The following is a 576,716-nucleotide window of genomic DNA, read 5'->3' on the forward strand; positions in this document are numbered from 1 at the left end:
AACATGGTGGAAAGAACAGAAGGACAAGAGTGTGCTTCCTTTAACCAAGGCCTTTTAACAAGGATGCTAATCACATTCATGAAGGCTCTGTGCAAAGGCTTCCAAAAGGTTACACCTCTTAATACTGTTGCACTGGGGATTAAGTTTCAACATGAATTTTGAAGGGACACCATCATTCAAACCATAGCAGATCTAAATTCATTACTTTGTATGTGGCTATCCAGCTGCCCTAGAACCATTTGTTTTAAAGACTATTCTTGCCTCCACTGAATGCTCTCGGCACAGACACGAGTTTATTTCTGGAATAGATTCTCAATTCTATTCCAATGATTTACATACATCTCTTTCTTACACTTAAGAGCACTTTTATTAATGCACTGTAATTGTTTACGTCTCCCATTAAACTGTGAGTTCCTTGAGATCAGGAGCCACATCATTGTTTATCTTAGTATTTAACTCATCATTTAACAGACTCTCAAAATATGCTCACTCAACAAATGAAATTAACCACTTAGTTTTGAGAAGAATGGGAATGGAGTCTACAATAAAGATGGTTCCCTTTCCCATGTAGTACTTCACCTTATGAGGTAGCTTTGAAATTCTGACACCCTGTCTCCACTATTCAAATTGGCAATTATTGATTCTAACATTTACTGAACCCCTTCTCATACAGAAATAGGGGCACTGCAAAGTTTACAATTGAGAAAAAGAGATAATGTCATGAGCCCAAATAGCTATAATTAAAAACAGTTAAATGTTGTAAGATAATACAAAGGAAATACTACTGGAGTTAGAAGGGGCAGAAATCGCTGTCAACCAGGATATCCATGAGTATACCAATCACTCACCTATCTTGGAGGGCAATTAATACTTCGATGCCAAAAGATTTTTTTTTTTAAAGAGGAGACAGGGTTTGAATTTTACTAGTAATATGGTTTGTGGATTTTGATTACCTTTGAAAGACCAGCTGTTCTCTTAAAATAAATCCCTGGGTCCTACTGAATTATTTTTGTTTATTTAACATATACCTCAAAAGTGCAATCGATATTATAATTTAAATTAAAAATACTAACTTGAACAATTCACAGATGATTGAATTCAGGTGACAGAGAATAAGACTTAGGCATCTTAAGTCATGGGTCTGAATAATATGTTAGGTCTTCCTCCTCTTCTCCACACAATTATTATTATTATTATTATTATTATTATTTTTTTTTTTTTTTTTGAGACGGAGTTTCGCTCTTGTTACCCAGGCTGGAGTGCAATGGCGCGATCTCGGCTCACCGCAACCTCCGCCTCCTGGGTTCAGGCAATTCTCCTGCCTCAGCCTCCTGAGTAGCTGGGATTACAGGCACACGCCACCATGCCCAGCTAATTTTTTGTATTTTTAGTAGAGACGGGGTTTCACCAAATTGACCAGGATGGTCTCGATCTCTCGACCTTGTGATCCACCCGCCTCGGCCTCCCAAAGTGCTGGGATTACAAGCTTGAGCCACCGCGCCCGGCCCACACAATTATTATTAAGCTGAGTTTTTCAAAGTTTTTTTTTTTTTTTTTTTTTTTTAAGAGGCAGGGTCTTGCTGTGTCACCCAGGCTGGAGTGCAGTGGCATGATCACAGCTCAATGCAGCCTTGAACGCCTGGGCTAAAGTGATTCTCCTACTTTAGCCTCCCTAGTAGCTAGGACTATAGGCATGCACCACCATGCCTGGCTAACTTTTTAGTTTGTGGAGTTTTGCTCTTAAGCCTCAACTGGTCTCAAACTCCTATCCTCAAGTGATCCTGTTGCCTCGGCCTCCCAAACTGGTGGGATTAAAGGTGTGCACCACCACTCGCTGTCTAAACTGATTTTTAAGAAATACACAATGTTTTCAAATCTTGGATATGAAGTTTTTATATAAAAATATACTACTAGAAAATATGTAAATTTACAGTCTATCAATTGTTTCTTGTTCAAAGATCTGGTATCAGAAACAGATGAAAGCGGGATGGAGGACAATTTAGTGTATCAGGAACAAGATCTATACAAAAGCCCGGCCAATTAAAAAAAAAAAAGGGAACATGGTCTTTGGAGTCAGACCAACTTGGAATAACAGTTCCTTCAGTTGGGGCTATATGACCTGAGCATTTTTTGGTCTCTAAAATGTAGGTAATAAGGATTTAATAAGATCTTTGTTATCACCTCAGAGTGATAAGGATTTAATAAGATGACACATATAAAATGTCCATAAGTAAGTATTCAATAGCTAGTAAAGGAGAATATGGGTATTAATAAAAACCAGAAGCCCAAGACAGTCATTCTCTGTAATCAGAGGGATCAGGGTTTGGGGTCATATAGACTTAAATTGCTGCCTTTACCAATGTTGTGTGTGAACTTTGCTTGTCATTTCAAGTGGAAGGGGTTACCATTGTCTGTTTTACTCACCCTAGGTCATATACTACCCCAGGTTGAGAACACAAGCCAGTTTAAGTCAGTCACAGAGCAAAAACCTAATTCAATATAATACCTACTTGCTTTGCAGTCCAATGGTGAGAAATTCATTCAATATCTAGGCATGTGATATGATTCAGGGTAAATTACAAAACCTTTCTAATTTTGCCTTCTCATCTTTCAAGTGACTCCTTTTGCAAAAGTAAGTATATTTCAAAAAAATTTTAGGGCAGCAACACTCTGTTTTTTAAAGGCTAATTGTCTTAGTTATTTGCAATGAAAACAGCCTGCAGGTCTCCAGTGTAAGGTCCCCATTTCATAGCAGGAAGAAATAGATTAACATTATTTTAGAATCTTACATAACAGATATTCTATACCTTTATTATCAGGGAAAATAATTATTAATTTTAAGATTCCCAAAAGTACAACTCTGAACATGTCAGTTTTGTGCACATAGGACTTCAAACTTTAATGATACACCCATCATACAGTCAGGAAGCAGAACAATTCCTCAAGAAATAAAGCAAAAATGCCAAGATGCTCTCCAACCACCACTTTTTTTTTTAAATCTACGAAACAATTTCCTTACAAATTAAGTTGTTTTTATAGTAGTGACATTTATCATTGATGTGATCTGTTTAATATGACTGTAGTTAGAAGGGAAGTTGGGCCTCTAATTTTTTTCAGAAATTGAAAAAAGTACCATCATTAAGATAAGGAAGAGAAAGATTTGTATCCATCTTTTTGGGACATGTAAGGTGAGAGTGAATTCTCACAGTTGGAGAATTTGTGGATATTGCTGGAGGAATTGGAGATGCTCTCTAGTAAGCGGGTAATCCCTCTTCCCCGAACACTGCTGTTTTGGCCTGAAATGTTCGCCCTAGATGGGTAATCACCTAGGATATTGAAAAATATGAGAAAAGAAATATAATAATTCTATAATTTCTTAAGAAAGAGATGCCTCAAATAACTGACTCATCCTACTGTAGGCCTTTCACTAAGCCATAATTCAATGGATCAAGAATAAAAAAATGTTTGAAATTTTCAGTTGAAGTTCTTTAGGTACTACTTGAAATTTCATGTCATTAGCTTTTAAAGTTTCTCACCTCCCAAAAGATATTATTGAAATCAAAACTATAAAGCTGTTGCTGTTACAACAAAAACAGGTTTTCTCTTAAAGTCCTGAACAAATTCTGAGGAATAAGTTACCATGTATCAAAGTGACCCCAAAATGTACATTATCTAAATTGTGTAAGGTGCTAATATCAAATAAAACCCCCAATTCAACAAGCTCCTTATATCCCTAAGCTAACTTAGAAATCACTGTTTAAACACCACACCCTGGGATCTTAGTAATAGTCCCTAACCTCCTTTAGGTGCATTTTTGTAAAATATAAGGTGCTTACCAATGGGTGTGTTTGATCTTTGTTCCTGATTAGAAGAGTTGAAATGAGAGAATCCTGGACTCCCGACCCTTAGCTTCTGTAAGTAACAGGAAAATACCAGGGGGAAATTTGTTTACTTCTTATCAATTATTGGATGGTCTTCAATTTCAAATTACTCTTTAAAAATCCAAACTAATACTGAAATACTTTTCCAATGTCTGATCAATTTTTGCTGCAAAGAGAACGAGAAGATAGGATAGACTCTTGGGGGAGATGAGGAATTACAGGGTAAAAAAGGATTTGCCTTTTTTTTTTTTTAAGTGAGATTATAGCATGTTTGCTGATAGTGCATTAGAACAGAGTGAAACCCTGATGATAAAGGAGGGGAAAATTACTGAAGCCATGTTCTTGAGTGGTAAGGGAAGGAAATTTAATACATAAATAGACACATTGGTTTTAGATAGTAAGAGAAAATTCATTCATTAACACAGGAGTAAAGCAGAGGATATGGTAGCTGCAGGTAGATGAGTGGTAGGAATATGCAGAAAATCTCTCCCACTTGCTTCTATTTTCTCAGAGAAATAGAAGGCAAAGGCTAGAACAAGGGTGAGGGAAGAGGTGATGAAATTTGAAGGAAAAAGGTGGTGAGAAGTAAGTGCCTAGGAGATTAGGAAATTAATCAGATTAGAGAAATGAATATCTGCCAGGCAACACTAAAGGCCCCTTCAAGTTGGTGGTGCTAAATATTATTCAGTTAAGATCAGTTGGCATGGCAGTTCCTTTCTAGCTGCATTTAGCTTCACAGGCCTAGGGGGAGAGTAAGTGAAGAGTTAGATGTAATCAGGGTTAGTATCTGTCAAGTATGATGAAAAAAAGAGGGCCAATGGAGCTGACAAGGGCATGCAAGGCAATGGAAAACATAGGCCAAGGAATCTGAGTTGGGAAGGAAGAAGGTGAAGGGTAGAGACAAAGTTGGTAAAGGCGGAGACATAAGGCTACAGCATTACTAGTGTGAATGGTGCCCTGGAGTTGTGCAATGAAGTGGCCCTGTAAGGGAGTGTAAAACAGTGGAGGCATAAATGAATTGTATATCCCAGTAGAGACTAAATAATTGTTGGCACTGAAGTACTAGAAGATGGTGGTAGTCTGAGAGGGAGATGTTTGAAATCAAGATTATGAAGGAGGTACCAATGGGTCCAGGATATGATTGTTTGGTAGTAGACAAGATTATTGAAGGACAGGAAATCAAAGAACTGAGAGCTTAGGCAGCTGGAAGGATTACATGTAGGGAAATTGAAATAAATAATTCTGATGTGAAAACCAGTTTTCTGGATCAGTATTGCTCTAAGAGCAAGAGGAACCAACTCAGGAGTCTACTGACTCCAAAAGGGCCATCAGGTACTACATCCTGGATGGCAGGAAATTCAAAGCCTAGGAATTTTGGGTAGACTGTATAAAGAAGTCTGGAAGCCACAATCAAGGACAACTACTTCAAATCTAGGCCCATGACAAATGAAGAAGCAAAAGATGTCACCATTTGAAAGGGGTAATAGAAAAGCAGTGTCTTTAGAGGAGTGTCAGTTTTAGTTAGAACCAAGAAGGTAAACAGATTTTCCCCCAAAGATAACAAAGATATCTGAAATTTTGTTGATAACTAAGGCTGAAAAAACCCACAGGAAGGTTTCTCAGCAGTTGGGAAGGGCTGGGAAATAGGATCAGCCAAATAAGATGAGTCTGGGAGATAAGAGAGAATCTATGAGTCCCTAGGCTTCCTGTAGTAACTAATGTAAACAGGGAAAAAGCATATTGTTGAGATTAATTCTGATGATGTCCACAAGATGGTGATGATGAGGCTAAGGCAGGGTTTCTCCACCTGGGCACTAATGATATTTTAGGCTGGAAAATGCTTTGCTGTGGAAAGCTGTCCTGTATATACAGAATGTTTAATAGCATTACTGGCCTTTATCCACTAAATGCCAGGGGCACCCCCTCCCTAGATGTGACAATCAAAAACGTCCCCAGGCATTGTCAGATGTCCCATGGAGGACACAAAACAGAGTTGAGAACCACTGGGCAAAATGTTACAAGGGAGAATACAGAAGGGTCTTGCCCAGAATATACATGGAGAGCTCTGGAGTCTTTATTTTTAAATTATCATACGGTAAAATTTTTTTTTTTTTGTATACACATCTATGAAGTTTAACCTATGTACAGAGTTGTGTATATACCACAATCAGGATACAGAGCCATTATATTACCTCAAAAACCTCCCTCATGCTCAATTCCTTTACAGACACCCTGTTCCCACCCCTAACTGCTGGGAACCACTAACGTGTTCTTCATTGTTACAGTTTGTTCTTCAAAAAATGTCATATGAATGAAATCATACAGTATATTATGAAGTATGTAATTTTGGAGACTGCTTTTGTTCAGCATAATTAACTAGTATGAATCTAGTTGTACGTGTCAGTAGTTCATTCCATTTCTTGAGTTTCCTTTTTACCAAACGTTTAACTATTTTAAAATATCAATATTTATTTATTATCTATTAAGTTCTAAGGCATGGAGGCTTTGGCACTGTCATATATTGCTGCATTTAATCCTAATAAATACTAGCCCCTATTATTGTTCTTGTTTAATACATAAAAAATTAATACAGAAAGTTCAAGTATCTTGCATAAAAACACAAAGCTTGTCTGCAGCAGAACCAAAAATAACATTCAGGAATTTTGACCCTAGAGCCCATACTCTTAAGTGCTATGCACTTACTGGTGTAGAGGCCTACTAATAAGTAAACAGCAGGGAGGGAAGGAAGGTGGTAGAGAAATTAGATAGCGTTTAATTAAATCTTAAATCAGGTCCAACATTTTTGAAGTAGATGTTTAGAATATTTATATGACCTACATTCAGATACTTAATTTTTGGAATAAATCTTTGGAAATGTTTTACATAAAGACTAAATACTGGTTTTAACTTTCTTAAAACTTTGTTAAATTAGTAGGAAATATACCAGAAAAAAGAATTTTACACAAGACACAACTGTGTTAGGGACTGTTTGACATTCCATGAAGGACTTCAAAATAATGTTAAAGGGAGGGAAAGAACCAAACAAAGCCTTTATCTTTTGCTGCTGTTGGCCAGAATCACATCAAGTAGAACAGCTAGAGAGACCAGAAGCTCTTAGAAGTCAGTTCCTTACCTGGTAACGCCCTGCATCCAGTACAACCATTTTGGGTGTCACACTATTGCTGGCCTCATAATCTTGTAGTGGTACATGAGCCTCTGTAAGCTGGATTCCAAAGAGAGTACCCAGAGAATTACTGATGCAGTACCTTTAAAAGAAAGAAAAATCTCACTATCAGAATCTAATTTAATTCATTCTAAAAGTATTTGTATTTTAAAATCCTTAACAAAAAGAAAGCGTCTGAGATACTGTTATAAACCGGGAAAAAATAAATTTGGAGATTCAGAGAAGTCATATAAATAAATAGCAATACACATAATACAACAGGTTATTACTGGTAAGCAACCTTCTGATTACCAGATAAAATTTTACTTTTATTTTAAAGAGATGGGAATGAAGGTAAAGATCACTAGGATTCCCAAATATTTAAGGCAAGGAGAGGGAGCAGCAGAAATAAGACTACAACCATAAATCATAATTTAACCTCTGAACTAATAACACCTGCTGGGCTACCAGAGCATCCAGATATCTGGGGCTCCAGGTACTTTCACCACAAAACGAGAACAAAGGTCTATGTGTTGGAGCACCCCAACAAGGAAGCAATAAGTGGTTCTGAAGGTTCACCCATATTGCTCAGGACATGTGACATGAACAGAAAATAAAAGTAGTATGATGTACGAAACATCTTTATTTTTATTTTTATTTTTTTGTCAGTATATAGTAGGTGTATATATTTATGGGGTACGTAAGATGTTTTGATACAAGCATGCAGTATGTAGTAATCACATCATGGAAGATGGTATATCTGTCCCTTCAAGTATTTATCCTTTGTATTATAAACAATCCAATGATACTTTTAGTTATTTTCAAATGTACAATTAAATTATTATTGACTATAGTCATTCTACTGTGCTATCAAATACTAGGCCTTATTCAGTCATTCAAACTATTTTTTTGTACCAATTAACAATCCCCACTTCCCCTTCACCCCTCTAGTACCCTTCCTGCCTCTAGTAATCATCCTTCTGCTCTCTATCTCCATGAATTTAATTGTTCTGATTTTTAGATCGCACAAATAAATGAGAACATGTGACATTTATCTTCCTGTGCCTGGCTTACTTCACTTTACATAAGGATCTCTAGTTCCATCTACGTTGTTGCAAATGACTGAATCTCATTCCTTTTTTTGGCTGAATAGTACTCTATTATGTCCAAGTACCACATTTTCTTTACCCATTCATCGCTGATGGATACTTAGGTTGCTTCCAAATCTTGGCCACTGTGAACAATGCTGCAACAAACATGGGAGTCTTTTTTTTGATATATTTCCTTTCTTTAGGGGATATACCCAGCAGTGGAAGTGCAGGATCATATAGTAGCTCTATTTTTAGTTTTTTGGAGGATCTCCAAATTGTTCCCCATAGTGGTTGTATTAACTTATATCCCACCGGCAGTGTATGAGGGTTCCCTTTTCTCCAAACCCTCACCAGCATTTGTTATTGCATATCCTTTAGATATAAGCCAATTCAAACCAGCATGAGATAATATCTTACTGTAATTTTGATTTGACCACCTTTGTTTTAAAAGAGCATTGTGGAAACAGATTTACCCCGGCTGCCAAAGCAACAGCAAGCAAAACAGCACAAAATAATTTAATCGGAATACAGTATCATGAAGCAACTCCTCTCCCCAACTTACGCAGTCTTCTTGCAAACAGCTAAAGCACAGAAGAGAATATCATTTTCTTCATGCCACTTGCACCTGTACAAAAAAAATGGACTTTAATATCCTAACTGAAGTGGCACTGCTTAAAGGTTTTTACATGCCAGATTCCTATCTGAAATCATTTACAAAATGAGCTTACTCAAAAGATTAAAACTTCAAATTTAACATAAAGAATTTTAAAAAACAGATTTTAATGCTACCTTCTCTGATAAAAATTCATGACACTACGCAACCTACACATAACCATACAGTCAAATTTTACCTTGAAATAAAATGAGTTCTTCTGGCACACTGGTGACATGCAGTCATTCAACAAACATTTATTCAATGTACACTATTTGCCAGGCCTTGCAGTAAACACTAGTAATACAGTAGTGAAAAAACAGAAACTATTGTCCAAATGAAACTTACTTTCCAGTGGGAAAGACAGATCAAGAAATATATACAAGCATAAAATACAGTAAATTAGAAAACTGAGAAAGTTCTAAGGAGAAAAAGAAGATGACATAAAATATTAGGGAGGAGTAACATTTTAGATAAACTGTCAATCAGTGAAAGGCATCACTGAGAAGGTGGTATTTCAAAGGATATCTCAGGAGGTGATGTTGCTGAGGAAATGACCGAAATAATTTGTATAAGTCAATACAAGATTACAAGCACTGACACAGCACACTTTCATGACAAGTGATGCTATAAATTTGTGTATATCTTTCCAATGAATACAGTCTATTAAGACTCAGAGCAGCTCTACCTGCACAATACAAAGCTTACCTAAACTTAGCAAAAAGACTTCATTTAAAATTACAAACATACTAAACAGTGTAAGTGTAAAAAGTCCATTATTTCAACTGCATGAAAATTATTTCATGCATGGAGAAATGGAAGACTACTTAAAAATAATAAATTTCCCACTGTTTTTCCAAAGAAAAGTGATCCAATAAATGTGGTGGTTCACAAAACTGTTAAAATGAAGACTTAAGTTAAAACAAAAGCTAAGTTATATATACATACTATGTACCAACAAAAATTAAAACTTAAGAAAACAAAAAAACCTAAACTGGCTGGGCACAGTGGCTCATGCCTATAATCCCAGCACTTTGGGAGGCTGAGGCAGGTGGATCACTTGAGGTCAGGAGTTCGAGACCAGCCTGCCCAGCATGGTGAAACTCCGTCTCTGCTAAAAATATAAAAATTAGCTAGGTGTGGTGGTGCATGCCTGTAATCCCAGCTACTTGGGAGGCTGAAGCAGGAGAACCACTAAACCAGAGAGCTGGAGGCTGCAGTGAGCCAAGATCAAGCCATTGCACTCCAGTCTGGGTGACAAAGGGAGACTTAGTCTCAAACACCAACCACCACCACAAACAACAACAACCCTAAACCTAAGTTTTTAGACAACCACACAGAATTTTCATGTAATTTTAGAAGTAATTTTTACTTTCCAGCTAGTTTTGCTCCTTGTCCAGAACTTAATAAACCCCAAGAGTTTAACTGTTATGTCATATACACATTTTCCATTAGAGATCAGATTTGAAATGAAGGAAACTAAAAAACTAATAATATACTCCAGGATTACAACAAACACAAAAAACAAAATCTTACAAAAATCTGATCCCAGAAGAAAAAAAGCCTCCAAATCTATGGTTCTGCCATTAAAAATGACATTGTTTTGATCTGTTTTTATACTCATACGTCTTAATCCTCTTCCTCAAAATTATTCCACCAATCTCCCTAAAAATATGAGCTTATTTTCTAGTAAAGGAAAGTTCATTGTATAAATGTGTCAAAAATCAGAACGGCTTTGTATACTTTGTTAAGCTAAACTCACAGCTTCCTCCCCAAGACTGCAACATAATCTTCCTCACTCAAATGATGTGCAGCACAAAGACCTTACACTCTTTTCCTCTTTATCTCAAAAGGTCCCTATGACCTCCTTTTCTATTTCAGCATTAAGATTCTTCTTTTCAAGGATAACCCTGTCTTTACCTGCCCTTATGGACCATTGTCATCCTATAGTTACATATATGCTGTAGTCAAACTGACTTACTGGTTTTTCTTAAACAGTCTGTTGGTTTTCATTTCTGTTTTTCATTTTGTTTTGTTTTGTTTTGAAACAAGAGTCTCACTCTGCTGCCCAGGCTAGAGTGCAGTGGCATGATCTCGGCTCACTGCAACTTCCACCTCCTGGGTTCAAGCAATTCTCATGCCTCAGTCTCCTGAGTAGCTGATATTATAAATGTGCACCACCATGCCTGGCTGATTTTTGTATTTTTAGTAGAGACAAGGTTTTACCATGTTGGCCAGGTTGGCCTCGAACTGCTGACCTCAAGTGATCCACTCACCTTGGCCTCCATAGTGCTCGGATTACAGGCATGAGCCACCATGCCCAGCTGGCTTTCATTTCTCTGAGTCACTATTCAGGCCACTTGTTAACTGGACAGGTCCCTCCTTCAACCCAAATCTCTGCTCTAAATTTTTTTTCTTTTTTTTTTTTTTTTCCCCGAGACGGAGTTTCACTCCTGTTACCCAGGCTGGAGTGCAATGGCGCAATCTCGGCTCACCGCAACCTCCGCCTCCTGGGTTCAGGCAATTCTCCTGCCTCAGCTTCCTGAGTAGCTGGGATTACAGGCACGCGCCACCATGCCCAGCTAATTTTTTGTATTTTTAGTAGAGACGGGGTTTCACCACGTTGACCAGGATGGTCTCAATCTCTTGACCTCGCGATCCACCCGCCTCGGCCTCCCAAAGTGCTGGGATTACAGGCATGAGCCACCACGCCTGGCCTAGAAATTCTATCTTCACAGAAGAAACAAATAAAACATTTATTCCATATGGTACTTAGTAGTTTTTAAACCCTCACAACACTTAAGTGACATCTTTCGCATCTGATTTTTCATAATTTTTTTAAACTCTTTTGAAATTCTACCAGAATTTACCATATATGACTAGTGTTTTCACACTAGAGTCTTATTGAGCAGAAGATTCTGAGGTCAAGGACAATTGTGTCACTGTTTCCCACATTTCCCAAAGAAATTTTCCCATACAAGTGCCTTTTGTACAAAAGCAGCTCAAATCCTGCTAAATATCAAAAGCTCATTAAATTGGACTAAGAAAAACTATTCTAAAGTGATAAAGTATAAAACTGTACTTTTTTTTCTTTTTTGAGGTAAAGTTTTGCTCTTCTTGCCCAGACTGGAGTGCTGTGGTGCCATCTCAGCCCACTACAACCTCTGCCTCCTAGGTTCAAGCGATTCTCCTGCCTCAGCCTCCTGAGTAGCTGGGATTACAGGCATATGTCACCACACCCGGCTAATTCTGTATTTTCAGTAGAGACAGGGTTTCTTCTCCATGTTGGTCAGGCTGGTCTTGAACTCCCAACCTCAGGTGATCTGCCTGTGTTGGCCTCCTTAAAGTGCTGGGATTACAGGCAAAACTTCATCTCTTAATACTATTGCTGGGGGTTCTGGTTCAAGATGGTGAATTAAACACAGGCACAGATTTATCTCTTCTTGCTCCCAAGACCCTATGAAGATGACAGCCAAAGAATAAAAATGGTACATGTCCACAATAAAAGAAAAAAGCAGAAAGAGGTCTCCATAGAAGACAGTTTAACAAATCTGTGGAGAAAAAAAAAAAAAAAGGTAACTGGTGAAGCTGGACAGAAGTCACAGTCTTCAGTGCTCACAGAAGAGGATATAGCAGAAGAAGGTCTGCCTATCAGAACTTTGGAGAGGCTTTGGACTTATGAACATGTCTCTACTCACAGAGCAGAAAAAGAAGACATGAGGCTGAATTTCTGTAAAAAGAACAGTCTACTTCCCTGACCCCCCATGCAAAAACGTAAAACTGTTCTTGGAAAATCAGGCAGCAAGAATGGCTACTCGTACCCTAAAGCAAAGCCTTTCATATTCTAGCATTTAGGATTTTGCCTCCAAATTAACATCTATCCTTCTTGTCTGCTTTCTTTACAGGAAAGCCTCATCAGTTAACAATCCCCACTGAACAATATGGAACACTTACTCAGCTTTATAGCCTCATTTCTAAATATGAGCGCAATCAAGGATAATCAAGACATTCAAGAAAAGCCTGCAACATGAAAAAGAAGAAAATCGGGAGACCACAACTCACAACCCAGAAGAATGAGATAATCCAGGGAACAAAAGCAAACTAACAGCCCTAACAGCTTACAGAAGAGTGTGTAGAAACGCCAAGTACTTTACAGTGGCAAAGAAGACCAACTACTTCAAGGGGATTTATGAAATTATTACATCCAGAATCCCAGTTTTTCTCATCTCTTCAGCCCTCATCAACACTGATGATGCCTATGATGATTTGTGTAACACAGCAACACTTATAGGCTAAGAGATACTGAGACTTCAAAAAGCCTCTGCCCACATTTTAACGCGTCAGAGCTTGTCAGGGCTTGTGCTGAGTCCTCTTCTGTTTCTGCTGTTTGTCAGAGTAATCTCATCTACATGCTGTGAGGTATATTAAGGCAGAAGACTTGTCTTTCTGTATTATATCTTCAGTGCCTAGCACATAGTGAAAAGAATGCTGACACTACCCAAACCACTTCACTGAGCTCTAGGTCAGGACCACAGGTTGCTTGCCTGCTATCTACAGATGCGATGCCTCACCAGGACCTCAGAACATTGTAACCTTGTTCCTCTCCTCCCCATCTATCCAGTAGTATAAACCAGAAAGCTGGGTGTCATCTTTCATTATTTCTTTGCATTTTCTCTCCCTGGGTCCAGTCCATCAGCAAGGTCTACTGACTTTTACCAATCTGAAATCAACCTATTCCTCTGAATCGCTCCACCGCCACCATAGCACAAGCCATTTCTTGCCTGGATTAGAGAAATCATCTAATAATCACAGGTTCCATACTTCCCTTTTTGCCTCCTTATAATACACCCATTAAAAATTCAGACCTTTTAGATGTAATCTGACACTTCCCTAATTGATATAATTCCATCTTATGGCTAACAGGGCCTTGTGTTTCTGACCCCCAACAGCTTCAACTTCATCTTACGCATTCTTCATTTCACTCATTCCTCCCCAGTCACACTGATTGTCTAACAATTTCTAGTAAACACCAAGCCTTTACCTCAATGCTTTTCTATCCCTCTGTCCAGGGTGCTCTTCTTACCATTTTTTGCATGGCTGCATGTTTCTTCCACTTCGGTTCTCGGTTTTTTTTTTTTTTTTGAGACGGAGTTTTGCTCTTGTTACCCAGGCTGGAGTGCAATGGCACGATCTCGGCTCACCGCAACCTCCGCCTCCTGGGTTCAGGCAATTCTCCCGCCTCAGCCTCCTGAGTAGCAGGGATTACAGGCACGCGCCACCATGCCCAGCTAATTTTTTGTATTCTTAGTAGAGACAGGGTTTCACCATGTTGACCAGGACAGTCTCGATCTCTTGACCTCGTGATCCACCCACCTCAGCCTCCCAAAGTGCTGGGATTACAAGCGTGAGCCACCGCGCCCGGCCAGTTCTCGGTTTTAATGTCACACTCTCAAAGTCTTCTTGACTACTCTATAAAGTGGTCTACTTTTCTACACATTCTTCTCTGTTAGAGTGTCCTGTTGATTTTCTTCTTAGCACTTATGACAAGCTAAAAATTACTATTTTATTATGTACTCTGTTTCTTTCCTACTTAACTGCTAGCTTCTTGAAGGCAGGAACCACATTAATTTTGCTCACCTTTGTACCATCTCCTGGCACAGAGGAGATGCTCAAGAAATATTTGTTAATTAAATAAAGGCTGCCATATTTAGTCAGCAGATCATAAGCAGTGAATTAGTCCAAGAACAATTATGACAAGTAGTATCAGGAGACTAAGGAATAAAGTTATAAATATTCTAGCCTCCAAAATAACATGTTATTAACAGCCTGTTTACTTAAGATTTCAATATTCGGTTTGTCTAACTCTACTAAATCTCAACAATACAAAACCTATCCATTTCTCCTGGAGCTAGAAAAAACATTTATCACAAATTTATTACAAACTTTAAGGTCTTTTAGTAGGCGTTTAAGAGCAGTGCTTGGAATAAGTTTCATTTGCTTATATTAACAGATTTTAACAGTTTCTATTGTACACTACAATCCAAACTCCCTTATTAAATATTATACATTAGAATCTTATTATGTTATGAAGCTCAATAGAAAGTAGATCCATCCTGTCCAAAGAAGTTTAGTAAAGTGCCTAAAGTACTGTGTAACAGTTTTACCTTTAAAAAAATCCCATGGCATGGACCCCAAATAATGTCTTAAATTAGAGCTACTCTAATCTTGCTGCAGAGTGTACCTACTCTGCTGTACTTGATACTGTATTTCCTCAATTATAAAACATCTTTTCTTCACATTTTAAGCAAAATTAGAATGAATTTTACAATTGAAGGTATTTCACAATATCTATTTGACAGTCTAGAAATAGTTGCCACTGCCTAAGGATGTACAAATTTAATTATTAATTTTGATGGTAACCAGACATTTGCAATTCTTCAAAATTTTAGTCAATAGCCGGGCGCGGTGGCTCAAGCCTGTAATCCCAGCACTTTGGGAAGCCGAGGCGGGTGGATCACGAGGTCAAGAGATCGAGACCATCCTGGTCAACATGGTGAAACCCCGTCTCTACTAAAAATACAAAATGTTAGCTGGGCATGGTGGTACGTGCCTGTAATCCCAGCTACTCAGAAGGCTGAGACAGGAGAATTGCCTGAACCCAGGAGGCGGAGGTTGCGGTGAGCCGAGATCGCGCCATTGCACTCCAGCCCGGGTAACAAGAGCAAAACTCCGTCTCAAAAAAAAAAAAAAAAAAAAATTTTAGTCAATAAACCATTTAAAGATTATTTGAGGACACAGTAGTTTGTCCCTGAAAACTTTCTTTTGACCTTCTCTGAAAAGATCAAGAAAGAACCAGCATCAAAAACTTGCAGAAAGGGTATGCTTAGAAAAAAACCCCAGAGATAACAATGGAGTTCTTTTTTAAGAAATGCTATGGCTGGGTGCGGTGGCTCCTGCCTGTAATCCCAACACTCTGGGAGGCCCAGGCAAGTGGATCACAAGGTCAGGAGTTTGAGATCAGCCTGGCCAATATGGTGAAACCCCATCTCTACTAAAAATACAAAAATTAGCCAGGTGTGGTGGTGGGTGCCTGTAGTCCCAGCTACTTGGGAGGCTGAGGCTGGAGAATTGCTTGAACCCAGGAGACAGAGGTTATAGTGAGCCAAGATTGTGCCACTGCACTCCAGACTGGGCGACAGAGCAAGACTCCTTTAAAAAAAAAAAATGCTCTATCGCCAACACTCTCAATGGCACAGAGGACAATAATGCATAAAAACATGGACAATGAATGACCCAATGTGAAATTTTACAAATACTTCAGCCTGTAGATGAGGTAATGGTACATAAATCCAAAATCCTAACACATCATCCATAAGCTTTACAGATTAACAAGAACAACAACAACAACAAATGTGGGGAAAACAAAATCTACACCTGCACCATAACTAGAAGAATGCTAAAAAGCTCAGTTATCTATAAACAGAAAAATGAAAACTTTAATTTTCAGTGGAGCAATTTCTCAATCTCCTACCCCAACCTTTATATGGAGTGGAGCCCAGAAAAAACTGTGGGGAAGAAAGAAAATGGAGAGCCTAAGATTAAATTAAAATCATTCTTACAATGAGGAAGCCCATTCTTCATGTAAATATTCAAATAGTCCTAGTAGACCAGAGCATTGACTATAGGAAAGTGATTGAGCTAAGTGAAAGAGGAAGAGGGAAGGGCCCTTTAGAAATTAGGTGGAGAAAAAACGCAAAGGGGGAAATTTAAGATCATGCAGGGAAAAAAATTTGAAGAACCTACAACCACACTCCTACCATGTCAAAAACATTCATTAAAGAACCTGTACTTTGTCATGCTGACAGAGAAGAAGGTTCTTGGAACAAAGACTCTCAATCAAATCTCCCTCCAAATTATCAGCCTTGTCCAAGAAATACAAAGGAGCAATGTATCTTTATCTATAAAAAGCTATTATAGGAAGAAAACAAGCTATTATAAAAAGAAAATAGCCAGTAGCAAGGCATGATGGCTTACACCTGTAATCCCAGCAATTTGGGAGGCTGAGGCAGGAAGATCGCTTGAGGCCAGAAGTTTTACACCAGCCTGGGCAACGTAACAAGACTCTGTCTCTACAAAAAATGAAAAATAACTAGGTAGGCATGGTAACACATGCCTGTAGTCCCAGCTACTCAGGAGACTGGGGCAGGAGGATTGCTTGACCCTAGGAGTTCTAGGCTGCAGTGAGCTATGATTATGTCACTGCAATCCAGCTGGGATGACAGCACGACTCTTTAAAAAAAAAAAGAAGAAAAGGAAAATAGAAAATTAGAATTAAAACACTTTTGCTGATAACTTCTCATACTCAAGCCTCCCCAAAAAATATAAAGGAGAAAAAAAACATAACATTACTCTTAGTCCATTCTTACACTGCTAGGAAGAAATATTCAAGACTGGGTAATTCATAAACGAAAGAGGTTTAACTGACTCATAGTTTGCATTGCTGGGGAGGCCTCAGGAAATCTGCAATCATGGGAAAGGCAAAGGAGAAGCAGCTACTGTCTTCACAAGGCGGCATGACGGAGTAAATGCAAGCAGAAGAAATGCCAGATGTTTATTAAATCTGTCAGATCTCATGAGAACAGCTAGAAGGAACCACCCCCATGATCCATATACCTTCACCTGGTCTAACCATTGACATGTGGGGGTTATGGGGATGACAATTCGAGGTGAGATTTGGGTGGCGACACAGAGCCAAACCGTATCAATTACCATTTCATGTTAAATTAAATATTCTCAGAAGGATGTGAGAATATGGAAACACACCCTGAATGAGAAACTTTGAAACTAGAAACCAAAATAAATAAAAAAAGAAAAAGAAATGAGTTAACTCAGGAAAGAGAGGGAAAAAAAGAAAAAAAATAAAGAAAAGAACTAAATTACCAACTGCTCAAGGTTGAACAGACTCATTTGTAAAGTTAATAAGAGAAACTGAAGAAAGCAGAAACTATCATGAGAATAAACAAAGTAAAAAGGGTCAGAAAAAGTGATCAAAATGAAAGGCAAAGAAGATGAAACATATATACACATATGTACATATGACTCCTTTTAAGAAGAAACATTAAATAGTGGAACAAAACTAATATTAAACTATGATCTAAAAAAAATCTCCAGAAATAGAACCTGATTCTGCATGTTGTAAGGGCTCACCAAATGTCTCAATAAATGGACCTGCATATAAACTCAGAGAAACATCCTAGTGAAAGTATTAGACTTTGAAAAAAGACTAAGGTCTCCAGGCAAAATAACTCCAGTCAAAAATATCAGATAACTAAGGTCAAGAGAATTAACAGACCAAATTTCACAAAAGGAACACATAAAGCCATAAAATGAAGTTGTATTTTCTAGAAACTCAAGGTAATACTGTGTAAAACATTAGCAAAAGTTTTAAACAATACAATCAATGTAGGTCACGTATGTGTGTGTATATGTATCTCAAATGCTATATCCTGAAAAGAAAGTATATTCTCATATGACAAGAGAACAGTCACGAAAATTGATCATGTTAAGTTAGCAAAAAATAAACCCCAAATACCAATAACTTCCATAAAGTAAAAATATTACATTTTCTGATCACAATGTAAAAACACTGGAATTTACTAAAAGAAAAACAAAATGCAGAAAGTCCTTCTTGCCTGGACATTTAAAAGCCTTGTATTTAAAGAGATAGTGTTTGAGAGTTAAAATGACAGAATTTGTTTAAAATGGCAATGAAAATATTGCATGCAAAAAATCTATGTAATTCATTGAAAACAATGATTAAGAGAAAATTCACTCTACTAAACACATCAAAAAAATCAGGCAAAAGATAAATGAATTACATTTCCAGCCCCCAAAACTAGGAGAAGAACCATAACATACAAAGAGAATAGCAAAAATTAATTAGGAAGGGAACAGAAACACAGGTCTAATAAATTAAAATCCTACTGCTCTCAATAAAAGACAACACACTTGCTTACAAAACAATGAGAGCACAAATACACAATGACAAGATAACCGCTGAAACAGAAGAAATTTAAAAAATTTTAAGAGACCACACTTATTTGCAGACCTTTAAACAAATAACTTTCAAAAGCTATATAATATGTATCATTTTCCAAAAACATACAGATTACCAAAATTTACCCCGTTAAAATTAGAAACCCTAATAAAACCAATTTCCATAGAAAAAGTTATCAAGGAACTGCCCCTACAAAAATGCGCCAGTCCCAGATATGCACAATCCCTGTGAGAAAAATTTTAAAACATATTTGAAAGACACAAAAGTAGATTTGAACAATGGAAAGATGTCCCTAGTCTTGGAAACAACTCAACATTATAAATATTTCAGTTATCCCCAAGTTAATTTATAAATTTAATGCACTAACAAGATTTTTTTATGGAGCTATAATAAACTGACACTTCTGAATATTACTGTTGTTTACACAATGGAAATGCTTTAGACATTCAAAAAATAAATGAGCAAAAATGGAATACAAACAAGCAAATGAACTTAACTATTAGTATATTCTAAAATAATAATTTGTACTGAAAGGGGAAAAAAAGAACCTAAATAACTTTTGAACAAAGTATTTTGACTACATACTTTCAGACTAAAAACTACTATAAACAAACTCTAGAGTTGTATGTCTTTTTTTCAAAACAGCGGTTATCATATAATTCTGAAAAATATTGACAGCCCAGGTTCTCATGCTCAGAGAAATAAAATTTTTAAAAAAGTAAAAAAAGCTAGAGAATTCTAAGGTATTGGATCGAAATTATAGGTTAAGTGTGAACTCATGGTAAGGCAGAGATGGATAAAAAGAGTAAGAGACCTAGCTACAAACAGATGTGTATGTAGAGTATAAACCAACCACACACACACACACACACACACACACACACACACACACACACTCTTTCCCAGCTCTCTCCACTAAGGGGATCTAGAATCAATGACAGTCTAGTAAGAAATGAGCACACCTACCAACCAGATCCCATCTCCTAAATATTATGCTCCAGTAAAAGAAACCAGAGATTCTCGGAGAAATGGCTAATCCAGGGCTAGAACAGAGAAAGTAAAAGATAAGCCTGGAACATTTTGTGCCAAACAGAAAGCAAAGAAGCACCGTTAGATAGAAAGCAATGAAGCAATGTCAAAAGGACACACAAATCCCCACTTGAAGGTATTCCCACTGGCCATATATGGAACAATTTGATCATAAAAATAAAATACAGTAATAGATTATAATGTATTGAATAGTAATCGATGAGTCCATGCTCATACAAATGAAAAAGATAAGTGGGTGAAAAGGAGAAGCTTTTTTTTTTTTTAACAGTGGAATGCCAACAAATAAATGCAGAAGGAACAATCAAATTAGAAAAGTCACCTTTCACAATGATAGTAATAACTGACTCAGGCAAAAATTGGCAATGGATACTAAAACTTGTATATGAAAGTTTGAGAAAGAGAATATCTACCCAATCTGAAAGTATTTCCCCACAAAATATTTATTAATTATATGGCGAAAAGCTGGGAGCAGTGGCTCACGCATGTAATCCCAGCACTTTGGGAGGCTGAGGCAGGTGGACTGCATGAGGTCAGGAGTTCAAGACAAGCCTGGCCAACATGGTGAAACCCCATCTCCACTAAAAATACAAAAATTAGCCAGGCCCAGTGATGGGTGCCTGTAATCCTATCTACTCAAGAAGCTGAAGCACGAGAATCGCTTGAACCTGGTAGGCGGAAGGTGCAGTAATCCGAGATTGTGCTACTGCACTCTAGTCTGGGTGACAGAGCAAGACTCTGTCTATATATATTATATGGTAAAAAAATAATAACTTCCCAATAGAGAAATATTGACAGGCATTATCATAAACAAGTGATCAAAGTTATCATTATCAGTATAGGGACAAACTGACATCATATGCCTCCAGATACGACACACTGAGCAGTCACATAATCACTTCTGTGGTATTCCTGCCAAAAACACATACTCTCAATTTAACCATGAGGAAATACAGATCAACTCAAAGTAAGAAACTATTCTATAAAATCACTGGCCTGTACTCAAAAATGTCCAGATCATGAAAGTAAGACTGAGGAACTGTTTCCAGATTAAAGAGATATAATAACTAAGTGCAACATGTGGTCCTGGATTGGACTCAAGAGTTTTTTTGGCTATAAAAAACATAGTGGAACAATAATACATTAAGAATATGGTCTTCAGATTAGATAATAGTATTGCATCCTATATCCAATATCCTGATTTTTATAATTACACTATGGTAATATAAATGTTCTACACACACACACACACGCACCTACATACACAGTAAAAGCCTACAGCACCCAGTATTCCCAGGCAGTCTCTCATATAAGTACTAACCAGGCCAATCCCTGCTTAGCTTGTAAGATCAGAAAAGATCAGGCATGTTCAGGGTGCTTACGGCTGTAGACTAAACTAATTCTTATTTGCAGGAAACATATATTGAAGTACTTAAGTGTAAACAGGCATAATGACAGCAACTTACCCCCAAATGGTTTTAAAAAAGCATACATATATTTAGGAACAAAATTATAGAAAATTTATTAAAATGTTGGCAATTAAGGAAACAGAATAGCATACTTTGTATTATTCTTGCAACTTTTCTGTAAGTCTAAAATTATCTCAAAATAAAAAATACTTTTGCCTATTTATTTTACTTATATATTCTTTTATATGTAAGTACAAGTCTTCTATGTAATAAAAATCTGTCTAAATAAATCTAAGGACATTATTTCATCAGCATAGAAATTCTAAGTGATAAGAACAGTTTATTGGCAGTTTGTTTTTAGCAGTACACAAGTAACAACAATGTATCTTACTATCAATGAAATTTTATATTCAAGAAAATACAATGATTCCAAGCTTAAATGGGAAAATATTATACAAAAAAACAAAAATAATCCTACCATATTTTCTCAATTTAGACGTCAAAATGACTCGAAAGCAAAAATGCTAGCAATACCTTGTGTTGCTAGAATAATCCCACATGGCCACATCTAGGAGGCTTCGAACCCAAGTCTTAGAGGGTTCCTTGAGAAATTTTTGCTGGTAGATCCCCACTAGAAGGTCCTCTACAGTAAGAAGTTGTAGATCTTGCCTGATTTCTTCCATTAGTAAACAGAAAAACACATACAGTTAGTAAGTTGAGATACTTGGAAGATACCAAAATGGAAACAAATACAGATACTACAAAGCACTTCTGCGGCAACCCAAGAGTTTTACTTACCTGATACCTTTGCCATATGCTTCAAACACCAGTTGACTCTGGTTCTATCATCAGACTGGAGAAAGCAAAAAAAAAAAAAAAAAAAAAAAAAAATTACTTGCATCTTCTCCTACTTTAAATGACTTCTAATGCTGTCCTTTAAAAATGGGTCATTGCACGGTAGGGGATATAGAAGAAAGACTGAAAAGTTTGTGACAACGAAATGAAAACTATAAAAAACTGACATATATTAGAAAAGACTACTGCTGTTATTAATCAGTTACATTTATACAGAAATTTTAAGATACTTTATGAGGAGGAAGAGAGTCCTAGGGTACACAAATGAAGAAACCAATGTTAAGAAAAAGATCAGGTAATCACCTCATGGTTAGACTAAGTAGCAAGGTTAAAACTCAATTTTTCAACTCCAAGCCTGGAAGAATATAGTCTCTAAATATTACAAACATAGAAGGGAAGGGGTTGCTACAAAGAACAGGTAATCTTGTTTGGAAAGACTGGTGTACAGAATGGAGCATCCATTCTTTTTTTTCCCCCCCAACTCTGCACTTATTTAGGTAAGATATTTTGGAGCATCCATTCATAAGAGTAAAAAGACATTGCAGATTGTTCAGAAAAAGGAACTCAACATGAACTCTACCAAAACAGACACATATTTAGCTTTTGTAGTCTTCAAAATCCTTCCAAATTGGAGAAATTTTAAAAATAAGCATTATACATAATTACATTCAAAACAATTCAAAATAAATATGTTTTAAGACACACAATGAATACATAGACAAAAATACACAGGCAAAAATTCTTTGGTTTATGGTTCTTTTGGTATATAAATTGATACCTTAAAAGAACTTCTAAACCTGATTATTACCTTGCAGTAGATAGGTGGCCAGTTCCCCGGACTGGGATGAATAAATTTATAAAGGTTTTGTAACACAGTTGCTTGGCTGTGCCCAGATTCAAAATTTGAAATAGGAATCTTGTGACTAGAATCACCTGAGGGAAATAAAAAGAAGTTCAAACTTTGAGCAAGACAAATATTATGGGGTATGTATGGAAGTAGGGGTATAAGAAGAGAGTAGTGGATAACACATAGTTAAGTACTTGTACCCAGCCCCATTTTGGTGAGGATTTTACATATTTTAACCCACAGTCTTACAGCTCTTTGAGAACTAAATAGTAATGACTGCTTTATAAAAAGTTATATGACACCCAAAGAAAAAATAAAGACCAAGTAATTTAGACCAACTTTCCCACAGAAAATAAAAAAGCTTGAGGATATTAAGATCACACTGAGCATTAGGAATTAATGGATTAAGATAAGAGAATTTTACATAATTTTTACATAATTATGTCTCAGAAGATTTTACATAATTATGTCTGAGGAGATCAAATCACAAATTTTAGCATAAAATTGTTATTTTAAAAAAGATTAAGGAAGCCAGGTGTGGTGGTATGCACCTGCAGTCCCAGCTACTTGGGAGGCTCAGGCTGGATCAACTGAGCCAGGAGTTTGAGCCCACAGTGAGTTATGATCACACCACTGCACTCCAGCCTGAGTGAATGAGCAAGAATTTCATTCTCCCTCATTCTCCCCAAAACAGATGCAGGAGTTATTCAACTTCTAATGATAGACTAGGGAAAAGCTGAACAGATGAAACACCTTCTTCAAAGACCTGCAGAGATAAAAATGGTGAGGAATCATGAATCATGGGCCCAAAATCTTGGAAAGGAACAAATCTTAGAGAGCTGAATCTGGCAGTTGTATTTGTTTCTTCCCAGGGTCAGTTACCAATTCTGGAAGTGGAGATTTAGAGAAACAGAACAGAGTTTCCACTAAACTCAGAGCTGGTAAGAACTAAATACTTTATTGCAATATTACATAAAAAAATTTATAATTAAAAAAATTCCATTATCTTCTGTCTTCCATTGGTTATGTTGTGAAGTCAAATGTAAATTTTACTAATAATCCTTTGGTGATTATCCGTCCATCCTTCCCCTGTTTCTAGTAAAGCCCAGCTACAAATGGACTTTCATGAGGTCTAAAGCCCAATTTAAAACCACCTCAATTCCAGAAAATGGAATAAGATAATCTGAGATGCTAGTGACTCCAGCTTTCTAACAGACCTAATCATAAATCTTTGAAGAGAAATAACAAGACCTCATATACACTATTTAGCACTCAAAAATAGACATATGAAGAGATTCTGATAGCTTTACTGAATATACAGATAACCAACAGACTATAAAATCAACGTCCAAAAGAAGATCCCTGTAAGAGGATTATCAGACATGTAACACTTTAAAATAACTAAGCTTATTATGTTTAGGGAAATTAAAGACAATATTAGTTAATTTCTCTAGAGCCATTAAAAATAACCAAATTCAAAAACTGAAAATCTATTTCCAAAACCATTGTATAATGGCAAAATAACCTTGATAATAAAATTAGGTAAAGTTAATCTCAGTCTTTAACATAAATGCAAAAGTCCTAAAACAAAATAGTAACAAACCAAACTCAGTATTTTATATGTGAGATATACAGTAACCATGATGGGCTTGTTCCTGGAAGACAAGGTTAGTTTAACACTAGTAGATTACCACGAGGCTGGCGTGGTGGCTCACGCCTGTAATCCCAGTGCTTTTGGGGGTAAGTTGGGAGGACTACTTGAGATCAGGAGTTTGAGACTGACCTGGCCAACAAGTGGGGGAACCCTGTCTCTACTAAAAATACAAAAATTAGCTGGGTATGATGATATGCACCTATGATTCCAGCTACTCAGGAGGCTGAGGCACGAGAATTGCTTGACCCAGGAGGCAGAGGCTGCAGCGAGCTGAGATCATGCCATTGCACTCTGGCCTGGGTGACAGAATGAGACTCTGTCTCAATAAGTAAATAAATGGCCACATGAACAAAAGACACAAATCATATGACATGCAGAAAGAACATTCACTGAAATGTGCAACTGCTATTTCCCTAGCCAAACTGGGAATGTAAGAATATCTTGAAGATGCTGTAGTTTCAGTTCCAGACTGTCACAATAAAGTGAGTATTGAAATGTCACACAAATATTTTGGTTTCCCAGTATATATAAATTATGTTTACTGTACTCTAAAGTTATGACTGTTAAGTGTGCAATAGCATTGTTTTAAAAAAGAACACATATCTTAATCTAAAAATATTTTATTGCTAAAAATGCTAATGATCAGCTGATTCTTCAGTGAGTTGCAATCTTTTTGCTGGTGAAAGATTTTTTTTAAATGTTTTTATTTCCATAGGTTTTTGGGGAACAGGTGGTATTTGGTTACGTAAGTTCTTCAGTGGTGATTTACGAGATTTTGGTGCACCCATCCCCCAAGTAGTACACACTGAACTCAATTTGTAGTGTTTTATCCCTCACCCACTTCCTATGCTTCTCCTCCCCAAGTCTCCAAAGTCCCTTGCATAATTCTTATGCCTTTGCATCCTCATAGCTTAGCTCCCACTTATGACTGGGAACATCCTTGGTTTTCCATTCCTGAGTTACTTCACTTAGAGTAACAGTCTCTGATCCCATCCAGGTTGCTGCAAATGCCATCAACTCACTCCTTTTTATGGCTGAGTAGTATTCCATCATATATATACAAACATATATACTAGTTTCTTTATCCACTTGTTGACTGATGGGCATTTGGGCTGGTTCCATATTTTTTGCTACGGCAAACTGTGCTGCTATAAACATGTGTGTGCAAGTTATCTTTTTAATATGACTTATTTTTCTCTGAGTAGATACCCAGGAGTGTGAATGTCAGAATTTTCAAATGGTAGTTCTACTTTTAGTTCTTTAAGGAATTTCCACATTTTTTTTCTATAGTGGTTATACTAGTTTAAATTCCCATTTAAACTAGAAGATCCTGCCTTGATGTTGCTGGTAGAAGATCCTGCCTTGATGTTGCTGGCCAGTGACTATCACGGTCATGGTTGCTGCAGATCAGGAAGTCAGGAGTTTGAGATCAGCCTGGCCAATGTGGTGAAACCCGTCTCTTCTAAAGATACAAAAATTGGCTGGGGGCGGTGGCTCACGCCTGTAATCCCAGCACTTTGGGAGGCCGAGGTGGGTGGATCATGAGGTCAAATGATCGAGACCATCCTGGTCAACATGGTGAAACCCCGTCTCTACTAAAAATACAAAACATTAGCTGGGCATGGTGGCACGTGCCTGTAATCCCAGCTACTAGGGAGGCTGAGGCAGAAGAATTGCCTGAACCCAGGAGGCGGAGGTTGCAGTGAGCCGAGATCGTGCCATTGCACTCCAGCCTGGGTAACAAGAGCAAAACTCCGTCTCAAAAAAAAAAAAAAAAAGAAAAAAAGATACAAAAAATTAGCCAGGCGTGATAGTGTAAGCCTGTAATCCCAGGTGCTTGGGAAGCTGAGGCAGGAGAATTGCTTGAACCTGGGAGGCAGGGGTTGCAGTGAGCTGAGATCTTGCTACTGCTCTCCAGCCTGGGCAACAGGGTGAGACTTCATCTCAAAAAAAAAAAAAAAAAAAAAAAAAGTGGCCCAGGGAAGCCAAAAGATTGGGCATCCTGATATATACAATATGTTAATTACATAAAAGTTGAAACAAATAAAATTAAATATATCATTTAAATAAATATGTCCATGTAGTAAAACTATTCAGAAAAGAAATACACAAAATTCAAACACAAAATCCAGAGTCGTCGTTTTCCTATAAAGAGGGAAGGGGATGCCATTAGGGAGAAATATGGGACTGGCAATGAACTATTTTTTCAGTTGACTTGTGTGTGCTTTGTTGTTCATTAATGTTCTTTATGCCTTAAATGTTATAATCTGTTCTGTGTATAGAAGCTTCCTTTGAAAAGCTGATGGACCTTTCGTATAGGAAGCTGAAAGCAAATTTCAAAATGCTGATGTTTTAAAGCACAATTTCTTGCAAGAAAATCATGAACCAGTAAAATGGAGAGAAGCAGAGCTCCTTTGGTTAAACTGGGCAAGGAGAACCAAGACCTCCTATCCTCACACTCATAGTTCATAAAAGATCAGACAGCACAGGGGTATTTGAGAGATCAATATGCATGTTCCTTAAATACCACTCATATTCTTCATATCCACATGTAAATTCATTCACTGTGTGACTGTATGAAACACAGTCTCCTCTAAATCAGCTCAATTACATTAGCATAGGCATTTTTAGTTATTATGGTGACAGGTGTCACTCTAATAGTCATTTATCCTATTTAACTGGCATATTTCCCAGGATTATAAACTTGGCAATTTAAGACCCACTCAAATTGCTAAGCTCCAAACATTTTAAGTTTCCTTGAATGAGAAACATTGTACCCAGTTTTGACTACACTGAATAATTAAGAAAATATTCCTAGAGTCTTTAATAGATTTTTTTAAAGAACCATACTTTCTGTTAATCTGATTTGAAAAGGCTGTAAAAATAGGTTGTCAAAAATAGATTTTTAAGAAGGAGTTAACAGAATCAAAACAAAGAAGAAACAGTAAGCCAGTGACACTCTCATAAATGAATGTCTGGCACATAGTAGGGATTCCAATAAACCTGAAACAGAGTTTAAGTAAATATGTGAAAATTAATTCACCAGCTAAGTTTATATATATATATATATATATATATATATATATATATATATATATACATATATTTTAACTTCTGTCTATGTAGTTCAGTAACCTTAGATGATGTAACAGTTGGGGATATTAGCTATGTTCACACTTCAAAGCAAGTACAGAATTTTTCTTCCATATTGTAATTTTTTTTCCATTTAAAGCTATTTAAGAAGGAACTACTAAAACAGTTCTCCCTTACGCTTCTTATTCCGTAGCCTACAGCCCAGATTCCAGTCAAATAATGGATTAGTACAAATTAGGAATTCAAAATACATAACCAAATATAAGTCCAAAGTATGTTCATATATAAAGAACAGTGTATTATAGCTGCTTGTTATGGCAGATTTGAAAAACTTACTTCTAATTTCAAACACTTCTACAGGCTAGTTGTCCACAGTTTTAAGTAAAAAAAATTACAGACAGGAATCATTAAATGGTCCCTACGCACTGACAGTTTTAATTTAATATACATAAACCTATTATGATTTTCATTCTATTTAAGCAGAAACTGCTAAAACCTAGTTCCTAGAAAAAGAGTTTAGTTCAAGGGTTTAGGTATACAGTCATGCCCTTTGGTTGCAAAATACTTAGAAAACTGTTTTCCTTAACTAAAAAATTCAGAACTCTTTATTTTTGAAGTAATAACTTTTTAAAAACATTTGAAATGGACATCCCTGAAAATGAACCTAAATCTAAATAATCTGAGACCTCTTAAAAGACTGCTAAGTATCTAGCCACTAAGTGCAGCTGACCTTAAGGTCAAAGGATATATACAGAAAATAAAATGACAATTCCCTGAAAGGAAAAGGGACAATATACTATCAGTCTATAAAAAATTTAAAGATCACAGACACCATCTATCACTTCTATGCAGATTCTCTAACAATAACCTAAGGTTATTTTCCACGTAGTTTATATTTTATGTGTTAAAGGAGTAAGTCTAACCAGGTATGAATATATTCAATTCACAAATCCTACCCCGTTCCTTTATACTTACTTGCAGCCTGACAATGAAATCGAAATCCTCGTGGAATTTCACCTATAATACAAAACATTTAATTGAGAAGCAGAAATTTCAAAAGTTCTCTAGTAGTGCTACAGTAATACTCCATAGGATGACCAAGTTGTAACACAGAAAGGTAATTTTTATTATGTGAAAATACAAAGGATTAAACTTGTATAGGGTTTATTTTTAACCAAAGGCTGTTGGTTTGAAATAACTGTTGAAGAATTTGGTATATTGTCTAAGCTATTTTTAAAAGTAAGTTACTCCTTACAAAGAAAGAAATACTAGATAAGGAAGGCACGTGTCAAAAGAGTTTTAGCTCCGAGTCCATGAATGGGCCTCAGGGGGTCATAAGGGTGTTGATACAGCAAGGTGTATATGCATTTCTCAGAGAAAAAATAGTCCCCAATTCTATCTTTTTAATATCTTATAACCCATGTGGGGAACAGCAGTTCTTTGACTTGCCCTAAGTAGCAACACTCGCAATTGTGAGTAGGATGATTAATGTTTTTGTCCTCTAAAAATGAGGAGGAAAAAGTGCTGGGATTCCTAATTAATTTTAAAGTAATTGACAAAACTGAAAATGAAGTCACTTCCCCAGTCTCTTCTCCCTATATATTCTTCCTACTTACATTCAAGGATATAAAATCCTATGTCTTGATACCTATTTTGCTTTTTAATGAGATGGAGCTGTAGGAAGAAGAGATGCTGATAATATCTGAGAGCCGATTAAGTATTTAGGCTATTTCCATATTTCTCATCTATTCCTTAGAACAAACAACCTTCCAATAGGTATTATCCCCACTTTACAAATGAGCTAATAGGTTCAGAGAGGTTAAGTAATTTCCTCAAGGTTACAAAGCAATAGCAGTTTAAAAAGCTAGTCACTACTGAGGTGAAGGAAGAGGTAGAGAAAGAAAAGACCATGGCATACACAGCTTTTAGAAAATCCCAATATGTAAGGCCATAGGTAGGTGAATAGCAGGCTATGAATTGTTCAAATAGTCTATCTGAACAATACTGATTTTAATGGTAACTTGAGGTTAAAAGCCTAAACCAAAAAACCCTGTGTCAACACCTAATTTCTGTCAGTTTTTCCATAAGAATTATAAAGTCTTGTTTTCAAGATTAAAAAAATAACATGCACTTTTAAGATCTAGCATCTACTCTAACTGACTACTTACCAGGATTTATAAAACTGTGGAAATCTGCCATAATACCATCTTGGAGAGAATATTTAACACAGCCAATTTCACAAGGGAGGAAGCGTTGTTCACAATGAGGAGGTAGCTCGCCATGGCTAAAAATGTTCAAAAAATAAAAAATGCCTCCAAGGAAAGCTAAAAAAAAAAAAAAAATGGTGAGATAAAATGAACAAATGAATGTCTCAAATTTACCTCTTCCACAAAAGCCTCTTTAGTTCAAGAGAAATAAATGTTTTAGAACAGTTTTCTTTCTGTTCCTATATTCCTAAATGAGCTGGAAAAGAGAAAACTAATCAGCTATACCAAGTAAAGAAATAAAAATTTTTATAATTACACTTATCAAGGATTAAAGTAACCACTCTTTGCATGAAGCAACAATATTCTAACTTGCAGCCAGCTCTACATAATTCGGCCATACATGAGCCCCGAATCTCAGGAATGACATAAGAGCTGTGACCCTTATTCAACAAATAGGTTTGAAATGAAGCTGAGCAGAACCAATGTAGAAAGGCTGTAATATAAATCATAAACAATTCAGTTCATTCTTTTTTCACTTTTCACCAATACATATAAGACCACCTACAAATCCTCCAAAGGAATAAAGGAATGTGAGAATGTGTGAATTGTTATTTACCAAGATAGGCCACATTTAAGACTGTTAAAAGTTTATTAGTGTTCAATAAAGGCAGAACACAATTAATAAAAACCAGAAGGAATAGCAAGGATCCTTATTAACTATGTTCTCTTCTTAGCAGTCTCCACAATTCATTTGTATCTTTATAACTTCCCTCTACCATTCAGGATTTTAAAAAATTTTATTCTTAGTTAACAATAATAAAATATATTTATGAGGTACAATGTAGTTTTGATACACGTATACATTGTAGAATGATTAAATCAAGCTCATTAACATATCTATCACCTCACTTTTTTGTGGTGTGAATATGTAAAACCTACTCTTACCAATTTTGAAACATACATTAACTGTAGTCATCACACTGTAGAACAGATCTGAAAATCTTATTCCACTTGCTTACTTTTGTTTTTAAGTTTATTTAAGTGTCCCATTATAAATAAGACTTTAAAAATACCTATGTTTAACAACATATGAAGTGGTAGAAACAGAGACCAGATTTTTGTTAAAACAAAACAAAACTCTCTTATTTCAACAAATTACCTGATCTTTTATAATGTCAGCACCATAATATTTAATACTTGTAGTTAATTACTTTAAATAGAGGATCAAAATGAACAGAAAACATTTTTATTGACAAATATAGTGTTTTGGGCACTCATATTTATCTAAGCAAAATATTTCAGGATTACTCTACCTTGCTCACTTTTTAAAGACAAAGTTGACATATCTGGAGGTGAAACATTCTGCTTTGGTACAAGCATGCCTGGCCTCCTCAGTGGTGTGAAAACAGGTTTCTAAAGAGGAAAAGAATGAGTGGCCACATAAACTCTTGCTGGGCACTTTAGACCATATATTAAAATTTAGCTAAACAACTGCAAAACCACCTATAGATTACCAAGGTCAACGAATCCAATGAATAAATGTATCTGTCAATAATACCAACACCCAAAGGCAGAATAACAAATCTATAAATGTTCTGAATCAGAAGGGGAATGGTAAATAACCAATACTATTACTGAAAGCCATTTTGCCCACTACTGATTATCCAAGGTAATCATCCTGAGTCACTTACTATATGCCAGGCCAGTGGCCAAAAGCACACTATTCCCCAAAGTACTTTAATATCGCTCGTAAAGTCAAAACCAGATTATGTTGCCTCTAAGTCTCACATAAGGTACACATACACCATAGCTTAAGTTTTGAGGGAAGGTATCTTGTAAGAACAAAGCTTGCAAGTATAGCTTCTACTCATAAATCTACAAAATAAAAGTATCTCTTGAATTTCAAACCAATGTTGACAGTTTAAGAATGGAATTTTACCATGTAAGAACGGAAAAAACAAAGGGTAGGTGGTAGGACCAACAATTACCTTGTATTTTCCTGATACAAATCAACAAGAAAACAAATTTTATTTAGTACTTTAACATTTTACTACATAGAAATTTACCCAAATAAACTTTATTCAACTTTTTTTTTTTTTTTTTGGAAACAGAGTCTTGCTCTTTCGAACAGGCTGGAGTGCAGCGGTGCGATCTCAGCTCACTACAACCTCTGCATTCCGGGTTCAAGCGATTCTCCCATCTCAGCCTCCTGAGTAGCTGGGACTACAGGCACCTGCCACCACTCCCCGCTTTTTTTATTTTTAATTTTTTTTTATTTGCCCCACTACTCCCTGCCCCCACAATTTTAAATTTTTAATAGAGACGGGGTCTCCCCATGTTGGCCAGGCCAGTCTCAAACTCCTGACCTCAAGTGATCCGCTCACCTCTACCTCCCAAAGTGCTGGGATTACAGGCGTGAGCCACCACGCCCAGCTATTCAACTCCTGTAAGACATATACACATACACCAACTCATCCAAGCCCTGTTATTCCAAAATTTTAAACACAGCAGATGGCTTTGTTTCAGGTGTCATTTTAAAAGAATGGTATATTTTGCTAAAGGAAAAAAAAAGAATCATCTAAACTACTTGTAACACCCTCCTCCCCCACATCCCCGCCCAGGCTCATTAATCACAGAAGAGCTGAGAGGGACACCTTGATATCATCTAGTATAACCCCTAGATGTTACACTCCCATTCCTGATGTAAGTGTATTGTCTGCGGGTTTCCTAACCGGAATGCCCCAGGCCTCTCACCACCAAATTCCACCAGTGTGTGTGCATGTCCCAGTTACGGAGTCTGTAGGGTTTTTTTTTTAACAGGCATTCTGACACCAGGGGAAAAGAAGAACGTCGTCTTCACACTAACCGAATCCCCAAAGCAGTCTACCCTTGACATTCACTCATTCACTCATCCAGCCTTTATCACTGACCGCGCCCATGTGCCAGGCAGACAGACAGCTGCTCTTCTTTTGCTAACTTTACCTGCTTCTCTGAAGGCCCAGAGTCCTTTCCCTGAGCGGCTCTCCACTCTCGAGCCATTTCTGCGTATTTCTCCTTTTCTTCCTCCCTCAGAAGCTTTTGGAGATTGAAAAGGTAAAGAAGAGAAGCAGCCGTGAGAATCGAGTGCTCTGGGGCCCCCAGGCAGATGCCCGGACATTACAGGGAGGTGGTTCTGGCGTTGGTTTGCCCAGGGCCACGAACGAGGCCCTTCGGCTTCCTCTGGCAGGGCCAGGCCGCCTGACCTCCTCGAGGCCTTCTGCCCTCCCGCCTCACCCTCCAGCTTGCCCAACTGCCCTGCCCAGCCCTCTCACTCCTCTGCGGCCTTACCGCCCAGTCTGTGGAGCAGTGGGGGATGGCATCAGCGACGCGAGCCACAGGTAGACCTCGCCGTCGTAGTTCGGGGATCTTCTCCTGCACGAAGAAATAGTAAGCATTCCGGCTGGCCTTGCGGTTCGGCATGGCAGAGAGGTCAGGACTCCGGGCCTCAGGCAGCACAACCCACCAGCGCCCTCGCCGGGCTCCCGCCCTAAGTAACCGAGGTAGGCGCCTGCGCACGCAGCCCGCAACTCTCGGCCAATCAGGACGCAGCGCGCAATCGCAGTGACCCGCTGGAGGACAAACAGCCTGAGACTGGAAGATTCCGGCTCGTGCCGCCTTGCGGGTGAGGTGGGGGGAGAGCGAGGGCGTAGGTGTCCAGTGCTTTGATTGGCTGGGTGCGTGGTAGGCGGAGGCATTGTCATGTGGGAGACCTGGAGCAATTTTTGTACATTATTGCGTAATGTGCGACAAGATACGTAGAAAAGAAGAGGAGCTGCGGGTGCTTCCCCGTTTTGCAGGTACAAACCGCCAGCTTTGTGCCAAGCACTGTGAAAAGTGTCGAGTGAGGACATGAGGAACCGGGCACATAAGGTCCTCCTTGTCCTCAAGTTTACAATCTAAAGAGGGGAGAGTATGAAAAACCAGTGAAAACAAAAGTGAATCTTTTAAAAGTGCATTTTAAAATAAGGGTTAGAAAGAAACATACAGGAAGAGGTTGAGATTTAAAATATCCTTGAATAGGCCTGGCGCGGTTGCTCAAGCCTGTAATCCCAGCACTTTGAGAGGCCAAGGCGGGTGGATCACGAGGTCAATAGATCGAGACCATTCTGGTCAACATGGTGAAACCCCGTCTCTACTAAAAATACAAAACATTAGCTGGGCATGGTGGCATATGCTTGTAATCCGACCTACTCAGGAGGCTGAGGCAGGAGAATTGCCTGAACCCAGGAGGCGGAGGTTGCGGTGAGCCGAGATCGCGCCATTGCACTCCAGCCTGGGTAACAAGAGCAAAACTCCGTCTCAAAAAAAAAAAAAAAAAAAAAAAAAAAAAAAAAAAAATCCTTGAATAAAGTTTTATAGATTTCCTCATAAAAGTCTGTCAGTTTTATTCCTAAGTAACAATATTTTTTGAGTTTTTATGAAAAATTTATTTTTAAAAATTGTGTTTTCTAATTGGTTACTGCTGATGTCTAGAGAAGGTACTGATTTTAGTGTTGGTCCTGTGTATTTAGTCATACTACTGATCTCTCACATTAGTTTAAATCGTGCTAATCGGTTCTCTTGGTTTTCTAGTTTTCCAGAGAAAAATCCTTTCTCGGCTCAGATTTCTAAGTGTGTGTATACATGCTGTATCCATATGTTTTAAAATCAAGAATGGCAGTTGAACATTTGCTGAATTTCTGAATCTTTTCAGGTAATCACACAGTTTTATTTTTATTTTTTTAAGACAGGGTCTTACTGTCACTCAGGCTGCAGTGCAGTGGCACAATCTCGGCTCACTGCAACCTAGACCTCCTGGGTTCAAGCGGGACCTCCCACCTCAGCCTCCCGAGTAGTTGAGGCTACAGGTGCACACCACCACGCCCTGGTGATTTTTCTATTTTTTGTAGAGATGAGGTATCCCTATGTTGCCCAGGTTAGTCTCAAACTTCTGGGCTCAAGTGATCTGCCTGCCTAGACCTCCCAAAGTGCTGGAATTACAAGCATAATACTGCACTGGGCCTAATTGCCTAATTTGTTAACATAAAGAATATCGCTAGATTTTTCTAATGTTGATGTATCCTGCCATTCCTAGTATAAACTATTGCTGATCTTGAGGCTTTGCTTATTTTTTAAAAAAACATAATACAGAATTTTGGCTTCCTTGACTGTAGTAATACTGAACTGTGTAGATTTTGTGGTATTTTCCTTACCAAATATTGGTATCAGGGTTGTGTTCTGATTGAATAATAGATGGGACTTATCTATTCCTTGACAGTTTGGTAAGCTTATTAGTAAAACTCTCTGATCCTGTTATATCTTTGGAGGGGAATTCACCTTTAACTACCATTTCAATATCTTTTGTATGGTTTATAGTCTTCTCCGTTTTCCTAGTTTTCTTCACCTAATTTTTATAATTATATTTTCCTAGAAAAAGTTTCTATCTCAATTAGATTTTTCTAGTGTATTGGTATAAAATTTGGCAAGGATCTGAAGCAGCTGAACTTTCATACCTTATTGGTGGGACAACTGCCTGAGTTTCTTATACTTACCATAGGACCCAGCAATTCCATTCTTCTAGGAAAATGAAATTATATATCCACAAAGCCTCGTACATGAAATTTCACAGTAGCACTATTCAAAAGAGCTCCAAGTTGGACAACCCAAATGTTCATCAGCAGGTGAACTGATAAATTATGCGTTCATATAGTAGACTAGTACTCAAGAATGAAAAGGAATGAAGTATTGATAGTCGACATGGATGAATTTTGAAATTTTGTTGAGTGAAAAAAGTCATACATAAAAGTATACATATGATGTGATTCAGTGTATACAAAACTTAAGAAAAGGTAAAACTGTAGGCTCCAGATCAGCAGCTACCTGGAGCCAGGAGGTGGGGAGAGGATATTGAGAACTGACACAGGGAACCTTCTGGGTTGTCAGAAATGTTCTCTACCTTAATTGTGGTGATGGTGGCTATTAATATTATATATTTGTCAATATTCATCAAACTATGGACTTAAAATATGTGCAATTCATTGTGTGTAAGTTATAGTTCAATAAGTTGACTTTAAAAAACAAAAGAATTATTAGCATAAAAATAAATGTAACATTTGATTGTAACTTTAAACACACACACACACACACACCCCTCTTGTCCCCTTCCTTTTCACCCCTAATATTACTTATGTTTTCCAGGTTGTTTTCCTTAATACTTGCCAAATTTTGTTTATTTTATTGATCTTTTAAAAACACTTTTGGTTGTATTGATCCACTTGACAGTTTTTCTTTCCCTTTTCCCACATTTCTGCCTTAAGTTTATTAATTCCTTCTTTCTACTTACTTCAGACTGTTTTGTGTTTCTTTTTTTGTTTGTTTCTTAAATAAAAAGCTTTGTTTAATTCTTTTTCTTGCCTGTTTATTATGTCTCTAATTTCTCCCTTATCTGCGTTAGCTGGAGTGATCAGTATTTTTTTTGCTGTAGTTTCTTTTCCACTGGTTTTAAACTTATACATTCTACTTTTCTTCATTCTGTTGCTACCCATAAATTTTAGTGTACTTGTTTTAAAACTTACATTTTTATCACAACTTTTACAGCTAATACGTATTCATATCCCCTCTTCCCAAATAGACAAGAAGCTTAGAAAATTACTATTTCTTCCCACTCAGACTTCCACTCCACCCACCACCATCCCACTTCTGTCTCCCACATTGGTATCATCTGGGATTTTAGTTTCACATTGCCTTTTTTATAACATTTAGATATGACTGAAGTATAATAAACACAATATATCTAAAGTGTACAATTTGTTGAGTTTAGGCATTATGTATACACCTGTGTAACCATCACTGCCATCAAGATAATGAACATATTCATGCTCGCCTTGGCAGCACATATTCTAAAATTGAACATATCCATCCCCCAAAGTTTCCTCACCACTGCTTTACGATACTTGAAGTTGCCCATGGCTTACCGATGCTCTGTTCATTTTTTCCCTTCAGTCTTTTTTCTCTCTTTCATTTTGCAGCGTCCATTGCTGTCTTTGTATTTACTAATGTTTTCTTCTGTAATGCTAAGCTGCATTAATCCCATCCAGTGTATTTTTCATATCGGATTATTTATTTTCATCTCTAGAAGTTGATTGGGTATTTTTTAAAAAAATCTTAAAATCTTTAAGCATATCTCTCCTGAACATCGTCTATCCTTCCTCTACATTTTTAAACATGGAATACAGTTGAAACATGTAATATAATTATAATAATCGTTAATTCTTGTCTACTCATTCTATTATCTGTTTCATTTCTGGGTCTGTTTCTACTGATTGATATTTCCTCTTATAGGTTTTATTGTCCTGCTTCTTTGTATGCTTGGTAATATTTGATTGGATGCTGGTAATTGAAAATTTTACCCTGTTTAATACTGCATATTTCTACATTCTTATAAATATTCTTGGGCTTTGTTCTGGGACACAGTTCTGTTACTTGGAAACAGTTTGAGGCTGGTTTTCACTCTTCTTAGGCTTGCTTTTCTGCTCTGTTATTTGAGATCAGAGCAATCTTTAAAGCTAATTTTCTTCTCTACTGATACAACTTCTTTTTGAGTACTGTACTTGATATTCCATGAAATTTGGAGCCAAATTCCTCTTTGGCTGATGGGAATACAGACTATTTCTAGTCCTATGTGAATTCCAAGGATGGTTACTTGTAATCCTTTCAGGTTGTTCTTTCTTTGGCTCTCTATAGTTTCTTCCCACACATGCACTAATCAGTATTCAGCTCAAGCTTCAAGGGAGATCCTTACCACATCTCCAGAGCTTTCTTTTTTTTTTTTTTTTTTGTCATTATGCTGTTCCCTTGTTTCTGGTACTCTGCCCTGCAAACTCTACCCACTGTGGCACACCTAGACACGCAACTCCATCTGCTCAACCCAGGGAGACTCCACTGGGCTCTGCCTAAGTAACCCATTTTGATATTGCTTTCCGATACTCTCTCCAGGCAGCAGCCTCTGGTAATCACAGAGCTCACCTTGTTTGTGCTGTTCTTTAAGGGATTACTCATCTCTGCTCCCTGATGTCCAGTGCCTGGAAACATTGTTTCATATGTTTTGACCAGTTTATTAGGTTGGTGCAAAAGTAATTGCAGTTTTGTTTCAGGGTACTGAATACATTCATTTCCTGTTACTTCACCTTGGGCAAGATGGCTTTTTCATATTTTAACATTTTTAAAACCATATTTAGATTTAACTACTGAATTTCTATATAGTTGATCAGGGAAAACCTCTGTGAGGAGCAGGTGACTTTTATAATGAGAAAGGATGGAAGGAATAGAGCTAATCATGTGAAGAATTGAAAAAGAGAATTCTTGACAGAGGGAATAGTATGTCTAAAAGCCTCAGGGGATAAAGAATTGGGTGTCTTCAGAACAGATGGAAGACTGGTTATTAGTGCTGCTGTGCTGTATCCTGTCAGGCAGAGAATGGTGCCTGCCGAGGCTGGAGTGATCAACAGGGATCTGGGATTGACCGTGACCACTTAAGGGGTTCAAGTATTGCTCTAAGTACAATTGATGTTCATTTAGGGAGTTATTTTATATTTATTTATTTTTGAGATGGAGTCTCACTCTGTAGCCCAGGCTGGAGTACAGTGGCAGGATCTCGGCTCACTGCAACCTCCGCCTCCCAGGTCCTGGTTCAAGTAATTCTCCTACCTCAGCCTCCCTAGTAGCTGGGATTACAGGTGTGAGCCACCATGCCTAGCTAATTTTTGTATTTTTTAGTAGAGACGGGGTTTCACCATGTTGGCCAGTCTGGTCTTGAACTCCTGACCTCGTGATCCACCTGCCTCGGCCTCCCAAAGTGCTGGGATTATAAGTGTCAGCCAATTTGCCTGGCCCATTTATTTTTAATTGAGAGATAAAATAGTATATATTTATTGTGTACAACATGTTTTGAAATATGTATATGTTGTGGAATGGCTAAATTAAATGAACTAACATATGCAATACTTCACCTACTTACACTTTTTCTGTGGTGAGAACACTTGAAGTCTACTCTATTTAAGGGTTTTAAAAAACAGGTCATGTTTTCTATTTGGAGAAAGGATTCAAAGCAGTAAGAATGGGCATGGTGAGACCAGTTAGGAAGCTCCTTTAGGAGTCCATGTCAGTGATGATGGCAACCTCGAACAGAAAAGAAAGGCTGTGCTGAAATTTTATTTTCGGAAAAATAGAACTAGCTTATGGATTGGTTGTGGGAGTAAGAAAAAGGAGGAGTCCTAGGATTTTGGCTTCAGTAACCCACTGGCAAACAGTGCTTTTACTAAAATAGGGAGGACTTTGGGGCAGAGGGAGCCAGTGCTAATACCAAGTGCTAATTCCAAGGTCCAAAGCCAAAGCTGCCAACTCCCAGTAATTTATATTATCTGCTCCTGTCTTTTTTTTTTTTTTTTTTTTTTTTAAGACACGCTCTCACTCTGTCATCAAGGCTGGAGTGCAGTGGCATAATCACAACTAACTGCAGCCTCAGTCCTGTGGGCTCAAGTGATCCTCCCACCTCAGTCTCTCAAGTAGCTGGGACTACAGGTGTGTGCCACCATGCCCAGCTAATTTTTGTAAAAACTGGGTTTCACCATGTTGCCCAGTCTGGTTGCAAACTTCTGGGCTCAAGTGATCTGCCTGTCTCAGCCTCCCAAAGTGCTGGGATTACAGGTGTGAGCCACTACTCCTCTCCTTCTTTGATAAAATTGATTTTTTTTCTTTTTTTCTTTTTTTTTTTTTTTTTTTGAGTCAGAGTCTTGCTCTGTCGCCCAGGCTGGAGTGCAATGGCGTAATCTCACCTCACTGCAACCTCCGTCTCCCAGGTTCAAGTGATTCTCCTGCCTCAGCCTCCCAAGGAGCTAGGATTACAGATGCACACTACCACATCTGGCTAATTTTTGTATTTTCAGTAGAGACTGGGTTTCACCATGTTGGTTAGCCTGGTCTCAAACTCCTGACTTTGTGATCCACCCACCTCAGCCTCCCAGAGTGCTGGGATCATAGGCATGAGCCACTGTGCCTGGTCTGATGAAACTGATTTTTTCCCCATTTTACTTAAGTCCTATATAAACAGAACGGCTTTCTCCACTTTCCAACTAGACTGATTTTTTTCTATTCAGAAATTCTAAAGGGTGGCAGGTTTGGGTTGAAGTATGTGAAGGGGGTGGATGAAGAGTTCTATTACGGACATGTTCATTTTGAGATGCCTACTATATATTCAAGTAGAGATGTCAAGTAAGCAACTGACCATGTATAAGTCTGGAGTTCTCGGCTTGAGAAAGAATTCACAAGTAAGCCACATAAAGATGGTATTTAAATTCATGAACTAGATGAAATCACTAAGAAGAGAGTGAAGAAAGAGAGGAAAAAGGATCCAGGATGGAGTCCTGAGGAACTCTAGCATTTACAAGCCAGAGAAGGAAGATCCAGTAAAGATGACTGAGAAGAACATGTGAAAAAGTAGGAAGAAAGGCAGAAAAACCAGGAGAGCGGAATGATTTCAGTAGCGAGTGGTTCATTTATTCAATAGATATTTATTAAGAACCTACTGAATACCAGTCTATTTTAAGCACAAGAATGGATTGAATAGAACAAAGCTTATAATAGAAAAAAAAGGCAATAGATAAATAAGCTATTACGTATATAACAAGATGTCAGATATCTTATTGGACAATAAGTCCAATGAAGAAAAACAATGCAAGATATGGGAATAGCAGCAAATAGAGGGTAAATTTTTAGGGTAGTTAGTAAAGGTCCTATATAAGGAAATGAAATTTAAGCAAAGACTGGAAAGAAATGAGCAAGCAAACCATCAAGATATCTGGGGAAGAGCATTCCAGGCAGAAAGAATAACAAGTGCAAAGGCTCTGAGGTGGGAGCACATCAGATATGTTTGAGGAACAGCAAAATCAGTCATGTAGCTGAAGTAAAGTGAGTGAGGTGGAAAGTAGAGAGAATATTAGAGCGTGAGTTAGGGCCAGATCATATAGGATTTACAAGGCCGCCATAAAGACTTTAGATTTTTGTCTAAATGGAGGAAAACTATTGGAGGTTTGGGTGACTATTATTTCTTTTTTTAAAATGAAGTATGAGGTGTGATTATCAGCCAAGTAAGTCTTACGCAAACCACTGAAGAGCACCACAAGTGTTCTTGGAAAATGTGGCTGAGTTTTTCCTGATGGTAGTTTAAGTGAAGGCCCAACACTATTCAGTGTGCATCTTCCTTCCTGTGCTAATAATAATAATAGTAGTAATAATAGGTGATATTCATTGCAAGCTACATCCAGCTCTCTGCTAAACACTCCACAAGGGTTATCTCATCTCCCTTTCACAACAACCCTATGAAACAGATTCCATGATTATCCCCATATTGCAGGAAAGGAAATTGAGGCTTAGAGTGGTGAAGTGACTTCCTCATGCCACACAGCCTTTGAGTGACTCTGACATCTGTGAGATCCCTGCTTAACACTCATTCCAATCTGTTTATCTTAGATCTTCAAGGTTGTTTATTACCTGATGCTTTGCCAAAGTTAAGACAGAAATTTCTGAGTACCATCTAGACATTGTCTGAATGTTCTCTCAGATTCTTTAGTGACTTATACTGATGTCTGGTTGATTCCTCCTGCTTGCAGTATACATGTGAATTCTACCTCTTGTGACTCCTTGTAATGTCTCTCTCAATTGATGTTTTCGTTTTCTTTGTGCTGCCCCTTGTTAGGTGCTTGTTACTTCTTGGGATCTTGTAATGAGCTCTCCCACGGAAGAGACCTCTCTCTCTCTCCGTCAATTCATCCTACACCCTGTGGCCACAATACCTTTGCCGAGACACAGGTCTGATCTTGTTCTACTTAGAAATTCGCATGGATGGTACATTGCCTGTAGAATTACATCCAGATCTGGTAGCCTGGTTTCCCCTGTTGAACCTCAGCCTAGCTTTCCAGCCTTATTGCTGATTGTGCCTTTTGTAAATCCATGCTCTGTGTAGAAGTTCCTATTCTCACCTCTGCCTGTTGCTTGTGCATCTGTACTACCTTCTGCTCACTCTCTGCCGCTAGAAATTCTGTCCAGATGATGTTTAAAGCTTAGCTCTGGGGTCACCTGTTAATGAAGATATCTCTGACCAGCATTACTGATAAATAATTGGTCCCCCACTTAATTTTCCTACCAAACTGGTACATGTCCTAACACAAGCACTCATACTATCATACTTAAAGACCACATATTTGCCTCCTTCCCTCCTTCTCTACACACATGGTGACAACTCAAATGTAAGCTCTTTGACATAAGGGACTGTGACTCATTCATCTTTGAATTCGTATTCACTTTTAATTTCTAGATAGCATAGTGTCTAGAATATAGTAAGCATTCAATAAATGTGTGTGGAATAAATGAATGAATTCAGGGAAGAGAAAAGGAGAGGCGATGAGGAAGAGGGAAGATGAATACACTAGGGGCAGTTTGTAATTAATTAGACAAGTACATAATGATCATCTGTATGTATAAGGTACCTACTCAGAATTGGGGAAGGGATACAGAATTAACATTTCTAGGAGAGATCCTCACCCTGCTACTTCAACACACAAATTAAGGTTGCTGTTTTCTAACCCTGGTCTTTAAAGCCCACATGCCCTTCTCTTGCTTGAGCTATTATTTTCATGGTACTCAATCTTCTGGCCTTCTTATTGTAGCTCTCTTCCCTGCCTATTTTCTGGGGGTGAGGTCATCAGATGACATATTTGTTCTGGCTCATTTCCCTCTCTCGGGTTCTGTTTTTGACCTTTGCCAGGGACTAAGGCCTCGAGGAGAATGCATAGGGCTGGGCTCTGAGAAACAATCATCTGGCTAAATTACCAAGACTCAGAGCCTAAGGCAGCTTCATCTTATAATCTATAGGCAGCCAGTTCCCCTTTCTTCCTATAGCCTTTGGGCTGTAGGGGGCTGCTTGACCACTGGAAGAAGAATTGCTCTGCTGCTCATCTTGCGGGCTGTCAATGCTGTTCTGGTCTCCAAAGGATGCTAACAATGAAATAAAAACAGAAACAAAAGCAAAAACTGGAGGCAGGGCTCCTAAAAGAGCATTGACCTTCATCTCTGGCTGTGTAACTTACAAAGAAATTACAGGTTGAACTGTCAGTCAGTAAAAGCTCCCAAGGCTCAACTGCTTATAATTAACTTGATTAACTGCTCACGATTGTGACATAATGAGAGCAGGTGTACATTTGGGGGCTTTGTATCTGGCTAAAGATACAGACCCGACAAAACACCTGTCACTCCTTCTTGCTTCTTTCCTTTCTCCAGGGATATCCTAGAGACTGGAGAACAAATTGACAATGAGTGAATTTTGGCATGGGCACAGCTTTTGTCCAGCACCTTTTCCTATATTATAGAAATATTACAGGGTATAGAAAGTTATAGGCTGGGCACAATGGGTCACACTTGTAATCCCAGCACTTTGGGAGGCTGAGGTGGGAGGATCACTTGAGCCCAGGAGTTTGAGACCAAACTGGGCAACATAGCAAGATGCAGTCTCTCAAAAAAAAAAAAAAATTAAAATTCGCTGGGCATGGTGGTGTGCACTTGCAGTCCCAGCTACTTGGGAAGCTGAGGGAGGAGGACAGCACTGAGCTAGGAGTTCAAGGTTGCAGTGAGCTATGATGGCACCACTCAGTCTAGTCTGAGTGAGAGAGTCAGACCCTGTGTCTAAAAGAAAGAAAGAAAATTATAAAGAAAAAAATGAATGATGATCTTCCCAGAGATAATCATTGTTACCGATTTGTTGTCTTCTTTGTCCCTTTTAAACGTATTTTTTCATATTTGATACCAAGCTTAAATATACCTTTATGTTCTTTTTTTCTGCACATTATCCTTGAATGGACCTGTCTAGGGAAAACATTGGTAGAGAGCTAATTCAGGAAAGTTCTGCCCCACTGTTGAGCAGGATCTAGCCTTAGGAAGGGGCACACAAAACATCACCTAATTCAGCATCCAGCACCACCAGTCCAAGACTAGATTGATCTGCTGGAAGTACATGGAATTTTCAACACATTCGCCCAGACTTTTACTTATTATATACTTTCCACTGTTCTTGGCAGTTCAGATTTCATTTTTTCTTTCTTTCTTTCTTTTTGGCATAATGCATCTGTTTATTTGCATTTCTTTTCTTTAAAGCATCTTCTTAATGAAACAACTTATTCCTCAACATGAAAGGACTTCAAGATTGAAAATGTTTCCAGTAGTCAGTATAGGGTTCCTAGAGTCTTCAGGTTTTTTTTTAGTTCCTTGGTTTAATTTAGGTTAACTTACAACTCATTGAGGGTGGTTTTGAAGGTATGGAGAATGGGAAAGATAACAAACCTAAAACGTAGGAAGAGAAAAAATAGATGGACCAAACTTACATGAGAAAAATGGTATCCGCTTCAGAGTCATACTTTATATATTCCTCTTGAAATGCAGGATCAGAGAAGAATAAATATGATTTCATCTGTGTGCTTTAAACAGACTTAGGTTAGGCAGTATTCATGTGCATGCATGCCTGTGTGTCTGCAATGAAATCATGTTTTAAAGACGATTCAGCTACATTATATTTATAACTATGTGGTTGCTACCAGCTACCAGCATGTCTCCTTGCAGTGGTTCACTTCTCTTTTCTGTGTCCTAATTCTGTTCTAAAGATTAGAACTTTGCTGAAGCAGCCTGTTAGTCCCCTCCACCACACACATACAATCTCAGCTGTGGCTTCCTGGGAATCTTGTTCTGGTTCCACACAGGTCCTTGTTCTGACACATTTGTCTTGTTGCAGTAGAAAGTTTGAAGTAAGGCCGGGCGCGGTGGCTCAAGCCTGTAATCCCAGCACTCTGGGAGGCCGAGGCGGGTGGATCACGAGGTCAAGAGATCGAGACCATCCTGGTCAACATGGTGAAACCCCGTCTCTACTAAAACTACAAAAAAATTAGCTGGGCATGGTGGTGCGTGCCTGTAATTACAGCTACTCAGGAGGCTGAGGCAGGAGAATTGCCTGAACCCAGGAGGCGGAGGTTGCGGTGAGCCGAGATCGCGCCATTGCACTCCAGCCTGGGTAACAAGAGCGAAACTCCGTCTCAAAAAAAAAAAAAAAAAAAGAAAGAAAAGAAAGTCTGAAGTATTGCAGATCCAGACCCCCTCCTTGGCTGTGATGAATCAATCTCTCTATTTGGGCTCCTGTCCTGTTAGGCCAGAACAAATAGACAACTGGAGCTTAACTAGATCCAAGGCTCATTAGAAAACATCAGCTGAACAGCTTCCCAGAACAAAAATATAGTTAGGTATTGCTTCTTAAACATTAATGTGCATCAGAAGCACCTGGAGAAGGTGGTTAAACTGCAGATTTATGGGCTCCACCTGGAGTTTCTGATCTGATTATTTTTAGTAGAGCCTGGGAGTCTGTTTAAGCAAACACAGATTCTGTGATCTGACGATTCTGATACTGGAAGTTCAGAAACCACACTGGGACTCTGGGTGCCATATCCCATTACCCACCACCAATGTGGCAAAATAATACCATTTTCCCATCCTCTTTCCACCTCCATCCCTTAGGCTACATGTTTTGAATCAATCGGTGTACTTCAAAAATTTATATTAACCCTTCATCACCTTGGTAATAACATGTGCAAGGTGATGGAGGGGCACACACTGCGATTCACTCCAGTTTAGCATCCCATTCAGGATAGCCTGGGCTCCACTCATCAGGAAGATTCGGGATTCACCATGTGTACCTCTCTGGCTATAAAGCAGACATGCAGGGTACTACATGGAAAACACATTTCTGGGATGATGAACAAGGCACCTGCATTCTGTGATTCATTGTGGCACAAACTCTGCAAGTCTCCTGATTCCTTGTTCAACTACACAAAGACACCTCCTCTGAGCAGACGTGAGTTCACCTCTGGGGGCATTCACGTTCCACTTCATATACACATCCAGGCTCCCTTCACTCAGTTCATCTCCGATCTTTCACATGTATAAACTTGCTTGTATGTCCAAGTTTTGCATAAAATGCCATTTGTTTTGAGACAAGGTGTCACTCTGTCACCCAGGCTGGAGTCCAGTAATGTGGTCACAGCTCACTGAGGCCTCAACCTCCCAGATTCAAGTGATCCTCTCACCTCAGCCTCCTGAGTAGCTAAGACTACAGGAATACACAACCACATCTGGCTAATTTTTGTATTTTTGTAAAGATTGGGTTTCACCATGTTACTTAGGCTGGTCAAATTCCTCAGCTCAAACGATCCACCCACCTCAGCCTCCCAAAGTGCTGAGGTTACAGGTGTGAGCCACTGCACCTGGCTAAAATACCTTTGTTATGTATGCTTAGATAATAAACACTATTCAAGCTGTTTTGTGCACTGTGTGTGGCACACACACGTACATGCAATAAATGGCAGAGCATAATACAAACATATCATCATCCTCAACTTTCTGGTGTAGATGTTCTTTTTCTTTTCCTTTTTTTTTTGAGACAGAGTCTCGTTCTTTTGCCAGGCTGGAGTGTAGTGGCACAATCTCAGCTCACTGCAACTTACACCTCCTGGATTCAAGTGATTCTCCTGACTCAGCCTCCTGAGTAGCTGGGATTACAAGTGCATGCCAGCACACCCAGCTAATTTTTGTGCTTTTAGTAGAGAAGGGGTTTCACGATGTTGGCCAGGCTGGTCTTGAAATCCTGATCTCAGGTGATCCACCCGCCTGGCCTCCCAAAGTGCTGGGATTACAGGTGTGAGCCACCACACCCGGCCCATGCACCATGTGTTCTTTTTATGGTGCAGAAAGCATATGCTTTAGAGTCAGATTCAAATCCTGGCTCTGCCACTTACTAGCTACCTGATCTTAGAGAAGCTAGTTAAATGCTCTGGGCCTAAGTTCCCTCTTTAGGGTTATATGAGAAGGCTTGTAAAACATGTGGATCTTTGCCTAGAACTTAATAGGAAACCCACAAATGTTAGGTGCCTCCTATGTTTTTTTATTCTTCTGTATATGAAAGGAAATAGTCCTCAAATTTCTCTCATGCAGTACATAGCACAAAACATCATCCTGGCCAAAATAAAGAGTTTATGAAAGGATATTGGGTGGTTCAAAGAATTGTCAGGAAGGCAAAGAGCCAAGTGTAGAAGAGGGGCTGGAATGAGAGCCTACAAGACCACAGTCAAAATCACACCTTGGAGCATCCTGGTGGCTTAACCTCTGCCACAGCTGATTGTGTACACTGGATGGTGCTGCTGCCTGGGTGACAAAATCACTTCTCCACTGTCCTTATTCCTTATGTCCACCACTTGCTCCATAATAAAAAAGCTCTGAGGGAGAGGTCAGCCTGGCCATGCCAGAGGCCCGGGTCTGCACTCCAGCTGGGATGGTCAGGGAGGTGGCTCTAGACTTTCTGGCTTCTGCAGTTGGAATTTTTCAAAATAAGAAGGGAATTCAAATGTCAAGCAGCCATAAAAGACAGCTGTCCAGGGTCTACTCTTACCATTTCTCACATGTTCACATATCCTCCCTGTCTGCATACACATTCACTCTTAGGTGTAGTCTTGTCTGTTCCAGGAACTACCCTCCAGCCTGGCATTACTCTGTTTTCAGATGCCACTTGAGACCTTTCTGCTTTGTCTCTTTGCCCAGAATGCCCCCGTCTGCTCCCTTTCCACCAGGGACCCTTGAACCGCGAAAATCTTGCCCTTTCTGCAAATGCCAACTTAGATGTTACCTCTACTTTATCGTGGTGCCCCCTCCCCACCCACGACTAACTCCTTCCTCTATGTTCCCAAGGCACTTTCTCTATGTCTCCATTATTGCCCTTGCCCCGTTTTACTACCAATAAGTATCATGTCTTCAACGGTCTGACCTTCCTCCCTTTCCTGGACCTAAGATGAGACTCCTAAGGACAGGAAGTCTATCTCATTCCACTTCGTAGCCTTGGTTCTTAGCACCTAGTAGAGGCTTCACATATATTTCTTAAGCAAATCATACATTTCTCAGTTGTCTCTCAACACATACATTTTGAGACCTAAGACAAATCCGTCTGAAAATTAGGAATAATCCATGTGAATGCGTGCTGCCAACTATAAAGTGTTGGATGGAATTAAGCTGTCATCATTATTTATCTCATTCTGGTTTTACATATTTTCTGTTAAAGGGCTGAATGCCCTTATTCTACCTCATATTTTAACAGGAAAAAGTAATGACGTGAGAGTCCCGCCTACCTTTTCCAATTCTGCGGAGACTCCTGCCTGGCTCCCTGCACTGTCGAAAAGGAAACCAGACGGAGGGGCGGGGGTCCCGCAGAAGCGAACGGTCTAGCCTAGAGTACCTGCTAGTTAAGTCCCGTAAGAAGTTAATGCCAAGTCCCCGCCGTCCCCCACCCTCGCCGCTGTCGCTCTCTCTCGGTTCAGGTTGCTGTGGCGGCCCGCAGACACAGGCACCCCTTGTTCGAGTCCCCAACCCGCGTTCTCGCCGGGGTTCCCGAGCGCGGGCGTCCCTGGGAGAAGCCGCGATGGTCGCTCCCCGCTCAGCGCGGCCCGCGGGGCGGCCCCTCCCGCGCCTCTCGCCGGCTGCCCCCCTGCGGCCCCCTCTCCCCGCGTGGCCTCGGTCACTCCGCGCTGCCCTCCGGGACGCCGGGGGCTGGCACGTGACCGAGAAACTTTGGCAGCCGGGGCAGCGGGCGACGGGGCGGAGGCGCGGGAGGCGGCGCGGCGGCCGAGCTCCCCCGCGCGGCGGGCTCTGCGGCGGAGAGACGCTCGCCCCGCGCCGCGCTGCCTGGGCGTGCGGAGGCGCCGCCGAGCGCAGCGCGGTTCCCGGAAGCCCGCGGCAGCGCGCGCTCCGCCGGCGGCGCGATCCAACCCCCGGCCCCGCCTGCGCGCCCGGCCCGGCGGGCGCTGCGCCCAGGGACGCCCGGTGCCCGCCGCTGCGCTGCCGCGGGGTGACAGCCATCCTTCTGTTCCAGCCGTTTCCCACTTTCCTCACTCCGTAATCCGGATGGGAAGTTGGGGAAGATGGACAGGGTCTTGCTGAGGTGGATTGCTCTTTTCTGGCTAACAGGTAAGAGTCCTTTTCTACAGAAACCAAGAACTTTGTATATGCCTGTCGTGGTTCTGTTCTCACCCCACCCCCATTTTCCTCCCTACTGACCGTGTTTAAAGCTGCTTATCAGTCTGGTGGAAAGTGGGGGAGGGGGCTGTGTGTGTGTGTGTGTGTGAATGATGGGGGCGGCAGGGGAGAAGCCCAATGACAAGTGAGACGCATCTAGATGCAGGTGTTTGACTCATTGGCGCTGAGGTTGTTCTTTCGAATGTGCATTTCCCCCTCATGAAAAGGTTCTTCGGTCTTATCCTGAGTTGTAATGCTGTGAGCCCTGGGAAAAGCCTGGCTGGAATAAAAGAAGCTCAGAGGGAGCTGATGAATTAAGTGAACTGGTTTTCTGGAGGTGGAGGCTGGAGGACTGTCTCCTTAATTTCTTCCCTAGAGAAGGTGGGAGATCCGGGGCATTCTCTCTGTGGCTCTCTGGAGGGTGCAAGGAACTGGAGGTGGGGAAGGAGATGGGGATAGAACCTTAACTGGTTATGGACTTCAGGGCCTGTTCTCTCTCACTTGGTATCTGGGGAGTGGTCCCAAATGATAATTAGAAAGCAGAAGAGCCTTTCTAATAGGTGCACTTCTCACTACCTAAAAGATAATTTGCAGAGAGATTGAGAGGCATTGGGCTTCTCCCCAGCACCAGAATCACTGGTCTAGCTGGGTCTTCTGTGTCCTCCCTCCTATTTGGTGAACTTTCTTCCCATTCTTCTGGGGTCAGGAGATGCTCTTGTTCTTAACCCATTTCCCCACAAGAGGACTCCGATTCCCTGTGGTTAAGGAATGTGGGGCCTTGGGGTGGCCGCCCTGAGAGATTCTCAAAGCAGCCCTGCTGAAGGGAGTGGGATGGGAGTGAGGAAGGTCTGGATAGCTTGGACTGGGTCAGAGGCAACCATTCAAATTAAGGTGGAGGCAGAATGATGGAAGAAATGGAACAAGGGGTCAGAAGGGTGAGGATGGGATGGAGTGGAAGGCAGGAGAGAAAAGGGAAAATAGCACCACATGAGAAGTTTGTCTCCTCTAGGGTCACCAACCAGATGATCTGGACAAAATCAAGGCACTAGGCAAAGGGGAACAAGCTTAAAATAGCTAAAACAAGTCATGGAAAGAGGGTAAAATACATTTAGCAAAAAAAGGCAAATACCCCATTTCCCTTAGCTTCAGAATAAGATTCTTGATTGCCTAAATATTTTTCCCATTTCAAATGAAATGCCCCTAATATTGCTCTTGCCCTATTGCTGGGTTTAGGCTGGGGGAGGCACCCTCAGCAGAGTTAGCCTCTTCTTTTGGCTGCTTTGAGTTCATCCCTCCCACATTATTCAAATATGAATCATCTCTAATTTCAGGGTTTGGCTGATCCATGCCTCCCAGCTCCCCTGGCCTCCGAGTGCCTTCCACTCCCACCCTCCCTGATTCTTCACATCCTTAACCTGCCTCTATTCTCGGGCACTTAGTCCTTGAGCCTGTATCAGCACCTCCCTGAAGTCAGCCAGACATCTGGGGAGGGGTCCCTGAGTTAGAGGTGCTCTTACAGACACCTTGGGGTCTGCGTAAAATAAGTACTCTGGGGGTTTGCAGGGAGTGAGAGAAGAAGGGAAACAGCTCTCTTTAGATGGCTCACAGCTTTTTATGAAACGGAATCACGTTACTGGAGGGGACCACAGGAACTGTAGTTCAGCGATCTCAGTTTACAGAGATGGAGTCCTAGAGAGGCAATATGCACATAGCACGGTCATGACTGATTTGGGACTAGATCCCAGTTCTCCCAAACCCCAGGCCAGTCTCATTCGCCCTCTCCCAAGCTGCCCCTCTGGGCTTTTTGCTGGAGGGCTTTGTGTTTTATTTTTGTTTTGTGGGAGGTGATGCTTTGTGCCTTCTGCCACCTGCACCTGGAGAGGCTGTTCTGCTTGGAATCAGGCAACAGGTTAGTTATCAGGGCCAGCTCAGCTGTCAGATGGCTGGGGATTCTTCGCTCTGAAAGTGAGACTGACTCCTGGGATCCCATTGATCATCCTCTGCTCGCAGCTCCTGCTTTCCCCTCATCCTGTCACTGCTGTCAGAGGTGTGGACAGACAAGCTGCCTCTCAGCCTGAGCAAGTAGAGGAGCAAACAATGGCGGCTGGGGAGGGGAGGGAGGAGACAGAAGCAGACAAGGAGGAGATGAATTCAGACTCATTCTTCACAGAGAACCATGCGAGGAAAAGGTGAGAAATTTTAGTCCAGCCCAATCAATGAATTCTCTCTTGAGGGGGTGGTAGAAAGGAAGGGAGACAGGGAAGGACAGATTAAAAAATGAGACAGAGAACCAGGAAAAAAAAAAATCCACATTTATTCTCCTTCTCCCTCCCTTTCTCTCCCTACCATCTCTCTCCCCTCCCTCTCTATTTCTCCTCCCCTCCCCTCTCCTCCTGTTTCTCTTTTTTAATGCAGGCTGAGCAATTTCTAATCAACACTTCAGGGTTTTTTTCCTCCAGGCTCTAGCAGCTCCTTCCTTGTCTTTCATTACTAAAATTCCATATTTCTTCCTGTTATATATTTAGCCTCATGGTTTCTTACTGCCATTGTGATGTTGCTTCCCATAATACATTGGTTTTGTTATTGTTGCTGTTGTTGTTGTTGTTGTTGTTGTTGTTTTGAACAAAACAAAATGCTTACCAGCTGCTATTTTAGCAACAGGTGCCATCTAGCAATAAGACTTGAAGGAGGGTTCACTCTGTCTTTGTTCCTGAATATGGGTGGTGTTTCATCCTTTCCTGGCAGCAGAGGCTGTGAGAAACGCTGGAGCTGTGTCGGCACTCTGGGAACCCACTCCCGGAGCAAGTGATATGTTTTCCTGGAGGCTCCTTTGCTATCTGTGATAAGGATTGTATGTGATGGATTTGCATTTCTTTTTTTTCCTTTTCTTTTCTTTTTTCTTTTTCTGAGACAGAGTCTCACTCTATCACCCAGGCCAGAGTGCAGTGGCACCATCTCAGCTCACTGCAACCTCTGCCTTTCGGGTTCGAGCAATTCTTGTGCCTCCGCCTCCCAAGTAGCTGGGATTACAGGCATGCACCACTACGCCTGGCTAATTTTTGTATTTTTAGTAGAGATTGGGGTTACCATGTTGGCCAAGTGGGTCTCAAACTCCCGACCCCAGGTGATATGCCCACTTTGGCTTTCCAGAGTACTGGGATTACAGGTGTGAGCCACCATGCCCAGCTCTGGATTAGCATTTCTTTCGGTTTCACTTATTTGTCTATTCTACAAGCACATATTAAATTTTTTTTTGTTTCTGAGTATTATAAGTGCTGAGAATAAGGCACTAAAAGACATCATCCTTGTCCTCAAAGTGTTGCCAATCTAGTCAGTGATTCAAATAAGTTTTCAGCCAGGCGCAGTTGTTCATGCCTGTGATCCCAGAGCTTTGGGAAGCTGAAGCAGGTGGACCTCTTGAGCCCAGGAGTTTAAGACCAGCCTGGGAAACATGGTGAAACCTCATCTCTACAAAAAATACAAAAAAAATTAACCAGGAACAGTGGCTTGTGCCTGTAGTCCCAGCTACCCAGGGGGAATCCCACCTACCCAGGGGGAGGACTGAGTGGGAGGACTGCTTGAGCCCAGGAAATAGAGGCTACAGTGAGCTGAGACTGTGCCACTGTACTCCAGCCTGGGTGACAGAGTAAGACCCTGTCTCAAAACAAAAACCAAAAGCCAAGTTTTCCAGTCATTTTGTTAGGGTGGTTAATGGTCCTTTGATGAGAGCCACACCCCTGCTGTGAGAGCATGGAGGAAGCACACACAATCCAACCCAGGAGTGGTGCAGCAGCTCTGAAACAAATTCTCAGGAAAGGTGATAGCTGAGTTAAGACATTTGTTCATGAATAGTCAGTGAGTGAGTTGCTCCTATGTCCCAGGCATTGTGCTGGGGTTAATAAGATGAGTAAGTCACAGCTCTTGCCTTTAAGGCACTCAGTCTGGTGGTGGAGACACCAGTTATGGAGTAGCATTGTGCAAAAGCAATGATAAAGATCTGCACGATGGAGTGCCTTGAAGCAGCCCCAGCCCAGCCTGCAGTGGGAAGGGAGGTATCAGGGAGTGATCATTACTTGGTCTGCTTTCATGTTCAGGTAGACACCTGGTGACTGTGAAGAATAGGCTTGGATTTAGAGAGTTAAAATGTTTTTAGCCCTGGAGAAAGAAGAATCGCCTTTAGAGACTGCTGACACCTCAACTTTTGTTATCTCCTTTCCTGTCCTGCATAGCTTCCAATTTCTCTTCCTCCTCTGTTCTGCTTTTCTCTATGGAACTTACCTCATTCATCTTCTTTCATCACTTTAGCACAGCTCTCCCAACTCTGCATCATCCCCCAGCCTGGATGCTTCTCTCTGGACTAGAAGAGGGAAGTCATTTCAGTATCCTCCTCACTCTTTACATTTTACACATATGAGTGTTCTAGACGGCTAGTTTATATAGACTTGAGTGTCAGTACGAGTAGTCTTAGTGCAAGTACCCAGTGCTTAGGTCAGTGTGAGTAGTATTAGTACCAGGACACAGTTAGTGGAAAGAGCCTTGACCTGGGAGCTGGGGTTTAGGCTCTAGTCCTAGCTCCTCCGTAGATCACTATATAACCATGGGTTTGGATCTTAGTCTTAAATATTGAGCAAGTGACTTCAGCTCTAAGATTCTCGAGTTCTGAAATTTTCCGCCTTAAAATTTGATAAGTTGTAAATGAAAGCTAGAGTGACAGGTACGCTATTCCTTTTATAATTCACACAGGAGGAGCCATCAGGGAGATCCAGTTTCATTTTTTCATACTTTCCCAGACCATTAACGACTGGAGTGAAAAACACCAGCTAGAAAGGAAGAGCTTTTGCTAGAATTTTCAGAAGAACACATGGTGTAGAATCCAGTACTTGCTGGATAGGATAGGTTCTATTCTGAACAATTAAATGTGCTCATATTGGGAAGTGGTAATGTGAGTCCAGTACTTTGGACCATATAGGATGAATCCTACTCAAACCTACCTGGTCCTAGAATGTCCCTTCTAGTCCCAAATTTTTGTTCTAGGACTCTTTCACCTCTTCACCCCTTCCAACTATTTTAACTCTTATGCCTTCTTTTTCCCAGTCAGGAGTATAAAGAAATGTGTGATGTTGTTGCTGTTGTTCTCACTTATTTAAATGCTGTGATGCTTTTCTATGTGTTAAATGTCTTTCATATACATCACCCCATTTGATCTTGCTAAGTAAGTAAGGCTGGTTTTACCTACCTATACTTAAGAAGACCAAGACTCGGAGGAAATAAATGATTTGTCCAAGCCCATGGTATCATACTGGTTAAAAGAATAAGAAATAATGTCACTGCCTTAATATGAGTTGGTTGTTTTAAGTACCTGAATTCAGGAAAACATTCTTTTCTGTTTAAGGTAGATCGAACTATAACTTCTGATTTAGGTGAACATATATGGTGTCTATTATGGGGCATTGGACATTGAGAGTTCATAGAAAAGCGTGGAGTTCATATAAAAGCGAGAAAGAATGGCAGTTAGTTTTTCATAATGAAATCCTCAGATCTCGTGGGAAAGGAGTGAATGAAGAGTACTCCAGCAAGGCACATGAGAGCAGAGGATGTGCCCAGTGACAGAGCAGAAACTGATGGCACATCAGAACCATCTGGTACTAGGGGCTGCTGCTGTGCTCTCAGGAGCCACACAGGATGTAGCTACAGCATATGCATGCTTAAAGTCTCGGTCTTCAAGATAGCTTTTGGCTCTCTGAAAATGAAAGAAGGTGTTCTGGATGACTAGAGTTCTTTACAGGCCAAGGAACAAGGAAGACCTCAGAAAAACCTGCTGCTTTCTCTGTTCTCCTTCAGCGTGTGGAACCCTACAGGAAGTAGTGCTGAATTAGGAGAACCTATCCCATAGGGTTGTTGTGATAATTAAAATGAAATTGTGTAAAACAGGCGTCCCCAAACTACGGCCCACAGGCCGCATGCGGCCCCCTGAGGCCATTTATCCGGCCCCCCGCTGCACTTCAGGAAGGGGCACCTCTTTCATTGGTGGTCAGTGAGAGGAGCACAGTATGTGGCGGCCCTCCAACGGTCTGAGGGACAGTGAACTGGCCCCCTGTGTAAAAAGTTTGGGGATGCCTGGTGTAAAACTTCTAGCACAATATTTGGGACACAGTAGGCCCTCAATACTTATTGTAAACCCACACTAGATGTATTTGCCAGTATTTTGATGCAGCAACAAGCAGCCCCCAAATCTCAGTAGCTCACAGCATACAATTAGTTCTTGCTCATATTATATGAGAGCTGCAGTGAGCTGTGGGTATCTGTGGATTGGCTAGGTTTGGTGGATTTGGCTCAATTCCAATTGTCTTCTTACTCCAAGACCCAGGATGAAGGGGCAGCCACTATCTGAGCATTTTGTTATCACAGTGGAGGGGAAATGCTCAAGGGGGTCGGGCAAGGGCAGAGCTAAATCATACAAATGTCTTTAAAGCTTCTGCTTGGCCATATCTATGCCCATCTGCTTACAATCCATTGACCAAAGCAAGTCATGTGGTCAAGTTTATAGTCTATGGGGTGATAAGTATACTCCGCCTACAGGGACAAATGCAAGGATGGAGAGGAAACAAATCATTGGGAATAAATATTATAATCTATCAACTGGGTTAAATTATTCAACACATATATGGAGTACATATCATGTAGCAGAGGGAGCTTGTTGTTAGTGGAGGAGACAGATGGCTAAATAAAAAATTCTTAGGGGAAGTGATGTGATTCTTTGGGGTATTGTGACTGCAGTAAGAACAGGAAGAAGCTTTAGAGGCAGTGATAGCTGAGCAAGTCCTGAAGGATGAGTAGGAGTTGGCAAGAGAAGAGTGGGAGGGGGAAAGGGGAATCTTCAATGGAAACAGCATGTGCAAAGGCCAGGAATCAAGGGAGGGCATGATGTTTTCTGAAAACTCAAATACTTTGGTATGGTTAGAGTCTTTAGTACTGCAGGAAGAATGGAAGGGAGTGGCGCCATCTGAAAGGAGCTATTATGCTCCTGAAGGCTAAAAGGAGTCTTTTAAGAATCAAAGCAAGAGAGTGGCACAATCAGATGTGCATTTTAGAAATATCATGTGGACCTCAGTGTGGAGAGTGGATTAGACGTGGACAAGACTTGTAGCAGAAGTCAACTAGGGGACATTTGCAGAAAGCATGGCAGGACATGACAAGATCCTCAACTCTCATGGTACAGTGAGGAGGAGAGAAGTGGACAGAGTGACCAGAGATGGAGGAAGTAGGACTGGCTTGGATGAATGTGGAGGTTGAAGGGGAGGGAGTGTCAAAGGGCCTCCAGGTTTCTGGCTGGGGACTGCTGGAGATGCCATTCATCAACATGAACTAGCACAAGAGGAGAAATGTGTTTTGTTTTTGAGACAGAGTCTCACCCTGTTGCATAGGCTGGAGTACAGTGACTGCACGATCTCAGCTCACTGTAGCCTCTGCATCCTGGATCAAGCAGTTTTTGTACCTCAGCTTCCCAAGAAGCTGAGACTACAGACACACATCACCATGCCCGGCTAATTTTTGTATTTTTAGTGGAGACAGGGTTTTGCCATGTTGGCCAGGCTGGTCTCGAATTCCTGGCCTCAAGCAGTCTGGCTGCCTCAGCTTCCCAAAGTTCTGGGATTATAGGCATGAGGCACCACACCCAGCCAGGAGAAATATGTTAAGGAAGGAAGATGAAGTTTTCCCTCTCTCTCTTCCTTCCTTCCTTTCTACCTTCCTCCCTTCCTTATTTTCCATTTAAAGTATAGCCTAAGCTGTTATAACTAAGAGATCCTAAGATATTGTAACCCACACAAAAGAGTATATTTCTTTCTCCTGTAACAGCTCTGGGGGTAAGTCTACCATTTCCAACATGCAGCTTCCAAGACTGCTCATAGCCATTTCTCAGCAGGAAGGGGCAAGGGAAGCAGAGTTCCAGGGCAAGCCCCTTGTTTGGAGAGAGGTGGCCCAGACGTTGTACATATCACTTCTCCTAACATACCTTTGTCCTGAACCTAGTCACATGGCCACATTTATCTAAAAGAGAGACTAGGAAATATATACTACTTGGCTGGCCAAATTAAACCTGGGAATTTCTATCACTAAAAGGAAGAAGGAGATGGTTAGTGTCTCCATCTACAGATGGATGAGTTTGAGGTGCTTGTATAACATCCTGATGGAGAGTGAAGTTGTATATTTGATTCTGGAGGTTAGGAAAGAGATCTAGACAGGAGGTACAGATAACAAGTTGGTAAAGGCTGATGAGAGCTTTGTTAGAGGATTTTTTTTCCTGTCTAACTGGCTGTTCCATCCCAGAAGTCTGACCCACTTGGAAACCAAGACAGTTTTCAAAGTACCTCCACATTGCAGGGTAAAGACTGACTTCTTTTAGCACTGCTTTGTCCCGTTGGAACAGCGTTTAAGCTAGCTAGACAGCTCCCATGAACTCATTTCAGATCTGTAGAAGATGAGGCAAATGAGACAGAAAGAAAATGTTTCTAGCTTTTACCTACACAGTGGTGGCAGAGAAAAAGAAAGGATGGTACACTTGGACACAGAGAAAATACGCTTGATAAATGGCAAGCTTTGTGTAAACAAACACCAGAGTTATTGGCAGCAACTAATAACTATGCCATGAGCAAAAATACACCTGGGCAGTATACCCACCCCTTAACACTTTGAGTACCAAAAGCAGGATTTGACCTCATAATTGCCCATTCCTCAGCATATCTTGGCCTTCAAATTCCTAAGGATTTTCTTCATTCAGTTTGACAATATAGTTTGAGTATCCCTTATGTGAAATGCTTGGGACCAGTAGCGTTTCAGATTTCAGATTTTTTTGGATTTTGGAGTAAAAATACACCTGGCAGCACTGGTATTTACCATGGCTCTTTGGAAAAGAGTGACATATTGCTGCTTTTGAGACTCTTGAGGGGAAAACATGCAAGAACACTATCATGTTTTTTTGAATTTCAAGATGGTACATCTGGTTACCCTAACCCTAAAGTAGATTGAGCAATCAGGTATACTATGGTAGCAAACAAAAGAAACTGATTCCGGCCAAATTAAGCAGGAAAGGACTTTATTGGAAAGAAGGTAATTAACTCACAGACTCAATGGGAAAGCTGGAGAATGAGGCTCAGAAAATAGGCAGATTCCAAAGCAATGTCTACTATTCTTGGTAAAGCCTTTTTATTTTAGTTTTTTAGTTTTTTTTAAACACAAGTTTATCAAGGCGATGAATAGTTCCTATTTCAAGAAGAAAAAAAGATTCAAGCTGCATTTTCTTTGTCTTTATACTTTTAGCCTTGTCTTTAAATATTTTCCAAAATGTTTTATTCTCATCCTTACAGTGCTATTAAGGGCTGAATAAGCTTTCTTTCCTTGTCTGAATTATGACCAAACCCAGAAGAGATGTTTACTCATCCCCCAATTCATCTCCTACACTTAAAAAACCTGCCCGTTAGTTGTTCCTAAAAAGTATCTTAGGAAATTGGGACAAGATGTTAAAACTGTAAAAACAGAAGATGAATTTGCTAGCGAATACCTAACTTGAAGGCAGGCAAAGAAAGATTTGTACAGGTTGGGCACTGGTAATCTGAAAATTTGAAATCCAAAATCTGAAACTTTATGAGTGCCTACATAATGCCAAAAGTGGAAAATTCTACATCTGATACAGTTGCTTTCTGATCATTCAATATACACAAATTTTGTTGCATATACAAAATTATTAAAAATATTAAATTACTCTCAGACTATGTGTATAAAGATACATGAAACATAAATGAATTTTGTGTTTATATTTGGGTTCCATCCCCAAGATATCTCTTCATGTATATTCAAATACTCCAAAATCCAAAAAAACTCTGAAATCTGAAACGCTACTGGTCCCAAGCATTTCACATAAGGGATACTCAAACTATATTGTCAAACTGAATGAAGAAAATCCTTAGGAATTTGAAGGCCAAGATATGCCGAGGAATGGGCAATTATGAGGTCAAATCCTGCTTTTGGTACTCAAAGCGTTAAGGAGTGGGTGCTCACTATACAACATTTCTAAAGATGCATGTCTCTAATGATGATAATTTTCCATGACCTTTAGCAGCATTCTTTGTTTCTCTAAAATGGGGCTGTGCTTATAGATCTGCCTCCCAAAGATGCTGACAGGAATAGCTTACAACTAGTGAGGGAAAGGAACTTGCTTTGAAAAAAATGAAAGTGCTAAAAATAAGAATAGCATTGCCTTAGAGTCTGTGTTTGTTATTCTTGCAAGAACACAGTTCATCATATATAGAATCTTTTTCTTTACATGAGAATTGGGGCAGAACTTTTTTTTTTTTTTTTTTTTTTTTTTTTTTTTTTTTTTTTTGCACATGCAGTGAGACATTGTCTGCACTTGAAGCTGATCTTCCCTAGCCTAGTGGCTAGGTACCTATGCCTGGAGATTAGTTGAGATGGGGGCTGCTGCTCTGAGCTGTCACTCTTCACTCTACCTTTAGGCAGCTTTCCTAGTTACTGGCCAGAATCCATTCTCTGAACTGGAGACCACCTGCTAAGAAAGGCCCCTCAGACTCACAGGTTCATTTCTCATTCATTCATTGGTTCATTCCACATTTTTTTAGCTTCAGCTATATTCTTTGCCTTTGCTGTATACTGGGGATACAAAGTCAATCAAATCCTGGCCCCTGCCATCCCCAGTATACAGGGACCTTATAGTTAGAAATCAAGTTTATATTGAATTTCTCAAGATGAGGGACTGGTTTTTAAAATGTTTTACCAGAACTTAGCATAGTGTTTTAAAATATGCTTTTGATCAAATTAAAATTGGATAGTCAAGGGCAGTTTGCCTGAAGGTCAGGGCACCAAAACAGTTAAAAGAATAGTCGTAGTGTAAGAATGATGACTGTCTCCTCCTCAAAACAGAAAACCACCTATGGTCTTCATTCCTCGTGCTTCTTTTGGTGAGGAATCCTTAAAACTTTTTTTTTTTTAATTTAGAAGGTCTAATTTTTAGAGGTGTACTCTCTACAGTATAATTCTTTACCTGGCTTCACTTTTCCTCTTTTGCTCTCTCCCCTAAGGTGCCTCTCTCTAGTTTTACAGAATACTTGCTTTAGTTTGTAGGATGAAGCACAGGTTCTTTCTGCACCTTTGTAAATTTCTTTATACGAGTTTGAAACTCAAGTCCCATGTGGTGTTACCAGTGCCTGGACTCAGAGGCCCAGCCTTCCCATTGTACCAGCATGTGCTTGTTTATGAGTGGGCAAGACTCTTTCTCAGTGCTTCTCTATGTCTGCCTCCCAGGAACTTCTTCAGTTGCACGGCCTGATATTTGCCCAGGAGGATGGGAAAACATACTTATTATAGTCAAAGGATGAGAAATAGTATGGCTGGAGCCTGCCAGGGGCCAAATCAAGGAGAAGGCCTTATATGCCATATCAGAGTATTTCAGTTTTGTCCTGGAGGGAATGGGGGATCGATGGAGGCCTTAAAGCAGGAACTGACATGATTAATGATGTTTTAAAAACAGTATTCTAGAAAAATATGGAGAATGGATTGGGTTGGAAGTAGGAAGACCATTTAGTTGGCTATTCTCAAACCCAGATGGTGGTGAGGACCGTGTAAAAGGATGGTGAAGATCTTTGGAGCCAGTCAGTCTGGGTTCAAATGTGACTGTCACCTGCTAACCTTGAGATGTTAGGCAAGATACATACATGCTCTGAGCATCAGCCTCTTCATCTGTAAAGCAGGTGTAATAACAATGCCTACCTCATAGGATTTTGAGAGAACTCATTAGGATACTACATGAAGAGTGCTCAGCACAATCCCTGACACATAGTCAGCATTTTACAGCTATTATCTAGTAGCAGGAATAGAAACTTGATTTAAGGGAGTGACAGTGGGAATAGAGAAGGATCAAATTTGAGAGATATTTAGACTTAGATCAACTGAATGTGGTCAGGGACAGAGAGGAAATTATCAAAGCTAAGATTTCTATCTAGGGCAATAGGTTAAGTGGTATTTTGGCAAAAGAGCGAGGGATAGAGAAAGGATGAGTTTATAAGCAAGAGCTAGGGTGGGAAAAGAGGAGATGATGAAAGAGGTTTAGACATGTTTAAAGTATTTGTTAAATATGCAGATGAGGCTTAAGGGCATTGAGGGTGTGAGATACAACTGGTAGTTGGAACCTTGGGAGTAAATAAGATTTCTTGGATCAAATGCACAGCTTATCACTACAGAGAGGCTGAAAATGTTTAATTTATCTGGAATTCAAACTTATAGTTACATATTCATATTAGCCTGTATAGATTCCAGCATAAGAAGTACTTGTTCTTGGTACTGGTTTTTGGCATCTGACAAGTAGGAAAATTGAAAAACAAAATCAAAACCTGTAAGAAGTAGGACCCCAGCTCACGATACCCTCCTACACCCAGGGCAGACATCTTGGGAATGGGAGCCAGAGAGAGGGTATCTCCAGGTCAAATCTCAGCATCCACAGGGGACTGGCAATCCTAGTCCCCACCCAAATTAGCTACCAGCGCTGAGGAGCCTGATCTGTGGATGTTCTATGAGAGGTATTTTTTGAAGTTGGATGGATAGCAGCATCACAGTTTCAGATTTGGATCAGTCATGCATGAAGAGTATAGGAAACAATACCCAACCCTCAGGAGAAGGGGCTGGTGCCAGGGTCCCAGGCAAGCAGGCTAGAGTTCAGGGCAAGTTTCAGACCCAGTGGAGCAACTGGATTGCAAATCAGTATACCAAGGTGGAAAAACAGTCTTCAAATAAAGTAAACATAGGTTGAGAGAAAGAGATGCTGCCCAATGGTTATAGGAAACCTAGGCACTCACCAGCAATCCAGGGTTAGGGCCAGAAGAGCAGTTCTAGACCCTACCCTCCAGTGGGAATAAGGGTCCTGATAAGGTTGGTCAGGGCAGTTTGGGGACTGGATGGCATTCATCTTACAGTTTGAAACTTACAGTGCAGAAGCAGGGATTGGCATTTTTACTTTCATCTCTAACACTTCACTCTGTGATCCTCAAAGATCCAATAAACTGACATTTACTTGGAATTCTAGTCTTGTCTTCTCCAGATCTACCCTTAGAGTCCCATTGTGCCTGTACATGCATACATGTGTATGTATGTGTGCATACACACTCACAGGGTTACTTTCTACTTCTGAGTTCCAGGAGGTACATAAGTGATGTGCAGTGATGAGCAGACCCAGGCACTGTCACTGTTGAACTCCTAATAACATATTCTAGCACTCTTGTGCAGTTTTTGCCCTGTACACACTTGGCATCTCACACCTTGATCTCTGTGCTTGCATAGCTCTAGGTTTGTAGCTTCACAGAAGTTAGCAGACTGCTCTTGATAGCAATGCTAGCAACTACATTTATTGAATGCTCACTATATACCAGGTATTATTCTAAATACTTAAGATACAATCTCACTTAACCCTCAAACAACTCCATAACTTAGTTATTATTATTCTGGTTTTGCCAGTGAGGACACTGAAAGTCATCAGAGTTGAGTAATTTGCCTGAGGTCATATAAAGCCTGGATTCTTACTTAGGATTGACTACAAAATCCATGCCTTTAAGTATCATGCTATGAAAAGGCAGATGTTTCTAAGAATGTATTTTTTATTCTTGGGAGCATGAGTTTATGTTTATGTCATAGAAGCTGAACATTGACCAACCTCTGTTAATAATTTAAGAGAGTCCAATGGCTTGCTCAAGTGGCTAATCTCATTAACAGAGAACAGAGCTTAGAAGGAGGTTATTCTTGGTAATCATCTAATCAGCAAAACCACAAACTTAACTTTCTCTCTAAAAAAATAAATAAATCTCACTACACTTTTGTATAGCACCCACCTACATGATAAAATTGTCTGTACACCAAACTCCTGCAACACGATTTACCTGTGTAACAGACCTGCACATGTGCACCTTGAACCTAAAACAAAAAGTTGGAAAGGAAAAAAAGAAAGAAAGGCTAGGAAATGTGATTCAGTGCCAGAATAGTAGCAAAGCAGAAAGGTGGTGTGGTCAAGCACACAGCCTTGTATGGGAATGGTGCCTGTGAGTGGTTATCCAGCCTTAGCCACTGATAATTGAAGTCATTTCACCCTCTCATCCCATTTTTCTTACCTGAAAAATGGGGTGTAATTAAGGATTTGAAGGATAATTACAAGGTTAAAAAATTAATGCAATAGAATTTAAGGAGAAACTATAAAGAAGTGAGTTTGCTGGTGAGTGCCTAGGTTTCCTATAACCACTGGCAGCTGTGTAAGTGAGGGAGATGTAGTGTGGAATTGTGATGTGGAATTGGCCATATCAACATTTAGGAATGGTGAAGGGAAGCACGGGAACTAGGGTTCTTCAGTGAGCTTCCAGATGGAATTGTTTGCTTTTTGATGGGGCTGATCTATGTTATCTTTATGTAATCAAGCCTGGTGGTGATGGATGGTCATCAAGATTCAGGATGGGAGGTGAGGGGAAAGGTTGGCAAGGTGAGGGAGAATTAGCATTTGAGAACTACTCTTTACCAGTCACAGTGCTCTTCTACTGAGTCTCCTCTGGGAAGGTGCCCAATGAAAGAACGTTTGTTAACAAGTCTGAAGAGTAAGCATTATGATGCTCATTCTATAGATGAGGAAAAGGAGTTTAAGATTGCTCAAGAAACCATCCCTAGTATATGGCCAGATGAGATTCAAAGCCACTCCTATTTGATGCCAATACTGTTTTCCTATACTTCTGACTTATTTAACTAGTTTACTCTGTAAAGTCCTAGAAATTCCCATATTAATAGCCACTCACTTGCTCATCCATTTCTTCATTTATTCTGTAGGTGGCTACTGAGCAAAGGGTAAGTCCAAAATGCTTTGAGAGTCATTCAATAAATCTCAAATACACTGTTGAATTCACTTCCAGGTTTTACAGAATGCAGAAACGCCTTTCCCCAATAGGAATTAGGACCTACTTTTTCATTGTTCCTTTCATTGAATAGAGACATTGGTCTGGATGTCAGAAGATATGAGTACAAATATGTATCTTGCCCTTGTCAAGAGTCCTTCAGTAAAGAGGCATATTCATAAATAATTTTATGCTTTAGCTGTGGGAGTGAGTTGGCTTTGCAGGGTGTCATTGTGAACATTGGCACTAACAAAGGATAGGACTCCATGGCAAGTGGTCCTTTTTGCATGTCTCTGCCCCAAGCTACTTGAAGCTGACTTGGCAGTCTCCTGGATTCATTTCAGAACCTCTTTATCATATCTTCATATTTGCTTTTTCTGCCTCTCATCATAATTCTATTTCTGCTTCTAACCTCACATCAAGTTAGAAACTCTTGACTCTCCCATTCAACTGAGGAAGTTAAGTTCCCTTTGTTTGGAATTTCTAGATGTTATCATTTGAGTTCATGTGGGACCTTTGCTTCTCAAACATACCCCTGGTCTCTCATTCACTGAAATTTCTCATTCTTTCTTGGTCACCAAGCCTCAGGTTGGATCTTTTTACCACTTAAACTTCTCATCTGCTTTTTAGCCCCCCCTTTTTTTCCTTCTTTTGATTACCCTTCAAAGCTTTTGAACTTAGTCTACAGTATTTGATCTGAAATCCTCCATTTCTCTCAAAGACTTCTTTTCCTCTTCATCTCTGTCCCCTTTGCTGGGTCACCAGCTGGAAGGGAAGTCACTTCCTCCTGAAGTGATACTTCCTGGCTTCATTGTCATTATTTATCAAATATTTGTTGAGTACCTATGGGCTTCACAAGCCAGGGCAGCAAGGTAAGATGCCATCCATACCTCATAAGTCTGAAAGGCCTGATAAGCATGAAAAGAAATACTTGGAAGACTGTTAGAGTAAATTCCAGAAGAAAATGCTGGGTGTACTGATAGCACAAAGGAGGACGCTATAAACTTACTGGTCAGAGAAGGCTTTACAAGAAGTCCTTGAACTGGATTTTGAAAGATGCAAAAGAGTTGCCCAAGCAAAGAAATGAGGAAAAAGCATCCCAGAAACAGGACACATCATGTGCAAAGATGTAGAGGTGTGAAACAAGATATCCCACTGGGGAAGCTATTAGTTGTTTGGTATTCTTAGAGCTTGGCACTCAAACAGAGATGCTTCAAGAGATAAGAGGTGAAGCTGAGGAGGTAAGAGGAACTAGATGACGGAATACCTTGCCAAGGACTTTGGGTTTTATCCTGAAAGCTATGGAGGATGAGTGAAAAGTCTTAAGAAAGAGAGCCATAACAATCAGTTTAGAAAGATCATCTGAACTGTAGCAAGAAGAGTATACTGGGTGTTGACAGAATGAAGGCAGGGAGACCAACCAAGAGATTATTGTAGGAAATGAAGGGGGTCTAAGCAAAGGCAATGGTAATGGGATTAAAGAGAAGGGAAGAACATCTTAACATCTTAAAGATGTTAAGAGATAAGTTGACATGACTTAGTGCCTGACTGGATATAGGGAGTGAGGTTGTATTGGTCTGCTCTCACATTGCTATAAAGAACTGTCCAAGACTGAGTAATTTATGAAGAAAAGAGGCTTAGTTGACTTACAGTTCCACAGGCTTAACAGGAAGCATGAGTGGAGGTCTCAGGAAAACTTACAATCTTCATAGAAGGCGAAGGGGAAGTAAGCATCTTCTTTGTATGGCAGCAAGAGAGAAACAGTGAAAGGGGAAGTGCCACACACTTTTAAACCGTCATATCTCATGAGAACTCACTATCACAAGAACAGCACAGGGGAAACCTGCCCCCATGATACAATCACCTCACCAGGCCCCTCTTCCAAGTTGACATGAGATTTTGGCAGGGACACGAATCCAAACCATATTAGAGGGCGTATTTCTGCACAAGGCAACCAGCTGGATATGAATGCCATTAACTGTAATGGTGAAGATGAGGTTGAGGGGACACAAGTTAGGGAAGTGAAGTGGAAAGGTATGCCCATGTGGTAGAAGGGGAGGTCCAGGATATGGACACTGTTTGGACATGTCTATTCTGTTTTGCAGCCATGGCCAAAGGCCTTCAGGTCACAGTGCCCGACAAGAAGAAGGTGGCCATGCTGTTCCAGCCCACTGTGCTTCGCTGCCACTTCTCTACATCCTCTCATCGGCCTGCAGTTGTGCAGTGGAAGTTCAAGTCCTACTGCCAGGATCGCATGGGAGAATCCTTGGGCATGTCCTCTACCCGGGCCCAGTCTCTCAGCAAGAGAAACCTGGAGTGGGACCCCTACCTGGATTGTTTAGACAGCAGGAGGACTGTTCGAGTGGTAGCTTCAAAGCAGGGCTCGGCCATCACCCTGGGAGATTTCTACAGGGGCAGAGAGATCACGATTGTTCATGGTAATAATGCCCCTGATTTCAATCTAGGAAATGGGAGGGAGGTTGGTTTCATTCTTCCCTTCCCTTATGTCAATAAGGTGATATCCTAACTTCTCACCCTTTCAGACCCTCAAGACTTTGATTTTACTGGAAATGGGAGCATCAAGAGACCTATTACGGGTTGGTGGGTTAAAGAGTTATTACCTCTAACCATTTAATGGGATAGGATGGTGAAGGGGGAAAGGGTGGATGGTGTAAAATCTAGAGAAGACATACAGATTAACTTTGGAGACAGTCTTTCCAGAGCCCAGTATCAATTCTCAGGAGCTTGTTTTTAGAGCTGAATTGAAATGGGTTTTAGGGAAAAAACTTTTTCCATCAGACATCCCATACCTACCTTGACATCAGCTTTTAGGGTTCTTTCCCAAATAGAAAGCAGGTTTTTCGCTGGGGGAAGGGATATATGCATACAAATAACAGAGCCAGGTAGATGCTTGGCCCAAGCCCCAGGTGGCTTTGCATCAATTCTCCCCTTTCTCTTGCTCTCTAAAGCTTTGGACATCAAAAGTTCCCAAGAGTCTGATATGACCTATTTGATTATTTGAATTTTGAAGAACTCCTGTGATGTTAGCTTACTTCCAGGAGTTCAGAATAATTCTAGCATTTTTCTGGCTCCCAGGGGCCTCTGCAGGCCTGGTTCAAAGCCATCTCCTACTCCTGAAACTGGACCAGAACTAGACCGGTTTCTGGCAGGCTCTAATTGTCTTTCCTTAGAGATGCTAGTTTTTGTTATGGTTCTATTAGTCTTGTTTGTTTTAAAGAAAGTACACCTCTTTCAATCACCCTCCAGATAAAGAAAGAAAATAGTGCAGACACTCCAGAGGGGTTCTCCCCTCCCAACCCCCATTGTTCAATGTTTTTCTTTCAGAGGACAGAGTTTTAGGACTGGGTCCTTCTTTTTGTGATAACAGATGCAGATCTTCAAATTGGAAAGCTCATGTGGGGAGACAGCGGACTCTATTACTGTATCATCACCACCCCGGATGACCTGGAGGGCAAAAATGAGGACTCAGTGGAACTGCTGGTGTTGGGTAAGTGAAAACCACAGGTGACATTTTCATTTTAGACCGCTTGCACTGTATCCTGTCCCTCTCCTCACATGTCCCCTGTGTGCATTAGCAGGTTGCATACACAGTCTTTATCTCTCACGCACACACCCTTTTAGAATATGCTCTTTATGAGCAGTAGTTGTACTTACTATGTCTTGCTTCTTGAAAGCTACGACCACCCCCTTCCCCTGCTTTTATCATTGTCCCGAATATTTTTCTGCTTTGTTGGTTTTTTCCCCTCCTTTCCACTTTCACCTTTAACCCTGATTTTTCTCTTTGTCTTTTTATATGCTAATTTTGAAGAAAATGCAAGAGGCCCTTGAAGCCAGCTAGAGATTACATAGAGGTTCTGATGTGTCAGAACCTCTGGAGACATCAGGAATCTTTTCCCACTAGATTACCTCCATTAAGACAATCATAAGAAAAGATAGTGGTAAAGTGGAGAGTTTAGTAATAAAAGATGCCCAATGAAAACAGCTGCTTGGGAGATGTACTAGTGTTTAATTGGAACCCAAATATCTTGAAACCTAAAAGTGTCCAAGTTATTCTCAAAGCAAATACATCTAATCCTTATTAATATTAATTTCCTCATAAATGAAAACTCATTACTTTTGACTACTTTCCTTTTTTGTGGATTGGAGGAATGTCAGTGGGAGCTGACCTCTTTGTATGAAACTGAAAATTGAGCACATATTTTGTGCTCTATTAATGTTGTTTGAACAAGAAAATTAGAACATACAGAAATAAGAAAAGAAACTGCATAATTGTAGGGAAAAAGGTAGTTCAGGATATATACTTAAAGCCATTTTTCAAAAGAAATTACACTTTTGTAGCTTCCAAGAAACCAGATGATGGCAATTTGGAGGAATATGTTAGAGAACCTCCTATTAAAAGTAAGTGAAGTTGAAGGTTGATTTGTACCCTATGTAAAAATTATAGAAAAACTCAATTCCTAGGGAGAAAACGGCAGTTGCTATTTATGATTTTTAGTTTTAGTCTTTATCATGATTGTGTGACTTTGGCAAAACAACTGTTCTGATGCCTTAGCATTATATTTTTTAGTTTTTATTGTTTTATTTTTTAAAATTATTTTATTTGATTTTATTTTTGAGACAGAGTCTTGCTCTGTTACCCAGGCTGGAGTGCAGTGGCTCAATCTCAGCTCACTGCAACTTCTGCCTCTCAAGTGTAAGTGATTCTCGTTTCTCAGCCTCCTGAGTAGCTGGGACTACAGGTGTGTATCATTACGTCTTAGTAGAGACAGGGTTTTGCCATGTTGGCCAGAGCAATCTCAAACTTCTGTCCTCAAGTGATTTGCCCACCTTGGCCTCCCAAAAGTGCTGGGATTACAGGTGTGAGCCACCTCGCCTAGCCACATTATATTTTGTAAATTGGATTAAGGTAATAATGGTCTGCCTTATTAGAAGATTAACTTAATTCAAACAAAGTCTTTGGGTCCAATATGTAAAGTGTAAGTTGTGACTTATAGAAGAATGGAAATATGACTGATATTTAGTAGGAAATGAAGGTAAAAGGCTTATATTGACATTGTAAAAGAACATAAGGAGATCAGATCTGGAATCTGCTGTAACTCTGTAAATCAGAAGGGAATAAAAAGACACATTGTTGATTAATCACACTCTAATAGTCAAGTTTGAAGGAACAATTGGCTCACTGAGCCTGCAATTAGCTAATTGTGAACATAGTTATTTGGCCAGGACAGCCATTTGCAGAGAAGTAATTGCCTGTGCAGGAAAAGGGGGCCAGGTAATAAACACTTTAAATAATTTGGTCCCAGTTGTTCTGCAAACATGGGGAAATGAATACAGTGAAAGCTTTGTCACCTGAGGATGTGTTGAAGTATATGAAGAGCATTCCTCTGGATCAAAACATGCAGAGTAACTTGGGCAAAAATTCTATTCCCAAGGGAAAAAAGGGGCCAGCAGCTGAGAGGTGAGTAAAACAGAAGTTCATATGACAGTGGTCACCAATTATGGAAGGAAAGATGAAGAACAAAAATCGCTATTACTTTAAAGGAATCGTAAAGGAAGCTGTACAGGCTGCAAATCCAAACTCATTGCAGTAGAAGCAGCCTGTCTGTGAAATAAACAGAAATGCTAGAGTTCTTGGGGAGAAAAAACACATCATTCTGTTATGTTCAACATTAATTAGAGGTGTTCAAAGCATGATAAATGTGTCATGGAAGCTCTGTGGGACAACACGAGCTGTGTTACTTATTTAAAGGGGTTAGTTTGAAATCTACAAAAATTTTCTGAGTGCATAAATCACTGTATTTACTCTCCAAATACAAAATTCTGAGTCTTTTTTTATCTTCACACCCCTTTATACAATACTTCAAAATGCTGTCAGTTTTAAAAATTCTTATGTTGGGATTATTTCATCCTGCTGGCCTATTTGTTAAGTATTCTTTTTATGTGAGACCAGGAGAGCAAGCTGATTTCTGAGGTCATTCTTAAGGAGATGAAGACCTCTGTGGGAAGATACTGGAACCCACAGTTTGCTAATTATAATGTTCATGAATCACTGGTTCAGTCATTGAATTTTATATGAGGGTGATTGGAGGATTTGGTCTAGCAAAAGTGGACTTGGAACAGGGAGCATGAGAAGTGTCTCCAAATATTTGAAGTGAAATTATATAGAAGAGAGAATGGAAACATAACTCTGGGTAGATAAAATGGAATCAGGAGTGGAAGTTACAAAGGGAGGGAGTCTATCTCAGTGTAAAAGAAGAGCTGGAGACATCTAACATTAACAACTGGAGACATCTAAAGATGGAATAAGTGTTCTCAGAAGTGAGTTCCATATCCCCGGAGGTACTTATACACAGAAAAAGGTATTCAGAAATAAAGCTTTTGAGCTTTACTTCTATTCTAAAGTTGTTGGTTTAAAAAGTAGATGAACATGATTGATGTGATTCCCTTGATGAATACGAAAATGATCTCCCAGGAAATCAATCCTCGTGAAAGAGATAAATGGAGTAACAGGTTGGTTACAAGAACATACAGGGTGATTGATGTTCATTCACAAGGAAGCCAGAAGGAATAAACTGTGGTCTTTTGCAGTATGTCGGGGCTAAGAGAACTAATCCCCGAAGAGTGAAGAGAAAAAACTGTTGATGGTGGCTGGAAAGAGTCAACTGCTGTAGCTTTTCTTGGAGAAAATCACAAAATGGGGAGCACAAAACTGGTTGGATTACAGAAGATGAATTAGTAAGGAAAGATGGGTTAAAGATATAAATTAGAGGCAAAGTTAAGAAGAATGTGGATTCCTCATTATACTCACAAAGGTGAGGATGGAAAAGTTGACGGAGCAAGACTGTGAAGTGTCTTACATGCAAGACTAAGAAGTTTGGACTAGATTCTGAAGACTTAGGGGAACCAGTGAAGAAATCTCAACAGAGGAATCAGATTAGATCATAGGGTCAGAACAATTATTAGCAAGCAGGGTAGGTGAAGTTCCAGTTGACCCAGTTTGGTCAGTTGTCCCCTGCTTAGCCTTTTTGAGACCAGGGGCTTTTCGTGGTTAGTTTACCAAGACACAGAGAATAATTAATTCTCCCAAGTAAAGTAAAACACTGTTATATAAAACAAGAATAGATGTGGGATGCCAAAAAAGCAGTATGTGTCTACCAGAGGATGCCATTACTACATCTACCACTAATACTAATGTACACTGGAAATAAGTTGCAGTTTATAAAATTTTTTCTGTAACAATCTTGAAAGGTAGGAGGGCAGGCATTATTTTCCAAATGAAAAAACTGATGTCTAGGTTTTTTGACTAATACCCCAGTTTAAAAAGTGTCAGTGATCAAACCCAAGTGTTTTGATTCCTAGCCTTGTCTCTTTCTGCAATACCACATGACCTGTCTGTATGAAGAAGCTATAGAATAGGCTATGTTTAAAAAAAAATGTGGTTGCTACTTGAGGGCATGGGTCATGATTGCTACTTGCTCCAGGTTTTTATTTCTTAGTGAAACTGCCCACAACCGTGACCGAAGCTCTGACTTCAAAGACATAGTTGTTATTGTCTAGATTGCATTCCTTCCCACTGAGCATGACTCACCCCTCCTTCCACACCATATATCTGAACCATCCACAAATCGTTATAGATGGCTCTTTCAGTGGTTTCAGAAATATCCAAAGACATGTGATTCACAGAAACGGGAGGACAACCACTGATTCAACATTAAACACAAAAACTATACTGAACACCCTTTAATGTCTTTTGATGATTCAGAAGGTAAAGTCATTGTGAAGTTGGAAATGCATATACTGTTTTGGGGGCTTTGAGATGACAATGACAGGTACCTTAGAAATATTTAGACTGTCATTTGGGACCATAGGGCCATACCAGCAGTCACAGAAAGTGGGATTGTCCAGAAATCTTCCATCCAAGATTATACATTTGTCTAGGATCAGTGGTAAGGACAGGCTGTTTATCATCTGGAACCATGCCACTGTTTGGATAGGAATAAAGTTCCCTGGGGCATCTCCAGCTGGCAGGCAAAGGACTTCACCATTTCAGGAAAGTTCACACAGGGAAGTTATTTTAAAATCTAAAAGCAGCTTGCCTTGTTCTTGTGTCTTTTGATGTACAATCTGAGGGCTTGACCCCTTCTTTCTAATGTCCTATGGTAGCTTGTTTTTTTTTTTTTGAGACGGAGTTTCGCTCTTGTTACCCAGGCTGGAGTGCAATGGTGCGATCTCGGCTCACCGCAACCTCTGCCTTCTGGGTTCCGGCAATTCTCCTGCCTCAGCCTCCTAAGTGGCTGGGATTACAGGCATGCGCCACCACACCCAGCTAGTTTTTTATATTTTTAGTAAGAGACGGGGTTTCACCATGTTGACCAGGATGGTCTCGATCTCTCGACCTCGTGATCCACCCGCCTCGGCCTCCCAAAGTGCTGGGATTACAGGCTTGAGCCACCGCGCCTGGCCGGTAGCTTGTTTTTTAAAGGCCTTTAATTAGAAAAATGGGGAAAAGGCCTGGGAGGAAATGTGACTGGATAAACACCCCTGCCTGTGGGCCAAGAATAGAATAAGAGGATATGAGGCAAGGAGTGTTTAGATTTACCCTAAGGAAGACAGTCCTAATGGTAAATAACAATTTTTGGAAACTATGGATGGTTGAGGAAAATTATAAGAAACTCCTTCTCTAATGAACTTTGAAAATGGAACAGGTTTTCTTGTCTGGGATATTGCAATAAACAAGATGGTTTTTCAGAGTACTTTCTATGATTTTGACTTTATTTAAAAGATTCACAGATGGCAGAATTAATTCTCTATTGAGGGTGATACCTCAAATAATGCTGTTTTGTGTTGTTTTAATATTGTTTGTTTTAGAAAAAAAAAGATGCATGCTTATTGTAAAAATTTCAAACAAAACAGAAAAGTACAAAAGAAAGTATCTCCTAAAGATCTCACTATCCAGAGCTAACTGTTGTATTTTTCAGAACTTTTATTGTAAGGGATAGAGGCTCAAACTGGCTTAGGGGAACTTTGGTAACAGGTAATTTGATTTAGGTAACAGATAAATTCAGGGGTGTTCCTAGCTTCAAGCACGGCTGAGTCCTGGTGTTCGGATTATGTGTTAAACAGTCTCTGCCTTCCTATCTCCTTCTCCTGGCTCTGCTTTCTGTGTTAGCTTCATTTTCAGGCAGGATCTCTCTGCATGGGGCAGAGATGATGGCCCCCAGCAGGTCCACCCTTCCATGGTCTTTAGAACCTTTGATCTCAAGAGGATAAAGTGCCTCTTTCCCCATAGTTTGAGTAAAAACCCTGTTGTTGGGGGTGGCCTGTGTGTGGGAGGACTGTAGTATACCACCAACCCCAACTGAACCTTATGCACTGAAGGGAAAAGGGAAAAAAAGTAACTTCCTAAAGGAAACTCTCAAAATTTGTTTCCAAATGAAGAAGAAAAGAATGTCAGGCAGGCAAATAACAAACATTAACATTTTGGGGAATTCATCCATTTGTGACCCTTTATGGGCCAAATGCAATGCTAATCCAGGAGGCCAGAAATAGGTATGCTCCCAGCAGGTCCTTGTGAGTAGGCGCTAATTTGGGATTGATTCTTTCCTATGAATGTAAAGCCACAGAATTGCCATTGTTTTCCTGTCATGCTCCGATTTTTTTTTTTCCTATCTCCTCCTGTGACTTAACCAGAAATAGACAAGTGGTGAAGGAATGGGCAGGCATGTGTGTGTATATACATTATATGTTCTATATATATGTATATATTTTAAATCAAATTATTCACAATACTGTGCCCAAAATTGTTATTCTGCTTTAAAATAAACTTCTCTGTCCATTGGTATTAAAAAGCTATTAAGAACCTAATATAAAATCAGTTAATTCTTGAGGCTGTTGTCTCGGAATTTGCAGTTGGCTTTAGTGATGTTTGATGGGAGTCTAAGTCTTAAGGCTGTGCAGAGATGCTCCTGCACCCACCCCTGTGTTACTCCTGCCTCCGTTTGAATCCTGTCCACCCACCACCCCGGTGAATTTAGTTCAGTCTCTTCAGAAAGGCTACTTGTTGCCAATGCTTCCCCTCCCTCCTTCTCCTTCTCTTTGCCAGCCCCAGCCTGGTGCTGCTAACCAAGGAGATTTGACGATTAAAAGGGCCTCAGCTCCCAGAGTTCCCATGGCAACAGCCTCCTTGGAGGTCTTTGTTGCCTGCTAAAACTTTGATCTCTGAGAGTGGCTGCTGCTGTTTCTTTCTAAGATTTACAAACAGAGTAAGAGGGAAAAAGAATTGGGGGAGAAGGAAGAAAAAGTTTACTCCTGGCAGAAGGGGGAAAAGGAATTAATTAGAGCCACACTTTAGCCATAAATATGGAGGCTACTTCTTTGGAACATCTTTTGATTTGAGCTGTGCCTACATTTTCATTTGTAAACTCAATTATGCATCAGATATGCTTCAGATTATGCGTCAGTAGGGTTGATTTCCCAAAGAAAGCAGAGTTATCCTTTCTGTCATCAGCAGACACCTGTGCCTTCAGGTTTCCAGAACAGCTGAAGTAACTCCACAGTTTCCCAGGAGAGACAGAAAACAAATGAAGAGTGGCTTTTCAGGCCTCAGCCCCACTGCATTTTTTCCCAGCACTCTCTCCTAGCTTTGGCCTGCTCTGCCCTGAGCTTACCTAGATGCCCTTGCTGGTCTTGTTTTTAAAAAGAACCGGAAAAAAAAAAATACGTTGAAGGGATGGAGGAGAGGGAAAGCCAGAAAAGTTAGCCAAGTGTCTATTAGAATCTGATTCTGGTTAATGACTGCCAATAATCTTCATTCTACTGAATGAAGAGTGGATAGGGTTTTTGGTTCCTCCAAAGATGTGGGATCATGCCTTTCATTCCTTGCAAGAAGCTTCCTTTGGCCTTCAGACCTTTCTACTGCATAATCTCAACCTTGTTCTTTGATAGGCACCATGGAGTAGAGTCACTTTTGCTTCAAATATGATTTTTTAAATGATTTTTTTTGCATATTATATCCCTAGCACAGTGAGGATACAACATAAATAAATGACAATGTCTTATCTCTATAAAAATTACTATCTTCTGGTGAAGATAAAAGTATATTTCTGAAGCAGTTAGAGAACAATACAAGAAATATTAAAGCTGTATTTGGATATTAAATATGTAGGCCATTGATGCCAAGAAGGGGCAACTTTGCCTTTCCAGGAGATATTTGGCAATGTTTGGAGATGTTTTTTGTTATCACAACTTGTGGGATGCTATGGCATCTAGTGGCTAGAGACTAGGGAGGCTGCTAAGCATTCTACAATATGCAGGGTAGTTCTTCCATACCCCAAAGGAATTATCTGGCTCCAAATAGAAATAGTGCTGAGGCTGTGAAACTGACCAAAGGTCTCTCTGGATATTGGATAAAGTCCAGGCAGTGAGGGACTCAGCGCAGCAATATGAATTTGGACAAGTCAATGTCTATGAGCACAGGTTTCCTTAGCTGTGTAAATGGGGAGCGGTAATAAAAGTTACGTGGAAGATCTGTTGTGACGATCAAATGGCACGTAGAACTCAGTAAATGTTAGCTGCCTTCTCCCACCCTTCCTACTCCCCACACCACATCACCAGCATGTCATCCCTAATCTGAGGGCACCTTCTTTAGGAATTCTACATTTGGGGACTCCTGCTAAAGAGCTGATTTTCCCTTAGCCCATTCCATAGGCAGAGACTTTAATGGCCATCTGTGAACTGGCAATCCTATTGCTAATAGATTCACATTTTCTCAATGACATCTGTATTGTGTTTTGCCAGTGGTGACGCTGATCAGCCCAGTGGAAATCTTCCTGCAAGTGTATTTGAAAGCATTCTTTCCCAGCATGGTATCTTTTGGTTGCTGTTGGAAGCCCCCATTTCTCAGTAGATGACCCTTAGTTAATTGCAGGGTGTTTACTGCCTAACCTAAATACAATGATTAGGTCATACAGGCCAGGCCATTTGGTGAAGTCTGAAGGGGACTGAAGAACACTGGACTTGGATTAGGATCTAGGTGGGGTTGAGAAAACTTTAGGGTGAATTTACAACTTATCATCCAAACCTAGGATAAGCTTGAGAATGAAAATGGGGGACTTTTAATAATTTCTGGCCAGACAATAGGCATAAACTGGAACTGTCTAGGCAAACTGGCATGATGGTCACCCATCTTTAGCTGCTGACCACCTTGAAGGGTCTCCGGTAGATTGAAATGAACAAAAGATCCATAGGACTGGAGGGGAAATTAGTGTCAGCTCACCTTCACCTGCTGAACCCTGCTGTTAGCTGGCATTTCCTTCCTGGGGACCTGTGTATGTGCATATACATCTCCATTCAACCGCGTACTTGAACCGAGGGCCAGCAAAGAGCTGGGGGTTTGACGTAGTAGTTGTTTTTTGAAAAAATTGCCCTAAGATTTTTGAACCGTAAAAGACGTCTGTCGCAGCCGTTCAGTGCCCTGCGTTAAGAAAACAAATGCGGTCTTGCAGGCGCTGTTTTCCCATCCCTAAGCCCCCAGCCACCCCAGTCGCGCCCATCGCTCCCTCCTCTCAGCCTTTATCCCGCCTCACTATTTTTGCCTCACTTGTTGCTCATCACTGTGGGAGGAAACTCGGCCTTCAATTAGCGCGCATTCCTGGCGGCCCGCGGTTGCCGTGGTTACCCCGGGCAGGAGCCGGAGCAGCTGGGTCAGCCGCGCGCTGCATTGTAGTCGGCTGGACCCGCGCCGGCCCGAGCGGGGGAGGAAACGGGCGGGCGCGAGAGTGGGTGGCACCGAGAAATCGGCTCAGCCTCTGGAAAGAAAGAATGGTAGCCCTTGAAAGCCGGGCAGGAGACAGTCGTTTCATTTTTCTCCAAAGCCAGCTGCCGCTATTCAGGCGTGCAGGTTTGCGTTCACACGGGAGCTGTGCCTCCGACTTTGCTGAATTGGCTTCCCACGAGAGAGGACCTGGGAAAGGCTCCATGGCCAACCCCCTCACACTAAGGGGCTGGCCACGGAGGAAAAGGCAGGAACTCAGACAGTTTGAGACCTAGCAAGTGTGTGCCCCTCTGCGTCTGCCTGAGACCGCCAGGGCCTTTTTTGGTTAAAGAAAGTAGCCATTCTTGCTGTCTTTGTATCTGTGCTAGTCTGATGGATGGAGCACAGTGACTTCAAAACACCATACTGGGCTCCAAGAAGCTCAGTTTTCCCCTTCCATGACATCCCACGCTCCTTCACGTCATTTTAAAGTCAATCTAGCAGTCTTCTGCATTTCATCTCAGGCCAAGTCGACCATGTTCTATTTCTAATAATATTTTGTATTTATTCACTCTCTGGGGGTGGAGGTTGAATCATTATAGCACTTTGTGAGGTCAGATTACTTCACAGTCATTTTTGTGGTTTATTAGTTTGTAGCAGCATGGTGAATGCCTTTTAATTAGCTCATACTGTGTTATGATGTATTCAGTGATCACTTTTCCGGTTGCAACTTTAAAAGGTGCTGAGAATTTCAGCTATCTCCAACATTTCCTAATCCAAAAATTGTATTTTAATTATATAAGTAGAGCATTAATGCCAAAAACATGAACAAATTTCAGGGTCATTCACTACAAATATTAGGAGACTAGAAAGCAATTGCTGCACTAAATGAAGGATAAGCAAATGTTTTGGGGTTGTGAGATATTGGGAAAAAATACTGGAATTGGAGTGAGTACACCTGGTTCTATTCCTGGCTTGCTCATTAATGAATTGTGTGACTTGGGGTAAGATTCTTAACCTCTCAGAGCCTCAGATCACTGAAACATGGGGTAGAATATGGACTAGATGACCTCCAAGATCTTTTCTAGTTATAAAATCTGATTCTAGGATTCTGTGGGAATAGAAGACAGCTCCTTAGGCCAATCTTGTAACTGCTACCAAAAACAAAAACAAAACCAACCCCAAAGCATTTGTTAATAGTTAATTGTGGATGGTCCAATACTAGTTATTTTATGGATAGAATTCAGTGTCAGAATTGTTCTCCTCTAAGACTATAAAGTGAACTAAAATGTAAAGGACACAGAAAGAAAAAGTAAACATATGAAATGCTTAAGAACATAGTTTATGAATATATATAAAAGAAAGGGAAGCTATATCCACATTTGTGATAGTCATAAACTATATTTATTAAATGCATGGTTGCTATGGGAATATAGAATAAAAACTGGGATGTGTGTGCCCTTGGGAAATTTCCAATCTATTTGGGATTCCAAATAGCCATAGAAACAACTTAACACTTAAAAGCATAGCCATCGAAACATCTTTGCACTTAAAGGGGCCAGAGAAAGGCATCTGTTCTCCTCAAAGACATAGGAGTGAAACATTTTGGAGGGTTAGGAGCTGACAGAACAGGGGGTGGATACAGTACATCCCTGAAAATGGATCTAGGGCATCTGAGGAAAGCTTGAAAGTGGGATGAAGCTGAGATGTGCATTAAACATAAGGCAGAAGAGGGGAACCACACAGAGTTGAGGAAGAAAGGCATTCCTCATTGTCCTAAACAGAAAGTTCATCTGTATAGTGTATTGGCAAACCCCAGGAGGACTCCAAGTTAATAAGTTTAAAGAAATAGAGATAACTCTGCTGTCAGCGGTGGTGTCATAAGGATAAAGGAAATGTTATCCTTCCTTTTCCTAAGTTCCAATGCATTAAACAGTGTGTCTGTTATCAAGTGATGGAGTAGGCAGGTTCAGAAAACAAGTGTGTCCTAAATCCTGAACCTCTGCACCTCCATTGCAACTTTGAAGACTTGGAAATGATTAGAGCTTGGATTTAAGTTTTAAGAGTAAAGACCAAAACAATCTTTTTGGCTGAAATTTTTGTATTATATCTCTGTAATGACTGCCTCAAAAATACCCTTTGGTGTGGGGTAGGGTGGTGCTTCTGTCTCCTTAGATAGCAAGATGGCATTTGGGAATGTTCTAACGACTGGAGAATGCTCCTGGCATTCTTCCCTGAGTTCAGAAGTGCTAAACATTCAGCAGTGTATAGAATAATGCTGCATGAATAAATGAATAGTTCTTTCATGTTTTTATTAAAAGCCTACTTCCACCTGGTGTTGATAAAGTCACCATAATGAGCAGCAAATCAGAAGTCCAGTTAGAAACCCTGCATACTGAACAAGGGGATTTGCTATTGGAAACACTTCAAGTTCTTGACGGGTTGGGTGAGGTGCCTTCTCACACTGGGCTTCTGCAGATGCCAAGCACAGAGCAAAGTCCCTGCCCTGGAGGGGTTTCCATGCTGCTAGTGGAGGCACATGTAAAAGCAAAGGCACATTGTAGCCACGAGATAAGTGCTTTAGCAAAGGCATGTGCAGTGGAACTAGGGAGCATGGAGGAGGAAGCACCTTCTTAGTGCAGCATTCTTACAGGACTCTGTCAGAACATATCTTATGTCAGTCTTGTAGACTCTACATGGTAAAGAATTAAAGCAGTTCAAATGTTTATCTGAGCAAAAAAGGTAAGTAAAATTTGCTTTGAGGGGGCTGACCTACCAAGAAAAAGATGTAAAAAAAAAAAAAACTTAGGGAAATGCCACTAGGACATGGTATTTGTTGTGAAATGTGCAAAGATAATGTTCTGAGTAGAAGTGGGGAACCAGGCAAGGACTAGATCTCTAGGGAAAGGCCCCATGACCAGGCAGAACCTGATGTCAAAAATGCAGAGAGGACTGATGATAGCTAATTTGGCGGGAAGATTTAGTAGGTCTTGTGACACAGAAGCAGATAACTAAAGCCAAGTTCTGCGTGGGCCAGACTGTGAGCCTCTCAAGTGTCTCAAAGGAACACATCTTGTCCCTTGTGTCTAGCTAAATATAAAATTTCTTTGTTGAATGAATGAATGATGAATGAATAAATGAGAGACATTCCAACAGTGAGCTGGTTTGCAGGAATGTGTACAAAGAGTTCAATTGAGGATAACTTCAAAGTGGCAGTGGCAGAAAACAACTGAAATAGGGAATTTTATAGGTAAGCTAGGTAAGTTATTTTATTCACAATGCATGTTTCTACTCTAATCATTCAACCCAATGCGTGTGAATGTGTTTAACTGCAGAGTTTGTGACAGTATGATATGAAACTGGCACTTGGGTGTGTGCATGTACAAAGCATTAGTATGCCTGATTCGTTTGGTTTATTCATGTGGAAATTTCTTAAAAGTGATAGATTCTGCAAGGTTTGGGGAAAACTGTTTGAGTGCTTACGTAAAAACTGTATTTTCCACTGATAGTTTGAGCTGTGGTTTGAAAAGAGCAAATGTGGCCTTCTATTTCCAGGGCTTGCTTTCCACCCTTTCCTCAGACATTAAAGTGACTTGTCATTGCCACTCTTAAACTGAATCCTGGAAGAATGACAGTGATTCACAAGTGTTGGTAAAGTGCTGCTGAAATCTGGAATGTATTTACTGCAATTGTTTAGATGCTCTAAGATCAGGCCTTCATTGAATGTGATAGAAGAAAAGATAAAGCGTTTCTAACTAGCAATAACGTTTCTTAGGAATTGTTAGGGAAGAAGCTGGAAGTGGACTATTTTCAGAAATATAAGATTCCAGGCCGGGCGCAGTGGCTCAAGCCTGTAATCCCAGCACTCTGGGAGGCCGAGGCGGGTGGATCACGAGGTCGAGAGATCGAGACCATCCTGGTCAACATGGTGAAACCCCGTCTCTACTAAAAATACAAAAAATTAGCTGGACATGGTGGCGCGTGCCTGTAATTCCAGCTACTCAGGAGGCTGAGGCAGGAGAATTGCCTGAGCCCAGGAGGCGGAGGTTGCGGTGAGCCGAGATCAGGCCATTGCACTCCAGCCTGGGTAACAAGAGCGAAACTCTTGTCTCAAAAAAAAAAAAAAAAAAGATTCCAACATAAATCCACTTTTTAAAATGCCTTTAGTGTCAATAAAATATAAGTAATGGTGTAAAAGCTACAGAGCTTTGCACCGTCTCTGCTGTTGACATGATATATTGGCATTGTCTGCTCTCCCAAAACTCCTACTATGTTCTGAATTCTGAAGATATTTAATTTCTCCCACTTTACTGCACATATCACCTGTGCTACCCTGTGGCTAATACTACACAGGTGCATTATGGGAAGCCTTCACCTTCAGATGCATCAGCTATTGACTGTTGCTTCAGGGAGAATGAGAAGCTCGATATATGTCTTCCTGTTAGAGTGACAAGCTTTGTGAATCACCTGTCCATATGTCTGATACACCCTTTCCTTATTTTAATTTTTTCAATTACAAAAGTAAAAAAGTCTAAAGAAAAAAAAAAAAGCAAGTTCCTTCATTGCTCTTCCATGGTGCTCATTCTAGCTCCCTAGAAATAAGAAGGGCTAATTTGATGTGTAGTACCATTGTTTCCAATTTTAATTTGAACATAGGTGACTAGATCTTGTATTTACTATCATTCTGTGTGTGGAAGCAATGTTAGAACAGCATCAACAGCCTATGGGGAAATCCAGCTTTATGTTTTACCCTCCCATAAATGTATCTGTGTGTGTATAGCCTTCAGAGGTTGCAAACTCACGATTTCTGGGTTCTCTACAGCCTGTAGACATATTATGTATGGTTCATCTAGTGTTGTAAAAACTGAATTGGTTGCCAACATTTGAAAATCAGAGTATTTCACATAAAATCTGGGACCCGGAAAATTTTGAATAATAGGATGATCTGAAACCCTGAAGACACATTTCTATGGGGCCACAAGTGGCTGGAGGTGACTAGTAGCAGCCCCCTAATGACATCTTTAGCTGCTCCCTGTTGTATTACATTTGGCCAGCTACACTCATATGTATTACCTGCTGGTCCCTATAGATATTTAAGTTTTTAACTCCAATCACTGAGCATAAGATTTGGGAACTAAAAGTGATATAAATAGTGTGACCATGTAATTAATTGTCCAAACTAGAACACTTTGAGAGTAAAAAAGGATGCTATTAAAAATTACACCTGGACCATAGGTATAAAACACAACTGTCCTAGACAAACCAAGATAGATGGTCTTTCTATTTATAAACTTCTCCATTCAACCCCTTCATTTTACTAATGAGAAAACCGAGACCTAGAAAGGGAAAGTAATTTGCCTGTAGTAATCACCAAGTGAAGTAATAATAAAGTTGCCCTAAGTACTCTTGACTCCCAGTCCACTACTTTTTCCAGTATAACATGCTCTGTATAGTAAGTGTGAGTACCACATCCTCTTGAATATATGGATTTTTATAGTTAGTTTTCACAGTTAGTTAGCTATAGGAGCCCACAAATTGGTAGCTTATGTCATCAATCATCAATGACATTTCTATCATGAATTTAAGTGATGATTTAGACCATAGCATATCCAGAGATTTTTAAAACATGGTAGGCTTCAGAAATAGAGAGTAAACACTTGCAAAGTTTCTGATTTTACAAGATATAGCAAGAGATGTATTTATAAGTGCTAATTATGCAGATTGAAAAAAAAATAAAATCCACCATCAAGTACGTATCTGATAACTGGATTGCTAAAAAACAGTATGTATTGACTTCTTGATTATTGATTATTGCCTGGTCTTCAAGAGATCTCCAGGAGCCCAAATTCCCAAATCTTTGACCAGTTGTTTATTACTTTGTTGAATTTCCAAGAGATATTTTTACAGAGAACACTTAGACGAGACCAATGCATGTTGTCTCTTAATCACTTTCTCAAACTTTGGCCCCAAATTTTTACTAGTTTCCTTCCCTAGGGAACTGTGTAAGCCTTAGGAGCACCTCTTAGTCTTATCTGAAGGCTTGGGTCAAAGACTAGCCTGAGAAGACACGTTTTTCCAATGTTCCACTTGACCCCTACTTGTCCTTCCAAGAGACCTTGCAGCAGCAGAGCCATCTTACCATGTCAGCTGCATGAGATGGAAGACAGAAAGAAGGAAGCTCTTTTTGCCAAGGCCAAAAGCAGAGTTGCCCTAAGTCACCCATTCTTGGAATGTACTCTGGTCCTCATTAGCTTTTTAAACGTGGGACCTTCACCCACATAGACTAGGATACACGTTACCACACTGGCCTTGTGGAGTTGAGGAGAGTCAAAAAAAGAGAGCAAAGACCCCTTCTACTCCACTCACTAAATCTTGCCCCAGCTCCAGCATACTTCCCTAGTATCTTAGGGGAGTCCCTTTTCTTTGACCTTTGTCAGAGCTTCTCTTCTTTGGTGACTTCATAGAGAAGGGGACCAGTGACCTTAGATTCAAATCATGACCTTAGATTCAAAATATGAACTATACACCTTTTCTCTAATGCACCTTAACAAACTTTAACATGAAAGAGTTGTTTTCTAAATGAGCCAAATCTTTAGGCATGAAACAGATTGCCAGAGCTGTGCGGTCCAGTAGCAACACATGGCTACTAAATCCTTGAAATGACAGTATTTTGGTGATAGTCACATAAGCTAAAAATAGTATCACATTAATTTCCTTTGTTTCTTTTTTACTTTTTATCGTACTTCCTAGAAAAGTTCAAATTATCCACATTGCTTGCCTTATATTTCTATTGGACGGTGCTGTTCTAGAGGTATGTGTCAGGTACCTAAATGAAGTAGAATTTAGTTGCATGTTTAGGTGCTACAGTGACTTTTTACCATCATCACAAGTCTGAAAGGAGGGAAATTTGCTAACTGTTTACATTACTACTAGTTTCTTAGCAAGGCTTCAGTGTGGTAGACATATCTGGTACAGGGGCAGAAGTTCATAACAGGACTTCACCTTGATATGAGAAGCATTCATGTCTTTCTGTAAATCAGGCTAGTTTTTAAGTGGACTAATCTGCTCCCTCATGTCTTCCAGCCTCTTGTTTCCTGCACAGCTCTTTGCTTCTCAGAGCCCATGCGGGGCACCTGTTCTGACTCCAGCTTTTAAGCTTCTCTGCCATATTATGCAGAAGGCACTTGGGTCCATATAATGCCAGCTGTGTGTGCCATATGGAAAAGCCGTACCATCTACATATGTACAGTGTATTTCTGAAGCCAGAAGGAGTGTAGAGGAATGTGTAACTGATCTAGTTTTATCTTTCCCTTGCCTTTGAAAATTCTAATCATTGAAATATCTTTAGGCCACAAATAGAATCATGTAGTGAGATAATTCTGAGTTAAAACCAAATATGTACTTTTGTTTTTATATGGACATAGGACTGTGTATGGATGTATGAAAATGTAGATTGAACATTTGGATACAGATGGGCTTGACTTTCCAATGAAGTGTATGGAGACGGATGTATAAATGAATGGAGATAGTGTATGTCAGTCTGCTCAAGCAGAGATTTCCTCCTCCTATATATAGTTGGAGAGAAAGTTCTGTTTCTGCTTCCGCTTAATTTAGGTGCAGAGTTCACTTAGATGGCTGCCAACGATTGACAGAGAAAGTCCTTCTCTTGTCTCAGCCTAGCTTCAGTGACGCGCTTCCCATACCGCAAAGAGCATGCTCTAATGGCCCCACGTATGGATGGTACCAGCTGGAGCCAGGCTTTAGGCTATATTTTTCTTTTGAATAACCACTTTCCTTCTTCTTTTCCTTCCACTTCTTCTAGGCAGGACAGGGCTGCTTGCTGATCTCTTGCCCAGTTTTGCTGTGGAGATTATGCCAGGTATTCAGTCATTTAACTCTTTATTTGCTTGCTTTGCTGTTATTCCATCTGTCTTGCTTCTGCATTAGTCACTAATTGCTTCTTTAATTTATTCGCACATTTGTCTATATGTCTCTGATCTTTTCCAAGATGAACTAAACCCATTGGAAGAGCTTTTAAATTGCATTCCTTCTGTTACTAGGCCTTAAGAGAACAACGATAATTAAAAATAGGCTGAGATGGCAACCCAGTTCTTCAGTGTCAGGCATGCAGGCTCTTTGGCAATCTCCATGCCATTTCAGTATTTCAGCTGTACCCATTTACCTAAAAAAGTATTTTTAATAGAATCAGTATTTACCTGCCTTCCTTATTTCCTAAGTTATATGTTTACCGATTCATTATCATACAACCGTGTTACTCTGAATTGCCTTTTATAACATGATCAAACTTTTTTCTCAAACCTTAGGAAAGCTATGTACCCCTCCTCCCTTGAAAAATACTCATTTGCAGACCAACATTACTTGGTACACAATTTCAGGGGCTTATTAGTCCCTTCAAGTCCCTAGGGGTCCACGGACCATATGTGAAAGACATCTATGACAAATATACATCTCTGTCTTTTTTTATATCTTCAGTTGAATGCACTAGCCTAGATAAGCCAACATCAGTTTGGTGCAGCTTTATGGTCCACAAGTCAGGGAGGCACAGAGAGAAGCAAGAATGAACTGTGGGAGAGAACATATCTAAACTCAAGCAGTAGGAAAAGCGGTGATTTAGTCTTGTCTTGGAGGGTTTCTGCCAATGTTTTAAGAGCTACCTAATCACAAAAGAGATACAAAATATCCCTGAGTATTGGTTTTTAGCTTAATTCAAGTTTTTAAAAACATCCAGAGTCTTCACCATTGAGCTTCGCTAATTATTCTTGTAAGAATTCTAGTCTGTTTCCATTAGGTGGCCAACCCAAGCACAGACATTCTTCTTACTGATGTTGCTCCCAAGGACACTAATATATGCCTCTTTGTAATCCCCTTATCCAGAATTCACTCAATTCATAAGCATTTGTTTATCACACAAACAATGTTACATTACAGTACTTTAAACTAGATGTTACATCTCCCAGTTTCAACAAAGACTTACTGTGTTTTTCATATCTGGCCCTATATGACTAAATTTCCCTCTCTTTGATTCCAAGAATCCTTTCACAGATAATATTCTTTTGTTTCGCACATATAAATTTCCAGTCTTATTCTTGACTGCTTGACCCAAGTTGTAGCTGCCACTGCATACAGCTCATCTAAACCCAAGAGCTCATTTCTATCTCAGGCTATGTTACATTATTGCGTTTTTACTAAGGCGTAGGCCAAAGCCTTCAACTATCAATTGTCCTCGGCATGAATGCTCTCCAGGCCATTCTAGCCAGGCAAGGCCTTCCCATTCCTTCACTGAATAGAGGTTGACCTATTTAATTTGAATGTATTCCAAAAAGATTAGTGAGGAGGGACATTCAGGAAACATGTTGTTTGTTTCCTCTCTGAGGAAATTATGGTCTATGCAAAGTCATTTTGTTAACCATTATTACACAACCCGTTATGTAATAAAAATGTCATGTTCTTAAGCTCCCAGCTGAATGTCCATTTAATTGAAGGAATATTTAATAATCAAAATTTAAGAAAAACTATGTATGCTTGAGGTTCGTGGTAAAGGGATTTGGGATAGATGGCTTTTAAACAAAATGACTTGCTTTAGTCTTTTTGGCATTTAAAGGAAAGCATGACTCTCCCCAGTCTACCCAGGCTTCCAGGGGGAAGTTAGGTCCTATGGCCAAGTCTCTAAAGCATGATGTTGAGACAAGTCACCTGAGGGCCACAGTAATTTTTATCTAAGCCAATTGCAATTTGTTTCCTTTCTCTTAATCTTTTGGATGGGCAAATGAAATGGAATTTACATTCAGCTTCTGGCAAAACTGTGAAAAGCGGCAGAGTTAACAAACATATCCAGATATACATGTCAGCCTTGCCATTTATCCAAGCTCAGAGCCACTTGAGCCCTTGGTGAGGCTGCCTGCCTAGCATGGGCAGCTTGAGTGTGATAAAACCAAACTCATTCTCTGTGCATGGGGACAGTGTCTTCTCTATGGAGACCACGTCTCTAGCTTCCTCTAGCCATGGATTATTGTCCCAGTAGAATCAAAAGGTTTGGGTCTCAGCACTGGTGCTGAGTACAGGAAAGGTGTTCTAGGGGCAGTCAGCAGGGAAAGCAGGTGAATACCTAAGGGGCCTGGAACCACCTAACCATAAACTATATCTAGGCCGCTAGACATACCGACCTTTTCGTTAGGACTTAGACTTTTAGAGGCAGGATTAACTTGACTACAAAAAATAAGTATTCACAGAACCCACCAGTTCATAGCCCAGCAGAAAAGGTTCTCCCTCCCCCTAGCCAGGATTCTTTCAGCTCTGGTCCCATCCTTGTTCCAATGCTACAGTCAATAGTGTAAATCCTTTCCGCAGTGTAGGACTCTGAAGTCCCCACATTGTTTTGTGCCGGTCATTATGTGTGCCCAGCATGACCTAGATAACCTTCTTCCCTTTTCTCCATTCCCTGGGACTGGGTGTCTGCACTCCTCACTCCCAGAGTTCCTCTTGAGTGTTGGGGCTCTGTCTCCATTAAGAGATGCTTTCTTCCCCAGGTTCCTCCTCCTCTCCCCCTTTCACAGGAAAATGCCAATCTGAGTGCACGCTGCCCTGGAGGTGGGCTGCCTCGAATGTGGATTTCTTTGTACATCCTTCTAGAGTGGGTGTTTGTTGGCCTGGTGCTCCTGGGCATCTTCCTCTTCTTCGTCCTGGTGGGGATCTGCTGGTGCCAGTGCTGCCCTCACAGCTGCTGCTGCTATGTCCGCTGCCCATGCTGCCCAGATTCCTGCTGCTGCCCTCAAGCCTGTGAGTAAAGGGATCGGTGGGGAGACAGAGCAGTTGAGAGAAATGTCTACCCCTCCACCTGACAGCTATGTGCGCCGAGTTCCTCCTCCACTTCCTGTCCTTCTACCCCCAAAATTGGTCATTCCAGACTCTCTTCTCCGCTGGGCATCCCTGGCCTCAGGGATGATCATTCTCATTTGCCATCTCACCTTAATACACCTCTCCACACTTCTTATCCATACCTCTCACTCCATGCATTTGGAATTCTTATGGACACTATTGATAAAATGGAAGGGCAGGTTTGGCATGGTGAGGTTGTGGGGTAAAGCTGTTTCCTCTCCCTGGTGCATTCAAACTAGAGGAAACCTCCTCTGGTAATTCCCTTCCCATGCAGAGAACCTCCTTTTTATATAAGAAGAGTGTGCAAACTGTGGCCTTTGGGCACCCACCCAGCCACAGATTTGTTTTATTTACTCCCATGATGATGTGAGCCACAGTATGGCCTAGTTCTCATTTGGGGTTCACCATTTTTACCTTACTGGCCAAGCCCATATAGACATTAAGTTTGGTACCCCTGCCATAAACCAAACACATCTTGAAAGAGTAGGTACACCAGGTCTTTAGTATCTTCAGGAATAAAGCAGTTTCTAGGATGAATCAGGTATTTGCTCTGCTTTTGAAATCACAGAGCAGGGAACATGTGTAAGCCCATTACTTGCTTTCCTTCTCAAGAGAAGGTCCAGGCTCCTCCTTGAAGCAGCCCTGGGTGGTCCCTGTGCTAGGCTGCATCCAGAGGGGCCCAGGCAACGTCCAGTGTGGGTAAGAGTGGGCTGCTGTCGTCACTGGGGATGCTGCTGTGACAGCTCCGAGAACCACTTAATTACTCAGTTGCCAGGTACTAAACACTGTAAGTCCTTATGTCGTTGCCATTTGGTGGAGCTGGAGGAGTCCAAGGGAGTGGGGGAAGGTGATTCTGATGAATCAGTTCAGTTCTGGAAAACAAACACACACACATGCACATACACACACACAGGAGCTCCCTGAAGTGCATCCTCAGGGATTTTTGGTGTGAGGGTTGTGGAGGGTGGGACAATGTAATCTCTCTTGCTCTTGATCTCCCTCTACAGTGTATGAAGCAGGGAAAGCAGCAAAGGCCGGGTACCCTCCCTCTGTCTCCGGTGTCCCTGGCCCTTACTCGATCCCCTCTGTCCCTTTGGGAGGAGCCCCCTCATCTGGCATGCTGATGGACAAGCCGCATCCACCTCCCTTGGCACCAAGTGACTCCACTGGAGGAAGCCACAGTGGTAAATGTAGTTCCAGACTGCCCTGCCCCATGCTTGTCTCGGGCCCCAACAGCGATTCCTTGTTGTTCAGAACAGTTCAGTGATAAGTCTTTGGAAAATAGTTGTCTCCATTACAGAAATGGGATCCTTCCAGCTATGTCAGATAGCTTTTGGGGTACATGTCAGGCTTCCCAAGGGCTGTAGGGCATTGCTGATGCCTGCCTTCTTAGGCTCCTCAATTACTAAAACTCTAAGAAAAGAGACAAGCTATCCCTTGAATGTTGATTATTCAGTTAGTAAATAGTTGTTTCATCCCTACCTGGTATTCAGGAGTCCACTAGTACTGTGAGGGCCTGCAGGAAGTGCAGGACATGGTTTCTCTGACAAGCAGCATGGCCTGGTCAGGGAGAGAATGGACATTTATTAGACGATCAGATGCTAAAGAGTATGCTAAAGACAATCAGTTCGAAGAAGAAAGAGCTGGACTGGTTACAGAATCTTCTGGGAGGAGTTGAAATTTGAGCTGGGCCTAGAGGAATAAATGGGATTTAGGAAAGCCCATTCAGGGGATACTGAGCACCTTAAGTGAGAAGGTCAGCATGATGAAATCCCAGAGCTGGGTGGGAGAACAGTATGAGTATGTGACAGTGTCCAACTTGTTGGATTGATTAGAAGGTAGAAGGATATGATGGTGCCAGATTGGGGAGGGCCTTGAAACCCCTCCAGAAGAGTGGGCCTTGGTGCGAGAGCCACTGTGGACAGACTCCTGAGGGCAGAGGTGGCACCATGGCAAAGGGAGTGGCAAGTGGGAGAGAGTGGAGCCAGAGACCATGAGCTAAGGTATGGTTGAATTGATTGAGATATGTATCTAGATTATGATGGAGACAATGGGAGTGAAATGTGTGAGTAAAGCTGAGAGACACTTTGAAAGAAACAATGAGTTATTGGGGAATGAAGGAAAAGGAGGCTTCAGGATGACCCCAGGTTGTCTAGATCATAGACAAAAATGGAATAAGTGGTAAGGAGAGCTGATTCAGGCAAAGGTTAGTCCCATTTGAGGCACTATTAATTTGTGATTATAGGCAGGTAGGAGGTATAGGTAGAGGGGCAGGGTAGGGTGGGCAGGTAGAGGGGCGTTAAAATATGGCTCTTCTGGAGGCATTTGAACAGGATTACAAGGTAGTGAAGGTTAGGATTGAATGTGCTATAGATTTAGAAGGTGATTTTTAAATCCCTAGATGTAGATGAGCTGCTGGAGTTGGTAAAACAGACATTTCTTCCCTAGAGGTATCTGGACCGCCTCCAGTGTGAGGTGGGGAAAGGTATCTAGCCCACCTAATGAGCTGCCCGTGCCTGACTAGAATGAGTTGATATCCTCAGTGAGTAATTAGGATTTGTATTTTCCTCTCCCAGGAGCTATTAGTAGAATTGTGACATCTGATACAGAATGAGTCACAGACTGAGAAGTAAAAGTTAATGATCAGTGACACACAGGGAATTAGAGAGATAAAGATAATATAGTCCATTTCCATGAAAGATGACGTGGGCAAAAGAGACATTAATGGAACTTATCTCATACTCTTTATTTGCCTTTTTTCTAATCTTTCGTCCCACCAGAATCCTTTTCCCCTTATGTTTTATTTAACGGATTATCTAACAAAACTGTTCTTATTCATAGAAGAGAAAATACTTGCTCTCTCTTGTTTTCAATCATTTTCCAATTCCTCTTTGTTGCACTTCAACCATTTTGGTCTCATTCTGACATACTAACCAATTGTAATTAGAAGTGGCTTTAAAATAGGAAATATATTATTTCACATAACAAGAATGTCAAGGTAAGGTAGTTCCAGAGTTGGTTAATAGAACAGTTTGGGTGGCAGCCCTGAAGGAGCTAGTTCCTTCTGTCTTTAGTTCTGTTATCCTGAGCACATCCCCTGTCCTCCTCAGCTGGCTCACCTCATGATCTCTTGATGACTGCATAGTTCCAGGTAATTAAGCACATTCAGAGATTGAAAATGGTATTCTATTCCTTATGCTGCTTTTCTCAAGAGTAAGGAAAAACTTTCCTGGCAGACCTTTTCTTTTAGTTTTATCAGAAAGAACTGGGCTTATGCCCATTCATAAACAAAATTGGCTTGAGCTCCTTACGACTCACTGCTTAGGCCTGAACAACTATTTATTTACTTTGGAAGTGATCAGGGTTTTGTTAGCAAGGAAAAAGAGAACAGGTAGCAATCAATGTCGACCGCAGCTAGTCTGGCCCATGCTGTCACGGTCTGGCTGGTGGAACCAGGACAGACTTCTTCATGATCCCTGCCAGGCACACTTCTGTACTCATGGTCCCATGGGGAGTATTAGTGATGGTGTCTGGCTAATCTTACTTTAGCAAAGGTGGCTTATGCCAGTGTTCCATGTAGATTATTATTTAAAGAACCTTAAAAATGTTAAGAAATGTTAGTTTACAAAAATGTAAATTTATCCTATTTTATATTTATATACTACTTCAATTTTAGGGTAATTATTTCGCAACAGTAATTTTTCAGATTATATCTGTACACAGTAGCCTTTCGAACCCTGTGTGGTTGTAAAGGGCATCTTTGATGAACTATATGTAGTGTAGCCAGTTGGTTCCCAAATGGAATAGGTAAGAGGCACTCTAGTCCCTCCTCCTGTTCATGGCAGCGCCTTGAGACCTTCTTTGTTACCGTCCAACAAGTCTGCCTGCCCCTGTGCTGCTCTGGATCGTCCCTTTCAGCTTTGTCAAGGCTCTCTCTTTGTTGAATACCCACAATCCACCCTGTTCCCACCTCACATCTCCATTCTTTTCTTCTTTAGTAACTTCTTCCTATCAGCATTCAATATATGCTAAAATCTCTCCCATTAAAATACAACAATTCGTAAAAACCTGTCCTTGGATGTTGCTTTCCTATCCCTTTACTCTTCTTCACAGCCAAAATCCTTGAAAGAGTTTGAATATTAAATATCTCCTTTCCCTCTGCTCTCACCAACTCCCCGGCTCCCTTCCATCTTTCTATTGCTTTCACCACTCCAGAGACCAGCTCTTGCTAAGATTGCCTGATTGCTAGATTGAATGGATGCTTTTCAGTCATTACCTCCCTTGACTTCTCAGAAGCATTTGCCACTCTGAGGCACTCATCTTTCCTTGCTGTTCTCAGCACTGTACTTGGTCATTTTTCCTACCTATCTCTGTGCATGCCGGCCATTCTTCTACTATACCACCTCCAGATATTCCTGTTTTGTTTGAGGTCTTCTCCCTGGGAAATCTTATTCACTCCTATGACTTCAATCATCATCTATATGCTGATGATTTCTGATCATTATCTCCAGCCTTGTTTTTTTTTGCTCCTCAATATCACATATCCAGCTGTCTTCTGGACATCTCCACCTGGGTGTTTTGTAGGCATTTCAACCTTAGCCCCTAGGAAATTGAATTAATCTGCTGCTGCTTCACTTCAAACCAGCTTCTACATATCTCATCTCAGTTGATAGCACCGTTGTCCACCTTTTAGCCCAAACCAGAAGCAGAGCCTTCATCCTTATCCCTTCTTTCTCCCCCTCTTCCCTCATCCATCTGGTCACCAAGTCCTTTAGATTGTAATTCAAAATAACCTTAGGTTGGTTTCTCTTCTTCCATCTCTCCTGAAACTGCCCTAGTCCATGCTGCCATTACCTCCCATCTTGCTTAACAGAATTATCTCCCACCTGGTGCTTCCACATCTACTCTGCTTCGCTCTAATCCATTTTATTTCCACATCTACCTGGCCTCCACCCATTTTTCATGCAAAAGAATTGAGTAGGCAAGTAGAGTTTTGAAATGTCATTTTCAAAATTAATAAGGATGTGTATCTATATATATGCCTACTGTATGTATACAGAGAATATGCAAATTTTAAGAATCACTTCTCCCACAGCTGAGCTGCTGTCACCTTGGGGGTGGAATCTGGCAGCTGTTCTATCATCCATAAACAGCTTTACTTAGCTTATTAAGATAGGACATGCAGAACAAGGCTATATCCATGAGTATCTGCCTCAGAGACTTCTTTTGCAAGTTTTATAAGTTGGATTTTGGTTGTAATGGGGAACTTAGCTGAAAACTGCCTAAGCTTCAATGGGGTCAAAAGTTCAGCACAAATCCTTTAACAATAAGAATTTTTTAAATTATAGTTTGGCATCAAAGTGAATATCCCAATATCCCTTCTCCAGTAAAATCGAAGTTGGCAAGGCTAATAAATTAGAGGAGGTGAAGTATGAAGAACCACACCAACCAAAGGACTTGGGGCAGATTGAACTTGAAAACAGATAAATCATCCGTTGATCCTAAACTGAAACATCACTAGGAAAAAAGCCATTTTCCAAATATGCTGAACTTTGGCCAATAGTCTAGGACATTTATTATTAAAACATTACCACATACCCCAGAGAGTTCTCTGATCTTCAGACAAATTACAGATAAAAATCAATCTGACACCATTGCTATTTGCTTTCAAATCAAGAAAAATTTAATGAATGCCTACAAATTTTACCTGCCCTCAAGGAATTTACAGTCTAGCAGGTGGTTGCTGGAGGCTTGTAAGTAGAAATAAAATGAGTAAATAATACAAGGCAGTATATGAAAAGATTGATCCAGGATGCCAGCTCAGAAAGGAAAACCTCATCCTTGGAGAGGAGGGACCAGGAAGGGTTTTCTGGTGTTTCTTATCCTCCTCAGAATGTATGTGACATAGAGCCAGATTCTACCAGGATCAGAGAATAGTTTAGTGTATTTCAACTTGTGGCTTACCATTTTTTAAAAAGTCCAATACCTTTTAAAGGGAGAAAGAATTGCCTAGGTTTTTAGCTACTGAAACCAAATGGATGATACTCCTGAAGTCAAAAGATCAAAACTTCAAAACTTTGCTTCTGTCTTTTTTTTTTTTTTTTTTGGACAAATTAGAGGAATTTAGATTTCTGAAGTCATGGGCTGCTGTGACTAAGAAGTCAAGGCTAAAAGTATCTGGTACAGTGGAGTCTCTTTATAATGCCAGTACTGAAGGCAAAACTATCATCTTCATTTGAGGCTATAAATGGTTACTGTAACTTTTCAGGGACATCATAACCTATGCATACACAATCAAATCTGTATCATAATGAGGAGTGTAATTTGTTATAATGACATAGAAAACTATGCTCTAGTCCAAGTGGCAATTAACTGAGGATTCTCCAGCTGCTGCTCAGGGTAGCAGCCATCTCTCACTGGCCATCTCTCTCTGCCAGGGCACAGCTGGTACATTGTTCCATATAGCAACAACTTTGTGGGCCCCATCCCCCATGACCTCTAGCTCAGTATTACTGAATTACTGTAACAGTGCTTCACATATTAGAACACCTGGATAAAACCACAGCTGCAAGTAGAGTAGGCCCTTTCCATAATGCCCAGACAAGCTAGTTTTCCTTACTTAAAAAATAATTGACAATAGTAACAATAATCATGATACCTAAACTTTGCTATGATCCAAGCCTTTCCCTTCCTGGTCAAAAATCTCCAATAAACCACCCATATGGCCTCAACTGCTATACATTGTAATCTCTTACAATATGGTTTCTATTCCCAGTTTCTCCTCATTCACTCATTCCTTCATTCATTACAAACACACATCTTTCAAATGTCTACAATGTGCCAGGCTCTATGCTAGGTGCTGGGGATACAGAAATGAACAGAGACCTAGTCCTTATCCTCAGGAAGTTTGTAGTCTAGAGAAAAAAACTCTACTGAAAATAAACTTTTCAAAGAAACCATTAACCCTGCCCCAATTCCCAGGCTGGAAGCATGCAACAAACATTTTATAAGTTCCCCACTATGTGTAAAGCATGGTTTTAGGCACATGGAGATCCAGAACCATAAGGATTCTTTCCCTTCAGGAATCTTTGAGAAGATTAGACATTTATACAGATAACTTAAACAAACTAGAATATATTAAGGACTGTAATAAAATTCAAATTGAGTGATTTGTAAGTTAGAGAGGGAGAAACAGAACTTTTCAAGCTGTGAGAATCAAAGAAAGCCCTTTGGCTGAGGCGGCATGTGAGCTGCTCCTGATAATTACAGAGAAGTCAAAGTGCTCCGCTGATTTGGTCTTGGTTGTCCTCTCATCGTTAAGAGATTATTTAAAGTTTGGGAAGTATTCATGGCATTTTATAGACATGAAAACTGAGTCCTAGATAGGTCATCATTTGTTTGAGGTCCCTCAATAAATTGCACAGCATGCTACAAGATGCCCTGTTCCCTGCTTCCCAGGCCGGAGCCTCATCCATCAGACATAACTGCCTCCAGAACAGACATTGCAGTTCCATGGGATAATTGCATCTTAATTGAACTGTCTGTATGACTCTGTAAATGCCTCTGTAGAGATGGAAGAATGTTTAGCTTGATAAATAAAATTATTTTTGCTAATAATTGCTTCCATGCAAGGATTATGGATTTAACTTCTGGGAGAAAGTGCCACTAAAAAGTGTGTGCTCAGATTCATTAATTCTTTTTCTTAGTAATTCCACAATTTGAGATGAATGTGGACTGCCCAGCATAGTCTCATATAGAAAATCAGTGCACCTGCAAATGGGTGTGTGGGTGACTTCTGTTTTTAGTGCTTGGGCTACAGTTAGAGTGCTATGGAATTTTATATTTTAATCTTCCATGTAAATAGCTTGTGTGGGAGGGCTTTGTCCACAGTCAGGTAACATGGCCAGACGCTACACAACAGGGTTTTCACTGGATTTACATGCAGTCATGTGGTTTCTTTATGGTGTTTGCCCCACTTTGGGAACAGGAAATGTTGGCTTTAGGTAACTAGCTTACATCCCATTGAAAAGTCTTGAACAGCTAGCTGGTTGCAGACCATACAACCCATGGCATAGCTAAAGCATTTCTTACTCCGGACTTTCCTTCCTTATCTTTCTCACTGTCTCTTCTTACTACCTCTCTTCCTAGACTCTAGAGAGGCAAGATGCCCCAATATGTTTAAGCTTCCATCAGACTACATGATTCCAGCCCTGGCACTGCTAATTTTTCCTTGGCAAGTTATGAAACCCCTCTGACCCCAAATTTTCTCAAACATAAAATGTGGCTGAAAACAATACTGTTTTAGGTGGTTCTGAGGAACAGATGTCCATGTAAAGCATTTAGCACAGTACCTAGCACATTTTTAGTGCCCAGTGAGTACTGTCTAATTACCATTACTGTTCTGTACCCATCCCATCATTCCCTTCTCGCTTTCATTTTTTTCTTCTTTCTCTTATCTGTGCATTAGGCCCACTGGTATCAATCACTCTGGGGGCTGGTATTGGGCTAGACTCATGCTTAAGTGATATGGGGCTTAAACAGCCTTTGCCTCTGACAAGATGAGTGATAGGGATGTAGGAGATGTTCTTGCGCCTGCTTTAGTTTTGTTTTTTATTAAGCCCCCAAAATAACAGCTGCTTGTAACTGCATAGCAGCAGGTGGAATTAATCATGTCTAAAATACAGTATTCCTTTTCCTAAAAGGAAAATGCTAAAGAAATAAAATGGAACCATAATTAAAAATCCACATAGTTTGAATTTTGTTTTTGTACTACTATGTATATGGTCTAGAAATTAATATTAGCTCTTATACACAACTCAGTTTAAGGAATTTTTGTACAATCTTCCAGGTAACCCAAAGCTTTCAAGCCAACTTGTCAAGGTCGTTGTTGTTTTTAAAGTTACCTGTGCTCCCACAAAGTGAAGGTGTGATCCTCAGATGGTAGAGTGACGCATGTCCTCAACCTAGAAAGTGGTCTTTTTTTAGTGTGAACACTCTCCTCCAATGGAACTCAGAAGCATTGAGAAGATGAGTGCTAAGTGGAGCTGTAGGAGGTCGAAAGATAGGAAGCAGAGGTTAATAAATGACTAAAAATAGACTGTAATGAAATTTTGTTGTTGACCTTTAGGTCCTCCATTCCAGTGGCACCATCTGATAAAGGGGATAACAGATATGGCCCCATATGTATAAATATAGATTGTTATTTCTGGGTGATTTCAAAAAGAGTTGTTATAATTAGAAACCCTATTTTCTATTTCGTAAAATAAATGGAGGCCTCCTTCCCCTGGTATTTTCCTTTTTCAGTTCACCTTCTTGTGCTTTTCTCAACAGTTCGCAAAGGTTACCGGATCCAGGCTGACAAAGAGAGAGACTCCATGAAGGTCCTGTACTATGTTGAGAAGGAGCTGGCTCAGTTTGATCCAGCCAGAAGGATGAGAGGCAGATGTGAGCATCTGTTAGTTTTCTGTGATCTGTGCGTTATGCAGGAGTTAGTATGTAAAGGGGCTTGGGGGTCACCAAACTTGGGTAGCCCTGAGCTTACAGGCTTAGAACTAGCAGGGGTGCTCGTGACACTACTGAAGAAAGTAGCTCCCATTACACAGAGGGGGGAAAAAAAGGTCTTCTGCTGTGAGGAGTAGAGCAATTCTGTAGCACTTTGGTTTATGTTGGTTCTCGCAATGGGCACTCAGTATTTCTGGGGCTGTTGTTATCCTGGGGTTTGGGATGCTTTGTTAAAATAGTCTCCCTTCTACTCCCTTTAAAATATATTCAAAGTAATGTCTTAAGATGTAGAAGCTTGCGTATCAGTTTTCCCAACGTGAAGCACCTTAGCCTTGGACAGCCCAACCATCAACTCGCTACATGGAGGCCTCCTGAAAGTGAAAGAACAAGGCTGGCACATGAACCTGGAGAAAAGAGGTTGTCGCTCCTCGAAGATGCCAAACAACAGAGGTTAAAGGGCAAGCAAAGAGGCTGCTCCTCTTGTCAAAAGAACGTTTTGAATACTAAGTCAGGTGGCAGGGCCCCAACCCTTAACTCACCCCCAGCCCTTGGATACTTTGTGGTTGACACAGTTGATTCTTGGGGTGGATTCCAAATTACCATCTATCATGGGAGACAACACAAGCAGGTCCCGTATGGACAAGCCGATTATCAGAGGGTGCTGGCGGGTGTGGAAGTGAGGTCATTATGCTCTCTCTTTAACTCCTCTTCTTGGAACTAACAAGATACTTGACGGAATTGTTGGGGAAACAGTCCCAGACTAGAGGAGCTTTATTCAGATTAAGGACAACATATTCCACCCAGTTTGCAATTCTAAATTCATCCTGTCTGCGTTGTATCCATAGCTGTCTCCTCCCACCATACCGACTATAAAAAGACCATTTCCAGATTGGAATGTCAGGAATGCAGATGTCACTGCACTTGACAAGCTAGTTGTAACAATGTTGTCATGGATCCCTGTAAAGGGCCAGAGACAGAGTGAGTCAGGGACCACAGAGGAGTCTGTGAAGGAAATCTGCGAATCTCACAGTTCAGGGGAAAAAGTTAACAGCTAAGGTTAAAACTAAAGGATCAGTTCTGGTTTAGGCGATGTCTCCTGTCTCTCTACTTGATTAAAATGGTCTCTATGGGCTTAATGGTCATAAGGTAATGGATTCTTACAGTCCAAGAGGGTCTTAGACATGGCCCACGTCAACCTTTGTAGTGTACAGATGAGGAAACAGAAGCCTAGGGATGCGGTGACAATTAGGACTAGATTCCAACTCTTCTGATTCCCAGTCCTGTGCTCTTTCCACAAGAAACTCTTGAGTCAACTGTGGATGGCTCCATGGCTGTAACAGCAGTTTCTGTTCAGAGACCACAGCCTTCTAGCTAATAGGACTTCAGAATGCTGGAGCTGGAAGAGACTCTGAGGTTGTTGAATGTATCCCCTCACTAAGGCAGAGAGGAAAAGTAACAAGTACCAGTACTCAGTGCCAGTGCCAGAACTGGAACCCTCATCTCCTGAAACCTGAAAGTTAATTTTACAATAACTACATAGAGATAAAGTAGGAATACTGTTTATTTTGAGAGGTCCTATCCCTGAAAAACACAGTAAACTATGGGGTGGATTATAGAAGTGGGCAATCTTGAAATCTCATTATAAAATGGATCTCACGGCTTCAGGTTGGGGCAGGAGAGTAATAGGTTCTGTTAAGAATTGAGTTTGAGGTCCAGGCTCGTGAATTTGCTAGCCAGTAGGGTCCTCACTTGCTTTGCCCTTCTAAATGGGGGGTTGCTTTTGGGATGTTTTTAGTCTGGGAAGTCCTAGAGTAGGGCTCAGCAAACTGTATCTCCTGGGCCAAATATGTTTCACTTCTTTTTTTTTTTTTTTTTTTTTTTGAGACAAGGTCTTGCTCTGTTACCTAGGCTGGAATACAACACAGCTTACTGCAGCCTCAACTTCCTCGGCTCAAGGGATCCTCCCACCTCAGCCTCCCCAGTAGCTGGGACCAAAGGCATGTGCCATCATGCACAACTAATTGTTTTATTTTTTAAATAGAGATGAAGCTCTCACCATGTTGCCCAGGCTGGTCTCAGACTCCTGGGCTCAAGCAATCCTCCCTCATTGGTCTCACAAAGTGCTGGGATTATGGACATGAGCCACCATGCCCAGACCCACATCCTATTATTTTTATAAATAAAGGTTACTGGAATACAGCCATACCAGTTTACTAACGTTGCATCTATGCCTGCTTTCATGCTACAGTGGCAGAATTGAATGGTTGTGTCGATATGGCTTGCAAAACCTAAAATATTTACTCTCTGGCCCTTTACAAAAAGAAGTTTGCTTATCCCTATCCTAGAGTTACATTATGGATGTTTGTGAGATGGGGACAAGTCGATGTTCATGTTCAATCTGGCAGAAATTTTAGCACAATATACAACTTAGACAATCCATCACTGTGAATAGTGAAACATAGATCGTCCTCACTATCTAGAGAAATGAAAAAGGTCAAGTATTCCCTGAAGTTTAAGGAAAGTTCTGAGCCAATCACGCAATTTTCCAGTAGGGTCATTTGGTGCATTTTAAAGGCCTCTTCTTTGTGTACTAGAATTCATGGGGATCATGAGAAAGGAAAAGTTCTAGATTTTATTAATTAATAGTATCTGAGTTATTTTCCTTAAGATAGGCATAGTCCCTTCTTTTTAGATGGAAGAAAAAGTTAAAAGTTAAATATAATTAAAAATCAACTGATGGCATGATTAATCTGAATGGCATTCATGGTAAACACTGTGTCCCTGATGAAACAGAACTAGGCGGCTGTGTTGGGATGCCCTCCCTCATCTTTGTGGAAAAATCCCCTGGTCCTCCAAGTACTCTTGGGGATAGCGAGAAGGGAAAGTTGAGGGAATCTGAGACACACATTTCCAGATCTTATCTTGGCCTACCTCTCACTCAACAGCTAGGCCTGAAATTTGGTAAATGCTATTTTTGATAATATTTTGAAGTTCTAATTAAAGGATTTTAGAAAACAAATGGATTCAGTTACATTGCAAATAGATTCGGTAGATTTCGTTTTTAAGTACAATGAAATTCAATACCTTGCAAAGTTTTATAAATAAATAGTTGAGTTTTTGTTTATTTTTTCCTTTCGAGACTGTGATTCTGGTCCGTATTCACAAGAACTTTTGCAAAAAGCTACTTAGGCCACTTCAGGAAATGAGAAAGCTGTGACTAGATACCCCCAGTTTTGGGCTAGGGCCAGAGTATAAGTACAGGCCCACAGGTGTAAGTACAGCCTACTTTTCTTCCTGTACCTCCAAACTGCTGGCCTAACCACTCATGGCCACATACCCCTGGAAAACTTTTTGGGGGAAGGGGAAGAGGTCTGCCCAGGTCCTGGAAGTAGACTTGGTTCTACTTGGGCAGCATCTTCCAGGTTCCTAGATGAGCATGGGCCAGGCAGGGTGTATATGGACACTAGGAACATGTTTCCCCTTGACTGTTCAACTACTCTATGGACTTCTTGCTCTGTGGGGAGGACCACAGCCAAAGGAGGCCAGAATGTGGTACCTCCACGGCATGTAGCAGGCTTGGCTCTGAAGGCCCATCTTAGGACTGGGCCAGAAGTAAGGAAGATGCTGTGCTCTGTGCTTCTGTCTCTCTTTTTCTGCTTTTGGCTTAACATGCCTGGGATCAACACAGCTCATCACAGAATTATAAAGGAAGAAGAAAACATTTGAACAAGGATGATGATGTACTAGGAGAAGGCCAGCAGCAGAGAGCTGTGTTCTGGAAAGCCTGCCTTAGGTGCAACAATAACAAACTTGTTCTCCTATTCCAGGAACAGAACATGTAGGAACCTCCTGCTCTGTAAGCAAGTAGGCTTCAAACTGGAGCCAATTCCTGCTGCGCTAAGAATACAAACACCACTAGTTCAGGTTTACAACCCACCCTGGACAGGAATGAGGCAGGAGTTTCCTGGGACCTAGGGTCTCCGCCCTTAACAGGATTCTCTTCCTGACTAACACAGAGTAACACATAGAAAGCTCTATCATGCCTGGTTTTGTCCCTGCAGATAACAACACCATCTCAGAACTCAGCTCCCTACATGACGAGGACAGCAATTTCCGCCAGTCTTTCCATCAGATGAGAAGCAAGCAGTTCCCGGTGTCTGGGGACTTGGAGAGCAATCCTGACTACTGGTCAGGTGTCATGGGAGGCAGCAGTGGGGCAAGCCGCGGGCCCTCAGCCATGGAATATAACAAAGAGGATCGGGAGAGCTTCAGGCACAGGTGATGGCTGTGAGGGGCAGGTCTGGTCTGGGTGTGAGGGGGCAGGAGCTGGAAGGCAGGGTAGATGCCATCCAGTTGCATCTCTGTCTCCCATTCCAGGTTATCCTAACACATCTCTCTTTCTACAAGATATTGAACTCTCACATTTGTCAAGACAGGAAACACTTATGACAACATGTGTAGAAGTAACTATTCAAGACCTTTGAAATGGGTCCCCTAGACTCTTTAATGAACCTTAACCTATCTCTGCTCTTCTCATATATTTTATCCTATAACTTCTAAAAAATCCCACCCATTATCTCCATCTTTTTTGAGGGGGATGGGTAGAGACAGAGTTTTGCCATGTTGCCCAGGCTGGTCTCGAACTCCTGAGCTCAAGGGATATGCCCACCTCAAGACTCCCAAAGTGCTGGAATTACAGGTATGAGTAATTGTGCCTGGCCCTCTCTCTCATTTTTGATCATTTAGTATATGAAAGGTAAAATGCCAGACACTTCTCTTGCATTTAATTGTCATAACTCTAAAGGGCAGCTATTAAAGTCCCCATTTTAAGCTGGAAAAATAGAAACTTCCAGGTGCTAAGGCACTTACCCAGGTAATGTGACCAACAATTGTGGTAGGCTAAGATTTGCTATTCCCCCTAAATAGCACCTTCACCACTCGTCTGTCCTTTGCCTTAGAAGACAGTAGATACTGCCTTTCCTTTACAAATTGCAAGGGTCCCTCTCCCCGCCTGTCCCAGTAGGTAACTTGGCCCTTGGCTCTGACAGGGGGGAAAGACCTCTCTGTGTGTCACCACACATTACAGGGGCTCCCGGGACCACAACTGTTGTACTGACACCTGCGCTGGCTTTGAGGGTGGAGTGAGACGTGTGGCTGTCGACCAGAGGTCACAACACAATGACCAGAAGGCGGCCCCACGGTGTGTCGGTATTCTATAGGACACAATCTTTCTACCCACAAAACCCCATTTTGATGCTTGGCACACGAGTGAGATAGACCCCGTTGTCCCCACTTGACGTTCTGGGGTATGAGAGGAGCCAGGAATGCTTCATCCAGCCTGGAGCAGAGCTGAGGCTGGGGCCGAGGTCTCCGGAGCGCGGCCCCAGGACACGATGGGTGCTCTCGGAGCTCAGCCTCGAACTCCCGGCCTCAAGCTTGGGGGAGGACGGGCCGTCTGACCCCACCCTCCTCTGCCCGCAGCCAGCCGCGCTCCAAGTCTGAGATGCTGTCGCGGAAGAACTTCGCCACGGGGGTGCCGGCGGTCTCCATGGATGAGCTGGCGGCCTTCGCTGATTCCTATGGCCAGCGGCCCCGCCACGGCGACGGCAACAGCCACGAGGCGCGGGGCGGAAGCCGCTTCGAGCGCTCGGAGTCGCGGGCGCACGGCGGCTTCTACCAGGACGACTCCCTGGAGGAGTACTACGGCCAGCGCAGCCGCAGCCGCGAGCCCCTGACCGACGCCGACCGCGGCTGGGCCTTCAGCCCCGCGCGCCGCAGACCGGCCGAGGACGCGCACCTGCCGCGGCTGGTGAGCCGCACGCCGGGCACCGCGCCCAAGTACGACCACTCGTACCTGGGCGGCACGCGGGAGCGCCAGCCGCGGCCCGAGGGCGCCAGCCGCGGCGGGAGCCTGGAGACGCCGTCCAAGCGGAGCGCGCAGCTCGGGCCGCGCAGCGCCTCCTACTACGCGTGGTCGCCGCCCGGCACCTACAAGGCGAGCTCGTCCCAGGACGACCAGGAGGACGCGTCCGACGACGCGCTGCCGCCCTACAGCGAGCTGGAGCTGACCCGCGGCCCTTCCTACCGTGGCCGCGACCTGCCCTACCACAGCAACTCGGAGAAGAGGAGGAAAAAGGAGCCCGCCAAGAAAACCGTGAGGCCGCGTCTGCCGCCCCTCTTCGGAGGGGGCTGAGCGGGAGCCGCCGGGGCGGGGCGGGCTGCCTTGCTGTCCCGGGCCGGGGAGGTGGCGAGGCGGGAGGCCGCGGCCTGGAGAGGCTGCCAGGGCCTGCCCGAGGGAGTTTGAATGCGGACGTTAGGCCCGGTCGCTTTTTCAACCTCGTTCTGTCCGGGGCCAGATGAAGGAAGGAAGCATGCGCCGGGAGAGGTGAAAAACAGGCAGAAAGTAGTAGGCGTGTAGGTGGTTTAACACGGAGCATTAGGTAGTTAACCAGCTCAGAAGCGCTTAGCGCCAGCGATTCCGGGAGCCATCACCACTACCGGCCTTTAGGTGGGCTTCTGAGGTCTGCGCACATCTTCAATGCAAGTTTCTGTGTGTATTCCTCCCCAGCCCTGCTTGGGGCAGGAGTTTGCATGAGATTTCCGAGAATCCACATCCCACAGAAGGTTAAGAGCCACTGCTGTTTGCAAAGGACAACTCATGTCTGTTCTCCCTTGACGTTTTATTGAGTGTAAACTGTATTGTCATATATGCGAAGGAAATCCCTTGGTCCGTGCCCAGTTCATTGTCTCTTTTGTAAGTGGCCTTATACAGACTTTATTATTTTCAAAATGCCAAGAGCTGCCTACTACATCCCTCAGCCCCCAAAATGGGAGCCCTGGACCTCAGAGAAACGTTGGGGACAATCACAAATATCCACTGTGGGTACCAAGTGCCTCTGACCCCCATGCTTTGGAGACTACTCTCTAAGCACAACTGCTTCTGCCCCTCCTCAATTACCCTGCCTCCCCACCATTCTGTTTTTTATGAATCCAAGCTGGGCATTTTCATTAGTATGAGGAGAAGGAATATGAACAGAAAAAGGTTTTGACACAATTATTAGCCCTTCTAAAGGAATTCAGAATATTTTATTTTTCTTTAAATAAAAAAAATACAATAACCAAAGTACTATGAGTAGGGAAGAAACTTTCAGGCGATTTCAGGTTTATGGTGTACCAACCACATTTGCTGTTGTGGAGCTGTAAACGTAGTTATCCTTAAGGGAGTGAGAAGTTATTTTGTGGCTAAGGAACTAAGCCTATCAGATGTATGTTGGCTTTAGCCTCTACTGCATATTAGGATCAACCATCACAGGTCTAATGACAGGTTCTGAGAGTCAGGGGTGCCTGGTACTGAATGGGTTGTGGACTCTGCCCAGTGAACCATCTGTTATTGGTTGTTTTCTTTAGCATGTGGCTTAATGTTGGGCTCTTTCTGCTCTTTCCTAGAATGACTTTCCAACCAGGATGTCCCTTGTGGTCTGATGTTGTCAGCATTTCTCTGGATGACTAGAAATCAGACATGGACTACAGGGACAAGACACAAATCCAAGAGCCAGCAGGCCCAGGACCTTCTCTGGCCATCACCTTGGAAGATTTGCTCATCTCTGCTTTGGCAAGGGATGGGAGGCAGCCTTTAAGAGAGGCTGATTTCAAACCTCTGTGCCCATCTAACTAGTTTGAGAAACTTAGAAAGAAAGCAAGAATGTGTGAGAACATTCCTACCTTCAGAGTTTCTCAACTATAGCGTTTATTCTGCCCAGCCTCCTCCCTTAGCAGAACCAGGACTCTATTTCCAATTCTGAAAGAGACTTAGCTCTGGACTGCTAATCTCCAGAAATTGTCTATGCCTACAGTATGCTTTTCTACACCTCCTGTGCTATACTTAGAAGACTTTATTACGACTAGTAGAAGGCGGCCTTCTGCTGACAAGGGAAGATAGCTTCAAGTCAAAATATACCTTTTATCCACATCACTTTGCAGTCACTAGTCAATGACTGTTGTTACACTAAAATCAAAAGGCCTTTGGTGAGCTCAGTGACAGTGACCTCTGGGACAATCACAGAAATGACTTCAATTTGTTGTTCTGAATGACAATTCTTGAGTGGCTAGGACAAAGCAAAAGCGAGTATACCTTTTTGAAAAGCTGTCTAAGTGGTATTTCCTTTTCCATTCTGAGAACGTAAACTGCTTTTTTCTTTTCTGTTGCCCATGTCAGTATCTGAGTCTTAGACATAAAGGGCTCTTCTCTCTCGAGACCCTGTCCTGGACTTTCCTCAGGTTGGTACCACACACATAGCCCTGCCTCCCTCTGCACTCTGGTTAGATTGTCATTGGGTGCCTTGGATAAATGCTTAAAATACACACATAAAGGAGAAGAGGGGAAAAAAGGAAAGCAGTAATGCGTGTATAAAAGTATGAGAAGGAATCTCAGAGGGAAATAACATCGTCTCATTATACATTGAATGTGGACCATTTCCCCCACAAACTTCACTTAGTCTTTTCTGGTTTTGTGCTTCACTTACCATTAATTGTTCCTGCCATCCCAGTTCTGCCACTCTAGGACATGGGGGTTGTGGAACATACAGCTTTTGGCCTGACTAGACTGCCACTATGGATGCTTTCAAGAAATAAGAGATACTGCTTTCTCAGGAAGGAGTACTTCCTATTTCCACCCTTGCCTAAATGATAGATTTTGCCTAAGTCCCAAAGGTAGATCTCTGGAGTTTATAGTTGTGTAGATTGCAAAAATGGCCGCAAACACTTCCCTTCTTATCAAGAGGTGCCATCTTTTCCCTCACCCCTTGAATCTGGAGTTGGCTGTGTGATTTGATTTAGCCAGTAGCCTGACAAATGACACAAGCAGAGACTTGAAAAGTTCTTGTGCATGGGGCTTGTCCTCTTTTGCTGCTCTTGGGAACCTTGCAACTACCACCAGGTGAACAAGCCTGGACTATCCTGCTGCATGACAAAAGAAAAGGGCCCAGTTACCTGTGTCTTCCTGTCTGACAGCCCATCAACTTTAAGCTGATTGCAGACATATGAGTGAGTCAAGCTAATACCAATAGAAGAACTGCCTGGCTGAATGTAGCCCAAATTTCTGATTCCTACCCGAGGCATGAGTTGATGCATTCTTTATGTTCTCTTCAAGAACAAACCTGACGCTTTCTTGTCTGAATCTTCATCCTTGAATCCCTTACTCCATCCAAACTTGTGTTTCTCATAGCCACTGCTTTTGTTGACAGATTTTCATCAAAGTTTTTCACCTGAACCTTTGTCGGGTACATGTTTGGGTCAAATCAGTGGAGGATAATGCTTGACCTTACTGTTCCTTAACCCAGCAGTGGGTTATTCCCTGTCAGTGGATCCATGGACAACCTCTGAAGAAGGTCTCTTTTTTTTTTTTTTTACCATCTTTTTTGTCTTCTCCAGAACCACTGGAGCTAGGCCCTGTTCTCAGAGTATCATTCCTCTAGTATCCATGTGTACTTCATGACATTTCCAAAAAAAAAGTCCTGTGTTTGCAATGAAATAAAGAAGTGGCTGGGTGAGGGTCGGGGCAATGAGCTGGTAGGTGTCATTGCTTGGAGAATTAACCTACCAAAGGACTTTCCTGTTGCTTTGACAAGTCTTGGAGGTATCGGGAAAACAGTTGAATTCAGTGCTGGCACTTCCAAGGGCTGGAAGACACAAGCCATAACCCCGGTGCTGAGTTTCAGACTTACTGGTGTCCCTGGTGTCTGAAAGCTTAGGTCTAGCCTGTGTGTTTGGACCCCAGTTCAGATGGAAGAGATGATAAGAAACTTCTTAGTCACCAGCTTTGGATTTCAACTTGCTCAGGCAATTTTGGAGAATATTGGGTAGCTGTGGTAGCTATTATCGCTTTATACTGAGCACTGTGTCAGGCTTTTCACCACCAAAGAGCCTCATAGCACCAGCTGCAGAGACCAAAATTAATGCTTTTTTAAAGCTACAGGCATGTATGATTTTGGTGAAGTTTGAGGGTAGCAATGGGAAAGAATTAAAGAATCATTAAAATTGGAAGCCTGCAATTCCAAAGACAACAAAACTACAGAGACTGAAAAATACAAAGAAGATAGCAGGCTACTGAAGTAATCTGAGGAGTTGGGACCAGGTTGTCCTCTGTAGAACTGCATAAATCATTCAGACTTCCAGGCCTTCAGTGGAGAGAAAAAGCAGTTGTTTCTGGGTATATGGACAGGAGTTAAGGCTGAGCTGACAAGTCAAGTCTTGCTGTCTCAGCACCCCTGACTTTCCTCTATCTGTCCTTCTGTTTGTTCTCCCTTGAATAGTGTATCCTGCGTAGGAAATGCTTATGTTTGTTAGCTTCTTTGTGTAAGACATAATCTCTGTCCACTAGGACCCTGTAATAGGGGAAATAAGACATGCTGAAGAAAGGAGATTTTATATAGAGAGTATAAAATAGTGCTATGGATAAATTATAATAAACCCAGAGATTTACTTTTTTTAAAAACGTAAATGGGAATACTTTGATATTAAAGTGTTGTGTGTGTTTGTCCATCATCTCATTTAAAAATATGCTCAGTGATCTGAAAAGCCGATATCCAAAAATCTGAATTGAAAAGAGGTGAGTTAAGATCAGGAAAGGGTGAGCAGCAGGGGTCCCAGAAGGATGATGCATAAGCTGCAGTGCTTGCCTGTGAGTCACTACTGAGTCAGGAACAAGCTGGAGGAGGAAGTGTGGATGCAGGTGGCAAGGAGATGTCCCCTGGTAGATGAGCTGTTTCTGTAGGCCATGTATCGATTCATTAGGAAGCTGGAGACAATGGCCATGTACCTGGTGGTGCATGCCAGCTATTCCATCCAAGCATGCTCACAAGGGAGCTCCTGAGGCTTCCTTGGGCCTTAGAACTTTTTTCCTCAAATGTCCTGGTGAGGTCTCTCTCACTCCCTTGGGGCTGGCAGTGGTGAGACACCCAAAAGACTGGCTGTGACCCTGATGGACTCACCAGAGTGCAGTAGCAGTGGTGGTAAAACCGTCAGGCAAAGAGAAAGGAGTGTCGGGAGCACTCCCAGGGAGCCTGTCGTAGATGTTTCCATTACAGAATAGTGATTTATTGTGACAGTCTCAACAGACAACAAGAATTACAGGTAATTTTCTCATTCCCTTGATATGTTTTTAGCAAAATTGAAATCATGAATAGAAGGAAAAGAGGGCATTGGGGAAATGGAAAAAATCATTTTATAAAGCATACAAATTATAAGAGTGGTCAATAGCACTTCCTCTTTGGTCTTACCTGAAGTTGGGTGGGCAAGAATAATAAAAATCCCCATTATACATCCTTCCAAAATCAGACTTAAATGCCGTCAGCATCTTACTAGAAGTCTGAAATTGATTGATAGGACGTAGAAATCCAAATTCACTAAAATAGGGGGCCAGCCATTTAAAGTCCTAGAAGGAAGAAGTGCCTAGTTTTTTTCTGCCAGTATCCTACCTCCTAGTCATCTGGGAAACTGATCTATGAAGCTTGAAGAAGGGGCTATGATTATCAGAGTGGCACAGGGTGATGATGAGCTGCTTTAAGCAGCAGCCTGAGTTTTAGCACTATTTGAGGGGGAGAAGGTTAATACTAATAATATTTGTGTTATTTTTATGGTGTATTACTGTTCACATGCATTATCTCATTTGATCCCAACATCAACTCCTGTGATAGAGGCAGGGCAGATGTGTGGTGTCATTATGCAGAATGTAAAACTGAGGTTGAAAAATAGTAAGTGACTTGTCCATAATCAAATGGTTTCTAAAATTATAAAGCCAGGCCTATGGGACTGGAATCTGGCTGCTTCTCTTCACAGCCAAGCATCTGGTGAGAAGAGCTGTAGACTTGATGCTTGTTCATATGTCATGGATATGGTGAAGCTATGAAGACAGATACTGTTGCTGCTTCATCCAACCAAGCACCATTCATTCCTCAAATGCTAATCTAAGAGGGATTCATGGCTTCACTCAAGGAAAGTTTCATTTTCTTTCTCTCGGTCTCTTTTTTTTTTTTTTTTTTTTTTGAGAGAGTGTCTTACTATGTGGCCCATGGTGGAGTGCAGTACAGTGGTGCTATTAGCTCACTGCAGTCTCAAACTCCTGGGATCAAGCAATCATTGCTCAACCTCCCAAGTAGCTAGGACCACAGGTGTGCCACTACGTCCAGCTTTTTTTTTTTTTTTTAGAGATAGGGTCTTGCTGTATTTCCCAGCCTCATCTCAAACTTCTGGCCTCAAGTGATCCTCCTACCTTGGCTGCCTGAAGTGCTGGGATTACAGACATGAGCCACTGAACCCAGCTGAGAGCCTCATTCTCATTAGCTATGCTGTGAGGGGTAAATATGTGCTTCAGCTTTTCTGGGGAATCCTTACAGAGAAGTTTCTGAATGAAATTACAGATTCATCTGGATTCAGAATTCTGGACAGGAGCTGCTTAACAGCAAAAATCTGGCATCTTCACTATATTTTAAGATTTTAGGTAGAACTAAGAGAGATCAGATATATAGAGAGAAGGAATGTGAGAAGCAAAAAGATATAGTAGTTTAGCTAAATGTTTTCTTAGAGTTTCTTGGTGGGGCTGGACATGAAGTAACTAGTCTGACTCATTTCTCCTGGGAAGGCTAAAAGAGACACAAATAGCTTCTCTTTTACCTTGGCTTTAAGGAAAAGCCACTTTATTAACAAAAGCATTAAACATGACTGCATAAGAAATTTTCTTATGAGAATAAAGAAAAAGGGAATAGAAGGGTGGGACAGAGGGGGGCGAGAAGTTGACTTCATGAGGGCTACCTGTCAGTTGTTTTTGTGCCTTGTTTGTGACATCAAAACTGAAATGTTTGTGTTACTGTTGTCTGTGACTTTTTCTGTGTCAGACATACAAATTGAATTTGTAATGTTTTAAACTAAATAAAGCATTCTCACCTACATTCGTTACCAAGAACTCATAATTAACACAACAATGGTTAATCATGATCTGACATTAAATGGCCTCAGCAAGAGAAAGACTCATATGATACTTGTCCTCCTCTGATTGTTCCAAGTATGGTAATAGAGGAATATATATTATGGGACTACAGAGGAGGCAGGTACTGACAGAGTAAAAGGTATGTTTTTACAGATTGTAGTAAGTTAGATAAATTCTGTTGTCACTCTGCTCTCCACAGACTGTAACATTCAGGAGGAGATGAGGGGTAGGAAAGGTGGTTGGATAAGGTGATGGTACTTAGCTCATTTCCAAGATGGACACAAGTATGTGCCTGCTAGAAATTGCACTTGGGGGCTGGGCACAGTGGCTCATGCCTGTAATCCCAGCACTTTGGGAGGCCGAGGCAGGCAGATCACCTGAGGTCAAGAGTTCTAGGCCAACCTGACCAACACAAAGAAATCCCGTCTCTACTAAAGATACAAAAATTAGCTGGGCATGGTGGCACATGCCTGTAATCCCAACTACTCAGGAGGCTGAGGCAGAAGAATCGCTTGAACCCAAGAGGCAGAGGTTAGAGTCAGCCGAGATCGCACCATTGCACTCCAGCCTGGGCAACAAGAGTGAGACTCCCATCTCAAAAAAAAGAAAGAAAGAAATTACAGTTGGAGAACGGAAAAAGGAAGTTATTTGTGAGAGGGCATTTTAAGTTCTGTAAAGATTGAGAAATTCCACAGTACCATAATTAAGAGGCAATTAAAAACCGTTGTTAGCAAAAGAAGTGATAAATACTTCAGAGAACTATTAATCCTATTTTGGATGGCTAAGCCTTCTCAAGAGAATTCCAGATGATTTTAGGGGCCTTGTAAAGCAGAAAATCTGTCCTTGCTTGAAGCATCTGGGCTCAGATTTTTTTCTTTAGTAGTTAACTTTAAAATCTGAACATGTAGTATAGACTCTAAAACAGTTGAACTCTGATTACCTCCTCTGGACGTTGTATTATTTTGTCTAAAGTTTTAATTCCATTTTGGCTTTTCAACTTTATTAAATAGTTTTGTTTTTATTTATAAAGTATTTGTTTAGAATCTCTCATGTGTTTTTTCTATACATCTTTTCTTCCTATATTTCAGAGCTTCCTTTTGAAATCTTTTCTTTATAAAGGAATTTTACTTCAGTGATGATTTATTGGTATGAAACTCATCAGCCTTTGTGGATCTGAAAGTCTTTATTTAATTTTTATTCTTGAAAGATAATTTCACTGAGTATAATTGAATGATAATTATTTTCTTTCAGGACATTGAAGTTATTTTTACACTCCCTTCTGACTTTTATTTTTGTTTTTGAAGAATCAATTACCAATTTAATTATCCTTCCTAATCTGTCTTGTCTCTCTGGCTATTTTAAAGATTTTTTTTATTTCTAGTGTTCTTTGGTTTAATTAACATGTGACCAAGTGTGGATTTCTTTTTATTTATCCAGATTAGGATTTGTGGTGTTTACTAAATCTGTGGATTGGATTTTCCATCAAATATGAAAAACTCTCGGCTATTAACACGTCAGATATTTCCTCTTCCTTTTAAACTCTCTTGAGAATTCCAATTTAGCATTAGATTTTTTTTTCGTTCTAGCCCCATATTGTTTAATCTGTATTTTGTATTTCCTCTCTCTTAGTCTTCTGTTCCCTATTTAGGTAAATTTCTTCAGGTTTATCTTCCAGCTCACTAATTTTCTTTTCAGCTAGCTCTAATCTCCTTTCTTTGAGTTTTAATTTCAATTAATATATATTTCATTTATAAGAGTTTCATTTAGTTCTTTTTTAAATCTGTACAGTCCCTGCTGATAGTGTCTTGTGGCTTACTCTTTTTTTTTCAATGCCCTCTTAATTATCTGAATATATTAAAGATACTAACCTAAAATTTTATATCCAGTAGTTCCAGTATCTATAGTCTTTGTGGATCTAATTTTAGAGTTTGTTACTTCTGCTAATTCTCAGTTTTTTGTTTCTTTATGGGTTTTATAGGTTTTTGTTGTAAGCTCGTGTTTGGTGCAATACTATATGACATTGTGCCGGTCAAGAAAGACATTTCCTGTTCCTTATGTGCCTTCCTTTTCTCCATAATAACTCCAAATATACACAGCAACCCTGGGGAGCAGGCAGGAAGAATGAGTGACTGAGTTAAAGAAGAAGGAAGTGTGCTAAATGGGAAAAAATTAAAAAGGCACACATACATGCATTTCTTTTTAATGCAAGCTCTAGACTGCAAACAAAAACTTCAGATGGGGAGGGCAAGAGGCTTTAACTTTATATATTCTTTAAAGCAGGCGTCCCCAAACTTTTTACACAGGGGGCCAGTTCACTGTCCCTCAGACCGTTGGAGGGCCGCCACATACTGTGCTCCTCTCACTGACCACCAATGAAAGAGGTGCCCCTTCGTGAAGTGCGGCAGGAGGGCGGGAAAAATGGCCTCAGGGGGCCACATGCGGCCCGTGGGCCGTAGTTTGGATATGCCTGCTTTAGAGTTTGATAATGTAAAAGAATGGCTGTCTTAATTACAGACATAGACTATTTTAGGGTTTAAAAGTGAACAGAAGTCTCTTAATTGTTAAGAGTGGCCAAAGAAATTATGGATCTAGATTTCATTCAAGAAGCAAGGAAGGCTGGGCACTATGGCTCATGCCTGTGATCCCAACAGTTAGGGAGACAGAGGTGGGAGGATAGCTTGAGCCAGGAGTTCAAGACCTGCCTGGGCAGTATAGTGAGACTCCATCCTCCACAAAAAGGTAAAAATAAAAAAAGACAAAAAATAAAAATAAAAAAAGCAAGGAAGGACTAGACTCATAGGATGGATTAAAATTAGGCAAAACAAATAACTCATTTTTCCCTGTGAGTATCTAATTCAATTTTTATATGCTTTCATTTCAAGAAATAAAAAGTAGGCTAATTTCAGGTTCTCGTCGAAAATCTTGACAGAGACATCCTACTAATACTCATCACACCACTTAGGTGAAAATTATGTTTTCTGCTGAATTGGTTGTAAGCATTTCCTAAATGCTTATCAGGTGGCCTAAGGTGACTTACCAAAAATGGCATGAGGTGTGTGGAGGTAGCTAGCAAGTTGCTCAGAGGTGAGTGAGTTAGCCTGACACGCCACCTAGTGGCAAGCATCCTCAAGAGAATGCCTCTATTGCTAACCTTCCAGTATTGGGTGGAGGTGTTCCTCACATTACTTAGGGGATGTGTTTTTGAAAAGCTATGTATGAATTACATATTTTAAAGCTATATATGAATTTATATATATGTTTGTTGAAAAACTAAGTATATTAGGAGTTCTTAAAAGTGATATTTTTTCTGTACACTTTACAAGTTTAAAACTTGCCATATTATGTTTTTGATACAGCTTCCGTGGATATAATTTGGGGAAAACCTCATGGTTTTTGCTTGGGATCAAGTGGGATTTAGGTACACACCCTTCGTGATTTAAAGCTATTTTAAAGTGTGCTTTTAACACCATTGAATTACAAATGCTTTCTGAAGTCAGGTCAGGACGACTCTGATTCTGCAGAATTATGGTGAAGCCAGTTTCTCTTTAACAAGCAAAAACGATGTCATCAGACTGTACAACCAAAGGATCTAAGTAGTCCATTCCCTAGTCTTTGGCTGTAGAAAGATGAGTCAATCTCTTGTCTCTTGTTCTCTCTCTCGCTGTCTCTAAAAGACAAGCAGAGGAGAAAATTCCAAAGTCTTATGTTAAAACATTTTACTTATTTTTTTAAACAATCTTAGCTCTCTGGAGATAGACTTCTCATATGTTCTTACAAATTTTGCATAGAAGCATAGCACCAATGGATTCTGTCTGGCTCTGTTTCTTTCCCTGAGATGTTAATGTCCAGTAGAGCAAAGCTAGATGGATATATATGTGTGTGTGTGTGTGTGTGTGTGTGTGAACAAAGGGGCTGTTCTAAAAACAATGTTAATAGAAATCGACATTATATATATATAATGTCTCTCTATACATAGACATTATAATGTCGATTGACGTTTTATATATAGACATTTTATATATATATATATATATATATATATATATATATATAATGTCGATTTCTATTAACATTGTTTTTAGAACAGCCCCTTTGTTCAACTGAATGTAGTTAAATTATAATGGACATTAATAACCAATAGTGAGACTCCGCCTTCCCAGCCTCTTTGTGTTGCTGGTATGACCTAGATGCCTAGCTTTTCTCATTTCCTCAGGTCAAGGCGATAGCCACTGATGTTTCTTTACTTTGGCAGCTGTATTAGTAAATAAATTTTTTGGTTGCAAATGACAGGAAGTTAACTCAGACTAGCTTAAGAACAAGAAAAGGAAAAATGGAGGTCATCTGTAAGAGAGATCCTGGAGTAGCTCACAGGCTGGAAGAAGAGCTGTAGGAACTGAGAACAAATCTGGGTTTCAATGTAGTAAGAGTCCCTGTCCATCATCTACACCTACTTGTATTTTTATATCGATACATTTGGATAGACTTACTCCAAAAGGTAATAATATATCCACTAGCAGTCTGAGAGTCACAACTTTCCAGCTCATTTGACCAAGCAGGCAAAAGGCCTTGCTTCTGAGAACAATCCTGGAGAAAGACTGTGGTCAACTCATATTGAGTCATGTGCCCGTATCTGAGCTATTCATGTGTCCAGAGACATGGCAAGTCTGTTTATGACCAGGAAGGTGAGACTGTGATGGACTAGATAGTGGGATAGGAAGATTTCTCCAAAAAGAGAAGAGAGATGTTATTAATAGAAGTAGGAATAGCGATGCTGGGCAGACACATATACAACACCAGCAGCTATCTGCCACTGCATCCAAAAAGATTCTTTATCTGTAGTCACAGAGCCCTGAACAACCAGCATTTCTGGCTTCCTTTTGTTGCCAATTCCCTTACACATATTATCCCTACCCAAGGCTGCAGGGAGGCTGTTTTCGCCACAGTTCAGTGACAAATCCTACCAAAGCATTCCATTTACCAGTGAATGTCCTTGGTTATACTTGGCTCATTCTGAATTTAGAAATCCATCTCTGTGTCACTGCCTTTGTTAGGACCTTTCATCTCTTCCCTGGATTCTTTCATTACCCTCATTTCTTCTCTCCTACTTCTCTTGTCTCCTAATTATTTTCCTTCTACTTTTTTTGTTAGAGGTTATAAACCGTTTGAAAAAAAATACTCGATGCTGGGCAAGGTGCTTCCCCGCTTGCTCTCTCAGCTCCTTAGAACAGGAGACATTTTGTTTCTCTGTTGCTCTGGACTGAATGTTTGTGTCTTCCCCAAATTTTTATGTCAAACCCTTAAACCCAATGTGATGGTATTTGGAGATGAGGCCTTTGAAAGATAATTAGGTCTGATGGTAGAACTTTTATCATGGAATTAGTGTCCTTATAAGAAGAGACAGGCGAGAGATTACTTCCTGTCTTTCTCTGCCGTGTGAAGATACAGCAAGGCATCTCTCTGCAAACCAGAAAAAGGACCCTCACCAGGAACTGAATGTACTGGTACATTGAGCTTGGACTTCACAGCCTCTAGAACTGTGAGAAATAAATTTCTGATGTTTAAGCCACCTAGTCTATGGTATTTTTGTCACAGCAGCCTAAAGTGACTAAGACACCTATCCACCTCTTCATTCTTTTCTGTATAAGCAGGAAAGAAGAATTACCTGGATTCCTGAGTGTCTGAAGTTCATCGTGCCACATTTCACAGTGTGAAGTAAGTGTTTACACACCCCACAGTCTCTTTTCTGGTCCTAAACCTTTCGCCTCCTGTTCTCAGGGATGGCCAGTATATTTGTGCTTCCTTCTCTCATGTGAAGGAGAACGTGTGACTTGGGCAGAGTCCTTTCTTTGCAACTCAGCTTGAGACCAAAGCTGCCTTCTCAAATATGGTCATCAGAAATCCTGCATTTTGGGAGTTGGCTGTTCTTTGGTGAGCTCCCATTTAACTCATAGCCTTTATGTATGTGCAGCATTTGTCATGGAAGAATAGGACTATGTCACCTCCAAATATATGTAATTTTTACATTAGATTATATTATTTTAAAATATATTTTCTTGAGAAAAGTTATTACTTCCAAGCAACCAGTATCTCACATTCCTCTGATTATTGATTACCCATGATACTAAACTTTCTTTCCATCTAGCATTTGATAGAGGAATTCAAACAAAATATTGAACATGTTTTAGCAAATTTAGAGCAACAGATCCTGGAGTGGGAAGACTCCATTTATTAAGGGATGTTCCCTCATAAGAAATGAACAACAGGCCCACGGCATGCTCCATGTGGAGAACCTAGGGTGTGCTCATTGTTCTGTGGCAATTCCTGAGATGTAAATAACTCCCATCACATGAAGGTGGGTTTTCACAGTGATCCAAACTCAAGTCACTCACAGCAGGCCATGGGGGATTTTCAAAAGGAAACCTCTTCTCCAGGCACTTGAGGGCTCTTGTGTACATTTTCAGTGCTTCAGAGAGAAACGTCTTCAAGAACTGGCAAACAGCTGTTCGTCACAGCAAATCTATTTCTTATTCCAAGGAAAGCATCAACACATTTTTTTTCTCTCTCAAGGAAATTCAGAACTAAATGGAATGATTTAAATTATTGACTTAAGGAGACTAGCAGCTTTGATAATGCTGCCAAATTCTCCTTACAATATCGGAAAGAAAAAAATGACCTGAAGACTTGCACTGTAAGAATTATAAGTGGCTGGGCGCGGTGGCTCAAGCCTGTAATCCCAGCACTTTGGGAGGCCGAGGCGGGTGGATCACGAGGTCAAGAGATCGAGACCATCCTGGTCAACATGGTGAAACCCCGTCTCTACTAAAAATAAAAAAAAAAAAAAAATCAGCTGGGCATGGTGGTGCGTGCCTGTAATCCCAGCTACTCAGGAGGCTGAGGCAGGAGAATTGCCTGAACCCAGGAGGCGGAGGTTGCGGTGAGCCGAGATAGTGCCATTGCACTCCAGCCTGGGTAACAAGAGCGAAACTCCGTCTCAAAAAAAAAAGAAGAATTATAAGCGGTGAAAGGAAGCTACTTAACCCTGGTTTTTGGTAGACGGCAGCCTGGCAGTGGGCAGCACCGACCTGCAGAGAGGACAGAGGCAGTCGGGCACCGGGCTGCCTGCCGTGGAGGCTCCGAACTGATGGGTGGCCGGGCACCCTGGGTCCAGGCAAAACACTAGAGCATCACACGGTTCATCTGTGAGGGTGAGCCTGAGGGTACACCTGAACTCTCACATACAGCCACGTCATATCTTGATAAGGACTTTCAGTCATGAAATTCCAGACATTCTAGTGTTTCCTAAGTAGAAAACTCAAATGACAAGTGGTTCAGATGAAATTAAGATGCCTGGCAAAACTGAAGTCTAACTTTGTCACTTTCTACTTAAAACCCTTCCAGCTCTCCATAGTCTTTTTCACATAGAGTCAAGTGCCTTACAAAGCTCTCTATGATCCCACCCCTTTCTGCCATCACAGCTTGATTGCCAGTCTCTACCTCTCCTTCTCTTCTACTTCTTTGCTATGCTGTAATATGCAGAAACATTTGTAGAGCTTGACGACATTATTCCAGAATACCTTCCTCCCCCCTCTTTGGGCACTTTCTTACATACATTTTAAGACTCAGCTTGGATGTGGCATCTTTTAGGAAATCCCAGTTCCAGCAGGCTGAGCTAAGAGCCCTTGGTTCATGCTTCCTCTGCAGTGTTTGCCCTGTCACCATGTTCAACGCACTAACACAAAATGATCTCTTTTTGTGTCTGGCTACCCACTGAAATGCAAATTCTTTGAAAGTATCCTTTTTTTGGTATCCTTCATACCACTGTGGTATGTGGCAGGCAGTAGGTCTTGTAGCGTGAGCTTAACTAAACCAAAGTGAGATCATTTTATTCTGAAAGCTCTGACCTCAGGACAGCTGCAGAGCAGTCACTCCCATGCAGGTTGAATAAGCACTAACACTTTTACATCCAGGTCACATCTCAGCCAGTACAAATGATCTCAGTCACTTTAAGGCTTTCAGCCTAGCCATACCCAGAACAAAGGTCGGAAGACTTTTCAAAGGGACTTGCCGAAAAACAAATTCCTTTCACATAAAAGCATGGAGGAGTTTGAAAACCAGGCAATGGGGGTTGTTTTCACTCATAAACCATGGGCAAAAGAGATTCTGAGATAGTATGGTCATAGATTTTGGAAGTAGAAACACCAGAGGCCCTATATCAGTTTTCAGCCTGGTCTGTTCACTCCAACTGATGATTTATTTGTAGCTATAGAGGTTCTAAATGATGCTGTGGCTGGGACATGGAGGCAACTAGTCCAAAAGCTGTTTGTGTGTATTTTTATCAGCACCTAGACTAGCAATTACTGTTCCTAAGCTGTCGAGAACCACAAACGAGCATAAGCTACATGTATAAGATAGACACATCAGGGTTGGACAACTAGGTGTGTGGCTGGAAAACCTCCTGTCAAGGTAGAGGGGAGGGTAAGGCACTGAACTACTAGAGAAAGCGACTTAACCTCTGGTAGACCCTGGTTTTGCTCCTTCTCCACCGTATCTGATCCTCAGTTTTGTTTAATCTAAAAGGTAACAAATCAGTGTGATAGGTAGGAAATTTAAATGTTATGAGCACTCCTCAAATTCTTTCTCCTTCAGTGCACACCAAATTCCGAACAGCTGGCTCAGCTTCTGCAATTCTGTGGTACAAAATGATGTAAGGGGTTCACAAGGGAAGAATCCAGTAGAGCCGGGCCAAGCTCAGTTGATTTACATGGAACCAGCTGGCCATGGCAGAGAAAAGTATGAAAGCGATCACGGCCAGGATGGGCTAGGAGAGTTTGAAGAGGAAAAAAGTAGATTTGGGGTATAACCAGCATTTACGTGAGATTTTGAGAGAGAGATAAAAAGAAGCTTTTAAGGTTTAAAATTTTTTTTCGTTATGAATACAATCCCCTTTGGGATTTTTGAGAGACTTTACTATGTGCCAATATAGGGCCATAGGTTAAACTGGTTATAACAACATTTAAAAGTGTCCCTTCTGAGTAAGACCTTTATCTTGCTACCTAGCACAAAAGGATTATTTTCTTTTGCAGTTTTTTTGAGGAGGTGTCTCCAGGCTTGGTATGAAAACCAGGGGAGGAAACTACAAGATGCCCTCCTGTGTACAATGAGGTATCATAGACATTGAGTGTTAAAAGGTAGGACAGTATTGGAATGGTGGTCAGAGAAGGCCTCTCAAAAGATCGGATATTTTCAAACTGTTACTTGAAGGATACGAAGAAACTGGGATTGTGAGGATTGTTGGGCAGAGTTGCAAGGAAAGGCTGAACAAGTGAACAGTGCTTGAGGTGGGCATGATTTCAGAATGCTTGAGGAACAGAAAGGAAGCCATTATGTTTCAAAATTAGTGAACAAGGAAGGATGTAGGAAATGATGTTGGAGAGGCTGCAGGGGCCCCCAACATCTAGATCATTTAGGCTGAGAAAGGTATGATAAAGTATGATGCCTCCCAGTCTGGCAGGCATCCTCCTCAAATCTCTTCGCTTTTTCATCCTTGGAAAAAGACTCTTATCTGGATATCTAACCAGAGGCTAAATTTCCCAGCCTTCCTTATTGTGACTTGTGGCCATGTGACTAGAGTTATTGCCAGAGGAATGTGACAGAAGAGATGTGTGCAACACCCACCTTACTTGACTAAAGGGAAATTACTTGTCTTTAACTTTCTTCCTTTGAGTGACCAACCACGTGAATAAGGACAATGTACTAGCCGTAGGCATGGTGGAGCCACAAGATGGGAGGAACCTGGCTCCCAAATGACCTCATGAAGAGCTGGCCTGGCTGGCTGGACTAAGTGAAAGAGAAATACGCTTCTCTCTTATTTAAGCCACTGTATTTTGAGGTGTTTATTATAGTGATATCGTCTTTATTATAATTAAACCAATGAGAAATGTGGACTTTTTTCTAGATTGGAAACCATTAGGAAGTTTCAGACAGATGAATGTTGTGGCCTATGTTTGAAAGAGATCATTCTGACTTCTGTGTGGAGAACAGATTATAGGAAGACAAGAGGGGAAGAAGTGAGAACTGTTGGGGGGCGGCAAATGCAGATGGTATGTGAGGAGCAATGGAATAAAATGATGGCAGTGGACAAGGGTATTCAGGATAGACTGTGAATATATTTTGGAGGTAGAGCAAATAGGCTTGTTGATTTATTCAATTTTGGAGACAGTGAAGGAAAAAGGAAAACAAATTATGATTCCTAGGTCTCTGACTTAAATAACTAACGAAACAGCAGTGGAATTTTTTGAGGTGGATAAAACGGAAGTGCACAGTAGGATAGGTAGCTTTGGCCGCAAAACAAAACCCAGAATACTTGGCATAAACTGGCAAAAACAATGAGAACACGTATTAGCCCACAAAATGTAGAACAGGCTACGATGATTGGTTGTTCCAAAAGTTTAATATGTTACCAACATCTTCTTCTTAGCTCTACTCTTTGCCATCCAAGTTTAAGCTTTATCCTAAAGCTGGTTCCTCCTGTGGTTGGTGACTGAGACAATGTGTTTTCCTCACTCACCTCCAACAAGGAAGAGAGAAACCATTTCTCTAACCATATAATACAAGTCTTTCTAGCATGAACTTTCTGACTTCGCTCTGCCATGTTCTAATTGGCTTAGATGAATAAGGAGGAGGCTTGGACTTACTGCGCTCTGAGTCATGGCTGATGCATGGAGGGCACTATGTGACAAAATATGCCCACTATGTGGGCAAAATCAGGTTCTGTTGGGAAGGGCAGGAGGAAGGATTGATTCAGAGCTGTTTTGTACTTCAGCTCTTTGTTTCTTCTTCCTAATCTGTGAAGTGGGGAGAGAGATACATACAGTCTTGGCAGACAGAGGAGGTCCAGGATCTCACAGAAAAAGAGATTTTTGTATCTGTCAAAAGAAAGAAACTAAAAAACTGGGCAACTACAGCAGAAGTTTCTCTGGAACCAAGGGGGAAGGCCACTCCTAATATCAAAGGGACCCATACGGCAAAATGGCTGCATAGATGAGGTAATGTGAATGTCAGAGGCTGTATTTTGTTAACACAGATATCTGTCTGCTACCAGTGAGTCCAAGCAGCCCTGTGGGGGAACTAGGGAAGAAGGCAGCAAAATAAAACCCTGCTGGCCCTGGTTTTTGTGTTTTAGAAATCCAGTCTTTTGGCCTGTGAGAGAATGATCACAGAGGATTCTAAAACTGTCTCCCTTTTACAAGTCACGTCTATGACATTTGAGAAATCAGGCCTTGAATATAAAAAACAAATTGGGACAGTGCCATCAAGGGCAAAAGGAGCCTTGGCTCAGGTTGAGGGAAGGAAGAGGAGAGGACCAGGAAGAATGATGTCTTGGTGTCAAAGCCTCACCTGCTCTCCAGGCAGACAGATTCTCTGGTTGGGGGGCTTTCTTGATTGTCATTCTATGAATAAGAAACTTGTTCAAAAGCTGTTCACAGTTGGCCATGGAGAGGAACTGTAGGAGAAGTTTAGTCAACCTTTGTAATAACCCTGAGGCACCCAATGATTGTAAGGTGGATGTGGGTCCAGCCCTCTGTTCCTCCCCAAGAGGAAGGGAGCAGAGTTTATTCCCAATCATCCGCGTGGCTGCCAGGAACCTGAGAAACTCAGGAAATGTGGAGCATTTGGGGCACTGCTCAATTAGTTTGCATTAGATGTACCGACTGTGAGCCCCTTGTAGCCCCAGACTGTACTTCCAGGCCGCCAACTCTGATTGCTAAAAATGGAAGGTGGCCATAGGGAGCAGGTAAAACTGTAAAGCTACTGGTGCTTTGTGTCTGCTTTTGAGTGTGCTTCACCAGTCATCTTGTATTCTTCAGGAAGAGCTTGGTCTAGGGATTTTAAACATCAGAGTAAGTAGTTAGAAAGGTAGAATAAAGAAGGTGGGAAGATTGAAAGCAAGCGATTTTTACATTTAACCTTAGAAATAAAATGGAGTTTTAACATAAGCATAACAGTAACTTAGAACTACACATACCAGCCCACAAAACAAAAGGTCTGCCCTTTCATCTACTTTTCCTACTTCTGTTAGTAACCTCATCAACTGCAGTTTTATTGGGGTGTCATTTAATAGGCATGATTGATTGAATCACTATCCATGTGACTAAAATCAGTCTCTAAGTCCCCACTCCTCCCCTCCCTGAGGTTGGGAGGTCTAGTTGGTTTCACTTGGCTCAAAGCTCCAACTTTTTAATCACATAGTTCATCTTTCTGGCATGGCCAGCCTCCATCCTGAAATTGTCTAGTGGCATACCATGAATCACCTCATTAGCATAAATTAGGGGTGGTCCAAGAAGCCCAGCATAAATAACAAAGACACTCCTATCACTCAGGAAACCCCAAAGTTTAGAGGTTACCTCCCAGGAACCAGAGATAAAGACCAGCCAAATTCTTTAATATACAGCACACACCCACAGCCAATCCATTACCAAGCCATGCGAACTTCCTCTGCTAACTATCTTTTAAATACAGCTGCTCTATTCCATCCCTAGTGCCGCTGTGTAGGTCTGTATTACCTCTAATGTGGACTATAGCAATAGCCTCTTAACTGCTCACCTTACTTCTAGTTGTACTTTCCCACCGAGTCATCCTTTACTCTGCTATCAGAGTTGTTATTCTAAAACCTCAACATGATCATATTCTTGTCCTGCACAAAAACTCTCAATGGTTCCCAATTGCCTATATCGGCAATGTCCAATAGAAACATTATGTAAGCTGCATATGTAATTTCAAAGTTTCTGGGAGCCTAATTTTTTTAAAGTAAAAAAAGTAGACAAAGTTAATTTTAGTAATTTATTTAATCCAAAATTTCTAAAATATTATTTCAACGTGAGATATATAGATGTGTGTGTGTGTGTGTGTGTGTGTGTGTACATCTGTTTCCATTTTTAACTTTACATGAATAGAATTAAAAATTAAAATTCTTCTGCTCAGTTGTACTAGCCACAGTTTACCTACTCGAGAGCCACTGGCTGTCTTGCTCAATAGCACAAGCCTACGGTACAAAGAAAACTTCCAGCCTGTGGCATCCAAATCCTTCACATGCTGACTCCTGTCCACCTTTATTCCATCTCCTACCACCCCATCCTTCCTGCCAACAGCAGCAACACAGCACTTTCTTCTCTGGCCACGCCAAACCACCTGCTCTTCCTCCAAAGAGACCATTCTATTTCCTACTTCTTCACCTTTGTCCATGCTGACTTGTTTGCCTTAAACGTTCTTTCAGTAAAAGAGCCAGAAAAAAAAGTCAAATATATTGTTGAGCATTGATGGAGTTCGGGACATGCTACTTTAAAACATGGCACCTTGGCATTTCAGAAAACAGCAGAAGCAGAAGCTACCCTCACCTCCCATCACTCTTCTGCCTTGAAGTAGGACATAAGACCCTCATTCGAGAGGTGCCCTTCCTTATCTCTGAAGATAAAGGCACATCCTTATCTCTGAAGACATGGGAACATCGAGAAGAATCTCAACAAACAGGGCTTGCTAAGTTCTCCGAAGCTTATTGGCATTAGATTATACTCTCTTGTCCTCCAATTGTATATCTCTCTGACTGTCCATGACTCATCAAACCTAAACATGATAATATACAAGTCTACCTGTTTCTTTGGGTCTTCATTTCCAAAGCCTCCTATATCCACAAATATATTAAATAAATGTGTATACTTTTATCTTGTAAACCTGTTATTCATTATAGGGGACCTAAGATGGAAAAAAAATATATTTTTTCATCCCCTACAGCGTTAAGCCCTGATTTTGCTTCCTCAGTGAAGACATCTCAGGCGCTCCAGACTGAGGTTCCTCTAAGCCTCTGCATTTCCGTGGTGCTTTAATACCTCTTTTGGAGTAAACTACATTTTCTGCATCAAAGACTGTAACGCATGATTTGACACCTCAACTGACAAATAGGCAGACTATTGAAAATAAAGGAAAAATGGGTTTTGCAATTATAGTACTTACCACATTGTACTGAAATTGTGTTTGTACATGCCTGAGTGGCGAGCTCCTCAAGGACACAGTTGCTTGCCTTTATATCCCCTGTTCTAGTTCAATGCTGGTGGCTATTAGCTCCTTCCTCACTTATTAGATTAAACGGGACCAATTTCTCCCCCTTCCTACAATGGAATACTGTTCAATACTAAAAGCAAATTAGTTACCAAGTCATGAAAACATATGGAAGAAATTTAAATGAATATTACTAAGTGAAAGAAGCCAATCCGAAAGGGCTGTGTACTGTAGGATTTCAACTAGATGACGTCCTGGAAAAGGCAAAACTGTAGAGACAGAAACAAGATCAGTGGTTCCCAGGGGTTAGTGGGGAGGAAGGGCTGATAGGTGGAACACAGAGGATGTTTAGGGCAGTGAAAGTATTCTGTGTTGTACTTTAATGGTGAATACATGTCATTATACGTTTGTCAAAACTCATAGAATGTACATCAAGAAGAAAGCCTAATGTAAACTATGGACTTTGGGTGATAGTGATACATCAGCATAGGTTCACTGTAATGATGAACCACTCTGATAGGGGTTGTTGATAGTGAGGGAGCTTATGTGCATGTGGGGGGAAGGGGATATGTGTAAAATCTATATTTTCTGCTCAATTTTGCTGTGAACCCAAAACTGTTCTAAAAAATAAGTTGTATTTTAAAAAATCGACACCATCAAATGAGGAAAACATATGTTTATGAGCTTCTGTAGTGCTTGAGGAAAAAGTAGTCTTCTACACCCTCCATGGCTTAGAAGCCTCCCTGAATCCCGAGCTGGGTGAGGTAGATACTCCCTGCACCTGCCACCTCCCAATTCACACGTTTGTGCATTCATCTTCTCTGCTGGACCGTGAGCCCCGTGAGGGCAAAGACTGTGTTTGGTTTCAGTGCTGCACCTTCATTGACTGGTGCAAGACCTGGCACCTATTAACACACATGTGCTCAATCAGCAAATCAGGGTGTGGGCAGCTAGGTAGCTGTCCTAAAGCATGCTTGACTCCAGCCATACCTCTGGATACCTCGTAGTACAGTTCTGCAGGAAATCAGTGGTGCCCAGTGTTGCACGTGGCATTTTCTCCAGAGAAGACGGGGCAATTTCTTCCTGTGGTATGTTGAGCTCTGCTTGAGAGCCCATCTGAAAAAAAAAAAAAAAAAAAAAAAGCAGTTTCTGTTTCTGTAAACAGCATAAAAATAGAGAAAGCAAAAACACTATAATGAAGTTCTTGATGGAAAGAAATCTCTCTAGATGAGGAAAGTAACACGTCGGAGATGGAAACCGATGGAGATTTGGGCAGATCTTGTTTCAGGCCCAATTCCTTCCTTTACCTACTGTGTGAAGGTGCACAAGTCACCAATCTCTGCAAGCCTGTTCTTGATGAACAGAATGAGAAAGCACCCGGGTTGGATGATCTCAATGGTCTCTTTTACTTTTGTGATTTAACAAAAGCTCCGCAGCAAATGAAGTACTTTTAGCCTTCATTGTCTAGGTGAAGCAGTTCAGCAGCTGTCTCTGCTATGCTTTCATTTAGTACCTTGTTTAAAATAATTACTGTTTGCAATAATTTATATTTCATTTTGGTGCTGGGATTCTCAGTTTGGTCCTCTGTAGATCTACTGTGTGCTGTGCTCTGCAGACTGCCTCTTTGGGGCTCCCTGGCCATTGGAAAGTACTGGAAGGAGATCAGAGGCAGTGGGGAGAGAGGCCAGGGTATTCCTCCTCCATTCCTTCCCTGCTGTACTAATTGCCTAATTGTCACAAACTGGGTAGCTTAAAGTAACTGAAACGTATTCTCTCACATGGTTTTGGAGACCAGGGATCCAAAATCAAAGTGCCAACAGGGCTGGCTCCTCTTGGAGGCGGAGACAATCCATTCCATGCCTCTCCCCTAGCTTCTCAAGGCTGCTGGCAATCCTTGGTATTACTTGGTTTGTAGACATATCACACCAATCTCTACCTTTACGTTCACATGGCTTTTTACCTTATATCTTTCTGTGTCTCAAATCTCCTTTCTCTTATAAGGACACCAGTAGTTGGTGTCCACCCTAAATGCAGGATGACCCGTTAACTCCATCCTAAATCCAGGATGATCTCATCTTGAGATCCTTAAATACATTTGCAAAGACTCCATCTCCAAATAAGGTCAGATTTACAGGTACCAAGGGTAAGAACTTGGACATATCTTTTGGGGGCCACAATTTAACCCACTACACTTGTGTTGATGTCATATCTCTGATAAAAGCAGAGACATCTAAAAGACTGATATCTCTTCCATAATTCAATTCTCATGAGTAACACTCCTCTCCTTGTCCCTTTTGCCCTAGGAGTAGTAATAATTTTCCTTTATTGGCTAGACTCTGAGTGTCACAGAGACGCCGTCATAAGAGATTAAATTGTTACGTATGGTTTAGACAAAAATAGGCAGGGTTTGGTGGCTCATGCCTGTAATCTCAGTAATTTGGGAGGCCGAGGAGGGTGGATTACCTGTCAGGAGTTCAAGACCAGCCTGACCAACATGGTGAAACCCTGTCTTTGCTAAAAATACAAAGATTAGCCAGGTGTGGTGGTACATGCCTGTAATCCCAGCTACTCAGGAGGCTGAGGCAAGAGAATCACTTGAACCTGGGAGGCGGAGGTTGCAGTGAACCGAGACTGTACCATTGCACTCCAGTCTAGGTGACAGAGTAAAATTCCGTCTCAATAATAATAATAATAGCATAAGAATAAATTTGTATTCCTGGAAAATAACTGACAAGAAGTGAAAGAGACTGGATATAGAGTTCATAAAGATGCAAGCTAGGCAGGAAGATTGAGTGAATTTTATATTTTTCTTTGAAGAAGAAACATATTTGAATCACATTTTCTGAGTTTTTCCTCAGAGTTCGCTTGTTAGAATTTAGTGGGAAAATAAGAAGTAAGTCATTATGAGGTAAAGACTCTGAATTAATGTCATCTCAAAAAAAAATCTAGAATCATATAAATTCTAGAATCATCTATAATTTTTTTAAAAAGTTTTGCTTTTGTACTTTAATGTTGATATGCTAAATTGGAATCCATAGATAGGTTCTACATAGCTTTACACCAACTCATGAGTATTTGGAGTAGGACAGTGTTGGTTTGGTTTCCCCAAAAGGCATACCCTGAAATAAGAATTTGAGGAAGGTAGTTTACTGGAGAGGACTAGTCCTGGGAAAGTGAGACAGGGAAAGGAAGGACATCAATAAAGAACGCATTGTTAAGGCCGTTATCATTGCCTACAATTGGAGCTCAGTCCTGATGGGTGAATGTGGGAGGCTATGTAGGAATCCCTCCTTCACCCAAATTGAGAAGTGAGGAAATCTGGACTAGTTACTCCTCAACTCCCTGCCCATCTTTGGTTGAGAAATGCTTCTGAGGGCATGACTTTTCAGAATCTCTGGCTTATCCTTTTTGCTGGGCTAAGGAAAAGTCCTCAGGCAGAACTTCTGGATATTCATGGTAAACAGCATTGGCTTGTAGAGGTGAATGTGAGGGGGGTATAAGTGGGACATGGGCAGCATCTGCTCAAGAAATTAATGTCATTAAAGAAAAAGACAAAATCAAAAACATGCACATCCTGGCAATGTGGCAACCTTTATTATATATCCCCAAATCTTCCTTCTCTGTCCTTGCTGTTGCTATGTTGTGGGCAGAGTGTAATTCCCCACCTGCATGACTCACATTGTCCAGTGGAAGGTTAAGAGACATGATAATAGCAGAGATTTTAAACACCTGCATTCAGGAGGTTTCTTGTGACCTCCTGTGTTTCAGTCATCTATGCCTTTACTTAGAATTCCACTTTAGGGAGTCAGACCTATGAAAATACACATATAAACAAATAAATTATGTAAAATTATGGTCATTGTAGAATTGATTATAAAGGCAAAAAGATGGAAATAAAATAATAAGAATGAGTAAATAAATTACAGCATAGTTTTGCTGTAGAATTTTATGCAGTATGTCCTTAAATGGAAAGATGTGAATGATATAAAAATTCAGAAAAGCAAGTTTCAGAACTATATATAATCCCCATTTTTTAACAACAGAGATTATAATTATGCATATTCAAAGATACATATTTGCATCTTTCTTATATACATATAGAAAAAACTGAATGTAAAATGTATCTCTGGGCATTGCTGTTGAGAAAAGTAAAGGCAACCCCTGATAATAGTTTTTTTTAATGTCATACATGAAACATGTATCAGACAAAAAAATTTTTTTTATTTCAATAGGTTTTGGGGAACAGGTAGTGTTTGGTTACATGAATAAGTTATTCAGTGGTGATTTCTGAGATTTTGCTGCACCCATCACCCGAGTAGTGTATGCTGTACCCAATGTATAGTCTTTTATCCCTCACCTACCTCCCCGCCTTCCCTCCACCGGTCCCCAAAGTCCATCGTATCATTCTTATGCCTTTGCATCCTCACAGTTTTGCTCCTTATAAGATGAAAAACTTAATGAGCAAACGATACAAAATGAAAGTACAAGGTTTTTTCCTTGTCTTCATACCAGTCTCCACACCACAGATAACTAATTCTGTAATTTATTCTAAAAATTATTTTATTGCATATGTTCACACCATATATGCATCTGTCTGTTCTTACAAAAATGTTATTTGTACTGAACTTGTTCTTTTGACTCTTGAGGTCACAGAAGTACCTCAGTCTTTTCACAGAGACATCCTTATTCTATCCTACAAGTTTACTGTTATTTAGTTAACTTGCCCCCTACTTATGAATATTGGGTGTTTCCAGTCTTTTGCTGTTGCAAAACAATGTAGCAATAAATATTCTTGTACATATATTTTGCTAAACATTTGCAACTATATCTATTGCATAAATTTCTGGCAGAGGGATTACCAGTGAAAGGAGATGTGCATTTTAAATTCTGAAAGATATTGTCAAATTATCCCCCAAAAAGAACACACCAATGCATATTTCTACCAATGACTTAGGAGAGTGTTCATTTTTGCTTTAGACTTGTAGCACTAGGTGTCAATAAACATCTACAGTTGCCCATCAGAGAAGTTAAAAAAATCTTTATTCATTTTTGTTTTGATTATTTGTATTTATTTTAATTCTGAGAGAATTAAAATATCATTTTCATTCTTAATTAATCTTGTCATTTGTTTTCTGACCAGTCGTGTTCCTTTTTCTGCAAACATTAGTAGCCTTTGATCATTTTCCTCCTGGGTTGGTCATCTGTTTCATACTGACTTGTAGAAGCTCCCTGATAGTTGAGGAAGTTTAACTTTTTAACATTTGTTCTGCAAATACATTTTTTCCAGTTTGCTATTAATCTTTTGACTGTTTATGGCATTTCCCCCCCCCCATACAGTGTTTTGGAATGTTTACATGGTTGAACATGTTAATTTTGTTTCTTTATGGCTTCTGGATTTTGTTCTAACTTAAAGCAACCTTTCTCACCACAAATTATAAATCCTTTTGGAACTTTTATCATTTTTATGTTTAAATCATTGATCCAGCTGGAATTTATTTTGGTGAAGAGGAATGTTTACTTTTAGCTTCGTAGGTATCTAAAATTGTTTGAGTTTTCTAAAATGAGCAAGTGTTCCTTCTGCAATTTAAAAGCACCAGTAAATGAAAACAGATGAATGAAATGAAACGATAAGGCATAATAACTCACAGGACAAAGCCTGGAGCAAGAAAGACAAGGTAAGAGGTATTTTAATAGCCTCGGTCGGGCTATTCATTCAATACATTGACCACCTATTATTTGTCAGGTCCAGTGCTAGATCCCAAAGACATAATAAAGGCCTGGATTGAGAAACTGACAATGGTAATGAGAATGAGGGGAAGGACTGATGGAAGTGTTTTAGCCCATAGAATGATCACCATGGCAACGGGAGCCTGAATCATCACTATGGAGACACAGTGCTTCAAATTATGACTAGAGGGATAGTGTGATTCTGTCAGTGAGAATTCTGAAAAAGGTAAACAGGTATGTTACAGATGTTTCAAAATGACACTATTGCCAAATCGAGGTTGGCACCTTGCTTTTCCCCACTGTTCTGTTTGGGGACACTAGAGACAAAATAATTCATAAATAACATAGATTAAGACAAGCACAAGCTTTATTTGGTCATTTCTGCTCCTGACTGCACCAGCTAGGGAACAGACTTTCATTCAAAGAAGTTACCATCCAATATAACACACATTACATATATGGCCCAGTGTCCTGGACCTCTTGAGCCCCAGGCTGTTTCGTTGTTTGGAGAGACTACTCATAACATTTCTTCCCAGCAGCAACCATAAAGACTTCTATCCAACACTTGCAGCCCAAAAGAAACACATATATTTGGGAGTGGGACTTGGTTTTAATGGGGAATTTGATTAGGGATTGAACTATCTGATTATTGCCAATATGTGGCAAACATGATTTGCTTATGAGTATAGGTGAGGTCGCTTTTATTATTATGTCCAAATAATAACGTCTCTTAGCCCCTCCTTCTGCACTCAGAACTTGTAGCCTCACTTTCAGAGGCACTGGGAACTTTGGCAGTCATAGCAGCAGAAGGGGTTCACACAGGCTTGAAGTCGGTCTGTAACAGCACTGTGTTTCTGCCACTGCCTGACTCTGGTCACTGCTCATGACACTGCCAACCCCCTCCTCCAGTGTCCAGCCACCGTGCTGGCCTAAACAAGGTGAATGCTTCTCTTTTATCTGTTCACCTTTAGACTTTTCCCTAATTCCCCATGCACAGCTCAAAGCATACTGATACATTAGGTGTGAATTTTCTGAAAGCTTGGGGTTAACCAAAGGGAAACTTATAGCTGGTTACCAGATGAAACTGCTTTGGGGAACAAGGCCCAGGTTCAACCTCCTCCATGTGACTGAGGCCAGTTTACCTCCATCCTAGAATGCCCTCAACAAGAATCTATAAGTTTTTATTAAATGATTCTGTAAAACTGGTTTCTGATTTGAGCCATAGCAAACAACTTGGAATTTCCCTCCTTTAATTCTACTTAATGTTTAGGCTCTCCAGGAATGTTTGGGGTTCCCAGCCCACATGGTTCCTCTGCCCCAGCTGATGTGGTAGGTACCCTGTGCCTATTAGCCTATCATATAGGTGCTATATTGCTTATTAGGGTTTAGGGGGAAAACTATGAGGAATGGTTGCACATGGAATCTCTAGAGGACTTTGAAAAATACTGATATCTGGGTTCCATTCCCCCGACGTTGTAATTTAATTGTTCTGGGGAATGGCCAGGGCATGGAGTTTCTTTTTTTGAAACGGAGTTTCGCTCTTGTTACCCAGGCCGGAGTGCAATGGCGCAATCTCAGCTCACCGCAACCTCCGCCTCCTGGGTTCAGGCAATTCTCCTGCCTCAGCCTCCTGAGTAGCTGAGATTACAGACACGCACCACCAAGGGCATGGAGTTTCTAAAAATTCTCCCAAGTGATTCTAACACCAAAATTGATAACTACAGCTCTTATCAAAGCTATAGTAGGGTGAATTAAATAGAAATAATCTGTTCAAGTAAGCAAAGTCCAGTAATCTCATTTGGTTATTCATGCTCCAGAAACGATGGACAGACACTCCATGTTCTCTGTAGTTGCCCTTGGGCTCTCCATAGCAACCAGATGGAATGGATTCCACTGTCCTGGCCTGGTTGGTTCCATGGTATCCCCTACAAGACATGGAAATTGTTCGAATAGACTAGACATTAATTCATATGGACATGTTAAGTGTTTCATAAATGTTTCCTAATATTATTATCTGGTCAGAAGCTGACTCTACTGGGCATTAGAACACACACAGGTAGTGCCTTCTTTCCAACTGTCCTCTTTTCTGCACATAGTAGAAAAGGTTGCGGCTCCTATTATCGGCATTCTGCAACAACCTGCCATGCAGGCCTAAAGCAATACAAGTACTTTGAGGTCTGAGGCTACCCAGCAGTCCATTAAATCTAGTAGTCACCTCCATTTACTATTTTGTATTGGGTAGGCACCCCTTAGGTAGAAATCACTGCCATGGAAGCGGCCAAATTTCATGACCCTGGTTTGCACCAGCTATCACCCTCTTCACAGACAAATCGAACGTCACAGGCTTCCAACAGATCCTAATAATGCAGAAGTAGCAAAGGGCATACTTCCAGAATTTTTTGTTTGAAGTTGCAAGTCCTCCAAATCCTACTAGGAAACAGAGCAAATACAGCTAGGTTAGGCTCTACCATAAAGGCACAGTTCCACAAAGTCCATTTTAAATAATACATGGAAATGTAGTAGTTTTAGTTTCACGTGGATGAAGCCTGGGTAAGACCTGCCTCATCTTCCTGAACTGGGGTCAACAATTCAGATACTATTTTCTAGTTCTGTACTCTACAAAACAACTGATAACTTGGGGAAAGCAATAAACTCAGGTGTCAGATATTTGTAATAAATAAAGAAAGGCTGGGCACAGTGGCTTACACCTGTAATCCCAGTGCTTAGGGAGGCTGACTGCTTGAGCCTAGAAGTTCTTAAACTCCTGGACTCCTCATGTCTACAAAAAAAAAAAAAAGAAGAAGAAGAAGAGAGAAAGAAGAGCTGGGCATGGTGGTGCACATCTGTAGTGCCAGCTTCTTAGGAGGCTGAGGTGAGAGGATCACTTGAGCCCGGGAGGTTGAGGGCTGCAGTTAGCCATGGTTGGGCCATTGTACTCCAGCCCAGGCAACAGAGCAAGACTCTGTCTCAAAAAAAAAAAATCCACCTCTATAAAAAATAAAATTAATATGTGACAAAGCAAGGAGAGAAGAGGGAGAGAAAGGGAAGGAAGGGGAGGAAGGAAAAGGAAACAAAAGATTATTCTGCCTAAATCTCTTACCGATCTGATGTGCATCTGATGAGGACAGTGCAGCCTGTAGAGGGGCTCTCTCAAAATGTGGGTGCAGGACATGCATGAGCTCCATCCCCACTGTGTCAAATCATGGAGCTGCAGGGAGGCGTAGTAGAATGTGGATGGTTGAAAGGATGGCATCAGCTACATTGGCTGGAGGGCATCGAGGAGTTTTCAGACCATTCCAGCTTGTCTCAGGTGGAATCTGTTGGAAGAAATGGACAGGGGCACTTACGCCACAGGAAGCAGTAGAACTTGGTAGCTAGTGTATGAGTTCTGGAATGGGACTTTCTGGGCTCATGTCCAATTCTACCAGTTACTAGATGTGTAACTGTGGGCAAGTTTCTTAACGCTCTATGACTTAGTTTATCTCCCTATAAAATGGGAATAACAGTAATGTGGCTACCTTGTGAGGGTTGAGGTGAGAATTTTAAACCACTGCCAAAAAACGTTACATGCAATGCTCGGCAGATATTAAGTGCTCCCTGGAGTTAACATACTTTTGTGGTTATTGTGGAAAAATGGACTCTGGTGTCAGTGAGATCTGGGTTCCAGTGTTAACTCTGCCACTTCCTGTGTAACCTAGGTCAACTGAACTTTCCGGAGTCTCATTTCCCTCACTTATGCCCTGCGGATAGCAGCAATTCAAATCTCACTGGATTCTGGTTTGGGCTAAAGGAGGTAATGTAGCAGACCCACTTCCTGGTAGGTAGTTCGTACATATCAGCCGTTGTTACTTCCTAGAGCCTGATGAGAAAGAGCTCACCACAGGTTGCACTCACTTTTTTCCTCTTTCAGGACCCAAGGTGGGGAGCGTGCGGGGAAGGGTCAACTCTACAGGTGGCCGCTGTAAGCCCTTCTTTCCCATTCAACTGCTCTCAGGCCCCTTTGGTCCGCAGCTCCCAGGTTGTCCCTAAATGTGTCAATTCGTCAGTTTCTTCCTGTGGGTGGCCCTGCCTGTAATATGGCAATGATTTTGAGTCTATTATCCCCGCCATTACTGGAGGGTCTGAAAACCGCACCTTGGACCGCCAAGATGTATGAGTCCAAGGGCCAGGACTTCCCAGGGTCCGTAGAAGGAATGCGCAAGCGTCAGGTGGCCACCAGAGACCTCGTGCCGGTGGCCAAAGGTATCTTCCCGGGTGGAGGCTCCGGGCTGGGACGCGTTAGACCCACTGCCCGCCTTGGCATCCACGGCATCCTGGAGGAAAGGTGAGGGCGCATCACCCCCTGGTGGCAGCCGGGCAGACTCCAGCCAGCCGAGGTGGTGCTGCGCGCCAGCGGTCTCTCCTTACTCTAGGGAAGGTAAAGCGGTGCTGCTGCAGGGACATTTCGCTCGCGCCGGGGGCCAACGCTGCATCCTCGCTTCGTTTCTTGGACAACAGCCTCTTTAGCTCTGAGCGCAGCACTGTGCTATCCGCCCACCACGCCCCCAAAGCCAACTAACCCTCCCACACTCGCTTTCTGTAGAGGTGGGGTTTTCGAGCTGAGCGGCGGTGCGCGCCTCGAGTTAGGTGACCGCAGGGAAAGTCCCTCCTGCGGGACAAGGGCTGCCTACGCCGCCAGAGCAGGTGAGTTCTTGAACTTAAGAGAGCCGAGGACGCATCTAGTCAAGTGCCTGGGTGGTGGCCCTTGAGAGTCAACATAAGTCAACAAGGCCAGGACGGAACCAGCTGGCCAGTTTGCCCTGACGACAGACGGTGCATTGCTGGGGACTCCAGAAAGTGCTCGATGTCCTTTCTGTCCAGTGTGAATAGGCATTATCCAATCTGTTGAGAGCTTAAATAGAACAAAAAGAAAGAGGAAAGGCCAATTCTTTTTCTTGAGCCAAGACATCTGTCTGCTTCTGCCCACTGCCCATGGTTTGGAGGCTTCCTGCTCCTCAGCCTTAGGAGTGCAGGACTTACAAAGGTGTCTTTTTGTCCCCGCAATGGCCTCCATTCTTCGGGCCTTTGAACTAGGACTGAATTATACCACCAGCTTTCCTGGTTCTCTAGCTTGCAAATGGCAGATAGTGGGACTTGTTAGCTTCCATAATCGTGTGAACAATAGACACACACACACGCACACACACACGCGCACATACACACACATTTCTTCCCTATTGGTTCTGTTTCTTGGCAAACTGAGAATAAAGGGTGTCTTTCCAAATGTACAACAAATATACTTCCTGGTGAAATGTGAGAAGGAATGCCAGGTGCTCAGCAAAGAGGCCCACCCTTAGTACTGCTGCTCCACACTGCAATGGAAATTCTGGTCTTGAGCTGTTCAATAGCTTGCCACTAGCCACAGATGGTTATTTAAATTTAATTAAAAATTCAGTTCCTCAGTCTCACTAGCTGTATCTCAAGTGCTAATAGCCATACCTGGCTGCCGTATTGGACAATCCAGCTAGAGGACATTTCCATCATTGTAGAAAGTTCTGTTGGACAAAGCTGGTCTAGTCAACACAAAAACCAAAAAATGAAAAAAGATGCCTAAGGATTGGAAAGAAAAAGGCAAGCTTTTCCTAATCTGTAGACAATATGATTGTCCACACCGAATATCCAAAAAAAAAAATCTGCAGGTAAACTATTAGAATTAATAAGGGATTTTAGCAATGTCAGCATACACAAGTTTAGGCATAATAATAGCTATGACATATTGACTTTTACTACATATCTGGCACTATTTCAAGGCTTTCATGTACTCTTACATGTTACAGTAATTTAATTTTTACAATACAGTGATTAACTTGCTCAGAGTCGCACAACTAAATTAGAAGAAGTCAGGATTCAAACAAAGCTCAGTCAAACTAGCTCTGTAGTTTGCATTTTAACGCCATGCTATTTTGCCTCCATTGCATTCCGAAGTACCAACAAACCAAATTAGGCAACATAATAGGAGGCTGGGCATGGTGGCTTACACCTGTGATCCCAGCACTTGGGGAGCCCGAGGTGGGAGGATCGTCTGAGCCCAGGAGTTCAGGACTATCCTGGGCAGCTATGAAAATACACTTTTTAGAGGGTTTTCCTTTGTTTGTACACAATTATATTCATGAGGGAAAAAAGTTGTATAGAAACAGGCAATATATATGAGTAATACCACCAACCTTCAGTGAAATGGAAAAAAGATATGGATAATATAAAGGAAATTTTCTGTTGTATAAATGGAGAATACATATATATATATACATATATTTATATACATAATCCATATACTTGGAGAAATACTTGCATGTTAGATAAGGTTGGATCCTCAGATGTCTGTTCTCAGCAACCTATTTGAGTTGACTCTACTAGTTACTCTCAAACCAGCTTGTGACCAGCTGGGATGATCCAAAAAATAGACCAACAACAACAACAACAAAACAGACTAAATATATGTCAAGTTCCTTGCACTTTATAAAGCATTTTGACACACATTCTCTGAAGCTATTTAATAGTTTCAGTGTGCATTGTATAATACTTGCTATAATTAAAAGATTAGAATTAGTTTCTTTAAAGTAACCTTCCAAATTACAAGTGCTTTTGATATTCTTTTTTTTTTTTTTTTCCAAAAAAAAAAAAATGTTTTTTAAAGTCAGGGTCTCACTCTATTGCCTAGGCTGGAGTGCAGTGGTGCTCTCATAGCTCACTACAGACTTGAACTCCTGGATCCAAGCAATCGTCCCACTCCAGCCTCCCCGTAGGTGGGACTACAGGCATGTGCCACCACCCTAGCTTGGTATTCATTTATATTATTACCTTGTTTGGTAGACGTCCATTTATGTATTGTCTAAGACTGCAGTTTAAATGGACATTTAACTGAATAACTTTAGTAAAATTAGAGCTAATAGGTGTATAAAGCGCTGACAGAGAAAGGAATATTTAATTGAGCTAGATGTATGAGTGTTGTCATGCATGGGTTCAAAACGAAAATCTTTGAGGCCTTCCTTTGTGGCTAGAAACAGATGAGAAACAAGAACTCTTCCTGGAAGATGTACCCAAACATCTATAGCCTTTCCTAATCTTGTTGAATTGATCCTTGAATAGAGTCATATGTATGTTTGAACTTGAATGAAAAAAATGGAGGTACCCAACCATAAGTCTCAAAACCAGCAGAGAGGAAATAATGTGTAAAGGGACAGAGCCATGTGTTGTTAAAGTCAAGTTAACTAGAATGCTGAGTGCAAATGTGGGGGTTATGTGGCAAGGCCAAGAGTGCATGAGGTACACAGGTGGGGTGAGTTCAGATCATGAGAACATCGGAATGCTGGAGTCTGGAATTCGTTTAGCAGAGTGGGAAACCATAGAAAACTTAAGTGGATAATTTTTTTTTAAAGTGTCAAAATTTACCTGGATTTTTGACACAGTGAGGAAGACTTTGCCTGACGTGTTCGCCTTTATACCTCCAGTACTCAAAGAGTTTCAGACACATAGTAGGAGCTCACTGTATGAATTCAGTGAAGAGAAGGTGCCCGGCCAGCTTTACGGGTGGTACTGCAGCAAGGATAAGGCTGGTGGGTTTAGGTTGAGCAGTGAGGAAGTTGAATGAAGGAATAAACTTAAGGGGACCTTTTTGGAGAAATTACACAAAATTAAAAGCTATCTAAGATTATTTTTAAATCTTTGGAAGGCAATTTGACAGTATACACCAAGGCACTTACAAATATTCTTATCATTTGATCCAGTAATTCTATTTGTGGGACTCTATCCTAAAGTAATAATCCTAAAAGAGAAGTTTTATGCATAAAGAAGTTTTACTTCATTATGGCATACGCTTCAAAAGCTATATTACAGTATTGCTTTTAATAGAAAAAAATGGAAACAATCAGTCTAACAACTGGGAAACAAGTTATTGTGTGTCTTCTATCTGCGGGAGTATTTAACATGCTGTCATTAACATTACTATAAAGACACCGCACTACTACAGATAAATCCTTCGGTTTAAAACGTACAAAATTGAACATAGAGTATTTTAAGTTATCAGAGTGTGCGAGGTAAAGGAGAAATCTTTCTCAGTTAAATGTTTGCCCAGGGGTGGTAAAACACTTTTTCTATCTTTATCCTTCTGTGTATTTCCCCCGTTTTACATAATTACCTCATTTACTCAAATACTTATTAAGCATCCATTATGTGCTGGTCTAGGAACTGCGGGTAACCCTGAATAAAACAGAACTCCGGTGCTCGAGCCGTCACATTAGCAAGATAAATCAACTAAATGTCGTATGAGACGATTAGTGCTCGGTGAAAAGTAGGGCAAGGAAAGAGTAAAATTGATACTGCATGTACTTTTTGAAATGGAGGGTTAAGGTACTCCTCCAGGTAGGACCACGGGCCGAATTCGGAATTGCCCCAGCGGAAATAGAATTAAAACGCTGGGACGCGCCTGCCTGCCTGCGACGCTGCGGCCGAGGCGTGGCGCGCGGGTTTAGGTTGGGCGCGCTACAAGGTGAAACGGATCACGTGACTCGAGGGGCGGGAGGAAGTGAGCAGAGTTTGGCTGGGCACCTTCCCTACAAAAAGGCGGGCGGAGCCGAAAACCAAACAAACGACTTCTGAGTGATTGGGGGCGGGGCAGACGGCGGCGGGCTTAGTTTCCAGAGCCGAGGCCTTCCGCCGAGTTGGTTTTTCGGTTGTTGATCGCGGTGGCCGGGCGGTCTGCGGTCGGGCTGAGACGCGCGGAGCAATGGCGACCTTTGTCAGCGAGCTGGAGGCGGCCAAGAAGAACTTGAGCGAGGCCCTCGGGGACAACGTGAAACAGTAAGAGTTGCCCCAGCGCAGCATCCAGGACAACACTCGGCTGCTCTCCCGGCCTCGGGCTGCCAGCCCGACCCAGAGACGCCCACACCGCCCGGGGGCCTGTGCAGCCTTGAGTCCGCGGCGGCTGGGCTTCGGGGTTCTTCCGGCCGGGGCGGGGCGGGCCGCCCGAACTCACCGCCCTGGAGGCACCCGGACTCCCGGGCGCTCGGGAGACCCCAGCGGGCGCCGGTGCTCTGGACGCTCTGTCCTGGGTGGGGCGGGAGAGGCGCACTTCTCACACAAGGGCCAGGTGAGCAAGTGCGGGCCCCAGCGCGGGCGTCCGGGATGCGGGAGGCCGACGTGGGCCGAGTGAGCCGGGGCCCTACGCGCCGGGCCAGAGAGGGCATCGCGTGGGGCGGCCGCTCCTGGAGGGCTTCCTGGAGGTGGAGGTCTGTTGATCTCTTGTGATCTGCTAGGCATTATTGGTAAGTGCTTTGACAGCAGTTTCGTAAGGCAAACGGACCCAGCGGTAAAATCATACTTATAAAACACTATGACAATTATAGTGATGATAGCAGTAGCAGACATTTAAACATTTTTAGCTCTCTAAATGTATTATCTTATCTAATTTTTACAACAGATGTGAGATAGGTACTGTTACTGTTCTTATTTGACAGATGGGAAGACTGAGACCTAGTGAGGATAAGTAACTCTTCAAAAGTCACAGTCAGGGTTGGGACCCACGCTTCTGATTCCAGACTGATGCTTTAGAGGGGCTGTAAAGGATCCCGGAGACGCCCAGACAGACCTTCATCCAGGTTATGGTAGGGACCGAGTGCACAGCCGGGTTAGATGCAGAATGACCGAGGGTAAAATCAGTATCCAGCCAAGGCCGAAGCCAGACAGCATAGAGGGAACCTCTGAGATACAAGGAAGAGTTTGGAAATTTTCAAAACGTTGTTATTGCAACTTTATTTTTCAAAAATATAGGAAGTAAACGTAAACCTTTAAAATTATAGTGTGTGTGTCGTTGCTGCTAGATGGCTTCTGTGGTATTCTACACATTTGCATTGCTCAATGGATACGTACTTTTAAATGACATTGGTGGAGGAGCAAATTGGGAGTACTTAATTCTTCTCCAATACTTTCTTTTCATCCTTTATTATTTCTGGATTGAAGTTACTTAGCTTGGATGTCATACATGAATTTTGGAATTTTTTCCTTCATGTGAAATTTTGGGGTGGTGGAGTTGACTGTCTGCTTTTCATCCTAACAAGATAATAAAAAATTGAAACTATAAGAAGACTAGAATTAAAATGTTATTTTAGCACAATTATTTAATTTTTGATGACCATTTACTGATTCCCAAAGATAGAATGTTCCACTTTTTTTTTTTTTTTTAATTGCAGTCTTGCTCTGTGGTAGAGGCTGACGAACAGTAGCCTGATCACACAATTCACAGCGACCTTGATCTGGGCTCAAGAGATCCTTCCCTGCCGCAAGCCTATAGCTGGGGCTATAGGCACTCCCCATCAGTCCTGGCTGGAGATTTTTTTTTTCAGAGATAGGGTCTTGCTATGTTGCCCAGGCTAGTCTCAAATCCTGGCCTCAAGCAGTCCTCCCGCACTGACCTCCCAACATTCTGGGATTACAGGCATGAGCCACCACACCCGACTATAATGTTCCACTGAAAGTTATCTTTTAATATTCCTGTTCACTGTCTGCCTATTCTTTGTTTATTGAATTAAATATTCTTCAACTTATTTAATAGTAAAATTGACAGCTTTCACCTTGATTAATTACTACAGCTTTTTACTTTTGTAATACTGACTGGTAAAATTTACATTTTTTTTTTAATCCATATGGAATTAATTTTAGTGTAAAGTGTGAGGAAGGAGTCCAGTTTCTGCTTTCTGCACATGGCTAACCAGTTTTCCCAACACCATTTCTTTATTTTTTGAAAGAGAAAGAGAAAGGGGGAGAGAGAACAGGAGTCTTGCCCTATTGCCCAGGCTGGAATACAATCTAAAAATAGGTATTAAAAACCTCTTTTATGCCAATAATTGTACTTAACAGCGGAGACAGGAAGGAATAAGGGAAGAAAATAACAAACAGCCAACCAATATTTCATTTAAATCTGTGAAATGCTATGCAAATGCTGAAGAGTGATTGACTTCCATTTATGTGGTCACTTTCAAAATAGGTGTAATGTGATACTGAAAAAAAGATATGTTCTGTGGACCTGGTGTGAAGTATTCTATAAATATTCACTGAGTTTACTTATTCCAGGTCTGAGTTCAAATCATAAATGTCCTTGTTAATTTTCTATCTCGTTGATCCGTCGAATATTAATGTGGTGTCAAAGTCTCCCGCTATTATTGTGCGGGAGTCCAAGTCTCTTTATAAGTCATTAAGAACTTGTCTTATGTATCTGGGTGCTCCTATATTGGGTGCATATATATTTATGATCATTGACTCCTGTTACTACATTGATCCTTTTACCATTATGTAATGACCTTTGTTTCTTTTCGTCTTTGTTACTATTAAGTCTATTTTGTCAGAGACAAAAGTTACAACTCCTGTTTTTGTTTTTGTTTTTTTTTCCTCTCCATTTGGTTGGTGAGTCTTCCTCTAACCTTTTGTTTTGAGTCTTTGTGTGTCCTTGCTTATGAGATGGATCTGGATACAGCGTGCTGATGGGTTTTGACTTTTTATTCAATTTGCGTGTCTGTCTTTGATTGGGGCATTTAATACATTTAAATTTAGGATTAATATTGATATTTGTGAGTTTAATATTGTCATTTAATGCTAGTTGGCTATTTTGCCCATTAGTTGATACAGATTCTTCATTATGAAGATACTCTTTACCTTTTGGTAAGTTTTTGGGATGACTGATACTGGTTGTACCTTTCTGTGTGTAGTGCTTCTTTCAGAAGCTCTTGTAAAGCAGGCCTGGTGGTGATGAAATCTCTGAGTCAGGCGTCCCCAAACTACGGCCCTCTGGCCGCATGCGGCCCCCTGAGGCCATTTATCCAGCCCCCTGCCGCACTTCAGGAAGGGGCACCTCTTTCATTGGTGGTCAGTGAGAGGAGCACAGTATGTGGCGGCCCTCCAACGGTCTGAGGGACAGTGAACTGGCCCCCTGTGTAAAAAGTTTGAGGACGCCTGCTCTGAGTGCTTGCTTGTTCGCAAAAAATTTTATTTTTCCTTCATTTATGAAGCTTGGTTTGGCTGGATATGAGATTCTGGGTTGAAAAGTATTTTCTTTGAGGATATTGAATATTGACCCCCACTCTCTTCTAGTTTGTAGGGTTTCTGCTGAGAGGTCTGCTGTGAATCTGATAGGCTTCCCTTTATGGGTGACCTGACCTTTCTCTCTAGCTGCCCTCAGAATTTTCTCCTTTGTTTCAACCCTGGTGAATCTAACGATTATGTGTCTTGGGGTTGCTCTTCTTGAGGAATATCGTTGTGGTGTTCTCTGTATTACCTGGAATTGAGTATTGTCCTGCTTTACTAGGTTAGGAAAGTTTTCCTGAATAATATCCTGAAGAATATTTTCCAGCTTGGATTCATTCTCTTTATGACATTCGGGTACACCTATCAAACGTAAATTAGGTCTTTTCACATAGTCCCATATTTCTTGGAGACTTTGCTCATTCCTTTTTACTTTTTCTTCTCTAATCTTGTCTTCTCGTTTCATTTCGTTAAGTTGGTCTTCGACCTCTGATATCCCTTCTTCTGCTTGATCAATTCGAGTGTTAAAACCTGTGCATACTTCGTGGCGTTTTTGTATTGTATTCTTCAGTTCCATTAATTCACTTATATTCCTCTCTAGATTGTCTATTCTCGTTAGGATTTCGTTAAACCTTTTTTCAAGGTTCTTAGTTTCTTTACATTGGGCTAGAACATGTTCTTTTAACTCACAGCAGTTTCTTATTATCCACCTTCTGAAGCCTTAATCTGTTAATAGAACGCACTCGTTCTTCATCAGGCCTTGTTCCCTTGTTGATGAGGAACTGTGATCCCCTGTAGAGGGAGAGGCATTCTGATTTTGAGTATTCTCAGCTTTTTTAAGTTGGTTTCTTCCCATCGTAAATTTATCCACCTGTCGTCTTTATAATTACCGACTTTCAAATTAGGTCTCTGAGTGGACGTCCAACTTGTTGATTCCCAGTGCGGAATTCTGAGCAACCCACTGCGCCAAAACAGCGGCGTTAAGATTTTTGGTGCTTTTTGGCCCGGGAATCTTCCGTCTGGCTTCCCTCTTGAGTCCCTTTCTCAATCAGCTGAATGGGCGACTCTGCCTTCCCGGAGCTCCAAACGTCGACCAAAAGGGGACCCAGTCCCGTTTACTCTGCACTGACCACCGCTGTGCTGGGGCGCCGGCAAAACCTGGCCACAAGAGTCGCGCTGGTGACCCGTGGGCCTCCTCCACTGGGAATCTCCTGGTCCGTGAGCAACAAAAATTCGTCTGAAAGTGTGACGTCCTCTCTTTCTCTGCGCTTTCACTGGAAGCTACAATCCTGAGCTGCTAGTAATCAGCCATCTTGGATCTCTCTAAAATTTACATTTTTAAGCACATGATCAGCTTCACTCTGTTCCATTTAGAATGCTTACAAATATTTGAAAGTGAATGTTTACCTACCATAATAAATCTGAAGGACCTGGCTTGTATATGATTGCCTTTAACCTTGATTAGATGCAGTGGTGACCTCTGTGATCCCATACTCATCAATTACAGGTTCAGAGCTGCCAGAAGTGTTTTTGAAGTTAGCATTCGTTATTCAGTTTTTAAAGGCCAAAGCCGACTATCTGATGTTGGTCAGATACTGATGCTGAAACTAAATTTGGTGCATCTAGATAGAGCATGAATCCCCACTAAAATGCAATCAAAAGAGGTTTTTATGCCGGAAACAGTTAATGGTATGGTATCATTCTAAATTTGTTTTTCCATTCTCTCATTGTTCTTTTTTTTTTTTTTTTGAGACAGAGTTTTGCTCTTGTTACCCAGGCTGGAGTGCAATGGCACGATCTCGGCTCACCGCAACCTCCGCCTCCTGGGTTCAGGCAATTCTCCTGCCTCAGCCTCCTGAGTAGCTGGGATTACAGGCACGTGCCACCATGCCCAGCTAATTTTTTGTATTTTTAGTAGAGACGGGGTTTCACTATGTTGACCGGGCTGGTCTCGATCTCTTGACCTTGTGATCCACCCGCCTCGGCCTCCCAAAGTGCTGGGATTACAGGCGTGAGCCACCGCGCCCGGCCTCTCTCATTGTTCTTTTCCCTGCTGCTTAAAAAGTGCCTCTTGGTTAAATAGTAACACTGCTGTACTGTACAGTCATTTCTTACATTTCCTCATGAGCACTTTGCTTTGGTTTGCACAACCTGACTATTTAAGTGTGGTCCTTGGTAGTAGGCAAAACATACAAGGTTATGCACGGAGGCTGGATATGAGTTATTTGCTATTTATCCAGTGGTCTGAACATCCCTTCATGTCTGACTGGTTGGGTTGTGTGCCTAAGCTGCTTCCAGGAAGACATGGGCTTTGCTAAGCAACTCACTTTGTATAGTAGCCAGTAGAGTGCCATGTTCAAATAGGTGCCTGGTTTTTTGGGGTTTTTTTGAAGATTTGATCATATTTATTAATGTATTTATTTATGTATTTTGAGATGGAGTCTCGCTTTGTTGCCCAGGCTGGAGTGCAGTGGTGCGATCTCGACTCACTGCAACCTCTACTTCCTGGGCTCAAGTGATTCTCCTGCGTCAGCTTCCTGAGTAGCTGGGATATAGGTGCCTGCCACCATGTCCGGCTAATATTTGCATTTTTTTTAGAAACAGGGTTTTGCCATGTTGGCCAGGCTGGTCTCGAACTCCTGACCTCAAGTGATCCACCTGCCTCGGCCTCCCAAAGTGCTAGAATTACAGGCATGAGTCATTGTGCCCAGCCACGATCATATGTTATTTAATATTCTTCAGGTATCTCTAGTGCTTCGTAGTCCGACCCACTTACACTTCTACCCATTGTCCTCACCTTCACAGGGATTGATTGACTTTTTCGTATTTGTCTTTAGTCCATGTGTGTTGCTGTAAAGGAATACTTGAGGCTGGGTAATTTATAAAGAAGATAATTTGGCTTACAGTTATGCAGGCTATACCAAAAGCATGGCACCAGCATCTTCTGGTGAGGGCCTCAGGCTGCATCACTCATGCATGATGAAGGGGAACCTGCATGTGCAGATTACTTTGCGAGAGGAAGCAAGAGAGGGGGAAGGTGCCAGGCTCTTTTTTAACAACTGGCTCTTGGGGAATCTCTTGCAGGAACTCAGAGTGCGTGAGCACTCACACATTACCACCAGGAAAGATCACACCAAGCCATTGGTGAGGAATCCGCCCCCATAACCCAAACACTTCTCATTAGGCTCCACTTCCAACACTGGGGATTAAATGTCATCATGAAGTTTGGTCAAATATCCAAACTATAGTAGTATTGTTGAGGGAAACAGTCATTTGTCTGTGGCTACACAGTGAGTTAACACAGGGACCAGGATTGGAGAGCAAGTCTTTTAACCCTTGGTAGCTCGTTCTAGCTCTTTGGGCTGAAACATTTCCCATTGGAGAAAATAGTTTGTATTATTTTGACAGAGCTTCCTGGTGAGCCTTGTTTTAGTTCTGGAACAAGTTTACTCATTCCAAATATACATTTGCTTTTTATAAAATACTGACATAGGACTTTTAAATAATAGAGTTTTTCTCCAGATTACTGTCCTTTTTTGTTGCATTGAATGGGATAGGAAAAGAACTTTGTTTTTCTGTGGAGCTTTTTAAATTTCTTTCATTATTATTCCTGTCCTTTAAATGTATGAAAGTATCCGCTGTTGGAAAGTTACTGTTGACCTATTGACTAATGAATATGCAAATATCAGGTGGAAAGGGTGCCAAGTTCTAGAGCTGCACATGTTTTGTTGTTGAGTGAAATGGGCCTGAAAGATGGCCGTGTCATGGGTTTTGGGCCACTTAAGACCTCATAAATGCTATGGGTTTTCTCCTGAAAAATAACAACAACAAACATGAACCCAGAGCTTTGCATGCAACTACATATGTATATAGTCAGTTACGTACAGGGACACTAAGATGACTTGAAGCTAATCCACACACAGGGGAGGTCCTACTGTGGGTATAATATAGCAGTGAGACTATAAACCATCTTGTTTAGAAATCTAGTTTTTTTTTTCTGTTAGAAACTCAAGTACTAAGAATTTTTCATTCCATTCCATGAACAAGAAGCAGCTTCCTTAAGTACCAAAACAAAGGTTGTGGACGTGATGCGAAGTGATATATCTCACTTGAAATTCTAACACTGTTGTTAAAGTGTAAAGGGTTAAGTCATTTTTTCTGTTAGTTACTTAGTGATTTTTATTATTAGGTGTTGGTTTTCACTTTTAAAACTACCAAGTTTCTCATATCCCCAGGCATTTTCTTTGTGCTGAGATGTTTAGAAACTGATCTTTTTTTCAGCCAGTTAGATTGAAAGTTGAGTTTATCTGAAGGGAAGGATGTCACCTAAAACAAATATAAATGACTACTCCTCTCTCTGTTAAACACACACACTTTAAAATATAAATCTGAAATACAGGATTCTGGAGAGTAGGTCTATTAGAAACGTGACAGTGAGAAACAGAGGTATAGCTGTAGATTCTAAGTGAATCATGAGTTCAATTCTGTGACTGCCTGCCAATTCCCTTTTATTTCTTTTGAGACAGGGTCTTGTTCTGTCCCCCAAGCTGGAGTGTAGTGGCGTGATCATGGCTCACCGCAGCCTTGACCTCCTGGGCTCAATCAGTCCCTCCACTTCAGCCTTCCAGGTAGCAGGGACCACAGGCATGCACCACCACGACAGCCTTGTAGTTGTGTGTTCATGTGGTTATTTCTTTGTATGTGAATGTGTCTGGTGTCTGTATCCTAATTGCCTCTTCTTATAAGGACACAAGTCATATTGGATTAGGGCCCACCCTAATGCTCTCATTTTAAGTGCTGTTTAAAGGCCCAATCTCCAAATACAGTCACATTCTACAGTAGTAGGATTATAAGGCTTTAACATAGGACTTTGTAGGGGGACACAATTCAGCCCATGAAGCTAGGTAATGCAAAATTTCCTTTCTTGAGAATTGGAGCATTTATGCTGAACTTGGGAAAGAAGCAACATGTCTTCATGCTGTAGTCCCAGCTACTCAGGAGGCTGAGGTGGGAGGGTAGCTTAAAACCAGAAGTTGAAGGCTATGGTGAGCTCTGATTGTGCCCCTGCATTCCAGCCTGAGTGACAGAATAAAACTCTGTCTCTAAAAAAAAAAAAAAAAAAACAAAGAAAACTAGAAGCAGCAAAATCTGTGGTTCTTAATATTGTTTCTGCCCCTACAGATACTGGGCTAACCTAAAGCTGTGGTTCAAGCAGAAGATCAGCAAAGAGGAGTTTGACCTTGAAGCTCACAGACTTCTTACACAGGATAATGGTAAACTAATTATCTGTGGAGTCATTTCACTTTTCTCTAGTTTTCCTGGATTAGTAGTAAAGTCATTGACCTTTTTAAAATGTAAAGTTTTGGTTTTGTGGTGTGTAAGGTTAGCTTAATAATGTGCATATTTAAAATTAAGTATAAAGAATGGCAGAGTAGGGGCTATCCAAAATCCTGACAAGCTAGACCAAAGTTGTGGTTTCCTTATGTTGAAGATATTTTTAATTTGATTGTCACTGTCTTCCCTTTTTCAGTCCATTCTCACAATGATTTCCTCCTGGCCATTCTCACGCGTTGTCAGATTTTGGTTTCTACACCAGGTAAGGGAGTGGAAATACCTCCAGTATGTGTCAGTCTAGCAGAGCACTAGACTTTAGCTTTCTCTAATAGACACAGCCAGTGTTCGTAAAGCAGATGTTTTTAAACTGCTCAGAAGAAAAATTTTATTATGTAGATACAAATTCTTTCATAGAATCTTTTTTTCTTTTCAAAGCAAAAACGATTTTTAAGAAAAAGATATGATTTCTCATTTTCTATTCTTGGCATACATTTTAATTCTTTCCAGTGGAACCAAAACCTCCTGAACCCCTTTCGTTGTCATCCAGACTTGAACTTCTATTTCTGGAGAAAAAAATCTGTTAATAAATCAGCTGTGCAATTTGATCACCATTTTTGACATCAAACTTTTCGTTGCCAAAATTGAATAGTACAGCATCAACATTTCCTCTATAATCTTTATCTTATGATGCCAGCTCCTACATCAATAAAGTGTTTTTCAGCCAAGCCAGATGTAGGGCTACTCTTGTCTAACACCCCGAAGGAAGGGCTATCTGAATGTCCGTTTTCACAGGCGTTTTCTCCCTAGGTGGTATTGTGTAATCATAGGCATGTTGAAGTCCCAGCCCAGGTGGACCCTGGGTCCAGGCATGTTGTAGTCGGACAGCCATGCTGCCCTCCCCCACAGGCCAGTTTGCTCGATGGGGGACATGAGGGGGTCCTTCAGAATAGGGAACGGGATAGCCAGAAGGCGAGCAAGGAGACAGCCCAGGAACAAGAGGGCGCAGGGCAAGCACTGCAGCAGGGACTGCCCAGATCTACAGAGCCTTTGTAAAGCAGGCTATGGTCTCTGTACTTACATTGCCTTTTGATACTGACTCTCAACTCAGCTACATTTTAGATGACTTAAGTCAGGCGTCCCCAAACTTTTTACACAGGGGGCCAGTTCACTGTCCCTCAGACCGTTGGAGGGCCGCCACATACTGTGCTCCTCTCTCACTGACCACCAATGAAAGAGGTGCCCCTTCCTGAAGTGCGGCGGGGGGCCGGATAAATGGCCTCAGGGGGCTGCATGCGGCCCGCGGGCCATAGTTTGGGGACGCCTGACTTAAGTAAATGAGAAAGAAGGTGGGAAGTCAGGATGAAGAAGGTTAGGAGGATGAAGAGAGGGCAGTTGGTGTTAGGTGTCCCATACCTAAAGGATACCTAACTTGAAAGGTGTCTGTAGCAGGGTGATGGGGGAACCGCAGCATATTTTGGGACCTGGACTTCCACTATGTTCTTAAGTAAGATAGCACCTGGAAGGTCCAGCTTCTGCACCTGTGTTTGGTAGATTATTGGTAGAGAACAAGAGGTAGGGGACAGTAGCACGTTGAGGGGGTGGTGGAAACTAAACCTGTCACTTTTAACCTAAAGAGAAGATTAAGCTATAAGTCACTTCTTTCAACTGTCTTGTTTTAATCAGTCAAAACAAGTAATTAGATACACTGAAAACTTTCTTCATGATAAAAGTCATGCTGCTCAGTAGTTTTTGTGTTTCTAAATTGCAATTTATGTCTATTTATAAGAGTACAAAAGTTACCATTAGAATTGTGCTTTCCAACCCATTGTAGATTAAACTGAAATTTTTTAAGGGCTTAGGGTGATTCTGATGATCATATATCAAAAGCTCATGTTTTATGTATAAATGGCTAGTTTTTTTTTATCCTTTCTCTCTGTTTACCTCTACTGTATAATAAAGAACTCACAGCCTGGACGTGGTGGCTCAGGCCTATAATCCCAGCACTTTGGGAGGCTGAGGCGGGTGGATCACTTGAGGTCAGGAGTTTGAGACCAGCCTGGCCGTCATGGTGAAACCCCAACTCTACTAATAATACAAAAAAAATTAGCTGGGTGTAGTGGCACATACCTGTAGTCCCAGCTACCCCAGAGGCTGAGGCAGAGAATTGCTTGAACCTGGGAGGTAGAGATTGCAGTGAACTGAGACTGTGCTACTGCACTTCAGCTTGGGTAACAGAGTGAAACTGTGTCTCAAAACAAAAAATAATAGAATTCACATAAAGTCTCCTAACACCTCATTCCTTGATCCTCAAAGAAGTCATTGTTAATGTGTAGTAAACTGTGAGCACTTGCTTGTGGGGTCGTGTTAGAGAACAGTGACTGCTTCCCTACCCTCACCACACTCATCACTGCACGTTCTTCCACCGTGTCAGATTTTTGATGTGCTATTTTATTTATATAGAAGTGGACTTTAGCCATTCCTCTTTTATGTCCAAAGTTAAATCAAAATCTACCTTGTTGTATAAAATTTAATTTGATCAGAAAAGCCAATATTGCGAGGATTGCATCTTACTTTTTAGGGAAGTATATTGTAAATTGCCATATATGCAAAAGATAAATGTAGTGATCAGAAATAAAAACCCAGGTTGATAAGAGTCAAGAGACTTAGGTTCAAGTGTAGGTTTTGCCACTAGTTTACATATTACAGTTACTTGGGTGTTCTTAGTTTTCATATTTATAAAATAAGTACAGCAATTTCTATCCCATAGGATTATGAAAAAACAGATGAAAGAATGTATAAAAAAGTGATTTTAAAAATAAAAAATGCCAGTTGGGTGGCTTAAGCCTCTAATCCCAGCACTTGGGAAGCTGAGGTGGGTGGATCACCTGAGGTCAGGAGTTGAAGACCAGCCTGGCCAACATGGTGAAACCTGTGTCTACTAAAAATACAAAAATTAGCCAGGTGCAGTGGTGGGCACCTGTAATCTCAGCTACTAGGGAGGCTGAGGTAGGAGAATCGCTTGAACCTGGAGGCAGAGGTTTCAGTGAGCCAAGATCGTGCCACTGCCCTCCAGCCTGGGTGACAGACTAAGACCCTGTCTCAAATAAAATAAAATAAAATTTAAAAAAATAAATAAAAATGCCAAACAAATGTTGAAGTGGTATTAGTAAGTGTAGGTGACTGATTTTAATTAGATAAAAACCTTTGATATTCTTAATGCTTAATAGTTACTTTAAAATAAATGAAGAAGCATTTGGATTTTCAGAATGTATTCTTCCATATACAATTCTTCCGATAAAATTCCCCAAATTTATTTTCTCAAAATGAAATTAATATTTGTTAGTAACAAAGAGATTTCTATTCAAAGTAAAATACAGTTCTTTGTACCTCACAATTATGGATGGGTTGTTTTCTAGTTTTCTAAGTTAGGCAGGAAAGATGATATTAATAATAATATTTGTTGAGTAACTACAGCATACTAGACACTTTCTATGCATTATCTTTAATCCTCATAACAATTCTACCGGGTAGGTGTTAGTCTGTTTTTATAAATAAGGAAACAAACTTCAGAGAAGAGAAAACAAAATAAGAACTTGCCTTAGGCCTTATCCAACTAGTAAGTGGATGGGTTGGATCAAAACTGAAATCTAAGTGCTACTAAAAAGCTTTCCCTCTCGTCAGGGTTAGGCCTTACCACGCTTTGCATGGCCACACAGCAGCAGCTGGTTAGCTCTGCTGAGTTTGCAGGCCTGCTCTTTTGCATCATCATCTTCATGTTCAGCCTACTTTCCTATCATCACCTAGCATCCAGTTTCATTTATCAGGAAGAGATTTCTTGGGAAAATCATCTAAGATTGGGTGACCTTATCAAGTGAGATCTGTGCATGCCATAGGTAAGAGGAACTTCCCAAACGGTTCTTTTTTTTTTTTTTGAGACAGAGTTTTGCTCTTGTTACCCAGGCTGGAGTGCATCTCGGCTCACCACAACCTCTGGCTCCTGGGTTCAGGCAATTCTCCTGCCTCAGCCTCCCAAGTAGCTGGGATTACAGGCACGCGCCCCCATGCCCAGCTAATTTTTGTATTTTTAGTAGAGACGGGGTTTCACCGTGTTGACCAGGGTGGTCTTGATCTCTTGACCTCGTGATTCACCCGCCTCAGCCTCCCAAAGTGCTGGGATTACAGGCGCGAGCCACTGAGCCCGGCCTCCAAATGGTTCTTTTTAAACTGAGGCATCTGGAATATTTTTTTTTCAAAGCTTGAAAAACTTTCAAAAAATATCAGAATTGCAGGAACATTTTACTATGATTATGGGTGACTTTTCTTTCTTAAAAATTTTTTTGGGTTTTATTTTTAAGTGTACTATAGTGTGGTTGTATTACTTTTTCTTTTTTTTTTACATTAAACAATATATGTTCATGGTTTAAAAAATGTCAATAGCACAGACGATTTCATGATAAAAGCTTTTTCCCACCCCTAGACCTATTCCCAAAGGCAACTACTTTTTGTTTTTTGTTCTTCCGGTAGGGCCTCTGTGGCCCTCATAGTTGCTTCAATCTGTTTCTCGATTTACTGATTTTAACATCTCTGTCTTATTGCTATGTGTTCTTTGAGATTTCCTCAACTCTTTTGGCCTTTCTGTTGAATGCATTATTTAATTCAGCAATTTTAATAGCATCTTATTTCATGGATAAACATGTTCTCAAACTTTTCTGTGGATACCAATTAGAAATTTATCAGAATTCTTTTGCATTTCCTGTCTAGAACCTCATTATTATTATTATTATTTTTACCTTGCTCTTGTTGTATTTAAGTATATTGTCAAATATCTGGTGATTCATTTTTGTCCATTTCATGTTTAAGAATGAAGGATAAAACTGTCTAAAGACTTTGCTTTAGAGTGAGCTGACAAGAAGGCTGTTAATAAACTGGGGGTCTCCCAAATTTCCATATACAGAGAGCTTTGCTGTAAGGTACCAATGTCCATACTAACTACCTTAGTAAATCCCAGAAATTGTGTTCAGTTTAACTAGAGAAGAGTCCTTATTCCCTCCCCACCTTCCTTCTAACCCTCTGCCCCAGCTATTATAAATACCCTGCTCTGTGTCATTCTGTGCGTGGGAATGAGCCTTCATGGGCCTATGAACTGCGGTCACGCAGAAGGGCCCTGCTGTGCTTGGTTTGGTGCTGTACCATCATTATCTTGAAATTCTTAATTTTTGAATATGAGGCCCAGCACTTTGATTTTGTACTGAACCCACTTTTGGGAGTGAGTGAACAGGCTTGCGTGGATGATTTAAGGATACAGACTTTCCATTAATTTTGTTTTTAGCCTTCCAGATCCCTCCTGGTTTCCACTCCACTCATTCTCCCAGTCCAGGTTGTGGGTTTCTACCAGGCAGGTCGACGCGCTTCTGCCTCATTTGCCTAGCCTAGGTTACAGCTTCCATGGGTCTGCTTTGTGAGTCTGCACCCTAGAAATTTGTTGACATCTCATTATGTCTGCCACTCATTTTCCTTTTTTTTGAGACACAGTCTTGCTCTGTCTGCCAGGCTGGCATGTAGTGGCATGATCTCGGCTCACTGCAACATCCGTCTCCCAGGCTCAAGCAATTCTCCTGCCTCAGCCTCCCAAGTAGCTGGGATTACAGGCTACCATGCTCAGCATATTTTTATATCTTTAGTAGAGACGGGGTTTTACCATGTTGGCCAGGCTGGTCTCGAACTCCTAACCTAAGGTAATCCCCCCCACCTTGGCCTCCCAAAGTGTTGGGATTACAGGTGTCAGCCACCATGCCCGGCCTCATTTTCCTTTTTTAATCTCTGTTGTGGAAGTGTGCCATTTACTTTCCTTACTTTCATATTTCGTGGAGACTTGAAGGAGAGAGGAGATAAATACAGGTGCTTGGCTCATCATCTTAGACCAGCAAATTTTGTCCTACGTCTGTGATAATACTACTGCTGATCGACGAAACACCCAATAAACATTAATTAAAAATATAAAAATATTTATCTTCCTAAAAAATTTTAGTTGCAGCTAGGAAAAAAATGTGATTTGAAAAGATTGATAATTCTATTTAGCGAAGTAGAAAGAGAAGATTTGGATTGAAGCATTCATTATTTATTTGCATTGTGAGCATTCCGTGCTTCTTACCCCAAATGAAAACAAACTTAGTAGTTATCAGTTGTCATTATTTTTACTTATGGTTATATTTTTCTGTCTCCTAGAGGGTGCTGGATCTTTGCCTTGGACAGGGGGTTCTGCAGCAAAACCTGGAAAACCCAAGGGAAAGAAAAAGCTTTCTTCTGTTCGTCAGAAATTTGATGTAGGTTGTTCTTCAGTAGATCTTGATAATGACTGACTGACGTTCTGGTGTGATGGGACTAACTTTAGTTTTTAAACGAATATCAAAATACTGGTAGTGGAGTTAAAAAGGGAATATGATTAGAGAAGAAAAGGGTTTCAAGGATTGTGAGTTCTAGGTGTCTGAATTTTTGTAGTTCTTGCTTAAATATTAATGTTATTAATTGTACCTAATGATTTTTCAGTTATTCAAAACAGTGTCTTTGTTCTCTCTCCTAAGTATTTTTCTTGAACGAATAATGTGTCTTGGATGAAGACATCTGTCCCAAGGGTTTAGGCAGCTTGGAGCTCTTTGGTGGGATCTTGGTTATGCTCAGGGGGGGCCCTGAGCCTTTTGGGGACTAGCAGAGATGCCATGAAGGCATTTGGCTTTAAAATTTGAAAGCATTTTAAAACAAATTGCTTTTTCAAGCATATATTTGGGGGAAAACAGCTTCCCCAAAGTGACTCTTTTATAGGTTTATGGGGTATTGATAGCTTTATTGATTAACATCAGTAAACATTTATTTTTCATCTTTACTCTATGCTTTATATCAGTAAGACTATCCAACCTGGAGGGCATCAGGATCTCTAGAGAGACATGTCTGGTTTAAAAAGACATGTTCAATATAAAATAGTTTTATACTTGGAAAATGGAAAAATAACCGTGTTGTTTTCATAATAATTTCAAACAGGGACAAATCATCTTCACTATAAAATCGTTTATGTTGGCCTTAAGCAAAAGCTACCAGTGATGATGGAGAATATGAATGGGCTATCAGAATCTCCCAGGGGAAGGCTGAGATTTTTATGAATGAAAATGACTGTATTTTAGGTTCTGTGTTGAGAATTCTAAGTAGAAAATAACAGCAATTAAATAGGCACACTACACAGCGTTTATCTTGGAATATTTGTTATTTGATAGCCATATTGGTTAGCCTGCCATATTGGTTAGGCTTTTTAAGGCTTAATTGAATCATTCATTGTATGTTTGTACTTTTAGAACCTACTTACAGTTAAATTTAAAATGCTCTGACTTGTTTGAATATAGTTCCTTACTTCTCCTTCAATTATTTCTAGCACAGTGCCATACATTCTGTGATCACCAGGGTATAAACTGAATAGAGTAAACTATGCAAACTACCATTATTCCCCTTAATTCATGTCTTCATCATTACCTTGTATTCGTTGTGAATTTGTGATTATTTGTGCATGAATTACTTTTTTATTTCCTTAACCCCTGTGGTATAGTTTTGGTGGCATTAATTTGTAGGAGCTCAACTTCAATAAAGCAGTACTTTGTGTCTTGTTTGCCACTGTAATGAATAATTTTTAAATGAATAATTTTTAAAAGTTTTTTTTACTCATAGCATAGATTCCAGCCTCAAAATCCTCTCTCAGGAGCCCAGCAATTTGTGGCAAAGGATCCCCAAGATGATGATGACTTGAAACTTTGTTCCCATACAATGATGCTTCCCACTCGAGGCCAGCTTGAAGGGAGAATGATAGTGACTGCTTATGAGCACGGGCTGGACAATGTCACCGAGGAAGCTGTTTCAGCTGTTGTCTATGCTGTGGAGGTTGGTTTGCTGTTGGGAGAAACAATTTTACAGGTTGAATGTGATAGGCTTGTGTGTTGTTTAAAGTCAGTATTGCAAGAAAAGAACCCAAATGTCACTCTGATTTCACAGAATTGTCATTGTTGAAGTTGTTTGCTTTTTTTTTTTTTTTTTTTTTTTGAGACAGTGTCACTTCATCTCCTAGGCTGGAGTGCAGTGGCATGATCATGGCTCACTGCAACCTGGAAATCCTGGGCTCAAGCTATCCTCCTGCCTCAGCCTCTCAAGAGCTGGGACTGTAGACACGCGCCACCATACCTGGCTAATTTTTTTAGAATTTTTTTGTAACAATAGGGGTCTCTATGTTGCCTAGGCTGGTCTCGAATTCATAGGCTCAAGTGATCTTCCCACCTTGGCCTCCCAAAGTGCTGGGATTTACACGTGTGAGCCACAGCACCTGACTGAAAGTTGTTTTCTTTTAGGAGGAGACACTCATTACAATCCAAATAATTGTCTTCAGTTAATAGACTAAGCTTTTCAGAAAGGTTATTTATGGCATAACCCTTCTGCTTGATCTGATGTTTTGTCAACAGGGGAATGGTTTTTAAGGAAAGAAATGAAATTGAGAATCCTGAAGATTAAAGTCACTTATTTTTGCTGTGGTACAGCACTGAAGAGCATTAGTCTTGGCATCTGAGCAACAGAGTTCTTGCCACTGCCCATGATTTAATTCATCCATTCATTTTCTTCATTTAGTTACTTGACAAAACTAATTTGACATTGAGGTCTATAGTGAATGGGTGCGGCCAGATAACATTGGATAATTCTTTTCAATTCTCTAAGCTCTATTTTCTTCATCTGTACCTCAAAAATAGTAACAGTTGTCTCATGAAGTTATAAACGTTAAGTGAATTCTGTGTGCAAATCAATTATAAATAGTACAATAATGTCTTGATATAAGTGGATTTTCCTTGGTTTAATTGAAACACGCTGCCTGATTCTGGCTCTTCTACTAATAGTGGTAGCCTGGGATGAGTTCTGTCACTCTCTTTTCACAAACTTCCTTAACCTTTTCCTATGTACTTGGCTGTCATAAAAGTGAAGACAAATCAAGTACCTAATTTATTTTGTGCTGTTTCCTACATATCTATAGTTTATGTGGCTTTTGAGAAAGCCTAAAGTCATTTTTGTGTACTTTTATTTAAAGTCATCTAAAAATCATTTTTGAGAGAGAGGAGCTAATTTAGAGATGTAAAAACTTTTCAAATAAACTTCATTTGGGGCAATCCCATCTTAAAAAGAATTATTAAATGAAAATAAGCTTGTCCCCTTCTTTCCCGTATCCTCCTACTCCTTTGGTATGGCTCTGCGGCTCTTCATGTGAACATTCATTTGGTTGTATACACATCTCCATCTAAATGCCAATAAACGTTTTTTTGTCAATGGAATTTTATGATTTGCTTTTAAAGAGGAGGAGATCATGCTATTTTTCTTTTCTTATTTTCACAGAATCACCTTAAAGATATACTGACGTCAGTTGTGTCAAGAAGGAAAGCTTATCGGTTACGAGATGGCCATTTTAAATATGCCTTTGGCAGTAATGTGACCCCACAGCCATACCTGAAGAATAGTGTAGTAGCTTACAACAACTTAATAGAAAGGTAAATGAAGTTTCTTGTAAATTTTTTTTTTTGAGACGGAGTTTCACTTTTGTTGCCCAGATAGGAGTGCTATGGTGCAATCTCAGCTCGGTGCAGTCTTGGCTCACCGCAACCTCTGCCTCCCGGGTTCAAGTGATCCTCCTACCTCAGCCTCCTGAGTAGCTGGGATAACAGGCATGTGCCACCATGCCCAGCTAATTTTTGTAGTTTTAGTAGAGACGGGGTTTCTCCATGTTGGTCGGGCAGGTCTCAAACTCCCAACCTCAGGTGATCCGCCCACTTCAGCCTTGCTAGTTGGTTATACTTCTCTTAACGAAATAGACCGCCGTTAAATAATTGGTTGTGTTTCCATGTGTTTAAAGTACCTTTAACAGGAGACAGTTTTATTTTTTTAAGTCCTGTACTTGCCTGAGATCAAGTGAATTATTTTGGTACCTTCTTTTTAATCAGAAGTGAAGTTCCAGAGTTTGGCTGCATGTGGGTTTAGTGTGCTTGTCCCCCACCGCGACTCTTAGGTGGAATGGAGCAGTGCATAGGCAGTGCATCCTGAGGGCTCCTGAGGGGTGTCACCTGCTTGACGGTGAAGTGAGCCTACTTTCCATTAGAAGCAGGGCCTGTGATTGTTGGGTCACAGCTGGGTTTCTTGGTGGTGGGAGGAGGAGGAGTGGGAGATATTTCTCCAGGCCCTCAATTTGGTCTTGTAGCTCAAGATCATGGCATGTGCCTGGTGTCATCACAGTGCTTTTTTGGCCTCCTGCTGTGCAGACGTGGTCTCTCAGCTCATCTCTGGGATTCCTGTGTCCTTTTCCCATTGAGGGCTTCAGGATGTGTCTATGTCCTGAGTCACTCCTTTATGAGACAACCTAGATTACTACTTCATCCCTATGTTGTCTTTCTTACCCTTCCATCTCCCTCTGTCTTCCACTTCCCCCAAATGGAATTTAGTCTGAATTTTAAGCCTTTGGAAAAGCAAAAAACCAGTAATATAATTTTCTTTATGGTTACTGAAGTGACTTGAATTTCCTGTGAATGCTGGACTTTGCATATCTGGTTAGTTAGGAAGAAGAGAGGTAAAGAGATAACTGGGACTTGCACATTCAGAGAAACAAGTATGACTAGGAAGGCTGGCAGGGTGATTGGTGGACAAGTTACAGGAAGAGAAGGCAGGAGGTGTAGGTGGAAAAGCTGAGAGTTGGATAGAGCAGAGTGTTGTTACCACACGTGGGAGTTTGTACCATTGCCCATTGCATGGCTCTGAAGGTCTTTACAGGGGGCATGGGCCTATTTTAACCCATCGTAAAACTGGGCTCACTGTTTAGATTGCCATATGTGGTGATTTATTGCCTAAGTCGCATTCAGGCATATCTGTTTGGGATCATTCTTCTCTAGAAAAAAAACAAACCCCCAAAAGTGGCTCCTTTGTAGTGGGTGATGTTGGGAGCAGCGTCTGGCCCTGGCGGGACTCCCAAGCCCTCTCTGCCCTGCTGGCCAGGCTCTGAGTGCCTTTGCCTGTCTATTGGGCACTTGTTACTCTAACAGGCTGCTTTTGTCTGATGCTTCAGTCCCACGCTAATGTTCCACTGTGCTTTCTTCTGAGTTACTGCTTTACTCTTTTGTTTTACCTCATGCTGTGTCCCCAGCATTGTGTAGTTTATCTCCTACTGGGTTATGAGGTAAAAACCATGTCTGACTTCTCAATTTGTATCTGGCTGTATTTTAGGAAATTGGCAGCTTCTGGACCCCCATTCTCGATTTTTGCCTATTGCTTCTGTGCTGTGTCTTCTTTTCTTATCATTTATTTTAGAACCAGTTTTCTCCAGTATCATTCACCTCCCTCTTAAAGCTATTTGTTTTCCATGTTATATTCCTGTAGTTAAGGTCTATTAGTTGTTTCAACTGGAAGCCCTTTAAGGGAAACAATTTTTGTTCAGTATCCAATATTTTAACATTGTGGAAGGAGGGTAAATATAGTTGCATTATGTTTTATTTCCAGCCTTTAAAAATTAAAATTACAGACTATTCATGTCTGCGGGAGTAGACACTGAATGGATTTCTAATTCAATTAAAGATATTTTTAATAAGATTCTAGCAGGCCAGTCCTGTCCTTGTTGTTCAGTTGTCTCCATGCTAGGAATATTTCTGAAATTTTTATTTTCAGCCCTGCAGCTTTTACTGCTCCCTGTGCTGGTCAGAATCCAGCTTCTCACCCACCCCCAGATGACGCCGAGCAGCAGGCTGCACTCCTACTGGCATGCTCTGGAGACACTCTACCTGCATCTTTGCCTCCGGTGAACATGTACGACCTTTTTGAAGCTTTGCAGGTAAGTCTTGGCTCCTTAAAGTTTACCTAGATTTATGGATAGGTTAAGAGATTCTTCAAGTCGACAGAGGTATTGACTGTTTTTTTTCTACTTCTTGTCTTGGTGTTTTTCAGTTTTGTCTGTTATGAAAGCCATTATTAATACTTGCCTCATTTTTCCAATCCTGAGCCTATCTTCCCTCTCCCCACTAAAGAAAAAAAAAAAAAAGAAAAAAATCCCTTGTTTTCCTATTCCTATTTCAAAACATTTTTATTTCCTTATCTTATTGTTATCCAATTGGTGATTGATTTTAGTGTCTGACTGAAAGTTTTTAAGTTGCGTGTATGTTTTGTTGATGTAAAGCCTTTTATATGTTGGAAAAATAAGTCTACTGAAAAATAACTGGAGTGTTAATTTTTTAATCCCAGGTACACAGGGAAGTCATCCCTACACATACTGTCTATGCCCTTAACATTGAAAGGATCATCACGAAACTCTGGCATCCAAATCATGAGGAGCTGCAGCAAGACAAAGTTCACCGCCAGCGCTTGGCAGCAAAGGAGGGGCTTTTGCTGTGCTAAATTAGAATTTGAGGGTGTGGGACCCTCACCAAATTCACCGATTACTGAAAATTGAATGTTTTTTGGGTCCACATTTCAAGGCTGAAGTGTATAGTGTATATATAACCTTTCCTATGGAAATGTGACATTGAGTACATTTGTGTTGCTGTTGTGAAGCCATTAATTATAAATCTTTGGTAATGACCCGTATCTCTATATTTATGTGTTTCCAGCTGTGGGAGCAGGCACTAATGAAATCTTATGCCTGGAATGGAGATGCTTAGGTACCTGAGGCTTAGTGTCCTGTGGTCTGCATGTAAGATAGATGACAGTCTAGAACAAAGAAGTTGTTATAACATAGTCCCCCTGATCAGCAGGACATCTGTGTGTTCAGTGACATCATACATTCTGTATCTAGAAGTCTAAAATTTCTGCCTTTCTCCTAAAGAATGTGCTCTTGCATTTTGGCTCAAATAACCTCCACAGTGTTAAAAATCAGATACCTCCTTTAGTGACCAGTTTAATTTTAATAGCTAGAGGTAGCCCCTGAAAAATTTATCACTATAACTCCACAGGAAATATGACTTGGAAGTGCTGTATGTACTAAACCTTATAAAGTCTTTGCATTGAAAACCAAAATCAAAACAGAACTCTTGGAATGTAAGTAATTAACTCTATGTCTTCCCATGACTCAAATTTTGTTACAGTTAGTATGTCCAAAGACTTCGATTGGCAGTTTGTTGGGTTAATTATTCATATGGAATGTATTTTAAGAAATCTAAGGCCGGGCGCGGTGGCTCAAGCCTGTAATCCCAGCACTTTGGGAGGCCGTGGCGGTTGGATCACGAGGTCGAGAGATCGAGACCATCCTGGTCAACATGGTGAAACCCCGTCTCTACTAAAAATACAAAAATTAGCTGGGCATGGTGGCACGTGCCTGTAATCCCAGCTACTCAGGAGGCTGAGGCAGGAGAATTGCCTGAACCCAGGAGGCGGACGTTGCGGTGAGCCGAGATCGCGCCATTGCACTCCTGGGTAACAAGAGCAAAACTCCGTCTCAAAAAAAAAAAAAAAAAAAAAAGAAATCTATACAAATTGGATATATGCTTGGTAATTGCCCTATTTCTAGGAGGTGTCTAATTCTACCCTTTCAAGTGATAAAGTGAAAATAATTTGCATTCGACAGTGTTACTGATAACAAACCTAGGTTTTTTAAAAGAGATATGTTGCTTTTTTACTTAAGGGATAGCATTGACAAATTAAGAATGTATAGATAGGTTTGTGTAGGTCTAAATAATAGCTATATAGATATGTATATATGGTTCACGTATCTGGATCTGTGTATTTGATTTTGTACTTTAAATGTGACAAACCTTTTGGGAGAAAACTGTTTATTAAACATTATAAGGATTATTGCCTTCTAAAGAAATATGAAAATTGCTTGCTTTATGAGGGCTTGGTAGAGACTTCTCAAAATAATGTACTAGATGAGAAAGATTAAAAAGCAGATTCCAATTAAGGTATGCCATTTTTTTTTTTTCTTTTTGAGATAGGGTCTCACTTTGTCTTCCTGACTGGAGTGCAGTGGTATGGTAACAGCTCAATGCAGCCTCGACCTCCAGGCTCAGATGATTCTCCCATCTCAGTCTCCTAAGTAGCTGGGACTACTTGCAATGCACGGCTAATTTTTTTTTTTTTTTTTTTTTTTTGTAAAGACAGAGTTTTACTATGTTTCCCTGGCTGGTCCTGAATTCCTCAATTCAAGCAGTCTGCCCACCTTGGCCTCCCAAAGTGTTAGGATTACAGGCTTGAACTACTGCACCTGGCCAGGTATGTAATTTCTTTACTTATGTATAGATTAAGATTTAAAAAGAGAACCAACAGCTTAGTTTCAGTTCTTGGCACAAGCCTTTAGTTTTAGGTGAGATACTGAAGAATTTTTAGGGTTTGGAAGAATTTGAGCTAATACTCGAATATAGTAGTTTTGGTTTGGACTACTCATGTATCTGGGCCTTAATGCTGCCTATGCAGTATGTGTGAAATGTCATAGTCCCATAGATGGAGGGACAGCCAGGAGCTTTGACTATGTTCTGCTGCCCATTCCAGTGTCAGGTTCCATAGGCTGTATGGCTGTATGTACAGCACAGAGGAAACTGCAAACAGGAAAACTTCTCACTACTCACTAGGACCTGGTCTGAATTCCTAGTCATCTACCCACCTGGTGGAACTACAGAATGCTGGAGGGTCTCCCTTTGCCTCGTGTATTTCAGTCTACACTCGTTTTCTGCTCTCCATTCCAGTTTTCCTAGGAAATCATTTTCTAAAGAGGGGAGATGGAGTAAAGTGCAGGGCAGGAAGGTAGAAACAGTAATACTTTGCATTTTCACAAGAGCCCCTGAAAATCTGAACTTTGCCCCCAAAGGCTGGTTTCATCTGTAACAGCATTGCCAACTGTGGGGACTCTGAGTGCAATCATCTCTTCTCTAATTAGGTTAAGAAACAAATGCTTATTATCAAGCCTCATGTAGAAAAATAATTATTTTAATGAGGGAAAAAGGTGTTAGAAACCATGTAATTTCAGACTTAGAATAAAACTTATTTTTTCCTCCAAGAATTTAAGTAATTATCTTTTGGCTGTAGGTGTATCACTGGGCAAAACCAGGTGTGATAAGGCTGGCAGTACTTCTCCAGGCAGGTGGGAGGACTCACTTAGCATGTGCTTTTGTTGTTGTTCTGAATTTATAAAAAAAAAAAAGCTTTTAGGTTCAGGAGTACACGTGTGCAGGTTTGTTACGTAGCGTGTTCTTAGTACCTTTGTCACCCACTCCTCTGATCAGCCAAGCACAAAGTTAATCAAACACTTTTCCTTGCCATTGCCTGAAGTGATGCCCACAGGGAAATGCCTGTGTCCTACTATGCCTTTGACTCATTCCAAAATGCCTGTGGGAGGAAGAATAAGAGTAAGGAAGCTTAGCTGAGGGGTCAGATTTGGAGTGGCTCAGCATTTAATTCTAATGGGTTGAAAAGGACAACATGGCCAGATTATTTCTGGAGAATCAACTACTACTTTATGGGCACTGTAAATTGTTAGGACTAATGTTACTAAAAGCATACAATTAAGACTTATGGGTTCATACTTTCATTTAAAATTCAGATCCCTTTATGGAATTTCTTTCATGTGACTTTGGTAACGTACCATTACTGAGAGCATGCAAAACATGGCTGAGGAAAAAAGGTATTTATGCCAAACCTCCCCCACTGCACACACTTTCCTCCCTGGGCCTTCACAGATACCAATATTACACTGCATCTCATCAATGCTTTTCGATTCAAAGGTGTAGTATGTTGGTACCAAACTGGAAGGAGAATGAGGTATAGCCATTAGCCCGAATGTAACTTTTCACAATGCTAATAGGTAAAGAAAACCACCATAGCCTATTGTCTTTATTATCAAAGTTTATTGTTGGGGTCAGTTCCTATCTACTAGGGAGTACAACTATGTCTCATTATGTGCTATAGTAATTCTAGGGTAACAGCCATTCTGCAAAATAGTTGTACTGGGGCTCTGTTAGGCATAGATCATAATTAAGTCAGTGGAAGAATGAGCCCAGAGAAACCCTGACAGTAGAGCCATTACTCTAGGCAAGTTCCAGTGCTGTGCAACCTGTAAGGCATCATCGCTCAGGTGATGATGAGACTCACGGAGGTGTTGGAGTGAAACAGGAGTTGAACCCATTTTCTACTCTTCTTGGCAGGAAAACTATGGCTCCAAGGCAGGAACCCAAAATTAGGTCTTGTAAAATCTTTCAAGTTCCCAAAGCAAGAGAAATAAGACATAAAGAAGAAACAGCGAGTAATTAGGACAGTAGATGAAAAATTAGGTGGAACTGGAGGGAATGGAAACTTCTGGAATGCAGAGTAGCTGGGTTTAGATGCCATTTGAGATGACCAAGAATACAGTACAGGAAAAAGCAAATGGGGAAACAATTAAAATATTGACAGTTATTCAGATACTAGAGATTAAGTAAAATTTCCCCCTAAGGGGAAAACTGCTTTAAAAGGATCAGAAAAGTGAATCAGTAACAGGAAAATGAGTACCTGAGTACAAATAGGTGTTTCAAGATGCCAAGAACAGTTTATTATACAGGTGAGCTGAGTCTACAGGAAGGAAAAGTGGTTATGGCAGCCTGTTTCCAGATTTGACATTGGAATGACATTTCTAGCAATGGCTTTGTCTATGAGGTCCTGGCATATTTTTTGTAGCACAGATCGCTTTTAAAGGAATGTTTTCATAACACTCAAACTTATGTGGGAATGCAAATTACTATAGTGTAAAAATTCAGTGACCTGCCACCTATTACTGGAGGGCAGGAGATTAGCAAATCTTGAAAGAGCTGTGGTTAAAAGCCCCCACTGCCCCTGTGATAAAAGTATTAAAGAAATTAACAAAACAAGCAGCAGATGAGTCAATGGGCCTTGTACCACGTAGACAGCAGATAATTTATAGCGACTTCTTCTGCAGGCAGCCTGAGAAACAGAAGAGCTTGCATACGAAATCTTGCCCTATCATTAAATATAATAATGAAAAAAAAGGGCCATGAAATGAGACCCTAAAAAAATCTAGCTGCCAATCAGGTTGGGATGATAAATAAAACAGCATAGTTTAACCTATATTTTCCACACTAACCCAGTTTGTCTATAGAAAAGCCATCTGCTGGCACCAGGCCAGTATGTCTTAATTTGGTTGTTATCCTAAGTATCTCATTTTTCCAAAAGAGGAAATGTGTAAGTAGCAGGTATACATAAGTGACACATTTCTACAAAGCTTTTTGGAAGTGCTACTTTTGGAAGCATTTTCAAAGGCAGAATAAAACTTTACTTGAGGTTTTCTCCATAGAAGGACACCAGAGTTGTGCCCATATGATGAGTCCCATGTTGCTGTTGAACAAATTGTCTCTTCTCCAGGAAATACCTTTGTTTGTTCATATTTACAGGTTTCTTTTGATAGACAGATGGAGTAATCTCCAAAACAAGAAATGGGGCAGAAGCAGTTTCGTTTCTGATCATGTCTCTGATGAAATGATAGGTCCTAGACTTTTGTGATACCTTATATGGTGTCGGGGAGGGGCTGGGCTGTGTCCTGGGATGGATGTATAGGCTGCTGTCTGGACCCAGGCTGTTACGAGCCCTGTGCCCTTTTCCTGATGTTCCCTGCACATGCAGTACATCCACACTTTCAGGAATAATCTTCATGAGGATTTGCCTCTCCAACTGTTTCAATCAGAGTTCCATTTGCTGGAAAACAGAGAGAACCTAAATGAATTAACCCTTGGCTTTTTGGAATAACTTTTAACAAACATAATAAATCCATCAGATTTCCAAATTGATGACAAGAGGCAGCTTTATGGCCACTTGGTCTCCCAAATCTCTTGTTCACTGTGAATCTGTCTACTCCCATCACTTCTTCAGGAGCTGCACAGAGAACTGTGGCCGTCTAGAAGAGCAAAAGCTCAGGACCAACATTAGATGCTAACATTTGTAGATGTAGCTTAGCATAGCTTTTTCTCCTTCCCTCTTCTGGCAGGTTTTAATCATGTCTCTGAGGTAGTAAGGAGCTTAGGAAATTAAAAGTGCACAAAAATGTTATCTAACAAAAAGAGGGCAAAGTCAAAGGTAAATGAGGAAAAGATGGAAACTAAATGTAATGATCAGCAGAAAAGGGAGGCTGGATTCATGGGGTTTCTCAAAGCAGGGGGAACACAAGCGGTAAAAGAACCAATTTTGGTGATTTTGAATGTAACAGTGAGAACTTCTCCTTGCTCCATTTAATTCCAGGGATCTCAGAATTACAATAGGATTCAGCAATATGAGTATATTTTGATTTGGGGGCAAGGAAGGAGATGTAAGTCACTCTTTGAAACATCTGGACTTACATAGTTGAAGTGGGTAAAAGACGGTTCCCATTAACATTTCATTTGGAGAAAAAAGCAAGGAAGATGAAAGCACCTAATTATACTTTAAAAGAAACAAGAATGTGTGAAGCTGATTGATGGTTTCAGGTCCTCTGTAAAAGAGGCGGCTTCTTCCTTCATATAAAACACTGTGTCTGGAGAATCAAATTAATTTATAATTAGGGAGATAAGAATGAGAAGGTAAATGAACTGTTTGTTCTTTGTGGGTGTCTCCCCCTGCTGTACATGCTCATCTTCCTCTCTGGAGTTGTGGGTGGGTGGGGTCATTTCACTAGTGTTGTCTCGGTTAGGCCTCCTTTCCTATTTTCCTTTGGAAGCTGCTCTTCTTCTGTACTCAACCCGGAAAATTCCAGGCCTATTGTCCTCAGCCCTCAAACTTTATTCACTAGAGTCTGTTTTATTTTTTTTTGTTGTTGCTTTAAAGATTCAATTTAAAAACACCTTCAGACATCTGCACTACAGGGAATTATTGTAATAGCCCACATGAAAGTCATAATGAGACTAAGATGATGCTTTAAAACCCCTGAAGTCCCTAGCGCAGGTGTCCCCAGACTTTTTACACAGGGGGCCAGTTCACTGTCCCTCAGACCGCTGGAGGGCTGCCACATACTGTGCTCCTCTAACTGACCACCAGTGAAAGAGGTGCCCCTTCCTGAAGTGTGGCGCGGGGCTGGATAAATGGCCTCAGGGGGCTGCATGTGGCCCACAGGCCATAGTTCGGGGATGCCTGCCCTAGCGAAAAGCCAAGCAGAGCTATTATTATTTCCTAGTGGCATACTGAGACCCGAGGCTCAGAGGACACCATACTGAAGGTACACTTACTGCTCTCCCTATTTCACGGTCCTACAGGCCAGGGAAAGTGAGTACAACTGTCCCAGCATGTCAGTTACACATACTGGCCATAAATGTTCAGCATAATTTGTAAGCGAAAGAAAAATGTTGGCTTTTCAGACAAAATTTTGTGTGAACTGAACAATGTCAGACTATGCTTCTTTGGGCCCAAATAATTTCTCTCAACTTTACAGCTCTCAGATATTCTGGAAGCTCATTCTTTGTTAATTTCATCTATTATACAAGTGTTTCTGGTTCCAGGCCACAGAGCAAAATAGACACAAAGTAAATCAAACAACAGAAGTTTCATATAAAGGAGAAAATGCTAATGGTCTGTTATCTATACCAGCAGTCCCAGACTTTTTTGGTACCAGGGACTGGTTTTGTGGAAGACAGTTTTTCCATAGACCCAGGGTGTCGGGGGGTAGGAGGATGGTTTTGGGATTAAACTGTTCCACCTCAGATCGTCGGGCATTAGATTCTCAAAAGGAGCATGCAACCTAGATCCCTCACATGTGCAGCTCACAACAGGGTTTGTGCTCCTATGAGAATCTAATGCTGCTGCTCATCCAACAGGAGGCGGAGCTCAGGTGATAATGCTAGCACACTCACCTCCTGCTATGCGGCCCAGTTCCTGACAGGCCATGGACTGGTATGGTCTGTGGCCTGGGGTTTCGGAACACCTGATCTATACTACTGCATTGTAGGCTCTAAAGGAACTTAAACACAGAAAAATACTGGAAAGAGAGAAGGTGTCTATAGAACACAAACATGTCAATCAGCAAAGGCACTGTGTATCTATTCCTGAGTAGTTACCTGTCCCCTTCCCTTCAGTTGCCCTCAGCCATGCTTTCGGTGTCACATTCTTTTGGTGGTTCTCCTCCTCCTGGCAACTCACTCTCAATTTCCCAGAGGACATCGTCTTCCTCCTCCAAGTTGCTAGAGATATGGCACTTCTTGAACCCTTGGACAATGGACTCACTTGAGATGCTATTCCACGCGACCATGACCCACTCCAGAAAGAGGCCCAGGGGTGGCTTCTTAGCATTCCCTGTTGGGCTCAGTGCCAGGTTTCCAGCCAGAAGCCAGTTGGAGTACTGGGCCCGTACACTGTCATTCAGTGGCTTGTAGACCACGACATCCAGCACCTGAAGCTGTGAGGTCAGACCCCCTGGGATGATCACCATGTCAGTGTTCATGCTTTCCATGGAGTTCTTCACGGAATCTGTGGCATGGCCCCGGAAGCCATTCAAGATGAGCATCCCTCGCTGCTTAGGCACCGCTCCTGTCCTCCGTCTCCACACCACTTCCAACCAGTCCTGCATCAAGTCTTCAGTCATCCACCCATACCGGTGGCAGCGGATTTCCATCCCACTGGGAAACTTCCCTGGGGGAATATACGTTCCCCTCAAAATGATGTACGGAGGTAACTTCCTCCCATCAGCCAAGACACCAAGCATTGCTGTGATTTTCAGTTTTTCCCTGCCTGGTGTCTTGACCAAGACAGGCTTTTCGCCCTGGTTATCAACAGTTACCCGTGACGGCACCTCTAAACAAATGGGCGTCTCATCTGCATTCCCCATCTGAGCTACCTCATAGTCATGTGCCCTGCGCAGAGCCAGGACACTGCGCTGGTAAGTGACAAGTTTCTCAGTCAGGTCTTCTGGCAGGTGCTGGGGCACAGGCACTTTATGCCTCAGAGACAGGTCATACCTTCTCATCATTCTTCGACACCAACCCAAGCTTGCCTTGAACCCTTTCTCTGGAATGTTCATTTCCTGGGCGATTTCGAGAGCTTTCAGCTGCATCGCCTCCCGGGTGATGGGGTCCCCTTTGGCCTGCATGTATCTGACATATTCGGCCACACGTTGGTCCACCAGAGCAAACCTCCCATTCTTCGGGCCTCGGAATGCCCGCCGCATGGCATGGGCGTTTTGAAGCTGTGGCTTCACTTTGCGCCAGTCTCGAACATTTTTTTCCAATACTCCAAACTGCTTGGCAGCCTGGCAGTTGTTGGTGCTCTCAGCATATTCCACCACCATCAGCTTGAACCCTGCGTCGTAACTGCGGCGCATGCCCCGGCTGAACTGAAACTTCCCAGCTATGTCGTCAGCTGAGAGGTCATACCCTGGGAAGCCCATGGCCATGTAGAAGGGGTACCCCTCACTCCACTCGGGCAGCTCTGTGATATCCCGAGGCAGACGGAGGCCAAAGCTGTCGAAGTGCTGAGGCTGAGGAAAGTGGGAGGTAGCATTCATTGGGCTTGGCCAGTCTGGAGGCTTGACGTCAGATTCTTCATTTTCTGAGAGACAAATAGGGAAGGGCAAAAATAATGCCAATAAGTAAAATGACTTATACCCTGATTTTTGGAGGTTGAAATGCCAAGAATACCCTAATTGATGTTCACCAAAAGTAGTAAGTTCAATAACAGGTAACATTGCAAGTCCTTATCCATATGCCAATTTATATGGACTACCCACATCCAGTTCTCTCAGTAATTGTAAGTTACTGTTCCTTCTTTGCTATGGAGGTTACATAATACAGCAAGGTAGCCAAGCCAGAAAGTGGCAGAGCTGGGAATTGAACATAGGCACCAAGCTTGGACCAAATAATCTGGGGGCTATGTTTGCGCCAAAATACTTTTTATGTGAATGAGAAGCCAAATGTAAACCACACTACCATATAATAATTGCCATATAATAATTACAGAGATACTTCATGGCCTGAAGCATATCCCTTTTGAACCAAGAAGACCTATAGCCAAAACCATGCTTAGCAAAGAGAGGCTTATGAGGCAGAAAATTCGTTCTTGCACATTAATGGTAGAGCTGGGCTTCACTTTATATTTAGAAGGTGGTCACAGAGACCAGGTGCAGTGGCTCATGCCTATGATCCCAGCACTTTGGGAAGCCAGGGTGGGCGGACTACAAGGTTAAGAGATTGAGACCATCCTAGCCAACACAGTAGCCCATCCCTACTAAAAATATAAAAATTATCTGGGCATGGTGGTGCGTGCCTGTAGTCTCAGCTACTTGGGAAGCTGAGGCAGGAGAGTCACTAGAACCCACGAAGTGGAGGCTGCAGTGAGCTGAGATTGCACCACTGCACTCCAGCCTGATGGCAGAGCAAGACTCTGTCTCCAAAAAAAAAGAAGGTGGTCACAGAAATTGAATAGGATTTGGGGAAATTACCCTATCTCACCCAAACTAACTAAAATGCCATCAGTTGTAGGATGCATCACTATGTGTCATTAAGAAAGAAAACACTACTAATTAAGCTGTGACATGCCATTGATTTTAAGAGGCATTCTCAATTTCAGAGACAGTAAAGCAATGGGGGAAAAACATGTCTTAGAGTTAGTGAAATACGGCATTTTAAACTCTTACTTCTGGAGAAAAGACAAAACTATTCCAGCCATCTGGAAGCAATGCCATATTCATTCAACTGCAGCCACACTAACCATTTTTCTTGATAAAGGACTAGGTACTTCTTAAGATACATTTGCTCAAATGTATTGCTGTTGCTTTTTCTATCCAATATGAAATGGACAGGAAGCCGGGTAACTCAGGAAGTGTGCTCCCTCTCACTATTCTTTGTTTGCAGAGGTGCACGGTATGCTACTGAGGTAGCCCTGTTCAGCCACAAGGTGCACTAGACCAAATGCCGCACAAGCTCATTTCACTTCATCCACATAGAAGGTCATACATCGAGTCTTGTTACTCAGAGCTGACAAAGGAAGAACAGAAGCTCTGAGGTAAAAGCAGTTGCCTAAGGTCACACATTTAGCACTTCGAGAGAGATATTTTAAAACTCCAAAGCCCATAATCCTTCTATCTCACTGTTAAATACCCCATGGAATGGCCACTGAAAATCCCACTTCAGTGTTCCCAGCGGGACGGACGCTGGACGGATTTACTTGTAGTACCTGCAGAGGTGCCTCCTTGGAGCTGCCACTCGTCACAATTCTGAGACTCCTCCTCCCCTTCCAACCGGGTGATCATGTCTGGCTTAGGGAATGGGAATTCTGTTTACAGGAAATAAAATAGGTAACAGCTGCGTGTTACTGTCCTGGAGCACTACCAGAATGAGTAATATACTTAAGAACTACTCTCCCCTTCTTTGTGAAAACAAGGGGAGAAGGCTTAGGGATACTTAAAGAAAAAAGATAACGGAAAATGGATCTGTCCAAGGAAATGGATGGATCTCTCCTAATGAGGATGGTACTGGCACCGACAATAAAAGAACTGCATTTAGAAGGGAAGAGAAGGAATGCAGCTGCTGATCCAATGATTTGGTACCTGTATGAGCAAACTGGGAAATCTCTTCAAATGGGTACTTCTGCTGATAAAATGGATGATATCAATTTGGGGTGGGGGCTGGGGAGAGGAGTCTTTGGGAGTGTGTGTCCCCAAGCTTCTGAGGCTGACAGGATAACAAGGCCTGCCTTCCCTCCTAAGGGACAGTGAGGCACAGGCCCAGATCCATGGGGACATTTCTTGGGGTTTTTTTCCTTAAAATGCGAATGCCTGGGTTGAAAGGGCAGTTCTGAGGCAGCACGGGTTGCTGAGTAGGACAGCACAGTATTTATATACTGCCCAAACAAAAAACTGGAAATTAAATGGGGATAGACATTGAGGGGGCAGGGCCTAAGTTCAGGAGAAAGGGATGTTGGATATACCAGAGAAGAGAATCATGTAAACAGTTCTCTGGGCTCAGAGCTTCCAGGAGACAAAGGAAAGCAAAGCTTTACCCAGGGACAGGACGGTTTCATAATTCATCCTCATGACTTCCCGGTACAGGGCCTTTTGTTGCTCCGTCAAAACTTCCCACTCCTCATCGGAAAAATATATGGCCACCTCATCAAACAGGGCTGGTACCTGGAAGAGTGAACAGCCCTTTCTCAATGATCAACAGCCACATGCACGCAGACAGACTTTCAGACCAGACAGGACCTTACAGACAGCCTGGCACAGCCCCTCCTCTCACAGGTCAGGTAAGGGACCCTGACCCAGGGGAAAACAGACTGTCCACATTCATACAGCTGCTAGAGGCCAATGAGGGCAAGAGCACAATCCTGTGCTCACACAGCGGCTGCCACCCTCAGTTCAGATAAGGTAAGCAGCACCTTGAGAAGAAAACTAACCCTACCATGATCACCGGGTGGGGGACATTGGGACATTGTATCCTCATGCGCTGCAGTGAGAGCTGCTCACGGCTCACTTCTGACCCACCCACACCCAGATAGTGTCTCACCAACACACTCACCCCCAATTCCCTCCCACCCCAGAAAAGGACCCTTGGCTCGGGGTGAGTTAGGTTTGTAAATTTGAATAGGATCACTGCCCTCCATGGGATCTTTGTGGTTTTCCAGGGCACTGCATTTCCAAGGGTACTTAACCAAAGTGTTAGACTTGGAACTTTCCAAAGCTGCCCAGGGAGGAGCCCTACTTGGCCTTTCCGATCCACAAGAGCATGAAGAGGAAAATAGAAGGGCTAATTAGAGCTTAAAGTATGTAATGAAATTCCAGAGCAAATTCATTCGCTTTGATCCTAGACCAGGTAGGCAGAAGCCCAAGTTCTGTGTCCCCCCTCACTGCTCCTCTGCTTCCCAGCCCAGCACAAGGGGGCTCCTCAGTGGTCCAGGGCAGCCAAGCCACCCAAACCAACCTCCCCTCTTTGTTTTTCACTGTATTTTTTCGTTCAGTCATTAAAAACCCTACTCCGAAGCTCATCCTATTTAGTGATAAGGTGGCACTGGACAGCTTGTTGCAGGATGGTTATTTTGTATTCTTGACTTCGAAGCTATTTCCCAAAGCTCTATCTTAGGTCTGAGTGATTATGATGTTGTTTTTCCTCAGTGTAGAAAATCAGTGTCCATACACTATATAGACTGTAGCCACTTCAGGGGTGAGGCCATCAGTCACATGCATTGGCCTTTCCTCCCTGACCCATGGAAGCCCCCTTGTTCTCTCCCTACTTCCACAGCACCTCACATGTAGGAAGCACATACCAGGAAAGGCCCTGTAACTGCTTCATTTATTAATTTATTCCCTACAACGGGCCTGTGGAGAAGCAGATACCTCTATTTTTTTTTTTTCCTCTGAGACAGAGTCTTGCTCTGTTGCCCAGGGTGGAGTGCAGTGGCACAATCTTGGCTCACTGCAACCTCTGCCTCCTGGGTTCAAGCAATTCTCCTGCCTCAGCCTCCCAAATAGCTGGGGTTACAGGTGTACGCCACCACACCTGGCTCATTTTTGTATTTTTAGTAGAGACGAGGTTTTACCATGTTGGCCAGGCTGGTCTTAAACTCCCGATCTCCCCACCTTAGCCTCCCAAAGTGCTGGGATTACAGGTGTGAGCCACTGTGCCCTATTTAATCAAATAGATTAAAATGATTCTATTAAATCAAATAGAATATGGGCTCAGAGAGGTCTCATTTCCAGTCTAACGTCATAGGCAATAAATGGCAGGGTTGCATTTTGGACCCAGCACTGCCTAACCCCAAGGCTCCAGCAATACCAAGCACAGCTGTCTCCTGATGACTAACCCTCAACTCTCTGTAGCTCTGTGCTCCCCTTGTACTCAGCTGTGTACTGTTCCCTGAACAACCATTCCCTGATGCCCCCATACCTTGGCCCATAATCTCTCCCACCCTTGAAAGACCTCCCCTTTCTTGGTCTAGCTGACACCCACCCATCTTCCAGGACTCAGCCCAAACGCCCTGCTCCCTGGGAAGCCTGCTCTACCATACTGTGAACACACTCACATGTCCCTGTGATGCCCTGGCTCCACGCTCCCGGGGCACTCGTCACACCGTAGAATTCTTTTGGTGGACTGTCTGCTCCCTCCACTAGAATCTGAGCTCCCTGAAGGCAGAATCTGTACTTACTCCTTTTTGCTTCCCTAAGCCTAGGACAGTTCCTGGAGCTAGGAGTCACTGAAAAACGTGTGTTTGAATATACAATCTAGGCAAATCTCTGGATTTCCCTTCTCTTGTTCCACTTGGAACTGTTTCAAAGAATCATTAAATTTTATCTGTCACAAAACCAAGCCTGCTCTTTGGAGTAAGAATGGCCAAAAATCCCTAAGTGTAAAATACAAGGCGGTAAAACGGATTCGTCTCCAGGCTTTCCTCAGAATTCCTCGCCCTGGAAAGCCAGTCAGCCCAGGAATTTTCCACCCCACTCCTTTCCCACTTCCCAGGCTTTTAAAGAACTCTCCCTTTGGCCTTTTTTTCTCCCTGGGAAGTCCCAGATCCAGGCCATACCTATTTATAGTCACCTTCCCTTTGCTGATAAAATGGGAACAGGACTGGCTATGCCTGTCATTTCAGAGGGGCTATCAATACTCTTAGCGGGGGTAACACATTCTAGGCCTGATAAAAACATCAGGTACCAGGAGCCCTGAAGCTGCAAGAAGGCTGGGGGGCTGGTGCAGGATTCATCTCCTCCTATTGATGACTGAGCCATGGAGGATCTTCAAACAAGCCCACATTATGCTCCAGAAGCTCAGTGCAGTGGCTTAGAAATTCTCCTCACAGCAAGCCTCTGTGAGAATGGAACGATGCTTCAGCCAGGCCCTGCTGCGCAGGCCTCTCCTCACTCCACAGAGGCCTTTTATCTGGCCAAACACAGCAGAAGGTAAACAGGGCCGGCCCTGGGCAAAACTGAGAAGTCAGGCAGTCTTCGTACCACCTCCAGACACCCCTTCTCGGCCTTGCAGGTAGGAGCCCTCAATCCCTGCCCTCCTCCCTTTCCTCAGAAGATCAAGGACTCACTGGTAAGTTCTTCCTCCAGCTTGTGTGCACTGCCTTGCTCTGCTCAGGAAGCTGGCATTCCAACGCTGTCTCCAAGGGTAAACGTTGTAAGTGCTTACACATTGCACAGCCTCACTAAAGCCTTGCAGCCACCCAGCAAAGACATGGGATCTCAGGGGAGTGAGTCTGTACTGACCCACTGATGGCGTGCCTGCTGTGTGCCAAGCACTATATGGGACACTCAGTCATCTATTCTCTCACTTAATCTTCTAAACTAGGGACATGAGGATCACTACCTCACTTTTATGGGTAAGGAAACAGAGTGGTTAAGTAACTTGTCCAAGGTCACAGAGATAGTCTGATGCCAAAACTAGGCTTTCTTAGCAGGCCACTCAGGCCTTAGCATAGTGGCTGTAGAGAGTCTGAGGCCTCATTCCCCAGAGCTAAGGAGAAAGCTTCAACTCGACGGCGCAGCACTCCACGTCCTCCTGGCTGGCTCTGGCCCCTGACCTGGCCGCCTCCTATGCCTGATCCCCTTCCACTCTCTGCCGCGAGTTTCAGGTTCCAGCTGCAGGGGAGCTGCTCCTCTGCACACAGTGCCTTTCCCCGTGCTTCTGCCTGTGTTGTCCTCTTGCCTGAAGCGCAACCCCCTCCCTTCCCTCGGCTGATTCCATCATGACTAAGACTCAGTTCAAAGTACATTCTTCCGTTTTTCTACTTGAAGTTGTATTTCTATTTCAATCCTATAAAATTTTATCCTACTATATTATAGTTCTTATACTTGAAAAGGTTTCACTGATCACCCTACCATAAATTCTCTATAACCAAAATACATATTTTAAAAATAGATTCTTTTCTTCTAATTTAATGCTCTAGAGCAGGGTTTCTCAATCTCAGCACAACTGACATTTTGGGCCAGTTAATTCTTTGTTGTGTGTATGTGTGTGGGTGGGTGGGGCATCCTGTGCATCGCAGATGTCTAGCAGCACCCCTGGCTTCTACCCACTAGATGCCAGGAGGATCTCCCAGTCCCCAACGCCCCCCCGACTCAGTCAGACAACCAAAAGTGTTTCCAGATATTGCCAAATATCCAGAGGTAGGGAAAGGAGGTAGTGTTTCCAGACGTTGACAAATGTCCAGGGGTCGGGGCAAAATTGCTCATTGCTCAAGATTAGGCCTTGTCGAGGAAGCCCCAGAGTTCTCAGCCTGAATGAGGGATCTCCCCACCAGCTCCTGGGGCATCCTTGCAGACCTCCACCACTGCACTCTGCACACTGTGCTTATTATTACTTATGTTTATTTCCCTGCCTTGCTCACAAGACTAGAAATTCCATCAAGAAAAAAAACCTCTCTTTACACCCAGCACTGTGTCTGGTAACTGTGGATGGACGGCCAATTGCCTGGAGGCCACAAGTGCCCAATCCCCAGCACCAGCCAACTGCTGGCCTCCCTCCTCCAGCTCCTCTGGTTGCTTCCTGCTTTCCCTACTCAAGCATGGTTTGTCTTCATCTTGCTCCTTCCTTACTGTCCCAACGTATTCACTTTTAGTGTACCTGTTCTCCAGGGATGTCCATTTAGATGTTCTGGGCTCGCCATTTTAGCCTCAAAGCCCTGAGTTTCGACTGCCCTGGGGTTTTGTTCCAGGCTAAATGGACCTAACACCTGCTGAAATCAGAATTGGGAATAACGATGTAGTGGGCAAAGAACACTGCTAAGACAAAGGCAGTGCAGCATCCAAAGCTAGACTGGCAAACCCAGAGCCTGTGGTTGCACTGCTTTTTTTTTTTTTTTTCAAATTAAGGTATAGCATACATACGGTAAAATGCATTATTGTAAAGCTCAGGAGATCTGTTTTGAAGAACAAATGTCAGTGTACATGTGTATCCTTGGGGTAAAGCAGATAATCTTTCTGCATCCCAGTTCCATCATGTGGTAGGGAACAATTCTGAAGTGCCATGCTTCTATAGATAGAGACTCTTTATGGAAGCAAAGGACACTATGTATACGGACAGTATTTATACACAATAGAAAATAAGCAGAGAAAAGGACTGTCAATTTGTTGCTTATTTAAAATGCTTAGTCTTCATGCCTAATTACCAAGAAGTCCAGTAACTACTGTGAATAACTATCTGTAACTATAAATATCTACTGCATTTGCATGTGTATAAACTGACCTCTATCACATTATTCTCTTGTGTGTATCCTAAATCTCTGTATTCCTTGCTGCCCACCATTTCAACCCAGGCCAGCTGGATACTCAGCTCTCCTGTGTGAACTGTGATAAGAGATGCTCACACAGAACCAACCAGCCTAACCTCTCATGTCAACCCAATGACTCGAGTCTTATTTAAAATGGTTCCCTTCAACCAGCACTAAGTCAGCAAACATCTACTTGGTGCCTACAATGTGCCTGGCAACAAACACAGTGCAGGAGAAGTGGCTGAACGACAGAGACAAGGTCTTGGCTTCTAGGACTTCCAATCGAATGATGACAAGCTACACGGCTGAGGGACTGCTTCCATAACCACCTCCTCCATTCTTTGCACTGCCTTTTAAAGCCACAGGGCTGATTTCTCAGGAATGCAAACACACCGGGCTGGGCTATTTTTACTTCCCTGGCTCTCAGGCCTGCTAGTGCTGGCTGTGCGGACTCCACACCTTCTTACTTACCCATCCGCCCTCAGAGCAGATTCGGACTTTCTGCATGACAACCGGGCCGTCCTCCAGTTCCCGGCTCTGAATCTCTTCTTCCTCTTCCTCTTCTTTCAGGGTCAAATTGAGAGGGTAGGCTGCGGACTCCATCTCTGCAAATAAGATTCACAAATAAGAAAAACCGAGTGTCACTGGAACTTCCCCAAAGCCTATGATGTTGGAGGCTGAACTACATACTAACCTCTTTAGCCCCAAGTATTGGGACTGCTGGAGAGAGGTAAGGGAAGAGTCGGCCAGGAAGCTACAGGGTGTCATGTTTAATTATAAGAGAGGCTATGGGTAGATAACATCTCTGGCTGCCTTCAAATATTTAAAAAGCTATCGGGGGAAGAGAACCCAGACTGGTTTGTAGAGACTGGAGGGCAGAACTGAGGCCAGCCAGTGGGTAAATATTCCACTACAAGGTTTTAAGCTGTGAGAAAGGCAGTACTTTCTCACTGCCAGTCTCACCCAGGGGAAAGGTGCTGATTTCCTATCAGCGAAGGTGTCTGAACACAGATTGGATTGGGTGCTAGAAGCCAGTTAAGCATGGGCGGAGTGGTTGGCTCAGTAGGCCTATCACCTGGATTTTCCAAATTCAAAGGTTCTGTCCACGAGCTGGTTCAGAAAATAGGGTCATTCTACCTTAAGGGACTTTGCAAACCCAGGAGTCAGTGAAATATAGTGAGAGCTATGCCTGGATACCCAAAAAGATGCAGAAATCTGCTGGGGCCCACCATAATAGGGAAATGACCCATTGCCTCTGGGATGCAAATTCTCTCTATTCGCTGACTCTTGGTCTGTACAAAGGGCCGTGCTCCTGCCCTCTACGGGCACAGGCAATTCCTAAGTGCGGAGTGCGGGTGCATCTTAAGGGCCGCATCTTCTAGGACTTGAAAAGAAAAGATCGCTCTGGAGTTCAAAGTCGGTTCTTTCGATAATTCCAAAAAGATGGGCGAACGCGGCATGCTATGATAGGTCTAGGCTTCAGATGCCTGCAGCAGCTGGGGCCCGAACTTGGCCGCGGCCTCCCCGCCGGCTCCCGGGCAGAGGTGGGAGGGGCCGCCGCCCCGCACGAAGGTGCAGCAACCAGGGCCGCCGCCCGCCCTGCCCAGCCTGCGCCACCGCCGCCGCGCCCCGAGGCGCGCTCGGATTTCTCCAGCCATCTTGCCCCATTTCCCTTTCTCCGCGGCCCCGCGCCAGCAGCGCTCCCGCCGCCCCCTCCGCCCGGCCCGCCTCCCGGCCAGGCCCCCTCCCAACCCCAGCGCACCTGCCGGGCGGCGAGAGCCGGCGCCACCCGCCTCCCACGGCGGGCCCGCAACAAAGGCGGCGGCGGCAGCGCAGCCTTGGCGCCCCCGCCCCCGCCGCGGCCCAGCCGCCCGGGACCCGGGGAAGGGGCCGCGCCGCCGCCGCCCCCGCCCCTGCCCGCGCGCACTCACCGCCGGGCCCAGCGGCCGGGGCGCGGGGTGGGGACGCGAGGGCTCCGGCCCGGCTGTCACAGCGCCATCCTTTCCGCCTCTCCGGCCTCCCGTGCGCGCTGCCCCTCGGGAGGGAGCGGGGAGGACACGTGGTGGGAGGAGGGAGGGTCCGGCCCGGAGCTGAGGGTGTTGGGAGGCGAGGGGAGGAGCGCGGCTGATGTCAGCAGGCCTCGGTGGCGCCGGGGGACGGCGCCCGCGCGAGCTCCGGGGCCCTCCTCTCGGCGCGGCTTCCGGCCGGTCCGCGCACCGCCGGGGCAGTCCCTGGCGGGTCTGGGCGGTCGTGCCCTTGGCCTTCTCCTGCCCCGCCCGCTGCAGGCCGCTTCCAGTGCCGCGTGTGACCTCTGCGTGGACGAGGCAGGAAGAGCCCGGATTGATTTTAACGGAGCGTAGCGTGGTCGCACAGTTCCATGTGCTCATTTGCAGTCACCAGCGGGAGCACTTGCTTGGATGAGCTCTCTAGGCGCTCTCGCCGAGCTTCAGGGAGTGAGACTAGACCGGCATGGGGGTGTAGGAACAAGAGGAGTGGTTTTTGGGAAAGCATGTTCGTATTCTGGCAGCAGGCTCCTGTCCATAAATTCGTCATATAGGTGGAGAAGGAACTTCCTGATTTTTGTAGCTGTTGTCTGTTAAATCCCAAGCATGTAATCCCTTGAACAAAGTAAGTGTATAGAAGGATCTTTCTTCTCCAAAACGTTCAAAGGAGTTGTTTACTCTCAGCTTTGTGAACAATACAACAAAAGTGACCTGAGAAGCCCTGAAACCTTTTTCATTTCAGAAAAAGATTTTGGGCTTGGGTTTTCGTTGAGAACTTGTTAAAGAAAAAATTATTCTGACACTTGTTAAAACAGTAAGGAAGGCTTTATACAGTGTTACTGCTATCTATAGGTGTAAAGATGATCACACTAGGGAGAGAGATGAGGTCTAATCTGGAATACAGTAAGGACAGCTAGGGATGTACAGCCAAAGAGCAGAACGAAGGGGTCAGTAGATGGAAAGTTACTGAGACGAGACGCAAGCTCCTAGAGGGATTCTTGCTGAACCCACTTAACAGGATTCTTGCTGAAGGCTGACCAGGGCGATCAGATATCAAGGGTGAGGGAATAAGGAATTTGATCAGATACCAAGGGTGGTGATTTCTCCTTAACCTGACTTAGCAGGATTCTTGCTAAAATAGAGCTAGGCAGGCCAGAGGTGCAGGGGGAGGGGGGTGAGTGGTCAGGGGACCAGGGTGGAGGGCTGCTAAAGAAGACGGCTCACATCTGATTAAACTTTTGTCAAGGAGAGAGTCTGTCAGACTCTTCAGATTGTCCCTTAGACCTGAGTATCTGTTGGAAAAGATCTGTCTTTCCAAGTTTTCGTGGGCACTACTATTTATATATGACTTATTTCTCTGTCATGGGAGAGGCCACCGTGCGCTGCACTCTTAATACATAAAATGTAGCATGACATACACATCTCTGAAGTCCAATCACTGCTGACAACCCAAGACCATAGAAGATCTAATCAGTGGGTGGGAAAGACTGTTCAAATACTGGGAGGGAAGCTAGAATTTATTTTTTTTTGTTTTAATGAACAATTATTTTTGTGTATAAAGTATTTGTAGAACAGGAGTGACATCTTAGCTTGAATTGATTGGCATTACCCTCTTAATTTTTCTGAGGAAATGGCAGCTTCAAATAGAAAGGAGGGCATCAGGAAAGGAGAGGGGTACTAGGGGTGTTCGCTGGCACCTCAGCATCTTAGAAAAGAAATTAATATAGTTAGGAGATAGCCCCAAAACACCCCACGATGTTAGAGTTTTAGTCTCTGAGAGCCCTAATGTTCTCATGGGCTTTGATTAGGTGTCCCTGGAAAGAAACTAACAGTGACCACCTGAATTCTTGACTTCAAACCCACAGTCCCATGATCTCAATTACTGTCAGAGGATCCACCGTTCTATGGGTCTATAATTGCTAACTAGACTTACTCCAGGAGCAAGGTGCTGGTGTGGCACAATACACTGCAGACTCATGTTTAGTGGTTTTAGGTGGTTTTCTGAGTCATTGTGCTTCTCTCTACTGGTGTTTCTTCTGCAAAAAGAGCGCTGAAGCAGATATCATCCTAATGTTCCCTCAGCTCTATTATTGTTCCCATTCTCCATAAGACTGCATCTGAGTCTGAATGGAGAGTGATTGAAGCCAGTCTTTGAGACTCACAGTGCATTACTCTGGTAATTCCATAGGATGGACTTCTCTTAGTTGGTGGCTAATATCAACAGAACATCCATGTAATCAACATAGTAGTTCTTTAATGATGCTGTTGGTCTGACTTCATCCTTCCTCCTGTTGAATTATTACAGTACAAAAACCATAGGGATGCCAAGGAGCCTCAAATTCCAAATTTTACAAAATAATCATTTCTAACTATATTGCCCTCTAGTGAATACACATTTCTGATTGCCTTCAGCAGAGGCTCCACAGACGGGTCAGCATAGCTATTGGCTCACATACATCTATTCCTCAGGGACTGCTGTAGATTGAATTAATAGTCTTGGTACTTTGTGTCCCTGTGGTAGTGTTACATATCACACCTTTGCCGAGTTGTCATGTGCAGAATGTACTTCAATGCCCCTTCACTTGGCCTGCTTTTATGGTGAGCTTCAGCCAATGGAATTTGGGGGGAAGTGACTGTGTGTAAGTCCTGAGCAGACGTCTTAAGGACACAAAAGTTTTTCCTTGCACCTCTGGGAGCTTTTGATCTCTGCTATGACAAAAGCATGCTTAAGTAGTCACTGCTTCTCCAACTTGGGCATCACAATGAGGCATGTGTTCCAGAGCAATTCTTGCTAATATGAAGACCAGTGACAATTAGAAAAGATCATTATTTGAAGCTACTGAGTACAGGGGTGCCTTGTTATACAGCAATTTTGAGGTATAACTTATTGAGATAATGACAAGAGGCAACCTTGGCCTTAGGGCTCCCAACCTTGGCCCTCAAAGGGTTGCTCTGAAACAGGAGAAGGAGAATTAACCATTTTGTGGTAGATAGCCTCAGGTATATGAACCAAGAAATCCTAGTTGGGAAGGAAAGGAGGAGAGAACCAAATGGGGAACAAACCTCACTGCTGACTGTATCTTTCTCTTTCCTGGGATTCTGGCACTTCAGAGAAAGAGCAAGATATGAGCCCGAGCCCTAGAAATTACCCAAGAAGCAGCCAGGCATGCTGGCTTTTATCTGTAATCCCAGCTACTCAGGAGGCTGTAGGAGGATTGCTTGAGCCCAGGAGTTCAAAACCAGCCTGAGCAACATAGTGAGACCCCATCTTTTTTTAAAAAAATATTACCCAATAAAGCCAGAAGTTATTCCTGGGATATCTTGATAAAATGGTAAGGAAAATTCTGCTCTGGGTAGTTCATTGAAAGGTCCTAGAGGTTCCTGGAGAGGAGGTGTGCTGTTAAGAGCATCTCAGAGAGTTAAGGAAGAGTCAGTGGTTTCTCTAGAAGAGGAAAGGAAATTATAACACTTATTTTCATACTATTATAGCTACCGTGACAAAAAGACCCCAAATGCATAAAGGCAGAACTGTGATTTCCATTGATGTAATAGTCCAGAGTGGTTCTGTCCACAGGTGACTCCTGATGCCGTTATTTAGGATCCGTGTTAGGCACTCAGGAGGAAGAGGGGTGGGCTGAAAAGTGAGTCAGGGGCAAGAAGTGGGAGGGCAGTTGGCTCAGGGCAAGGCTGGGCAAAGTGAAGAAACCCTGGGCTGTTGAACTCCATTCTAGTGAGGCTCTACAAGTCTCGCCTTACAACCCAGGCCAACTCGCTTCCCCACCCCAGAGTCGTCATCTGTAAAATGAAGGCAAAGTTGACCTCCACGTTTCTATCAGCTGTGATGGCTGAATCCTTTTCTTGTTACTAACATTTGATGGTGATGAAATTCTTTTTCACTTAGAAATGTACCTGAGTCAGCTAATGGCATTCTTTTTAAAATCTAGTTTTGAGTTTATGGAGATAGATGCTATGAGGGCTGGTTTATTTGCATTTGATCCTTAGGCAAGCATATTATTGGTATTGTCGCTTTATCTATAAAGCTGACTTTAAAGAAGAGGGTAATTTTCCTTAAAGTCACAAGAGAAGTAACCCAAGAACTGAAGCCAGGACTTCTGGCAGGCAAATCCTGTGCCTGAGAGCTGCTGGGAGTACCTGGGTTTGGTGGCACAGAACTACTTGAGAACTGGGCCTCTAAAGAACATGGTTTTCGTTTATGAAAAATGCCTTTCAGCACAAAATGTCTTCAATATATTTATCAAAATAATAGGTTTTTCTACCACATCCTCTTCTCCTGCAGTAGGATATAAGATTTCTCATTTGGAGAAATAAGCTTTAAAAATTTTTTTTTTGTTCTCCTGCAGTGATAGGATGTTTAACAATATGATTATTTATATTTTATTAGACTGATGTGGCTTTGTAAGCACCTAGACAATTTCAAAGCACTTTTGCATGCATTATTCATCTGATTCTCTTCACTACTCTTTTAGAATGGTAAAATAGGAATGACTAGTTTCATTTTAGATGTAAGAATCTGTTTGTTAGAAAGAATTTGTTAGAAAGATTATGTGACCAATGCAAGGTTTCTCAGAATTGCTCAAGAACACCATTTAGACACTTGAGTTTCCTCATCTCAAAGCTGGAGATAATTCTAACCTTGAGGAATCATTGTGCTGATCAGATAGGGTCAGTAGGTCCCTAGTCTACAACTGGCACTCATAAATTAGTGAGCTTTAGGAGAAAAAAGTGTCCCACTTCTATGTGTAGTCCTTATCTTTACTGTCAGGGTGTTGGTGGTGGTGTCACCAAAACTTAAGGGAAAATTAAAAATAATGCATGAGATGGGGGGAAAGAGAAAGAAAGGAACAGGATAAGGAAAGGAGAAGAAACCTTAGCAGTAAACATTTCACATATGGTGGTTTTGGATGTTTCCAATGTTTGTGTAAAGTGCTGACTTCATCATTCTATAAGGGTTTTATGGAATAATATTTAAAAAGCACTTTGAGTGCCTTCGAAAATCGCGTTAGATAAATATAAAATACTGGGAGCATAAAAGTGGAAGACAACCTCAGATATATAGTCTATGTGTGAAAAGAAATAAAATTGCTTTATTCATCAAAAAATCATCACTGTAAAGTAAAGAAAGCAGAGTTTTCTTTTTTTTCTCCCCCTTGGCAGGGTAACCAGTCTGGTTTTCATTAGGATTAATGTGGTAAAAACATATTTATCACTAATAAAAGAGACTGTAGAAATACTGCTGATCTTCTTCAGCATGAGGATGAAACACTGCTAACTTAATCCCAGCAAAAACTATCTGTCGTTGCCTATTTGGTAAAAACAAGGATATCACTGTTTAAAGATTGTACAGAACTGGAAAATAAGCATGAGCCAGAATTTCTGTCCATCTCTGTATCTTCATCATCTCCTCCTGTTGCTAGTTCTTCACAACATGCCCTGAACCTAGTTGATGCTTTGGGAATCCTACAAGGAACCAGGAACTTTATTGTTCATACTTAACAGCTTAAAGTAAGGCGGTGTTGGTCGGCTACAAGCTTGGTAGACAGAGGCAGGCCTGGGTGTGTTAAAGGCAGGAGAGATTACTTATAAAATAGAACAAAGGACAGGGGGGTGAAACTCTTTGAAGAGAAGCTGTTTGTTCCCAACATTAGTCTGTGAACTGGTAGAAGACCTGACGAAGGGAAACTTCAACTCTTCCATAAACTTCAGTGTGTATTCCTCTTTTTAGAAAAGACTTTGAAAACTAACACTTTACAATCTTTGGTGGTGTGGCTATGCGTTTTTCCTGCTACGTAACCAACAGGCCTCACAAGATCAAGTACTTTGTCCTTTACCTAATTCCCCAGCGGTGCCTGGTGTTCCTGGGCTCTCTCACGTTCTTGATTTTCTAAACTTTGCCATTCTTCAGTCTTCAATCCTTAATTAGCATAGCAATTTTCCAAGCTGGGGATCCTAAATCTTAAATTTTGCAAAGGGCTGGGATCAGCTTCCCTCACTTTTACTTCTCAATTCATTTTCTAGTATCCTCATCCAATTTCTGACTTAAGCAATTTACTTCTATATGAATGAACCCTAAATAAATATCTCTAAACAAACTGTTTAAATTAATTCTTGTGCATTTCCTTTGTCCAGTCAGTGATCATTGCTTAAATATGGAAAAAGAAAAAAAGTTGATTATTTCTTTTATCCTTAGATTGAAATGTAAGCAAATCTTTGTCGATGTTAGTATTGGACTTTTAAGTAATTTCCTGCCTTCCTTTACACTAGGTATTAATGTGTTGGACTCTCAGTTTTCTCGGCTCTAAAATATGGGGGGGGTTGACATAAGTAATTTCTTCAGTAATACCAAGTTTTAAGATGTTACAATATTTTACTGATTACAGGTATTTAACCTCATTTGTCTCAAAGAACTATCAGCCTTTCTTTAATATAAAATTTTATTGGTTCTATTATTTTTCAGACATGTTTTGCTTTTTACATTGGATATTTTTAGTGATAAAATATCTTACACATGCAAAAAAGTAAAGAGAATCATAAAACAGACACTTGTATCATGTATGATCATGCACCTGGCACACAGTAGGTGAAAAATAAGTACTCTTGACATGAAATAATGATCTGGACCATCGTCAGAGAGGACTACAGTTGCTGTAAAATAGCTGTGATTTTCCCAGAATGGCCAGCAGACAGCGCACTTTCACACTGACGAAACACCCTTGGTTTAGGTAAATTACCTTGGTGTCTTAGCTCCCCACTCAGTGTACAAGTCAATTTTATATGTATATATATATATATATATATATATGTATATATATATATATATATGCCCTCACACACGCATATCCATTCTTTATGCCCAGAGGAAGCCAGTTTCTTGATCTTTTTTGAAATTAAATATGCACATATAACCCTAGATATATAGGTTTTTAAAACCATAAATGGGATCACAAATACATGCAGTCCTATAACAATTTTTTTCCACTAATATATTCTGATATTTTCATTTAAAATTGTGTTTTATTCTTCTTAATAACCACATAATTGTCTATAATATATCTGTGTTAACTAGCAGAGATCTTGGCAGAGAGCAAAAGGCCTGAATATTTCTGGTCTGATTACTAGGAATCCATTTTGCCCAGCCAACACACTTAATCCTTTTTGTCTCTTGTGTGTAGATATGCGTTTTCAGTGGGAAGCCATAAAAAGAACCCCTGAATCTTGGTTATCCTATACTTTGTGCCTCTGCACATGCAGGAGGAGGATTACCACAACAAGAAGATGCAGCTGTAAGAAAATAGGCTTGCTTCACAGTGTGGCTGAGCACCACAGCCATATCAGAGCCACAACTTCCAATGACAATCATGAGGATTCTCTTTCCCATAAATCCCTCTAAATGTTATATTTCTTACTGTCGAAATGTTTGCCTTTCAATTTCTCAATCTCTATTTAGGGAAAATAAATGGAAAATGGAAAGTAATGGCTTAAATTCAGGAAATGCAAAGCTTACTTTAGCTTTTGCATTGCATTTGTGCAGTCAAATAGTAAACCCAGTTATATATAGTACCATGTTCAGCTTCTTTTACACTGGTCCTTCTGTGTCAGGGATCCACAATCCCCGGGCCATGGACTAATACTGGTCTGTGGTGTGTTACGAGCGAGCAAAGCTTCTTCTGTATTTACAGCCACTCCCCATTGCTCGCATTACTCCCTGAGCTTTGCCTCCTGTCAGATCAGTGGTAGCATTAGATCCTCATTGGAGTGCAAATGCTATTGTAAACTCTGCATGTGAAGGATCTAAGTTGCATGCTCCTTATGAGAATCTAATGCTTAACAATCTGTTACTATCTCCTATCCCCTGAGATGGGACCATCTAGTTGCAGGAAAACAAGCTCAGGGCTGCCCCTGATTCTACTTGATAGTGAACTGTATAATTATTTCATTATATATTACAACAGGCGTCCCCAGACTACGGCCCGCAGGCTGCATGCGGCCTCCTGAGGCCATTTATCCGGCCCCCCGCCACACTTCAGGAAGGGGCACCTCTTTCACTGGTGGTCAGTGAGAGAAGCACAGTATGTGGCGGCCCTCCAACAGTCTGAGGGACAGTGAACTAGCCCCCTGTGTAAAAAGTTTGGGGACGCCTGTATTACAATGTAATAATAATAGAAATAAAGTGTACAACAAATGTAATGTGTTTGAATCTTCTCCAAATCATCCCCACCCCACCCCAGTCTGTGGAAAAATTGTCTTCCATGGAACTTGTCCATGGAGCCAGAAAGGTTAGAGATCACTGCTCTATGTTACACCAATGTTAACTGCTACTAACAGAAATCTTATTTATTACAGTAAACACATTAAGTTATTTTAAATACATTTTCACAGAGCAAGTTCATTTTGGTAATACCAAAATCCATACAGCATATTACATTTTTTCTATGATTATCATCATGGACTCTCAAAATTGGAAAATGAGTCCATCTGGTCCAATATATATTAGCAGAGCCTTGCTATGCAAAATGTAATTCACAGACCAGCAGTAGCAGCAGCAGCAGCAGCAGCAGCAACAGGGAACTTAGGCAAAGGCAAATTAAATTCAAAGTACCCACTCCACACATGCTGAATTGGAATTTCATGGCGTTAGAACTAACAATCTGATTTAACAAAGTCTTTGGGTGATTCTTGCCATACTAAAGGTTGAGAACCATTGATTTATAAACTTGTCATGAAAGATCATTAGTTTCTGCTTAAATACCTCCTTAATTAGGAAACCTACTACTTCACAAGGCAGACTGTTTCATTTTAGGACATCACTTCTTTTGGAAAATCCCTTCTTATTTAGTGCCAAGTCTACTTTTCGGAGCCTCTGTCTACTACTTGTTTTGCTAAACAAGAACACACACAGTGTTGACTCCATCTTTTATATGACGGTGAGTTATGGTCAAAGACAGCTATCTTGTTCCTCTTCCTCCCTCCACAAGTGTCCTCCTCCCCCAAGATTGTCCTTCTCCAGGATAAATAACTTTTGGTGGCTTTTAAACATTCAACCAAGCTGCATTTATCTGATTAATATTCTTATAGTTCTCTTTTAATGATGTTCCTTTTTGTCATCATTCCTTTGAAGTGAAACACTTCAAAAAGCACAATAAAAAAATAATTTAAAAATAAATTTAAAACGAGAACAGAACATAATCCTTTTTAAGTGTGGTCTGACAATACTTAGAGGGTAAAACAGATAGATTTTTCTGTTGAAACGTAAGTGCTATTGGTTTGGGCTTAGACATTCTGATTATAACAGACTTTTTGTTTTATAAAACTGAAATCTCTACAAAAGTCAGATTTTCTTCTAAAAGGATTTATTTGTTTGGGTTAGTGACTTGTTTGACATTGTCAAAATAATTTTAAATTCGCTTTACTTAACCACAGACCATTATAAATGAGAGGCATTTTCTTTGCTTTGCATAAATCATCCCTCCCACCATTAGGATTCTCCAAGATAGCAAAGTTACATACCTGAGGAAAACTGCAATAGTAAATGAGGGTCAGTGTGATGGCCACTGCAGCCCATGACAATGCCAAAGACGGATGACCTTTGCTTCCCCTCAGCCTCACCACAGTGTTACGCTGGCCAGTGCAAGGGAAATCAGGATGCTTCCTCATACTGCACACCTTTATCTGAAAACAAAAAACCAAATATGGGTGTTACATTTCAGCTCCTTCCACCTCCTTCTGAAACCAGAGAACTGGATTGGGACCAACAGAGATCATTCTGTTTACTTAACAGATTTCAGAAAACGTGAATTCTGAATAATCATTTTTTTTTTTTTTTAGATCTTACTATGTGCAATAATCTTTGGTGAGATTTACAATCTCATTTAAAGTTCTTTCATGATTTTCATGAAAATTGAGTGATATGTAATAGATAATTAATTTTTTTCCTTTGTAGCTGATTCCTGACTTTTCTCCCTTGGTAATATAGCTTATGAAGCAGATATATATTGCAATACACCCTTGATTTTAAGTCTTTCCAATAGAAGACCATAGGAATAAACTGACATATGAGAGATGGATAAATGTATGGACACATATATGTTCAACAGTTGTTGTTCTAGCGATTATGCCACAGAATCATTAAATGCTGTCTAACACTAAATTAGATTTTCCTGTTGTGGGAAGTAATCAAGCAGGGACTAGATATCCATCTATCAGAAAAAGTGAATTGCTAGAGAGATATGGTATACCCTTTCCAAATTTAAGGTTCCATGAGTGTAGAGAAATGAGGATAATGGTTGTTAATGGTTAGCGTTTACCTTAGCATAGCTACCAATGTAAGTATTCTATATGCCTTAACTCATTTAATCCGGAAAGAGATGCCTCTGAAAAGGGAATTCTAACAATAGTCTGACTTTCTGCAAGGAAAATGCCAAGTGAGAAAGTGGTATTGTTGATATACACACATATTCACAAAAGCTTTTGTAAATAAACACACTATTGCCTCCAAATCAGTGAGCAGTATTTCTAAACCAGATTCAATCCCCCAAAATTGCATGAAAAATAGTGTATTTATGTGCCCATTTATGGAGAAAGGTGACAGCTGCCCTCATCTCCTTTGCCCTCAAAGGTCAAAACAATAATAATTGTAAAAAAAACTTTAAAGCTTACCCAGAAACAGATATATTTTACAAGGTTAATGTATCATATATTTCTTTTTAAAAGGTTTTCTAGTTGTTTTATTTTGTATTCAAACATCTTATATAAAATGATATCTGTATTCGTTTACTAAAGGGCAGATAGCTTACAAAAAATATCTGTTGAGCTTCCAGTATGCATCTAGTATTATGCTAAGTGTTCTACTTGTTTCTGGACATATTTTGAAACAATATAGCATAGTAATTATGTCTGTAGGTTTAGAGTCAAACTGGAGCCACTGAATTGCTGTATGACCTTGCCCAAACTACTTAAGCTTTATGCATCTGTTTTTCTATCTGCAAAATGGGGCTAGTACCTTTGTCAAATTTACTGTGAGAATTAAATGAAAATATGAAAATGCCTTAGGATTGTTTCTGGCACCTAAAAGTATTCAGTATTTAATATCATTTATTATTTTATTCTCACAATCCCCACTTTAAACAGGGTCTGTCTGGCTCCAAAGTCCCTGCTAATTCCTCTAATTCCTCACTGTTGCAGTATATTTAAAAATTAAAAATCTACTTTGTTAACAAAATTTAGATTGGCAGACATTCATTAGTTCCTTGAACATATGGAGAAAATACATCACCAGTTAATGTGGAAGAAATCACCTTCGGGTTGGGAATAAGGAGATCTGTGTTACTCGGTGATTATTCTGGGCATGAAGAAGTTCCTTGTTAATTGGAGAATCTACAGGAGCTAGGTTCTTCAGAGTCTAATATTCCATGAGTCTAGGGGTAATATTGTCTATAGATACAGATTTTGTTCCTAAAGGTGGTTTTTTTTTTTCTTTATCTGCATTTAATCTAAAGCTGTCTTCAAAGGAAGGAAAATTGAAGGTATGCGTACAGCATGCCAAGCAACCCTATCTGTGAAAGCTGGGTTTACACACGCATAGAACCCAGTTTGGAAGTTTCCACTGCCAAATGTCTCTCCAAGCTGATTTGTGGTAGCGTCAGGCCTATCGCTATGTCTCCTAATGTAACCCATTCTCTTAGACATTTAAACCACTTACACCTTATACTTCTAGTACTATTTGCAAACCCATCTTTTAGCTTTATTACCTACCTCCCCTCCAGCCCTACATTTCAAAGGTCCACCAGATATAGGTGGTTGTTTTGCGTCAAACTAGCAGTTTCAAGACATGAAAACTACATCAAACGAGAAAAAGAACCATTACAACGTATCTATATTTTCCCCTAAGTACGGAATTTCACACTATAGCCCTTGTCTTCAAACACCTAAACAAATCACTCAGGATCTTTATTATTCCATGCCCACGCACACCCCAAAAATAGCTCTCCCTCTTCACCCCCGCTGCTCCAAATGCCTATCACTCCAAGTACTTTGACTCGCCCAGAGCCTCATTCAAACTTGAGCCCCACCCTCCCCTCCCCGCCTCGCCTGAAGCTGATCCCTGATTGGTCGAGGCCCCAGGCCACAGCGCGCTATGCGTGCTGGGAAACGAGTGAAGGCGCGAGGACAAGCGCCAGGGGTTCGAGGTGCGTTCCCCCTGACCCGGACCCGCTCTGACTGGTTCCCGAAACGGTTGCCGCGGTTTGTGGGCGATGGGCCTCAGGATTTAGGACCAGCCCATTTGGAGACCTGACGAGGTGAGGAGGAGAGAGGAGAAACCGGGTGACTACGAAAGGGCTGCAGACCTTACCGGGCTCACTCTCTCGCTGAACACACAGTGGGGGCTGGAGACGGTGTCTCTGGTTTTCACCTCTAGTTCTCTCGTAGCCCCGTCGAGCAGTGGGAGGGCAAGTGTCCAAGTCGTGGCCTCCTGCCCGGGCAGCAGCCACCGGACGGCGTCTTCGTCGTCACCCAGGGGCCGCGTGGTAAGGGCCCAGCCGCCAGTCTCGTCATGGCGTCTGGCACCTTCTTCCGCCCGCCCCGTGGCGCCTGCGCTCGCCGCCTTACTCCCCCCACTCCCCTGCCGCCTTCCGGCCGCCTCCCACCTGTGCTGCCCTCTGTGTTTTCCTGACGCGGTCCCGGCCCATGGCCGATGTCCGCTGCACGCCCCGCACGCTGTGCCCGCGCGGTCCCCTGGAGGCTTGAGACGCAGTCTGGGGCGACCCGACAGCCGGATGAGATTCGGCAGTCTTGTCGTTTCAAAATTGAATTCACACGGGGTGAGCTTTAACAGGCTCCTCGTGGTTTTCGTGGAGTTCTAGCCGGGGCTGAGCCTCGAACTTGCCTTGCCTCCTTTCTGTCTCTTCCCCGAGTGCCTCCTGCGTGCTGGGCTGTGGGCAGTCATGTATCATATATTTATTTTAAATGTTCTCACCACAAAGAAAATGATAAATATTTGATCTCTCTGTCAAACCATCGAATAAGCACTGGCTTCTGAAATAAAATTTAAAAAAGGAAAATGATAACTATTTGAGGTGATAGATATGATAACTAGCCTGATTTGGTCATTCCGCAATATATGCATGTATGGAAACATGACATTGTGACCCAACAATGTATAGAGTATGTAGGGCTGAAGGCCCCACAGGGTCGTGGGGTGTGCCTTATGCTGTGCTGAGGCGCAGGATCCGAGAAATAAAGAGACAGGACGCAGAAGTACAAGGAAATGCAGCTGGGCTCGAGGGGCCACACCACTTATGAGTGGACTCAGGCGAGGCCCGAATGTCCAGAAGCATGAATATTTATTGCGTATAGGTTAGGGGCAGGGCAGTGAGTGAAATCATCTTAAGGATAGTGATAGGGTCGTGAGCAATAAAACAAGGGGTCCACCCCCATTAGGTCACCTAGGCTAGGAGGTGGACAGTGCACAGCAAGGGGCCCATTCCCATGAAGGCAAGGGCCATGTGCAGTAAGGAGTCCACCCCCATTAGGTCACTGAGGCTTGAAGGTGGGTCGTGCCCAGTGAAGAGGGTGCAGTGTGCAATACTTCTATCTATGGGCAAACTACTACTGAGTTTGGGGGGATGCTTTAAGTCACATAGTGACAGAGCTGTCAGGGTTACCGCCACCTGCTGGCAGCTTCCAATGAGTTTTATGGGAAGATGCTTTTTGAACAGCACAGTAGCAAGAGCTGATAAAGTTCACATTCAACCAAGGTGGATTGCCAGTCTGAGGGCAGCCTTCCACAAGAACTGGAGCAAGGTCCTACAACTCCTTTATCAGGAGGAGTGGCTCTTGCCCCAAGCCTGCCATACAGAGGGTATCTTTACGATACTGAACACTGTCGCCTGGGCCATGGATTCTTGTCCTGGTATAACTGTTTTTCCCTTAAATCATGCTCTGTACCGTGTCTGCTCTAGGCATTCCTCCAATTATAAACTGCTTATTTCTTAATTCATACTCTGTGCTGTGTCTACTCTAGGCACTCCTCTGATTATAAACTAAGATAAAATTATATATATGTAGGGAAATATTCTTTAGGCACTGATACTATCAACTATTATGTGATTATATAGAGAGGATTATATAACGGGATTCTTCAAGCCCTAATTCTATAAACTAATATGATAATATAAAGGATTGTATAAGAGGAAACAGCTGAGTAGTAACACTATAAACTGAGATATTCTTCAAGCCCTAACTATGCCAGGGTTCTGCTTAGGTCTCTTTCCTTGGTGCCTGTATGGGGGGTTACCCACAGAATAATTGTTTATCAATTCAAAATAAAATGTATAAGTATGAGAAGTTACTGAAGCAAGTCATTTACTTGGAAGTGTTGATGGTCAAAGATAGATGCAGGGCTTTCCTTCTTCTGACTGCTCCTTTAGAAAGCAAAGGAAAACATTCTCATCGATTTCCTCGTGAATAATGTAAAGAAGATTGTGTTTTAAGAGGCACGTGCAGGTCTACTCTGCTGCTAGACTTCTTTGATACCTGGAAGACAGAGCACTGACTGCACTGAAACATTCTGTAAGAGGATGCCCTTTGTTGCATACTTTCCCTGATCTGTGTCCCATTCTTTTTTTTTTTTTTTTTTTTCAAAATTTCTGTAGCAGACTATGACAGGCTGAAGGGGGACAGATGACATTCCCTTGGGTCCATCGCTCATTACAGACTCACTAGGGGCACTGGGCTAGATCAGCACAGTCCCAGACCCTCTTACTCTAGGACCTAGCTGAGATTATCTAGCAGGAACTTCAGTGGAGACAACCATGAGTCAAAAATTCTCTTTATGACTTACTGTTAAACTTCCCAATTTCTTTCACTCTTAGCACTTTGCCTTCTAACTCCTACATCTCAAGCCTTCATTTAGTTGCCCACTAGGAAGGTTGGACCAAAGTGTTTTCTTAGATTTCCAAACAAAAAGCCCTTTGCAGTCAAGTGGGGAGGAAAAGAAATACATTTAGAAGGGAATTAAATCAATGCCAGCCTAGGAGGGTGAGCAGACCTGATAGAGGGCTTCCTTTCAGCTTATCTTCAAATTTGGTCTGCTCAGGAGTCCAGAGACTTACGAGAGTTTGGGTATTTGGTAATTTGTATTGACTTGCTCCCAAGCTCTGCCTTCTTTAGTGATGTCCTAGACAGAGCCCTCTGCCAGTTCATCACATAGTCCTCCCTTTCTCCATGTGAGGTGGAGTTCAGTTGTATCAAATGGGTTTTTGCCATTTCCAAAGGATTTAATGGCACCAGAATTTTCCCTAACACATGTTGATCCCCTACTCCATTGCTGCTTCCTCCAGGAAGCAAAGGAAAGAGATTTGCTGAATGTCGACTCTGTTGTTGACGACTAGGTTAGGTGTTTCTCACATAGATCACACAAGAACTGATGACTAATCTCTTTTTATAGGTTAGGAAGCTGAGGCTCAGAGAGATTTAGAGAGTTGTCCAAAGGGAGGATTCTAGCGGCAACTGTAGTCTTCTGCTCTAGGGCCTCTTGATGCCTCAGGTTGCCCCGTCGACACCTAGCCTGTGCCCACAGCATCTCCAAGACACCTGGCTCAGCACTCAGCACCCTTTGCCTTGTTCAGTAATTATCTGTGCCCAACATCTTCTCTTCTTTACTGTCTTTCTCTCCGAGAACCAGGAGTGGGTCATGTTTATCCTCCTACCCCCCATAAGGAGCACAGTTTCTTGCTCACGGTGGGTTCTTGTTTTACATTTGTTGAATTGCATCTTCAGTGTGTGCTGCATTACATCAAAAGAACATTAATAAAGTCCTAATTCCAAGTAGTGGAATCTCCAGAGACCATCAATGTGATCACATTGTTCTAAGTAAGTGGGCTCCAGCCCTTCATCCCGGCAGCACTTAATGGTTTCAGACCACAGATCCCAGTAGCAATCATTGCTACTCTCTCTTCCACATTCCCCTTCATAATCTGGAGGAACAAAGACCATTATAAGCTCTGAAAATCTAAGTAAATGAGGATGAATGACTACTTAATTTAAAAAACCTCTCTGTCAGCAAAGGATTTCTAACAATTTTTTTCAGAAATAATTCAATTCCTAAAATTTGGGTTGGCTCCTGACTTCCACAACTTTCCTTGGAAGAAAAAGTGATGATCCAGCCCCACTTGATTTCTAAGTCATCACTGACCTGGGAAGATAGAATGTGTGCTGGAATAAATTTTAGGACGTTAATTTTTTCAGTCTCTCCTTGACCATCATTCATGTGGGTTATAGGCTCTCTAAGCATGGCATCAGGGAAGAATAAGATGGAGCAGGAGAGCAGGAGCCTGCACAAGTTCCTATCTTTCAGTTGTTCTTGATCCCGGAAGTGTCTAGGCCAGGTGGAGGAAAGGGATTACAGGAAGAAACAGAGTAGTTGAAAATAAGCAGTAGGAAAAGAGGGTTTTTTTTTTTTTTTTTTTGCAGTACACACCATCTACTTGCCTCTGGAACCAACCCCATGTCTTAAGGCTCTGCTCTGCCCAGTCTTCCAGTCTTGCCTTCCTCTTACACCACCATTTTTAAGGAGCGCTATTCTGTGCTTTGCCTCTGAACTTACTCATATTGACTATTTTTGAAAATGTAAATAGATAAATTCCCAAAGCAATCTTATATTTGTTCAATGCTTTGCTGTCTTCCTATCACTTTACTATGCTTTTTTCTTTCAATGTTGTCCTTAGAAAAAGTAGATAGAACCAGTATTACTGCAACCCCACTTTCCTGACGGCTCACTGAAGAACAGCCACTTGTTCAGGGTATGCAAGTACCAAATAGTGAAGCTAGGTCAAGTACATGGGCTGTTTGACTTCTAGTTAGATTCTTGGCACAACAGTCCCAGCAACCTGCTGCCGTATTTCAAGGTACCCACCCACCTATGCTTCCTGTTGGAATTCCTGTCCAGATCCCCTAGTGTCCTAAGCAGCTGTGCTCTGGCCAGTGTGTTTTTTTCTCAGGTCTTGTCTCAGCTGAATACTGGTGGTGAGCTCCTGGTATGGTTTGGCTGTGTCCCTACCCACATCTCATCTTGAATTCTCACGATGAGAGAGGGAGATGTTCTGGGAGGGACTTGGTGGGAGGTAATTGAATCATGGGGGCAGGTCTTTCCTATGCTGTTCTCTTGATAGTGAATAAGTCTCATTAGATTTTTCCCTGTACAAGCTCTCTCTTTGCCTGCTGCCATCCATGTGAGACGTGCCTTTCACCTTCTGCCATGATTTTGAGGCCTCCCCAGCCATGTGGAACTATAAGCCCAATAAACTTATTTCTTTTATAAATTGCCCAGTCTCAGGTATGTCTTTATCAGCAGTGTGAAAACGGACTAATACAGTAAATTGGTACCAGTAGAGTAGGGCACTGCTGAAAAGATACCCAAAAATGTGGAAGCAACTTTGGAACTGGATAACAGGCAGAGGTTGGAACAGTTTGGAGGGCTCAGAAGACAGTTAAATGTAGGAAAGTTTGGAACTCCTGAGACTTTGACCAAAATGCCGATAATGATGTAGACAATGAAATCCAGGAGGAGGTGGTCTCAGATGGAGGTAAGGAACTTATTGGGAACTGGAGTAAAGGTGACTTGCTATGTTTTAGCAAAGAGACTGGCAGCATTTTGCCCCTGCCCTAGAGATTTGTGGAACTTAGAACTTGAGAGAGATGATTTAGGGTATCTGGCAGAAGAAATATCTAATCACCAAAGCATTCTAGAGGTGACTGGGGTGTTAAAAGCACTCAGTTTTAAAAGGGAAACAGAGCATAAGTTTAGAAAATTTGCAGCCTGACACTGCCATAGAAAAGAAAATCCCATTTTTCTGAGTAGAAATTCAAACCAGCTGCAGAAATTTGCAAAGGTAACAAGGAGCTGAATGCTAATCACCAAGACAATGGGGAAAATGTCTCCAGTGCCACAGAGGTCTTCACAGCAGCCCCTCCCATCACAGGTGTGGAGACCTTGGAGGAAAATATGGTTTCGTCTACGATCAGGCCCAGGGTCCCGGTGCTGTGTACAGCCTAGGGACTTGGTGCCCTGCATCCCAGCCACTCCATATGTGGCTAAAAGAGGCCAACATAGAAAACTGTGGCTTCAGAGGAGTCAATCCCCAAACCTTGGCAGTTTCCACATGGTATTGAGCCTGCAGGTGCACAGAAGTCAAGAATTGAGGTTTGGGAACCTCAGTGTACGGTAATGCCTGGATGCCCAGGCAGAATTTTGATGTAGGGGAGCCCTCATGGAGAACCTCTGCTAGAGAAGTGTGGAAGGGAAATATGGAACACCCATACAGAGTCCCTCTGGGCACTGCCTAGTGGAGCTGTGAGAAAAGGGCCACTGTCTTCCAGACCCCAGACTGGAACAGCTTGCACCGTGTGCCTGGAGAAGCAGTAGATAATGCCAGCCCATGAAAGCAGCTGGGAGAGAGGCTGTACCCTGCAAAGCCACAGGGACAGAGCTGCCCAAGACCATGAGAACCCATTTCTTAAATAAGCCCATTTCTTATGTGACCTGGATGTGAGACATGGAATCAAAAGAGATCATTCTGGAGCTTTAAGATTTGACTGCCTCACTAGATTTTGGACTTGCACAGAGTCTGTAGCCCCTTTGTTTTGACCAATTTCTCCCATTTGGAATGGCTGTATTTACCCAATGCCTGTATCCCCATAGTATCTAGGAAGTAACTAACTTGCCTTTGATTTTACAGGCTCATAGGCAGAAGAGACTTGCATTGTCTCAGATGAGACTTTGGACTGTGGACTTTTGAGTTAATACTGAAATGAGTTAAGACTCTGGGGGATAGTTGGGAACTCTAAGACCAATAAGCCTCTTTCTCTTGTAAATTGCCCAGTCTTGGGTATGTCTTTATCAGCAGTGTGAAAATGGACTAATATAGCTCCTAACCCTTTAAGAGTTAACAATGAGTGGGAGAAGCCAAAAGGATAGTCACAAAGCTACAGAGGAGGCAAGAGCAGCTTTTATGGGTCATGTGTAAGGTAAAGTGAGAATACCATCCAGCAGAGAAACAGCAGAATGGTGCAGTCAAAGAAAAACAGAAAAGTAATGGTCCTAGTCTATGAGAAGGAAATACAGCATCCTTAGCTTTTCAGAACTGATGTATTAAAGCCCTCCGTCTCTTCAATATAACCCTAATTTCTTGAGCTAGTGAGTTGGAACCCTGTGACATGATTTAAGTCTAACCTGAGTGCCAGTGATTTCAGAGTACGGAGCAGTGAACCCTGCTACAGAGCCCCTCCTACAAAAGGAGTAAGTAACTCAGAAGCCACTATCAATGGGACTGTACTGAGGTAGGAGCAAGGAATATATGCAGGACATAAAATTAGTCTGAAATATTGGGTCCTTTCTTCATCATACTCCTCTTGGGATATTTCTTTATTACTTAATCCCTCAATTTTTTTAGAAAGAAGCATGTTAAAAATCTCAGCCTGTTGTTCAGCTCTATTGCTAACATAACATTTTTTACATATGTACTAAAATACGAATTGGCATGTTACATTGTGATTTGTATATGTATTTATCTCTCCACTAGACTTTGACCTCCAGAACATAAGGCTAGTTTACTTGTCTTTGAATACACTGTGCCTATTACTACCCCTTGCCTGCCATGGGGACCCAATAAATATGAGAGGAATGAATAAATGAGTATATTACCAAAGACAGTTTACCTCAGTAAATGGCACTAAAATGTACTCTTAAAGCAAGAATAATGTGAAAATCTCTTCTTACTGATCTAAAGTCGCATTCTCCATGTCTCCATGAAGAGAATAGGACAAATAGTATATAATATAATGAATACATATCACATCCTCGTTAAGTTGAATTTTGGGGCTGACTTATTGAACCTCTGTTGTACAATTTACATGTCGTCTCCTGGTGCAACATGACTGCTGGCTGGGCCATGGCCATGGAAGCCAGTGTGGGTGGTGAGACCTGCCCAAAGCCTCCTCAACACTTTGCCCAGGTGGTCTGCCTTTTGAGTCCTGACTGCCACTACTGACTTTGCTTTATTGAGTGCTTCCGGAAGAGTCAGAGATACGTATTGTGAAAATAGTCATTTACATAGAAAAAAGGTCACCTACATCAGAAAAAGCCTGCTGGGCTCACTTGGTCAGACCCAATTGTTAAGTTTGCAAGAATTTTTCAAGGCAGTTGTTCAATTCTTAAATTATATAAACTTATGAACCAATTTTATGAAAACCAAAGATAAAAACTCAAAACCATCACCTCCTAATTACTGCGTTTTACTATTATCAACACTTAGATAGTTATTTCTATGTATTGTATTTACATGATGGAACTACTGCATAATGATGTGCTACTGTGCATCTCTTCCTAACTCTGTGTTCAGTGAGTCATTTGGTAGCTTGAAATTGGCCTCACTGGGAGTGTTTACACCTTAGAACTCAGCAAACACTACAAATCAGGGCTATCCTCTGCCCCCAGAGCCTGTTGTTCACCGTTTGCCAGCACACCACAGATGTGCTCTTGAATAAACTCATCAATTTGAGCCATGCCTTCCAAAGAGAATTAAACATTCAAATGAGGATAATGCTTTAGAATGTACAATAGAGGATGCAGTAAACATCTGCTCAACATTCCCTAATCCTTGAGAAAAAAAGGTTTCATAAAACTGCTGCAGCGGAAGCTCCCCTTCTTTGTTTTATGAAAGCCAGCATGTGTAGACCCTTGCTGCCAGCGACCCTGTCTCTTCCTGGGACGCATTTTACGGAAACCAAGCTCAAAAGAGATTATGTCTCAACTGCATTTTAATATTCTGGCTGCAAACTTTTAATAAAAAAAGGCAGAAAAAGTACATTAAAAGCCTAATATTGATCCATCAGGCTTTTTATGATCATAGACAACAAGATGAACTGGTAAAGCAAAGGCTATTAACTTACTGTGATAACAGCAGGACAAACAAACAGAAAAATGGTTTTTTTTTCTTTTAAGTGTAGTGTAAGCTTACGTAAACGGATTGCAAGGAAGTCCCCACCCTTAAAACACCATCATTTATCAAAGCAATAAAAGTGTCACAATGATTTCAGCTAGTATCTAGTGGTAGTAAAAGGTACAGCCTTACCAATCAGTTACTTCATGCCCCGATACAATTGCTAACATCTAATTCTCTTGAGACAGTTTGCATGTTTTGAATTTAAATTAAACCAAGAAATCATTGCCAGAAATGTGTAAGGTAATAAGATTTGATTTTCCTCAAAGTTAGGTCACAGTCCAACATATCAAGCCACTGATTAGTTTTTTTTTTCAGTTTGGGAGACTATACTGCAAAGAGGCATGTTAAAATAAGACAGTAAATGCTTGCTTTTTTTTTTTTTTTTTTTGAGACCAAGTTTCGCTCTTGTTACCCAGGCTGGAGTGCAATGGCACGATCTCGGCTCACCGCAACCTCCGCCTCCTGGGTTCAGGCAATTCTCCTGCCTCAGCCTCCTGAGTAGCTGGGATTACAGGCACGCACCACCATGCCCAGCTAATTTTTTGTATTTTTAGTAGAGACAGGGTTTCACCATGTTGACCAGGATGGTCTCGATCTCTTGACCTCGTGATCCACCCGCCTTGGCCTCCCAAAGTGCTGGGATTACAGGCTTGAGCCACCGCGCCCGGCCATGCTTGCTTTTTAAAAAGAATACATTTGTAAATAGCTATAATAATGAAATAAATGCTCACTCGGGTGCTATATTAAGTTCAATCACAGCCATTGGGTCAAACAGATACATACTTTAGCAGGCAATTCTTTCCTCTGGTCAACAACTTTCTAAGTTTTGATGATGGTCTGGACTCTGGAACTCAGCATCCTTCTATGGATGCTCAAAAAAAGTAGTTTTAGGTATTTCTTTGCAGACAGCAAGTCTTGTTTTCTTGAATCAGTTTCTTCTATTTTTGCTAAAGCAATTTCCCTATGACTTATTGTTGCTTATAAAACATTTATAAGCAAATAACCTCACTATTCACATTAAAAAGAAAATCTATTTGCTAAGACAGAAGCTATGGTAAAACAAACAGATTTCTTTCAATCTCAAAAGAAAGTGTGCTGGTCACCTTGCTCTTCTCTGTTTTTATCTCCTTTTAGTAGCAGCTTGGGAGAAAAATGTGGTATGGTTGAGAGTTGCTTCCGGGTCAACCTGATTATTCAAAAAAACAAAGAAAGGCTGTTTCTTCTTTGCCCATGTTGATACTATTCCTGCCCTCATTTCTAAAAAAGAAAGTAACCTCTTTCTTTATCTCCACTTTGGAAAAATATTTGCATAGAAATTTATCTTGACTGATGAGACTTCAGTCTTTGCTAGTATGACATTTCTATATTATATGAATTTCCACTGCTGAAGCATTTTAGGAAAAATTAAAATATTTTCTTCATTAAATATATCTAGTTATAGCCTCTTTGCAACATGCCAAATCAGCCTTTGATTCATTTTAATTTAAATTATAACATTTGTGAATGAATGAAAGTATAAAGTACATTCACAGGCTCTCAGAAAAATTTACATGCACCTTAGTAAGGAAATTTGGCAGCCTCCTAACTGGTCAACTGCTTTCTATCTTTCTACATATACATCTTTGGAGGTATTACTCTTGGTACTGACTGTTCAGTAACTCTTTGATGGGTCCCTGTGGCCTGCAGAACAAAGTTGCAAATCTTCAATATGGCATTCAAGGCCTTCCAAGACTTGCTTCCAGCTTTCTGGCTTTCTTTTCCCTACATTTACCCACAGGTGACCTATGGTACCTTCTGTAAGCTACGAACTATGTTCAGCACTTCAAATTCTTTAACTCATTTATGTCTCATGAGAACCCTAGGAAGTAGATGATATTATCACCGTTTTACGGAATAAGAAACTGAGTTCCAACAAGATTAAATAACTTGCCCAAGATCATACAAGAGGTCAATGGAAAAGCCTAAAACTACAGAGTTCTTGGGGCAGTGTTCATGGTCTAACCAGTGCTCCTTGCCTCTCCTGTGTTCCAGATACCTGCAGACCCCACTTTGTTCTTGCTCAAGCTATTGGTTTGGTTTGAAATGCCACTTCTCCCACAACTACCACCCTGCCTTCAGGAGCCAGCTTAAATGCTACTGCCTACCAGAAGTCTTCCCCAATCCTTGCCAGGCCCCACCACCTATCAGAATTTTCCTCCCTCTTCTGCCTCTTAAAGCATTTCACTCCTCTGCTCAGAAAATATTTTAGAGTCATTCACTTCCACAGTGCCTTGAGGGCAGGGCCTATTTCCTCTTTGTATATATTCCCCACAAAGACCTTCCATAGAATCAACATAATCAATAGGTTACATTGTGTTCAGCAGATTTTGTTTAGTTTAATTGAACATGGTAGCTTCCTGAATAGTAATCCTTTTCTTAACTACATTGAATAAACAGCAGGGGGCAGAAAAATCCAGGAAAAATATGGTACACAGGATGAATGCCTCAGGGAAAAACGGGTTCATGCTGGAAGGCTGTGTGGTTAATGATAGAAGATATTTTTAGTTGGACAATCTGCATTCTGATGTAGGCTCCTCCTCTTCTTAGCTGAATGGTTTGGGGCACATTCTTTAATCTCTCTTAACCTCAGTAAGGTTATTAAGAAAATGTGGGTACTCTCACATGACCCTGTTCTAGATAAATGGCAGCCATTTCCATTGTGTATGCATTCGGTCTCTGGTGACATCTATCATCTTCTCCACCTCATCAAATAACACTGTGGTCCTCCCAAGTGCTTCACCCAAAACTAGAAGTTTTCTAGGATTCCTTTGACTCCTTCACCCTCATAACCAATATGACAGGAAATCATATTGACTCTGCCTCCTAAAAATATCTAACATTTTTCCATTTCTCTTTACCACTGCTGCCATCACCCTAGCCTCAGCCACCATTATCATCTTCTTGCCTGGGTTTCTGTGATGACTTCTAAACAGGTCTTCCTAATCACTTTATTTCCTTCAGTCTATTCTTCACACACTATCTAGTCATCTTTTTGAAATGTAAATTAGACCACATCACTCCCTGCTTGAAACCAGCCAATGACTTCACATTTGTAGAAGCCCCTGCATGATCTGGCCCCTGCTATCACTCTGACCCCTCCATACCCTCTTCTCATTCCTTTTTTTAACCTACTTGCTTTCTTACTGTTCCTCAAACATGCCAGGCTCATTTTCATTTCCAAAAGCTACTGGCTTACTGTTCCTCAAGCACACCTTTGTACATCTTGCCTCGAAAGCTTTTCCTTCTGCATTTGACATAGACATCTCCTATTTATTCAACCTTCAGCTTAAATGTCTATCTACCAACCTGTCTCTATGTATATTTGTGGCTATAACACACAGGGCCACATCGCGCGTGCACACACACATGCACACGCACCCACACAAAGAAGAAAGTTTTTTATCTGTTTACCCACTAAAATTTAAGTTCCATAAGAGCCGGAACTTTGTTTCCCTCATTAAAAACTATAATCCTACAAGGTAAAATATTATGTAGTGCATAGCATGTGCTAAATACCTGGTGAATGAATATTTGTTGACTTGAATAGAACTCACATTAATATATAACAACTATAAAATGTCAGATTCATATTTTAAACATTTATGAAGCACCTAACATATACCAGGTATTGTGTTAAGTAATGAGGAACCAAAAGTAAAGCACAGTTTCATCCCTTCATGGGGTGAACTTACAGTCTGATATTAAGTTTTATTATGGCTATTGGGACTTTTTTATAATAAGACAAAAAGTTTATATTACTTTCATATTTCTTCATTTTTCCACTCCTTATTGCCCACATGGCCTAGTGAGAAGGTTGGTACTTTAACAGGATACATACAGTCTTTAGAGTTTCATGGGCCTGAGTTCAAATCTCAATCTTCCCCCATCCTCCTATATTTATATTAAAAACTCATGTAACATATTTGGGCCTCCTTGCTTCATCTATAAGAAAAGAAAGGAAGATTTCAACAAGATGGAAGAATTGAAAGTCCTTGACTCTCTTCCTCCCACAGACACACCAATTCAACAGCAGCATAAGGATCCATTCCCTTTAAGGAAATCTAAAAACTAGCTGAGAGGCTCCTGCACTCTGAGCAAGTGAAAAATCAGTCACATTAAAACTGGTAGGAAAAGTGGAGATACCTTGTTGCCATATCCCTAACCCCATCACAATTCCATATGATCAGGAGGGAACCTATAGCTTGCAGCTTTTCCCTGAGCAGCAAAGGAGTTGCACCATGTATTCAGCATCCCATTTTTTTCTCATGCTATCCAAGGAATTGGATTTTATCTTGCCTGTTTCAGAATGATGAGTCCTAGCATGTGATAGATTATTGGGCATTATGGGGAACAAAGTGGAGGTTTGAACAAGTATGTGAGCACTCACTGCAGCTCCTCCCCACAGCACAAGAAAGAAAGTTAGAACACAAGCTCCCATCTTCTCACTGGGTAGAGAGAGAGATAGACTATGCATCCAGCATTCCAACTTTTTCAGAGGCTAGCCAAAGGACTGGCTTTTGTACCACCTGTCTTGGAGTGCTGTTAGGACTTGGTGCTCTCTAGACACCTGGCCACTGCAAAGAACAAAGATGTTCAGTTTAAACTAGCATGAAAATTTGAGAGCCCCATAGAAGCTCTGGCCAGATTGATTGGTGAACGTCTTCTCCAAATAAGGCCAATTTGTAAAGACTGTGAGAGGTGGCAGGTTTTTTTTCTTTAATGTGTAGATTTCAACACAAAAAGTTAAGGAAAATAAAGAGACAAGAAAACACAATCCAAACAAATGATCAAGATCAAACTCCAAAACCTAATGAAGTGGAGATATATAAATAACCTGACAGAAAATTCAAAATAACCATAATAAAAATGCTCAATGAGCTCAGGAGAACAATGCAAAAAGATGGAAAATTTTAAAAAAATAATCAGAGACATTGGAGCTGAAGAACATAGTAATTGAAAAAAGCATTCAAAAGAGGGACCTGACAGCAGACAAGAGCAAGCAGAAAAAAAATCAGCAAACAGGTTAGTTGAAATTATCCACTCATAGGAGCAAAAAGAAAAAGAAAACAGTGAAGATAACAGGTTTATGGGCACCATCAAGCAGACAAAATACACATTATAGGAATCTCAGAGGAAAAGAAAGAGAAAACATGCAAGAGTTCATTCAAAGAAATAGTGGCGGAACACATTTCACATCTAAGGAAGGAAATGAATATCCAAATCAAGGAAACTTGAACCCAAAGGAATCCACACTGATACATTTGATTACAAACAAGGAAAAATTAAACAGAAAAGAAGAAACCCACTCTGGGACATTCAAATTGACATAAGTCAAAGTCTAAGAAAAAATTTTGAAAGCCACAAGAGAAAAGTGATTTTTCGCATATAAAGGAACACTTACAAGACTATCAGTAAATTTTTGCAGCAGAAACCTTGCAGATCAGAAGGCAGTGAAATGACATTGAAAATGCTAAAAGATTAAAACTCCCACCGAAAAATACTGTAATGGCAAAACTATCCTTCAAAAATGAAAACTATGTAAAGACTTTTCCAGATAAACAAAAGTTAAGGTACTTTGTTATTACTATATTTGCCTTAAATGCTAGATGGAGTTCTTTGACTTGAAAGGATGCTAAATAGCAACACAATAACATAAGAAAGTATAAAACTCATTGGTAAAGGCAAATATATAGACAAACAGAATACCATATTACTGTAATGGTGATGGTTAAATCACTTTTAATTCTAATATGTAATTTAAAAGAAAAATATACTATAACTTGTAGCTGTAAATGACCACATCAGTAACATAAAGTATAGAGGGGGAGTAAAAGTGTCAAGTATTTCTGTGTAATTGAAGTTTACGTGTTGTAAACTTCAAGTTGATTATTCTGGGATATTTTAAGTAAGCCCCATAGTAACCACAAGGAAAATATCTATAGAAGTTACAGAAAAGTAAAAGATAAAAGAATCAAATAATATCAATTAAAAAAATAAATAAAACACAAAGATGGCAAGAGGAAACGAGAGGCAAAGGAAGTACAAGACAAATAGAAAATAATAAGCAAAACAGCAATCATAAAGCTAACCATATCAATAAGTGCTTTAAATGTAGATGGATGAAATGCCTCAACTAAAAGACAAAGAGTGGCTGAATAGATTTTAAAAAAAACAAATCAACTAGGTGTTGTCTATAAGAGACTTACTTTAGATATAAGGACACACATACACTGTAAGTAAAGGGATGGAAAAAGTTACTCCATGTGAATGATAACCAAAAAAGAAAAAGGATGGGCTTACTTATTTAAGATAAAACAGCCTTTAAATCGAAAACTGTCACAAGGGAAAAAGAGAATATTATGTAGTAATAAAAGAATCCACCAGAAAAAGAGAATAATTATAAATATATATGCTACAACATCAGAGCACCTAAATAGATAAAGCAAACACTGGCAGTCCTGAAGGGTAAAATAGCAATACAACAATATGAGAAGTCTTCAATACCCCACTTTCAATAATAAATAGAAGAAGTGGAAAAGTAACAAAGAAACAATGAACTTGAACAACGCAGTAGACAAAAGTGGACCTAATAGATATATATGAACCATTTCATCCAATAACAGTAGAATATACATTTATCTAATGTACACACAGAAAATTCTTCAGGATAGATCCTGCTAGGTCATAAAATAAGTTTTAACAAATTTAAGAAAGTTCAAATCACACAAAGTATATTTTCCATCCACAATGAAATGAAACTAGAAATCAATAGCTGAAGAAAGATTGGAAAATTCACAAATATGTGGAAATGAAACAACACTTTTAAAAATAACCAATAGATCAAAGAAGAAATCAAAGGAAAATAAAAATATCTTGAGACAAATGAAAATAAAAATACAACATACAATAACTTATAGGTTACAGCAAAAGCAGTACTACAAGGAAATTTTACAGTGATAAATGCCTGCATTAAAAAAAGAAGGATCTCAAATAAACAATTTAACTTTACATTTCAAGGAATTAGAAAAAGAACAAACTTAAACCAAAAGTTAGCAGAAAGAAGCAAATAATAAAGATTAAAATAGAAATAAAATAGAAAAACAACAGAACAAAAACAATGAAACTAGGAGTTGGATTTTTGCAAAGGTAAAAACATTAATAAACCAATACCTAGACCAAGAAAAAGTGAGGTGACTCAATAAATAAAGTCAGTAATAAAAAAGAGAAGACATGACACTGAAAGCCACAGAAATAAAGAGTCATAATATTCTACAATGAAAAATTTTATGTCAATGAACTTGTTAACCTAAAAGAAATGGATAAATTCTTAGAATCATACAACTTACTAAGACTTAATCATGAAGAAACAGAAAGTCTGAATGTCCTTATAATTATCATAGAGTTTGAATCATTAATTAAAAACCTCCCAAGATGGAAAAGCCCAAGACCAAATGACTTCTTCTCTGGCAAGTTCTATCAAACATTTGAAGAATTAAAGCCAATATATCTCATAAAAGACCAAGGAGGAAGGAATACTTAATAACTACAGTTTTACGAAGTCAGCATTACCCCAAAACCAAAGCCAAAGATACTATGAGATAAGAAGGGTACAGTCCAATATCTCTGATTAATATGCATGCTAAAAGATGCTCCATAATGTCTGAAAGCTCAACTGGGAAGGCCTAGGCTTAGAGCCTGGGAGTAACTCTACCGCTGTGTGCTGGGATCCTTTGAGGGCTTCTTCACTCACAGTTCTGGGGGTGGAAGCTGGATGTTGACTGGGAACTCTGCAGAGGCTATTGACCCAAATACCTATACAGAGTCTCTCCATGCAGCTTCATGGCTTTCTCTCAACATGGGAGAAAGTTGCCACAAGTCAGTGTCCCAAAAGTCAGGAATCAGAGGCTATGAGTTTCTTAAGGCCCAGGCCCAGAATTTGACGCAGGGTTATTTCTGCATATTCTTGTCAAAGGAGTCACAAAGTTCCTCCCAAGTTCAAGGGGAAGGGACACAGACCTCACTACCTAATGGAAGGGATGTCAGTGCCATGCTGTATAAGAGCATATGGGTTGGGTGTATTGTTATGGCCATCTTTGGAAAATACAATCTGTCACAGTTATTACTGTTAATATTATGCCCTACTAGTCATCAAAAATATTTTAGCTCCAAGGGATGCCCTCTCCAGTGGCTAAAAATTGAGACAAAATATAGGAGAAGAAGGCAAGAGAGGAGAGGCATTAGCCATTTATATATCATCACAACTTAGAAATAATCAAATGCTCTTGTTTAACAAATAACATAAAGCAGTAATCATTCAGTTATGCTTCCAGGTGGAAGGCTAAGAGAAGTGAAGTGAATTGCCCAAAATCATCTTGCTGGCAGAAGCACTGGAATATTTTGTTTCTGATACACCATAATACCTGGAAGAGCAACAAAATGTAGTTGGAAGGGGAATAAACACGGAGATGATAAAGAGGAAAAAGTAAACTAGAGAAGGAAATGGGCAGGCATACAGAGAAAGAGTTGCCAACTGCCTCTGAAACTCCAGCAGTCTTTGGATGTATGTCCATACTTGATTTTAAACAGCAGAGCTGCTTGGGAAACCTTAAGCCAGGTGTCCCCAAACTTTTTACACAGGGGGCCAGTTCACTGTCCCTCAGACCGTTGGAGGGCCGCCACATACTGTGCTCCTCTCACTGACCACCAATGAAAGAGGTGCCCCTTCCTGAAGTGTGGTGGGGGGGCGGGATAAATGGCCTCAGGGGGCTGCATGCAGAACTCTAGCAACAGAGAGCTCATTTTGAAGTTTGGTGTTTTGCAAAGACCCTGTGTGTGGTGAAAACAACACCCACTGGAATCTCCTGGGTGGAGGGCTCTTCACCAGCCTGGCTCTTATGCCTTCATATAGTTCTGCCCAACTACAGAGAACAGCACTACTCTAAAAGCAACCTCAGTAAGTTCATCTTTCTTTTACACTCACTTAATGTGAAACCGCTAACCTTCCTACTGGGAAGGCCTTTTTTGTATCTAGCTCAATCATGTCCAGTTAGTAACTAATCCTGTTTCTCCTTTTGGTATACTTAATGGTGCTGGAGACTAGCAGCCATAAAGCTAAATGCAATAGACATTCTTGTAATGAACAGAGCAGGTCTTTCCTCATTTTTCTGGAAAAATATAATAATTGTTCAAATTTCTTGTTTTTATTAGTTCATCAAGCATTTATCAAGCATTGCTATGTTCATTGGGAATACAAACATATATAAGGTACAATCTCTGCCCTCATAGAGTTTATAGTCTAGTACAGAGATTATAAGCTTAGAATCCATGGACTGGACTCAAGGAGTCTATGAACCCCCAAAATTACATGCAAAGCTTTGAGGGCTATATGCACTTTCCTATATAAAATAAATCCCTTTTACCAGATTCTGTTCAGAACCATGACACAAAAGATGAAAAACTACTGAGATGTAGACATTCAAACAAATGTCACATTCCTGAACACAGCCAAAGGGAGATGGGGAGAGGGCTACTGTGTATTGTCTCAGTAGAGATGAGGTTAGTATCCAGTCCAGGGGAGACTTTAGAGGGGAGGTATTATTCACAACCAGCTGGTAGGTGCCTGGTATTGAACAGGCCTACATGGCTACTGGGATAGGGAGCAAGGTCAACCTGCTATGTTGAAGGCCCTGCTGAAAAGTAAACCCTCTCACTGTTATGAATATTTTCTACAACTTTATCATTTTCATTATTCTCAGAACATATTTCAGGTTCTTTATGTGCCTATTTATAAGTAAGCCCAGGAACAGCTAGGGTTTTCTGGTGAGTTACATAACCCAAGGAAATTGCCAGGTACAGAAGGACCTGTAAGAAGAGAGTTCTTGCCTCAATCTGGCACAATTTGGCCAAAGGACTGTAGGCTAATTTTATAAATTATTTGTACATCACTTACACATTCACTTTAAGATCACTGTACACTTAAAATGGTATTACTGGATTCCCAAGTTTGCCATTCTTTGGAGCTTTTTTCCCACTGCTGATACATGTATATAGATATATGTACGATAGATATGTAATGATAAGATATATGTTGTATACCACTATATATGTATATTCCATGCTTCCTGTAAAGCCTGCAGAACCTGAGCCAATTAAACTTCTTTTCTGTGTGTGTGTGTGTGTGTGTGTGTGTGTGTGTATAGTGTATATATATATATATATAAAATAATATATAGTGGTATATAACATATCTATCATTACATATATATTGTTTTATGTAATATATATATCATATCACTATATTATAGTAGGATATATCTATATATGCTATATAAAACAATTATATTTCTGTGTAATAATAATAATATATTAATATATTTTCTTATTCAAGCAAGCCATCTTATAACCAGAAGTAGAAAATGGAAAGAAAGAAGAAAATTTGGAGGAAGACAAAGGGTGAAAATTGAATCAATTCAATGGATTCAGTTGAAGGGTGAATCAATTCTGTGAAATGAATTTTATCTTAGTGACACTTTAGAGAACACTGTTACCATGAGGGAATAACTCATGGTTTCTACAAACCAAAAGATCATAACAAAGCATTAGAATGGACTTTATTCAGGTTATTTAAGGCAAGTTAGTTTGCTTTTATTCGAAAGCTGCGGAAATACTTATCAAGCACACAGACAAAGTGTGACATCTAGAATAAGGAGAAGATTACTGTGAGTTCCTTTACATGAAGATATTTGGTGTTTCAGAAGAAATTACATTAAAGAAAGCATTTGATCAAACATACAATTCTGTCAGTACAACAGAAAAATCTAAAAATAATTTTAGCTCTTCTTAAACAGCCAGTTTTAATGATATTATAACCTTTGTCACACAGTCAGAAACTAACTTTATTGGAAAATATTTAAGTTGTCAAACATTTACTGAATACCAATTATTAGCAAGGTGCTATACTAAGCTTTGCAGAGGATACAACTATGAATAAGAAATAGTCCTTCCTTTTGAAAAGTCACAGAATGGTGAGACTGACTCATATTTATAAACAACTATAAGTCAAGACAAACTATTAAATGCTGTAATAGTTAAAAAAAAAATCCAGAATCCTGTGGAAATAGAGATGAAGAGACCATGTGGACTTGCAAAGCCTGAGAAAGGTCTCAGAATCTGAGCTGGGATACAAAGAAGGTGTAGATATTACCAGGTACAGAGACAGGACAAGGTCATTAGAGACCCAGCATATGGCAAGAGGCTGAGAGAAGGAAATTATAAAATACGTCCTGGGAACAGCAGGGGCCAGTTTGGTTAGAACAAATACCTTGAGATGGAGTAGAAGGCAATACATCCAAAATGTATATCAGGGTAAGAATCTCATGAGTTTGCAGTACATAGTAAGAAATTTAGACTATTCCATAGGTATGGTCTATGGGGGATGAGATTACATCCAAAATTTATATCAGGGTAAGAATCTCATGAGTTTGCAGTACATAGTAAGAAATTTAGACTATTCCATAGGTATGGTCTATGGGGGATGGGATTCTATTATCAAAAGTAATAGCACAAAAGGATAAAAAGTGGCACAGAGGCCACTTATGATGTTACTACAATTATTCAAGTAGATGGAAATCTGGCACTGGGTGAAGATAAACAGGAGACTGAACTAGGAAGAATATCTATAAAGGCCAGGTAACAGCATTATTGGCAAGGTAATGGTCTCCAAAGAAAGCCCGTTAGCATTGCCCTCAAAGAACTTGGCACAAATCCCAAAATACAAAGTAGGAAAAAAAATGCAAGATAGCTGATCCTCTAGATGAGGAGCTCAGCAGTATGGACTCTAAACCAGAGTAGCCCAGTGGTATTGTACTTAATCATGGGGGTCAGTTGATGGACAGAAAGTGTTACACAAAAGCTTATCTGAAACTGGAAAAGATAAGATTAATCAGGTAGGTTATCCACTGATTATATTTGACTAGTCTAGGCTTCATGAAGAGTAATTTTTTTTAAGTTGTTTTTTTTTTTTTAATTGAAGATCATTTAAAGTAAAACCATTTGCAGTCTGAAACTTCATTGAACAATTACTTGTGAATTCCAGAGATTGCTATGATGAAGGTTGATATAGTTTGAATGTTTGCCCCTGACCCAATCTTGTTGAATTGTAATCTCCAGTGTTTGGAGTTGGGGCCTTGTGGGAGGTGTTTGGATCATGGGGGCAAACCTCTCATGGCTTTGGTCTGTCTTCGTGATACTGAGTTCCTAGGAGATTTGGTCATTTAAAAGTGTGTGGCACATCCCCCCCACCTCTTGCTCCCCCTTCACCTTTTGCCATGATTATAAGCTTCCTGAGTCCTCCCTGGAAGCTGAGCAGATGCCAGTACCATGCTTCTTGTAAAGCGTGCAGAACTGTGAGCCAATTAAACCTCTTTTCTTTATAAATTACCCAGTCTCTGGTAATTCTTCATAGCAATGCAAGAACAGCCTAATATAAAGGTCAGAAACCCAGGTTCAAATCTTGCCTGTCATCAATTAACAGTGTAATCCTGAACAGCTACTTAAACTTGATAATCATTACTTTTCTAATCTGTAAAACATTGATAATAATACCTAACTCATTCAATCATTAGGAGGATAGAAGAAGCAATGTATATAGAAATGCCTGGAACAAAGAAGTATAGTCATATAGGATTGGTGTTCTGACTTTGTGTTTCTTTTCTTTTTAATGCAATTGCATTGGAGTGGCCTAAGCCAGTCATAAACCTAATCCATTCAATTCTAAGATTAGGCATTGTGCAGTTTTGTTGGATTCTGAGATGATGGCCATATGATTGTGTTTTCCAAGTGAGGGATTCTCACTACTGCTCCATTTAAAGTAGAATATGATTTAAAATCTATTTGACCGACAGTTTTATCTACGTCCCACTGGTCTGTTCTAAATATCAGGAATTTTCTGCACCAGTGGTCTTAGCTGTGCATCCTGAGATCTTAAAGATGGAGAGGCAGCCAGGCACAGTGGCTCACAGCTGTAATCCCAGCACTTCGGGAGGCCGAGGCAGGCAGATCATGAGGTCAGGAGATCAAGACCATCCTGGCTAACACAGTGAAACCCTGTCTCTGCTAAAAATACAAAAAATTAGCCAGGCATGGTGGCACACACCTGTAGCCTCAGCTGCTTGTGAGGCTAAGGCAGGAGAATTGCTTGAACTCGGGAGGCGGAGGTTGCAGTGAGCAGAGGTCGCGCCACTGCACTCCAGCCTGGCACCTGGTGACAGAGTGAGACTCTGTCTCAAAAAAAAAAAAAAAAAAAAGGAGAGGCCAGAGCTGCCTGGTGTAGAGTTTCTTTGAGCAGGGGTCTGGCAACCACAGTATAACAGAGAGAAGTATTCCAAACAGAATGAGAGTCACCCTGTCCAGAAAGAGCAGGAACTTTACTTCTCACTTGGAAAGGCTGACTTGATTCCAATAAAAAGAGAGATTGGAAAAAAAGGGAGTTGACTGGCAAATCATCAGTGTAGAAGGAAAGCATGCAGCAGGTTTGAACAGAACTGGATCTACCTTTTTTTCTTCCTGAAAATAAATCTAGAACTAGAGAATTGAGATACCTAGTCATAGTGTCTGTGACTGTTGGCGTTATACTAAGTGCAATCAACTATTCTGCCAGATCAGCTAACCAAGGGAAGGGTTTCATACTTTAAGAGTAGATTTACTTGGATATGCACTTTAAGTGCTATAACCAAACTCTCATTAAGCTTGCCTAACTCAGAAAAGAAGAATGAGGACTATTACAAAGAAAAGTCATAAATGGCTTTGGTTTTAAGAGTGTGTATAAACATGATATAGAGCCAAACTCTTCATCATCTCTCAAAAAGGTAGTATGCCATGGAGGTTGAAAGCAAAGGTTCTAGAACTAGTCTACCTGTATTCAAATTCCAATTATCTCACTAGCTATGTGACTATTGAAAAGTTGTTTAATTTCTCTGTACCTGGGTTTCTGCATTTGTAAAACAGAGGTGATAATAATACTATGTATATGTAATCGAGTTTGTTATGAGAAAAGAATTAACCATGCATAAATTGCCTAAGGATAAAGAAATATGTGTAATGAGAATCCGCAAATTTATTGTTGTACAACCCCTTCTTCCCACGCAGAATTTTAAACAGAGCTTCAAGAAAGCAGTTGACACCTCTGTCTGTGAAGACAGTTGTTGAGCAAAAAGGAGAAAAACAAGACTTGGAGTGGGGTGATCAGAGAAAGAGAGCATGAATAACTACCCTCTGGCAAATCCCAGATAGTCTTGTCACCCTCCTGTGGTTCTGTCGATGACAGATTCAAAGAACAGACACCAGAGCTCCTTGATTCACATCATCTGCAGGACCACTACCACGTGAGTAACAGAACAGTAGGCTTAGAGGAGTGAGCACCAATCCCAGCTCACTTGCTGTTGATAAGCACTGGATTTAAAGCAAAGCACTGTCTTTCTTGACAGGATGTTTTAGCATGGGCTTTGTCTTAACTAAACGAACATTTGTAAACATGATTTTAAAAAAAGGCAACTGAAAAACTAGAAGCACATTTTGTACCATAAGAAACAGAAATTATCTGCAGAGGTGCCTGTGATCTTGGCTATGGCCTGTGTGAAGAAGTGAAGGAGTATATGCAACTTTGTATAGTCATGTATTATTCTTTCATTTTCTCAATATGCAGTTTTGAGTGTCTACTATGCCCTGCACATATTAGGTTCTCATATTGATGATTCTTGGCTGAGGAATTATGTAGCTCAGTGGTCTACTAGCAAAGCAAATACTGCATTCTGTGAGCAAACATGAAGATGACAGCTGGAGTAGCAATTCTTCTAGAATTTGATGTATATGTCTATAAAATGAGATATTTCAATTCTTCTAGAATAGATGTATATGCCTATAAAATGAGAAAAATAGCAGTAGTCATCCATTCTCCCTAGGCTTCCAGAAAGAATAATTTTCATTACCATTAAAAATGTTTATAAGCTCATAAATACTCACAGATAAGTATTCTTAATAATTCTTCTAAAGACTTCGTATGTAGGCAGTACTTTTCCAGCCATATCTAAGAAATTTTTACCCCTAAAGTCACATGTTGAGGCCTTGTAGCCTAATTCTGAAGCCTCGTTTACATTTGCTATTTAATTTAAACTAAGCTTCTCTCTATGGAGAACTCTTTGTGGTTGCCAAAGTCCTGCCTACCCTTGTAGAGCTCTGTCAGTGGTATCAGGGACTTTGATGTGATCAGGGTCAAATTCAGATCACAAGGAAGCTGAATGATGACTTAAGAATGTCACCAGGCTTGCTGTCCCAGCACCAAAAGAGAGGCAGAGAAAATGACAGGGAAGGGGAAAGAATAAGGGATGAGAATGCCAAGAGAATAGAGGAATAGAGAAGTACAGTTTTCATTGGTAAGTAGGGAAGGGATTGATAACTAGAAAGAAGGGAGCTGATAGGTTATTGACTAAAACCAGTAACTTCCTACTCAAAAGCCCATATGATGCAGCATGAGCTTCCACCTTTAGTGAACCAGAGTACAGTTCATCTTTCAAAGTAAAAAATGTAGCACAGATTGTAAGGTATTCTATGTCAGTTAAAAAATACACCATTTTAATCTCAAGCATTTGTTATTGCCATGAACAAACAGCAACAGTAGGTTTTGGTCTAAGCTGGGATACCTCAAGTAGTAGAGAATTTCTTCTCATTGGAGAGTACTGATTAGAAAGAACAGTCATCCAGCAGGTTCCATAGCATGAGGTGAGAGACCAAATTAGGCCCCTTTTACATTTCCTCTCAAGCCTGGGATCCTTCATGTTCTACCATTAGTAGAGTTGCTTTCATAATCAGATACATAAAATCTTTGACTTGCTTGTTTGTTTTTCAAAGACAGTTCTGGAGGCAGTGTGGAGGATAGATTGGAGGATAGTGTGATCATTTTCTTGGAGACTTGTAGGAGGCTCTTTTGATAATCCAGATACAAGTAAAAATACCTAGTTTACACAGTACTATAGGGATTCAGCCACCCTAAGGTTAATTAGTAGGTAGTGAAATGGGTTTTCAGCTAACATTCGTCTCAGGAATGCAATGCATTTAGTAGGAAAAAGATTTCTTGTTTTATAAAAGCAATGCTGCAAGTGGATCATCTTTGGTGTATGCATTTGGGTATATGATTTTCTTGTCTGAACACCTTGTAATAGGGTTCTACATTTACAAGGTAAGTTGGCTATGGCTGGTAGTTCAGTTTCTGGCTGTGGAACAGAGCCAGGCCAAGTGTTTTTACTGAACCAATTTCATGAATTTGTCTTTATTAGCATGATTCTCTGTATTGTTGAGCTAAATAAATGCTTGCTGAACTAAAGAATGCTGAGAGGAGAAGATGTGAATTGGAAGCTAAACCACACACAAGAAGTTCAGCTTCCATTTGCCAGTAGGGGACTTCAGGCAACTTTCTTTTCACTTGTGTGCCTCATTATCTATTTATCAGCACAGAATATTTGCTGAGCCCTTCCTGTGCTAGAACTATGCTAGACATCCTCAGATGTCAGGTTGGCAAACAGATCAAAGATGCTGTTTAAAGGTACAATAAAAATTCATGTAGAAATAGTACAGAGTTCTTCATGTTCTATTTCTAAGAAGCCAGAAAAGAGAAAATGAGAGTGGGAATTTATTTTAATGCAACAAATGTTTATCAGACACCTACCACAGTCAGTGAGGAAAGCACCACTGAGGGTGGTAAGGAGGGTATGTTAATAAAGGTTTTCCAAAGGGACAGAACCAGTAGGATGTAGATAGTTAGAGATATGAAAAGGGATTTATTAAGAGAATTGACTCTCATGATTATGGATGCTGAGAAGTCCCACAGGAGACCATATGCAAGCTGAAGTTTCTAGAAGGCATGGCTCAGTCCAAGTCCAAAGGCCTCAGAACCAAGGAAGCCAATTGTGTAACTCTCAGTTCAAGGCCAAAGGCCTGAGTGTCCTAAAGGACATGGTGCAAGTACCAGAATCCAAAGGCCAAAGAACCTGGAGTTCTGATGTCCAGTGATAGGAGGACAAAGATATCCTACCCCAAGAGTGAGAGAGAATTCGCCCTTCTTCTGCCTCTTTGTTCCATATGGACCCTTAGCTGATTGGATGGTGCCTGCCCACACTGAAGGCAGATCTTCCTCACTTAGTCCATCAACTCACATGCCAGTCTCCTCTGGAAATACCTTCACAGACACACTCAGAAACAATGCTTCACTAGCTATTGAGTTATCCCTCAATCTAGTCAAGTTGACACCTAAAATTAACCATTACAGAGGGGGAGGGGAGTGACGTGCAAGGTAAGTAATACAGGGATCTGCCCTCTGTGACTGGTTGAGGAAATAGTCATAGAAACAATTAGGTCGAGGTTGAATGAGATAATTGTTGTCACACGAATTGTTTTGTGTTTTTCATTCTAATTGAGGAGATCATGGAAGAAGTAGCGTTTGAGCTAGTCTTGAAAGGAGAAATCTGAAAAATGCACCAGAGAGGAAAGTGAAGTATGGAGGTTGAGAACAGCTGCCTGGAATAGACCCAACTCCATTCTGAAGGGAAAGTATAGCTCTCCTTTTCTGTACTAGGCAATATGCTAGTCACTAGAGATGTAGTATGAGGAAAACAGACTCAGTCTCTCTCCTCCTGTACCTCATTACCTAGTGGTGAATATAACATTAATAAAATAATTATACATATAAACACATAATGGAAACATGGATGAGGTAGTTCTGTTTTCCCTTATCAAATGCCAGTTTTTCTCCCTGCGCTCACCCTTATGGCCTAGGGGAAGAGCGCAAACCAAAAATTTCTTAGAAAGAGGAAGACTGTAACATAGGGACATCTGCTACACAGGAAGAGAAAGTGGAAAGCTCATTTTTTCTATCCTAGTGGGTATAAAGAGAAGGAGACAAAGATAGTGTGAAAAGGACATGCATGTCCTAGCTTTTCCTCCACTTAGAGTAGAATTCAGATGAAAGATGTGGAAGTATGATAAGACTCATACAGAGAGTGGGGCATTTGGACATTCGAAACCTTAGAGGATACTTAATGACATGCTTCTCTGGGTATAATGCTAGAAGTCCCCCTGAAGTGATTTTGCAGCATAACGAAGACAGGATAACATATGCGTGATAAAACTGGTGTCAAAATTTGTATAAACTGCAAAGACATAAAAGCAACCTAAATCCCCATCAATTAGGTAGACTGGATAAAGAAAATATGATATAGTCCAGCTGAGAACCAAATCAGGAACACAATACCATTCACAATTGCTATAAAAAGAATAAAATACCTAGGAATACAGATAACCAGAGATATGAAAGATATCTACAATGAGAACTACAAAACACTGCTCAAAGAACACAGAAGACAAGAGATGATACAAATAGAAAAATATATCATGCTCATGAATAGGAAGAATCAATATAATTATGGCCATACTGCCCAAAGCAATTTAGAGATTCAGTGCTATTCGTATCAAATTATCAATGATATTCTTCACAGAACTAGAAAAAACTATTTTAAAATGTGTATGGAATCCAAAAAGAGCCTAAATAGCCAAGGCATTGCTAAGCAAAAATAACAAAGCTGGAAGCATCATGCCACCCAACTTCAGACTATCCCATGGGGATACAGTAACTAAAACAGCATGGTATTGGTACAAAAACAGACATATAGACCAATGGAACAGAATAGAGAGCCCAGAAATAAGTCCGCATACCCACAACTATCTGATCTTTGACAAAGTTGACAAGGTCAAGCAATGGAGAAAGGACTCCCTGTTCAAAAACTTGTGCTGGGATAAGTGGCTAGCCATATACAGAAGATAGAAACTGGACCCTTTCCTTATACTACATACAAAAGTGGATTAAAGATTTACATGTAAAACCCAAAACTATAAAAACCCTGGAAGACAACTTAGTGCCCTTCTAGACATAGAAACAAACAAAGATTTCATGACCAATTTGCCAAATGCAACTGCAACAAAAGCAAAAAAAATAGACAAATGGGATCTAATTAAATAAAAGAATTTCTGCAAAGCAAAAGAAACTTATCAAGAGAGTAAATAGACAACCTATAGAATGGAAGAAAATTTTTGCAAACTACGCATCTGACAAAGGTCTAATACCCAGTAAACCAAACAAATATACAAGAAAAAACAAACAACCCTATTAAAAAGTGGTCAAAGGACATGAATAGATACTTTCCAAAAGGAGATATACATGTGGCTGACAAGCATATGGAAAAAAACCTCAATATCACTTATCATTAGAGAAATGCAAATTAAAATAACAATTTGATACTATCTCAAACCAGTCATAATGGCTATTATTGAAAAGTAAAAAAATAACAGATGCTGGTGAGGTTGTAGAGAAAAGGGAACATTTTTATACTGTTGATAAAAGTGTATAAGGGAATGCTTATACACTGTTGGTGAGAGTTCAACCCTGTAAAGCTAAAAACAGAACTACCATTTGACCCAGCAATTCCATTACTGGGTACATACCCAGAAGAATATAAATCATTGCATTATAAGACACATGCATGCATATATTCATTGCAGCACTATTTGCAATAGCAAGACATGGAATTAAGCTAAATGCCCACCAATGGTAGACTGAATAAAGAAAATGTGATACAGTTACACATAGGGTACTACACAGCCATTAAAAAAGAATGAGATAACATCCTTTGTAGCAACATAGTTGGAGCTGAAGGCCATTATCCTAAGCGAACGTAGGAAAAGAAAATCAAATAAGTCATGTTCTCATTTACAAGTGGGAGCTAAACATTGAGTACACATGGACACAAAGACAGGAATAATAAAGACTGGGACCTACTTAAGGATGAAGGATGGGAGGAGGGTAAGGATTGAAAAACTACCTGTTGTATACTATTCTTATTGCCTGTGTGAGAAAATAGTCTGTACACCAAACCTCCATGACACTCAATTTACCTATATAACAAACCTGAACATGTACCCGTGAACCCAAAAGTTTTCAAAGAGTATGAATCCTAATAAGGGGGTGTGAAGATGCTAAAACATCCCCTAATCATTACTTAATTAACCAGGATAGGCAATGTTACTACTGTGTACTGAATCGTGTTCCCACTGCCCCTTCCCTCTGCCTCAAGAATCATACGTTGAAGCCCTAACCCCAAATGTGATGATATTTAGAGATTGGGCTTTTTGGGGGACATTGGGATAAGATTATTGGGTCCAGATGAGGGTGGGATCCTGATTATAAAATTAATGCTCTTATAGGAAGAGGACCATACATCAGAGTTCTCTGTTTGCCAAGTGAAGGCACAGGGAAAAGGTGACCATCTGACAGGAACTGAATTAGCCAGCAGTTTGATCTTGGACTTCTCAGTATCCAGAATTGTGAGAAAATGAACTTCTGTTGTTTAAGCCACCCAGTCTGTGGTGTTTTGCTATGGCAGCTGGGCTGACTAATATGGTTATGATGCTATTACAAACAATCTCTCCAATCTCAGATGCTAACACAACAAAGATATATTTGCTGCTTGTGCAAAGTTAAGTTGCAATACTAGGCAATTCTGCAGAACAACTGCCCTTAATAGGAAGACTCAGTGATCTAGAGTACTTTTATATGGTTGCTCCACCATCTCAGCATGGGAAGCTACTGACAGGTTTTATCACCTCTGAAGGCAGCTCCTATCAGAGGCTATTCTGGGATGGACTTCAGTTGATTTAAGTCTTTGGAAGGCCAAGTGTAGTCTACGGTAGTCACAAGTTGCAATGACCAAAGTCAACCTCCACCTCCCCAATGAACTTTTATTCATGGGAGGAATATATAGTAGAATCCTTTTTTTTTTTTTCCACTTTTACTCTCATGAACTCCTCTGCTACTTTCCCAAAAGTCAAAAGAATCAAAATCAGAAACAGTCAGATAAATATTCCTCTTTCCTTCTTCTAGTGACCATGTGGGTATGGTGGATCTTCTAAAAAAATACATCTCTTATTAAGATTTTTATGTTATTTACATACCAATAATTGCTTCAAATCTGCAAATCAGATTACAAAATAATTATAAACACCAAATGTGGTTAAAATTACCTTTCACAGTTTCAGGCAAGCAGGAAGATGGCATTAATTTGCTGCACTATTGCGCAGTGCATTTCTGGGGCCATTAAAATAAATGTTATATCACAGCAGCACACAGCATCCTAAAACATAAGGAATTCATGGCCCTGAAAGTTTCAAATAATATCATTTACCAGTCACATCACGTAAACCTCATTTTGAGTCTCTCCTATTATGGATACCAGGAAGCCTGTGTTAATGAGTGTTTGGGCTGTCAAGGGAAGATGATACTAAGGATATGGATTCTTACATTCCTATTACTATGGGATAACCAAGTCTCTGCTCTCTAACAAGCAAAAGTAAATACAAAATAGAACTTTCCTTTTTTCCTTTCCCCAGGACTATGCTGTTTAGAATTAAAATGTAAGCTTTAATATAATGAATAGCCTTGATTGAAAATAGAACAGAAGGATTAAGACTAGAATTCCTAGTGCTTCCTTATTCTCTCAGATATAATCACTCGTTTTCTTAGCAGGTGATGGAGACAGAAGTGATGGTGAGGAATCTATGGCATGGTGGTAAAAATATGCACATACCTTATGAATTTCTTTAAAAAATTAGATAATATAGAGTTTTCTCTATTTTTCAAATGGGGAAACTAAAGTCCAATGGGAAGAAGTGGCTGACCCAAGATCACATCACTAATGAGAAGAGGAGCCAAGACCAGACTCAAGCTTCATGATGCCTAATACAGTGCTGTTGCCACTGTGTTACCCTCTCATGTCTGGTCCAGATTCTAGTAAGGGATTCTGTTTCCAATGGTGGTTTCCAAAATATCAAATAAGAAACCAAGAAATTTTTCACTCATTGAATTAAATTCATTAAAAGAACAAGCATATTTTTAAAAAGTCCCCAGCTTTCCTGACTGTGCATAGAAGAGAAACATATGATGGATATCACAGAAAGTCAGTGGTGGGATTGGGAGATTAGATTGATGGGTAAGTAATAAGAATGCTTAGGAAGGAATATTTCAGGTATGATGGTACCTATGTGAATTTTTTTCAAGTGTATTTGAGAACATCACTTCATATGAAAAATGCTAATCATCTTTCCTTCCGTCCTTCTTCCCTTCCCTTTCCTTCCCTCCCCTCTGCTCCCCTCCCCTTACCCCTCCCTCCTCCCCTTCCCTCCTCTCCTTTCCTCCTCCCTCCCCTCCCCTCACCCCTCCCTATTCCCCTTCCCTCCTCTCCTTTCCTCTTCCCTCCCCTCCCCTCCTCCCCATCAAGTAGAAGAAAGAATTAGTGAACTTAAAAATAGTCTATTTGAAAATACAGTCAGAAGAGACAAAAGAAAAAAGAGTAAAGAATATAGCATGCCTGATCAATTTAGAAAATAGCCTCAAAAGGGCCAATCTAAGAGTTACTGGCCTTAAAGAGGAGGCAGAGAAAAGCATAGGGGTAGAAAGTTTATTAAAAGCAATAATAACAGACAACTTCCTAAACCTAGAGAAAGATATCAATATTCAATACAAGAAGGTTATAGAACACTAAGCAGATTAAACTCAAAGAAGACTACCTCAAGGCATTTAATAATCAAACTCCCTAAGGTCAAAAATAAAGAAGGAATCCTAAGAGCAGCAAGAGAAAAAAAAATACTATGGAGCTCCAATACATCTGGCAGCAGACTTTTTAGTGGAAACCTTACAGGCCAGGAAAGGTTGGCATGATGTATTTAAAGTGCTGAAAAAATAAAATACTTTTATCCCAGAATAGTACATCTGACAAAAAATCCTTCCAGCATGAAAGACAAAGACTTTCCCAGACAAGGAAAAAAAAAAAAAAAAGCTGAAGGACTTCATCAACACCAGACCTGTCCTCCAGGAAATGCTAAGGGAAGTTTTTTCTGAAAGAAAAGGACATTAATACACAATGAAAAAAATCATCTGAAGGCACAAAACTCACTGGTAATAGTACACAAAAAACCACAAAATATTATAGTGCTGTAATTGGGGTGTGTCAACTATATATTTCAAGTAGAAAGATAAAAAGATGAACTAATCAAAATGAAGAACTAAAACAACTTTTCCAGACATAGTACAATAAGATGTAAATAGAAAGAAAAAGTTTAAAAATGGGGGCACAGAGTTGAAGTGCAGCATTTAGTTTCTTTTTGCTTGTTTATGCAACCAGTGTTGTCATCAGTTCAAAATAATGTGTTATAAGATAGTTCTTGAAAGTCTCATAGTAACCTCAAACAAAAAGTATGCAATGGATACCAAAAATATAAAAAGAAATTAAATCATAAGACCAGAGAAAATCACCTTAACTAAAGGAAGGCAGGAAAGAAAGAAAGAAGTAAGAGAAGACCACAAAACAACCAGAAAACAAATAACAAAATGGCAGGAGTTAGTATTCACTTAACAACATTGACTGTAATGGCATTAAACTCCCCAGTTAAAAGAATAGGGTGGCTGAATAAATAAAACAACAAGACCCAACAATCTGTTGCTTTCAAGAAACACACTTCACCTATGAAGAGACACATAGACTAAACATATATGGATGTAAAAAGATATTCCAAGTGAATAAAAAGAAAAAGAGCAGGAGTATCTATACTTATATTAGACAAAATATTTTTCAAGACAAAAACTGCATATAGAGACAAAGAATGCCATTATATAATAATAAAGGGATCAATTAGCAACAGGGTATAACAATTGTAAATATATATGCACCCAACACTGGAGCATCCAGATATGTAAAACATAAGATTAGAACTAAAGAGAGAGATAGATCCCAATACAATAATAGCTGGAGACTTCAGCATTCCACTCTCAGCATTGGATAGATCATTCAGACAGAAAATCAACAAAGAAACATTTGACTTAATCTGCACTATAGCCCAAATGGACCTAATAGATATTTATGGAACACTTCATCCAATGGCTGTAGAATACACATTTTTTTCCTCAGCACATGGATTATCTCAAGGATAGACCATATGTTAGGTCACAAAGTAAGTCTTAAAACTTTCAAAAATTGAAAGAATATTACATATCTTCTCTGACCACAATGAAATAAAGCTAGAAATCAATAACAAGAGGAATTTTGTAAACTATAAAAACATATTGAAATTAAACAATGTGCTCTGAAATGACCAGGGGTTCAGTGAGGAAATTAAGAAGTAAATAGAAAAATTTACTGAAACCAATGATAATGGAAGCACAACATACCAAAACCTATGAGATACAGCAAACACAGTACTAAGAGGGAAATCTATAGCCATAAGTTCCTACATCAAAAACTTTTAAAAATAATTTCAAATAAACAACCTAACAATGCATCTTAAAGAACTAGAAAAACAGGAGCAAACCAAACCAAAGTTAATAGGAGAAAAATAAATAATAATAATAATAATAGAGTAGAAATAAATAAAATTGAAATAAAGAAAACAATACAAAAGATCAATGAAACAAAATGTTGGTTTTTTGAAACTGGATCCCTTTCTTACACCTTATACACAAATTAACTCAAGGTGGATTAAACTTAAATATAAGACCGAAAACCCTTGAAGAAAACCTAGACAATACTATTCATGACACAGGCATGGGCAAAGACTTCATTCATGACTAAAATACCAAAAGCAATGGCAACAAAAGCCAAGTTGACACATGGAATCTAATTAAACTAAAGAGCTTCTGCACAGCAAAAGAAACTATCATCAAAGTGAACAGTCAACCTACAGAATGGGAGAAACTTTTTGCAACCTATCCATCTGACAAAGGCCTAATATCCAGAATCTACAAAGAATTTAAACAAATTTATAGGGAAAAAAAAATCCATCAAAAAGTGAACAAAGGATATGAATGGATACTTCTCAAAAGAAGACATTTACACAGCCAATAAACCTATGAAAAAAAGCTCATTATCACTAGTCATTAGATAAATGCACATCAAAACCACATTGAGTTACCATCTCACGCCAGTTAAAATGGTGATCATTAAAAAGTCAAGAAACAACAGATGCTGGAGAGGATGTGGAGAAACAGGAACACTTTTACACTGTTAGTCGAAGTGTAAATTAGTTCAACTATTGTGGAAGACAGTATGGCAATTCCTCAAGGATCTAGAACTAGAAATACCATCTGATCCAGCAATCCCATTACTGAGTATATACTGAAAGGATTATAAATCATTCTGATATAAAGACACATGTACATGTATGTTTATTGCATCACTGTTCACAGTAACAAAGATTTAGAACTAACCCAGATGCTTATCAATGATAGACTAGGTAAAGAAAATGTGGCACTTATACACCATGGAATACTATGCAGCCACAAAAAGGATGAGTTCATGTCCCTTGCAGGGATGTGGATGAAGCTGGAAACCACATTCTCAGCAAACTAACAGAAGAACAGAAAACCAAATACTCCATGTTGTCACTCATAAGTGGGAATTTAACAATGAGAATACATGGACACAGGGAAGGGAACATCACACATCAAGGCCTGTAGAGGGGTGTGTGGCTAGGGGAGGGATAGCATTAGGAGAAGTACCTAATGTAGGTGATGGTTGATGGATGCAGCAAACCACTGTGGCATGAGTATACCTAAGTAACAAACCTGAACATTCTGTACATGTATCCCAGAACCTAAAGTATAATTAAAAAAAGAAAAAGAAAATATACATTTGAAAAAAAAATTAAAAATATATTAGAACCTGAGTCTGCATGAGCCTCTAGATCTACTACTTTATGGGAAAAGTGGATGATAGTGGCACATAGTTAATGACACTACAGAGATACAACTGTATGTAGAACATGAGGAAATTCTAGGATAAACACCTAGTTATTTCAACAAATAAAAAGAGGGGAAAAAAGAAAAATTAAACAAAACAGATAAACCTTTAGCCAGTCTATGACAAAAAGAGAGAAGACCCAAATAAATAAAATTAGGGTGAAAAAGGAGACGTTACAACCAATACCACAGAAATTCAAAGGGTCATTAGAGGCTACTATGAGCAACTATATGCCAGTAAATTAGAAAACTAAGAAGAAATGGATAAATTCCTAGAATGGATATTCCTAGAAATGGATAAATTCCATATACAGCCTAACAAGATTGAATCATGAAGGAATCCGAAACCTGAACAGACCAATAACAAATAGATCAAAGCCATCAAGAAATGTCTCCCAGCAAAGAAAAGCCCAGGACCCAGTGGCTTCACTGCTGAGTTCTACTAAACATTTGAATTACTAATATCAATCCTATTCCAACTATTACAAAAATCAAAGTAAGGAGTGCTTCCAGACATTCTGTGAGCCCAGTGTATTATCCTGCTACCAAAACCAGAGCAAGACAGATCAAAAAAAGAAAACCACAGGTCAATATTCCTGATGAACATTCACACAAAAATTCACAACAAAATGTTAGCAAACTAAATTCAAAAATACATTAAAAATATCATTCATCATGACCAAGTGGGATTTTCCTAGGGATGCAAAGATGGTTCAACATACATAAATCAATCAGTGTAACACATCATATCAACAGAATGAAGGACAAAGCCATATAATCATTTCAACTGATAGGAAAAAGCATTATATAAAATTCAGCATCCCTTCATGATAAAAACCCTAAAGAACACTGGGTTTAAAAGGGACATACTTCAGCACAATAAAAGTCATATACAACAGACCTACAGCTAACATCATACTAAATGGGGAAAAACTGAAAGTACAATTACAAGATACAAAAACAGCATACAAAAATCAGTATCATTTGCACATGTCAACAGTGAACAATCTGAAAGCGAAATCAAGAAAGTAATCCTATTTACAATAGCTGCAAATAAAATACTTGGGAATTAACAAAAAAGTGACACCTCTGCAATGAAAACTATAAAACATTGATGCAAGATATTGAAGAAGACACACACAAAAAATGGAAATATATTCCATGTTCATGGACTGGAAGAATCAATGTTGTTAAAATGATTACCCAAAGCAATCTACAGATTCAATACAATCCCTATCAAAATACTAATGACATTCTTCACAGAATTAGAAAAAAACAATTCTAATGTTTAAACGATACCACAGAAGACCCAGAATAGCCAAAGCAATTCTGAGCAAAAACGACAAAACCAGAGAAATCATATTACCTGACTTTAAGTGATACTACAGAGCTACAATAACCAAAACAGCATGGTACTGGCACAATTGGCACATAGACCAATGGATCAGAATAGAGAACCCAGAAATAAATCCATACAGCCATAGTGAACACATTTTTGAGAAAGGTTCCAAGAACATACATTGGGAAAGGATAACCTCTTCAATGAATGGTTCTGGAGAAAACTGTGTACCCATATGCAGAAGAATGAAGTTAAACCCCGCATCTCTCATCATATACAAAAATCAAATTACAATTCATCAAAGACTTAAATTGTAAACCTCAAACTATAAAACTATTACAAGAAAACATGGAGGAATCTCTCTAGGATATTGGACTGAGCAAAGATTTCTTGAATAAATCCCACAAGCACAGAATACCAAAGCAAAAATGAACAAATAAGATCATATGAAGTTAAAAACCTTCTTCACAGCAAAGAAAACAATCAATGAAGTGACGAGACAACCCATAAATGGGAGAAAATATTTTCAAACTACTCATATGACAAGGGGTTAATAACTAGCATACATAAGGAGCTCAAACAACTCTATAGGAAAAAAATCCAATAATCCAATCAAAAATGGGCAAAAGATCTGAATAGACATTTCTTAATGGAAGACATACAAGTGGCAAACAGGTATATGAAAAGGTGCTCAACATTGTTAACCATCAGAGACATGCAAATCAAAACTACGAGATAATCATCTTACCCCAATTAAAATGACTTTTATCCAAAAGACAGGCAATAATGAATGTTGGTGAGGATGTTGAGAAAAGGGAATACTGGTGGTGGAAATGTAAATTAGCACAACCATTATGGAGAACAGTTTGGAGGTTCCCAAAAAAACTCAAAATAGAGCTATTATAAAATCCAGCAAACCCACTGCTGGGTATATACCCCAAAGAAAGGAAATCAGTACACTGATGAGGTATCTGCCCTCTCATGTTTATTGCAGTGCTATTCACAATGGAAACAAGCCACATTGTGGAAACAACCTAAGTGTCCATCAACAGATGACTGGATAAAGAAATGTGGTACATTTGCACAGTAGAGTACTCTTCAGCCATAAAAAAGAGTGAGATCCTGTCATTTGTAACAACATGGATGGAACTGGAGGTTATTATTTTAAGTGAAGTAAGTCAGGTCCAGAAAGACAAACTTTGCATATTCTACTTATTTGTGGGAACTAAAAATTGAGACAATTGAACTCATAGAGATAGAGAGTAGAAGGATGGTTACCAGAGGCTGGAAGGATAGTAGGGAATTGGGAGGAAGTGGGGATGGTTAATGGGTACCTACTATGCACCTACTATCTACTACCTACTACCTACTAGATACCCATAGAAATTAAAAAGAAAACATGTTTTAAAAAAGAAATTGTAGTTAGAGAAAGCAGAAATCTTCAGGTAAGGAGGAAAAATAGTAGCATCCAGTTCTTGGTGGGACAATAGCTATTAATATCTGACATAGGGTCCTGACAAGTAAAAACAGTAAAAAGGGGACAGTAAAAAGGGGAGAGGGAGTCTACCACAGTAGCAGTCATCTCCAAGGGACACCTTCTCTAGGTATTTCTCCCTTCCCCAACTCACAGTCAAGCCTAGTATATAATGTGGCTCATCAACATGCTGACATTGTCAATATCATCCACACTCTCAAGCTTCAAATATTGATAAAAATAAATTGCTGCTCACAATGCAGTTTTGTTAACACATTTGGAAAACTGGGGAAAAGCTTTTAGCCTATTTTCATATGTCAATTACATCAGCCAAAATAATCTGTGACTTGGTGCTCCAAGGGCTAGAGCAGGCCTAACAAATGTGAACAAATCACTGGGTTCAAAGACAAATTCAAAATCTTCCCTTCAACTCTTTATTTTATACGATTTTCCCTTTTCATTCCGCTAACCTCTTTGGCCTATTCCTTTGGCAATGGTGATGATTATGATGATGATACTTAAGATAATTCAGCTCCTTGCTTCTGCAAGGTATGCACCTCCTAAAAGCCAAACAAATATAGTTTGCTAGTAGGAGTTATGTATGTATAAATGATATATTTTTAACTGTTAATTAAAACACAACTGTATGCATAAAAGTACACAGAGGTACAAAATTAAATGACTTTTTATAAAATGATTACATTGATGTAACCAACACCCAGAACAATGCTAGAACATTACTAGCACACAGAAGTCAATGCTTTGCCCCAAGGTTGCCAGTATCTCACTTCTAATAGCACAGATTAATTTTGTCAGATATGTCCTTTATAAAAATTAAATTCTACAGTATGTTTTTGTCTTTTTTCTCAATATTAAGTTTATGAGATTCATTGTTTTAAAGTTACTGATTATTCTTATTACTGTATAGTATTTATTGTGTAATTATACCACAATGTAGTTATTCATTCCAGCATTGATGGGTAGTCAATTTTCATTTTTTTACATTATTTGGCTATTATATGTAGTGCTGCTATGGATATTTTTAAATATTTTGGGTGAAAATATGTATGCACTTCTTTGAGTATATTCCTAAGGGTAGAACTGCTGGTTGGGAATGCACATGCCCAGCTTAAGTAAATGCTGCCAGTTTTCCAAAATTAATATGCTGTATATACTGTATATATATATATATATATATATATACACACACACACACACACACACACACACACACACATATATTTTTGCTGTCACCCAGGCTGGAGTGCAATGGCGTGATCATGGCTCAGTACAGCCTTGAATTCCTGAACTCAAGTGATCCTCCTGCCTCAGCCTCCCAAGCAGCTGGGACTATAGGCACACACCACCTATTATTATTATTATTTTTTTTATAGAGACAGGTTTGCTTATATTGCCTAGGCTGATCTCAGACTCCTGATCTTAAACTATTTTGCCTCAGCTTTCCAAAGTACTGGAATTACTAGCATGAGCCACTGCACCTGGCCAAAATGAATATACTGTTTTACATTAACACCAGCAGTATAGAGGTAGAGAGTTCCAGTTGCTCCACATCTTCCCAGCGCTTTTCATCTCCCCTTTTAGCCTTTCCAGTAGGGATGTTTTGTTCAGGACTTTTGCCCACTTTTCTATTGAGTTGACTAGAGTTTTAAATTATTAATTTGTAAGAGTTCTTTATATATTGTGATATGAGATCTTTGTCAAATACAAGTATTATAAATATTTTCTCTCACCCTGTAGACTGACTTTTCGCTATCTTAATGGAGTCTTTTGCCAAAATTAAAATTTAAAAATACATTTGGAATACTTTCCTGCAACCTTACTAATGGGAGGATTAAGAAACCTCAATCTATTCTGCAGAGAAAAACACTGGACTCTGCCTTGCTCAGCTGGTAGAAGTAAGGAAGTAATTCTGTGTCTTAGAATTAAGATAGAATAGCTAATAATAATAACATCAACCATAGATGGATTGCCTACTATATGTCTAGAGATTATTATATATATATCATATAATATCAAAGTTAAAACTTACAACCCTCCTATGACATAAAAGCATTATTATCAACCTCATTTTCAGATGAAGAAACTGTGGCATAGACAAGTAAAGCAACTTTAAACCTAGTGCAGGCTTTTCTAAATTTCTGCTCTTTACCTTTACTATATACTTTCTTTTTGCCACCTCATACTAAAGCCAAAAATTCACAGTATTTTCTATTTAATAGGAACTTAGTCTAGCTAAATACGGTCCCCAGAGGTTTCACGCAATGAGCAGTCATTGCAGGCAGCCTTACCTTAAGAGGCAAGGAGGCTCCTGTCTCCACCTGAGGGCAAGGCTTCAAGAGGAGCTCTGGTGAGAACTATTGGCCACCCCCATTCCCAGCAGCTGGGAGAATGCATGCTTTAGTCCTAGAAGAAAGAGCTGGGAGGTACAACATGGTATCCACTATAGTCTATTCCTTGTACTGTTTGTATCTGCTTGCATCATTTTAAGTTCTGATAAAAGCTCCTCCAGGATTTTCTTGGGCTTCTTTTCCTAGTAGGAACATATAATGGGAAGGTTAGTGGCATAAACTACAGCCTTTGCCATTGCAGTTGTGCTTCAGGCTACAAGTGATACTGATTATCTCCCTCTTCCATGCCTACCAATCTCCATTCTAGAGTCCCTTCACTATTTGTACCTCTGCTAGTGAAGAAGTTTACATGGTATAGTGACACAGACCTTCATCCTATTGCTGGTCCACTAGCAGGTGATGAAACTTCAAAACCCCATGTCAGAGTTTTTTGGGATACTCTTGGTACCAATTGCTTCAGGTTAACTTGCCCGAAAAGCAGGCTCTAGGATGGAGCTGTGTGTGCAGGAAAAGTAAAGGAAGCATAATTGGTAAAGGGAGACATTGAAATGAAAATTAATGTAACAAAGGCCTCAGCCAATCCCAATGGAAGCTCTGGAGTTGGATGGCCTTCTATAGTTATCCCAAATGGGGAAAGGAGGCAAGCCTTCATACCTCTACATCAACCAATCCTTAGATGTGGCCAGACCCCAGGATGGGAATGAGGTTTGGGGGAGGGGCAGTTCTCTTCATCTGAAAGCTATTGATCAACAATGTTTCCAGTCCTAGGTGAGGGTGATCTGGAAAGATCACAGTGGCATCCACGGCAAATATTTATGCCTTAGATCTGAGTTGCAATAACTCAGAAGAATAAATTTTGCATTTGAAATATTTGGGGTGTTATTGGTTAAAGCAGACTTCTGGAAGGGATTTAGGTTTATACAGGTGAAAGCATGCTTCATATTATCAGATTTCATCAGTTATAATCATCAAGATAGATATTTACAATTTAGAAGATTACTAAATTTTATTATTACTTTATATAGTACGAAAAAATAAAAATTGCCACCAATTAAATTATGATGCACAATGTTATATGTAAGAAGTATCTCAATTTCAGAGGTAGAAAAATGTGAATAAAGCCCCCCTGCATCTTAGAATTTATGATATATGGTAAGTTTTAACACCTCTCCTTCACACACACACACGCAAATATGATGTTTTTCATGGTGTTAATGAATGTTGCCAAGTGGAAGTAAAGTAGGGTAGATTTATTGGCAAGATCATCCTCAGTCCAGGTGTCCAGATAAAGTAACAGTTGTTCACAACTTTACTTCCCTACATCATACACTGTCATGGTATATGTAGGGTAGGCAGTACATTCCAGTGGATGAGTGGCATTTGTCATTCACAGAAAAGAAAAGGGCTCAAGGAAGACATCTAGACCAGAAGGGACCTTACTAACCCACTCACCTACTCGAGAGTCCTTCTCAGCTCAGGACACATATGCCTGGGCTTGGCCATCCTGTCCCTCCCATTCTTTAATCTGAAGACTGTAATAAAGGGAAAAGGGCCCTCACTCTATCCCTAACCCACCCCAATTTTTTCTTTGACAGAGAAGATGTAGAAACAGTGTTCAGGAGTGAGGATGCTCACCACTATGTAAGGCACAGTTCATTCTCTCTCAGTCCACTCATACCTCAGACTCTGCCTTCTCTACCCTCCCTGCACTACAGCAAACAATTGTTCTCTCTTCAGTCATAGCAAAAACTCTTGACATGTTCCCTCCTTCATGTAATATTTTATGATGACTCGAACTGAAAATCAATCTCCTTGGTCTCTTCCTTTCTAAACTCCCACAGAGGCCTCTTTATTTATGCTTCCCACTTTAAATGCACTTACATCTTTGCTTGAATAGCATTCAGACTTGGTTTAATTGAAGCATTTTTATGGGGTGTGGCTGTCAGCATATCCTTCACAGGCCGACACATGACCACAATGTCTCTCCCACATTTTCAGCAACACAGATAATAGATTTGGCAGTGAACGCTGATTAAAGACATGGAGCCTCTTGCTATCTTCTGTTGCTGCTGCTGAGTCAGGATCTTAAATGTATGTTGAGATCTTCCAATTGGTCCTACAAGGTCTATCCTAGACAAGGCTTCATGGTTTTCCCAGCAGCCCTCCACAGTAGAATGATTTGCTGCTCGGGGTTGCTCTGATTTTCCATGCTGGGGGGAACTAGAAAGCATCAACATTTATCATGCACTAGAGGGTGCCAAAGTCTTGGGTAACTGAGTTCATCTAGGAAGCATGTGTCTTACCTTGAAGCCCAGGAAAGAGAAGCAGCATTCAAATTTTTAAAGTTCTGCAGCTGGACTGGACATGAGGATGTCTGCTAGAGCACATGCCTGCGCTATCAGAGGGACTATTCTGAAACATTCAGTAGATCAGGATCTATACCACTACTGAAGGTTTTCAAAGGCAACACCAGTGTGATTGAAAAAATATATTTTTGAACAATAGTAATAGCTACCTATTTGCATACTATTTATTATATGCCATACACTGTTGTAAGCACCTATATGCATTAACATATTAAATCCTGTCAACAATGCTAAAACATTATCTTCAAGTTATAAATGAGAAAACTAAGGCAGAGGGCTTAAGAAATTTGCCCAAGATTATGTAGCTTGTGAGTGGTAGGGCCAGGATTCAAATCCAGGAGTCCAGCTTCAGGGTCATCAACATTCACTCACATGTTAACACAAGTATCAGGCACTCTATTGCCACATTTCTTGTCAGAAGAAAACATAAATTTCTTCCAGCTCCCCTGGTTAGGCAACCACCATGTTCAGTACCCTTACTGCTAGAAAGTTCTTTTTTAACATTCCCTTGAATCCAGCTCTTATCCTTTATTTCCACCCTAGATTGTTCTTAATCTATCTATGTACATTTTCATTTTTGTACTTTAGACTTTTTGGCCATATTATGGAGTATTTACTGACTGCTCAGCCTCAACAAATAGAATTTTTTTTTTTAAAGATGAAGGCTCACTATGGTGCTCAAGCTGGTCTCAAATTCCTTGGCTCAAGCAATCCTCCCACCTCAGCCTCCCAAAGTGCTAGAATTATAGGTGTGAGCCACCATGCCCAGCCAGTAGATGGTTTCTGGCTGCCATGCTTCTAAATGCAACTGAAAAAATCTTGGATTCCAACTAGCTGTTGGCCCACATTTCTTTAACTCTTTTTCCAAAATAGTGGTAAAAGTACCCAAGTAAAAAGTAACAAACTAGGTCCAATGACTTGGCATTGCATTTGAACTAACAAATATCACAAAACTCTCAGCTAATCTACATGTAATATTTTTAAAAAGAAGAATTTTAGAAGAACTAGGTAACAAAATATTCTGAAAAAAAAATTTTTTTTTCGAGATGGAGTTTCACTCTTATTGCTCAGGCTGGAGTGCAATGATGCGATCTTGGCTCACTGCAACCTCCACCTCCTGGGTTCAAGTGATTCTTTAGCCTCAGCCTCCCAAGTAGCAGGAATTACAGGTGCCCACCACTACACCTGGTGTCCAGCTAATTTTTATATTTTTAGTAGAGACAGGGTTTCACCATGTTGGCGAGGTTGGCCTCAAACTCCTGACCTTAGGTGATCTGCCTGCCTCAGCCTTCCAAAGTGCTGGGATTATAGCCATGAGCCACCATGGCCAGCCTGAAATGTTTTCTTTACCAAAATATTAAATGTCTTCTCTCCTGTCTTACATCATTGATAGAAATTTCTTAAATGCACCCACAATTAATTGAACCTGGATCGTCTCTAAACTTGATTCCCCTTTGGTTCCAATAGCAACTTGCTGTGGGACTTTACCCCAGAGTTTCCACATTTTGTGGAGACAGAAATTCTATCTAAGAGACCCTTTCTGGAAAAGTTGTGGGCAAATTAGGTTATAGTGAATAAATCACATTTTCAGTGCATTTGGAGAGAATTTTCTTTTTTTTTTTTTTAAACTGAGTTTCGCTCTTGTTACCCAGGCTGGAGTGCAATGGCGCGATCTCGGCTCACCGCAACCTCCACCTACTGGGTTCAGGCAATTCTCCTGCCTCAGCCTCCTGAGTAGCTGGGATTACAGGCACGTGCCACCATGCCCAGCTACTTTTTTTTGTATTTTTAGTAGAGATGGGGTTTCACCATGTTGACCAGGATGGTCTCGATCTCTCGACCTCGTGATCCACCCGCCTCGGCCTCCCAAAGTGCTGGGATTACAAGCTTGAGCCACCGCGCCCGGCCTTGGAGATAATTTTCTATCATACAAGCACTATCATTATAAAATGAGGAAGATTTGTTTTATTCTTATTGGTAAATTTCAGTTTATCAACATGGGATTTTTTGAAGATATTTAGGCCAAGCATATTATCTTGTAGACAACTTAGCTTTTTTAAAGGCCAATTAGGAGGTGGCTGGCAAGATGGCTGAATAGGAACAGCTCTGGTCTTCTGCTTCCAGCAAGATCAACACAGAAGGTGGATGATTTCTGCATTTCCAACTGAGATACATAGTTCATCTCATTGGGATTGGCAAGACAGTGGGTGAAGCCCACAGAGGGTGAGCTAAAGCAGAGTGGGGTGTTGCCTCAACCTAGAAGTACAAGGGGTTGGGAAACTTCCTCTCCTAGCCAAGGGAAGCTGATGAATTGTGTTTTGAGGAACAGTGCATTCCAGCACAGATACTATGCCTTTCCCATGGTCTTCGTAACCCACAGACCAGGAGATTCCGTCAGGTTCCTATACCACCAGACCTTGGGTTTCAAGCACAAAACTGGGCAGCCATTTGGGCAGACATAAAGCTAGCTACAGGAGTTTTTTTTCATACTGCAGTGGCACCTGGAATGCCGATGAGACAGAACCGTTCACTCCCCTGGAAAAGGGGCTGAAGCCAGGGCGCCAAGTGGTCTGGCTCAGTGGATCTCACCCCCACAGAGCCCAGCAAGCCAAGATTCACTGGCTTGAAATTCTAGCTGCCAGCACAGCAGTTTGAAGTCGACCCAGGACACTGGAACTTGGTGGGAGTAGGGGCATTTGCCATTACTGAGGCTTGAGTAGGCAGTTTTCCTCTGACTGTAAACAAAGCCACCCAAAAGTTCAAATTGGGTGGAACCCATTGCAGCTTAGCAAAGCTGCTGTAGCCAGACTGCCTCTCTAGATTCTTCATCTCTGGGCAGGGCATCTCTGAAAGAAAGGCAGCAGCCCCAGTCAGGGGCTTATAGGTAAAACTTCCATCTCCCTGGGACATAGCATCTGGGAGAAGGGGTGGAGAAGGGTGCAGCTTCAACAGACTTAAATGTTCCTGCCTGCCAGCTCTGAAGAGAGCAACAAATCTCACGTCACAGCACTCAATCTCTGCTAAGGGACAGACTGCCTCCTCAAGTGGGTCCCTGAGCCCCATATCTCCTGACTGGGAGACACCTCCCAGCAGGGGTTGACAGACATCTTATACAGGAGAGATCTGGCTGGCATCTGGTGTGTTCCCCTCTGAAATGAAGCTTCCAGGGGAGGATACAGGCAGCAGTTTTTGCTGTCTTGCAGCCTCCACTGATGATACCCAGCCAAACAGGAATGGATCTCCAGGAAACTCCAGCAGACCTGCAACAGAGGGGCCTGAGTTAGAAGGAAACTAACAAACAGAAAGGAATTGCATCAACATCAACAAAAGGATGTCCACACAAAAACCCATCCAAAGGTCATCAACATCAAAGACCAAAGGTAGATAAACACAAGAAGATGAGGAAAAACCAGCATAAAAAGGCGAAAAATTCCAAAAATCAGAATGCCTCTTCTCCTCCAAAGGATCACAACTCAAGGGAATGAAACAGAATGGAGAATGAGTTTGACAAATTGACAGAAGTAGGCTTCCAAAGGTGGTTAAAAACAAACTCCTCCAGGCTAAGGGAACATGTTCTAACCCAATGCAAGGAAGCTAAGAACATTGATAAAAGGTTAGAGTAATTGCTAACTCGAATTCAGAATTTAGAGAAGACCGTAAATGACCTGATGGAGCCAAAAAACACAGCATGAGAACTTTGCGAAGCATACACAAGTAACAATAGCTGAATCAATCAAGCAGAAGAATAGATATCAGAGATTAAAGATCAACTTAATGAAATGAAGTGTGAAGACCAGATTAAAGAAAAAAGAATGAAAAGGAAGTAATAAAGACTCCAAGAAATATGGAACTATGTGAAAAGAACAAACCTACATTTGGTTGGTGTACCTGAAAGTGGCAGGCAGAATGGAACCAAGTTGGAAAACACTCTTGAGGATATTGTCCAGGAAAAATTCCCCAACCTAGCAAGACAGGCCAACATTCAAATTCAGGAAATACAGAGAACACCACAGATACTCCTCAAGAAGAGCAACCTCAAGACACAAAAATCATCAGATACACCATGGTTGAAATAAAGGAAAAAATGTTAAGGGCAGCCAGAGATAAAGATCGGGTTACCCACAAAGGGAAGCCCATCAGACTCACAGCAGATCTCTCTGCAGAAATCCTACAAGCCAGAAGAGAGTGGGGGCCAATATTCAACACCTTTAAAGAAAAGAATTCTCAATCCAGAATTTCATATCCAGCCAAACTAAGCTTCACAAGCAAAGGAGAAATAAAATCCTTTACAATGAGCAAATGCTGACAGATTGTGACCACCAGGCCTACCTCACAAGAGCTCCCGAAGGAAGCACTAAATACGGAAAGAAAAAACTACAATCAGCCACTGCAAAAACACACCAAATTGTAAAGACCATTTACATTATGAGGAAACTGCATCAACTAATGGGCAAAATAACCAGGTAGCATTATAATGACAGGATCAAATTCACACATAAAAATATTAAACTTAAATGTAAATGGGCTAAATGCCACAATTAAAAGACACAGACTGGCAAATTGGATAAAGAGTCAAGACCCATAGTTGTGCTGTATTCAGAAGACCTATATCACATGTGAAAACACACATAGGCTCAAAATAAAGAAATGGAGGAATACTTACCAAGCAAATGGAAAGCAAAAAAATGCAGAAGTGGCAATCCTAATCTCTGATAAAATAGACTTTGAACTAATAGAGATCAAAATAGACAAAGAAAGACATTACATAATGTTAAAGAGATCAACGCAACAAAAAGCGCCAGCTTTCCTAAATATATATGCACCCACACAGAAGCACCCAGATTCATAAAGCAAATTCTTAGAGATCTACAAAGAGACTGTCTCCCACACAATAATATTGGTAGACTTTAACACCCCACTGTCCACATTAGACAGATCAATGTGACAGAAAAGTAACAAGGATATTCAGGACTTGAACTCAGCTCTGGACCAAGCAGACCTAATAGACATCTACAGAACTCTCCACCCCAAATCAACAGAATATACATTCTTCTCAGCACCACATAGCTCTTATTCTAAAATTGACCACGTAATTGGAAGTAAAACACTCCTCAGCAAGTGCAAAAGAATGGAAATCATAACAGTCTCTCAGACCACAGTGCAATCAAATTAGAACTCAGGATTAAGAAACTCACTCAAAACTGCACAACTACATGAAAAATTGAACAAGCTGCTCCCGATTGACTAGTGGGTAAAAAATGAAATTAAGGCAGAAATAAATAAGTTGTTTGAAACCAATGAGAAAAAGACACAACATACCAGAATCTCTGGAACATAGACAAAGCCGTGTTTAGAGAAAAGTTTATAGCACAAAATGCCCACATAAGAAAGCAGGAAAGATCTAAAATGGACACCCTAACATCACAATTAAAAAACTAGAGAAGCAAGAGCAAACAAAGTCAAAAGCTAGCAGAAGACAAGAAATAAGATCAGAGCAGAAGTGAAGGAGATAGAGACATGAAAAACTCTTCAAAATTTAATGAATCCAGGATCTGGTTTCTAAAAAACATCAACAAAATAGAACACTAGCCAGACTAATAAAGAAGAAAAGAGAGAAGAATCAAACAGATGCAATAAAAAATGATAAAGGAAATATCACCAATGATCCCACAGAAATACAGACTACCACCAGAGAATACCATAAACACCTCTATGCAAATAAACCAGAAAATCAGATAAATTCCTGAACACATACAGCCTCCCAAGTCTCAACCAGGAAGAAGTTGAATCCCCGAATAGACCAATAACAAGGTCTGAAATTGAGGCAGTAATTAATAGCCTACCAAAAAAATCCCAGGACCAGACACATCACAGCCACATTCTACCAGAGATACAAAGAGGAGCTAGTATCATTTCTTCTGAAACTATTCCAAACAATTAAAAAGAAGAGGGACTCCTCCCTAACTCATTTTATGAGGCCAGCATCATCCTGATACCAAAACCTGGCAGACACACAACAAAAGAAAATTTCAGGCCAATATCCCTAATGAACATTGATGTGAAAATCCTCAGTAAAATACTGGCAAACCAAATCCAGCAGCACATTAAAAAGCTTATCCACCATGATCAAGTCGGCTTATTCCTTGGATGCAAGGCTGGTTCAACATATGCAAATCAGTAAATGTAATCCATCACATAAACAGAACCAATGACAAAAACCACATGATTATCTCAATAGAGATAAGGCCTTCGATAAAATTCAACCCCTTCATGTTAAAAACTCTCAATAAATGGAGTATTGATGGAACGTATCTCAAAATAATAAGAGCTATTTATGACAAACCAACAGCCAATATCATACTGAATAGACAAAAGCTGGAAGCATTCTCTTTGAAAACCAGCACAAGACAAGGATGCCCTCTCTCACCACTCCTTTCAAAATAGTATTTCAAGTTCTGGCCAGGGCAATCAGGCAAGAGAAAGAAAGAAAAGGTATTTAAATAGGAAGAAAGGAAGTCAAATTGTCTCTGTTTGCAGATAACATGATTGTATATTTAGAGAACTCCATTGTCTCAGTCCAAAATCTCCTTAAGCTGATAAGCAACTTCAGCAAAGTCTCAGGATACAAAATCAATGTGCAAATATCACAAGCAATCCTGCACGCTAATAATAAGAGCCAAATCATGAGTGAACTCTCATTCACAATTGCTACAAGAGAATACAATACCTAGGAATACAACTTACAAGGGATGTAAAGGACCTCTTCAAGGAGAACTACAAACCACTGCTCAACAAAATAAGAGAGGACACAAACAGATGGAAAAACATTTCATGCTCATGGTTAGGAAGAATCAATATCATGAAAATCGTATACATTCAATGTCATTCCTATCAAGCTACCATTGACTTTCTTCATAGAATTGGAAAAAAACTACTTCAAATTTCATATGGAACCAAAAAAGAGCCTGTATAGCCAAGCCAATCCTAAGCAAAAAGAACAAAGCTGGAGGCATCATGCTACCTGACTTCAAACTATACTACAAGGCTGCAGTAACCAAAACAGCATGGTACTGGTACCAAATAGATATATAAACCAGTGGAACAGGAGAGAGCTTTCAAAAATAATGCCACACATCTACAACCATCTGATCTTTCACAAACCTGACAAAAACAAGCAATGGAGGAAGGATTTCCTATTTAACAAATGATATTGGGAAAACTGGCTAGCCATATGCAGAAAACTGAAACTGGACCCATTCTTTACACTTTATACAGAAATTAACTCAAGATGGATTAAAGATTTAAACTTCAGACTTAAAACCATAAAAGCCCTAGAAGAAAACCTAGGCAGTACTGTTCAGGACATAGGCATGGACAAAGATTTCATGACTAAAATACCAAAAGCAATGGCAACAAAACCCAAATTGACACATAAAATCTAATTAAACTAAAGGGCTTCTGCACAGTAAAAGAAACTATCATCAGAGTGAACAGGCAACCTACAGAATAGGAGAACATTTTTGCAATCTATCCATCTGACAAAGGGCTAATATCCAGAATCCACAAGAAACTTAAAACAAATTTACAAAAAAAAAAAAAAAAAAAAAAAAAAAAAAAAAAAAAAAAAACCATCAAAAAAGTGGGTAAAGGACATGAAAAGACACTTCTCCAAAAAGGACATTTATGCAGCCCACAAACGTATGTGAAAAAAGCTCATAATCACTGGTCATTAGAGAAATGCAAATCAAAACCACAATGAGATACCACCTCACACTACTTAGAATGGCAATCATTACAAATTCAGGAAACAACAGACACTGGAGAGGATGTGAAGGACCAGGAACACTTTTATGCTGTTGGTGGGAGTGTAAATTAGTTCAACCATTGTGGAAGACAGCATGTTGATTACTCAAATACCATTTGACCCAGCAATCCCATTACTTGGTATATGCCCCAAGAATTATAAATCTTTCTATTGTGAAGACACATGCACACATATATTTATTGAAGCACTATTCACAATAGCAAAGACTTGAAACCAACTCAAATGCCCATCAATGATAGACTGGATAAAGAAAATGTAGCACATATCTACTATGGAATACTATGCAGCCATAAAAAGGATGAGTTCATGTCCCTTGCAGGGATGTGGATGAAGCTGGAAACCATCATTCTCAGCAAACTAACACAAGACCAGAAAACCAAGCACCATGTGTTTTCACTCATAAATGGGATTTGAACAACGAAAACACATGGATACAGGAAGGGTAACATCACACACTGGAACCTGTTGGGGTGGGGGGTTAGGGGAGGAATAGCATTAGGAGAAATACCTAATGTAGATAGATGATGGATTGATGGGTGCAGCAAACCACTATAGCATGTGTATACCTATGTAACAATCCTGCACGTTCTGCACATGTATCCCAGAACTTAAAGTATAATTTTTGGAAAGGCCAATTATATCTGAAACTTGGATATAATATATTGATAAGGTATTCAGGCTACTGGATCTAAGTGATAGAATCGAGTCAAGAGTGCTTGGATTCCAATCCTTGCTCCTCCACTTACCAGCTATGAGAACTTAGCCAAGTTACTTTCTCTGTGCTTTAGTTTCTTCATCTACAAAATAGGAATAATAATAATAGTGAAACAGAAAAAGTTCCCTTTTCCCCCTCACAGAGCATGCAATGGGTTTGTAGCTCACTTCTTTGGTGCCCCACTGCTCAAACTCCTAGGTGGAGTACACAGGCAGGCAGGCTGCAGGGCTCCAACCTCATGGCAGTGTCTAGGGGTGAATGTTTAGAGCTCCTGAATTCCCAGTGTTACAGTGCGTTACAGGGTGCTCTTTCAATTTAGCTGTTCGTTGGTGGCTTGTGTTAGCTTAATTAGACCCCCTGCCTTATTGCAAGGACAGAGGGCTTTCTGTATCCTGGGGTTTCTTGCCTTGGTGTATTGGAATAATTGGATCACACATGGGCTTGGAGAATAAGTGCAACATTTTATTGAGTGGAAGTAGCTCTCAGCAGGTGGGGAAGCCCAAAGGGGATGGAGTGGGAAGGTGATTTTCCTCTGAAGGCAGGCCACTGAGAGGCCAGGCTCTCCTCTGACCACCCCTGCCAAACTTCATGTTGTTCCGCCAGTCCATGTCCTACCGGCTTCCTGGCATCTGTCAGTGTGCTCTTATTCCAGTGCATATCTCTCAACATCCAGCCATTTGTGTCTTCTTCTGCTGGTATGTTCCTCTCGATGTCCAGGTTTGTGTGTGTGCCCGCTAGGGTCTCGGGTTTTTATAGGCACAGGATGGGGGCATGGTGAACCAGGGTGGTCTTGGGAAATGCAACATTTGGTCAGGAAAACAGAAATGCTGGTCCTTACCTAGGTCCATGGCCACAGGCTTGGGGTTGGAGCCCTAGCCAGGGACCAGGCCTTCTCTACTCAGTATTTCCTTGCTCACCTCCCATATGAGTAGTACCTACTTCAAGGAGTGGTTGTGAGAACTGAATGAGTTAACACATGCAAAGCACTTATAACACTAACAGTGAGTAACTGCTCAATAAATAGATTTGTTACTAGTTGCCGTTTTCATTCCCAGTAATACCTAATTGTCTCGGGAGAAGAGTGGGGTGCAAATTGTACTAAAGTTGTTGCCCTTAGAAGGTACAAACAGAATCTGAAATCAAAAGAAAGCAGCTTTCTCAGAATCCTTGTGCATAACATCATCACACAGGTATCCCGCTGTGGATCTGAACTCAGGTGAGGACTGGTAAAAATAACAGAATGTTGTTTAGAAGCAACAGTAGGTTTAAACTGTTTCTTGTGAGTGGTAGGCAATTCCAGGAATGCTTTACAAAGAAGTCTTGCTGGTTGTACCTGAGTATATCTGGCAACCAAATGTCCTTTCAGAGTTCAAATACCAGATGTGCCCATCCATACGTTCCCAGAGCCTGTGTGGTCTAATTAGGTGGTCAGTAATATCTATGATTTTATTTAATGAAAATACTCTAGGTTTTCAAGAAACAAATCAGCAGTCCTTGGAGAGATCAGAATTGGAATTCACATGTCATCTCATTCTCCTGCCTATGATGCTTATTGGAGATCAGAGCTGAGGACATGAACTCAGTTATAGCGTACTAATGGGGATGTTTTATGCTGCTCAAGGACTTGGCAACCAGATCTCAAGAGTGTAGACAAAAAAAAAAGGTGCATTGTAAAATGGCCTCCAATAATGACCAGATACCTTCCTCAGACTAAGAGAGAGCCAAACCTTTTTGCTAACACAAACCAACAATTTAGCACCCAAACTACCTACTCTTGCTATTTTAAAACCTGGAGGACTATAGAAAGGGATTGAGGGAATCATTGAAGCCACAAGTCATAAGCCTGTAAGATATTTTCCCTACCAGCAAAGTAAATGAAGAAGCCCCCAAAAAGTCACCTGTTGAAATCTCACATAACTGTGGGAAGGGTGGAGTGATATCTCATTCCCAAATTGTATGCCTGCTCAGGGGGTATGCCTGTTGGTATACCCCTTCTATTTGAGCAGAAGAGAATAATGAAGATGAAGGTAGGGCAAGGTGGTAGTGGTAGAACAATTGGTCACAGCAGGGATGCATAAATTTCCTGTGGGCTATACAGACACTGCAGAAAGAGCAAAGTGTGAGGCATCCTGCTCTTACCCCCAGAAGTTGCAGGAAGATTTTGGAAGAGATCAGGTCAGAGATGGCTGTCCTATGTTGGAGAGCAAAGGAGCAGAGAGCCCCTTCATCTATCCCTACGCCCACCCTAGGTTCCCAAAGTACTGCTTTGAGAGCCTGCCACACAGAGGACTTTTAGAGCTGTGAGTATGAGCTGGAGGAGGAGCAGCAGCCAAAATAGAACCCCAACAGGTGGCTGTCAAGGGCAGATTGGATGCACAGAAAGAATTATTCAGAGGTTACCTTGATTTTGAAATTAATATTCCATTTATTCAAAAATCCAGTTCTTCCTGAAGCTTTTAAATTCAGCCTACAGATCTTATTATGCTATTTATAGTTCTAGCAATCATTAACAATTGCTTTTTATGGGGTCATTGATTAACATTTAGTCTCATTTACAAACTTAGTTTAATGCCTTCAAATATTTTGTTGCATTAAATTATTAAATATATTTAGTTTCCCTTTTAAGTTTCCCAGTTGTCCGACTTAGCAAAAAGGCCTTCCTAAATGCTTGAATAACCCTTTTAAATATAATAAATTAAACTTATAGGCCGGGCGCGGTGGCTCAAGCCTGTAATCCCAGCACTTTGGGAGGCTGAGGCGGTGGATCACGAGGTTGAGAGATCGAGACCATCCTGGTCAACATGGTGAAACCCCGTCTCTACTAAAAACACAAAAAACTAGCTGGGCGTGGTGGCGCGTGCCTGTAATCCCAGCTACTTAGGAGGCTGAGGCAGGAGAATTGCCTGAGCCCAGGAGGCGGAGGTTGCGGTGAGCCGAGATCACGCCATTGCACTCCAGCCTGGGTAACAAGAGCGAAACTCCGTCTCAAAAAAAAAAAAACTTATAAACAAGGTAAAACTTAAGACTTCTTAAGTGTGTTAATCCAACTATATAAACTTACGAGTTCTACTTAAAGTCAAAAGTTCAAAGAATCATTTTGAAGTGGAGTCACAAGATTGACCTGCTACTCGGATAGGGCAAATTCTCTTAAATGAAGCAAACACCTAAGATAACAATTTGAAGAGATTCCTTATTTTAAAAAATTATGCTATGAGTTTAATGTTCATAAATATCTGTATACCTAATTCTAAATCATATTTGGAATAAAAAGTACTTCCTCACTAATAAAACAACTAGGTCATCCAATAGCTTTGAGGGATATCATCTCAATTGTTGAATTTGAATCATGATCAGAGAGGAACAAGGACATGTAGCCCACCTAGCCCACACCATTCAGGTCCCGGTCCACCCATGGAAATCCAAATCCCTGACTTGGCTACTTCCTCACCTGACTGGATTTTGCATTTATCTGGCATCCTATAACTGGGTTAAATTATTCATATACACTCCTGTCTCATTCCTCTTATCTCTTAGGCCACAAAACTCTTACATCTGTAAAAGCTAGTGAAATGAGTTTAATTAATTGATATCCAATTACATTGTAAATATCTCTTGTGGCTTGGGCTATTCATAAACTTACCATCTTCGAGGTCATCCCATGTACAGGAGCCACTACCTATGGCCCCTGCCCTCTTTCCTATCTCTGCTTCTTAATCCCCAATTCCGATTAAGCTGGAACTAAGAGGGTAGGAAGAGAGAAAAAGGTTCTTCCCTCTATAGGTTATTGAGGCCACTGGTCAAGCCTGAGCTGGGAAGAGGGAAGGAGATAAGATGGGCATCTTAAATTGTACTGGCTTAGACTTTTTAATAACTAGAAATTAGTGGAAAACTGTGGAATTTGCCTGAGATTTCAATAAAGAGAAGGAAAGAGATTAACAGAAAATATTTATTTCATGTTTATATGTCATTGAGTTCAAACTGTTCAATAAACATGTAACATTTGAGTATGGATAGTTTACCTCTTATTAAGCCCAAAAGATATCTGGTTCTAATTTTTTTGCTCTTTTTAGAATATGCAGATACTAGATCTCCCATATCATCTTCCTTGAATACCAGTTGCTAATTCTGGAACAAAAAGGAAAAATCTCCTTCAGCATCCTATTACGCTCGTCTCCTAAGAGACAGTTTACCCCTTTTATAAAGACCTATAGGTCTCTACCCAGTCTTCTGTATTTCTTATGTCATCCTCAAACCATTCTTACCTCTTCATGGTGGTTTTCATGTTGATGATCCCTAATGAGACCAGCATCATTCTTAACTGCTGAACAAAAACTCAGAAAGTGTCCTGGTTATAGGCTACTTGCTAGGGCTACCAGAAAGATTGCAGCTCTCATTCTGCACTCCCTTTTCTTAGAGCTTTCTTCCTTTTAACTTTGGCCTCCTTGGAGAGAACTGGTACTACAATGGGAAAGCAACTGGCTAAAATTTGGGCAAGCCACACTGGCCTAGAGCTGAAGGCTCCTTCAGTGAACTATGCCCCAGGCTCCAGAGCTAGAATAGGCCCTCTCAGGGCTGTAGGCTCAAGTGTGGTCCCACCACCCTGCACCACAGCTGTGCATCCAAAATCAGAGGGAAACGCAGGCAGGAACCAAAGTGAGGAGACCAGGAGAGGAAATTAAAATCCTTTGGTTGTAGTGTATTAAGTCATTGCAGCACTCAAAGGCAGCCATTCATATCATTCAGAAAGCTCTGAATAAATGTTTCAGTAATGAGACATGCAGAAAGGAGCTTGTCACCCTGTGATAGTCTTTCTGCAAAGAATTTGATTTAAGGTTGGTATCAGAGCATGAACCATGCTGAAATACAATTACAAAAGAAACAGGAATTTCATTAGTGGATTGCAAGGAACAGCTTGGACCTGAGGAGCCTGGTGAGAGCTGATAGGTGTTGGCAGGAAGAAAGTGGGGGAAAGAAGACATGGTGTGTGATGGAAGAAGCCACCTGTCCCTCTAGTACCATACTGGGAAGGAAGATGGCAATGTCGATTTCAGGAAAAGGAAAGGAGAAGATGACTTTCTCTTTTGTGTTGAGAAACTACATCTCTCTTTACCTAAAATAAAGAATAAAATTAAGCTTTATTCATATTTATTTGGTAGATTTATAGTAGCTAATTAAGTAAAGTGCTTAGAAAAGTGACTAGCACATATAGCAAGCATTATAGATGGGTTTGCTATGATTTTATAACTTGTATGTATTTATGTGTGTATGAGATGATGGCTCAAAATTATTTTTAATTATAGATACATACAATTAAAAATGTTGAGACCACTGTAAAGCAATTAGTGCTTTAGAGGGATAAGGGGAGAGAAAAAGGGAAAGAAGAACAAAAGAATGAATAAAAAGGAAAGCTCTCACTTGGATTGAGATATCTATCACTACACAGTGCTTACTCAGAGGAACTTCTTACCCTCCATCTTCACTGGCAAACCTTCTCAAATGTGATGTCTACAGAGCAGAGTTCAGCTTTGGATTATTCTAATCCGAAGTGGTCAGGGATTTTCTATTCCTTTTGAAAGCATGAGTGGCAGGTGCTTTCCTTTAAGAACAGAGGCATATTCTGAGTCTCATTTTTGTCCCCTTATCTCAGGTGGTGGCTGTAGAGGACAGTTAAACCAAGTGTCCAGTCCCATCAGGATGAGTACTATCTTTCAACACACAACTCTTCAGTAGGTCTCTGATGGGATCTGAGAACTAAATAGGATTTCAGATGCTGGCCAAGATGTAGTAAGCCTACCATACCTCATCTCTCCCACTGATTACAATAAAAAAAACTCTTGAACACAATCGAAAAACAGCTACACAAAGACTCTGAAAAAGTAGACATTAGCATCCAGATTGGGTTGGGAAGTCAAAACTTGAGGAACAATCAGTAAGAGATTGGGGAAGCTTTTTGGATATTTGCCCTTTTTTTTGTCATTCAGCTTTGACTTGAGTGTACCACCACCACCACCCTGCTGATCTGGCAATTGCGTAACTGGGTAGCAGTGATGAACAGCAAAAACTGTAAGAGATGTGTGGGATGTGTCTAGAGCAGTGCTCAAAGTAGAACTTAAAGCATTAAATATTTATATAAAAAAAGAAGATAGGTCTTAAATTACATAAGTATCTACTTTAAGAAACCAGAAAAAGAAGAGCAACTTGACCCCAAAGTAAGTGACAGAAATAATAAAGATAAAAGCAGAAATCAGGCCAGACATGGTGGCTCATGCCTGTAATCCCAGCACTTTGGGAGGATGAGGTGAGTAGATTATCTGATGTCAGGAGTTTGAGACTAGCCTGGCCAACATAGTGAAAATTCATCTCTACTAAAAACATAAAAATTATCTGGGTATGGTGGTGGTTTCCTGTAATCCTAGCTACTCGGGAGGCCTTGGCAGGAGAATTGCTTGAACCCAGGAGGCAGAGATTTCAGTGAGCTGAGATTGTACCATTGCCCTCCAGCCTGGACAAGGAAAACTTCATCTCAAAAACAGAAAAAAAAAGAAGTGGAAATCAATAAAATTGAAATGAGAGAAACTTCATTCAATGAAACAAAATACTTGTACTCTAAAAAGATCAATAAAATGAATAAACCTTTAGCCACATTGACCAAGAAGAAAGATAAAACACAAATCACCGATATCGAAAGTGAAAGTAGGGAGGACATCACTACAGATCCCACATAGAACAGAAAGGTAATAAGGAAAGATGATAGAGGGGATCCTGGCAAGACTGCCAAATAGGAACAGCTCTGGTCTACAGCCCAGAGTGAAACCAATGCAGAAGGTTGGCAATTTCTTCATTTCTAAGTGAGGAACTGGGTTCATCTCATTGGGACTGGTTAGATAGTAGGTACAGCCCATGGAAGGTGAACAGAAGCAGGGTAGGGTGTCACTTTATTCGGGAAGCATAAGGGGTTGGGGAACTCTCTCCCCTAGCCAAGGGAAGCCTTGAGGGACGTGCCATGAGAGACAGTGCTATCCATCCCAGATGCTATGCCTTTCCCATGGTTTTTGCAACCCCACAGACCAGGAGATTCCTTCAAGTGCCTATACGACCAGTGCCCTGGGTTTCAAGCACAAAACTGGGTGGCCATTTGAGCAGACACTGAACTACCGCAGGAGTTTTGTTTTGTTTTGTTTTGTTTTGTTTTTTCCATACTCCAGTGCTGCCTGGAATCTTAGCAAGACAGAACCATTCACTCCCATGGAAAGGGGGCTGAAGCCAGGGAGCCAAGTGGTCTTGTTCAGCAGGTCCCACCCCCATGGAGCCCAGCAAGCTAAGATTCACTAGCTGGAAATTCTCGCGGCCAGCACAGCAGTTGGAAGTTGACCTTGGACACTCGAGCTAGGTGGGGGAAAGGGTGTCCACCATTACTGAGGCTTGAGTAGGCTTTTTTCCCCTCACTGTGTAAACAAAGTCCCTGGAAGTTCAGACTGGGCAGAGCCCACCACAGGTGGCAAAGCCACTGTAGCCAGACTGCCTCTCTAGATTCCTCCTCTCTGGGCAGGGCATCTCTGAAAGAATGGCAGCAGCCCCATTCAAGGGCTTATAGATATAATTTTCTTTTTTTTTTTTTTTTTTTTTTTTTTTGAGACGGAGTTTCGCCCTTGTTACCCAGGCTGGAGTGCAATGGCGCGATCTCGGCTCACCGCAACCTCCGCCTCCTGGGCTCAGGCAATTCTCCTGCCTCAGCCTCCTGAGTAGCTGGGATTACAGGCACCTGCCACCATGCCCAGCTAATTTTTTGCACTTTTAGTAGAGACGGGGTTTCACCATGTTGACCAGGATGGTCTCGATCTCTCGACCTCGTGATCCACCCGCCTCGGCCTCCCAAAGTGCTGGGATTACAGGCTTGAGCCACCGCGCCCGGCTATAGATATAATTTTCATATCTCTAGGACAGCACCAGGGGAAAGGCACAGCTGTGGGCACAGCTTTAGCAGACATAAACATTTCTACCTGCCAGCACTGAAGAGAGCAGTGGATCTCCCAGCACAATGTTCACACTCTGCTAAGGGACAGACTACCTCCTCAAGTGGTTCCCTGACCCCTGTGCCTCCTGACTAGGAGATACCTCCCAGCAGGGGTTGACAGACACCTCACAAAGGAGAGCTCCAGCTGGCACCTGGCAGGTGCCCCTCTGGGACAAAGCTTCCAGAGGAAGGAGCAGGTAGAAATCTTTGCTGTTCTGCAGCCTCTGCTGGTGATAACCAGGCAAATGGTATGGCTTGGACCTCCAGCAAACTCCAGCAGACCTGGAGAAGAGGAGGCTGACTGTTAGAAGGAAAACTAACAAACAAAAAGCAGTAGCATCAACATCAACAAAAAGGACAACCATGCTAAACCCCCATCCAAAGGTCTTCAGCATTAAAGACCAAAGGTAGATAAATCCACGAAGATGAGGAAAAAACAGTGCGAAAGGCTTAAATACTCAAAGACCAGAATGCCTCTTCACCTCTGAAGGATCAAAACTCCTCGCCACCAAGGGAACAAAACTGGTTGGAAAATGAGTTTGAGGAATTGGCAGAAGTAGGCTGCAGAAGGTGGGTAATAACAAACTGCTTCAAGGTAAAGGAGCATGTTCTGACCCAATGCAAGGAAGCTAAGAGCGTTGATAAAAGATTAGAGAAATTGCTAAATAGAATAACCAGACTGGAGAAGAACATAAATGGACCTGATGGAGCTGAAAAACACAGCACAAGGATTCCATGAGGCATACACAAGTATCAATAGCCAAATCGATCAAGCAGATGAAAGAATATCAGAGACTGAAGATCAATTTAAAGAAATAAAGTGTGAAGACAATATTAGAGAAAAAAAATAAAATGAAATGAACAAAGCCTCCAAGAAATACAGAACTATGTGAAAAGACCAAACCTACGTTTGATTGGAGTACCAGAAGGAGACAGAGAGAATGGAAACAAGCTGGATGACACTCTTCAGAATATTATCCAGGAGAACTTCCCCAACCTAGCAAGATAGGCCAACATGCAAATTCAGGAAATACAGAGAACACCACAAAGATTCTCCTCAAGAGGAACAACCCCAAGACACACAATCAACAAATTCACCAAAATTGAAATGAAAGAAAAATGTTAAGGGCAGCCAGAGAGAAAGGTTGAGTTACCCACAAAAGAAAGCCCATTGGATCTCTCTTTGTGCTCATGTGAGCACAAAATGCCCACATGAGAAAGCAGGAAAGATCTAAAATTGACACCCTAACATCACAATTAAAAAACTAGAGAAGTGGCTGGGCATGGTGGCTCAAGCCTGTAATCCTAGCACTTTGGGAGGCTGAGGCGGGCAGATCACGTGGTCAAGAGATCGAGACCATCCTGGTCAACATGGTGAAACCCTGTCTCTACTAAAAATACAAAAAATTAGCTGGGCATGGTGGCACGTGCCTGTAATCCTAGCTACTCAGGAGGCTGAGGCAGGAGAATTGCCTGAACCCAGGAGGCGGAGGTTGCGGTGAGTCGAGATCGCACCATTGCACTCCAGCCTGGGTAACAAGAGTGAAACTCTGTCTCAAAGAAAAAAAAAAACTAGAGAAGCAAGAATAAACAAATTCAAAAGCTATCAGAAGACAAGAAATAACTAAGATCAGAGCAGAAGTGAGGAGATACACACACACAGACACACACACACACACACACACACACACACAAACCCTTCAAAAAATCAGTGAATCCAGGAGCTGGTTTTTTGAAAAGATTAACAAAATAGATAGAACACTACTCAGACCAATAAAGAAGAAATAAGAGAAGAATCAAACAGACACAATAAAATATGATAAAGAGGATATCACCACTGATCCCACAGAAATACAAACTACCATCAGAGAATACTATAAACACCTCTATGCAAATAAACTAGAAAATCTAGAAGAAATGGATAAGTTCCTGGACACACGCACCCTCCCAAGACTAAACCAGGAAGAAGTTGAATCCCTGAATGGACCAATAACAAGTTCTGAAATTCAGGCAGTAATTAATAGCCTACTAACCAAAAAAAGCCCAGGACAAGATGATTCACAGCCAAATTCTACCAGAGGTACAAAGAGGAGCTGGTATCATTCCTTCTGAAATTACTCCAAACAGTAGAAAAAGAGGGACTCCTTCCTTATTCATTTTATGAGGCCAGCATCATCCTGATACCAAAACCTGGCAAAGACACAACAAAAAAAGAGTTTCAGACCAATATCCCTGATGAATATTGCTGCAAAAATCCTCAACATAATACTGGCAAACAAAATCCAGCCTCACATAAAAAGTTTATCCACCATGATCAAGTTGGCTTCATCCCTGGGATGCAAGTCTGGTTCAACATATGCAAATCAATAAACATAATCCACCACATAAACAGAACTAAAGACAAAAAACACATGATTATCTCAATAGATGCAGAGTCTCTCAATAAACTGGGTATTGATGGAATATATTTCAAAATAATCAGAGCTGTTTATGAAAAACCCACAGCCAATATCATACCGAATGGGCAAAAGTTGTAAGCATTCCCTTTGAAGACTGGCACAAGATAAGGATGCCTTCTCTCGCCACTCCCATTCAACATAGCATTTGAAGTTCTGGCCAGGGAAATCAGGCAAGAGAAAGAAGACCTCATCATCTCAGCCCAAAATCTCATTAGGCTGATAAGCAACTTCAGCAAAGTCTCAGGATACAAAATCAATGTGCAAAAATCACAAGTATTCCTATACATCAATAATAGACATGAGCGAACCCCATTCACAATTGCTACGAGGAAAATAAAATACGTAGAAATACAACTTACAAGGGATGTGAAGAACCTCTTCAAGGAGAACTACAAACCACTGCTCAAGAAAATAAAAGATGACATAAAAAATGGAAAAACATTCTATGCTCATGGATAGGAAGACTCAATTTAATAAAACCTGCCCAAAGTAATATATAGATTCAATGCTGTTCCCATCAAGCTACCAATGACTTTCTTCACAGAATTAGGAAAAATGCCTTTAAATTTCACATAGAACCAAAAAAGAACCCATATAGTCAAGACAATCCTAAGCGAAAATAACAGAGCTGGAGGCATCACACTAGCTGACTTCAAACTATACTACAATGCTACAGTAATCAAAACAGCATAGTAATACCAAAACAGAGATATAGACCGATGGAACAGAACAGAAGCCTCAGAAATGACACAACACATTTATAACCATCTGATCTTCGATGAATCTACCAAAAACAAGCAGTGGGGAAAGGATTTCCTATTTAATAATTGGTGTTGGGAAAACTTCCTAGCCATAAGCAGAAAACTGAAAATGGACCCCATCCTTACACCTTCTACAAAAATTAACTCAAGATGGATTAAAGACTTAAATGTAAGACCTAAAAACCATAAAACCCGTAGACGAAAACTTAAGCAATATCATTTAGGACTGGGCAAAGACTTCGTGACTAAAACACCAAAAGCAATGACAACAAAAGCCAAAATTGACACATGGGATCTAATTAAACTAAAAAGCTTCTGCACAGTTAAAGAAACTATCATCAGAGTGAACAGGCACCCTACAGAATGGGAGAAAATTTTTGCAATCTGTCCATCTGACAAATGGCTAATATTCAGAATCTACAAGGAAGTTAAACAAATTTACAAGAAAAAATCAACCCCATAGAAAGTGGGTGAAGTATATGAACAGACACTTCTCAAAAGAAAACATTTATGTGTCCAATCAACACATGAAAAAAACTCATCATCACTGGTCATTGGAAAAGTGCAAATCAAAACCACAATGAGATACCATCTCACATCAGTTAGAATGGCAATCATTAAAAAGTCAGGAAATGAGATACTGGAGAGGATGTGGAGAAGCAGGAAGACTTTTACACTGGTGGTGGAAGAGGAAATTAGTTCAACCATTGTGGAAGACAGTGTGATTTCAAGGATCTAGAACCAGAAATACCATTTAATTCTGGAATCCCCTTACTTGGTATATACCCAAAGGATTATAAATTATTCTGTTATGAAGACACATGTACTCTTATGTTTATTGCATCACTATTCATAATAGCAAAGACTTGGAACCAACCCAAATGTCCATCAGTGATAGACTGGATAAAGAAAATATAGCATATATATACCATGGAATACTATGCAGCCATAAAAAAGAATGAGTTCTTGTCCTTTGCAGACATAGATGAACCTAGAAACCATCATTCTCAGCAAACTAACACAGGAACAGAAAACCAAACACTGCATGTTCTCACTCATAAGTGGGAGTTGAACAAGTGAGAACACACGGACACAGGGAGGGGAACATCACACAATGAGGGGTGGGTCTAAGGGGAGGGATAGCATTGGGAATAATACCTAATGTAGTTGACAGGTTGATGGTTGCAGCAAATCACTATGGCACATGTATATCTATGTAACAAACCTGCATGTTCTGCAAATGTATCCCAGAACTTAAAGTATTATTAATTAATTATTTTTTTAAAAGAAAAGATCTTTACAACTTTATACCCATAATTTTGAAACTTTGAATGAAATGGATCAATTATGTGAAAAACACAAAGTATCAAATTCATTCAAAAGAAATAGGTAATCTGAATAATCCTATCTTTATAAAAGACATTAACTTTGTAGTTAAAACCTTTTCAAAAACAAAGGGAAAAAAAGGAAAAAAAAAATACATAAAACTTCCAGGCTCAGGTGGCTTACTTAGTGAATTCTACCAAACATTTAGAGAAGATATAATATGAATTCTGTATAATCTTAGAAATGTAAAGAGATGGGAGAACTTCCCAACTCATTTTGTGTATTTTGTGTAAAATACAATCTTGTATTTTTTCTAAATATATAATTGTACTTCTGTATTTTTTGTAAAATACCTGCGTGTTGTACCAAAAAAATTGTAAAATACATTTACATAATTTAACATTAAGTCAAAATAGACCATAGACTTGAATGTAAAATGTAAAAATACTCCAATACTTCTATTAGTTTTATTCATTTCAGTTTTATTGATTTCTGCTTTTATCTTTATTATTTTCTTTCTGTCACTTGCTTTGGGTTCAAGTTGCTCTTTTTTCTTGTTTCTTAAAGTAGATACTTATATAATTTAAGACCTTTCTTCTTTTTTTTTTTCTTTTTATTCTTTTTTGAGACAGAGTCTTGCTCTGTTGCCCAGACTAAAGTGTAGTGGCTCAATCTTGGCTCACTGCACTGAGATCCACCTCCCTGTTTCAAGCAATTCCCCTGCCTCAGCATCCTGAGTAGTGGAATTACAGACACACAACACCATGCCCAGCTAATTTTTTTATATTTTTAATAGAGATTGGGTTTCACCATGTTGGCCAGACTGGTCTTGAATGCCTGACCTCAGGCAGTCTGCCTTTCTTGGTCTTCCAAAGTGTTGGGATTACAGGTGTGAGCCACCATGCCTGGCCAACCTTTCTTTTTTCATATCAGCATTATACTGACATCAAATTTAGGCAAAATATTGAAAGAAAAACCCTACAGACTAATATACGTTATGAACCTGACACCAAAAATTTTCAACAAATATTAGCAAATTAATTCCAATTATATGTGAAAAGAATCATATATCATCATGACCAAGTGGAATTTACTCCAGGAATGCAAAGCTGGTTGAAACTAAAAAATAAGCAGGCAATGTAGTTCATTATATTAGCAGACTAAAGTAGAAAAAACATATGGTTATCTTATTAAATGCAGAAAAAGCATTTGAAAAAAATTATCACTAATTTATAATAAAACTCTGGGTAAATAAGAAATGGAAGGGAACTTCCTAAACTTAATAAATAGAATCTATTAAAAAATAGCTATAATGAATATAGTATATAATGATGAAGCAAAGAATGCTTTCTTCCTAAGAGTAGGAATAAGGAAAGGGTGTATAGCTCTTACAGATTGAGAGTGTGAAAGTCTTACAGATTGAAAAGGAAGAACTAAAACTGTCTCTATTTACAGATCAGGAAGGTCACATGATTCAAGGCCAATATAAAAAATCAAATGCACTTCTATATATTAACAAAAAATGTGGAAACTGAAATTAATAGCACTATATATATATATTTTGAGACGAAGTCTCACTCTTGTCTCCCAAGCTGCAGTGCAGTGATATGATCTTGGCTCACTGCAACCTCTGCGTCCTGGGTCCAAGCGATTCTCCTGCCTCAGCCTCTCAAGTAGCTGGGATTATAGTTGCCTGCCACCACACCTGGCTAATTTTTGTATTTTTAGTAGAGATGGGGTTTTACCATATTGGCCAGGCTGGTCTCGAACTCCTGACCTCAAGTAATCTGCTCACCTCGGCCTCCCAAAGTGCTGGGATTACAGGCATGAGCCATCACACCTGCCCAACACAATACCATTTATAATCACTCCAAAGGAAATGAAATGTTTGGGTATAAACCAAACAAGACATGTATAGCCTCTGCATGCTAAAAATTGTAAAATGCTGACTAAAAAAATCAAAAACCTAAAAACATGGAGAGATATGCTGTCGTCTTGAATTGGAAGACTCAGCATAGTAAAAATGTCAGTTCTCTCCAAATTGATTTATAAGTTCAATGCAGTTTCTAGAGATTGGAATGGAAGTAATAAAACTATTCCTTCTTCACAATCTAATTGTATACATAGACCATCTCAAGGAATCTACAAAAGAATCATGAAAGTAATAAGTGAGTTTGCCAATGTCCCAGGACATAAAGCCACTATATAAAAATCAGTTGACAAAAATGTTATCAATATTTTTATTTTCTAGCAATGAACAATTAGAAATCCAATTTTTTAAAGTAAAAGAGTCCTTTTTACAACAGCGCCAAAATAAATGAAATGTGTAAGTATAAATCAAGCTAAATATATTTAGGAAAACTATGTGAAAACGTATTTTTCACAGGAAAAATATGTGAAAACTATAAAATACTGATAAAGAAACTGAAGAAAGACCTAAATAAATGGAAAGATAAAAAGCAGGAAGTAATAAGTGACTATTTTCATGAATGAGGAAACAATATTGTTTAAGACGTTTTATTGAATCTATAGATCAAAATTCATCTATGGATTCAATAAAATCCTAATTAAAGTATCAGTAGGAATTTGTAAAAATAACAAGGTGATTCCAAAATTTATAGGGAAAGGCGAAGTAACTAGAATAGCCAAAACAATTTTGGGGATTGGGGGGAAGAACAAAGTTGGAGTACTCACATTACTTTACTTCAAGATTTATTATAAAGCAAAAACAAAACAATGTCCTAATGACTGAAGGATATATACACAAATCAATGAAACAGAATAGGAAGTCCAAAAATGAAAACACATAAATATGGTCAATTGAATTTTGACATAAGTGTGTAGACAAATCATTGGAGAAAGCATAATATTTTCAATAAATAGTCCTGGAACTTATGCAAAGGAGAAGGAAGAGGAGGAAGAGGAGGGGCTGCTGCTCACACATTGCATAAAGATTAAGTTAAAATAAATCATAGACCTGAATGTGAAATACAAAACTATAAGACTTGTAAAAGAAAACATGGAAAAATATCTCTGTGAGCTTAGATTAATTAGATTAATTAGAATCCTTAGATTCTGAAATATTAGACAAAAAGCATGATCTATAAAAGAAAAGAATGATAAATTGGACTTTTCAAATCTTTTAAAAACCTTTGTTCTGTAAAGGATACTCTTAAGAAAATGATTTTTAAAAGTAAGCCACAAAATGGGAGAAAATATCTGCAAATCACATATCTGACAAAGAACTTGTGTCCGAGATAAATGCATAACTCTCAAACTAAATAACAAGAAAACAAGCAACCCAGTTGGAAATAATAATGGGCAAAAGATGTAAACAGGCACATCAATAAAGAAGATACCTGTATGGCAAATAAGCACATGAAAAGATGTTGAGCATAACTAATCAGAGAAATGCAAATAGAAACCATACTGAGATGCCAGTGCATGTCTATTAGAACAAGTAAAATAAACTAAACTGAAAATGCCAAGTGCTAGCAAGGATGTGGAGCAAGTTGAAAAAGAGTTTTAGTTTATTATAAAATATAACATATATTTATCATATGACCCAGATATTGTACTTCTACTCCAGGAAAAATAAAACCTTATATTCACAAAAAATTCTGTGTGTGAATGTTTACAGCAGCTTTATTCGTAATTGATAACAACTGGAATCAACCTAATCTTTAACAGGCGAATACATAAACTTTTGGTATGCCCATACATAGAATACTAGTCAGCAGTAGAAAGGAATGTAGTACTGTGACATGTGATAACATGGATAAATCCCAAATGCATTATGCTACATGAGACAAACTAGACCTAGAAGGCTATGTACTGGAAGTTCCATTCATGACATTCTGGGAGTGACAAGACAATAGGACTATGAGGGAGGGGTGGATGGTAGAACACAATGAAAGAATTTTGAGAAAAGCTACACAACTCTATGCATTTGTCAAAAGTCAGAGAACTATAACAAAAAGTGAATTTTGCTTTATGTAAATTAAAAAATAAATTGCAGAAAAAATAAGCGATCTTGTGAACTAGCCCAGCTTGTTCATACTCTCCGACATCAGATGAGGAAACTGAGGCCACCAAGAGCACAAGACTTACTCAAGGTTGCACAAAAGCCAGACTGTAATCTCAGACTCCCAAAATGCTTCTTGTTTGTTTTGCTTTGCTTTGCTTCTGCCTTTTGGCCATAGGCTCCGTCGTCATAACACTTCATCAAATTCCATCTCATTCAGAATGAATTTCTCCCTCCCTTATATCTCCTTTATCCTTTGCTCCACTCCCCTGCCAACCCTGTCTTCCACTTATTATCACTTCCTGCCTTTTATCAGGGCTTTTTTTTTTTTCTTAGTTTGCCTCTCTTCCTCCACGGGGTGCATTAAAGAGGAAGAAGACACAAAGGGGAGACATGGTGCGGGATGTGGGGGGTGGCAGTACCCAGCAATGCCATGTTTCTATTTCTACCAGTAACAATTTACACTAGATTCCACTGATCCCATTCTTTCCACCCTAACCTGGAAATGACCTGGGGAGAGCCGAGTGGTGAACTCAAAGATGGTACTGATAGCCTTTTCCAGTTGTTTCCAGTTGTTTCTGGAATTCATCAATTCAACAAATACTGGGCACCCACCAGGCAGTGTGCTCAATGCTCTGGGAGTAATTTTGGACAGAAAGACAGGCACAATGCCTCACAGCCTACTGGGGAAGATTTAATCTCATGACCTCAATAGAATAAACTCCAGCTTAGAAAAGTACAGTTGAAAAAGAATATTTTCTTAAAAAATTAGCCAACATCGTGGCTCTCTTTGGAGGTTAATTTGCTTAGCAAAAATATCACACACAAATGTGGCTGTTCCATGATCCTTTTCTTTCTAAAGTGACTCTGAGATTTAGGGATGTGCTGTTCCTTAACTGGTCTCCTAGGGGTGCTCTAGAACCAGATGGGTCTGTCTCAACCATCCTGAGTCCCCACAAAGACAGAGACAGAGACAGACCAGCTAAGTCATGTGCTGACTCATTTTTATTCGTTACCACCCAATCAAGTGATACTCCAAGGACACAGTGGGAGCTGCAGCTACCTTAGAGGCAAGCTCTGAACCAGGTTGCTACTCAGACTCAAGTCAGGTTCTGTCGGAGGTGGGATAGGAGGGTCAGCCAGAGCTTGATTCAAAACCTGTCCACCACTTATCTCTTCAGTGCCTGGGTCCACTTCCTTAAGCTCCCTGCAACCTTAAATTTCTTTCTCTAAGATAGATACTTAAAAGGAGGCAGAAAAATCCTTCTTTCATGGGGATGTGGGAGAATTAATTAAGCTTAATATCAATCAAGAATTGCAGAACATTTAGTATGTACTTGATAAACATTAGATTTCTCTCTCACACCCCTGATTTTTAGATATGGAAGAACTACTTTCTCCAAGATCAAACAGGTCCTAGTCTTCTTTGAGGGGAGGTAGGCCTTGTAGCTCCAAAATTTCACCTCAATCAGACCAGTTTAGACAGAAACCTACAAATCTCATTTTAACCATTGCAAACCCCATCCCTCCACCAATCCCTTTAATCCCAGGTCAGGCCTCAGTGTTCTGCCCTCCTGGGATGGAATGCCTAACTATAACAGCTAGTTATTAACCCATGACCCCATGGACCAGCCTGGGTGTCGTGTGCATACTGAGGCTTTCCACCTACCTGGAGATGGCTCCAGGCCTGGGGGCGGGCACCACCTTCCAAGCTGCATCAAGTGGTATGATCTCTAGTAGAATACTTTGCCCGCTGGTTCAGTTAGTATCCAAGTAAATGGAAGACTAGGCCACCAAAGCTCTTAGAACTACATGTGTGATGCTGTATTTACTGTTCCTTGTAATAAATAAAAAAAGGCGTAGGACCTGAAGAGTTGTCACAACCCTGTTCCCCAGTCTTAATTGGATCTGATTCCACCTTCTTTATGTTCCCACAGGCTTCCTCTGGGCATACCTATATCAGTGCACTTAACTCTCCAGATCTGGGTCTGTTTATCCATCAGTATATCACCCAGCAGAATCGCATCTTACTCATACTTATATGCCTAGTTGCTGGTACAGTGCATCTCACAGATACCCAGTAAATGTTCATTGAATGAATGGAAAAAGTTCCCTTAAAGGAATGAAAAGAGCCTCCTATAAGCATATCATCTGAACGTTTTCCCTCTGAGCATGCAGGCCTAGCATTTCCCCATGGCATCATAAATGGATGAGGTTCCTGAATAATTCTACAGGATAAACTGGCTGCCTTCTGGACCTTTTTTCTTAAATGCAGACTGCTATCAGGACTGCTAATATCATTTCCCTGGGTGCACCACAGAGGATGCCAAGCTTTATTAGTTTAAGGTGTTTGCTTCATGTAACAACTTGCTTTTTAATGAGCTTGTTTATCTCACCATCTTGGATGTTAATATTGTTGAGAAGAAAACGTACTGATTGACTGTTACCAAGCAAAGACCAAAATCTCCAAGGAGAGCATCAAATGCATGCTATGTGCTAACAAGTATTCAATAACTATGCTCTTTTCAAAAGACCAAAGAAAAGATAAGAAAGGGAAAGGATGGTTTTAAGGTGAGCAATAGAAAAATAGGAAGTTGAAAAGTTGCTCACATTTCCTTCTCTGAGCTCGTAGCATGGTCCATGAGCTAAGTCAATTGTTTCAAATTCTGCATTGCAGGTTGAGCCCAGGGGCCTACTGGGCAGCAACCTCACCTCTGAGCCACTCACTTTACAGGGAAAAAATAAATTCTGAATACACAGGCAAGGAGGAAGGTTGAATGGTCCATCTTAGCAACATTTCCATTTTTAATTTTAGTTTTACTGCTAATTAAAATACTTTATAGTGTTTCCCTCAGAGAATGGCTTCTGTGCTGATAATTCTCTATTTGCTTACTTCCCCTTCCCCATTCCTCACTCTTCTCTGGCCCTGCTTTGTAACCCAGAGACTGACTCTGTAGACCGCAGGCCTAGGCAGCCTTCCTTCTGGCTTTTATTGGAATTGGCTAACAGTCAGCAGCAGGTCAGAGGGTAGAGGAGAGCAAGGTATTCCTCTCCTGTCCCACCATGCTTTAGCATCAAGTCCCTGGGCAGGAGCTGGGTGCTTCCAGAGCCACTGCTCTTGACGGGCCATTCCACTCCCGGCAAACTCTGACTGAGTTCCAGTAATACTACATCTTCCCCTTGCCCCTGGGGTCTTGGGGTGGTAACTGGCTCCCACTATGGCTAATGGTGCCTCAGTGTTATCTTGTCTGTTACTTTAACCCTGTCTACATCTCTGTAACCAGTTCTTTCATTCAAGTTCCTTCATTTGAGCCATTTGAGATGAATATCTATACCACATACTATTTAATATCTCAAATCAAAAGATGTGGTCCCTAGTTACTCTGTCTTATCATGTCCCTCTGCAGTATTTTCATGGTTTGCAAAGTGCTTCCAATTCCACCAACACATTTGATTCCCTCAATAATTCTGTGAGGTAGGCAGGGCAGGTTGTTATCCCCGTTGTACATGTAAGAAAACTGAGACTCAGAGGCTAAGCCACTTCTCCAAAGTCACACAGGAAGCTACTTCTTCCAAGAAAAAAAAATTTATTGGAAAAATAACATATCAATGTACTTAGCAAAGCATCATATACTTTGGAAGGCAAAGTATGTTTACAGATTCAGTGGCTTGTGAGAATATCTAAAATAATGATCTAATTTTTTTCCAGCTGTGTCTTCAAAGAAAGACCATAAACTAAGGGATGGTGGCAGAGATTAGAGAGAAAGGGAAAAAAGTGTAAAGTAGTTATCTTAGAGAGGGGGAAAGTGATTTTTTTTCATTAGGAAGATGTAGTTGGGTTGTCTGGCCAATGTATTCTTTTGAGATTTGTGGTAAAAAATTTAAAGATATCCAGCAAACAACAAGTTGTATATTTTCTTTCCCTTTCTTCCATTCATTTTTTTCATTTCTTTCTTATTTCCTTTCTCTCTCCTTCCTTCCTTCCTTTCCCCCTCTCTCCCTCCCTCCCTTCCTTCTTTCCTTCCTCCCTCCCTCTCTCCCTTTTTTTTTTCCAGTATAGGCATCAAGTAAATGGACTATTGGTTTTAAACACATTGAAACTTTGCCAGCTGTATACTACAGGGTGTAGAGAGAAAAGTTAAGAATTTTTATGAAGGAGTGGCTGTGATACTAGAATATGGAATCTAGGTGAAGAGGAACTGATGACAAGATGAGGGTGAGGACGGTGGAAAAACTAGTAGGGCCGATGGGTTAATGATCTTAATGGGATAGGAGGTAACACTCAAGTAAATTAGTTGAAAGGATTGACTTTGTGCTTGAAATCAAGATTCTGGATGGCCTTATCCACAGTGTCTCATTCTTGTTTTTATTCTGAGCATCCAGCCAGTGCTCAGCGTTTAGCCAGCAGCACCAGAATGAAGTAGGCAAAAGTAGATGAATTGTCAGAGTCTCAGGAGAAACTGAGATGTGAAAGGCAAAACACATTTTGTCTCTACTGCTTATTTATTTAATAAGCACATCACCCACCTGCCCTTCTTTCCTCTATGTCTCTCTTCCCTTCCTCCCCACCCCTCTCTCTCACACATACTATATACAAGCAACACTGATTTGTTCTCTATTTCCTTAACTTTCTGATTTCTGGTGCCTTGTCTGAGCCCTCCTCCCCTACTTTCCTCCTAGCTCTGCCTCCTGCAATATCCCCTATCATTTCCTCAGCAAAAGTTTTATGAAGTGCTTTAGTTAAAATACCACTCATGTACTGTCATACCCATTGCATTATCATTGATGCCATTGTTATGGCCCTTTCTTCATTGTACCATAATGACTGACATCAGTTTTCTTTGCCACTTGACCATAAGCTCCTTGGAGTACATTTTCTAGTCTGATTCAGTTTTGTTTACCCCACACTGTCTAGCACATTGCCAAAACTCCATAAACCTTTGTTGACTAAATAAATGAATAGAATTCTACAAATGAAACGTACTGTCTAATCAAATGATAAATCAACCAGGTTTAGACTCAGGGGAAGGAAACAATAAAACTAATAAGTAATGAGCTTTTCTTGAACTCAGAGAATCAAAGTAAATTTCTGTATTCATAAGCAGAGCTAAAACTTAAAATTACTGACCCAAATAGTACGTCTATTAGGTGAGCATTTCCACAGTGACACAACAGAAGGAGTCCTGGCACTCTGCTTCTGTGTATTTCTCCAGCTACTTCTGGATCTCCTGCTACAATGAATCTAGTAAAGTTTGCCCAGTGTTTTCAAATGGAAATTTCAACCATTGTGGAAGACAGTATGGCAATTCCTCAAGGACCTAGAAATAGAAATTCCATTTGACCCAGCAATCCCATTACTGGGTATATATCCAGAGGATTATAAATCGTTCTGTTATAAGGACACATGCACACGAATGTTCATTGCAGCACTATTTACAATAGCAAAGACTTGGAACCAACCCAAATGTACATCAGTAATAGACTGGACAGGGAAAATGTGGCACATATACACCAAGGAATACTATGCAGCCATAAAAAATGATGAGTTCATGTTCTTTGTAGGGACATGGATGAACCTGGAAACCATCATTCTCAGCAAACTGACACAAGAACAGAATAAAATCAAACACTGCATGTTCTCACTCATAGGTGGGTGTTGAACAATGAGAACACATGGACACAGGGAGGGAAGCATCACACACTGAGATCTGTGAGGGGGGAACTAGGGGAGGGTGAGTTGGGGGGTGAGGAGTTGGGGAGGGATAACATGGGGGGAAATGCCAGATATAGGTGTTGGGAAGGAAGGCAACAAGCCACATTGCCATGTATGTACCTATGCAACAATCCTGCATGTTCTTTACATGTACCCCCAAACCTAAAATGCAATAAAATATATATTTAAAAAAAAATAAATAACAGTAATACCAGCTAACATGCACATAATGTTATTGTTAGGTACTTTTCACATGTGTGGCCTCACTTAATTCTCACAATGCTGTGAAGTTTTATTTGTAATATCCTTTTTTATAAGCAAATAAACTGAGCAAAGAGATTATGTATTTGTCTAAATAACCAAACTGTAATCTCATTTCCAAATCTCATGTCCTTTTGATTTTTGATTATTTCTTAAGAATCCCCCCTGACTTTTCAGAACAGTGGACATTATTCTGAATCTCTTACCAGAGCATAGGAGGCCCTAAAGAAATTGCCAGACACAAACCCATGGAACTCTTTTCTTGTAACTCTTGCCTCTTGTCTCATAACCCAGAGCATCCTTGGCTAAGACATAGCATTCCTCTGTGTAGTAAGAACATGGAGAGCCCCTCCATCTTTTTGTTTTGAATCCTCTATTCTTCATTACTAAAATGACCCATATCTTGGGTTATAGGATGATCCATTAAAAATGAAGCCATTTGGGGAACCATCACTCCAAGGAGAAAGTGGCTCCCTCTGAAAAAAGATGGTCACATTAAAAAAGGGCCCTAAAATAGAGTCATCCTAAGATCAGAGGCGAGGAGGACATCCAGCTTCTAAGTCTGGAGGGCCATGGAAGTGAGTGCTATACTTATAGGTCTAACATGGATCAGGAGCAGAGACTTAGAAAGAAAATGGTAAAGAGTGAAAGTAGAGTCTTTAAAAGTGCTGCAGTGATTTAAAAAGAAAAGGTACATGATGAATGGCTGGTGAGAAGAAGAAAAAGAAAGTAGAAAGATATAAAAAATTAATGTGCAGGAGGCAGACACCTTCATGTGAAAAAATGAGACCAAGAAATGTATCCAACTTCTGTTTCAATTCCCACATTGATAAAATCAGAAAAGACTATCTCTGCCTGAGGGTTATTTTCAGGATCCCACAAAATCACACGGTGATCATGGTGTACCAGGCAGCCAAAAATGGGCTTGGAGCCACTAGTAGCCATCTGTACCACTGATTGATCTCAGGCACTATCTTTCAAACCAGGGACGTAAGAATATTCTTGGGAGTCTAAGTGGTTCTACAAGAAGTTTTAAATTTTTTGTTTAAATTTTGATGGCAATCTTAAAAATATCAATCTAAGCATTTTTCTAAACCATCTGATAAAAACTTCATGACCTGGCCTTGCCACTTGGTCTCTGGCCCATAGGTAGGTTTCTATGTATTGGCTTTGCTGCTTCCTCTTCTTTTCCCTGACCTCTCAACAGGAGAGTGACCCTGCCCTTACTCCGTTGATACCTCTAACTCTGCTCCTTGGTCTTCTCCTCTCCATTTATACTCATTCATTAGTGATCTCATCTAATCTCATGACTTTAAAGCTTATATAAGTTGACATCTCCCAAACACTTAACCATGGCCCAGACTGCTATCCAGAATGTCAGCCTAACTGCCTGCTCCTCATCATCCACCTGGAAGTCCAACAGGGTGACCATATGTCTTGGTTGGACTGGGATGGTCCTAGATGACTCCTGTTGTTCCAGCATGATTATTAGTATTTTCTCTTTTCTGCTCTATACTCACAAGTGTTTTAGTTTGGACAATAAATTATATGATCATCCTACTAATAGGCTTCCCAAATTTAACATGTCCAAAACTGAACACCTAACCTCTATAATCTTCCCTGTCCTCTTATTTTCCCTATTTTGATTCATGGCAGTTCCATTCATCCAGCTGCTCAAGCCAAGACCCTTAAAGTCATGCTTAGCTCCTCTCTTCCTCTCATACTCCACATTCAAGCCAAAGGGAAATCCTGTTGGCTCTACCTTCATAACGTTTGAGAAACTGACCATTAGTTCTAATTCTGTTGCTACCATTTTGGTTGGAACTGCCATTCTCTTTCCCCTGCATTATTGTCTCCCCATGATCTTTAATCCAGCCTCCCCATTCCACAGCTTGAGCTCAATGCAAAAACCAGAATGATATTACTGAAATGTAAGTCAGATCACGCTATGCCTTGACCCAAGTCCTCCTGTGAGGTCTCCTTTATCTCAGAGTAAAAGCCAGAGATTTTACAGTAGCCCATGTGGACCTATATAATCAGGCTTCCTGTGACCTCTCTTGATTACCTTCCCCATCACCCACTGCTCTCCAGCCCCCTTGACCTCTCCCATGCTCTTACAGCCTTGATACTGGCTCTTCCTTATCTCTGCAGCTTATTCCTTACCTCTTTCAGGTCTTTTCTCATGTAACTTTCTCAATGAGGCCTAATTGCACCACAATTTAAAATTGTAGCACCTACGCATACCCCAACCCCTGATTCCCAAATTTCCCTATTTTGTCAACTTTTTCTTCATAACACTTAGTAACTTATAACATATACTATTAATTTTATTGTTTATTATCTCCCATATTACAATGTAAGCTCTACAAAGGCAGAGATAATTTTGTCTGTTTTGTTCAATAATTCAGCTCAGGCACTTAGAACAGTATCTGGAATATAGTAGATGCCCAGTAAATAATTTTTTTAATGAATTCATTTTGATGTCAATAATACTATTTTATTTGTCCCGAACTAACAAGAAAGTAACTTAGGAGGATGTACTATATAAATGATGTCTTCTTATTGAGTGAGAAGCAATGATGTCATAGGGTAAATATTTCACACTGATGTGAATTTTAAAAAGTGCTAATAGACATGAGTCATTGCATGGCAGATAAAAGCATACATGTGTTGAACTCAGAAGAATCTTCCCCTTAGTACTTAGTACCTTATTCACATTTAGAGGCTCAATTTAATTTCACAAACCAGTATCATCCATCACATTACATTAATGCACATTTAAATTCCATTGTATGTTAGTTTCATTTAGATTTAACGTATAAATTTGTTCTAGTTTTCTAATTGTATGGGAATTAATAAGCATAATGCATTTATATATGGTTTCATTAAGTTAAAACACACACACAAAACAATTTCAGTGAGTCCTGTGGATCCACATAAACTTTTTGTCTTTTATGAAAGATGCATGCAGTACTAAAGTTTATAAAACAGTGTATACTTGGACTTTCTTTGGCTGCATGTATCAGAGTGACCTTAACCCCCTATCTGTCCAGATGTGAGGCAGATTGGACTCATTGGTAATTTTGTTTTCCAGGTCAGCCAAGCTTATTACCACTCTAATCTCCTGCGGTTCAATGATCTGCATCATTAGTCCCTCAAACATAATTAAGTGCCCACCCTGTGCTAGGCAGCAACCTAGGTACTGAGTATGCATCCAGAAAGATGGCAGGTGTCCACTACTTTGGGCCGTTTTGACATCATCCGCACCACAGTCTAGTACCTTTGTGTGAATAGCATTCTGTAGTTCACAAAGTGCTCCAAGATACACTCACCCTGTGAGGCAGGAATGTCAGATGTGGAAGCTGACACTCCCAAAGATTAAATGGTTTTTTCAAGATCACATGGCTACTAATGTCAGAACCCAGAGCTCAAGTCCTAGTTTTTAAACCTTTGCTCTTTAAGTTATAGCTTTTGCCTTCTACAACCACAGCATCTGTATGTTCATTTCACTATCTTATTCACTTCCCTGCTTCCCACCAAGTTCTCCCAGGATTTCTGATGCCCTCCTGCTTCTCAGTGGGAGGATCACAAAACAAAAATAATGTTTCTTATCTTTTGTGGTTCCTTCCTTTCTCTGAGGTCTGAGTATGCAAGAGCAAACATCAAGTCTGCAGTGTGTCATGCAGCCAGGGTAATCATTAATAATGTGCTGTCAAGCCCAGGGGGCTCAGTGCTCCCAAGTCATGCAAATATATAGTCATGCTTATGTGTTTGGGAAAATTACATTAATGGATCTGGGGGAATAAATTCTGGATTCCTTTAGCTTCTCATAGCATCACCTGGCAGATGGGACCAAGACCACATTCTTGGTGCATTATTCGATCTGCAGTACAAGCTCTGCTATAAATGCCTATTTGCCTATTTGACACAGAGTGTCACACAACATCCTCAGGGCATCCCACCAGATATGTTTCTTCCCAGCTTTGGCCAGTGCTAGCACTAAACCCCAGCAAAGCTTCACAAGGGCCAGAGAACACAATTTCACTTGGACTTAATGCTGCTGTGTCTGCAGTTGTAGCAGGCATGCTTTCAAGCAGGCAGCTAAACCTTGTCCTGTTTCTACAACTCAGGCTGTTCAGAATGTCTGCATGGATTGTCTCCCGCTTGCTGCTTCTCTTCTATCGGTATATCTGTTAAAAACAGATAAAATATGACACTTCACACACATCATCCTTAGATGGCTTTTTTTTCCTGAATAATACTTTGCATCCAGATAGCACTTTTCTTCCAGAGCTTTCACAGACAAGTTGTTACGCTTATCTCAATTTACTAGATGAGAAAATGGATGAGCAGGGAAGAGATAGCTTTGCCTGATAATAATACACTGAGTTGGGAGTGGAATTTCCCCAAGAACTAGGGTGTGAGCAAAACACTTCCATAGGAAATCAAACCCTCAGGGCAGAGAGCACAGGGCATGGAGCTATGCACCATTAAGTTTATAAGGATTAACAGAAATAACATTCAATTTTTTGGCAGCATTGGCTGGCACATCGCAAATGCCCAATAAAAAATACCGTAACACTCATTATCTCACTTTAACCTCATAAACTTTCTGTGTGGAAAGTGGAACAGGTATAATTACTCCCAATTTGTAGAGAAAACATTGAGGGGCCAATGATATGTCAACATTATATAACTCAGGCCAGAACTAAGGTTTCTAACTCCACACCAAGGTCCTTAGAATTTGGAATCAGCTTGGAATCCTAACTTCATCACTTACCAGCTGTTTCATTTGGTCAAGGGTTTCCTTAGTAGTAAATAGTAATAATAATACTGTTTGGGGATGTTTAGCAAGTACGAGATAATTTATGTGAAGGATTTAGCATAATGCCTGGCTCAAAATAGAGGACTAATACAACTCATATTTTATGCTAAACCCACCTTCAGATATAATCTTTCTTATTAAAAAGCCCCCTATTTTCAGGCAGGGGAAATGAAGTGTGCAGAGACTTGTAAATAGAACACATAAAATGAAACTCACAAACAACATTAGCACCCTATAATATGGGAGGCTGGTACAATGGAAAGATGGGCAGGGAGATGCAGGCACAGCCAGTGTTGGACCAAACGGGACATCCTTGGGCAACTCACCTTTGATGCCCCTTCCAGCCGCCATCTACCCATCCTGCAATCTCTCTGTGATCATGGGCCTATCAGTGGCCCACACTACACCTGGTTTTTACTTTGTTTTCTCTTGCATCTTCTTCACACCTTACTCAACTATCAACCCGTGACTCCTTTGCTCAGTCTGATTACCCACAGGCTGACATCCCAGTGAGCTGATGAAAATAAACAAAACTGGTGATCTCAAGATTCATCCTAGTGGAAAGGGAGTATAGTTGTACTGGTGTTTGGACTATGGAGATAGTGGAGTTACTGTTGTTGGCCTTTCAAAGCTCACATTTCAGATGGGCGAAAGATGAGTAAGACAATATTGGAGAATAACTTCTTATTTCAGATAACTGGGATTGGTAAATCTTTACGAAAGAAATTATTTGCAGCCACTTTTAATGGCTGCTGTTAATGAGTTCAGGTTCTGTTCTAAATAATTCCACAAACAATAACTAATTTGATCCTGGCAACAACCTTGGAATTATTACTCCTATTTTATAGTTGAGAAAATAGAGGATTGGAGAGGCTAAATTAGCTTCTCTAAGGTCAGACAGGTGACTAGCAGCAAAACAGAGAGTTTAATCCACATCTATCCCATTTTTCTATTATGCTATTCCTGGAAAGATGAGAACTGGCAGAGGAGAAAAGATAGGTTCTAGGCCCAAGAGCATAGTTTTGGAGGAGGGACTCTTAATAACCTTAATGATGAATGGGAGGATGTTTCTGCACATTCTTCCTTCCTTCCTTCCTTCATTCCTTCCTTCTTTCTTTTCTTGCTTGCTTGCTTGCTTTCCTTTTCCCTTTCTTTTTTCTTTTCTTTTCTTTCCCCTTTCTTTCCTTTCTTCTTTTTTCTCTTCCCTCCCCTCTCTTCCTTTACCTTCCCTTCTTTCTTTTTTCTTTTTTTTCCCAGAGACAGGATCTTGCTCTGTCACCCAGACTGGAGTGCAACAGTACATAGCTCACTGCAGCCTCAAACTCTTGGGCTGAAGTGATCCTCTTGCCTGATCACCCCTAGTCTCTGGGATTACAGGCATCAACTTTTCATCCTTTCAGATTTCTCAGAATTTCTTAGCAGCATAGGCTCTTGGAGGACCCCAGTCAAGCTGGCTGGAGCATCATCCTCAGGAAACATTAAAGCATTAGAAGAATAAAGCTGAAGGCTGGACCTCATGTACCCCTTCCAGAACAAATAGACCCAGGCTGTGGCCCCTGCCACCAAAGGACATGATGCTTTCCAATGGAAAGAATAGTAATTTTGGCATCAACCTCTGTCCACTGAAAAGTTTCTTATACCAACATGAAAATTGGTACAAGGCCAAGGCACCCATCCCAAAGCCAGTCAGTGATGTCATCTGAAGCAGACTCCACTCTGCTATAACTCTGAGAACTGATTGACACGTGCTGAAGTGCTGCTTACAAGAAAAGACTGATAAACTTCATTAACTCAGCCCAAGACCCTTTAGTATACCACCAAAAACTTGTCTGATTGAGAACATGACGAAAGAACACTGAAGAGATAAATAAGAAAGCAAGAAATGTTTTCCCTTCATGAAAGCAAGGAGGGAGAAACACACAATAAACATTAACTGAATAAAAATTTTTTTAGCAAAATGTTTCTATGTCGGGTAAACTAACTGTCCTTAATGAGTAGTATGTATTAATGAATCAAGTCATAAATAACAGAAAAACTATAATATAAAATTAAAGTCTATGTTATATTCATGAAAAGTTTAAAAAACTACTTTGAACACAAGGAAAATCTGTACTAGTTATATTTTGACAAGAGCAATAGCTAATAATGGGAACTCACTATGTGTCAGGTGCTCTTCTAAGCATCCCAATATATGGACTCTTTTTTTTTTTTTTTTTTTTTTTTTTGAGACAGGGTCTCACTCTGTTGCCCAGGCTGTACTGCAGTGTCGAAAGCATGGCTCACTGCAGGCTCAACCTCCCAGAATCACATGGTCCTCCCACCTCAGCCTCCTGGGTACTTAGGACTGCAGGTACATGCCACCATGCCCAACTTACTTATTAATTAGAAGCATTAGAAGAATAAAGGTTTTAGAGACAGGGTTTCACCATGTTGCCCAGGCTGATCTCAAACTCCTGGGCTTAAGTGAACGGCCCACCTCTGCCTCTCATAGTGCTGGAGTTATGGTGTGAGCCACCACACCCGGCCACATGTTTGGACTTTTAATCTTCGCAACAACAATAAGAGGTGCTTATTACTATTATCCTCATTTTAGCGATGTGGAAACTGAAATACCAGGAGGTTATTATGTTCAAAATAACACAGCCAGCAAATAAATGGTAGAGGTGAGATTTGAACTTGAGTGATCAGCCTCCAGAGTCCATTCCAGTCCCCTCCTACCTCCACCAAATACACAGTGAGCAAATATGTGAACTTGCTTGCTTTGAAAAGGCATCAAAGCATTAATCCCTGTCTGGCCAGTTCTTGCTTAAGGCACCCCTCCCTATACCCCTACTCTAATTGCCTAGAATATTCGGATTCTCAAATAGGATATATTCAGATTCTCAAATAGAACCAGTAAATCAGGCAGGGAGTTCCCATCATAACCGGGGTGCGGCACAGAGGCCTAGCTCCCTCCCCATGCTTGCCAAAGATGTAACAGGGCAGGGTGCAAGAGACTCAGCTCCCTCCCTGTGCTCACCAAAGATGTAACCAGGGGATGTGAGCAGAGCTTCAGGGGCATCCCAAAGACGTTACCTATTCTACCATCTAATGTTTTCTCCCTTGTGCCCAGGTCCTTGGCCTCTCCACCACCCCCCTAATCCACCCCTGGAACCATGGGAAATGATAGACAGCAAAAGCTAAGTAAGGCACAAATCTTTGGAGGATAGATAATGTATGAATTCTAACAAAATGCCACTCACCAGGAAGCTAACCACCTGGGAGGTGTAGAGGTCCTAGCAGCTTCCAGGAGGGGAGCCCAGGGAGTCTCTAATTGGGTCTGAGAAGAGTCTGCAAGCAAGGGATCAGGATCATGGGTCCGGGCTAACAGAAGTTCCCAAAGAGCCCCAGAGGACGCTTCCTTCAGGGAGTGACAGCAAGTAGTTCCATTTTTGAAAGTGTCTGCAGGTCTTTCATTTGGAAAAAATTGCTCAAACTGCTTCCCTCACGTTCTTTCTTCCAGTGACACAGGATCCCATGTCCACTGAGAAAACCGGTGTGTTATTATTCCCAGGGTGTGCAAGGAAACCCTTGATATGCCAATGTAAGGCTCAGACTGAGTCTTAAATCCATTGGAATTGCCACAATCACATGGTCTTTGGCCACACATATATTTCTTTCAAATGTGTTTATCTATCTTGCACTTGTTACAAATCAAGCACTGTACTAAGCTCTAGGGTAGACAATGGGAAGAAAATAGAGTGCTACTCAATAGATGCTTATGCTTATATTCTAATGGAGAAAATGGATGTGTGCATAAATGATATAAGGGGAAGTGATCAGAGAAGGAAATCGGAAATGTTCAAGTATGTAACTAGCCAAATTCAAGGTTCCAATTAGACACCAATGTTCGGCGTGAAGGGCACTACCTTTCAAAAACTCTTGCCCACTCACCCTCTCACCTAAGTCAACATTATCATATCCAGTCTGAGAGCAGGTTCTGGGCAAGGAGAAGAAATTGGGAATTGCATAGAAGCCATTAAATTCCTTGCGGGAGGCCTCTACAATCCCTGTCTCCTGACTTGCTTAGGGGAGTTCCATATAGGCATTGGAACCCATTGAATTCCATTTTTGTTTCAGGGGCAGATGTGCCTCTGATGGCTGGAAGTGACAGGGGAAGCCAATACAGTATTTCCTTTGTCTTTACTCCTCTCCTAGGGAGAGGGCATTGGAAAGGGAACACACTGCTGGAGTTGTTTCCTTTGTAAAATACCCAGCAGGGGAGGCCTTACAGAGAATATGGTTTCAGAAAGCATTGGCCTACATTCCAACTTGTAGGGCCTGTGCTTCCTGAGATAACTGCTTTGCTTGTTCCATTAGTGATGTCCACTTACATCCCTCCTACACCAGGGTAAATGGCTGCCTGCTCCTCAAGGTGCATCTGTCAGAAATCATGACAACTAGGAAGTGGGATGGGGAGAGGGGAAGAGAAAATGGGCCATCTACTGCCAGAACTGGAGGGGAGAAAGGAAGACACAGCACTGAACAGCTTCTGCGCTTTCAGAGTATGAAGAATTCTCTGGCAGCTTCTAACTGATCAAAGGCATCCCCAGAGAATCCAGCCATAACTGGAACCTTGCTGTGCCAAAATGATTTTAGAATGGTCAGTGGAGTCAGTGTGTTCCATGGGCCATGATTCTGCTTGGTGCAAGTCTATTACAAGAGCACCTAAGTATATCATTCTGCTAAATATGGGCGTGATTACAAGAGGCACCGGCTGATATGCTGGTACACAGCAGCTCCATGGGCTATAAAATGTGCTGCCGTTCAACTATACGGTTATTGCTCCAGGATCGATTTTGTGGGCAAAGGGAATAGTATTCCCTCCAGCAATTCCAGCCAGCCTGCAGGTAGGAAAACTTTTAAGAGGCAAACAAGCTTATCTGTAACTGTTACAAAGTGCTAGTGACAGTTTGCCCAGGGGGTAAAGATCACATTTAGACACTTAAGATTTCCTTTACCCCATTCAAGGAAGTCTGGATCACCCACAGGGCTGGACTGGGGAAAAGGAGAACTAGGGCATGACTTTCTTTTCATTTGTTCATCATTTGCTTTTTCCATTCAACCAACAGTTACTGAGTACTTTGTACATTAGGGACTGTTCTAGACACTGAAGACACAAAGATAACTATGATCTGGTCTCTTCTTCTAACTTACGGCTTCACTGTTTTCACAGGGGGAAGAAATAGCACATAAACAATTACAATAACAAATTTAGAAACTCACATTTATGGAGCATTTTCTATGCTTTATTTCATGTAATACTTATAACAAGTATATGGAATAGGCAGGAAAATATTATTGGGTTGATGCCCACCAGCCAAAGACCACTGGGAACAAACACATACATAGGACTAAAGTTAGGTTCTTACACTTGCTACGGCAAGGGAGACCATGTAGCATGGGGAGCCATGGGGCATCTCCAAAGCGGGGAAGTCAGAAAAAGGTCCATATAGGGCTTGGGAGCTAGAGTTAGTCATAGGGTGGGCTTAGCAGGAATAAACTAGGAGTTTCTGGAATAGTCCATGGCTTTGTATTTAGAATGCCTTGGTCTGTACAGAGTCACTGTTGGATCAGTTGTCTGTGCTCTTATCGTGGAGCTCATGGATCTGAACAGACTAATGTTGAAAGACTCAAAGCTTCCCTAGCTGTGGATGAACACCATGGTTTGGATCTGATACAGTTTATCTGTTTTGCACAGCCTGCTTTGAAAAATTGTGGTTTCTATTTTCAATTCTCAGTACCCTCCCTTTAGTCTACCTGCCAGTGCCTTTTCTCTTTACCAATTGTCAAGACTACTTCAGTTTTACCAGTGAGTTACTAAGCAGGACTCACCAAAGTCTTCCTCATCAGAAGCTGCTGCAGAGGCCCAGCCAAACCCAGGTGTCCAGTGGGGAACACAAGTAGAGTCACTTGACCCAGACATGATGTTCAGGCTATGACTTCTGTCTTGCCTCATACCTATTTGCCTGCCTTTCCTTCTTACCTCCCCAACTGTATGAACGGCGACCACAATTTACAAAGCTGCAGCCTAGTGAACAAAAACGTGTTCTTTGGGAGTGAACTGCCCAGCTTCAGAGCCTGGATCTGTCTTTTACTGGACTAACAACCTCTCTATACTCTTGCATGTCCTCAGCTTTAAAACAGCAGTAATATTAGTATCTCCCTTATGGGGTTATTGTGAAGATTAAATGAGATAATATGTGTGCTTAGAGGGGTGCCTGCCATATAGAAAGTGCCCGATTAAAGAGTTATGATTATTCTCTCCTGTCTCTGTAGCACCCAGGACAGTGCCTGCAAACTGACAGCTGTGGTGTACAGCAGCGCTTCTCTAATTTTAATTTGCATATAAATCATCCAGAGATCTTATTAAAATTCAGATTCTAATTCTGTGGGTCTGAGAATCTGTCTTTCTAAGGAGCTCTTGGGTGATGCCTGCTGGGACCACACTTTGAACAAGTAGTTCTCAGCTTGTGGTCTGGAGACCAGCAGCTTCAGTGTTACCTGGAAACTTGTTGATAAGCAAATTCCCCCCTTCCCATCAAACATGCTGGACTACAGCCAGCAATCTATGTTTTAATAAATCCACTAGTATGTAGGAAAGAATAATTGATTGGAGTCAAAAGTCTTAGATGGTATTCTGATTTGCTAGTTAATAGTTGTGTGAACTTGGGCAAGTCACTTAATCTCTGTTAGGCTAGCACTGAAGTCCCTAAATAGTTTATTCTTTAAACCCAGAATGTGGCCACAAAAGACCTCAGGCTGAAATGGGCCATGTTTCACCTCCTTAAAATCCCAAATTCACTGCTTCTCCATTGCTTCTGTAAAATTGGACACATTATACTTACCCTGCTCAGAAGGCTTTTGTAAGGTTCTAATGAGACAATGTAAAAGCAAGTGAAACTATAGGATAATACATAATCATTAAGTACATGAAATATATTTGATAAATGGTTAAATGAAGAATGAAATACCGTATATAGAACTAAAACACCTTTGGAAAGCCCAGATTGTTTCTTTACTAAAAGTCATTTTTTAGGAGGAATGCCTCCAAGGTTTCTTAGGAGCTGCAGACTTCTGTCAGAAGTGGGTGTCTGATCATGAATGCTTAATGAAGAGCTAGGATATTTTATTTTATTTTAGTGCTATTAATAGATCAATGAAGAAAACCACCAGGCAGGTAAAATAGCCCATTTATTTCAGGGTCTGAATACGTTTTATATGAGTATGTTTCCATTTTAAAAGTTTTATTAGATGGTTGGGAATTTGCTGAGACACCCAAGGTTGACAGAGGCAGCCATTCCTACCTTAATATCTGGCCTGTCCACCTACACTGGATATTTGTGTGTGAGACTCTTTATCTGACTCTATCAAAACACTGACCAGCTGGTATTGTCTATAATTAGGCAAACCTACTTATGAATATGACTCAGTTACTTCTACCTCAATCAAGAAATATTAATTGAGGCTGGGTGTGGTAGCTCATGCCTGTAATCTCAGCACTTTGGGAGGCCAAGGCAGGAGGATTACTTAAGCCCAGGAAATCAAGACCAGCCTGGGCAGTAAAAGGAGGCCCCCCCCTCTACTATAAATAATTTTTTAAAAATTAGTCTGGTGTGGTGGTATGTTCCTTTAGTCCCAGCTACTTGGGAGGCTGAGGTGAGAGGATCCCTTAAGCCCAGGGATTCAAGGCTGCAGTGAGCTATGATCCTGCCACTGTACTCCAGCCTCAGCAACAGAGTGAGATCCTGTCTCTTAAAAAAAAGAAAAAAAAGAAATATTAATTGAGACAGATGATGAGAGTTATTTTATGCATTTAGTTTTAAAATTACTATTACTGAATGCCTACTAAGTTCAAGATACAGTGTTAGTAACCAGGACTTTCTATAGAACTTCCTGTTGTCACAAAACTACCTAGACAAATCTAAAATATGTGCCTCCCAGACAAACCACATATCTTGCACTTAAGAATGATTTCCTGATACCACCATCGTATGTAACCTTAACTAACAAACCTAAATCTAATAGTCTCAGCAGAAGCAAAATATTGCGATGCAAATGACCCTGAGCTGATCACCAGGATGAGAACCCAGGTCTGCTATTAACCAGCTCCTCGACTGTCTCTCTGCCATTTGCCCTCTATGCCTCCTGTTCATTGTCTGTGAAGTGTGAATTTTGAAATGGTCTTATAAAGTCCTCTCCAGTTCTAATATCCTGTTTGGTGTTCATGTGCATGCCTCAGGTGAATGTAGATGTGAATTGTTCCTATGCCACTTTTCTGTGTATTTGCTTACCCTTTTTCCTTTTCCTGTTAGTTACTTTGGATGTAGCCAGCTTGAAGGTAGACACTATAGCCCATGCTGCTCTCACTTAATATTGCTTGCAAATGGCAAACTATAGCTGATCTCACTAGTCTAGTGGGTCTGTGTTACAGACCCATCATGAGGTGAGAAAGACTCAGAGTTGTCCTGCCGCCACTTTCAGAAAAAGCTGCAACCCCACTCACAGACCTGTCTTTAAGAAGAAGAGAGAGAGAGAGATGTGCTAAGCCCCATCTCAGAGAGCAGCTCACTCCTTGTTGGCAGAACTGGTTGTTGGTGATACCACTAAAGTCAAAAGTAGTGCCCATATGTAGAACCACAACATATCTGTATTGGAAGTGCTCACATAGTCCCTTTCCCCTTATGAGGAAACCGAGGCCCTGAGGTGGGAAGTAACATGCTTAAAGTTATCTATTCATCCCTCCCTCAACCTTTCAGCACTCTAGGAGTTTGAACACAAGGACAGAGAGAAAATGTGGAAGTATCAGATATTGCAGGCAAGGACAGCTGTTTAAAGAGCATTACTCCAAGATATCTCTGTTGGGATGCTAAGGAATCGTAATTACAAGGTTCACAGCACAGAAAAATTATCAGACACAAACAGAGTGAAGCTTGATGGGACAAGTACTATGGAGAACATCAGGGAAAACTGCCCAAATGTAATATGCTATAGAAATGTTATATACAATAGAATATTCTCACTGGTTATATGCACATATAGCAGAGAACTATTACAGCCTAAGGGGTCTAGAAGCTCAAGATAATTCAGCAGCACTGCGATGTTGTTTAATAAAGCGGGAATGGAATTCGGAAGCAAAGATGGAACATTCTGCTCAGCACAGTTGAGTGCTCTTGCTCTTTTTTATTATTCTCTAATTGTATCTTGTGTCTAAGTCTTGTCTCCCCAACAAGATTAAAGGCTCCCGAAGGACACAAGCCTTCATTTTTCCTTTGTATCATTTTTTTTTTTTTTTGAGATGCAGTTTTGTTCTTGTAGCCCAGGCTGGAGTGCAATGGCTTGATCTCGGCTCACTGCAACCTCCACCTCCCAGGTTCAAGTAATTCTCCTGCCTCAGCCTCCCAAGTAGCTGGGTTTACAGGCATGCACCACCATGCCCGGCTAATTTTGTATTTTTAGTAGAGATGGGGTTTCTCCATGTGTTGATCAGGTTGGTCATGGACTCCCGACCTCAGGTCATCCCACTGCCTTGGCCTCCCAAAGTGCTGGGATTGCAGGCATGAGCCACCACACCCAGCCCCTGTGTATCTTTTTACAGGATTTGATTCATCCTTTGTATCTTTTTACCACCAACAAGAAAACATATGTTAGAGAAAGAGAGAGAAGTTGGAATCTTGGAGAAGGCTGGTGGTATTTTGAAATTCTATAATTCCAGAGGGAATTTGCTAAAAGATATAGGCAAAGAGAAATGAAACTAACATTAAGACGTGTCTTGATGTCAGCCTAGAAAAGCGCTGACTGGAAGAACAGACAATGACAGTAACGGCTATCATTTATTGAGTGCCTGTTAAACTGCAGTCAGTGAATATACATCATCTCTAATTTTTATAATGACCCTGCAGGGCAGCTTTTGGTAGCCCCATGTCACAGTCAAGAAAACTAAGAGAACTTAAATAACGCTGCTCATGATTATAAAACTACCAACTGCCTGAGTTAGACTTAGGGCCACGGCTGCCTGGTTCTGAAATCTGAGTGCTTTCCACAGGCCCATTTGCCATCCTGAGAACAGAGAACAGATTCTATCTCTGCTGGGGCCAAGAAATAGACCTTACGCAGGAACTTCAGCCCTGCTGAGGAAATAGCTTTCAGGCCAGGAGGACGGTCACTGAGAGCACCAGCAGGCCAGCCTCACAGCTGTGGAGGTTGACATGTGCGCATATGGAGTCAAGTGCAGAGGGATCCACAGGATCTTCTGGGGCTCAGGAAACTTCCTGAAGTTGTAGAGTCACAGGAAAATGCAAGCCCTAGTTGTCCTGGAGGTGGTCCAGTTCTGTCTCTATTTGTGTCCTTTCCTTGTTGCTTTGGCTGACTCATCCTGCTCCTCTCTACAAGGGAGCTCAATCACTGTCCTTCTTGTCATAATGAAATAAGAGATCTTAAAACAAGCTTTCCTCACCAGAAATTGCAGGAAAAAGATCCCTGTTCCAGCAAAAAACAGTAAAAAGACACAGAAAAAATTGTTTAGTATTGAATTTAGAGGGTTCGGTTTTTAAATATCCCCTTAGACTTCTCTGAATTTTCCATATTCACAAAATCCAAATGCTCTTCTTTCATAACTAGACAAAAATTACATATATTTAAAATAATATAAAAATTTAGAAATAAAATACCTATATGTTTTTTTTCTTTTTCTTTCTTTCTTTTTTTTTTTTTTTTTTTTTTTGAGTCAGAGTCTTGCTCTGTTGCCCAGGCTAGAGTGCAGTGGCATGATCTCGGCTCACTGCAACCTCTGCCTCCCAGGTTAAAGCAATTCTCCTGCCTCAGCCTCCTGAATAGCTTGGATTACAGGTGCCCGCCACCACACCTGGCTAATTTTTGTATTATTAGTAGAGACAAGTTTTCACTGTTGTGGCCAGGCTGGTCTTGAACTCTTGACCTCGTGATCCACCTGCCTTGGCCTCCCAAAGTGCTGGGATTACAGCCACAAGACACCACATCTGGCCTTCCTATACAAGTTTTAAGGAAAATACTTAAAATTATTATGTTCAGTTACAACCTTTTCTAGTACTTCTCACTGGTGACTAATCTCATGATTTCATCTACTCTTGTGATCTGAAACATCTTCCCATGCCATAAATTAAAACCAATAAGCAAACATATGAAGACATTTTTTAAAATGTCAACAAAGTGCACATGGTATAAAGTCGACTAACAGCAATAGCATTGGAAATAAACAGTCAACAAACCGGTGGTCACAGAGATAACATGTCAGGCAAAGGCAATTCCTTCCCCATGGAATTTGAGTTAGGCTAGCCAGAAACCTCAGCACATTCAGGAAAGCAGTCTGGGGTTCCATTTGACTGTGGTGCTGGAAACTCTCAGGGCAGAAATACCCCACCTCTATACTGTCAATGTTAGGCACAGAACAACTCTCCAGGCAACGCGAGATGCATTGACAGTCAAATGGGGACGTTTAGAATTCTTTCATTTCTCTCACTTTGCAGGTATTCATAGCTGGTCTCAAAAAAATCTTTTCAAATAGAACCAACTTCTCATTCCACTATCCCAAAATATCCTGTAGTACGTTTTAGAAAAATATAACAAGTGCTCCTCAGAAGCAGCAGATCTGAGGGGAGAGTGATAAATAACTCATTGGCTGGTTCTCCTAGACAGAGATCTTAGGTCATAAAATCATAGAGAATTAATTGTCACTGAACATTGTCTTAGACCAGAAATTCTCAAATGTAAATGTTAGAGGAATCATCTGTGGATCTTCCAATGCAGATTCTGACTCTGTCGGTCTGAGATGAGATCTGAGATGCTGTGTTCTATCATGCCTCCAGTTCATGTTGATGATGCTAGTCTAAGAACCACATTTTCAGTTATGCTCAACTTTACTTATATTAGGAGAACTGCAGTTAAAACCCCAGATGCCATTTTTCACCATTTTGTTACCACCATATACATTTCGCCAATGTATAAGAGAGTTACGACTGTTGATAAGGATATGGATTAACTGGATCCCACATACATTGCTGATGGAAATATAAAATGTTCCAGTCACTTTGTACAATGCTTTGGCAGTTTCTTAAAATGTTAACTATAAATTGAGTTATTCTTATGTCCTCATTTCTAGAAAAATTGACCTAGACCCTAGAATAAATATGGTTCAACCAGATATTTTCTATGGGTTAACTAGAAGTAGCTGTCGTGTAATGAAAAAAGGCCCTATCTTGGCGTCAGAAGTCCTAGATATGACTCATAATCTTTCTGAGTCTCTCTAAGCCTCAGTTTCCTCTTCTGTAAAATGAGGTCAATAAAACCTACCAGAGTTTTGGGGGAGATTCAGTTTAATTATAGACTATAAATTGAATGAACCCAAACAAGTAAAAGTTACTTTGTATCCTGAGATTAACCGAGTGGTGATTCAGTGTGCCTGGAAGCACTGGAGGTGAGGAGACAAAAGTGGAAAGTATGATATACAACATGGTTTTTACATTCTGGTCAGGGAGATGAAGGAAGTACAGGCAGAAGGCCCCAAGGCTTTTGCTATTTTAAGTTCTCAGCAAACTGACACAAGAGCAGAAAATCAAACACCGTATATTCTCGCTCATAGGCGGGTGTTGAACAATGAGAACACATGGACACAGGGAGGGGAGCACTACACACTGGGGTCTGTTGGGGGGAAATGGGGGAGGGGCGGGGGGTGGGGAGGTGGGAAGAGATAGCATGGGGAGAAATGACAGATACAGGTGAGGGGACGGAAGGCAGAAAACCACACTGCCATGTGTGTACCTATGCAACAATCTTGCATGTTCATCACATGTACCCCAAAACCTAAAATGCAATAAAAAAAAAAGAAAATAAATAAATAAATAAATACAAAAATAAATAAATAAATAAATAAAAGAATATGGTGTGAACTAGGTATTTAATTGCTAAAGAGATTCAAAGAAACAACTGTTGGACTTGGATGGAAATAACCTGTGAAGACTGGCAAGAAGTATTGAGATGGGGCATGAAAGAAATGAGTGACATGGATTGATAGAGAGATGAACAAATTGCTTAAGCAATCTAAGTTATTCTGTCTGTCATCTGTAAAATGACAAATAAAATAAAACTTCACAGGGCTCTTGTGAGGATTAAATGAGATGATATAGGTTTAGCACAGTATCTTAACACACACTAAGTACTCACTGTTTGAATTTAAAAAATTTTTTTTAATTGGAATGGCTGATATAAACCCATCATTTAAAGAGCCAAACCAGGTGCAGTGGCTCACTACTATAATCCTATCACTTTGGGAGGCCAAGGTGGGCGGATCACTTGAGGTCAGGAGTTCAAGACCAGCCTGATCAACATGGTGAAACCCTGTCTCTACTAAAAATACAAAAATGAGGCTGAGCACAGTGGCTCACGCTGTAATCCCAGCACTTTGGGAGGCCAAGGTGAGCAGATCACCTAAGGCGTTTGAGACCGGCCTGGCCAATATGGTGAAACCCTGTCTCTACTAAAAATACAAAAATAATTAGCCGGGTGTGGGGTCGGGTGCCTGTAATCCCAGCTACTCAGGAGGCTGGGGCAGGAGAATTGCTTGAACCTGGGAGGCAGAGTTTGCAGTGAGCCAAGATCATGCCACTGCACTCTAGCCTGGGCAACAGAGCGACTCCTGTCTCAAAAAGAAAAAAACAAAAACAAAAACAAGAAAACAAAGTAAAAAAGTATATATTGACAAGTCTTGCTCTCATCTCTTTTCCCGTCTAGCAGATTCTTTCTTTCTGAATAGGTAATTATTCTTAGCAATTTATGTAATTTTTCAGTGCTTCTTTGTGCAGATACAGGCAAATACAATATAAATAGTCTTAATACTCCCTTTGTTACACAAAATAAGGTACTATACACACTGCTCTGCACTTGAGTTTTTCACTTTCTTCTTTTTATAAAAGTAACTAGAGAAACTTTTCTCTGTGTGTTTTTAAAGCAGAATAGTATTTTAATGTATGTTTGTACCAGTTTATTTATTCAGTCCCCTACTCAAGGACCCTTGGATTTCTTGTTATTGTAAATTACAATAAATAACTTTTGCATACCTACTATTTTGTATGTGTGCACTTAAGTCAATGAGTTACAAACCTCAGCATCACACAATATATCCAGGTAAAGAACCTGTACGTGTTGCTCTAAATCTAAAACAGAAATTGCAATTATAAATGAATTATTGCTAAATAAATAAACAAATAAAAATATGGAAAAACATCAAAATTATTAAAAGTAAGAAAAAAAAAGAAAAAAGAAAGTAGCAATCAAGAGATTCTGCTAACCTCACTGAGTTGGAAAAAACAAAATAAATGAGCTCAGGACTAACTACCCAGGAAGCTGGTATTTAAGGAAAAATAAAAATACTTCAAGATATACAAAATCTATGTGGTAAATTCTCAGAAATGGGATAAATGCATTTGTAATTTTAACAAATATTATCAGATTTTCCTCCATGGAATTGGAGCCTTTACCATTTTCTTCCCCATAGCCTTGCCAAAAGAGTGTACTGTCAAACATTGGATTTGATATGACCTTTACCAATGATTCTACTACATTCCTTTGTTAATCAGTTCTATTTCTGAACTTTCTAGTCTGTGTTATGGTCTGTTTGCCTATTCAGGAATCATTATCTCTCTCTTTTACATATTGAGATTGTGTAATATGCCTTATTACCTAGAGGGACTAATCCTTCTGCACTGCTCTCATTTTCAGAATTTTTCTGGCTATTCTTGTGTATCCATTTTTCCATATGAATTTTAGAATCAACTTGTCCAATTCCAGAGAAAGAAGGAGGGAGGTCTTTGTTTTTACTTTCATTAGGATTGAATTAAATTTTTAAATTAAAAGTAATTGACCTATTTGTGATTTTTTGTCTTCCAGTTTTAGAACATGATATGTCTTTCCATCTATGTTGTTTGTGTCATCATTAAGCACATCTCATAATGAGTAATTGACAGGTTAAAAGGCATGGAAACAAAGGCTAACACATTATTGCAGCAAAGAGCAAAAAGATTAATATGTCCAAAAGTCAAACAGCCATAACTCTAAATTCTGGCAAAGTGGTAAGAAGCAGGATTAAGTCAGAAAGGAAAAAGTGGGAGAAAAAAAAAGTCATTATTTGGGTTTAATGATTTAAATTGGTTACCTCACGGAATCCTCATTTCAAAGATTATAACAATATAATAATAATAAGACATATCTGTTAGGATTATTTTACTCATAAATGCAAAGCATTTAGCATAGTATGTGCCACATAGAAAGAACTCAACAAATGTTAAGGATTATAATGCTGATGAGGATGGAAAAATGAGGAGAAATCAAGGTTCTGAATTATGAAATAATTTGCCAAATGTCTTACAGATTCACAATTCAATAGTGTCTATTAAATATCTACTATGAATAATTTGAGTATTGTGTTCCATTCCAGAAGTCACACTAGTGAAGGCTTATTAATTTATAAATAATAGAAGCAAATTCAACTTATCCAAGTATAAAAAGTATAAAGAAGTATTTATCAGCTAATATAACTAATTATGGAAAAGACTAGAGTAAGGTTGGCCTCAGGGATCTCTTGGTTCAGGGAGTGGAATATTGTCAGGTTCCTGTCTTGTATCACTCCCTCCTCTGTTTCTAGCTGTTGGTTCTCTTGCTGCCCTGGCTCTCATCACTGCATCCCTGCACTTTGTGCTTTCACACTGACTGTCCCGGTGAGTCCAGGCTCACATCATTGCTCCAGGCTCACATCCTTACATCAAACTTTGCTGTCCAGCTCCCGGGAGTTTTCTAACTCCTCAGAAAACTCTCTCATCAGCTGAACTGGCTTGGACCATATTCTCAGCACTGTGAACAGAGAGCTGGGGTATAGTGATTGGCAGCTCCACCTCCTTTTGGAATGGCATGGTTGAAGAGGGGAAAGAGCAGTGGCCCAATTAAGATTTAGACAGAGAGAACAATGAACAACAATGACAAAAGTAAATTTAGTATAGCCATTCAGTGTACCGTCATGCAGCCATTTAAAAGTATGCTTTAATTTTAATATGACATGATAACATGGGAACATACTATGCCATGAGAATAGATTAAGGAAAGCAGAATAGGGTAAGCATGATGGCTCATGTCTGTAATCCCAATACTTTCGGAGGTCGAGGCTGGCAGACCGCCTGAGGTCAGGAGTTTGAGACCAGCCTGGCCAACATTGTGAAACCCCGTCTGTACTAAAAAAAAAAAAAAATTTAGCCGGACATGGTGGCAGTCCCTTGTAATCCCAGTTACTCAGGAGGCTGAGGCGGAAGAATACCACTGTCCAGATCAGTCACTTTGAACTCTCATGCTGTTTCTTCTAGAGAGTTTTAAATTATATACTCATATTGCTATGTCTTGATTTATAGAGCTTAGACAGTATCTCTTCCTTTCCTGATAATTGAAGATTTAGTTTTTAAAATCATCCAAATACATATCTCTTCTAACCATTGTCCCTAAACAATTATACTAAAATTATTATCTGAATAAGTAGGGAGAGATTATATTATGATGATGATATAAATACAATTTACTAATGAGCAATCAGTGTCCTTCTTTTTTCCTTTACTGACTTCTTTTGCTGAAAACCATCCCAAAGTAGCTTCTTAAAGGATGTGTGAAGATAAACATTTAGAGCTTTTAAAAAATATATGTAAATATATTCTACCTTCAATCTTGATAATAATTTGACAAAATATAGCGTTCTTCAGAAGCTTCTCTTTATCTCTAGTGGTCAAAAATTTCAAAGCTGTGTCTCTTTTCTCTCCCATTCATCATATCGCACTTGATGGGCCCGTTCAAACTGGAGATGCATGCCTTTCAATTCTGGGAAATTTCTGTCTTCCTTGGATAATTTCTTTTTGTTTTCTTGGCTTTCTCCTCTGGCAATCTTGTTATGATGATATGAGACATTGGTATTGATCTTATAAGATTATAACTTTTTTCTACTATTGTCCATTTCCTTAACGTTTTATAATTCTTTCTTCCTTTTTTTTTTAATTGAGATGCATAGTGGAAAAGTCTTTCTAGGTTGCTGAGGTTGGTCTTGAACTCCTGGCCTCAAGCAATTATCCCACCTCAGCCTCCTGAGTAGCTGGATTACAGGCATAATGCACCACACTCAGCTCATGTTTTATAATTTTTTTTCTGGGATATTTCCAAGTATCCTTCACTCAGTTAAATTTTTTTATAATATTTTTAATTTTTAGGAGTTCTTACTGCTTTTCTGTTCTTTTATCACAGCATCCTGCACTTGGCTTGTGATTAAGGCATCTTTTATACTTTTGAGAGGACATATTGTAATTTTGTTGGTTTGTTTAGATTTTTCTGTTCCCTAGAGAACTATTTGTATTCTCTAGGAGAGTTTATTTTTCCTTTTTTTTCTTAGTTGTTTTCCTGCTCCCTTTTTTATATTTAAAATTTTTACAAATATCTAAAGTTTACCTTATATAAAGAATGATCCTTTATTTTATGTTCATGATTTTATGGTAGAGGTGATTGTCAATTGTTGAGATTCGGAATAGGGTGAACAGGAAATAAGGCAAGCTTGTCATTGAATACCCCCAAATGTCAGTATTGGAGGTCTTTTCTCCAGAGAAGAATTCTTCAATTTTCTGCCTGGGGACAGGGGGAACAGGAGGATGATTCTGCAGGGCTCAACCTACTGTAAGGAGGAGGAAGAATAAGTGCTGAGAGTCTCATCATTCAATATATAGACTGACTCCTCCCCTTTTTAGCTCCCTCTCCTTAGAAACTCCCATTTCTAGGGGAAGAGGCAGATTGGAAGGAGACTTGTAGTCACTTGGATGTGCAGGGTAGGTAAGAGAATCTGGGGGAAGTCTCACCTCTCTGTAAAACATCTTTCAGTCATTCCTCCTCTCCAGCAAGCCAGCCTTGCCTTAACTGCATTGGGCCACCTTGAGATATCTACAAGGTGAATTGGTTTCCGTTCCATCAGAATATTCTCTAAAGGCAGTTGAGTAAAATTTCTCTACTCTGCCTGGTCAATGAACCCCCCTTCATCTGCTTTTCAATTCTGAAAACTTGTTGATTTCTATTCTTTTTGTTTTTCTAGGTTCATGCTTCTTAAAAAGCATTTCACAATCATTTTGGTAGACTTTCCAGAGAGAATTAAAACAAATGCAGTTGACCAACCACGCATTATTTGAAGCTTCATGTCCTATCTTTGTTTTCAAATTTTAAAAATGAGTATATACTGTGTTTATAAAGGGGGAAATATAGTACACTTTATTTCTTTTAAGTTTATAATTAAACATTGATTAAAACAAGGAAAGACTAAAAACTAGATAGAAAATGGACTAAAGAGTTGACATGAGGTTTACATAAATAAATTTATGCTCAACTTTACTCCTAATAGAATTGCAATTAAAACCATAACTAGATGCCATTTTTCACAACTTTTCACCATATACATTTCAATAATATATGAGGAAAATAATTATTTACAAGGATGTAGATTACGTGGAACCCACATACATTGCTGGTGGAAATGTAAAATATTGCACTCACTTTGTAAAATATTTCAGCAGTTTATTAAAATGTTAAACAAGAATTTACCACATACACAACAATTCCACTTCCTGGAATCTCTGAGAGAAATAAAAATATATGTCTACACAAAGACTTATAGTGAAAGTTCATAACAACATTATTCGCATTAGCCAAAAGAAGAAACAACCTAATATCTATCATCTGATGAATGAATAAATAAAATGTAGTAAATTCATGCAATGGAATAGTATTCAGCAATAAAAAGAAGCAAAGTACTTTTTAATGCTACAACATAGATGAACCTCAAAAACATTATGTTATGTGGTAGAAGTATAATAAATAAACTATACAATAAACCACATGTGTATTATTTCATTTACATAAAATTTCCAGAAAAGTCAAATCTATAGAGATTAAAAAGTATACTAGTGATTGCCTGAGGTTGGCAGTGAAAATGGAAAGTGACCATCCATGGGCATATTGTTTCTTTTTTGGGGTGATGGAAATATGCTAAAATTAGATTATTGTGTGAGTTGCACAATGCTATAAATTTACTTTAGGTCATAAAATTGTGCAATTAAAACAACTGAATTTTGGGTACCTAAATTAGACCTCAATAAAGCTATGAAGAAAGGAAAGAGTGAGAAATGAAGGATGGAAGGAAGAAAGAAAAGAAAGAAGGGAAGGAAGGAAAGAAGGAAAGGAAAATGAGAAAGGGAGTGAAGGAAGAAGGGAAGGCAGGAGGGAGGGAGGGGAGAAGCTCTTGGATTTGGCAAGAATTTTTTGACCAGAAAAGTCACCAGGCATCTAAAGTTTCTGGTTAAGAGGAAAAAAAAGAATTAAATATAAAATTTTAAAGTGGGATACATGCAAATTTTAAGGCTTCAAAGAGGGGTTCTAAATTTTAGTTACTAGGAAAGAAATTTATTTAAAATAACATATAATACAAAATAACGTTTGGTTAAATTATAGTAACACAGTAGAGTATGCATACTTCAGATTAAGCTAGTCCCAGTATGAGTCAAATAACAAACCACAGGAATTTACGATGGCAAATAAAATACCTAAATGGTGCATGAGGTATCTTTTTATTCATCTTGAAACTGATCAGACGGTAACTCTCAGGGAAGTAAATAAAATTTTAGATCTGATTATTGCAATCTACATATGTTGAAGGTACCGTGTCATCAGAGTTGATTTGACTTTGCCTTCCCTCTTTCAGGAAGAGGTTTTGAGGAAAATGTTAAGCCAACTTTGTCTTGAAATATTATAATTACAAAAATACAGAAAATTTTTGGAAATCTAAAGAGTAGGAAATATTCTTGAAAGAACAGGCTCTGCTGAGAGCCTGGCAGATCCTTTGGTGCCATGAATGCATTCTATTACTTACCTTTGCACAATCAGAAGAAATTATTCTATCGGTAAGTTCCCACCTATTTCATGACTGGCTGACATAATGACAGATCCTGGTTAGGGATGATTTCACCATCCAATTTCACTGTTTCATTAAAACCAGAATATTCTTTTTTGACTTCTCCAATCCAACAAATGGCATCAGTAGTTCCAAGTGGGAACTACTGTCTAATGACTGGGTTCACATCCAGCTATATTCCTTATTAGCTGCAGAGCCACCAGGAAACTACCTAATCTTTCAGGGTCTTCACCTTAACATAAAGGTGATAACAATAGAACCTCCTCATAGGGGTGTTTGTGAGGATTAAATGAAATGGTGTGCATGAAGTGTGGAGACAAGCACCTTGCTCTTCATGGTGATTCAATAATGTAGGCCAGGGTTTCTTCCAGAAGTAAAATTTTAATGACATTTACTACCTATTATTCACTGCTATGTGACAGGCATTCTGCTAAGCACACATCATGTCATTTAGTCTTCCTAATAACTTGTCGAACTAGGTTTTAATCCCCACTTTTAGATAAGGAAACTGAGTGTGAAAGAAGTTAAGTGACTCACCATAGCTCACAGACTTAGAGATGGGATCTGACCCCAGGTCTGTCTTACACCAAACTGTAGCTACTTCTTAGATATAAAAATTAAACCAATACCACCTCTCTGACTGGCCACAGCTGATCTTATGGAAACCTAGTACAAGAATTTAGTTCAATCATGTGACATATTTTGTGAAGGTCCTTTAGTGAGTAAAGTAGTAAAAGATGCAGTGATGAACTGACGTGGACCCATGACCTCAATCCTGGAGTATCTAAGGGGGTTGCAGGAAACAGACGTGTAAACGTATTGTGTTTCGATGAAGCAGAACAGAAAATGTGCTAAACAGAAGTACAAGACAGGGCTGTGGGAGCATAGAGGAGGAAGCAATTAATTCTGGTAGCGCAATAAGAGAAGGCCTCAGGGAGAAGCTGAAAATGAGCTGAGCCTTGAAGGTTGCATAGATTTGATTAGTAGAGGAAGAAACGGGCATTCTGGGCCTAACAAAGGTGAGGAGGAGTGAACATCACATGTGTTTAGGGACCAGGCAGGTGATCAGTGAAGGAGGCTACAGGATATATTGATGGATATATCGGAAATGAGACTGGAAAACTGGCAAGGGGTAAGGGCAGCACCAGAGGCCCTTGAATGTCTGTTTAAAAGATTGAACTGTATTAGAAGGTCAACAGGGAGTCATCAAAAGTTTTATGAAGACAACTCTAGCACTGCCTCAAAGATGAGTTGGTAAAGTAGACTGATGAAAACTGGAGGCAGAAGAAACAAAGGCAGAGAAAGGCTCCAAAAAATAGTCCATCTCATTTTTTCAGATAACTTTGTTCTAAACAATACTCCAAACACAGACATCTTTGTGCATTTATTTTAAAAGTATACTTTTCATAACTTCCTCAAAGGCAAGATGCTGGGGATGAGAAAATGGAAATTAGAGAAAGCATCTATAACCCTAATTCCCTCTGAAAGTCTACAGAGCAGTGATTTTCACAATGTATTTCAGAGTGCTGTTTTTGCACAGAGATGGTTGGGAATGGGGATGAAAAGAGAAAGACAACCAAGGGCATCTCTGAGTTTCCTACCCTTTCAACCAGAGCAGCAGCCTGTAATAGAATGTCATGACAGATGTTTGCCTCTTGTTCACCACTGAGCCCTCAACCTGACACAGTACTGGGGACAATAGGTATCAATATTTGTTAAATGAGTGAATGAATGAATGGAATCACTTTTGAGATTTTATTTAGAAGAAAAACTTTTCACAGAAATAAGTAGAAGGAGGAAGAGAAAGAGAAAGTGAAGAATGTTTGCAATACTTCTGAGTGAAAATATTTGCCAACACTCCATCAATCTCATAATAGTATTTAACAAACCCAAGAGAAAGTTCTTTCTTATATCTGACCTCGACATTTTATTCTGTGGTATAAGCCCTTTTCTCCTTCTCCTCCAGAGCAGGAGCCTGTAATAGAATGTCATGACAGGGGTTTGCATAGTTCACCACTGTGCCCTTGACCTGCCACAGTGTTGGGGACAACAGGTATCAATATTTGTTAAATGAGTGAATGGATGAATGGAATCATCTGGATTATTCATCACAATAATCATTTACTTATTGGAGGCAAATAATAAAGGTTTTGTTTTTGCCTATATTAACCACTATTCACCAGAGCATGCATTGTAGGTCATGAGCACAATGGTGTTTCCTGGGAGAAGTTGCTGGGTGAAGGGTGTCCATGAGACCAATCTAATTAAGAAATCAAGGAAATATAGTATATTGGAAAGAGTGCAAGCCTAGGGAGTTGGCAAGACTGGCAGCCCAAATCAATCCATTTATTGATTGCTTGACCTTGGGTAAGTTACCTAACTTTTCTAAACCTCAGCTTCCTCTTATCAAATGAGAATATTAAATAATGCCCAGCCTCTATACTTGTTTTGGGAAGTAGAGCTAAGGTATATTGAACAGCTATTACAGTACCCAAGACATAATAGTGCTTAATAAACGGTGACCATTGTTTTAATGTTTTACACCAGAATGGCCCTCTCACTTCCTATAAAAGTTAATTAAAAATATTTGTAAAACTTTTCTTGAAACAACAATTGGTTTAAAACTGGCACAACTGCCTACACACACACACACACACACACACACACACACACACACATACACACACACACACACAGAGAGAGAGAGAGAGAAGATTTATAAACTCAAAATTTAAAAGAAATCTCAGTTGTCTTAAAATGCTTAAGAATTTCAATTTGGCAGTACCTAAGACTACGTAGAATTCAGGGATTAAGAATGAAAATGAAGATCCCAGGGCAAGGACCAGTTCCTAATTTCAGCCTATGGAGGTTAATGACAATGGCAGTCTCAGTACCCCTAAGAGGGATTGAAGCTTAACAGGGGGGCCCAATAAGGCTGACATCATGGTAATATTTATTCGTCTATTCATTTAATACTTGCTCTATGTCAACATGATTAACTGAGTTGTCTCAAAGAGTGAGAGTCCTCCAAAAAGAAGAAGAGCCAACAACAAAGGAAATTTCTTACTAGCTCAAAGAAAATAGAAAATGTATACGACTAAGAACAATATAAACCAATCAGTATTTGAGATATAATTGCTAACATCTGGCAGTGCCCTTTTCCATTCCTATTGCTACATGGTACTCTATGGTAGTTTGAATTAGTGGCCCAAATTCCTTCTCCCTCCCTGCATCCACTGCCACTTTTCAGTATCCTTCAGTCAGACATGAGGCTAGCAGAAACTTGAAAAGCACTTGTGAGATAAAGCTTCCTCTCTTCCAGGCCAAGAGAAGAGCCTGCTTAAATTGGTCCCAGACCAGCCAGCTGGTCACAGAAAGATGGCAGACATATGGCAGAGCAAAGCTGGCCCCCACTAATCTCTAAACATGTGAGACCAACCAGAACCGGCATAGTCATCCAGCCAAGTGCAGCCCAGATCAGCCAACATGCAGACTTAGGAGAATAAATGACTGTTGTTCTAAGCTAAATTTGGGGGTGATTTGTTATATGCTATGTTCATGGCAATAACTAACATACATATACTTCCTTTGCCATAATTCTTTTACTTAAGAGAAACTATAATATGCAGAAAAATCTGAAATTTATTCAAATTAAAGTTTAAAACATTTCTGTTAAAGCTGAAAAAATGAGAGGATGTTAGGAAAGAGTAAGCTGCATAAAATTGTCTCCTCAAAGGAAAACTTACCTATAATCATGATATGTAAAATTGATAGAAGGCCAGCAATCTGCTTGAAAATGAGATGTCCTCCCCAGGCCTCTAAGGCACATTTTCCAAAATATGAGAGCTACATGAAAACAGTGATAAAAGTATAATTCTAGGTAAGAAATTTATTTTAGAATGGAATGCTCTAAGAATCATCCACCTTAGTTGGGCTATGCAGAATGAGGCTTAAGATGGTCTTTAGATATGAATCTCCTGGACATATAAGCAAGATTGCCAGGAGAGATATAGTCTGGTGTTTTCTGGATCTCAAGAGACCTTACATAGTGTATATAGTTATGGGTTATTATCTAAAACACAGTAGATGAGTCCATATATGGTTATAAATTACAAATTCAGTTTTTGATTTAACTTATTTATAGTTGATTAATAAGTGAACAAATACAATTTCTTACAATAAACATGTTTTATAATAACCTGTAACAAATCTCATTGTTAAAAATTACAATTAACCATCTCTAGTGGTTAATCAAACAAAAGAAAAATTGTAGATAAAACTTGGTACTTGCTCTTCCTTTAACTCTTTCCCTTTCTTTTCATCTTTCCCTTTCCTTCCCCCATAATTTAGTACATAAATTAGATACTCTGGGTGACATTAAATGGAGCAGAGCAAGGTAGGCATCCATGCTGGAGGGGCATCCAGAGTGGGCTTCAGGGTCCCAAGCAAGGTGTTCTTGCAGGGAAGTGGACCAGCACGAGGTGTTGAGGACCAAGAAGGGTGAGAAAGGTGTCATTTATCATGACAGCCTGACATGAGGAATCAGAGGCCAAGAAGAATGAGGAGGGCACCTATGCGTAAATATAGTGTGGCATGCAGTGTCAGAACCTGAGAATAGTGAAAAGAGCATCCCCACCTGGAGGAGTTTTGGTATAGATTGTCAGGAGGTAACCTGGTGTGAGAGGCCAGAGTCAAGAACATTGATAAAGGTGTCTAGGTAGAGGGGCATGGCATAGGGAATCAGAACCGAGGTGGGGTGAGGAGATCATTCCCGTGAAGGGAAAAAGGACAGTTATTGTGAAGAGTCAGGATCCAAGGGATAAGGGGGTTACCCCTGAAGAGGGATGGCCTGCCCTGATGGGTAAGGCAGGGTGAGGAAGGTGTCTAGCATGATGTGGGGGTAGCCAGCTGAGGGATGTGATACCTAATTCAGTGTTCTTTAGGATGACCTCCCAGAGGGAAGGATCGGTTTCCAAAAAGAATAAGGAAGGTACTCATGCTTGGGACATTGGGAGTCACCAAAAGCAAGATGAGGTCAGAATCTGTGGAGTGGGTAGACTAGCATGAGGTGTCCTGGCCCAAAATGGGTGAGGAGGGTGTTCAGTTCTGGAAGAGGTGGCCAGGGTAAGGAGGCAGAACCCACGAAGCAAGGTGAAGACAAGGGCAACCCAACATGAGAAATCAGACCTAAGCACGATGAGAAAGATTTCCGTGCAGAGGTGAAGTAGGCTGAGGAAGGCATCCACATATGGGGGTAGACCCGTATGATTATTCCAGTTGAGCAGGGTACAAAGAGTTTCAAATGGGGGGTAGTCTAGCACAGAGTTTCAGATCCCAAGTTGGGGTGAAGAGGACGTCCTTGCAGGAAAAGGGATGTCAGCAGAGATGGAAAACTGATTTAAGGGGAGGAGCTGATCAAACAAGTAGATATGTTAGAGATAATGAGAGCCAGGTTTTCATTTTTTTTGAAGAAGAAAGTTACAAATATCAGAAGGAAGAAGACAATAAAATCAGTGAGTTGGATTTGACTTAGAGATACTCATGTGAACTACAGACTTTTAATATATTGAATTAGTTATATAAATATAAAAGTAAATGTATAAATAAATGTATATATTTACATACATATATCCCCCAGCTCTGTCCTCTGAAAGAGCCTGGGAACAGTGACACCTCAATTGTAATGAACACACCTGGCACCCAGATCATGGCTTCTATATCCCATTCTCAAAACTAAGAGAAACATGGCCCCTTTGGAAAAATGATTGATTTCAGATCTGGGACAGAGAAAGTAAATGGTGAGGCTAACTAACACATTTATTGTGCCAGAAGGCAAGAAAGCACTCCAGAATGATAGAAACATGTCAAAAGACACAAAAGTCTGCTTAAATAGATTTTCACTGGAAAAACTGAGGACAATTTGATCATCAAAATAAATAATGATAATAATGGATCATAACTGATTGGATACCATAGGCTACCATGAGCCCACAGAAAGATAAGTAAATAATTAGATAAACTGAAAGTTTGATGAGAAATGGGATATGTATATAGTTTTATAATACCTCCATACAAAATGCTTAAGTGAAAAAGTGGAAGAGTAAGCTCTCAGTGGAGAAGTCTGGGAGACACTACCTTAATCAAGTGATTAAAATAACTCATTAGTAATGGAACAAACAAAATTATGTGCCACTGATAATAAGATACAGAAAAGGGGGCACAGCATCAGTTCTGTGGTATTCCTGCCAAAGATGCACAACCTGGGCCAGGCGCGGTGGCTCAAGCCTGTAATCCCAGCACTTTGAGAGGCCAAGGCAGGTGGATCACGAGGTCAAGAGATCGAGACCATCCTGGTCAACATGGTGAAACCCCGTCTCTACTAAAAATACAAAAAATTAGCTGGGCATGGTGGCACATGCCTGTAATCCCAGCTACTCAGGAGGCTGAGGCAGGAGAATTGCCTGAACCCAGGAGGCAGAGGTTGTGGTGAGCCGAGATCGCGCCATTGCACTCCAGCCTGGGTAACAAGAGCGAAACTCCGTCTCAAAAAAAAAAAAAAAGAAAGAAAAAAGAAACAAAGATGCACAACCTGGATCTAAGCATGAAGAACCACCAGTCAGATCTGAATTGAGAGTCATGCTACAAAATAACTGGCTCGTTCTCTTCAAAAATGTAGGGAGATGAAAGTAAAGAGAAGATTTACGAACTTTTCTAGACAGAAAGCTGAAAAACATGACAAATGTAATGTGTGATTCTGAACTGGAGCAGTGTTTTGCTATACGTACACTATTGGGCAATGGATCTGAGGGTTAGATGGTGATTTGTCAATGTTAATTTCCCTATTTTGCTGATCAGGTTATGATTTTATAAGAGAATAATCATTTGTAGGAAATACTGGCATATTTGGAGGTGATGGGTATTGGATTAGCAATTTCCTTGCAGGTGGTTCAGGTTGGAAATGTTGTTTATTTTTTGTTATAATTTGTAATTGTTTCAAAATAAGAAACATAAAAATAGAACTTTATAATTAAATATCATGGAGAATCTCCTATTCCATATCAGTAAAAGTTAAATAGAGGAGTTATGAATACAATAACATGATTAAAGCTAAATAAGACCTTTGCACCATTAGCTTCTGGCAGGAGTCTCTCAGTGCTTTTTGTTCACAGTGCTCCAACACTAGCTGCAATGGAAATAGTCTCCAATCTGCTCTTCTCTATATTGCTGAGAAAGATATTAACCAACATAGCACTTTAAGTTCTTAAGTACTTATGTCAACAGATTATTTTTTCTCAAGTCTTCTCCCTAAAATGTGAACTGTGGTTTTTTGTTTTGTTTTGTTTTGTTTTTCCCAGCTGATCCAAGGCTGAATCAAATTTCTCAAGGCTTTTAATTTTATTACATGGGATGTGCCCATGAAAGGATCCATGGTAGGATAGTCTTGTGGCTGGGCTGTACCTTCAGGGGTGTTCTCTGAGATTAGCTACAGGGGCTGCTGATTTAGGGAAGTCAGTGTCACTCCTGTGTAAACAAGAGGGCTCAGCATCAAATCTGAAACAGGAGGAAAAGACAGGAAGAGCCACACTGGCACCCTAGAGACTTGAGAAAGCAGCATGGTAATGTGACGCAAGGGTCAGGAGACCAGTTCCGAGCTCTGCTCTCCTATGGGAGAGGTTTCATCAGCTGCCCCTTTTGCAGAGTCCAGCATGAGATGCAGATTGGACTGGGGTGCTTAAAGGAGCCAGATGTGGCTGATGTACCTCCTGAGTTTAAAATATGTCTTTATTTGGGACACAAGATATCACATAATTCACTCTAGTCCAATTTGGTACTAGCTTCCAGGAAGCTTGAAGTCAAACTTATGGCCAACAAGCTCTCCAATTAGCTGACCAGCCCTTCCTTTACAGAAGCAGTGAAGATTCCAGAAGACAATGTCCCAAAATTCTCCCGAATTCCTGCTCTCTTTTCTGTGCCCAGTAGACTTCTTCATATCCCCCTCCTTCTTTCCTGTCACATTCTCACATCTACTTAACTGTCCCATCATTTCCTGTATTTTCATATTTGTTCTTTAGTGGCCCCTGTTCTTCTACATTTAAACTTCTCACCTTTTGCTAAACAGATAGATTTTTCTCCATCTTGCCCTTACTTGCCTTTTCTATATTTTATGTAATATCACCATGCTCTCTTTAAATTTTTTACCTTGGCTTTCATTTGTCTACACTGTACATTCTACTGGTTTCCCTCTTTCTCCTTAAGTCATCCCTTGTCAGCAATTTTTGCAGGCACTTTACCCCATTCTTCCATTAAGTATTACTCTTCCCAAAGTTTTTTTCTGATCTCCTTTTCTTACTCCATCCATACTCTAGGCACACTCTTTTATCCCTAAAGTATCTACATATGAACTCAAGTGTCTGTGTGTGTGTGTGTGTGTGTGTGTGTGTGTGTGTGTGTGTGTGTGTTATGCTTTTTTTCCTGATGAAAATAGCTTTCTTCATATTCTCTAAGGGATTCATGAAAACACAAAGTTAATTCCAGCATATGTTTTTTTTGTTTTGTTTTGTTTTGTTTGAGACGGGGTTTCGCTCTTGTTACCCAGGCTGGAGTGCAATGGCACGATCTCGGCTCACCGCAACCTCCGCCTCCTGGGTTCAAGCAATTCTCCTGCCTCAGCCTCCCTAGTAGCTGGGACTACAGGCGTGCGCCACCATGCCCAGCTAATTTTTGTATTTTTAGTAGAGACGGGGTTTCACCATGTTGACCAGGATGGTCTCGATCTCTTGACCTCGTGATCCACCCGCCTCGGCCTCCCAAAGTGCTGGGATTACAGGCTTGAGCCACCGCGCCTGGCAAATTCCAGCATATGTTAATGCTCTGAAATCTATATACTCAGATTGTATTTCTCCCTGAACTCCAGTTCATATATCCAGCGATATAAGCAGCACCGCCTAAACAAGTCATCCTTTTCTTCTCCAAGTCTCTCCCATTTTCTTCTATCTTCTGTCTGCCATCAACTCAGTTATCCCAGTAGTATATCTTAGAATCACCTTGGACCCTTTCCCCATGTCCACTCATACCCAATCAAACTTCAGAGTCCAGCATTTTTCCATGCTTAAGATCCCTTCACTTGGTCTGCTTTTCTCAATCTCTTAGCCATCATTTCATGAAGCAGCCTCCTGTTGCCCACAGCACCAGGTTTGCCCCCTCTAAACCATTCGCAGACTAAAACTAGAGCGACCTTTTTAAACTGCTAATGTGCGCATTTTCTTCCCCATGCTTAAAACTCTTCTTGTAGGATAAAGGCTAAACTTTTAAAGATAATATATAAGGCACAAAATCATCTGGCCCCAACCAACACTCGTTCTGCCATGCCTTCATCTGCCCAGTCAGCCCTGACATTTCACTCTATCCTCCAGTCATTCTGAACTTTTTACAGACCCTGACAGGTGCCATTCTGTTATCAGACTCTGGGACTTGGCACATTTTATTACCCCAGGATCCCCTGGATCTCCACATATCCGATGAAAAGCACAGTGCCTAGGTCTTTGATAGTCTATTGTGTTTTCATACTTTGTCAACATGGCTGAGCTGGAATTACTTTTCTCAGAGCTTCATCACTGTATGGTTCCAGTTTAGAGGTGGCCAAAAGAGAATTTGGCCAAGATTTGGAAGGCAAAAGTGGAGTGTCAGCCATTATGCTCCACAGGGGATTATGGAGGGAGGTAATGAGAGATGGATGCAGAGGTATGGATGGATCCTGTTTGTCCTTGCTCTTCCCCATGGCATCTGTCCAGCTTTTCTTCCCAGTGTCCCTTTCTGCTGACCAACAACCCAGGCTGTGAACTCAGAAACAGTAGCTATGAAGAAAGAGCCTCTATAGACACCACCCACTTTCCATGGTCCCACTGCATTAGGAGGATGTGCCTCACATCCAGATATCTTTGTAAGCTTTGACTTGTCTATCCACATCAGTTCTCTGAACTTCAGACTCTCTTTTTCAGAACTTTACTTCCCCAGGCTTTTCTACATTTGCATAAGGACCAGTTCCTCTCGTTAATTTCTTATTCCCTGATATCCACAGCTCTGCTTTTCTGATTGGACTCCTCAGTTATTGTTGAATAGTTAGCTTGCATACATCCTTCAGTATGTCCTCTCTGGGAGAAGCCTCTCTTACCACAGAGCCATCATAGGCTCCATGAAGGGAAGAACACAGAGCCTCCTCATGGCTACTACTCATGGCTATGCAGCCACTGTGCTCACACTGTGAGACACACAGCTGCACTTCAACCCCAAGTGAGAAAAAAATCTGGCTCTGATTCTTGGGGTGCTCTTCTCAGGGGTAGAATATCTGGGTGACTACACTGACTCCTTCTACACTGCCCTACAAGCAGCTGGCCATTCCCTGAAAGTTTCACTACACTTCATGACTACAGGTTGGGGAAAGAAGAGACATAGGTAGTGCTGGGAACTCATTTTTGGTAGGAAACTACCCTGGAGAGATGGACTTCAGGTCCAGATGGGTGTTTAAAATGCTTCTAGTGATAATTGGCCAGGATCCAACATTCCCAGGATCAAGACAAGGCATCACCAGGAGCTGAAGATGAGTTATTTCCCCAGGCCAAGAAGGCCTGCTCCAACCTAGAGATAAGTCTGATACAGATACACTCTGCCTGGGGCTGGGAAGGTATCAGTGATGTCTTCCAGCTCTACCTACTCCTGCCTCAGCTCTTTGTCCCTTTAATACCCTGATACCTCCTCTGCCAAGGGACTAGAATACAAGTAACTCAATCCATCACTCCAGAGCATCTCTGCCTTCATTGTGAGCCCTTCATGGTGGCTTGCAAGATGGGGCCCACCATGCCTCCACATTATCTGAAGGCACAGTTAGGAACTGTGAGCTCCTTGAGGAGTGGAGCTATGCCTGAAGCTCCCTTTTAAAAGGCTGAGCAGAGATGCTTGCAGACAACAGTTGTGAATCCCCTCCTTTCATAACTATGTCTGCTGGGTGCTGACTTTGTCATCATGAGGCTGTCCTGCATGACCCAGGTTTGTCCCACTTTATGTTGCACCAGGTTGCATGATGCTGGCCAGGCATATTGCTAGCTCACATGCCCCATTTCCCCACTTCACAGGCAGAATAGAATGTGCTCCCTTAACAGAAGTCAGTCTGCTCAAGGGCCTGGCTTCAGACTAATTCTTCAAAGTCAACTTCTTAAAACAAACCCTGTGACCACATGTATCTTCCTGCCTGGTGATTCAAGCTTCCAGGGTGCTGCCTTAATCAACCATGAATTCCTTAGGGCTACATTGGTGTCTACCTTCCTCATCACTAGATTCCCAGTGTAGATCCATCACCTGACAAACAGCAGATGCTGAAAAAAACATGAACAATTGCATGTGGACGTAGATGGAGTATCTAGAGGCTCAGAAACTTATCCACCTATGTCTGCCCCTCCCTGTGAGTATCTCCCTGCTCAGAGTCAACCAACCATCCCAGAGAACTGCCCCAGTGGCACATGAAGTAACTTTATGCTCCTTTTCCCAGAGGAAGTCTCACTTACAAAATTATCTTTTTGCCAGGAAGGCTTTGCCTGCTGGGGATTTTCCTAGCTTGACTTGATGCTGACTGGCTGCCCACTTCTTAGTATAATATTTTCAAAGATTATCATTCTCTAGGAGAAAGAACAATGTTTCTCAATGGAAAACAGCCTGGCAGAGCCTTTGGTTTTCATGAGGCCTGTACCAAGGTAAGGTCATTATAAACTGTCTCCTGTCTCATGTTTCCCATCTATAAATGGGCTAACTCTTATCTACCCCCAATCAATGCACTGAGGCTATGAATACCATTTAATAGGTGGTGTAAGGGATTGCCCCTATCATGAGCTAGGTTTGTTGGCTCACACAAAACCCTGTGATTTCCCCATCGCAGTATTTACCTTGCTATACTGCCTCCCTTGCCTTAACAACGGACTTCTCCCACCACTGGCAATGAGCTCCCAATAGCCCTCGAATCTCAAAATAAGCTCATACTTAATGTTTAGGGGCAGCATGCTATGGTCAGGTGCATCAAAAAGTATCAGTTTTGAAATCAGACTGATCTGAGCTGAAATTCTAGGTCTGCCACTTGGGTGCTACCGGTCAGTTCTTTAGACAGTTTTCTCTTCTGTAAGATGGACTGCTACGTGTCCAGAAGGAGGCTGTGGGAGAGAAACCACATGTCCTGAATTCCTGTCCTATGATATATTTTACTTTGTACTTTGGTAACTGTTGTTATGTATTAATAAATAAATTCCAAGAAAATAATTCAAAAGAAAAGAAAATCCAAAGGCTATCATTACAAGCTTTTCAGTGAAAGAGTAAAATATTTTAAACTTAGCTGCCCAAAAATAAGAGAATGGCTAATTATATTACTGACTCCTTTGGTCCAGAAGTTCTGATAATAGTCTACAAAAATACTCTCACAAGAAATGTCCATAGATAAGAACATTTACTGCCGATTTGTTGCAATAGAAAAACTTGGAGATGATACTCTAACATCCCATACAGCCATGTCTAAAAATGAGTATTTTTCAATGTGGAAGAATATTCATAGTATTTGTTGGGTGAGAGAAAACAAAAAAAATGAACAAAAAACAAATGGTGGGCCACTGTGTATAGTGTAAATGCATCTTTGAAAAGAACAAAAGACAACATAAAACATTACATACTAAACTATAGAATTGGTGATGGGGTCATATTTAGCTTTATATATATTTGGACACGTTTCTGAGCTTCATTATGTTTTATGTACTATATAGATCATACAGAAAAGTTAGGAAGGTTACATACTAAACTGTAGAATTGGTGATGGGGTCATATTTAGCTTTATATATATTTGCATTCTTTGAATATTACAAAAATATGCATGTGTTTATATTTTTAAATATATGATTAAAATGTGAAAAATGAAGTTTTGGGGGTATGTGGACAAGTGAAAACCAAAAAATTTTGTAAGTAGGCAGACTCAAAGATAAAATGATATTATCGCATATGAATACCAAAAACCCTTCATCAAAGAGAACTGTTTGCAGCTGATGTAGATCATCAACAAATGGCAGCCTCTTACACCATACGTCAAGGGTAACCATACCTCAAGACCTGACCCCCAGCTTCAAAGGTCCAGTAATGAATCAGTAACATGTTTTGAGCACCTACCACAAGCCAGGAACTGTGCTAAGTACAGTTGAGCACCACTTCATTAATCGTCGTGGCAGCCCTATAAAGCATGTACTATGGTTATCTCTATTTTACAGATGACAAAACTGAGTCTCAGTTATGGCTAATAGCAATGGAACCAAGAATAAAACCCAGATTTCTCCAGATTTTGAGCCAAACTCTTAAGCACCGAGGTCTAATGTCTTCATGATTTTTTTTTCCAGTTCACCCACCCTTAGTTAGACTCATGAAGATTACCTCATGCTAACTAGACTAGTAAGAGATAAGTATATAAACCAAATGCCAGTGTAGCATTTATAATAGTCATGCCCACCATTCAGAACACCTGCCTTCCTTATATTAGGTTTCCAGGGAAGCTGATACACATAGAATTAGTGAATAAGGGTTGGATAGTTGGGCATATTTCATCCCAGCTAAGGAAAAACATGATGAGGAGAAGGGGGCAGGAGTGCAGAGTGGCTAAGACCAGGTCGCTAGAGGCAGATGAGCCTGCCTTCATATCCTGCATCCTCTTTGGGCCAGCCAGGTGACTGGCTTAGGAAACTCCCAGTGACTGGTTTTCTTGTCAATAGGATAAAAAATAATTTTATGACATAGAGTTATTTTAGAGATTAAATTTTAAAATCTGTTAAACACTTCAATATCTATAGGGCCTGACATGCAGTTGGTGTCATGAAATGTCATAATGAAGCCAATATAATTTGTATTTTAACATAATTTTGTTTTCCCATCTGCTGCTGCTTCTCGTTCTGTGGTGCTCCTTTGAGTGTCCACATCCTCATTTCTGTCAGTTAGAATCCCTCCATGTAGCTGATCAAAGAACTGATAAACTCTTTCTGCCCTACTCTCTTTGTGATACATCATACAGGCCACACCCTTCACTCATTCTTGATTTGATTCTAGCTCTTTGTGAAAACCTGCCCATCTCCTGAATAAATCCCGGTCACCTTGATTGAATATAGGTATTTGCCAGGTCTCCATCAGTAACACATTCACAAACATTCAATAAGGGGGCTTCTATCTGAGAAAGCAAGCTTTCTTTTCATTGATTATTAACCAGACGTCACTTTGTAAATGTACCTTCCACTAGCATTGTTAGCTTTTGGGATGGACTAGATCAGACTGGAACAATGATCCAAAATTTACCAATTCAAGGGTAGTTTTTTGTTTTTGTTTGTTTCTATTCCTTTCATCTTACAGAAAAGAAATCAGCCAGTTGTTTTTTTCTCACCTGGCATGAATCTTACCCTCCTAGATGAGTGAGAGAGTGCTGTATTCAGCATGAAGCACTGCACTGAATGATTTACAGACAGAAAGATTCTTCCAAGCCCTTGTCTGATTTTTACTGTGGAATCCCTAGGTCGACATTATCCTGGTCTTTGTCTCCTTTGTAGATTCCAACCCACACAGCTAGATAGACAGAAATGGCTTAAAATTCCAGTCCTGTGTGAAAGTGTGTGCAGCGCTTGAAAAGAAACTATAAGTTCTGCACAAAGGTAACATATTATCTGCACAGAGCCAACATTACTTAGCAATCTGACAGCAGTGCTGATGAGTGACCCTCATTCAGTGAGCAAAGAACTCATTTGCTGTTTGTCAATAAAACTTTTAGGGCTCCCAGTGCCCAAAGGAGTCACCAAAGAAAAGAGGCTGACAGGTTCTTTGTATGTAAGGCAAGGAGGGGAAGTTAGGAACAAGGAGAGGGTAATGGGGTGTGGCCTGGCTGTACCATCATTAAAGCATAGAATGCAAAGCTAGAAGGTCTTTTTGGAGCATCTGGACGAATGGTTTTAGGTGTCAGGGAGAGGCCTGCCTTCATTGAAACTACGAGGGCACAGTTCAGAAAGGCCATTTCCTGGCTCCCTTCCTCAGAAGATTTTGAATCAGTAAGACTGGCTGGGTCTCTGGAACTTGTATTTTTAACATGCTTCTCAGACTATTCTAATCTCCAACCAGGTTTGGAAAACACTGAGCTCATCTACAGCCCTCATCTTACAGAGGAGACTGCAGCCTGCAGATATGATGGTTATGACTTAGACAAAGCAACCTAGAGACTAAGTAGCAGGTTTTTTTAAATTGTATTTTAGGTTTGGGGGGTACATGTGAAGAACATGCAAGATTGTTGCATAGGTACACACATGACAGCATGATTTGCTGCCTTCCTCCCCATCACCTATATCTAGCACTTCTTCCCATGCTATCTCTCCCCAACTCCCCACTCCCCGCTGTCCCTCCCCTATTTCCCCTTGACAGACCCCAGTGTGTGATGCTTCCCTCCCTGTGTCCATGTGTTCCCATTGTTCAGTACCCACCTATGAGTAAGAACATGCAGTGTTTGATTTTCTGTTCCTGTGTCAGTTTGCTGAGAATGATGGTTTCCAGGTTCATCCATGTCCCTACAAAGGACACGAACTCATCATTTTTGATGGCTGCATAGTATTCCATTGTGTATATGTGCCACATTTTCCCTGTCCAGTCTATCATCAGTGGGCACTTGGGTTGGTTCCAGGTCTTTGCTATTGTAAACAGTGCTGCAATGAACATTTGTGTGCATGTGTCCTTATAGTAGAACAATTTAAAATCCTTTGGATATATACCTAGTAATGGGATTGCTGGGTCAAATGGAATTTCTATTTCTAGGTCCTTGAGGAATCACTACACTGTCTTCCACAATGGTTGAACTAATTTACACTCCCAACAGTGTAAAAGTGTTCCTATTTCTCCACATCCTCTCCAGCATCTGTTGTCTCCAGATTTTTTAATGATTGCCATTCTAACTGGCATGAAATGATATCTCAATGTAGTTTTGATTTGCATTCCTCTAATGACCAGTCATGATGAGCATTTTTTCATATGTTTGTTGGCCTCATGTATGTCTTCTTTTGTAAAGTGTCTGTTCATATCCTTCGCCCACTTTTGAATGGGTTTGTTTTTTTCTTGTAAATCTGTTTTAGTTCTTTGTAGATTCTGGATATCAGCCCTTTGTCAGATGGGTAGATTGCAAAAATTTTTCCCATTCTGTTGGTTGCCGATTCACTCTAATGACTGTTTCTTTTGCTGTGCAGAAGCTGTGGAGTTTGATTTGGTCTCATTTGTCTATTTTGGCTTTTGTTGCCAATGCTTTTGGTGTTTTGGTCATAAAGTCCTTGCCTATGCCCATGTCCTGGATGGTTTTGCCTAGATTTTCTTCTAGGGTTTTTATGGTGTTGGGTCTTATGTTTAAGTCTTTAATCCATCTGGAGTTAATTTTAGTGTAAGGTGTCAGGAAGGGGTCCAGTTTCTGCTTTCTGCACATGGCTAGCCAGTTTTCCCAACACCATTTATTAAACAGGGAATCCTTTCCCCATTGCTTGTTTTTTGTCAGGTTTGTCCAAGATCAGATGGTTGTAGATGTGTGGTGTTGCCTCTGAGGCCTCTGTTCTGTTCCATTGGTCTATATCTCTGTTTTGGTACTAGTACCATAGCCTTGTAATATAGTTTGAAGTCCACTAGTGTGATGCCCCCAGCTTTGTTCTTTTTGCTTAGAATTGACTTGGCTATGCAGGCTCTCTTTTGGTTCTAAGTAGCAGTTTGATATCCAAAATGTTACCCATAGTCAAGAAATTAGCATAAATATTCCCCCACATCACCAGAAAAGAATGTTCATCTGATAAAAATTGAGAAAAGGCTGGATGCAGTGGCTCACACCTGTAATCCCAGCACTTTGGGAGGCTGAGGCAGGTGGATCACAAGGAGATCAAGGCCATCCTGGCCGACGTGGTGAAACCTTGTCTCTACTAAAACTACAAAAAGTTAGCTGGACATGGTGGCAGGCACCTGTAGTCCCAGCTACTCAGGAGGCTGAGGCAGGAGAATCGCATTAACCCAGGAGGCTGAGGTTGCAGTGAGCCAGGATCACATCATTGCACTCTAGCCTGGGCAACAGAGCACAAGACTCCGTCTCAAAAAAAAGAAACGATGGTTCAGAAAAGCCAGCTACCAGAGACCCAGGCTTATGCCACACATCGGGGCTCACCAGCAAAAGAGACAGTGGAGGGAAATCAATTCTGTCAATTTACTGGTGCACAAATTACTCCTGCCAGTTTCTTTAAATGTCTTCCGGTACTGGACTACAGACTGTTTCTATTTGCTCTTCAAACACCTTTAGCTCATGTTTGGTACAAATGGGGGAAAGCCTTTTTTTGTTACCATGGCACCACCGCAATAAGCTGTTTTGAAGTGTTAGATACTCTGAAATGACAGACTGTGTTTCAAGAAATTAGAATTGTGACAGGGTCAGTAGAAACTGCCAACCTTCTATGTATCACGAATTGTCATGAATCAGTGGTGTCACTATACCAGGAATTTACTCTTGAGACCAAAGAGCATACATTTTGACAATCTACTCCAGGCCCAGGTGTTCAGTGAATGTGAGGACAGCTCTGTCTCTCAGCCATGCACCTAGCTAACTGGCCCCAGATGCTGATGCTCTCGGATCTGAGTCATGGAGAAAGTGCTAGCCCAGTGCAAAATAACTGTCAATGCTCTTCCCTTTGTTTTCTTTTTATGGAGATGCAGCTCCTCCACCACTGAAATTGAAGACTGACTCAAGCCTTCCATTCCCAGGATGAGATGGACAAATAGTACTTAAGCTATGACATTTGTGTTCCAAGCACAACCTTGAGGTAGCCATGTTTTGTCTATGGCCTTGCCCTATAATTGTGAGATGTATACGTATGTCTTCCTCTCTGTATTGTGAACTCCTCAAGGACAAAGGTCATGATTTATTCATCTCTACATCTACCACTATGTCTAACACATGTTAAGCATTAGTTCATATTTGTTAGGTGTTCCAAGATCAAATTTAACAAATAAAGAGCAGGGTGTGTGTGTGTGTGTGTGTTTGTGTGTGTGTGTGACATGTATTCTGGATGATGTGAGTCTGGCTTAGTAAGATGATAGTGAGACTAGAAAGGTAGAGAAATATGAAAGCAGTTTTAGAGGAATCTCCAAAAGTAATTGTTGGCCAACTTTTGTTGACCTCATAAACCCCCAAGAGTTCATTTAAATAAATTTCAGGTCCCCATATCTAAAGTTTCTGATTCAACCGGGCTGCAGAAAGACCCAGGAGTCTTTTTAATGCAAGTCCCCAGGGCATTCTGGCATACACTAAAGCATCAAGTAGTAGATGATAATCAAAGGATGAAGGATGCCTAAACATTAGTAGTCCTACCTTTAAGCAATTTTATAACATTTATTAGGAGTTAAATACTACATGTATTAAACAGTTAGGCATAAAGAGAAACATGCTATCAAGGAATACACAATAAGATGCAAAACAATCTGAACCAATGCCAAAATCTGAGAGTCAAACAATAAATGTATTTGTAGTTCTCAGATACCATAAGGGAAGATTCCATGGGGAGGTGAGACCTCAAATGGAAAAGAGCCTTTATGGGTGAGTGGAACTTTCTTGGCAGAGACAGAGGGGGCATTTCAGAGCAATAAGTTCTTGAACTCTACCGTGTTTTGAAATCCTAGTAGCTTATGTGCAATATTATATAACCTGATGAGAACCAGACCAGGGATGACAGCCTTATATTCCTGCTACCACCTGGGGAGTTGGGATACAGCTAGAGCTGCTATACAGTCATATAGGCACACACATCCTGTTTTCTGCACACTCACCATTTTCACAGTCTGCTCCCAGGCTGCCATACTCCACATCAACCAAAGATTTATGTAGACATTGATGTAAGTGTAGATATATAGACATACATTGATATAGATATAAAATAGATGTAGATATTAAGCATCAAATACAAATAGAAGCAGCCTCCATGTGCTCTTTCTACTTTCCTGATTCTGACCTTTAAGGCATTCATTCAGGGACTAACAAGGGAGTTCTTTTAAGGTTATCGTCAGATGAAGGGAAGCAAGAGCCTGAGAAGAACAGTGAAAGACTGATACAGCTTTATAAGCAAAGTATCTGACATCAAGCCATTAAACAATAATTTGTACTTAGAAAAATTGAAGGAAGTAAGGTAAGAATCTGCTGTGTCAGTAAAAGCTTAAAGGGCCAGATAAGGATAGAGAGAGAGAGAAAGACAAAATAATAATAATAACAAAACACAAAGAAGGGATTAGTAAAATAATAAGGGCTTTTTTTTTTGAATACTTGTGCAGACTAAAAGGAAAGAAAAGGTAGATAGAATCCCATTGACAAATGGAAGGTATATTAAATAAACAATTAAAACAAAATGATCCACACACTGAGCTTCACTCACAGAGAAGAAGAAAGACAAGAAGCTGTGGACAATTAGGAGCTACTGCAATATGATCAGAAAGCCTCTGGGAGCAGCCATCAGAAAGAGGGTGGAGCTCAGGCAGCTGGTATGCAGGCAAATTAGCAGAGCACGATTTCCAGAGAGCTCAGGGAATTGGTAATGAACCTGGACCTGCCACAGCTGACATGTCAGAGGGAACAGCACAGTGGGATCCCAGGGGGTTGCAAAGAGCAAAAGCACAGCTCCAAAATTCTCAAGAGGCCTAGGAAATTAGTGGCCAGTGCCAAGAAATAATAGCATCCAACTATGTCTATATATGAGTGCACAGTCCATGGTGACATGTGACACTATCTCTAAGTTAATGCTAGCTAAAGCAAGGCTGAACTGTTTAAGTAAATGCATACGCAAATAAATAGACAGGACAAAGCATACCAGCCACATAATTAGCATGCTTTTATAATAGGACTACAGTGATGACAAATCGCAAGTCTTTTATGAGGATGCACCAGGCCTAAGTTCTATTTCCTGTTACTACTACCAGAGTTACTGAAAACAATTACCTTTATCACTTACCACATGCCAAGTAATAGTGCTAAGTACCCTGTGTGTGATAATCTTATTCAACCTCATAACCCTTATGATGTAAGTGTATTCTCATTTTAGGACTCAAAGTGATTAGGCAAATTTCCTAAACTCACATTGCTAATAAATGGCAGAGGAAAGACAACCCACATCTGTCTGCCACTGAGCAAGCCTCAGTCTTACCAGCAGCCCACAGTGAAACCCTGACTGGGTCCCTTCACCTCCCATTGCTTAGTTATTTTCATCTGTGATATGCAGTGAGGTGGGGTGTCACTCAGTGTTCTCTAATAGTATATGGGTAGTATCTATGGTAGAAAAAACAATAGCTTAGAATTTGAACAGAGCTGGGTTTAGATTCTGCTAGTGCCATGATGCTGGGTAACCTACCCCAAACTCAGCTTTCTCATTTAGAAAGAAGAAAAATCACACCTATCTCATAGGGCAATTGTAGAGTTCAAGGAGATATTATATTTCAATAGGTGCCTAGTAGCTTTAATATTCTATGATATTGTTCTGGTTGTAAACTAATCTGACTATAAATACCAATAGAAGAAATGGTCTTCTTTCGAAAACCAAAAGAAGAAACAGTAATTCATAAAAGAAAATCTTTTAAAAATTAAGTTAAATTTTATAAAAAAATATTAATTTCTAAATATATTATAGGCTATGATATACTCAAATAATAAATTATTTTAAAGGGGGTATTCAGCCTTTGAACTTTCATAATTTAGAGAGAAAACTTACAAAAGTTTTATTCCCCTAAGTCACTCAAAATTGAATTCTGAATCCAGTAGCAGATTCCAGAGCCTCTAAGGATAATGAGAAAATTATCTTCTAAAGAGACCCTGTTTTCAATGATGTAAAATATTATGTGTTACCCAGTCACTTTCAGTAAAGGGGTTCCATTCATGTAATAGAAATATTTGGGGACATTTATACCATTTTGTCCTAAGACAATAACGTTTATTTTTTAGACCAAATGAGCATTTATCTTTGTAACTTCTTCCCCATATCAATTTTAACTGCCTTTGGTCATAATTTACTTCAAGAAAGCTGACTAAATCGAATTTAAGTAGTTTCTTGATATCCTTTATTGTACTTGATGTGGTCAAAATTAGTCTTCTCCTTCAGACAAACAAACAGGAAGTGCCAGATGGCTGAATTGGACCAAAAATTGAAGTGCTTTCTCCCACCAAAAATGCAGAAATGCAGGATATTTAATAGTAAACAAGACTGACATCTTCTGCTTCCTAATGATAAAGTAGGAATGATAGAATAAAGATTTTGATTAATATGTACTGAACACTTACATTGTAGACGTTTTTCTAAGATTCAGAATTAATCTTGCTTAAATCCATCATCATACTTGATGCTCTAAACAATCCTTTGGAGTGAGTGGTGACTCTCACCCTCATTTTACAGCTGAGGAAACTGAGGCATAGACAGGTAACTAACTTCACAAAGCCTCACAGTCCATCAGTGGCAGAGGGGTGTTTTAACCCAGACAATCCAGCTCTGGAGCCCAAGCGTTCAATCACAGATGCCATGGGTATCCATTGTAAAGGTCCCTTTCAAGATTTTAATTACCATTTTATAATGTAGCATTTTTATTAACAGTAATAATGTGTATATTTGGATAGCCTATTTATGCTCACAAAATATTTGATATAAATCTATTTCCCTGGGCTCTTACGATATAAGCAGGTACAAACACCATCAATTTAGTTAGGGAAATAGACTGCAAGAGATGGAATGACTTGAGGATTTAAATATAGGACTTCTGACTCCAAGTCCAGTGCTCCTTCCTCTGTACAAACTTTTCCTGAGAAAAATCAAACCCTGCAATCTGCTGGTGGGTCTGTAGCCACCAAAAACTAACACTTAACAGCATTTCTTGAACAGCAAGACTCATTGAACATTTACTTTCTGCCAAGGACTATGTAAAGCATTCTGTTAATCTCATGTAAGCCTCTGTCTTAGCCCTCGTGGGTTCGTTTAACACTTGTATTTTTAAAGTAAGGGATTTGAAGCTCAGGTAGATTAGGCAACTCATCTCAGGCCACATAGTTCCTAATTGACCTGACAACAACCTAACCCAAGCTGGGCTTGGCATTTGAACACGCATCTATTCAATTATAAAATTTTCATATTCTTCAACATTAAAAGATAAACCTGATGAAGGCAGATATGGTGGTGTCCTTCTAGAACCCGTAGAACTGCTGGCCACAGTCAGTTTCCAACTAGCACACTGTATTAGCTATCTACTAATGTGTGATATCACCACAAACTTGGAAGCTAAAACAATACTCATTTATTTTCTCATAGTTTCTGTGGGTCAGGAATCCAGATACTGACTGGCTGGGTCTCTGCAAGGCTGCAATTAAGACTTCCTCCAGGGCTATGATCTCATCGGAAAGCTCAATTGGGAAAAGACTCATTTCCACATCTACCTGGTTGTTGGCAAGATTCAGATCTTTACAAGAAATCAGAATGAAGGTCTCAGTTTCTCACTGACTATTGGCATGCGACTACCCTCAGTTCCCAGATTGTTTTTAGCTAAAAGCCATCCTCAGGTTCTTGACATGTAGGCATTCACTACATCACTTCTTGCCTCCACAAATACATCTAGGGTCTTCTAGCATGACAGTTGACAGTTTTATGACACATAATCCTGGAAATAACATCCCATCACCTTTGCCTTATTCTTTTGGTAGAAAGTAAGTCATAGGCCCTGTCGCCCTGAAAAAGAGGGATACTACAGACATTAGTATTAGATAGCAAGGATGATTAGGGATGATTCCAGAGTTTGACTATGGCCAATCCTTCTGAAGTCCAATTCATGCCAGAAGTCTGGCATGAAGAACGGACTTCTGGTTTGCAGAGATGGAGGTCTCTTTTCTTAAGAAACCTTGAAATATAAGACAAGAAAGCAAATTTCTGCCTCTTTAATGAAATAGGATACATCTGTAATCGTATATAAAAAGAAAAGTTCATGAATAATAGAAAAATCTCACAGGGGTGCATGAAGGGCTAAGAAAAGATGCACATGGCTATAGAAATTAGGCAAAGCTAGCAAACAGGAGTTCTCAAAACATGAGCATAACCCAAGGTACAAAACCACAGCTTGCCAGTAGAGATTTTCCATTGACACTTTTTGGTATGAAGCCTTGAAAGGTTAGGAAGGTGGAGCTGAATGAAAAATCACAAACAAACCATGGTTTGCAAGAAGCAGTCTGTCAGGATGACAGGAAGAAAGTAAGAGACTCTGTATTGGGAATATTCTGCTGTGCCAATCTAGTTTGGGTAGGAGGAATGAAGATGGGAGGAACACACACTTATACAATCCCATTATAAGGAAGATTCCTGCTGGCCTGGCACAGGGCTCTGGCACTTCCCAGATACAAGTCTCCTGCACACAGCTTACCTACAGACAATTCACCTAATTCAAACATGATTATTAACTTAAAGGAATAAATATAAGACTGATAAAAGCATTATAAGAAGAAAGGGTAAAAGCAACAGGAAAAGCAAAACAACTTAAAAACACATGCATAAGAAAATTATTGCAACAGAGAAGAAGAAAACTTTAACAACCATGTCACAATTTAAAAATAACAATAGTGGACTGGGCACAGTGGCTCACACTATAATCTCAACACTTTGGGATGCCAAGGTGGGTGGATCACCTGAGGTCAGGAGTTTGAGACCAGCCTGGCTAGCTGGTCTAGACTGACAAAGTGAAGAATTTTTTGGCAGCTAGACAAAAAGATTGGGTTACCTAAAGAGAGAAAAAATACAAAACTGGCTAAACAGTGAGCAGGCTAAATGATAATTGGCCTAAGCAATGAATAAAACCAAATCAAAACAAAAACAGTTAAGTAATAAGCTATTCCAAAGTCCTTGAGGATAAGATGTGACCAGTAATAAGGCAGTAGGAAAATCTCATATAAGCATGTTAGAAGTAAGAGAACACTCATGAGTCCTTCTTGAAGAAAGCATGAGCACATTAGGACAAACTTTATCCAATTAAGAAATTAAAGGAGATTAGTGTGGAGAAGAATACTGTTGTCCAGGCTGGAGTGCAGTGGTGTAATTACCGCTCACTGCTGCCTAGACGTTGTAGGTTCAAGTGACCCTTCCACTTCAGTCTCCCAAGTAGCTGAGACTACATGCACCACCATGCCCAGCTAATTTTTGTATTTTTTTAGAGACAAGGTTTTGCCATGTTGCCCAGGCTGGTCTCAAACACCTGGTCTCAAGGAATTCATCAGCCTCAGTCTTCCAAAGCACTGGAATTACAGGTGTGAGCCATAATACATCGCGCCTGGGCTGTATACATAGCTTTTGGATAAAAAGTCTAAACTGTACTTTAAAAAACAGATGTGAGTTTAATAATCTGAAACATTTGCATTTTCAGATTAAACTTCACTTGATTGCACTGTAATTGATACATATACTTAAACCTATATGTGCAATGTTATACTCTGATATGGCACATCTTGTTTAACTTTGTTTCTGTGATCCAACAATCTCTCATTTATATAATAAACTAGTTTAAATTGTAAAAAATAAAAAAATGTTTTAAAAAAAGAAATTAAGAGAGACTCCAACAAAAGGAAAGTAAGCATTGAATACGCAACTTTAAGACAGTCTAAACCAGCTGCAGATATTATAGTTATAAAACACAAGGAAGTGTTATGAACCTTTACAATGTAGATAAAAAATAACTAACAAAGTTTAGTAGGATAAATGAGAAGGAATGGTGGCAAATAATGTTAAGTATTAATTTCCTTATAAAAATATACTATTCAAAGCTGTTAAACTAAACCATAGATCTATAAATATATTGGAAAAATAGGAAGTTAAAGACTTAAGAAAAATTACATACCAAATGGAAATTGAATGATGTAGAAGAGAAGAATAAGGAGAGACAAAAGAAGTATGCCGATGTTCTTGGCTTACTGAGGATAATCAAAAGACTATCTGTAGAAATAGAAGATTGATATAGTATATAAAATTATGGACACAAAAATGATTGCTGGAATAAAATATTTACAACTCTAAAAATATACATATACTATATATATATATAATGTTTTTATATAACATAATACATATTGTCATTATGGTTAATTTTTATCTAACAACTTAGCTGGGCCATGGCACCCAGATATTTGGCCAAACATTATTCTGGAGATTGCTGTGAAGGTGTTTTTTGGATGAGACTGACGTTTAAGTTGGTGGACTTTATCCATAATGAGTGTGGGCCTTATCTGATCAGATGAAGGCCTTAACAGAGGAAAAAGTCTGACCTCTTCTAGACAAGAAGGAATTCTGCCAGCAGATTGCCTTTGGATTCAACTGTAACTCTTCCCTGGGTCTCCAACCTATAAGCCTATCCTCCACAATCACATGAGCCAATTCTTTAAATTAAATCTTTGTCTCTATAGTATATGTATATACATCCTATTGGTTGTTTCTCTGGGAAATTCTGACCAATATCAATCAATCTATCTATCTATCTATCTATTCATCTATCTATCTATCAATCAAATGTTAAACTGAAATATAATACATAATTCTAAAACATTACTCCATGAAAACTGAGACTATAATTTTTCAACATCCCAAGAAACTCAAGAAATCCTTACAAATGTTGACCATTTATTAGGCCCAAAGAAAGTCTCAACATGTTGCAAAATGTTAACAGTATAGTCAACATTCCCTGATTACAATGTGATAAAACTAGAAATCTGTTAGCAAATTAGAAAAAAAGTCTTTTTCTCATGCAACTCTAGTTCAAAGAGGGAAAGTGAAAGCATATTTTACCAACAAAACAACATTGATCAAAGTGTTATCAAAATCTACGTGAAGTGTTCAGAAGAAAATGTATAATTATATTAATAAAAGAAAAAATTATGCTTCTATAATATTTTAATAACAAATAAGAAAATATACTTAAATAAACTTACATTAATAAATATGAAAGAATAAAAATAAAGCAACTAAAGAAGGTAAAGAAAGAACTATAAAAAAGCCTAAGAAAGTAAGCATTATAAATGAAAGTAGAAATTAATAATTTGGGACAGCGTAATAATAAAACTAAGGAGAAAATCATGTTGGTTTTCTTGAGAAAATACAATATACAAGCCATCAACTAAAATTTAAAAGATAGAATGATGTAGAAAAAGCTTTCCTAAGGGGGAAAAAAAGCAAAAAGAAATGTTTTAGAAGATTGATACATTTCACATTTTTTTTTAAATATTGGGAGAAAATATCACTTAAAAAGTAAGAAGCAATGACAAACTGGTTAAATAAAAGTCCAGTTACAATCACAGAAGGCAAATATCTACGGAGTTCCTACAATCAACAAAAAGTCAATACCCAGTTTTTAAAAAGAACAAAGCATGTAAACAGAAAGTGAATTACAAGTGTCTCTTCAAAATAAAATAATGTTTGACTTCATTCATAAAAAAATAAAAACTAAAACTATGTTATCTCTTTTAAAATCAGTTAGACAATATAAGATCAAAATATTTGGACACATGTTGGCAACAATGTAGAGAAACAGGCATTCCCCTCACATAGCTGATGGTAATATAAATTAGTAAAATCTCTATTAAAAGCAACTTAGCGATATCTATCAAAATAATAAAGACATAGATCCTTTGACTCAGCAGTTTCTACTTTTGGTACTTTATTCTACATATATATGGCTGCACACGTGTGAATGATGTACACCTTATTCATTAAAGAATTGTTTGTAAAAACAATCCTTTGGAAGCTATGTAAGGAGCTATCAATGTTTGAAGGTGGAAGGAAGATCAAATCCATGTCATCTTACAGATTCACACAGACAGATCCAAACAAATTTCTGATCATCATTCTCCCATTTTTGACACCTGGACTGAAGCCAAATACTTTCAAAAAAGTTTTCAACTTGAAAAAAGTTTCAACTTTTTTGAAAGTATTATGATATATTCTTATAATTGAATATTACTGTATATGACCATTAAAAAAGGAATCAGATGGCTCAATATGAATTGATACAAACTAATTTCCAAGACACAATGCATATATTGTTAAATGAAAAAGACCCCAGTGTAAAAGAGTTAGTTTAGAATTCCAACATTTGGTGTTTTAAGCAGGAAGAAACATGTACACGTTTTTGCACATGCATAGCACATGACTGTCAGGATACACAAGAATCTTATAATAGCAATTGTCTTTGGAGAAAGAAACCAAATGGCAAGTGCAAGAATGAGAGCGAGTCCTACCATTTACCATCAGCCATTTTGAACACTGTTACCTTTGTACCATGCTTGTCTATTATTTACTCAAAAATAAATGACTAAATGTTGAAAAGGGAAAATTATCTGAGAGCTGACTGTGGGATTTGAGTTCTAAGTATTTAATTCTAAGGATTTGAGGTTGGCTCAGAACTGTTTACCCACCATACCCCTCCCCAACTGCCACAATTCAAGATCTATTTCTCTGATTCTTAAGGATTCAAAAATCAGTTCTGTACAGGTTTGAGATGTGCCAGTTGGTCAGCTGTGTGGGTCTTTAACTTAAGCTCATTCTGTTCTAAGTGTAATACAATGTCATTGACTAATAACACCAAGGATCTACAGATAATGAGGAGACATGACCTAGAAAAGCAGGAAGGTATGAGGAAGAATGGGAAGTCTGAGGGCCTGTGGCCAGCCAATTACCAACTTGGTAATTGAGACTGCTCAGCAAGCTGCCCCACCCTTAAACAGAAGGATGTCTACCCCATTTCTTATCCCTCGCCCTGCACTAAGCCAGCCTGAAATAGATAGAAGGCAGCACGGCTACATATGAGGACAAACGCAGTGTCCTTTCTCAAGGGCAGTAAACATCATTTATTTGGGTTTTGTTGCTTCTAAGATCTATTGTCTTCTGAAATTTAATTTGCTATGTGCCCTAAGCTTATTTAAGGCTCCATGGAACAGAAATTAGCACAAGGTAGCAGAGTCTCCATGCAGGCCTGAACAGAAGGAGCTCAGTCCATCTTAATAACCTCACTAATGATCAGAAGGAGAGGGCTGACAGCATATAAAAACAGACAGCCTGGTTGGGAACAGGTGGGAACATTTCTGAGAATGTCCTCTGCTTTTTTTTTTTTTTTTTCCATTATTAGCATCCAGAGTATTTTTTCATTGTGAGAGAATTTGATCTTCAGGACTGTTAACCAGTTTTTTTTTTTAGAGCTGCCGTCAACTCCAATAAAGAGATTACGATTATTGCAGGGCAAAGAGACTTGCGGGCTCAAGGAGGCAGCAATTCAAGGGTGTGCAAAGGAATGCCGTGTGGCCAACCTCCTTAGCCTCCACTGGGTGCTCATCTCTGGATTAGAACGACTAGATCAACTAGGAATAGGTTTTACTACTGAAGTTACTTTTTGTCTGTCTGCTTTTCAGACCTAGGAGAAGGTGTACTCTTGAGTTTGTATTATGGAAAATATAAAAATAAGTTTATTCTTCCATTCATCGAATAAAATACTAAGTACATATTGAACATGGATGAGTGAAAGAGAGGCAGCCTGTGACACCGAACAAATGTAGGGCCCATCCCTGCCTACTTGGAGTTTACAGTCAAGGTGGTAAGATGTCTATAGCATGCATGAGAAGAACCAGGAAAGGCATGAGTTTGCACTTGATTTTTAATTGACTTAGCTGCCTTTTTTCCATGACTGACAGTTTTTACTTACATTCAGGCTCTGCCAGGAAGACTCTGTAGGAGAAGTTCAGTGGACCAACTGGCCTGTACCAAGTATAGCACCCTCCTCCACCAGGCTGCCACATAGTTTTCAAAAGGAGCTCTTCTATGTCCTTGAAACCTAGAGAGAAAAAAGGAAACGAGATCTCTGAGAATAGCTGCATTGTTTCTCAGGGTGCTGGGGATACTGGCTGATAAATATCCATAGGCCTCCTCAGGGGTGGAAACCTCGCTTCAGTCCAGGTGTCAAAATGGGAGAATGATGATGAGAAATTTTTTGGATCTCACTGTCTGTGTGAATCTGTAGGACTGAGAACTGGAACCTCAGATGATATGGATTTAATTTTCCTTCATGCATGACACAAAACATAGTCTTCCACTGCCAAAAGTGTAGCAAGGATTTGGAGAAGGGAAAAGCCAATGTGGGCTGGGGTTCGTGGAAGACTGTCTGGGAAGGGGTTGGGACTTCAGCTGGACCCAGAAGCTAAAGAGAGAGGCCTAGGTAGGGCACTTGAGGCAAGAAAGCCATATGAACTAAACGTTGGAGGCTAGGATGGACTTGACCTGAGAATAAAGTTTCAGAAGGCCTCAGCGGGCCATTTGTAAAGAAGGCTTTGATCAGCCTTCTCAGTGAGGGGACAGCAGGAGAACCGTAGTCAAGACCCATGCCTTCTCTCTCTGGAATGTTCATTTCCATTCTGAATTCAGAATGTCCCGGTGATTTGCAGCTACTGATAAACATCTGAGACCCAAGGCCCTAACAGTCAGGTGAGCAGAATTAGAATTTGCTGCAGCACTTCTAGTTTCATGTCATTGACAAATTACCCAATTTTTCTGGTCTATGAAATGAGAATTTTAATATCTACCCTGCAGAGTTTTTGTTATGGTCAAATTTGAATATATGAAAAGGGTATGACACATAATAGGAACCCCAAAATGGTAGTCATTGTTATTGGGAAAGGTTAAATGTGCTCCTTGAAAAAAATATAGGGAAGAGAAACAGGGCTTTCTGTACAATATCTGGCGCTGCTCTCAAAAGGAAAGAAGATTGATATCTACTGTGTGTCGGGGTCCTGGACCTTCTGGGCCACTTAGATAATAAATATTCAAACACTGGATTACGAGATAGGCTCTACTTGCCAGTTTTGGTATTTATTTTCATACCATTTTATTATTGTCATAGGGCCATTAGTTAATTATATGATTCAATGTCTTTTAAGGTTTGTAATACATAAATTTTAAAATTTATATCCATGAAAATGAGGGAGAAAACCCCAGGGCAGAGGACATGTCTTGATTTGTGTTTTGTAGAACAGTTCATTCATAACTCTGGTCTCTCTATAACATCTAAATCAGGGTTTCCAGGGGTCACCATTACCAGCAAGTTGCCATTTTCCAATAGCCTTGTAATGAGGCTGCTGGGCCAAAAGCCCTCATATGGAGCCAGGAGAGAAACCCTTCTGAAGTCCACAGGTGCATGATGCTGCTTATAAATGGCAGGTGTCTCCAACCCAGAGGCTAATGGCCTAGGAAGCTGGCTTTGGGCTAGCTTCACCAAGGACAAAATAACCTTTTAGTTTCTGTGTCCCTAAGGGTTTAAAAGGACTTGCAAACAAATCTGGCTGCTCAGGGCTGCACCATGATGGTCCCGGACCCTAGGACCATTTGCTTTCATGGGCTCCTTCCTTCATAGAAAACATCTTAAATTATATTTAATTATATGTGTTCATATAAAGATTAATTATTAATATTGTATATTACATTTTTTGACCTAACATTTATTTTTTCTTTTTTAAATTGTTGTTCCCTGTACATGATGTCATAATGCTTTTGCTGCTTTTGAGATTCTTGTGTGTTTTTAGTAATGCATAATAATTTTACATATTTATGGGGCACACATGATATTTTGATACATACATACAATGTATAATGATTAAATCAGGATAATTAGCATATACATCACCTCAAACATTTATCTTTTGTGTGTGTGTTAAGCACATTCCAAATCTTCTCCTCTAGCTATTTTGAAATATACAACAAATTGTTGATAACTATAGTCACCTTACCACTACTGGGCTGTTGAACACCAGAACATATTCCTTCTATTTAACTGTATTTTTGTACCCTTTTACCAATTTTCTTCTTCTTCTGATTTTAAAAGAAATTAAAAGCTTTGTGGGCCCTAGGCACTGTGCCTACTGTGCATTCTGAATAATTAGGTCCTGATGGGGGTCATAATTAAATTTTAAAAGGTGATGGCAGGGAGGAAAGAATTGCAAATATGAAAAAATTAAAAAAAACACACATCACAGAAGAACACAGAGTGGTAAGTTAGAGAAAGCAGCAAACTGGATAGCCAAATTTTGTCAAAGCCCCCAAACACAATCTTACTTTCTCAGAGGTTAAATCTCTAGGTCTTGAGAATTTGCTTATTTTACATTCAGGCTGATTACAGCTTAATGCAAAGCACCATGGTGATCACTTTTCAGGAGCAAATGTTTTTCTAATTACTTTACATGTATCTAAAACTAGTAATTCATGAATGCTAACTGCTACAGTTTGAGTTTCCAACTGAATTGTCAAATGGTGACTTTGTTCTTTCACTTGTAAACTTCCATGTAGTGTTTATAGTTTCTTTAGCTTTTCATTTTTTCCGGTGATTTTAAAGTATGTTTAGAAGCTCAGTTCCTGCCAGCCGCCCTGGAGGAGGCTTCAGAAAGAGCTGGGAGAATTATGTAAAACCTTATACAGCACTGTCAGAAATTTCACTTTTAACCTGTCCCCAGGCCTGTGTTGTTCTCACCCAAGATCTGAACACAGCCAATACATTTGGCACTCTCTCCTGCCAGTCTCTAGGACCTCCCTAGAGGAAAGCAAGGGGTGCTTTGGAGACATCGTTTTCTGCCCCATATGAAATAACATTCCTGCCCCATGCTGTTTACTTCAGTGTCAGGACACCTGCTCTCAATTGTTTTCCTGTTTTTGGAAAACAACATGATGTATCCCTTCTCTTTCAACTAGTTCCCACTCCCATCACCTATTGCATGAAGGTTGTTTTCCTCTAAGGAGAGAGAATAATACTTATTGAGCACTTAGTATTAGCCTAAGTTGGTTCTTTCCCATCATCATCTCATTTAATTCTCACACTACTTAGAGGTGCAAGTAATGGTCTTTATAAGATGAGGAAACCAAGGAAAAAAGTGAGAAGACTCAGCCATAAAAATGAGAGGAAAGAGAACATGCACCAGAGAATTAAAGATACAGATTTATTCAGGCTACTATAAGGTGAATGATAGTTAATGAGAACTTCCTCAAAGAAAAGGAAGGGGACCGAGGGTTCTATGCAAGCAGGTCACTAAGGGAGCTGTCTGTGAGTCCTACAGGAGTCATGAGGAAGGATGGAGGTCAGTTTGTCTTGGAATATATAAGGGCAGGGTGGTCCTCTGTAGTTAGTCTCCTGGGACACAAAGGAGTGGGGTGGCAGATTTCATAATTGTCGCAACTTTCAGGGAGCACAAGACTCAGAAAACGTTCAATATTGTCAGTCCACCTTTTGTTCAAGGCAAATATCACTCATTGTTGAACAATTCGGAGGTGATCATAAACTTCCTGAGAGGGTGGAGCAGGACCAAGAAAGGGTCTTCAGAGGACTTTGTTAGTGTTGTTTCTGTAAACCACCTGAACCGTCTGTGGAGAGACAGTGGCAAAGATCAGTTGTTTTAGGGTCTGAAGACCAGGCTTCTTGAAAGGGGAATGCCCAAAATGAAAAAGGGAAGCATTAATATGAAAACTGGTATTGAAGGAAAGAGGTGGGAGTGAATCTGAAGGTTAACAAGTCCAATGAGTTCAAGACGTTTGTGGAGGAAACCCTTTCAGTTATTGAGCATCACTCTTTGAGTTTCTTCAAACTCCAAAGCTTGGATGTTGATGCTCTTGGCAACATCATCCATTGTCTTGATTCCCTCTTATAAAAGGGTATGTATGGCCTAAACATGTCACTGGATTTCCTCATTTGTCTAGATACAATTTGTTTAGAAAGAACTCTGGCTTATGCATGGTCTGCTGAAGTGGTGAGTCCTTAGAAGTTTGCACCAAACTGTCAGGCTTTAACTTGTAAGATTTCTTCAGATCCTAGGGAAAAGAGCCAGCTGCAAGGTAACCTAAAGTAATGATTGGGATCTGGTGAGTCAGGTGTTTAGTTCCCAGTGATGCTGAGCCAGGTGGGAAGGAGAAAAATGGAAATAGTTTGAAGAATTGTAGCTAGATCTTGAAGAAAACTGAAAGGATTAATAATTTGGTTAAAAAAAATGGACAATATGGTCCGTGTGACAGATCAGTTCAGTTTTGTCCAGGAGTTAAAGAGAAAACCAGTTAAGTATCTACGAGACAAGACAGAGTTGGCACATCTATTATTTACTTGCAATTTTAAAAGGTGAAAGATCCCATGAGAGTTCCTACAAGAATAATGCAACTACAAAAAGAATTTGTGTCTTTGTAAAACAAGATAAAAGTCAATCGAAAAAAAGCTGAGATAAAATATCTATAAATATAATAACCCTATTTTCAAAGAAAAGTAGATATTATAGCTAATTTATAAAAATGGATGAACATCATCTTTACCAAAACACCTTTAGATTTAACACTCTGTAATCCTTAGATATAATATACTATGAAGATATCAAGTATATTGTTTAAAAAAAAATACCAGGAATATATCAGAAGTAATCAAGTGAAGAGATTCTGCAACCTTACAATAGGTCTTAAACATTTGTATATCAAATAAAACTCCACAGTTTTATTAAATGATGTTAATAAAACTTCATAGATTAAAAAAAATCCACTTGAAAACCATGAGCCTAAGAGATGTTAGATTCAATTTAAATAAGTAAATTGCAGTTCAGTTCACATCTTTAAAAATAACTGAATTGTGACTATGCTGTTGTTTTTTGGTATTAAGCAAAGCAGTATCAGGACTATAGCATAGACAGCGAGAGAACTGACAAATATCCAAGAGCTTCCCTTACAGCATATGATTCTGAAATATTTGCATTAATAATGTTACCTACACAGATTTATCATAGAAAAGGTTAAGCATCTGCATCTCTTCTGATTTGGCAATGCTTTGAAATTCATCAAGGGTAACATATCACATACACCTCATTATTTCTAATTTCTCTCTTTTTACAAGGTGAAGGAACAAATTCTTTGTGATTTTCTAGGGTCTCCCTAGGAAATCTCAAAAACACCTTTAGGTGCAAAAGACATCACTTAGGAATAAATTTTGTAAATGCAAAAATCAAAAGTTGTTAGGAGATTTGAACACCTAAGATAGGAATTGGATCATGGGTATCTGAGAGGTAATATTTTACTTCTCATTTCAAAGTGACAATAAAACATTTAAAAATAAGCCTAAAAGGTAACATGATTGTAAAGAATCATAGCTCTTTTTACACGAGAAGCCTTTGTTTCCTTACATCATCAAGGATTTAGAAAAAATCAACATAAGCCATAAAAGCTTATTCTGTTAAGACACAGAATCTTTGCTATTTAGGCAGATTATACAGACGGTAAAGAATAACATTTTATAACCTTACATTATGAGCAGACCAGTGATCCAAGGAAATTTTGTCACTTTAACAAACAATATTGAATACTGAAGCTTTTTCTGAAATCATATAAATAAACCCATCAAACCTTAGCTAGCTGTGACAACAATAGATGAAATGTTTTTCCATGTACCTTCCGTAAGTGTTTTTATCCATTTAGGATTGGTCCTACTCTTCCCTCTTTCTCACTCTGCAACAAGTAGTCATTTTAGTTTGAGACAAAACTACTCTGTTTTCATTAACAAAAAACATATTCTGCCTACCTTGCATATATAGTTGTTCTTTTGCCACTATTGCTCCTAGTGGAATCTCATCCACATCAGTGACCTCTATTCCACAGAGAAAATTAAGAGGCAGGTAACTGTGAACTGTCTGTCACACACCAGCACTTTGCAGCACGTTAGCAGAGCTCATGCTTTCTGTAACCATACACATCTCTTACAATGCAATGTCTCAAAAGTGAAAACATTCATTAACACACCCAAACTACATAGCCTCTCTGTAGCATAGAAAAATTAGAGGCAAACATATATAAACTTAAAATTATGGTTAATAATTAATATTTGAGTCCTCAATCTTACTTAGAAATGATGTCTAACTCGGTTTAGCAGAAGTCCAAGATTTTAATTTATCTAAAGATACTGGGAATTATTTTCAAGATCACTTACTGAAAAACATAATTACTGTTGAAATAAAGTCTTCAGAATAAGGATTCTATTTGGTTAAATACAAACTTACATTTTTCATAATCTTAAACATTAAGTAGAAGTAATCCTAAGCTTATTTGATCAGTGAACCTATAATAAGTTTAGAGAGACTACCCCCAAGCAGAATGAAAATGTGTGCTTCTTTATACTTAATGCTATAACTCAGAGAAAATAGAGCTGTTTTTATTGAACCAGAATTATTAGACCAGTTTTATTTGCCAAATATTTACCTGAATTATGTGAACTTGAACTCTCAGAACACTTCTGAGCTGGTTAATGTAACAATACCTCTTTTTTCCACAGTGAAACTATTTAAGCTTTAGTGTCCTCAATTTCTGGATATTTTAGGAATATTAAATTTATATAAGTACTTATTTATCTCTAAGTCAATGAGAATAGAATTTCTTTAAGAATTTTATAATCTAATTTGGTAATACCATCCACATCTAGGAAGACATCACACATTCACACAATGAGAGGTAAAGGCCTTTCCAAATTCCAGACATATAAACCTAAACGCGCGCGCGCACACACACACACACACACACACACACACACACGCAGAGAGAGAGAGAGAGAGAGACAGAGAGAGAAAACTAATAGCTTCAAAGCTAAAATGTTAGTCATAGGTCAAACACAAATGCAGAAATGCAAAACTCACCAGTTTATGTCAAAGACCTGTTCTCCTCCCAGTGGATACAAGTTTTTAATTGATTTGAATTAAAAACAGAAAAAAAATAGACAAACAGAAAAGATTAACAAACCATATTCTTTGTCATCTTTTATCCAAAGGAGAAAAGATGTGTTTACATTACATATACGTATTACATTTACATTAATCTGTTTACAGAGAACACCTATTTGTCAGACCATAAAGCCAAGAGAAGCTGGTACCAGAAATTAAGTACTTGAAAAGAATCAAAGTCAAATACTTACTGTGCTACTGAAAGACAGAAGTCCAGAGCACAGGACCAGGAATTGGGCCCACCATTGGGTCCCCAAGTCATAAGTAAGGAGGTAATAAACAGGGCTCCAAGAAGCCTCACTATCTAGATGGAGTAAATGAGGATTCAAAGGTGAAGTCTAATCCTATTTGATTCATCATGAAAGTTATAAAACATAAAAAGCACGAGACAATTAAGGAGATTATTTTATTCAGGTTATTCCAATAGAGAGAATGTTCATTAATGAGTAATGCTTCAAGGAAAAGGAAGGGGACTTGAAATTTTATATAGCAAGTAATCGAGGGATCATCACAAGTCTTATGAAAGTCTTGAGAAAACTGGTCTTATTTCAGAATATATTATGCAAGAGCAGTATGGTTCTTTATGGTTGGTCACTCCTAAGACACAAAAAGATGGGAGGATTTTTTAAAACACACTGTCAAAAGCTATGTTCTTTTAAAGGATCAATCCTTTCCTTCATTCCTTTGGCCTTTCCGCACCTAGTTTGGGAGCTAGGCAGATAGAAGCGGCTTGGTAAGTGCTTTCTTGGGTTGACTGTGGTGATGGAGGCATTACCTAGCATGGAGGACTGCGGGAGGAAGCAAAGGCTCACTGTGCTCCAGAGAGAGAGGACTCAGGTCAGGCTCTGAATGTCAGCAATGAATAAATCATTGGTTAATACTTTTCAAGGGTTCAAATTTACCTATGCCACTGGGAAAGTTAAATAACTTTACAGAGACTTGTGGGTTTTTTAAATTTCTAAAATGGAAATATAATAACATACTTCACAGACTTCTCTGAGCCTTCAGAGATATTATAACAATAAAATGCCTGCCATATATTAGGTACTCAGTAAAGCTTTTCTTCCCTTCTCTTTCTTTACGACTTGGTTACAGCCCCATCTCACTGTACTAGAATCATTCTCTCACAGTCAATTGCAAGCTCTGAGCAGGGAGTATGTAAAATTTACCTTTGAATCATCCTTTCACGGTGGGCACAGTAAATACCCTGTGAATGCCAATTTCTATGTATATGGGCAGAGGCTGAGCTGCTACAGTGAAGAGCCTCTAAAATAAAGTAACTTAGAAAAGCAGAAGTTAATTTATTTTTCATGAATTAATCTGGAGAGTAGCTATCCAGGATGATGGAATAGTTCCACTCCATGTGACCATTCAGGGATGCAGTTGCCTTAGGGGGTTAGCAAACAATATCCGATGATGAGCAGACCACCTGTTTTAGTAAATAAATTTTTATATAAACACAGCCATGCTCTTTTGTTTATTTATGGCCCAAGGATGCTTTTGTGCCAAAATGACAAAGTTAACTAATTTCTACAGAGACCATATGGCCCACAGGCATAAAGTGTTTACTATTTTACTACTTACTAACAGTTGACCCCTATTCTAAGGCAGCATCCCCATCTGCCTGGTTGAAGTTGGGTGGTTGCAAGGTCTATGCTCTTAGAATGGGTAGAGGATAGATGTTCAGAACAAGTGTCCTTTGTTTTCATTAAGCATGATCAGACTTTGCACATATCATTTCTACTCTCATCTTCTTGGCCTGATATTTGCCACATGGCTATACTCAGCTGCAAGGAAAGTTGAGAAGTGTAGTCCCTAGCTAGACAGTCATGTGCTCAGCATAAACCCAAATAGTTTAGTTATAGAAATAAAGAAGGACTGCAACCACATATCCTACAAAGGACCAGTATATAGAACAGATAAAGAGCTCTTGAAACTCAAGAAATCATCTTTCATTGTCTCCAAAATGAGTAATCTAATTAGAAAATGGGCAAAAGACATAAACAGGTATTTCATTGAAAAGGCCATACAGATGGCAAATAAGCAAATGAAAAATTTCCCACACCATTCTCCATTAAGAAAATGAAAATTAAAACCACAAGGAGTTATCACCACATATTTATCTAAATGACTAAAACAAGAAATAGCAGAAATACCAAATGCTGGTGAGGATATAGAGAAATTGGACCACTCATACATTACTGGTAGCAATATGGTAAATCTGCTCTGGAAAACAAGTTGTCAGTTTCTTATAAAACTAAACATAGTAACTATCATAAACAACTATGCATAAACATGCAACAATCATACAACCTAGAAGTTGCACATATGGGTATTTGTCCCAAAGAAACGAATACTTATGTGCCTCGAAACTCTACACACAAATGTTTCTAGCTTCAAACTAGAAACAACTGGATTTCTCCAATAAGTGATTCTTTAAACAAACTGTGGTACACCCATACTGCAGAATACTGCTCAACAATTAAAAAAATGAATTATTGCCAGGCACGGTGGCTTACGCCTGTAATCCCAGCACTTTGGGGGGCTGAAGTGGGTGGATCACAAGGTCAGGAGTTTGAAGTCAGCCTGACCAACATAGTGAAACCCTGTCTCTACTAAAAATACAAAAATTAGCTGGGCATGGTGGTGCGTGCCTGTAGTCCCAGCTACTCGGGAGGCTGCGGCAGAAGAATTGCTTGAACCTGGGAGATGGAGCTTGTGATGAGCCAAGATCGTGCCACTGCACTCCAGCCTGGGTAACAGAGTCAGACTCTGTCTCAAAACAAGAAGAAGAATTATTAATACATGCCACAACTTAGATGAATCTCAAGAGAATTGTGCTGAGTTAAAAAAAAAATCCCAAAAGGTTATATTTTGCATAATTCCATTTAACTTAACGCCTTGAAATGCCAAAATTAAAGAAATGGAAAATAGATTAGTGCTTTCCAGGGATTCGGGAGACAGTAGGGAGGTGTATGTGGTTATAAAAGGGCAACTTGAGGGTTTCTTGTGATGATGGAATTTTTCTGTACCTAAATATAAGCACAGTGCAGGTAAATCTTGAGGAATCTGTAAAAAGAAAAGGAAGAAGGCGGGGATGGATGCTGGGGGAGAATCACAGTGTCAACGACAAGTGTGTTATTGTTCTGGTGCAGAGATAAGAAAGGACTATTCTATCACCCTGACTTCCTTTTTGCTCAGCTCTTCTTCTGAAATTTGCTAGGCAGCAGAGAACACTAGCACGTGACAGCAAGTATCTCCCCTTCCCAACCTCCTAAGAAAGGAGAAAAGATGAGAACAGCAGCTGTTTCTTTGTTAGTAAAATAAGGAATTTTTATTATCCCATAAGAATTCCCCCATGGAAAAGATTAGAGAATTAGAAATAACAGGCCCCCCCACCTGCTCATTACCAGGTAACAAAATAATAAGCTGAACATTTGAGGGCTTTATTGGAGCAAATAACAATGAAGTTGTTTTCCTTTTTGTAAAACTGGGGTACATGAATCATTTAAATTGCAAGAGGGATTCTTGGAAGTGGCAAACAAACTCTTTTAATCATCTGAGCTTTCCAAGGCAACAAGAATCACATAATAACATGTGGTACAGAAGGAATTACAATCTGGTTGACCAGGCTGAAAAGTACCTTGTGTTCTTGGAATGTGGGCTAGTACCAGTTTGCCCCAGGGTAGCCTTTACTGCCCAGAAATGGTCATTAAACTATCCATTTGTTGTTGTGTGCATTAATGAAGATTATTTTCTCTTTTATGCCAATATGAAGTTTCTTGTCCTAGGCTCCCTATAGGGAGTATCAAGGGTCTTGACTGAGCTGAGCATAGGTGCTAAATCCTTTCCAGAAGCCTGAACACAGATGCTGAATGAGGGCTGGAGGTAGCAGAGATAGGCGATGCAGGCTCTTGAATGGTACTTTCCTCTGCTTCATGGCTTTTTCCCATGCCAAGGCACCATCCACTATGTATCATACCTCTGATGTTCCAGAGAGATTCTCCAGATTAGAGAATTCTCCTTTCTCTTTAATGAGGGTGGATTTATCCTTGAATGGACTGGGATAGAGAACTCCAACTCCAGGGCCCAAACAAGGAATGTTGGGGTTTTTTTAGTCCCACTTTATCACGCATTCCACAAATATTTATCGAATATCAACTATGTGTCAGGCAGGCTTCATGAGGATGGGATTAGGCTGGAATTAAATAAATCCCAAAGTGACCCTGACAGCTAACATCACAGGTTCTCTGACCTTCATGTCACCAGGGCCTGTGACAGCCTGAGGATAGCTGATCACAACTGTGGGCAGTGTGAGCAAGTTTGAGCCTTGTATGGGCTCTGCATTCCTTATTACCATGTTGTTGTTTTTGGAGAGATTCACTTAGAAAACACTGCTATGCATCATTTGTATAACCAACTATTATTTGTGTAAGTCAGTGGTTTCAAAGTTTATTGTACCTCAGAATCACCTGGAGGGCTATTTAAAACACAATTTCTGTTTCAGGAGCTCTGGGAAGGGGCCCGAGAATTCACATTTCTAACAAGTTCCCATCTGCTGCTGTTGTTTGGGGACCGTGCTTTGCAAACTACTTAGGACCATCTTCCCAAGAGTTTCTCCTACTCTTTACCCCACTCTTAGCCATATATGACCCAATGTTTGGTGAGGTAGAACTTGATTTTTCCTAAACTAGCAACTTAACATTGCTTCTCTGTGTAGGTGGAGCCAGCATGTCCTTTTGACCCAGAACTGTATTAGAGAAAAATCTCTTCTGGAATCATCCCTGCTGGTTATGTAACTCTAAAACCAGGAGGAAGCAATGAAAATGTCTTTGGGGCTTGGTATCTCTTCCAGGTCCTCTTGGTGTGCAGAGCTCTGGGTGGGAATGAATTTGAATAAAGCATGGGGGTCTATTGGTGGGAAGGGACCCCCATGTAACTCCCACTTATAAGTAGTTTTCAATTGCTGCAGAACAAATTACTCAACATTTAGCTTAAAACAACTCCCATTGATTATCTCATGGTTTCTGTAGGTTCATCAGTCCAGACATGACTGAGCTAGGTTCTCTGCGCAGGAGCTGAAATCAAGTTATTGACCAGGCTGCATTCCTTTCTGGGGTTCCAGCTCCTAAATGGTTGTTCAGAGAATTCAGTTTCTTGAGGTTGGAGGACTGATATCCCCATTCTCTTGTTAAATCTCGAATTCTCTTGCTAAATCTCTGTTCTCAGCTTCTAGTAGCCACCTGCAGTTTCATTCCATATCCCTGTCTTACCCCAGGGCCTCTCATACTCGAATCTATTCTTCCTCCTTAGGGCAGCAGGGGACTATCTCTCTGACTTCTTTTCAAGTCTCCTCTGATGAAATCAGGCCCCTTCAGGGATCTCTCCCTTTTGATTAACTTAGTCAACTGATTTGTAACCTGCTCACGGAAGTGTGCTATCCCGTCATATTTAGAGTCCAGCCACCCTCAAGAGGAAGGGATGCTAAGGGAATTGACCTGTGTGAGGGTGGGGTGGACAGTTACGGGGAAAGTGAAACTTGAAGGCCATCTTAGAGCCCTGATTAGGATATCACCCTTTTCCCTGAGAATGAACATTACTAGATCACATTAGAATGAATTGGAGTGATTCTGGTCAAGGTCAAACTAATGAGCAAGGATGTCAAGGGAACCAAAAGGCACTCCCATATAGAGAAGGGGTTGGAAATGGTGACCTGGACTCACATGAAGGTTTAAAGTCTCCTACATGAAGGTTTAAAGTCTCCTAAGATGGGGATCTTCTGACTCAGCAACTGGCTAAGTACTTGGGAACAATGACCAAGCAAAGCACAGTAGTGAGACTGGAGATGTGAGCAGGGTGCAGATGCTGGAGGGTCATGTGGAATGTCCTGAAGGTAACTGGGAGTCATTCATGACTAGCCAGGCAGTGACATGATCAGCTTCATGTTTTAGATGATCACTTTGGCTGCAGTGTGAGGAATCACAGCAAAACTGGAGGATTTTGAAGCCTTTAGTAATCATTTAGATGAGGTGGCCTAAACCAGGACACAGAAATGAGGATGGGAGTTAAGAACACTCAGCATGGTTTGGTATTCCCACAACAGGAACAGCCCTATTGTATAGTCGATGAATGCCAATTTCTCTGCGCTTATTAAGGCCTTATCATCTCTCCACTTGACTTTATCAACAGCCCACTCCATTCCATGTATAATAAGCTCTGTTGTGAATAAAACCAGATTCAAACCTCCAGGTCTGACATGGAAGGTTCTTTGTGCCCTGGCCTTGCCACTTTCACCAGCTTCAACTTCTGTACAAAATAACTATGGGATTACTTTGAATATCTTACCAGTCTCTGAACAGGTAAGATCATATCCTCTCAGCTTAGAAAATTGCAGGCCAGGCATGGTGGCTCACACCTGTAATCCCAGTGCTTTGGGAGGCTGAGGCAGGAGGATCACGAGGTCAGGAGATTAAGACTAGCCTGACCAACATAATGAAACCTTGTCTCTAATAAAATTGCAAAAACTAGCTGGGCATGGTGGCGTGCATCTGTAATCCCAGCTACTCAGGCGGCTGAGGCAGAAGAATGGCTTGAACCCGGGAGGCAGAGGTTGCAGTGAGTCGAGATCACACCACGGCACACCCCAGCCTGGACGACAGGGTGAGACTCCATCTCAAAAAAGAAAGAAAGAAACAAAAGAAAATTGCCAGAAAAACTCCTACTCATCCCCCAAGACACAGCCCAAAAGCCCTGTTTCATTCTATAACTCTGTGGTAGGCTGGATGATGCCCCCTAAAGATATCCAGGTGCTCATTTTTAGTACCTGTGAATGTCACCTTTATGCTAAAAAGAGACTTTGAAGATGTGTTTCGAGTTGAGAATCTTGAGATGGGAAGATTATCCTAGATCAGACAGGCTTAAATATAATCAAAGACTTCTTATAAGAGGGAACAGAGGGATATTTGACTATGGAAGAAGTAGGAGTATGATGACATAAGCAAGAGACTGGAGGGATGCAAGGAAAGGGTCATGAGCCACGGAAGACAGGTAGTCTTCCAGAGGCTAAAATAGGCAAAGAAACAGATTGTCCTCTAGTGCCTCCAGAAGGAACCAGCAGGCACTTTGACTTTAACCTAGAGAAACTAAATTTCAGAGTTTGGCTTCCAGAACTGTAAGAAAACAAATTTGTTTTAAGCCACTATGCAAAAATTTATTACAGCAACAATGGAAAACTAATATGAACTCCTTCAGTAGTCACTCTCAAAACCTTTTATTTATGATTCTAATGAAGTACTACCTCGGGGTCTAATTACTGGTTTACAAGTCTGTCTTTCCTGCTAGACTGTGACTTCCTGAAGTGTAGGGATTGTGTCATTCATCCTTATTTCTCAGTGCTCTGCACAGTGCTTGGCATATAGTAGGTCTTCAGTAATTGTTTGAGAGAAGAAAGAGATGGAAATGGAAGGAACGAACCAAAGTAAGAAAAATGTTCTGTGGGGCACCTTTCCATCATTTTGTATCCCTGTCATCCTCTGTTCATCCCTTTCTATAAGGCTTTATGGCTTCTTTCTGATCTGGTGTATTAGTTTGCTTTGCGTTGTTATAAAGGAATACCGGCGACTGGGTAGTTTATAAAGAAAAGAGGATTATTTGGCTCATGGTTCTGCAGGCTGTACAAGCATGGCACCAGCATTTGCTAAGCTTCTGGCGAGGCCTCAGGAAGCTTTTACCCATGGCAGAAGGCACAGGGAGGGCAGGCATGTCACATGGTGAAAGAGGGACCAGGCTCTTTTAAACAACCAGCGTGAACTCAGAGTGAGAACTCACTACTGCAGGTACAGCACCAAGCCGTTAATGAGGGATCCACCTAACACCTCCTGCTAGGCCCACCTCCAACACTGGGGATCACATTTGAACATGAGATTTGGAGGGGACAAACATCCAAACCACATCACATGGCTATTCAACCATCCCACACATTCAGACTAGGGCAGGCGTCCCCAAACTACAGCCCGCGGGCCGCATGCGGCCCCCTGAGGCCATTTATCCAGCCCCCCGCCGCACTTCAGGAACGGGCACCTCTTTCATTGGTGGTCAGTGAGAGGAGCACAGTATGTGGCGGCCCTCCAACGGTCTGAGGGACAGTGAACTGGCCCCCTGTGTAAAAAGTCTGGGGATGCCTGGGCTAGGGTATTAGGAACTGAAGAGCGGGGAGAGGAAATCTGACCAAAACTCACTCTTCAAGGAAACTTATAACAGAGTTAATTACCAAATGTCCCCTAGAGAACAAAAATATCCCCAGTTGAGAAGCACTGTTCTTGAGGGACGCTTCCTTCAGGCTATGGGAATTCTGCACCACAACAGAACCTCTGTGAAAACCCACATCCACATAGTTGCTACATGTGGTTCCCCCAGCATGGTTTCTTCTCATGGAATTTGAAAGCCCAATTTTCATTTCCCAGGTTCAGTGCAGCCTGGTCATTTAACCAAACCACTCCTTCTAAAAAATTACTTAAAAAGTGTTTGCTGCAGTGAAATCCAGGCTTAGGGCCATGCCCTTAGCTGCACTTGAATATTTCCTAAGTCTTCATCAGCAGCACGTGGACAAAACACTTCTCAGGGTGGGCCCCCTCTGACTTGGCTAAGTGCATCTTACAGCTTGGTGAGTCTCCTTGATTTGTCTCTTAGAAGCTGACCTCCTCTGCCAAATTCTTGAGACAACTCACTGCAGGCACAGATTCCAGTGTTTTTTTCCTGAGCTGAATCTGACCAGAGCAGGATTCACAATGACCAATGCAGACAAATCTTCCATACTGTACCCACTGTTGGAGATGGTGGTGGGAGGTCTTACATTGTTGTGTGCTCAAGCATAAGCATTATCTGTGTAACATAAGTTCATACTGAGACATAGGAAGGCATTCTTTTGGCACTGGCTTTCTCTAATGTGAAACAGGTCCAGATGAGGTGAATTATGCAATTAAATGTGGAAGGAATCCCTGGGTATTTGTTCAGGATGGGTCTGCAGGTGGGAAGTGATGAGCTCTGCAAAAAGATGCTAAATGAAAACTAGAGTGTGCAACCAAATGGAATTAGATAGTCTTCTGGACCAACAGAAAGCTGTGGTCAGCTAAGCAGTAGCCAAAGATATCAGGAAATGGAATATCAGTCTAAGAATTTAGAAGCCAAAAAATAGAGGGTGTGAGCTGAGGATGCCTCAGCCGTTTTGCAGGTCAGAAGTGATTTTAAAACAAAATCTGAAAGTTAAAAACTATCCTCAGAAGCACATAGTTTTCCATTCTCCAAACTACCCAGCAGACAGGCATCATTATGTTTCTCTAATATCCTTCCTTTTAGCTTCCTTTAAGCATGAACATATTCTGCAACTGTTAATGGGTGCTTTTTAACTGAACCATCATGCAAACATAAAAGATTATTTAGTAATAAAGAAACTGAGGCTCAGGCTCATTTGCAGAACAAGGCACAAAGCCAGGACTCAACTCAAACTTTGGCCTTATGGCTCTAAGTCCATTTGTCCTTTCTGCCCAAATTAATGAGAATTACATGTATTCCTTTGGCTATATTTTGGCTCTCCTTTTCAAATTATGCCATCCTAAATCATTTTACTGGAGCCGATAGTAATGAAATGAGCATATTTCATTTTTCATTCTTTTCCTTTCCCTAAGGAGAAGCAAATGTCATGGGTTCAAAAAGAATTAGGTAAGAGTTCACTGATCAAGAGCTGGATTTCCCCAGAAGACCCACCAATTTACAACACCAGGTCAAAACACCTAAGCTTTAATTTAAAGAGCTTCAAGGTAAGCACCAGCACAAATCTGGTCAAATGAAGCACTGGTGGGCGAAGTGCTGTATGAATAGGGACATCTGGCTTTGCATGAGTAGGGACAGCTGGCTCTGTGTAAGTAGGAACAGCCAGCACTCTGGAAGGAGAATGGCTACCTTGGGGAAGTGAAATATGAGTTTGATCCCAGTTTTGCCCACTTCCAAGCCATGCAACTTTTCTCAGCCAATTTTTTTTTAATCTTTGAAACCGAGCTAACAATATTTACTTCAGAGGGTTGTGATGAGGATTACACCAAAAATAATAGAGACACTGGATTTCTGATCTGGCATGTAAGGGGCTGAGGAGTCATCACTCCATCCTAACAACAAGTAAAAGGCTTAATACACTAAAAAACAACTCTTATTAGATTAATTAAAGAAGTAATGTCACAAGGCAAACCACTGTCCCCCAAATTGGAGAGACAGATAGGCAAACACAGAAAATCACAACTTAACAGAGCAAAAACCCACAAAGAGAAACCTCTCTGGAAACCACTGCCAGGGAGGGGAAACCAGAACTGTAATTGACAAGTTGCTGGAGGCCCAGTGTAGACAAATCTGAGAAATAAAAACTCCAGAGGTCAGTGGGGACCATTCACGGTGGGATCCTGACACTTTTGTGAGTTTCGTCTCTAAGAGTTTTACTGAGTTTTCACTGTGAAGGTCATTGGGAAAAATTCCTTCATGCTGCTGGCAGGGAAAGAAGGAAAGTAGCCATTTTGAAATATGCCAGAGCATTCCGTTCTTAATGAAGGCTGCCCTCAAAACATACTATTTACCACAGCCTAACCTATTAGGGTTTAGTTAGTGGTCAACTGATCTAGGGGAAGGGAAATACGTAACTCCAGCCCATTGTAGCCATTCCTTCCCACAAAAGAAGGGGGAAAATCTGAGAAGCATTTGTGAAATTCACAGTCCAGGGGTCTAGGCTTACTAAAAGACTGAGACCTAATCATAAGACTATAAAATGCTTCCGTTCCCTCACACATTGCCACTACATTACCAAGACCTATTTACCCGGTTTCGCTTACCGTACATCATAACCAGCTATCAAAAAATTGCAAGGTATACTAAAAGGGAAAAACACAATTTGAAGAGACTAAACAAGTATCAGAACCAGAGTCAGACATGGCAGGAATATTGGAATTATCATAAGAGGAATATTTTTAAAATTTGTGATAAGTATGCTAAGGTTCACATGAAAAAAGTACAATTCATAAATAGATGGATAATGTAAGCAGAGACAGAAATTCTAAGAAAGAATTTTAAAAGAAATGTTACAGAACACTGCGACAGAAATGAAGAATGCTTTTTGTGTGTTTCTTACTAGACTGGAGACAACTGAGGAAAGAATCTCTGAGGTTGCAGACATACTAACAGAAACTTTCAAAACTGAAAAGCAAACAGAAAAAAGACTGATAATGGAATTGAATATCCAAGAACTGTGAGATGACTATAAAATGTGTGTTTTTTTTTTTAACATTTAATGGGTATGCCAGGAGAAGAAGAAAAAGAAAAAGAAACAGATGCAATATTTGAAGCAATAACGACAGGAAATTTCTTCAAATCAGTGTCAAACACCAAACCACAGACAGAAATCTCACAGAACACCAAGCAGGATAAATGTCAAAAAATTTTTAAAAAACAAAAAAACCAAAAACCTTCACCTATAATACCATGATCTTCAGGAAAAAGAAAAAAAAATTATTGAAAGAAGCTAGAGAGAAAATAATACCTTACCTATAGATAAGAATTATGCTGAACTTTGCATCAGCAACCAAGTGTGCAAGAGAATGAGGTAAAATACTTAGTGTTGAGAAAAAAAAATCACCAACCTAGAACTTTATACTCTATGAAATTATCTTTCAAAAGTAGGGAAAAATAAAGACTGTCTCAGACAAAAACCGAGGAAATTTGTGGCCATTAGACCTGCCTTGTAAGAAATGTTAAAAAAATTATTCAGAGAGAGGAAAAATGATAGAGGTCAGAAACTTGAATTTACATGAAGAAATGAAGAGTATTGTAGAAGGAATAGTGAAGGTGAAATAAAAACTTTTATTTTTCTTATTCTTAATTGATCTAACAGATAAAAGTTTGATGAAAATAATAATTGCAACAATGTATTTGATAATTATAGCTTAAGTATGAGTGAAATGAACAGCAATGCTAAAAGGTATGGTAGGGAAGAATCAGCAATTTTCCATCCTTGTAAGGTACTTGCACAACTTGTGAAGCAATATAGTGTCATTTGGAAGTGAAATTTGATTTGTTGCAAATGCATATTGCAAACTGCAGGGCAACCACTAAAAAATTTTAAAAGGAAGTATGATTGATATGCTAAGAAAGGAGAAAAGTCATACAAGTGCTCACATAAAATTATATAAAATGCTCAATTAAAGCCACAAAGTGCAGAAAAAAAGGTAGAAAATAAAAAGTAGGAAAAAATTTAAAGGACAATAGAAAATAGTTATGAATATGATAAATATTAATCAACTATATCATTAATTATTTTAAACACCAATGATTTAAATACATCAATTAAAAGAGATTGTCAGAGTGGATTAAAAAACTCAAGACACAACTATAAGTTACCTACAGAAACCCACTGTAAATATAATGACACATATAAATTAAAAGTAAAGGGATGGAGAAGAAGATACTACATTAATAGTAATCAAAATAGAGATAGAATAGGTATAATTAACTTCAGTCAGAGGAGCTTCAAAGCAAGGAAAGTTAACAAGAACAGAGGTGCATTACGTAACGATAAAGAGGTCATTTCTCCAGGGAGACATAATAAACCTTCGTGTATATGTACATAACAATAGAGCATCAAAATATGTTAGGTAAAAACTGATAAAAATGCAAAGAGAAATAGATGAAGCCCCTATTATATCTGAAGACTTAAAAACCTTTCTGTCAGAAATGGACAGGTTCAATAAACAGGAAATCAGTAAGAACATGGCTGAACTCAACAGTTCCATAAATTGGGTGGATATAATTGTCATATATGGACTACTTTATCCAACAACAGTAGAGTACACACTCTTATCAAGCTCACATGGAACATACATCAAGATGCACCACATTCTGGGCCATAAAACACACCTTAACAAATCTAAAAGAATTCATGTTATACAATATACTCTCATATCATCATGATCTGTGCTTGAATTAAACTAAAAATCAGTAACAGAGAGATAGGTGGAAAATTCTAAAACACTTGGAGACTAAGTAGCACACTTCTAAATATCACATGGGTCAAAGAAGAAATTTTCAAGAAAAATTTAAAAATATTTTGAACAAAATAAAAGTGAAAATACAACTTTAAAATTTCTAAGATGTAACAAAAACAGTACTTAGAGGGAAATACATAGCATTTAATGCATATATTAGAACAAAATAAAAATCAAAAATAATAATCTGATATTCCACCTTAATAAACTAGAATAAGAAGAGTAAATTAATTCCAAAGTAAACAGAAAAAAAGAAAAGATAAAAGTTAAGGCAAAAGAATCAATGAAATTGAAAATAAGAAATCAATAGGAAAAAAAAAATCAATGAAACCAAAAAGTGGTTCTTAGAAAAAGCCAATAGCCAGGCCAAGAAAAAAGGGGAAATGACACAAATTACTAATGTCAGAAATGAAAGAGGAACCATCTCTACAGATCTAATAGACATTAAAATGATAATAAAGGAAATGTAGGAACAATTCTATTCCCACAAATTTGATAACCTAGCCAATTTTGTGGAAGAAACAATCTGTCAAAACTCACACAAGAATACATTAAAAGCCTAAATAGGTCTACAGCTATTAAAGAAACAATCAATAACTGATGACCTTTCAAAAAAGAAAGCACTAGGTCCAGATGGGTTCACTGGTGAATCCTACCCAACATCTAAGGAAGAAAATACACTAATTCTCTACAGTATCTACCAGAAGATAGAAACAGAAGGAATATTTCCTAACTCATTCCATAAGGCCAGAAAAGCCTAATACCAAAACCAAAGACAGTACAAGAAAAGAAAACTACAGACCAGTATCTTTCATGAAAATCAATATAAAAACTGTCAACAGAATATTAGCAAATGGAATCCAACAATGAATAAAAAGAATTATAAACTAAAACCAGTGGGACTTACTCTAAGTATGCAAGTCTGGTTCCATATTTAAAAGTCAATTAATGTATTTATCACAGGCTAAAGAAGAAAAATCACAAATCATAACAGTAGATGCAGAAAAAGTATTGACAAAATCCAACACCAATTCATGATAAAAGGAAAAATGCTCAGCAAATTGGAAGTAGAGGGAAATTTATTCAACTTGATAAAGGACATCAATAAAAAATATACAGTTAACATAATATTTAATGGTGAAACTAGAAGCTTTCACAGTAAGATCAGGAGGAAGGCAAGATGCTCCCTCTAAACACTGAATATCATACTGAAAGTCTTAGTTATGCAGTTAGACAAGAAAGGAAAATAAATGGTATATGCATTGGGATGGAAGAAATGAAACTATATTTGTTTGTAGATGACATGATTGTCTATATAGAAAATCCTAAAAGATCAACAACAATAACAACAAAAATCTCCTGGAACCAATAAAAGATTATAGCAAGGTTGCAGGATACAAAGTTACCATACAAAATTCAGTCACTTTCCTATATGCCAGCAAATGGAAGTTGAAATTAGAAACACATTACCATTTACATTAGCATTCCCCCAAATAAAATACTACTGTATAATCTAAGATCTATATTTATGTGTGTGTGTGTATATATATATATATATATATATATATATATATGATTTATATGAGGAAAACTACAAAACTGTGATGAAAGAAATCATAGACCTACGTACATGGAGAGAGATTCTATATTCATGGAGAGGAAGATTCAATATTGTTAAAGCATCAGTTCTTTCCCACTTGATCTACAGATTCAACACAATCCGAAACAAAATCTCAGCAAGTTATTTTGTGGATATCAACAATTATTTTCTAAACTTTATATAGAGATCCTAAAGACCCAGAATAGCCAATGCAATATAGAACAAAGACAGAGGACTGACACTACTGAACTCCAGGACCTACTACAAAGCTAATCAAGACAGTGTGATATTGGTGCGAGAATAGACAAATATATCAATGAAACATAATACAAAAGCCAGAAATAAGTGCATATAAACGTGGTCAACTGATGTTTGACAAAGGAGCAAAGGCAATACAATAGATAAAAGATAGTCTTTTCAACAAATAGTGCTGGAACAATTAGACATCCACTTATCTCATTTATTCCTCCCCAAAATATTGAAAGGAAGGTCTTGGCCGGGCGCGGTGGCTCAAGCCTGTAATCCCAGCACTTTGGGAGGCCAAGGCGGGTGGATCACGAGGTCGAGAGATCGAGACCATCCTGGTCAACATGGTGAAACCCCGTCTCTACTAAAAATACAAAAAATTAGCTGGGCATGGTGGCGTGTGCCTGTAATCCCAGCTCCTCAGGAGGCGGAGGCAGGAGAATTGCCTGAACCCAGGAGGCGGAGGTTGCGGTGAGCCGAGATCGCGCCATTGCACTCCAGCCTGGGTAACAAGAGCGAAACTCCGTCTCAAAAAAAAAAAAAAAAAAAAAAATGAAAGGAAGGTCTTACTTCCCTCATTTCACAGAAGAAAAGCATACTTAAAGAGATTAAGTGACTTGTCCAAGGTCATGATGGAGCCAGTGCACAATCACAATTAGTTTCCTTCTTTTCTTCCATCTGCTGAAAGTCTAAGGCAGGTCTGCTTTTAGACCGTAGCTCCCAAACCAGCAGTTAAGGTAAGATTCTTTAAATCAAGCGTGACTTGGGGAGTTTAAAAGACCCCTAGTCTGAATCCAGAACTCTATAAAGCCCTCAGGAAGAGCAAAGGTAGTCAAACTACCTTTGTAAAAGATATCACTTCTCTGCCATGAGAAGAAATAAGCCTTCATACAGGAACGGACTTCACTAATAAAAGGCAGATGCCTGAGAATGCTTTCTGTTTCAATGCTTGATGCCAGCCACAGTCCCAAAAGATGATGAGAATAGAAACACTTCATTGGTTATCAGGTGGGTCTGGTTGGTGAGATTCCCAGCTGTCATATTAAAACACACCAACATGATAATCACCTGGCCACAGTGGCCACGGTTGATTGGTTCTGCTGCTGGCTCATTCACATTAGTGTCAGACACAGCTTTTCCCTGAAAATTCCCTCCACAAGCCCAGTGGTTCCCCAAGACCCATTCAATCAACTACTTAATCAATTACTCCAGTGATGTTTTAAATGCCCGAGAGAAACTTGAATGTAAAAGTATAACATTGCCCTTCTGTTCTCAAAGAAACTTTTAGCAATCAGAGTCTCCCCCAAAGTTTGTAAGGGGCAGGAGAGGGTGTCAATTCCCCCTCAGATTCCATAGCTACTACACAATGGAGGAGAAAAATTATAATCCGATGGAATCCAAAATCTGGATGCTGTTAGGAAGGCAGAGGAGAGGTAGGATGCTAGTTAGCAATCAGCAAATGCCCACCACTGAGGGTCTCTGGTTCACTGGGCCTCTCCATCAATTAGGTCACCAGGGAAAAGACGAACATAGATGTCTTGAGAAACCACAGATGTCAGTTACAGTCATATATATTACCTCACTTCATTCTCTCCACAGCCCTGTAAATTAGGTTTAATTTTATCAATTGGCAGGCAACAGGAGGTCAGAGGATTTAGGTATCTTGCTCACACTGACAGAGCCAGCAGGCACTAAAGCCTAGATTTGAAGCCAAGGCCATTTGGCTTCACAGTTCTTGCTTATTTTACTGCACTGTTACCTCCCTCAAAAGTCAATGAAGAAATTTTTGTATTGGATTCTGGGACTCAACAGTTAGTGAAAAGGAATAGAGAAACAAATTCTGAGACATGAACATTGGGAACCAGGCAGAAGTGTGAAGGCAAGGCAGCTAAATGGCTAAGTGTAATGATACTGACAGAGAATACAAGTCCCTGAGTAGGGAATCTCCATACATTAGTCCATTATAATGGAAATTTAGCTGAGACTAGCCATCCAAAATAAAGTTTACATTTCTCTGTATCATTTGTGGCCAAATGTGGTCATGGGACTAATCTCAGGCCAATAAGATATAGACAGAATGCCAAATGGAAGTTTCCAGAAACCTTTCTCAAAGACAGGTGAAATATCTTTTCCCTTTCTAGATCTCTTCCTTCTTGCAGAATGGTTAGGGGACATGTTGACCACAGATGGAGTAGCCATCTTGGACCATGAGGTAATGGATGAATAAAGGCCATACGTAAGATGAAGAGATACAAGAAGCCCAGGTTCCAAGGACCCCAGGAAGCAAAGCCACCAAACCATGTCTGGACAGCCTAATCTGATCATAACTGATACACTAATTGTAAAAATTTGAATGAATTTTTGAAACACCCTGAATCGCAGTTTTCTCCTTTGTAAAATGAGCATAATACTGAGGACAGTAATTGCTAATTTCATGGGTTGTTGTGTATACTTATTTAGGTAACGGATTAATTGTGCTGATTAAACAGGTATTTAGTAAGAAATATCCATATGTGCTATCACTAGCTCTCTTCCTACAAGTCAATCTTGGATCTCCTAATTGTTTGATAATCAGGGGAGAATTTCCTCAGGTGGACTATCCTGCCTCATCCTCCCACGCACCATCATGCCTGGCTAATTTTTGTATTTTTAGTAGAGATGGAGTTTTGCCATGTTGGCCAGGCTAGTCTCTGGAACTCCTGACCTCAGGTGATCCACCCACCTTGGCCACCCAAAGTGTTGGGATTACAGGTGTGAGCCACCTTGCCCAGTCGTTCATTGCCTTTTGAGGTAGATCTTTGGGTCTCAGCTCCTGTTCATTAATAGCCACACCACAAGAGGGTCATCTCTTTTATCTTTTTCCTTTCCCTAACCCTCCCCTGATGACCTTCCTATTTTCCTGAGAAAAGAGAAGCCACCAGAAAAGCACGTCCACATACTTCTCACCTCTGCATCTATCCCCCTCCCTGCATCTACTTCAGTATGCTCTGCCTCACCTCCTGTTTCCATGGATGAGTTGTCTGCCCTGCTATTCAAGGCCAACTCCTACTCCAGACCCCATCTCCTTCAGGTGAAAGAAATGGCCATTCTGTCTCCTACTCATCTATTTGTCCTCTACTTCCTCATTCTCATCAGTACACAAACATGCTATCTGATCTTGGAAAAAATCTCTTGTCCACACATGGTCCCAGGCATCTCCCCACTTCTTTGCTCCTCTTCAGAATTCCTGAGTGGTCTATACTTACTGCTATCTTCAAATCTTCTCCTCCCATTTTCTCTGCAGGTTCTCCAATTAGATTGTTGTTTCCATGACACAGAAACTAGAGACCTCAAATTATTAAATCCAAAGGTCAATTATCCTTTCTCATCTTGCCTGACGCATGAGCAACATTTCACACAGATGAACAAGCCGTTCACCTGGAAACACTGGCTTAGAACACTGGTCTCTCCTGATTGCGCCCAGTTTGACCGGCTGCTCACTCTCACCTTCTTCCCTTGCTGGCACCTCCTGGTCTCCTTGCCCTCTAACCGTGGAGTACCTTGGGACTCCCTTATCAGTGTTCTTCTATTCCATATCTGAATTTACTCTTGTTGAGAACTCATCCACTCTTGTGGCAAAACAAAACAACCTATCTATACACATAACACATACAGACAATGCCCATCTTTCTTTTTTTCTTTCTTTTTTTTTTCCCTAAGACAGAGTCTCTCTCTGTCACCAGGCTGGAGTGCAGTGGTGCGATCTCAGCTTACTGCAACCTACCCCTCCAGGGTATCAAGCGATTCTCCTTCCTCAGCCTCTCAAGTAGCCAGGATGGTCTTGATCTCTTGACCTTGTGATCTGCCCACCTCAGCCTCCCAAAGTCCTGGGATGACAGGTGTGAGCCACCACGTCCAGCCTTCTGCATTTCCTTCTGCCTTCTTTACCTCTCCTTCCAGCCTCTGCTCAAAGGTCACCTTCCCAGTGAGGCCTTATCTGACCACCTTATTTAAAGCTACAACCCACTCCTATCCCAGTAGGCTACTTCCTTTTCCCTCCTCTTTTATGTTCTTTCATAACATTTTTAATTTTCTAATGTATGGTATAATTTATCTTGTATTTTCCAATACTGGAATATAAGTTTCATGAGAGGAGGAATTTTTGCCTATTCTGTACTGCTAATTCTCAGTACTTAGAATTGTGCCAGGCATACTGTAAGTGCTCAATTAATACTATGAAAAGAATGAGTGAGTTAATACCCTTATAAGAGCTATTATAATGTTAAGAGGCAGAAAAATTATAATTAGAAACATTCATTTTCAGGCAAAATTGGCAGACCTAACTACACATCTGTTTATTCTCACCTCTAAGACAAGTCTCACACCTCACAGTTGTATTGTACTTTTAGCTTTCAAAGCACCATCACAAATATTCCCTACAGAATTTTGTGAGCCAGTTATCTGAGCTCCACAGAGGTCAAGGAGATACCGAGTATGATAGGCAGAATCTTTCCCCACCCCAAAGTCCATGTTCCAATCCTCAGGAACTGCGAACATGGTACATCACATGACAAAAGGACTTGCAGATGTAATTAAGGTTACAAACCTTAAGAAAGGGATGGTAGCCTAGATTGTCCAGGTGGATCCAATCTAATCATAGGCAAACTCAAAAGCTGGGAACTTTCGCTGCCTGGAAGCAGGAGAAATGTGGCAGAAATGTCAAAGAGATTCAAAATGTGAGAAAGATTCTTGACCTGCCATTGCTGATTTGAAGATGAGGGAATATGGTGGCCTCCAGAAGTGAAAACAACCCCCAGCTGACAGCCAGGAAGGAAACTGGGACCTTGCTCCTACTACTCAAAAAGCTGAATTCTGCTAACAATCTGAATGAGACTGGAAGCAAATCCTGCTTCCCACCCCACCCATAAGCCTCCAGTTAAGAGCCCACCTGCTCAACACCTTCACTTGGGCATTGTGAGCCCACAAGATTTATGCCTGAACTGTGAGATTATGAATGAGTGTTGTTTTAAGCTACTAAATTTGTGATAATCTGTTATAGTAACAATGGAAAACAAACACAGAAGTGGCTATCACTGAGTGACAAGGAACCCTGAAATATTTGTAATCAGGGAGATTTCTTCTATCCAAGAGTCAAGTCCACTTTGAGAAATCTGGCTTTTGTTGGCTTCCCAAAAAATGTCAAACTGATGCTTTGACCTATTACTAAAATGCCACTTCATTCTGATTCCCCTGGTGTAAGAAATTTAAATGAACCAAAATAGTGGAGGTCATCCTGTATCTTTCCCCAGGTTGTGAGGACACATTTTAGAGACTTTCCCTTCAGCATGGATTGGGTCTGGGTTTAACTAATGGTCTGAATTTCTATTAAGCTGCAGGGAACATGAGAAATGGCTGCTTTCATAGAATTAGTAAATGCCACCAAAACTAAAGGTCAAAGCAAGTTGACATTAAATACAGTACTTCCAATGGGGCGATGCGGGGTGCTTTAAAGAGCAGCTCCTACAAACCCCTGCAATGCCTATTCACTGAGCTTGTTTTGAGTGCTAATGGAATCCAGTTAAACTCTGTCAGTCCCCGTCCTTTCCCACCTGCGACCTATATTAGCCACAATAAGTCTGTTTTCACTGACAAAGCCCCCACCCTGACCAACGTGGAGAAGGGCCATGTGATTGGTTCCACATTTCAAACATTACACTGACTGGTGCAGGCTGCGGCATCACTGTGAACTGAACATCTGTTTATTCTCTCATATGGCTGTGGAGGGGCAGAGAAACAAAGACGTACGGACACAAGGCAGATTCCAGCTGAGCTGAATCTGCACATGAAATCAAGCTTAAACCAAAGGCATGGTAACCTGGGAGCTTCAAGAAGTAGAGAGGCAGGCATGTGATGTAGAGGGAATATGCAAAGACTTGGGAACCAGGCTGCTGTAGGTGCAAATCCCAGTTCTACCACTTATTAGCTGGGTTTCGTTGGCGTGGTTTTAACCTCTTTGAGCCCTAGTTTCCTCTTCTGTAAAATGGGGACAATATTAAGTTAAAAATCAAATAAATACGAAATATGCTCTCCCAACTTTAGTGTTTTCTATTACCCTTACCTTGCTTTATTTTTATTTCATGGCAATTATCACTATCTGATATCTATATATTTATGTGTTTATTGATTAATATATCTCTCCCCCTACCCCATCCATCAGACTATAGCCCTGAAAGGCAGGGACTTTGCCTTTTCACTGCTACATTTATGGTACCTACAGCCATCAAAAGACAATAGAGTTTAGTGGTTAAGAGCTCAGGCTCCAGAGCCAAGTTGTGGGAGATCTCATATCGATGTGCAAACTACCAGTTCTATGAACCTGGAAAAATTATTTCACCTATAAGTTCCTGTTTCCTTATCTGTAAATTGAGGATAACAATAGAACCTCCTTCAAAGGTTTATCCTTGGGATTAAGCTGTGAATACATCTGAAGGTCTTAGAAGAATGCCAGGCATACAACAAATACCCCCCAAAGTGTTAGCTAATAAAAATAATGATGATACCTGGAATATTTATAATAATAAATCAGCATTATTGAATGAATGAAAAATATTTACAAAGCTTTTTGAACTACACCCAGCATATAACAAGAGCTCAGTAAACAACTTTCCACAGTGATATTCTGGTATATGATTTGTTGTTGATGTGTTACTGCCAAAAACTATGTGAGTATATGCTGGTATATCTTCAACAACAGACTCTCAGAAGCAGGAAGTTGATTTTTGATGTGCGCCAGTGTCTGTGGCATAAATACTCCCATCATAGCTGATTTCAGCTACCAGTCTGACACCCATCATAGCTGATTTCAGCTACCAGTCTGACACCACTGAATACAGAGTTGAGAAGAGATGCACTATTTCATTCTGAAGTATTTCATTCTGAAGTATTTCATAATGAAGTATTGCTACCATACAAATAACAATAAACATATAAACTCAAGAACATACATAATCAAATAATAAATAAATGATAGGTTTTAAGTATTTATTACCTTTGTTTTAATATAAAGTTTGTATAATATAATTTTAATAATGTCTGAGTTTGTTTAATTTTTAATAATAGGCTTCTCAAAATTTAACAATTGACTTTTGTGAGCCAGTACAGGCTAACTCCACTGGCTGTATACATGTTAGTCTTTCTACCACAAAAAAGTACCCTTTCTCTGCCCCCCAAACAAATAAATAAAAGCACAAATACTTGTGCAGAAATATAGGACAGACATCTTGCCCAGTCAAAGCACTGGAATCAGATCCCAAAGAGGAAATGAATTCATCCCCCACCAAATATATTAGCCAACTCTGGTGCAACAAGCGTTTCTTAGTCCATTCTCTTCCACGGGATAGCCTAGAATCCCCGATTATACTAGAATTTCACTGTTTCAAATACTGCTGGAAATAAATGGGCCATTAGCCTAGACTTGTGTGTATCTGGATTATGCTGTCATTAACGAAAGCAAACTTTAGAAATTTGTCTGGAGGAATGAATAGAGAGTGATAGATTGTAGGGGTGAAACGTGTGTTACACCTAACTACAACAGAGTGTGAAATGTAGCATAGGTGGGCAGTCATAAACCCAGCTACAATTCCATCTCTATCTGGAAGGGAAAACAGGTAAGGTGGGCAGCTTCAGTGTCTCTAACAGTGATCAGGAGGCAAGTTCTGCAGTGAATCAGCTGTTTAAATTTGACTCCATTAATTACTGTGTGACCTTAGTTAACCATCATGTTCCTCAGTTTTCTTTTCTGTAAAATGTGGCTAGTAATAGTCTCTAACTCTCTGGACTGGTGGGAAGGGCAACACATTAAAGTCCTTCTAATAGTGCTTGGTGCACAGTAAGTTCTTCATATTGTTAAAATTTTATAGATTCTTATTTTATAATCTTTTAGAGATTGTTTAGCTTTCTCCAATTCTCGGGGTATTTGTTTTACTGTTTCCTTTTTTGACTCTCTTTCCTTCATGGAATGTATTTGCTAGTATGGTTTGTGATTTTCTTTCTATTAAGCATATCAGCAACACAGATTATCTCCTATGGACCACTCATATGCCTAGGATTGCGGGCTCCTCTGTAGAGGGGTTCCATGGTGGCCTCTGCCAGTTCTCTAGTAGCTTTATTGGTTGGAACAGTTTTCACTTCCATTTCTCAAGTCAGCATTCTGCAGTATAAGGGTAAGGCAACATTTTGACTAAATATTCCATTGTGATTCTTGCTTAGAATTCTTATTTCTCTAAGGTGATATTATTTCCTTAGAGGGTCTCCAACAGATGGCAAGCTCCCAGATGATCAGATTATTTCTAGTCTTTGCTTCAAGGAAAGGGCAGCCCTTGAGGTTCCCAGTTCAATGCAGGTGGTTCCCTTTTAACTCTCCACCTTGCACAGGCATGAGGTCTCACTTCCTGTTTCCAGATGGGAGAAAAATCTCCACCCAGCCTGAAGGCCTTTATCCGTGTCCTCTAGTGTCAGTTTCTATTTACCCCAACACTTTCTGTTCTTCTTTTCTGCAACCTGAAGATTTTCTTCTCTGTCTTTCAAGCTCGGCTATGCATTTAAATACAAATTTTTAAATGTTCAACTAAGCATTTCTATGTACTAAAAGTGGGAGGGGGCATTTTACATCTGCTCTGTCTGGCACATTCTTCACTAGTTTGTTTTCTGTATAACGGATAGAGAAAGAAGAATTCCTTTCAGGGGAGAGTGCTGTATTTGCTAGAAAGGAATATGTCATAAACCGCATGGGGCGAGATTACGAGATAAGAAAGGTAATTCTGATCACCCACCACTCACTGATTGGGCTGCATGGTGATTCCAATATCTGGGCCATCCCCACGCTCCAGAAAAAATAAACACCCTTATCTTTCCACAGTCTGGGTCCTGCCTGACAGACCAACAAGCCCCACTATGGAAAAAAGGAATTTAATCAGCTTTTTTGTGTTGAAGGCTCTAAAATCAGAGGAATTGAGATGAGAAAAGAAACAAAGAAAGGAAAGAGATCTTAGTGTCCGAGAGTCAGATACCAGACTAGCACAGAGGTGGACTGTGGCCCAGGAAAGACCAGAGGTGCACCGTGCAGCCCACCCCTACTCTGGGGCCTGGGACAGTTTCCAGGCCAGGTCCCGATGAGTGTGCAGACTCCTTTCCCAGCCTAGGCTTTGAGGCTTTGTTTCTGGGCCCAATCACCACTTCCATCTCCCTACCCCACAATTCTTAGGACCCTTGTATGCTGAATACCCTGGCTGGACAGAGATGAGCAGATCCCCTGCTACACTTATTGCCAATAAGAACATTTACAACTATTCATGCAGCACTTTATAATTCATAAAACACTTTGTTTCAACAAGTATTTTACAACTATCCAGTCAGGTGAGTATTTTTAGTTTTATTTTATGAACTAAAATTTAACATCTCTCCACTGCAGAAAAAGTGGAGAGGAAAAACAGATACATATTTTATAAGTTGTATTTTTTTCCTGTACTCATTCTTACTCTATTTTACATAATTAAAAACATCAAAATTGGCTGGGCATGGTGGCTCACACCTGTAATCCCAGCACTTTGGGTGGGCAAGGCGAGTGAATCACCCGAGGTCAGGAGTTTGAGACCAGCCTGACCAACTGACCAACATGGTGAAACCTTCTCTCTACTAAAAATACAAAAATTAGCCAGGCATGGTGGTGCATGCCTGTAATCCCAGCTACTCAGGAGGCTGAGGCAGGAGAATCGCTTGAACCTAGGAGGCAGAGGTTACAGTGAGCTGAGATCATGCCACTGCACTCCAGCCTGGGTGACAGAGTGAGAGACTCCATCTCAAAAAAAAAAAAAAAAAAAAAAAAAATCCAAAGCTAAATTTTTTGTATTTAGATTACTTACTTCACAAACTTCAGAGGATGTCAAAAAAAAAACAAAAACAAAAAAAGAATAGCTACTTGGACTATATTCACCTAAATAGAAAAGCTACAACGGGATTAAGACTTGTTCACCAAAGCTGTTTCTTTCAGAAACAAAGCCATGAACCCAAAGCTATTAACCCAGAACCATGAACCACAGCCATGAACCACAGCCATGAAGTCAGAGTCACAAACCCAGAGATATTAACCCAAAGCCTTATACCAGAGCCATGAACCACAGCCACAAATTCAGAGCCATGGACTTTGAGTCAAGAATCTATGGCCATGAACCAGAGCCATGAGCTTAGAGCCTGCAGCATGGGAGACCATGCCCCAAAAGCTAACTCTCACTTTTACGCTCTGAGTTAAAGAAAGCAAAATGCCGGTATTCTCAGAGTAGCCCTTTTGTCTCTGTTTTAAGTCAAGAGGGTTCCATAATTTTGAGACAGTCTCAAAGCACTTCTTTACACCCTTAAGAATTTTAGAAAGTATAAAATGCTGAGCAATTATGTCATCGATTCACTTCACAATTTGAAAAACTGTGTTCATTTCAATCAAAAGTGTCCATTTTAATGCTGAAATGGTAAGTCTGCATTCTACAAATTTAAGTCATACACAAACTGTGTGAGAGAAGCCAAATCTGAGCCCCATCAGACTTTTTAGTCAGTCACTTACAACTGATTCAGTAATAAGGAACAAGTAGAAGGATTACTTCTAGGACCATCTGGTTGTGATAGATCCATTCCTCCTGCCTATAATTGTGAAATTTCAAATATTAATAAGTAAAAAATAAGGGCTTGGGGTGTCAGTTTCTAACAACTGGCTGTAAGGTTGCAAACCACACGCAAAGCCATGAATCCAACAAGCTGACACTATGCTTCTCTCCCATGTTGCAGACTCTAAGCTCATGGCTCTGTTCATGGCCATGGATTCTTGACTCAAAGTTCATGGCTCTGAATTTGTGGCTGTGGTTCATGGCTCCGGTATAAGGCTTTGTGTTAGTATCTCGGGTTTGTGATTCTGACTTCATGGCTGTCGTTCATGGCTCTGGTTCATGGCTGTGGATTCTTGACTCAAAGTTCATGGCTCTGAATTTGTGGCTGTGGTTCATGGCTCTGGTTTCATGCCTATGGTTTGTGACTCTGGTTTGTGGCTGTGGGAGCCCAGGCTGCCACCTGCAGTCCTTGACCAGGCCAAAGTGAACTGAGACACAGCATGATGGGTCAAGAAAATCAAGCACTAGCTCAATTCCTAGCACCTCCAAGGAACTAATCAGTCCATAGTCCAATGTTTACTAAGTCCTGCTTATGCTCCTGCCCTGTTCTAGACTCTGAGAATCAGTTGCCATGGAGTGAAGCAAGGAAAAGAAAGAAAGATGAAAGAAATGAATAGAACACTGCACCTTAAAAAAAAAAAAAGGTTACTGTTCAGTTTGAAAGAGAAGGTAACTATGAAGGAATATTTAATAAGACAAAATGTAGAAGAAAGAGCCAAACGAATGTACATGGTGGGAGGGGGTTGTCAAGGGAGTTCAAAGGATGGCAAGTGGGGAGAAGAAAGGAGTGTGTCAGACTATTTGGTTATGGGATCAGTCAAAGATTTATTATGATCTTTCTACAAGAGATAAAGCCTCCGGTAGACCAATTCAAAGAGTCCCTCTTAGTACAGAAATTATACAGAACAGGAGAATGGCTCAGTAATCATTAGACTAGTGGCAAAAAGAATGTTTGGTTAAAGGTCTAGACTCTTAACTGACAGCTGGGTGGGTGGGTGATTAGTTTCCCAGAACAAGTCTTAATCCCATTATAGTTTCCAGAAAATAGGTTAAGCATTTTACCAGGAATGCGAATTTCTTCCCAGAACCAAGTTCTGAACTTCATATCACATAAAATTCTGTCCCAGTCTATGTTTAGGGCAATTGTTCTTTTACAACAACCACATCAATGCCTTTTGTGGCCTTGTCTGTCCGTATAAGGCAACAAAGACCACAAAATTCATATTTATATTGTGTAGACTTGCTGCCAAAGACCAGGTCTGGACTTTAACATTTGCCCTCTAAGGAGAAGGATGACCTTGATTAATTTGCTTTGATGTGGTAAACATATAAGAACAGATTTGGAGGTATTTGGGTCTAAAGCTTGTACAATTTGGAGGAAACTCATTACTTAAAAATACAAAATTATTAATATAAAATTAGGAATAAAGTATTTATTTGAGACGAGAAAAGAAATCACCTTGGTGATTCAGGTCCTACTCTTCAGAAACCACTTTTTCAGAAATGGTTACATAGTAATGCTTCCCAACTGCACCCTGGCCTCCTCTCCCCACCGATACTGCAACAGCTTCCAGCAGCCCCTGGCTCCCACAGGGACACTGAAGCTTGAGCTTTCTTCTCCACTCAGTGAGTTGGCTCTGATGTGATGCTCCTGTAGGTCCACTTATAGCCTCCCAGGCCCCTGACTTCTTACTCTGGGCAGTTGGTACCCAGTCACCCTGCCCTGGCTTCACTCATCAACTAAAAAGGATAATTTCCTAGAGAACCAAGGGAATGACCTGTAGATGAAGTCACCAAGTATTTTTTGATTATTTTGTTTTAAGTTCTAGGATACCACATGTGCAGGACGGGCAGGTTGTTACCTAGGTAAGCATGTGCCATGGTGGTTTGCTGTACCTATCATCCTATCAACACCTAGGTACTAAGCCCTGCATGCATTACCTCTATTCTGATGCTCTCCCTCCCCCTGACCCCCCAACAGGCCCCAGTGTGCATTGTTCCCCTCCCTGTGTCCATATGTTCTCATTGGTTCCCACTTATGAGTGACAACATGCAGTGTTTGGTTTTCTGTTTCTGATTTAGCTTGCTGAGGATAATGACTTCTAGTTCCATCCATGTCCCTGCAAAGGACATGATCATGTTCCTTTTTATGGCTGCATAGTATTCTGTGGTGTATATGTACCACATCTTCTTTATCCAGTGAATTATTGATGGATTTGGGTTGATTCCATGTCTTGCTATTTCAACAAGTATTTTTTGACCATTGTTACATACCAAGCACTGTTCTGGGGTGGAAATAAACTTTCTATAAATTGAGGTTAACACTTAAGAATATTTTGAGAAGGTAGATTCTCATTCCTTCATTTATGTCACAATATTTATTGACAATCACCTATGTACCAGGCTTGAGCTACCACCAACCACATAAGGTAGACACAGTTGTTACTACCATTTTACAGATGAGGAAACTGGGGCTCTAAGAGAATTTAAGTAGCATGCTGATGGCAGAGCCTGCAAGTTAAACCTGGGTCAATCTTCAGAGCCAGAGGCCTTACCCACTCTCTATGCTATCAGAGCCTATTGTTTATAACACACACACAAACAGACACACATTCACACACATATAATATATACTTGTACTTTACAATTTACAAAGCATATTCACATAAATTGCAGCATTTATCTTTTCAGTAACTGTGTAAAAAATAAGGGAGAAAGTGAAGGAGAAGCCCTGGGCCCTCATTCTGTTAGTCAGCTGTGGGACCTTGGGTAAATCACTTCCTGTAGTAAAATTGGGGGTCTAGATTAAATTATTTTTAAGGCCTGATAGTTTTGCCCTCCTTTGATCTTCGGTCAGCCAACCCTAACCATATATCACTTCTCACAGGCCCCTGTGGCATATGGGCAGAATCAGAGAAGGAAATTAGAGGGGAAGAAAAGGAGAGGAGAGATTTAAGGCAGGGATTGAATCTACTTAGAGGCAGGAGAAATTTTGCAGCTGCAAGAAAACTCAGAGCTCTCTGGCCAAATGCCCCAAAAGCTGGAGAGTCCACTAGAAGCTGGAGTTTGTTTCTGCTCCATAGTTGTCTACAGATAAACCTTCTGTCATTATAGACTGCAATCTAAATGAGCTCTGTCATTATAAACTGTAGTCTATAAAAGTCACCCTACAACACTCCTCTAGCCTCTTCTTTCCCTTTCCGGGGGCTAAAAACAAACTTTTGCCTGGGCTAAATGGAGCCCATAAGGAACCCCTCACAAGACCAAATTCCAAGCTTTTTCAAGTGACTAGGCATGTAGGTGGGGTGTGGTTTCACAAGCAAAGGCCAGGATGCCCGTGACAGCTCCGAGGGGCCAAGACTCCTGAACTACATTTTAAGGAAAGGAAGAAACTAATTTCTAAAAATCTAGTCACTCTCTGGAGAATTTCCCTTTCCTTTCAGTTGACTTTTTTGTTTCTTAATGTTATATCTTACTTTTTTTTCTCTCTTTCTTTCTCTCTCTCTTTTTTTTTTTTTTAATTGAATGCCCCTAAGTGTTTTTATGTTTGTTTGTTTGTTTGTTTTGAGATGGAGTTTCGCTCTTGTTGCCCAGGCTAGAGTGCAATGGCGCGATCTCGGCTCACCGCAACCTCTACCTCCCAGGTTCAGGCAATTCTCCTGCCTCAGCCTCCTGAGTAGCTGGGATTACAGGCACGTACCACCATGCCCAGCTAATTTTTTGTATTTTTAGTAGAGATGGGGTTTCACCATGTTGACCAGGATGGTCTCGATCTCTTGACCTAGTGATCCGCCCACCTCGGCCTCCCAAATTGCTGGGATTACAGGCGTGAGTGAGCCACTGCGCCCGGCCGTTTTTATGTTTTTTAATAAGGTAAAATTTATGTAGCACAAAATGCACCATTTCAATTATTTTAAAGTGTACAGTTTAGTGACTTTCAGTACATTCACGTTCTCCACAAATACATATACATATATTTTTCCTCTTCAATTAATCTCTATTTATCAATCTCTAGTAGCAGACTTTAGGGGACGTAGTACGGGTCACTACAATTAAAATCAGATTGCCAAAAGGATCATGGTCCTGCACAATTACAAGTGATGGCAGCTCTGGCCCCAGGTTTGTTGAGCTGAAAGAAGAGTTTTAAAGGCCTAAAATTGAGTCATGTAGCTGAAATGGCAGATGCATGTTTGTACATAGAGGACCTTCCTTCTAAGGTCACAAGCAACTATTTCAATTAGAAGATGTCCTGTTGGGTCAAAAGAAGCAATACTTGTTTAAAATTCTTGAAATTAATTAAATTAAGAGGAATACAAGTAAATTAATTAGTTGTAAATTTCCTTTGCACAAAATCCAAAGTCAAATCCACCTGCATCTAATCTAGATACTGCCCATAATTAGAAGTAATTTAGCTATAGTGACTCTGAACAATCACACCACCTCCCTCTCTGACAGTTAGTTGCCACCACATCCCCAATTCAATCAACTCTGAGGTCATATGACCCTGTGATTCTGAGTTCTGCCACTCTCTGGACCTTACTCTGGCCTCAAGATTGGTTTCCAGAAGTCTCCCCTACGATCCACTGGTATATTTCTGCCAGGAACTCCTCTTCAAATAATGTATTACTCTAGCATCAAAAAATTTTACTTCCCCCCAATTACCTATAAAATTAAAAAAAAAAAAAAAACTTAGTCCTTCTCCCTGTGGATTCTCAAGTTTTAAAATCCGAAGTTCTTCTTCCTTGTTGTTCCCCCATGAACTTCTCTTTAGTCAAACTGTCCTGCTTGCTGTCACCCAAACACATCACGCACATCGCCATGCCTACACCCTTCAGCCATCTCCCTTCCTAGAATGCCTTATCTTATTGTCTTAAACTCTAAATCCTGCCTGGGCTTCCCAAGCCTCATCCTCCCTCTCCCTGGGCTCTCCTGAACCATCTCAGTTTCCATGGCTCTTCTGTCTGAATTATTCACCACATTCTACACTGTTGCATCTCTTATGTTTCTATGTCATGTTCTAATTTCATTTGACTTCTGGTGTCCTCTCACTCTCTCTGACCCAATGATAGTTCTTTGTCGATACAGCTCTGTGTGCAGCCATTTAGAAATCCCTGCCACTGCATTGGACGTAGTGTTTTGAACATGGTAGGAATGCTATTTATTAAGAACAGAGCACAGGCTGTGTCAGATCTTCCTGGATCAAAACTCTTGGTCACTTTTGACTAGCTATATGTTTTTTAGTTATTTGACTGTTTGAAACTTCAGTTTTTTCACTTGTAAATGGTAATCATTGTAGTTCCCACCTCAAAGGGATATTGCAAGGATTAAGGACAGGATAAAGGGATATTGCAGGACAGTCTCCATGCAAGTGAGGCATTGTCATCCTCAGAACCAGCTATTACTGGAAGTAAAGATGGTTCCTTAAGTGAAGACGAGCCAACATGACAGTGAGGGAGGCAGCCCTCTCCAACACACTTAAAATTGGAAAACAAAAACAAAAACAACAAAACTAACCTTGACCCTGCAGGAATGTTGGGGGAGGGACCCTCTGTTTCCTCTGCACACAGCTATTTTCTTATGACTTCTGCATATATCAGCAAGCAATTGCTGCACTTAAGGATCCATAGGCACATTTACCACGTGTGTCTTCCAAATCCCTCCCAAGCATCAGTGACTCGACTTCTCAGTCCCCATACAACTCATGTCACCACCTCGTCTGCCTGGCATCCCCATCCCCACCTGTGAGTACAGGAGTTTGAGGAAAATAAAAACACCCTCTCATCAGAGAAACTTGGGGATTCTGTTTTAGGCTCAGAGCCCAGAGCTGCTCCCAATAGTACCAGCTAATTCCACACTGTTACGGGACCAGAGGTGCCTGTGCTTCACACTTGACATGTTTCTGTTCCTTTAGAGTCCTCTTAGCTTTCTTCCTGTGATTGTAGACAACAGGAGGAATATGTGAGTAGCTTCTGTGCATCCCTGTGGAACTGCCTTGTTTCTTGCCTGTTGCTCCTCCCCCAGAGTAATGTGAGGCCAGCACCACATTTCACTATGTTACCAGTACTCCATTTTCCATGCCAGGGAGCAGGTGGTGCCATGATGGGCATCATGTTTGTGAAAAAATTAGTTAAGCAAGCATATGCCTGGCATACTTCCTAAGTACTGCAAGAGAGTGATAAAGAAGACTTATTTCTTCTAGGTGTAGTGTTGCCCCTCTCCAATCCACGTAGAGGCAGAGTGCTGTTTCTGAAATATAAACCAGGTCTCATCCTTTCCCTGCTCACGGCAACTCCATGCTCAGCCAGGTCATCTCTTCAGCTTCATCTCCAGTTTATTAAAAACAGACAAGCAAGTGGGGCAATATCTGGAATGTCCAGTTTAGAAAAGTTGGTTTGCCATATCCCAGCTCCAGAAGAGCATCTTTAATGCAGCAGTTCCTTGCTGAGATATGCAGAAGTCATAGAGAGATGGCTGTGAGTGTGCAGAGAGAAGCAGAGGGTCTCTCCGGGGGCCGTGGCAAGAATGAACTTTCTCCCTAACAATGCTTCATCAGAAGATGAATGTTCTGACTCCAATCTTCATACTTCTCTCTGCCAGGGGCTCTCTTTCCTGTCAAGTCCTCTGAGCATCTTTGTAAAAGTGATCACTCATTCTTCCAGGCATTGCACAAACCTGAAAGCAGTTTGTATTGCTGGAAGCCTCTGAAAGATACTCAATAATGTCCTGTATTTCCCTGGAACGTCCTGCCTCCTCTTCACCAGTGCAGTTCCTTCACTTCTCCTGAGATCAGGCTGAAAGTTCACCTCCTCCAGGAAGCCCTCCCCAAATCACACCCCTCATATCTAATCATTTTTCCATTCTGTCACCTTTCAGCAGTTACGTGGTTATGTGTTCAGTTTTGACTGTGCCATTCTTCACTTGCTGATATGTTGTTGTAACTGCAGATCCTTTGTCCTTTATCCAAAACCTATGGAGTTAAATGTGTTTTAGAATTCAGAACTTTTCAGATCTGAGAAAGATGACAGAGTTTCTAGGGCTCCACCCATAATCAAACACATTCATATTTGTTCAGTGAAACTTATGAATATTCATGGTAAGTGGAGTACATAAAAATTGTAATTAGCTTCTTATCAATTCGGGTCAGGTTTTGCCACAAATAAATCCAGTATTTCGGAAGTGTGGACCTGAGCTATTCAATAACCACCACTACGGAACCTCTCCCAGTGCTAACACTCTGCTGTTGTGTATGGTATCTCATTTAATCCCACAACAGTCCCACATAAAGGAGGTGTTGTTTTCCACAGATTATAGATGAGGAAAATGAGGCTCAGAGAGATTACATAATTTGCCCAAGGTCAAATCTCTGGAAAATGCAGGCACCAGCATTCAAACCCAAGCCTGCCATAAGCTCAGTGCTCAGTGGCCATACGGTTTTCATATTGCGTGTGTTTCCTTACAAGCCTCTAATTACAGGGTTGCATGTACAAAATGGAACACATAAATGCTTACCAATGATGACAGACAGACAGAAAAGCATTTAATTTTTTTCTTAATACACAGGTTGTACTTTTCTTCTAAAATGACTGTACAGTACTTAAAATGTTAGTTCTGTAGCGTCTCAAGCCCCTGGAAGCTCAGAGGTGACTAGGGCAGACAAAATCACTGACAAGTACATCACATGACACATCCCAGCCAGGCAGCACATGGGCCCACTGACCGTCACAGCTCACACAGAATCAGTGGTCAACACTTAAAGCTTGGGAGATTTCAACCAAAAGTCCAAACAGCTTCTCTAAATGTTAAAACTACTTTTTAAATTGTTTATAGTTCTTTCTCTTGACGAATTGGATGCTCTTGCACAGTGTCTTCATTCCTTCATGGCAATAATCAGATGATTCTGACTAGCAGCTTTAGATAGGGGAAGCACTCTCCAATTAGCCATAGTTTCTCCACTCTGCACACCTGGATTCTTAGGAAATTTCAGTTTGGGGTCACTATACCTGATAGAGTGGACCAAAAGCAGTACGCCTGCCCTATCATGCCCACCCCTTCCCCACCCCTCAGCAGGCTGGCAGTCTTTTTACCAATTTGAGCAAGGTAGATGTGTTGTGTAGTTCTTCTGTTACAAATCAAGAACTTCCAGTAAGGATGACACTGTATGATCAAGTTTGAGCACTACTACAGCCACCACCATGCAGCAAGGGCAGATTGAGAGAGAGAGAGAAATAGAAAAAATAGGGAGAAAGAGAATATGACATTTCTAACCCGACTTAGAAATCAGATATACAATTCCTTGTGCCAGAGACAGAAGAGAAATCTGAGGTGGTAAAGCAGACTAAAGCACAGCTATTGTGCCCAGCAGTCGGAAGGACACGGAAGTGGCCCCTGTGTCAACCTCTAAGAAGCAAAGTTTCTATGTGAAGCAGAGCAACCAGAACCTAGGTCACTTCTTAAGCCCAGACTCCACCACCTTTGAAAGGAAGCAAGAAAAGCTACAACACACAGCTGCTTCAAGGTCATGGACTGTGGAAAGCTCTGTGACTAGAGGGTCTAGATGAAGCAGACAGTGTCACGTCAGGACAAGGCACCAGCCAACTGCTGGCTTCATGACTATATATACAATATTCTCAATACCGCCTGAGCCACCAACATAAGATCTGGCTCTGGACTTGGGCTAGCGGGGAGAGGATGGAATGGGAGTTGATGACTGATAGAGAAGGCCAGGTGGAGGAAACTGCAAAACAGATTGCCAGAAAGGGGAGTCAGGTTGTAGGGAGGGGAAAGAGAGTTAGTGAGAGAAAAAAAGAAATTCCCACTTAAGCTAAGACTGCAAACAAAATTTCCCAAAACACATGAGGAAAATACATTAGCAAAACAGCTAGCAAGGTTGATAGTGAGATTTATTCACTTCAGAAGATGAATTATTGTTCAGAAAAGAAATAGAAATGCCACAAAACTAGACTCAGAAAAATTTATAGCTAAGTAGACATTTTGAATATGTTTGAATCACCACCAAAAGAACAGAAATATACTCCCTATTTTCCCAACTAGCAGAAATAAGAGGGTAAGGAAGAAAAAGTACAGTCCAACAAATGTAGGAAAATGAAAAATAAGAAAGAGAGAGGAAATCAAGGAAGCGTATACTGGACAATGAAGAAATACTTCCTAGGTTTTCCTAGTTTCCAGTATGATCAACTAAAACCCAAGTTTACCAGGCCAGTGACCATTCTCAAAGTCAGCAAAAGCACCTTCAGGTAGGACCTAGTAGAGTTTACACTGGAGTTTTATGTGAAGAGAGGCAAGTTTTCCTTTTAACCCACATTGGGAACCCAGATATTTGCCCATTATCATCTGAAGCCCACTATACAGGAAGGACCTGCCTTAGGACTGTCACTACCAAGCACAGAATCCCTCAAAGGGGTTTGTTTGTTTGTTTAGTGAACTCTCAGGGAAATTCTAAGAATAAATATAAGGGCAGCAGTAAAATATGGACAACTAATTGTACCAGAGCTTGTCAAGGTCACTGTGGGCAAAAGGACCTTTACTAGATCTGTTCAATGATTGCCCCTCCTTTTACAACCAGCCCCACTTCCTGTCAGATACATTTATAATTCTATGATTGGATTCCAAGGAAATACACCCTCCCATCAATACCATAACCTGAATCGGTGCAATGGCTTTGTTAGTCTTCTGAAAATTTCCAAATTTTCCAGATTGGTTCAGTTTCCTGGACCTGGGAGGAAAAGCTCACTGGGCTGTGTGCCCTAGTGTCCTGAGAGATGAAGTGCTTGCCAAGTCTTCTCTCTGGGAGCCAGAAATGTAAAGCAGATAAGGTAAATTGCATTGTTGTTCTGGTTTGGACCTGAGAGGCAAATATCCAATTTGAGATCAAATAAATGGATTCTGGGCCTGAATAAGCTGATTAAATAGGATTCACTCTAGAGCAGTCTGAAAATTAGAAGCACTGCAAAATTCTGCCTATCCTTTCTGGGATAAAAAGGAGAAGTTCCCCCAAGGAGGGGACCCATTTATGCCAGATGCCATGTTTTACAATGAGAAAAGTACAACTACAGACTTGGGAAATAGAAAAGGGTCTTATGTAATTTTGACTTGAATGAAGATAAGCAGAATTTTAATTTACAGCACCAGTGTTTCCAAAATAGTGACAGCTAACATTTATCGAGTTCTTACTGTGTGCCTGACACTGTTTAAAGTATATAATAATTACACGATATTTCTTAACTCACTGCTTGAAAAAATACATAGCCAAATACCCCAAATCCTGTGAGGTAAATGTTATCATCTCTCTTTTACAGGTGAGAAAACTGCTGAAGAATAGCTAGCATATGTTGGTGCTGAGATGCACAACTAGGCTGTTTGTCTGACTTCAATGCCCATTTACTTATCTATTAGCCTATCTAGAAAATAATCTTACCTTCAGTGTACTTAACAATACTTAACAATATACAGTATTAGTCAAAAAAATTACAGGATCTTTATGTCTCATCTATAATGTAGCCCACACCTTGTTTTACTTCCCAGTAGCTATCCCTAGTCTTTGATTTATAGAATTTCAAGTTGTTTGAGAATTGACATCTCAAAGAGGGACACTCCTTCGTCCTAGGAGGTGAATCATGATTAATCTGAGCCACTAAGGCAATCTTGCTTCTCTTTGCTGGGAACTGGAAGGCATGTAACACAGCTCTGGCCATTGAGAACTAGAAAAACTTCGCTGGTAGAATCTGGGGGAAATTTTCCGTAGTAAACAGATCATGAGAAAGTCTGCTATATTTTTTCTTTTTTGAATGTGAGTGTGTAAAGCATGATGCTTGGAGTTGAAACAGCCATTTTAGGTTTGTCTGCCTATGGACAAAAAGCCAATATGCTGAGCATGGTAAAGCAGAAAGGTTTTTAAAAGCCTGGCTTTCTAATAACAGATTGAGCCAATAAACCAAACCTGGAATCCTCTATCTCCAGACCTTTTGCTACATGGTATGATTATATCTCTCTGATGCTTAAGCCATTTTTAAGCATATGTCCCTGCATCCAAATGCATTCCAACTTACATATACCTCTTTTGTATATATATAGGCATATCTTATTTTTATACATTTTTCACCTTTCTTTATTCCAGTTGACTTTTAGCTGTGTAGCCAAACAAAACCAGTCAGTCAAGAAAGGAAAGAAAATATATTTTGAAAGTAGTTTATCAATATTCTTGTGGAAAAAAAAAAGTTCAAGGTTTCTGTACTATCATTTACCAAGCCCCATCCTAAATCCACCTTAAACGCAGTCACCTGCAAGCTATGACTCAGCAGTAAACAAAATAAAATATACACCCAGGTACTCATTAGTAAAATAAGCAGTTGAACCAGATGATTTTTAGGTAAAGTGTAGCACTGACATTTTATATTTTAAGAAATGTTTCTCTTGTAAAAATTTCTAGCAATGCCCTATAAATATATCTTTAAATACTTTATAAAATAGTAATAATTTACCAAGAGTTTTAAATCCTTTCCCTCTGCCTACCTCAGTTCCTCATCAGAAAAATATGAAAAAAATGAAATTGATGCTCTTTAAGATTCTTTTCATCTGGAGTACTCTTGAATCTGGCTAGAATCTAAAGTACATGGTTCTCATTCTCATTGACTTCTACTCAAAGCTTATGCAATCAGGGACCTGGCAATATGTAAATCACACATAGCACTTTCTAGAACACATGCTTATGTTAAAATTAAATATTTCCTTTCCTTTCTTTAATTAAAAGTTAATGTACTTACTTGGACTGTGAGCTCCTTATTCACCTTCTGTTTCTTCAATGCCCAATACAACATATAATATATAGTAGGTACTTCATAATTACTAATTATCTAATAATGGCTACCATTTTTTGAGCATCTACTATTTAACAGACATTTTAAAATAGGGTTTCTAAAATCCTCACAACAATCCTGCAAGGGTAGTATTTTTATAATCTAAGTAAAACTGGGCTGCCTAGAGGTCAGTCTCAGCATAGTGTCACATCCAAAATAAATGAAACCCAAATCAAACAACATTAAGACATTGTGTAGGTCTTTAGTTAAATCAATTACATTGTAAAACATACAGCAGAAACTCCCTGTACCTGTCTTCCAAAAATCTCATAGCACTATGAAGATCCCCAGTCTCTATCTTCTCCAAACTCACAAACAAAACTTTGCCTTCTCCCAATTCTAGTTCGCTCCATTCAGTTCTCTCTTGTACTTTGGGGAGTGGCCTCATGACCTGTGTGACCTAAATTAGTTGAAAAGTTTAACCTCTTCAAGGTCTCCAGCTCTCCCCAGTGTCCATTGATTTGCCCAACTACACGCTGCAAGGATTGTACCAGCGTTTGGATTCAGTTCTCTGATCCAGAGCCAGTGTCATTCCACAACACTATGCAGTGACTATGCTCATCACTGCTTATACAAAGTTGCTCTGTCATGGATAGATATCCATTAACCACTGGCTGCCTCTGAACCACCTGAGGGACTCCTTAAAAATACGTCTGCTCCCCATACCAGTCCCTGTGAGTCAGAGTATCCAAGGGTGAGACCCATGATTCCACATTTTTAACAAGCTTTCCAGGTGATGCTGAGGCATTGTCAGATTTTGAAGCACTGCTTTATACTGCAAAGGCTTTAGAATTGAGCTACAGAGTAGCTCATACCCATAGGAACAGGAACATTCTACCCATTTTAATATTTAATCTTCCCCTACAACATGATGTTCTAGACACACAGGCAATCCTCAACATCTAAACACCATGGGTTTAAGAAATGTTAATGGTGATGTGCAACTCAGAATGTATTTCCCAGAGAAAGTGACTGGAGATGCTAGCAGGGCTGGGAGAGTACTCCAGAGCTTTGCATACCTTCTCAAAGTGATTCTGTGAGAAGATATACATAGAATACTCCACTGGGGGTACCAAGAAAAACTTACCCCTGCCCCCAATTCCCCTCCTGTCTCAGGAGCTGATGGCAGGAGAGGAAGTTCAGATGGTGACAGACAGCAGAGAGCTCTAGTACTAAGGAGAAGTCAAAAGAGTTGTCCTCTACAAAACCTACAGGAACTAGACCCCTAGGAAGGAGGGATACATACAGCAAGATTTTCAGGGCCTCTGTAGTGGCCTCTTTCACAGAATCAGGGCTCTGACAGAGGGAGAAGGCATTCACTGGGCAGAAGAGGCATTTTGAAGGAGGGAAGCAGGAGAGCTCAAGGCCTTAGATCCCTGAGGCAGCCATAGCCAAGGATCTGGTCCAAGATCAAAAAGATGGGATAGACAGGCCTATCCCAAAGGCAAGCCTTTTCTCAAGCAAGTTCTCACTACAAAAGTTCCCTCTCCTGGGTCTTCTTCAAAGCTCTGCTGTCTTTGGAAAGGATTTCAGCATCGAGAGGTGCTATCAGAGGCCCCTCCAAGGGTTTTAGTCACTGAAGAAGAAAAATTTGGCCTCATTATAAGGTGATCTTACCACACAGTTTCTGAAGACAGTTTGGGAGTGAGGACTCGTGTTTTTTGAGACTCAATTGCATTGTATGTTTAGTTGCAATTCCTGTCAACAAACATTTATCAAATACTTACTGATGCACTAGGCCTGGGGAACATGTGGCAAGAGTGAATCAATCTTTGGCAGGGCATCGAGTACTAGAAATCAGAACACATGATCTGACAAGCGTAAATGTCCTCATGAGTTTGCTGGAACAGAAAAATTGAATACATAACTACCTCAGATAATCCCAGATATTTGCTTGCTCAAAATAAGGCTGGGAAGGTCAGTGGGATTATTGATCACAATAGTCAGTTGGGTCTGCAATGTGTGGTTAAATCCAATGTTGCTAAAACATGAGTTCTGATCCAACATCAAACGTGGGTTCTATACAGCCATATCTATACAAAGGAATGAGATTTCACCCCTTCTCTATGGGACTTCCACAGCAGAAAAATCAACACAGTCACCTCTCTAGTTAGCTACAGGGACATGCACATGGGTAGCTTTTTTGTTGTTGTTACTTTATGCTCCTCTACTTTTCATCCTTCCAGGTATACTCCCCACATCCGTTTTGTAGTGTCCTTGCCTTCAATCTTGTTTTGAATAGACTGACATTGTTCTTCCTCTCTAATAATCTTTACAGAGTTAATTTAGGCAGTGGAATCCTTTTAGCAAAACAAAGCTTCCATGCAACTTCAGTATTTTAAACATGTAAACCCAGATCTCTGGGACTCTGTCCTGTTTAAACCCCGTCCAGCCTCAGAAACAATCCTGACATCTTAGGAACATAGCGGCCCTAAAGTACCAATCAGCACCAATTCTTGCCTGTGAGGCAGAGACTGCAAATTACCATCCCAGTATCATCTTCCTCTTCTTCCTTAGAAACAGAATTCAGATTTGGGTGGGAATGAAACCAACTAAAAGATCACATTTCCCAGCCTGTCTTCTTGCTAGGTAAACCAGTCCTGTGACTAAAGTCTGGTCAATAAAATGTAAGTGGAACATATGGGACTCCCAGAAAGACTCCTTAAAACTGAGAGTTGTGCCCTTTATGTCTTTCTAGTCTTCTTCCTTCCTGCTACCTGGAATATGGATATGATAACTAGAACTTCAGCAGCCACCACGGACCATTAGATTACTTCAAAGGTGGTATCTGTGATCTACAGAACATGGAGCAGAAAAGACAGACAGAATCTGGGTCTGGATGACTTAATGGTACTGCTGTTCCAGTTATGCCCTGCCTGCCTCTGGACTTCTTTTAGGTAAGAGAATAAGCCCTGCATGTTTGATGCAATGTTGTTTTGGTTTTTACAAAATATGCAACCATATCAAGTCCTAAATGACACAGAATCTGTCTGTAATTAACTTCCAGTAAAAACTTCCACTACAGGTCTCTTCATATATACTATATTTGGAAAAGAAAAATTATTAAGAACCAGGATAAGAACATACAGCCATTATGGTATACACTATATGGATCAGATTTGTTTATAAAATTAATAATAATACCTAGTATTTACCAAGTGCTTGCTGTATATCAGGCTATCTGTAAGTACTTGTGCATACATTATTTCATTTAATGCTCAAATTAACCACATAAAGTAAGTAATATAATGGACAGTTTCCAGTGGCGGGGGAGGGGTGGGAAATGAGGCTGAGAGGAGTTTATAACTTGCCTAAAGTCACACAGCTAGTTAGTTGCAGAGCAGAGATTTGAAATTACAACTCTTCCATAACAAGCTCCAAATATAAGTGGACTTAGAGTCTATGCAAAATAACTGAGTAGATAAAAGGAACTTTAGAATTACTTTATAATAAAGACAATTAAAGCAGTGTACTTTATCCTAAGATTTAATTATGTTCACTTTTATGATCTAAACTTTAGGTTGAAAAGCTCTGAAATCAGACTGACTTGGGTACAAATCCTTGGTCTAAGTCTTCCCAGAAATGTGATCTTGGGCAAAATTTTGTCAGCTTCTCTGAGCCTCAGAATGCCATGCATAGTAAGGTGTGAACTGATGAGATAATGCATGAGAAGTTTACGACACAATGCCTGCAATGATGAATAAGCTATTATCAATTTTGTGACACAGACAAGGTGAAATGAGAAAAATGAGGTAAGAATCAATCAACTTGTTTTATGAAATAATTTGAAAATAACTCCTTGGAGAACTGGCATAAGAGAGTAAAATATTTATGGTGTTTGAGTGTGCATTGACAGTGAGAAGCTGAGCAAGATTCTTCTCTTTAGTCTCAATTTTATCATCTGAAAAGTGGGAATAACAATATTTTTTACACAAGGTCATTGAAAGAAAGAAATGATAACTACCAAGTGCTACGCCACATTAATTATCATGATATAGTTAACCTCCACTAGGCCTTGCCACTTCCTAGTTTTTCCACATGAAGTGACAAAATGTCTATCCCACATTCTTGTTTTTCTCATTTCAACCTGATACCAGGATTTCTTTCATACCATGAAAGTCAATCATAGCAGTTATGATTCAGAAATGCTAACCCTAATGAATGTAAAAGAATAAGAACTGGATGATAGAGAAAAAAACAGTGGTAAGCACACAAGAATGGTAGTTTTTATAGGAAAAGGGATAATTTCCCAACTATAAAGCCTGTTAAGAAAATGCACCAAAATTTATAACTTTTATACATCAAAAGACACAATGAACAGAATGAAAAAGCAACATACAAAATGGGAGAAAATATTTGGAAATTATATATCTGATTGAGCAGTTGATATCCAGAATATTTAAAGAACTCTTATAACCCAACAATGACCAAAAAACCAAATACCCTGATTTAAAAGTAGGCAAAGAACTTCAACAGACACTTCTCCAAAAAAGATATACAAATAGCCAATAAGTATATGAAAAGATGTTCAACATCACTCATTATTAGGGAAATGTAAATCAAAACCACCATGAGATATCGCCACAAAGCCATTAGAATGGCTAATATTAAGAAAGAAAGAAAAATACAGAAAATAACAAGTGTTGGTGAGGATGTGGAGAAATTTGAACCTTTGTGCTTTGTTGATAGGAATGTAAAGTGGTGCAGCCCATCAAAAAGCTAACCCACCACGATCACCACATGGACTTTACCCCTGGGATGCAAGGATGGGTCAACATATGCAAATCAATAAATGTGATTCATCACATAAACAAAACTTAAGACAAAAACCATATAATTATCTCAGTAGATGCAGAGAAGCCTTTTGATAAAATTCAACACTATTTCATTAAAAATGCTAAAAATATATAGGTATTGAATGAACATACCTCAAAATCATAAAAGGTATCTATGACAAGCCCACAGCCAACATCACACAGAATGGGCAAAAGCTGGAAGCACTTCCCTTGAAAACTGACACAAGACAAGGATACCTTCTCTTACCACTCCTATTCATCATAGTATTGGAAGTCCTGGCCAGAGCAATCAGGCAAGAAGAAATAAAGGGCATCTAAAAAGGAAGAGAGGAAGTCAAACTAGCTCTGTTTGCAGATGACATGATTTTCTATCTAGAAAACCCCATATTCTCAAAAGCTCCTTCAGCTGATGAATAACTCTGGCAAAGTTCCAGGATACAAAATCCACATACAAAAATTATCAGCATTCCTATACACCAACAATAGACAAGCTGAGAGCCAAATCAGGAACACTAGCTCATTCACAATTGCCACAAAAATAATAAAATACCTAGGACTACAGCTAACCAGGAAGGTGACAGATCTCTACAATGAGAGTTACAAAACACTGCTCAAAGAAATCAGAGGTGACACAAACAAATAGAAAAACATTCCATGCTCACAGATAGGAAGAATCAATATCATTAAAATTGCCATACTGCCCAAAGCAATTTAAAGATTCAATGCTATTCCTATCAAACTATAAGTGTTGTTATTCACAGAGCTAGAAATAACTTTTAAAATTCACATGGAACCAAAAAAGAGCTCAAACAGCCAAGGCAAAAAGAACAAAGCTGGAGGTATCATGCTATCTGACTTCAAACTATACTACAGGTCTATAGTAACCCAAACAGCATGATACTGATATGTAAACAGACATATAGATGTAGACCAATGGAACAGAATAGAGAGCCCAGAGATGAGTTGCACACCCACAACCACTGACCTTTGACAAAGCTGACAAAAACAAGCAATGGGGAAAGGACTCCCTGCTCAATAAATGGTGCTGGGATCCGACTAGCCATCTGCAGAAGATTGAAACTGGTCCCCTTCGTTACACCATATACGAAAATCAACTCAAGATGGATTTTAAAACTTAAATGTAACATTCAAAACTATAAAAAACACTGGAAGAAAACCTAGGCAATACCATCCTAGATATAGGAAGGAGCAAAGATTTCATGACAAAGACACCAAAAGCAAAAATTGACAGGTGGAATCTAATTAAACTTAAGAGCTTCTGTACAGCAAAAGAAACTATCAACAAAATAAATAGTTAACCTACAGAATGAGAGAAAACTTTTGCAACCTATGCATCTAACAAACGTCTAATATCCCACATCCGTAGGAACTTAAACAAATTTACAAGAAAAAAACAAATACCCCTATTAAAAAGTAGGCAAAGGGCATGAACAAACATGACAAAAGAAGACATATATGTGGCCAGCGAACATATGAAAATAAGCTCAATATCACTGTTCATTAAAGAAATGCGAATCCAAACCACAATAAGATAGCATCTCACACCAGTCGGAATGACTATTATTAAAAAGTCAAAAAACAACAGATTCTGGTGAGGTTGCAGAGAAAAGGGAATGCTTTTACACCGTTGGTGGGAGTGTAAATTACTTCAGCCATTCTAGAAGACAGTGTGGTGGTTCCTGAAAGACCTTGGGGCAGAAGTATCATTTTACCCAGCAATCCCATTACTGGGTATATAATCATAGGAATATAAATCATTCTACCATAAAGACACATATGCACATATATGTTCACTGTAGCACTATTTACAATAGCAAAGACATGGAATCAACCTAAATGCCTATGAATGACAGATTAAATAAAGAATATGTGATACATACACACCATGGAATACTATGCAGCCGTAAAAAAGAAAAAGATCATGTCCTTTATGTGAACACGGATGGAGCCAGAGGTCATTATCCACAGCAAACTAATGCAGAAATGGAAAACCAAATACCATCTGTTCTCATTTATAAATGGGAGATAAATGATGAGAACACATGGACCCAAAGAGGGAGCAACAGACACTGGGGCCTACTTGAGGGTTGAGGGTGGGAGGAGGGAAAGGATCAGAAAAAATAACTATCGGGTACTAGGCTTAATACCTTGGTGATGCAATAATTGGTATTTTAAAAAAAAACTGTAACATAAGTTTGCCTATAAAACAAACGTACACATGTACCCCCTGAACCTAAAAGTTTTTTAAAAAAATAAAACGTTGCAGTCACTATGGAAAAGTGTGACAATTCCTCAAAAAAATAAAAACTGTAATAGTTCCTCAAAAATATTAAAAATACAATTACTCTATGATCAGCAATATCACTTCTGTGTAAATACCCAAAAGAGTTGAAAGCAGGGACTCAAACAAATAGTTGTGCACCCATGTTCATAGCAGCAGTATTCACAAAAGCCAAAAGGTGGAAGCAACCCCAATACTCATTGACAAATGATGGAATAAACAAAATGTGGTATTTACATGCATTGGAATATGATCCACCCTTAAAAAGAAAGGAAATTCTACACATGCTACAACCTGGATGAACCTTGAGAGCATTATGCTAAGTGAAATAAAAACAAACATTGTCACAAAAAAACAAACATTGTACAATTGCTTATATGAAGGACCTACTGTAGTCAAATTCATAGAGACAGAAAGTAGAATGGTGGCTGCCAAGGGCTGGGGGAAGGAAAGAATGAAGAATTATTGTTCAATGTACACAGAGTTTCAGTTTCACAAGATGGAAAAGTTCTGGGGATTGGTTGCACAAGGAATATATTTAACACTACTGAACTGTACACTTAAAATGGTTAAAATAGTATGTTTCATACATGATATTATCAGTGTATTTCATTGCAATAATTTGTTTTAGAAACTGCTGTTAGTAGTACAGTGATAGGAGGAGAGTGAAAGGGACACCCTGGAAAAAAGAACAGGTGACAGGAGTGCAGCAGTATTATGTGGGTGTCAGTGATACATTTGACAACGACCTCCGTAAAAGTTGTGCTCCAAATTAAATTTGCCTGTTTTTGAATGCTCTTGCCTAAGTGGAATGCTGGCAGGGTGAAAACACTGCATAATCAGGAGTAAATAGGAACTACATCTGGTTGGAAACAAAAGGTCCACAGGGACATGTCGGAGGCTGATGTCAGAACTGGCCTTGTTTAACAAACTTGCTAATGACCTAGAAGAAGGCGGAAACAGCCACTGCTAATGAAATTTGCAAAGATATGTTGGCAATGCCCTGGACTTGGCCATAATGGCATAGGCATTGCTGGGATACAGAGAGATTTTCTACTAGGTAGTTAATTGGATTAAACCAACGACTTCCTGGGATATATATAAACACTTGCTCCATTATAACTCCAGAGAAGAAAGCAAATTCTGAAATGTGATGCAGTTCATCAAACTATGTGTGATAGAGGCCAGTGGAAGAATAGTGCTTTCTCATAGCACAATTCTGCTTGTGTCATTTACTGCTAGGTAGAAGACAATGGAATTGACACATAAAAAAGATATAAGAAAGGAGAAGATGAGAGATGCAAGGGATATATACTGTTTCTTTCATGGAAGGAAGTGTAGGCAAGATGCTCACAAAACCTAAATGTGCAGAGGCTCTGACATTTGGCACAGGTTTTGTCATCTCCTCTATGCTGCTTAAAACCTGTCAGTGGTTCCCCAGGGCCCTTAAGAGAAATCTCAGATCCTTGACCGTGCCCTGAATGATCTAGCCCCTGCCTACCCATCCAGTTTTCCTCTACCACTGCCCTTCTCACGCATGCAAGAGGCATCTGCTATTTTGCTGCCCAGTAGCAGTTTCCTTCTTCTGCCAACAGCACCACAATTTTCTTTGGCAAATTCACCCCTTCCCTACTCTGAGTCACCATTCCACCCCCTGCCACTGTGCTTCATTCAGGGATGGACAGAGGACTTAAGCTGTGACCATCTGACTCCATCACAGGACTTTTTAAAGCAACTATTGCTAAGTAGCAGTTCTCCTTTGGATGAGGTTGGCTGCTGTAAGACTGACCTCAGCCTACAGGATTTCTCAGAGAATGGTGCTGTTGGCATTTAGAGCAAGACAGTTCTTTGCTATGCAGAACCATTTTGCATGTTGTAAGCGTTTAGCATTTCTGCCTCTGTGCACTAAATTCTTAGTATTTTCTTTCTTTCTTTTTTTGGTAGACTTGATCCCACTCTATTACTCAGGCTGCAGTGCAGGAGCATGAACATGGCTCATTGCAAGCTCAATCTCCAGGGCTTGAGAGCCTCTTGCTTCAGCCTCCCACATAGCTGGGACTACAGATACCTACTACCATGCCTGGCTAATTTTTTTTTAAATTATTTGTGAAAAAACAGAGTTTTATGTTGCCCAGACTGGTCTTGAACTCCTGGAATCAAGCAATCCTCCCACCTTTGCCTCCCAAAGTGCTGGGACTACAGGCATAAGACACTGCTTCTAGCCCTCTAGTACTTTCTGAATCATTGTGACAAAGACAAAAAAAAAAATGCCTTTTCACACTCACACTTAAATACCAACCCATGGCTGAGAACTACAAGATACCATAGAACTCTGGCCATAAGATGGCTTTGTCTGAGAACTACCTTTCTATCCTCAAGATCTTCAGCTTGCATGTCACTTCCTCAAAGAGGCCTTTTCATATATTCCCAATCCAAATTATATCCCTGCCATGATTACTTATTATGTATAGTATTGTGCCAATTTGCAAATACATATTTAGTTGTGTGGTTGTTTGTTTCATATCTGTTTTCTCCCACTAGACTGTAAGTTCTATGAATAAAAGGGCTATCTGTTTTGGTTTCCAGTGACTGGCATTCAATAAACATTTGGATAGAAAGACATCAGTGCAGGAACACAAGATACATTAAAATGCAAGGAAACATGTCTCTCCCATATTCTATGGATAGAGCTCTGATCTCTCCCTAGGAAAGAGTGTGGAGTGGGAGGAGTGGGCCACTACCTTGGTTGTTGGGACAACTCAGCAATTCCAGCCTGTGGGCTTTGGAAAGTCCAAACCAACAAGGACAGAAATGGTTCCCCAGCAAGACATGGCTGTTTTGTCAAGATGTGGCCAGGCTGATTCTTTAAATGACACCTGGATCTTGCATTCTAATTTGATTGTGCTATGGTCTGAGACACTGTTTGTTATGATTTCAGTTCTTTTGCACTTGCCGAGAAGTGCTTTACTTTCAATTATGTGATCAGATTTAAAGTACCATGTGGTGATGAGAAGAATGTATATTTTTTTGATTTTGGAAGGAGAGTTCTATAGATATCTATCAGATCCACTTGATCCAGAGCTGAATTCAGGTCCTAGATATCTTTGTTAATTTTCTGTATCAATGATCTGTCTAATATTGTCAGAAGGGTGTTGAAATCTCCCACTATTATTATGTGGGAGTCTACATCTCTTTAAAGAGCCTCCAGCCAACCTCACCCATATTCCATAGCTAATAACATTCTAATTTCTTCCTGGGATGGAGTGCCTGTGGGGAAGGCCACCACCTTTGCTATTTGGGGCATCTCAGCTGGTTCAGCCTGTGGGCCTTGGAGAGCCCAAACTGATTGAGGATCAAAGGGATCCACAACACAGCACTACTGCTGTACCAAACACAGCCAGACTGGTCCTTAAGTGGCTTCCTGATCCTATTTCTGCTGCCTGGGTGAGACCCCAGTTGGGGTCTCCAGCTACCTACCACAGCTGTGTTTGGGCTGGCAACAAGTCAGTACCCCCTGGCACAGAGCTTCCAGAGCAAGGGACAGGCTTCCATCTTTGCTGTTTCGTAGCCTTCACTGGTGATATCTCCAGCTACTAGAAAAACTGAGGTGACTAGATTATAGAGTGCCCCCCCCCCGAGCAAACTGCAGCAGCCCTACAAAAGAATGGCCAGCTTGCTAAAAGAAAAACAAACAACAAACACAAAAACCCCATCCACTGGTAAGCAACCTCAAAAATCAGAGGTAGATGAACTCACAAAGATGAGAAAGAATCAGCACAAAAATGCTGAAAACTCCCTTTCCTCCAAATGACTGCAACACCTCTCCTGCAAGGGTTCAGAACTAGACTGAGGCTGAGATGGCTGAAACGACAACAGTATTTGATTCAGAATGTGGATAGAAACAAACTTAGCTGAGCTGGAAAAGTACACTGTAACCCAATGCAAAGAAGATAAGAATCATGATAAAACAATGCAAGAGAGGACAACCAGAATAGCCAGTATACAGTGGAACATAACCAACCTGATAGAGCTGAAAAACACACTACAAGAACTTCTCAATGGAATCACAAGTATTAATAGCAGAATAGACCAAATGGAGAAAAGAACCTCAGAGCTTGAAGACTGTCTTTTTGAAATAAGAAAGGCAGACAAGAATAGAGGAAAATCGAGTGAAAAGAAATGAACAAAACCTCTGAGAAATATGGGATTATGTAAAGAGACTGAATCTACAAATGATTGGAGTACCTGAAACAGATGGAAAGAATGGAACCAAATTGGAAAACATATTTTAGGATGTCAACCAGCAGAACTTCTCCAACATTCAACAGGCTGACATTCAAATTCAGGAAATGCCGAGAACCCCAGTAAGATACTCCATGAGAAGACTATGCCTAAGACACATAATCATCAGATTCTCCAAGGTAAAAATGAAGGAAAAAAGTGTTAAGGGCAGCCAGAGAGAAAGGTCAGGTCACCTACAAACAGAAGCCCACCAGCTTACAGTGGCTCTCTCAGCAGAAACCCTACAACCTAGAAGAGATTAGGGACCAATATTCAACATTCTTAAAGAAAGAATTTCCAGCCCAGAATTTCATATCCAGCCAAGCTAAACTTTGTAGGCAAAGGAGAAATATCCTTTTCAGACAGGCAAATACAGAGGGAATTTTTTACCACTAGACCTGCCTTACAAGAGACCCTGAAGGAAGCTCTAATATGGAAAGGAAAAATTGTTACCAGCCACTACAAAAATACACTGAAGTACACAGACCAGTGACACTATGAAGCAACTATATAAACAAGTCTCCAAAAGAACCAGCTAGCATCATGATGACAGGATCAAATCCATACATAACAATACTAACCTTAAATGTGAATGGGCTAAATCCCCTGATTAAAAGACACAGAATTGCAAGCTGGATAAAGAACCAAGACCCATCAAGCATCCTGTCTTCAAGAGATCTGCCTCACATGCAAAGATACACAAAGTTTAAAATAAAGGGATGGAGGAAATTTTACAAAGCAACTAGAAAACAGAAAAAAGTGGGGGTTGTAATTCTAATTTCTGACAAAACAGATTTTAAAACAACAAAGATAAAAAATAGACAAAGAAGGGCACTATATAATGGTAAAGGGTTCAATTCAACAAGAAGAGCTAGCTATATACTAAATATATATGTACCCAGTACAGGAGCACCCAGATTCATAAAGCAAGTTCTTAGAGACTTTTAAAGAGAAATAGTCTCCCATACAATAATAGTGGGAGATTTCAACACCCTTCTGACAATATCAGACAGATCATCAAGACAGAAAATTAACAAAGATATCTGGCACCTGTACTCACTCTGGATCAAGTGGACCTGATAGATATCTACAGAACTCTCCAACCAAAAATAACAGAATATACATTTGTTTTTCATCACCACACGGCACTTCACATAATTCAAAATAAAATGCTCAGAAAATGCAAAAGAACTGAAATCATAATAGTCTCCTGGACCATAGCACAATCAAATTATAACTCAAGATTCACTCAAAATCATAAAATTACATAATAATTGAGCAATCTGATTTTGAATGGCTTTTAGGTAAATAATGAAATTAAGTCAGAAATCAAGAAGTTCTTTGAAACTAATGAGAACAAAGATACAACATGCCAGAATCTCTGGGATGCAGCTAAAGCAGTGTTAAGAGAGAAATTTATAGCACTAAATGCCCACATCAAAAAGCTAGAAAGATCTTTAGTTAACAACCTAACATTGCAACAAAGTGAACTAGAGAACCAAGAGCAAACAAACACCAAAGCTAAGAGAAGACAAGAAATAACCAAGATTAGAGCTGAACTAAAGAGAGAGAGACACAAAAACCCCTTCAAAAATCAGTGAATTTAGGAGCGTTTTTTTGAAAAAAAAAAATAATAAAATAATAAAATAGACTGCTAGCTAGACTAACAAAGAAGAAAAGAGAGAAAATTCAAATAAATGCAATCAGAATCATAAGGGGAATATTACCACTGATCCCACAGAAATACAAACAATCATCAGAGAATACTACAAACACCTGTATGTACATAAACTAGGAAATCTAGAAGAAATGGATAAATCCCTGGGCACATCCACCCTCCCAATGCTGAACCAGGAAGACAATGAATCTCTGAATAGACCAATAAGGAGTTCTGAAATCGAGCTAGTAATAAATAGCCTATCAACCCAAAAAAGCCCAGGACCAGATAGATTCACAGCTGAATTCTACCAGAGGTACAAAGAAGAGCTGGTACCATTTCTACTGGAACTATTCCAAAAAATTGAAAATGAAGGAATCCTCCCTTATTCATTCTATGAGGCCAGCATCATTCTGATACCAAAACCTGGCAGACATACAACAACAACAAAAACTTCAGGCCAACATCCTTGCTAAACATCAATACAACAACCTTTAACAAAATACTGGCAAGCCAAATTCAGCAGCACATCAAAAGCTTATCCTCCATGATCAAGTAGGCTTCATCCCCAGGATGCAAGACTAATCCAACATACACAAATGAATAAATGTAATCCATCACATAAACAGAACTAAAGACAAAAACTGCCTATCTCAATAGATGCAGAAAAGGCCTTTGATACATTCAACATCTCTTTATGTTAAAAACTCTCAATAAACTACGTATTGAAGGGACTTACCTAAAAATAGTAAGATATATATGTGACAAATCCACAGTCAATATCATACTGAATGGACAAAAGCTGGAATCATTCCCCTTAAAAACTGACACAAGATAAGGTTGACTTCTCTCACCACCCCTATTCAACATACTATTTGAAGTTCTGGCCAGGGAAATCAGGCAAGAGAAAGAAATAAAGGGTATTCAAATAGGAAAAGAGAAAGTCAAACAATCTTTCTTTGCAAATGACATGATTATATATCTAGGAAACCCCATCATCTCAGCTCAAAAGCTTCTTAAGCTGATAAGCAACTTCAGTAATGTCTCAGGATACAAAACAGCATTCCTCTATACTAACAACAGGCAAGCTGAGAGCAAAATCAGAAAGTCAATCCCATTCACAATGGCCACAAAAAGAATAAAAATACCTAGAAATACAACTAACAAGGGAAGTGAAGGATCTCTTCAAGGAAAACTGCAAACCACTGCTCAAAGAAATCAGAGATAATACAAACAAATGGAAAAACATTCCATGCTCATGGATAGGAAGATTAAATGTTATGAAAATGGCCATATTGCCCAAAGCAATTTACAGATTCAATTTTATTCCTATCAAACTACCATTGACATTCTTCACAGAATTAGAAGAAACTGCTTTAAAGTTAAATGGAACCAAAAAAAGAGCCCAAATAGTCAAAGCAATCCTAAGCAAAAAGAATAAAGCTGGAGGCATCATACTACCTGATTTCAAACTATGCTATAGGAATACAGTAACCAAAACAGCATAGTACTGGGATAAAAATAATAACGTAGACCAATGGAACAAAATAGAGAACCCAGAAATAGGACCACACACCTACAACCATCTGATCTTTGACAAACCTTACAAAAACAAGCAATGGGAAAAGGATTCTCTATTTAATAAATGATGTTGGGAGAACTGGCTAGCCATATGCAAAAAATTAAAACCAGATCCCTTCTTTACACCATATACAAAAATCAACTCAAGGTGGATTAAAGACTTAAATGTAAAACCCAAAACTATAAAAAACCTTGAAGAAAACCTAGGCAATACCGTTCAGGACATAAGCACAGGCAAAGATTTCATGACAATGAAGCCCAAAGCCTTTGCAACAAAACCAAATATTGACAGACTGGATCTTATTAAACTTAAGAGCTTATGCAAAGCAAAAGGAACTATCAACAGAGTAAACAGAAACCTGCAGAATGGGGAAAAAAATTTACAATCTATCCATCTGACAAATATCTAATACCTAGCATCTATATAGAACTTAAACAAATTTACAAGAAAACAAACAACCCCATTAACAACCCCATTAAAAAGTGGGCAAAGGATATGAACAGATGCTTCAAAAGAAGACATATAAGAGGCCAAACTATGAAACAAAAAAACTCTCAGCAGCACTGATCATTAGAGAAATGCAAATCAAAACTACAGTGAGATACCATCTCATACCAGTCAGAATGACTATTATTAAAACGCAAAAAAAAAAACCCAACAGATGCTGGTGAGGTTGTGAAGAAAAATAAACACTTTTACACTGTTGGTGAGAGCATAATGTAGTTCAACCACTGTGGAAGACAGTGTGGTGATTCCAGTATGGTGCCCTAGAGGCAGAAATACCATTCAACCCAGCAATTTCATTACTAGGTATATACACAAAGGAATATAAATCATTCCATTATAAAGACACATGCATCTATATGTTTGTTGCAGCACTATTCACAACAGAAAAGACATAGAATCAACCTAAAGGCCCATCAATGATAGATTGAATAAGGAAAATATGTTACTTATACACCATGGAATACTGTGCAGCCATAAAAAGGAATGACATAATGGCCTTTGCAGAGACATGGATGGAGCTGGAGACCATTTACCTTAGCAAACTAATGCAGGAACAAAAAACCAAATACCGTATGTTCTCACTTACAAGTGGGAGCTAAATGATGAAAACACATGGACACATGAGGGAGAACAATACACACTGGGGCCTATCAGAGGGTGGGAGGTGGGAGGAAAGAGAGGATCAGGAAGAATAGCTTATAGATGTTGGGCTTAATATCTGGGTGATGGCATAATCTGTGCAGCAAACCAGTATGGCACACATTTACCTATGTAACACCTGCACATCCTGCACATGTACCTCTGAACTTAAAAGTTAAAAATTTTAAAAGAAAAAGAAAGAAAAACTTGCTTTAAAAATTATAGAATGCAATCGAAAATATCAACAGCAGAATAGACCAAGCTGAGGAAAGAATCTCAGAGCTCAAAGACCCATTATCTGTAATAGCCAGAAAAAAAAAATTAAAAAATGAACAAAACCTTTGAGAATATGGGATTATGTAAAGAGACCAAATCTACGACTCACTGGCATCCCTGAAAGAGAGGGAGAGAAAGCAAGCAACTTGGAAAACATATTTTAGGACATTGTCTATGAAAAATTTTCTAACTTTGCTAGAGAGGTCAACATTGAAACTCAAGAAATAAAGAGAACACCTATAAAATACTATATACAAGAAGACCCTCTCCAAGACACATACTCACCAGATTATCCAAGGTAGGAATGAAAAAAAAATTTTTAAAGCAGCTAGATAAAAGAGGGTGGTAACCTGCCTTTCTTTGTATGCTGTCTTCAAGAGACCTACCTCACATACAATGACACCAGTAGACTGAAATTAAAGGAATGGAGGAAAATATACCAAATAAATTGAAAATAGAAAAAAAGTAGGGTTTGCTATCTTAATTTCAGACAAAACAGATTTTAAGCCAACAAAGATCAAAAAAGACAAAGAACGGCATTACACAATAGTAAAGGACTCAATTCAACAAGAAGACCTAACTATTCTAAGTACAGACACACCCAACACAGGAGTACCCAGATTCATAAAGCAAATTCTTAGAGACCTGCAAAGAGACATAGATAACCACACAGTAATAGCAGGAGGATTCAACACCCTAGTGACAATATTAGACAAATCATTGAGGGAGAAAACTAATGAAGATATTCAGGACCTGAACTCAACACTTGACCAGATGGACCTAATAGACACCTATAGAGTTTTCCACCCCAAAACAACAGACTATACATTCTCCTCATCTGCATGTGGCACATACTCTAAAATCAACAATTGGCCATAAAACAATTTTCAGCAAATTCAGAAAAACCAAAATCATACCAATCACATTCTTGGACCACTGCACAATAAAAATAGAAATTATTACTAAGAAAATTGCACAGAACTGTACAATTGCATGGAAATTAAACATGTGATTCTGAATGATTTGAGAGCAAATAGTGAAATTAAGGCAGAAATCAAGAAATTATTTGATACTAATGAGAACAAAGATACAACATACCAGAATCTCTGGGACATAAACAGTGTTAAAAGGGAAGCTTACAACACTAAAAACCTACTTCAAAAAGTTAGAAAGATTTCAAATTAAGAACCTAACATCACAACTAGAAGAACTAGATAAACAAAAGCAAATCTATCCCAAGGCTAGCAGAAAACAAGAAATAACCAAAAATCAGAGCTGAACTGAATGAAATTGAGATGTAAAACAACAACAACAAAAAAAAAAATAAAAAGATCAATAAATCCATGAGTTTTTCTTTTCTGAAAGAATGAATAAAACAGATCACTAGCTAGAATAATAAAGAAAGAAAGAAGATGCAAATAAAGACAATCAGAAATTACAAAAAGGATATTACCACTGACACCACATATATACCAAAAAAACCTCAGAGACTTCTATGAACATTTCTATACACACAAGCTAGAAAATCTAGAAGAAATGGATAAATGCCTGGATACAACATCCCAAGATTGAACCAAGAAGAAACTGAATCCCTGAACAGACCAATAATGAGTTCCAAAATTTAATTAGCAATAAAAATCCTACCAACCAGAAAAAGCCCAGAACAATATAGATTTACAGCTGAATTCTACCAATTGTATAAAGAACTGATATTATTCCTACTGAAACTATTCCAAAAATTTGAGGAGGAGGAACTTCTCCCTGACTCACTCTATGAGGTCAGAATTATCTGATACCAAACCTGGCACAGGCACAATAAGAAAAGAAAATTTCAGGCCAATATCTTTAATGAACATAGATGCAAAAATGCACAATAAAATACCAGGAAACAAAATCCAGAAGCACATGAGAAAGCTAATCCACCATGATCAAATAGGCTTTATCCCCAGGATACAAGGTTGGTTCAACATACATGAATCAATAAATGTGATTCCCCACATAAACAGAACCAAAACCAAAAACCACATGATTATCTCAACAGATGTAGAAAAGGCTTTAAATAAAATTCAACACTCTTTCATGTTAAAAAACAAACAAACAAACAAACAAACTCAACTAACTAGGCATTGAAGGAATGTACTTCAAAATAATAACGGCCATATGAAAAAAAAACAAAAACAAAAAAACCACACACACACAACCAACATTACACTAAATAGACAAATGCTGGAAGCAGTCTCCTTGACAATCAGACCAGGACAAGCATGCCCTCTCTCAGCACTCCCAGTCAACATAGTACTGGAAGTCCTAAGCAGAGCAACCTGGAAAGAGCAAGAAATAAAAGGCATCCAAATATGAAATCAAAGTATGTTTGCAGATGATGAGATTCTATATGAGGAAACCCCATAGTGTCTGTCCAAAAGACCTTTGTTCTGATAAACCACGTCAGCAAAGTCTGAGGATACAAAGTCAATGTATAAAAATCACTGGCATTCCTATACACCAACAACATCCAAGCTATGAACCAAATCAAGAATGCAATTCCATTAACAATAGCCAGAAAAAAGAGTTAAATACCCAGGAATACAGCTAACCAGAGAAGTGATAGATCTCTACAAGGAGAATTACAAAACACTGCTCAAAGAAATCAGAGATGACATTAACAAATTGAAAAATATTCCCTCCTTATGAATAAGAATAATTAATGTCATTAAAATGGCCATACTGCCCAAAACAATTCACAGATTTAATGCTATTCCTATCTTTTTAATTTTTTAAATTTAATTTTTGTGCATACAGAGTAGGTGTATATATTAATTGGGTACATGAGATATTTTGATACAGGCATGCAATGTGAAATAATCATAGCATGAAGAATGGGGTACATATCTCCTCATCCAACGATTCTATTCTTATCAAACTACCAATGACATTCTTCACAGAATTAGAAAATACTATTTTGAAATTCATATGGAACCAAAAAAGAGCCTGAATAGCCAAGGCAATCCTAAGCAAAAAGAACAAAGCTGGAGGCATCACATTATCCAAGTTTAAAGTATATAACAGAGCTAGAGTACCCCAAACAGCATGGTACTGATACAAAAACAGACATAGAACAGAGTAGAGAGCCCAGAAATAAGGTCTCACACCTACAACCATCTGATCTTCAACAAAGTTGACAAAAACAAGCAATGGGGAAAGGACTTCCTATTCAATAAGTGGTCCTGGGATAACTGGTTAGTGATATGCATAAAATTGAGACTGGACTTCTTTCTTACACCATACACAAAAATCAACTTAAAATGTAAAACCTAAATGTAAAAACTAACTTTTACATTAAAAAACTTAAATGTAAAACCTAAAATGATAAAAATCCTGGAAACAACCTAGGAAATACCATCCTGGACATTGGTCCTGGCAAAGATTTTATAAGAAAGACTCCAAAAACAATTGAAACAAAAACAAAAATTGGAAAATTGGACCTAATTAAACTAAATAGCTTATGCACAGTGAAATAAACCATTAATATAGTAAGCAGACATCCTACAGAATGGGGGAAAACATTTGCAAATTATATTCTAACAAAGGTCTAATATCCAGAATCTATAAGGAACTTAAACAAATTTACAAGAAAACAAACAACCTGTTAAAAAAATGGACAAAGTATGTGAACAGACACTTTTCAAAAAAAGACATGCATATGGCCATGAAGTATATGAAAAAATGCTCAATATCACTAATCATTAGAGAAATGCAAATCAAAACCACTATGAGATACCATCTCATAATGGCTATTATTAAAAATTAAAAAAAATAACAAATACTAGAGAGGTTGTAAAGCAAAAGGAACACTTACATACTGCAGGTGTATATGTAAATTAATTTAACTACTGTGAAAAGCAGTTCATGATTTCTCAAAGAACTCAAAGCAGAATTGCCATTCAATCCAGCAATTACATTAATAGGTATATACCCAAAGGAATACAAATTATTCTACTATAAAGACCCATGCATGTGTATGTTCATCACAGCACTATTCACAATAGCAAAAACATGAAATAAACCTAGATGCCTATCAACAGTACACTGGATAAAGAAATGCCATACATACACACCATGGAATACTATGCAGCCATAAAATAGAATGAGATCATGATCCTTTGCAGTATCATAGATGGAGCTGCATTATCCTAAGTAAACTAAGTAAGCTGAGACAGGAACAAAAAAACAAGATACCACATGTTCTCACTTATAAGTGGATTTAAACATTGAGTGTATATGAACACAAAGAAGGAAACAATAGATACCAGAGCCACTTGAGGGCAGAAGGTGGGAAGAGAAGGGGACTGAAAAATTAACTATCAGGTACTATGCTTATTACGTGGGTGATAAAACAATCTGTATGCCAAATCCCCATGATACATAGTTTACCTATATAACAAACCTGCACATGTACCCCTGAACCTAAAATAAAATTAAAACAAAAAGAACTCCCTAAAAAAATCCAAAAATTGGAACAAGTGACTGCTACACCAGATGCACAGATATCAATGGAAGGACACAGGAAACATGAAAAAGCAGGGAAATATATCACCAAAGGACCAAAACAATTGACCAGCAACAGATGCCAATCAAAAAGTATTCCTTAAAATGCCAGAAAGAGAATTCAAAATATTGATTTTAAAGAAGCCCGATGAGAAGCAAAAGAAATCTGAAAACCAATATAAAGAAATGTGAAAAACAATTCAGAATATGAATGAGAAATTTGTCAAGAAGATAACTTCAAAAATAAAAGAAATTCAGAAATTAAAAAATTAAGTGAAGGAAATACAAAATACATTTGAATGCTTCCATAATAGACTAGAACAAGCAGCATAAAGAAGCTCAGAACTTAAAGACTGGTCTTTCAAAATAATCTTCACACACAAAAATAAGAATAAAAAAGAATAAACAAAGCTTTTGAGACATCTGGGACTACACAAAGCAACTAAACTTACAAATCATGAATATTTCCAAGGGGAAAGAGAGAGCAAGAAGTTTAGAAAAAAATTTAATAAAATAATTGATAAAAGTTTTCCAAGTCTATCAAAGTAAACATCTAGATATAAGAGGCCCAGTGACCCCCAGGAAAATACATTGCAAAAAGGATTTCACCACAGCATATTATATTCAGAATGTCTAAAGTGAAGAAAGAATTTTAAAATTAGCAAGAGAATAGCATCTTGTCATCTATAAAGGAAACTTCATGAGACTAACAGTGCACTTTTCAGCAGAAACCTTATGGGCCAGAAGAGAATGGAATGTCATTTTTAAAGTGCTGGGGGGAAAAAAACTGTCAGCTAAGAATTTTTTATCCTGTCAGAATAAGTTTTATAAATCAAAGAAGACATAAATCATTCACAGAGAAGCAAAGGCTGAGGGAATTTGTCACCACTAGATTAGACCTACAGGAAATGTTGAAAGGAGTCTTAAACGTGAAGAAAAAAACTTGATGTTCACCAGCCCAAAAACACAGAAGTTTAAAATCATGTTTGTATAAAACAATTACACAAAGGTGAAAGAGAGGAATCAAATGGCAACACAAAAGAATTTCATCAAACTACAAAGTTAGGGAATTCTCCCTAACTCATTCTATGAGGCCAGTATCACCCTGTTATCAAAACTAGACAGAGAGACAAGAAAAAAAGCATTACAGACCAATATGCCTGATGAACATATATGCAAAAATCCTCAACAAAATACTACGAATCAAATCCAATAGCATGTAAAAAAGGTAACACATCAGGATCAGATGGGATTTATCTCTGGGATGCAAGGATGGTTCATCACATGCAAATCAACAAATGTAATACATCACACAAACAGAAGTAAAGACAAAAAGCATGTGATCATCTTGATAGATGCAGAAAAAGCACTTGATAAAAATCAGCATCCTTTCATGATAAAAATTCTTAACCAACTAGGCACAGAAAGAACATCCTTGAATGTAATAAAGGCCATATGTGGCGATCCCAAAGCCAATATTATACTTAATGGGGAAAAATTGAAAGCACTCCCTCTTAGAACTAGAACAAGACAAGGATGTGCACTTTCAGCACTATTATTCAGCATAACACTGAAAGTCCTCATCACAGCAATCATGCAAAATTTTTAAAAAAGACATCCAAATGGGAATAGAGGAAGCCAAACGATTCCTGTTCACTGATGATATGGTCTTATATCCAAAAGACTCCATTGAAATATTCTCAGATTTAATAAATGCATCCAGGGCCAGGAATTGTGGCTCATGCCTATAATCCCAGCACTTTGGGAGGCCAAGGCAGGCAGATCTCTTGAGGTCAGGAGTTCGTGACCAGCCTGGCCAACACAGAGAAACCCCGTCTCTACTGAAAATACAAAAATTAGCCCAGCGTGGTAGCATGTTCCTGTAGTCCCAGCTACTCGGGAGGGCGAGGCAGGAGAATCTCTTGAACTGGGAGGTGGAGGTTGTAGTGAGCTGAGATTGCGCCAGTACACTCCAGCCTAGGTGACAGAGTAAGACTCAACCTCAAAACAAAATAAAATTAAATGAATGCATTCAGTAAAGTTTCAGGATACAAAACTAACATACAAAAACAGTAGCATTTCTATATACCAATAACAATCTAGCCAAGGACCAAACTGAGAAGGCAATCCCATTTATAACCACTAAAAAAAAAAACCACCTAGTAATATATTTAACCAAGGAGGTGAAAGATCTCCACAAGGAAAACTACAATGCACTGATGAAAGAAATCATAGATGACCCAAACAATTTTTTTAAGTTCCATGCTCATGAGTTGGAAGAATCAATATTGTTAAAATTATCATACTGCCCAAACCAATCTATAGATTCAACACAATCCCTATCAAATTACCAATATCATTTTTCACAGAATTAGGAAAACAATTCTAAAATTTGTATAAAACCAAAAAGGGCCCAAATAACCAAAGCAATCCTAAGCAAAAAGAACAAAGCTGGAGATACCGCATTACCTGACTTCAAACTATAGTACAAGGCTCTTCTAACCAAAACACATGGTACCAGTATAAAAACAGATACACAGGCCAGGCACAGTGGCTTACGCCTATATTCCAGCACTTTGGGAGCCCAAGGCAAGTGGATCACGCAGTCAGGAGTTTGAGAGCAACCTGGCCAACATGGTCTCTACTAAAAATATAAAAGTTAGCTGGGCGTGGTGGCACGTGCCTGTAATCTCAGCTACTCAGGAGCGTGAGGCAAGAGGATCACTTGAACCTGGGAGGTGGAGGTTGCAGTGAGCCAAGATCACACCACTGCATTCCAGCCTGGGTGACAGAGTGAGACTCCGTCACATACACACACAAAAATAAAATAAAAAGAAACAGATATACCAGATAAATGGAAGAGAAAAGAGAATCCAGAAATAAAGCTGTATAACTACAATCAACTGATATTCAACAAAGTCAACAAAAATATGCACTAAGAAAAGGATACCCTATTCAATAAATGGTGCTAGGAAAATTGGATAGCCATCTGCAGAATGGAATTGGACCCATACCTCTCACCATATACAAAAATTAACTTAAGATAGATTAAAGATCTAAGCACAACACCTGAAACTATTAAAATCTTAGAATAAAACTAAGGAAAAACTCTTCTGGATATTGGCCTAGGAAAAGAATTTATAACCAAGTCCTCAAAATAAATACAACAATAATAAAAATAGACAAGTGGGACTCAATTAAATAAAAAAACTTTTACATGGCAAAAGAAACAATCAGCAAAGTAAACAGACAATCTACAGAATGGGAAAAAATATCTGCAAACTTTGCATCCGAGAAAGGTCTGGTATCCAGAATCTATAAGGAACTCAAACAGCTCAAGAAGATAAAACAAACAACCTCATTAAAAGTTGGGCAAAAGACTTGAACAGACATTTTTCAAAAGAAGATATACAAATGGCCAAAACAAGCATATGAAAAAAATGCTCGACATCACTAGTCATCAAAGAAAACCAAATTAAAACCACAATAAAATAAATAACATCTTATGCCAATTAGAATGGCTATTACTAAAAAGTCTGAAAAACCACAGATGTTGACAAGGATTCAGAGAAAAGGGAATGTTTATACTCTATTGGTGGGAATGTAAATTAGTACAACCTTTATGGAAAAAGAGCATGGAGATTTCTTGAAGAACTAAAAATAGAACTACCATTTGATCAAGTAATCCCACTACTGCATATATAACCAAAGGAAAGAAATTATTACATCAAAAAGATAACTGTACTTGTCTGTTTATCACAGAACTATTCACAATAGCAAAAACATAGAATCAATTATATTGTCCATCAATGGAGGATTGGATAAACAAAATATTGTGTGTCTACATATATACCATGGAATACCACTCAGGCATAAAAAAGAATGAAATCATGTCTTTTGCAGCAATATGGATGCAACTGAAGACAATTATCCTAACTGAAATAACTCAGAAAGTCAAATGCCATGTATTCTCATATAAGTGGAAGCTAAACAACTGATACACATAGACATACAGAGTGGAGATACTGGACTACAAAAGATGGGAAGGTAGGAGGGGTGTGAGGGTTGAAAATTTCCTTTTCAGTAAATGTTCAACATTCAGGTAATGGTTATACTAAAAGTCCAGACTTCACCACTATTCAGCATATGCATGTAAGAAATCTGAACTTATACCCCTCAAATATATAAAACTTAAATGAAGTTTAAAACAAAAATAAAGACTTTCCAGATAACAAAAATTGAGACAATTAGTTACTAGTGGACCCGTTTTACATGAAGTAGTAAAAGAATGTCTCAGGCTAATAGTGGGTGACCCCAGATACTAATTTGAATCTAAACATGAAAACAATTAATACTACTAAAGGTAATTAAGTAATTATAAAAGTCAATATGATTACATATTTGTTATCCATTTTCTCTTAACAGATTCAAAAAATAATTGCATGAAAAATGTATATAATTACACTACTTGACCTAAAACATATAGAAATATATTGCAAAACAATAGAACAACTTATGGTAGCAAAGCTATCCTGGAGTAAGGAAATAACAGTAGACAACTAGAATTTACAAGAGTAAATACAGAGTCTGAAACAGCAAATAGGAAAGTTAAAATAACAAACTTTCTAAGTATATATTTCCTCCCCTTTCTGCTCTTGGCTTCTCTAAAAACATTAAATTATGTAATATAAATAATTATAAAAATATGTTTAAGGGTTTGTAACTTATTTATATTTAATAGCACCAGAAGGGAAAAGAGGGAACAGAATTCTATAGCAACAATGTTTATATATCTCTCTGAAATTAAATAATATAAATCACAAGTAGATTCTGGCAAATTAACATGTATATGGTAATAAGCCCTAGAGCGATCTCTAAAATACCCTCAAAGTACATAGTGAAATAATCATGAAAATAATTTAAATGTTACACTAGAAAATATTCACTTAATGTAAAAAGAAAAAGCAGTAAAGGAGGAATAGGCTCAAATCATGAGATATAGAAAACAAAAAGTAAAATGGCAGATATAAATCTAAGTATATCAATAATTAATTGATTAAATATGATGGATTAAACAATCCCATCAAAAGGCAGAGATTGTCAAAACAATTTGGCTATATATTCTCTACAAAAGACACCCTTTATATTTAAAGTTGCAAGTAGGTTGAAAGTAAAAAGGATAGAAGATATATCATACAAACAACAACCATAAGAGAGCCAGAGTGGTTATACTGTATCAAGCAAAACAGATTTAGAACAAAAATCATATTGGAGAAAGAGATACATTTTATAATGAGAAAAGTATCAACCTATCAGGAAGATATAACTATATAAACATACATATACCTAACAACAGAGCTCCAAAATACGTGAAGCAAAAACTGACAAAACTTAAGGGAAGCAGATAACACACCAATAACAGTTAGGTATTTCAAGATCCAATCGTCAGTAGTGGATAGAAGAAAACAGAAAAATTTAAGCAAAGGTATAGAAGACCCAAACAACACTATAAACCAACCAAATCTAAAAGATATCTACAGAATACTCCACACAACAAAACGATACATATTTTTCTCAAATGCACATGGAATATTCTCCAGAATAGATTACATGCTAGGCCATAAAACAAGACTCAATAGGGGCCGGGCACGGTAGCTCATGCCTATAATCCCAGCACTTTGGGAGGCCAAGGCCAGGTGGATCACTTGAGGTCAGGAGTTCCAGACCAGCCTGGCCAACATAGTGAAACCCTGTCTCTACTAAAAACACAAAAAATTAGCCGAGTGTGTTGGCACATACCTGTAATCCCAGCTACTCAGGAGGCTGAGGCAGGTGTATTGCTTGAACTTGGGAGGCAGAGGTTGCAGTCAACTGAGATCACGTCATTGCACTCCAGCCTGGGCAACAAGAGGGAAACTCTGTCTCAGAAAAATAAAATAAATAAATAAATAAACTTTTTAAAAACCTCAATAAACTTCAAAAGACTGAAATCATACAAGTATTTTTGCTAACCACAGTGAAATAAAATTAGAAATCAATAACAAAACATTTAGGAAATTCACATGTGTGGAAATTACACAACATTCTTCTAAAAAATATATGCAAGAAGACATCATAAGGAAAACTGGAAAATAATTTTGAGGCTAATAAAAATGAAGTTACATCATGCCAAAATTTACAAGGATGTAGTGCTCAGAGGGAAATTGATAGCTGTGAACATCTACTTAAAAAAGTTTTCAAATCAATAACCTAACTTTCGTCTTAAGACACTGGAAAAAGAGCAAACTAAGCCTAAAACAAAATGAATGAAATAATAAAGATTAGAGCAAAATTTAATAGAGAATAGAAAAACAATAGAGAAAATCAATTAAAACAAAATTTGGTTCATTGGAAAGATCAACAAACTGGAAAAACTTTTAGATAGCCTGACCAAGAAAAAAAGAGAGAAGACTCAAATTACTAAAGAAGAAAAATTACTACAAATCAGAAGGAAATAGAAAGGATTACAAGAGAATACTGTAAACAACTGTATGCCAACAAATTAGGTAACTTAAATGAAACGGCCAAGTTTCTAGAAAACCTCAAACAATTGAAACTAACTCAAGAAGGAATAGAAAATCTGAATAGGGAGAGAGATCCAAGATGGCTGATCACTAGCAGCTCGGGATTGTAGCTCCCAGTGAAAGCGCAAAGAAGGAGAGGACGCCACACCTTCACATGAATTCTTGTTGCTCATGTACCAGGAGATTCCCAGCGGAGGAGCCCCACGGGTCGCCAGCGCGACTCTTGTGACCGGCGAGGCGGTTTTGCCGGCGCCTCGGAGCGTCGGTTCTTGGTGCAGAGTCAGAAAAGCACCATCGATCTTAACGCCGCTGATTTAATCGGTGCAGTGGGTTGCTCAGATTTTGGCGCTGAGAATCAATAAGTTGGATGTCCACTCAGAAACCCAATTACAAAGACGGTAAATACAAAGACCACAGATGGATAAATTTATAACGAAGGGAAGAAAACAGACAAAAAAGGCTGAGAATACCCAAGATCAGAAGCCTCTCCCTCAGCAGGGGATCACAGTTCCTCATCAGCAACGGAACAAGGCTTGATGGAGAACGAGTGTGTTCCAATTACAGAAGCAGGCTTCAAAATGTGGATAATGAGAAACTTTTGTGAATTAAAAGAACTTGTTTTAACCCAATCTAAAGTAACTAAGAACTTTGAAAAAAGATTTGACGAAATGTTAACAAGAATACACAATTTAGAGAGGAATATAAGTTAATTGATGGAGCTGAAAAACACAATACAAGAACTACGTGAAGTATGCACAAGTTTTAACAGCCGAATTGATCAAGCAGAAGAAAAGATATCAGAGGTCGAAGACCAACTCAATGAAATAAAACAAGAAGACAAGATTAGAGAAAAAAGGATAAAAAGGAACGAGCAAAGTCTCCGAGAAACATGGGACTATGTGAAAAGACCTAATCTACGCTTGATAGGTGTACCTGAATGTGACGAAGAGAATGAATCCAAGCTGGAAAATACGCTTCAGGACATTATTCAGGAAAATTTTCCCAACCTAGTAAGGCAGGATAATATTCAACTCCAGGTAATACAGAGAACACCACAGAGATATTCCTCAAGAAGAGCAACTCCAAGGCACATAATAGTCAGATTCAGCAGGGTTGAAATGAAGGAGAAAATACTAAGGGCAGCCAGAGAGAAAGGTCAGGTTACCCACAAAGGGAAGCCTATCAGACTTACAGCAGATCTCTCAGCAGAAACCCTACAAGCCAGAAGAGAGTGGAGGCCAATATTCAACATCCTTAAAGAAAAGAACTTTCAACCCAGAATTTCACATCCAGCCAAACTAAGCTTCACAAGTGAAGGAAAAATACAGTTTCTTGTGAATAAGCAAGCACTCAGAGATTTCATCACCACCAGGCCTGCCTTACAAGAGCTTCTGAAAGAACCACTACACATAGAAAGGAACAAACAGTATCAGCCTTTCTAAAAAAAATACCAAAAAGAGCATCAATATAATGAAGAATTTACATCAACTAATGGGCAAAATAGCCAGCTAATATTAAATGGCAGTATTAAACTCACATATATTATTATTAATTCTAAATTTAAATTGACTAAATCCCCCAATCCAAAGACAGACAGGCAATTTTAATAAAAAACTAAAACCCATCAGTATGCTGCATCCAGACCCATCTCACCTTCAAGGATACACAAAGACTCAAAACAAGGGATGGAGAAGGATTTACCAACCAAACAAAGAGCTAAAATAAATAAATAAAAAGCAGAAGTTACAATTAAGCAACAAAGATCAAAAGAAGCAAAGAAGGACATTATATAATGATAAAAGGATCAATGCAACAACAAGAAGAGCTAAAGATCCTAAATATATACGCACCCAATACAGGAATACGCAGACATACAAGACTTATAAAGAGACTTAGACTCCCACATAATAATAGTGGAAGACTTCAACATTAATATTAGACAGATCAATAAGACAGAAAATTAACAACAATATCCAGGACTTGAACTCAGATCTGGAGCAAGTAAATGTAATTAACATTTATAGAACTCTCCACTTTAAATATACAAAATATACACTCTTATCAGTACCACATCATATCAACTTAGAAGTTAAACGAAATCTTGGTTGGCTCCTTGTTTGTTATTCTCTTCCCTCATTTTCTTTCATATCTCCATTATTAAGGACAATTATAGGCATACCCATATTTAGATTGCATTCTAGCCCGGGCAATAAAGCAATACCCCCATCCTCTCTCCCTCTTCCTCTTTCTCTTTCTTCCTCTTCTTTCTTTTTCTTAAAAAAAAAGAAAGAAAGAAAAGGAAAGAAAATGATGGCCAAGTCTCTTAAGTACCAGAAGTTTACATTTGAAAAGATGCGAGTGTAATGATAGAATTTCAGCAATCTAAATCCCCACCGGTTTCCAAGCAAATTTGAAAAAAAAAAAAAAAAAAAAGAAAGAAAATCTGAATAGACTTTATAACAAATGAGAATATTGATTTACTTATTTTTAAAGCTTCTGTATTAAACAGGGTTCTCTTAAAGGGACAGAACTAATAGCATGTGTGTGTGTGTGTGTGTGTATGTGTGTGTGTTCACACACACATACACACAGACACACATATAAAGGGGAGTTTATTATTATTTTACACTATCTTCTACAATCAAAGATCCTACAATAGGCTGTCTGCAAGCTGAGGAGCAAGGAGAGACAGTCTGAGTCCCAAAACTGAAGAACTTGAAGTTCAATATTTGAGAGCAGGAAGCATCCAGAACAGGAGAAAGATGTAGGCTAGGAGGCTAGGCCTGACTCTCCTAGTCACATTTTTCCACCTGCTTTATATTTGCTGAAAGCTGATTAGATTGTACCCATCAGATTAAGGGTGGATCTGCCTTCCCCATTCCACTGACTCAAATGTTAATCCCTTTTGGCAACACCCACACAGACACACCCAGAATTAATACTTTGTATCCCCCCAATCAAATCAAGTTGACACTCAGTATTAACAATCACATTTCCCACAAAGAAAAGCCCAGGTGGTTTCATTTGTGAATTCTACCAATCATGTAAAAAAAAATTAACACTACTTCTTTATAAAGTCTTTCACATAATAAAAAGGGGACATTTCCAACTTTTTATATGAGCCAGTATTACCTTCATACCAAAAGCAAACAAAGACATCACAAGAAAACTATAAACTAATATAATTTAGGAATATAGATGCAGAGCTCCTCAATGAAATACTACATGACCAAATTCAGGAACATATAAAAAAATTATACACCATGACCAAGTGGGATTTATCCCAGGACTGGAAGGTTAGCTAACAATCAAAAATTAATTAATATAATACACCATATCAGCAGAATAACGGACAGAAGCCATATGGTCATCTAAACAGAATAAAAATAAAATTTTAAACCATATAACACACTTTTGTAATTCAACAAAGTTGGACATCAGGAAATGCATATCAAAACCACAATGTGGTACCACCTCATACCCTCTATAAATAAAGACAGGTGCTGGGCTACCAGCACTTTGGGAGGCAAAGGCGGGCAGATCACCTGAGGTCAGGAGTTTGAGACCAGCCTGGCCAACATGGTGAAACCCTGTCTCTACTGAAAATACAAAAATTAGTTGGCTGTGGTGACACATGCCTGCAATTCCAGCTACTTGGGAGGCTGAGGAGAGAGAACTGCTTGAACCCAGAAGGCAAACGTTAGAGGTTGCAGTGGGCCTAGATCATGCCACTGCACTCCAGCCTGGTGACAAAGCAAGACTCTCTCAAAAAATATATATGTAATTAAATTACAATTACAATTAAAAGACAGATAATGGCATGCTAGAGATTATATGGAGAAGTCAGAACCCTCATACACTGCTAGTGAGAATGCAAAATGTTGCAGCCACTTTGGAAAACAGTCTGGTATTTTCTAAAACAATTAAACATACAGTTACCATATGACCCAGCAATTCTGCTCTTAGATATATACCCAAGGGAATTGAAAACAAGTACTTAAACAAATGTATGTACATTATGTACATAGACACTAATATGCAAAACAGGGAAAAAAGGAAAATAGTCAAATACCCACTAATGAGAATGAATGGATAAACAAAATACGGCATATTTATACAACTATTACTCAGCCATAAAAGGGCATGACATACTGATACATGCTATAATACAGATGAACCTTGAAAACACTATGCTAAGTAAAAGAAGCCAGCTACAGAAGATCACATATTGTATGATTCCATTTATATGAAATTTCCACAATAGGCAAATCCATAGAAATAGAAAGGAAATTAGCGGTCTTCTGGAGCTGGACAGTCAGGAAGAAATAAGAAGTGACTTAGTACCTATGGAGTTTCTTTGTGAGGTTATACAAATATTCTAAAATTAATTGTGATGTTGGTTGTATAAATATGTAAATATCTTTAAAACTATTGAATGGATTTCTTTAGGAATACAGTTCCCAGTATACAAGAATATAAATTCAAAGATGTTTATTGCATCATTGTTTACACTAACACAATAATAATTAGAATTAAAGTTATAGAAACATAGTGACTGTCCACCTGGGGGTGATACTGAATTAATATAATACATTCATACCATGAAACATGATGCAGCCACTAAAAGGCATGAATTCATGCTCAAACAACTGCCTTGATGGGATTTCCATGTGTTGTTATGAGTGAAAAGATAAACTATGTAATAATGTATACAGTGAGATTCAATTTTTGTAAAATAAACAATGACAAAAACTTCCCTCCTATGCATATATTTGTATATATACACAAATAGTATACATAATCAACTGAACATAAAGAGAGGTGTGGAAAGATGCCCCAGGAATGAGTGGGTCATTGGAGTTGTGAAATAAAATAATACTGGAAAGAAAATAATTGCCAGCTACATATTGAAGTCAGCTACATGTTTGACACGAGCTAAAAATGGAAATTTTTTAAGCTTCTAAAATTTAAAATCTATATAATTACTATGCAAGCTCCATGGGATCCAGTCTCTGCCATTGCTAGTTGTGTTCACTTGGGCACACTACTTAACCTCTCTCTGCTTCCAGTTTTGTTATCTGAAAATAAGGAAGTAGAGATGATAATAGCACCTACCTCACAGAGTGGTCGCAAGAATTGGAAAAGTTAACATGCATAAACACCCAGAATTGTGCTATTTGCTATTTATTATTACTCTTTGTATGGATAGTTCTTTGCTGCAAATATTGTGCAAAACCACAGCCTATTCCTGTGTAATAAGTAGAGAGATGGCTATTTTTTCTCTCATTAACTTTTTCTTCCTCTTCTCTCCATCATGTTCCCATAATGGAAGAAAATGTGCTCTGTGGCTGGTTCTGTGGCCACTCAGAAGTCATGGCAACATGGAACTGAGAAGCAGACCTAGTGCCAGGCAAGGCCAGATGACAATATAAATGGACTTAGCAGATTAGAAATATGAACAGCACATAATGAAATGAGTTTTATCTTAGAAGGAAATGCAAAATCTAGTTTATCTAAGAAGACATAGTTCAATAAATAGTCAACCTGGAAGCAAAGAAGAGGTCATCTGAGGAAGGCAGAGATAAGGAACAAGGAGAGAGGACACTGGCAGGAATATGGCCAGAGTGTCCCTGCTGTATACAGCTGGCCCCAGGGAAAGAAGATAACTCCTCATGAGGTAGGTACCCACTGATAAATATCTTCTCATCTTGTGAACTATCCATTTTTGCTTGATTTATATTTCCCAACTCTAATAGAGACCAGCAGTCAAGTGGTTGATGTAATCGTGCACCAAAAATATTTTTCTCAGCTGTGTTAGTCATTATTTTGGCCGTTTTAACCACCAAACTGGAACAAGAAGAGACAGTCTGAACCACTGCTGGGCACTGTGCCCTCATGACAAGCACGTATATACTCAATCTACTAAAGAGGCAGAGCCTAGGCAACATTGTCAGACCTTGTCTCTACAAAAAATAGAAAAGTTAACCAGGTGTGGCAGCACACACCTGTAGTCTCAGCTACTCAGGAAGCTGAGGCAGGAGAATTGCTTGAGCCCAGAAGTTCAAGGCTGCAGTGAGCTGTGACCATACCACTGCACTCCAGTCTGGGTGACAGAGCAAGACCTGTCTTACAATTAAAAAAAAAAAAAAAAAAGATACTAAAGAGGCAGATCTAAGTTACACTATATAGATATAGCCTTGGCTCCCAAAGCTGCTTTCCAAAACCATGCTCCATCCCAGGCTGGTGTTGGGAGCTGAAGAACATAATACTGTGGCTGCATCTCTGAACTGATTGCAGCTGGTGCCTGCCTCTCCTCTCCTGATGGGGTCAGGTCACTTCAGGAAGCTTTGTATCTGTAGATAGGAGTGGTAGACTCTTTGTAATTAAGAACTAAGGCTTTAGTACAGAATAATCAATGAAGAGACAATCCTACTTGAAATGCCTCCCATCTTAATTGGCTTAAACTAGTAGCAACAGCAAAAAAAAAAAAAAAAAAAAAGCCAAACTGTAATTAGCTCTTGGGACCAGGAAAGCAGTGGATCCAGCAGAGGCTGTCAAGACCTGAATGGGGGCTACCCTGGTTATACATTTACCAAACTCTCCCAGGGAGGCAGAACCCCAGGGGAGGGAGATCACCACCCTGGGAACCCAGAGACCTCAAGAGCCACAGGGCATCTTGGAGACCCAAGGAGAGACTCATATAAACCAGGAGGATAACTTCCCACTTCCTAACTAGGATAGAAAAGGGTCCTAAATAATTGGATTTACCTTCAAAACAGGTGATTATGTTCTCTCAGTTCTTAAAAACATTTCTTGGATCTGTCCGCAATCCATCAATAGCAGTGAATGTCCCTTAGTTCAAGTCCACACTGTATAGGCCCCTAAACTTCCCTTCCTGCCTCTCTGCCTCCAAGTCTCCTACCCTTCAACACCTCCCCCAACTTCACTCATTTTAATCTTTTTGTGTTTTGTTTTTGAGACAGGGTATTGCTCTGTCACCCAGGCTGGAGTGCAGTGCATGATTTCAGCTCACTGCAGTGTCAACCTCCTGGCCTCAAGCGATCTTCCTACCTCAGCCCTGCAAGTTGCTGGGACTACAAACCCGTGCCTCCACACCCGGCTAATTTTTTTATATTTTTGTAGAGACAGGGTTCCACCATGTTGCCCAGGCTGATCTCAAACTCCTGAGCTCAAGCGATCTGCCCACCTTGGCCTCCCAAAGTGCTGAGATTATAGCTGTGAGCCACCATGCCTAGTTCATCTTAGTCTTGACTTTTGCCCTTTGAACAATGAAATTTATGTAACCTAGGTGATCTATCTAAAGCACAAATCTATTATGTCAGCCCCTCTTTCCCCAACTTAAAAACACCAGTTCATGGATTCAGCAAAGTTTTAATGTGTATAGATGTGTTCCAGGCACTGTGCTGGGCACTGAGAATTTGATGATGAAAAAAGGAAAGAAACTATGCCCTCATGAAGCTTGAAATCCAGTGGAGAGAAAAGACAACAAAACAATTACACAAAAAGCTATGCTTAAAGTGCTGTGAAGAAGAGGGGCTGTGAGAACCTCCATCAGGGGCTCAGTCTATCCTGGGAGGTCAAGAGAAGACTTTCCTATAGATGCAACATATGAACAGAGATCTGAAAGATGAGTAGGAACCAACTAGGCCAGAGGTTCTTACAACCTCTCAATAGGCCAAGGAAATTACCTAGGTTTAGAGTGTCACAACCACATCTTTTACAATGAAGTAACAGATTGGACTACAAAACAGTGGAAGAGAACAGAACAAAGAGAAAAAATAGGGACTAGATCTGAATGTACTGAAAATTAGCAAAAGTTAGCTTCATGAAAGTTTGTAGACATTACAATATAAAATGTATTTCTAGGCCGGGCGCGGTGGCTCACGCCTGTAATCCCAGCACTTTGGGAGGCTGAGGCAGGTGGATCACGAGGTCAAGAGATCAAGACCGTCCTGGTCAACATAGTGAAACCCCGTTTCAACTAAAAATGCAAAAATTAGCTGGGCGTGGTGGCACGTGCTTATAATCCCAGCTACTCAGGAGGCTGAGGCAGGAGAATTGCCTGAACCCAGGAGGCGGAGGTTGCGGTGAGCCGAGATCGCGCCATTGCACTCCAGCCTGGGTAACAAGAGCGAAACTCTATCTCAAAAAAAAAAAAAAAAAAATGTATTTCTTACTGTGGGTTGTGAACTAGACAGTGGAGGAAGCAGGGAGGATGGACACACATCCCCAAAACAGAACAGCCTCTGCAAAGGCTCAGGGGCTGAGAGGAAGTGTAAGATGTTTAGCCTCAGTTTTAAGTTGGGGGAGAAGCCAGTCATCATCCAAGCAGCAGATACCTCGGACATCAGGAGCCGGACATGGTTCTCTGTCTTATTGAGCTTACATGCCATCAGAAGAGATAGACCAGTATGTAAATAAATATCAGACAGAATTTGAAAAAAAATGCAAGAACAAAAACATAACAAGGATATAAGTGTAAAGAAATTACTTCCAGCTAGGGAAAATCTCAGAAAACTTCACAAAAGAGGAGGCTTCTTCTTGAGGCCTGCAAAGAGGGGTAGGAATTAAATAAGTGAAAATGTTGGCAGTGGGAGTCGCGGGGAGAGGAGTGCAACCATTCCAGATGCGGAATAGAGGGAGTAAAGGCACAGGAGTGTAGAGGATGTGTTTCAGGAATGGTAAGTTGGGCTGGAACAACGGGTCTAAGTGGAAAGAGAGTCATGGAAAATAAGGCACATGATGGAAAATGGAGACCAAGTCATGTGGGGCCTTGCCTGCCTGGCTAAAGAGTTTGAACTTTGCTTTCAGGCAAAAAATAAACAATGAAGGTTTCTAGGCAGGGAAGTGACATACTTTTTGCTGTGTGACATACTTTTTGCAAGATTCCTCTGGAAGCAACATGCAGTAGATTAGTGGGAGTGGCACTGGGCAGAACAACTAAGAGCAAATTGTAAAATTCGCAGTTACACTAAGACCTCAGCAGGAGTTAGGGCAGTGGCGATGCAAGGGAGGGAGGGCGTGGGTAGGTGCATCAGCCAGGTGTGGGTGTAGAGCCTCTGAGACACAATAGCTTCTCATAAGGATCAGGATGGATCAGGATCTGTCTCAGCCTCTAGCTGTGACAACCCAGACAGGTCCTCTAGGTTTCTCGGCCTTAGCTTTTTTCCTCCGTGAACTGAGGGAATATTATTCTGGCTTCTGATACAATCAGCAGAGACTGGGAAAAATAAAGTAGGTTCAAACACATAAAGTGTTTATAACTTGCTGGAGTAAAAGTACCCTAAATCTACAACGATCTTAGCAGCCCCAAAAGAAAACCAGTTATTAAAGAGTAACAGGATTAACGGGTAGTCTTTTCAGTCCTTAAATCCTTTTTACTGTTGAGGTTCCTCAATTTCCTTTCCAAGAAAACTTTTCCTTTTCAAGGTTGAAAATTAAAAGAGCTTAGGGCCACCACAGAGCATGGAATCAAGCATGCTTTTACAACTAATCATATCATCAATACACCTTGAAAATGGTAGAGTCTATCCCAAAGTGGTACTACACATTGGTAAGGGGGTTTACTGTCAAAATGTGCTGATTTCCTTTATCTCTTTGGGTCCTGGATTTTTTATTCACTAAAATCTATTAGATTATAATTTCTACTGGGGAAGCAAACTGAGCTGTCTTGTGAACCTGCCATATCTTCACCACCCAGTGTAAGCAGGCACACAATCATTGAATGAATTAATGAACCACAGGGTCTTCCCTAGTGAGTACAAAGTGCATTCTACCAGTGAGCTGTTACCAGATTATTTCAATCTGACCCCTCTGATATCATAAGGGAAAATGTCCATTTGACCCAAGCAAACTTTTTCAAGAGGAAAAAATTATATATTTAAATATGCATGTATTTCTAAAATCCTAAACCTTATTTTTCTAATTATAATCTTCTTAAGTCTCTGTACATCTATGACATGCTAAGACAGAAAAGTGTCATGACCAGCATCATCATTTGAATCAGTACTCTTGGTCATAAGTGACAAAATCCTATTCAAACTGGCTCACATAATAGAAAGTACAGGCCCAGGCTTGTCTTCAGGCACAACTGAATCCACGTATTCAAGCAATGTCAGCAGGAGTTTGTCTCTCTCCATCTCTTGGCTCTCTTTTTCTCTCTGTTGGCTCCATTCTCAGCTGGGTTCTTCTTTAGCAGTGACAAAGAGACCAAAAGCTCTAGATTTAGTGTTTTACCAATCTAAAAACCCAAGAGGAACAAGAGAGCTTTTCTTTCCTAAAAGTTCCCGCTAAAGTCCTAGGGTTGCCTCTGTAGTTCACCAAGCTTAGGTCACATGCCTATCCTGGAACTAATCACTGGGATTCTAGTTGCCCAAGCCTAGCTCTGGAGCCAGGGAGATGAGATTAGTCCTTCTTGAAACACAGAAAATAAAAGCAGGGATGAGAGTGGGGTACATCCCCAAAAGGAAATAAGGCACTATTAACAGAAATGGCAAATGAATCTGAAAAAGACTAGAAAGACAGATGTCATCATCTCCAGCTATCTAAAATAAGCTTGAATAGAGCCATATCTGATGGGCTATCATAAAGAAAGTGATTAAGCCTTTTCCATTATCGATGCCACACATGTGCTTAATGATAATAGATGAGATGCTGTGCCGGTGAGCAGCTGCAGGAAGGGACCCAGCAGGACTGGCAGTAGAAGCCAAATAGCAATTCATCTTATAGCATAAAAGTTCCCCCAAGTCGGTTTTACCAAACAAGATGCCCAAACTGACTCCGGCACTTTTCAAGTTGCAAAACTTGCTCTCAGACTCAGCAGATATATTTGAAACAATTTTATGACCAACAGTTAAAACAGGAGGAAATTAAGGGAGAAAAATCAAGGATACAGCTTCATGCTTTTACTCAGCCATACAATTAACAGAGCCCACATTAATCACACATCAGTTAGGCCTCAGTGGTTTGATAGTTATTCGTTGGCAGAAACAAACCCCATTCCTATAGGCAAAAAGAATTGATGCTAGTATAACTAAAAGACTTGAATGTAGAGCTCCTATCATTAATTAATCAAGTAATCACTCTCTTTGTGGTATTTATGTGATATTAGGTAATTAGTTTTTTAGTGTTTCTCCCCCTTTAGCTTAGTTCTTTATTACACCCAACATTCTTTTCTAAATGTCCCAGTGGAAGATGAGATGTGTTTTTAATAATAATAAGACCCTTGTGTTTGTAGATCACTTTGTACTTTATAAAATGGCTCACTGGAGTCTTCCAGCAGCCTTTGGAGATAAGCAGGACAAATATTATTCTCCCAAGTAACTACTGAAGCATCTTGCCTGGAGTCAGGCTCAAATAATCGCCAGTAGAACCTGATTCTCTTGCAGGGGGAGTGAAGTGTCTTCTCATTGTAATCGTGGAGCAAATGGAGCTTTGGTTCTGGGATAAGGTACAGACAGGTGGATCCACGTCGTCAGAACAGAACCACTGTCAGAACTTACTACTGAGGTCACAAGTCAGTCATACTTAACTGCAAAGGTGTTAAATATAGCTCGGCTTCAAGGGAAATCTCCCTGGCCTACAAATAACAATCCTATAGAAAAGGTAGTAAAGCAATAACATGGAAAACCCAAATAGATATATTTCATAACAATTTAAAAGTACTTTAATGATGCTTCACATTTGTATTGTGGTTTAGAATTCTTTGTATCTCTTTGAAATGCATTATCCCATTTAGTTCTGAATCTATATAGACTATAAATACCTGCTTCTCTATGACTTAAAAAAATAATATAGGACAGAGGCAAGGTCTTGCATTACTAGAGATCTCCCCTGTCTTTCCCATGTTTTCAGCTCCATCTCAGAGCTGAAAATACAGTAAATGTATTCAGGAAGTGATTCTTTGTTTTAACTAGAAAAATATTGCTTCATTGAATTAATGCTGGTTAGCTTTTTGCATGACTCTGAGATCTGCTCTTAGAACTACCATCCTTATAATAGTTATAAAAGCAAAGCCAGCTGAATTCACTGTAAATTATTCGCTCATTAATCAGTCTTACACAATTTTTCAAGGACACAAAGCCAGATTCTACAGTGAGACAGAGAACATAAAGATGAAAAGTTACAGTCACTAATCTCAATGGCTGTACATGCAAGCTAATCATTACAGCAGCAGCTACAACAAATAATAGCATAGGTTTCTGAGCACTTACTATAGGCAAGTTACCCTGCCAAATGCTTTTCCTGTATTGACTATCTTAATTCTTACCATAACCATTGAGCTAGGTATTATTATTAATGTCATTTTACAGATGAGTAAACTGAGATCAAAGTGGAGTGGCTTGCCCAAATTCACATGGTCAGTTAGAGGTGGAGCTGGGAACCAAGCTCAGACAGTCTGACTCTACACTCATACTCTTCACTCCACACCGTGAATACCCTAGTCACGGCATGGGTCAAGTTCAGCGGTCATACAAGGAAAAGAAACAGCAAAATATCCATGAAGGAGTTCGCTAAGCATCACAGGAGATGGAAAGTTTGAGCTGAGACTTAATGGCTTGATAACGTTTTTTCCAGGAAAACTAGCTTGGAAAAAGGATTTCAAGCAAAGGAAACAGCATGGCTGAAGCACAGACTAGGAGGAAGCCTGGTATGTTTGGAGATATATAGCTAGATTGGAGTGGCTTGGGCTTTGAGCAAAGGTGGGAGGAGTGGGAGCTAAGACCAGTGAGGAAGACAGGATATGAATCCATGTCTTCATTATATAAGATGTCTATGTTATCATTTTCAGATATGAAACAAATCTGTAATTTAATTTTGGCCAGTAGTTAGTAGCTCCCACTTAGTAACAGTATGAACTTGACTTCGTTTGCTGGGGTCTAGTTTCCCTGATGAACTGGCTAATTTTACTGCTACTGTTCTCTCACATAAAGACTTTAATATCATGTTTGTTTTGCTCTTGTTTTCAGTCCTGATGGAAATGTTAAATGATAAAAATTATGTATAGAATCTAGGCTAATCAATTTAGATTCATGAATTTGGATGCACCAAAATATATTCTAACTCAATATAATCACAAATGTGTATAAATATAATCAATTTTAAAAGACTGAAGGAAAACACATCAATAGTTTAAGAATTGCCTTTAAATACTAGACAATTTTCTATATATTCAAACGTTTCCATAATAAGCATGTGTCAATTTTAAGAATACAGAAAAAATTCTAGAATGGAGACCAGACTTTAAGTCAAAGTAATGAATGCACGTAGTTCAAAAGTCATGTTTTACCAAAGAACTAGTAACAAAAACAATAGTTTGCCTTTCACTCCCACCTTCGGTCTTACCTTCCCAAAGTCACCCCACTAACTCAACATGTTTATTCTATAGTCACACAGAACTACTGTAGTTATTTTGTGGTTCTGTGGTATATATGTGTTTCTATAAAATTTAACTCATTTATATCACCTCCCATCTTTCTGCCCCACTTTCCCAATACAGTTATAACACTATATTTAGTTCCCGTATTGTTGGCTTACTTTTGAAAGTTTAAGTAATGAACATACACTATCTTTTCTTATTCTGCCAAACATAGATAGTTTCTCTTAACACTCCAGTGGGTACAAAGAGAACACTGGTGCTCCTAGCCTTGCTCTAAGCTCTTCTACCTCCCATCTTCAGGACTGCAATCTTAGAGCATTCAAGTTGATAATGTTTACATTTGGTTTTGTAATTATAATTCCATCATTCATACCTTCTCCAACAGTTCATTCTAAAATATGAAAACTAATAACAGCATTTACAGTACTGTGACTATGTAAATGTTAATTCATGGAGCAGCCAAGTATTATTCTATGAGTATAATTTCTTTCCTACACATTTTTATTTCTCCTGATTCCAACACTATTTTTTAACTTTCTATTATATCGAATATTCTTCCTTTTCCCCAGGACACCTCTGTCCCCAGGCTCTCTGTCCCTCTGCTTTGACCTGGATGTTTTGTCCTGTACATGTCATAGAAAGAGTGTGAGTGATTCCCTATTACATTCTTAGTGAGGATTTTCCTGAACAGCTTCCCTAAAATTCCATCATCCTCCCAGATACTACCTAGTTTCTCTTCTGCTTTGTCTCCCTAGCACCTATCACCATATAGCATATAGATATTTTATATACTTACTTTGTTTGTTGTCTATTTTCCTAAATCTGAGCTCCATAAAATGGGAATTTTTGTCTGTTTTACTTTCTGCCGTATCCTCAGTGCTTAGAGCAGTGCCTCATACACAGTAGTCACTGAATGGAAGAATCAAAGCTACTCAATCTCCTTTGCTAGATACTTCCGGGAATGGGCAGCCATAGTCCACTCTGGGCCAATGGGATGTGAGAAGAGACTTTCTGAGAGGGAGAAGTCAGTACTCTCCCACTAAGTACAAACAAAAAACATTGCTTAGGTTGCTTCTGGCAGTCATCTTTTTTGTTATTATTATACTTTAAGTTCTGGGGTACATGTGCACGTCATGCAGGATTGTTACATAGGTATACATATGCCATGGTGGTTTGCTGCATCCATCCCTCCATCACCTATATTAGGTATCTCTCCCAATGTTATCCCTCCCAATCCCCCACCCCCTGCTATTCCTCCCCTAGACCCCCTCGCCCCCTAACAGGCCCCAGTGTGTGATGTTCCCCTCCCTGTGTCCATGTGTTCTCATTATTCAACACCCACTTATGAGTGAGAACGTGAGGTGTTTGGTTTTCTGTTCTTGTGTCAGTTTGCTGAGAACGATGGTTTCCAGCTTCATCCACATACCTGCAAAGGATATAAACTCATCTGTTTTTATGGCTGCATAGTATTCCATGGTGTATATGTGGCTTCTGGCAGTCATCTTATGACCAAGAGGAAAAGCAGCCTTTGGAGAAGCCAATGCCAGGGATGGCAGAAGAGAAAGACAGTAAAAGCCTGGATCTTTGTTGATCTTTGAACCATTAAATTAACCTAAGAGCCCTCCCTGCCTTTTTGTTGTTGTTTTCATTCCAATTTGAGTTGGAGTTTCTATTACTTTCAGTCAAAGAAGCTTACCTATTACCTGAGTTCCACTGAGCACCTGTGATCTTAGGTAGCCCCTTGATTGATTTTCTAAACCTGAGTCACGCTGTCATGGACCCCATGTCTTTCTCCTTTGATTAACCCTCTACTGTTACTAGAACACATGCTGGATAACTTTCTAAGATATCTATAATAAAAATAATGTTTCTGAGTCATTGAATGTTTTGTTTTTGTTTTTGTTTTTGTTTTTTAGACAGTTTCTCTCTTGTTGCCATGCTGGAGTGCAATGGCACGCTGCAAACTTTGCCTCCTGGGTTCAAGGAATTCTCCTGCCTCAGCCTCCTTAGTAGCCAGGATTACAGGTATGTGCCACCATGCCTGGCTAATTTTTGTACTTTTAGTAGAGATGATGTTTCTCCATGTTGGTCAGGCTGGTCTCAAACTCCCAGCCTCAGGTGATCTGCCCATCTCGGCCTCCCAAAATGCTAGGATTACAGGAGTGAGCCACCATGCTCAGCCTGAATGCCTTTAAATGTTTTCATTTCTCCCTTATAAGCATGGGATTCTAGGTTGAAAAATCATTGTGTCTTGGAATTTTTAAAGCATCACTTATATTGACTTTTACCATCCACTGTTACTGATGCTATATTTGGGTTATCTAGCTTTACTCCAGGAAATAGGATAGACACGTTTAGCAAATAAAAATACAGAACATCTGATTAAAATCACCTTTCAGATAAACAATGAAAAATTGGGGACATGCTTATTCTAAAAAAAAAATGTATTCATTGTTTATATGAACTTCAAATTAAACTATCATCCTGTATTTTATCTGTCAACCCTACAGGGAAAGTTTTTAGTATATTCTCTTTATCCTTGATGTTCTGAAATTTCACAGTATTTCTAGTTGTGAGGGTTTTTATTTTTTATTTTTAAAAAGCTCATTATATTAATGCTAAATGAGCCCCATGAAGAAAGGTATAATTCTTGTTGACATGTTTAATGGGTGGGTCACCACATCCTACAGGCTCCAACCCTCTCTAAGCTTGGGTTTGAGAAACCAGAGCAAGAAAAAATATATATAAATGGTTTCATCAACCTCAGAATTAGAAAATCTTTAGAGAAAATCACTTTCAGAGCAGAGACATGGGGAGATTGTAGTCTACCCCCTATAGGGCCCTGTAGTCTAGTGGAATTACCTGGTTTCAAACTAGGCCACCCAACTGGCATTTCACACAAGCATCAGTGAACAACTTCAGAAAAGGGCCAAGAGTTCAGGCTAAAGAGTCTTGCCTTGTAAGAGTGAATATTCTGGACGCATCTCAAATTTGCCATGTAATTGCCCTGCTGTGAACCTAGCAGACAGATAGACTATCTCCAAAGAAAAAAGACAGTATGTTTGTAAGATGCATATTTCCTGGGCTTATCTTTGAGTGAACTAGCTAGAAAGTAAGTGATAAGGCCAAGAGATAAGAAATAATCATTTTGGAAAGTAGTGGTAAAATCAGGCAAGGTAAAAATAGGTCAAAGAAATTAGGAGGAGAGCTTCAGAGTCAGTAGAGAGAGGAAATTTTTTTAAATAACTTCAGAATCATTGACTAAACATGACCTTAGAAATAATCTAATCCAGCCCCTCATTTTACTAATGACAGTACCAAAGTTAAGAGAGTGGAAGGGGCTTGCCCAGAGTCATGGAACCAGTTCCCTGATTCCCAGTCCAGTGTTTGTTCTACTCTATTGTTGCTGTTGCTTGCAACCTATTGCACAACAGCCCTATTTAATCATCTTGACAGCTTCTGAGAATGATAAACCTTCTCTGATATGACTCGCTCAGGGTAGCAGCTTCACCAAATGTCCCATTAAAAGGCAAATTAGTCCAGGTGGGGATTTCAGGGAGCTTAGAAAAGATACCCCTAACCAAAAGTATTGCCCATACTCACCTACCTATGCACCTAAAATTATAACTTGAAAATGTCTGTTGAAATGCAAATGACTACTTTTTACATTCTGCTTTGATCTTTGTAGAGGCTTCTTAACAAAGAAGGGTTTGATGGTATGTGACACAGGGCAAATGCATTTTGATTGGACAGAGGTAGAATGATTAGATGTATTAGGATCCATCAGGTACAAACGGCAGCAGGTGCCTACTTCACCATTACTATTTCATTTAAGAACAAAGCAACAGATTGCTTTGTGCTCTAATCATTTGCTTGTCATCAGACTTCACTCTTGGTGTCTAATGTCACAGTAAGATATTTTAGTAGACCTAGTTTCCTTGATTACTTGAATAATTCACATTTTGTATCTGAATATAAGATGTTTTCATCAGAATAAAATTCCTTTAAATGGCAATTTTGATTTGAGCATCAAGAATTGCTATGTCTGGAGTCAAACTTGAAAATGTTATTTATCCTCCATGAAGGTCATTTGCCACCTTTTCTGTGTCTGAAAGTTAAGGAAAAGGAATTTTGAAAGGTGTCCATTGATTTTGCCAATGAAGAGATGATTTTAACCAGATTAGGTGTAACAAAGTAATAGAGGCCAAAGTAGACTGCTATACTTCTTGCTAAAAAGTGAACATGGGTGAAAAAGTGATGAGATTGATGCAGACAACTTTTTTTAAATTGCATTTTAGGTTTTGGGGTACATGTGAAGTACATGCAAGATTGTTGCATAGGTACACACATGGCAGTGTGATTTGCTGCCTTCCTCCCCTTCACCTATATCTGGCATTTCTCCCCATGCTGTCTCTCCCTAACTTCCCACCCCCTGCTGGCCCTCCCCTATTTCCCCCCAACAGACCTTTTAAGAAGCTTGACTATGACCAAAAAGAGAAAATGTTTTCTTGAAATGTTCGACTGAGTATTGGTTGGCTGGGTGGTTGGCTGGTTGGTTGGTTGGTTTTTAAAGATAGGAGAGACTTGAGCATTTATTTTAGCCTGGGGGATTGAATCAGGACCTCAGCTCCCTCACCTGCATATTGCAGACATGCTAACCACCATAAACAAAGAGTCTGTCCAAGATTATCTGGCCAACTGGCCAAAGTACCAGAATTAAAATTCAGGTCTTTCAACTCTTTGTTGCTTGGGTCCATGATGTGTCTCCATTTTGCAAATAGTCTTGGTTTTCAGTGGGTCATAAGAGGATACAGGAGGTCATTTCTATACACATTTGCAAAGAGTTGTAAAGTCTTCTTGGACGTGGCAGGAATAAGGAAAGCAAACACTTGATGAAGCAAACACTTTCCATGTGCTAGACACTAGGGTAATCACTTTACTGGTAATAAGTTAGTCACACCTCACAGCAACTGTATGAAGTAGGTAAAGTTATTTTTCTTTCACAGATAAAGAAACTGAGGCTCAAAGAAATTAAGTGACTTGCCCACAATCACACTGTTAGTAAGAGCCAAAACAGAGTCTTAACCACTAGATTATACTATCTCAGGGGAATGCAGAGTAATACTGATTTAGTATCACTAATTAATAATATCTTAAATTGTCATAAGTCATTTTTTCTAGACACAGTCATATTTATTTTCCTATTTTGTATAATTTTACTTTCAGAGCAACCCCGTGAAACAAATAAGGCAGAGAACACTATCCCCATCTGAGAATAAGGAAATTAAAGCCCATTCTCTCTCAATCTCTCAATCTCTCTCTCTCTCTCTCTCTCACACACACACACACACACACACATATATTAGGGAAAGCAGTAACAGAGTCTAGGCCATCTCAGTGGCCAAATTTTCTACAGAGCTACCAGGAGCCTTAAGGGGAGAGATTCAATCCTCTGCTGTCTTTTGCAAGTAGCAACTGGTGTCCAGGGTTGAGAAAATAATCCATTCCATCAAAATGCCAGAACATAAGTCCTCAAGCTACTATATCAGAGTTCCAAGTGAGAAGATTCATAAGTAACAACCAAGCAAACTATTTCCAAGTGGAATGAACTCTTTAAAAAAAAAATCAGAAACAAGTTTTGAACATTACTAGACTTCTTTACTTTTCAAAATGACCTATAGTCTCTGAAATTGTAGGGCTGTTTTGCAAAAAGTAAACACAAGTCCCACAGACTCTTTTTGTATTGTTTTGCTTGAGACAGGGTCTCACTCTTGCCCAGGCTGGAGTGCAGTGGCATAATCTTGGCCTAGGGTAACCTCCACCTCCCAGGCTCAAGTAATGCTCCCACCTCAGCCTCCCAGTAACTGGGACTACAAGCGAAAAACACCATGCCCAGCTAATTTTTGTATTGTTTATAGAGATGGGATTTCACCATATTGCCTAGGCTTGTCTCAAACTCCTGGGCTCAAGCAACCCGCCTCAGCCTCCCAAAGTACTGTGCTCAGCCCACAGACACAATCTTTTTTTTTTTTTTTTTTTTTTACTTTACATTCTGGGACACATGCGCAGAACATGCAGATTTGTTACATAGGTATACATGAGCCATGGTGGTTTGCTGCATCCATGAACCTGTCATCAAGGTTTTAAGGCCCGCATGCATCAGGCATTTTTCCTAATGCTCTCCCTCCCCTTGCCCCTAATCAGTGACAGGCCCCCAACCAATGACAGTGTGATGTTCCCCTCCCTGTGTCCATGTGTTCTCATGGTTTAACTCCCAGCTATGAGTGAGAACATGCGGTGTTTGATTTTCTGTTCCTGCCACACACACTCTTAGTACATTAACAGACTATTTTTAAAAAGCAGTATCTGTCAGTTAAGAAAAGAAATCACTAGTTTGAAAGTTCAACACAGGTATGATTTGTTCATAATTTTGTGGCAAGGCCTGTGCCTTACACTTTGGTATCCCTAACACCTAGCATGACGTCTGGCACGTAGTAAGTACCTAATAAATTTTCTGTAATGATTGATGAACACTATCCAGGATATAATGATGACCCTGTCTACCACCTGTGCTCTAATTCTCAAAACCAATGATAATAAAATCTACTTTGTTGGATAGAGGAAAATTGAAATGACACCAAAACAACTCTGGCCTGAATATCTCAGGGAATTGCCTCAATTTTTAACTTTTTCAATGTTTAACATTTGTAGCATTCTGATTTTAAGGAGCAATTCTCTTGTTGCTGAGTAAGTTTCTAAACCAATCTATAAAATCCTTTGATTCTAACACAGAAGAATAGAGTCCAATAACATTATAGAACCATATTCTCATTATGTCAACCTTTATTTGGAATTCCAATATGAGATGGCAGTAAAAGCCCTTTCCTAGAGTCCCAGCTTCAGATTCAGGAACTTCTTTTTAATCCTCTTTCCATTCTGCCTCCCCTTCTACTGTGTGTCCTGCTCTGCATCTAAATGAAAGTTGCTTCTTCTCTTGCTTTCCGAGTCTCAATGAGTGGCATCAGTATCTACCCAGTTATTCAAGTTTGATGCTCTAGAATCATCCACCCTGAATATATCCCCACACTCCCACAACACACATCCACGTTTACACACATGTGCCTAAGAGGCTATCAGGTACCATGATTCTACCTCCACTATCACTGTAGTTCAGGACATTATCTTTCTGGACTATTACAAAATGTGTCTGGGTTCCAGAGAGAAGAAGCCTTAAGTTTTAAGATGATAGTAAGCCTTGCCCCTTCTATGCATCTAAAATTTACCTGAAATCATAAGTTTCATAAGGAAGCACAGCTATGTTCAGGACCTTGGAGAGAACCAAACAAAGAAGATTTTGAGGAGCAGAAAGCAGGCAAGTGCTGTGCCAAGACTAGGGTTGTAAACAGTGCCAAATATTGTAGAGAAGTCAAGCTAGGAAGTCCAGCCCCACAAGTTTTCTTTTTGATCTTCGAACACATCAAACCCATCTCTGCCTTGAGGCTTTGGTCCCAGGTCTGTTCCCTGACTGGGGACAGAACCCTCTGCCCTCATACCTTTGCATTGCTGTCCACTTCACACTATTCAGGTTCCCACCCTAATAACTCTGCAGAAAAGCCTTCCCTTAATCATGTTATCACATTTCCCCATTTTATTTTCTTCATAACAGCGATCACTAGTTGAAACCACCTTATTCATTTCTTTACTTGACTACAGTCTTCCCGGCTGTCTCAGTAGGTGTAAGCTTTATGAGAGAATAGGCTGTGTCTGTGTGACTCCCTGTGATATTGTTAGCGTTTAAAACTGTATCTGACACCCAGAAGCTACTCATTCAGTAGCTGACAAATAAGCACATGAAATAAACAAGCAATGAGAACAGAACATTTAATTTGAAGATGAAGAGACTTTTGAGGACCTTGAACTGAACAGTTTGAGCTGATACCAGACACTTATTTTTGGGTTGAATAAATATTTTGGAGTTTGAAGAAACACATGTATAGATGTGTTAGCATGATCCATGTAAGAATGGGCATCTGACACACTCATCAGATGGTACTGCCAATACTATATATGTATGTGTGTGTATGTATGTATGTATATATATATATATATATATGTACAATCCTTTTGGCTCATCTCAAAAGCAGCCACTGTTTTCCCATTTAGTCTGCTAAGGGATTTTGATTTTCTCATGACATCAAGTGGAGGCTGACCAAGCAAATAATTGGGTGATTGACCACATCACAGAGGTCAGTGAGTAAGAGCCACTGAACCCAGGGCTCTCACTTACAGAATTCTTATGAAATGAGAAAATCTCATGGCCAAAGAGTCTGGATACCATTATCTCTGACATGAGGAAGGCATGCACAAGGGTAGTGGGGCAAACTGCCCAGGAATTAAGTCTAGTAAACATGTTTAGTTTGACCCACACAGTGGTTTTACATTTTCTAGTTGATATCAACGTTAAAAACATCTGGAGATTTTGCAAAAACATGAAGATTTCCAGTATCTCTTGAAAATTCAGAAGTTCTGGAAATACTGGGCCTTGAATTTCCACATGATGACAATCACCTGACATAGCAACTGCCCCCTTTAAACAGGATTTGTGGTCTCAACACTGCCATAGTCTCCCCTACTCTACCTGTGTAACACCCAGCCTGCTTCACTGATTCACACTGATTGTATGCCCCAGGAACACATTTGAATTTGAGATCTCTTATTATGAAATATAATGATCAGATGATTCTAAGAACTGGGGACGTGGGAATGATTCGAAAGAGAAAATATCCATGAATCACAGTGTCCATTTTCCCAAAGAGGCAACAAATCTGTGGTACATTACAACAGGCATGAAACTTGTAATTATATGTATCATAAAGGTATTTATGAGCATATTATACACTGTTTCACACATTTCTAGGGAAAATTGGTGTTTGGTTTGTGTGTGCATGCATGCTTATATGTATGCATATAGTGGGTACTCAATAAGTACTTATTGAATAAATTACTATGAGGTGCAAGGGTGTTCACCAAAATTCTAAACCCTAAAAACATTGTGACCTACTGCTACACAATTTACAGTTTCTGAATGTACCACACTTCTCTTTTTCTCTGTTATTTTCTCCCAGTTTTAGAGAAGAGGCTTAATAATTAATAATTATAAATAAAAGCTGATTAATCAGTCATCAGTGGGTGTGTTTACATCAGTGTAACAAGGTTTCAGAGTGCATTCATTGTGTTAGTGAAGTCAGGACTTCTGGGTTCTGGTCCTGGATCTACCCTTAGTGACAGTGATTCTGTGAGCAAGTTCCTTGGCTCCCTGGTCCAAAGTGTGCTCATCTGTAAAATCATATGATATGCAGGACTCCTCTCTGCCTTATGGTCCCTGTTTTTGTGAAAAAACAAAGACACATGAGCCATAAGTTGACTGGAAACTCAAAGCCGTTAGAGTCTAGCAAGGAAAAACCAAGAAGAGAATTTTTTTCTCCAATAATTAAGGCAAGAAGGTTTGCAAATGCCTGGACAGCAATTCATGGAGGGCCAAGGGTGGAGCGTGAACTCATTAGCAGGATGTGGAGTAATACTCAGGGAGGAAGAGAGGTGATGGGGAGGGAGTTCAACTGAAGACAGAATTATAAAGAGAATGTAAAATAGTGCTGCTAATTAGGTCATTTACAAACTGAACAACTGAATGTAATTCTTGCTGAAGTAATAAGAAAACAGCCAGGGGATGCATAATAGTAACAAGAATATATGCTAATAGACAAAAACAGAATCCCCAAGTAACTTAGGACAACAAATCCCATGTGAGCTAATAGAAATCAGATGGAAAACAGTACCTGAATTTCAACCCAATTTCACTCAAGTACATAGATTTTAAAATTATATAAAAGAAGTACATAGTAGGTACTCAGAAAATATTTGTTGAATTAAATTACATTTTTAAAACTTCAGGTATACTCCACTACTTAAAAAGTCTAACCTGAAGAAAATGCAAAATATATATCTCAGAGTAATTTTTTCTTTTGTGAAAGGATTCACTGCAAGTATATTTTGAACACAAATATTTTGCCTTTAAAATATAAAATTAAAATAGTTCTATTTACAAAGACTTTTCACCAACCAACATATAAACAAGATGGAGTTCAGAATCCATGCTTTATTTAGCTCTGCATCTATTTGGCCCAGCAAAATATCAGGCACAGATGGATATCAAGCACCGATAATTAGTTAAATAACTTTCAGTGAGTGAATATATATGTTTTGTTATCTATTGCTGTAAAGAAAACCACCCCAATCTAATGGCTTAAAAATGACATTCATGTTCTTTTTTTTTTTTTTTGAGACGGAGTTTTGCTCTTGTTACCCAGGCTGGAGTGCAATGGCGCGATCTCGGCTCACCACAACCTCTGACTCCTGGGTTCAGGCAATTCTCCTGCCTCAGCCTCCTGAGTAGCTGGGATTACAGGCACACGCCACCATGCCCAGCTAATGTTTTGTATTTTTAGTAGAGACGGGGTTTCACCATGTTGACCAGGATGGTCCTGATCTCCTGACCTCGTGATCCACCCGCCTTGGCCTCCCAAAGTGCTGGGATTACTTACAGGCATAGGCCACCGCGCCTGGCCCTTGACATTCATGTTCTTATCACTCACGGATCCATAGGTTGGCTAGGCTCCATGGGAAGTTCTTCTGTAGTCTTACGTGGTTCTCACATGTACTTTCCAGGTGATGGAAACTCAGATAGTAAGGAGCTGTAGAAGCTCACCTGAGATGCTGGCATGACTTGGCTTCTCTCCCTCTTTGTGTATTCTCAGGCCTCTCCCTCTCCATGTGGACTCTGTGTGGTCTTTCCCGAAGGGTAGACAGACTTCTTACATTCTTAGGAATCCCAGTACAGAATCAAGGACTGTCAGGGCTTCTTAAACCTTTTGCCCTGAGCTGGCTGTGTTCCTTCTGCCATCTTCCATTCATTAAAGCAGGCCACAGGGCCAGTCCAGACTCAGTAAGTGAGGGAGGGACAGGAGGGCATGAGTACACGGAGGTAGGGCTCACTGAGGCATGTTTGAAGTAAGCCACCACAATTTTCCCTTGCTTTGGGCCCCAACTTCCCCTCTGGCAGAAAGCATGATTACAGATATGCAGCTATAAATGTGTGCCATTTCTATGACAAAGGCGGAACAACGCAGAGGCAGAGCTCAGATCCCAGAGAGTGAGACCAAGAGTTAAGCAGAACCACTGTTAAAGAACAAAAGTGAGCCTTCATCAAGAATATTCCTTGCCTCAAGTCAGAAAACTGGGACATGGGTCAGGCCGGATTTCAGAATTGCTATGAATCAGTGACTGATCATCTTTCCTTTTTTTCTCCTTTTTTTGAACAGGGAGTCAATTGTGATTTTCTTGCCTCATTTTCAACTAACTGTTAGTGAGGGGGATACAGATACTTGTCATTTTCTTCCATTGGTCCTTGCAACTGAGAAAATGCACATAAGGAACTTCATCCCAGAAGCCCCATTCGGGGACACAGTTTAGTGCACAATATCCTGGACTTTAAGCTGATGCCATATTGGAATGAGATTTGCAAGGGTAAGTGTATTTTTTATATGGGAAGGTCATGAATCATGAACAGCCACAGGCAGTAGCTCCTCTACAATGATGGCTCCCAATGAGCCATTCCTCTCCATGTTCATACTTTTATTGTGAATTAATTAAAGCTGAGCTTCGTTGAGACTTGTTTTAATTAACAAAATATAGCAGAACTGACATGGTGCCAATTAGAGGTCTAAGCTTTATAAGCCTGGAAGCTTCCACATTTACATTTTTGGAGACCCTGAGCCTCCATATAAGTCTGGCTGCCTTTCTGGAAAGACCACATTGAAAGATGACATGGAGAAGCCACATGGGGAGAGATAGGTTCTAAGCCTACAGGAAGAGAGAAAGAGCCCCCACTGTCCAAGCCAAGCTTCTTTCTAACTATCCCTGCCTAAAAGAACCCAAGAAAGACCAGCAAAAGAACTGCCCAGCTGAGCCCAATCTACTCATAGAAATACAAAATAAGATCATTGTTTTTAGCCACTAAATTTTAGGATGGTTTACTAATGTAGCTACAGGTAACTAAAGTGGCATCAATGAATAAATATGAGCAATATGTCATTTTAGGAAGTTATATTTTCATACACTACCCAAAAGTTATTTTCTCATTTAAGAAATATCTATTGGGCCCCTAAATTGGTCAGCTCAGCCCCCTCGGGTATAGAGGAAAATGGTGTTTCTTTTGCCCCACTTACATGTTTTCTCCTGGACAATCAGGCTTAGACATAGATCTGAGAAAAAAAATCTTTAGTTGGAAGCTGGAAACTTCCATATCATTGGATCTAGCCTCCTCTGGCCTTAAGGGAGGCAGTTGTGATGTGATAGTAGAAGGAAGCCATTGCAGATTCTCAGAGGAGCCATAACATGATGAAAGTGGTGTTCGGGAAGGTCCATTTGGCAGCAGAGCACAGATGGGTTATAGGAAGTGTGACGCAAGCTGACCTGAGTCCAAACCAGGGCAGGTGGAAAAGACAGACTTAAATAACTACAAAACATAAAAAAGAAAGGGCTGAAGATTACTGAGACTGGGAGAATAACTGTGCCACTAACATAAAAATGTAATCATTTGGAAAAGGAGTGGTGTGTGGGAATAATTGATCCACCCAGATTTGGACTTATGCATTTGAACAAGAAGGCAACTGAACAGAACTATCTTTTTTTTAAAAAAAATTATTTTTTACTTTTCTGTAGGTTATTGGGGTACAGATGGTGTTTGGTTACATGAGTAAGTTCTTTAGTGGTGATGTGTGAGATTTTGGTGCACCATCACCCAAGCAGTATACACTACACCATATTTGTCGTCTTTTATCCCTCGCTCCCCTCCCACGCTTTCCCCTAAGTCCCAAAGTCCATTGTATCATTCTTATGCCTTTGTATCCTCATCGCTTAGCTCCCACATGTCAGTAAGAATGTATGATGTTTGGCTTTCCATTCCTGAGTTACTTCACTGAGAATAATAGTATCCAATGTCATCCAGGTCACTGTGAATGCTGTTAATTCATTTCTTTTTGTGGCTGAGTACTATTCCATCATATATATATATATATATATATATAAAATATATACACGGATATATTATATATATATATATACACACACACACACGCACACACACACACACCACAGTTTCTTTGTCCACTTGTTGATTGATGGGCATTTGAGTTAGTTCCACGATTTTACAATTGTGAATTGTGCTGCTATGAGCATGTGTATACAAGTATCGTTTTCGTATAACGACTTATTTTACTCTGGGTAGATTTGAAAACCTGAGAGCTACAGAGTTGAGGGCAAAAGGATATTTATGTCCCAGCTCAAGCCTTCAAGCCGAAGCCATCAAATCCTCCCTTCCTCTACCTATTGTTCTATTCTAGCCCTGGAAGGATTGTATGAGGCTCACCCATATTGGGAAGGGATATCTTCTGGGGTTTTTTGTTTGTTTTTGAGACAGGGTCTCACTCTGTCACCCAGACTGGAATGCAGAGGCATAATCATGGCTCAATGCAACCTCCACCTCCCAGGCTCAAGTGATCATCCCACCTAGCCTCCCAAGTCACTGGAACTACAGGTGCATGCCACCATGCCGGCTAATTTTTGTATTTTTGTAGAGTCAGGGTTTTGCCATGTTGTCATGCTGGTCCTGAACTCCTAAGCTCAATTGAGCAGCTGGCCTTGCCTCCCAAAGTGTTGGGATTATAGGCATGAGCCACTGCACCTAGCCAGAGTGATCTTCTTACACAGTAAAAAGATTCCAATGCTAATCTCTTTAGGAAATAGCCTGAAAGAAACAACCAGAAATAATGTTTAATCAGAGATGTGAGCATCCTGTGATCTAGTCAAGTTGACACACAAAATTAACTGTCACAGTCCCTAAATCTCTGCATATATATATATATGATCAAGCTCAAGCTAGTCTTCTGGAGGTTGAGATACCACATACAGCAGAGACAAGACATCCCAGCTGAGCTTTCTTATATTAACCAGCCCCCAGCCAATTCTGCAGCTGATCGTACATGTATGAGACACCAAATATACATAAGTGGACCTTGACATGGAAAAGGAATACATCTTTATTAAGTCACAGATTTTTATGTTGTTTGTTATACCTGTGACCCCACCTTGACATAGTGCCACGATTTGAAGTCAGCTGACTCTAAAGCCTGTGCTCCCAAAGGGCAGAGAGCATGATTGGTGTCCCACCTTCTAGCCTAGGATCTATTATCTATTAATTTCACCCAGCTATATAGAAAACTCTTCCTAAAGTCTCAAAACACATGATTTCACCAGTGGTACTAGACTCTAGAAAAACCTTTGGGGAAATACCTGTGTTTAGTAAGCTTTTACTATATAACAAACCACCCAAAAACCAAGTTGCTTACAACCAAAAACAAACAAACAAAAAACATTATTTTAGCTCACAAATATGAGAATCTGCAATTTAGGCTTGGCTCAGCTGGGCAATTCTGCCAGCCTGGGCCAGGCTCAGCTAATATAAGCTGGGTTCCCGCATACATCTGTGATCAGCTGCTGAGCCGGCTGGCTGATCTAAATGGCTCAGCTGGGAGCTCTGTTCCATGTCTCTGTTCCATGTGGTGTCTCTTCCTCCAGCAGGCTAGCTTGAGTTTGATCAAGCAGTGGTGGAGGCAGAGACTGCAAGAACAGCAAAAGGACAAACCCTAAAGAACAAGTTCTTTTCAAGCTACTCCCTTTGGCCAAAGCAAGACACCTGGATGTACCAAAAGGCAGTGTGGGAGATCATTATCAAATGCACAAATGCAGGAAGATGGGAACAAATGAGGCCATTACCACAATCAGTCTACCCAAATACCCTAGGATCCCTGTGTGGGCCAGAACACAAAACAAGTATGTCACGGACTTTAAAGCCTCCAAAGGTATTTCTTCTAGCCTCTGACCTGCAAATCTCCAGCAACTCAACGGTAATAGAATCTGTAAGACAGTAGCATTAATTCACTTTTTGGGGAGAAGAATAAAACCCATGCTTAGAAAGAAATGACTGACTCGTTGTTGCTGGTTTGGCAGAACTCTGGAGGCAGAGCGCTGTCTCTACCTGACAGAAGGATTATTCCAGTGTGTGAGAAATCCTCCTGCAAAAGTGAGTCATGACAAGAAGAATGCCAGGCCTCCCTCGTACTCCTCAATGTGGTAAGGAGGATGTGACTGAATACACTCCCATTCCCAAAAAGGATGGCAGGAATAAACGAAACTGCTACTGGATTTGCTGCCCAAGTTGTAACCCTATCTGCTCTCTGCTCAGATTTCCCTCTTGCATTGAATTTCTGTGTCCAAGAGCTTCTTTGTGGCTTGCTATTGTTTCTATAAAAATACCTTTCACTTGGCAACATCTAGCCAAGAAAAGCAAAATAACTAACAGAAAAACACAGTTTATCTGTTATTTCAGTGACTTACGAGCAATAATGAGTTGTTACGGTGTGAATTGGGTTCCCCCACCAAAATTAGTATGTTCAAGTGTCAACCCCCAGTACTCCAGAATCTGAACTTACTTTGAAATAGGGGCATTACAGATGTAAATTGTTGAGATGGGGGTTGTACTGGATGTGCACACAGGGACAAGTCTATTTGATGATGTAGGCACAGATTGGGGTGACACAACAGAAGCCAAGAAAACCAACGATCGCCAGCAAGCCACCAGAAGTTAGGGGAGAGACATGGAATAGCCCTCAAAAGGAACCACTCCCACCAACACCTTCATCTGGGATCTCTAACCTCCAGTACTGTGAGACAACAAATTTCTGTTGTTTAAGTCATTCAATTTGTGGTAATTTGTTATGCTAGCCCTAGCAAGCTAATAAATGAACAACCACCTATGCCATAGGCCCCTTCACATTCAGTCTCTTGCTCCAAGATTGTTGGCCCCAGTTTCAGATGAAAACACTGAGGCTAGCTTGCCCATGCTCAGTCAGCATGGCCAAAGGCCAGACTCAAGCCCAGGTTCCAGACCCTGTCCATACACTTTGCTTTGCACTGTGTTGCTGTGTGAAGGTTGCTGACAAGGCAAAAATTGGAGCTGCAATTCTAAAGGGAGCTACACCCCTACTGTGCAATATATTAGTTTCTAAAAGAATTAGTTCTTAATCAATTCCTTATAAACTCAGTGATATTTTAAGTGCTTTCTCGGAGTTTCCTATTCAAAAGAGCCCTGTGGGAGATCCTTTTGTATAGCAGAGGGTCTTTTTGGATTGTGAATAATCACCTGTCTTCCTTTAAATTTATTTAATTTGCAGGCATAATTTGTTTTTGTATGAAAGACTTTTGTGAAAGTGGGCCTGCCTTCAATACTGCACCTCTGCCTCAGCTGGCAGGGGTTCAGTAAATGCTTGCTGTTACCATTGTGGTTAATGATAGCAATGAAGGATGCCCACAAGTAGCACTGCCTTTTAAATACACATGGTGTCTGGAAGGATTTCCTCCCATTTCAAGCCATTTTGAGCATCTTCAACTTAAAATCATTGCTTGGGTAGAAAAGGGGGACAACATCATTTTGTTAAATGCCAACATTTAACTATTAATTACCCCCTATTAGTGAGCTCTGTGTTAATTACTATTCCAGATATCTAGGTGTTTGTAAATTAGCAGGTACGTAATTTTTTTTTTCTGGGTCTGCCTTTAAGCTGCCTGTGCAGAAAAATTTCCCTGGGGGGCGAGGGTGTCTTTGGCCCAATGGAGAGAACACAGCTATCGCTGGAGTGACTAGAATCTTATTACTTTAGTAACAGCCTCTATTTGGAAGTGCAGGTTCCCAAGGTTTCAGATTAGTTTCAAGGTTCTTCCCTGAAATTGCTTTTATCATTGATTAATTAATTTCATAAGTATCAGCTGAGTACTTACTAAGTGTCAGGCACTGTCCTCAGCCCTGAAGATTCATAGATGAAGAGGATTCCAGCTCTACCCCTCACATTCTTATCATCTAATGGAAAGATACATGCTTCAGTCAATAACTCCACTGAACTGGTTACTTGATATATTAGATGGCGAATGGTGCCTTGGGAAGACAGGGGACAAAAAGCATTTCACTCTGCTGGAAATGGCAGAATCTGTCTCCCAGAGTTTGTGGCATTCTCACAAAATTTTGAAGGATGAGTAGGAGTATGCCAAATGCATGATTTGATAAAGGACATTTTGAGAAGAAAGAGCAGTGCACTCTGAGATGCAGCAAGGAGAACCTGGTGTTTGGAGACAGGTGGGTGGCTGAGCATAGGAGATGGTGAGAAAGTAGCAGGAAGTGAGTTTAAAACAGTTGTCTGCGGCAAGATTATAAGAAGCTCAAACATTCATCTCCTCCTAGAAGGGAGGGGGACCTAACTAAATTGGGTGGTGTGGAAGATGACCTGAAATGTGAAGAGGCTAGAGGCGGGGAGCTGAATGGGAAGACACATAGCATGCATGGAGGTCTAAGGCAGGGCAGAAGCTGTTGGGAAGTACAGAAGAGCAATGACTTAAACAATAGTAACGAAATGAAGTTCTAGAAGCTTGTGACCAGGAGGTGAGAGGGAGGAAGAGTTTGGGATGACTGCACATCTCTGGCTTGGGTATCCAGGTGAACTTAACAAAAATGGATGGTGCAGGCACAGAAGCAAACTAATCTGATTTATTCCCAGTATATTTAGAATGCAGAAACTGTAAGGAAGCTTTCAGAAGTGTGATTTCTACTCACTCCTTCAAGGGTAATTTGCGACTTGCTTGCTCATTCTGACCTAGCAACTCTTAGAGAAAGTTTGTACCTTGAATCACAGAACAAATGAGTTTAATTTGCATTCACATAAACAGGAAGCACTGGCCCTTAACAAGCAACAACCGAGAGGCATATCAGCTTCTCCATTACACATAGCAGAACCACCTCCATTTACCTTAAGCAGAAAAATAATTTATTAAAAGATATTGGGTAGCTTTGAAAACCTCCAGGACGGCCAGAAGGCCAGGCTTGGAGATAACATGATCAGGATAACACTTGGACCACACTGTGGTTGGCTCCAGCAGAGACCCCACCCCTGACATTGGGCCCTGGAAGCCCAAAACTCTGTCTCTATTGCCCCTAACAGCCAAGTGCCCTACAGTTATCCTCATCAGAAAATGGGTTCTAGCACTTGCTTCCCTACTCAGTTCTTTCCCTAACTGAAGTCTTCTATCAGTGGATCTGATTGGCAAAATTTGGATCTGGTAAATATGCTGTAGCTGCAAGGAAGTGGGAAAGCAAGTATCTGGCTTTCCTCTTGAGGACATGAGATTTACAATGCAGAAAATGCCCTAAATATAGGAAGGGTTTCAGAACAGGCTAACTAGAAAACAGTGCCACAGAGGGCTACTGTTTAAGCAAAAAGATAGAATGAAGTGATCTCTTTCTCCTGGAACTTGTGAGACACTGCTTTTGTAGACGTGACAACTTTGTACTACAGTTTTTATGCCCAGATTGGAAAACTCTCTGTGGCAGGTGAGGTGTTTTGAGTTTTGTTTGACACATTGTTGGTGCCGCACACCCAGGAAGAGCTCATTCAATGTGGTCCTCTCCAAATCCATGACACTATGGAACTCTCTGGCTTGTTCATTCAGAGCATTTGCTATACACCTGTTGTATGCCCTGACCTATGTTGGGCATTGCTGCTGATTCAGAAGCATTGAACACACCCGTGCTCATACCCTGTAATCAACAGTGCCGGCTATCTGTTGTGCACAGAGATGACACCTGGTGTCCGTCATCACCACAGTAATCTATCATCATTATAGGAGCCATCACAGTTTGCCCTAACAAAGAACGCTTCATGGTCACTCAAGGAGGCGGGAGCTTCCCTTGTCAGGCCCACCCTGACTGCACCTCCTTGTCATTGGTTTCTATTCAGTTCTATTCTCTGACTAAATAAAGAAATTGGAAGGGATATGATACTGACTTCCAAGGAGTCCTAGAAAAGAATCTTCTTGGCCATTTGGCCAGACTCTGAAACAAGGATTCTAGGCCTCAGGGAGAAGCTTAACCTCCTGAGAATTCTATTTCAAGATCTTTTCCCATTGGGCAGTCATCAAGGATGCTCAACCATCCAGGCCATCAGTTCCCCTACAGCACAGAAAGCTCCCAACTCTTACTCCTTATCTCAACAGGTCCCTCCAACCCAGGAAATCTGAATTGCTATAAGGAAAGAGATCAATTTATCCTACATCTGCTGCTATGGAATTAATTGTGTTTTAAACTCACCCCATGTTACTTCCTCATCATCTCCTGTCTCCAGCCAGAATTGAAGCCCTGGAAGGATGGCTTCATGTTTTAATGTTGAGGTGTTAGGCAGCTCCATGGGTCTCAGACCTGTTTCCCTGGAAGCATGCATAGAAATAGTCTTCAAGGAAACGAGGTGACTCGACTTTGACCAGGGCCCTGGGGCAGGTGCGTTCACTGAAATGAAGGGTAAGCTCAGAGCCTCAGCATCCAGTGATGAGAGGGGGCTCCTCTGCCTTACTCTAGCAAAGCTTTCAGCAGGGCCCAGCAAGTGCTTCTATTTGAGGCAGAATGGAACGAATTGTGCAGATTTTAGGCATGCTGAGATTGTCCTCTTGCTCCCTAAATGCTCTAGGATTTTCATGTTCTAGGATTTCATGATGATGGCATTATTCTTTTGAATCTGAGGCTCCATAAAAGTCAGATCTTTAAGCAATTTCACCTTAAGCTATTTTATGTCTACTTTCACTTCCAACCAAGATGGAGTAAAAATAGTCTAAGTTACCGTCCCTCCTTACATAATTTAACAACTGAACAAACTTTGTGGAACAAAATTTCAGACACTGGACAACAGGCAATAAAGAATAGGCTTCCCTGAAGGAGAAAAAAACAAATGAGGAGAGCCCTAAAATTTCCCCAGATTGATGTCTGGAAAGTTTCCCATTTTACATGTTAGAAATTATCTACTCTTCTGGACAAAGCCTGCCAGTTCCATGGTGACAGTGTCTTCCACCTGGGGGCATTGGGGGTCAGTGCCCTAGTCTAATGTGCCTGGGAGTGGTTTTCTTGTTTGACACGTATCTCATCACACTAATTTCCCCAGTCTGTTATTTGGTTTTTACCATTTCTGCTTAGATGTCTTCACCTTTACACATTCTGCTCAATTGTTTCTACAACCCTGTAAACCTTAGATGAAATACAGAAGCCCAGGTGCAGTGGCTCAAGCCTGTAACCCTAGCACTTTGGGAGACCAAGGCATGAAGATCACTTAAGTTCAAGAGTTCAAGACCAGCCTGGGCAATATCACAACACCTTGTCTCTACAAAAAAAATTTTTTTTAATTAGCTGTGCCTGGTAATATATGCCTGTAGTCCCAGCTACTCAGGAGGCTCAGGTGGGAGGATCCTTTGAGCCCAGGAGGTTGAGGCTGCAATGAGCTATGATTGCACCACTACACTCCAGCCTGGGCAGTAGAGTATGACCCTGTCTCTAAAATAAATAAATAAGAAACAGAGAAGATCGCTTTTGCTTTTGCTTCTACTCCTTCCCTTGAGAACTTCTTTAGATTCCCTTTTTCAGGACCCGTCACTCTCTCTTATCTAGAAAAGGAGCAGAATTGCCTCTCATTGGTTACCCATTTTTTTTCTTAAGTTTAATGTAGTATTTTAATTTCTTTTTTTCAAGCAGGAAATTGCTCAGTCTCTCTAGACTGCTGCCAAATTGCTCAGCTTTGCATTGTTTGAGTTATTACCATAGCGTGCTCAGGAAGATGCTGTCCCATGGGGTGGCCCTTCATCTTCAACAAACGAGAACAAAAAAATAACCTTGTGTAATACTTTCCAGATTGGGAATTGGGTGATAAAGTCTGGGACACAAGCAGAGAAGCCTTTAAGTCCACTAAAACAGTAATAACAATATCTGACATTGATAAAGCTTTTCATATGCATTATCCTTCTCAGCTCATGTCAACCATATAAAGTAATCAGTACAGGGCAGTTTCTAATAGTAATAAAAATAATTACTCATCCCAAACATAAGAGTACACAAAGCTTTCTGCTCTTGCATCATGTCTATGTTTCTCATTTTACATGTGACCCAGGTGTGCTCAGGGTTTCCTTCTTGAGAGAGATTTAGATTGGCTTAAATTCTCATCTCATGTCTCTAGGAAATTCACTTTCCTTTTGAAGATTTTTGTCAATTCCAGGGGCCTAATGTTCTCATAGTCTCCCTTGACTCTGACTTCATGTAACTTCTCAACTCTTGGTCTCCACTTTGACTCATAGTTATTTCTATATGTTTGCCCTGGAATCAACCCAGCTTTAGAACTCATTCATATTCTTTAATCTACACACACACACACACATATACACAGAGACTATGTATGTAAAGAATACTGTGTTGAAGATTTGGAAATACAGAGAAGTAGTTCTCTCACATGAAAATAATGGAAACCACTTAAAACTGAACATTTGACCCCCCTATTCTAATGGGTAGATGTCCCTCCACATTTTAGTAGACTATTCACTCTCTTCTCTCTCCCTTGCCTTCTCTGTCCTAATCTCTTCCCATCCCCCAAACTCACATTCATTTCTATCGAAGAACTGACTAGCATCTTTTTTACCAGATCTCAAGTTCCTTATCAGATACTCATCTCCTGTCCTAGGCAGTTATCAAGGGGTTTCCCAAGACAAAAACAGGAGGAAATCTGGAAACAGCCATGAAGATCTCTTTGAATTACAAATGCTAACAAAGAAGCTGAGGCTCAAAGAATTTATGTGACTTTCCCGAGACCAAAGCAGTTACAACCACTTCCAATCCTTTGTTAACTGAAAGACACAAAGTCTCAGACTTACAACTTTCCTATGAAGCTCCCAGTGCCAGGCTGTGGGCTTATGTAAGACACAATCAATGGTGCTTCAAACATTTGAGGGAAACAGCATGGCCTTCCCGCTCCAGCACCATGGGGGCCTTGGGAAATGAAACTGTGCTGTGTGACCTGCTCAATACTTGTCTCGTGTCAGTGCAGGATTGTGGCTGTTGTCTCCAGCTGCCTCAGGAAGTGTAAACACTAATGTTATTTTGCTTCCACTGTGTGTGATACTTATTGAGTGATACAGATAAAATGAGTTTCTATTCCAGTAAACACAATACCCACTTTAAAGGAATTCTCAGGTTTTCTGCTTCCCTTTCCTACTATTCTCTTCCTATACTGCTCATTCCCTTTATTTTAATGTGATTTGGACTTCCTTTCTATTCATAAATCAATAGTTTCTAGCACTATTAAAAATAATTACTTATCCTAGTGGTAAATGCCACAAAGGTTTCTGCCCTCATGTTGTGTTTATTTAGCCTGGACTGAGGCCCATGTTGGATTCTCTAAGTAAACTGCATACAGTAGTACTCCCTGAACAATTGATCCCTGAAGATCCCATCACTGGCTCCTCAAATCCTCATGTTGTGTCTCCAGACACTTGACCCTGACATAGTTTGGATGAGGCAGACCAGGAGGGAGGGGACCTGGAACTAATCTGGAGACCCCAAAGCAAGGGCAGCAAGAAATGTGTCTAATCCCACAAGTACAACACAGCATCAAGGAGCCCTGGCCTTGGCACGAGGGCTTCCAAGATGGATTGATGGATATGTTCCAGCAGGGGACAGAACAGAACCAGATCCAGGAACAGCCAGAAGCAAGTAGTGTGAAGGAAATCTGAGAGTAAGCAGCAGGGCTCCTGCACTAAGGTGGAGTTGTGGGATCTTTCTCCACTCAAGGGGGTGAGGGAGTGTTGAGAGTGAAATAGGACAATGTCTCTAGAAGGACTGGGATACTAGGCAGGTTACCAAGACAAGGTCCCAAACTCATTCATTTATTCAACAAATATTTTCTCAGCAGTCACTAGGTATCAGGCATTGTTTTGAGGGCTAGGTATAAACAGCAATGAAAAAAATTAACATAGTTTCTACCCTCATGAAGCTTGTAATCTATCAAGGAAGACAGATTAAATAATTACAGGCTAGGTGTGGTGGCTCACACCTGTAACACCAACTCAGGTGGATCACCTGCAGTCAGGAGTTTGTGACCAGCCTGACCAACATGGTGAAACCCATCTCTACTAAAAATGTAAAAAAATTAGCCAGGGATGGTGGTGCATACCTGTAGTCCCAGCTACTTGGGAGGCTGAGGCAGGAGAATCGCTTGAACCTGGGAGGCAGAGGTTGCAGTGAGCCAAGATCATGCCATTGCACTCCAGCCTGGGCAACAAGAGCAAAATTTCATCTCAAAAAAAAAAAAAAATCAAAGAAATGATTATCTAATTACTCATATGATAAGTGGTGTGGGAAAGAGGTCCGGAGGGCTTTAAGAATGCGCGATAATGAGCCCTGGCTGGGTGTGTGGGGTTGAAAGCATCGCTGAGGGTGTAGCATTTAGGTTGAAGTCTAAAGGATGAGTTGGCTATGTGAAAGTGCAGAGACTGGAGGGTGCCAGTTGGAAGTTGGAGGTCAGGACAGATACAATTAGGGGTACAGGAGGAAGACTGATCCTACCACAAGAAAGAGTTTGCACAAAGGCCTTGAGGTAGAAAATGAGGCTTGACTCATTTAGTGACATGAAAGATGGAAAATGTGGAGATGGAACAGATGAGACAGAACATGGCACAATAAGACAAGAGAGGCAGCCAGGAGCCAGCTCGTGAAGCATCTTATCATAGTCACCGCATGGTAAGACTGAAAATGGGGTCCCAAGAGGAGTAGGAAACCATTGAAATGTTTTCTGAGAACAAGTGACACAATCTTACTCCAGTTTTTAAAAGATCATGATTATTGTGTTAAAAAAAAAAAAAAAAGTAGGTTAGGGGCAAGGGAGAAGGGCAAATGTGGAGAATCCAGTTGGGACACTCAAGAAGACAGAGGGATGCCAGTTCTTAAACGTGGGGCATAGGGTAGAGATGGAAACTCTGTGACAAGGACCAGGGACTAAAGTGGGCACAGGGCCTTGGGAACAAGGCTCTGAATTAGATTTGACCCACAACCAGGATGCACATACATTAGCCAGGTGTAACTTAACTGTCCAGGCAGGGATGACACTGAGCTCGCAGGGAGGAGCCAGTGGCCTCAGTTGAAGTTGAGGAGGTGTTCCCATTTCCTAGGCTGCTGTATTAACAAAGCCCCACAAACTGCATGGCTTTAAACAACAGTGATTTTATTCTCTCCCAGTTCCAGAGGCTAGCAGTCCAAAATCAAGGTGTTGGCAGGGCATGCTCCCTCTGAGACTCTGGGTAGAATCTTTTCTTGTCTCTTCCTAGCTTTTGGTCATGGCTGTTCATCATTGATGTTTCTTGGTTGCATGACTCGTCTCTGCCTGTCATCACATGGCATTCTCCCAGTGCATCTGTGTCTTCTTATAAGGAATGACCAGTCATATTAGATTAAAGACACACCCTTCTCCAGTATGACCCCCTCTTAACTAATTACAACTGTAATAATGCTATGCCAAGTAAGATCACATTCTGAGTTACTGGGGGTTTGAACTTCAAGATATCTTCCAAGGGGCACAATTCAATACTTTATAGGAGGGTGATTGAACAGAGGACCACCAGGGTCTGACCTAGCCCCTTATACATCACACTGTGTCTGCCCAGCAAGATCTACAAGGACATTGGCCTTCACTTCTTCCATCCCTCTTTCTTTTCTGATACCATTTTTATTTAGTCTGAGATAGGCACCAGGACATAAAAATGAAAAACACATAGTGACAACCCCAAAAGGAGCATATACACTAGCAGAAGACGCTGACACATAAACAAGCAGTTGCAGGACACCCTGGCAATTGCTAATGTGGAGGAATATTCAGAGCAGCCAGGAAAAGGAAAAATGCTTACTGTGCATGGGAGGGTTTGTATGTGGGAGCCAGGGAGCAGGGAGGCTTCACAGAGGAAGTGACTTTTAAAGGGTGGACAGACATCCATCAGAGAGAAAGACCTCAAAGAAGAGGAATCAACATGTGCAAGGCATTCGTGCATTCAATAAATATTTATAAGTGCCCGTTATATGTTGGGTGCTATCCTAGGCATTTGGGATTGATTAGTGAATAAAAAGGCAAGGCCTCTGCCCTCACAGAGTGTACATGCTTATGGGATGTAAAAATAAAAAGCACATGGCAAACTATTTGGGCAACACCAAGAACCTCGACATGGTTAAATGTGAGCGGAGGGGTGAGAGTTCACAATGCAGGAAGGGGCCAGATAACAAAGGCTTTGTCATCACACAGGAGAGAAGGAGGTCACAGGGAGCCCTGAATTCTGTAAGGACAAGGGCAATCTCTTGTCCATCTTCGTATGTCCAGCATTCATTCAATGCCTGATGGACGACAGCTGCTCAGCAAGTTATGAATGAATAAGTGACTTAATGGCTTTAGATAAGCCAGTGAACAATAAAAAGTGTGTTTTTCAAAGATAATTCAGAGTATAATATAAAAGAAAGGATTGAGACAAGGAGACCAGCTAGAAGGAATTGCTGTTGTCTAGATCAGTAGTTGCCATTTAGGTTTGCTTATTTTTTAATTAATTTATAAATGATATATGTCACCAGGTGCGGTGGCTCACACTGGCAATCCCGGCACTTCGAGAGGCAGAGGCGGGCAGATCACAAGGTCAAGAGATTAAGACCATCCTGGCCAACATGGTAAAACCCCGTTTCTAATAAAAATACAAAAATTAGCTGGGCATGGTGGTGCACACCTGTAGTCCCAACTACTCAGGAGGCTGAGGAAGGAGAATTGCTTGAACCCAGGATGCGGAGGTTGCAGTGAGCCGAGATGGCGCCACTGCACTCCAGCCAGGCAACAGAGTGAGACTCTGTCTCAAAATAATAATAATAACAATAAGTGATATATGTCAGTAGCACACTTATAGATTCACAAATAAAAAATACTTAAAATATAGATGTTAACAGAAAATGCTTAAAATAAAGGAAAATAGAAATTCTCTTACTTCCTTCTCCACTGTAGACCTTTTGGAGATCAGTGCCCTAGTGGGTGAGGACTGAATGGTGGCGATGGCAAGGGAGATGGAGAGGACAAGGGGTGGCTGCCTTCTACACAGCAGCAAACTGGAAAGCCGCCAGCCCTGCTGATTAGAAATGCCTGCAGAAATGCACCAGCACTACACTGCTGCTCTAATATGATGCTGGATAAATCCTCAGACTAAATCCCAGTCCCTGATCCATGCAGAGGGATTGTGGTAAAACACACCTTATCCAAAGTCAGCCAGTGTTTGGTAGGGAAACTCATGGGTGAAGTAAGAAAAGAAAAAAGAGGAAAGGTGAGTACAAGAAATATGAATGAGTCCAAAGCAAATCCAGAGAAGATAATGACCTTCTGCTGAGGGTTTTAGGGATGTGGGTTTCTCTGCCAGTGGTTATCCCACCCAGGGCCTCAAGCTGTGCAACCAATTGACCATTAACCCACTTCAGTCATGAAACTGAAACAGGATAAATGGAGGGGCCATAGCCAGGAGGCTCGTTTTCAAAACTGACCAGTTTGGAAATTCCTACAGGCAGGGATTATGTTTACTCTGTCACATTGTCCATCACAAGCAATTGTGACAATGCTTACTACCACTTACTGAATACCTGCCACATCCCAGGCATTGCACCAGAAGATTTACATTCAGTTAATCCTCTTGACAACCTCATAAAAATGGCATTGTGTTCTCCTTATTCTCATTTTATAGACAAGGAACATGAGGCCTAGGGACATGGAAAATATACAGCTATCACTTGTCCAAGCTGAGATTAGAACTCATGTACATCCGACTCCAACTGCATTAGCTTTTCACGATACCTCCCTCTGCCTCATGTAGACATTGGGATCCTCGGACTCTGGTCCTGCTCCCCCTTTTTGATCTCACCTCTCCCCATCCATGCATCCCATGTGCTATGCTTGCCATACTAAAGTCCCTGCTTCTTCCTAGTACATCACCCCTTCTATCAAGCTTCTTGAACTTGAATGCCAATAATGCTGGTCTTCAGACTATATTTTGAGTAACAAAGATCTAGAAGCTCATTTGAAATGCAGAATCTCTGGCCCCACCTGAGACCTACTAAATCAGAAACTGCATTTTAACAAGATCCCCAGGTGATGTGTATGTGAATAATAATTTAAGAAGCACTGGTCTTAACCTGTAATTCCCTCTCCCCTACTCCTCACCAGGCCACCTTTTACTTATTATCATTTGAGCACACACGAAGTGCCAGGCACTGTATTTAGGACTAAGGACACAAAATCGAATTAAATACAATGCGCAAACCCAAGACAATGACAATGTATTCACAAGAGAAACATGTAAATAAATGGTATTTTTTTAAAAGCATGAGTGCTATTAATAAGGTAAGGACTACACGTAAAATCTGATATGCCTCGGAATCTCTAAGCACCATCATAATAACAGGCACTAAGAAAAGGCTCAATGATATTTCCAGAAGAAAGTAAAGACTGGAAAGAAAGGGAAAGAAAAGAAAGGAGGGAGAAACAGGAGAAGGAAGGAAGTGTACTAAGCTATAATTTCTAAAATGACCACTCAAACAAGATGTGTTCATTAGTGACTTCTCCCACAGGGTATCTTCACTTGAACACTTGGATACTTTAACATCAAGATCATAGTAGTTCTCAACCAACTGAACTCTCCACTCTCATGTGATTCACTTTGACAATGGTATTATTGTCCTTTAAGCTATTAGCCTAGAAATCTTGGATTTATCCTTGATTCTTCCTTCTCCTTTGATCTTTCTATAAATCTATTACAAAACCCTGTTATTTTATTCATTCAGGCATCAGTTACTCAGTGTCTACCGCATGTTCTGAGCAGGAATCTAGGGTGGGAGAGATCATATATAGCTGAAGTGCTCCCCAAAATTCTCACAGGAACCAGAGTGTCATTTGCATGTGGTCAGAGGGAGGTCTGACTCCTAGCCTGGCCTCTTAACAGTTGTGACCTTGGGGAAGCTCCTTTCTCTCTTTTCCACTGTACCTTTATCTGTAAAAGAGGATAATGATAGTACCTCACAGACTTATGCCAAGAATGAATGAGACACACAGGTTTATCATCATTTTCATGGAACAGGGTGGACCTGAACATACAGTCAGAGGACACAGCCTAACCAAAACAGAGAAGAGGAAACTGCTGAAGATCTGGTGACTCATTTGCTGGGCCTGAGGCCCACAGAGGGTAGGAAGTGGAGGGAAAGAAGGCTAGAAAAGCAAATTGGTTGGGGTCCCATCATGGTGCAGCACTTCAATACCAAACTGATGAATCTGTGATGAATTTAATAGTAATAATAAAACACAGAAGGTTGCCACAGTAGGGAAATACACGATCAAAATTTGCTCTGACTTGATGTGTTAGATGAGAGTGGCAAAGATGGAGAGGGAGGAGCCTAAGATGGTTCTGGGCTTTAACAGTAGGAAGACACTGGTGCCTTCAGCCAGGAACAGGGTAGTGAGGAAGAGACACTGGCCCACAGAAAAAGAGGATCGGAGGATACAGCAGGACATCCAAATGAAAACATCCAGCAGGCAGATGGGCCTGCGGACCTTGAGTCCAGGAGAAATGCTGGACTGGTAAGACAAACTTGGAAAACGTCCATGAAAAACGCCAATTAAAACATGGATAAGTACCCTGAGGAGTTCAGGTAGAAGAGGGGAGACCCTTAGGAAATATGACCCTGGAAAATGAGAAAAGCAAGAGGAGTCAGAGAAGCTAAGAGGAGAATCAAGATTCATAGGATTAAAAGTAGTTTTCTTTAAGAGTGTCAAATCTGACAGATTGGGACAGAGAAAAGGACTTTGAACGTGGCAGAGAGAGGTACAGCAGATCTACAACAGAGGAGCTGAGGAACCAAGGCATCCTTCTTCATCGTTTCTGTGGCCTAATCTGATGAAAGGCTGGCGGAAAAAGCTTGGTAAATATTGACTACTTGAACCACAGAGTGGCTGCCACATCTTGGGCTGAATGACTTCTGCAAAGTGCCTGAGTCCATTGCCATAGTCCACTCCATATTGAGTTGCTTAGTCTGTACTGGAAGAGAAATTAGTAACCCTGGCTCTGAAGTGGTGGTAGGGAGAGTTCACAACCAGGAAGGAGTTGTTTCCTTAATCCTGCAGTCTTGGACTTGAGACTAATCTCTTGCCTTTGGGCCACCTAAATGAGACAGAAATCCCTCCCTAGTTTTAACAGCTCCGGAGGCAAGTCCTCAACATCTCTTGGTAGTCTGTTTGATAGTTTCTGAAAACTCTTGGCAAGGTCAACTAGAAAATAGGCCCTTGTGACCCAGAGTTTCTAAAAAGCTCTCTTGACAAATTGACAAATCAAGAGGAAAAATAAAGTCAGAGATCACCCTGCTTCTGGAAGAACCGAGTCATCTACAGCTGAAGGAGTGGATTGTAAAGAACAGAGGCCAGCCTCCTGGAGAGCGGACAGCACGGCTCTCACTCGGGGAACTGAGGAGCTCTGTCATGCCCAAGAACATCAGAAGCTTGAAGTACAAAGGATCATTTGTGCTGTGCCCTGAGAATAAACTCCATGAAGTTATTCACAAGGAATGATTGTTGTCAAGGTCTTGTCATTGGAGTTTCCCCATTTCGTGGTGTCTAGAACTGATAACCCTTGAGATCATGTATAGTGCTCGAAGACAAAGGGCATCACTTAACATCAAGAAGGCACATTAAGAAAAGAGTGGGAGGACAAAGAGGTACAGGGCAGAAAGAATCAGAATAAAACGTGCTTGCTGCAGGTGATGAGACAGAGCTTATAGGGAATGTCAAGGGTCCAAATCTGTGAATCATGTTACATTTTAGGAATAACACTCTACTAAATATAATGTATGAGAAATAATGTTTTAAAGGGTTTTTAAGAATACTTTTAGTCATTCAAATGTTTATTGAGCAGCACCTAGGTGCCACACACTAGGCTGGGAACAGGGCATGGTGGCACATTCTTTTTTTTTTTTTTTTTTGAGACGGAGTTTCACTCTTGTTACCCAGGCTGGAGTGCAATGGCACGAACTCAGCTCACTGCAACCTCTGCCTCCTGGGTTCAAGCAATTCTCCCGCCTCAGCCTCCTGAGTGGCTGGGACTACAGGTGTGCACCACCATACCCAGCTAATTTTTGTATTTTTAATAGGGACAGGATTTCACCATGTTGACCAGGATGGTCTTGATCTCTTGACCTCGTGATCCACCCACCTTGGCCTCCCAAAGTGCTGGGATTATAGTCGTGAGCCACTGCGCCTGGCTGGTGGCACATTCTCTTGAGGAATGAACAGCTTATTGGGGGAGACAAGTGTGAGCAAGCAACTGTGAAATAGCATTAAAGGTGTTAATAAAGGCAAGGGACTTACCATGAGGAGAGAAAAAGAGAAACTTAGAAGAGCAGCGGCAGAGAAACTGTTGCAAGTCTGGGGATTTCATTTGAGCTACAGATAGCCCTGCATTTGCAGACTGAATATGCATGCATGATAAAAATCCCCAGCAAATAACCCGAAAGGTCCCTGTCATGAGGTAATTTGCTGGGACACAAATTTGAATGGGGCTGCCAGGAGGCCGGAACATACTTGCCAGCCACTCAGCTAGTGCATGATCACTCCCAACACCGGCATTTGTGTCCCAGTACCACTGAGCTCTCCTTCCTTTCTCATCGGCATGTGCACAATAATTTTCACACTGTGATCAATTTTTTTCTTTGCAGAGTCAGGGAAATTGGGTGTTAATAAGGTAAAGATATAAGGTAATGGAGTAAGGAGTTTATTTTAATGGCAAAATGTATTTAAATAGCTTTAGAAATTACTTTGGCCACATATTCATAGAACCATTAAGAGTCTGCAAAGATTCTTTACATTTTTGTTATACTTTACTGTACTTTATGGTGGAAATTATATGCCATGATGACATTCATGATTTTGGAGACTCACCAAGGTCACAGATAAACACTTTTAGAATGTCAAAGGTCCAAATTTGTGAATAATGTTACATTTTCTTGGCTTTACTAAATATAACTATCTTATTTTAAGTTTGAAAAATAAGATATTCTTCCTTATGTGATTTCCCTATATTTTGGGAAAGGTTGCCATTCCCCTTCCTGTTTATGAAGGCTTAACATGTCACACCAGAAGACAAAGGAGTTATTTATCCACAAAACTGCAGCCTGACAAGCAATTCAAATTAAGAAAGATAACTACATTCCCCAGTAAAATGCTTTCTTTCTGGTCTATTGCCTGGAACCTAATAACCACTGAAACTGAAACTCTAATCTCACCCCAGGCCACCCCGCAAACACCTCCAAGCACCTCGAACTTAACATGACTTCACCCACAATCCCAAGCTGCTTCCATTCTGTCTCCTTGTTCAGTTACCAAGTAAATAAATTTACCTCCTAAGTGATTCTCAAATGCAAATGCAGTCAGGCCTCTCCAGTCCCACAGCACCACCCTAGCTAGCGGAAGGTCAAAGCATCAGTCATCACAATATTCTGAAACTCCACGTCCTCTATTCTCTATATCGATGCAGAGCAATTTTTCTCAGAATGCATGCTTGCCTTGATTGGCTTCCACTGAAGTTTAAGGTACAGTCCTATCAAGAGAGCAGATATTGGGCTCTACTAAAAGGTGAAGGGTAGAATAAGTCGGAGGATTAAAAAAAAAACTACCTATTGGGTATTATGTTATTACCAGGGTAATAAAATAATTTGTACACCAAACCCATATGATATGCAATTTACCTATATAACAAACCTGCACATGTACCTCTGAACCTAAAATAAAAGTTAAAAAAAAAAATTATTCACCAAACCCAGTGATCAAGGTTAATATCTCCAGTAACAAGTCATATTGCTAGCATGTACCCCTGACATGATGCAACGAGAGGGGCACTTCATCTTCATGGTATTCATCCCCAAAATCCAAAATCCTGGTCTAATCATGAGGAAACATCAGATAAATGCAAATGAGGAACATTCTACAGAGTATCTAACCAGTCCTCTTTAAAAATGTCAAGGTCATGAAAAACAGAGAAAGACTGAGAAATTGTCACAGATTGAGAAGACTAAGGAGATGTAATGACTAAATGCACATCATATCTTGGATTCGAGTCTAGGAAGAAAAGGAATTAGTGGAAAAACTAGTAAAATAAAAATAAAAGTCTGTAGTCTAATTTTAAAAATAAAAAAGATATGGTCTATCAACAATCAACTGATGCTTGGACAGTGATTCTGATGTCCATGGTCGACACATAAGACTTTGAGAAATGCCTTGACTGTGAGTTTCTTCCCCCAGAATATGATGAGTTCTTTCATACCTCTACGCATTTTGCATTTGCCAAATGCTGGTCCTGTACTACCCATTTACCTTTCTCTTTTCGGTGAGACTCTTTCTGTTAGTATTCAATTTAAATGTCACTGCTTGAGCAAAGTCTCATATAAATCTCTCCGTGGCTCTCCTGGCTGGTCTTTCACAGCACTGGATAGGCAGCTCCACTAAAGCAGGTGTCACAGTTTACTATAATAACTTGTTAACAGGTTTATTGTCTCCCGTGATCCACGTGCTCTTGTCCAACTTTGAATCCCTAGTACCTAGCACTATGCTTGGCTCCTGCCAGGCAGGCAGTCAGCCTTTGCTGAATGAAAGGACCAGTGATTGAGGTCTGTGGCTACATGGTAAGATGAGAGAGATAAGTCATCAAAGGGAAACACTGCTTTTTTGTTAACTATAAAGTGAAGCAAGGTGTCAGAACAGTTAAAACAAGGATGAAGAGTGCTTTTAGAGCTCAATCAATTTTCAAATTACTCGTCACACCTGTCCTAGCTAAAGACTAACTCTAGCACCTCCTGTGGCCTGTTAGTCGGTATTTCACACTTGGGCAGCAGATCCAGCAAATGTTCAATGATCGGAGAAGAAATACCTAGATGCTGTACGGTTTGAAAATATAAATGTAAGAAGATGCCTAGTAAAAGCATCTGCTAAATATTTTTCCTGTTTGGCACATTAGACTGCAGTAGGAGACATATGACCGTGTCATCCTGTACACAATGCCCAATGTCTGCCAAAAGTCGGGCATATGGGTGACTTAGTGTTGGAGTACGGAGGGATTCTTCCGGTACCCCCACTACACACAATGGTGGAAAGAAGAGCTTCCAGAACAAACCCGGTCAGGCAAAGAGGCAAATCCACTGCATTTAGTAACATTGCTGCAGCCCGCACCTCACCCTTCCTGAAGGCAGGATACTAAGAGGGCTCAAGCCTAAATCTAATCCAACAAGCTATATTCTGAGTAATGACCAATCTCTGATCAAGCTTTTCCCCTAACCCTTCTGCTGCCCCACTCATTCCACAGCCCCTACTGGGCTACCGAGTTCCACTTTGGACAGCGCCGCGCCCTGCTCGGCCCCACCCACCCTGTGGCGCTCGGGTCCGCCCTAGTCCCCCACCCCCACCTCGGGGCGCCACCTACCAGGGCCCCGCCCCGCCCGAGCCCCACGTGCCGGCCCCACCCCGGCGCTAGCGGCCCTTTAAATACCCCCACCCTTACACATTCCCCCCCACCCGGACGGCAGCCGGAGAGGGACAAAACTCATGGCGTACAGCCAGTTTCCTCCGCGGCGCACGTCCTGTGCCGCCCCAGCCGGTGGGGCTCTCCACCCCAGGCCACAGCCTCGTGGCGCCCCCCGGGCCGGGGCGGCCGGACCGAGGGGTGTCGGCGCGGTCCGGCTACGGGGCGGGGCCGGCGGGAGCTCGGGTCGCCGCCGCCGCTGCTGCCTCCGCCTGCCGCTCGGGCCGCCCGCTCGCCCGCCGCTGGGTGCGCTGCACGCGGGGGGCAGCCGCGGTGCAGAGGTTCATGCAGCGGCGGCGGCGCCGGTGGCTGCTGCTGCTGCCGCCGCGGAGGCAGACAAACCGGGCGCTGCCGCCGCCGCCGCCCTCCCCCGGCTCCATGCCGCCGCGGCCGCCGCCTCCTCCTCTCCGGCGAGGGGCGGGGGGCTCCGGCCCGGGGTGGGCACCACTCCTCGCAGCGCCGCTCCCCTCCCTGCCCTCCGCCCCGGCGCTGGAGCCGGCGAGGGCACCCGCCGCCTCCTAGGAGTGCACCCTCCGCGCGCCCTGCCGGAGCGAGGGGGCGGGCGTGGGCGGGCGTCGGGGCAGCGGGGACCCTGCGCGGCTGCAAGAGGAGGGGGCTTCCCCAAGGATGCCCGGCGGCGGCTCCCGGCTCCTAGGTACGAGCTGAGCCTGACCGGGAGCTAGCGGCGCGTCGCCATGCCGGCGTGACGGGCGCCCCCGGCTGCCCGCGCGGGCCCCCGCGCTGCCCCACGCCGCACTGTGCCGGCGCCGGGCCGCAGGATGGGCTGTATCCAAAGCATCACCTGCAAGGCGCGGATCCGGCGCGAGAACATCGTGGTGTACGATGTGTGCGCCACCATCGACCAGTGCCCCACGCGCATCGAGGAGACCTCGCCCATCGTCCTGCGCTACAAGACCCCCTACTTCAAAGCCTCCGCCCGCGTGGTCATGCCCCCCATCCCCCGCCACGAGACCTGGGTGGTGGGCTGGATTCAGGCGTGCAACCAGATGGAGTTCTTCAACACCTACAGCGACCTGGGCATGTAAGCGACCCGCCGCGCGGCACGGGAGCGGAGTCCGCGCCCCCGGCTCTGCTCGCTACCTTGACCCCCCCCCCCCAGCTCCTTCCTACTGCTGTCCCCATCCTCTTTCTAAACCTTCCTCCCGCCTCCTCTCCCACCTCCCTCCTCCCTACGCTTTTGTTTCAGTGACAGGGCGGGTGTAGGGAGGCTCCTCGCGAAGGCATTTTCTCGTGGTTTGCTTCCGACTCCTCAGAATCTACGCGAGGAGAACGGTGCGGGGCGGGAAGAACGCGACAAGGAGGGTTCGAGAGGCGGAGGTGGGGATGGCTGGCGAGTGCCCGGCGAGTTTCAGGGCGCCGTCTGTGCTTTGTGCGGCTCCCCGGGAAGAGTTTGGGGGAAACCATAGAGGAGTGGAGTGGAGTGCCGGGGGCGCAAGGGCTGTGCGGCGCGTCCTTTGGAGAAACGCGAGCGGGCTTGGAATAGCAGGTCCCGGGCGTCCGAGGAGTTGGTAGTTCTGCCCTTGCCCTCTCGACTGTTGAATTCGAACCCTTGTCCCCCAGGCCAGGGAGCCTGGAGGCGTTTCCTTCTGGAACCGCAAGCCCGACAGAGTTGCCTCTCTGTCCCCGCGCCCCCTGGACCAGTTCTGGTGGGGAGCTGGGAGGCACCGGCTGCGTCCCAGCCAAGCAGGGCGGATGGCCTTGTGCGAGCAGCCTCCGGCTGGCGCGTCGCGAAGTGTTTCTTATGCTAAGGGAAAGGATGGTTATCCTCTCTGTTTAGGGTCCTTACTTTTCAAAACTTTCCTAATTGCGGCACGGGAAGGGATTCCCCCGGCGCCCACCGCCGAATTCTGTCGGCGTGCTGGGAGCTCTCCAACTTTCAGCAGCGCGGGTTGCTGCGCGCCAGGCTTGGCTGCTACGGTGGAGACCCAGGATCGCCGGGGCTGTTCAACCGCCAGGGGCCGCAGGCTGCAGGCGGTCGCGTCCGGGACTTTTGTATTGACTAAATTTTCGTAACTCCCCACCTGCTTTATTTCGGAACTAGACTCTGAGCAGGTGACGACAATGGCTAAAAGGTTTAGGGCCTGTCTTCTACCTCCTGTTACAATGTAGGTCTAGAACACCCTAATTAGCCTGCAGCCTACAGGGAAACCTTTTTTTCTGGAAATTCAACCTCATTTCACTTATTAATCTAAAACTCTAGAGCTCCCAAGGTTCGCCTATTTAATATGGATATGGGGTGGGGGAGTTCCCATTTTAAAAGGTCAAACCCTCTTTTTAGCAGCAGTTTGCAGGCTTTTTACTGCACATTGAGAGCATGTAAGTTAACACTAGTCACAGGCGCTAAAAGAAATTTTGACAGGTCGTTTTGTTTTTTCCTCCCAAAGATTTTGCACTTTTCTCTTTAAGCACAAAAGCTTAATGCTAGAGAAAACTCGATTTCTAGTGAAGAAATGTGGCGCCCAGTTTCCAGTATGCCTCCACACGTTGTATTATTCTTTCTGAAAGATAGCTAGATGTGAGAAATGGGGGATATGTTATTTTGGGTGAATCATGACATTTAAAAACAGACACGCCCTCAAAAGAATGATTGTATGTGAACACGTGTGTCTCTTAAAACTTCTTTTTGAAGTAAATCTATTTCCAGCCAAGTCAGAGAAAGCCACGGGCAGGGCATGAGCCCTGCCTCTCATTTCCTTGGCCTCGCCGTGATGGCAGTGGATAATCTTACTGGAGGACAGTAACTGCTCTCCCCAACAGCCTGGGGCGCCTGGTAAAGGAGGCCAGGAATGACAGTGCAGAAGCAGCCTCACTTTTCCCAAGACTGAGCAACAGAACTCTCTGTTGCCTCATATCTCTTACAAATCAGTAAATCAAAAGCAAATATATATATATAAAATTTATATATATATATATATATATATATATATATATATATATATATATATATAAATTCTTTTCGTAAAACTTATTTTACCTTAGGAGAAGTCAAGTTGAGATATAAACAGACATGGTAGTTTAACTTCCTGGAATCTGTAGGGAAGTTGTGTCCTCACTGGAACCAACTTTAATGGATGTGAATCCGTGAGAGGATTCCTGACCCTTCCCCACTGAATCCTTGCATTTGGGATTTGGAAAGTGGTTTTGTTTTTAAACTGCCGCTTTTGGTGTTTTAAGATTCTTGGTTTTCATGGAGATGTAGGAGAGCAAAAATAGACCCCAAAGAAATCATAAAGCATATTATTATAGATTTGTGTCTGCAGTCTACCTGTCTCTTCATGGTGGAAATAATTGTTGTGTGTTTAAGGCCACTTTGGAGCCCAGATTTGAAAGAACCAATTTCCACAAGATGTTTATTCGCTGAAAACTTTGCCAGTGTAAACTTTTTAAAGGGAACTCATATTGCATGAAAGCCGCTTCAGTGTATTAGTTATGTCTACTTAGCCAATACCTGAATTGTAAAAAACACCACGGAGTTCATTTTTACCCCTGTGCAGCGTTCTGTCATGTAAACCAAGATGTGAAAGGGTTTGGCTTAGAAAACACCTTTTCAATATTTTGAAAAGGACTGTGCTGGAGGAAATCCACAGCCTAAAATGGTGAGAAACTTCTGTCTGCAGGATTGAAAGAAAGCCTGAGGTTTTGTGGCTTAAATTTTAAACCTTTCCAGGAGGGAGTAGGCTTTTAAAAGCCCATTAGAAGTAGTCGATGACCATGATGGCTAGAGCTGAATTTGAACTTGAACTCATTGCCATGGCACTTCCTCAAATAACTGTAGAAACCAAGGCGGTGAATAGTTGTGGCACCTATTTATTTCTCATTTGGTCCTGGTGAATCTTGCTCGTGCAGCCTTGGAACAGACTGCTGCAAGTCTTCATCCCTGGGGGAGGAAGGGCTCCTGACTTTCTCAATCAACCTGTCAATAAGCAAACATTTACCAAGTGCTTCTTTTGTACAGGCAGCACCAAAGAAAACAGAGGAATATTCATACAGTCTCACTGCTCCTCATTATAGGATGACACATGCAGAGAAAAGTAGTGCTCTTTGGCAGTGTGGAAGAAATGCCTAAGAGAGAGCAGGGGCAGGCAGGGTGTTCTAGAGGTGAGTGGACCCAAGGTGAACTCTGAGGTATGGGTCATAGGTAGGCAAGGATGGGGGACTAATTCCAAAGGGGAAAACCAGCGCAGATATGGAGGTAGGAAAATAGAAGATGTTTTAAGGGGGCATAAGTTGGTTGGAGTGTTCGAGAAGGACAGCAGGAGATGAGGTTTGAAAGGTAGATTGGGGTCTGTTGGGTGGGACCTCAGTAACACAGTCTGGAAAAGGAAAAGAGTAAAGTCGGATTTCTCGACCAGACAGGGTGTCAGGAAGCCCTTCATACTTTCTTTATACCTCTTGAGTATGCAGAAGCTTTCCAACAGAGGTGGAAGACGGTTTATGATAGAACAGTTTCAAATGTTGGAGTACAACACCGAGGAGGTGTCCTGAATAAGATTTGAACAAGAAATGGGGCTCTTGGGCCAGGGATGGATGAGGTGAAGCCAAGGACAGGGGAAGGCGATAATAGCTAAAGGCCCTTCTCATTCTCTGGGTCTTCTGGGGCTGTAGGGGACTCTCCATGGTCAGCCTAGGGCTGATAATATGGAAACCATCTCAACTGCCAATACGGAAAAGTTTGGCCTGTGTGAAACTTTAGGAAGTTGTAGCTTTCTCTTTGCCTTCAAGAGATAGCTCCTGCCTGTCCCTCTATTCCTCCTTCAGAGCCAAGGTTATTGAGGATTTAACTGTACCTACCCACCTTTGTTGCCTGTTCAGTTTAGTCCAAGCTGATTTCTGTCCGTTCTGAAACTGCTCTAAGTTCGTCTGTGACTTCTGTGTTACCAAATCCCTCAGACACTTTTGAGAGACTCACCATTTCAGCCACATTCCTTGTAATTGACAGCTTCCTCTGTCTGGAGCCAGTCCCATCTTTTGGCTTCCATGCTACTTTTCTGCTGTTCCTTTATCTCCATCTTATCTCAAAATAAAGTTTATTGGGACTTTTTTCTTCGGTTCTATGCTTTCCCTGGGTAATTGCATCCATCCTAATGGTGGGAGGTAATCTCTATGATACACCGATACACAGTCACCTCCAGTCTAGATGTGTGTGTGCCTTTGCATAATGATGACATGACACAGTGAAAGACATCTCAGCCTTAGGGTATCCAAACCCAACTCTCCATTTCAGCTATAGCTCCCACCCAAAATCTGCACCTTTGCCATTCATCTTCGTAAATAACACCTCCACTCTTTGAGTTGCTCAAGTGAAACCATCTGTGTGTCTTCCTAGATATTTCTCCACACATTCGGCCCATCATTAAATCCTCCTGGTCCCATCTCCAGAATATATCTGTAATCCAGCCGCCACTCTCTCTGTCTACCGCTACCATCTTAGGACATGTCACCATCAACTGTCACCTGTTCAGTTAGTTAGAAGAGACTTTCTAACTGAACCTATTACCACCATTCCTGTCCCTTTCTAGTCTACTTCCCACATAGCAGCCAGAGTGATATATTAAAAACGTAGATGTTATTACTTTCTTGCTTAAACCTTTGAATAACTTACCATTGCAACTGGAATAAAATTGGATAATCTCTTGCATGGGAGGCTGAGGTGGGCAGGTCACTTGAGGCCAGGAGTTCAAGACCAGCCTGACCAAGATGGTGAAACCCTATCACTACTAAAAAATCCAAAAATTAGCTGGGCATGGCGGTACATGCCTCTAATCCCATTTACTCAGGTGGCTGAGGCACGAGAATTGCTTGAACCTGGGAGGTGGAGGTTGCAGTGAGCCAAAACCACACCACTGCACTCCAGCCTGGGTGACAGAGCGGGACACTGTTTCAAAAGAGAAAAAGAAAATCTCTTTCTATTCTTAAGCCATGTCAGCCGCCTTCCAGTCTTTCAGAAGAACCAACTTTATCCCAACACAGAACATTTCCGTATGCCGCTCTCCATCTGAAATGTGCTTCCTTCCTGCACTGCTCTCGCTAATTCCCTTTCCTCATTCAGGTGTCAGCCATTATCTCCTCAGAGAGGCTACCCCTGATCTCACAACTGAAATTAGGATCCTCTGTTCCTTTCCTTAAAGACGCCCTGTTCTTTTACTGGGTACCATTAGTAAGACTAATTAGTGAGAGTGTAATTGTTTACTTAATTTCTGACTTGTCCACTACACTATAAATTTCATGAAAGCAGATGTCATATCCATCTTGTTTATGAACAGTGCATGGCACATAGCAGATGTTCAATAAATGTTTGATACAAAATAATGGAATGAACTATTTTTCTGACCTCAAATAGTCTGTCCTCTTCAACAAATCATGTCTCTTCAAAATTAGCTTTTCATGTTAAACCTAAGCCTGACCCACAAAGCTCTCGACCCCAAGACGCTCCAGCAGTTACTTAGCACTAACATACAGCTTACCTCCGCTGTGCTTTTGCATTATTTGTCCTGTGTTACCCCACCAGATGGTCTGCTTCTCACCACGAGGCTTGCTTCTGTCACTTCTTCTGTCTTCCTGAGGTGTTCTGTACACCAGGAGTGGTGTTCAGCAAACACTGAAGCCTCGCTCTCATATCACCTACCTGCTGTAAAGTGGCATTCAGTGTGTACCCAAAGAGACCTTGTCATAGCACTGTTCTACCTGCTTCACTAACTCGTTAATCCCAGGACTTGTAGAGGAGAAGGCTAAAGGCCTTGGCTGGAACAGTCATCTCCCCCAGGCAGAGTTCCCCTTCTTGTTACCAGTTACATCCTGCTGCATGCCCAGTTTGGTGTTAAGTGTGGCCCTTACTGGTGACCATAGAGATGGTCACACAATTGGGCATTTTGCTCTTGAGGACCAGATTGGCCCCTCTGTCCAGAGAGCCTGAAGAGTCTCCAGGCCACTTGACCAGTACCCATCCCCCACCCCATTTCCATTACGTTTCAATCAGGAGGTTTGTGGTCTGGACATAACCAGAACTGCTTCTCAGCAGAAACACTGAGGATGCCAATCTAGAGCATCAGATGGGAAAGCAGGATCCAATTCCTTTATTCAAGTCCTGAGTGCCCTTGAAGGGGAGATGGCCTAACCCCTTTGCCTTTAATCTCCTCCATCTCTGCAAAAGAGGAGCGGCAGAGGATTAACTGGTCTTATCAGGGAAGCGTTAAGCTCACTGGAGATAAAGCACAACTCTGGAGTTGGAGGAGGGGTTGGAGAAATAGGGGAGGAAACAAATGATTAGGGAAAGAGGTAGAGGGGGAGAAACAAACGGGGAGTTGGCAAAATGTGGCTTGCGTAGCCTGGGATACTAATCTGCGTTGCAGGGCACTGGATGGGTTGGAAAATGCAGGGACAGGGGATGGACTGTGAGGGCATCAGACTGCAGGGTATTAGTGGCCTTCCACAGGCAACAGGGGCAGATGCTATTTTAGGGACTAGGTCTGCAGAGGCATCATGTTCCAGGTTAAGGATGCAAGTGAAAGGGAAATGCAAAGTCTAGTGTGGGGTGTGCGATCCCAAATATCCCCTTTCCCTCTCATTCGTACTGCATTCTGATCTCACCTGACCCCCTCATCTGACCTCCCTAGTTCTTGGGAACTGGGTACTATTATGCTGATCTTACCGATGAGGAAACGGAGTCTCATGCAGTCAGGTAACTTGCCTGAGGTCATACGTCAAGTAAGTGGCTGAGCTGAGACTGCAAGCCATGTCTTCTGACCCTGTGTCCTGGCTTTCTGTATACTGCCACAGTTTGGCCCGTGAGCGGACAGGTCAGCCCTCCGTTCGTATCAGCACTAGGAAAGTTAGTAGTTAAACGGCGGCTGTTCTTGTCATCATATACCTAGTCTTTTCCTCAAAGCTTCCTGTGAGGAAGCCTAGGGTTGCCCGGAGGCTCCAAGTAGCTGATAGCATGGCTTTCTTCTTACCCAGCTTCCTTCCCTGGACCACTTTGCTCTACCGAAAAGAAAAGTTGTTGCAGATAACAGGGGCTACAGTTTCTGTGTGTTAACACCAAACAGGCCAAAAGAAGTTGCTGTCATTTATAAGTTGGTTATTATGGACTCCTTTGAGAAGAGACATAATAAGAAATTAGCAGTAGCAGAGCATCCTGGTGAACCTCACAAAGAGGCAGGGCCCTCCTGGTGCCGAGGGTCCCTGGAAGGGATTGGTGCCTGCCTGCACACCAACAGCAGAGCTGCCCAGAGAGTGGAATCTTCCCCCACAGAGGCAGAGTCATGAGGCAAGTTGCCTCTTACTTTCACCAATCCAGATCAGTGTGGTATTTAAGGACAGTTCTAGAGTTGCTGTTTTTTGGGGTTTTAGTAAAGAGGGTGCGAGTGTGCCTGTGCTGGGAGAGTTGTCCAGATCAAGGAACGTCTGGTGAGTCTGGGAGATGCTGTTTGGGAAGGAAAAGGAAGAGAAGGCAAGTAACGCACATGAAAGGTCTGTGTGCCTGGCACTCTGCGGGGTGCTTTCCACACTATGGCCTCCTTGAATTCTTACCCAGTGAGAGAAGTTATCCTATTGTGAGGTCCAGGGATGCTCAGTAACTAGCTCAAGGCCTCATAGCCAGCAAGGGACTCGTGCCAGGAGTGAAGCCCATGTTTTCTCACTGCTCTGTTTCTTTTTTTTTTTTTTGAGACGGAGTTTCGCTCTTGTTACCCAGGCTGGAGTGCAATGGTGCAATCTCGGCTCACCGCAACCTCCGCCTCCTGGGTTCAGGCAATTCTCCTGCCTCAGCCTCCTGAGTAGCTGGGATTACAGGCACGAGCCACCATGCCCAGCTAATTTTTTGTATTTTTAGTAGAGACGGGGTTTCACCATGTTGACCAGGATGGTCTTGATCTCTCGACCTCGTGATCCACCTGCCTCGGCCTCCCAAAGTGCTGGGATTACAGGCTTGAGCCACCGTGCCCGGCCTCTTTCTTTCTTTATTAATATATATTTTATTGCATTATAGGTTCTGGGGTACATGTGCAGAACATGCTGGATTGTTGCATATGTATATACATGGCAATGTGGTTTGCTACCTCCATCCCTATCACCTATATCTGGCATTTCTCCTGATGTTATTCCTCTCCAACTCCCTACCCACTACTGTCCCTCCCCTAGTCCCTACCCTGACAGACCCCAGTGTGTGATGCTCCCCTCCCTGTGTCCATGTGTTCCCATTGTTCAACACCCGCCTGTAAGTGAAAACATGCAGTGTTTGCTTTTCTGTTATTGTGTCAGTTTGCTGAGAATGATGGTTTCCAAGTTTATCCATGTCCCTACAAAGGACACAAACTCATTGTTTTTTATGGCTGCATAGTATTCCATATGTATATATGCCACATTTTCCCTGTCCAGTCTATCATCGATGGGCATTTGGGTTGGTTTCAAGTCTTTACTATTGTAAACAGTGCTGCAGTGAACATACATGTGCATGTGTCCTTATAATAGATTGATTTATAATCCTTTAGATACATACCCAGTAACGGGATTGCTGGGTCAAATGGAATTTCTATTTCTAGGTCCTTGAGGAATCACCACACTGTCTTCCACAATGGTTGAACTAACTTACACTCCCACCAACAGTGTAAAAGTGTTCCTATTTCTCCACATCCTCTCCAGCATCTGTTGTCTCCAGATTTTTTAATGATTGCCATTCTAACTGGCATGAGATGGTATCTCAATGTAGTTTTGATTTGCATTTCTCTAATGACCAGTGATGATGAGCATTTTTTCATGTGTTTGTTGACCTCATAGATGTCTTCTTTTTAAAAATGTCTGTTCATATCCTTTGCCCACTTTTGAATGGGTTTTTTTCTCATAAATCTGTTTTAGTTCTTTGTAGATTTTGGATATAAGTCCGTTGTCAGATGCAAAAATTTTTTCCCATTCTGTTGGTTGCCAGTTCACTCTAATCATTGTTTCTTTTGCTGTGCAGAAGCTCTGGAGTTTAATTAGATCCCATTTGTCTATTTTGGCTTTTGTTGCCAATGCTTTTGGTGTTTTAGTCATGAAGTCCTTGCCTATGCCTATGTCCTGAATGGTTTTGCATGGGTTTTCTTCTAGGGTTTTTATGGTGTTAGGTCTTATGTTTAAATCTTTAATCCATCTGGAGTTAATTTTAGTGTAAGGTGTCAGGAAGGGGTCCAGTAACTGGTTTCTGCACATGGCTAGCCAGTTTTCCCAACACCATTTATTAAACAGGGAATCATTTTCCCATTGCTTGTTTTTGTCAGGTTTGTCAAAGATTAAATGGTTGCAGATGTGTGGCATTGCTTCCGAGGCCTCTGTTCTGTTCCGTTGGTCTATATCTCTGCTTTGTTACCAGTACCATGCTGTTTTGATCACTGTAGCCTTGTGGTACAGTATAGGCATCAGGTAGCATGATGCCTCCCTCTTTGTTCTTTTTGCTTAGAATTGATTTGGCTGTGTGGGCTCTCTTTTGGTTCCATATGAAGTTTAAGGTGGTTTTTTCCATTTCTGTGAAGAAGGTCGTTGGTAGCTTGATGGGGATAGCTTTGAATCTATAATTAGTATAAATTACTTTGGGCAGTATGGCCATTTTCACGATATTAATTCTTCCTAACCATGAGCATGGACTGTTTCTCTGTCTGTTTGTATCCTCTCTTACTTCATTGAGCACTCCTTTGTAGTTCCCCTTGAAGAGGTCCTTTGCATCCTTTGTTAGTTGTATTCCTAGGTATTTTATTCTCTTTGTAGCAATTGTGAAGGCAGTTTGTTCTTGATTTGGCTCTAAGTCTGTTATTGGTGTATAGGAATGCTTGTGATATTTGCACATGGATTTTGTATCCTGAGACTTTGCTGAAGTTGCTGATCAGTTTCAGGAGATTTGGTGCTGAAACAATGGGGTCTTCGAAATATACAATCATGTTATCTGCAAATAGAGACAATTTGACTTCCTCCTTTCCTAATTGAATACCCTTTATTTCTTTTTCTTGCCTGATTCTCTGGCTAGAACTTCCAATACTATATTGAATAGGAGTGGTGAGAGAGGGCATCCCTGTCTAGTGCCAGATTTGAAAGGGAATGCTTCCAGTTTTTGCCCATTCAGTATGATATTGGCTGTGGGTTTGTCATAGATGGCTTTTATTATTTTGAGATACATTCTGTTGATACCTAGTTTATTGAAAGTTTTTAGCATAAAGGGCTGTTGAATTTCGTCAAGGCCTTCTCTGCATCTATTGAGATAATCATGTGGTTTTTGTCTTTGGTTCTGTTTATGTGGTGAATTACATTTATAGACTTGCATATGTTGAACCAGCCTTGCATCCCCAGGATGAAGCCTGCTTGATTGTGATGGATAAGCTTTTTGATGTGTTGTTGCAATTGGTTTGCCAGTATTTTATTGAAGATTTTTGCATCTGTGTTCATCATGGATAGCGGCCTGAAGTTTTCTTTTCTTGTTGAGTCTCTGCTGGGTTTTGGTATCAGGATGATGTTGGTCTCGTGAAATGATTTGGGGAGGATTCCCTCTTTTTGGATTGTTTGTAATAGTTTCAGAAGGAGTGGTACCAGCTCCTCTTTGTATGTCTGGTAGAATTCAGCTGTGAATCCATCTGGACCTGGACTTTTTCTGGTTAGTAGGCTATGAATTGCTGCCTTAACTTCAGCCCTTGTTACTGGTCTATTCAGGGTTTCAACTTCTTCCTGGTTTAGGCTTGGGAGGGTTCAAGTGTCCAAGAATTTATCCATTTCTTCCAGGTTTACTGGTTTATATGCATAGAGTTGTTTGTAGTAATCTCTGATGGTGGTTTGTATTTCTGTGGAATCTGTGGTGATATCCCCTTTATTGTTTTGTACTGCATCTATTTGATTATTCTCTTTTCTCTTTTATTAATCTGGCTAGCAGTCTATTTTGTTGATCTTTTGAAAAGACCAGCTCCTGGATTTATTGATTTTTTTCGAATGGTTTTTTGTGTCTCTATCTCCTTCAGTTCTGCTCTGATCTTAGTTATTTATTGTCTTCTGCTAGGTTTTGAGTTTGTTTGATCTTGCTCCTCTAGCTCTTTCAGTTTTGATGATAGGGTGTCGATTTTAGATCTTTTCTTGCTTCTCATGTGGGCATTTATTGCTATGTATTTTCCTCTAGACACTGCTTTAAATGTGTCCCAGAGATTCTGGTACATTGTATCTTCGTTCTCATTGGTTTCGAAGAACATCTTTATTTCTGCCTTCATTTCATTGTTTATCCAGTCAACACTCAAGAGCCAGTTGTTCAGTTTCCATGAAGCTGTGTGGTTCTGAGTTAGTTTCTGAGTTCTAACTTGATTGCACTGTGGCCCGAGAGACTATTTGTTATGATTTCCGTTCTTTTGCATTTGCTGAGGAGTGATTTACTTTCAATAATGTGGTCAGTTTTAGAGTAGGTGTCATGTGGTGCTGAGAAGAATGTATGTTCTGTGGATTTGGGGTAGAGAGTTCTGTAAATGTCTATTAGGTTTGCTTGGTCCAGGTCTGAGTTCAAGTCCTGGATATCCTTGTTAATTTTCTGTCTCATTCATCTGTCTAATATTGACAGTGAAGTGTTAAAGCCTCCCACTATTGTGTGGGAGTCTGTGTCCCTTTGTAGGTCATTAAGAACTTGCTTTATGTATCTGGGTGCTCTTGTATATATTTAGGATCGTTAGCTCTTCTTGTTGCATTGATCCTTTTACCATTATGTAATGTCCTTCTCTTTTGATCTCTGTTGGTTTAAAGTCTATTTTATCAGAGATGAGAATTGCAACTCCTGCTTTTTTTTTTTTTTTTTTTTTTCTCTCCATTTGCTTGGTAGATCTTTCTCCATCCCTTTATTTTGAGCCTGTGTGTATCCTTGCATGTGAGATGGGTTTCCTGGATACGGTACACTGATGGGTTTTGACTTTTTATCCAATTTGCCAGTCTGTGTCTTTTGATTGGGGCATTTAGCCTATTTACATTTAAGGTTAATATTGTTACATGTGAATTTGATCCTGCCATTTTGATGCTAGCTGGTTCTTTTGCCCATTAGTTGATGCAGTTTCTTCCTTGCATCGATGCTCTTTACCATTTGGTACGTTTTTGGAGTGGCTGGTACTGGTTGTTCCTTTCTATGTTTAGTGCTTCTTTCAGGAGCTCTTGTAAAGCAGGGTTGTTGGTGATGAAATCTCTGAGCAATTGCTTGTTCGTAAAGGATTTTATTTCTCCTTCACTTATGAAACTTAGTTTGGCTGGATATGAAATTCTAAGTTGAAAGTTTTTTTCTTTAAGATGTTGAATATTGACCCCCACTCTCTTCTGGCTTGTAGGGTTTCTGCTGAGAGATCTGCTGTGCGTCTGCTGAGCTTCCCTTTGTGGGTAACCTGACCTTTCTGTCTGGCTACCCTTAGCATTTTTTCCTTCATTTCAACCCTGTTTAATCTGATGATTATGTGCCTTGGAGTTGTTCTTCTTGAGGAATATCTTTGTGGTGTTCTCTGTATTTCCTGGAATTGAATGTTGGCCTGCCTTGCTAGGTTGGGGAAGTTCTCCTGTATAATATCCTGAAGAGTAGTTTCAAGCTTGGATTCATTTTCTCCATCACATTCAGGTACACCTATCAAATGTAGATTAAGTCTTTTCACATAATCCTATGTTTTTTGGAGGCTTTGTTCATTTCTTTTTACTCTTTTTTCTCTAATCTTGCCTTCTCGTTTTATTTCATTGATTTGATCTTCAACCTCTGATATCCTTTCTTCTGCTTGGTCGATTTTGCTATTGAAACTTGTGTATGCTTTGTGAAGTTCTTGTGTTGTGTCTTTCAGCTCCATTAATTCATTTGTATTCCTCTCTAAGCTGTTTATTCTTGTTAGCATTTTGTCACACCTTTTTTCAAGGTTCTTAGTTTCTTTGCATTGGGTAAGAACATGATTTTTTAGCTCAGAGAAGTTCACTATTACCCACCTTCTGAAGCCTGTTTCTGTCAATTCATCAGACTCATTCTCCAGCCTTGTTCCCTTGCTGGTGAGAAGTTGTGATCCCTTGGAGGAGGAGAGGCATTCTGGTTTTGGGTATTTTTTATCCTTTTTGTGCTGGTTTCTTCCCATCTTTGTGGATTTATCTACCGGTGGTCTTTATGGTTGGTGACTTTTGGTTGGGGTCTCTGAGTGGACGTCCTTTTTGTTGATGATGAAGTTATTTCTTTCTGTGTCTTAATTTCCCTTCAAACAGTCAGGCCCCCCTGCTGTAGGACTGCTGGAGTCTGCTCCAGACCCTGTTTGCCTGGGGATCACCTGCAGCAGCTGTAGAACAGTAGGGTTTGCTGCCAGTTTCTTCTTCTGTTATCTTTGTCCCAGAAGAATACCCGCCAGATGTCAGCCTTGGCTCTCCTTTATGAGGTGTCTCTTTGGTTCTATGGGGGTCCAGGAGCTGCTTGAGGAGACAGTCTGTCCCTTATAGGAGCTGAATTGCTGAGCTGTGAGGTCTGTAGTTCTGTTCAGAGCTGCGGAGCAGGTACATTTAAGTCTGCTGCAGCAGAACTCATAACCGCCTTTTTTTCCCAGGTGCTCTGTCCCAGGAAGGTGGTGCTTTATTTATAAGTTCCTGTCATTCTCCTGCCTTTTTTCAGAGATACTTTGCCCAGTGAGGAGGTAGCCTAGTCACAGTCTGCCAGCAGAGATGTTGCTGAGCTGCTGTGGGCTATGCGCAGCTGCTGTGTGAACTTCCTTGTGGTTTTGTTTATAGGAGTATAGTTAGAACTGCCTCGGTGGTGGCAGGCGGCCTCGGTAGTGGCGGGCGGCCTCGGTAGTGGCAGATGCCCTTCCCCCAACAGAGCTGGACTGTCCCAGGTCCAGCTGTGCTTGCCGTGACACTCTCAGTCCAGAGCGTTTCAGATTGCTGGTCTTTGTGGGGGTGGGACCAGCCGAACCAGATCACCTGGCTCCCTGTTTCAGCCCCCTCTTTTTCAGTTGAACGGGCGATTCTGTCTCCCAAGCATTCCAGTCACCAGTTGAAACGGCGCCCGGATTTGTGTGAGTTTTTGTGCAGAGACCCACTGGTGCTGGCTGAAATAGCTGTGCTGGAGATTTGTGGTGCTTTTCTGCCTGGGTATCTCCTGGTCTGTGGGCAGTAAAAATTTGTTTGGAAATGTGGTGATCACTCACCCTCTGCATTTTTGCTGGGAACTGCAATCCAGAGCTGTTCCTGTTCAGCCATCTTGGCTCCTCCCTCTCTCCCTCCCATCCTTCCTTCCCTTCCTTTCTCTTTCTGTCTCTCTCCTTTTCTTTTCTTTCTGTAAGGTCTTCCTCTGTTACCCAGGCTGGAGTGCAGTGATACAAGCACAGCTCACGGCAGTCTAGATTCCCTGGGCCCAAGTGATTCTCCCCCATCAGCCTCCTGAGTCGGGATCACAGGCATGTACTGCCACATCTGACTAATACTCTATTTCTAATAGACAATGGCCTTATCTCTCAGGAAGGGGGTTCTCCAAACTTGCTTTGCAAAATAGTAATAATGAATCTAGCTTTATTGGTTTTCTCTGATTTCTCTGTTTCCTCACTCCTTTGGAAACAGAGTAAGTTGCTCCGAGATCATGTATGTGAACCTCTTTGCATTCCCCCTGAGAATGGTATTGGTGGTTAGCTGTAAGAGCCATGTCTTTGTGAGGGGCCCAGAGCAAATACAGCAGGGGATACACTCCTTTCATGCTGAGGAGCTCATTCCCTGGGAGCAGGGTTTTGACATCCTCAGCTCTCAGGGCTTGCAAGCTGGTTGGTCCGGGCTGCAACTTTTAGCCTTGTGCCTACACCTTTAGGCCCTAATGGGCCTCCCTGGGCCCCTGCAGAAAGTCACCCAGACCACCCAGGTACCAAACATGGAGCTCTATTCATCCCTCAAACTCTCCAGGCCGTTTCTATTCAGGTGGATGATTAGGAAGAGAAAGAGAATGAGGATTCCCTTCTGATGGTGGAAGAGACCCCTGGCTCTGTCATCAGCTCATTGAACATACCTCTGGCTCCCAAGAATTCCTGCACTATTCCTTTTCTCCAGGCCTCCTCAGTCTACCATCTGAGCCATGTGGACCCTGCTCCCTCATTAGGTTCTGGGATACATGCCAGTTGGAAAAATTCACAGTGGAAGATTTAGCTGCTGGTTCCTCGGCACAGGGGTTCCAGTCAGAAGACCTGGGTCCCGGTGCCAGCAGCATGACCTTTGGCAGGTCCCTTAGCAATTCAGCGTCTAGTTTGCCTGTACGTAAGTAGACAGTAATAAGATCGCCCCTATCCTAATGCCATAGGGATTGGGAATCAACACTTGTGATTTTTATTATTACGAAGCCTGCTTGTTATTATTGCTAGAGAGTGACTCTGGATCAGCCTTAAGGATCAGGGAAGTTATGGCTGTGGCTCTTCTGCAACTTCCCTGGACAGAGAAGCGTTCACTCTGGAGAGGGGTCTCTGGCATGTCAGCCACCCCTCTCCTGCAGACCCACTCGGAGATAAAGGGGAGGAGAACAGCTTGCTCTGTACCTCTGGAGCCAGGGCTGTTTTCTGTTCAAATTCAGAGGAGGGCATTGGAGCCCTCCCCGACCCCGCCACCATGCCATGTCACTCAGAAGTCGCCCTCCTGTTCTCTTCTAAGCTGTAGACTCTGGGAAGCCTCCAGGATCCTGGCTGCTCCTAATCCCTAGGCATGATGCCTGCAGCTTAGCCACATCCTTGTGAGGACTTCCTGTCCCATCCCCAAGCCCTCCCTTGGTGACAGCATCACTTGGGCTGGGGGAAGGAGCTACAGTTTGTCCAAGCCAAGGACTTGAGGGCAGGACGATGCTGGAGCATGTGAGCCGTGCTGTTCCTGCTCAGGAAGGTTGCACAGTTTCTGGCTTGGGTGGACAAGGAGACCAACACCTGAAATCATTTGTGTCCAAAGCTGTTTTTTGTTTTGTTTTGTTTTGTTTTTGAGACGGAGTTTTGCTCTTGTTACCCAGGCTGGAGTGCAATGGCGCGATCTCGGCTCGCCGCAACCTCCGCCCCCTGGGTTCAGGCAATTCTCCTGCCTCAGCCTCCTGAGTAGCTGGGATTACAGGCACGTGCCACCATGCCCAGCTAATTTTTTGTATTTTTAGTAGAGACGGGGTTTCACTATGTTGACCAGGATGGTCTCGATCTCTTGACCTCGTGATCCACCCGCCTCGGCCTCCCAAAGTGCTGGGATTACAGGCTTGAGCCACCGTGCCCGGCCAGCTGTTTTTAAGGTACTTTATTCTTTGCAAATTCCTTTTATGATTTTTGTCTTGTTTATAAGGGGACCTCTCATAATTAACCTCACAATAATCTTGAAACATTTAGGGCAACAGTTATTCCTATTTCAGATAAGCAGGCTGAGGCCTAAGGAGATTAAACTGTGTGCCCAAGGTCGTCCTGGCAAGCACTGGTAGACTCAGGCCTTCCACCTCCTCTCCCAGTGCCCTCCATACCGAGTTCATGCTCAGCCAACCAAGGATGGGAGAGGTGATCCTCAGAGCCATGTGCATTGGGCACTTCTGACTCAGCCAGCATGCGGACACTTTCAGGGGCATCATTTATGAGGTCTGAAAACAAGAGAGGGAAAACAGGACCACCTGAATGTCTTCAACAAGCGCAAAGAGAAATTTTCAGGCTGTCAGATTAAAACAAACTAAATAAGGCCGTTTCGTTATGAAAACCAAATAAACGATGGCACGTCAACAGGGTCGCTGTGTGAGGCCTGCTTTGCAAAGCCTCTGGCTGACTTGCGCTCCTGGGGCCTGACCTTTCACAACTGGCTGGTGGGCCTGTGTCAGGCACAGGCTCTCAGAGGCTGTCAGAGGCCTGGCTAATGGGAAGCGGTAAATCAGCATTGGCAGTCAGCACTCTGCAGCATCCTGAAGGAGCCGGCGGAGGCTCCTGGGGCACGCGTGGTGACAGGTACAGGCTTTGGCAAGTCCAAGAGCTGCCAGAAACAGGCAAATTAGATGTTGCTTTGCCCTCAGCATGGGGGGATCAGGTGGAGATACGTAGGGGGAGAGAAGCATGAAGGGAATCAGACATGCCCATTCTCTGAGAGGTGAGTATCTTGCCTTCCATTCCCTCTCCCGAGACCACTCATGCTGAGCCTCCGTTCCAAAATGGCAGTCCCCATATCTGAGCTGGGCAAATCAATTCAAGAACAGATTTTTTGTTATGACTTAATGATCTGAAAATCTGTTTCAAGCCTCAATGAACCATCCTCACATTCTTTACGAAGGTTGAGCGATTTGTGCCACAAAACTAACCCCCAAATTCCTGTTAAAGTTATTTTCTTGGTCTTCAGAAGCAGGGAGCCTGTCTTTTGCTAAGAAACCTGCACACACTGAGTGATGGACGGCTATGTGCTCACTGTCTGTCTTCCCATGAAACCGTGAGCAACTTACTGAACTTGATGATAACAACTATTTGTTGAACACTTAACTAGTGCCAGATGCCTCAGGTGCACTGTCTGTGAAGTAAGTAGCACCATTATTTTCCTCATATTAGAGATGAAACGGAGGCCTACAGGGGTTGGATAACATGTCCAGCATTACTCAGCTGAGTAGTGCCAGAGCCAGATTTAGAAAGCAGGTCAAACTAATTCCTGGAACTCCTTATGATATTGTACCACCTTGTAAGGGTTGAACAAACGAATATGCAAAGGAATGAATGATCAGGACTTGCTGAGAATATTGCTTGAGTGTTTGCTTTTGTCCTTGCTGAGGAGACCTGGTAAACAAAGGGTTTAAATCCAATTGGAAATGGCTAGCCACCTCACCTCACAGCTGCCTGCTTCACTCAACTACTCAGGATGTGACAGTAATGAAACCAGGGCCTTGGGGTCAGACCCAGGGGACCATCCCAGCACCAGAGCCTTACTCTGTCCTTTGAGCTACCTCACAGGTGACTGCTACTAGCTCCCAGTCTCAGCAGGGTCGTGATTAAAGAGTAGAGAAATGGCTGGAAGAATGCAAGTGATAGATCAGCAAAATCATCCCTAACTCACAGAGTGTTAGGATGGTGCAGGAAATCATCCAGCTCATTTGCTGCTTTTATAGATGGGAATGCCAAAGCCCAGAAAAGGGCAGTGCCACAACTAGGGAGGGACAGAACCAGGACTCAGACCCAGGTCCATGGGCCTGGATCACTGGCTCACTCTGTGGGTCAAGGCTGGAGGCACCCAGCACACCTAGTCTTCAAAGCAGCAGTCAGCAGTCACCACCCCTGTTGTCCCATCACTGCCCACCTCTCTGTTGTTTGCTGAGGATCCAGGTCTTCAGGCAGAGATGGCCACCTGCCCAGGAAAGGAAGGTGGCACAAGGTGCAGGAAGAACCCATCTCTTGGGTTCACAGAGAAATCAGCCACAGGGATGTCTACACAGTTGCCAGGAGCAGAGAGTCCAGACTATTCCCAGTGACTCTATGCAGTGATTAGAAAGCAAGAAAGAAAAAGGTCTCCCCAGAGACACCCATCACAAATGGCAGGAGATGGGAGGGCTTGGCAGCCCAAGGAAAAGGGAAGGTATGGAGAAATTGAGATGGAGCTGGGATTCCCAACAATGCAGAATCCCTTTCTTCCACCCCTCAATATCTACCCTCACCCCAGCCCTGGTTCTGATGGCATGCATAGCCCTCCTGGCCCCCTACCCACACACAGATGTCTTCATAGCCCCTGGCAGCTCTAGAAGAAATAAGATTCAAGTAGCGTCAAAGATGACAGATTGTGTGAGGGGGCCAGAGGCCCTCCCCTGACAGCAGAGCTCAGCTGAGAGGCCTCTAGGGAGCAGAACAGATGGGGGAAGTCGGAGAGGTATATCCTAGCAGCCTGGAGACCCTGTCTCTGTTGTGGCTTTTAGTTGATTTCAGTCAGTTCTTTCATTGTTGTTGTTTTGTTTTATTGAGGCATTTCAGCATAGGGGCATGAACAAATTGTCCTAAAGGAGGTGGAATTGGGGAATAATGGGAGGGAACAGGTCCAGGCCACACTCCATTTTGCTTTGCCCTTATTGGGATCTAAGGCAGGTGTAGAGGGAGGACTACAGAGGGGGATGAGTGTGTACCTCCAAGCAGCCTGCCACTACTGCCTGTCTGGCTTGCTCTAAAGCTGTAGTCTCTGTACCACTCCACGCTGCCTGTAATGAGGAATCTGGGAATCCAGGGTGATGTCATGAGATCTATCTCCCCCTTACCCAGTCCTGTTGCAGCCTGGCCCTCCTCCTCCAAGCTTGCACTGGGACCTGGCTCCTGCCCTCCCTGGAGGCCTTCACAGAGGAGAAGGCATCCTCATGTTTCCTGGGCTACGTGGACCCCTCACTGTTGTCCTGCCTGTCTGGCATGGCCTGTTCAAATCCTATAACTCACAGGGCTCCTGCCTGTCTTGGCCCTGCTGCCTGATTCTCAGTATTTGTTGCCAGGTTCCAGCCTGCCTTTGTCGAGAACTACTTGTTAATATCTCTGTCCATCCCAAGTTCTGCAGGCCTGAATTCTGACCCTCTGCTTTCTTGGGACAGTCACTTTTAAGCTGCAGGGCTTTAGCCAGATGCCTATCCCCAGATCCCTGGATCCCCCAACTTCTCATTGGCTCCCTGACTTATGCTCCCCTTCTCCCTCTGAAGTTAGAGAGACAAATATGGGAGGAACCACAGCTGGAGGAGCAAAGCTGTCCTCCACCCTTGGAGAAGAATCATTCACCCTTCTCCTGGGAGCTCATGAGTCACTCTGTCTTCCATGTTGCCTCCAGGCCTGGCTGGGCTTCTGCTTTGATCTCACAAGTGGGTTTCCAAAACCATGGATGATCTTTATAAAGAAAATTACTTGTGATCTAAAGGGGCAACTCAGCTAGAGTTCTGGATGTCTGGTGAGGAAGCTGGGAACAGTTTAAGACCAGAGCACTGGGAACTTCCTCTGAGCGTGTAGGGTTTGGAATCCAGGGAGAGAGTATAGGTTAAAGGGGGATTGATTGAACAAGTGTCCAGGGCCAGTTCATCCACAGCAAGTCTGCAGCAGAGAGGGAGTATGAAGGAAGCTTAAGAACTTGACCTACTGCTCTTGTCTACTTGGCAACCACCTCAAAGGTCTGGATATCAAGAGTAGATCCTAAAATAGGGAAAAGAGAACAATTAATGGGGTACAGGCCAGGGCCAAGGGAAGCTATGGTGGGCCCAGTTCCCTCATGACAAGACCAGACAAATTCTGTCCTGACAGAAGGGAACTGAAAGGCCCAAGCAAGCTTAGCAGCTGCTCCCATCCCCATCCCTGACATCTGAGAACAGCCACCATGGGCTTCTCTGCTGCAAAGCTCCCCGAGGTAGCAACTCCATTTGGATGGCTCAGCAGATGGCTTTAGCTAGAAGTTTCCTGAGAGGGGAGGAGCTAGGAACACCGAAGGACCCTTCTGCAGCCAGGGTGGACATCCTCCTCCCTGGCCACTACTTGGGCTTCTGGGATTCTCACATGTCTTTGAGAAAATTTGTCTTTTCAGAACCTGTATCCAACAGAGACTCTGGATAATCTGGGCACCTGTGGGGTTGCTTAATCATGATGGAAAAGTCTTTCAGAGATGAGACTGTTGGATAATTTAGGCTGAGAGTTGAGCCCGGGGGAAAGTTGACTGCTGGTATGGATTTAGTGCTAATGGGCTCCTTCCTTCTACCAGGTCCTCAAAGTTGAATGGAAGGGGAGAGGTAGCATTTGTCTATGTGACAGAGTTTTTGCGGAAACCCTATTTGTTGACCTTTAACCTTGGGATCTGTAGATGGTTACTTTTTCATGAAGCAGCTAATTCTCTTTAGCAAAATGGGTGAACAGTTGAGTCGATTTGGCAGATACAGTTGGGTACAGCCCCTATTGGGGAGTGTTTGTGAACACCTGGAGGCTAAGATGGTTTCTTGTCCACTTATATCAGGCCATGGTTTCTGTGGTTGTATCAGACTGAGGGATCCGAGGCCCACAATTGGACAAACTCTCACTGCTGAACCAAGAAGAGCAGGATGCTTCTGGATCAGAACCCAGGAATATTTAGGGTTTTATTCTAAGAGGGAGAGCCTTCCTTGGATACTGAGAGGTTTTCTTCAAGTTATACCTTCAATATCTGATGCTTCCTGAAGTGTCTGGTTATCAGAATAAGAATCTAGAATTATACCCTAGTACTTAGGAGTTTCCACAAAAGGAAAATCTTGGAATGTTTTCATGCCATCCACAAAAAGCAAAAACATTAACAAATGTTGTAGGAGAAATGCCCCTGGTTAAACTGAAGCAGAGTAACCAGAGAGAACGAAGTGGATGAGACAGTCAGATTGTCTTCACTGGGACATTGCAAAAGCACAGGCCAGTTTACAGGGTAGCATTGAACTCCAGAGCTATTATAAGTCGACATGCATTTGTTTTCAGTCTCAAGTGCTCAGCTTCTCTGATGCCATCCTGTATAACCCAGCACAGAACTGAGCTGAATCTCCCTGCAAGCTTCTTGGCAAAAATCAACTTCTGTACGAGATCAAAACCCCAGTTCTGAGTCATACCATCCATCTACACATTTCTGATTTATTACTATTATACTTTTTAATTTTTTTTATTTTTAAAATAGAGACAAGATCTTACTATGTTACTCAGGCTGGTCTCAAACTCCTGGGCTCCAGTAATCCTGCCTCCGCCTTCCAAAGTGCTGGCATTACAGGCATGAGCCCCAGCACCCAGCCTGCTTCTATGTATACTTTAAAAGAATGTTTATTTCTTCTTGCCCGTAAGATCACACTTGCTAGTTGTATTGTGCAAATATTCTATATTCTTGGTAATTTTAATGTTTGATCTGTCAATTATTGAGAAGGTCTGTTGAAATTTGTGTATGCTAGTGAGGTCATAATACGTTTTACAGTTTTTTCACATGTTGCTTTATACATTTTGAGGTTGAGGCTGCTTACCTCTTGAGTTGTGGATTTATTTCCTCTTCATTTTTGGCCCCTAGGAACTTACTTTTACAAATTCAACTGTGTATTCAGGAAGAAACTTGGAATGCAGGAGTTTTTCAGGAGGCTGAGCTGGCTTACCTCTTGAGTTGTGGGTTTCCTCTTCATTTTTGACCCCTAGATACTTATTTTTCCAAATTCAACTGTGTATTCAAGAAGAAACTTGGAATGCAGGAGTTTTTCAGGAGATTCAGTCTATTATGATTTACTTACTATATTCTCCTGTTCCTCAGTCATAGACAAAGGTAAGCTTTTCATGCCTCCTTTTTCTGGTTTGAATGAATGTCTTTCAAAGCAAGCTGCCTGTCTAGGCAAGGCTCTTTGATAAAAAGAACTGAGGTTTCTTTTTACTTAGCACTCCACTGTTAGGAGTGACGGGGGAGCCAAGCACTGGGAGGGTTTGGGTCTAAGGCCAAGGGCAAGAGACTCCAGCATGTTGTCCCACTGTGCACTGGGCACAACCACCTGGGGCATACTGCTGCCTCAGCAGACTCCGTTTCTCTGAGATGCACTCCTCAGACATCTCAAACCCCCCGAGGCACAGCCATACTTATTGTCCCTATGTAGCATCAGAGTCTGAAGTAGCTAGCTCCAGGTCCCTCTGCACCTGTTCCCTGACCTCTGCCCCAAGGCTCACTTTGCACTGGCATTCGGCTTCTGGCAGGCAGGAAGCTTATTGCTTTCTTCTCCTGCAGATGGTTCTAGGAAGGACCAGCGGAGGGAAGGGAGATGGGAGAGGAGACCAAGAGGCAAAGCGATGTCATTTGGAAGGTGCAGCCAGCAACCCCCAGGAAGGCGCACATGCCTAGTGTCGCCCTGCACTCAGCAGGCTGACACTCTCCAGAGGTGGGGATGGGGCATGGGGATTCCCTGTGTGAAGCCGTTCTAGGATATGGAGATCCCAAGATGGTTGGGGCCATATAAACCTCGAATGTAATGAGAAAGGCTAGGCTAGAACTAACATTTACAAAAATGCTTCCATGTATGTTACTCCTATTGAGCCTCACACTCACTTTTAGAGATGGTATTACTGTTCTCCATGTAATGAGAGAAAACCGAGGTTCCACGTGCTGAACTGATTCCTCAGGTTTATATGGTTAGAAGTCGACCACACTCAACATCCAATTCCAAATTGATTACTCCCTTTAAGTAGCTGATACTGGAGAAGGGAAAAGTGATAAACTTCTGAAGCTGAAAAGACCTTTGAGATCACAGTCTTCTTCATTTATAGGTGACAAGACAGGTAAAAAGAGATAAAAAGGAATTGCCCAGGGTCACACAGAAAGCTGAGAGACCCTCAAAGGAGGGAGTTTATTTTAAAATGTCTGTTTTTTATGACATTTCAATTCAACGAGTGTAATTTTTATGAACGCTTATGACTTCTCTGAGAAACCGACTCTATGGTGGGATGACAGTCTACAGGAGTAACTAGCCGAATAGACAACTGTGTTGGGAGGAAAGGATGCGAGCTCCCTCTGTCCCCTGACCTTCCTGGCCCAAAGTGACAGCACAGGTTGTCTCCTCCCTCATTTCCGTTGAGTTCCCTTTAGAAACCTGAGCTGCTTCCCAGCCACCCACCCAGCATTGGGCAGATCCTTTTCTAATGCAGATTTTCATCATTCATCACCTCATGGGCACAGATGAACATGAGGTGCTAGGGATTTACACAAATGATCTCATTCAACACTCATTCACATTACCTCTGTTTCACATAGAATGAAACTATGGCTCATAAAAGACCAAGTAAGTTGCCCAAAGTTTCAGTGCCAAAATCAGAACATAACAACCAGGTTCGAAGAATTCCAAAGATCTGCCTCTGACTACTATGATGCATATAGATGCTTCACCTAAAAGAGAAAAAGGAACCTCAGATTCTGAGCAGGGCTTGGGAAGGCTGGTCACAGTAAATAATTTGAACATCTCGTGGCAAAACTATCACTCTTACCAAACTACTATACAAAAGGTATTCCAAGATTTATCTGTTAACGATAAGACACTCCTTAAAACATCCGATTAGAGTTGAATTATTTGAGTTACCAGCTCTCTAGACCCCTCATATCTTACTTTACATTCATCTAAGGTTTCTACATGGGTTTCTACAAAAAGTTAGAGAGTCATTGTTGTTGTTAAAGTTGAAGTGTTAGATTCACAGAAAGAGTTTACCACAATGGAGAGGAGCGTGAGGTTCAGAAGCCACAGGTCACTGAGAATTCATTTCCCTTAACCCCTCTTTGACTGAAGGCAACATTAAAAAGCACAGACTTTGGGCCAAAGCAGTGGGTCACGTCTGTAACTCCAGCACTTTGGGAGGCTGAGGTGGGAGGATCACTTGAGCCCAGGAGTTTCAGACTAGCCCGGGGAACAAAGCAAGACCCCATCTCTACAAAAAATAAAAAAATTAGCCAGGGGTATGGTGGGGTACACCTGTGGTCCCAGCTACTCAGGAGGCTGAGGTAGGAGGATTGCTTGAGCCCAGGAGCATGGGTGACAGAGTGAGACCCTATCTCAAAAAAAAAAAAAAGGCATGGACTCTGGAACCTTAGTATGTGAATTCATATCCTGCTTGCACTATTTACTAGTGTGTGATTTCAGGCACATTAACTGTCTGAGCAGGGGGACCACAGTAGACCCATAAAAACAGCTTGACAACATCGTAATTTTCCATCCAGCCTTCCCCAGGCAGAATTGTGCCAGTTCTCTTAAAGCATCCTTATGCGTTCTAACTTACTCACCCTTTGGACTCAGTTCCCCCGAGAAGGTCTGGCCGGAACTGGCTGTAGCCATGAGAGAACGTCCCTGGGCTTCCTGCTCACTGATGCTCATTTAGGCATTGTCATCCTGGCTTTGCCTGCTTTTTATCTCTGAAACCACAGCAGTCCAGTAAAAGAGGCTGGCTGTTACCTTCAACAATCCCTAGGACTTTTCTTCCTGTGCTCATCACATACACACAAGCAGCCTTTCCTGTCTTGGTGTTGAGCAAGTTTCCCTTCCCTGTGTCCACTGCTGGGCTTACTAAGCTGAACTTTGTTCTTTCCTGACCACCTCTCCTAGGATAAGGCTCTTTCTGGTCATCTCCTCCTAGATCTGGTGTCTCATGAACTCCAGTCAAGCGAGAAACAGACCCAGATCTCAAAGCTCTAGGAGGGGCTTATGAGCTTAGAATGTCTAGGAACCTTACAGCTTTGTGTGTGTGCTTGTGGTGTGAGGATCAGACCTGCAAGGGGAGATCGTAGGTTAGTCTCTAAGTGCTGAACCGAGCCTGTGCGTTGAATACAGAGGGAAGTGAACGACCTAAAGCTTGCAAAGAGGAAGCTCAGGATAACTCCTGCCAGCACAAATGAAACGAATGCTGATGCTCAGAAGGCCATTTCTACTGTTGTTGAGAGGTTGACTGAGATGTACCCTAAGATTCATTTTCGGTGATTTGTCTACTTTAACATCCCACTGTCCTGTGTTCTGAATTTGAACATCAGCTTAATGTGCCACCCTTGACCCATGGTGTATTCTCAACTTCTCAGCCTCGTTTTTCTGAATTATGTGGAGACTGTCACAGGCAGCCTCAGACCCCACTTGCCCTTGGCTTAGTAGAGCTTGACATTGGAGTGCTTTTAGCCCAGTTAGATTATAGAAATATCCTCCTAAAAACTGATACACAAGAGCAACTTTCTGTCCATCTTCATTCCCATAGGACTGCATCACCTTACCTGTCCAGTCAGCAGCTCTTATTTATTATTTTATCAAGCACTAGCTTTCGGGCAAGCACTGTACTAGGCACTAGAGGACTAGGCAAATCAGTAAGTTTGATTCAGTGTAGAAAAAATGTCTTAGACAGCATCCTAAATAAACATCATGCCTTGTGGTCCCAGACGCCATAAAACCTTGAATGGAGAAAATAGAAACTGGTCCCTGGGTCACAAGTCTTTTTGACAGAATGGCAGTGGCACTGTGAGACATGAGTCCATTGAAGTAATGTTTTAAAGCATCCACCTGAATTGTCCTCAGGGAAGATTCTGGACCTTTCAAGCAATGTTAATAATAACCATCCTTCATACAGGTAGTAGAAGCTTGCAGAGTACTCTGATTCACATTTCTTTTGCTCCTCACCGTAGCTGCGTGAGGAAGCAGAGAAGCTATCATCTCTCTTTACAAATGAAAAGAACTAAGACTTTTGAGAAGTTATGTTTCTTGTCCAAGGCCAGAAGGAGGAGACAAAAGACTAAAACAGTATCTTCTGACTCATTATCCAGTATTTGTCTGCTTTACCGCTCTACTAGCCTTCAGGTTGTGAATTCAGCATCAGTGTAATGTGCAGCCAACCCAGAAAAAGTGTTAGTCACCTTTCATTTGGAAAGTTTGCATGGACGGGCTTCACTTGGTGCCAAAAATGTATCTGATTTGAGCTTGTCTTTGATAAGTTACAGATCCAAGACTAGATGTTTTGCTTTTTGCTAAGATAATGCATTGTGGCCTTAGAGTCATAAAGCAGCTGTAAGAGAATTTTGGAAAACATCTGACTCATTCCCTCCCCTCCTCCAGGCAACTGAGAGGCAGGCAAATACCCCGCACCGTGCAGGCCCTCCATCCTCTTCTTTGTCCATCAAAAAGCCCTCTTTCCATTTGAAAGGATCGGCGTAGTGCTGCTGCCGTGATGGCACCTAGTACCCCCCTGCAGGATGCCCTGGTGCACCCTGGGGAGGTTGGCTTCAGGCAGGGGAGTGAGACAGGTTGAAGCACACTCAGCATGTAAAATCTTGCCTTGTTACCACGTTTAGGAGGCACCTCTGACTTGCAAAGATGAACTTGATGGAAGCAGCTCCGGTGGAAGAGGTGGAAGTCTGAGGGTAGGGATGGCAAGTCCTGCAGAGCTTGGCCTCCTTAGTTTGTGAATATCAGAAGCTGAGAGGGGTTCAGCTTTTTTGTTCCAGGACCAGCCAGTTGGTACAATCTTCACCATGACTGGAATAGACCTGACCCAAGTTGAGGGCATTTCCCCCGTCCTCCCACTTGTCGTCTTTGGTGTGGTTTGAGATTCAAGGAACTAGGGACTGACGTATCCTTTAAAATGATAGTCAAGGCCAGGCGCAATGGCTCATGCCTGTAATCCCAGCTACTCAGGAGGCTGAGGCAGGAGAATTACTTGAACCAGGAGGCAGAGGTTGCAGTGAGCCGAGATCACGCCGTAGCACTCTGGCCCAGGTGGCAGTGCAAGACTGTCTCAAAAAATAATAAAATTATAGTCAAGTCTGGTAGGTGGTATTGAGTCCTCCCAATCCCCACCCTTCCTCTATCATTTTTAAAGAAACCTCAAACTTTCCCCTTCCATGGGCAGGAAATCAGAGAAGTGGATTGCCTTTTTATGGAAAGACGAATGGGTTCACAGCAAAACCCTTGAGTGAGGTGCCATGGTGATGAACAGACAGGGAGTTCCTTCCAAGAAGAAATGGCAGGTCTTTCCTTCTTTTGTAGGCTCCATACCTTTGATGTGCTTTTCCCTCCTTGCAGCTGAATATTTTGCCTTGAGGAAAGTTAGTTTACACCTTGTTGCTGGAGAAAATAGTTGAGGTTTGAGAGATAAACAGCTACCCACTCCCTGTCTGTCAAGAGCCAGTACGGTTTAAGATGAATGGGGACCTCCCCCTGCCCCCCTTTCCACCCACCCTATTACTCTCTGATCCTTCCTGCTCCATCATGAGGACAACAGCCAACCTCCTCCTCCCCATCCCTGCCTCCCACCTTTGGAGGGAGACAGATCAGAGTTGAGCTAATCCTTTAAAAAATATTTAATGTTCATGTGCCTTCCTTGCATAGAAGCAGTTTAAGGGTTCCTGTGATTCTGGATTTAAATCTGTCTCTTTCATTTCCTACAAACGTATTGCCATCTGTTGATTTCATTCCTGTGACACCCACATCAAGATCATTCATAAGGAAGATCAGACCCATTTCTGGACCCCCCCCCCCGCCACCCTAGCCTTACTCACAGCTCTCCCCAGTCCAAATGCCTGAGCAGGGATCTATGAAAACGCTAACGCAGACACGACAGACTGTCAGGAAATTTAGAGTTTGGGTGTTCAGCTCCTAAACAATTGAAAGTGGGTACCCACCATGCCCTTCATCCCTGAGAACCTTGGTTACTGGACCCTGATTAATTTGGGCCCAGGTGTCCTCTGGTGCCTTTTGTCGACTATTTTTTATTGTCATCCAATGTGAGTTAGCAGTTTGTGTCTTATCTGTCCTTCAGCTCTTAAGGTTATTATGGAGGAGGGACATTCCCTCCCCATTCTGCCCCAACCTCCATACACACTCTGGTTCATAGGTTTGGGTAAGCACTAAAAGAGATGCTCCATGCAAAGTGTTTGGCACAAGGCCTGACATGTGGTTAAGGGCTCAGTGCATTGTCAGTGATGGTGTTTTAGTATATGCAGTTCTGTTGTTTAACCTCCTGATCTTTCTCAGATCTGTGCTTTCCTCTCCATCCCACTTCCGTAGAGCCAGCCTCACTACCCCGCACCTTCATTACTGCCTTGGCCTCCTAATGGGTCCCTCTTCCCTTGGCTCCACATCCTTCCCCTCCACCACCTGTCCTCTGCACCACAGCCCAAGTAGGCATCTCAGAATGGAAAGCTGATCCTATCACCCGCTCCTATTTAAAAGCCTCCTAAGGTTCCCCATTCCCTTCAAGATAAAATTTACATGCCTTAGCAAGTAATGCCAAGCCTCTGTTGGCCTCAGCTTTCCTGGATAGGGAACCAGAGACATCTCTGGCCTGTCTTCATCTGCCAGTCTCTCCTTGGCACCAGGGAAGAGCTACACCACATGGCATGTAGCTCCCAGCTGTGATACCTCTAGACCTTTGCATTTGCTGTTCCCCAGCCAGGCTTACCCTCTCCTCTCCTGGAAGATACCTGTGCTTCTCCCCGGAGCCCTCCCTGGCACCTTTCCCCTAGTCTGAATTAGCCATCTTCCCTGCAACTGTCTCAGTCTCTACTATATATCAGTTAACATGTGTTCACAAATATTTTAGGTTTTAACTCATTTAATCCTCACAACATCCCTTTATTAGGTACTGTTATTATTACGGCTACTTACAGATGAGGAAACTGAGGCATAGAGAAATTACCTGATTTGCCCAACATATCACAGCTCTTAAGAGCTGAGATTTGCATCCAAATGATCTGGCTGTAGAGTCTGCACTCATAACCACTGGGCTCTGACCTCTTGCACTACCGTACCATTGACCAAACCATGGCCCTCTCTGGACTGAGCTCCCTGAACTAAGAAGCCATGTGCTGTTCATGTTTGCATCCTGTGGCCTGGCACAGGGCAGGAGCACAATTCCTTCTTAATTAACCCTTCAACCTATTCATCCTTCTAGGCCTGTGGTGTTCAGTAGATTTAAGACTAGCCCACCTTTTGCAGTCCATTACCTGTACATCATTTCATAAGAAAAGTGCCTAGAGGGCCTTTTATGTGCTACAGCGATAAGGGTAAGAGACTTAGCAAATAAGGCTCCACCCTTGAAGCACTTATAATCTGGTTGAAAAGATAAAGATGATATACCCCAACCTAAAGTAATGATAATGATTCCTCGAATCACAAAACCAGTTTCTTTGTTTTGTGGTCAGGCCTCAAATAAAAATAGTCTCCCTCTTTTCCCACCTAGACCTCAAGATCCTTGAGGGGAGGAACCCCATTATGTACCATACATATGTCAATGCCTAGTGCTCAGGAAGTGCTGCTGCTAATGCACCACCGACCCTCTCTCTGGATTTCAGGCTTCTGCTGCTGCCCCATGCCCGAGCCTCGCTATGCAGTCTTTCCAGGCCTGGGTGGTAGCAGTTACCCGGAAAACTCAGGGCACAGAGCCTGGGAGAGTCCAGGTTGGAAGTAGACTTCCGGGTGCAGAGTCTCAAGGTGCAATAGACCCCAGTAGTTCAGGACACTGGAACCTCCTTTAAGTGCAGTCTAACCCTCCACTCCCCAGTAGTGGTTTTCCCTTGCATGATGTCCTCTAGTGGCCTGCCTAGGTATAGATCTCCACGAGGCAGCAATTTCCCTTCCATGCAGACTGCCCCAAGTCGGAGCAGGGCTGGTCACCATGCCACTTCACAGCCAGTCTGATCATTGAGGAGCTGTGCTCAGGGCAGGGAAACCTGGGATCTCTCACAGGTGGCATGCCCTTTCGGGACCAGCAGAGAGCACAATTCTGCAGGACCAGCATCTGTCAGCCTGCCTCCTTCCTTCCTCCGTATCAATGTGATATGGATGAGTGCTTATCCAGCATTGGATGATACGGATAAATGCTCATCCAGCCCAGAGCATTGTCCCTTCTCCAGTGTCCAGGGCACTCTTAGTCCGTGCTTGGCATGTCCAGCTTTGGATCTATCAGTGTCCATGCAAAAGCCAGTGCAAGCTGTGATGGACTGTGCATTGGGCAGCTGCCACTTATCTGTCAGTCAACCTTTGGCAGTCCCCACATGGGCATGTACCTTGCATCACCTCCAAGCTGGAATACACTTTGCTTTTCTATAAAATGGGTATGAACACACCTACTTTGCAGAGCTTTTGTGAAGATTCTACATTTACTAGTTTAACAGCTGTTCAGTACTTCTTATGGGCCTAACTACATAGAAAACAATTACTATAGCTTTGAGAAAATCTTAGACAAAGAAGTTTCAAAACTATGTGGAAAACATACAAGAAATAGTAGTCTATGCTGTTTTTTCAGTAGTTTGATGATCTTTATGACAAAGATGTTCAGGGAGAGGAATATCTTGGTCGATAACGGGAGTAAAACCCACCTAGATTTCTGTCCCCAAACCTCTGGTGTGTTCAGTGTCGGCACCTGCCCCCTCAGCCATTTGTCTCACTGTAATGTAACTACGTGCATCTTGTCTCCTTCTTCCACTAGAGACCTTGAGGGCAGAGATCAGCCCTATGTACATTGCACATTGCTGTCCCCAGTACCTAGCACAGTACCTTGCCGGAGTAGGCACTTCATATTTGTTGGACCATGGCAGGTGAGCCCTTTGTGAGGGTTCCACCTGCTCACTGGCCTGGCCTTTAATGTCAGGGGAGCATTTCTGATATATTAACGCCCCTCTAATTGTGCTGCATTTGTTTACATAGACAGTGCGGCAGCCTGGCTTCGGCGTTTAAAGACCGGATTACAGTCAGAGCTCTGCTGTTGGCTGGCTTTGAACTCCGAGTAAGTTGCCTGGTTCCTCTGAGCACTAACGATAACATTACCTGCCTCACAGGGTGGTTCTGAGAGTGAACAGAATTAGAGAAAACCGTTTTGTAAACTTGAAGTCATTTCCTCTCCATAGAACAGATCAATGTCGGACCAGTGATCAGGGAGGATACAAATCGTACCAAAAACCAAGTGTCTTTGTTGTATTTTACCTCGAGTGTTTTATTAGAGAACCTCAGCAGAGCACATTATTTTCTAGTAATCAACCACTTAGCCCACCATTTGCAGTGAGGAAAACTGAGGCACTCCATCATGGCTTATTCATTATCAGCAGCCCCGCAAAAGACAGAAGTCTCCTTTGGATTAGTTTTATCATCCTTCCCTTAAGCAGAGATGACTGTGCCTTTCTCACCGCTCTGGCTCAGTTAAGAAGTCAAGTCTCAGATTTATTGGTCATCCTAACTATTGTTTCCTGAAGGCCTGAAGCCCTGTAATGCTGTTTTTCTGGCTTCCCAGATTTACAACCATGGTTTCTAGCCCCTAACAGTGTCTGGAGTTCGGTTCACATATTCACTTCCACTGTCCAATCCAAATCCTTCCAGGCAGCAATCAAGCTGGGGCTGGTTCTTCATCCGATTGTGGGCTCACTTTTTCCTGGCAAGTCAGCCTTCATTATCCAGGACACTTAGAAGCTGCATGTTGATGGCGGATTGTGCTACGGGAAACTGAATGTGTAGCCTGCACATTTGAAGGCTTGCTGGGGTAGAGAGCCTTCTCTAACCTGCTACTGCTCCTGGAATGGCCAAGCCACTATTAGAAAGGCCATCTAATTCTTTAGAAGAGTCTAGCCCTGCTGTAGGCTTCAGAAGCATGTGTCTCTAAGTTCTTTTCTACTCATTTAAAGCAGTCTCCCGAAAAGGTCTGCAGAAACTTGCCTTCACCCTCTCCTTCATTCTGTGTGGCCTTTGTCACATCCTTCCTCCAAGGTGCCTCTGGTGGTGGTAGCAGGGAGGCTGCCACCTGGCTTCATATGTGGGGAAATCCAGCCTCTTCCCTCCACCCTCAAAGCAGGACAACCAAACTTGGATTTTCAGGAGGAAGCCACAGGAGGAGCCTCTTGAAGCTGTTTAGCTTTCTGGTTAAAAGGTTATGCTTTGCTATTTCTGGGGCAACACAGACCTGGTTGATTATATCCACAGGAAGAACAGCCTTTGGGATTCATTAGTCTGATTAAGACCAGCTCTGCAGCCTCCTCTGCCAGCTGTACAACAAATACGTGGTAGAGTTCATGCTGAAGCCAGTCGCAAGCCCATCCCAGATGCGTGTGGTCTCGTTGGTGTTCAAATGCCACCTCCTTCTCCAGGAAGACTTCCCTGCCTCCCCAAGGCTACCTTGTGGGCTTCTCCTTCTCTCTTCCCTCTCAGCTCTGCCCTTGTGTCACTGTGGCCATTTTATAGAATTTTAGTTACTGGCTCAGGTGTCTCCACTAAACTGTAAGTAGCAAGTGTGTAGAGACTTATGTTTCAATTCTGTATCCCCAAAAGCCAGCATAGTTCATAGGACACACGGTACTCTCAGTGCCTGTTGAGTGCATAGAGTCTGCTTGCAAGTAAAGCCACAGTGGTTTGGTTTTGGAGACATTTGTTTTGGAATTCTGTTGATGTGGACAGCGTAAAGATGATGGGAAATGTATTGGTCTGGGATTTGTTTTACCGGCGAATTTTTTACGTTGGCTCATCTCCAACTGGATAAAACCCTGAGTCTAAGCTTCCCCTTCTAACAAAGCTGCTATACGTTTATGGACCTCCATTTTCTTGTCTATAAAATGAGAATGTGGGCTAGTTAGAAAAATTTGTGGTGTCCACCTTGCTGCTTTGCGATTCTGGGGTACATTCGGAGAATACCCCAACATGATAGAGGGTCTAGAAATTCTTCATATAGTATTCAGGGAGGGAGACAATTCAGGGAACATGAAAACTATCTGGAATTATTTGTGGGGTTGTCATGCAGAAGATGAAAAAGATTCTGTTGAAAGGCTCCATGGATTATAAACAAGACCAACTACAATTCATTCAACAAATATTTGAGTACCTGCCATGTGCAAGGCACTATTCTAGGCAATGGTGATGCAGTAATGAATACAACAGACAAATCTTGTTGCCCTTATGGAGTTAACATTCTAGTGAACAGAGACAATTCAGAAATAAACACAATGGAGAGGAACATTGGAAACTTCTCGGACCCTCAAAATGAGCGCCTGTGAACTATGGAGCTCTTTGTGTTCAGGAATACATCTACTACTAAGAAGTCTAAGTATTAGATGCTTCCAGTGGCTGCTTAGACTAAATGACCTTGCTAGGTTTTTTTAGCCCTGCAATCGCATGAATCCAAGACTGGTGAGTGATCTCTCTATTCTAACACCACTAAGCCAAACCATGACCTCCACTCAATGGCAACTGTCACTCTAGGAAGAGAGATAAGGGCAGCGGGCTGTTCTCATGAAAAGGCAGCAAAAAGCAGTACTTTAGAAATGTGCATTGTGGTGGGGGTCTGGGTGGAGGTGTTACTTTTTCTCGAGATCCCCATGATATTGAGGATGAAGAAAGGGAACCACAGGGGATGGCAACTTCACTGAAGGGCCAGAGAGAGTGAATCGTGAAGAGGAGGAGGGATAGAGAGCAGGGGAGGTGTGTGAGGATGGAGCCTTTGATGAGGAGAGTGAGGAGAGGCAGAAGTAGGAGGCAGACAAGAGGAAACCAACAACTCAAGTCCCAGAAACTCAGCCTCACTCCCCTCCAGGTCCTACTGCCATCATCCTCTTTCCATAGAGGTGGGAGTCTAGGTGCCGTGTTCCAGATTCCAAACACAAGTTCAGACTCATTGACTAGTGGGACCTCCACTGTGAGAGCAGGAAGGAGGGGTAGAGAGACCTAAGAGGGTGGAAACCCTGCCCCACCAGGAGTTTTTGCCTCTAGGGACCTGCTCTGTTCTGAGACGTACCCGAGACCAGCTGCCTGCAAGGGGGACCTCATCTCTCTGCCCTCACAGCTGCTGCTGTCCCTGCCGACTCTCACTCCAGTGTCATTATGAACTAGGATCCCTGTTTGTCCTGTTAGCCTTGGTTCCCTCCTGTGCTCCTGCATGTGTGGATGGAGACAGGAAGCCTGCAGGTATGGAGCACTTGAAGCAGAGTCTAGAGCCCAGACTCCTGACTTCCCATAGTACTACTCTGCATTTTGTAGGACCGCTTATGGTTTTCAGTGTTTCCGCATCTACCTACTAATAATATTACGGTGCAACAGCAAGGACATGGGCCTCGGAACTCAAAGTTCTGGAGATCTAATATTTTATTTGATTGTCAGTATTTCCATGAGATAGATAAAACGGGTATTATTTCCTCTGATCTGCAGGTGAGGAAACTGAGTCACAGGGAGCACATTTATTCATACTTGTGGAGCTATAACTACTATTAGGACCAGGATAGCTAACATAGTTTAAAAAAAAAAAAAGGTTGGGACTTTTAGTCTAGAATCCTAGTTTCACATATCAGCCGTCTAGCTGTGTGACTTAGAATACATCTGTTTTCTGATGCTTAATTTTATTATCTATAAATTAATAGGTTGGACTAGAAAAAGAAAATATGCTGGATGGTGGACATCTTTAGTCCTTTGAGTCCTTTGCATACCTGTCTGTGGCAGACATGGCTAATGGATCACAGCACACTGCCCTGCTGAGTCAGATGCAGCCCAGAGTCCTTAGCACAGGGTTCCTGGGAACCAGCAACCACTGCTGAAAATCAGGGCTAGCACATAAAAAGAAATCGCTTGCCATTCCTCAACTAGCTCTCCAAGTTTTTTTGCCTTCTAGCATTCTGGGCATAGAAAACTGGTCTCCTCCCTTCTAGCCTCATGCTCTCTCCATCACGTCATCCTGGAACGCTCCTTTTCTGTAGATCAGCAGACAAAGTAAGGGACTAAAATAAGATCTAGGTTCAGGCCCCTTCTCTTTTCATTAGGAACTTAGTGACCTCACAGAGTGTAATAACACCTACCTCACATGATAGTTATGGGCCTTACAAGTACATTCAGTTAGCAGATGTCAGTGCATGATGACTGTGTGCCAGGCACTATGCTAACACATAGCAACTTGAGCTCTCCACCTGGCATCTAGACCCTCTTCCCTCTCGGGAACTAAGCAGGAGCCTAGGCTATTTACCATCCAGGCAAACTGTGTTGCTGCAACTGTTCTAAATCAGAGTCACCGGCCCAGTTAGGGGCAAGGTAGCCTGGGGCCTCAGGTAGAGGTAGATTTTTTTCAACATCGTAACATTACCTTCCAGGAGTTCATTGCTTTTTTGTTTTGTTTTGTTTTGTTTTGTTTTGTTTTGAGACGGAGTTTCACTCTTGTTACCCAGGCTGGAGTGCAATGGTGCGATCTCGGCTCACCGCAACCTCCGCCTCCTGGGTTCAGGCAATTCTCCTGCCTCAGCCTCCCGAGTAGCTGGGATTACAGGCACACGCCACCATGCCCAGCTAATTTTTTGTATTTTTAGTAGAGACGGGGTTTCACCATGTTGACCAGGGTGGTCTCGATCTCTTGACCTCGTGATCCACCCGCCTCGGCCTCCCAAAGTGCTGGGATTACAGGCTTGAGCCACCGCGCCCGGCCGAGTTCGTTGCTTTTTTCTTTTTGGTAGATCTTCCTGTTGCCCTCTACTTGTTTATCTGCTCTTTCGTGGCTTTATTTTTTACCACTACTTATCAATAAAGTTATGTTTTGTAAAGAGGGAAGAAGAAGGGATCCTAGTTCATAATGACACTGGAGTGAGAGTCGGCAGGGACAGCAGCAGCTGTGAGGGCAGAGAGATGAGGCATCTGGAGGTGGCTGCTCTGTCACCCACGTCACTGATCCGCTCACGGGGCCAGCACACAGCTAGAAGTCAGCTTCTCCAACCCTCACACCCTGTCCCTGCAGGCTCAGGCTTTCCATTACCCAGGCTCTGTGAAGATTAGCGTGTCATCTTTAAAGCACTTGGCACTTCTTGGAAAAAGCCATGCTGTGAATTCAGGCATGGCTAAAAGATTGAACTGTTATTAAATCTCTGACACCCTCCATGCATCAGAATTCTTACAGCCTGGTTCTGTTACCTCCTCGGTGTCCTTTGCTAGTTCCCAGTTGGTCCCACAGACAAGCAAATTACTGGCAGGTTTGTTTAAGACCCGGTACTTCGTCCACCTAGAATACTGGTGAGGGACAATCCCCTTTAAAAGAGCTGTTTGAAAAGATTCAGCACTGAGGCTTGCAACATACCTTCTGCTCCATCTTGAGAATGCAGGAACCCCTAGGGATTTTCTAGGTCTTGGGAGACTGGAGCTCTTGTTAATATGTTAAAAACCAACTTCTGGAAAATAGGTTTGGTCTATACTGATTCTAAAATACCTTGGATTGTTAACCTTTGCACCATCTTTGCAGAACACACACAGAATGGGACAATTCAGAGGAAAGAAATTCCTTTGGGCCGAGACCTCCCCTCCACAGTTGACAAAGCCATGGGGTTGAGTTAAAAGTGCTGTGACTGCCCCTGTGTTGTTTCGGGGAGGTAGTCCAGAACCCTGAGACCATGTTGGAAACAACTTCATTTGGAATTCTCTCTGGCTTGGTTCCTTCTCCATCCTTTTCCCCACCTGGCTGCAAAAGAATACTCAGAAGGTCTTATCTATCTCTGTCCTTTCTTTGAATCTTCAGGGAGAATGTCTTCACCCAACATGTCTCATGCTATTGGACTAAGTCAAAGAGCAATGAAAGCTTATTACTTATTGCTAGTGAAACAGACACAGAGCAGTACACGATACACGCTTTCGTTACAAATCCTGATGTGGAAGGATTCAAGTAATGCAATGTGAATCGTCATCAGGATGATGCTTCCTGCTATGCCATCTCCCAGCTTTAGCTTTAGATACTGGAGTTAGTTAACCATTACCAGTGTACCCTTTGTCCAAAGAGGAATTGTTTTCAGAGTTTTGGACTTTGGAAACAATGTTTTCAAGATGTCATTGCTATTATACTTTATACTTTACACACTCCTGCCCACTGGTCTTGCTTTTTTTCATTTTTTCTTCTGGGGCAAATATAAGCCATATTGATACAGGTGTTTAGAGAAAATTCCTATGGAAGTAGTTCCAACTGGAAGTCATCTGGGGAAAATTAACCTCTGTAGGTGGACTGAACTTTTTCAGAAAATGTGTAGGGACCTCACAATTGACCTAATAAATGTGTTTGCATAGAACAGACCTGTTTTCATTGTAAGTTACCTGTTTTGTAACATACCTGTTTTCATTGTAACATACCTGTTTGCATAGTAACATACCTGTTTTCATTTAATTAGCTTCTTTAAAAATAATTCTTCAGGTGAAAGATGATAATGGCTTTTCATCCTGCCCTGCTAAGCAGAGCCAAAGAGCTTGATAGTTTTAGGACAAATAAAAGAAAGGAGTACTTTACACTGTAGGTACTAAATGTGTGAAAATCCTTACTCCCAGAAACAGTATGTGTTGAAATTATAAATAGATTCCAGACAGGAACTTTTAGAGTGCTTAATGGATGACAGATATAAATTGGGTTATTAAAGGGACGCTAGGGGGCATTTTCTAATTGTCTTAAGTTATCATTGTGAATGGAGCCCCCATATTCTCCAGTGACCCTCATGATACCACGATCAAGAACAGAATGTTCGGTTGATAAATGCTAGTTCTAACCTACTTAGGTATTATTAAATTCATGTGCTCATCTTTTTAAGCCAGTTTAGCCTCTATACCTATTATTATTATTATTATTATATTTTAATGTTCTGATGTATTTCTAATGGCGACTTCTTTAGAACTCTCTGAAATGATTTGGAAAAGCTAAGGGGTACTCAGCCCAATCTTAAGATGGGAAACCTGAGCTCCAGTCCTGTCTCTGCCGCTAACTAGTTGCTTGACTAGGGGTAACACTGCACTTCTGTTTCATTTTTCTGCAAAGAAAGGGAATTTGATTAAATGCCCTCCAAGTCCCCATTGGCAGTAAAATTCCATGAATTAGTAAATAAATATTATATGCACACTCATTCAGGGAATCCCTAGAATAAACGAAGGGTGCGATGGGGGACTGCTTTGTCTTATCTTCCTGAAAGGATGAAGTAGAGCATTTCTCCCTTCTGACAGGAGAAAATGAATGTTGTAGGGACAGTGCAAAGAAACCCGTCCAAACTTCCTTTTCTCTGAACCTGAGGAGGGAGACAGTGGGTAGAGCGTAGGGTGGGAGTTAGGCAGGTCTGGCTCTCAGTCTCCATGGTAACATGGAGGTAAGTACATGTAACTTTTGGGGTGGTGAGGATGAAATGAGACTAGTGGCATGAAGTTATCTTGCTTAGTTCCTGGTATAAAGTAAGTCCTCAACAAATAATGTTTAGGAAAAGGAGATGAGAGTTCTGAAACAGGGCAATTATAATGGTAAGTACCTTGTGAGTGGCCATCAGAGAAGGAGAAGCCAGTGCAGTTGAAGCAGACAGCTTGAGAAAGGCCGTAGCCTGAAGCCAACAGCTGTGCAGACACCCACTCTAATTAATTAGGCATGAGATTAGCACTGGGATACATTTCTAACCGCTAAAAATCAGATTCACTATTCCACTTTGTATTTACGGTTCTTTTTTTAAAAGATTGCTTGACTTTACAGATTAATATTGCACATAATCTTAATTTTAATATTGCATATAACTTAATGTGTTGCATATATTAAGTTGCACATATTTTAATCATTGAAATTAACAGATACACATTTGTGGGATTTGCAGAAAGATCCCCACATGAAGCAAAGACATTTTGTGTTTTGGTTCATATCAATGCCACCTGCTGGCAGAATATGCAAATTACAGGTTTAGTTTTGTCTAAGAAATTGTACCTGTAACATACATCTATCTTTAGGAAAGTGTAACTCTAAGCCTAAAGTTACACAATAATAAGTATCCTCTCTTCTCCTGAGAATTCCCATAAGCAGCTCTTGAGGAAGACCAGAGGGGACCTTATGAGGAGTTTCCAGTACTATCATGAAGCTGCTAGGTCATCACAGGCAGCCGTGCAGAGCTCAGCCCTTGTTCCTCCTCCAGCAAGCCAAACAGAAGAACTTTGGGTCTAAGCTCTAGCAGAAATCTTGTTCTCTGAAAAGGAGGGCCGCTCTGCTATTCCCAGAGTGAGCAATACCTTCACCCTGCCAAGATCCTACCAGTTTAATAAATAACTCATACCTTCCCTTATTGTTAGAAGCTCCAATTCCTCAACAAATTCTCAATGCTGCTGATAACCTTAGACCAGCCCTAGAGATTGTTCTCATATGCCAGAAGGCATAAATATGGCAGTCACACCCCTACAAACTGCCCTTATCATTTTCATCATGGTTCATCTTGAGAAACCAACAGATACTATGAAGCAGTTTCATCAACCTAATAAGTTGGTACTGTAACTCAAGTCACTGCTTATCTGACAACATGGGGCAGAAAATAAAGCGGGTCTTTCTGGTACACTTAGCTGATGTAGTATTATCTTTATGGTGGTTTCTTCACAGAAGACAACTAGAGTCAAGTGGCTTTTGAACTTGGTGACTTCATCCTAACATGAAAATCTTTGTCTAATTAAGTGGCATGATTTGGCAAGAGAGAGCAACAGTTAGGTGAAGAGTCATTCACTGGGAGGGTGGAGAGAACCTCCCACTGCTGTACAAGAAGGGAGGTGGTGTATGGTAAAGCCCTTCATGACAGTGGTTGACATTCACAAGCCACTTACTTTGTACATACCTGGGTTGCTTTTTTTTTTTTTAAGACATAGTCTCACTCTTTCGCCAAGCTGGAGTGCAGTGGTGCAGTCTCAGCTAGCTGCACCCTCTGCGTCCTGGGTTCAAGTGATTCTCCTGCCTCAGCCTCCCAAGTAGCTAGGATTCCAAGTGCATGCCATTATGCCCAGCTATAGAGACGAGGTTTCATCATGTTGTCCATGGTGGTCTCGATCTCCTGACCTCGTGGTCCACCTGCCTCGGTGTCCCAAAGTGCTGGGATTCCAGGCATGAACCACTGCGCCCAACCACACACCTGGGGTTTGTTTTTTTGTTTTTGTTTTTGTTTTGTTTTGTTTTGTTTTTTGCACTTCACACACATCTCACTTAATCCTCAACAATTAAGCAGTAAAGGTAAACAGCATTATCCCTATTTTGCAGATAAGGAAACTGCAAAATAAAAATTAAATGACTTGCCCAGGGTCACACTTAAATTGCAAGCTAGATTTTGAACTCAGACAATGCTAGTCAAGTCCGGTGTGTCATGTTCTTCACACTGTGAGGGTTAGGGGAGAGGGGAGGTTTGGAACCTCTCTTCTAGGTAACAAAGAGAGGACAGAAAAACCAAAACATATCCTTTCAGCTATTATGTGAACTGCTTGATCCCAATGTTACACTGATAGGATCTCACGAAACACATCGTATTTACTTCATTCTTGTTTTATGGTGACAGCTAATAGGTTTCTAGTCTTCATAGCCTGTTGCTCTTACTGTAGAGACATCTGCTGACAAGTTTTTAAAATTGGAGAAAAATTGAGCGTTGGCCTTTCCTTTTTTTTTTTTTTTTCCTCTGCCTCCCAGGTTCAAGCAATTCTCCTGCCTCAGCTTCCCGAGTAGCTGGGATTACAGATGCACACCACCATGTCCAGCTAATTTGTGTATTTTTAGTAGAGATGGGGTTTCACTGTGTTGGCTAGGCCTTGCCTTTTATGGCCTTCCTGACATTCAGCCTCAGATTGAAGCAGAATTTTCTCTCAACTGAAGTCAACAGCTTTCATCAGAGGGAGAGCAGTGCAGCTACACCACTGTCACTGCGATTTAAGACCTGGTTCTTCGGCCCTCGGTCTTCTGCCATGTGAGGGTAGAGTTTTTTCAAGGTCCATCTCCCACCCTAGACAGCCCTGCTGCTGGGGTCTTCAGCTTAGGCCCTGCAACTAGTGCCTAGCCATGTAACCTCACTTTTTCTTTCATAAAACATAGCAGGACCCTGGGGGTTCCCCATCAGGAACTTCAGTGTCTTTAGAAGAAACCCGGCTTATCCTGAACCCCAATGATGTGGAACTTTGCGCCATTTTAGATGATTCTCCCCATTCTTCCTCATCTTGAGCCCAAATTGGTCAGCTTTTATTCTCCATGCAGCCCAGTTCTGCCCACCAGAGCCCCGTAAGATAGGACTTCTCCCAGACACACATGGCTACCTTGCAAACTTCAGGATGTGCTCGTGCTCCGCAGGTTCTCCTGTCCACATCAGGCACCCCCAGCCCTCCACCCCACTGCGCTCATGCAGGTGGTAGGTTTCAGGACACGGGCCCAAATGCTCAGGAAAAATGGCATCTGTGATCTGTGGCTGTTAAGCCCCTCCTCCTCCGTGCTGGCATACTGCCTCTCTGCTCTCTTGAGTCAGGGAATTCAGTAACCAAGGAAGGCTTGGTGTTACATTTCCCAGCATGTTACGCCCATCACAAGGATATCTACTCTCCTTGGGCTGCTTCCCAGACTTCATCACAGCTCTTTGAACCAGGAAGACTAACCTCGCTGTTGCATGGTCTCAGTAAAGTCAGTGTCTGCTGGAGCGTTCGGCTGCCCACTCTGTTGAGGTAGTTTGCTCTCCTTTAACCCCCTCTCTGACATGGACAGTGAAGTTGCTTCAACTCTGGAGCAGTTTGGCTTGGCCTGCTGGGATGGGCCTTAGCTGCCTGCTCGGCTTCTGACATTGCCTCTCATTGTCTTACATAATTTGGAGGCACTATTAAAAAGCACCTAGGGGGCTGGGCGCAGTGGCTCACACCTGTAATCGCAGCGCTTACAGAGGCTGACGCAGGCAGATCACTTGAGGTCAGGAGTTCAAAACCAGCCTGGACAACCCGATGAAACCCCGTTTCTACTAAAAGTATAAAAATTAGCCAGACATGGTGGTGTGCTCCTATAGTCCCAGCTACTCGAGAGACTGAGGTAGGGGAATCACTTGAACCTGGGAGGTGGAGGTTGCAGTGAGCCAAGATGGCACTACTGCACTCTAGCCTGGGCAGCAGAACGAGACTCCTGTTTCAAAAAAAAAAAAAAAAAAAAAAAGCACGTAGGTGAGGTGCAGATAGACCGAGTAATTCTACTTGGGCCCACAGGTTGGTTGTGTTTCTTCTCAGTTCTGCCGCAGTGTCTGGCTATGCAGACGTACAGACGATGCAGGAGAAAAAGCACAGGTCTGGGAGTTGGGGAACTGAAGTTTAGCCCTGTATCTCCCGCTTAAATAGTTGTTCTGTCTTGGACAAGCCACCTGACTTGTTTGTGCGTTCGTTTTTTCAATTTGGTTAATACTACTCATTTTAATTAAGTATTAATTCAGGGTTCTCTATAGCAGTGCTGTTGACATTTCGGCCTGGTTCTTTGTTGGAGTGGCAGCGGAGGGCTGTCCTTGTGTATTGTAGGATGTTTAGCAGCATACCTAGCCTCTTCCCACTAAATGCCAGTAGTACCTTCCAGCTGTGACAACCAAAAGTGTTTCCAGACATAGCCAGGTGATCTCTGAAGGGCAAAATTGCCCCCAGTTGAGAGCCACTGTGAAGATTAACTCACAGGATTAGCAGGATACATTAGATAACTGTGTGAAAATACAAACCATCTTGGTTGTCTCCCTCCTCCTCTAGCATTACAGTCTTCTCTGATTGTCTATACTTATGTAAAAGCAGAAAGAAGAAACAGCATAGTATGTCCACATCCCTATATAGTCCGGCAAGTGACTTGTTATGTCGTTGATTCATGTCATGCACTTCAGGTAAGTTTCTCCTTTTTTAATGTGCTTGATGTTTACTGTGTGTGGAAAGCCACAAAGGTGTGTAGCAGTGCCTATTATCATGGATGACAAATTCTCATGGTAGGAATAAGCACAGAAATGACTAAGACAAGAAAGGCATGATCAGGTGTCAAAGTGCTTCGCAGAGTAGGTGATATTTGGATTTCAGTAGGCAGAGATGGGCTACTGAAGCCCCTTCAGGTATTTGGTGAAAATGCTTAACTGTGAAAGGCTGTCCTCATGTGTCCACATGTAAATCACTGTTCTTTGGTTATAAGTCAGAGAGCAGAGGAGAGGAGGAGGTTTCACAGCTGGATACCACTGCCAACGTTCACAAGCTGGAGCCAAGGGAGGTCTGGTCTTTGGGCATCTCTTTCCACTTTCCCACTGGGAGAGAACGTGGCATTGAGTCTGTGAGAGACGTTGGTGCGTCAGGGTGACTAGGCGTTTTCACCAAATAGCCTGAAAAGGCTTGAATCAGAGGGAGCAGTGTGACCCAGGTTAGAAAGCACATAGGATTAGATGAGAAGGTAGCCAGAGGTAAAACCCTGTGGTCAGCCTACGAAGGCTTGGAATGCCTAATGTGCACATTGTCTCTAATTTAGCAGTGACATGCATGGCCATTGCTGTGTTGAAGGGGGTCACGTGACAGTGGATTAAAGTAAGGAGAGGCCAGCACAAAGTGGCTGGGGGACCTGAATAGAGCCATCGTGGTGGGAGAAGGGAGGATGAGGTTAATGTAAGAGAATGTGCAGGAGGAGAAGCAGCAGGGTCTGTGAGGGTTAAAAAAAAAAGGGAGGAGGAGGAGAGGACTACAGGTTTTACTCTGGAGCTCAGAGACAAGCGTTTCCTAGAATAGAAGAGGAGAAGACAGGAGGAACCAGGAATCAAGAAGTTTGAGCACTGGAGAAGGGCCAAGGTAAAACATTAAATTGAGGATTTCCTAAATTCAGCCACATTCATGCCTGAAAAGGTCTCACACACTTCCTAGGAGAAAAGGCACATGAGTGTTTGCTTAATGCTTTGTTTATTGCAGAAATGAGCTTCTTGAATCCATTCATCATTTAAGGACTATATAGTCCTCAAAAAAAATAACATGAAGAAAAAAAAAAAAAGAAATGAAACTCGGCCTGGGGCTTTCGTTCCTGTGCAAAGCACCTTTTTATAAGCAGAAAGAATCAGACTTTGGATTTAACTGAGTTAACAGCAGGAGCAGAATTGCATGCAGAGCACATGCCATATGCTGCTTTTTCTTAATATTCTAACAATACACTGGGATGCTCTAAATCTACATACACAGGAGCGTACCCACAGCAGGACTCTTAGCACCAAATTGGCACAGCTGGGCCCTCTGCCACTGCTCACACACCTAGACGGAGGAGCATAGCCTGGACTCGAGGGTGTGAGCAGGATCCCCACATTTGTGTTCCCAGAGACAACTCAGTCACAGTTGCATCTTGTCCCCCCAGCAGGTGACCCGACTTTACTCTGTTTTTCCTCCCGTGAACCTTGCTTCATCTCCTCCCTCGCTTTCTATTATTTCATTCCAGCACTCTATGCAATTATGATATTGAGATCCTTAAATGCATCTAAGAAGGGACAATCAAAGTGATGGCTCCCAGGACACCCATCCGTCTTCTAACCTGCATACATATTTGGTCATTAATCTTTATCTACTAACCAGCCAGAGATGCTCCGTGTGTCGCTGGGTCTGTCATAGGGAACCTAGTCACCCTGTCTCACCCACTGTCTCTCACAGACTCAATGCCATGTTCTCTCCCAGTGGGAAAGTGGAAAGAGATGCCCAAAGACCAGACCTTTCTTGGCTCCAGCTTGTGAATGTTGGCAGTGGTATCCAGCTGTGAAACCTTCTCTCCTGTATTCTCCAACTTATAACCAAAGAACAGTGATTTACCTGTGGATAGCTGTTCACTATTAGGCATTTTCACCAACATTAGCGCATTCAGTTATCATAGTGAAAATTCGTGCAGGTGGTAACTGCCTACTTTATAAGGGACAGAGTGCAGAGGAGAAGGATGTGATTCAGTGCCGCACAAGGACCAGGCATCTGCCTGCCAGCCCAGGCTCTGTCCACTTGTTGACTTCTGCCACGGCCCTTTGCATCTCTCTTTCTCTTGCTGCAGGCTTTTCTCCAGTCCGTTCAGAGCTCTATTGTGGCCTTTGTGGAGTGAGGAATAAATAAAGGAGGAATGAAATAGACATATAAAATTAATGAAAAAGTGTAAAATGAATGAATGAATTAATAAAAGAGGAATAAAAAGAGATGAACTGCAAAGAAGAAAAGTTTAGCTCCCATAGGTAATAGGGTGTCCGAATTACTGTTGTTACCTTAGCTCTCCTATTTCTCAGCTTCCGCATTTCCTACACTTCCTGTGTTTTAGGCTTTTACTTCCTGTAAGTTTTCCAGTGCTCCTACAATAATGCTCGTACTACTGAGGCCAGTTTCATAGGTGGTTTTTGTCAGATAGCAAAATACCTTGTCTGATGTGATGGCTCTGTATTTTATACCAGCTACTTCTAAAATAATCATAGGTGCATGCCAAGTAATTATGTGTGGATCCATTTGCCACCTGATGGACCAGGGCTATCACAGATGAGATGTGGTCTTGGTACCATCCTTAGCCTTCCGGTGACCCGCAGCAGGTGGTCTGTGTGCTCCTGACCTTGGTGTGTTTGTTTCACTGGACCCACTTCCTTCCTCTGCTACACACACACGGTAGCAGTCAGACACATTTTTGAACTAAATTTGCCTTGCTCTTTTCATCACCAAGTTTTCCTTACCAACATCTGTTCAAACTGGCAATACATTTTTGGTAGCAACAAATTGTATTTCTACTAGTACTCTTATCAATAACCATTTATTGAGAACCTAACATGGTCTAACAGTTTAAACAGAGCTGTGAGCATATACAGTAGGCCCCAGCTGATAGAAATGTGACTGTAGAGTCTCAAGGTCAGACTCCTCGAGCACCAGATCCTGAGTCTCCTGGAAGTTGGACTCTCCATGTGTAGAGAGAAAAAGGGAGGTGGTGCTCCATAGTCGCAGGTAAACCGTTCTGCCCAAAGTCTGGGGAAAGGCTTAATTCCAAGCTCCCTCCTGGACTAGTGATGATGAGGGTGGAGGCAGCCAATATAGACACAGTCTCTGTCTAGGGTAGAATTGAACTTTGAGATGGATCTTCAGTGATTGCAGCTGCCAAAAGCTGGGGAAGTGGTAGGAAATGAAAGAGGAACTGCCAGCACTTTTCAAAGCCCTTGATCATGTACCCGTTTCAGTCTTCACAACCCTGTGAAGCAGGAGTGATTTTTCTTCATTGTTCAGATGAGGATACCGACATTCAGAAAGGTTACATTATATGTCACCTAGTAAGAGAGAGAAAGACCCAAACTTCAGCCTCAAAAATCTTTTGTTGCTTCTACCACAACGGAATTAGATGAGATCTCTTGGATTCCTTCCAGCTCAAAAATGTCTGAGTCTTAGGTCCTGCTGTGCCTAAGTTGGTTGATATGGGAAGATACCATGAAACATCTTAGTGTTCATGTGTTGTCATTCGGATGCACACATAAGTTCTGAGCTGAGACCACGTGGGTGCGTTCTCAGCTCCAATACTTGGTTATGTCACCTTGGACAAGATATGTAATACTCATTTGCTTCAGTTTCCCAAAATGGGACTAATATTAGTACTCCATATTATAGCCTACATAGGGTAATAATTACCACATACTATTGTACATATTATACTCCTACATGATGTGGCCCCTGACTGTCTCTCATCCTCATCTCCATTGTCACTCCTTCCCAGCTTCACAGTTCCCTCTTGCCATTCCCTGAGCACACCAGCATGCTCCCACCTTTAGATCTTTGCCCCTAATGCCCCTCCCCAAGATGGCCAACTCCCTCATTTCCATCAAATTTTTACTCAGTTACCATCTTACGAATGAGGCCTACCTGCACTCCCAGTCTCTTGCTCTGCTATTTCGTCCATACTATTTCATCCTTTTCTACTATATGGTTTACCTTGTAGTTTACTACTGCTTTATTGTGTTTATCGCTTGTCCTACAAGTCAGAGATCTTTGTTTTTTTCACTGCTGTTTCCTAAGTGTCCAACATAGAGCCTGGCATCTACAGATACTTAATCATAACTGTCAAAAGGATTAACACAGGCTTGTGAAGATTAAATTGGATAGGACAGTCAGCCCTCTGTATCCATGGATTCTGCATCCAAGGATTCAGCCAACCATGGATTGAATATATTCAGGAAAGAAAACAAAAGTAATAGGCTGGGCATGGTGGCTCACACCTGTAATCTCAGCACTTTGGGAGGCCGAGGCAGGCAGATCATGAGGTCAAGAGATTCACACCATCCTGGCCAACATGGTGAAACCCCATCTCTACTAAAAATACAAAAATTACCTGGGCCTGGTGGCATGCACCTGTAGTCTCAGCTTCTCCAGAGGCTGAGGCCCGAGAATTGCTTGAACCCAGGAGGTGGAGGTTACAGTGAGTCAAGATCCCGCCACTGTACTCCAACCTAGAGACAGAGTGAGGCTCTGTCTTTTAAAAAAAAAAAAAAAAATGGCCGGGCGTGGTGGCTCACACCTGTAATCCAAGCACTTTGGAGGCTAAGGCTGGTGGATCACCTGAGGTCGGAGTTCAAGACCAGCCTGACCAACATGGTGAAACCCCGTCTTTAAAAATAAAAATAAAAATAAGTAAAAATAATAAATAACAGTACAGCAATAAAAATAACAAATTCAAAAAGCAATATAGTGTCACAATTATTTACATAACATTTACATTGTGTTCAGTATTATAGGTAATCTAGAGATGATTGAAAGTATACAGGAGGCTACACATAGTTTATATGCAGATACTGTGCCATTTTATATATGGGACTTGAGCATCTACGGATTTTGGTATTTTGTATTTATTTGGTAATTTGGACTGGTCATAAAACCAATCCCCCACGGACTGAGAGGCACGATTGTATTTGTTTAATAGTTTAGCTCAATGCCTGACCCATAGGAATGACTCAGTAAGACTTCTGTCATCATACCTGACTTTGACATGGATTAATTTGCTGTCAGGTTGTAGTTCAGTTTCAGGTCCCACTCACAGAGAAGATGGACCGTTTTTAATGACTGGCCATGATGGTTGCAGCCCCTTCCTCTTGCCACTAGCCCTCCCAGTGGAGACAAATAGGCCATCATACTGAGTTCCAAGGCCCATTGAGGCAAGTAATTAGAGTCAGCCTCAATATGCAATCAGAGGAATGGAATCGGGGCATCCAATGGCTTTTTTAAGGTAAGACAGTGAGTCAGAGACCTTCCTGGCCCTTAGTCCCACAACTGTAAGAAAAAGAAGCTAAACTCGGGGATTAGCTCAATTTAGTTAATAGGTGAAAATCAGCTTTGGGTGAAAATCACTCCAGTGCATGCACACTCCTACATAGGCCTTATCAAGTTATACATGGAAAAGTACCGCAATTGTGAGAGCTCAATGCAGGCAAGTCTGGGTTGACCATAGGAGAAGCCAAATTCACTTAAAGAATGGGAAACAGGTTGGAGAGAGAAAGTGTAGCTGAGCTGGGAAGAGACATTTCTCAGAGGTGACCTGGTATGTATAGGGTACTGACCAGCTTGCTGGGTGTCTGTGTCCCCTCTTCCACACCAGGTCTGCCAGGGTGCAGCCAACCTGGGGCTGCATTCCAGTGACTCTGTTCCTTCCACAGCCCTCTACGATCCCACTCCCAGAGTCCAAGTGGCCTTTTCTTCTTCTCTCTTCCTCTTCCTGCTGCCCAACAGAGGAGGTTCTGTTCAGTTCTGTCAGACAATGTTTCATGAGGGACTCAGCCAACACCAGCAGTGCAAGGATGGCTGTCACAGTATGTGCCCTGGAAGGCTCACAGCCTAGCCGGGTAGATTGAAACCTGTTAAATTATTTCTAAAGAACTCAGAGCTATGCTTCCAGGGTTTGAACTTGGCTCTGCTACTTATAACTCTGTGATCTCAGGCAAGTGACATAAATTTCTGTGCCTCAGTTTCCTTGCTTCAATAAAGCAAGTTCTACTTGCTAGTAGTAGTACCCACCTCATAGAGTTGTTATGGGAGCAAATGAATTAAAATATGCCAAGTGCCTAGAACAGTGCATGGCATATAGTAAGTGCTGCGTGTGTTTTTGTTATTATTGTTTAGTGTTATTCCATAGTGACTACAATAAAGACACACAGGTGTGCTAAGAGCCCAAAAAGAAGCAATCTAGCTTAAGAGCTCTGGGAAGGATTCTGGGGAGAAGCAACTGTGAACTGAATCTGGAAGGATGACTAGGCATTACCCAAGCAAAGAAGGTGCAGAGGACGTTCCAGGAAAAGGGTGTTGAGGCCCGTGAGCCAGAGAGGCATAAAGCAGACTGGTATGTGCTGGAAACTGCAAGAAGATTGGTGTTGCCATGGCAGCCTCTCGGTGGGGCATAGTGAGTGACGAGGCCAAAGCGGGTCAGATCATGGGGGGCTTTTGTCCTCATCAGTTCAGCACCTTCTCCTGACTTCTGCAGCCCGGATCCTACTCCTCTTCCCACTTTGGACTAGGGCCAGGCCTGGGACCCAGGTACCAATCACATTCCCCATTCTACTGGCCCCAATAATTACCAAGGGATGGGCATGCAACCCAAGCTGGCCAATCATAATGCTTGCCCAGGATGTCTGCTGGAGCTGGGGAGGAAGAATCCAGCTTGCCCCTCATGGCATGTTGCTGGAGGAGTGTGGTTCTGGGCCCCTATACGTCTCTTCCTCACCCTCTGGAGAAGGCTCCTGCTCTGGCCCCTGGGATCCCAGGAACTGCCCAGTTCTTATAGTTCTTTTCTGCTAGGAACTTTCCCCATATCCTACCAATAAATCTTTTTGTTCATTCTTAATCTGAGCTTCTTCAAATTGGTTTCTGACATTTGCAAATGAAAATGTAGACTAAGGAGCTTGGATTTCATCCTCTGAAGCCATTGAATGATATTAAATTGGGGTCATTGTGTGTGGTAGAGGCATCAGTCTGACAGCACTGTGGAGGATGAATTAGAGAGTGTGGAGACAGGGACACCAGTGAAGGGCTGTCGTTGTCCAGGAGAGAAGTGGCAAGGGCCTGACCTGAGGTCATTGAAGTAGGAATGGAAAAGAGGGACTGCCCTGAGAAACAGTTATGGGAGCGGTGAGGTGGCCAAGAGCAGACAGCCAGAGACTGAGTCAACTGTGTCTCTACCCACGAAGCCCAGCCTGGAGCCCCGTGGTGGTCCTGGTGTGGGAGGCCTGGCCTGGCTTTAAAAGGTCAAGACTCAGAAGGAGGCAGCTGACAGAGGCAGCCAGAGAGGTCTGTTCTCCACTTGGAACCAAAGCCTTTCTGCCACATCACACTGTTACCTTTATATATTGGGATCTACCCTCTGCTGCTCTGCTGTCTGTGCCACTGAGGAATTTCTTTTAAATGTATTTATCTAGTTTCCTGCCTTTATGAGAGTAGCCACTGATCAAGAGCACGCTCTGCTCTCTGCTGTTTTTATACCTTCGTCCTGGAGCTCTCAACCCCACCACGTTTGCCCCATACAAAAGTGGGGCCTCAGACAGCTGTGAATAACTCCATGAGATCCTAAAGAGAACCCAAGAACAGAGGCTCCCAGGAGGGAGGAATAGAAGCTGGAAGTGGCCAAAGAAGGGGGAAAACAATGTTTTTAAAGCATGTTTTGTATACAAGAGCATTTACGTGTTATTTCATCGAATTCTCTCAATCCTGTTAGTTATTTTCCATCACCATTTTGCAGCTAAGAAACTAAGGTTCAGAGAGATCAAATAACGTGTACAGCACCACACAGCTGCTAAGAGAGAGAATGAGGATTTGAACCCAGATTCAGGGTGATTCTCACAATGCCCTTTCCACATTTGGAAGGATTTCTTTAAGCATTTGTGAGTGGGTTGTAGCAAATCTCTATTCTGAGGCCTATTAATATCTGAGATATGAGTTAGCCTACATAATGTTGGATAATAAGCTTTATAAACATGTATAAATATCAGGCTGATGGTGTTTTCCTTGGCATTTGTCCTCCGATTTAGACAGAGGTGGCTTAAGCTTTCACGAGAACTGAGATCTCTTCTCTTTGGCTTATACTTTCTCCCAATTCAAGGGCAGCTGCTATCACTGGCTGCTAGAAACCCCACTAATCTGGGGTGTTTTCCATCTCTCCTGCTTTCAGGCAGATCTGTGCCCTGGGCAGAGGAGCCTACTCCTGGATTATCAGCTGCGGCACCAAACCACCAATGCCCTCAGACTGCTTATCCCCACCCCTAGGGATGATTTCATTCCTTATCCTGGCTGAGGCAAGAAAAAAAAGCCAGCTTCTGACTCACTTCCAACTTTCCAAAATGATGCTTCAGCAAACCTACTGGGCAGATCTGGGAATTAATCTGTGATTCAGCAGAGCAGTCAGAGGTATGGAGATGTGAGGAAGAGTTGTCCCAGATGTTCATGAATATAGGCCCTGAGTAAACAGTAGGTAATCCGTAGTGCCTGGTTGGGAGTTGCCTTCAGGGCTGAGCTCTGGCAGGCTGCTCTGTAAGCCAGTATGTGCCTCAAAGGTGGGCCCTGCTGTGTGTAGAAGGGGGCATGGTGTAGTCAGTAGGAGAGAGGACCTGTGGCCAGATGAGCTGGCTCTATCACTTAGGACCTTGGGTAAGTTGCTTACCTGCTCTTTCTTTCAGATTCCTCACTGTGGAATAACAATAGTAATAGTACTTTCCTCATAGAGTTGTTAGGAGAATTAAACAAGTTGGCACATGTAAAATGCTTAGAACAGCTAAACCTTGGCACATGGTTTTATTAGAAGCATTATTAGTACACAGTGCTATCAAAGGTCATTACCACTCAGACCCCCTTGCCCTGGGACCCATGTTTTAGAGGGCCCTGCTCTGACGCTCTCTTATATCCCTTTCCACAGGGTATGGAGCTCTGAAGGGCCAAGAACACAGGCATATACCCCTCCTTCTAGACCATTCTTCAGTGGTAGCCGGGACCCTGGAATTCCCGGCTTCACCTAGAGCTCCCAGAACCTGTGTGGACACTATCCCTGGGTCTAGCTCCTGAGGATGGGCTCCACTACCCTGTGAACCCTCAGGGGTCGAAGAGTGACTGAGGCTGAGGGTGTAGACAGAGCCTGGTCCTAAGGACGTCAATGTCCCACCACAGCTACACACCCATGGTGGGATGCTGAAGTCTCCAGGACGGTATGCATGTGGCTCCTTGTTGACCTTGATGATGTCCACACTGATGTGTGTGCCATCCCTTGCCACCATAGCATAATATGTCTTTTATTTAGCATTTGTAGGCTTGATTTGTAACTTTTAAATATTTAGTCATATGATAGGTGGGCTTTTTTAAAAAAATTCCCCAAGGCTCTGTAAATCTAAAGAATGTACCTGGTGATAATAATCTTGCTGGCAAAGAATGAGATCAAGAAAGGTCACTCTGAGCTGAAGCTCTGGTGACCAGCGCCTAGAAGCAAGAGCATTACTGTATTGACTTATCTTCACATTTCTCCCTCTACTACTTGCTTTGGCCAAGTGGATGAAGGGGAAAGTGTTGGAAACTTAGCTATAAAGAACAAGACAAATGGTGTTCGCAGATGATGGCCAGGGTTCTGGAGTTGGGCAGACCCCTCCTGCCTAGCACATTCATCTACTGGCCCTGGTTCCTGCAGTTGCTGGGCACCCTGCTAAGTGGGCATTGCTGAGTCAGCCCGCAACTGTGATGAAGGAAAGCCTCCAGGCTTTGGATGTGGTGCAGTGTGATGGAAAGCGCACTGGCACACTCGTGAGTGCAAATGCCTGGCTCCACCACTAACTTGCTGTGTGTCTTTGGACCAGTTACTTAACTCTCTTGAGTTGTGGGTGCTATGTGTATAAAATAAGAATAATGCTGACCTTATGGCTGTGAGGATTTAAAGAAATGGCATATGTAAAGCCCCCAGCACAGCACCTGGCACAGATAGACTCTCAATAAATTTAAAGGCAAGGACTTTATCTATCTTTGATTCTCAGCGGCCCACCCAGTGCCTCACACAATCCTTGTTGGTTTTCATCATCTTTAAGCTGTGAGAAGCTGACTTTATGGGAGGGAGTGGGCTGAATTCAGAGGCACAAGGAACAGTAGATCCCCAGGCTGAGCCCCAAACAGAGCTGCCTCTCTCGACGTGTCTTCTGTCCTCATGCTCAGCTGCCCCCTTTTGGCTGGAAATGTCACCCTTGAAATTCAGGCTTGCATCTGAGCTGGGTGGAAGCTCTTTGGGCCCAGGGAACCACGCACATGTTCAGCGTATCGCCTTGGCAAAGCTTCAGGGAGTCCCGTGTGGCCACTTACGACACACGTCCTTTATTCTCTTGACCACTTACGTTAGAACTGCTGATGCGCTTTAATCTCTTGGATGAAGATTCATTCCTGTCTGTCCAAGAAAGATGTGCAGTAGAAGTGGAAATGCAGAAACTGTAAAGGCTTGTAAATGGCAAAGAGGAGGAAAACAGCTCTCTTAGGGAGGCAGCTGGAAGAAGGGTTAAAGTGGGGTCAGCTTTCAATTGATACTCTCCTGGACAAATGTAGAGCGTGCTAATGGGCTGATTGATTCTTGTCGCTCTGGGAAATCTCCCACACAGAAAGCAGGGGCCCCGTCTGAGCCTCAGAGTGGCTGTTTCTTCTTTAAATGTGATTGTGGGTAGATAGGGCTTGTTTTTTACCCTGCGCGTCACCTCCTTTGGAATCTCCCGTGTCAAAGGAAGGTAAATATCAGGTACTCGTATGTTTTGCTGTTTGTAGCAGATGCCACTGAAGGAACTGAAGACAACTGGGTGTGTTAAAATCATTTTAGCCCATCAGGGCTGCTTGGAGTAATTTCCCTGGAAACCTGTGAAAAGGGTTTTCAAGCTGAACTCGAGACAGTTGTAAATGTGTCCTTTTGTTGGAAAACAGAAGGTGAATGCTAATGCTGAGAGGGACTTGGGGAGCCAAATGAGTTCTTGTCTTCAAAGCTCTCTCTGCTTTCCACTCCTCTCTCTTTCTCTCTCCTACCCCTACTTGGAGTAGCAATTTGAAGCTGGCTCTGTAAGATCACAGCTCCAAAGTGTCAGGCCTGTCCTGTGGCCGGCAGACGGGTAGAGTGACCCTAGGCCAGTCAGTTCACCTCTGCCTTTTGGGCCTGGTGTCTGCAAAATGACAGGGTGGAATGATGTGCAGAGGTGGACATCAGCGAGGAGCCAGGGACGGGACACTGGGAGCCAAAGTGAAGAAACAGAGGCCCGGATGTCTAGTGTCATGGTTCTTGCCACAAGTCAATCAGCACCTGGCTCACTCAGAGAATGAGCTTAACTCTGGAGGCCTCAGTTTTCTTATCTGTATAATGGGGGTTTAGAATACATCAAAGGATCACAAAGATTTTCTCTGAAGGGTCAGAGAATAAGTACCTTAGGCTTTGTGAGTTGTATGGTCTGTTTTGCAGCTGCTTAACTCTGCCATGATAGCCCAAAAACAGCCAAAGACAATATGTAAATGAATGAGCATGGCTGTGTTTGAATAAAACTTTATTAATATAAAAACAGGCAGCAGGTGGCCATAGTTTGCCAAGCGCTGGATTAAAGGACACATAGGTTATTTCTAACATTAAAGTTATATAATTTATCTTGTGAAGACAGAACCTATTAGTATGTGAAATTATCGGTTCTTTTATTTGCTATGTGAGTAACTGACATTATACATTAGATGAGTATCTTGGTAGATACTTTTTAAAAATCTCATGGAATTTCAGACCCTTAGAGCTCAAAGGGATCTTAGCAATCATAGAGTCCCACTGTGCCCTTCATGCTGAAAGCTCTCAACAAGTTCCTAACTCCTGGTTATCTGTATTCAGCAAAGAGCCTGCCATCTAAGGAGGCAACCCACACCGTCCAGGCTCCCGTCTGTGAGCAGGTTCTTAGTGAAGGCAGAATCTGCTTCTGTGTAACTTTCCCAGTGGTCCTAGTTAGGGCTGCTGCTTCATTCCACCTTTTCTTTCTACCTTTGTCTCTATGGCTGGAGCTGTGGTTCTCTTAAAGAGTCCATGAGATTTGCTTCAAAGGACCACCTCAGTTCTACCTCCTGCCGTCTAGTCTGAACCTGACTCTGGACCCAGCACCCCTAGCCTCCCAATTGCCTCTGGTCAGATTTGCTCACTCTTGCCTGGATTTTTAAGGTGAGCAATTCTGCAGGACTTTCCATTCCAGCTGTGCTCCTAACTCTGTCTTTTAGATCCCACTTGACTCAACCTCTGTGCTCTTCTCAGACACCCAGAAGCCCTGCTATGTCCACCCCCGGGCCTCAATTTATCTAGGAAAAAGGTGTAGAAGATACTAGAACCCTTTATAAATTTAAAGTGCATTCTTTCAGACCAATGAGACCTCCAGTGCCTTCCATGTACCCATATACCCACAAATCTGCCATTCCTGCCTTGAATAAAACAAGTTAACTGCCTTCTTGACAGAAACTTATGCTAACAAAGCACATACCCATAGAAAAATAAGTGCCATTAGCAAAGACTTGGAACCAACCCAAATGCCCTTTGATGATAGACTGGACAGGGAAAATGTGGCACGTATACACCATGGAATACTATGCAGCCATAAAAAACGATGAGTTCGTGTCCTTTGTAGGGACATGGATGAACCTGGAAACCATCATTCTCAGCAAACTGACACAAGAACAGAAAATCAAACACTGCATGTTCTCACTCATTGGCGAGTGTTGAGCAATGAGAACACATGGACACAGGGAGGGGAGCATCACACACTGGGGTCTGTTGAGGGAACTAGGGGAGGGATAACATGGGGAGAAATGCCAGATATAGGTGATGAGGAGGAAGGCAGCAAACCACATTGCCATGTATGTACCTGTGCAACAGTCTTGCATGTTCTTCACATGTACCCCAAAACCTAAAACGCAATAAAATTTATTTTTTTTTTAAATGAAAAATAAGTGCCATTAAAACTAATGAAATAGAGGCCCTAGTAGCTGCACTTTTCACATGGAAATTAATGGATAGGAGAAGCAGCAGCTTCTGCTGAGGAGGAAATGTGGTATGGGGGTGCTAAGACTAACAGCTGATTGTCTAAATGAAAAAAGGAAAATATGCCTCACAACTGATACTCATCCCCTTGCAAAAAAAAAAAAAAGTGCTATTTGGAGGTCCATTAGTCTGCTGTTGTATTTACAGCAACAGCAAACTACATGTCCCACAAGATACAAAATGCAAAATTGGACAAGTATTCTACTCAGGGATTGTTGAGTAGGCTTCTTGAATTCTACTGGAATTCAATGAGAATTCTACTCGGGGAGATTGTGTGTCTCCTTAAACTAAGGGGGGAAAAAAAGCAGAGAGAGATCATAGTACAACACAGAGCTCTGCGGGGTCTGAAAATGCTATGAATTTGGCCTTCCACATACAAAGACACAGTTGTCAAAAGTAGGAGAATACCACATATTTTATTTAGCATTTATAGGCTTCATTGTTACTTTAAAAGGCAGAAGTCAAGGTCAGCATCAAGGGATGTGGTGACTCTTCAGCCAAGACAGATGGCAGGACGCTGCCATTAGAAACAAAGGATCATGGGATCCTAGAAGGCTGGAGCTGGAAGGGACCTTAAGGTCACCTGTTCGTCATCCTCCCATTTTACAGATTGTTGTTGAGGCCAAAGGAGTGCTCAAGGTCACAGAGCAGAGCCAGCACTGGAACCCAGCCAGTGTTTTCCTATAAGCTGAAAGGGGATTTTTCAGCTGAAGAGGGTAAGGTCACTGTAGGACAACTCTGACTGGAGAACATAACCCTGGAAGATGGAATACATTAAAGCCTTGGGGTTGGTGAAAATCAGCTCTTCTGTGTGAAGGGTCCTAGAGAAAAAGAACTTTTTAACCCCAGAAGAGGGCATGTGGATCACCCTGCAATCTGGCTTTCATTGTTGGGGGTTCTTTGGTTTTAAGCCATGACCTTGCCAATCTGCTGATGGAAATTTACTCCTCAAAAGTACCTTCTTTATAGAGAGGGCAGATGCTTCTCTTTCCCTCGCTGAGCGCCTATTGCTATGGAGAAATGCTGCCCTGGACAGAGCCAAACCCAGCCTAGGTGGGAACAGCATCCTCCTGAATGCAGACAGACAGCAATGCAGGGTGACCAAGCACCTGCAGCCCAGCGGCCAGCTCTTCTCTAGGGCCTGGAAAGCAGGGGCAGGATCCCATCCCCAGTTCTGGTCAGAGAGGATGAGGAGCCCAGAAGCAAACAGGAGTCTGCACACATGTCTCAGCAATTCGAGTTAACTAGCGGAGGAAATACCACAGGGATGGTGTCTCCAGCAGCCCACCGAGAGCCACAGGACACGTCAGAGCCGCAGAATGCAACCAGGCCTTGGGCCAAGAAGCGTGGCTCCTAGGTCTCTACCAGCTTTAGTGGGTGCAAGCAGAGGTGCTGGGAACCTGTGCACCCAGCTGTGTCACTCACAGTCACAGGTGTGTAGGAAGAGAAGGCACTGTGGTGAGATAGTAGCAGTATTTTACATCTCTCTAGAAAAGACCTTCACACCTTTGACCTTGTTTTCTGTTCAGAGAACAAGTAGTTACTTCATTTCTTACACAAGGGAGTTGAAGTTCAGAAAGATCCGAGGATTTGACTGAGATGGGCAAAGGGTGTAAGTGGCTCCGGAACACAGCTGACTTCTGGCTTATTTCACAGCTGTTCCTTCCAGCTTCAGTGTCGTCTCCTCTGGAAGCCCATTCTTGAGCCCTCAGCTCCTCCAACTGCCTTTTAGCACTTCCTACGGTGTCCTGGACTCATCTCCTACTTTGTCATCCTTCGATGATCATAAGCTGCCCCTGTGAAAGCAGGGCTCATGACGTCTTTCTCTGCCCTCAGGCCCTAGGACATGCCTGGCACATAGATGCTGCACAGCAAGTACCCAGGGTCCTCTCAGCATGGCTTCCAGGGCCCATAGGCTCTGTCCGCCGCTGGGCTGCTACTTCCCAAGCAGAGCTCAGATGCACAAAGCACTTCCCACCCAGGGCCTTTGCCCTTGCTTGCCGCCTCTGCCTGGAACACTCTGCGTCCAGATAGCCATGCAGTTCTCTCCCTCACGTCATGTGACTGTTTGCTTAAAATGACAACGTGACAACATTCTCAAAGAGGCCATTTCTGCATTCTGTCTTAAAAAGCAGCCCCGTCTTTCATTACCTTTATCTTGTTTGTGTATTGTTTCTTTCCCTGGCCAGTATATAAGCTCCTTGAGAGCAGGTGCCTTGTTTCATTCACTGCCGTGACCCCAGAGCTTGGAGCAGTCTCTGGCACTCAGTAGACTTTTGTCAGATGAATGAACAAACCATGCTGTTTCCTGTTCAGGCACCCAAAGGTGTTTTCTGTCCCATCTTGAGGGGACATTAATACCACATGCTCCTCCTGAATCTCTCTCACCTTGTCGCCTCTAAAATTTGAGAATCATCACTTCTATGCCATCAATGGAGAAGGCTAAAGGGAACTTGTTCTAGAAGACCAGACTATCTCTCTGGAAGTCAGGAGCCCTTAGGATACGCACGCATCATATGTAGTCTAACTCTAAGCCAGGCGTCCCCAAACTTTTTACACAGGGGGCCAGTTCACTGTCCCTCAGACCGTTGGAGGGCCGCCACATACTGTGCTCCTCTCGCTGACCACCAATGAAAGAGGTGCCCGTTCCTGAAGTGCGGCGGGGGGCCGGATAAATGGCCTCAGGGGGCCGCATGCGGCCGCGGGTCGTAGTTTGGGGACGCCTGCTCTAAACTGTTTGTCAGGACAGCCATGGTTTCTGAGTTTGGGGAGGAAAAAGAACAAAAGAACTTACGCTATATTGTCTCTTTTAAAATAAAGAATCGATACTTATTCTCTCCTGGGAAGGCCCCGTGTCCTCCCCTCCCGTGTCCTCGGAGGTAACTAGCAGGCGGAGGAATGAGTAAAGGCCACCTCCTCCCTAACTCCCACTATCTGTTCTAATGCAGGATGGACCAAGTCTTTTCAAGTCCTGCTGGAAATCTGGCTGGAAACCTTCCCAGACACCCGATTTTCTTGCTTGAAGTGCATTTCTTCTATTCTCCTTGAAAATTAGTTCTGGAGAATTTGTCTCTGTTATAAACCTCATCCTGGTGGGTAGTGTAGTATTTAGTATTCACACAGAACTTTCTAAATGCCAGTCTTTCCAAAGGGTGGCACATCTATACCAAACTGCATCAAAATTAATTCTGAAAAATTCGAACCATTTTATGAATGAATGAGTGAACCAGCTGGCTTCGACACAAGCTCTGCCGTTTAATAACTATGACCCAGGGCACCCTCCTTCCCTGAGCCTCAATTTCCCGACCTCTCAATGGGCATTAGACTATGTTCTGCACAGATTTGTGTCAAGAATTTAGTTGTATCATGCATGTGTTAGCACCTCAAAAATTCAAATGTGCAATAGAAATAAATTTTTATCATCACGCACCCAAAGGTATGCCCAGCAGAGAGTGTTTACAGAGGAGGCCTTTGGCTGAACAGTGAAAGGTGGCTCTGTGACTTATTTATTGTCCCATGTCTTGTTTTGTAAAGTATTTGCATGTCTAACACGTGTCTTCAGGTTGGTGGGCCCTAATGTGGTGGACAGTGCTAAGGGTTCTCTGATGGGCTGCCTTCTTTTGCCCTGTGTTTGACCTTCAATGGTTTTTACCAGTTTGGACCCTGACACTGCCCCTGCAAAGATGGCATCTTCTTCAATTCTCCATACCCCACTGATGACAGAGCTGAGTAGAGGCCTGATGGTCTCAGAGGTGCACTCGTCTGCACACAGGCCTATCTCCTATGCCTGTTCAGCATCCTTTCTGTCCCAGGAAGGGGACGTTCATTGCTGCCCAGGGCTGTTCAAGGCAAAATGCTTAAGTGAGAGCACAGGGAAAGCCGGCTGGGACACTGTGGCAGGATGTGCCTTGCAGAAGGGTGGCAGGTGTGGCTCTGGTCCTTCCAGCCAGCTGGAGGAAGTCACAGGACTCCTTAACTTCTGATGCCACATAAACATTCCACTAATTTGAGCATCATTTGTTTGCAGATATCCTTGGAGGGTAAATCCTAATAGGCATTCGCACCCCAGTGAAAATAAATTTAGTTGTATACTTAGTCACTAATGTTTATAAGGCTTTCACACATGCTGTCTCATCACACATTTAATCTTCCTAGCTCCATGAAGTAGCTATTAGCCCTGTTTAACAGATGAGGAAACCGGAGCTGGAACAGTGAAGTAATCTGAACATGCATCTGCAAGGAACAGAGATGGGATTTCAAACCCAACGTTATCCCCGTACAAAGTAAGTCTTTTTCTCCCAGGAAGTCTGTAAAGAGGCAGAACCCTGTCTGGGGGAAGGCCCTGCGAATCCAGGGCCCACCAAAGGAGGGTCCTGGCCAAGGCCAACAAACCTGGTTCAGAGGCCGTGTTGAGAGTCGGTTTGCTCACCTCCTCACCTTGAGCAGGACAGGATGTGTAGGGTCTGCAGCCATTGAACATCCATCAGACGGCACAGCTGAGCCTCCTTCCCTGTAATAAGTTTCTGTATTTTTATTTAATTAGAAAACAGATTTTTAAAAATCTCTCTGTAATGATTAGCTAATTGAACAATGCACTGTAAGTGGACCTCCCAATAATATAGACATTTGGAGTCAAATGACTTGATTTTATTTCTCAATCCTGGCACTTATTAGTGATAGGACTTGGCAAATTATATAACCTCTCTGGGCCTCAGTTCCCACATCTGTAAAATGGGAGTAATGCTAGTATGTATCTCATAGGACTGTTGGGAAGATGAAACAAGGTGACTCCAGAGTGTTTACACAGGGCCTGGCATGTAGGAAGTGCTTACAGAATCCTAGGTGGGCCACGGCCTTGCTGCCATATCCCCATCCATTCTTGGTTTGAGAGCAGGGTTGTGAATAATGCCTGCCTTATGGAGTGATGGAGCACCAGCATATTCTAGCCACTCCTTGAATAATGGGGCATCCTCAGAAAGGAGCAGCTGGAGTAGGAGGTTAGTGTGTACTCTTTTGTCATCAGTGGAATCCAAGAATTGTGTCTTTTTTCAAGGCCTTCCCTGAGGCAATCCCATGAGAGCATTTGGAGGCAGACGCTATGGGAAGGTGCCCTTTCAAACTCCAGAGACTTTCCTAGACTAATTCGGACTGTTGATCTAAGAAACCTGATTCGTACTTTTTAATAAAGAGGGTGAATTCAGGTGCAGATCAGAAGAAATGAAATCAGCTGGGCTTCATAGAATCCTGCTTTGGGCTCACATCTTTATTTTCTTCATCCTTAATCTATTTTGTGTCAATCCAAAGACCAGGGTTGTGAGCACAATTAGAATAGAAATGTGGTAAATAAGTAAGAAGGCTAATCCCTGGTAAATCTGTTTTGGAGATAGGAATGACTGAGCTGGAAGAGAATGGCAGGGCAGTGGACAGATATACCCCCAAGAATTTAGGTAGAGGTAGTGATGCCTCTACCTCTCTACCAGAGAGGCCAGGCTGTTTCTGGAGATGAAACTGCAGAATTACAGCCAGGGAAGGCCCCAGCACTGTCATGTCTTCTGATGTAATAAAGAAAAAATGACATCGAGAGCCTGGATCATGCAACTTACGGAACTCAGTTTATATCCTCTTAGGCAAAATCACTATGATCTGGATGGAAGTTTAGCCAGAGAGCAATGAAGTATGGAATAGGCAATGAAGTGTAGCCTCTGGGAACCCGGGAACCCTGCTCTATGGCTAGCTATATTTTAAATAGTAGAGGAAACTAGATAATAATGCCCATTTGCCAAGTGCTTATCATGTGCCGAGAACTGTGCTTGTGAACTTTGACGACCTGCATTCTTTGGATCCCCTGAAAAACCCCCATGCAGAGGGCATCCTAGTCCTGTCAACATTTGATGGTTTTCTGTTATAATAAAGACGTAGACTTTGACCTTGGGAGTTTGACTTTTCCCCCACTTCAGGTGACCAAAAGGAAGTGACATTCCCAGTTACTTGTAACTAAAGCAAGAGACCTTTTACATTTCCAAAATAGACTATAGGCACAGCAGGGACACTGTCCATAAATGACAGTCAATGTGTTACTGCTGTAGACAGCTGTTCCAGCCTCTCTAACAGGTAGCCTTGGACATGTCTGAGATTTCTAACTTGTTCTCTACACTTGCATATCAGGCCTCTCAACTTGATAACCCAGCTCTGAAAGCAGAGGTCCGTTGGTGGGAGTACAGAGAACAAATAGGAAATTCAATATAACCTTACCCTTCCTATCCCTGCCTGTCAGTCCTGGAGAGAGTTCCTGTTTCTGACAACTTCATACATTTGGAGTGTTCTTGATGCAGAAAGCAGAGCTGATCCTTGGACAAATTCTAGCCACCTGGGTCTCATGGTTGCTTGACTCAGAAGAGATATGAAAGAGAAGGGCAAGTCTGGGCTAATGTTTCTGGGACAGTCAGAAGACACCTACCCGCAGTGGCCCCATCAGCTTATCTTCACACAGAGACCTTGCACTCTCCACCCTCCAAGCTGGGTTATCCAAGATGGTAGTTCATATTGGTCATTTTATTCACCCCAACTCTTATGTCCTCCTTTATATTTGCCCAGCAGGGACATTTTAGGTTTCTGTCATCTTTATATACATTTATAGGGACACAGAGTTTCCAAAGCTTGATTATATAGTGCCATCATAGCCTGTTCTAATACTTCTTTATCTCCTTATGCCTTCTGCCTCACTCCTCACAGGTATAGATGTGCTCAGCTGTGCAGAGTTCTGCCAGATGCTCTGGGAATGTATCATAAGCTGAGTCTCCAATAGTTGGGGGCCATAGGCTCTACTCTGTAAAAGCAGATTCCTCCGGTCTCCCCGTGTGGCTCTGTTCAAAGCTGGATACCATCTTAAGTCACTGTTGACCACCAAGCCACTACCCAGTGTGCACAGGTGATATGGTCACTGCTTCCATGACAGGCAAGCAAGAAAGCAGTGTTGAAGTTGACTCTCAGCTGGGCTTTGGGCACTACCACATGGGAGAAGAAGCCAGTGATTGCTTACCACTTGTGTTCGCCTCAGCTGCAGGGGAAAAAAACATAATGAGTAGTGTCCAAAACAGCAGAAGTGAAAGCTCAGCTGCTGTCCTTTACTGCCTGACTCTTCAAAGATGCCCAGCCTGTGCAGAGGGAGGATCTGAGGTTGGGATTTCATGATACCCAGGTAATAGCAGGATCAGGGCCAGTGATAAGTCCCCATTCTTTTTCTGCATTTTTTATTTTATTTTTTATCTAAGTTATTGGGGTACAGGTGGTATTTGGTTATATGAGTAAGTTCTTTAGTGGTGATTGGTGAGATTTTGGTGCACCCATCACCGAAGCAGTATGCACTGAACCATATTTGTAGTCCTCTGTCCCTCCCTCCTCTCCCACTGTTCCCCTCAAGTACCCAAAGTCCATTGCCTCATTCGTATACCTTTGAATCTTTATAGCTTAGCTCCCGCATATCAGTGAGAACACACAATGTTTGGTTTTCCATTCCTGAGTTACTTCACTTAGAATAGCCATCTCTAGTCTCATCCAGGTCACTGCAATTGCTATTAATTCATTCCTTTTTATGTCTGCTTGTTCATTGATGGGCATTTGGGTTGGTTCCATGATTTTGCAATTGTAAATTATGCTGCTATAAACGTGTGTGCAGGCATCTTTTTCTAATGATGACTTATTTTCCTTGCAGTAGTGGGATTGCTGGATCAAATGGTAGTTATACTTTTACTTAAGGAACCTCCCTACTGTTTTCCATAGCAGCTATACTCGTTTACATTCCCACCAGCAGTGCAGAAGTGTTCTCTGTTCACCTCATCCACACCATCATCTACTGTTTTTTGATTTGTTTATAGCCATTCGTGCAGGAGTGAGGTGATATTGCATTGTGGTTTTGATTTACATTTTCCTGATGGTTAGTGATGTTGAGCATTTTTTCATCTGTTTGTGGACCATTTGTATGTCTTCTTTTGAGAATTGTCTATTCATGTCCTTACTCCACTTCTTGATGGGATTCTTTTTTTTTTTTTTCTTACTGAATTGAGTTCATTGTAGATTCTGGATATTAGTCCTTTGTCAGATGTATAGGTTGTAAAAATTTTCTCACTCTGTGAGTTGTCTGCTTACTCTGCTGACTGTTCATTTGGCTCTGCAAAAACTCTTTAGTTTAATTAGGTCCCAGCTATTTATCTTCCTTTTTATTGTATTTGCTTATGGGTTCTTAGTCATGAAATCCTTGCCTTAGCCAATGTCGAGAAGGGTTTTTCTAGTGGTATCTTCTAGAATTTTTATAGTTTCGGGTCTTAGGTTTAAGTCCTTAACCCATCTTGAGTTGATTTTTGTATAAGGTGAGAAATGAGGATCCAGTTTCATTCTACATGTGTCTAGCCAATTATCCCAGCACCATTTGTTGAAAAGGGTGTCCTTTCCCCACTTGATATTTTTGTTTGCTTTGTGAAAGATCAGTTGGGTGTAAGTATTTGGGTTTATTTCTTAGTTCTCTATTCTGTTCTACTGGTCTATGTGCCTATTTTTGTACCAGTAGCATGCTGTTTTGGTGACTATGGCCTTATAGTATAGTTTGAAATCAGGTAGTGTGATGCCTCCAGATTTGTTCTTTTTGCTTAGTCTTGCTTTGGCTATGTGTGCTCTTGTTTCCATGTGAATTTTAGAATTTTTTTTTCTAATTCTGTGAAGAATAATGATGGCATTTTGATGGGGATTGTGTTGAATTTGTTTGCTTTTGGCAGTATGGTCATTTTCACAATATTGATTCCACCCATCCACAAGCATCGGATGTGTTTCCATTTGTTCATGTCATCTGTGATTTCTTTCAGTGGTGTTTTGTAGTTTTCTTTGTAGAGGTCTTTGACTCCTTGATTAGGTAAATTCCTGTGTATTTTATTTATGTGTTTATCTTGCAGCTATTGTAAAAGAGGTTGAGTTCTTGATTTGATTCTTCACTTGGTTGCTGTTGGTATATAGAAGAGCTAGTGATTTGTGGATATTAATCTTGATCTGGAAACTTTGCTGCATTCTTTTGTCAGTTCTAGGAGCTTTCTGGAGGAGTCCTTAGGGTTTTCAAGGTAAACAATTATATTGTATGCAAACAGCGACAGTTTGACTTCCTCTTTACTGATTTGGATGCCCTTTATTTATTCCTCTTGTCTGATTGCTCTGGCTAGGACTTCCAGTATTACGTTGAAGAGGAGTGGTGAGTGAACATCCTTGTCTTGTTCCAGTTCTCAGAGGGAATGCTTTCAGTTTTTATCCATTCACTATTATGTTGGCTGTGAGTTTGTCAGAGATGGTTTTTATTACATTAAGGTATGTCCCTTGTTTGCTTATTTTGCTGAGAGTTTTAATCATAAAGTGATGCTGGATTTTGTTGAATGCTTTTTCTGCATCTATTAAAATGATCATGTGATTTTTATTTTTAATTCTGTTCATGTGGTGTACCACATTTATTGACTTGTGCATTTTAAACCATCCCTGCATCTGTGGTATGAAACCCACTTGATCTTATCTTTTTGATATGTTACTGGATTCAGTTAGCAAGTATTTTGTTAAGGATTTTAGCATCTATGTTCATCAAGGCTATCTGTAGTTTTCTTTGTTGGTTGTGTTCTTTCCTGGTTTTGGTATTGGGGTGATGCTGGTTTCATAGAATGAATTAGGGAGGGTTTCTTTTGTTTTTTGTTTTGTTTTGTTTTTGAGACAGAGTCTTGCTCTGTTGCCCAGGCTGGAGTGCAATAGTGTGATCTCGACTCACTGCAAGCTGTGCCTCCTGGGTTCAAGCGATTCTCCTGCCTCAGCCTCCCGAGTAGCAGGACCACAGGCGCATGCCACCATGCCTGGCTAATTTTTTGTATTTTTAGTAGAGATGAGGTTTCACAATGTTAGCCAGAATGGTCTTGATCTCCTGACCTCATGATCCGCCCGCCTTGGCCCCACAAAGTGCTAGGATTACAGGTGTGAGCCACCATGCCTGGTCAAATTAGGGAGGGTTTCTTTTCTCTCCACCTTGTGGAATAGTGTCAAGGATTGGTACCAATTCTTCTTTAAATGTCTGATAGAATTCTGCTGTTAATCTGTCTGGTCCTGGATTTTTTTTCTTGGTAACTTTTTAATTACCATTTCAATCTTGCTGCTTTTTATTTGTCTGTTCAGGGTATCTAATTCTACCTGATTTAAGCTAGGAGGGTTGTGTTTTCCAGGAATCTTTCTATCTCTTCTAAGTTTTTGAGTTTATGTGCATAAAGGTGTTCATAATAGCCTTGAATGATCTTTTGTATTTCAGTGATGTCAGTTGTAATAGCTCCTGTTTCATTTCTTAGTGAAGTTATTTGGATTTTCTCTTCTTTTCTTGGTTAATCTTGCCAATGGTCTATCAATTTCATTTATCTTTTTAAAGAACCAGCTTTTCGTTTCATTTAGCTTTTATATTTTTTGTTTGTTTCAATTTCATTTAGTTCTGCTCTGATCTTGGTTTTTTCTTTCTTCTGCTGGATTTGGGTTTGGTTTGTTCTTGTTTCTCTAGTTCCTTGAGATGTGGCCTTAGAGTGTCAGTTTGTGGTCATCCAGTCTTTTTAACATAGATGGTTAGGGCTGTGAACTTTCCTCTTAACACCACCTTTGCTGTATCCCAGAGGTTTTGATAGGTTGTGTCATTATTGTCATTCAGTTCAAAGAATTTTTAAATTTCCATCTTGATTTTGTTTTTGACCCAATGCTTGTTCAGGAGCAGGTTAATTTCCACATATTTGCATGGTTTTGAAGATTTCTTTTGGAGTTGATTTCTAATTTTATTCCACTGTGGTCTGAGAGAGTGCTTGATATAATTTTGATTTTCTTAAATTTATTGAGGCTCGTTTTATGGCCTATCATATGGTCTATCTTGGAGAAAGTTCCATGCTCTGAATAGAATGTGTACTCTGCAGTTGTTGAATAAAGTATTCTGAATGTATCTGTTAAGTCCATTTGTTCCAAGGTATAGTTTAAATCCATTGTTTCTTTGTTGAATTTCTGTCTTAATGACCTGTCTAGTGCTGTCTATGGAATTTTGAACTCTCCGAATGTTATTGTGTTGCTATCTCATTTCTTAGGTCTATTAGTAATTGTTTTATAAATTTGGGAGCTCCAGCATTAGGTACATATATGTTTAGAATTGTGATATTTTCCTATTAGACAAGGACTTTTACCATTATATAATGTTCCTCTTTGTCTCTTTTAACTGCTGTTGCTTTAAAGTTTGCTTAGTCTGACATGAGAATAACTACCCCTGCTCGTGTTTTGGTGTCCATTTGCATGAAATGCCTATTCCCACCCCTTTAACTTTATGTGAGTTCTTATGTGCTAGGTAAGAATCCTGAAAGCAGCAGAGGGTTGGTTGGTGAGTTCTTACCCATTCTGTGGCGCTCTCTCTTAATTGGAGCATTTAGGCCATTTACATTCAATATTAGTATTGAAATGTGAGGTTCCATTGCATTCATCATGCTCTTTGTTGCCTATGTACTTTGGTTTTGTTTTATTTTTGCTTTTTAACTTGTATTTTTATAAGTCCTGTGTGATTTACTCTTTAAGGAGATTCTGTTTTGTTTCCAGAAGTTGTTTCAAGATTTAGAGCTCCTTTTAGCAGTTCTTGTGGTGGTGGCTTGGTAATGGTGAATTCTCTCAGCATTTGCTTGTCTGAGAACAACTTATCTTTCCTTCATATATGATGGTTAATTTCTCTGGATACAAAATTCTTGGCTAATTGTTTTGTTAGAGGAGGCTTGAGATAGGGCCCCAATCCCTTGTAGCTTGTAGGGTTTATACTGAGAAATCTGCTGTTAATCTGATAGGTTTTCCTTTATAGGCTGCCTGATGCTTCCGTCTCACAGCTCTTAAGATTCTTTCCCTTGTCTTAACTTTGGATAACCTGCTAACAGTGTGCCTGGGTGAAGATCTTATTGCGATGAATTTCCCAGGTGTTCTTTGTGCTTCTTGTAATTGGATGTCCAGGTCTTGTCTCTAGCAAGGCTGGGGAAATTTTCCTTGATTATTTTCCCAAATATGTTTTCCAAGCTTTTAGCATTCTCTTCGTCCTCAAGAACACCAGTTATTCTAAGGTTTGGTCATTTAACATAATCCCAGACTTCTTGGAGGCTTTGTTCTTATTTTATTTTTTTTCTTTGTTTCTGTTGGATTGGGTTAATTCGAGACTTTGTCTTTGAGCTCTTTCTTTCTTCTACTTGTTCAATTCTGTTGTTGAGGCTTTCCAGAGCATTTCACATTTCTAAAAATGTGTCCAAAGTTTCCAGAATTTTTTTTTAAGCTGTCTATTTCCTTGAATATTTTTCCCTTCACTTTTTGTATAATTTTTTGGATTTCCTTGCATTGGGCTTCACCTTCCTCTGGTCCCTTCCTGGTTAGCTTAATAACTAGCTGCCTGAATTATTTTTCAGGTAAATTAGGGATTTCTTCTTGGTTTGGATCAATTGCTGGTGAACTAATGTGAGTTTGGCGGGTGTTGAAGTCTTTTTTGTCATATTACAGGGTTGGTTGTCTGGTTCCTTCTCATTTGGGTAGGCTCTGTCAGAGGGAAGGTCTAAGGCTGAAGGCTGTTGTTCAGATTCTTTTGTCCCGCGGGGGTGTTCCCTTGATGTAGACTCTCCCCCTGTTCCTGTGGATGTGGCTTCCGGTGAGCTGAACCGCAGTGATTGTTGTCTCTCTTCTGGGTCTAGCCACCAGCTCCAGGGTGGTACTGGGGGTTGTCTGCAGAGAGTCCTGTGATGTGAACTGTGTCTCTCGGTCGTGAATACCAGTGCCTGTTCCAGTGGAGGTGGCAGGGGGTGCAATGGACTCTGTGAGGGTCCTTAGCTTTGGTGGTTTAATGCTCTATTTTTGTTGGCCTACTGCCAGGAGGTGGCGCTTTCCAGAGAGCATCAGGTGTGGTATTGTGGGAAGAACCAGTGGTAGGCAGGGCCCTAGAAGTCCCAAGATTATACACCCTTTGTCTTCCACTACCAGGGTGGGTAAGGAAGGACCATCGGGTAGGGACAGGGCTAGGTGTGTCTGACCTCAGACTCTGCTTGGGTGGTCTTGCTGTGGCTGCTCTAGGGGATGGGGATTATCAGGTCACTTGTGTACCTAGGATTATGGCTCCCTTTGCTGAGTCATGCAGGTTGCCAGGGAAGTGGGGGAAAGCCAGCAGTCATAGGCTTCACCCAGCTACCACACAACCTGAAGGGCCAGTCTCACTCCCACCATGCTCCCCCTAACAGCCCCTGGATGGTTTCCAGGGGGAGGGCCATAGGAGCTTAAAAACCTGCCCCTGGCTATCTGCCTCCCAGCTTCGAAAGAAAAGGGCTTGGTTCTTCCCCTGCCTGTGGAGTCTGCATACCAGATTTGCACCCTCCGCAGAGTTCTGGCCAGGCGGCTTCTTGCCCTATTCAAATTGTTACAAAGTTCAGCTGGAGAATTCCTTCTCCCTGTGGAGTTTTACCCCTTGCTCCTCTCTTTTTGGATCTCTGTGGTGCCAGGCAGGAATGGCCTGCTAGCAGGTGCAGCAAGCTCCCGGGGCCTTTCTGCTGCTTCCTCTACGCCTGGTTTTCCCCTCAGCTCTCCAAACTAACTCAGCTCCAGGTAAAGTTGGAAACTTCTCCCACAAACAGACCTTCAGCTTTTCCAGCAAGCTGTGTGTTCGAGAGAGGAGGGTCTCCCTTTCCTACTTCCATAGGTGGGGCACTCACAGTTTTTTTCGGTGGGAGGGGTCTCCTGGGTCCTGCAGGAGCTGTCTGCTTCTTTTATAAGGTCTGTGGGTCCTCTCCGGATTGCTGGTTTGTTTTTGCAATGGATCTGGGGCTACAATTTATGTTGCCATCTGCTGCCCGCTGCTCTGTCCGGAGCTTCAATCTAGTCGTGCCTCCCGCCCACCATGATCTCTCCCCCGTCGCCCCATTCTTTTGAAGACAACTCTTCATCTTCCCTGGATCCTAGGACTCCAGGCTGGCTTCTGGAGTTAAAGGTCAGCCTAGGGTGGTATGCAGGCACAGCTGCCATAGTAGGTATTCAGGGAGGAAGACCAACTGGGTGAGGCAGATAAGAACATTGAGGCCTCTCTCACTACTTCAGGACAGTCAGAGATACTCTCGTTCTACTTTACAGATGAGGAAACGGAGGCACGAAGCAGCCAAGTGACTCACCCTAGGTCACATAGCTAGGACTTTGCAGAGCCAGGATTAGATTTATTACGGAGCAAGTTTTCCTTCTTAATTAAAAAAAAAAAATGCTACCCCCAAGAGGCTATGCAGATAAAGTTGTTTTTCTTGGAGAAGATGGATGTAGAGTGATCTATGCATGGGGCTGTTTGGGCTGGCCAGTGAAATGAGCTACCCATCCACAGATGCAAGCAGCCCAAGCTCACTGCCCTATGCCAGAGTAGCCATGTGCTGACCAGTGACCAGCCTGCTCTCAACAGTGGCTCCTGGGTAACAGTAGAACTCCAAGACCCAAAAGAGAGCTGCAATCCAAACTTGATTCTCCCCAACAGTCAAAGCAAGTCAGGGTGAAAATTTGCTGAGAGCAGCAGAGGCTCGTGGGACGACTGGCAATTTTGAGTTTCTTAGAGACAGACAATATGTTGATACCAGATGTCATTTTAAGCTAAAAACCTATGGTTACATTGCTTAGATGATCTTTTTTATTTACTCTAACCCATAATCCAGAAGCCATTCTAGATTGAATGTGAGCCATGGAGCATTCCTGTGAGAACCACAGCTCAGTATTTTTAGGTGCTGCCATTTCCAGCTGGGGAGTTACATTTCTGTCTGCAGCTTCCTGCATTTAGTATTTGATTTTCTGTGTGTTTAATCTGTCACTGATCCTGGGAGCCAGCACCTTACTCCTCTGTGCTGCTGGAGTGTTGCCCCCCCACCACCTCCACACACGTGCACACAGAATAGTTAATCGTTCATGTAGCAGGTCCCAGAGACCTTCTCCCTGGTTTGGGAATGGGGGTGATCTGTGTAGCACTAGCTATCTATCACATAAGCAATCCCCTTCCCTTTCCCTCCTGCCCACTTCTTGGCAGGATGAGGAGAGGGGACTCTGGGGAGGCCTGGGGTTCCTGCGGGTTCACAGTGACTGAGGCAGAGGTGGAGGGGCTGTCAAAATGCTCCTGTGAAAAACAGGATGAAGGTCCTAATCTCCCTTCCCCTGCCCATGCCCCAGCTTTGGCTAGAAAGAGTACATACGCCCCCAAAGGCATCTAAACCTCAGGGCAACACCAGCCCTATTTGAGCTTCATCAGCATTCCTATCTGCCTGTGCTGGTTCCTGGCCCACTGGCTGTACTGACCACTCTGCCCTCCCCTCTGCCTTCTTTAGACCTGTCCAGGCTGCTCAGCACACCTCTGTTCTCACCTGTGATACCTGTGCACTCTTCTGCCCACCTGCACCCCAGCTGCTGCATTGAGTATGCCATGCTCAAGGGAAGGGAGCCCACCCTGTACGCAGGGCATAGGCAAGCCCTTTGGGAACAGGGGGAAATGTAGCCACAGTGAGGACGGAGCCTCTGAGGGCAGGGTTGTTAGTAGACTTCCTCTAGCATGGCTCTGCAAGGGCTGATATGGACAGAGTCATCATTTGACCGGGTCTGATAATACCTAATATTAATTAGAACCAATCTAATATCTACTAGACAGAAGGTTTTTCTGAAATGAAATAAAGAAATGTATGTAGAATACTCTGCACCCTCCAGCATTCAATAGGTGTATAAACCTCAGTGAATGTTACTGGCAGTGTTACTGCTCTCACTATCAGGGAAGCTCTGTCTTGTCCCTCCCCGGCATGCCTTAACCTCACTTGGCACCCACATGTCCTTCTGCTGTTTTCAGGGCTCTGCCCAGAATACGTGACCATTTTCATTGATGGAAGCATCCCTATAAGGTCAGAATATTCACTGCAGAAACAGTAAGGCATATTCTGTGTCCACATCTGTAGGGCACTCCTGTACTGTTAGAAGTCAAGGAACATCTGCCCTAACAGAGCACAACAGCACAAATTCACAGACTCACCACCGCATAGTACAGCCTGGCCACGGGCAGTTCTGGGTCCATGGTGCTTGGGAAATGCCCACCGCAGCTCTCTGTCAAAGTGCAGGTGTCAGCATTGCGTGTACACTTCACGGTGGAGCACCCTGCCATGGCGTGGAGACTGAGTCCTACCTAGAGCACGGGACAGATTCCCTGCAAAGCTGTCCCAAAGCAGGGTGGCGGCCTTCTGCTCTGTCTCCTCCTCTAGGCTGCAGCCTTTTGCTCCATCAGGGCCCACTTGCCTCCAGTTATTCCCCCCACCTCTGTTCCTGCTCCTCACTTGCCACCATTTTTCCCTTGGCTGTAGGCACGGGCATGTTCCTAAGTGCTATCTGTTCTGATGGCTTCTGCTCTGGGGTTGCATTCAGTACTACCTGTTTGGGATCAGCCCTGCATCCCAACATCCTGCTTCCTTCCCCTGCTGCACCACTGGCTCAATAAAGCAAGGATTCAAGAACACCACACAAACACACACATGCGCACTCGTTCACAAGCCCTGTGTGCCTCCTTTCCCCCCATCCTGTCCCTCCCTCCTCCATGCCCCGTCACTGATCCTGGGCCAATGCAAATCCCTCTGCAGCATCCCTGTTCTGTGTCATCCCAGCCAATCGGGACACATTGAGATAGAATTCAAATCTTACCTAAGAAAATCAATGCTTACCTTACCTCCAGAGCCCAATCTACAACTGCTAATATTACTGCTTTCTTTAAAAAAAAAAAAAGAGTGCTTCCCATGTGACCTGCTGGTCTGCCATGTACAGGTCCTGGAGAAGCCTCGGCTGATCAGGATTCTTTTATTCTGCTAAGAATTGCTCTGAAATACTTTTCTCTCATGAATTTGTCCTCCATTAACTTGGCGAAGGTTCAGTCTTTTAGAGCCTTTATATGTGAGAAGGAATAGAAAAATATTTTGTGTAAAAGAAAGCAAGCCCCTGGCTTTAAAATGGGTATCTATGGTCATACAGGGCCAAACATGTCAGGGCAGTCAGGTTTGTTTCTTCTTTTCTGCCTTTGACCCAGGAGAAAAGAAGATAAAAGGAGACAAATGCCCCATCACCCCAATGGGGAAGGGCAGGGACTTGAAACTGCTGCCTCGAGATGATTTAAAATCATTGTCATCATTTTCCTGCTATTTACAACCATTGTTCACACCTGGAATATAGACATGACTTAGCCACATCTTCATCCCACCTTTCTGCCGAACATCTGTTCTGGGCCATTTCTCACAAACAACATGCCCCACTTTAAGTAGCTAGAAAGAGATATAAGAAAATTTAATAGGTGCTTATTTATATATTACATGAAGAGTTTTCTGTTCCAAACAATGCTTCTCTGCAGGACTCCTTTGAGGAGTAGTTACCCAAGTATATTATTTTTTTAAATATATTCTTAACTAATATTGTAAGTGGATTTGAATGAGTGTAGGTTTGGGGCTCAGATAGACCCACGTTTGATTTCAGCCTGGCCAAGCAGCAAGTTAGAATGTCTCTAAGATCCAGCAAGCTTGTCTGATGATGATGATCATATCCACCTAACCAACATTATTGGGAGGATTTAACAAGTTACTTATTCCTTCATTCGTCAAAAATGTGTATGAGAATGGCATTTCTGATGGTCTCTTTTACGCTCACTATACCACACAAAAATAACTAGACAGATGTCATCAGATTTAAAGAGTATGTTTGGGATGGTTGGACCTAAAATACAAAATTCATATTGCGATATGGGGAAGCCCATGCCCTGGGGTCCCAGAGGTCAGGACTGGAGTTCTGGGTGGGCAGGGCCAGCTTGCAGCTGAGGAGAATGGGGTAAAGGGAAATCAGAATCTGCACCCTATATGACAAGATCAGGCCTAAGGAAGCTTGAGGCTTAAAGACCAGTAGACATAGAATAGGCAGAGAACCAAAACCAAATCCACAGCAAGGGGTCCACAGAAGAGGAGGGCAGGACTAAGGGGGAGAGGAGGTATTAAGAGCACTGACCACCGGGAAGAGCCCCTTTGAACAAGCCCCTGGTGGGCAGGGGGTGGTTAGCAATGCCAGGGAGGATTGGGGGTGCAGGCAGGGCAGGACAACTCAGCATTCCCCACTGGAAGGAGGAGGGTGTGGCCCTGCCATCCAAGGAGTACTTGCACACTTTTTATTCTCCACGTCAGTGCTCGCCTCCATTGGCACAGATAATTAACATTGATGGTAGCGCTTTAGCTAATTATTTCTGGCTCATGTTTACCAAGTATACTTCAGGTATTTTGGGCAGATCATCCACCTGAGAGCTAAGTTCTGGAAATTTCTTCAGAAAGATAGACTTTTGATACCTAAGCTTTCCCCACTTTTTGTTTTTGCAAAAAGAAAAAAAAATTGATGGCTCAATCATGTTAACTACACAGTGTCTAGGTTCTCCTGCTGTCTTGCCTCATTGAGAAGCAGGGCTAGTGTGGTAGAAAACGTAACAGAATGTGGATGTAGGTTTAAGATCTGTCTCCATCACTTATGAACTATTGGACTTTGAGAGAATCATGTAGCCTTTCTGGGCTCTGGTTTCCTTGTCTGTAAGGTAGAGGACATTATATCTATTTCGTAGTATTGTGAAGGTTAAATGAGGTCATTTATATAGGGAGTGTTTGTGAAACATAAAGTACTAAGTCCATATCTGGTTATGGTTACTTTCCCACTCATTCAGCCACCAAATCCTTATGGAGGATCTCCGTGGCAATGGCAGGTGTGACCCTTAAAGAATTAGACTTGAGATACCATTGGTATTAGTCCATTTTCATGCTGACAAACGTATACCTGAGACTGGGCAATTTGCAAAAGAAAGAGGTTAATTGGATTTAGAGTTACTCATGGCTGAGGTGGTTTCACAATCGTAGTAGAAGGCAAGGACAGCAAGTCATGTCTTACATGGATGGCAGCAGGCAAAAGAGCTTGTGCAGGGAAACTCCCCCTTTTAAAACCATAAGATCTCATGAGACTTATTCACTATCATGAGAAGGCCTTCACAGAGGATTGAGGGGTGGGAATGACTTGCCCATGGCTGGAAGCCAGTCAGTGAGGTCTGGAAATCTCAACAGATGTAACACCTACTGTTCCACACAGTTCTCATGGAGGCAGGGGAAATACCTGCCTCCATGATTCAGTTACCGCGCCCCCCCCCCTCCCAGGCCTTCCCACAACATGTGGGAATTCAAGATGAGATTTGGGTGGGAACACAGCCAAACCCTATCACCATCCTTCTTGCACCAACCCAACCATACTTTCAAGGGGGAGCTGTCAAGGCCACCATCTCCCCTTCAGCCTGGACTTCTCTCACGCTTGGCCCAACATTGTGTTTAAGAAATACAGAAACAACTCGTTCTGCCCTTACTGCCCATGCCACACCTTAGGCTGCTGCTCAGAAGCCAGTCAGCCTGCGTTGCCCTAGGCCAGTTTCTTCACCTCCCGAAACCTCAGTTGCCACCCCTGCAACTTTAAAATGGGAATAAAGTTAGTGCCAGCTTCACTGGGTTGTTAGGACAAATCAGTTGGTGCTTGTGAAGCACCAGGAGTAATGCCTGCAGAGAGTAAGCCCTCAATAAACTTTAGCCATCCTTGTCACCACCATCCACCTCTTCCCAGATGGCTTTTGCTGCTGCCCCTATGGTGACATGTCTCTGTCCCCAAATATCCCACATTGTATTGATCTGCCTCTAACTCTGTTCCATGGATATTCCTTGTGAAACAGGGTGCTGTCTCATGAGTCTTGGTGTCCCCTGCACCCGGGACAGTACCAAGCACATGGCAGGTGAAGAAATCACTGAACTGATGTCTCATGAGCTGTATCTCTGAGGTGGCTTTTATTACTGACTTTGATTGGGACTGCATTCCCTTTGAAGGGCTTAGTTTTCCCCATAAAAGGACCGAGTTAACAGGCTGTGACCTTGGAGAGCTCTCATTCCATTGTCCTTGGAGTAGCCTCCTTTGGTTCCTGGCACCTACTTCCCCTGTTGATGTTGGTTTTTTCAGCCGAGTCTTCCTGTTGAATAAGGGGTCAGTTTCAGTGAGCCACGCATTGCTCTGCCTGTCCAGGAGCTGAGAAGGTTCATGTGTCTGTGCATAGATGATTGTGATGACCGGGCTTGGAAAATGCTGAGTGTTCATCCGTGTTTACGTGCTCAGGAGCCCTAAAAAGTGTTGCGTGGGAGATCGGACTTTTCATTTCTTAGTTTTCACATGAACATCTTTTGACCTGTACCCAAGTTCAGAGCCAGGAAATGGACACAGGGAAGATTACAGGTCTCTGAGAGGGACAGGAGCACATTGTATAACTGACCTGGGTCGGAACCTCAGGACCTCACTTTTATTGTGAAAGCTATTTCTGCAAGAGGCAATTATCAGCTTCCTGTTTGGCTTTCGATCCTCCCCTGCCTCTGCTGTTCAACTTTATAATTGCTGCCAGGAGGGCGAAGAGCCCCAGTGTGACTCAGGGACAGTCGGAGCTGAGTCTCGGGGAGTCTGTGCAGCATTGCCAGCCACAGGGCTCTGGACCACTGAGGGAAAGCTGCTGTTTAACCCCCACTGCGGTTCTGTTAACAGAGTTCCCTTCCCCCAGAAAGCGCTCCCTCCTACTACGTCTAAGGGATAGTGGTGAAATTCTAACTCCCTTTGACCTCTGGAGGGCAGGGCCACCACATAACACAGGGATGTAGGCATCGTTGGTAGCCAGCCCCCCATTCCAGAACTCCTCTCCTACTTCCTTGCCAGTTCCCAGGGAACTCTGGATGCCCTAGCTGCACAAAACGTCATCAGAAGGCTGCATCTGTCCCTTCCTAGGGGCCTCAAAGGAGGCCATGCTTCATCGCTGCTCCTCTGAAATCTTAAATGCAAACAGCCCACTCTCAGGTCTTCCTCCTGACCCATTATTTCACTTCCTAGAGCCTTCTTTTTCCCTGCTGCCCATTATGGCACCTCTCAGGCACATCACTGCCACCACTCTCTTCCATCCTCTTGCCCCTGGTTGTTACCTCCTGCATGTAGACATTCACTCTTCATACACACTGATGGAATACCACTATATCCCAGGCTGTGGTGGGTCCTTGGTCAGTAGTAGTGGTCAGAGTTAAGGTGTTCCAATCCACAGGAAGAGAGACACATTAAATCATAAACAGGTTCACACATATGTAATTACAAATGGTGATAAGTTCTGTGAATCAGGAAAAGATGTGGTTCTATAGCAGAGAACTAGTTTTGTTCAGTGTAGGGGGGAGGAGGTACATGGATCAGGGGAGGTATCCCAGAGGAGGTGACACTTGGCCTTAGACCTAAGGATTATTCAGTTACCCACTTGAGCAGTGGGGAAAAGTACCTTCCAGATAGCATGTGCCAAGATTCTGAGGCAGGGAAGAGCCTGGCATGGTGGAGGACCATAAGAAAAGCTATTGGCGGGTGGGAGGGGAAGCTATTGCGGGTAGAACACTGACAGCATGGGATAGTGGGGTGTGAGATGAAGTTGGGGAGCACATTAGGAGTTGGTGGTATTGTACCAGTACTGGGAAGCCCCGCAAGAGTTGTACACTGGAGGAGCGCACTAGCCCTGCACGGCCCACACCCCAGATTCACCCAGTGTCTGCCCAAGTACTTTGGGTTAGTCCTACATCCCTCTGGAAGGCCTTCACAGAGGATTGAGGGGTGGGAATGACTTGGCCATGGCTGGATGCCAGTCAGTGAGGCCTGGAAATCGCAATAGGTGTTAACACCTACCGTTCCACATGCTTCTCATGTAACCCGCATGGCAGCTCTGCGAGAGGGCATTATATCCCATTTTATAGCTCAGGAGACTGAGGCCTAGGAGAGCCTTTGTGACAGTCATGCTGCTGAGTGACAGACCAGATTGTAGACCTGGGTCTTCTGAGTCCAAACCCAGTGTTCTTTCTGCCCCACCCAGCAGTCTGCAGATGGGAGAAAACTCCCTTGGGAAAGAGTGAAGAGAACATGGAGCACAGTGGAGTAAAGGGCCTTGCAGGGATGATACTGGCATTCCTTCTGAATCCACAGCAGCTCCCATGCAGCACTGATGGGGTCCTGAATACAGAAGAGTCAAAAAGCCTGATTTCAATTTAACATCTAAAGAACCTGAGGCTCCAGAAGCCTCTGTGGCATGGCAGCTCCCCTGCTGGCTCTCACAAGGATGCCAAAATCATCAGAGCAGAGAGGATCCATCCAGGGACAAAAGCTGGTCTCCTGAGTGTTGGAAGAAGATGGCCAACAGCTTGAACAGAATTGGCTCAAAGTATCTACTGCCTGGGCTTTGTGTGTGGGCAGGCTGACTTCTGAGCCACCCTCCCCAAGGTGCAGAAGGTAAAAGCAGCAGACACAGTACCCTCTGCCATCCCCAGCACCCCAGATTGCTCTCCAGCCTGAGGAGCTCTCCTCCCATTCTTCCTTGCACTGCAGTCATTTACTTATGATTTATGCCTGCTAGGAGCCAGGCGACAGTCATCTTTGTGCCCCCTATCCTCACAGCCTACATACTGCCTTAGATGCCTACATAGTTCAAAAATTACCTATTAAAAGAATTAACCAATTAAGAATGAACAAAACACGTGAGGGGGTACAGATAAATCACATAACTTTTAAAAACTGAAAACACAACACAGTCACATGGTTGTCTCTCTGGGTCTAAGTCCCAGCTCTGCCACTCTCAAGCTGGGCACATTACTTAACTTCTCTCCATCTAAGTTGTTGCGTTTGCAACACAGGACTTATAGTGCATCCTTCACAAAGACTTACGATGACCAAATGAGTTAGCCCGTACCAAGTACCTAGCATGGTGCCTGAAGTACTCTAGGTGCTCAAGACAGGGTAGTTTTCCTCCCATGAGTACTTAAATTTGGGCTGTGGAGGTATCTTTTACAGTGAGAATCCTGCCCCAATGGTTTACGCCTGCTGTCATCCTGGTTGCCATTGTGTCTCAGTTTCCTCCTTTGCAAAATGGAGATGGTGATCATAGTAGCCACCCGGTGGTGTTGCAGATTAAATGAAAGCAAGTGTGTGTACCACTTCCATTCACAATAGCTGAGAAAGACATCTCACCGGGGCCCGACTGGATGTGGCCACACTGGGGGAACATTTAGGCATCCCTAGGAATTTTGATAATTCCCCTCTAGTTTGATAACACCCATGTGAATTCCTCCATTCACACGTGTGGACAGTGTGCCGCCCCCCACCCCGCACCCCACCAACCGCAGACAGGCACTCCTTTTTTGTGCTAAGCTGGCACCTGCCTAGTCAGATGTTTCTGTGCTCCTGTCACCAGGTTACACACTCAGCTACCAGCATCCTCCTATCTCCTGCCCCAGCTCAGCTGCTGCCGGAAATTCCCCACATCTGCTGCCCTACTCAGCATGCACTGAAATGTGGCATGCAAAGAACACAAAGCTAATGAAAACAGTAAACTCTGATTTTAAAGTCTGTGCTGCTAGAGCACTCCATCCTCAGCCTCTCCCCTTCTGTTTTCCTGTGTCTGCTTCCCTCTGCGCGGCTTTCATGACCTTGACCCTTCCGCCTATACCTTGAGCATCATTTATTGGAAACTGGGAAGCCCCTTCCATCTTCACCTTGCCCAGCATCAGTGAGGGAAATGACTGTTCCAGCAGCAGAGTCCTGCCCTTCTGCCACTGTGCCTCCTCTGGGGACATTCCTCTGCTCTAGTGTCACCTATGAGGAAACCCTGTGCTTTGGAGATGGTGAGAGAGGGAGAATCAGGTTAGAGGACCCAGATCGGTACTGGCTGCAAAAGCCTTTAGTTTTGACCAGGAAGAGGGGACAGGTACTAGAGAGTCAGAGGCCAGAGTTACGTTCTCCCCAGCTCTGCAAATTATTTGCTTTGTGACATTGGTGAGTGAGTTAGCCTGAGCCTCAGCTCCTTTATGGGGAAAAAAAAAAAAAAAAAAGCCTGGTGCATGTCTGTAATCCCAGCACTTTGGGAGGCTGAGGCAAGGGATCACCAGAGGTCAGGAGTTCGAGACCAGCTTGATTAACATGGAGAAACCCCATGTCTACTAAAAATACAAAATTAGCCAAGCGTGGTGGCACATGCCTGTAATCCCAGCTACTCAGGATCCCTTAAACGCAGGAGGCGGACGTTGCAGTGAGCCGAGATCATGCCATTGCACTCCAGCCTGGGCGACAAGAGCCAAAAAAAAAAAAAAAAAAAAAAGTAACATAGTACCTCCTTTAAGGTTGTTGCATCAAGAATTTAGCAGAATTTCTGGAAACCTTCAGTAAATATTAGCTTTTACCTGTAGTCGCAGTATTAATAATACCTGATATTTGAGATTCCTGTCCCCAGCCTGCCCCCATCTCACCTTTGTCACCACGGCTGTTTTGCTCTGTGACTCTCCTGGCCTTGGTCTTGCCCCAGTAAACACATCTCTTTGACTTTATTTCCTGGTTTCCAGACTTTGGACCCCTGAGGCCAAGGAGCCCCCAGCCCAGACTTGGCATTGACTCCCAGGTACCCAGACTCTGTGGGTTATGCTCTTTCTGGTCATGGTCACTTGTCATGGGGCCACTGAGTAACCAGGGAGGCAGGAGAAAGGCAAGAATACTGTCTGATAGAAGGGCTGGTAGTGGCCTGCACTCCTGCTTACACACTGTGCCCAGCAGACCTGCCCTGGTTCATTCATTCGTTCAGCTGATAAGTCTCTAGTAATTCCTGATTCATCTTGGAGATTTGACAACCATGTTCTTATCAGTGTCTCCTTGATCTTGAAGATTTGTTCTCCTTAATGATTTCCAAATCAGATGGGAATAAATTACAGGAACTGCTGTCAGGGCCAACAGATCTGAAGAGATCGAGTTATGACCCCAGCCTCCAAAGTTAACACATCAGCTTTAGGTCCAGGTGTGAAGGGATGGCACAGGGGCCCTCCTTCCCTTGAGCTGCCCCGGGCCCCCAGTCAACCATGCTCCGTATCTCCATCCATCAGATGCATATGCTGCCATTAGATTTAGCCACAACAAACTAGTCATGTCTTTACAAGTAACAGTTAAAACTGCAGATGTTCTGTGCTAAAATAGTCCATGAGACTACAGAGGATGCATTGCCAAACCGTGTCAGTTATCCAAGACAGGGTAAATGGCGGGGGACACCAATAGCTCCTTTTCCAGGGATCCATCAGAAGATTCCATGCCAGGAATCTTACTTGAATAAAATCCCACTCCCCATCAGCACAAGGACTGGGGTCTTTGGTCAGAGATTATAGGAGCTAGACATATCCTTATCCATTAGGTGGTTTGTTCTACCCTCGGTTTTATAGATGAGGAAATTGAAGGGGAAAGGGCTCACATTGGAGAAGGAGCCCAAAAGTCATCCCAGAAAGGTCAACTAGGATGGTAGCTTCTAGAGCAGATATTTTTAGACTTGAGACCCTCACTAGATGAAATTATATGCGGCTGGGCGTGGTGGCTCAAGCCTGTAATCCAGGCACTTTGGAGGCCAAGCCGGGTGGTTCACCTGAGGTTGGGAGTTCAGGCCAACCAACATGGTGAAACCAGTCTTTAAAAAAAAAAAAAAAAAAAAAAAAAAATATGCAAAAAGAGAGGGTGTGTGTGTGGTTTCTACATCATCTGTGTTATCCACCAAATCTAACACGATGTTAAGAACAAAGTAGGTGCTCTTCGTGAAAAGAATACTGTGGATGTGCATCTTTCTTGGTGCTTGCCATGAATGAGTGTCCTTTTTATATAAATGAAATGTGGCCACCTGCCCTCCTGTTACCTTGTCAGGACAGAAGGGAAATACTCAATTCTCACTTGCGTAAAGGGAGGAAATGAGTCCCACCCTTTGAAGAAGCTCAGATCTCAGCCAGTATCCTTTTTGAATGAGCAATACCCATAATAATAGTTCTCATTTATGACCTGTTGTGCTAGGCAGGGATGATACAGATTGCTTTTCATAGGTTTCTCATTTAAAAACAAAAAACAAAACCTACAGAGGCGGTTTTGTTATTATCCCCATTCATACAAGAAATGGAAGCCCAAAGAGGCTGAGTGATTTGTCCAAGGCCACACGGTGAGCAGGTGGTAAGGTCCAGATTTGCATGCAGGCCTTGAGAGTCCCACCCCACATTTTTTCCCTCTCTTTCCCCAAAATGCGTCACATTCATTCTATGCAATACTGTGAGGTAACTCATTCCTATTACAGAATAAAGACAAATTTTTTTAATGAGAATATACACAAAATAAAGAGGAAATTCCTGAAATCCCACAACTGTAGATAACCACTTTTCACATTTTGGTGTAGCCATCCAGTAATGTCTTTTCTCAGGTTAAATAAGGTTCTGCCTATAATAGCATAATTCCAAAATAAGGGGAAAACACACATGCACTCCCCATCCCCTCTACCTGCCATTGGTCTGCCTTCAATGGGTGTAAGTAGAAGATACAGTCTACTGCCCTGGGCTGGATGGAATGTATGGCGCATCCCTCAATGCCACCACCCAGCCCCTACATCCTCTCCCAGCTTAGCTGGGCTCATCTTTGATGCAGGCTGTCAGAGGGAAGGCACTCAGCATCTTGCCAAGAGCCCCAGAGACACTCATTCCGATATATCTGCACTCAGCCCCTTCCCATCCCTTTAGCTGTCATATGGGACTCTCCCCTAGACTCCAGAAGAGCCTTCCCCATCTTACCCCCTCTGCAGCTCCCTTGACTCACCTCACAGCCAGCCCTCCCTGCTCTTCCAGAAACATTTGCCCCATTCATTGCAATGCTTGAAGGAAGCACCTGCTCTGGGCTCTTCTGGAGGTACTGAAGATGCAGCAAAGCCTGTCCTCAGGATGCATGCAGTCTAGTGGAAAATGGGCATGGACACCAGCAAATCAGCACACTGAAATGCATATGCAGTTGGAAGCCACTCGCAGAAGGTGACCTGCAGCTGCAAGTTGAGGATGAAAAGGAGCCAAGGGTGGTGGCTCATGCCCATAATCCCAGCACTTTGTGGGGATTGAGGCAGAAAGATCACTTGAGTCTAGGAGTTCAAAACCAGTCTGGGCAAGGTAGCAAGACCACATCTCTGTTTTCAAAAAAAAAAAGAGGAGTCCAGATGTACAGAACTGAAAGAAAATGGTCCTGGGCAAAGGGAACAGCAAATCCAAAGGCCCAGCAAGTCCAGTGGGAGGGAGCTCGTCTTGCTGAAAAATGAGAAACGTTCATGTTGCTGAAGTCTAGAAAGCCAGAAGGGAGGGGGGTGAGGCTGAATGAGGACATTTGAGTGCAGTAGAAAACCATTGTAGGATTTTTTAGAGATGAGACATGGCCTGAAGTACGTTTTATAAAAATCACATTTGTGGTTTTTAGGGGGCAGTACAAGCTTGGAAGCAGCATCCCAATGAGGAGAGTACCTGCATAGTCTTGGATAGAGGAGAAATAGCTTGGAGCAGGGTGGTGGCCATGGGGTTAGAGAGAAGAGACAAATTCTGGCCATATTGTAGAAGCATCGTAAAGAAACATGATGGTCCAAGAGCAGGGCGAGGATTGGGGTGTGGTGAAGGGCAGGCAGGTCTCCATGCTCACCAGCTGAAATGCCACCCACATCAATTCTCCCCATCTTTTGGGGTTCCACTGCAGCCCCTTTCCCTAAGGAAGCCTGCTGACCTCTACCTTCAGCCCTGGTTACTTTTGCTTCCTCTTGGCACCCCCAGAGCCTGACATAAGGAGAGCCTTACTCCTGTGGGAAGGCGTCTGACCTGTCCCCTTGGGTGGGCTGTAACCCCGTTCAGGATGGAGAACAAATGCCACTGGGCCTGGTAAGGAGCCAAAGGACACAGCCTAGGTCTGCAGGCGTTAGCAAACACTGCTGCTCTGTGTGGGATAAGGTGCTTTTCTCCAAGCAACTCAGAATTGGAGTCGGAAGTCAACCATCTTCAGATGTGACCTAGAAAACTGGCCATCAACCCCCAACCTCAGGGTTGTCAAATAGAAACAAGCCAGCAGAGGACTCTGAGAACGCAGCTGGGGCAACATAGAGGGCGTAAGGTGAACTGACCTCCACATGGTAAAGGTTAACTACTCAGAAGATGGCTCCAATGCTGGGAGAACTCAGTCTAAACAAAACACAAGGATGTTTAAAAAAAAATGGAGCCTCTTAGCACTAATAACTCTTGGAAAACACTGGAAATTATCTTTTCTGCTATAGGAAAAATGCCTCCCTGTGTGCCAAAAAGAAAAGGATGTGGTCAGAAAGGAAGTGGGCGGAGGGGAAAGTGGGAGGGGAGTATTTACAGGCTCCTTGGAGTCTGATGTAAACAGTACAGAATGCGGAAAATCCTAATTTTAACACTTACTCTGTAATCATGGTTGCGAAGCATCTGAAGATCAGGATGCCTGCCAGAGCCAAGGCTGGGAATTGGTCTCAGGTGCCAGGTGGCTGCCCAGGTGACAGGGGCCTGGCCTGGCTCCCCTCTAGCCCCAGCCCTCTCCGAGGCCCCACCTGCTCCGTGCCTCCTCTCTCCACTCTCCCACCATGGACTGTTATTTCCAGCTCCTCCTGTGGAGGGAGGGAGGAGAAAGTTGCTGCAAAGTCAGCAATGACAGAACATGAGACTCACATGACCGGGAGCACATTGCTGTCCTTCACGTTAGATGGAGGGAAGCCTGGAGGCTCAGGGTGTGGTGTTCTCTCTAAACTTTCCACATACCCAAATGGTAGCACCTCAGGTTCCGGCCTTGAAGATGAAAAGGCAGAAGCTGCCTTTCCCACCCTCTACGTGCAGTACAGTTATCATAGCAGTTAGGATTCCTTTAAAGAGCAGGCTGAACATACCAGTTAGACCACAAACTCTCTGGACAGTGCCTGGCATTCAGGTTAAGCATGAGCTATCATCAGGGTGATGTTATCAGAACTATTAATATACTTAGCCTTAGAACCAGAGCCTGTCTTGAAGATCCCCTGCCGTGCCTGGATTAACCCCCTTAGTTGATTAATTTTTGGAGAGGTGGTGGGGGTAGCTGAGGAGGAACCTGGGTGGCCAAGGAGAAGGCATCGGGGGAAAAAGAGGGGTCGTTTAAAATATTGAAACATTGTTGGAACAGTTGTTAACAACTGGCATGGTCCCAGCAGTATGTATCAGTTCATCTCATCCATGACTTTTATTTACACAGCTCAGTTCTGCCCCTCACTAGCTGAAAGATCTTAAGCAAGTTCCCTACTGCATCATGGAAAGTAGAATGATGCCCACCTCGTGCAGCTGATGTACAAAGTAGATGCGCTGCTGGGTGTAAGGGTGCCTTGTGCACGTTAAGACTAAACAAGCATCAGTGAACCCACATATAACAAGAGGAAAATATTCCAGATTGGAACGGTCCAGGCTTCCGGAGCTGTGCAGCTGGATCTAACATTAGAGGCTCCAGAGCAAGAATACAAAGGCCTGGTGCCATTTCTGAGTTATAGGTCAGACTAACAGAGGGTTGAATCAAGTTCTATCCTCCAACCTAGACAAGTATACCTTTATAAAAACCCGAAGGCTAGGTTCAAATTTAGGAGTCTTGGACTCTTCAGAGTTCTGTGACAGAACCTAGTAGCATAGGAACAGGTGACCCTCAGCCCCAGCCCCACCCACTTCTCCTGCCACCCCTGGCTCTGCACCATGTTGAGATAGGTTTCATCACTCATATGCATGTGGGCACCCAACACATGGGCCCAAACTCCATGCATACCCCCAACAAACAGCCACTCTCTGGTCACCCCCTGGGCCCAAAAGTGCATACACAGTGGAGTCAACTGCCCTTGTAAAGACGGGACAGGGAAAGGCCTGGAAGACCTGGAGGCATATTGAGAGACATCTGGGCTGGGAATGTTGAAATCCTGGGTACCCAGAGGGGTAGAGTGGTCTGGAAGGACGGGTGCATCCTCTCAGTCCCACACACTAATTACCCAGTGCAAAAGAGCATGGCCAGAAGATACCAGAGTGTATCCCTTAAAAGGATAAGGCCAGCCAGACACAGTGGTTCATGCTTGTAATCCCAGCAGCTTGGGAGTCTGAGGCAGGAGGATCACTGGAGGCCAGATCAAGACCAGCCTGGGCAATATAGCAAGACTCCATCTCTTGAACAATGTTTTAAAGTTAGCTGTAGTCCCAGATACTCCAACAGCTGAGGTGGGAGGATCACTTGAGCCCAGGAGTTCATGGCCACAGTGAGCTATGATTGTGTCACCCTGCTCTAGCTGGGTGACAGAATGAGACCCCATCTCTAAAGAGAAAAACACACACACGTAAGGCAAGGCCAGGGCTGCTCTCACTTGGGTCTAAGGATAGTACTGCCGCAGATTTCAAAGCCTGCCCTAGAAGCTCTCCAGACTTGAAACCATCAGTCCTCCATGTGTGGTTTTCCCCCGACTCCCATCCCACACCGCATCAGGGGACATTAGTATCGGTAGAGTCCCTGCACACCTGCCCACCCCCTGCCTCCAAGAATGCTGCTGCCAGCCTCTCCCCAGACTCCCCAATGACTGCAGGGCTTCAGGGGGAGCAAAGTGAGGCTTTTCTCAGAGAAGTTGCTCTACCCCTCAAAGGCAGTGGGAAAATGTGTTGGGTCTGAGCGGAGCCTTGACCTTAACCGAGGGACTGCTTATTTGAATGAAATGCTTAGCATGAGCTTGTTTAAGAGTTGCCTTTTTTCTCTAAAAATGGGGTGCAGAAAACTTGAAGGTTGCAATAATCGATGTTTTCTCATTAATTAGGCCCATTGGCAAGTCCATTAGCTATGAGCTTTGGGTCAATGGCTGATTGTCTAAAGCAAAACACCATGTTATCACAGTGAGGAGAAGGGTTGTAAGAGAAGGAAGGGAATTAGATAATAACTAATATTGATGGCTGGGCACAGTGGCTCACGCCTGTAATCTCAGCACTTTGGGAGGCTGAGGCGGGCAGATCACTATGTCAGGAGATCGAGACTATCCTGGCCAACATGATGAAACCCCACCTCTACTAAAAATACAAAAATTAGCCAGGTGTGGTGGCCCACATATGTAGTCCCAGCTCCTCAAGAGACTAAGTCGGGAGAATCGCTTGAACCCAGGAGGCAGAGGTTGCAGTGAGCCGAGATCGCACCACTGCACTCCAGCCTGGTGATAGATCGAGACTGTCTCCAAAAAAAAAAAAAAATTGACATCCTGTGTTGTACTTTGCAAAGCATTTGGTCATACGTCATCATTTCACTTGATTCTTGTAATAGCTCTGAGATGTAGGGAGACCTGACGTTATTTTTCTTCCTGTTTTACACATGAAAGTATTTAGCTGTGCTAAGTACTTCCCATTCATTATCTCATTTAATTCTCACACCAAGTACATCAAGTAAGCACTGTTATCATCTCTATTCCTTATCTCTTAGATGGGAAAACTGGTACAGAAAGTTCCTTTGACTAGTACATAGTAGCACTAGGTTTACAGGCCTAAGCAGTCTGACTCCAGAATGCTGCTTTCAGCCACGATGCTCGACCACCTCTCTACTCCAGCTCTCTTCTCCCCTTTCTCGCCGAACTTCTCCCTTTTTTCTTGTGCTCGTTAATTCTCCTGCAGAGTAGCCTTTACCAGCATACCTTTACTGCTGTCTTGATAAATAATGAGTTGAATGACTTTCTCTCTTCAGTTTCTGTGGCTTTCGATACTGCTGACTCCCTGAAATTCTCCACTTTGGAAATTAGTTCTCTTTTGTTGCTGGCTATTCCTTTGCTTTTTGTACTCTTTGTCTCTGGCCATCTGACAGGTCTGTCATCCTGAAAGAGCTCACCCAGCACCATCATCAGCTGATCCTCTCCCTGCAGATGGCTGCCAAATCCACGTCCCTAGCCCTGACTTTCTTCTAAGCTCTGAACCCAACTTTGCAGTTAACTCACACAATGTCCACCTATTTAGTCAATTCCAATAAGGCAGCAGTGTCCACATTGAAATTCATGGTCTCCATTCATCTCTCACTTCAGATCGATTTGCTATTTATTCAACAAATAATTTTGAACTCCTATTTGCCTGGCACTGTTCTAGGTACTGGAGATATAGCAGTGAATAAAATAAAATCCTTGCCTTCCTAGGATTTTGGGGAGTGGGATGAGGGAAGACAGACCATTAACAAAATAAGTAAGTTATAATGTATTAGAAGGTGCTATGGAGAAAAATAGAAGAAATGGGGGAGGGGCGCACTGGGGCAGGAGGTTGCAATCTAAAATATGGTTGTTAGGAAAGATTGCATGAGAACAGGATATTGGAGCCAGGAATGAGGCTGGCAAGGGAGCAAGCCTTTCAGCTATCCAAAGGAATAACGCCCCAGGTGAAATGAACAGTACTTGCAAAGGCCCTCAGGTGGGAGTTTATTTGGCATGTTCAGTGAACAGCACAGAGGCCAGAATGGGGAGAAAAGGAGATGCAGTCAGAGAGGAAATAGGGAACTGGGTTATATAGGGCCACATAAGCCAGTTTAAGTAGCTGAGCTCTTCCTGAGTGCTTGAGGAGGCATAGAAACCTTTTCAGCAGGAAAGTGACATGATTTTACAAATGTTTAGCAAGATCACTGTGGCTGCCATGTTGAAAATAGACCAGGGAGGCAAAGTTGAGTAGGAGACCAGTTAGAAGGTCACTGCAGTAATCTAAGAGAGATGACTCTAGCTTAGACCAGTGTCGTGGTGATGCAGGTAGTGGGAAGGTGTTGAATTCTAGATATATTTTGATGACATCAGCAGGATTGGCTGATAAGGTAGCATGTGGAATGTGAGAGAGTGGCCAAGAGTAACTCCAAAGTTTTTGGCAAGTGGGCAGGTGAATATATGGATCTGGAGCTCAAGGGAGCAATCCAGCCTAGAGATACAAATTTGGAAGTTGTCACAGTGCAGATGGTACTTAAAATCATGAGACCAGATGAGATCACCAAGGAAATGCAGATAGAAAGAAAAGAGAAGAAGCCCAAAGCCTAAGCCCTGGGGCCCTCCAATGTTAAAAGGTTCAAAGAGGAACCAGAACCAGAACCAGCAAAGGACGCTGAGAAAGAAATAGTGAAGTATAAAGGGAAACAAGATTAGTAAATATGCATCATGTGCCAGACACCATGCTCCAGAAAAAGGATGCAAAGACAAACACGACTCCATCCTCACCATCCTCATGCTCTAATGCAGGAGTCAGGTACTACACCTTGAAATACCATTGTGGTTTGGTTCAGGGATGGGTGCAAAATGTCAGGCACAGTGAGACCACAGCCTGGTTACTTCTGTGAATGATTCTACACACACACAGTCAACCATACTTGGCTCTTCTGAGTGATTGTTTTTATTTATCTCTTCTAACAGGAGATTGCTTACCAAAGCTAGGACAATCTACCTTTGTAATATCTCATATGTGGCACCTCCTGTCCACTTGTTCAGCCACCAGTCTAGATGAAGCCCTCCTTAAAGATCACCTGTAGTGTTGCAGAAGCTCCTAAACATCCTCGTTCCCTCCCTTTAGCCCTCTAATCCTACTTTTTCATTAATCTTCCTCATAGTTAACTCTCCTGAGCAAAAGTCTCACCCCGTCTAGGATGCAGCCCAGGTGCCTAAGCCCATTATTGAAGGTGCTTTACAAACTGTTACTATCCTGCCCACCCAGCAGTGTCTTCGCTCTTCCCAGTGTTCTGTTTCCTGGACATTTCCACATTTATGCTTGGTATCACACTGCAGCCTACGATGCAGTATCTCACCTGGAATGCCTGTCTGTATTCCAAAGTGTTCATATCCCATTCCCCTCACAAAGCTTTCTCCTTGCTGTAGCCTGCATGGTTATCCATGTCTCTGAGTTGCTGTATCACTTGGAGTCTCTGACACTCATTTTTGTATGTAGGTATATGATGGCATGGGTAGTCACTAAAATACATTCATATTCACTGATTGATTCAGTTTCATTTAAGTGTGGCTTGCCTCCTTTTCCTAAGGATAAGTAACTTCTATTGCAAGGCATGGTACTATTCTAATAATAGAGTCTTAAGTGAATAGTAGATGTTAGTTTTTTTTAAAGGTGAGTGAATATATAAAGTATAAAACTGATGAAATACTTTGTTGTATATAAGTTCTGCCAGGCTCCAGGAATATAGTCATGAAAATAATTCAAATAAAATATTTATTCTTTCAATAAATAGTATTAAGTTTTATGTACCAGCAATGTGCAAGACACTAATGATTCAAAATAAGTCATAATTCCAAGCCTCAAGAAACCTGTAATCTAATGGGGAAGACACATAAACCGTTATGATCTGACACCTGTAGATGTAGATATATCTATGGAAGAGGAGGCGATACATGTGGTAACTCTCAGAGGATGAGTAGTTAGATACAGTGGAACTTGAGTAGGAGGAAGAACAGCGTAGGCAGAGGGCACAGCGGTGAAGGTGAGAAACAGCATGGTGTTTGGGGATGGGGAGGCCAGATGATGGAGAGCCATGTATGTCCTATTGAGGAACTTGAATTTTACCCTGTGGGTGATGCCAACAATGTCCATATAGAAAAGCCTTGGGAGGATTTTATGTATAGAAAGAGCATGATCAGGTTTGCATATTTGAACACTTGGGCAGCCTAAAAGTTGGATTTGAGAGTTGGATACAGAGAGAGAAGCTATGCGCCCTTACAGAAACCAGGTAAGAGATGCTGAGGGCTTGGATTAAGTGAAGGCAGTAAAGTTGGATGGGGAAAAAAAAATTTTTTTTTTTTTTTGAGATGGAGTCTCACTCCGTTGCCCAGGCTTGAGTGCAGTGGCTCAATCCCGGCTCACTGTAACCTCCATCTCCCGGAATCAAGTGATGCTCCTGCCTCAGCCTTCTGAGTAGCTGGGACTACAGGCATGTGACATCACACCGAGCCAATTTTTTATTTTGTGTTTTTAGTAGAGACGGGGTTTCACCATGTTAGGATGGTCTCGATCTCCTGACCTCATGATCCCAAGGTGCTGGGATTACAGGCGTAAGCCACCATGCCCAGCCAAAAGGAGATAAATTTAAGCATCACGTATGGGGAAAAATTCACAAGATGCAGTGATACAGTCACTGTGGCAGTGGGTGTGGGAAGAGCCAAAGATGGCCCTTGCTTCTGACCTGGAAGATCTGGTGAGCAGTGGGCAGCACTTCCCCTGCAGCAGAGACAGGGGAAGAGGGCTTGGTTTATGTTGGAAATGATGAGTTCAATCTGAGCCATATGGAGTTTGAAATGCCTCCAGCATTCCATTCAAAGTAGTCCCCTTAAATGGTCATTGAGTGACTCAAATAGTGCTACTGTTCTTGGAACTTTTCAGAGACTTCTCAAAAAACCATTACCAAAGACATTTTATCAGCTACATAAACCAGTCATGCATTTTATAGACATAACTCTCTTTTTGGGGGGAAAAAAAAGAGAGAGAGAGAAAGGGAGGGAGGGGGAGAGGGAGAGACAGAGGGAAGAGGGGAAGGACACTGCCTTGGGATGTATATTAGTATCTTTTTCATAAAGGAAAATTTTGATATTTTTCAAGTAGAAAGAAACTCCCTGTTCACTAGACTTAAATCATCATGAATTTTGGCTGTTTTCAAAATCAAATCATCCCTTAGTGATATAATCCTAGTTCCCTAGGGCTATGGAAGAAAGCATACCTCTGACCTGAGGAATTCCCAAAACTACAGTTGCAGAAGTAGCAGCAGTGTAGATGGAACTAAAGTGTAACCTCCGGGGTCACTATTCCCAGTGACTGCATGTGGCCAGATTTGTTTGTTCTGATGTGATGATTAAGAAGCCTGTTGTTGTATTTCTCTGTTCTAGAAACCCCTCCAAGAAAAGGACCTTTTCCTTCTCTCCTAAGATAGCCACAAGAGTGTGCCTTTACTGTATTATCTCTGTTTAAAAAAAAAACAAAAACAAAAACAAAAAAACACCTGGGACCAAACTAAGTTTTATGATTTGTCTTACAAGGTTGACTTGCAGACCCTTGCCCCAAGTCTCTGCTCACACAGCTCTGGGCAGGAAGATGGGAGGCAAAAACATGGGAACTATAAAGGCTCTATAGACAAAGTCACTGAACCCACCAGCAAGATAGCCAGCCCTGAAAAGGACAGTGTTGTAACAGAATAGAAAGTACATCCACTCAAAACCAAATTCCCCAGGCAATATGCCACAGTAAGCCCAGTGTGTAGGGTGGGAGAGCAAGAACAATCTGCCACTGCTGGGAATACCTGCCCTCCAGTCCTAAAGAAGAACTCAAAGGCCAGTAGGGACTGGTCACAAGCGAAATGAAAAACAAGATTTAGGCAACACAGAAAATAGATGTATTGTGACTGAAAAACTGTCTTAGCCCTTTGCATGGGGGCTTGAAACCGACTCCAGTATGGTTATTTCATGAACCCAGTGAGCAGATTGGATCTCTGCCCAGCCTCTGACCCACTCAAACAACATGCACTCCCTTTTGTACAGTAAGAAATGGCATAGAATTACCTGGGAGCTACTACCCCCAGCTGCAAAAGCATATGCAAAATGAGCTCTGACTTTCTGCATCAGGTCAATTCCTTCCTTACTGTCTGCCAACCGTGATACACTGCAATTATTCCCAGCAGCTACCAAGGGCATGACAAGAGAAATGGCTCTTGCAGCTGTGGGTTCACTTCCTCCCCAGGCAGCAAAGCCCTCCCTTCACTTCAGGCTGGGGCTGACTGGCATAGGAGGTCCTGTGGGGGGCCAGTTGGAGGCAGTGGTTAATGTCTCCATATCCACGTGACAGTAAGGGATGCAGAGATGTTAGCACCAGCTTGACAATGTAACTCCCTTTTGGACCACTTGTATAAAACCCTGCAGGATCCTCTGTCACTTCGTAGGAGGAAGAACTTTATATCAAACAAGACCACTACCTTTTAGCTGATGAATGAAGCAGTATCATTTCTTTAATTATTAAATTCTAGTCCATTATTACCTAGCACCATCCCTGGTCCCTGCAGTGAAAATATGGAGAATGCATAGCCAGACTCTGCTGACTAGACTTGTGCCTTTATTGGGGTCCAGTCCAGTTCTCCATGACTGGTCCTGGAGCTGCTAAGTCATTAGACAGCCCGAGTCCTCTCCACTCTGGCTTCCTCCAGCACCGTGTAAGGGTACTTTGGGAGGCAGTATGATATAGTGGTCAAAACCATAGACTTCGAAGTCAGACAACTCCCAGCTTCACCTCTTGCATTCTGTAGGACCTTTGTCATGTACCTTAACATCTTTAAGCTTCCATCCCCTCATATGTAAAATGGAAATAAAAATTTATCTTGTGGAGTATTTTGAATATTAACTGAGGTAATGTACTTAGCACATTGGTTTGGATAGAGTAACACTCAGTAAGTATCGTCAATTATTAGCAACAGTCCATGGCAGGGGGAAGAGACATTGGTTCCTCCTCCTTCTGTACAAGGTCAGAGGAAGCCAGGAGGAGTATGTAGGTACCAGAATGGCAAGTTTGCGAAACTAAGCTGAGACTTCCAGGCTGGACTGGAAGGCAATGGGAAGGCAGTGCATTAGAGTGTATGCCACCCTCTAGAACAACTTTCACATTCAGATGGTTTCCAGAAGATGACCATGATTTCCTTGTGTTAGATTTTCTATGCCTGTGTTTTCTAAGTGATGGATTGGCTGATGCCTAGAAGCTAAACAACCCTCTTTGTTGAGTAGAAATTCTTACTGTGGTTTCCTAAGAAATTAGTATAACCTTTAACTTTGCCTCCTTTTGCCCTTCTTTCCTCCAGATACTGCCTTCCAGATTCATCGAATTTCAACCACCATTTCTTTCCAAAAAACAAACCTTACTCACACTCATATTTCCAAGAAAGTGGTTCTTGCAGAAGAATTCCTCTAAACTGCTGATTACCATCATCCAACTAGTTGATGTCTCTGTGTGGTCTCACAACTGCCTCTTTGAGCTTCCTGTTCTCAATTGGGTCAGCTGTGGTTGTATTTAACTTGTTTTGGCATGGCTTTGTTATTTTTATTTTGGTTTGTTCTCATTTAATTCTGAAATGGCACAGCATAGAACTTTTTGACCTGAATTCCCCCTGTGAACTTCCCATTTTGCCCAAGTTGACGATGTTAGTAAGCAGTGAACACCTCTGCAGCTTCTGAAAAATTCATTCAGCCTCTTTTCTTGTGCATGTCTTCTGCTTTGCCAGGTCAAGCTGGGAACTGCCTGACTTGAGGGAAGGGAGAGTAAAAGCCATCAGTGACTCAGATGGGGTGAGCTACCCTTGGTACGGGAACACCACAGAAACTGTGACCTTGGTTGGCCCCACCAACAAGATCTCCAGGTTCTCCGTCAGCATGAATGACAACTTCTACCCCAGTGTGACATGGGCAGTGCCTGTGAGCGACAGCAATGTGCCGCTGCTCACAAGAATCAAGAGAGACCAAAGTTTCACGACCTGGCTGGTGGCCATGAATACCACCACAAAGGAGAAGATCATTCTGCAGACCATCAAGTGGAGGATGAGGGTGGACATTGAGGTGGACCCTCTTCAGCTCTTGGGGCAGCGGGCCCGGCTGGTGGGCAGGACTCAGCAGGAGCAGCCCCGGATCCTGAGCCGGATGGAACCCATCCCCCCTAATGCACTAGTGAAACCCAATGCCAATGATGCCCAGGTCCTCATGTGGAGGCCCAAGCGGGGTCCACCTCTGGTTGTGATCCCTCCTAAGTAGAAGCAGACTGGCCTGACTGTGTGTGGATCACACGCTTCTGAAACATGCAGTGAGGGGTGCCAGGGGTGGCAGGAGCCAAACTGAGTTTCTGAGCCAAAGCAGACCTCTTGGTTTGCCAGCCTTTGCAGCCACTTTTGAAGAGTAGGGCTGCTCCTTGGGTGGTAGAACCATAATCCTTAGGAAAAATCCCTTCCTCTTAGGAATAAAGAAATCACTGATTTGACAGACTTGCTGTGATTACCATGCAAGTAGCCATATTTTGGAGCTGACCAGGATGATTCTTTTATCTGAACTATTGACCATTTCTTTCCTGTGAGATGCAGGGGATAGAAACGAAATTAAACAGTGCCTGTGGCAAATGCTGCTTCCCAACCAATTAGAAGTAGGAGTGAAAACATCCACACCAGGTGGTCGTAAGACAAACTCCTGCTGTCTGACTGGGGGGTGCTGGGGAAACGGGTGGTAAAAGAATGGTTGATGGAGAGAGGAAAGAATAAGTTTTTATTACAGAGTAATATTTCTTCACTTATTAGTTGATCATCAGATCGACACACTGACTAGAATGAATGGAGCACTTAGAAAACTAGACAAATACTGGTATTTGCTCCCTTCCGAGGGAGAAAGCCTCCTTGGAACTGTCCAAGGTGCTGATGTGAACTAACAGATGGAAACACTTCATTAGTTCCATCTACCCACCTCTTTCCAAAAAGATTGCTTATCCTCAGAGTATTTTAATCACAGTACTTGGCTTTGTAATTCCCATATTCTGCAATAGTTATGATATTTGGGACCCTGTCCGTGTTTTAGTTAAATCCTAACTGTGATTTTGTTTACAGCTGCTTATTCTGGTCCCATGATTAGCCCTAAATTTACATTTAAAAAATTATAAGCCATGAACCCACGTAAGATTTCAAGAACATTTCAACAAATAAGAACTGGATTTTCATTATATTTCGAGTTTTTGAATGATCTGAACACATACAATGGACACATGTATGCATAGACACCCACGCATGCACACATCAAGGCTGCATATAGCATAATTGCTAGCATATTTGTCAGAAGTGCCTCTATATCTGTCTGTAGCCTTTGTATATACATACACTGTATATTTATATTTATTTATTTTAGCTCTGTTTCACAGAAGCTCAAATTTAACTGCTTGAGTATTTGTGAGAAAGTACTTCCAAAGGCTTAACTTCAGAGCTCTTTAAAGAAGATCTAAGATACTCATATTAAGCAAGCCTGTATTGCTAAGATTTAACCAATAAAGATGAGAGGCCAGGTTTCCTTTAGTCAAGCCAATATAAAACTTCTTTTTGAAGGTTTCCAGCCTTGCAATGAGGAGTTCTGCAGTTCTTCTAGCTTGAATCACTCTTCCTCCCCCAACAAAAAAAGAGCTTGTACCTTTATTCTCAATAATTCAACCATATATATGGTTGTATATATGTTTGCTTGTTCACTACCTCCCTATGCAAACTAATTATAAAAATTTCACATTGTCATTGTGGATTTAACAAGTAGACACTGCTTACTTAATTTCAGAGGGAGAAAGTTGAAGTTCAAAGCAGTTTTACAATCTTGTGATTGGCTCCAAAGGGCTGTCTTCTATTAGAGTTTGTGGATAGCGAATAAAAAGGGCTGTCTTCTATTAGAGTTTGTGGATAGTGAATAAAAAGCAGGAGGGTTTATTACTTTTATTAAAAATTCAATTTAGTCCAATTTATTTCAGATTCTAGTCCCAGAGGAAGGTACTTAGCAGATGGATAATAGTGCTAACAGATCTACTCCAAAGTATGTAGTGTTAACCTCACACCCCAACCATCAACTACTGTCCTATAGATTAGTTATTGATAGCAAGTTATTTATAACAGCCATCAATAATACATCAGTAGCTCACAAAGGACCTGAGACAGACATTCATATAGAAATAATTCAGCTGTTACTTTTGGAATTCTCTGTCTCTTTGCATGTTTCCCTGTTTTATTTGGGAAAGGCAGCTCCAAAGAGCTCCATGGCTAAAGTATAAAGCTGCTTATTTTCCATGCTGACATCATAGGCAGCAATCTCTCCCCAAGACTGAATTAAACTTCACTCCTGTGGGATTCTGGGGAGTAGATACTGATCCTAGAATCTAATCCATGTGGCCCCACTTTAAGAAAACCTGCAATATTTTAAACTCCAAAGTTGTAACAAACAACAGATTAACGAGAATTTATTTACATTACAAAATCCTATACGAGATTTGTGTTTTCAGATTCCCCTGGTGCATTAAAATATGACTTATGCAACTATATTTACAAATAACTTTTTCAGAGGCATATCTGTATTTCTAAAGCAAGGCATAGCATACTTAGCTAGACTTGTTTCCCATGAAAAATCACCCCTTTCAGAGTTTTAAAAGAAATTACCCCCATAGCAGTTTTCTGAGAAATTTTGTAACGACAAAATGAAAAAAAAATGGGAAAGTATTTATAAAAGTTAAAAGCACTATGCACATATACGTTGTGATTATTGTTATTGATACCACTGTGAACTCTATAGTTGGGTCTCTCAGCTCTGAAGTCAGCCTGGCAGAACGCTCTATTGCCCTGTAGCCAATTATTTTTCAAGTTACTGTTGTTTTACAAGGAAATGACCCCTTTTCTTCCTGTGATTTGTGGATCATTATCTTTCAGCTTAGGATATTGCCAAATCAAAGTCTGTCGTACAAGAGAGAATTAACCTTGAAATCTCTGTTGAGGTCACCTCTGCCCTCCCGTCCAGCTCTCCTTCCCTTGAAAGTGCCTGGGTCTGATGCCAGATGCCATCAGTTTACAGGGGCTCATTTAGTGCCTTGATTAAGTTTTAGTTGGGTGGTCTCAGGACTTAGACATACACACACAACACATGGCTTCTTAGTGGCACAAGTTTTGAATTCCATAGGAAAAAGCATTTCATCACATCTTAGATAATTTTAATCAAGTCCTTTGAGATCTTTTAGTCCATGATCTCGCAAGAAATTGAGGCCTCGTTAAATTAGGTCATCTATTCAGAATCACATACCTAGCCAGCTGAAGGGCCAAGGCCCCACATCTCATTCACAACATGGTCACACTTAGCCAGGACCCACAGCCTCTTGTCTCCAACCAGAACATTATCTTAATCCCTAATCCATTCACCCACAACCCAGTGAGTCTAAAAACTAGAGACAATTGGATCCATCCTTTAAAGAACAAGAGAAAATCTCTGTTACTATTATGTAAAAGAAAATCTGAATGTTCCAGATTCCCTTTTATCTGTGACAGCTGTTTGGAGGGTAAACCCTTAATATGGGCTCTTTGCTGCATGCATGTTACATTCCTGGGTCATTGCTGTAGCCCACAGCACATGAGAAGGTTGGAGGCTAGTCCCCTACCCACCTCCCATTCCACTGACCTTTTTACAACTCCCTCTCTCCTGGTGCTGGAATGGTATCTCATAGGTCAAAATCGTGTGCTAAGCAGCAATTCTGATCAGTAAAAGAAAAGAACTATAACTTACGGAGTATTTTTACAAAAGGCTTCCACATGCATTTTCTCATCCCCAGACATTCTTATGAGGAGTGTAATACTCCTAAGGAGTGTTATTATCCCCATTCTCAGATAACAAATTGAGACCAAAGAGGTTAAGTGACATACCCATGGATACACAAACAAAAAAATATGAGAAGCCAGGATTCAAATGGGGCCTTTTCCAAATTCTATGCCCTTCCACTATCCTGTTCTCCCTCTTCTTTTCATCCCTGCCTAGAAGGCACAAAAGACAAAGGAGAAAGCTAGTCACTTTCATTTTCATAGTCATGTAGGCTCTCCCAATCTATTAAATGGACATATTAAACATAAGAGAACAAACGCTGCTTTCTTATGCAAAGAAATCCTTTCAGAGGTTAGCCCAGAAAATAATGCCTGATGGGCTGCAGTGTGGGTGAGCTAGCTGTCACTCAGCATCTCTTAGCAGAGTACTGGTAATCAGTGGAATAGGAAATCTGCTCTCCTGGTCTCAGAATCCCTTAAACACCATAAGGCCAAAAAGGAGAAGGAAAGCATGCATCCTGCAGCTGAGGTCCCAGCTGAACAAGGCCCTGCCACCCGCCATCCCTCAACATGGCAAGAGCAGCCTTTGGGGAGTAAGCAGTGGAAACAATGGCTTTCTAAGCCCTGGTTGGCACATGGAACATGCTTGTTAGAACTGAGGGCACAATTAAACATTGCAAGAGTCAGCTCCCAACTGAGTTGCAAAGAAAGATGTAAACACACACACAGACCCACCACACTCACACACTCTTCAAACTGAAAAGAAAATTAATCAAAAACCCAATGAATGCCTGAACTCTATAATTAAGCCTAAATGATCCTTAGATAGAAAGGGAGCTGAGTGAGCAAGCTCTGTGCACACAGATATTTTTACCCCAGAGTCTTATTGCCATTAATTTCTTTTGAGATCTTGAGTACATCTGGTTCCAGTTTCCCTGGAAGGACATCTGCCTATGGAAGGCCATCAGGAGAGTTGCCAGTTCAGTGGCCAGAGGACAGTCAAGGTTATTTGGCCATTCCAAACACTTTCACAGGAAGGCATCTGGGGACATGGAGTGTCATCCCCCACCCAGGTCAGCAGTGCACCCACCCATGACAGAGCCCATCACCAACCTAAGGCTTCCTAAAATTCCTTTGATGTATAAGTGCTTTACAGTTTATACATAAAAACTGTATAAACACTTTCATTTCCTTTGTGTAGCATCTCTGTTCAAGATTGAAAATCTTAGTATCGGCCTGATCTTCTGTCATTGTCATTATTAATAGCAACAACTCCCATCTGATTAGTGTGTTACAGTTTACATATTACAGACACAAATATTTTGCATTTTATCCTCAACAATCCTTTAAGATTGGCATCACATCCCCAATTTATAATGAGGAATTTGAAGCAGAAAGCTCAAGTGACTTGTCCAAGTCACTTAGTGTACTTAGTGGTGCACTAAGAACTTGAGCCCTCTGCACACAGATATTTTTGCCCCAGACCTTTACTGCATTCTCACAGAACGTTCTCTCCCTGGTTAATTGCAGGCACCCTCCTCTGCTTGTCCAGCCACTACTGTTCCTCAGGCAGGGCTGACTAGCAAAGGGAATCTTGACATGCGTGCCCTGACCAATCTCTGGATGCACTTTATCCAGAAAGAACACGCTCTACCGAGGAGTCTGGGTTCAGGAGTCTGGCCCAGGCTGTGGCTTCAAGTGATTTTTCTCCCATCCCACATTAGAAGGGAGGCCCACTTGGGTGCTCTGAGGTAGGAGCTCAGAGCCCAGGACATTAGCATGACTTGAGATCTTAGAGATCCTGCTGGTAGCTGGACTTGAACAAATCATTTAACTTTTCTGAGCCTTAGTTTCCTTCTCTGTTAACTGAGTTATTAGTACAGCCCAGCCAGCATCACGATCGGAGAGAGAAAGTAGATGATGTCTGAAAATACTCCAAATTGTCTAATGTGCTGCCTCATGTAAGATGTTGTGACTTGAGTAGAATCACAGGGCCTGAAGCTGATGGCAGGCCCTCTGGCCTCATCTACTTGGAAGCCCAAAACCATCTCAGGAGAACCCACTCTTCCTGCCAAGTGAGGCCTGGCCCCTGCGAAGAGTGGTGGGCTCTGCATCCCCATTTACCCTCGCCACCTTGCTTGTTCAGGGAGGCCTGAACCCTGGTGGTCAAGGAAAGAAAGATTTTTGCATAGCACTGCAGGAAGCAGCTCTAGAAAGAATGTGTAACTGGAACTCCAACAGGCCTTTTGGAAAGGAAAGGAGGCTAGAATGTCAAGTCTAGGCCAGACTTGAAATCCCAGCCCAACTGGCCTAGTTTAAACCTAGAGAAGCCAGCCAGGAACAGCTACTTACTTTCTGTTACGGGCTCAAACGAGATACAGAGGGAAAAAAAAAAAAATTATATATATATTTATACATATATATATATATGTATATATATATATGTATACATATATATATGTATATATATATATATGTATAAATATATATATATATTTCTAACTTTTTTGTGGGCTCTACACAGTTTTTGATGCCCCAGATCTTAGCTGGGACCCCACAGTTTAATGGTAGTATTTCAGATTTGGCCATGTGGGTGCAAATCAAATGAAGAAATACTTATTTGTACCCTGAAGCCCCCCCCCCCCCCCCCCCGTTGTCTCACCACACTGAAGACACATAGGATGAATGCTTCTGTCTCTCTGCACCTGCCCGAGGCAGTCCCACATGGACCAGCCACACAGTTTGCCTCAGGGCTGCTTCCCAAGAACTCCCTGGCCCCAAACCCTAAACTGCGTCTCTTCCCCAGCTGGGCCTGGGAATGGTCCCTAAGAGAAGCTAACCAGTTCTCACTAGGACAAATGTGAAACCAGGCCTCTGGGCAGCAGGCCATGTGGCCAGGCATAGGAGCCCCTCCTCTGCCTCCAGGCCCACATTTGTCCTTGGTTAACCCAGAAAACGGGTTGATCCGCAAAACAGCTGAGTGCTGGGTCAGAAATGCCCAGGAGAAGGGAAAACAGACATTAGAATTACAGCAATGAGGGGAGAGGGCAGACACACAGAGCACGACCCAGTGCCACATGGACCTCACTGGGGACTATGAAGGATACAGCTAGGGCCATGAAGTGTTTGGATAGTGAGATCGCTGAGCCTAGGGCTGGGCTCAGGCTGGCTGAAGGCCAGCATGACTGGAAGAGAGGAAATGTAAAGAAGGAGAGAATGTCTGCTCCATGCCAGTCCTGGGACTGGGTGAGCCAAGCAGGCACTAGGATCCAGAATATTTTTATTCTTTTTTAACAGAGCTAGAGTCTTGCTATATTGCCCAGGCTGGTCTCATAATATCCAATATTTAAGAAGGCACTCTCTCAGGCCGTGCACAGGGACCCTAGGCACCTGGCTTGCCTCCCGCAGTCCCAGCCCTGCTTCATGCCCACCTCTAACTCACTGCCCTCTTCACAAGAAGATCTGAGCAGGGAGGCTGTCGTGGGATCCCTCTGAATACTTTTTCTGTCAACCAGTCTATACTGTCTCCTATGTTCCAGGCTAAACAGAGTCCGCCCTCAGGGAAACAATTCCCACAGGAAGCTTTAGAAGCTGTTCATTTTCCCCCTTGGGCTCATCCATCCAAAACCCAGGGAAATGCCCCCTTAGTTCTTTCTATCCAGGTGCACTAGCCAGTGTGCCTATGAGGAGATGTTGCCTTCGTGGCCCAGGGGCTCCATGAGGATGGGTAAGGTGACAGGCAGGACTTCTGTCAATCACTTTGAGTTCTTCCCAGGAAAGGCGCTGGGAAAAAACCTACCAGCCACATCAGTACGAGAGCAGGCACCCTGGATGAAAGAAACAGCTGGCTATCTCTCCATCTGCTCTTGTCCCTTCACCCCGCCCTTCAAACCAATTAGAATATTCTACACAGACGTGATCCAATGAAATGTTAATTGGAAAAATAACAGGAAAGATAACACATGCACTTCAGGCTGAGAACTATTTCATTAAACTGGGCTTTGAAAGCAAGACAGCCAATTAAATTATTTCCCACTTTACTCGCTCATGTACCAGAAACTATGGAAAGCTATTACTTCTAATTAATTAGGAAGGAAAGAAAGACTCTGTACATGCATATCAGATGAACAGGGACTGAGAGGCTACCCCACCCACCTCTTTGTGCATACACACACACATGCATCAGGGAACTAAAGACTCATCTGTCTCACCTAAAAAAATTTCCTGAGTGTTCTGAAATAGCAAGAAAGCATCTGTTCCCAGGAGCCACTCACAAAATCAAACAAAGGAAAATGTCTTCTTCAGGCACGTTCATCAGAAGGGAAATAGGGCATTTGTGGTGAAAGAATAAGCAGCTTTAAACTCAGTTGGATTCCAAACCCTCTGCAGCCTGACATGGTCCTGTCTTTTTCTCCTCAGCAGAATTAGATCTTTCCAAGCCTGCTCTCAATATCCAATGCAGTGTTCATTGGCACAGGGTGGTCTCATGGACCAGAAGACCTGAGACCCCAAGGCCCAATTTTGGCTTGATGGTAGTCTGATGCAGGCCATCTTTGGGATCTTCACTTTTCCATCTGTGAAATAGGAAGAAGGCCAATCTCTGTACCATATTCACCCTCAAAGATTTTGGGCTTGTGAGAGCACATTTGAGGGAGAGCCCTGAGCCTCTGTGCCTTGCCTTAGAGAAAACTGATAGAATCCAAACAGACAGTTAAAATATTTTCTGCAGAAAAATTATCCTAACCCAGAGACACCCTTATTGCGTAATAAATATAACAGAAATGACATAATGAAATGATGACATAAAGCAGTCATTTTGGTGATGTGACTTGCACACAGGCATCTCTCCAGTATGGTCCAGGAGCAATAGGCAGACTCAGGATGTCTCAAGACCTCTGCACATGTGCAGCCACATTGTGCCCCATGCACTCCCCCTCTGTCCTTGCCATGTCTGTCATTCTGTGTCACACAAGGTACTGAGGGCTGGTAAAGCCTGCCACAGTCAGTGCCTCTGACCAATTCTAACCAATCTTATTATTGAAGGAAGGGGAAGTAGCATTTTTGATATCAAAGAGCATGGCACCCATTCCACAGCACAGGGAATGCGGAGGAATACTTTCTAGAATGGCTTCTAGGCTATTATGTCCCCAATTGTATATGTAATGGGGTTGTCTACTGACTTCAAACAATTGGAGCAAGTTTTCTCTACTATCTACATAAGAATTTGAAATTCGGTTTTTTCCTAAAATTGAAACCATACATAGAATCTGAAAAGGTAACATGCTAATTAAGTTATAATTATTAAAAAATTGTGCCATTATAGCAGTGCACTCCTGTAAGCAAACCAAGCATGTCAAAAATTCAAAGATACCAAACAGAAGAATGATCACGGAAAAAAGAGGAGGATGCCTGATGCTTCACTTTACCCTAGGGCAACTCCCTTCATACATTCAAGACTGCTTTTTTTTTAAATTTTAAAACTTTAGTTCACCCACTTTGTTATGACCACAACTATTACATAACAACTTCAGGCTGAGTAACTGAATAACTTCAGTTTTCTCTAATGTTGCATATTCAAGAAATAAGTTTTATCTCGTGTGATTTGGACTCTGGAATAAAAGTTAAGTTTTAGCTCAGTCATGGTGCGAACCCCTTGTACAGGAATATTGGGTAAGCTACAGAGCTCTGGTCTCAGTGATTCTTGCAAGTCCCTTTGTACTCTGGATGCTAAAAAACAATGCCATCAGATCAGGGATCTCAAATTCCTCTCCCCTCCCCCATTTCTGTGGATTGCTTGGTGTGTCACTAATGGGTTATACATATAAATGACCTGTAATTCTTTAATATTTAGTTTTTAATCTTTTTTAAAATAACCATATGAAAGTTATAGATTCTTTTTTTTTGTTTTGTTGGGTTTGAGACAGAGTCTTGCCTGTCGCCCAGGCTGGAGTGCAGTGGTGTGATCTTGGCTCACTGCAACCTGGGTTCAAGCAATTCTCTGCCTCAGCCTCCCGAGTAGCTGGGATTACAGGCACCGTCACACGCCCAGCTAACTTTTGTAGTTTTAGTAGAGACGGGGTTTCACCATCTTGGCCAGGCTGGTCTTGAACTCCTGACCTTGTGATCCACCCGCCTCAGCCTCCCAAAGTGCTGGGATTACAGGTGTGAGCCACTGTGCCCAGCCCTTTATAGGTTCTCTTTATAGAGAAGTGCATATGAAAATAAATACCAAAAGTTTTGCATAAAGTTTCAGGGTCATCTCCCCTTGAAATCTATTAATGGAGCCCAGATCATGACCATCTGCTTTTAGGGAATGACTCTTCTTTGATCATTGTCTTAATGCCGGCTTTATTTACATGTTTCCGTATCCACATACAGGTCTCCTAGTAGGACAAGGAAAGCCCAGCAAGCACAACCACATGGCAGACTGAGAAGGAGGAAGTGAGCAATGGCTGGCGGCTCCAGAAGCTGAAGCCCGGGACAGCTGATTTCCCATTAAAACGAGTGCCATCCTGCCTACCTCCTCGCCTTCCTCCCATCCCATGACCAGTCCCTCCTACCCACCCTCCGCGGGCCATGCAGCACTTGCCCTGGGCTGACTGGGCTGCCTGCTTGGCTCATGGGGAGCTGTGTTGAAGTGGGGGGTGTGCCTGCTGTATCTTTTTGTGTGTGGAAAGATGGGGTTCATTCTGATCTCAAGTCCTTTCCCTAACCCTCAAGAGTGAAGCCTCCTAGGGATGAAGAGCTGGTCAGCCTGGACTTTAAATACCTAACATGACCCAGCCTTGGTTCCCAAACCCTGCCTTCCCTCCCTATGCTTTTGGATGGGAAATGGGGAATATGTGTCTCCCTTCCTCCTCCTCCTCCATGTGGGTGGCCTCTCTAGGTTTCTCTAAGTTCTCTGATCCTCAGAGAGCCAGGGCCAAGGCAGTCATCTTGTTCCCTCTTCCACAGCCAGGCTGGGTGCCTTCAGGTGACCAGGGGCAGAATGTAAGTCACCAGGATCAGTGGGGTGAGGGGAAAACCACCTTAAGAGGGCAAAAATGGTGTACATTGGTTTATTTATTGGCTTGCTTACTGGTTTATTTATATTTATTATACAACACTAAATCCATTTCCATTTTTGAAGCATCAGCCCCAGAATTTGTCTTCCTGGCCCCATAGAGCACAGTGAACTATTTCTCTTTAAAGCTTCAGAATAGAGAGGGAAAATTTTCTCCTTACGCCCCAATACCTCCACTGCAGCCACATTTTCAGCCAGACATTGGATTAGAAACCACCAGCTAATAAGACTGTAAAGCCACACAAATCAGCAGAGGCTCGACTGTCCAGACAGCTCTCAGAATCCTGCCTCCACCCCAACCACCTTGCACCAGTCCGCTCATGCTTCTTTACTCGGGTGGGGATTGGCCAGCCACCTTCAGCCTAACAGTGCAGAACAAAACTCATTCTGCTCTGATGTAGTATTCTTAACATCACATGCACATTAGAATCATCTGAGGAGCTTAAAAAAACGTCCATGCCTGGTCCCCTGCCCAAACCAATCATAGCATCTACTAAGGGTGGATCCTGGGCATCAGAGTTTTTTAAGTTACCCAGATGACTCTGTGAAAATAGGGTTAAGAAGTTCTAATATCACCTCTCCCTTGCCCCTCACCACCCAGATCCTTTAATTTTTACTTTCCAAGCTTTCTTTGGAGTCCTCTTCCCATTCTTCCAGCCCCCCTCCTCCCTGAACCTTCCCCCTCAGCTCAGCCAACCATAACAGATCCCTGCAGAAGGGGCAGGTCCCATGAGTGGTACTCTGAGGCTGGTTCCTGCATCTAGCCTGAGGGCTGCTCCCAGTTTCCAGCTTTTCTAGGAACAGAAACCTATCCCCTGCAAGATTCTCTGTCCATCTGCACCTTCTCCAGGTTCCCAAACTCCAAAAGTTTAAAGGGCACTTTGGCGACATTTCTGTCTCCAAGCCCCATTCTTGATGGTATGGCCCACGTATAACCCAAGCCTTGGCCATTTCTTCAAAGCCACCTGAGTTGAATGAGGGTCTACTGTTAACAGAGGAAGGGGTCACAATGCCCCCCCAGGCAAGTCCTTTTTCCAACAGCCAACCTTCTCAGCCATCTAGCCAACCTTCTCAGCTGTCTAGGATTTGGATGCACAATGCAGCAGCTGCTATGCATTCAAATCCTAGATGGCGGAGAAGAGGCATCTCACCCTTCACATCTACAAGATCTCCACTGCTGAGTATGAGTAAATTGTGTGTGTGTGTGTGTGTGTGTGTGTGTGCGCGCGCACATACATCTACACACACTACATACAAACCATCTAGATCTATAGAGATGCCAGACTTCACTTTACATGTAACTATATTTTACATGAAAACAATTGAGGGCTTTCATTGTCTTTCGCTTGATGGAGTTTCACTATACTATGTTCACGATGGGCCCCAGTGAATTCCATATCAGGTATATACACAGAATGTATAATCCATACAAACTGTTAGATACACTACATATACAGAAAGCCTAGGGAAACCTGTGATGTAGGTAAGTTCATTTTGTCATCCCATCTCCTCCACTGAAGTAATTTCCCGAGGTACACACTGTTTCACACATTCCCCTCAGCTGCCCAGCCATTCCCTCTCCAGCGTCCCACGCCACCAAGCCTTCTTCCCCCTTGATCCAAAAGTCCCTGCCCTGCGTCCCATCTCTCAGGGTCCTAGTCTCTGATAGGTGACTGTTCAGTCAGTGGGTGCTAGAGTCGAGTGTTACCCTTCCCAGGTGACATTTACATTTTAATAGGGGCTACAGATAATGCCTTAATCCGAAAGAGTGGCTGCAGTGGTGGGAATTTCAGGCACAGAAGTGGGCCAGTAACGGAGATTCTTTTATATCAGGAGGGCATTTTAGAGCCCCCAAGTCATACCTGTCTTTAATCGCAGCCCTTCGTAAGTGCATGAGCACGAGCAAGCACACCTACATTACACCCTGCATAATTCTGAGATACCTCCCTTGCCTTGGCCCTATCTTTAAAAATGAAAAAAATGAAAAAGAGAACTAGCTAAATTAATTTAGATCTCACTGGGAAACATAGCCTATTTTTTCACCGGCTGCCAGCCATCTGGCCCACCCCACCCTGTTCAATTTCCCTTCTGCTCCTTCTCTTTTCAGCGACCGACCGTATCAGTTAATTTACTTGTACGTGTCCTCTCTGCTCTCTCCTTACACCCGCTCCCCCTGCCTCCCCACCACCATGTATTTCCTTTTACCGTTTCCTCCTTGGAATATGCCGTGTTTCACTGTCCTAGAGGACAGAAGAGCAGGTTAAGGCATGAGCATGTGTGTATCACTTTGAAGAAAGAGAAACCAGGTATTCTGCTACAGTTTGGAGAAAACCCCAATGAAGGAAGAGATGAAAGCTGGCTCTGCAGAGTGCCTTAAAAATGACTTTAATTAGGAAATTCTGAGTTGTCGGTCTTCAGATGTTACATAAACTCAAACAGATGTTGCATTTCACTTCTCTGGGATTAAAAAAATGTTAAATACAGTGTGTATTCAACAACAACAACAAAAAATGTTTTCTCTTTAATTTGGTCCTTAAAGATGCAGTGCCTGGTTTTCTACAAAACCTGGGGGTGGCCCCAGGAAGAAGCAAGCTCGGGAACATACAGAGGGCAGATGCAGGAATCCTGCCCAGCTAGGAAAGCTCTGGCAGGCTAAAGCACAATGTTGCCATTGAATTTGGTCCAAGAGACAACTCTAAGATGAGAAAAAGCATGGACAACTATAAGAGAAAGAAAGGGATCCTTACCCTTCTCCCTAATGACACGCTTTGGTCTGAGTCTTTTGAGGCTGCTATAACCAAATACTGTAAGTTGGTTACAATATAAACACCAGAAATGTATTTCTTACTGTTCCGGAAGCTGGGAAGTCCAAGATTGAGGCTTTGGCAGATTTGATGACTGGTGAGGCCCTGCTTTCTGGTTCATACTTGGCACCTTCTAGGTGTGTCCTCAGGTGGCACAAAGGACAAATGAGCTTCCTTGGGCCTCTTTTACAAAAGCTCTGTTCTCCAGACCTCATCACCTCCCAAAGGCCCCACCCCCTAATACCATCACCATGGGGGTTAGGATTTCAACATTTGAATTTGCAGGGGATGCAAATATTGGAACATAGCACTCTCCTCATCTATGATTTGGTGCTGCAAAATTGGGAGGAAGAGAACATTCTAGAATCAGAGGATAAAGCTTGCCTTTCCATCTCGTTCTTACTACTGTTTCTTCCTGGAACACCCTTGACCAGAATCTGCTTTGCTTTTGCTAAATGATTTCCTTTAGCTTAAAGTTTGCAACCTAGGATCTGACCAAAACAGGTCATCTTAAAGTCTGAGTTCCTGAAGGCAATTAGGTTTCTGGAATGTTGCCTTCTCTCCCTGAGTGTTGGTATCTGTAAATATACCAACCCCTCTCCCCGCACCCTGTAGTTCCCACTCTTGTGGGGATGAGGGCGGGAACTGCAGGCTTGGGAGAGAGGTCTTGAAGTGTACTTGGATTCTGAAAACTATGGAGGTTGGCAGGACTGAAGACCATGGCTCTGTCAGCCCCAGCCTATCAGAGCCCTCCTCCTACCCCTCCCCACCACTTGCACTCCGACCTTTCCACAAGATGTGTGACCCTTCCGTGGGGCTGGCAGTTTTAAGAGGGCCGAGAGTCACTAACTCACATTTATTCAGTCATACACATACACATACACATACACATACACATACACACACACACACACACACACACACACACCAGTCAAAAGAGGTAGAGCAAGGAGATCTAGTTACTGAAATAAAGAGTGGTAAATAGTGATTATCACTCCTGGAAAAAAAAAGATTTAAGAAAAGAATCTGTCATGCATGTCGTGGGGTGAGGGAGTATTTTAAAATATACATATGTCTAACCTAAGACACCCCTCTACCCTCACCAGGTCATGAGCAGCACATGCTCAAGTCTGGGGCAAGCACCTTTGTTGACACAGTTTAGAAAAGGGATTCCTGCATCTTCTCTATCAGAATGCATGATCTCTGGAAAGAACAATTGGCACTTTTTTCTTAGTTCATTCACTTCAAGAAATAAATAAGGAACTGGCAATTGCTAAACACACTGCAGTATGTATGTGTGTATATATACAGCTCAAATATATGAGGGAGGGTTGGTAGAATATAGTGATAGTTGAAGCAAACTGAAAATATAAGTGGTATTTCTTCCTCACTTAAAAAAAAACTAAGTTCCATGTTAACTTGGAAAAGAGAACAAGGATGTGTTTGATTTTCTTTAAACCAAATTGTCATATATTTAAAGAAGTCACTTGGGGGAGCAAAGACAATATTCAAACAAAACTATTTATTGTTACCTACATGAGGAAATGGTATAGCCTGCCATGTTACATACATGGTCACGTTTCTTTTACTTTTTTGGAATTACTTGAACCATCATATATTTTGTTAGCAGAAAGCACAGTAATCCCTTTTTAAGGTTTTCCCAGCCCATCTACTTCCAATTTCTCAAAAACCCTGGGTCCTGAACTCAGTCCCAAGAGATTCAAGACCCCAAGCAAAAAACAGGCATATGAACCTATTCCTCCCTCCTTCCCTGCCCACTGCCTAAAGTTCATTGCAGCCAGGCAGCCCAGGACACAAGTTGTCACCTTGGTATAGCTTCTGGCATACCAAGTCACTATTCTCAAAGCAGAATGATGCAGGGGGGCCAGTACTGGAGGCCTGTCCAGAATCATTCCTAAGTTGTGCAGAAATAGACTCCCTCACAAATCTGTAGGTTTGTTCATTACACCCAAGTCAACAACCTAAACTGCTGTCCTCCCCAAGCTGGTGACCTGCCAACTTTCCTGGGCTCCCAGCTCAGGTGTGGACCCCCTCAGAGCTCCCATGGGAATCCCTGTTTCAAACCTTGAGGAAGAGGAGCTGAGCTGTCAGTTCCTTGCCTTGCAGAAAGTTCCAGCTTCCCTTTACAAATTAATGAACTGTTCCATGTCCTCTACGCCCTTCTCCCTGAAACCCTACATTTTCATAACTAAAGGAGATCACTGGAGTGATCTGCAGAGCAAAAGGATATACTGTTTCAGCAAGCACTTACTACGTGAGTGACTGCTACGTGCCAGTGTTTTAGATGCAAGGAACTCCTCAGCAAACCAAACAGACAAAAATCCATCCCTTCTGGAATTTCCATTCTAGTGGGAGGAAAGATAGATGGTAGACATAATAAATAAAGAAACTGTATATATTAGGCAGTGAGAAGTACTATGGGAGGGCAAAAAAAAAAAAAAGAACAGATGAGGGGAACCAAGAAGATAGAGTGGGTCTGGGCTACACCAAGAAGCAGCTATCAATTATTGCATTTAATAAAGAGAATATTTTTGGCCTTTCCAGGCACCTCCTATACTCTATGCATTAACAGGCATTCTATTCCATTAAAGGCTTCAGATCTACACTTTATACATTTCAGAGCAGAATTAGGTTTATCGTTTACTATCTTTACCACAATCCATGGAGATTCCATTTACTGCAGCTTTGAAAAATAAAATGACTTCCTCAAGTTCACACAGCTGCTAAGTATTAAAATGAGGATCCCAATATGGCTCTTTTGACTTCATCATATGATTTTTATCAATGCACTTGTAAAAAGCACAAAACATGAAGCTCGAAGATCTAAAAGAGAGACCCAGCATTGCTTCTTACTAGGCATACAAAACCTTGAAATGTTCCTTGCAAACGTAAGACTGGATGTGACTGGGCACAGTCGCTCACATCTATAATCCCAACACTTTGGAAGGCTGAGGTAGGCGGATCACTTGGGGTCAGGAGTTTGAGACCAGCCTGGCCAACATGGTGAAACCCTGTCTCTACTAAAAATACAAAAAGTTAGCTGGGCATGGTGGCATGCACCTGTAGTCACAGCTACTCAGGAGGCTGAGGCAGGAGAATCTTTTGAACCAAGGAGGTAGAGGCTGCAGTGAGCCAAGACAGCACCACTACACTCCAGCCTGGGTGACAGAGTGAGACTCCATCTCAAAAAAAAAAAAAAAAAAAAAAAAAAGACTGGATGTGAAATTACACTATAAATCTTAAGGCACAGTACAATGTGAGGCTTTGGGGCAATTCTGCAGGCTGTCTCAAAACCCCGCTCACCTATCATCTGTGTGATTAAGTAAATAAATATAATTAAAAGGAGTTATTTTTATAACACACTGCACACAACTCCCAAAGCAATCCTTACTCAAGTTGGAAAAATTAAAACAGTATATATTTTCTGTCTATAAACTAATTAACTGATCCAAGTCAAAGCAAACCCACTTTTAAGGTGTTCTCTAAAAGCATGTGCATAATTATAGTAAGGATATTGAAGAAGCGCCAGCACGTGGCCTTTGTGACCAGCCTCTCAGCACTCGGTGTGCACAGTGCAAGTGCGGAGAAATGGCCATGCATGGGACAGTTCCCAGGGGTGCAGGGGTGGCTGTGAACAACCACTTAGGTTTATTCCTATTCCAGGCCTCTCCCTCTTTGTTATCCCAGTCATTGGAGAATGCCACCAGTGAACAGTAAGAAGTGTCACATTAGCCCGCAAGGCAGCTGGTACTGAGTCCATCAGTCTAAGCCAGTAAATAAAACTGAATTCTGCTTAGCAGATCTTAGAAGGGAGATCCTAAAAGGTACGAACTATAAGGGAAGAGGCATACTCTACTTTCTGAAAAGCTTCTGAAGCTTAGAGGAATATTCTTGCCAAAAAAAAAAAAAAAAAAAAAAAAACCTACAAAAATAAAAGTATACCTTCAGAGAGCTGCCAAACGTCGCCTTCTCTCTTCTCCCCATAGTCAGAGTGGGAGACTTTAGAACAAGAAACGACAGGTAGCTCCTCAGCCACCTGCACAGCTTGGGGATGTGCAAAACTGTCCTTTCTCTGCCTCTGAGGCTCCTCACCAAGATTCCAAGGGAAATTGGATTAAACCACCCCCAAAACAAGGTATCTTGATGAGCCTAGGTTCAAAATGAAGGGAGTGGGGTAGTATCATTTTCAGGAGGAAAGATAGAGAATGAACCACGATAGAAATGAAATAACTTCAGGAGTAAATAAAAAGGATATGAGGGTCAGGCATGGTGGCTCACGCCCGTAATCTGAACACTGTAGGTGACTGAAGTGGGAGGATAACCTGAGCCCAGGGATTTGAGACCAACCTGGTGACATACGGAAATCTCTACAAAAATTAAAATTAACCAGATGTGGTGACACATGCTTGTAGTCCTAGCTACTTGGGAGGCTGAAATGGGGGAACTGTTCAAGCCAGGAGTTTAAGGCTGCAGTGACCTCTGATCTTGCCACTGCACTCCAGCAAGACCCCATCTCTGAAGAATAAAAAAAAAAGACATGAGGATGCTAAAATCATGATGATCATCATTTCCAAACCAAAAATTTCTGTCCCTAGCCTGATCAAAATATAAAATAGTTTAAATCAAATCTATCCCTCAAAGTCTAGAACCTGTCTTTGTTTCAGCTCAACAGCTAGTCCATGGCAATTCTTCACCCTTGTAAGACTATCTACATTGAAGATGAGGGGAACCAGTTATTTCCCATCACTGGAAAGAGAGAGAAATTGGCACCAACTGAAGAGTTAGGGATTCTTTGTTAAGACTCTGAGAGGGTGAGAAAAATGGCACCTGATGGAGAATTCCGAGTTTTTTCTGTTCCTAATATCCCTTTCCCATTCGGGACAGAGGAATCCATAAGTTAGTGGTAAACACAGCAGGCTGAAGAGTTTATCCCTGGGCAATTCTGAACTGACTCTGGCTCTTCTGAATTCCAAGATAGTAAACTAATGGCAGAAATGATTCCCCAAATCATACTTCTTCCGGAAATCCCAACCCTTAGAGGAGCAGTGTTCCTTAGTGGGAAGTAGAATTTAGGATGCCCATGACCAGGCTACATTTCAAGGTTATCAAGAGGTAGCCTGCAGTCTGATTCTCCTGAGTGTTTAATGATACACAAATATCCCCTCAATGTCAAATAAACAGCAGCCAGGAAGCTGTCATCCACTTGTAGAGCTAAACAATGTCGTTTAAAAGAAAAGTGAATAGGCCTAGCTCCCGAAGAGTTAAAGTCCAATATGTCCCGACTTCCATGCAGCTCTCTTTCTCAGATTCAGAGATTCCTAAGCCCTCTCAATTGTATAAAGCCTCATGGCTTACCAAGTTTTGACAAATACAGTGGTACTTCATTCATCCTATCAACAGCCTTGTGGGGTGTTACTAGCCCTAATTTACATATGAAGACAACATCCCATAAATGTTCTAGCGGGGCTTGAATTGAAGTTTCCCAGTGTTGTCTATCTAGTAGGCTTTGCACAGCTCTGGTTTCGAAGTTTAAAGCTGAGAAAAAAGCCTACATATTATGCAGCTGAGCCATTTTTCAGAGAACATTAAGGTCCAACAAACAAGTCCTTTAGCTTAGCCACACAGCTTGTCCTGAGCTCAGCAAAGAGAGACATCCTCCACCCCTGTATCTAGGTAGGTGGGGTCATGCAGACTCAGGGATGGAGAGGCTGCCACCCCAAGGAAAGGCCCTTGAGAGAGGACAGAGGATGGCGTCAGTTTCAGCCCAAGCTTCCCCCTCCCGTCAGGTGGGAGAGAGGCAGGGAATGCTCCAACTTACTCCACTGGGTTTTGTGCCTCCACCTGTTCTGCTTCCAGCAGAGATAAGCCCTCCAGGTAATGTGAGCCTTCAACACAAGAACCTGCCACACAGCTGCAATCATTCCTAGCTCTGAATCCTTTGCAGGGGCATGGAGGGCTGAGGGGCTCCTAGGGAGTAACCGTAAGTCACCTATTTTATGTGTGGCTTCTATTCCATGCCAGAAGTTACCACAGAAATGGAAGTGCCCCGGAAAACCACCTCCTTTTAGGATGTGAGGCCCCTATGTGTCCCCCTTTCCAAATACCATTGAAGCCCCAGGGAATATCAATCATAGTCCACTGATTCACCATTCATCCATATAACAGCTCAGTCAAAGACTCGGCCCCTCACCACATGCCTCTCTAGCAGAAGGCTCCTGCTGCCTTAGGAAGCAGGTGCTGAGGTAGCTGTCGGGAATCCTTCAGAGTGCCCAGAAGCCCTGCTAAGGTCTGGAAAAGCCTGAAGGGCACCTCCCATCCCCAGCCCTAAGGAAATCCCCCTCATCTGGGTCAATTCTAGGCAGGTTGATTTCAAGATAATTCTAGGCTGACTCATGCACTCTAAGAAACATTTTGGAAAAGGGGTTCAATCACAGGCCTAACCCCAGCTGGCCCTGTGTTATTTTCTTTCCCTGGCTTCCCCCCCGACAGTTTGCTACTTACTACTTACTGTGTTATTCTCCTATCACACAGCCCCCATCTGCCCTAACGATCACCAGGAGGTTTCAGGGTGGATGGGCTGAAACTCATTCCAAAGGGATTATGTGTGCCTGCACAGTGAGTTCGGGTGCTGAGTTACTCAGGGCCACTCATCCTGGGATCTTAGAGGCAGGGAGGCTCCTGCAAAAGTCACTGGAAAAACAGCACCAAAGCTGACAGTGCGCCCCAGCTCGGTATTGCCGCCTTCCCTCCTGAAAGAGCTTCTTGCTGATGAGCCCACTTAGGCAGAAACCAGATGCTACGAACAGGGAAATTCCTGTCTCTCTGTTTAGCTCCTTTGTTACCAAGGAACTTGGAAAGGAAGGCAGCCCCTCAGAGATTCAGGATGACAAACATCTACTGTGTTAGGCCGTTCTTGCATTGCTATAAAGAGATCCCTGAGACTAGGTAATTTCTAAAGAAAAGAGGTTTAACTGGCTCATAGTTCTGCAGACCGTACAGGAAGCATGGTACTGGCATCTGCTCGGCTTCTGGGGAGGCCACGAGGAGCTTTTACTCATGACAGACAGTGAAGCGGGAGCCGGCATCTCACATGGCAGAGCGGGAGCAACAAGTGGGGATGTGCCACTCTTGAGTACAACCAGATCTCGTGAGAACTCGGTCACTGTGGTGAGGACAGCTCCAGGGCATGAGAGATCCTCCCCAGGATCCAAACACCTCCCACCAGGCCCCACCCCCACAATGGAGATTACATTTCAACGTGCGATTAGATGGGGACACATCGAACTCCATCGCCTACTCTACAGGGGATGCAAAGAGAACACGGCACGGCCTTCCCAGCCCCAGGGCTTCCGAATGGCTCTGTGAAGATGCCTGTGACCTAGGTCTGGCAGAGGGACATGAGGCCTCTAGGAAAGAGGAGAGTGGGTCTTAGAGTCAATGGAGCAGGGTCTTGAAAACCAAGCTGAGGACTTTCCCAGTAATTGCTCTTGTGGTCCACAACCAAGTAGATGTGAAGAGTGGGCCCAATTACCTCTTCACTCCCATTATTCAGCCCTCAGAACTATTCATTTATTATTTATTCAACCGATATATAGGGCACACCTACATATACACAGACACCTATGTAGGGCACACCTATGTAACACTTATGTGACAGGCATTGTTCTAGGTGCAGAGGACACAGGAGTGAACAAAGCAAACAAAACCCTCTGCCTTCAGGAGCTAGTATTGAGTTGGGAGTTGGGGGAGTGATAAATACTATTAGTACATAAACTGTAAGCCACGTTAGTGTAAGTGCTGTGAAGGAAAACAAGGCAGGAAATAAAAATGTAGTTTTATGAGGGGCTTAAAATAGGGTGGTAAGACAAGGTGGCAGATGGAACATAGACTTAGATGAAGAGTCACACAGATGCCTAGAGAAGGAGCTTACCAGGAAGAGGAAATGAGTCCTGCCAAGGACCTGAGGCTGGACCCAGCCTGATCTCATAGAGAGCTATAGAGACTCAGTGTGGCTAGAGCGGAACAGGCCTTATCCTTAAGCCTCAGCTCACAAGAGGCTCATTTGAGTGCCCTTCTGAGTTTGAATTGACACATCCCACAGGTTTTCAGCCAATTTCCCCATGAAAATACTTCAAACTAGTAGTTCCTAGGTCTTCAATGGAGGTAATGGTTCAGAACCCTTATTCAAGAAAAAAACAAAGGGGAAAAATGAGGTGATTATAGGACACTCAGAATAGTGGGATGACTGTGGACGTGTAGACAGAACTGAGTTCTGTGCACATGCTGTTCTCTTCATGCCTCTGCACAAGCTGTGCCCTCTGTGGATGCCCTTTCTTCCCCTTACCCCAGCTCATGCTGCAGGGTTTGGCCATTCCATCTACTCACACATACCTCTGCACTCACGTAACTGTTCTGCGGTTTGCTTATTGTGAGTTCCTGAGGTCACGAGCAATACTCTATCCCCTGGACCTCAGAAGAGATGTTCCTTGAGCAAATGGAAACGAGATTCTAGGATCCCCAAGCCTGGAACCTGTGCTGTCAGGGCAGTCGTTGCAGCTGCGTGGAGGAAGCATCTGCACATGGCAGAACAGTTCCTTCTTGGAGTCACTTTTCTTTCTCATTGGCTCTGTGAGCTCACAGACAAGCCTGGCATAGGATCCCTGAAACAGTCAGTCCCATTCCCATAGGTTGGGACTTGAAACGTTTGCAGTGGAGGAGCGCCTTCCCGGAGCTGGAACCAACTGGACACAGCCCAGCTCCTTATTTTCATGAGGACGTTGCAGAAGTCATATTGCCTTGGTCTCTCCTGTGGAAGGAGGCAAGGGTCCCATCACTGTTACTAAGTGCCCGTAGGATGAACCCAAGCAGGAATCTCTATCAATGGCATTTTTAGGGACCCAGAGGAAATGTTCATTGGCTTTGGCTGCTTATCTTTTGCCAGAGATTCCAGCTGTGGCATTTGCTACCCCAAGTGTCCAGATGCTTGCTCTCAAATTCCCTTATCACTAAATGCTGTTTTGCAGCAGCCAATTACCAGGGTAAGTCATACTTAAACGAGAGAAGGCAGCGGGGCGGGTGCAGTGACAGCCTCCTCAAATGCCCACGGAAGCCCACCTCAACATGGCACTTGTCTTTCACACCTCGTAACTCACCGCTCTGGCTTCTGCCCCTTGGTATCACACAGAACCACACCAGCAGCCACTAGAGGTGCCAGCAAGGCAGATGCATTTGTCTGGGGCACCAGGGTGTGAGAAAACAAATCCTTTGTAGAAACAAATGTGGGAAATGCTTATCTATTTTTTTCAAATCATGTTTTCTGAAAAAACTGGCTCTCAGGCAAGAGAAGCAGCCTAAATAATTTTGGAGGTTGAGATGATTATAGCACAAGAATGAAATAAAGGAGACTCTGCAACTCAGCTCTTCAAACATGAGGGAGAGAGAGGGCTTAGAAAGCAAGAGGATGGGTAAGAAGGAGACCCGTTTTTTATAGATACCTTTTTTCCATATTTGAATTTTTTCTGTGTATGTGTGATAACTTTTCAAAAAGTTTTAACTTATTTGTGACTATATGCAGCCTTTCCCATGTTTGATATTGGTATTTATACTTCTCTTGTGTATTTCCCCTTCAAGAAGCAGTGAATACTACACTTATGAGCTTACTAAGCGCCAACTGCTTCAACCTTCCTCAGTTCATCTTCATGACAACCCTGCAGGGGAATGGAATGACCATGGGTTTTGCAGGTGAAGAAACAGAGGCTCACTGACATTAACTCACTCCAGTGCACACAGTGGATAAGCGGAACTGAACATTTGGGCTATCTGACTGCAAAGCCCATATCGGACCTTGTTCTTAACTTCTGTTTAAATCCTTAACAAAGGAGATCTAGATTAAATTAGGGAGAAGGTTCCAGAGAAAGGATGCTCTGTTTATACTGACTGAGAGGCATGAAGATGAAATTGAACCCTCTTCTCCCTTCTCTGGCTGGAAATAACTTTTTCCTTTTCCCCATCTGCCACTTACCCTCCGGTGTTTGCTTCCTTCCGAGTCTCAGTAATACCTAATGCTGCATTGTCTCCCACACTCTGGGTAAGACGGCAATGAGTTCTTCTCGCCTGTGAGTATTAACTGTCTCATAATTCAAGCCTACATCCATGATCCTCCCCCTACATCTCCATCTCCATCTCTCTCTCTCTCTCTCTCTCTCTCTCTCTCACACACACACACACACACACACACACACACAAGTTCTGCATCAACTTTCAAATCTGTCAAACCAACACTGTCACACCAGAACATTGGCCCTGCACTAAGGTCGAGAGACTGGAAGGAACTATTTGCCCAAGTATTGGTAGGAGCAGAATGAATGAGTTGGATTCATAGTGAAGCTTTACATACTCATGGTCATATTCCTGTGTTCATGGACCTATGACACACTTGTGGTCTCATCTTAGGAGCCCCAGAAAATGCCACTTCTAGCATTTCTACCCCCCACCCCAAGAAAACTACCCTCAGTGGGTAATGTCAGGATTTCCTTTTGCTTGAGGTTTTGATCTAGAATGCTAGGATGCACTTCTCCCTGGAAGGGCAGCCTGATGCCATGGCAAGAGAGCCCCCTTCCCACGTCCACTGAGGCTGCTGTACCTGGTTCTGCAGTCTGTATGCCACACAACTCTTTTAACAGTCCCATTTACATAGTAATCATTATTGATGTCTGTATTTTGTGACACTTTTCTGGCAGGTAGCAGTCAAAGGTCTAGTACTGGTGTTGCCTACCTCCAACAGGACAGAACCCACTTTCTCCTGGCCCTTTGCTGCCTGGACTTCTACAGGGAATGCAGGAACTATGAACCTTGTCTGCCCCATTCTCTTCCTTCCTCAGGGGTTTCTGAAGAAAATGGGGCAGACAGGGTTCATGGAGCCTGCATTCCCTCTATAAGTCGTGGGGCTCCTAAGATGAGACATGAGTGTGTCATTAAGTCCACAAGTTTAATGATGGCTTCAGCCCATGGCCTCTTTCTGCATTGTGACTGGAGCCAGTGTTGAACTCTCTCTAGGAGACCCCGCCTGGGGACTCTAGCCCAGGACTTCTCACTCAATCAGAGTGAGCAGGGATTGGAGAGGGACATGGGAATGTATTAGAAACACGGAAGGGGAGGAGGAGGAAGAGGAGTATTTCAAAATACTCAAAGCTTGGACCCCTCACTTAAATTTCCTACCGACCCTTAAGAGGAGAGGAACTGGACCCATGCAGTTTGAAAAGCACCCCCCCACCCAGCCCTCAACCCCACTTCTATTAGAAAGCATGTCTCTGGCCTGTGTGGAGGCAGAGTAGACACCGGCCTGAAAGGCTTCAAGGCACCAAAGCACCACACACCTGCCTTGCCACCACTGAGGCCCAGAATTCTCCCCTTGCTCACATCTTTGGGTTAAGGCATCAAACCTAAATATTATGTTGGAAACAAGGACACTAATGTTAACTGGCTTTTCATCTAACTGTTGTCAACATTCACCCAGCTCTGAGCAGAAGGTTTTGATAGGTGACCTCATTCAGTCTTTGTGGCGCATGCTACCTCTACCCCCTCCTACGGAAAGAAGGACATAACAATCATTTCTCCCATTGCCCCTACTGCTCCTTCTGATTAGACAGCCCCAGATCCCAGCATGGCTCACTTCCTTCCAAGTCTTTGGTCAAATGTTACCTTCTCAAAGGGACTGGCCCTGACCAGTCTCACCAAAAGTATAATCTCCACTCTTCACCCTCAGCATGCTGCTCCACTTTCCCCCGTGGCCCCCCATCACCTCTAACTTACAGACAATTTGTTTATTGTTACTATCCTGTATCTCCATCTCTATCCCCATCCCAGTAGCAGGGGAGTTCTGTAAGAAAGCCTTTGCCTGTTTTATTCACTCAGTATTCCAAGCACCTAGAACAGTGCCTGAGGGTGGGTACTCAAAAATGATACTGAATGAATGAGAAAGAGGGTAAGCATTTCCTCAGGGTGATCCAGCTATGAGCAGAGGACAAAGGACAGACCTGAGCTCTTATCCACACCGTGCCACTATTTTGTTGACATCTTTTTCCCCTCAGTGACAGCAGAGATTTGCTCAAGTAGCCTCAAATAAGGAAGAGTTTACAATAAGGAGCCATATGAGAGAGAACCAAAATCAGAACTAGAAACATTTCAGGGACTAAGTTAGCTATGGGAGCTGCTTTCTATTTTTTTTTTAATTGTTTTATAGATTTAGGGGGTACAAGTGCAGTTTTGTTACATGGATATATTAAAGAGTGGTTATGTATGGGCTTTTAGTGTAGCAATTACCCAAATATTATACATTATACTCATTAGGTAATTTCTCATCCCTTACCCCACTACCACCCACCTACCTTTCTGAGTCTTTGATGTCTGTTATTCTACATTCTGTCTATGTGTCTGCATTATTTAGCTTCTACTTATAAGTGAGAACATGTGGTATTTGATTTTGAGTTATTTCAATTAAGATAATAATTGAAATAACTCAGAAGGTTAAATACCACATGTTCTCCAAGTTGCGCATGGCAGCTCATGCCTGTAATCCCAGCACTTTGGGACACTGAGGCGGGCAGATCACGAGGTCAGGAGTTCAAGACTAACCTGACTAACATGGTGAGACCTTGTCTTTATTAAAATTACAAAAATTAGCCTGGTGTGGTGGTGTGCACCTGTAATCCCAGCTACTCAGGAGGCTGAGGCAGGAGAATCGCTTGAACCCAGGAGGCAGAGGTTGCAGTGAGCCAAGATCACACCACTGCACTCCAGCCTGGACAACAGAGCGTGACTCCATCTCAAAAAAAAAAAAAGGTAATAGCCTCCAGTTCTATACATGTTGCTGCAAAAGACATGATTTCATTCTTTTTTGTGGTCAGGTAGTATTCCATGGCATATATAATCACACTTTATTCAGTTATCCATTGACAGACACTTAGGTAGATTCCATGCCTTTGGTATTGTCACCAGTGCTGCAATAAACATTTGAGCACAGGTATCTTTTTGATATAATGAGTTATTTTCCTTTGGATAGATACTTCATAGAGGAATTGCTAGATCAAATGGTAATTCTATTTTTAGTTCTTCGAGAAATCTCCATACTGTTTTCCACAGAGATTGTGTTAATTTACATTCCCACCAATGGTGTATGAGTTTCTCTTTTTCCACATCTTTGCCATTATCTGTTATTTTTTTTACTTTTCATAGTGGCCATTATGACTGGTGTGAGATGGTAACATTATGCTTTTAATTTGTATTTCTCTGATGATTAGTGATAGTGAGCATTTTTTATTACGCTTCCTAGCCATTTGTATGTTTTCATTTGAAAAATGACTGTTCATGTCATTTGCCCACTTTTTGGTGGGATTATTTGCTTTTTCTTGTTGAGTTGAATTCCTTGTAGATTTTGGATATTAGTCCCATGTCAAATACATCATTTGCAAATATTTCCTCCCATTCTGTAGGTTGTCTGTTCACCCTGTTGATTATTTATTTTGCTGTGCAGAAGCTCTGAGAACTGCCTACTTTACCTCTTTCATGGGCCACTTAATATTTCCCTTTCACTGACTCTCTCTTCCTTTCAAGGGTGTACTCTGTTCTCTCTCCTGATGAGTGCATCTGCTCCTTTGTTTCAATCTGCCCATTGACTACATAGTCTCTCTGGTCCCTCTCCTTTGATCCTCTCATAGCATTTCTGCCTCAGCTCCCACTTCTGATTGCCACCTGCTCTCTGTATTTCCCTTTTGATGTGCTGGGAGAAGCGTCTCTGATTGGTTGAAGCACGTTACTGATGGTAGGCTAGCCAATAGTGGCTGCCCTTGGGTCAGATGAACCCCCTCACTGCCAGAGAAGTCAGTGAACCGGTGCCACAGAGCATGAAGCACAGCAATAAGCAGGGGCTGTAGTTGTGACTCAATCAGTCGATTCCCTAAGGCGTGTCAGTTCAAGGTAAGAAGAGGCTCTTAGCACCAGAGGGCACTGAATAGCGGCTGGGTTGCTCCATAGTTTGATCCAGGGTCTTTCAAAGGTCTCTGGAAGAAAAGAGGGATTCTGGAGAGGAGACTGGGGGACCAGGAGATGAGAACTATGTTATACCTGTTTCTCACTTCAGCGTCTGATTTCTGTCAACACACCTGGAATCTTTGGTCCTTCTAGGATTCTTTAAAAGTCATCACTAGATGACAGTTTAGTGAACTAAATAGTTCACTAGAACTATTTACTGAATTCACTCTAACAGAGATGAAGGTCAGGAGGCAAAGGGACAGATGAGTTTTGATGGAGAAGGAGGGTTGATGAGAGGTCTGGGCACTGCATATGAGGTTTGCAGACTTGTGGGCAGCTTGGGGAACTGGGGTACCCAGAAACTCTGATGGCCAGGAAAATGGAAAAGCAAGTTCTAAAGAAGGATGGAGGGGGCCAGGCACCGTGGCTCAAGCCTGTAATCCTAGCACTTTGGGAAGCCAAGGTGGGTGGATCACTTAAGCTCAGGAACTTGAAGCAAGGCTGGGCTACATGACAAAACACCATCTCTACAAAAAATAATAATAATAAAAATTAACCAGGCATGGTGGTGCACATCTATAGTCCCAGCTACCTGGGGGGGCTGACATGGGAGGATGGCTTGAGCCCAGGAGATCAAGGCTGTGATGAGCCAAGATCACACCACTGCACTCCAGCCTTGGTGACAAAGTGAGACCCTGTCTCAAAAAAAGAAAAAAGAATAGAGGATTAAAAAAATCTTTGACACCTTTACAATTTTACCTTAGGCTAGGCTTGTTCTAATACCCCTTTGTCTTTCTTTGACCACCTAGATTCTAATACTTTCTTTTTTTCAGCCTAAAACACCAGGTATTCCCAGGTGGCCCCCTATCAGCGTACTAACTACACATGACTGCTTAGCTTCTGAGATCAGGAGCATTCAGGGAGGTATGGCTGTAGACTGAGGGCCCTGATGACTTTTAAAGAATCCTAGAAGGAGCCAAGATTCCAGGTGTGTTGACAGAATTCAGACGCCAAAACGAGACAAGTGTAAAACAGTTCTCATCTCTTGGTCCCCCAGTCTCCAGGGACCTTTGAAAGACCCTGGATCAAACTGTGGAGTAAACTGACTGCTATTCAGTGCCCTCTGGTGCTATGTGCCTCTTCTCCTTACCTTGAACGCTCATTAAGGAAGCCTGGCCCAGGAACAGTGCCTACAAACCTGCAGGTAACAGGGACATTTGACTTGATGGTGGCCCCAGGGCACTGGGATTAAGGTGTTAAATGGAGAGTGCCCCCTGCTTATCTGTGAATGCCCGAGTGGGCAAAGAGCTTAACCTGAGGGAGTGAAGATGCCTGTATGTCCAGGGATACTGTACACCCTCCACGACCCTCAATTCACCAGGCTAGACAAGCCGTCTCATAAACAACTGACGGCTGTGGCTAACCTTCCCCCTGTCACATAAATAGTAGCAGAAAAAGCACTGGCTCTAGGTGTCACCAGGTGAATCCCAGTGATGCAAGACCTCCAAACCTCCTCCCTTCCCAGCAGGCCCAAGGGAGCTTTTGACCCACACAGTCTCCTTTTGACCACCACAGTCCTCTGGAGGTCCAGGTGATCTCATGCCCCAGCTGATTGCCTTCAGTGGCTTCTGCCATGCACCTGGGGTCTTCTCAACACCACTAGATTTGAACCACAGTGATGACCAGACCAGCGTTATCAACACTGACATAGGCCAAGGTTCTGAAGGGCTGTCTCCACCTATTAAAACTCCCATTATAGGGTTCCCAGAATGCTGGCTTTGTGCCCTCCCTCTCTCTCCCTCTCCCTCTCTCTCTCTCTCTCTCTCTCTCTCTTTCTCTCCCTCCCTCCCCACACACCCCCCCATCCCCCTCGCTTTCTTGCTTCTCAAGACATGACCCAAGACCCTAACTCATAGGCATTTGTAGGGTCCCCACTCCAAAACTATCCAACCCTCCAATAATCACTCAGTCCCAGGACAGACCCAAGGCACCTCAGTTCCCTGCTGCCTTGGGTGAATTCCCAGCGCATCAAGGTCAACTTCTGGGAAAACAGGGTCACTTCTCAGTGAAGACATCTATATCCAGTGCCTTTGAATCTTTCATTCTCACTGTCCTTTTTTAAATCCGTGGAACTTTTTCTTTTTATACCGTTTATTTTTTATGTGTTTTTAATAAAGAAAGGCATGAGGTTGTCCTCTCCTCCTCCCCCACTCTCTCCTACACCTGTGCAGACTACACTGACTCCAGACAGCCTTTGGGCTTTACCTGTAAACTGGCTCTGGCAGCAGCCTGAGCCAACAGACTCCCTAGGTAGATATAGAGCCGCCCCTCCCTCTACACCCTCATTCATTTGGGACTCTCTGTTAGCTCTTTCTTGGGGTTTCTGCCTTTGTTTCACACAGAAGCCTCTCAGGGCAGGCAGAAGGCTCTGTTTAGATGGGGCCTGTGCCTCTGGGGCATTGCTCTGCCAAAAGGCTATAGGCAATTATTATTATTTACAGCTTTTTAAAATCTGCTTTCCAGTCCTAGCCTCTCAAGAAGTCATAAAATGGGAGACACGCTTGCAGCTGCTCTAAAAACTCACTTGGCTTTAAACAAAGGCTTCTGGTGACTTGGTTCCCACCTTCTCGGTGGGCCCTGGTTGGGAGTTCCCACATCCCTGAAATTATGCTTTCTGTTCCAAAGGGATCTAAGGCCACTCCTTTGAATTGCCTGAAACAGGTGGTGTATTTATGTGTGAGCAAGCCAGTAAGCCAGCAAGGGCAAGCCCAGGGACCTTCCAGGTGGGAGGGCCCCAGTGCCTTGAATAAATCCAGGAGCCCGCTAGCACTCAGCACAAGGAATCCATCAATAAAACATCAAAGGCCGGTGCCATTAGAGGAGGCAAAGTGGGATATTTTATTCATGACTGTATTTTGAAGGGGCTTACTCATGACTCACAAATTATTCATGAGCTTCTTCTATTTTTAAATGTAAATTACAAGGGTGTTTAAAAGGGTGGAAGTCCTACACCCTCCCTTTGGTACCACTCTGCTATTTTTGGGAAAGACTGCCTCCTTTCAGGTAGTCCTGTCCCATGGTACACAGTCCCCATTGTTTTGACCAAGGGCCTCTCCCAAGCAAGTGGAAGGCAGGTTGAGCATCTGCCCCCAGCCCTGCCTTTCTGCTGCTCAGCGTACTCACAGCTCTGGGCCAATCAGTACCAGAGACCATCATGTGACAGGCTTCATAGTGACTCCTGCAGCACTGATGAAAAAGACCATCTGTAGACCTGCTTCTGAATCTCCCAGGGCAAATCTGTTCAAGGTGCAGATTCCTGGGCTTCCATCTGACTTTCCAAACTAGAATTTCTGGAGTGGGGTCCAAGGATCTTCCTTATAAATACGTTCCCTGAATAATTAGTATACACAGCGCAGTTTCAGGAACACTGAGCTAGTCCCGCGGTTTTCAGACTTTAATATGTTTGTGTTTCAGCATTACCTAGACAATTTGTTGAAACACAGATTGCTGGGCCCCACGTGTAGAGTTTCTGATCCAGAAGGCCTAGGAATTTGCATTTCCAAGAATTTCCCAGTCAGTACTGACAGCTGCTGGTCTGGAGACCACACTTTGAGAATAATCACTCAGAGTCCCAGTTTCTCACCCTCCTGAAGACTCTAAAGACCCAAGTCTGACGAAGGACACACATCTGGGTAAGGGATGAGCTTGAGAAGCGTGCAGGTCTCCCAGTCCCCAGGCCTAGAGGCCTCTATTCACCACTGCCTCTCATCACATCCAGGAAGCCTTTCTCACTTTCGAGCTTGCTCCCAGGGCCCTCTGGCCTGCCAGAATATGGCTGGAGCACTGACATCCATCGAATATCATCAAAACTTGAAGAAAAATTTGCAAAGTCCTTCTCTTCAATCCCTCATCCCAGAATCTTGTGCATATATTACAGAGGCACCTGCTTTAGAGGGTCCTGCCTGCATTTCTTCATCCAACATACATCGATTAAGCACTAACTGTGTATCGACCAGGAATGCAAACATACAGAGTTCCTGCCCTCAAAGACCTGACAGTATAGGGGGACAAGCACAGCAGATCATCTGAACATGTTGCAGTTCTGGGCAATGGTGGTGTCTATGGGAACCCTAGGAGGGCCACATAAACCAGCCTGGGTTGAGGGCGAAGGATCCCTGAGGAAAGCAGCACTGGAGCTGAGTGTTGGAGGATATAAGGAGTCAGCTGTTGAAAGGAGTGAAGGGCTAAGCAAGGGAACAAAGTTGAGAAGTAGCACTGGTGGGGGCCGGGCCCAGGAGCAGGGGTGGGGCACAGGGGGTGTGCGGCAGGCCCTGTCCGTGGTGGCAGCATTGCTGAAATGTCAGAGCAACCCATCCAGTCCCTATGGAGGGCTTGGTGGAAAGTAAGCAGGTGGGATTTGGAAACGAGGTACTTCCTCAGTTTTCGGGAGCTGGGCTAGAAAGGGGAAGAATGTAGAACCACAAGCCTATGACATGCCATGACCTTGACCTTGAGCATCAGCTTTTGGAAGAGCATTGCTTCAGTACGAAGGGAGTGAGGATTTAGGTGGGAGACAGGAAGTTAGCAAGGTTTTCTAGAGAGACCCCGGAGCTGGCCTTGAAGAAGCCAGATCCACTGACCGGCCTTGAGGAGAGTCCTCAGACTCGTGTGTGCAAAGGGCTTCTTTCTGCCCCTGCCTCCGTGTGTCCAGATTAAACCCATTCTTCAGGCCCAGCTTAAACATGTCCTATTGCAAGAAGATTCTCCTGCTCCCCTATTTAGAAGTAAATTTTCCCTCCTATCTAAAAACTCCTATAGCATTTTATCTGTGCCTCCCTTATATTATATATAATTTTCTTATGTGTTTGTCATTTCCTCAACCAGACCAAGGTTCCTAAGGGCAGAGGCTGTGTATTACTCATTTTAATATCAGTCACATAGCATCTGGCATAATGCCTCGCACATAGTAGGGTGTCAAAAGATGTTGAATAGATGAAGGAATGAATTGAGTAAGTAATTGAATTAAATTATTTCCCATCATGGCCTCATTCCCAAGAAGCAGACTAACCACCTTGTGGTAGGAATGAATATCCCAGAAGAGCTTACCCTTGATTATTGGGTGTTACTCACAGACAACCAGCCTTAGGAAGGGCTAGGGCCCTTAACCAAACTTCCCACAGGCCAAAACCCTGAATGAGTGATGCAAAGCTGTTCAGCCAGAGCCGCTGATACCTAACCAATAGACAAGGGCCTGCGGAGTCCCAGATCCATCAGCAGCTAACAGATCACTCCATACATGCTCTGCAGATAATTAACTTGTGTGCCCTGGGGACTGCAGGCATTTTGGGAAAATAATTACAACAGGTTAAAAGCCCCGTCAAAGCAAAATCAAAATGAAATCATATGGACTGCTGAGGTCAGGCAAGGGATGCTCGGGTCTTTGAAATCCCATAAAAGTAATTAGAAAAAGGAAGGTTGGGGTGAGAAGGGGAAAGGATAGGAGAAGAGGAACAAAAATCAAATTCCTGCCCTTATTAGATTGTGGAATTCTGGGCAGGTACAGACCCAGCCTGCCAGATAGCCCATTTCTGTCTCTTTCCAGTCAGGAGCAGTGGGTGTACAGGCATCACTCCTGCACATGGCCCCTCTTCCTTCACTACGCACACACACACTCCAATCCCTCGTCTCCTCAAAGCTGATCTGGAGGGATTATTTCAAGGGAAAAGCACTGCTGTAGAATTGCTGGAAAGGGAGGACCACTCTTAATAATAACCCAAGAAATCAAGCAATTCTCTGTTACGCATCAATGGCGAACCCAGGATTGGGTCGGGCTCAGAAGGAGTGGGTAAAAACTCTAAGACTCATCCCAGCCATCAGTGACTTATCCCTCACTTGGGGAAGAAAACTAAGGCACATGAAACAGTGACTTATAGCAAGCTGTGAGTCACTGTTAAGCCATGGCGTGCCAAGCAGGTGGGTGCACTGGAGCACCCATCCCTCCCAGTGCACACAATAAGGGGGTGCAGTGTGCATTGAGGATTTAGAAACAATAGAATGACTCAAGGGAGGTCTGCTTTTTCTAATCACCAGTTTACAACTGTTAACACCTGTGATAAAATATTCCTCCTCACAGGAACAGAGGCCCTGTGGCACCCTCTCCTCATATACCTCTGCTGTTAAGATTAAGATTCCCAAAAAAGAGGAAGTTAGCATAGATTAGAGTAGTTGGGAAGGCTTCTCAGATGAGGAGGACCAGAGGTTAAGCCTTGACACGTGTAAGGATTCCAGTCAAGACTGCACTTCTATGCCGGCTGTCTTGAGGAGGATTTCCCAAGCCAAGGACTCCTGATTGTCACGAGTCAGAGGAGGAGGAGCCTCCTGACTGGCACTCTGGAGCTCCTTGAGGGGCTCTAACACAGAAGGAAGAAGTTCGTCTCTTCCAAGCAGGCCCTGGGCTGTGCCTCAGGCACACCAGAGAAAACAGGCAGGATACTTGGAAGAGAAGCAGGATGTAGTAGGGAGCTTTGACTGGGTCCCAAGGCACTGAAATGAAATGAGAAAGCACTTTTAAGAAACAGAAAATGGAACAGACAGCAGAGTGTATTTCCTGGAATCCACAGAGCAAGTGGCAAAACTGAGAAGCCTCTGTCCTGGGGACAGTCTCTCCAGGCTCAGAAGCTATGTCATATCTCAGCAGGAGGACCTGAGAGGCAGCTTCGAGTTACTGGGGGGCTGTCAGGAGGAAAAGAAATGAGTCTCTCTGTGAAGCTTCAGAGGCAGAATTAGGCTCTGTGGGTAGAAATTAGAGGGAAGCAGATTTCAATACATTAGCCTGATGTTTTTTCGCCATTAGAGATGTCCCACAGTAGGGTACACCATTTGAGAGGTGGTGAGTGCCCAGACACTGGTCATCCTCCAACAGCAGCTGGACAAGACTACTAATTGGAGGATTGGAGCGTGTGATTGAAGCATGTTGTAAGGAACATTGTGGCCAGGAGCATGGGTCTCAGGAGTCACCTGCTAATGCATGAGGCTAGTAATAGCTATTCATTTGGAGGAGGGTGTTGCATGACTCAGTCTCCTGGCTTAGCCTTCCCTTTTGCATAAAGAGTTTTGGGGGTCCTGAGATTTTTTATTTTCCTTTGCAGAGGATTGAAGGATGCTATAGAGGACATTCTAGCAGAAAGATTTCTCTTTAGGTCTGAAATTCTGTAATTCCCAGCCCCAAGCTTGACCAAGCTCTTGCATTTATGCTACTCAATGTCTAGACTCACCCAAGCCAATCCTGGGAATATAAATGACAATCTTCAGGGACATATCCTCTCCATTGGCCCACCATAGCCTAGCCACCCATCACTACAGGAAGGCCAGAGAGCCATGTGCTTTCCTATTTATTAATAGTCAAGGTGGACTACCTAAGGTCAGGAGTTCAAGACCAGCTGGGCCAATATGGTGAAACATCATCTCTACTAAAAATATAACAATTGACCAGTAATCCCAGCTACTCAGGAGGCTGAGGCAGGAGAATCACTTGAATCTGGGAGGCAGAGGTTGCAGTGAGCCAAGATGGAGCCATTGCACTTCAGCCTGGGTAACAGCATGAGACCTCATCTCAAACAACAACAACAACAACAACAGGGTTAGTAGTAAAAAGAACGCAGCTGTGGAACCTAGGTTCTGCTCTTCAGCCTGTCATTCACCAGCTCTGGAACCATGGACAGATCCCTTCTCTGGCCCTTGCTTGCTTTATTTCTCAAAAAAAAAAAAAAAAAAAAAAAAGATAGTTCTGGGTAGTCCTCACACTCTTGTCAGGTCAGATTAATTCTCTTATTCTCATCACACTTTATTGAGAAAATAAAAGCCATTGGATAAGAATTGCCTCACCTTCCCGCCTGCCTGCCTCTACAGCTGCACACCCTGCCTTCGCCTTTGTTTCGTTGGAAAAGTACCTCCACTCCTCTCTAAAGGCAGCTTCTCTGCTTGTGCTCTGGACCCCGCATACTCTAGAGTACTTTAATCCTGAAATTATCCTCGCTTTCCTCCCTACCGGGTCATTCCATCACACACATGCCGAAATAGCCACAAACTACATTGTGTGAACCTTACTGATGTTCTGGTTTTTTAAAATATACCTCATAAAACCATTTATAAGACAATCAGAGAAAAGTAAACTCTGACTAAATATTTGATAGTATAAAGAATTGTTTTAAAAAGTTTAGGTGCAGTAACACTCTTATGTAATTATGTCTTTTTGAAAGTGCTTTCTTTTAAAATAATCCAAAGTACAGGAGGAGTAGTAGGGTTATGGATGAAATATTTTTTCATGCATATTGATGATTGTTGGCATTATGGGATGGGTACACAGGAGTTCATTACAACATTTTCGGTACTTTTGTATATGTTTGAAATTTTCCAGAATAAAAGTCAAAAATAATAAACAAATAAGGGACCAAATTCTCAGCAGATTTTACACCACATCTTGGTAGGACCCTCCCAGGGTTCCAGATATTTAATACGGAAGAGAATTAGGTTGGCTCTATAGATAGGAGGGCCTATCTCCCCAAAAGTCCTGTCCAGCGGGCAGAGAAATGGGTGGTGTGGCCCAGGCTCCCGCCTTGCAGCCCTGAGATTTCAGGCTCCCCAGATCCCAGCAGAGGAAGCAGTCAGGTCTTACAGAGAGAGATGCCCAAGCTAGGAGGCCTCCATCAGCCTGCCCAGCTCTCAACCCACCAGAGGGCCAGGATAACTCCTGTTTATCCAGTGCTTTACCACTTTCTCACGAAACCTCGTACATGCGGAATCTCACTTCATCCTCACCATCGCTTTGGGGTTTTTCTCATGCTCCTCCATTTTGTTAATGAAGAAATGGAAGCAGAGAATAAAAAAGTGACTTGCCCAAGGTTATTCAGCGGCTAAAAGGCATAGCTTGGTTTTGAACCCAAGTCTTTCTCTATGAAAGTTGTATTCTTTCCTTGTCTCCATACTAACTATAAACTCCTTGAGGGTAAAGACTACATTTTTGTGTTCATCTTTAAATCCCAAATGCAATAATCATTCTGGGAACGTAGTAAGAGCTCAGTAAAAGTCTGTTGGATGAATGGATGGGTGTGAGCTGTGTCCCCGTGTTCAGCATAGATACTTCTTCTCTTAAGCAAGTGTTTATCACATGCTGTGTTGCAGGCATAATGTGCACAGCTGCCGGCTCCTCTAGTGGATGGCAAACTCCCCAGTGGCCAGGAGGGCCTTCCATGCCTCTGTGGCCTCCAGCACGCTTGTGTAAAATGGTTGGGAAGAGGGACAGATTCCTTGGGTATGACAGTGGTATAAGTCTCCCTAAGAAGACACTTAGCACACTTGTTATTTTTTCTCTCAATGAAATATTTTAGTTTTACTGTTATAGAATAAAATAGAACGGTAATTTTTTATTCACATGCTGATTTCTTAAGCTGTTGGGATAGATTACATATCACTTCTGTGACTTCTATTAATTATTCCCTCCCTGTCATTGAAAAGGGGTCTGTTGGGAGGTGGTGGGGCTAGGGGAGCAATAGCAGGGGATGGGAAAGTTGAGGAGGGATAACATTAGGAGAAATACCTAATGTAAGTGAAGGGTGTGTATACCTTTGTAACAATCCTGCAAGATCTATACATGTACCCCAGAACAGGAAGGAAGGAAGGAAGGAAGGGGGGTGGAGGGAGGGAGGGAGGGAGGGAAGGAAAAAGAATAGAAAGAAAAAATAAATTTTTAAAAAGTCCAATTGGGATGTTGGTGACCACATCCCTTCTGAGTCTCTCCATAGGCCCCATTCACTTCCGGGTCCAACACTGGGCAGGCTAGGATCCTCCTCCATGGGATAATGTTAGACTTCTTCAGGCCTATCAGTGAGTTGACAGAGGCCCAGTGGGCATCTGAATTCACAGAGGACTCCAAGTGGTCCTGGCAAGTGACAAGACTTAGCACTCTCAGGCGCACACTGAACAGAATCGATTGGTTAACAGGAGGTGGGGAAGGCTGGGGAAGTGCAGTTTAATTTCCTTCTCTGGCACCCTGCCAGCTGGGTATGACAGCAGCTGCTAAAATATTTCAAACAGCCAGTTTCATGCAACGCTTGTAGTGTAAAAGCTGGGTTTTTGTCAAACCCTGGGAAGCTAAAATGGTGAACTGTGAAAGCCTAGGGCTGGCAGAGTCCGGGTGGGCATGTTCACAGGCCTTGACCCTGGCAGCTCCAGCTGGTAGTGGCTCTTTGCCAGCCCTGGCCTGAGGTCCTCCCACCTGGAGTGAGGTGTCAGAGTGTCTGCCAGGAACAGCATGTCACTGAAGCTACCATGCATTTTGAGTCCAGCCGGAAAATTCCTAGGGATTTCAGGAACAGAAGACATTCAGAGGGCTCAGACACAAATCGGGCACAGTGCAGAGTTTTTAATAAACAATGACATGCTTCTGTGTCAGAAGCTACAGTATCTGTCCAGGATGAAGGGTGGGGCAGGTAGGGTTTGGTTGATTTAAGAAAGGCAATGACCATATAGGGTGGGCTGACATCTAAACACATCATTCTACGACCGTCCTCCCCCACCAAAGAACTGGAGGAAATGCCTGCTACAAGGTCTGTTAACACCACCGAGGAAAGAACCTTTGGTAAGATGGAGTCAGAGCCAGTGGAGAATCTCTCAAATTAACTTCTAGCTGAGCCCCTTGAGGAAACTGTACCAGGTTCCTGCAGAGAGGAGGGCTGTGATTAAAAGTGACGCAAATGGAGATTTCTGGCTCTTGAGGCAATGAGAGCCTACATTTTCCTGGGGAGAGGGTTCATTGCTTTCAGCAGATACTCCAAAGGGAGTGTGTTCTGTAAAAGAGTAAGAATCACTGACCTACAGGCAGAAACTGGTTGGTTTACAAATAGGCCCAATGATCTGGCAGGCCTGCCCAAATACAGATTGATGCTGTTGACCCGAGGTATGAAGATAAACAAATTGGGAGTTCCCAGATTTTCACTGCCTTTGTAATTCATCAGAACTACTAAGCCTGATCTCCCAAGAAGCTTCCAGTGGTTTTTTTTTCCTCAGCCTGTTTATTACAAAGACTGGTGACTTCACATTTGCATTGCAAATAGCTCCTCTGTGTTGACATTTCATTTGGTCTTGAAGGGCCCATAATATTTTTCCAGTTTGGGCGGGGTTAATGGCTCATATCCAGAAACCAGTAGACATTCATGTACTCAAAATATAACAGATGCTCAAAAACTATAATTCAAATGAATGAATAAATGAATGAATGAATTTGAATATAGGTTTCCAACTGCACAATAGCAACACAGATTCAGTTGTCTTTAAACAATTATAAAGTTAAAATGCTTTGCTTTTCTAAGATTAACTACTTTTATTCATCATTTATTCATTCATTCAACAAATGTTTGCTCAATATCTCATTTAACTCTTGACTGAAAACTCCATGACAAGAGGAAGCCTGGGACTATGTCATATTCAACTTTACATTTTCAATGTCTCCTGGTACATATGAAATGCTCAAAAAATATTTGTTGGGTGAAAAGAGGAATTCTGGATGTCATTTTTTTTTTCAGGGAATTGTCAAACACACTCAAGCTAAGAATTTGATTTATGTACCCACTTTTGAAAGAAGAGTAAAATATTAACAAAGAGGCAGCCTTGGTAGCCCTTTGGATATTCACAGCATATAGACTTGAAAAGTTGTAGTAACTCATTCATGTATTAATTCAACACATTTGTTAAGCACCAGTCACTACATAGCCACAGAGGACACAGAGGTGAGCCTGATCTGTGGATGACCATTTCAGCAAAGCTTTATTGATTGAGGGAGAAGATGAGTGGAGAATAAACAGCAAGACTGAGGGAGAAGGTGAGTGGGGATTAGTCAGCAAGACTGAGGGAGTAGTTAAGGAGACAATGAACAGCAAGATTGAGGGAGGAGGTCAGGAGAGGATAACAAGCAAGACTGAGGGAGGAGATGAGGAGACGATAACCGGCAAGACTGAGGGAGGAGGTGAGGAGATAATAACCAGCAAGACTGAGGGAGGAGGTGAGGAGAGGATAAGTAAGACTGATGGAGGAGGCGAGCATAGGATAACCAGCAAGACTAAAGGAGAAGGTAGGGAAAGAATAACCAGCAAGACTGAGGGAGGGGGTCAGGAGAGAATAATAAGTAAGACTGACGGAGGAGGCGAGCATAGGATAACCAGCAAGACTAAAGGAGAAGGTAGGGAAAGAAAAACCAGCAAGACTGAGGGAGGAGGTGACAGGAGCCTGGCCAAGTCCAGCAGATCTGAACCCGTTTCCCAAAAGGTGATGTTTAACTGAGATTAAAGGATGAAAAGGAATGACAGCCAGGCAAAGGATGCAGGGTCAGAGGTGTCACAGGGTACATCCAGGAAAACCTAAGATCAGACCTAAGGAATCCTCAATCCATAGCCATTCAGACAACTGAGAAACCTAGGAGTCAAAATCAATGGAGAAGGCCCAGGAGTCATGTGAAAGAAGAGATAAACATCTTTATCTGATTCACCTCTAACTGCTTCTCCCTTTCTTTCTCAACAATAAGATCTACAATGAATGCTGAGAAGGGGCTTAACGGGGAATTTTCCTTTGAAGAGGAAAGAGCCAGTGTGAGGCCTGAAGGTAAGAGCCAGCATTCTCTATCAGAGGAAATGAAAGAAGGTCACTAAAAGGAAAGGGCGTGAGGCTGGAGAGAAGTAGGGTCAAAGCCTGCAGAGCCCTTTGGGTCATGCAAGAAATTTGTTCAAATCCTAAGAACAAAAGGATGTCGGAGCTGAGCAGGGACGTGACATCCCCCGTGTCTATACTTTTGAACTATCTCTCTGGCTGCAGAGATTCTCATCAAGAAGCAATTGTACATCTGAGCAATGATAGTGCCCCAGGCTGAGGATGGCAAATATAAGGAAGTGGGTGAATTTGAGAAATAGTTAAGAGATAAAATCCAAAGAGCCTAATGATTCATAGAGCATTTTTTGAGTTCCTGCTATATGCCAAGCATCTTCCTTTTTTAATTCTCCTAACCATTTTCTTAGATTATTTCTATTATTATCTCCATTTTCAAAAAAGAAGAAACTGAGCAAATGTCCAAAGACCACCAGTTTATAAATGGCAGAGCTGAGATTCAGGCCAGGCATGAAAGCTCCAATCCTCTTATCCTTCCCTGTTAATCATCATGTCATACCATTTAGGCTTCTGGCTTAGGCAATGGAAAGAATGCTGGTGCCATTTACCGAGGTAGAAAACACAGGAGGATTTGGAAATTTGGGTGAGAAGACAATTCTGAGTTCAGCTTTCAGCATGCTTGTGGGACATCCAAATGAAAATGAGCAGTGAGTAGTCTAGAGCTCAAGAGAGGGATCTGGTGGGGGGCGGAGTAGACATACAGATTTTAAAGTCATCAGCAAATAAGCAAGAATCGCACTTCACAGCTTCCTCCTTGGGAATGATGCTGAATTTGGGAGCAGATTCAATGCTTTCCAAGTGAAGAGGAAGTGGGAAGATGTCAGTAGTAATGAGCCCAGCTGAGCCAGGGCACCAGGAGCTCTAGCAATGTTTCATCCAGCTCTGCTTCCAGGTCATGCCCAGGAGACACTCAAGGGCATGACGTTAGGCCCTGGTGTTCTGCAGCCCCAGGCTTCCCAGACGGTCTGTGGCACCGTTGCATGCCTGTGTTGTAGGAGCCGCCTTAACACTGATTAACTCTTCCTTTAAAAAGTCACGTTTCTACGTTGCCTGCCAAAATGGTAACAGACAGATAATGTACTGTGTCACTAACACATCCCTGTCTATTTAAAAACCTCCAGAGAAGCAAGCAGATGAGCCTTGGAGTCAGCTCAGTGGTGGGAATTATTGCTTGGCTAATTATAAACAGTGTTGCCAGAACTCCAGAACATGCTCAGGGGGGTACAGCCCGTCTTCCTTGAGGATCTATTGGTGACTTTTGAAAACGCCAACAATACTCAAGACACAGGAAGTCAAGACGTAACATAACACCCTCACACAATTGCGAATTGAGAAATAGACCCTCATTTGTGGGGTAGTATGTCTGTCAGCTGGCCCCCAGTGATCCTCCTCTCCTGGCATTTGTGCCCAATATGGTCCCTTCACCCTGTGAATCAGGATTGGCCCTCTGTGGCCAATAGAATAGAGCAGAATTATGTGAATTTCAAGGATAAATCACAAACAGCATCACAGATTTCACCTTGGTCTCTTGGATCACTGACTCCAGGGGAATTCAGACACCATGTTGTGAGGTTACTCAGCAGTCCTATAGAGAGACCCGTGTGACAAAAACTGAGACACCTCCCTCCACCCCGCCACCCCACTCCCAACAGTCAGCACTAATTTACCATTAAGGAGTGAGACACCTTAATATTGAATGTTCCCTTCTCAGCCAAGCCACAACTGACATCTGACTGCAACCTCATGAGAGACTCTCAAGCCAGAACCACCTGACCAAGCCCCGCCTAAATTCCCAACCAACAGCAATTGTTAGGAAAATAAATGATCACTGTTGTTTCAAGTCACTACATTTTGATGTGAGTTGTACATCATGAATACAATCAACAAAAACATTGGGTCCTGGGTAGGGAAAGAAATACTGAGCCCCTACTGTGCTGGAGGGACTCACATACAGTATCTCATTTACTAGGCCCGCTTCACAGATGAGTAAACCAAGGCACAAAATTATACAATTGAAAAGCCTGCCCAATTCCACAGCTAGGAAATGTAGAACAAGGGTTTGAATCCTGACCTGCCTGCCTTCAAAGCTCTGGCTGTTTCTCCCACGTGCTCTGCCTCCCTGGAAATAAGCAGCCCAAAACACTGGTTCTAGCTCTGCCATGACACAGCTCCATGATTTGGGGGAATGGTTCATTCTTCCCCAGCTCATTTTCTTTCCTGGAAAGTGGGGGAGTTAGAGTCTTTGTCTGTTGAGGTTCCCGTTAGCTCTAATATCCTTTGACCCTGTGGCTCCATCTCATTGTCAACATTTACCTTCCTCCTAGGACAAGTTGTTCTCAAAGACTTCCCTCCCGCTCTGGCTGTTCCCCACAGATCATAAGGAGCTGGTTTCAACTGTAGCAAAATGGTCATAGGTTAGCCTTTAAGAAATCCCTAGAAGTTCTAGGAAACTTAGGTTACCAAGAAAACCTTAAAAACTTTCTTCCCTGGAAGCTTTTCAAGATAATATTATTAAGGATTTGTCCAGGAGCTTTTAAGTTAGGTGAGCAAATTATAAAGAAATGAAGCCAAATCCAAAAGAAACAGGGTGGTGAGCTTCTAGTAACTTCTGGCTTGCACATAGTAAGCAACTCAAGGAGAATTCATGGATTGAATACATGAATAATGGGCCTTTTCACTGTCAAGTAGAAATGAGATGTGTGACAGAGGGCAAGTTACTCAACTATTCTGAGCCTCAGTTTCCTTATCCATAAATAGTAAATTAACTCAAAGGGACTGAAATAAATATAAAAGACAATACACAAAAAACCTTTAGCAGAATGTCTGAAAGGTAGAATGTGCTTAGTAAGTCTTTATATTCTGTTAAAGAAGAATGACCATATTGATTCAATAGACAATGAAGGACACTTCATCAGTATCATCAACAGTTGGAGTGCAGGTTCTTTTTGGTTCTATGAACCTCTGGGAAGCATTGGCATCTGTGGAAGTGGAGTGAATTTTGGAAGGAGAAGCCTACGTGGTAGATTCAACAATCTCTCCTGCCACCGCATAGCACCTTAATAGCACCTGCCTGCTGGGCCTTTCTTGCTCCAGCCACTTTTGCCACGTCCACCCTCAAAATCCATCTGTGACCTCATCACTCAGGGCATTTAAGTGCCACCCACCCCAGTTTGCCCTCTCCTGACCCAAGATTTGGAAGTCTATCAGCCTTCCCAGCCAGATTAAGATGCTGACTCTGATAAATGGCCTCTTTCATCAGGGACTCCAGTAAGTGACCAAAATCAGGACCTTCCCTTCACAAAAGGAACTTTCTTCCCACCAACTACATAGTGTTATAGCCACCTGCATACATCTCCCAGGAGAACTCCAAGAAGGGGCTGCTCCATCTCCTCTCTGCTGCCCTTCTTCAGATCTGACCCTCAAAACCCACCTACTCAGAAGGCCAAATCTTGCAGTTCAGTCCACACAAGGAATTTTTCAAGAGTGTGAGATTCTGTACAGGTCTCTAGGAAGTGGACACATAGTCGTACTAATTCCATTCTGACCCTGAAGATATTATAAATGCTTCCTGATCACTCACCCAGCTCAGGAAAGTGAGTTTAGAGAAAGAATGTGGCCCTGGCATTATTATTATCAAGTCTATTTAGTCCAAAAAGAGATCTGTCAGGCTTCATCAGGGACTGTTGATGGGCTAACTCAGTTAAAACCTCTCATTTCATTAGGGGGACGAGACCATAATGATATCTTGAAACCCGTAAGTAGAGGATTATAATAGTTTAATAAGTGAGGAGGGCTCCAGAACATTCAATAATACAATTAGGTTAGGCTCAGGAAGAAAATATGATCACTGGATAAAAAACAGCCCTTGTTTTTCATTAGTCCTCACTAGTATTGCCAGTGGAGATGATTTGTTTTCCACTCCTCTCATTTGACTCTAAAGAGTATCCTATTTCCTCCAATATCCTGTCATCAAAAGACAGCATGACCTCGCTGAGGTTAACCATCTCTCTCTCTCTCTCTCTCTCTCTCTCTCTCTCTCTCTCTCTCTCTCA

The 576,716-nt window shown here is 41.6% G+C and overlaps 5 protein-coding genes across 17 annotated transcripts; 3 read left to right on the forward strand and 2 right to left on the reverse strand.

Annotated features, from left to right (window-relative positions):
• Positions 1-2,873: 2,873 nt before the first annotated feature.
• Positions 2,874-48,803, reverse strand: MAEL (maelstrom spermatogenic transposon silencer). Of its 2 annotated transcripts, XM_010338685.3 has the most exons (14): positions 48,238-48,803; positions 44,404-44,496; positions 33,284-33,367; positions 32,939-33,031; positions 31,270-31,369; positions 29,918-30,073; positions 28,725-28,766; positions 22,964-23,088; positions 22,099-22,153; positions 21,835-21,976; positions 8,698-8,760; positions 7,015-7,147; positions 3,837-3,912; positions 2,874-3,326 (listed from the first exon to the last, which is right to left on the reverse strand). In XM_010338685.3, exons 4-14 carry the CDS (start codon positions 32,993-32,995, stop codon positions 3,139-3,141), a joined length of 1,137 nt encoding a protein of 378 aa, XP_010336987.1. In that variant the 5' UTR covers positions 32,996-33,031; positions 33,284-33,367; positions 44,404-44,496; positions 48,238-48,803; the 3' UTR covers positions 2,874-3,138. The 2 variants fall into 2 exon arrangements, with proteins under 2 accessions (XP_010336987.1, XP_003928128.1); XM_003928079.4 differs by lacking the exons at positions 44,404-44,496; positions 48,238-48,803 and having other exon boundaries at positions 33,284-33,902.
• On the forward strand, positions 48,761-129,365 carry ILDR2 (immunoglobulin like domain containing receptor 2). 9 transcript variants are annotated; one of them, XR_012515072.1, is made up of 11 exons: positions 48,763-49,072; positions 66,156-66,488; positions 67,439-67,558; positions 84,645-84,701; positions 87,473-87,619; positions 88,726-88,902; positions 97,049-97,162; positions 101,281-101,497; positions 102,701-103,373; positions 104,666-115,913; positions 123,567-129,365. XR_012515072.1 is itself a non-coding variant. In XM_039459994.2 (10 exons), the coding sequence occupies exons 1-10, from the start codon at positions 49,027-49,029 to the stop codon at positions 104,699-104,701; spliced, it is 1,920 nt and encodes a 639-aa protein (XP_039315928.1). In that variant the 5' UTR covers positions 48,763-49,026; the 3' UTR covers positions 104,702-129,365. The 9 variants fall into 9 exon arrangements, 8 of the variants coding, with proteins under 8 accessions (XP_074246130.1, XP_074246131.1, XP_074246132.1 ...); XM_039459994.2 differs by having other exon boundaries at positions 104,666-129,365; XM_074390033.1 differs by lacking the exon at positions 48,763-49,072 and adding an exon at positions 49,643-51,306 and having other exon boundaries at positions 66,154-66,488; positions 104,666-129,365.
• Positions 129,366-138,571: 9,206 nt separating this feature from the next.
• On the forward strand, positions 138,572-161,496 carry TADA1 (transcriptional adaptor 1). Of its 2 annotated transcripts, none has more exons than XM_003928078.4 (8): positions 138,572-138,815; positions 147,210-147,301; positions 147,559-147,624; positions 153,588-153,685; positions 155,073-155,282; positions 156,771-156,922; positions 159,081-159,243; positions 159,651-161,496. In XM_003928078.4, the coding sequence occupies exons 1-8, from the start codon at positions 138,742-138,744 to the stop codon at positions 159,801-159,803; spliced, it is 1,008 nt and encodes a 335-aa protein (XP_003928127.1). In that variant the 5' UTR covers positions 138,572-138,741; the 3' UTR covers positions 159,804-161,496. The 2 variants fall into 2 exon arrangements, with proteins under 2 accessions (XP_003928127.1, XP_074245922.1); XM_074389821.1 differs by lacking the exon at positions 138,572-138,815 and adding an exon at positions 138,969-139,104.
• A 2,817-nt stretch (positions 161,497-164,313) lies between these two features.
• POGK (pogo transposable element derived with KRAB domain) lies at positions 164,314-388,881 on the reverse strand. 3 transcript variants are annotated; one of them, XM_074389820.1, is made up of 8 exons: positions 388,727-388,881; positions 317,791-317,919; positions 188,069-188,230; positions 177,012-177,145; positions 171,336-171,462; positions 170,511-170,609; positions 167,402-168,887; positions 164,314-165,077 (listed from the first exon to the last, which is right to left on the reverse strand). In XM_074389820.1, the coding sequence occupies exons 3-7, from the start codon at positions 188,121-188,123 to the stop codon at positions 167,416-167,418; spliced, it is 1,887 nt and encodes a 628-aa protein (XP_074245921.1). In that variant the 5' UTR covers positions 188,124-188,230; positions 317,791-317,919; positions 388,727-388,881; the 3' UTR covers positions 164,314-165,077; positions 167,402-167,415. The 3 variants fall into 3 exon arrangements, with proteins under 3 accessions (XP_074245921.1, XP_039315870.1, XP_039315871.1); XM_039459936.2 differs by lacking the exons at positions 188,069-188,230; positions 317,791-317,919; positions 388,727-388,881 and adding an exon at positions 178,472-178,739; XM_039459937.2 differs by lacking the exons at positions 188,069-188,230; positions 317,791-317,919; positions 388,727-388,881 and adding an exon at positions 178,303-178,414.
• A 47,673-nt stretch (positions 388,882-436,554) lies between these two features.
• On the forward strand, positions 436,555-534,097 carry FAM78B (family with sequence similarity 78 member B). The gene is made up of 2 exons (XM_010338683.3): positions 436,555-437,573; positions 531,961-534,097. Exons 1-2 carry the CDS (start codon positions 437,311-437,313, stop codon positions 532,481-532,483), a joined length of 786 nt encoding a protein of 261 aa, XP_010336985.1. The 5' UTR covers positions 436,555-437,310; the 3' UTR covers positions 532,484-534,097.
• Positions 534,098-576,716: the final 42,619 nt, after the last annotated feature.

This window comes from Saimiri boliviensis, chromosome 19, assembly GCF_048565385.1.
Source record: "Saimiri boliviensis isolate mSaiBol1 chromosome 19, mSaiBol1.pri, whole genome shotgun sequence".
Lineage (NCBI taxonomy): Eukaryota > Metazoa > Chordata > Mammalia > Primates > Cebidae > Saimiri > Saimiri boliviensis.

Bases quoted from the DNA above. Each gene is read 5' to 3' on its own strand.
- MAEL (XM_003928079.4), bottom strand. From the start codon at position 33,415: ATGCCGAACCGCAAGGCCAGCCGGAATGCTTACTATTTCTTCGTGCAG. The intron at 33,032-33,283 runs GTAAGGCCGCAG...AATCTCCAAAAG, and splicing joins ACTGCTCCACAGACTGGGCG to CTTCTGAGGGAGGAAGAAAA. The intron at 3,913-7,014 runs GTAAGGAACTGA...TGTTACTTACAG, and splicing joins TGGATGCAGGGCGTTACCAG to AAGCTAAGGGTCGGGAGTCC.
- ILDR2 (XM_074390033.1), top strand. From the start codon at position 51,218: ATGGCGGCTGGGGAGGGGAGGGAGGAGACAGAAGCAGACAAGGAGGAG. The intron at 87,620-88,725 runs GTGAGTAAAGGG...CTCCCTCTACAG, and splicing joins CTGCTGCTGCCCTCAAGCCT to TGTATGAAGCAGGGAAAGCA. The intron at 103,374-104,665 runs GTGAGGCCGCGT...GCTCTTTCCTAG, and splicing joins AGGAGCCCGCCAAGAAAACC to AATGACTTTCCAACCAGGAT.
- TADA1 (XM_003928078.4), top strand. From the start codon at position 138,742: ATGGCGACCTTTGTCAGCGAGCTGGAGGCGGCCAAGAAGAACTTGAGC. The intron at 155,283-156,770 runs GTTGGTTTGCTG...TTATTTTCACAG, and splicing joins CTGTTGTCTATGCTGTGGAG to AATCACCTTAAAGATATACT. The intron at 156,923-159,080 runs GTAAATGAAGTT...TTTTATTTTCAG, and splicing joins TACAACAACTTAATAGAAAG to CCCTGCAGCTTTTACTGCTC.
- POGK (XM_074389820.1), bottom strand. From the start codon at position 188,123: ATGGGCTGCAGTGGCCATCACACTGACCCTCATTTACTATTGCAGTTT. The intron at 177,146-188,068 runs GTATGTAACTTT...TCTTATTTGCAG, and splicing joins ACTATTGCAGTTTTCCTCAG to AGATGGAGTCCGCAGCCTAC. The intron at 171,463-177,011 runs GTAAGTAAGAAG...TCACTCTTCCAG, and splicing joins TCTGCTCTGAGGGCGGATGG to GTACCAGCCCTGTTTGATGA.
- FAM78B (XM_010338683.3), top strand. From the start codon at position 437,311: ATGGGCTGTATCCAAAGCATCACCTGCAAGGCGCGGATCCGGCGCGAG. The intron at 437,574-531,960 runs GTAAGCGACCCG...CTGCTTTGCCAG, and splicing joins ACCTACAGCGACCTGGGCAT to GTCAAGCTGGGAACTGCCTG.